The sequence below is a fragment of the Nyctibius grandis genome, chromosome 5 (assembly GCF_013368605.1).
Source record: "Nyctibius grandis isolate bNycGra1 chromosome 5, bNycGra1.pri, whole genome shotgun sequence".
NCBI lineage: Eukaryota > Metazoa > Chordata > Aves > Nyctibiiformes > Nyctibiidae > Nyctibius > Nyctibius grandis.
Genome location: NC_090662.1, coordinates 67,967,704 through 68,428,555, shown reverse-complemented (window position 1 = coordinate 68,428,555; position 460,852 = coordinate 67,967,704). Strand labels below are relative to the sequence as shown.

At 43.8% G+C, this 460,852-nt stretch overlaps 5 protein-coding genes across 10 annotated transcripts; 1 reads left to right on the top strand and 4 right to left on the bottom strand.

Annotated features, from left to right (window-relative positions):
* Positions 1–6,914: 6,914 nt before the first annotated feature.
* On the bottom strand, positions 6,915–94,524 carry CREB3L2 (cAMP responsive element binding protein 3 like 2). 3 transcript variants are annotated; one of them, XR_011048224.1, is made up of 13 exons: positions 94,362–94,524; positions 47,741–47,957; positions 33,430–33,596; positions 31,763–31,850; positions 29,428–29,609; positions 28,616–28,762; positions 25,699–25,757; positions 24,270–24,338; positions 16,628–16,727; positions 15,550–15,676; positions 14,643–14,868; positions 13,389–13,590; positions 6,915–11,528 (listed from the first exon to the last, which is right to left on the bottom strand). XR_011048224.1 is itself a non-coding variant. In XM_068401364.1 (12 exons), the coding sequence occupies exons 1-12, from the start codon at positions 94,467–94,469 to the stop codon at positions 13,515–13,517; spliced, it is 1,566 nt and encodes a 521-aa protein (XP_068257465.1). In that variant the 5' UTR covers positions 94,470–94,524; the 3' UTR covers positions 6,915–13,514. The 3 variants fall into 3 exon arrangements, 2 of the variants coding, with proteins under 2 accessions (XP_068257465.1, XP_068257466.1); XM_068401364.1 differs by having other exon boundaries at positions 6,915–13,590; XM_068401365.1 differs by having other exon boundaries at positions 6,915–13,590; positions 29,428–29,606.
* A 7,837-nt stretch (positions 94,525–102,361) lies between these two features.
* On the bottom strand, positions 102,362–122,183 carry LOC137663637 (single-stranded DNA-binding protein, mitochondrial). 3 transcript variants are annotated; one of them, XM_068401073.1, is made up of 16 exons: positions 121,851–122,183; positions 118,502–118,701; positions 117,580–117,628; positions 114,951–115,123; positions 114,161–114,282; positions 112,742–112,888; positions 111,838–111,939; positions 111,417–111,502; positions 110,336–110,506; positions 110,105–110,247; positions 107,391–107,427; positions 105,955–106,015; positions 104,865–105,005; positions 104,113–104,200; positions 103,803–103,891; positions 102,362–102,531 (listed from the first exon to the last, which is right to left on the bottom strand). In XM_068401073.1, exons 1-16 carry the CDS (start codon positions 122,181–122,183, stop codon positions 102,488–102,490), a joined length of 1,986 nt encoding a protein of 661 aa, XP_068257174.1. In that variant the 3' UTR covers positions 102,362–102,487. The 3 variants fall into 3 exon arrangements, with proteins under 3 accessions (XP_068257174.1, XP_068257175.1, XP_068257176.1); XM_068401074.1 differs by lacking the exons at positions 110,105–110,247; positions 110,336–110,506; positions 111,417–111,502; ... (5 more) ...; positions 118,502–118,701; positions 121,851–122,183 and adding an exon at positions 107,585–107,628; XM_068401075.1 differs by lacking the exons at positions 110,105–110,247; positions 110,336–110,506; positions 111,417–111,502; ... (5 more) ...; positions 118,502–118,701; positions 121,851–122,183 and adding an exon at positions 107,513–107,535.
* A 4,939-nt stretch (positions 122,184–127,122) lies between these two features.
* Positions 127,123–145,953, top strand: DENND11 (DENN domain containing 11). The gene is made up of 9 exons (XM_068400726.1): positions 127,123–127,357; positions 133,402–133,501; positions 134,587–134,745; positions 135,435–135,588; positions 135,848–135,986; positions 136,456–136,587; positions 136,774–136,924; positions 137,404–137,472; positions 138,587–145,953. Exons 1-9 carry the CDS (start codon positions 127,123–127,125, stop codon positions 138,780–138,782), a joined length of 1,335 nt encoding a protein of 444 aa, XP_068256827.1. The 3' UTR covers positions 138,783–145,953.
* Positions 145,182–184,231, bottom strand: AGK (acylglycerol kinase). 2 transcript variants are annotated; one of them, XM_068400727.1, is made up of 15 exons: positions 184,047–184,231; positions 174,240–174,279; positions 170,199–170,278; positions 168,855–168,930; positions 167,447–167,539; positions 166,472–166,504; positions 163,977–164,071; positions 161,795–161,864; positions 160,944–161,023; positions 158,788–158,845; positions 156,307–156,454; positions 155,133–155,230; positions 152,834–152,904; positions 147,378–147,462; positions 145,182–145,641 (listed from the first exon to the last, which is right to left on the bottom strand). In XM_068400727.1, the coding sequence occupies exons 1-15, from the start codon at positions 184,154–184,156 to the stop codon at positions 145,504–145,506; spliced, it is 1,275 nt and encodes a 424-aa protein (XP_068256828.1). In that variant the 5' UTR covers positions 184,157–184,231; the 3' UTR covers positions 145,182–145,503. The 2 variants fall into 2 exon arrangements, with proteins under 2 accessions (XP_068256828.1, XP_068256829.1); XM_068400728.1 differs by lacking the exon at positions 167,447–167,539.
* A 32,485-nt stretch (positions 184,232–216,716) lies between these two features.
* On the bottom strand, positions 216,717–449,932 carry TMEM178B (transmembrane protein 178B). The gene is made up of 4 exons (XM_068402206.1): positions 449,551–449,932; positions 384,299–384,412; positions 236,187–236,324; positions 216,717–216,967 (listed from the first exon to the last, which is right to left on the bottom strand). Exons 1-4 carry the CDS (start codon positions 449,930–449,932, stop codon positions 216,717–216,719), a joined length of 885 nt encoding a protein of 294 aa, XP_068258307.1.
* Positions 449,933–460,852: the final 10,920 nt, after the last annotated feature.

Here is a 460,852-nt window from a genome sequence, read left to right as displayed (position 1 = left end):
TCGTACGCTCAGAGTCAAAGCACCCAACTACCCAGAGCTATCTTTTGACACAAGCATCACGGTGCCTCTCAGGAATATAAGTTGTCCTCCCTCCTTCTCCCTTTTGTTCATTGGGGGAGACTAAGGAAAACTTTCCAGGGATGCAGCAGCGGGAGACTATTTAAGCACATGAGCTAGCAGCGACAATAAGATTAAAAAGTACAGAAAAGGTCAAGGTCTGGGACTATGCAGAAATTATATCAGGAATTATGCTCAGCCAGTGCTTTATTTTCTGCATCCAAAGCTTCTCCAAGGCAATGCTAATCCAAAATAGAAAGACATAAGATAAAAAAGAGGAGAAGCATGAACAACGGCACTCTACAGAGAAGGCAAACCCTACAGGAACAGATTGCAGAATGACTTCTCTGCAGATGACTTCTCTGAGTGGCTTCACCCCTTCTTTATGATCCTTGTGCCGCAGCACAGCCAGTAGCATAATAGAAAGTCAAACAGGTGCCCAGCGTGCAAACATTGCAAAATCTTGGGTGTGAATCAGACTTAATGACAGTCAATAGGTTCTTTACACCTGATTCTTGCTCCTTCTCCAACCCGATTTAAAGACTCAGCTTCTCCATATGTAGCACATACCATGTATGCATCCTCTGACTTCAGTAATGACAGGCTTTCCGAGTCAGCCAATTAACATTTTCCTGTCCCTTGTTGGCAGCAGAGAAGGGTGATGAAAAGTGAATCTTTTTACTACAGTTCAAGGATTTAAAAGTTTAACCAACTTTCAAAATTATATTCTATCCCTAGGCAGAAATGATGCATATATTATCTACATGCACATATGCTTCCCCCAATGTGTATAGAAATTTTCTCCCCCAGACTGCAGAGTACTTTTAGTTACTAACGAAGCACATAGAATAAAGCTTAATTAAGCAACATAATATATGGCTTATTAGAAGTAAAATTAAAGCTCTTGTGCAGAACTGTTAAAAGAAGGTCTGGATCCTGCTCTGAGCTACTTGCTGGGAGATCTGCAAACCAGCACAGAGCTCTGCTGAAACCGTTGATGCCTTTTCCATGCAGAGCTGGGACTTCAGTTGGAAAGTCTCCAGATGAACTTCCAGGGAAATTAGCAGCCAATATTGCTAGTGAAAGCATCCAATTTAAGAGCATGTAGCAACTATTTTTTGCAGAAAGAAACTAAACCATTTTGAGGTGGAACTGTCAAAGACCAGTTCAGACCTAGCCCAACAGCCAGCTTCAAGGATGAGGAGCAGTGGCATAAGCCCCCCTCTAGTCATCAGAGGTACCTTCGAGGTTCTGTCATTGGTAAAAACCGTATGTTCTGTAGTTATGAGAAGATGCCAATGGCATGTGCAAAAAATCCTTTAATTGCAAATTAATTTTGCACTTGGAGAGCAGAACAGTATGCATCATCTCACAGCTTTATTCTTTTAGCCTTTGGTCCCTCTGAGAACAGCTCTGTGGCCTGTGCCCCAGCAAATCACTCCACCTCCCCCAGAGCGTCTGGAGCACAGCCTAACAGCAAATCAGAATTTCCTAACCCCCCCCTCCAGCGAACATCCACGCCACTGAGCCACGTCCTCTTCCTCCGGCATAAACCGCATTGTAGCTCCTGCTTGTCAATAACCATTTTGCTCACATGGCCGCATGTACACTGCGCTCCGGGATTACCTGTTTTTCCTACGACTGCTGCAATTTGCGTGACTCATTTGCAACACGAAGTGCTAAATAGACTTCCTGTGCCTTTTTCTGAATATGAGCAATTATGAGAGAATCTGAGGCTCGTGAAGGAAAGCCCTGCTTACACAATGACACCTGTGGCATAGCTGTCAATTCCTGTGGCTTGAGAAAGGCAGCAACAGCAGAAACTTCGCAGAGCATTATGTTTGCTCCAAGACACGGCTGCAGACATACAGCTGGATCAGGAGGGGAAGTATGAGCTCAAAAATAGATTTTTAGTAGGTTTTGCCAGTATCTGGGATCATCATCCCAGCAAAAGCCTGAATTCCCACAGCCGGGATCTCATTTCTTAGGCTGGCAACTCGATCAAGGGCTGGGTTGTCAGGTTAAGAGGAGCACCTCGCATCACTCCGCAGTGAGTCCCCTGCTCATCTGGGAGAGCTGACAAGCTTCAGCAGGTGAAAAGCTCTTTTTCCTGGGTGGAAAGTTCTCACCATACTGCATACCTTGAATAGCAAGGTGAATGGTGGAAATGAAAGAGGAAATGTGGAGAAAGGAGGGAATTCCAGCCTTTTGGAGTAAAGCCAAGGGAAGGAGGTTTATTCCATTACTCACATGCCTGTTAAATCCTATTCTGAACACTCCAGTGTGCACAGGCTGCATGGAATGCAGTAAGTTTTATTCAGAGTGGGAGGGACTGAAAAATCCTATTCCTAATGGTAAAGAGGTGGATATATAAAAAAAAAAGGGGAGTGGGGAAGAAAGGGGTTAGGTAACCTTACTTGTTCAGTGTGCCAGGCTAGCCAGTGAGGAGTCAGTCTACTTTAAATGGTCCGTATTCCTTGGGGGGTCATACAAAATTCATCCTCAGCATAACCCTCAAAATTCACCCTCCAGGAAAACATACAAAAATACATATATTTATGCACACACAGATGTATGTATGTATTTGCATCCCCCTAATTTTATTTTTTTTTTAAACATTACTAACCCAGCAGCCAGCTTCCCTTCCCAGATTCAATGCCGATAGATATGCCCACAAACACATTCACTTTTGGTCAGCATTTGAAGTTCAAGGAGAGCATTGCTTATCCATCGGGTAACTGAGGGATGCGGAGGCTTAAGATGGAGTGACCTGCCCTCACCTCAGCAGATCAGCCTGTTGGGCAGAGCAGCTTCACCCTGCAGCTCTGCCAGCACTGGCTCCAACTAGCTCTCTGGCAAGTTACTGCTTTGCTAGATTCTATATTTTTACCATTTTTCATTTCATAGCTCTGCTCCCCTTTCTGTGCGTAGGCTGCCATAGTTAGAAATATGCCCTGATTCCTGTTGCTAAGGTGTTCAGTGGAGGTGACAACAAGGGCCTGATCCTGGCTTGGAAGTGCCTGCGTGCTGTTCCTTCACAAATGCCACAATCAGACCCAGGTGTTTACCAAACAGGTTTATAAAAAAAGGGCTGACTAGAACATAAGCATTTCTTTAGACAGTGGAAGTGAGACAACCCAACAGACATGGACTTACTCTACAGGGGTTATATTTCCTCGTTTGTACCACTGTAAAGATAAGGGACAGAATTTGTAATTTCCTCATTACTGGAGATCCACAAAAAAGTAATTTTATAGCAACATATAGAACTCATGTAAATACAATTCAAGATTAATTCAATTATAAAAAGTTAAACAAGTCATTCCTGGCTTCTGTGGGGACCATTTGAAGCCCATAGGAGACAGCACCAAGAAAATGAGAAATCAAATCAATTGGTTTTTGAAGCACAAACTGGAGGGAGACAAGACACGCAAGTGAAGGATGCTTTTGTTTCTAATTACTACCTCCTCTGAATCACCTTGCTTTGGCTAATCTCAGCATGCTTCACAGAGGAGAGGAAGCCACCACTGGCCCCATTTCTCAGACCAGGAACCTGAAGCATGGAGAAGAGTCAGCCAAATTCACCAGCACGCCATGAGCAGGACTAGACCCAGAAGCTCAGTTCCTTGGTCCCTATCCAGTGCTCTCTCTCTACAGGACATGGCTCCTGCAGAATTATTTTACTTATGACAAAGGTGCAAGCTTCTGCTCACTGCTTCTAAACTCCAAGCAAATAAGGTCCATATTTCTGAAAAACCCAAAGCAAACAAACTAGCAAAGGGAGCACCAGACATGAATCTGCCATGAAATACCTGCAGGGGTGGCGAAGTCTGTGCTGTCATAAAACACATACAAGCAATAGCTAACAGCAGAGGGTGAAGACTTACTCCCCAGACCACGCCATGAGAGAAGTTGCAAGCCGCATTTGGACACCCTTCCTCCTGCCCTGCAATGGGAAACAGCCTGAGAAACAAATATCAAAATCCAAGCAGTAACATGCTTTTCAAAGAACAGCATGTACCGGAGGGTGATAGGTAGCAAGGCTGACAGCTCATCACCCAGCATTTCTCCATTGTATGTGGGTTTCTTTTTAATCACAGATTCCCTGCAGCATCGCCTGCTGTACGATGTTTTAAGGGTAATACTGAGACACGAAGAGATTCTTAACCAATCGTTAATCACCAGTCGGTGTTTGGTATGCTCGGAGGAACTGAGCTCAGCTAAAACTAAGACAAGGGTAACTTCCCCAATCAGTCACAGTCTAACGATTTTCCTCTAAAAATGTTACGTATGGCTGATGCTGCTAACAAGTGCCCTGGATCAATAGTTCTGGCAAGTGAATTTGCCTGTTCAGAAAGCAAGGGGCACCCAGCAGCAGCAGGAGAAAGACAGCGGCCGCAATAATCTCTGGAACCATGAGAGCAAAGGAGCGGGATTCAGAACTTCAAGGACAAAGTAAGGCCCTTCTCCCCGCACCTTCCAAGAGGAAACACCACAGATCTTCATTCAGGTACAGAAACTGAATTTTGTGAGAAAGAGCTGCTTCATCTTCTGCTGTGACTGAGGCGGGGTTAGATAGTCTGTTCTGGTGCTCTAACTGGGCTGTGCCTGGGAGAGTGTTCTGTTACAGCACTGCACGGAGCCTGCCTGTATGATGGGACAGACCAAAAAGACTGGATAGGGAAAAAATAAACCTCTCATTCCAATTTCCTTTTCTTGTGATAATAAATGGTGGTGGCCAGCAAAGACAACTCTTGGGTTAACAGCACCAGGGTAGAGCTTAGGAGAGAAGAGCTTTTTTTTTTTTTTTTCACTGCCAATTTCTTTTGCTACTTTAACCTCTTTAGCCCCAAACCAAGCCATTTCTGAGAATCCACGTGAGCCACAAAATTTAGCGCAGGCCAGGGTATTCCGATTTTCATGGTACAGTGCCTCCCACAACCTCTAAAGCAGCCTTAAGAAGCCTTGAAAAGGAGGCACACCAAAGCCATCTGTCATGCTCCCATTTTCAGTTCAGTAAAGCTGGAACTATTAGTTCCATCGCTAGTATTTCCTACAGAGGATAAGCTCCTAGTTGCTATTATATGAATGCACAGTACTCATGTATGAGATCCCTTTTCCAGTAGAAAACTGGCACAATTCAAATGACAGTATCATTTGTGAAGCCAGCTCTGCACAGGGTAATTTTCACATCTGCACTAGGTCATCCATTGCCAAGTTCCCTGGATGGCCAGCAAAGCTACAGAGACCCCAAACTGGGAGAAATGAGTTATTTTTTTTTCCACATCTACTCAAAGTAGCAAAAGGTCAGCTCTGTCCCCTGGCTGTCTGCTGCTTCTGGGCTGCGTGGCATGATCTTGACTGTCCTCACAGGCAAAACAGCAGCTTCTGAATTGCTGGAGGCAGCTCCTGAGCTATCTCAGGGGTGAGTCAGGGTAACGGAAGGAGCTGAGGCCAGCAAAGGACCCAATCCCTAAAAGCCAAAACAGAAGGAGATGTTTTAAGAGCTCAGTTTAAGCAATTAGTTGCCCAGTGTAAAGTCCGTGCAGGGAAAGTCCTTACCTTCCAGAAGGCTCTCTGGCCCACACCCATCAAGCTCCAGCAAGCTCTAGCAGACTGGTATCACTAGGCTGAAGCTAGTGTCCCCTTCAGCATCAGCCTTCCTGGATCCCACTTTTATAGAGAGAGAATTTAATATTAATGTGGCTCTATCACCAGTGGCTATGGCACTCAAGTGCTGTTATCATTACTAAATGCCACCCGCCTTCACCTAATTCCCACCCACATTATATATATTATATTCTATAATTATAATTCTCGCTAGTCTCAAAAAAAGGAAGGGGCAGCCAGCTTCAGTGAAAACCCACACCGTTGCTTTTAACCTCCTCTGTCTAGCAACGTGCTAAATTACCGGAGTTCTGCCGTGTTGAAGACGGACACATCGCACGCAGTGCCGCACTTGGGAAACCCAAGGGACCAGATCTTTTCCAACCATTAGGAAAGCAAACAAGTTATACTTGCTTTTTCTACAGAAAATATTTATTTGCAAGAAATGAAAAGCATAACATACTTAGCTACATACATGTTTAGGCTACAAAAGCAGGTAGTCTGTTCTCTCATAGAATCAAGCAGACGATTTAAAAAGGAAAAACAGCAATTTCTTTCCACCCAATGGACATGTTTGCAGTGTGAACCATCAGCTGGGAACGTATCCAGATGACAGAGTTTGTACAAAAATAGAGAGGCCATTGAACACACATACAGAGTTAAACAGAGTTATGGCAAAAGAACAGAGATATCTGCAGTCAAAAGACGCTCCAATGCAGTTTACCAAGGAGTTTGGGGGGAGGGGGAGGTGCTTTTGCACGAGTGTCACTGTCCTTTTCATCTTAGATCAGAATCACAGAATCACAGAATGTTAGGGATTGGAAGGGACCTCGAAAGATCATCTAGTCCAATCCCCCTGCCGGGGCAGGATTGCCTAGACCATATCACACAGGAACGCGTCCAGGCGGGTTTTGAATGTCTCCAGAGAAGGAGACTCCACAACCTCTCTGGGCAGCCTGTTCCAGTGTTCGGTCACCCTCACCGTAAAGAAGTTTTTCCTCAAATTTAAGTGGAACCTCCTGTGTTCCAGCTTGCACCCATTGCCCCTTGTCCTGTCAAGGGATGTCACTGAGAAGAGCCTGGCTCCATCCTCATGACACTTGCCCTTTACATATTTATAAACATTAATGAGGTCACCCCTCAGTCTCCTCTTCTCTAAGCTAAAGAGACCCAGCTCCCTCAGCCTCTCCTCATAAGGGAGATGTTCCACTCCCTTAATCATCTTCATGGCTCTGCGCTGGACTCTCTCTAGCAGTTCCCTGTCCTTCTTGAACTGAGGGGCCCAGAACTGGACACAATACTCCAGATGCGGCCTCACCAGGGCAGAGTAGAGGGGGAGGAGAACCTCTCTCGACCTGCTGACCACACCCCTTCTAATACACCCCAGGATGCCATTGGCCTTCTTGGCCACAAGGGCACACTGCTGGCTCATGGTCATCCTGTTAGTATAGATGTAGATAGTTCTACATGTTTGCACAAACCCATACTGTATCCACATGAACAGAGGGACAGGGAAAGATCAGCTGAAATGCCTTAGGGGTGTCACACGCGGAGTGACTCAGAGTCACAAGGTATTGTTTTGCACGGCCCAAGGCAATGGCTTTGGCCCTGGATATGTATTTTTCTTCAAGAGGGTAACACCAGGTAATTTACCCTTGGAAGGCCCAGGGAAGTGATGTACTCACATCACAGTGTGTTCCTCTGCAAGCAAATGGCTTCCCCTTGCTGGCATCCTACTGCGCCCCTGGGGTGGTTAGGGCAGTAGCCCTCCCAGGGAAGGGGGGATCTTTAGGTCCTCTCCCAGAAGACCAGCTCAACCAATTGTGTTCCTTGAGCTGTCAGCTCCCAGGGGCCACTTAAGGCTAACTTACACCAAAAAAAAAAAAAGGCATTCAAAGCCATAATTCTGCAGAACAAAAATGACACCAGAAGATACAATAAAGCCTAAAGTAATTATTTTTTTTTGTACCAAGCCAGAGCTGTCCTACAGAAAGGCCAGTCTATGCATACACACAAAATGACACAGTGCAACAACTTTCAGTTGACAATTGCTAATAGGACAGACTTCAGACAGCAATTCATATAACAGTTTTACGAGTGCTCAGTGATGTGGAATGTGAACAGGTTTCAGAGAGAAACGCCTGGACTTTCTGTTGCACCAAGTGGAATGTGCCCTGTGTGTTCAGGTAGATGCTTTTATTTAGCAATGCTTACTACATTAAAAAAACAACTCTGTGTTTTTGGATTTTTTTTTAATTGCTTACCACGCACACGTGCACAGATATACACACGCTCACACTCATTCTTCCTAACTGTACAAATGAAGAACGCAAGACACTGTTACATCAGCACCATTGAATTAAAATCTGATATGGCAAAGTCAGATACGAGCAGAGTACTGTTAAAAGAAATTGATTACCTGCCTTTGCTTCCCCCTCTCTCCCTTTCTCTCCCTTAATTACGGGCTGCTAAAGTTCAAAAAAGATTTTTACCCACTGGTTGGAAGGGAAAATGGCATATACCGTAAAGGTCAGGTATGCATAAACAGGACTGCATAGCATTAAAGAGCAAGGGGAAGAGTAAAGCTAAAACAAGGGGGGAACTAATGAAAAATACTATCATCACTGATTTATGGAATCAAGAACTAGAAGGTTTCCCTGTGATGTCAGGAGTTCCTTCACCTGCCATTTCTTTCATCTTTTCTGTAAGATGGGTCTGCAAATCCAGCTTTCCCGTGTTTTGCTCTCATCTATTCAGTCCCAACTCTTGGAGGAAGAGTATGGAGATGGGCTTTAGGGCAGAGAAGAGACTCCTGAAATAAAGACTATCCGAACTCCATTTCAGCATCACAAATGAGAGTTTCCTGAGAGACGCGCTCTTTTCTACGTAGGAACTCAAGTCATGTACCTACCTTGGTAAAGCAGAAAACGGCCCAACATGAAAACCACACAAAACAAACGGCAATTTCCCTCTCAATCCCGGAGTCTCCAATGGGTGCTGACCACCTAAGCAGCGTGGTACTAACTGGGATCACACCCTCAACATATTCCTGAACGCCCACTGTCATTTTATTGGCCATGAGAAAGCCACAATATCCTGGCCAATTGATTGAATCCTTACATCTTATTTGTAAAGACCTTAACACGTAAGCCAGTTCATTCATCTTTGCAACCCCCAAAGTTGTTTACCCTTAACACTATAGTGCAAAGCAGCAACACATCATAGCACTACACTACTTATATCAGCCAGTATAACTTCTGCAGTTACAAAGTACTGACCTACCATTTCACCTTCAGAATACAAAATGTTCCCTTTCTAATTAGTGACTTGAGAAAGAAATATTTTAGTCACCAAGAATATAAAAATACTCCATATGCTTCTGTTCTTAGCTGCGTAGGTTTTGTACAATGGCCTCTTGGCATTAGCTAGAATCTAGAGCCCAAATACTCAGTGGAAATCCCTCCCAACGTAGCAATTAGTATCATTCATTTACTTGACCTACATTCTAAATGCGTCTAGACAGAATTCACCACTGATAGTTTGGGGGGATGGGAGTGGAGAGGTGGAATGGTTTCTTTAGCAGGAAAAAGAAAAACAAAGAAGAAAAGTTTTTAGATTAATTTTGAGCTTTATGTTAGAAAAATCAAGAATACACTGAGATACATTGTTACACAGAGAAATATGGAAGAGGTCCCCTGCCAGTATAAATCAGACCTGCAGCCTCCAAAAGCCTAAGTGAGAAGCGTGCTGCGTTCTATCAGCTGGGATCTGGCCTAAGAATCTCAGCCTAATCCATTATTAGTCTGTGGTGCTGAAAAATATTGAATGGTATGGATGAAATAAGAAATGCAGCAAAGAACTATAAATAGCCTGGGGAAAAAAAAAACAACATTATCTACACACTGGTAACAAGGTTAGAACTGTCACATGCCCTGTGCTTGATACTTTTAAGATATATATATGTATAAAAAAAATAATGCCCTACATTCCTTCATAGCTTATCTCCCTAGAAGCAAAGACCTGACAGATCTAGACATGCTTTAAAGCTATGGGCCAAAAGGTAAGTTTACTAGTGTGTATAAAATTGTGCTGACAAGCAGCATAATGTTACAGCTAAAGACTCTAAGGATCACGTAAGTCCTCTAGTGGAAATGGAAATTAAGTAGCACATAAGGCCTTTGCCTACCCTGTCCATACACACAGATTATTTTACAGCACCAAGTCACTCATCACTGGAAAAAGTACACGGGCAGAAGGCTAAGACCTCAAGTAATATAGCTGAGATAATTAAAAGCACTTATACTGGCATCCTCCCTGAATACCCCTTACTAGTCCTTCCCTGTGTCCTTAACACAGAGCACATAACAGCTGCCTCTCCACGTAGTCTGCAGCGCATCAACATTCACACAGGGTCAGCCCTGGACTGCTGAGGCTGGCAGTGCAATTGCACGTGTCCTCCCTCCTCTGTCCCCCTGCTAGGTACATAACACGGGCATCAACTGCCTCTGGAGAGAGTGAGGTCCTTGTTGCATAACAGCCTGTGGGTAGGTGGTGACAGGAGATTCTTTGGCCCCTAGTATCTAGCAGAGAAACCTGTTCTATTAAGGCCTTTGAAGAAAAATGATCACAAACATAACGAAGTAAAGCAAAGGTTTTCCTTATTATAAAGAAGTAAAATTTACTATAATAAATCCCCAAGCAATGTATGTGCTAGGTCAAAAGATTCCCCAAAAGAGTACCTAAAAATAACTTAAAGGATTACACAAATTAAGATTATAGAAATAGATTATCAAACAGTTACAAGAAAATTAGTATGACCACACTGGCTTGGATGAATTAGTTCAGAGGCCAGTTTAAAATGCTCCAGATGAAAACATGACATCTCCCATTCAGATTTGAACTGACATGCCCAAATTAAGCAAACAGAAGGACAAAACTTTAATGGTGACTAGTGCAGTAGGTTTTGGAGAGAGGGGGTTGTTTGGGTTTTGCGAAATCATCTGTTCTTTAAGTATTGAGAAATAATTCAATTTTGGTTTTAATACAGTGAAGTCAGCTGTATCTGCAATGGGAGGTGATCCATTTAACTGGTAACGGGCACGAGCTCAGGCAGAGCGGCCTCATACTTACGCACAGTGCAAACTGCAAGACTAGTAAGAGCAGTGTTGTGCTCAACAGCTTGGGGCCTCTTCTGCAGAAGGCTTAACCATTCAGTTGCCCTCAGAGGTGGCAAACCATGAGTGCTCTGAAAAAGAAGGCCATTTAAAGAATTTTCTAAGCTATGACCTTGCCCACTTACACTGACCAGCCATAGGGTAATGGAAGGGTCAGTCCCAGCTTTTTCCTGTCACTGTGCTCACCTCACGTGGCTAAGCAAGGCAGCCATCCCTTGTGGCACCCACCAGTGTTCAGTATTTATGTGAAGCCTTAAATCGTTCAAAAAAAAAAACATCATGCAAAAGTTGGTGGTGGATACAGGAATGATTCAGAGGACCCAGGAGGATCACTGCAAAGGGAAAGAGACTTTAGGGAGGAGACTGACCCATTCCAAGAAGAAGGGAACACTTGCAAAATAGACTACAACAGTATTTCTCCTCTCATTACCACCAAAGGTAAAATAATAAAAAGGCACTTGCATAGAAGAATGGGGCATTACCTAGAAAGCATGCCTATACACCAAAACTCATTACTAGCTCATGGAGTCAAGCAGATGTTTCACTGTCACTAATGTGAAACACCTTCTTCACATGGCACAGTGAGGACTGATCCACAGCCCCCTGTGATTAACCAAATTCTTCCCGTTCTTTTCACTGAGTTTTGAGTCAGGCTGGAGGGCAGCAAATAGGATACCGAAGGAAGAAGGTCTAAGGAGAATGAAAAACAAGAAAGGAGCTGGTGTGGCAGCTGCTGTAATAAAATACAAATCCAATATTTTACAAAATAGAATACTTGCAGGAAATATCTACTGTACATGGTAAAAAATTACTTGTAAGGCTAGGTTAGTTTTTCCCTTATTTATCATTAGAAAAAAAAATAAAAGAATAAAGAGCTTCAAAATTCTTGATTCTTTTTTTAAATTGACTTCTTCTGGTGAACTGTAAAGTAGCTATGCTAGACTGCTGAATTAGGATTTTCACACAAAATCCATCCTTAATGGAGTCTGAGTGCCATTATGTAGAACTAGATAAAAACCTGCTCAAATCCCGGGATAGGTTCGACTGTGCCACTGCAAGGACAAATTGCAAGAAGCACAGCTCGGGCAAAGGCATGACCAGGGTACTGAGAGAGGGAGAACCCTTAAAGGCAACAGCTAGATGGGACAAGGAGGAAAGAAAGCAGGGAGAAGAGTACTGGACCAGGATCAGACCTGAATACTGCTCTTGGCTTTTCCACTGAACTTGGGCCAGTCACTTCACCTCCCTACGTGCCCATCTCATCCTTCTTTTGCCTTGTGTCCTGCCTACACACTCAACCCCCCAGGTCAGAGGCTGTCTTGTCATACAGTTAATATAGTATCTACCATCTCCAGGCCTGAACTGTGCCTAGCTGGGGCTACCTATACCCCTACCTTTTCAGCTAAGCAGTCGGTCTAAGATCACATCTCTGGAAAAGGAGGTAAGAGGAATATAAGACACATGGCTTTATTTTAGGGCAATTCAAGTCTGGGGGGAGGGAATGGGTGTTCAGTGACATTTGTGTGTCTGATTTCAGAGTTTGCCCAGACCACTTGCAGGGCTAAGGAAGCTCAGTTCTCTTCATTGCGACTGTCTACACAAAATTTTGCAAAGCTAATAAATACTATTTACAATAGTAACAGGAAGATGGCAAGGAAAGGAAAACACAGGACCATCTGAGACTGGGTCTACATAGAAATTCCATCAACGCATCTAAAAGCCAATAAATTAAATCCATATGGTCCTCTCAGGAGGCACTTCTGGTTTAAGCCTTACATTGATTTAGTTTGTTGGGAAGGAACTGATTTAAGCTAAACAGATTAGCCTTAAGCAACTAAAGGACATCCATCCAAAACATTTAACAAAACCCGCTTTCTAAACAGGTTTAGTTAAACTAGTGTAAGTCTCCCACACAAAGTGTGACAAGACAGCGACTGATCTTTGCTTGAATTCCACAAGGGTGGAAGCAGTAGGGAAGCCTACCAGGACTGCTTTCAACCCAGAGAGAAACTTACCCCACTAACTGATAAAGAAGCTGGAGGGAAGAAGAGAAAGAGCTAGAGGAGAACAATGCAGCAGCATCATTGCCCACCCCTCTCCTGCCTGTGCTGTTAACTCAGCAGTATCAGGGCCCTTTCTTGTCCCTTCCGAAGCAGTCTACACACAAGCTTCTCAATCCCCACAAAAAGCTCAAGTGCTGTAGACCAGTAGGCAAGGAGCTGTGGCTAGATTTTGAGCAGCATCATGCTGCATCTCCTCTTTCTCTCAATTACCTTTTCCCAAGAAACCTATCACCCACATGCTCCCATCGGTTTTGCATATTTCACTCTTCTACAGAACGTCTTTGTGCTCAGATTAGAATGTGTGCACGCACACACACACCCACACCCACCAGTCACCGGCACACTGTTGGCATCATCTGCCACCATAGCTCAATCCTGCCCTTGCGGTATTAGACAGGAAAGGAATAAAAGCAAAGACAGGGACTGTGTGTGAAGTGAGGAAGGGAGTTACAAAGACAAGAGATCCCATCTGCAGTCACAGCCTCACCAGTCAATGCAGAAGTTGAACTCCCTCTCTTTTGTGCTTTGGTTCACTGAGGATGACAAGTCAGGGGGACTTTGGCTGAAAATATGTGGGAAAGAGGGAAGTCAAGAAAAAAGGCCTTTTTTATTTTTAAGAGGTGGCATTGACTCTTCTATCTATTTCAATTATCTTCAGTGTTTCATTTCCTTCTAGTTCGGAGTTGACTCTGTAGGGAACAAAAAAAACCAAAACAACAAAGGTTAACGCTAATAGTTAGTCATTTTTAAAAGCGCATATCCTGCTTTAATTGGCTAATGCTGAAAGGGGACTCAGTATTTACCAGGTACTTGTCAGTTGGAGTACGGTAACACACTGAATTAGTCATCTATTTGGCTCTAGGTATAACTTTGATACAAGGGCTCAGAAGGCATGCTTGAGGTGATACGGCTCATCCTAGCCCTCAGAATAGCATGCTTCCAAACAAAATCCCTCTCTCCGCTGTTCGGTGTGCTTGCTACTGCTTGTTAGCAGAGACCAAGATCTGGGCCAATAGGACAGTGGCAGGACAAGAAAAGGTAGATTGGAAAGAAAACTGCATACACATATTTAAACCAGTGAATCTCTCTCTTTGCAGAGGCCCCAAAACCTTATATTTATGCTAAAAAAAAAAAAAATATGAAGGAGCTCTGTGTTAAGTAGTTCAGATAACTTTACAGGATTGTCAGAGAATCACAGAATCAACCAGGTTGGAAGAGACTTCTGGGATCATCGAGTCCAACCTTTGACCTAACACCACTGTGTCAACTATACTACGGCACTAAGTGCCACATCTAGTCTCTTAAGACTCCTGCAAACCTTCCACAGTAATGCTTTAGTAAGATCACTGCTGCGAGAAACTCCAGCTCTTCACACCCTAACCTCATAGAAAGCATAGTGAGTCACAGCCTCACACTTCCACCCAACCGGCAAAAGCTTATTCCTTGAGGAGACACGGAAGTAAGTGCTTAAAGAAGTGGGCAGACACAACTAACAGGCTTACAGGGGTTAGGTTTCTGGCAGAAGCACTGAGTTAGGTAGCTGTATTATTACTACAATATTATTGCAACCACTTCTCCAGAGTAACAATAACTTTGCCTATAAGCTCTCCAGACACAGACCAAACTCTTACTTCATGTTTCACAGTGCCCAGCATAGCTGAGCCCCTAGTCTTACTGCTGGCCTCCAGGCACAAATGTGATACTGAACACCCATATGACAAGGAGCCCACCCTGCACTCACCTGTGCTGCTGCAGGCCCAGCAGCACCGATTTCTCTAGCCTTGTCTCGTTGGCTATTGTGAACTGCATGATATCATCCTGCTGTGTCCCTGGCATGGCTTCCAGCGACAGCGCTGTGTACTTGGAGGTGTCTGCTTGCCTGTCATTGCGATCTGCAAAGGAGATCGGGCTTGATGACTCCTCCAGTTGGTGAGGATCTTCATAAATTAGCAGACTCCTTGACCTCACTGCATAAAAAGACAGAAGGCGAAAAGATATGAGAAACAGGCATCTCAGAGAGAACAGCCCTGGTCATTTCAGGAAATGGAAACCATCAGAGAAGACCTAAACTGCAAAGGTCTTGTCTTTTCATAATGATTAACTGGTAATTTGATCGTTGAGGAAAGATACCACAGCAATGGTCCAGGTAGGGATCAAAAATATCTGAACTGTTCACAAAAGAAGAGCAAAATGAAACAATCACTTTGATAATGTATGTTTAAAGCAACTAGTTCATTACAGGTATGTAATACTAACAGTTTCCCACTCAGTCCCTTGGACCCTTTATTGACACTGGCAAAGGAAAGACCAGCTGACATCAGTTGTGCATTTAACAGTATGAACATTTGCTACCAAATAGAAATCCTGCTACCTTTTACAGACCACTAGCTTTAGTTCCACAAACAGAAACAAAAAGGGTTTAAACAGAAGTACCAATCAGGCTAGTGAGGAAAGGTTTTGCCCATGAAGTCTTCTGCCATCAGAACAGCTTGCCAAGCTATCCTTTGAAAGAGACAGTTATATCAAGGAATGATCCGCTAGGGAGCAGGAAAGTAAGAGGTGCTTGAGGAGGGGGTTAGGGATGGGGTGGAAAACAAGTGCCGAAGCACAATCAAGCAGGGCGCAAGACTGGGATAGCTGTCACTTACCAACGGAGTCTGTGTAGGACTCTGGTGAGGAATGCTGCCTGGGCAACACCATCTTTGTAGCAGAAGGATACGGCCCATAGCTCTGAGAAAAGCTGCCAAAAACTACTGCAAAGCACAGCACCACCATCTGGCAAAGGGAGGATGCAGAAGAGGTAAGTGCACTTAGCTGTTGGCCCACACACCAAAACTAAGAATCAACAGAAACCAGATCTGATACTTTTTCAAAACAACTTATTTGAGGCTATTTTCATCACTACATAGAGGGTGTCTTAGCAAAGGCACGTATACAATAACAACTCAGTGTTTTAAAGGGCAGATTTCTACTGGAGTTTGATTTCAATGTCTGCCACCATTTTGGCCTGTAGCCTTATTTACTCCCAACGTTGAAAAGCAGACACAACCACCATGTGTGTTTTACAGATGCTGTTGGGAATTTCCAAGGTTATTTCTGCTGCTGACCCCAGTCTTGCTTCGAAGTGGCAGAGAGGCTAGCAGACTAGGAAAACAGCTTAGGCCTTGAAAGTAATTACCATCAATTTATAGCACTAGTATAAAAGGAACTTGCTGGCTAAGTGTAAGGAGGGAAAAAGGAAACATTTCATTCCAATCCTTTTCTTTTCCTGACTACTATTACTGAAATAGGCTAGAGGCAGATTTACAGCCTTAGTCATATTTTTATTTGGATGAGCAAGTTTATTTTTACTGGTATCAAAAGAACCAGGCATCAAAGCTCACCCTTGTTTTCATTTTACAACTCTAGACACCATTTCTCACATACAATATTGTAGGTAATAATAAAACAAGTCACTCAGAGGAGCAGCGCTCCTTCTTTCATCACTGCAGCAACCCAACCAAAAGTACAGGCTCAGTCTCCTCCAGAATTTAATGCCTTCCCAAAAATGTTGCTCTTCATCAGCCAGGAGTCTCACCTACTTCAAAATTAATTGTCAAATTTTGAAGAGAACTTTCCCAAGCTGAGAATTTGCCAGTGAGGGGCTTTGCAGAACAAGGGATGTGCCTTTAAACAGTGGAAACAGATTCTCATTCCCCTACAATTCCCAGCTTTAGGGACACTCACCATAAGACAGGTCCCTGTCTGCGTGCTAGCTGCCTTACACGAACGGGACACTTTTCCAGCAACCATGGCTTGAAGTCTCTGCAGCTGCTGCAGAAGTGTTCTGGAAAGCAAAGACAACAGAGAGGCATCAAATGCATTGATCTACCTGCTGGTTAAGCAGCGTTTTGCTTCCAGTTCCACACCTGGCAGTAACACAGCATTTATGACAAGGTACAGATCATTAAAGTCTTCCCCTTGAAGTTAGTAGCAACGAATGTTTTTTGATTTTACAAGATTTTTACATGTATAAGCACTGGACCTTTCAAAAAGATCTTCTGCCTTTCCCTTAACTGATGTCCCTGAACAATTACTTCTTCAGCAATTTCAGAAGGCTCTTATAAATAAAATCTGTATTTTTGGTGTTTCTACAAGAAACAACTGAAACTGCTCTATATGCAAGTGACTATGCATAGACGACCTGGTTTTATGTCATGAATTCAGCAGGAGTTCCGTCAATATTTGAAAAGGTGCAGTAGCAAGTTTATAACTACTCTAATGGGTGATAGATGTATACGGCTCCCTCCTTTTTCTGAAACCTCCTGTACAGTGGTTTGGACCACATGCTGGACCACTTTCAAAGAGATGGTCTTAAAGCCAGGCGTAGGCACACACTCCATTTCTCAAATTAATTTATTAAAGCACTTTATTGCTACTTGCTAAATCCGCCAGGAGTCGACAAAAAACACAGATGCCTGAAATGGCTACTCTGAGGTCCAACCACAACGGTAGTTCTTTTGTGGTTGGCTGGAGTCAACAGTCCCAGATCGGGAAGATATTCTTCTGTCTTTCTGGTCATTTTTTCTTCTGCTGTATCATCGATTACTACAGTCAGGATACTAGTCATTTAAATGGGAAATGATCACAAAGAATGATTGATACAGGGTTTTCACAGCAGTTTTCATTTTGTTGTCATTAAAGCTTTTTAACAGACAAGGAGTAACCCAAATGTTTGTCCTCGACACAAACATAGTAGAATTTTGCATCAAGATTTTAACCTTGCTGTTTGTTTCCAGTTTTATTTTTTACTTCTACTGTAAGTCTCGCAACCTATTGCAGAGGGTAGCTCCCACAGAACTCCAGACAACAGCTTTGGAAGCTGTGACGTCAGATAGTAAAGCAAGAGGCAAGGTCAAGATGTCAGAGAAAACAGAAGGATTATTTTAAGATCAAACTAGCTAAAAGCTAATTGTAGGACAGACCCAGAGGTGCCTTCTCAGCTCAATATACACTTGTCTGCCTATTATTATAGATTTTTTTAATCATTGATGCTCATTGCTAATTAGGGTTTAATGAATTCAAGGACTTCAGCAATGCATTCTGAAACGAGCACAAGGCATGCTCACAGCACAGATTTATCTGGGCCAGCAGATCTTTCTCAACTTATTAAGGAAGGATGTTTTGCATGCTCTTGAGAGCATGGTCTAGTCTGCAACTCAATATTTAAAAGAAGAAAGTGATTTGTCTAATTCAGTCCTTTATTCACTATTAGAGAGACTATTAGAGAGACCACAGGCAAATTAAGGGATAAAACACGTAAATGAGACCATCCTAATTCCCTGCTCCCTTCTGCATCTCTCCCCAGTTCCTCCTCACATCCACTACATGGCATAGGGTTCACAAAGACTTGCGCACGTGGTATATATCATTTTCCAGCACAGAACGTGCTGCATAGAGTATTCCCACCATATGCCACCAGTTAGGTTATACAACAATGCCTTTTTAAGCCTGCAATTTCTGTGCTATTATAGAAGACTAAATCTTTCCCCCGTTTCAGGCCTGAGTCACTGGGCTCAACACAGAACAGCTCTGCAGAGCGAGGAGGAAGGAGCTCTCCTCCTCCCCAGCTCGGGGGCTGGCAGCAGCAGCAGCCTTGAAATGCTGATCATTTTTGCCACTTTTTGTGGAGGAGTCAGGGAGAAAACAGCTAATGGCTGGTGAGGAAATCAACAGAGAAGAGACAATTCTCCTCATTTTGCTCGTCTCTGCCTTTTTCTGTCCAATTTAAAAAGAACTGCTGGGCAGAGTGGGCCCAGAGACCTGATTTCAAAACACTCTCTTTTTGGAAAGCATGATTAGGCAGGTATTCTGAGGTCTCCTATACACAGAGAAAGACTAATCCTCCACCTTATTTACCAACTACTTTCACATAAACTGTCTTTCTCCCCCAAGTCATTTATCTGTTTAAGCAGAGCTACTGTCTTCTCAGCAGACAACGACTGAGTGCTGGGAGCTGACAGGCTACAGGTGCATTTTCAAACTAAGAGCAAGAGCTGAGGCAAGAGCAAGAAACAAGTTTCTTTGTTCTGAGATGATACCAGTTTACCCTGCTATAGCCGAAATGGGGCACTCTTTGGTGCTTTTATTCTCTATTTGCTTCTGGAATGGTGGAAGATTGGATTCTGAGGTCAAAAGATCTCACAGAATCACAGAATGTTAGGGATTGGAAGGGACCTCGAAAGATCATCTAGTCCAATCCCCCTGCCGGAGCAGGATTACCTACATCATATCACACAAGAACGTGTCCAGGCGGGTTTTGAATGTCTCCAGAGAAGGAGACTCCACAACCTCTCTGGGCAGCCTGGTGCAGTGTTCAGTTACCCTCACCGTAAAGAAGTTTTTCCTCATATTTATGTGGAACCTTCTGTGTTCCAGCTTGCACCCATTGCCCCTTGTCCTGTCAAGGGATGTCACTGAGAAGAGCCTGGCTCCATTCTCATGACACTTGCCCTTTACATATTTATAAACATTAATGAGGTCACCCCTCAGTCTCCTCTTCTCCAAGCTAAAGAGACCCAGCTCCCTCAGCCTCTCCTCATAAGGGAGATGTTCCACCCCCTTTCCATGCAAAAGCTCCTTTCCATGCAAAAGCTCCTTTCCATGCAAAAGCTCCTTTCCATGCAAAAGCTGCCTTCGTTGTTACTGGACAGCTGCAGGAATGATCTGGACTAAGAGAAGGAAAAGGAGCAGCTCTCTGCTCTGCAGAACAGGGACTTATGTTAAACTAAGATGCTCCCTCTGAATATCAGCAGGAAGGCCATGAATGCTTTTAGTGAAACACACTGCCTATGGCTAAGTCCTAACCGGAGAAAATGCAATCCCAAGGCAGCATGCATAAAGGGGTTTGCACCTACAGGGATTATTTTCACTGCGTCTGACACATTTCCCAGTGATATTCAATTAGAGGGTCACCTCCGTAGGAGGTGTGAACGTGCTTTCACGCTTTTCCCTGCCAATGGAAGCACCTCATAGGAAAGCTGTAAAGTAACTGAAGACTCCTGCTCTCCCTTCCACACACTGCCAGCAAATTCACTCTGCCTGTGATGTCTTGTTTTCGTGTGCACATTCACGTATTAATCTTCAGAAGAGCCCCTTTCACTGTTGAAGTACGGAATAAGTCAAGGCTTCCTCCCCTCTGCTTCCAGTGCACTTTGATTAAGGAGAAGAAACTTGTCATCCCAGGACCTAGCCACCCGATAGGCTTCCTCAATTCAGTATTTATGTTTAAAATCCAACACCGATTTAAACAAAAAAGACAGCTTCTAGGGGACACCAAACACTGTTTATTTTGATCAAGATTTTACAGAGAATTTTCAGAGAATCTACTTTGTGAGGAACAAAACCTAATTTTGATAAGGAGAAAGAAAAAATATTCTGTCTTCCAACTTTACACACAGATTCCTTCTCTGCCTGTCCTATTTGTAAGAAAGAGAGCAAATCCCAAAGTAAGGTTTTCACTGAAAGACCAGAATACCTCAAAGCAGAAAAAAATGCACAATTTTTCATCAAAGATTTTTCAGCATAAAAAAACCTGTGCTGTTGCTTTGAAAACAAGGAGTCGCTCCAGGGCTGCCAAGCTTTGTCACTTATTATAAGGGTGGTCTGAAATGAAGTGCAAGATATCTCATTGCAACTTAAATCCAAATCCTTCACACCTTGAAAATGACTTCGTAAAATTACTTTACCAGCCTCAAATTAAGGAACAGCCATGGAAATCAGTGAAGTCTGGCAGCTTTGGTGCCAATAAACCCTTAGTGGGTCAGACTGATATGCAACTCGATCTTTAGGTGACTGGGGATTGTAACAATAGCTTGAGCGGGAGCACGAGAAATGAAAGAACATCCCAATTGTATTTGTAAAGCCATTGCCTTTAAGGTGCCTGTCAGAGTGGAGACCTATATAACTTGCTAGTCATTACTCCACAGGAGCAACTCTAGCACCTACTTGCATGCATTGTCCATGTGTGAAACTCTCAACCATATGCTAACTGGATACTATGTCTATGATTTCTCCAGGAAAAGCGATCATCAATATATTTATAAACACAGACTCAAAAGAAGTGAAAAGCTAAAGTACCTCTCATATATCATACACAGTACCAGATGTTTCAACACTATCTTTAAGCCCAAACAGCCATGGCTCCCAGCTAGACGACGCTGGTGTCAGAGACCATATTCAACCCCCTAGATCACTGGCAGTTTCTGCCTTCGGTCCCAGTGCCAGAAGGTGACTGGATCAAGCCTTCTTGGTGACTGGGACAAGTCAGTTCAACTCTCGGTGCCAGCTTCTCACACCCTTTGCTTTCTAAGACAGCAGTGCCTCACATGTTCAGACGCTACTCAACCAATGAGAGCCTGGCTCAGTTGTGGCTACAAGACATAAGAGATATGCATGTAATAATGTGCTTCCTTAGTTTTGAGAAAACTGCCTAGAAAGGAACTTGGATGGGTTTCTTTTAAGAGACTGAGTCACATAAATTAGGAGAGGAAACATATGCTAGTGGTTCTAATACTAAGATGCCAAAAATGCTGCAGTCACCCACTCAGAGTAATGAGAATTAAAAACTCCCCTGCATCTTGAACCCCAGCCTCCTGCCTTGCCTTTTAAGATGCATAAACATCAAGGGAGATGCTTCTGGATGCAAAGGTTTTAACCACACTTGCACCTTTTACATTACATCTTTTCAGATCCAGAATTTCAGGCTAAGGCAGGCTCTCAGGGAAGATTCTTCTAAACTTTTTCATGTTACTGAGAATAATGTATGAAGATGTTTACCAAAAGGAATTCCAGTGTTTCCATGGTTTGGAGCCAGATTTTTAAATGTAAGCAGGGTTCTCCTGAAGTCTCAGGTATGTATCTGTGAAAAATGTGTTCTATATATAGAATAACATGCTCTAAAAAACTGATTGTACATACTGAAAGGGAACTCTGCTGTTCAATAGTTGTATGTTTTGGAAATCGCACTTCAGTTCCTCTCAACTACAGCCAGACTACAAAAACATGATACTGACTGATAGCACATACATGTGCATGAACTTTTTGGTAAGCAGCTATAGCCCAATTTTCCAACAAGGTAAAAAAACAACTTTGTCTTCATCCACACTGAATGCATGGATATTTATACACGTAATCACAGCTCTTATTTTCCTGTTATGTTTCTTCCACTCTTACAAATTTTCACAACAAAAGAACAGCTCTAATGTTTGTAGATCTACTTTTAGATAAGACCTTCAATGACATTTTCATTCTTGATTGCACTGAACACTCAAAGTTGCAACTAAAGTCAACTGGGGCTCTGCTTTGGGCATATTAAATAAGATACATGTATGTATGACTGTGTGTTAGGTACTTGGAGAAATGAAGTCCTAAACATCTAAATTTGGGCATTCAAGATTAAACTGACTGCATAATTTTGACCATCACTGCTTTGAACTTTGATTCCTGACTGTACGTAAGAGATGGAAGTATAGGATGCTGCGAAGACAAGTTCTGAAACATCTGAACAGTTTCTGGATGCCACATCAAGGCTCTGTGCAAATACCAATGGGGAAACCAGAAATTTTGAATTCACCATAGGAAGTGGATAATATACATTAAACAAGGGCCTGGAACCATTCTCTGAATGAGACAGTTGCACAATTATACACTAAATAAGAAAAGTGGCTCTTTAGGGTTAAGGTGAAAAAAACCATACGTGGTATGTTACATAATTCAGGCTTGATGAAAGCAGGCACTTTCTCAGTACCTCAATTTGAAGCCTTAACAGATTTTAGGTAGAGTTTGTAACTAAATAGCCAAAACAGCATCACCGTGAACTACAAGAATTTCTGTGCAGAGGGACAGAAACATCTGCTTCTCTGCAGGAGATTACAAATCAATATCGATGCTATTGCAGAGGGAAGAAAACAATGCAACTCATCTCACATGCCCAGAGTATGAAGGATTCGGAGATAATATCACTTAGCTAAATATTTTTAGAGTGTTTAGCATGACAGAATTAAGATCATCAAATAATAGAGAAGATGCTAAAGGTCCTGTCTAAAAGGATGAACAATACCAACAAAGCTGTTCTCATGACTGCATCCACAACAGCTCTGAGATGAAAACAGCTGGCCAAATTTAGCTGAACTGGGGAGAAAACTCTCTAAGCTTGACAGCATGTTGTCCCTGAGTGGTTCATCCACAGCTGCACCTTTCCTTAGAGCAGCTGGCTTCAGCACCTCCTGGGACAGATCCTGGGAGAGAAAACCCTACTCTACATCTACAGAACAATTCCTGGTTCTTTTATGTAAAACCCTGGAGGAAGATACAGGAGGCATAGAAATGGCTTGGCTCTCTTCAAACAAGCAGCAGATGTCTTTATGCATGAACAGTGTGTGGGAGAGTCTCCAGCAGTGCTACAGGGTCTGGCTCCATGAAATTAGAGATTGGATCCAGAGATTAGAAACAACACATGCCTCTCAATTAGCAATACATTGGCTGCCAGACAAGCTCTAGGGCTGTTTTCCATGATCATGGGTCTTATCTTCAAATCCCAGCCTCCTCCTACACTTCAGTGTTACCATCATGTTCAATGGTAATATTCAACCATCACTACAAATGCCTCTAACTAGAAGGTGTTAACAGTGGGCTTACCTAGTACCTACTCATTGGAATTTGCCATCATTAGAGAACACACCAAGCATAAGCCATGACTAACACTCCACTCTCAGCTAACACCCGATTAAAAGCTCAGCTACTGAACATTTTCTGCCATGTGTCCTTTGAGAAAGCCACCATTGAGTCACCCATTTCTTCAGAAACGAAGAAACAAGAAGTTGATTTTCCCCCTCCAAATGAAATTCTGGGGTGTGAGATGGTTAGAAGGGTGCACAATAATTGCACTGACATCTAGTAGTCCAGAAGGAACTGGTAATGACTCTTGAGCTTCAGCACTGTAATTTCTGGCAGCGTCATGCTCCTGGTCAAGGTCTCCTCCCAAAAGAGTCTTTCACTAAATAAAGACAATCCAGAGAGTTGGTCTGTAGTTTTTTGTTTGTTATGTACCACTAATCAGGTTTCCTTGGGCAGTGGAAGAACTCAAAGAGTGCCAAAAGGTTTCTCAAGCACACCACAGGCTAGGGAAACAGTTTAAGACCTGACATCAAAGTCTCTATGCTTTACATCACACTGCAGTCATGATAATTGGCCTTCCTCATCTGTCTTTGACATTAACCAGATCAGATACAGCTATTCTTCACATTTTAATTGATCTCTCAACTTCCAGATTTTCACTTTTCACTGTAATATCATGCTACAGTTTTGTTTTATTCCTTTTGTACCTTACCTGTTAGTATTCTCCAGGACTTCTACCTTCTTACGCAGCTCACTATTTTCATTTGAACAAGTCTCAACTCTGGAGACAGCACAAGGAAAGAAAGAGGAATGTAAAAAATCAGTCATTTATTAAACTTGCTTTCACAGAGCACTCTATGATCTTGCCTATATTTAATGAAAAGTTACACCAGCAAATTTTAGTCATAATCTTTAATCATACTTCATGGTGTAAAAGACATTGCAAAAGATACTACTAGCTGTGGAGCACCTGCTTACAGTGCTCAACTACATCCCAGCAGGTTCCGCTCATTCAGGATGGGCTGTAACTACTTTTTGCCCCTTGAAATAGCAACAGCAAAGACCTTGCTCAGACTTTCTCTGTGAATCAGGCCATGGGACAGATACTTTAAATGTCACAGAACATGCAACATTGTTGCTGTTAGCGAGTATTTTGTGCAAAGGTGTTCAACGTGTGCATTTCATTGCTAGGATGAGGCACCAAGCAATTCAGCGAATGCCAGGCTTCTGAAACCAAACCCTCAAATTTGAAGTTTAGGTAGGTTAATAAGCTAGAAGGATTCATTTCCAAGAGACTGCTCACTTCCACACTGCCCCTGGAAACCCCCTAAGCTAAAGTTGGTTATCATATGACATGCCACATAAGAGGTCCACGTAAAAATATGGGACTCATAAAAGACAAACATGACCAGCCAGAATAGCTTCAAGAAGGAAAAAGGTGAAGGGCAACAGCTTTGGTATCTGTAGGTATATGGTGGAATTTCATAAGAGTAACTCTGAGAAAACAAGACTCATCCACAAAGAGATAAGAAGAAAAAAAAAATTACATCAAGGATATCACCAAAGATGGTACAAGGGGCTTAACAGATCCATCTGGTGAAATGCATAAGAGAAATACTAGAATACTTGTCTGTTGGAAGAAAGATTAACTTGGGATATAAACCACTAACTGGGAGTTTGGCTCCTTCTTGCTAAAGGAAGTCGATGGGTCACATGCTGTTTTCCCAAGTCTTGCTTATTTTCCCAGGCGGTCTTATTTCACCCACTTCCTACTTCCTTCTCCATCTGCACTAGAAGACAGAATGTATTCACTCTGAATCCACCTTTCCCTGGACACTGCCTACCCACTAGGCCAACAGAGTTGCATGAGGGGGAGGCTGATAGCAGATGGCTCTTGCCTTATTTAAGGTTTAAAGTCTTTATCGGCATGTTAGCAACATGCTGGAGGTAGACACAGTTACGAATTCAGCACCCCAGCACACGTACAAGCAGAAGCCAGAAGGGCCTTTTCTCAGTCACAACCACGAGATGGCAGCTGGAACTTGGAGCATGAAACAGTCCCAGCATCAACAGCTGGATCCCTTCCCAGTCCAGCAACTAATGCTATTGGCCTGCTCGAAACAGGAAGGAGGCTGGCTTACTTTTTTTCCAGACTGTCCATGTATTCTTTCTTTTTTCTTCTGCTTTCCTGGGCAGAGATCTAAGGAAAAAGGAAGAAAAACACCAAATATTTGCACAGAAAAAAAAGCATCAGATATGAATTAATAAACTGGTAAAAAGCCCTGACATTATTAGATTCAAGCCTCCATACTGTTCTTATTTTTATTGCTGGCAAGCAAAGCACTGACTTGGTCTGTTTCCACATCCTGAAGCAAGACTGCTCCTCTCAATAGAAGGAAAAAGATCTTTCCCTGCTCTTACAGAACTAACCTTAAAAAGTAAATCGGATTCATCTGTAGAGAATATCCTAGGACAAATACTAAAAGATGATCCCAGGACAATGCCCTACATCTGAGAGAGGAAAAGCCCATGCATGTGCTAGAAAGCAGCTTTGTAGAAAAAGACTTGGGGGTCCTGATGAACAAGTCAAACATAAGTCAGCGATGTGCCCCTGTAGCAAAAGCGGCCAACCATATCCAGTCTACATTAACAAGATTGTAGCTAGTAGGTCAAGAGAAGTGGTTCTTCCCCTCTATTCAGCGCCTGCAAGACCACAGTTGAGTACAGGGTCTAGTTTGTGGCTCTGAAATAAATACTGTGGATGTACAGAAGCAAGTTCAGCACTCCTATAATAAGCGTGCTGGAGCACATGACATATGAGGTGTATTGGGTTTGTGAGGCCAAGTTTTGGTAGCGGGGGCGCTACAGGGGTGGCTTCTGTGAGAAGCTGCTAGAAGCTTCCCCCATGTCCAACAGAGACAATGCCAGCCAGCTCCAAGATGGACCCGTCACTGGCCAAGGCTGAGCCTGTCAGCTACGGTGGTAACGTCTCTGTGATAACAGATTTAACAAGGGGAAAAAAACCACCTGTGCAATTGCAGACGGAGAGAGGAGAATATGTGACAGAAACAACTCTGCAGACACCCAGGTCAGTGAAGAAGGAGGGGGAGGAGGTGCTCCAGGTGCCAGAGCAGAGATTCCCTTGCAGCCTGTGGTGAAGACCATGGTGAGGCAGGCTGTCCCCCTGCAGCCCATGGAGGTTAATGGCGGAGCAGATATCCACCTGCACCCTGCCAGAGCAGGTGGATGCCTGAAGGAGTCTGTGACCCCATGGAGAGCCCGTGCTGGAGCAGGCTCCATGGCCCCATGAAGAGAGGAGCCCACACTGGAGCAGGTCTGCTGGCAGGACTTGTGACCCATGCTGAAGCAGCCTGTTCCTGACCCCGTGGAAGGGACCCACACTGGAGCAGTTCGTGAAGAACTGTAGCCTGTGGGAAGGACTCATGTTGGAGAAGTTCGTGGAGGACTGTCTCCCGTGGGAGGGACCCCACGCTGGAGCAGGGGAAGAGTGTGAGCAGTCCTTCCCGAGGAAGAAGGAGTAGCGGAGACAACACGTGATGAACTGACCGCAACCCCCATTCCCCATCCCCCTGTGCTGCTCGGGGGGGGAGGAGGTAGAGAAATCAGGAGTGAAGTTGAGCCCAGGAAGAAGGGAGTGGGCGGGGAAGATGTTTTTAAGATTTGTTTCTAATTCTCGTTATCCTACTCTGATTTGATTGGTAATAAATGAACCTAATTTCCCCAAGTTGAGTGTGTTTTGCCCATGACAATAATTGGTGGGTGATCTCTCCCTGTCCTTATCTCGACCCACAAGCCTTTTGTTATATTTTCTCTCCCCTGTCCAGCTGAGGAGGGGGAGTGATAGAGTGGCTTTGGTGGGCACCTGGCACCCAGCCAGAGTCAACCCACCACATCAGGAAAGGCAAAGAAAGCTGGGTTTGTTCAAATTTAAGAAGAGAAGGCTAAGGAGGGAATCCTATTGCTGTCTTGTGTAGCGAAGATGATGTCAGAGTCTTTTCAGAGGCATACAGCAAAATGGCAAGAGGCATCAGATACAAGTTGCAACAAGGGAAATTCCAATTAGATGTTAAGAATTCTATTTATTTGGTTTTACCATGAGAGTGACCTAGTATGGGAACAGGTTGCCCAGAGATGCTGGGGACTCTTCAGCCTTTGAGACAGTAAAATGTGACTGGACAAGTCCCTGAGCAACTTGATCTAAGCTGACCCTGCTTTCAAAGCAAGGAGTTGGACCAAAGGACCTCCAGAGATCCCTTCCAATATAAATGACTCTGATTATATGAAAGTAGTATATAAAATCATAGAATCATTTTGGTTGGAAAGGACCTTTAAGATCATCAAGTCTAACCATTAACCTAAATGCACACGGTAATTTTCAAAAATTTTGAAAAAATATATTACAAGACCAAATTCCAATTCAGTGTAGGCAAATCTACACCTCTATCTGCAAAACCAGTAACAGAATGCATTAACCTTCAAAGACGTGCTAATATCCCCTAAAACAAGTGAGCTAGCCAGGTTTGAAGAAAAATGCTTTCCTCCCTATCACTAGCTCTTCCCCATGTTGAAAGAAAGAAAAGACTTGTAGGGCATTTCACAGCCTTGGTATCAACCATTCATTTAAAGGTCACGGAATTCAGTGATCAAAAGACTAGGGCACTGAAATACACAGTCAGATTTCAAAACATGAAACAGTGGAAAAGAACACCTTCATCACCATGGAAAGAACACAGAGGTCTTTGCCTACCATAAGGGTAGGATTGTACTCTTTTTAAAATGGAGCCAAGCAACAGCAACTTGATACCCTGCTTGCTAAATACTCTATTGTTCACGTGTTCAGGTAAAAACCTAGACAGAGGGACACTGTCACAGTGACAGACAATTTGATGGATGTGTTTAGGAACAAAGAAAAACACTTTGTTATAAGACACCTTATAGCATTCAACAGTACCACAGACCATCACTGCAGAATTGTTGCAGCATTTTTTTAAATGAAAGATGAGTATGAATTACCCAGCAAAGCTAATTAACATTTACCTTATTCTTTATTTTCCTGCGGATTTTTTTCAGCACTTTCTCCTCTGCTTTTGTCAGGGGCAGTTTGGTAGGGATTGGGTATCCCTCTGCTATCAGAGTCCTCTTCTCCTCCTCTGTCAGGATGAGTGGGCCAGTCCCCTGTAATTTCTGCAAGCATTATAGAAGTGAAATAATGTAACAGTAAGTGCACACAGCCCCAGAGAAAAGGGTGTTAGGGAAGAGAGGCAGCAGCTCTCCCACTTCAGAGAGGACTCTGCCCAGTAACACAGCAGCCTCTTGCAATTGGGAATGCGTGGAAGGGGAGGACTTTTTAGATAGCTTCCATTCAGAGACTGAACCTTTGGGACAGGATTCCCTTAAAACAGTTGTTCCCGGCCCAGCCCTGCACACACTGAGGCCAATAGTAAAAATTCCCTTGGCTCAAACAGGGAAAGAGACAAATAAGAAGCACTACTGAAATTCCCTCCCTAAAGATCACCACTTGCTTTCAACAAGACAAGAGGACAGATGCAGATCTGCCTGGGACAGGTTAACCCAGCAGGGCTGGGCCCTAATGCAAAACACAATCCATGGTGGGAGAAACCTAATAACACTGTTGAACCCTGTCTCAACTTAGAGAAGCACATGCTGTTCTCTGTGGGAACAGAACACACCAGCGAGCAAGAATTACTGGATCTGCAGATTTGACCAGAGATGGGTTCATCTAAAAACAACAGCAAGTTAGCAAATCCATGGCAAAAACAGTCATTTAAAAAAAAAAAAAAAAAAAGACGACAGATAGATAGATGCTGGAAAAAGCCAGTGCAACTTACATGTGGTGCAGTCAGGAGAGGGGAATTGGAGAGCGCTGAAGCTGCCCGCGATGTCACTTTAGCCGTGGCTTGTAGTTGGATTGGGCTTGAAGGAGGGAGCGATCTAGCTGGGCTCTGCCCTCCTTCAGAGTCACTGCCATGGCTGCTGGGAGGGGTTGGAGGCAAATGCAGGGGATCCACTGCTAAATAGCAAGAGAGACATATAACATAAGGCTTTGAGGTGCTGATTTAAATTTCCACTAGAGCCACCACCACCACCACCCAGTTTCCAAGACTAAGACTCTCTGCTAAAAAATGGATCAAGCAAAAGTGGCAACTCAGAAAATTTTCAGAGCATGCAGGTCTCCAAAGGAGGAATGAAACGCAACAGCTATCTTTAGGTTCAACAGACAAAACAGGGCTCTGCACATATGCTTCAGTCATTTCTACCTACACTTCAGCTTCTCCAAATGCTCTGAGGTTTAAGTATAGCCCTCCAGTACAAGTCCCCTGTCCCTGGGAAACCACATTAACAGAGGGCTCTGAGCCATCATGCTTTCTCCCCGAAAACAATAATCTTTCCTAACTTTGCTGTGGATTAAACAAATCATCAGTATTTTTCATGAGAAGGTATCACATCCAAGGTGTCATATGAATAGGGAGGGGAGAGATTCTGTGATTCTGTGATTCCGTGACATCCATTGACAGGACAAGGGGCAATGGGTGCAAGCTGGAACACAGGAGGTTCCACATAAATATGAGGAAAAACTTCTTTACGGTGAGGGTGACCGAACACTGGAACAGGCTGCCCAGAGAGGTTGTGGAGTCTCCTTCTCTGGAGACATTCAAAACCCGCCTGGACGCGTTCCTGTGTGATATGGTCTAGGCAATCCTGCTCCGGCAGGGGGATTGGACTAGATGATCTTTCGAGGTCCCTTCCAATCCCTAACATTCTGTGATTCTGTGTGTGATTCTGTGATTCTGTGTGTGTGTGAAATAGTCTACATCCTAAGAACGTGGTTTTGCACAACTGGGAGGAAGTGATAACCTAGTGACAGCAAAGACTTTAATGTGCTGATGGAGCAGGAGTAGCTTAGGCAACCACCACAGGAACCTCACATTGTGCTATCCAGGGCCATAAGCTAATTTCTACTGCACTTGCAGCCAAAAGAACCTGTGCTAGAATTGGCAAGCAAAGTGCTGCTTATGACCAAATAGGTCTGGACCAAGAGAAACAGGGCTATGTCTCATCTACTCATATTACACAGACAATTTAGCAGATGTCCAAAACGGCCATAACTAGGTAATTTTTTTCTCTGAGATAAATTTACAGCAATGAAAATTGGGAGTAGGAAGATACAGGGCTGAATTTGCCACCTTCCACTTCTGTTATACTTTGCAAATTTGAGTTGGAAAGATCAAATGGGCAGTGGGGGAGGAAGGAAGAAAAACAGTAACAAAAAAACCCCTATTATATATGAGCTCTTTTGTCTAGCATCTTAACTCTAGTAGTTGCCAGAAGAAAATACACAGTTGAAAAACAGCAAGGCCCTTAATCCCACAAATTGAGCAATCAAATCTATACTCTGGTTTAAGATATAGCCTCCCTTTTCCCACCTGCTACATCATTTGCTTCTCTCCCCAGAGCAGTTCTACTTACCTACACAAATGAATTCCTTAACAGAGTATCAAGTGTTCCTAACTGAGATGCAGTTATCTGCTCAAATTTCAGCCCAAATATTTGGCTCTTTCAAACTTTCCTTGGGTTGACAGATTATGTGTCACAAAACCTTGTTTAACTTCCAGGGCAGGGATCATTGCTGCTCCTTCCTCATGTATAGATTAGAGCCAAGGGGTCCTGGGGGTTCTTAAAAACCTCTGTTAAAACTAACAAGCTACAAACAGATGCACCTAACTTTTAATTTCAGACAAACTCACATCTTCGCTTTTGTATCAGAGGTTAAAATGGTAAAGTTTCCACTTATGCTCTCTGTGTTTTCTATGCTTTAGTTAAGTCCCCTCAAACTGATTTCTCTTCCAGCCTAAATAATCCCGGACTTTAAAGATTCAGGCTCCCTCCAGCATCTGTACAATTGTTAATATGCTACAGACAAAAAGGGATCATTTGCTTTGTGATGAGCAAGGCAAAAAAAAAAAAAAAAAAAAAAAAAACCACATAAATGGGTCAGAGAGAGGCTGGCTCTTCAGCAGCCTGAGTTGAATCCCTAGAAGGCAACAGCTTCAGCCTAAAGATTAACATGGTGAACAACGAAGCCAAATGTTTAATTGGGGTAAAGTACATTCGTTGTGCATTCTGGTCATCTCCCCCTGCATTTTGGGTTGGTAATTAACAGACCTTCCTTAGAAGAGAGGTTCAGGAACTGATCCACTTCATGGGGCTCCAATTTAATCTCTGGAAGAACTTTCTGGCTCAGTGGTTTCATCTAGGAAAGAGAAATTAACAACATGAAAATCCAAAGCGCACAAAAATCTTAATAGAAGGATACAAGGATGACTTCTCCATAAATGGAGAGGTTTCCCTTTCCTCCTGCTCTGCTACAGGCAAAGCTTTAACTGCTTCACACAGTTTGCTAAACCAGGCTACAGAGAATACTGCCCTGACTACTCCCACTGTAGCTTTTCTTACTACTATATTTAGCTAAATAAAAGATTACGCCTCAAAGATGACATTTCAGACTGAAAGCTAGCATGCAACCCACTCAAATTACTTCTCTTAGCCACAGAGCTGCCGCTAGGATTTGCCGGACCGCACAGTCTGTTTGAGCGAGATAGAAACACTCCTGGCAGTGGGGGAGAGCCTGTTCAAGACCATTGTCGTCTGGGAGCAAGAGCAAGGTGCCAGTCACTGACCACCAGATTATTGGACCCAAGTTCATTTCATGGTGCGGAGGAGCAGGAAGAGACAGTCATGACTGACTGAAGTTTGGAAGACATCTGGCTTGCCCTGTTGACATGGCTGGGGCACCACGCTGCCAAGCTGTTGCCTAGAGTCTGCCTGAATGCTATAGTCCCAGGTTTGAGGAAGTCAGTCTGGCACATCAGCATGCCCACTGCAGCCAAAATCTCTCTCAATAGCCTGTGTAACTAATCTGTGTAATGGTAATGAGCCACCAGCTAGTCCCAATATACTCTTTGCAAATCATGGCATCCTAAGCTACAGCAGGACTATATAAGAGGATTATGGGAAACCTGTGTTCAATTTTTTCAGTTTCTCATAAAATAATTTCTGTTGTACATATTTCTGATCCACATCCAAATGGAAACATTTATTTTCAGCATATACGAACTCCACCCGGCCTGGACTGACATCACACCCTGGGAACTGAGAACAGTCATGCTTCTTCCTTCACTGACAGGGGACTCTGGTGAGCCATCAGCTGCTGCAGTTCATTCTCCTTAACTCAACCACAGCCAAACTAAGCCCTTGAGAATGCCCACTGACTGCTCCAGCTGTGGTCAGAAAGGCATCACAAATGCTCCTTACGATGCAGGCTGGTATGGAAGCAGCAGCAGCTCGGAATGTCAAAGCTTCACAGATCTGGCAAAAGTGACTTAGCAGGCAAACAGGGAAACTCGTCGTTTCAGACAAGGAGTCTTGTTCTGATTAGGGGAAGGCACATCAGCACTAAAGCAAGTTATTATGGAAGACACTTAGCTTGTCACAGGCTTGACAGGGCAAATAGGTTAGTCAGTTCAGGTGGGACTGGTTTATTAGAAACTGCTTAAATGTTTTCAAAAAACATGAGCCCCATGCTTTGGGGCTAGCATAGAAGAGAAAGTTGTGCATCCAGCCATTAAGACCTGAAGATGCAGGTAAGTGTTTTGAAACACAAGCTCTTACAGCAGCAGTGGGACACCAGCAAACGTTAAAAAACATTAAAGCAGACTGCAGTGTGCACCCTGAATGGACAAACTTTGGCACCAAGGAGGCTACACTAGTATGCAGAGTCTTAGGAGGATCTGTAGCTAATTGTGCAGAGAGAACAGAAAGACTGCATGTACCAGGGCATCCGTCTGTAGCTCAGGTTGTTCCCCCTCCAGCGATGTTGCCGTGATGGTGAGACTGACTGAGGGAGCAAGGCCTGACGTCTCACACAACACTGGCTCAGTCTTTATTGCTGCTGGAGTCAGCTCTGTACCCAGACACCATTCCTCATTTTCCAGGTCACCTGCCAGGGAAGGAAATTGGACAGCACGTGTTTAGGTCAGAGACAGAAAGACTACAAATGAAAATAATGTCATCCCTCCTCCACAGAAGGGAAACAAACACGGAAGGCATTTCAGTCTATCAACAAAACTCTGCCTTTACTATTCAGCTCTCAGTCAATGCAGACAAGCGTGCCATTTCAGGGCTGTAACCTAATCCTAGCCCCAGGATACAGAAAAGCGGTGAGGAAAGACACAGAGCACTAATCACTGTACATTGCCCAAAGCTGCTAACACGGAGCAGAACAAGACTAAACAAGCCATTGGGTAAAGCAGCCAGAGAGCCATGTCCTACAATGCTAATGCGTGCTGACTCAATTTTATTCCTCCATGTAGAGACAGCATTTAGCCAGACTTCTGCTCCTTCTAGTGCTTGCAATCATCAAATAGCCAGAGCGGTGATATTATACTTTTAAGAACAAAGGATTTTTCACGCTCTCAACTTCAAAAATTTCCCCCTAAGGATTCATTTAGTAAGTATAAAAGAGGATAAAGGCTTTGATGATTTCACAGTAGCACCAGTGCTGTGGTGATCATGCTAATCTCCTCCCCAAAGCCTCTGGAAGTCACAGCACAGGATGCATATTTTGAATGGCAGCAATGAAACGTGCATCACATGTTGGCAGAATTGTCCCCTAGCCCCACTTACTGCAAGCTCACTAATCAGGAGAAAGCCACACAACTTTTCACTGGATGAAGCTGAAAGGTTTGCCTTGCACTGTCACAAACTGGAAGAAGGTTGGCATGGTAAGCTGGTGGCTCCCCATTTCCATTCATGAGGCAGCCACTGTTTGGCTTGCTGAAAAAGGACTTATTCTCCTAGGTCTAAAGCATGATAGAGGATCAAGAACTTGGAAGGACTCAACCTTTAAAACAATTCCACGAGGCTACTAACAACCCCACTTAAAAAAAAAAAATCAAATGCATTTTTGGCTGTTGCAATTCTGCCTTAAAAAAATCCCATCCCTATTGCTAGAGTTCAGTCATATAAGTTCTTTTCTCTTGCAGGAGAGTACCCTATACCAGCTGTACTGCATCCCAACAGCGTACAGCACAGTCCTCTGCCACAACTCGTCAGCAGTTGCGAGAAGCACGTCCATAAATCAAGCAGCTGGAATCTGAGGCCAAATGTACATAAGAGAAAAGAGTGTTGATGTTTCTTTCAAAGCTTTCTCCTGCCTTTATACAGAGTATCTACTGCATATACAGAATTAAAGCAGAGAGCAAGCACGTACACAGCATGGCTAGTAAACAGCAACCAAGCTTCGAATTAACTGCATGCTGCATCAGCACCGTGGGAGGCAGCCACAGTCCTGTGGCTGTGCCACCAGCAGTCTGCAAGGCTGACACAAGACCCCTACACATCTGAACGTACCAAGCTGGTGAGATGTCAACAGAGTTTAGCTGCAAACAGGTAACAAAAATAAGAGTGGGCTCATGGCCTCTGTGCTGCTGTCTGCCCTTGCTATTAAGACCACACACGCATACGGCACACAGGCACTGGGCACAAGCTGGGTGACTGGAAGAAGGGAGAAGTATGTACATCTCCAGTGCTAGTAATTACTTTGCGGTGGGACCTAACCTCCACCGCTGGCAAGGAAGGAGGTAATTTGAGTAAAGACACACCAAGGAATTAAAAATGGAAAATGCATATCCTGTAATCAGAAGCTCAAGAACAGTGAAAACAGCTCTGCCAAGAGAAGTAACTGTACAGCAAGGGCTAAACACCGTATTTAAGGTCCTGGAGGGCTTACTCCCAGAGCTTTCTGGGAAATGCAGAAATATAAAAATAGAAGTATTTATGAAAAAAAAGAGGTAGCATTGTCTAAATATTAACTCCGGAAAGAGGACGTTGCTCTCTTTCAACCCTCCCTGAGCCTCTCTACTCACAAACAGGAGAGCGCAGCTCCCTCCCTGCTGACTGCAATGAAATATTCAGTGGATCCATGGACTCCCTCTAGCTTGCTGTGTGTGGATCATTCAGATAAGAGCTTTAAAGTGGTATCTTTGCCTGGAAATCCAGAACCCCTTGGCAAATACAACTTTCAAATTCTTGTTTGGATAACTTCTGCCAAAACCTCCCCCACATCGTGTTGTGCAGAGCCTCCACTTGATGCCTCTCGCACCTCTGGGTCGAGCTACACAGTGGCAGCGCTATGCTCTGTAATCTACTTTACAATCCCTGTGGGAGGGAAGGCTACGTACAAATGAGAGCTGTCAGTGAACCAAGTAATTAGCCCTGAACTTTCTGAGATTTGTATCATCATGCAAGTAGAAGAGAAATCTAGCCATGGGTGACCAGCAAAACAGGGCATGTCCTCTAAGGCTGCACTTCGTGATGTTTATCACCTCTAATCCCCAGACTCATCACGAGGATTCAGCTGCTGTAAGACAGGAAGATACGCTGCCGGTCATTTTACTCCTCTAGAACCTGACTTTGCTGATTAACCTGACATCCCTGCCATCACCACTTAGATCCGCACAAACTGCTCGGAGTTATTCTAGGCTTTAAAGCCAGTCTAACCAGTTTGTAGAGTTACGGATGGTTTTCAGCAGCAGCAACACGCTTCATTTAACACTGAGGTAACTTTGAAGAACTGCATCTAACACTTTTTTGACACTACCTCTTACGATGCATGGTGACAGCTGTCATTCCAGATGAACAACCCTGTGAAAGGAAGGGACGGTGCAACACACTGGTAGAATCCCACCTTGATACTCCCCTCTCCCCACTTTTTCCAAGCCGCTGTTACACATTCACTATCATGATCAATGATGTTGTGCAACGAGTTACTTTCTTTTGACACATTCCAGCTTCTGAAGTCACCAGCAACCTCTCCTCTGCTCCAAGAGAGCTGCAAGGACATTTCCCACTATCCTTTCTCCTCTTCCTGACCACAGCACATTGACATCATCTGAAAAACATTCTTAGTTTATTCTTATAATAGCCCCTAAGCACCTCAGTTTACTCTGCCAAGTACTGTACTAGCCAAACAAAGTGGCAGCCCTTGCCCCAGTGAGAATGCTGGACAAAACCAGACAAATTTAGGCAAAGAGGTGGAAAATTGAGCAGGCTACAGAATACTGGTCATACTGAGAGGCATGGCACACCCTCCAAGACAACAGTATTTCTTATGGAGGGGTACAAAGAACCACGAGAGATCTTATGGAATAATGAAAACAAGCAAGAAAGTGCACGTGAAATATTGAAATTAAAGGGCAATGGAGGCTGGCTTAAGGGACCCACCGGAGCAGAAGGGAGGTGTCTTCTCCAAACCGTGCAAGACATGCTGTGGAAAGAGTAGATGACTGGTTTCAAGAAACTGAAGGTGAGTGTTTCTATTTATATTTATATTTGACATGATCAAGGAGGTACACATGAACTATTGAGACAGAGTCCAAAACTAAAGGCTGAGAAAATGATCTTGGTGACAATATTCTAGATGGGTATGAATAGGGCAAAACTGCATTGCTAAGGTGAGATAAAATAGAACTGCAAACCATTCAGATATAAAGAGAAGAAAGCCTGAACAAGAGATTTAGCTATTCAAATGGCTAGAAAAAGCCATATGCTAAAAATGGTCACTTTGGTTGTTAGAAAACTCTTCTCAGGCTTCAAAATCCTGACTGTTGAACAAATTATACCAGCTGCTTTACCCCCACTAAAACTTCCTATGAACTTCAGAGCTCTATCGCACACAATGACTAGATGAGGAGCACTCCACCTACCCTTTCATAAGTCCATGAATGCTAGGCATTTTGGCACATGAAATATGCCATTTAAGGAGTCTACACAGCACTTAGCAACATCCCAGCTAACACTTCTATGTGCGACACACTAGCACTGTTAAATTCCACATACGGAATATGTTAACTTGACATTAATGTCACAAAGCACCCGGGTATTAAGCAATACCTATGAAGGTTTAATTCACTGTATTTTTGCACTTTACATACACCTAAAAATAGGATTTTTTTGATAAGTGATCAAACAATTTCTCTGCAGAACCTGTGTGTTAGCTAAGATGCAGAATGCATAGTGCTCCCTTAACTGAGAAGCTATACCATGTTTTGTTATTCTCATTGTCTCATGCACAGCCTCATCTCTCCTTCACCAAATCAATTCAAACTCTATTCCCACACAGCTGTTTAATTCCCTCCTAGGGCACAATCAAAAAGCTTCACCAACTTCAAATAATTTCCACAGTGGTCCTGAAAATTCAAGTAAGCCATAGAGAGATTAAGGCCAAAAAATATCAGGTAATTTAAAGTAGCTGACTGGAGACAACTGGAATTGGATTTTTCAGATGATTTACCACTGTTACTATACTTTATCAAAACACAGTATGCATTGAGTTTTCAGGTGTGGCTACTTCTGCTAGTTGAATGTCAGTTTCAAATCAAACATCCAAAAAGCCCATTCATCACAGCAACCCAGGGTTTGTGACACATGCATCTAAGATCTTCTCTTCTGTGTCCAAGACTAAAATTACATTTCTTCGGAAAGTTTTTGTGTGCTGCTCCTGTCATCAAGCTTGTCCCACTTCTCCTGCAGAATCTTGTTTAGCATGCATCTTCCACGTTCTTTAAAAAAAAAAAAAAAAAAAAAAAGGCAAGAGCCTCACAAAGTGCCAAAGTAAGCTCAATCAGTGTACTGAGCAAAGTTCTCACTGATAGAAAAAAATAAACATGTCCTCTTCTTTACCAGCTGCGCTTATCACGAGTCCAGCTTGGTCCCAGATATGACATGTTGTAAGATGCTGTGTAGATGATAATGCAGGAGAGGAAGCTCAAAATGGGACATAATTCCCTTAGTACTGTAAGTGTAAGAACTGCACATCGCGTATATCTACAGCAAGGTGTCCAAGTAGCAAACAAACTATTTCTGTCCTCTGTCTTTATTTCAGAGGCCCTAATCCTGCCCCAGGTTCCACCATCTGCAGTTAAGATAGGCAGTGCTAGTAGGATCTACTCAACAAACCACAAGCTGACTTTCCCTTTTCACTTTCCTTTCTCCCGATCACTACACCCAAAAGGGAAAAGGCTGTGCAACATTTTGCACAATGAAAGCTTAAGATCTTTAAAGTCCATTATGAAGACAGAGTTATGCACAAGTGCTTGGCTTTGGGTGCACAACACACCCAAGTCAACTTCTCTCTATGGTGCACACCACATACATTATGATGATAGTTTTCCACAGAAATGGATTTCAGTGCTCCTTGAAGCATCACAGCTGTAGCAATAATCAGTATGTGTGATTTAGGCATACATGAAAAACACACAACCAAGAAGGGCTGTGTTTGTACATGGCAGAATTAATATATACTACTTGTGTATTTGTTAAAAAACATTTTTAACTTATATGTATTTATATATAGATACAAAAAAACTAAACATAGCCTCTTAACAACACCATGTGCAGCTTTCTAGGATACTCATATTCCTCTGAAGAACTGCAACATTTTGCTTCTTTCCTTGTTCCATATAATATTATTGGACGGCAGGGTAGGAAAAGTGGAAAATAAGCTCAAAAATGCTTACTTCAACTGTACAGTTTTTTTAATATCAGAGTTCCCAGTGAGTTTTGCTTTCCTTTTTTTAATTATTTCTGTCCAGTGTTATTCTACCCAACTAATTCTTCAATCTTGTCCAACATATCACCTCCTTTCCTGAGAAAAAGTAAATCTTCTCCAGCATTCACTAAATCTCACCCTCTGTGACAGATGTACAGAGAAACAGAGCTTACAAAATAACTAAAAAGATCTCCCTTGCTCCCCACATTCATTTCAGCACCATTCATTAACGAGTTTATCAGAGACACTTTTTGCATGGATAACCAAGATGCATCAGTGAGCTGCTGTGTATTTTTAAATAAATGAAATTAGAGATGCACTCTGTATCTCTCCCTCACCCCTTCCAAATAAAGAGAACACAAGTTTTCAAAGAAACAACATGATTTTCACAGTAAAAAGGAAGGCAGCGCTACTAGGTAAACAAACCCACGTGAGGGGTGTACCACTGAACCTAATCTTGAAGGGAAAAAAAACCCAAAACACATACCACCATTACCACCATGACAGATCGTAATCGCACAGCAAACAGATGAATGCACTGCATGTCATCTGAAACAAGCCTGCAAATGTAGAAGCATCAAGGGATATCCTTATCTGTATAAGCAGAATGAAGAGGCAGCTCTTGCCTCCTTGAGAGTTCACTGTCCAAGCAACAGATAAAACAGCTAGAGAAAGACAAAACCATAAACTTAAGGAGACCACAACAGACTAACAGTCAATGTGCTTTGCACAGGTATCAGAAGAGACATCTCTGGATGGGGTAATGCGAGAAGATCGCTTATGAGTCAACCTGTTCTCCAGCCAAGTGTATTTAAATAATCCCCCTCTTCAGCTCTGTCATGGATTTGAGCAAAAGGGATTCAACTAATTCCTTCTGGTCTGTGACAGACCTTGTACTGCCATCATGAACCACAGGGTTTGGATGCACAGCCCGCAAGGCTTCTGCACAGCCGTGCCATGTACAACAGTATGCAGTCTCAGACTCGGCTCATCACATGTTAATAAGACACTTTTTGACTCGGATGGCGCTTAAACTTGCACTAAGGGTCCACACTTAAAAAGCTGTACTTTGGACAAGTCTTTGGTCCTTGCCTGGATCCTGCCTCTGAGGTCGCCGCCCCTATACAGCTAGCAGCAGGACTTATGAGTGCTCACTAGCTCTACACTACAGAAATACAGCTGCAAACTGGGAGCTGGCTAACTGCAAGGGGAAAACACCTCCTGGAAGAGGCTCATGACTTGTTTGTGGGGGAAACGGCCACTCGCTCTCTGTCAGCAGAAACACCCCACCACGAACCTGAAAGGGCCTCTGCTGATGCACTGATTCCAGGCATGCTGCTGGACATGCCACTCACAGGGAAGTTCAGCATCCCCAGCTCTGCACTCTGAGACTTTCCAGCCTCCCAAAGGCAAGTTGGACTTTTCTGGAGGAATAACTGCTTCCTTGTCTTCCCCCTGGGCTTGCACTGTCCCCAGTGCCCAGTCCTGGGTTCACATAACACCCCCTGGCAGACACAAGCCCCGTTTATCATGCCTGAAATGCTGAACTCCAGCACCACTCCTGCCACCCCCCGCCTCCTCCATGAGGTGAGAGCCCACATTCATCGACAAACAGTTTCTCTTACAGATTTTCCAGATGGCACTTCCCCCTCCCAGTGTGCACACACACTCCCACCACAAATAATGAAACCAAAGCCCTCGAAACAGTCTTGACAAAGGAGATACTGTTTGACTACCAAACATTGGGGTCCTTTTCAAAGTGCCAGGAAGGGAAAATTAAATAAATAGGCAAAGATGAGCAGCAGCGATACATAGTGATCACAACGCACAGCAGAAGCAGCCTTTCTCCTAACAAAGGATCATTAGTTGTATCTGCATCCCCCCTTTGAGCGGCACGGAGTTCATCTAAAACCCACAGATTATTTGTATCATTATCGAAGTTATTAAGATAGAAACAAGGACACATAGTTCCTCACATACCTAAACAACCAGGGTCAATACTGTCTCTCCTGCGGAGAATTTGATAGTTTTCAATCAGAATCATCTTGTCATGTAAAACCAGCCAGGAGACTGTCTCAGGGTTACAGGTTCTGCTTTAACCCCTCTTCAGCCTAAGACTTTACACAAGCATAGCTGTCAGCTGGGACACAGTCCGTGATGTTTTTAATTATTTTGCTTAGTGGTAGAAAAATGTTATTTTTATAGCATCACCCTTTATATACACAGGAGTGAGGGACAGACTGAGGTGGTAGCCTGGATTTACAGCCTTAATGCTTGATACTATTAGATGTCGTATAAAAGATCATGTAAGGTTTTTTGTTTTGTTTCAAGATATGTGAAAATTATCCACAGCAACACTGTGTTCAAATAAAACAGTTCTCTCTCACCCTTCTGAATTTTTCTCCCCACGTGGATATTGTGAAGGGATATCCATATTACAGCAGCAATCAGGCTTTGACGCACATTAAAAGGACTCAATGCTCACAGCAAATAACTGAGCATTAACTCCCAGTGCAACACTACAGCTAAAAGAGAATGAGATCACTGGTTTCAGAAACAGCAGGACTGGAAGTGGGTGGAGTATTCCCCTAATATTCATCATTAGGGAAACTATTCCTGGGAAATGAACTCCTGTGGTCACTTTACACAGTTTTGAAAAGGAATTGCAAATGTTCCTTTGTTTAGAAAGAAACTGCAAGAATAGCCTCTCAATGTCCAGAAGATATCCCATATAGGGAAACACCAAAGAAGTGTGGTTCATTTAAGCTGTATCCAAGCAGAAATCAAGAGGGAACTGAATCACAGCCTACAAACACCTGGTGAAAGAGGTTTCTGTGAGCAGATGGTTCTTTACTCCAGCAGGGGTAAAGGTCATAAAAAGATCTCATGTGTGGAACTGGAAGCTAAAGGAGGTCTGACTGCAAATAAAGTTGTCAATTATTAACAGTAAGCATAAGTAACCACCAAAATGCCCATCTTTAAATCAAAACTGACATTTTTCAGACACACTGCTGCCCATGTAAAAGTTACAGGCTTGATTCAGAGTGACCTGCTGAGATTTTGAACCTTGGACATATAAAAGCTCAAAAGTCTTCTCATCCTTTAAAACTGCAGAAGCTGACAAGACTGACTCCTGCCTTTCCACATAAAAATTACTCAAATACAGCCTATTACCACCAAATGGCTTCCTCCCCATTTCTTAAATAAACACATGAAAATAAAAAACCCACACAGGAAAAGAGTTGCATTGGAATGTACTCGCAAAAATTATCAGTATGGCTTTGACAGCATCTTTTCAAAACACAAGTGAATTTCTTTGTCTAGTTCCATTTTCTTTAAAGTCAGGGCAGAGGAGGTTCTGTTTTCATTGTTCACATTTCACTGATTCAGTATTTGGAGAAAAACAGGCAGAAGCAGGACAATGCATCTCTCTCTATATATAATCTATATAAAAAAAATAGGATATCTAATATAACCTACTTTACATAATAAATATATTATGACATATATAGACCATATATATGCATATATATTATGTGTGTGTATATATGTATACGTATAAAATGTATAAAGACCGCCCTGATCCTCAAGTCCACAGATGCCTCTACACGACGAGACAGCACACGACACTGATGAGGGCTGGATTTATCATTGAAGGGCCATTTGCTCTGGAGAAGTGGAAGCCATATACAATGATTTTTGGGGTTTCGTTTGTTTTGGGTTTCTTGTTTGTTTGGTTTTTTTTCTTTTTCAAACCATGTACGGAGGTCAAGTTGAAGTTTAAAAAGAAAATTTAAGTTTTAAAAGCACATTACAGGAAAACATAACCTCAGCAGTAAAAGACCCAACAACAATACAGGTTACATTCTGGGGCCAGCCCCAGTTTTGTCACAGCTAAGCGTAAAATAGAAGCATACCACTTCTGCAATCACTCTGTCAAACCTTTAGCTAAGGCAAGCCGCTTCAAATCCAAGAGTAACTTCAAAGCATTCCTGAGCAGGAAAGCACGAACAGGAGGGGCAGGTGGGGACCAAGACTAGTCTCAAAAGCAGAGCCCTCGGGGGATGGGGAAAGGAACACACCCAGCCACCTGGCCACAATTTGAGGAGAGAAACCATACAAATGACTAGTCGGTTGTCCACTGTCTCTGCCCTGCCAGGCTTGCAAAGTAAAAAAAACATGAAAACCAAACACACACACACTGCGAACCATTCCCATCATTTGAGCTGATTCCAGAGGATGAAGAGCCTCACGCAGATGCTGCAGCCTCTGCCTCCACGTTCCTGCTGCACACCAGCCCCTCAGTAATACTTGTACTTGGTTCTTGCCTATGGATGTCACAGGTCCAAAACAAAGGGCAGAAACTATCCTAAAGTTTGTGCCTACAGCTGACAAGATGAAGCATGGGAGGGCAGGGAAGAACCCTAGACTCACAACTCAAGTCACATAGGAGGCTAACCATAGTCCCTGCTGAAACTCGGGTCTTGCCTTGCCCCTGGCTGTGTGACCCACAGCCCTCCCTTTCCAAAAGGCTGCAGAGAGTGGAAAACTGAAGACAGACACGCACTGACTGTGATAGAAAATAAAAGCTTTTTTCCCTAACCGTTTACAACTGTCAGAAGCAAATCTGTGCCCCAAAAGGCCCTGATGAACAGCACGAGGTCTCCCTTATCCAGCAGCCCTATTCTCAACCTCCCCTCTCAGCTTCTTCATTCTCTTACAAAAAGCATTTTCCACTTCACAACTACCCACTGTGCTTCTCCACAGCTACCCTGCAGTTGTCTCAAAAACCCCAGGGCTCACAACTAGAAAGCGGAAACCTGCTGTGAGAGAGGCAGCAGCACAACCAGTGTGGATCATCAGTACACGGGACACAGCCTCCTTTTTCATGTTACAGCCTGGAGCCCTCCCCAGGCCAGATGCCTTATTCACCAGTTCAGGCAAACAAAAGTCCATGGTCAGCCAGCTGCAATCAAGCAGGTCAGGCCTATAAATCTCTCTCTCTCTAGTATCTTTAGTCTTAAAAGTTTATGCAAAATTGAATATAAGAATAGATTCTCGGGGGGGGGAACAACTAAACAACTAAATGCCAGATGTCCTGCACACATATCCTTTAAAATAGTTACTCTTGCCAATGCTTTCATAAGCTGGAGATTTAGCAACTGATACCTTCAGAGACCCCACACGAGCAACAACCTGTGAGTATTCAGAAAAGTTCTTCTGCACAAAACTGGGGAAATAACCTCAATACAGTGAAGTCAGAAGAGCGAATAACTGGGGAAAACCAGTGTTGGGACCATGATCTTATGGACGCTTAAACACGTTCTGACCTTGAGGTCAACAGGACTTCTCGGAAGAGTTAAACCCAGGCTTATGAGCTTGCCAGGTTTTACGCTTCTAGCACTTTTTAAAAAAACTTTATACAAGATTTACAATTACATGAATTTATCGATTGCAGAAATTGTGGTAACAGCCGGGTAGTAGCCAACAAGAACGGCTCGCAGCAGAAGTTAATTGTTCCCCTGCAACAGTGGGCAAGAAGGTGCTTATGGAATCAGAGCAATCATTCACTCCACCGAAAAGGCTGAAAGGAAACATTAAATAACATTTTCAGTAAGGTTGTCGGAGACTTGGCAGGGGAAAAAACAAAAGCAAAAATAGACAATGAACGGTTTAAATCTGTCTTGAAGATCATGTGCCTAACAAGACAGGCCTTTTCCTCAGCCTCCCCATACTCTGGGGCTCTGAAACTGCATCCAGACCCCACTTAACTGCTCTGTGCCATCCTCCTCCTCCTCACACTGCTGCTGACCGCAGGCACATAGGTCCACAGCACGCATGTCCATAGCATGCGTGCACACACGCATGCAAGTGTCATGCATAAGCCTCTTCACTAGCCTGCTTCTACTCCCAGACCTGCAGGACAGGGTCCTGCAGAATCATGAAGCCTCACCATGGAAAAACCATGAAAACATGACAGCTGTAAGAGTTTACCATTCTGCCCAGTGGGGTGGTTGTTTGGAGAATGTACATTTTTTGCATGTTCCAAGTCCCTCCGCCAACCTCGTTTCTCAGCCCCTGACACTCCACAGAACAACTCCCAGTTCCCCGGCAGTGAGAGAACATGCTGGAGCACATGGACCTCCCCTTCCACACCCTGTACCTCCTGCTCCCAAAAGGACGCTGGTGCTCCCAGTATCTGTCCCTTTAACTCCATGAAGGGTACTGGCGCCCACCAGAGCTGTCAGAAGGACTGTGTACCTCCACCGTCTAACAATGGAGATGCTTTCGATCTTCAGTGTCAACAAACCCTGCACTATTGCCACCCACAAAACCCCCCTCTCCTGCTCTCACAGTCTCAAGGACTGAAAAATCATCAGGGTGATGCCTTTGAATATCTATCAGACAGCCATGTTAACTGTGATTCTGCAATGTCCTCAAGTATTTCTCTGAGCTTCACTGTTTTGAAGTCGATAGGTATTGAAAGGTCATGAGCATGATTCCAGGGTTAGGATTAAATAAAATCCCAAACACCAAGAACAACTCCTCCTCCTCTCTTATGAAACACTCTGCAGAGGGAACAGATGAAATGTTTGCCATTCATTTTCTATTTTTAAACCCCCTTGTTAATGTTTCTTGGCTTTTTAAAACATCGTTTGACTAGAGCTCTGTTAATTAGCCAGTGGTCTCAGCAGTATGAATTTTTTCAGGATTTTTCCCCAAAGGAAACTCCTCTCACTTTTAGCCTAGTTTGAAGCTTCTCCCTATTAACTTCCAGAAAAGCTTGGTTTCTGAAGTTTCCTGTGCTTGTTTCTCTTGCCACAACTAATATCTCCCATATGTATTAATTTAAAGATATTCACATAAAACAGTTAGGAAATATAAAATGGGAAGTCTTTATGTAGATGATGTTTCCAGATAATCTCCAAAACCCCTGTCTCACATTGAAAAGACTTCTCACAGGTTCATTAGTTGTCCTCTTGTGAAATCTCTAACATACAGCATCTTGTTTTAACGAAGCACTTCGGACTACAAAACTGTCAGCCTTTGAAAACTCATGTCCTGGTGGATCTTCATAAATAGCTTAGCTTGTTAATGCTTAAACATAATCTCTCTCCCTTTTATTGTGATGCAGCTTAGTACTCTGCTGCTTTTCACTGTAAAGCTAGTGTTGAAGACATAAACCAATTATTAGGAGTGAAAGTCTGCCATGGTGATTATTCCTAATAGTTACTGGATATTCATGGCCTTGCCCCTCTGCCAACCACTAACTTTTACCTTGAACTCCCCTTCCTGCCAGCAGGCGTTTTCACGCCAGAACAAGCAGGTTGTATCTCTTCCTCCCACCATTCCTGCATTTCCTTTTTTTCCCCTCCAGATGTTCATAACTGCTGAATTAAAGAGAACTGCTAAAAAACACTGTTGGTTTTCATCATTTTCTATGCATCGCCATTTCCCACAACCACAGAATCTATAAAAATTGCAGTTACATCTTTACAAGATCACCAGTGACTTCTTGATGGGCATTATTTTTTTCTTTGCTTTTTTTTTTTTATTTTCTAAAAAGGAAAAAAAACCTTAGGACTTCAGCAAGACAGGTTTTAAGACTGGGGAAGCACCTGAAGTTACATTCCTACACATGTATTTAGAAACATAAATAAGATGACCTGATTTTCATTTTGGGATACCAGAAAGCTCCAGATACTCGCTACTGAAAAATAAGTGTAGCTTAAAAGGTTGGTTTGTTCATTTTCAATAAACCTGCAATTATGTAGCTTTGAAGGGACCTCTGGAGACCATCTCGCCCAACTCCTCATTCAGAGTATGGCAAATTTGGATCAGGTTGCTCAGAGCCTTGCCTAGCTCAGCTTTGAATATCTCCACAGATGAAGACTTCACAGTCTCTCTGAACACCTGTTCAAATGTCTGACCCACTGTCACGGTGAAAATTATTTTCCTAACACCCACCTGGAATTTCCTTTCCTGCGACTTGCAACCATTACCTCTCGTGCTATCACTGTGTATCTCAGAGGAGTCCAGCTTTGTTGTCTCTGCACCCTTTCACCAGGTAGCCTTAGACAGCAATCAGATCTCCCCTTTGCCTTTTCTCCAGAAGACCAAATAAAACCCACCTCACCCTTTCCTTACAAGTCATGTTCTACAGTACACAGACTTCATGGTAGCCCTCATTTGACTCATTTGGTTTATCAGTCTCCATATTTCTTCAACAATCACAGATTCAGATACACGGAAACAAGTGTATTTCTGGCTCTTCTCCCATTTCTTTTTGATGGGCACTTTACTTCTAATTCAAAAAGTTTACAGTGCAAAGTTAGTAACTTCTGCTGGGCACAATTTCCCTGTCTATGGACAAGTTTCTTTATTCACAATGCCTGCAGTCTTAAGTGATTTAATTGTAGGTATATCAATTAGTAAAGAACATTCACATGCACCCTTAGTGCATCATCACCCCACCAGGAACATTTCATTACTGCATCATCATGACTAACAACCAAGGGCTCAGTGCGTACTACCTTCATTAAAGTTGTCATCGGCCGAGATGTGGGTCAAGGGAGACTGGGGACGAGAGTCCCCGCAGAGAGAGTAGCTGTGTTCTGCCTGGATTAGAGGCGCTGGGGATGCCGGAGACAGTTCCACTTCCATTATTTCATTCTTCTCAGACAAGAAGGGATCATTCAAGAGCTGGCCTAGGACATCGGGTGAAAACTCATCCAGAAACTCTGTGAAGTGCTGTGGAGATAAAAATGGGGGGAATAGTTTATCTCCTTGCCTGTCTGTCATGCCAACAACAGGAGAACATTGATCAGAACAATTCCAGTATCTGCACCAGGCATCCGTGCCAGTCAGCAGCAGGATCTGCCAGCCCTGCCTAAGGACCTTCTCCTCCAATCACTACTTCAAGCTGAAGAGCTACAGCTAGAACAAAAGTCCTCTCAGAAGCATACATTACAACAGAAGAGCCTGTGATTAATTTGCAATGAAAACAGAAAATAGAAGCATGGTAGTCATGTCCTGAAGCAGACTCCTCCTCCCTGCCCTGCCAAAAGGTACTCACTACAGCACGCCACCAAAAACAGGAAAGCACATTTCACCCAGATAGCATGAAAAGTCCTGCAGGATTTATCACCAGAACACTTTGTGTGCGGAACGGAACATATTGGGTTAATGTTCACTGAAGCAGAGAAGAAAAAGGAAACACTCAGACACAGACTCCGACACCACGTATGGCTATTTTAGCTGCGCAGAACATACAGCACACTCTAGGAAAACAGGTCAATGCACATCCCCAGCCAAGGAATTAACACTTGCTATAAAACAGGTTTTCTGGCTGACTTATCTATTTTAGAAGTCACATTTCCTCTAGGACTAAAGCCTATATCCAGCTTCTAGACCCCAGAGCTACAGCTCCTGACAGCCAGTACTAATTACCACTTCATCTATTACACTGAATTCATTACACTGACAGTGTATGTTATGGCTGTATGTTGTAGGATAACTTTGTGTTTTTTTTCTTATTCAAAATGAGCACAAACCAAATCTTGCAATCTACTTCCTTGAGACTCCAATGCAGTTCCTATCAATAGCCAAAAACTCTGCATCTCTTCTTGGTTTTGTTTCCAATGTCAGAAAACTACATTTTTGACAGATCAAGAAACTGAACCGCAAAAAACCATTCCTGCTCATCTCATTCACACAAAGAATTCTCTTTTTGTACAAAAATGTTTGTACAATGAATTGTAACAAGCTTTTCTGAACAATCAGGCATTATCTACCATCTTATATAGGAGTCTTTGTTGATTAGGGCATGATCCTACAAAAGTCTAAGTCTGTTTGATTTGCTGTGTTTTTGCAAGCAGTATTGATCTTGGCTCTTCGTCGCTCTCTCCTGCAGAAACAAACACTGAAATTCAAGATTTGGTTTCCTGTGGGCTGAATTAAGAATTAAACAAGTCAATATTGTATAAACCCATGAAGGAAGCGGTGTGCTCGCACCCCCATGCATGCACATTTCACAGTTCCAGCAGCACCTGTGGCCTTGAAGCCTGATGCTGGAAAACACCGAGCACAGCCGGCTCTCACAGAGTCCCTTGGAAGTTCAAGCGTCTTTTCCAAGATGCTCACAGATGCTAACTGTGCCTTCTTTCAAAATTAATAAGGCTTCAGTCAATTCTGACTGACACTGAGGAAAAGAAAATATTTACTAAACATAAGGCAGTAACCAGAGGACCACAGCTGCTACGCTGGAATAGCAAGCTAGCTAAAGTAAAGCGTTTACCAATGACAGAACAGATTTGTAGCCTCATATTTACTTAGCATAAATGATAACACTACTAAACAAACTCTAAGATGACTCAGCAAGAGGGTCATGACCACCTTAGAAAGCCTTGTTTATTTTAATTTTGATACCCAAGGACTCACTAGCACTTCACATCCAGGGCTGCCTCCCAACATCTGCAAGGATAAATGTATAAACTACAATTCCACAAAGAAGAAAGAAAAAGGATGCTCAAGACTAGTTGGACACCCTGGTGCATTAATAAAGAAACTGAGTAAAACAGGGTAGGCAGCCACTAAAGCATAAACAAGGGACAGAAATGCTTCCCAACCATGACAGAAGTCAAGGATGAACCTATAAAAAAGCAGTGCCTTTCTCAGGGACAATTTTTTCCCCACAGCCTACATCTTCTTTTCATTCAGGCTAATGGTGAGAATCACAGAATGTTAGGGATTGGAAGGGACCTCGAAAGATCATCTAGTCCAATCCCCCTGCCAGAGCAGGATTACCTAGATCATATCACTCAGGAACGCGTCCAGGCAGGTTTTGAATGTATCCAGAGAAGGAGACTCCACAACCTCTCTAGGCAGCCTGTTCCAGTGTTCGGTTACCCTCGCTGTAAAGAAGTTTTTCCTCATATTTATGTGGAACCTCCTGTGTTCCAGCTTGCACCCATTGCCCCTTGTCCTGTCAAGGGATGTCACTGAGAAGAGCCTGGCTCCATCCTCATGACACTTGCCCTTTACATATTTATGAACATTACAGAATCACAGAATCAATCAGGTTGGAAGAGACCTCTGGGATCATCGAGTCCAACCACTGCCCTGACACCACCATGTCAACTAGACCATGGCACTAAGTGCCATGTCCAGTCTTTTCTTAAACACATCCAGAGATGGTGACTTCATCACCTCCCTGGGCAGCCCATTCCAAAAAGGTCACCCCTTAGTCTCCTCTTCTCTAAGCTAAAGAGACCCAGCTCCCTCAGCCTCTCCTCATAAGGGAGATATTCCACTCCCTTAATCATCTTCGTGGCTCTGCGCTGGACTCTCTCTAGCAGTTCCCTGTCCTTCTTGAACTGAGGGGCCCAGAACTGGACACAATATTCCAGATGCGGGCTCACCAGGGCAGAGTAGAGGGGGAGGAGAACCTCTCTCGACCTGCTGACCACACCCCTTCTAATACACCCCAGGATGCCATTGGCCTTCTTGGCCACAAGGGCACATTGCTGGCTCATGGTCATCCTGCTGTCCACTAGGACCCCCAGGTCCCTTTCCCCTACGCTGGTCTCCAACAGGTCTGTCCCCAACTTGTACTCATACATGGGGTTGTTCTTGCCCAGATGCAGGACTCTACACCTGCCCTTGTTATATTTCATTAAATTTCTCCCCGCCCAACTCTCCAGCCTGTCCAGGTCTCTCTGAATGGCAGCACAGCCTTCTGCTGTGTCAGCCACTCCTCCCAGTTTTGTGTCATCAGCGAACTTGCTGACAGTGCACTCTATTCCCTCATCCAAGTCATTAATGAATATATTGAATAGAACTGGTCCCAGTACCGACCCTTGAGGGACTCCGCTAGACACAGGCCTCCAACTGGACTCTGTCCCATTGACCACCACTCTCTGGCTTCTTTCCTTCAGCCAGTTCACAATCCACCTCACTACCCGATCATTCAGACCACACTTCCTCAGTTTAGCTGCGAGGATGCTGTGGGAGACAGTGTCAAACGCTTTAATGAAATCAAGATAGACCACATCCACAGCTTTACCATCATCTATCCACCAGGTTACGTCCTCATAAAAGGCTATCAGGTTGGTTAAGCATGACTTCCCCTTGGTGAAGCCATGTTGAGTGCCCCTAATGATCCCCCTATCCTTGATGTGCCTAGAGACAGCACCAAGGACAAGTTGTTCCATTACCTTTCCAGGGATGGAGGTGAGGCTGACCGGTCTATAGTTACCCGGGTCCTCCTTCTTGCCCTTTTTGAAGACTGGAGTGACATTCGCTTTTCTCCAGTCCTCAGGCACCTCTCCCGTTGCCCACTACTTAGCAAAGATGATGGAGAGTGGCCTAGCAATGACTTCCGCCAGCTCCCTCAGCACCCGCAGGTGCATCCCATCAGGGCCCATGGATTTATGGATGTCCAGATTGCTTAATTGGTCCCTGACCCAGCCCTCATCAACCAAGACAGATTCCTCCTCTATCCTGACTTCTTCTGGGGCCTCAGGGGTCCGGGGCTCCTCAGGACAGCCTCCAGCAGTATAGACAGAGGCAAAGAAGGCATTCAGTAACTCTGCCTTCTTTTTATCCTCTGTCTCCAGGGCCCCCACCTCATTCATCAGTGGGCCTACATTCATCATGGGCCTCTAGTGTTGGTTTTACCTGCAATGTATTTGAAGAAGCCCTTTCTGTTGTCCTTGACCTCTCTTGCAAGGTTTAATTGCAAGGAGGCCTTAGCTTTCCTTGTTGCCTCCCTACGTCCTCTGACAACAGACATATTCCTCCCAAGTGGCCAGCCCCTCCTTCCATGCTCTGTACACTCTCTTCTATCTTGGGCCCCCTTACCTTCTAGTACCCTGTCCCATGGGATTTCCCCTAGCAATTGCTTGAAAAGGCCAAAATTTGCCCTACTGAAGTCCAGGGTTGTGATTCTGCTAGATATTCTGTTCCTGCCACATGAAATCCTGAACTCCACCATCTCATGGTCACTACAACGAAGGCTGCCCTCAACCTTTACTGTTTCAACCAGACCCTCCTTGTTAGGCTGAGTAGGCCTTCCAGCAAATATCAGGGTAGTTGAAGTCCCCCATGACAACCAGGGCCTGTAATTGTGAGACAATTATATTTGTTTGCATATTTTCCTAAAGCTGGCTAGAATATCTTCCTCCTTCTAATTCTTGCATGCATTATTCTGACTGATGACTAGCAGATGCTGAAATAGGGCTGCCACAATATTTGTACCCTGGTTTCTACACACAGCTACTTTATCATCAGCATCATCCAATCTGAGGATGTCATCCTTGAAAATATCATACCTAAATGTTGACTTAGTCTGACACTATTTAGATGTTCTAATTTAACAGACTCAACTGAAAGACAAAACGACCACAGGCTACTCAGCTATTTTTGGCAAATTCGCAAAGATTTCTGTTAGCCTTCTATCTATTACTGCTTTGAAATGGAAGAAATCCATATCAAATGTTATTTTACTTCTCTGTTTGATTAAAGTTAGGTACATTAGATATTTTTTTTTCCTTTATGAACGGGGAATTTTCCTAAAACCGCTTCAGGAGAAGCAAAGAAGGAAACAAATATTCAACTTCCCAAAACCAGAGAGAAAGAGGACCTTGGGGTAGGGAAGGAGGTTCAACACATTCATCAACATTTGTGCTTTCTCCTTTTCACATGCAGCTGCAAAGCAACAAGCTGTAAGGAAGAAAAGAATTTGCGTTTACAACAGAATTGTCTGATAGCAAATAAATGGTCAATCAGTTTTTAAAATTATTCCCTAGTTTCATTATAATTTTTAATCTTATTTTCAATGGTCTGTGATGTAACTTTGAATACTGGTCAATGGAGAAGCCTTAAACAATTGTCACAGGTCCGACTGTACAGCTACTGAACTTAGGGAACAGACAATTTTAAGGATCTGATTTCTCCTCACTGATTACAAAAAACACCAGCACTTGATTTACAGGAATCTTTCATATGTTACACGCATCTCTACTACAGCGAACGCTTAAAGCTAGCTCACTTTGATTTTTTTTTTTCCCCTTAAGAAAACAATTGTCTCATTGAAAGTGGCTCCATTTGCCTAAAGAATTAAAAAAGAAAAGGCATCTGAGCAGCAGCTACAGCAGAAACCATGTGGGAGCAGTTAGGCCTCCAGCTCCTCAAAACTTCCACCTACACCTAGGCTGCTCCCTCTTAGCAAAAAAATGTCTTTTCAAAGCACATTCTCCCATTGCCAACCTTCCTCCTCCTCTTCCACATGCACCTTCGCAGTCATCAGCCACTTCCAGAGATGGAAAGCCACAGAATAACCCTCAATTCTGATATGGCAGCAACCACCCCTGCACTCAGGAACAGGAAAGGGCAATTTAGGGAGGAAATGGAGAGTTTTACCCTTACAACCTGTATATATATTTGCTTGCAATAGAAAGAAATTCTTTGTTTGTGGCTTTCAGCTTGGAATCTTTCACCCAGAGAGTTCACTTTGGGGAAAAAAAAAAAAAAAAAAAAAAAAAAGAAAAGAGCACTTGCATTGAAAATGTGTATTTTTTTTCTTCTTCTTTTTTTTTTTGTTTTTAATACCTCTGTAGACAGCTCCGTTGCCAGCTTCCAGCTATCCTCCCTCACCACTGGCAGCCACAGCACTAACTGCAGACATGTGTTGGTACAAGGAGTCTGCTTGAATTATTAAACTATTCTCTCTACATAGCAAAGCAGTGTGTTCAGCTGGGATTTCAACCTCCGTAAAAAGTCATGGATTTAGGACAAATGTAACCTTATCTTCTGCTTCACCTTCCTTGAAAAGACAAACAAAACAGCAGCACTCCTGTTTACAGAGAGAAAATAAGTTGCAGCCCCACAGAGTTTCACCACCAATCTGGCTGGACATTTGCTCCCGTCTATAACGCGGGTGGTTTTGGGGAACACAAGACACCTACAGCCATCACCCTGCGGTAAGCAAACAGAGAAGAGCTCTCATACCTGGGCACACAGTGGATTTTGGATCGCTCTTTGAAAGTAGTATTTGGCTGCAGACCAGATGGGCCGCGGGCTGCAGCGCTCCGCAGCGTCTGCCTGTTCCTGCCAGACAAAGGCACTTTTCTCCAGCTCTGCCTAAGGGACAAGGTTAGTTTTTTTTTTCCTTTCTTATCTGATCAAATGAACATCTCTGAAGTATAACCAAGGCTCAGGTTTTGCTAGGTGCATGGCAGTGCTGCCTTCTCCACCAGATGACCTGAAGCCAGACGAGAGCAGCACTAGCCCAAGTTGTCTAAAGATTGACATTATCATGACTAAAAATGAAACAGTCGTGTTCAGAAAACTAACTTTCTAAGAACTCACTAAAAAAGGAATGAAGAGAACTCAAGAGCCCCAAATGACACTTCATAACTATATTTGAATTATTAAACAAGTGACAGGCTTTGCTGAGCCTGGAAAATGCGCTGCGTTGGCTGCAAGTCCCGACTGTAGATGCACAATCCACCCTTTCCAGCAGAGCCACCCCCGAGGGGAGCTGCGGCGGCCGCACCCTGGCACACTGCGAAACAAGCCCTGCTCTCCAGCCAGCCCAGGGCAAGCCAGCCTACATTCAATGTGCCGGGGTAAGAACCACCCACAAATTCAAGATATTCCCCTCCTGGGAGTTAATGGCTCCCTCCTGGAGGGACCAGTCCCCGCTCCACAAGAGGAACTGCCTGGGTGGGAGCATCCCTTCTACCCACCAGGCATTCATGGGATAAAAATGAAGCCCACCATCTACCCGTAGGTACAAAACTGCCTGATATTTCTCTCTTGTAAGGCTTGAGCAGCAATAATGGGGGTGGGGGGCAAGGACTGCACCCTTACTTCTGTATCAAAGGAATCAGAGTGCATGTAATGCACAAGGCAGTGCTCCTGGAGAAAATGAGGAGAGAGGGAAGAAAGGGGAGACCACAAATCAGCCCCCCATCTGTGGGGAAATAAACGTGCACCACAGGCATGAATTTGCCCCCTCCTCCACCCCCATCTCCCAATTTCCTCTCACATTAAGATAACAGGGAGAAAAGGGAATAATTTCTTCAGCAGCTCTTTCGTGGTTTGCATAAACAAAAGGTGCATAGGAGATAAAACGCAACATATCACAAAAGATAGCACCATTTCTAGTCAATAGCATCAAACAGATCAAGAAGCATGGCTACATGGAGATACCATCTCCTCTCCAAGGAACAAAGCACACACTTAACATACCTGGCAGATGTTTATACGGTAGCTGAGGAGGTTTGAGTAGGAGTCACAGCTGCTAACAAAAGGCTTCAAGCTCTGGGGCATCCAGGCAAGGTGCCAGTTACTAAAGATGGCACATACGTGCCGGTCAGCCTTCATGGGTTGAACTCTAGACTTGACTGCACAGCAAGAGCTGTAAAAGGCATCACGCACCTCGCTATCAGCTCTGCCTAGGTTTGCAAGTGCAGCATCTATCCACAATGGCTTGAAGCAGAGACCTGCTCTTTGTAGCTAATGAAGAACCGTGCCTAAAGATGCTGCTTGTGGAGGACTACGCACATAAGCCTACCAATGATGACAACGCAGTAGAGAAGTCTGTGACTTTCTGCATGCCCAACCCCAAGGTTAACCCTCAAGGCACAGGTTAAAAAGCTTCCTCAGGGTAGGTGTTTTCTTCACAGACATGTTGTTGGTAGTGCTGTTGACTTTCCTGTTGCAAGTTCATCAGCAATGGACTGGAGGTGTCAGTGTGCACCAGCTCCCAACAACCAAGACAACTGTTCTCAGTACTCACTGGCACTTGGGCATCAGTTAATTTTCAGATTCAAACGCAAATTCTGCAGATTTTCAGGTACATCACTTCTCTCAACTTCTTCCCTTTCTAGAAATCATTTATGTTTGCAGCAGGGAAGCTGGCCAGCACTAGCTCTTCTCCAAACTCAGACACGGCTTGTATCATGTGGTACCCATCTTTGTCAGCTTTGAGAAGAGCTACCAATGGAGCCCCTGTAGCCTCACCTCTGCAATTCACTCACATATGCCCTGCAGGGAACAGAAGAGCTCCTCTACTGGCATGAGGTGCGCTGATGCATCACTGTTATGAGGCACAGATCCAAGCTCCTGCTGCGTTGCTCTTACAGGGATGAGAAACGAAGGACAGCCTGGCAGCAATACAGTACTTTTCCATAAGATTGATTCCTAAGATGGGGGCTGAGACGAGACCAACGCCACAAAGTCATTCACCAACATTCTAACAGGGAGCAAGAGTGGAAGAATAGAAGGTACCCTATACAGCTTGATATACCAGGGTGCTTACCTTTGGTATGCGTTCATTCGGGTGAGGGGGAGTCAACTATATTTAGCAGTGAATATTTGAAAAATTAATGTAACTACACCTGAAATGGCTGAAATCTGATTTGCTGAGAGACCCCCTGGACAGACCACAGTAATGAGCATGCAACTGCAGGCACATCTAACTGCTCACTTTTTAACAGGACACAGAGATCCTCCCTCTCAGCCTGACAAAGGACCAAAACAGCTGGAAGAGCTTTCTGATGGCAGGAAAAAAGTCTTAGATACAGCCATAGCAGAGAACAGAGAGACTGAGGACTGTAAACAGTCCCCCAAGTCACGCCTAAAACGTGCTGATAACACAGTAGAGAGATTTACACCACCCTGGCTTATTCACCTGCCAAGGGCAAACAGAGGGAACCTCAGATTTCTAGGTGTTTATCTTCTACAGTGTAAAAATCAAACCCAAGACACAGAGAAATAGTTGCTCAATTATTTTACTCTACTATAAAATTCTTTATTGTCTGGTCATTAACTACACTGAAATTACCTCATTTGCAGGAGGATATGAAGAGTAACATGAAATTGGTATTTGAAAACATTGAAGAGATCCACCATAACAGCAGATATGATCGTTTGGAGTCTCACACCAGCAATTACTCATTTAAAGCATTAAAAAAAAAAATTTGGACAGGTTAAAAAAAATCCATTAAGTGAATAACATTCAGGTTGTGTCACCAGCAAAACAAATGCCAGGAAATTCAGAGCTAATAGATTTACACAGTAATAAAATCCGCAGATCTTCCCAACTTGCTCAGGTTACACAGTTGGAAATGCTGAAGTTCATGCTGAGCAAATCTTATAATCCACCCCATTATGCACACATGCATGCACACACTTCCATTGCAAACACTCAAGTATTTCCAACCCACAACCAGCAAAGAGATGTATTTATTTTTAACTAATTGGGGGGGAGTTTTCAAGAACCATGTTTCCTCCTTTGCCTTTCCTTGTTACAAAATATTCTTTCACTTTTCTTAACACCCCTCAAAACTTATTTTGGATATAAAAAGAGAATTAAAAACAAAATTAAACTCTATAATAAGTAGGACTAAATATGGGTTGAAAGAAAAAAGAAAAAAAAAAACAAGCCCTTGTGCAGTTGAGGCAAAGGTGAGAAACAGCCATGAAGTTCAGTGTCTCTTAAGCCCACTGTCTGCAAGCAGAGAAAAGGATGCTACTGCTCATCCCTAGCCCAAGCCTCTTGGGAGTCATATAAACTAGGAAAATCCTTCTCACATTCCCCTGCCCTTCCCCCAGTGCATAGTTCTTGGATTTAGTCTAACTTTTCAATAGGCTGGGCGCATGTTTTGCTATTTCCCACCCTCTCCCCAAAAGTGCCAAAGTCAGAGAGGAGTGAGTCACGGGGGCCAGAGCTCCAGAGCGGTGAGTCAGTGAGCTGGAAGCCCTTCAACAAGGCTCCCCCCATCTGGGTCCCTGGCTGAGACTTCAAACTACATTATTAATTCCGTGTTGCAAGCAAGCGTCTGGATTATGCTCTCAGGTCAGATGCATTCATTCTTTTGTCTCGGCTACTTTTTTTTTTTCCTTATTTTTTTTGCCTCTTACACCAGGCTCACTGGTATGCACTCCATTTGTCTCGTAAGTCAGCTCTTGGGCTGCCAGCTTGAGCGGCAGAACCACAGAAAACAAACTCTCCATCGCTTCTCCTCATGCCCTTCTCTTCACCCAGTGAGCAGCAGGGTCACAATTCCTCACCATCAGTGATTATAGAGGCTGCAAGACAAGCCTGACTGACAGGTCTGCCTTTCACGAGCCTCCAAACCACCAAGAGTAGGGGCAAGCCTCCCCCTGCCACCTCCAGCCACTGTGACTCACCGGAGACAGAGAGGGTAGCTCAGCTTCCAAAACTTAGTCATCGGTGTCTCTGATGATTTTTGGCACCCAGGCAAAACAGTTAAAGAGACCAGTTATGCTTTTTAAAACTATCTAGTGAAGAAAGGAACAGATGCAGTTGGGATTTTTTTGGTGTTTCCCCCCCCGCTCCCAGCTATGCTCCAGGCACACAATGCCAGTCATAAATATTTGTTGTGAGATAATACTAATTTGCCAGGTTACGCCCCAGGTACACCTACAGGCTCTTTGGAAGGAACTTGCATTTACCGCAGGTTTTACATCTAACTAGTGCCTTCTGGGTAACTACCCAGTGTTTAGCCAAAAAATAAGCAGTGAAAGAAAGTTTTCAGACCAGTTGAAACCTTTGTGTACAAATTTTACAATTCAGAAGTGGGCATTTGTGGTCTTGTTTGCTGCTCAAGAACTTGGCAGCAAGGATAACACATTTTGTTGTTGCACAGCTGGTTTAACTTATGGCCACTCCTGAAAGAAAACAGTTACTCCAGTTTCTTCTTCAATGCATGCAGGTAGATCTTAACATTACAGCAGCGTTTTACAACATTTGGGCGCACTGCACTTGGTTTCATTTACCACCTTCCCTCACCATGGAAATGGGAGAGGAGGAAAGCAAGGAAAATTCAACTCAGTTCCCATGTAACAGCATTCCTTGTCGAAGGGCACAGATAAGCCCTTTGCAAAGGGCACAGCCAGCACGATTCCTGTGTTTTAATAAGAGTCTACCAGTCTTGTATCCATTTTAGAGATCATAGAATATGTCAAGTTGGAAGGGACACATAAGGATCATCAAGTCCAACTCCCAGATGACTTTATGAATATAACAGGGAGGCGGCAAGGATAATCACGGACAGATGTCAGAAGTCACAAGGATTGTCCAGCTGGCCTACAAGGAGACAGAACCCTCTCCTCAAGGATGACTAGCACCACGCAATTCAGGGATTGTTACTTAAAACAGAGATGCTGTAACCTGCCCTGCTCATCTGCTCACCCTGCAAGGTCTCATCACAGTTCCCACATGTTAAGTAACCCTTGAAGCTGCCAGCCTCTGCCCATGGGCACAACCTCCCAGAAACAACCATTCCAGCAGGCACACTGTATCGCTATACCATTAGCAGAGCCCAGCAAAATCGTAATTTCTCGTCCAGGTTCCCATTAGTGCAGGGGGCCTCCGGCAGAACGCAGATGCTCCGCAGCTCAGCTGTTTCGTGTTTAAAGTGTTCACAAAAGCCTCCTCCCTGAGGACAAAACCAGTATCTTTCAAAGGAGGATGTTAATTTAGTTTGAGCAGTGTAGGTAGGAAACAACAACTTCTGCTCCATCAGCAGCGCTCGCTGCACGCTCTGGCTTGCCACTCCTGACTGACAGGACACTCGACATTTAAAATAAAAATCACTATTTCTTCTTCAACAACGCTACTTCTGCAAAGTTTAAACAGCAGAGTTCCAGCTTGCAGGAGCAAGTTCCTTCTTTTTCCTAACGCTGGCTGCAAACCTACACACACTTATCAAAATTCAGCTGTTTAATTAAGTTGCCTGGTTATTATAAAATAAGTAAGGCTTTACTATCAGTATTGGCAGCTTAAGGAGAGGTTGGGCATTTTATTTCACTAAAGAGTTAGTAGGTTTTGTTTTACAGATTTATTTTTAGTACTGGTGTGGTTCTGCTGGGTTGTTTGTTTATTTTTAAGAGTAGAAGCATGGAAGGTGAGGCTTGAAAAGAAAGGACACAAATTTAAGCTCCTACATATTTATTTAAGCACTCTTAATACTTGAAGAGTCAGACTATCTCTTCAAGTGCCTAAATGCAGACTCCCTGGGTTGATTATGGAAAATATGAATTAGCTTTTATAAATGCTGCCTAATATTAATAGACATAACAGTTAAAATTGCAGATGCACGTAAAGTTTTAAAAAGAAAAAACACATCACACACATATAACCCCTTCTTGAACTGAAGAGACAGGTGCTAGAGCACAAGGAAAGAAGAAAAAAAATAGAGTGGTTTTGCAAAACAAATGTGAAGAAATCCATAGGTCATATCACCTTACCTGGGAGATGAACTCCCCTGCCTGATTCAGAGCTCAAGGATTAGTAGCCTTTGGCTAGCAATGACCACAGCTGCCACGGGTTTTAGACTCTGCCTGGCAGAAACTGCTGCCTCCTCTATCAGACAAATATCTACTATCAGGGCAGAAAGAAACAACACTGGCAGGACTTTGTGTTCAGTGCTTCTGTCACTGAGCGTTACACATTAAGTACCATGCACTAAAAAAGTCAGTTCGATGTCAAATCCTGTTGCAGCATGTGATCTCACCAGATAGTGGAACAAATGACTACATTAAAGAACCCCTTTCCAGTAAATAAGTCCTACACCTTGCTTTCAGTAGAAACATCCTGGGGTTTGATCTGACATACCTCTCATCCTTCTCATAATCTTGCACTAAGCCCAAACACTGGGGATGCATACAGAGCTAATCCTTTGCCAAGAGCAGCTATAATCAAAGCCTTCCCGTCCCAACCTGCCAAAACGTTTCCAGCTTGCAACTTTGCAGCATGCTTCATGTCAAACCAGCTCCTGCTCCAGGAAGCTAAGGAAGAGCGGAGCAATAGCATTTGTTGATGACAACACCAAGGAATAATGTCTCTACCTTGTACCTGAATTCATGACACTGGAGCTGCTTTGGATGAACCAGCCCTGTCCAAACCCACCTCACAGCAAAAAGCTTTGCACTTTGAAGCCACTTCCAGTGGTCCTCTGTACCACAAGATGGATACTTCCAAGACACCCGCATTGCACTTGTACAGCCTTAATTCTGCAGAAAACCCCACAGAAATCATTCTGGCACCTCATTTTGTATGGACCAGTACCTTCATCAGCACTGGTACTTCAGCACCCTCCCCCCAAGGAAAGACGCATTTCATTTTACGTCACCATGAGAGCCATGTGGGTCACTTGTTTTTTACGCGTGTCAAAGGCAGACCAGTTTAGTTTTGAAGCTCTACTGAAAGCTGCAGAAAGGAAACAAGGAGAGAGGATGCGAAAAAGATCAAATAAATACATACTCAAAAGTATGCGTAGCAGTCGTCTAGACAAATTATTTTAAGGCTCCCCTTACTTGAGAGCTGGTATTCCAATCTCCCATGACCAGTCTTCTGTCACAGCGCCAGAAAACATTACTTCAGTCAACTTTATATATAAAAAAAAAATAGGAGCAGTACTGGATTAAGGTTCAGGACCCAAAACAGCAGTAGATGGAAACATCCATATCCTAACACAAGGTCTTAAACAAAAACAAAAAACAAAGCTGTGTGTTTAGTTCTCCTCTACGCTTCTTTCCAGAGATGCAGGGACTACTGGAACAGCTTATTTACTAATACACGTGCTGGCTCTCTCCCCTCACGAGTGCTCGTAATACAGGGGAGACTTTCAAACCTGCTTTGCCTTCACTTGGCTGTGAACAGGCATTTCAGCTTCTCTAGCTAGCCCTCCTCCATTCAGACCATCCCCCTCCTCCACCTGTACCTCCCTCTGTACCTTCCATTTCCAGACCCTTGCTCCCAAGCAGGTGAAAGAGAGCCTAAGCTACTCATCACCTTGCAGGACCTAAAGATCCAGGGAATCGGGAAGGAAGCCGCAAGCTGTAGGTGAAGACCCTGGAGGAGCAGAGCTGGAAGAATAAGGGTGCAGCGGGAAAGGAACGGGAGGGGGAAGGAAAGTCACAGTGCTTGAAGAGGGATTAAATAAACCTACAAAAGATAAGCAGCACACTAAGGTTGTGCAAGAACTTCCTCTCCAGCCCCAGTTGTGTTTTTTTGCCAAGCGACACTGACTTCCGTGCCTTGCCACTTAAAACTGCCCATCCTAAAGTGGTCATTCTTGCCACTGCTATGGACTTACCCTCATCTATTCTTCCCCACCCTAAAGGCAGGTCCAAGAAGGAAAGGCAACTCAGTGGGGGCCAGCACTAGATTCCTGTGTCCCAGAGTCAGTGAGACAGAGGCATGCTGCTGCAGGAGAAGTGCCAGCGTGACATTGGGCAGTGCAGCCCTACCCTTCACCTGCAACAAACTTTTCCTCCAGCCCATGCTTTGCAGTCCTAAAGAGATGGTCAAGCTCTTCAAGCTGCCCCCACAAAAGAGGATCAAGAGAACCCGAGAGAAGGTCTTTAGTCAGGAAAGCATCAATGCTGACTGTAAATCACTTATGAACGTTTCAGCACATGCCTAAAAACCAAAAACAAAACCCCTGCCATCTCACCACAGCAGGTGAAGAGAAAGCCACAATGGGCAAACCACCCTGCTTACTGTGGAAACTTTTAAGTATTACATATTTGGGCTACTGGAAGAAAGGAAAAATTAAAGAGAATTAACATAAATCAGAAACTAGAAAACAAGAAAGAGTTAATAGAAAATACAATTCAGAGGGAAAAAAGGTTGCTTCTGAGTTTGTCAGGACCTGGAAGAATGTTAATTATAGATCAGGCCATCGTTTAGCTGCAGTTGTTGAGGGGGGAGGGAGGAAGATCAGAATGTTTAATTGAATATTCCTGGGTGGTTCTGAATTACTGCTCTTTATATGAGAACAGATGATACAGCCATCCCACAGGATGGTAATGAAATGATTTTCATCCCAACAATAACAGAAGAGAATATAAAACCAACAGCTACTCAAAGCTGTCCATTTTAATTAGCAGACCTAGAAAAACGCCATCTGAAAAGTCTAAACAGAACTTCTAAGGAGGTCTTGAAACTATTTTCAGCATGAGACAATCGTGATGGACTGGAAAAAATAATACTAAAATATTTAAGTGTAAACAAGACAACCAAAATAAGAGCAAGTTAACCTGCCTACTGTTCATTCCTGACTAAGGGAAGAGATGGAGAAGAGAGTTGTTAGAGTCCCAGAATAAAAGGCAGAGAAATCTTATTTATGCTTATAATTCCACAATAACCGATAATCTAGCTTCCCAAATTTTATCTCTTTTTGTAATAGCATTACAAGCTTAATACACCTTGTCTCTCGTAAGGCAACTGACAGTGCTATACAAAATGAAGCCAGAGTGATTTGAAGTCAACAGGCCACATTCAGTGTGATAAAGAAATAAGAAATCTCCAGACTGAAAGCACAAATCAGCTGATTGCACCACACGTTTTCAGTGAGTTCCCACAGGGATCAGTTCTTGGCCCCAGACTCTAATATTTTATCAGTGACGTGACAGGAAAAGTCACCACCACTGAAGTTTAAAGGTAATGCAGCATCAGCAGGAGCAGCCAGTAATAAGAAGGTCAGGTCACAGGAGGTAATGGTACTGCCAAAATCTTGCCTCTTTTCTTTATTTAGGTTTTTTTTTGTTGTTGTTTTTTTTTCTTAAATGAGGCTTCATCTTTTAAACAAGTTGCCCAGTAAGGCTCAATCCCCAGCTACAGTTTTGCACCACAGCCTCACACCAATCGCACAACCCACTGCACAAGTCTCTGTCCCCTGGCCAACCCAGAGTACACAGGGTCAATGACTTCAGAAGACAGAGGGGTGTGAAGCATTCTCTCATGCTCATGGCGGACGCAGCTGCTACTGGTCACAGCCGGGCTCCAGTCCTATACCACCAAATTCAAAAAAAAGGATGTTGAACAACTGGAGAAAGTTCAGAGAATCACTGCGGAGCTGGAAATCCTGCCTCAAAATAAAAGCAAATAATAGAAGAAGAAACCAATGTATGCAGCTTGTCAAAGAGGAAACGAATGCAGAACATGAGCTTTCTTTAAGTAGTGAAACAGGGAATAAGACTTAGAGAATGGTTCTACCAGCTTGCAGTTAAGACTACACGCTGAAGCCAGATCCATTCATCATGGTTATAAAGGGACACAACATTAAAAAAAGGGAGAACAATCAATCACGAAGGAACAGTGTGAATTCTTCGACCCAAGCCATCCTTAATTGAAGACTGGAGGTTTCATAGAACCATTTTGGTTTGAAAAGGCCTTTAAGATCATCAAGTCCAATGATTAACCCAGCACTGCCAAGTCCCTAAACCACCAGCCAAGTCCCTAAACCACCACTAAACCATGTCCCTAAGCACCACATCTGCATGGCTTTTAAATACCTCTGGGGATGGTGACTCAACCACTTCCCTGGGCAGCCTGTTCCAATGCTTGACAACCCTTTCAGTGAAGAAATATTTCCTAATATCCAATATAAACCTCCCCTGGCACAACTTGAGGCCGTGTCCTATCGCTTGTTACCTGGGAGAAGAGACCAACATCCACCTCGCTACAACCTCCTTTCAGGTAGTTGTAGAGAGCGATAAGGTCTCCCCTCAGCCTCCTTTTCTCCAGGCTAAACAAACCCAGGTCCCTCAGCCACTCCTCACAAGACTTGTGCTCTAGACACTTCACCACCTTCATTGCCCTTCTTTAGACTCGCTCCAGCACCTCAACGTCTTTCTTGTAGTGAGGGGCCCAAAACTGAACACAGTATTCAAGGTGCGGCCTCACCAGTGCCGAGTACAGAGGGATGATCACTTCCCTTGACCTGCTGGCCCCACTATTTCTGATACAAGCCAGGATGCTGATGGCCTTCTTGGCCACCTGGGCACACTGCTGGCTCATATTCAGCCGGCCATCAATCAACACCCCCAGGTTCTTTTCCACCAGACAGCTTTCCAGCCACCCTTCCCCAAGCCTGTAGTGTTGCATGGGGTTGTTCTGACCCAAGTGCAGGACCCGACACTTGGCCTTGTTGAACCTCATACCATTGGCCTCAGCCCAGCGATCCAGCCTGTCCAGATCCCTCTGCAGAGCCTTCCTACCCTCAAGCAGATCAACACTTCTGCCCAACTTGGTATCATCTGCAAACTTACTGAAGGTGCACTCGATTCCCTTGTCCAGATCGTTGATAAAGATATTAAAGAGAACTGTCCCCAACACTGAGCCCTGGGGAACACCACTTGAGACCAGCCACCAATTGGATTTACCTCCGTTCACCACAACACTTTGGGCCTGGCCATCCAGCCAGTGTTTTACCCAGCGAAGCATTCGCCTGTCCAAGCCATGAGCAGTCAGTTTCTCCAGGAGCATGCTGTGGGAAACGGTGTCAAAGGCCTTACTAAAGTCTAAAGTTTTCCTACAAAGATATGCAGAAATTCAAACAGGAAACAATCTGAGGAAGTTTTATAGCCCATGATTTACATAAAGCTAAACTAATTAATCATAATTGTTTTCTTTGGCCTTCTTGTAGCAAAACAAGGCTGTTTACTAGAGTGGCAGCATGTTCTAGAGAACCCGATACAAACCCAGAGTTGGGAAACCTGCTGATGCTGCTTTGCATTCCTATATTCCAGATAACACGATATCCTTATCAGGAAAGCAGCCAGGGAACACAGTTCAAGAACCTAGGTTTAAGACCAAAGGTTGTTCACGTTAGACACAACCCACTCGCTCACAAGCAAGCTCCAAACACAGCACTTGATAAACTCCAAGTGGCTGGTACATCCCACAGCACTAGCCCATGGAAAGCCTTTTCCCTTCGTTTATTTTTAAGGCTGGGTTCTCGAGCCCTACTGCACGAGGGAATCAGCTTTCCTTCCTACACCTGAGCTGGGCTGGTGAGGGCTGCAGACACCCCCACACCAGCTAGGACAGGGAGTCCCTACCTCTTGCCATCACCCTGAGAGCTACACCTCAATGAAGAGCTGGGAGAGGTTCACAGAGGAAAAATTTGGCAAGCTTGCATTGGACTTCAGGGTTTCTCAGTCAATGAGATTGAAAACACAAACACCCAGCAACACCCACACATGCAAACTATTCCGTATCCTTTTGATACAGATCTATTCCTCAGGAACAGAGGGGCAGCTGCAGTCATGCCAAAGCACAAGCAAACACCTACGACAAACTATGAGGACTCACAAACACACAGCGTTGTGATTGTTTTCAGACTCCACATTTAATTTCCAAACAAACCACATTCGATAGATGGCTGATTTCAATGGTGGTGGGAGATTCCCCATAAGCCCAGGTGAGGGGAACGCCGAGGTGTGTGGGGGGAGTTAAAAGGGAGCTTCCACGTGGAAGGACTGACTTCTAAAGAAGTCATTTAGCAGTTGCTTATTTCCAAGTCTCTTTTACAACATCTTCCAGTCAGCAACACTGAACGTGTCTCGGCATCTCCTCCATGGCCTATCATCCTGTCCAGATGCCAAGTTTGCAGCAGCAGAAGGCTGCCCATAGCAGAGATATCAGAGACAAGTTACTTTATTCTTCCTTTAAACCTGAGAAAGAGCACAAACACAAGCATGTACTATGCAACACCATTCAAACACACAGAGAGAACAAGGTAACTTAGGCTCTTATGTTAGAAAAAAGCCTCATTTTTTTTAGTTTGATAAAGAAAAATGTTATAAGCAAACAGCTAACAGAAAGGAAGGAGAGGGAGCGTTTAAAGGAAAGGAGGAGTTTCATCCTGTTTTAAAGATTAATTACAAGATAATCCCACCAGGCAATCTGAGTTTCTGGCACTACAAGCAGAAAGGCACTCTAGCCAACGCCTCCAGCCAACACATACACACGCACCCCTGCGCAGCATCTTCCCAGTCCGCTTCCCTCAAACGCTAATGCGCAAAGCCGCTTTCACTTGCAGCACTCTTGATTTAATTAATTGGATATATGGAGCGAGTACGCTGCACGGTGCAGAAGACGACTCTCCCAAGACTGCCAAAAAAGTCTGCCAGCATCCCGGGGACAGAGACAGGATGAGGGAGGTTTCAGACATTGCATAAGCAAAGGCACACGTAATCACTCCTGCATGCTATCCCAGCCAACGCTAACTCAGACCCCTGTGAGCCGCAGCCAAGATCTACTCGAGCTATTCAGAGGCAACAGGGTGCCTGGTGAGCAGGCGGAGAAGGGAGGGAGAGGCCCAGCCCGGGTGTGCGTGTGAGGACGGGCACGGGGTCTGCTCATGGACGCCTGTCCTAGCACCTAGCTAGCACTCGCCCCAAGCCTCCAGAGGCCCCTCCTTCTGTAACTGCTACACAGAGCTTAAAAGAAGGGAGAAAAAAAAAAAAAGTGTTTTTTCCAGGCTCTGTCAACATTGCCGTAAGGAAAGAAACATGGCCTTGTGCTTAGGGGCCCAGTCGGAAGCCAGATGTGCCGTGTGCTGTCCCACACTGCGTGAGCAGGTCCAGGCCTCTTGTCCCCTGGCACAAAGGCGTCCTTCACCTCTCGGTTCCACATGCCTAAGGGCTATAACGAAGCAATACATTCCTATCACGAGGAATTTCAAGCATAACGGCATGGAAGATTGCATCATATTCAATGCAGAGATTAACAGGATTGTAAAAATGCTGAAGGGAGCTGGGACGTAGAGGGAGGCCCTTTTCACAGGGCACGGTGCTGGATGCTGCACTGAGGCCTGGAGCGAGGGAGGGACCCACACAGCCACTTCAGCCTTTGGGGGCTACCGAGAGGTAAAGAACAAGCTCAGGAGCTCAGAAAGCACAATTTGCATTCAAATTTCAGGTGTCATGATTTCTTCCGTGCAGTCTGCAAGCCATCTGTGGTGCGTGCCCACGCAAAACCCTGGCAGCCGAGCACCAAGCCAGCACAGCCCCCCGCATTATGCAGCTCAAGCAGAGGGCACCCAAGGAGGGGGAAAACACCTTCCTGGAGCTAAATGAGTCTGTCTGGCTCTAGGGAAACACAGGTACGTAGCCAGAAAAATAATCGGGGGAACCTTGTACTGCTTATCAGCAACACAACTCCAGAGCCAGTTAAGGCTGTATATACACAGAGTTATATACGTGCGTGTGTGCGTGCGTATTAAATATAGTTCAGTTTTTTAATACTGTGTCGTTGGCTGCGGAACAGTTCAGATGAGCATCTGCTACAGACCATCTGGACTAGGAGGGAGGGAGAGCTAAGCACTATGGGACTCTTGAGGAATTTGAAACTTGCAATGGATTTTACACAGAAAACGGTTGCATAAGGTACACCAACAAGTGTCTGCTATCAGGAAGGTTCTTTAACTAAAAGAAAAAACAGCAAAAGAACTGATCCTGAAACGGCTGCTTCCTGCGGGGGTTGGAGTTGGCTGCAGGCGTCGGTACTGACCTCATGCCACTGAAATTCAGCACCATCAAAAAAAACAAACCCAAGTTTTCATGCCATGCATCAGTATGGGAGAAGATCTAGCCTTGGACTGATGTTGCCCCAATGAACTGAAAGTGGTACCTGACGTTTAGTGGGTTACCATGGAGTAGCTTAAGCTTCCATCAAAAAATAAAAGCTCATAAAAACCACAGCTACTTTTTATTCATTAAATTAACATACAAGAACAAATAGTTCATGTGTAAAGCACTCTGACATCCTTCTGACTAAGATGTCTTCACACTCATAATGTATATGCACACATGGAGATATTATCGGTGTTCTTCTCCAAAGACTACATCATCTTCTATAAACTAGAAGATTTTATAAATCAAGGCTCACAATGACCATGTCTTATGCAGAACCAATACAAAGACTCAGACATGCCAAAACGAAAATTGTCAGGTTTTCAGAATTGCTGAGCACCCTCTCCTCTATTTTTGTTTATTTTTCTGGTTGCAAGATCTGTAAAGGGTAACAAAGGAAATTAAAGAACATGAAGTAAGCTCAAGTTTGCAGAGTCCGCAAACTTCCCCAGAAAATTGTTAGGTGTGCAAAAACAACAAGGGACTGAAAACCACTGCTCTGATTCTACCAACAAGTTGCAGTTCCAGATGGCTTGGGAAGATCTGGTCTTCAGCAAGAGTCGAAATGAGCATGGTTGGCACTAATGCCAAATGGGAACTCCACATTTCTGGGATATCCATAAGCAGAATTGTACCTGTCCTGTAACGGTAGCAAGTTGCTAGCATGCACACACTGGGAACTCAAGCACAGGACAATACAGAGAAATATCAGCTCTTCTTTTGGAAAGAGCAGCTGTCCATCTTTTCCCCACTACTAGTCATCTTTATTTTTCCCATATTGCAATAAAAAGTATCTAATAACACTTCAAAAGGTCCAGCAGGGTAGCATTTTGTAAAATGAGCCCACAAGACCATTTTACAGAAGGACCCAATAGCTCTGTTCCACAAAGTGATACAATTACATAAGCCTCCAGTTTTGAGTTTTATGGGGACAGCCAACCACACTCAGAAAAGCCAGCAAACAGCTGGAGATAATAGAAATTTAAATGGACCATCCAGCTTTCAGTACAACCACCGTATGTGGTATTTCATCATTTGCCAGGAGAGGGGGAAAGGAGTAGAAGAGATCAATCTCTGCACCCTGTCTACATTGGTCCAATCTCTGGCTCATGTAGCAGCAGTTAAAACTATTCTTCTTTTGACAGAATTTATTAAGCCAGTCAGGAAAGGTCAGGACAGAACATGGAAATAGATTTAGACCAGATGCCCACGCTAATGGTAATTCAAACTGCATATTCCCCACCTAAAATGAAAATATTAAATAAAATCCGATATGCTTTTAAAGGTTTAGTGCTCTACACATTTTTATTTAAACAGATGATCTGTTTGATCCTGATGCAAACCCATTTTTAAAAGTTCAAGGAGGGAACAGAGATACACGTTAAGAAGCAGCCTTTTCTGATGTGTAGAAATTTGTATTCATGGCTTTTTTGTTGGTAAGATAGAGGCCATACACACAGAGCTGTAACTGCAGAAAAAAAAGCATGATAGGACTTTTCATACCACATCATTGCAAATAAAATTTCCCACTATTAGACAACACCACTACCATACACTTCCAAAAGGGGCAACCAGAGCAATAATAAGCAAATTGGCTATAGACGCAGCCAAATGGTGTGAAATCTCTCATTGGTAAGGGATGTCCATGCACAAATTCAGACGCTCTCCTAGTACACTTCAAAGTTGGTGTTTTGTTCAGGGAAGAAATCAAGCAACTAAGGAGGACTAGAGAGCAGCTCCCTGCCAGGACTTAGGAGAACCACAGCATTGACCTGCTAAAGCCTACAAGTGATGAGACAGGCAGAAAAGAGGTGCAAAGACACAACTGGAGACCAGGAGAGGAATGCACACAGCTCCTTATCTTGCTTTTCAACACTTAAATTCCCACGGCAATGACTCTTCTCTTATCCCAAAAACAAGAGGACACTTGTGTAACCGGTGCAGGAACAGCCACAGGCAAGCCTCCTCTGCTGATATATCCAAGCTGTGTCCTTGGCAAGACAACCTGTAGCAGCAAAAAGGTCGTGCGGTCAATCACCTCGTTCAGCCTCTGCCGATGGTGGCACAAGAGCACGCTGCCTGTGATGGGTAGAGCCCTGAGGATGTTGGGGAAAGGGACAACATTTCACTAAGAGTCACCCAGAGGCACCCCAGGTGCTTTTTGCACAAGATATCCACCTAGCCCTGGCATACCTGCACCCTTCAGTCACTGCCCAAAAACTCAGACATACAAGTTCTGGAAAAAATCCAGAAAAACAGCCCTGGTTTAAGACGACATTGCCCTCCGGCTCCCTGCAGGACTACCGCTCTCTCACAACGGAAGGAGCAGGCCTTCAACCCAGCCATTTCTGTTCACAGGAGGGGACAAAGTGCCCAACTCGCCTTCCTCAGCGCTATAAACTAAAACACCAGCGCCTAAGGCCCAGGCACCTCTTCCTGTGGCAGCCCCCAGCAGAGAAGCAAGACAGACAACTGGAGGTGGCAGCATGGGAAAGCAATGTTGTGCCACAGCTTCCCTGTCACAGCTGTCACTGGACATGCTTTAAATTAAAAAATTCTCAATGCCCAAATGATACAGCTGTTCACCTTTCCTCAGCCATTAGAGCAACACCACGTGCTGCTAAGCCACTTATTTTAATAAATTAAGTAAATACAGCTTCTCTCACATCCAACAACACCACTCTTGCAAGAGCCTGTTTTTTGGAAACCAGCAAAGACCAAGTATGTGCACAGAGCGGCTTCAGGCCCAAGGCACAGACACAGAGCTGTTGTCCTCTGAAAGAGGCAAGAGCGTCCCCACAATTCACCTCACCAAAGTCCCAGTCCCTCCTCAGCAGTGCTCCAACCCCACTCTCACGCTTTGATGTTTAACTGCTGGTAACTGACATGTTAAACCCTGCCCTGGATTTACACCACCCCTTTGGCAGAATAAAACCATACGGATTCAGCAGGGTTTGGTTAAAAGTTACGCACGCATGCAAAGCTCAACAGTCCCAGGGTCTCAAAAGCCTGACTGTTGGCGCTGACCCCTGCTCCTTCCCCACCAACCCAAAACGAAACACAGAGGCATTTGTTGCAAAATTGCTCCACCGCAGGCGCACAGAGCAGGGACTGTGCAGACAGGGTGTAAAGCAGAGGTGGGCTCCCTGATGGAGGGGAGCTGCACTCAGTTTCCCTTTCAGATGGATTTCTGAGGCTCTTTCTTCCTTCAGCGCAGCCTGTCCAACGTACAAAAACCGAGAAAGTGAGACATTTCTGAGCAGAGGCAGGTCCTTGGAAACCCCATTTCATCGTCCTGCAGAGAAAGAGCAATAACCGCAGCCTCCCAGCCTCTGCCTGCAGCTCCCCAGCAGAGCCCCTGCCTGGGGCGGGGGCTGGCGGGGGTCCAGCCCGCCTGGATACCGCACCAGGAGCCTGCAGCTGCAGGAATGTCTGGGACCAGGCACATGCAGCTTTTTTTAATTGCACGCTTCTGCTTCCACCATCTCAGTCTGTCCTGGCTGGGTATTTTGGGGGGTTGGTTTCTTTTTCTGTCTTTTTTTTTCTTCTCTCCTGCATTCTGCTTTTAAGTGGACAGGGGAGAGAAGGGGCAAGGGGAGCAATTACAAGGCAGGCTATTGCCATGGCATGCTCCCCTGCCTATTCTTTGGCTTCAAAGGGACACCCTCCAGGCTGGATGGCCACGGTCTTATCTTATTCTCATTTTTCTGTAACAGTTGGGTTTTTTCAAACTCTGAGAAGTCAGTTTTCTCTGTCAATAATAGTGGAGAAAGTAGGGCTCTCAGACAACACCAACCAGCACAAAGAAAACCGAAGGAATACATTTCAGAAAACCCCGACACGCCTGAAAAGCCAGCATGCGGGGAAGAGTGTTATAACAATATCAAGCTATGAAACATACTTTGGCAACCTGTCTTTTACAGCTCAAGAGGCTAAATGCTGCCCATATGCAATGGATGAGAGCACATCTTGAGAACTGAGCAAGTCCTGGCAAAGTCACATGCAAACTTGCTGTGTCACCAGGAATTTTCAGATTAAAATGTTTAACATGCATAACAACCTGCAGAGACGTGTGACTTTCTGCCAGAAACTGTGTTGGATTATTATTCACGTTCAACAGAAGTCACCATCCTTCCCAGAGGTCACCATTCCCTCAGAGAGGATGGCTTAACTCCACATCTGCTGCTCAAACCAAGATGGATTTGAGGTCCACCATTCAAGCTAACACAGACCACCTTGGCAGAGCAGTACAAGGGAGCTACTCCAGGTTCAGTTATGCCAGCAGATCTAAAGGGGCCAGCCAGGCATCTAGCGCTCCCAGCAGAGCACACCTAACCAGAGCCAAAGTCACTTGTTAATTTCTTGCTTTCTCTCCCAAGGGTGATTCCTGTCTTATTTCTGACCTGCCTGGCCTATCAGGACAAACCTCATTTAAGAGGTCAACTAGGTTCCACAAGTTTGTAACAGTTGCTCAGCAGCAGCCCAAGCATGAAGCCCTGCACAATTCAAGCTCTCCCAGGAAAGACGGGATTTTTTTTCTACCCACCTCTCAAAACTGCATTGCCTACAGCAGCAGCCTGCCTCACAGAGAATGTCTTCTTGGACTGTGTTGCACCCAAGGTCTGCCTCTTAGCTGTAGCACTCCCCCAAAGTCTGATCCCTCCAGCAATCCTTCATTACAAAGTCACCAGATTCAGAAGACACCAAAGAAGGTGCAGTTCTGCTTCATGGGAAATGGTGCAAACACTGACAATGGGGTAAAATCTAGTCAAATCCTGCACGGCTTGTTCTCCTCGAGAGCAGATGTTCAGCCACATCTGGTTACAAACCCACCACCTGCATGAGCAATGCCTCTGCACCAATGTTGCTACCAGATAAGACCATCTTCCATGCATAGGTCTGCCTCTCTCTGCTCAGGCTTTGGCTCCCACCAAGGCAAACCAATTAATTAGCAGACCCTCTTAACAGCAGCATCATTTGATCAAAAGGAGTTTTCCTCCAAGAGCAAAACTCAGATCAGTGGATGGGAAGAATTTCACAGGAGATGCCCTCATAGCTGCTGTCCCCTGCAAATAGCACTACCTGGCACAGAGCACTGCTCCCTTTACAGGTATTATGAATGATATGTTTTGTGATTTAATTGCAACAATTAGCCAATTCTGACTGAGGTCAGGTCCTTCCATTAAGAAAACTAAAAATAAGACCCATATTCTTGCAGCAGATCTTTTTCAACAACATGGGCAACTCTTCATTTTCTGTAATTATTCCGTAAAACACACCACTGAGGCATGTTAGTATTTATTTTCCAGATAAGGCAACGCAAGAAGTGACCTCCTCAAACCAGAGCAGCATTTGGCATTGGCAATGCAACAAGAACTTAAGTATTCCTGTACTGGGATATATAAATCTACCTAACTATGTATAAGGCTGGAACACAGATGCTCCATTTTCAGCCCCAGGAAGAACCAAAACTAGCAGAGAGAGCAGACGTCTTTAAACGTTCCCCACAATGAATAAATTCTTACATTCACAGGATGAGCAATTTGAGCTCTGTCAAAGACTTCACAAAATTTCTTTGTGTGAAGATGCACTTTAAAGACCTATTTCACTGAATCGTCATCCCATGATCATACAAGGAAAAAATGCAGATTGACTTGGACATCTTATCTGAGTTTGCATTGCGTACTTGTAACATCTCCAGGGTGCACTGCTCTTCCTTAGAGAAGACTGTGTGGTTCCCTACCCTTATGAGCTCATGGATCAGCCTGAAATGTCTCAGGCTACGTGCATCCTGATCAGGATATACTGTCTCCTATAACATTGCAACAACAAAATTTAACTGCCTAGTAGGATTTTGCAGACTACTTATCACAACCCTGAGATCCCTGATGGGGTGGAGCTGTCAGAACTACCATAAATCAGCAGACTCAATCCTGCAGGCTGTATTTACAGGGCAGCCACTGTGAGCCCTGGCAGGGCACTAGCAATGCTGCTTCCTACAAAGCGTGTGCGTGCATGTGTGTTGGGGGACACAGGAACGACTATTCAAGCCTTTCTACTGAAGGGAACATCTGCTTCTGGCGTATGAAGTCCTTAAATGCCATCAAAAAAGACTACACTATGATTGTTTATGATTGCCACAGGCAGCCTGAAACTGAAGTATCCATTGATCTGTGGACTATTTGCCATCCGTCAGACACAAAGTACCCAACTTGTTTCTTACTAGAGAAACAATCCAGACACGCTGAAGCAATTGGAAAAGCAAATTCAGCTCAGGTTCTTTTGGCAAGCACCCTGACCACTGCAGTGTTTTTTTCCTGGTCTTCCATATATAGTTGTGATAACTGCAGTAAAATATTGGCTTGTCCGCCCTCCCTTTGCCAGCCGAGTCCCTAACCACCCACCCACACCGCAGATGTACTCAGAAGTTACAAATCCCTCCCTCACTATTTACATAGCCTGACAAGCTTGGATGTCACCGCTGCAGCAGCATTAGTGCTCCTGCCCTCCCACAAGATACCAAATCTCCTGAGCAAGGGAGTACCTATACAATGCCTAATGAATAGGATGAGCTACTTGGATGGCATCTTACGTTCAACAGCAGTGTACTTCCCGTGTTGTTCAAGCCCACTGTAGGATCAGAGCTGGCTGGCAACAACCAAAAACTCATAACAAGAATGATTTTATCTTAATAAATAGTTATTAAGTCACATTTTAAGCACTGCATGTACAGCAGTAGACTGTAAAACATTTCACACTTCCATGTTTTCTTCTTCACATATGCTTCCCTCTAGCAAAATCCCACAATATTAATGAGCAAGATCTTCACCTTCCCTTATTAGGCATTGGAATGGGCTACACAGGGAGGTGGTGGAGACACCATCCCTGGAGGTGTTTAATAAAGGACTAGATGTGGCACTTAGTGCCATGGTCTAGTTGACACAGTGGTGTTAGGTCAAAGGTTGGACTCGATGATCCCAGAGGTCTCTTCCAACCTAGTTGATTCTGTGATTCTATTGCTACGCATAATCATAATTAAGCAAAAGATGTACCTTCTACTTAGAGCTTCCAAAATTTCTTGAAGTTATCTAAACTACAGTATTTAAACATTATTTTGCTAACATGAAGTGCCATGTTCTGTTATATTCTGCTTTGGACAGTACACTCACACCCTTTCCCCAAATTACAGAAATTGTCTCCAAAATACTGTACACCTCCAACAAAACCAACACACCAGTGGACAGATGAAGGTTTCTTGCCAAGGCTGAGTGCACTCCTTCCCCTGATGAAGAGGGAATCAAATTTGGATCTTCTGTGGTTTGCATCACTTTCTGGTAAAGGTACATTTAATCTCCTTTATTTCTTCCTTTAATACTCCTTACCCCTATAAGCCCAGCCAGAATCTCAACCCAAGTAAGTGGCTGAGCCAGCTTGCACTACACTTTATCAGTCAGCCTTTGACCAAAGCAAGCAAGGAAGACCTCCTAGAGGTACCTCCAACCAGCAATCCCAGCTTTCCAAAGTGGCATCAATACACACAACTGCATGATGTGTGCCAGGGAAAGATAAAAGAAAGCACAATCTGTAGATAAAGATTCTGCTACTAATTTGCAGGTTCATAACGCATATACTAGAAATATGGAATAAAAGGAACACATCCTCATTTACCAGTAGCTCCTATTTTAAGTGAGATTACAGCCAGTTTCTACTTTCTTAAACCTCCTCCTGGTCCATCCAATTAGTCTTTAATATGAGTCCTCCTTGCTATTTTTTCCCCCAAATACAAACTGATTGTTGTCCAGTCCTTGCCCTTTCCCTCAGTCTGAACCCCCTGAAGAGCCCTCCAGACCTTAATTCATAAAGGGAGGAAGTTCTCATATTTAAATTTACCCAGCATCAGCTGGCAGGCCTGATACATGAAAATTTAACAACATAAGCTCCACAAGACAACCAGCATCTACCAGCAAGGCAGAGAGCAGAAGGGACACCCCTCTGCAGTACAGCATTGAACATCCTCCTGCACTGCAAGGTTTCTAGGGCAGGAGTTGGACAAAACAGCACACGTTTCTCAGTTGCTCTCCTACTTCTGTCTGCCGTTCCCTGGTCCCCCTCAACAAATCCCACGGCTATATCCTTTCCAAATAAGATACTGGAAGCCCCTTCTACTCCCCAGAGCTGTTACACTTGTGCCCTTTCATATGAGCCTCTTCACAGGTTTGAGACATTGTGCATTAGACACTAGTGGAGAAAAGACCTAAAAGGTGCAGAACTGCTCCTCACATAAAAATATAAAGAACATCATTTTATAACCTTGTTTTCCCTCACTGTCACAGAGGGATGGAAAAACTCTCTCTTTCCTCCTTCCTCCTCCCTTTTTAACTTTTTGTTTGCCTTTTTAAATGAACATCACCACCAGGACAGAAAGATTATTTGCTAAAATGACAACTCTGAGAAGTTAACACTGATCTTGAGTGTCAGTACACTGCCTCAAAGGTCCTAGTACAGAGGCCCCACCATTCACTCCCAAAGTGGGGAACATCCCTGTTTGGCTTGGCTCAGGCTCCTGAAGCGCTGCGTCACTAACTGGAAACAGGCAGGTTCGCACAGAGCTTCCAAGAAGAGGCTGGGAAGAGCAATGCAACACGGGCACCCCCCCTCAAACCAAGTTCGGGAGAAACAAGGGACGCTCAAGGAATCGGGTCTTTGCTGGGTCCCAGGCTAAACTGATTTACAGCATGTTCTGGGAAAAGTGGTATAGTTTTGTCTGTATGTTTACTGATGGCTGGGGCTTAGGTGTCTCTCTGAATCGCAAATGGGACTGCTGAGAGCCACAGCCAGGAGCCTGAAAGCGCTGGTTACATTAATCATGCCCTTGTACTTTACAGAAATCCTTGACAATCTGTTTAGAGACAGGAAGAAAACAGTGATGGCTACCTCCTCCCTGCTGCTATAAGACACTGCACCAAGCTATATATAACCTCAGGGCTATTTCTACACCAGGCCCTTCTCCCCTCCAAAGTCCCGAGGAAGAAATCAGCACCTGTATGGGTACAACTTGTCATAGGGAAAATCCTCTCCAGTCTGAGACGTTTCAAATATCTCTGCTTAATGCAAGAGCTCTGAAACAAAGCATTACACGGACACATTTTAAATAGCCACAGCACTACCTTAAAGCTCACAGACATTGCAGCATCTGCTCGTGACTAAGCTTTTGAAAGAGCCACTTCCCAGCACCAGTCCTGCACAGCCATTTCTCTTTGGTATGTACTGCAGACCACTGAAGTCACAGCCTGGTCTGCACACAATCGTTACGCTTCCTCGCCCCATTTGCCTCCAGGTTTCTTCACACCCCCTACTTGGTCCAGATTTTCTCTGGCATCTGCTCACTCGCTTCGGATCACCTCCCTGGCTAGGCCTTTGACTTACATTTCTTCACTGCTGCTAGACTAAACTGACAGAGCGCAGCCTGCCTGGCTCAAACACCAGACCTCTTGCTGGAGATCTATGCAGAGCGTGGATCGAGATTTTCGGGACACCTGCCTGGAAGTGCCTTAAAAGGGCTCAATTAAGAGAGGAGACATAATTGAAGAAAGTCCTCTCCAAGGCAATCCAGCAGTACTCTGAAAAGTCAGGGTCTTTTAAAAATCAGTCCCTGTCCTTAGGGCCAGGGAGCAGGGGAAAGAGAAGGGGAGGTGGGGGGGAAAGAGCTTTACATCTCACTTCTACTTTTATTTCCACATTTTCTATTCTGTGTCTTGGCTATAACCCAAGTGACCAGCTCCCCAGAGGCTGTTTCAGGGGTGAGGGCAGCAGCCTGGAACAGAACTGCCCCTCCACATGGCTTCTGTATGGGCACACCTGGTCCAAGCAGAGATCTGCTCCTAATCTGCCAACCACATGCTGCAGTGCCTACTGTCACGAGGAGCTCAGCTCTACTACATATGCCAAGCAGAAATGAGATAAGGCAGCTTTGCAAAGATAAACCTGCTGTGCGTCAATTGCAGGAGAGGGCTAAGCTCACATCCAGGCCCCAGGCACCTAGAGTGGTTTAAGGCATTGCACGTCTTGCACTATTGCTCCACTGCCACAGGTTATCTTTCCGCAGTAGTATGGCAAAGGTAGTCCCGGGAGTACCCCTCTGTTCCACAAATTAACTAGTGCTGAAGGACCAGCGTTGCTCATCTATTGTGTCCTCAGACAGGTGTGAGTGGTGATTCCCAGCAGCCCACATAGCTTCAGCCTCTCCTGCTAGACCCAGCAGAGCCTGACCAGCCTGACAGGATCATCAAGCTGAGGAGCTTCATTCCCAGGCAGACTTGTTGTCAGCGCTTCTCCAGGAGGCACCCATGCTGAGCAGCAGGTCAGGAAGGGGCCACTTCATGACCGCAGCAGCTCTCCACTACACCAACACACCACAGGCACGCTGGGAGCTTTATGCCAAAAGGAGAAGCAACACTGCTTTAGAGAAGCTGGGCACTCTCCTGGCGATCACTGCATTTCCAATACAGCTTTTAGATATTTTCAAGCCACATCTGCTGTCCACGCTATACTTGAATAAAATATTTTTCCTGCTAGCGCATTCCAAAGAAAAACCAAAACAGCACTACCACTAGCGAAGGTTATGCCATACTATGGAAGCAGTTTAAGGCAGTGTCTTTTGTCTGCCAGATACCTAAATACAGAGCATGTCAAGGAAGAAAAATTTCTCACCCTTCCCAACCATCCTGGGCACTCTTCCCCTCCTGTCTGAACATGTGTGCCAAAAGTAAACATGAGACCCCTATAAACCAGGAGGAGACTGACCCTGCATCAAAAACAAACTCTCAGGCTCATTAAAATGCTGCAGAAGTTCTGCATAGACATTAATAATGTAAGGCCTGCACAGGCAATAGAGCTTAAGCTTCCTCCAGCTGGTGGTGTAGAAAACCACAGGCTTGTGGTACCATAGCAAAAGAGGCAGAGGGACAACAACAATCTTCCACTGTTAAAAACTGGGGTAAAAGTTGGTACCATTTGTACAGCTGGGATCACATTAGCCTCCACCTTCTGCTAGCTCTATCTTTAAAATGAAAGCTAGAAACTTTCCTTTTTCATCTGGGTATTCATCCCACCTCCTCCTACATTCAGTTTATCGTTTTTTCCTCATACCTCATCCTAACTGCTTTGCTTTCTTCCTTTCCTCTGCCTTCTTTCACCTGCCAGGGCTGAAGGCCCTGGACAAACTGGCACCAACCAGGTGTGTTTTAGCCAGTCTGTTCCAGACAGAAGCACAGGGAATACAAGGCCATCTTTGGTACTTGACTCCAAGAGGGAACATAAATGAAGGTAGCCTTGTATTCTGGGACAAATGCCTTTTTCTACCAGAAATCTTACCCTTTCCCATATGCCTTGTGCACTGTCCCTTTTTATATGCGCCGATAGGCGTCATGATAAACACAAGCAGTTCAAAATTGCTTGAAGAGATTAAAGCATTCATTTAAACTTCACTGAAAACCATGCAGTTTAGGAGAATGACCAAATGCTGTGATGCATTTGGACAGATTAATGGAGTCACATAGGGTGCTGCTGGATGTTCTGCCTTGCAGTATTCAGAGAGTCAACAGGCCCAGCAATAAAGTTTTACAGCATTTAAAGCTAGAGAGGACTATGAAACCTTCCTAATCTGACCCTTCCACATGTCCCAGTCCACTGTGTTTCCCTGAGGTACCCTTTTATAGGGTCTGAGAATTTGTCCTTTGTCAAAATATAACTTCCAGGAAAGAACATGGGTGTGCTGCAAAGATTGAGAAACGAGCATTTTTCCCCAACTCCAGCATATTTTTAGCCCCCCTCCTTTTTTTTTTGTTATGCTTTCCAGTTCTTCCATAGCCTTTTTTAAGAGTTGAACTTCAGGAACTGGATACTATATAGTAGCACTGGTTTCACCAACACTGCATACTGAGGTTAAATAGAAGAATTATTTTGAAAAACATGGATTTTTTTTTTTTAAATCTTTTTCTTTCAGAATCACCCTAGCAGAGCACATGGAGCTGCTTGTCTACTCCAAACTCTAGACCATTTTCCAAGTCCTGATTTCCAATATGCATTCACCTGTCCCATAGGTACAGACACATTTTTTTGTTCCTAGACACATAACTTGCTTCTGGATCACAGATGCAAATCTTGAGAAGCCTCTTATCTGATAGCTTTTTCAAAGAAAAAAGAAATCTACCCTCTGACACCAATTGTCCATTAGCAACTATTTTGAGTCAACCCTTTAATTTCACACATTTCGTGGTAAAATTTTTTAATCAATACAATGAAATAAATATGCAATTACTTGCAAAATGTTTCTATTTACTTTATTTTTTTTCATCTCAACGAATGAAATCAAGTTTGTCTAACTATATCTGCTTTTCATAAAATCCTACCTACCAGGGTTAAATTATATCTGTGCACTTCCACTCTCTAACTATGGAATCCTACAAGAGCTTTTCTGTATTTTTAAATATGTTTGGTATCAGGATCTCCAGTGCAAAGTCTTTATTTCCTTCCCTTTGCTCTTTCTTCATCAATTTAATGTTTTCAAACGTTTCCTCATGATTTCAAGACACAACGAAAATCAGTGTCAACAATCCAAACTTCTCCTCTGGGACCTTTCAGCCTATCTCAATTTCCAGTTATCCAGGTTTGTTGGTTCCAAGAAGTTTTGTAACCTGATTACTGACAATGGTTCATTTTCAAACTACACCATAAAAAAAAATCCCCTTTGTACTTTGTACGCTCACCAACATTGTCTTTTCCCCTTGGATATTCTTAGCTGACCATCATCAGCTCCTCTCTGCTTCACACTGATTCTTTTTTACTCTTCTCTAACCTGTAAGTGTTATTTGGGGCAAAAAGAGAAAAGGTATTTTCAGAGGACATTAGCCGTTTAAAAAAGGAATAGCATAATGATAGCTTAAGATTCATAATCCCCTTCATGATAATGATAATTTTATTCCAAGCACAAAGCTCTGAAGGGATCTTGCTGTGTGTACAATGATATTCATTATCTGTGTGTTAAGAGAACCACAGCTGAAACCAAAGTTTTCAGAGACTCTATTCTGGTACTGATACTGAAAATTATATTATACATCATATGAAACTGAGAAAGCAGCCTCAATAATATTAGTGTGAGCTTAACATAAACTGTTCTGATCATATCACTTCCACATCCTCTTCCAAACACCTGTCAGAGCAACAAGCATTTAATGTTTTCAGTCTTTCCTCATAAACCAGCTACTTCAACCACTTACTTCTGCTGCTGTTCTTTGAATTCTCCCAAATTAGCCTCCCTTTCAGATATCCAGGTGTCAAGATTTGAAAAGCCCATGGCCAAACTAGCATACTGACACCTACAAGCCCCAGGTTTCCATGCATCTCCCCAAACCATACTTTTCAACACCTTAATCACTGCTATGGCAGTGGCACAGTTAATTGGCCATCCACAGTCACAACCCTGGCTCCTTTGATACACAGACTTTACAACTTTCTGCACTGAATAACTGCTTCAATTGTCTCTTCCCTTGGCCTTCAGCAACACAAGTTTCTGCAGACTCTCATTTCTTGTCTATATTTCCAAACTCCTTTTTTCCCCTTAAATACCTGCAAATTTGAAACAAAGTCAAACATGTCCAGAGGTTCCTTGTAGCTCCATCCCAGCTGCCATATCACATGATGTCCCTCTTAAATGCTGAAGCCACATCTTAAAACCGAGTTAGGTTTTTTCATCCCCAACTAATCTTGCCAGAAAGCTGTTCCAAGCAAGGTGCTGAGGAGAGGGTTGTCTGTATCCTCTCTTCCAGATCTTTTTCATTAAAGCTAAAAAAGATGTTCTGGACATGAAATGCCTTTTATTTTTTTAGAAAAGAAATCAAGACATTTACTGCACAGTTTTCAAGGTCAATGCCACTTTTTGTTGGCTTCCATCTTGCAGATGTGTTTGTAGTTGAGAAAAACCAGCAACATAAATTAAGTCCATCTTTCCGCTGTGGTTTTGCAATGTATTTCTAACAACCCAACAAACAAGCAATAGGGAAACATTCCCAAGTCCCAGAGCAGACTCCCTGCTGCGCTTTTTCAGCAGAGAAAGATAATAGTTGATAGGAATTCAGCTGAAATTCTGCTCTGAATTAGTACAGCCAAACGCGAAGCCACAAGTCACCCTGGGCAAGTATACAAAAGTAAGACATTTCTTTCTCTTTTAGTCCTTGTAAGAAACAGCATCCACTGAAAGCCATAAGGAGCAAACCAGCCGAATAGAAACAGACCTGCAAAAGCACCAAGGCACAAGGAGGAGACGAGTTTCGCATTCAGAAAGCTCGTGCCTTAAAAATAGTGCCAAAGCTCATTTCTGCCAGGGCTGTTACTGTAGGGAGTCACGCCTGAGCGGCGCCTTCCAGCTGCCAGTGGGGCGAGCTGGCTGGTCACCCCAACGCTGGGCTGCAGCACAGCACCCTTGCGCATCTGGAGCCCTCCTGCAGCCGCCAGCTGCCGCCCTCCCCAGCTCTCTGGAGAGCTGTTGTCATTGACTTGATAACCACGGGCAGGAGCCTCCCAGGGAGTCTCAGCTTCAGCTCCTTCAGGGGTGCTGGGATGGAAGGGGTCAGGCAGACATGCAGACATCGGTCTGCAGAGGCAAGAGGGGAAATGCTTTGGGACAAGAGGAAGGGCAGATGGCATGCAGCCAACCAAAATGGACATCCCTAGCAGAGTCCTCAGCACCCATAGCACTTCACCAGGGAGCCGCATGTAGGCGGGGTCAATTTGGTTTTCTTTTCTTCTTTTTTTAAAAAACCCTCACGCTTTGTGCCCGTTCTCTGAAAGATACGGCTTACCAGCCTGCCTCAAACACCGCACCAGTCCCAACCCTGAATTACGTGCACAGCTGCGCGGGGGGGAGGGAGGCAGAGAGAAGGCGGGGAAGGGACCCGTGGTGCAGAAGCTCGAGCAAGACATACCGTCAGTGCTGACGACTAGGCCAGTTACATCCGCGATGACAAAGATAGATGTTTTACAGAAAGTCAGCCGCTGCCTCATATTATGAGGTATGAAAGTGGACAGTTCAGATGTCCTATTTTCCTCAGTCTTCATCCTTTGCTAGCCAGGACAGATACAAGAAAGCCAGGTATCTGTTTGCTAGAAATAATGACCTCCTCAGTCTTGGTTCCTCCTAAAGATCTTGTCCTGTCCGCACCATCACAAGCGTTCCCCAAAGGCAATAGTCTCTCTTGCTGCTAGGAGAGCTGAAGGAGCAAATAGCTCTTTACTGCTCCTAAGTTTTGGTTCTACACATACACAAATCTCTTCTGTGGGTACCAGAAGCTCCAGAAATGAGAACACACATTTTCAGATAAGCCACGCAAAATCAGATCAGAGGCAAGTGGATTACTGAAGCCAAGAGAAGAACCTGTAGGAGACTGGGGAAAAAAGCAGCCTTGGGATAAGATCCCCTTGTGCACCATATTTGCTGTGAGACTGCAGGAGTGAAGGAACAGCGACCTGCTTGGTATTCAGGGTTTGAGTTTGGTTTTTTTTTCTTGGCTGTTTTTCAGGTGTTAGGTCCACAACACCTCCTCCAAGCTATTCACACAAGCTACTACGCAGGGTGGTCTCTTCCCATACCTACAGTTTCAGGGTTAGCCACAAAAAGGAAATAACACAGGCCAATCCTTATAGATAAGAGGTTGCACAAATGCAAATAGCCCTGAAGCAAATGGTGTAGGCTCTTATACGGCCATATCGTATGACAGAAGAACAAGTAGGTAAGGCTCCCAGAATTTTACCAGGAAAGTCCTGAAAAAAAGTATGGGTGCATAAACAAACCACAAGTCCAACAGGCAACTCTGCACATTATGTGTGCTGCACAGAAGGAAAACGTATGCACAGAACAAGCATTTGTTCAGGACGGTTGGAAACTAGTCCAATTTTCCTTCTCCCATTTCAGTAAATCCAAACTAAAACTGAAAAAAAAAAACAAAACAAAACAAAAGCATTGCTTATGTAAAACCATGGTCATCAGAAACAACAGTATCCTAACAAAAAAAAAAAAATAAAAAATCAGCAAAACCCAGTGGACTCAATCATTTAGTAATTAATGGGGACATGAAAAACCCGTGGATTAGACTACTGCCTAGCAATACAGTATCTAGACCTGAGCAAGGCAGTGCCTTGGGTCCAGGACTGCCATGGAACCACAGCACAGCTCTTGCTGGAAGGGGCTTAGGTGGCCTCTAGCCCAGCCTCCTGCCCAAGCAGGATCAGTGCTAAGCTCAGACTAGGTTACTCAGGGCTTTATCCAGTCAGGTCTTAAAAGCTTCCAGGGATGTAGATGGTGCAGTCTCTCTGGGCAGCCTGTTCCAGTGCTCAGCTATCCTCACAGCAAAGATGTTTTTCCTTACTAGTCTGAACCTCTCTCACTTCAGTTCACATCCATTTTCGTCATCCTCCTGTCATACAGTAGTGCAAAGATCCTGGCTCTTTTTCCACTCTTTTCTCCAGATCTTCACATCACAGCATCCAAACTTTGGAGAAGGAAAACTAAACAGGATACTCCAAATCTCAGCAGTTTAAAGACACCCTCCTTGCTTCACAAGCCACCACATGCTTAAAAGCATTTTGTCACAGCTGAAGACCCTGATTATATCCAAAATCAGGGGCAGCAGTCAATAGCTTCAATGCAGAACAAGGGCATGTGACTTTCCCCCTCTCTACTCGGGATTAGCCCATCTCACACAGGGGAGCACACACCTCACCTCTGCAGCCAACCTCCACTCCAGCAAGAGCTGGGAGATCAGTGCTCCAGGATGTCACCAAACAGCCAGGGCTTGTCCTGCAGGGGAGGAGCTCACCCAGCACGTACAGGTCCAGGTGAGCCACTGAAGTGTATCAGCAATATTGCTCTTTGCCCCTACACTACATGGGGCGAAACCTCCGCCAACACCAACTCACTTCCCTCCTGCATCTCTGCTCCAGACACATCATGCTTCGCGAGGAAGGACGGCTGAAGCTCCCCATGCCATGCACCTGCCCAAGGTTCCCCAAGAGGTTACCAGAGCAGCCTCGTCTCTATTTCTCATTCCATATGACTAACAGATTGCATGAAAGGACAAAGCCAGCCCCAGCGTGGCTGCAGGGGAATGTTTTTCCTTGGCAGAGAGGAAAGAGATGAAGTGGGTGTCACATTTTTCCATTAGATTTTTGCGTGTCACCACAGCACAGCCAGATCACATACAGAAGATTGAAAGCTGTTTAGCGGCAGATGGCAAAAAAATAAAAAATAGTTGTGAGTAGTTTCGAAGACACAGCACGGGCACAGAAAGGTCACTGGTACTATTAAGCTACATATTTGGACAGACGGCAGCTATGGGGACAGCTCTAGTAATTCAGGTCTATCCCATTGAACCAACCTTTCCTTATTGTCTCACAGTGCCTTCTCTGCTTGCCAACTTGCCCTCACGAGAGGGAGCACTCCTATTTGACAGAGTCTTTTTATCCTTCCTGCATGTATTTAGCACTGATATAACTCAATTCAGCAACTCGCTTTTCTGCAGTCTCAAGCTACGTTTGACAGCTCACACACAGAGAGAATGACAGTCCCTGCTACGAGCAGCTCAGTATCTCAGACTGGAGACAGCGGACGCAATGCCCACCTCTGCTATGCCTTATTAAACGTCACCATTTTTGACCTGTCACCTTTACTGCCTATTACTTGCTTAAGTGAGGTGAAAGGGTAACATATTTGCCAGTAAAAATGTGGCCCTAAGCCAAGCTTATGTTTTGCACACTGTTTCTGTCACTTTCATACAAGACAAACAATTTAGCATCCAATACAGCCTCCACTTTTCACCAACACTCAGCATCATGGATGGGTGGCGGTACCATCAACTGGATCCAACATCAGTGCCTCTTTGAGCCTCAGGTCTGTCCATTTCTCTGCTACATATCCATACTCTTCTCAAATAACCCTTTTCCCTAATGATCTGATCCTTGAACAACTGCCTCCTCCAGGTAATCCCCTTTCTTTCCAGTGACATCCAAATAATAGTCCACTGGTATCAAATAAATACACACACGCACACATCAGGATTTCATCTAAGCACAGCCCATAAATCTACCCAGATTATTCCCATTGCACAATCCTTTTAGCCCAAAATGCAATTCCACCACCCTTTCCCCAGCCAGATATTCCTGCCTGCCCTCTCACGTCAGCGTAAGTACCTGGGCTGCTACAGGGTAAGCTGTGTCAGGGAACTGATACCCCCTGAAAGCCAATTTCTTGCAAGAAAGTAATTTTGCAATTGGATGAGCTCCCAGGCAGCTGCCGCAACAGCCTGCAGTTACGTCCAGGTGCAGAACCACACTGTCAGGTCTTGTCACCCAGAAAAAACACAGCCAAAGGGCATCCAGAAAGCATGATTTCTCATCTCCGTGATTCAGAGAAAGATAAATAGGGAGCAACAGCAGAAATGAATGTGCCTTCCCTGAAAAACCAGATGCAGAGCTCTATCGCGAGACAGCCCCTCGAGGACCCACACAGAACCCAGCTCCCTTGAAAAAAGGAGAGCTGCACTAGGGAATTGTAGGAATTAAAGGGAGGACCTCGTAAGCTCAGGGTAGGCAGCCAATGCAGCCTGTGAAAAGTGCCATCGAGCTAGGTTAGTCACCCTATCTGACTGGCTATCAATAATTGCAAAGTCTCACCCACAAAACAATCCCTTCTCCAAAAGTGAGAGAAGCAGCCCAAGACTGAGGAAACAGATTATGGATGTTCAAAACAAGTATTACAAAGTGACTGGAATACAGCTTTTGGAAATGCAGGGAGGAAGGAGTACAGACAGCACTGAAGGACAGCAGGGCCTGATAACCGATATTTGGATACTGCACAAAAAAAATAGCATTTACCTGCAAGTGCAAAGCCAGCAAGATTACTTGCCCAGTCAGAGACAAAGGGCTTTCAAAGGACCATCTCTTCAGTTTCAAAGCAACAGCCAAGTATCTCAGAGGCACCTTGGTAGCTGAGGCACTGAGAGAAAAGGAGCCCACAGTGACACAGACCACACAGCTCTTTGGAAGGACGAGTAGCTAGCAAGATGCAGCACGAGCAAGGTGCCTCAGTCCTTACTCAGAGCCCTGCATAGGTCTTCAGCCTATTAAGGGAAGCTTACAAGCCCCCCAGTCCAGCGGCATCCCCTTGTGTCACCACTGCACAGGACTGCCGTGCACAGCGGCTCCTAAGGCACTGAAGCAATTTTATTCTGCAGTAGTTATTACCCTCCCACATCTGTCAGATAGGTCGGACACAAAGTGGCTTTGCCAGGTGGTGGCATAGGTGACAGCCACACAGCAAGAAGCAGAGACAAGCTAAGGGACAAACAGAGCTGGTGGTACATTGGTCAAAGGCTATTTGCTCTATTTTTATACTTATTTTATATTTATCTTTATTTTATTTGTCACAGTGGGCATAAAGATGATCTGATCTCGCAGCATACAAGCAAAAGTACGAAGGCAGACTTGTGAGGTAGGAGAAATACAGCATATATTCACGGCTGCAGATGAAGTCAGTGCACCAGAAAGCAAGAGGGATGCAAAAAGATCAAATCAAACTGCACATCCCCAGCTGGGATCTGCAGCTAGTCAGATCAGCTTCCTCCACAGACGATCCTAAAAAGTGAGACTGCTTTAATAAAAACCTGGTCATCCCTCCCCCAGGACAGCGAAAACTTATTTAACCCCCAGCTATGAAAGACGGCAAAGGAGGGACTCTTGACGGTGTGAACAAAGACCTGCAATGAGCACAAGTTTCCCCCACCCCTGCAGATAAGTTCAACAACTCCAGACACAGGAAAAACCCCGTCTGGTAACACCGTGAATGAAATTCATTTACCCCAGCTATGGCGCACGACCTGCTCCATGCGTAACAACGACCGGCCTTCCAAAGTAAGGAAACATTTACGCAGGACAGTGCAGATCAGTCACGTTCACCAGGAAAAAAAAATAGTATTTTTGTACATTAAACACTGGCTCATTCTTATCTACCATGCTCCAAAGTCAGTCCCAGGACAGGCTAACATTTTTTCCAGCTCCTCCTCACTACAGATCAAGCACTTCACTATACAGTTACAGCCAGTCCAAATGAAACCAGCCAGCAACTCAATACTCTTATTTTTCTAATTTTAACTGTCAGAAAATGAGAGTAAATTTTCTATGTATCACACTTGTGTTTATCTCAGCTTTTAGAAGAACTGTAGATCACTTAGACCCCTTACGAGCACCTGACATGTCCCTTGGCAAACAGGAGTGGTTTTCTTATTTAAACTTGGGAAGAAAACAGGGAGGAAATGGCTTTCAGTGCAAAGCACTGAATACAACTAGTTCTGCTATTCAGCAGTAGCGACAGTGATTTTTTTAATATGGAAAGGCATTCTCAAAACTTAACACTACTGCTTTGTATGAAGTCTGTATACAACTATTTAAAAATCTCACTTTCACATTTCCACTCTTTACTGGAGGATTTTGGCAAAATCCTTGAAAGTACTGACTTTACAAATATTTCATCTAAAGTTAGCCGTCTGGTCCTCCATATGCAGGTGTATAGAGAAGAAAGAAGGAGATTTCAGCTTCCTTGTTAACGGGCAACAGGCCAAACCCCACTTTCAAATACATGAAGTACCTTCCCCTCCATCAAAATTAAAAAAAAAAAAAAAAAAAAAAAAAAGGTCAAACTATATTGACACCAGATTTGACAGAGATGTACATGCAGCCATCACAAAATAAGACACAGCCAGCTCCACATTCACACATGCTGTGGTAACCACAACTTTTAATTTAATACACACAGATTAAATTAACTGCCATCCATTTAAACTAACTATTGCTACTGCTGTACTCTAAAAACTAGAGAAAATCCCTGGCAGCTTGTTCAGAGACAACATTTCTGCAAAAGTCATCAGAAGATGAAGTAACAGCGACCATCGTTTTTGTGGCAGAGGAAATGAGTCACAGCAAGCTCCTGGAGAGGTTCAGAGGCTGGTAATGGGCAATTTTTATCTGAGGGAAGAAGGCCGGCTCAAAGTTTCCCCAGCGTCTTAGATGACAATCACAGCCTAATCACCAGCATCACTGAACGCTAACGTTCAGGGGTAGATTGCTTTGGTTTTGTGCTCTCACCGGGAGATGGCAATTTGGTAGCCAAGGCCTGGGACGCGCCTGCCGCTCATGCTGACCTACGCTGCCCCCATATTCCAGGTTTGAGCAGCCCACAGCATCACCAGCAAAGTTGCAACAGGCTTGCCAAACTCAAACAACGCTCAGAAAATTACACCAGTGATGTGATATTTGAGGCATTTCAAGTTTTTCATACGAGCTTCAAGTTTAATAGTCAGGCTCTTTAAAGAATAAGCAATTTGGGCTACTTAGCATTTGAAGTACCTTCCAGTTAACCGCTCATCGCCAAGACACTCAGGACATGTCATCTAGGTACTTAGACCTAAATATTTAAGCCAGCCACTGCCCCCACGTACCTGTAGGGCAGGTGCAGCTCTACATCTGCCGTGCCAAGATCACAGTCATACTTACATTCAGCTGCATTTTGCTACCATCTGTAAGCAGCAGCCAGCAGCTAATGTGTTAAAATAACCATGAAAATAGGGGGAAAAAAGACTGCCTCCTCAGTATTAAGTAAGGAGCTTTTAAATGTCTAAGGCTTATAAGAACCATCTGCCTTTCAGCTGCCATCCAGCAGTGGGACAGGTAGTTGGCATTTCACAGCATATTTGTCAACAGACTTATCCATCTGCATCAGATCTAGCATTTGTCACCAAAGGTGACATCCCAGATGGGCTGCATACAGCCGTGGATCAACCCCAATGAAGACCCACGACCGCAAGCAGAGCTCTCCCACTTCAAGCCCACCTGCGTGTTATGGGAAGTAAGAGCAGCAGCACAAAGGTGAAGAGTTTGCAACCCAGCCACGCTTCCACTCCCTTTGGGTAGTGGCAGGCTTTGCACTTCCTTTCTGCTCAACTGCCAGGAAAAAGAAAAAGCAAATAATAATACTACTACTGCTACCTTGCACAATACCAGGTCACGGTATTACTGACATACAATCATAACAAGCTACAGGGCATATGAAGATTATACACAGACACGTCACATATGCCGTGAACACCCCTCTGGGAAACCTTTCAGCCTTTTCTTAGACGGGAAACTAAGCCACTCTGGAAAAATAACCGCTATAAAGCTATCGGGCATCCCGGTGATTACTGTAAATTGCAAATACTTTAATAAGCCACCTCAAGGTCTGATGCCTGCCAACCCCAGGGCTGAGCTCCTCGAGGTCCCACTTTCTCCCAGCACAGCAAATGACATCACCGACAGCACAAGCAGAGCGAGGGAACTGCTTATCACGCTGCTTCAGGCACTGGTGAAATCATCAGCTGTTAAAGAGAAAAGTAAATCCCCGGGAGGCTGGGTTTCAGCCCTGGTAACTAAGGCAGGCTGGAACAGTTTAAAATAGAGGTCGAGTTTTTATGTGTATGCATACTTTCACACTTGTCTACTAGCTTCAAGTCAACCAGACCCAAGAATAGCTTTTGTGGTCATGAAAAGCTTAGAATTTAACTTAAAAATACACAAAAGGCAGCTGGCACAGAATTCTCACCCTCTCCTGCCTGCACACGTGGGTCCGACCGCCAAAGGACACAGATCCTTCTTCCTGCTTGTGAGCTCTCCCCTCAGCCATCGTCGTCATCTCCCTCCTCCCCCTCGTCAGTCCAGCTCATGCTCCTAAGGCTGCGTGACTGTCCCAGGCACCTTTCTTCAGCTCACTCAGAAGCCTTCTTGAATGCAGACTTGCACATCAAGCTACGGGACACCTTGGGAGCATGCAAAGACCAGAAGAAGCCATAGGGCACATGTTCCTCAGCCTTGAGGATGACAGCACAGGTGGTGGACACTCATGCAGATAACGAGTGTAGGAGCATCTCCTCATCACTCCAGTCTTTTCAAAAACACCCTGCAATAAGTTTACAAACACAGCAGGAACCAGCTGGGTCAAACCAGTCCCCCCAGATGGAAAGTATAAGCCTGGAGAAGAACAGTTGTTTCATCCAGAGGCTTTTTTTGGTTTGTTTGTTTGTTTTGCTTTTAAAATGATTCTATGAAGCTTTGGCCAGAGGTAAATGGAGAACTTGTGTTTCATGATATCAAGCACCATATTTTCCTCCACACAGCAGGATGCACTTCGCAAAAGAAAAAGTTCAACAGGCAGAAACACGTGCTTTTTTCCCCCCCAGAGAATGGTAATTTCAGAAAACCTCTTTTTTTTCCTTTAAAGGTCCTAATACCCCACCACACCTACTTTATCCATAGCATTTAGTTACTTTTATTTTTTACTGATAGCTTCTTTCAGAAGAATTCCAAAAAACCCAAAAAAGATAAACTGATTGCACACTTCTTATTTGAAGTTGTCTAAAGAAGTCCTGAACTCCCCCCAAAAAAGCCAAACAAACAAACAAACAAAAAAACACTCAAACAAATCAATGGTAGAATGTTACTCCCAAAGGCGGGTCACAGCCCAAGGTTTTGCAGATCTAGCTATGCACTGCCTCTTGCAACACGCACATCATAGTCGCATTTGAAGCTTAAAATCCCCAATAAAACCTGAAAACAGCAGAGGTAAAAGCACCATGTTTCCATCTACCAGACAGCCAGGATGTTTTGTTTGTCAAGCTACACTTAAAACCAAGTCCCAGGGTCCTTGAAATAGGTCAGAAAACACACATATCCGTGACATTACAGCCACAAGTTCTAGCCCAAGCACAAGATCTCCTTCAGGGCACTAATTAAAGAAATATTAGAACACTAAAGAAGAAAACAGAAGTTAAGAGCGGCACCTCCGTTCTCATCACAAGGATCCAAACAAAGCAGGAGGAAGTATCCCGGCACAACTGTAAAATCAGAGTGGGAGCACTCCCTGAAGAGCCTCTCATTTCATTCACAACATTCCTCTTGTCAAAGAAAAAGACTGTGTCTTCTCAAAGAAGAAAACACAAAAAAACAGTTGTTCAAAGGAAGAGCTTTCCATTGTTAAGTGTTCCTGCTGGCTCTTCAAAAAAAAACAACCGACCATAACATATGATTGCTTTTCCCCGGATCTACCAGAAGATACACATTGCGCAAGAAGGCCCAAGAATTTTCAAAGACAAAGAAGTCAAACAATGTTTAAAGACAGTGACGTGCAGTGCAGGCTTGCTTCCTGCCGGATCGAGATTTGGAGCTTGTGACGGACACGATCCCGGATCAGTAAGGCCACCGCACACAACAAGTAAGATTTTCCTTGTTTGCCTTTCAAGACAGACACCAAGGTCTCCACACAGCGCCAGCATGCTGCCTCGCCGCACATCGCACTGTGGGACCACCACGGCTCCCACAAGAAGAGGTTGGTCCCTCTCTGTGGAGTGACTGTATTCGTACATCACGCACCAAAGTGCAAGAAAGAAACAGAGAGTCCCCTGGCACCTGCTAAGCCACTCTGTCACTGCTAGTTACTACCACCATGTTAAACGTGCTCTCCATTTGAGCACATGCTCAACAACTACACCGTGCTTTGCACAAACCATGGACTAGAGGAGTCCTCCGTGCACGCTGTCCCAAAGCGGTCCAGCTCACTTCCACTTAGGATTTGCACCTACACAGCTTTATAAAGTTATATCTCTGTGCTTGCAAAAAGCCTCCAGGTTAATAGAGAAACAACAGAGATAAGATGCATTTCCTTGGGATTGTCCTAACTATGCATTTTGCACAAGCAAAAATATGGGGATTCCAGACAAGAAAAAAAAAAAAAAACAAACCAAAAACTTCACTTGCCAGCCCTCAAACCCACTCAAGCAAGGATCTCATCAACGTCTTTAAAAGACCCCTCATGTCATGCCTACGGGGCAGATAACTTTTCCAGCACCGGCACAATGGCCAACGACCAGGCTCTGCGCACGGGGGGCAGAGACCCCTAGTTTACGATGTCCGTCCGTCCGTCCTGGGCTGCCGGGTCCTCCTGCCGCTGCCCTCCTGTGCTGGGGGAGGCCGGGGAGCGGGACGGTGTCCGGAAGGTCTCGCTTTGGAGGAGGAGACGCAGCCGGCGTCTCTTGACGGGACCCCCGCGAGAAGCAGGCAGCGCTGAGGGGGAAGAACGAGCGCCGGCCGGGAGGAGGGCTGCCCGCCCTGGGGAAGCGCCGCGGCCCGCGCTGGGGCTCCTGGCCTGCGCAGGGGGACGAGGGGGGCGGCGGGCGGAGCGAGGGGCGCGGGACCCCGGCTGCCAGGAGCCGCCCGCGGCTGCGCAGAGGAGGAAGTTGTGACACCCCGGCCCGAACGCCTGCCCGGGGCACCTCGCTACCCCGGGGGCGCAAGGCCCGGCGAGAGGCGGCGGGCGGGCGCCTGTTGGCCGAAGGCCCACGGCCGCTACGCCTCTACGCGCCTGGCACCGACCCCCGCACCCGCTGGGGCACCCCCGCCCCAAGGGGAGGCCGAGGCCGCCCGGCACGACCCTTGCCACGGCCCCCCACGGGGGGGCGCCTCAGCTGCACACACACACACCCCCCCCCCCCGCCCTCTCGGCGGCTCCAGGCGGGCGGGCGCCCCCAGGAGCCCCCCAACGGCTGCGCCCCCACCCCTCCTCACCGTGTGGCACAGCAGGGTGTCAGGGTCGGCGGGCTCGCACAGCTCGCTCAGCTTGCGGTCCCAGTGCAGCAGCGGCGGCTGCTCCCCGCCGCTCTCGCACACCTCCATGGCAGCCGCAAGCAACGGGGCGCCCCCGCCGGCCGATCCACCGCCCCCTCGCTTGCCCCCTGCCCACCCGCGGCGGCCGGCTCACGCCGCGCCACCCGCTCCCATGGGCCGCGGAGCCGCTCGCTCGCCCTCCGCTCCCCACCCCGCTGCCGGGCCCACCGCCGCGCTGAGGCCGCGTCCCCGCCGCCAGCGAAGGGTGCGGGCGCCGGGGCGGGCTGGTCACCCCCGCCAGCTGCGCGCCGCGCCCCCACAGCCCTGCGGCCGCGCCCCGCCCCCGCCCCTCCTGGCCACGCCCCCGCCGCCCAGACCGCCAATCGGGGGTGAAGAGCGCGGCCTGCCGGCAGGCCGCACCCCAATCGGCGCTCGGCGCTCGGCCTCCGCGGGGCTCCAGCTGTGGAATGTGGGCGGGGCTCTCCCTGCACATCATGGCGAAGGAGGAGACCCCCATGCCCGGCGCGGCCAATGGGGAGGCGGGGGCGGCGGGAGCGACGGGCGCGCCAGCCAACGCAGCAGCGACAAGACTGCAGCCGCCGCGCGCCGCCCCACCCCCTCCGCGTCGGGTGTGTGAGGGCGGGCGGCCACGGGCCCGGGAGGGCGGTCGGGGCTGGGCCGGGCCGGGTGCGCAGCGGCGCCTGCCGGCCCGGACAGCGTGCCCGCCGCGGGGCCCGGCCCCCCGCTACGGACACCGCACCGGGCTGAGGCAGATGAAAGCGTGCCCGTGGGAGCGCCGGTGGAGGCGGACGAGGCCGGCCTTGCCTCAGTCACACGGGGAGGGTTCAGGGGCAGCCGGCTGAGGCAGCCCCTCACCCTCAGCGCTGCCGCGGCCGGGCTCTATCTAACACGCTCCAGCGGGGTTGCGGGGCTCGCGGTCTGAAGTCACCGGCCGCTTGGTCTTCGGCTTTAGTGAAAAAGGAAGCATGAAAATTGGAAAACGCTCATGATTTGATAGGCCCGAGCACAGCTTACCTGTTTGTTAGAAAAAGGACATGTCAGAAGGTACCTTGTAAAAAACAGCTGCTTTAGTGTGAACTGCCCTATAAAACTCTGTGCAGCCACGACATCCGCAGCAACGAGTATGCTGCTGACTGACACCCTTCCCAGAGTGCCATCAACCAGCAGCAAAAATAATCCCAGTCAATGGGAAATTCTGATTATTTTAAGACTTGCTTTCACGCCAAGCTTGGACAACACTGACATTCCCTTGTCCTTCAAAAATGAGAGATGCCAAATCTTTATAATACCAGAAACCGGGCATTCTTCTGTGCTTCATTTCAGCTCCTGGAACGCAATCAAGGCATTTCGCTGTGGGTCAGTTCAACACTAATTAGCATTTCCATGCTGCGTTGTGCATGAATCGTAACTGGATTTCCCGATAAGTTCTCTCTCTTCTAGACCTCCCACTTAGACTTCATCTCTGGTGACACACCACTTTCATTCACTTACAGAGCAAACGCTTGTGCATCGTTAAATGATACAGTCCTCGCTAAGGCAAGCCTAGACTAACCCTCTGAGGACAACAAAGTCATAAGGACTTCCCATCACCTATCAGGCACAACGGCAGTGAGAAGAGGAAAAATAACGGTGACTTTTTTGGGGCTGACCCTTTAAGATTTATTAATCTTTTTGACTTGATTAAAAAAAATAATTTGAAAAAGCGTAACAAAAGCTACATTGTTTGGTGAGGAATAGGAAGGGAAAATCCCTAACTGCCCCAAGCAAAGTTCTCCTGCAAAGATGAGTTATTTTAAGTCATTGTGAAACAAGTCAGTCCAGTATATGCTCTCAGCAGCACAGAAAACATCTAAAGCCAAATTACTAGTGTCTGAATTGCGACCTGCTGCTTTGGCAAGCCTGACCGGAGGTACAAACTTGTGTCCTGGCACTGCCAGGCACTGTTGTCAAAGCAATTACATTGTGCCAGTCCTGAGGTGCAGATTGTGAAACTTGTAAAGGTCAGTTCCTTATCCAGAAACCTCCGTGTTTTCATTGGATGTGTTCTTACTTTCAAAGCTTTTGTGGCTTTGTGATAATCCATTTAACAAAATGTTGGCTGACATTAGATCCCTCTAAAATTACTGCTATGACTAGAGAATTTCTTTGGGCTGGGGCACTACACTCATGTTTTGCCCGTGTGAGAAGCCTAAAGGGAGAGCCATGTTTGCCTTGTAAGCCAAGAAAATAAAAGCCACCTCAAAAGAAGAAAGAAGGTGCTGACTGGGTGACCGTAACTTCATTGGTTGAACATGCTGAGGACGAGGGTCTCCTAAGAACTGGTATTTGACCAAGAGTACCGGGCTAACACATTTCTCAGGAAGAAATACTTATTTAGGAAACAAGTTTCACAGCACGTACGTCTCTTGTTCCCCCTTGGGTAAAGCGCTGACAGGAAATTAGGTGCCTTAATTAGGCGCGCTGCTTTTCCCAATGGTTTCCACTCTTCCCACATCATGTAAAATTGCGTCCCTCTCCCCTCTGCACTTCCCCAGGGCTCTCTTGTAACGGTGGTACTGAGGCACGACTGCTGCTGTGGTACACAGTGCTGCTGAGTATTCATAAGCATCTTGGAAGATTTATTTGGCCACTGAAATATTTTGTACACAGAGACTACCCATTTCTGGGGCTATTCACCAATATAAAACATGATATGGGTAACTAGTGACTAGAGATTGGTAAATGGGCATCCTGCCCAGTTCCTGACATATTATTAAAATTAGTGTTCAAGGCTACATCTCATTTTTGAGCTTCAATGTTCCTAAAACAATTCCCTGAGACTTTGTAAGGATATACAACCAAATCGCCCTGTATGGTGGCAACTAACAGCATATAGACCACACTGAAGTTTTTGTGCTGCAGCACCAGTTCTTCTTGTGAAAACAAATCTGCATTAGCAAGTTTCTGGTAAAAAATGGCAGCACATACAGGGCATCAGGAAGGAAGAGACAAGGAAATTAATCCTTTCCAGAGAATATTAATTATTCAGTGTCCTGATACAACACATGGGGCAGAAGTCTAATGTGTCATGCGTCACTGCTCACAAACTGACACTACACCAGAAATCAGGCACCGTGGAAAGCACCACAAAATCAGCAATAACATTATACAGACACAACTGTCCTCCTACCTTCTTCCCATATTGCTTGGAGGATTATAAACTGTAGATTTCAATAGTTACTAGCACACTGAAAATCAAGGCTGTTTTTCTATGTTTCGTGACTTTCCTCTTAGAGCAGCTTTAGTAGTATTTTTAAGTTCCAACTCCCCTAATTCTGAGAGCATTTTGATTTCTCCTTTTGTGCAAGACTATTTCCTCACCACAGACTTCTGAACAGGGTTGAACTCACTCTCCAGCACAGGGGGACAGTGCAAAAATTGGCTGACAATCTACAAGATAAAAAGGTGGGGGTTTATTGTCTGCAGAGAGAGGGCTAAGGGGAGAGGAGAGCAGAGTTCTGCTTTATTTTACTGAGCATTCTGTCGCCTTTCTGCAAGTAGCAAAAGCCCGCACAGAAGAAACATATAAAAAACCCACACAGAAAACCAAACTACTTAAGAAAGAGGAGGCTGTTAAGGCAGAGCTCCAAACAACCACCACTTACTTTAAATATCAAAGAAAAAAGCTAGCAATAATACAAGCCTAATAAGTCACAGAAAGCCTGGCAAAGGAAAGGTGCTCTCCTTTCCTTGCAGATCCGGGTTACAGAAGCCGCGACTCCTGCAACCGCATCATTACTCAGTTCTTGATCAGGTCAGTTGCACAAAGGCTCATTAAATATTTACAGCTGACATTTTTCTGACTTGTGACAACCAGGATCAAGATAACCATCCATTTTCTACAGCCATTCTTTTCAAATAAGTTTGAAAAGTCAACCAGCAAGAAAAGAACAAATAGCAACAGAGCCTATAGGATAACAATTGCTAGGTTTTTGACCAGCTACAAACGAAAAGTATTACCCCTTGAAAGCCACAGAAAATGGTCATAGTTAGAGAAGGTTTCTTCAACAAACTTAGCACCTCTTAAAGAGTCCAGGGCACAAACTTCAGGACTAAGAACACAAAAAATTACACTGGAGATTGTTCTGAAATGGCAAAGTGTGGTAATGAGCTGATTTTTTTATCTGGGACATAAAGCAACAAGCAGAAGAAAGAAATCTCACACACACTAATGCACATTTCCCACAAGAGGATGTCTCTGTAGAAACCCTGTGAAAGTTAATTTCTTTGTGTGTCACATGCAAACACATTACTTGTACTACCCAGTACCTGGTACTGCACTAACAAAGCAAATTTCTTGTGTAAATGAGATATAAATCACACTGCTGTGTCAAGAAGCTCACCATTGCCAAGATAAAACAGCCACCAAGTCTTAGTTTGTACGTACAGACACACTTAACTGCTTGGCAAAAAGGCTTCCACCACAGAAATTTCAGAGTTAAAAATAGAAGTTGTGCTTGAGAATGGTGAAGTTTTCTTCCCACAATCCCAGCATTATATTCCTTTACTGACATGAATACTCACAAAAGAAGTGGGATTGCCAGTACTGGAGACAGCCTACTACTAAAACCACGTAATTGGTACACTGACAGAAACACAAGATACCAGAATATTCCTACCTCTTGTACCCAGGGACTTCTCAAAGCACTAATTCAGCTTTCTTGATTTTGCAATTCATGGCCTCTCTGCATGGGCTTTTACCAGGCTCCCAGAGGCACTGCTGGTCTTCACAGAAGAGCTGGGACAGGGCTCAAACACCTACCCCCTTCCTGCAAGGCACCGTGCAGTCAACAGGATGCAATTCTTTTGGCTAGGTTAGAACCCAAGCCAGGGACCTGCTGGTAAAAAGCTCTAGTAATTCTGTACCAGTCCAAGCCCTCAGTCATTCGTAATTCATCCTGTTACTCTGTCCGCAGAAACTATGAGTTATGAAACAGAAGCAAAAGATGATGTTTCAGCCAAAGAAATCAAGTCCCACTTCACTGAAATAGCCCTCTCGTTACCCTCCATGTTACATGGCGTTGGGGGAATTGTGTTTGTGTTCCCAAATACAGATCATACTTCAATTAAAGCTGAAAATGTTCTTCGCTGTGTGACACAGGCGCAATGCCCGTGATGTCTTCCTCAAACCAGAACACTACAGCCACAGAAACAAGCACAGGAGAAGAGGGTTTCCTACACCTCACACCAGACTGACAGAAATAACTGAGTGGCATTGAGCTGTGTTGCAGCCCAGAATAGCTCTGTCTCAGGGCTGTTACGAAATGCTCCAAATACTTGGTTAAAATGCTCTGTCATTTTCAAAAGAAATCATCTCTGTTTTTTATCTCTTCTAATCCATCTTCATAAATACATAAAAAAAATTCCTTGTTAAGGTCAAACACTTCTAAATGTCCTGGTTGATGCAAGCAAATAGGATTTGCCTAATCCCATTTACACAAGAGGTTAACACGGACGAGCAAAAGCTGAATGCCATTTATCAAGGGACAGCGTGGAAAAATACTCATTGCCTTGGTATAAACAAAGTATCACTGTACTTAACTCAGTAGATACCACTTCCATTCTTTAACATTTTCTCACAGAACAAGTACCTAGCCATAAAAAAAAAAACCAGCCCAGATGCTACAGGAATGCTGATTTCACAGCTGAAGGGAGGTTGTAGTGACATGGGAGTCAGCCTCTTCTCCCAGGCAACTAGCGATAGGACAAGAGGACATAGCCTCAAGTTTTGCCAGGGGAGGTTTCGGTTGGACATTAGGAAGCATTTCTTCTCAGAAAGGGTCATTAGACATTGGAATGGGCTGCCCAGGGAGGTGGTGGAGTCACCATCTCTGGATGTGTTTAAGAAAAGACTGGACATGGCACTTAGTGCCATGGTCTAGTTGACAGGGTGGTGTCAGGGCAATGGCTGGAACTCGATGCTCCCAGAGGTCTCTTCCAACCTGGTTGATTCTGTGATTCTGTTTTTCTCATAACCAAAATTACTTAAGAGATTGTTTGCTCCATAGCAGCAAAGCAGACATAAGAGGTGAACACACAACATACCTTTGCCAGTGGTTATTGTTGCTGTAACTATGTCTATTGCTAACGCAGAATCACTTGTGAAAATCTACCCTAATGAAAAATTGTGATGAACACTCAAGATACTGCACCGCTTTTCAAACAGTGTGTTCTCAAAGTAGGTATGTGTTGTCTTTGTAGCAGGTCAATCGTTAAAGTGTACTAGCAACTTTAAATAGAACAACCGGAAAAGCAAGAAAAGTTGAAGTCCTTGAGCAAATATTTTCTTTGTTGGCACCGTGTCCTCATCCTGAGCCAGGGGGAGAGATTAGCATGAGCCATTCAGCAGCTGCTGAGAGGAGTTCTGGCAGTTCTGGCCACTCCCTGCGCAGCGCTGGAGGGAATCATTGCTGCCACCTCTACCCTGAGTTCGGAGCAGAAAGCCACTTCCCAAGCTCCAATGCAGAGACTGTCGTAAGCTTTGTTGAGCTCTACCACCACAGCACAGTGCAGAAAAGGAGGCAACCACTAAAGGAACAGAGATTTAGCGCATTCACTTGAGGCCTCCTAGATATGAAGAAAGCTTAAGACAAATCCCAGCTTTCAGCTAACAGGAAAAATTTGCGTGGACCGAACACAAACTGTATTGGATCACTGCGACAGAAGTCCACCATCACAACTCCTCCCAGCAGTACAACAGACTCAGACTGAACAAGAAGTAGTTAAGGGAATTAAAGTCAGAACTTCCTATACAACAATCTCCTGGGGATACCAACCTGTATAAGTAGCTAAGCATTTCCAGTACATCTAACACCTCAGTATGCCAGTGACAGGGGCTAAGGTACTGGTTAAAGCATTACCTTCAACCAGAAACAAATGCTGAACTGAAAGAATTTAAGTTTTTGGTAGTACTGACAATGGTTATAGAGAGAAACATAAACATTATCATCATTCTGTAGGGGAAAGATCTGCAAAAACTATAAATAAGCATGCTCTGTACTGGGCTCAGAGAGAGATGAGATATGAAATCCCACCAGCTCTGAAGGCAGGAAATTGTCACCTCTAATGTTTTTCTTTCCTTGTTCACATCACGCTGCATCACAGTGGGAATTTCACCGCTTCTCCATGTAACAGAAGAAAACACCTTTTAGTTGTGCATTTTTTTACTAACAATACTAATAATTCTCAGACTTTCTGACAGTAAAACAAAGTTAAAGCAAAATAAACACCACTGCAACATTAATGGAGAATCCTGGACCACGAATGTTTTTCACACACTATTGCAGGCCTCTCTGAAGGAAGAGCCAAGGCAGCCATTCCTCCAGCTCCTCCTGATGGCAAACCGTAGGCATAGCACTCTAACAAGGTACTGGGATGAGCAATGTTGATGTCATCATAGTCATTGTATGTCAAATGCCGTAATAATGAAGACCTGAGCACACGACCCAAACAGGGTTTGGTGAAAGACACCACCCAATTTGATCAAATGCTACGATCAGTGGAGGGGCAGACGCAAATGCACAGAACGCCTTCTCCAGGTCTGTGACAGAAAAACTTCAAGCTGAGCACCAGTTGAGGCCAGTGGCTCTGCTTTAAACTTACTGACTCTTTGATTTAGGTAAGGATGACACCTATAGAACGGAGGGATGTTAGCAGTGAGAGGTGATGAGGCTGTCAGACCCCACAAGACAGAAGAGAGGTTGTTAAGGCAGCCAAGGATATAAGGTTTGAAAATGGCTGAAGATGCAATGGCTGACTTCCATTTATGTATTCATCAGCTCAAGAAGTAATATAGCTGCCTGGGTTACCTTTTCTCTTAAGAACGAACAAGAAAGAAAGAAATCCAAACAACGATGAACAGAGAGAAAGCACACAGGAAAACAAAACAAAACACACAGAGATACCCTAGAGGTATCAAACATTTTATTTATTTTTTAAAGAAGCTACAGCAATATACGTGATTACAGAATTATGAAGCACTGGAAAACAAAAGGAATGAAATGGCCTGGGTCTGAGCACTAATGACTTCACACCTTGTCTCTCACACCATCACTCAGAAAAATTACATTATCTGAAAAGAAATAAAGAAAATTTAGCCTTCAGGATTGTTTTGCCCTGTTGCAAGCCTGCACACCCACAAAGACAACCTATTTGTGTTAAATAAGCTGCAAAGACATGTACTTTGGAACAGAATGGTTCATAAAATAAAACAGTGTCCAATACAGGGTTCTTGCTCTATCTCCCCAGAAAGCTGACAATTCAATGCAACCACAGATACTATGAAACAAGTGTGCTAAACCTGATGATCAGGGTCAAAGACACCAGAAACATTTTAAGATAATGGTTTAATTCTCTGACTATGATCTCTACCAGTTAAAGCTTATTTCCTTTTTATTTTGTCATTTGCAGTATGCACTACCATGTCATCAGTCTATGGGACTATAGGAAGCTCATATTTCATCAAGCCTCAGTAATTTCTAAAGCATCTCGAGACTGGGGATATTGAACACTAAGAAGAAACCATTAGGTTAAATACTAATTAAAAAAAGATTTGCTTCTCCCCTCCAGCTATTTATAAACAGCAACCTACAGCACTGCTAGCTGAACTGCTCATGTGAAAGTTTGATTACTATTGTTTTAAAGAGGCTGCACAGCAGAAACATCCAGAATTACGTCTGGTTTTTCTTCCTTCTCTTCTGGCCCAGATTTTCTTAGATATACTTACATAACAGAAATGTTTGCTCTACTACCCGATTATTTTAGCCCTCCCTCAAAAGCCACAAGATAGTGGCTCTACCCACAGTAAAGATGTAGGATGCTCATGCTATTTAAAGGCTGAAGGAAAACGTTGAGTTTCCCAGTTCTCTTCTTCATTGTGTCTACCCAAGAGACAAGTCTACTCCCTATCCATTATGTGCTCTTCTTACCACTACTGGCTACCAGACTGAGGGCTTTCTAAATTCTCCATCAGGTTATCCCCACCTAAAAAATCTTTCACAAACAGAGGTCCTTAAAGTTAGTGAAGCCTCCAGTCTTAAACGGGATTAGAAAAGGAATCTGCCTGACCTGCAGTACCACATACCAGTGTTCTTAAAACACACAGCATCTACCTGCTGCACCAGCTCGTTTGTGTGAGCAAACGATGCAACAGTTTGCAACTAAATGCTCTCATTTTCTGTCTTCACAAGCAGTGCCAGAGGACATCCAGTGGTACAGCCTGTTCATTCTCTCAAAATCCCCCAGTGAGGATTCTGAGAATAAAGACAAACCAAGATCTATTTCTATTTCCACCCCTTCTCCATTTTAAAAGTGCAAGGTAGGCCTTGGTACGTTGTTCCTTACCTGCTATAATTGTTGTGGCCTGCCGCCTCACATTGTTTTTATCTGTGTATTCACCATAGTCTAGCTTTCCTTCAACATAGATTCGAGCACTGGAAAAAATCAAGAATTTGGTTCTGTCAGAGAACTGTATGGCTGGTTTTTTCTCTATATCTGATTCTGAATACACAGGCTTTTGGCTCACTCGTTTGTAGCAGGTCTGCTAACTTATTTTAAGGCACTTCTATCTTAGTATAGCTCCTGGTCACCATAATTATTACATCCATCAATTATTAAGGCATTAAATCCTCAACCACATTTGTTATTTACTTACCCCTTCTTCACGTACTGATATGTAACATCCCTGAGGCCCGGTCTGAAGACAGAGATCCTGTGCCATGTTGTCTTCTGACTGATATCACCTAAGTTACATAAAAATAACAAAGTTGGATGCCAAATTCTCTTTTTGACACAAGCCTCAGAAACTAGTTTCAACATGTTGGTGTTCTTAAATTATGAAAAGTGATGTGAAAATGGAAGTATACTAGCACTCCATCTCCCACTCCATGCTAGAACTCAATGTTCCGCTCATCTGCGTCCAAATGAAAGTATCGTGCAGAAGCACAGTTCAAACCAGTTCAAATCAAGAGACGAGTTTTCCTGGAAGCCAGTGCTCATACTAGAAGATTTTTTTTTCCCCTCACACACTCTGCATTAACTAAAGTTAGAGGAAAAGAGTCATCTGTAGCTGCAGACAGATAGAAGAATCAAATAGAAAATATATCATTGTGGGGGTTTTTTCTTCTCTTGGAATACAAATAAGAGTGTGGAACCCGCTACACCTCTGGGAACCCCAACAGTGAAAAACTGTCAACTCAACACTCTTTCCACTTCTCCAGAGGAGGGTCCACATGCAGACCTTTATTCAGTACATGCTGCTGGGGATCAGTAAGAGACACACAAACGCACCAGCATCTCTACTGACCTCAAAGCGACTTCCCTACACCCGAGATTTACATGGTGCTACTGAATGTGCAAACACAACCTCGGAACACAGCAGAAGCACGTTGCTCATTGCAGACTCACCTCCCTGGGTTGCATCGCTGTCCCCTGTCCGCCACATCTCATTGGTTGCAAGAGAAAATATGGTAACAGGATTTTTTCCCTCCACTTGCCTCATGATAGGGTCCTGTCCAACCCGACCAAGTAACTGAACACGATTCATGGCTGAAACATGAGAGTAAACACATACACAGGTGAATTATGATGCTTCTAATCACAGCAAGTCACAAGTTAGCGGCTTTTGTCAATGGCCAGAACAATGACTTTCTGCACCTCCTAACCATTTTTCAAGCTCTTGTGACTTTTGGCTTATTCAGGCCCTGCAGATGGTTGACTGTGCCTCTACTATCATTATCACTGCTGAATACACTAATTTAGAGAGCTAAAGATTCTTTATCTTTCTGTTCCTTTGTCATCTTTTTCACAGACACATCCATATGTCACTTGAAACTATTTTACATTTACTTCTCTTGGCTTTTATTTTTTTAGTTATGATAAAACCATAGCATTGCATTGTTTTGTCACTAAAACAATACCTTTTAAACAACAAAGTTGCATTACTACACCCCATCCTCTGAATTAGAGGGTCACTAGTTTTTACACAGGTACCAGGACTAGGTGGACACAATTCATTCCTTCTTGTTGAAGGACAACTGGAGAAGGTCAGGAGAGCATCACTCTTACACACTGAGCACATGAACTGAATGGTAAAGTCTGAAGCATACACCTGAAGGAAATCATGTTGGGGCAGCAGCAGCAGTGCCCAAACAAGTCCCCCAGGCACATGGGAGCCTGAGAAACAAGCACGAGACACCTAAATGCAGGTATTAGAAAACATGACAAGAGCTTACCTGATTCACTGCCATTAATAAAGCACTGACTACCTGCCTTTTACAGGCTGTACTCCATGTCAGGTTTTTTTCTTTTCTCTCTTAAGGGCTGCTTGACTTGACAAAGACCAGATAGGAAGCTACTTAAGAGTCTGTTTGTTTGAAACAACACATTCTTAGTTACCATTCCTAACTGTTCCTGTCCTGGCATATTTCAGCCATTCTAAAACTGAGATAAAAACCACAAAGAGTAACAGCTAAATTTCATCTCGGCAGCTACTTACATCTTTCGAGTACCAATGAGCTGACTGTATCAGACTCATGTCTTACAAACTGGCGAAGCACCTGAAGGAACAGACAGATGTTAGTTTCCAAGGCACAAAGTATGAACAGTGCTCGCACACCTTTACACCTTGTCTTTTTGAACACTTACAGAGGTTTTGAAAATACATTTTTTTCTGGTGACTTATCGGGGGACTGAGGGAAGAAATCCATTCAGCTAAATGAAGCCAATAGGATTATTCAAAGGATATCTGCTTAAACTGGGGTTAAAAAGCTGCCTAGCAAAAAGCGTGGCCCAAAGGTACACCTCCAGCAATTATTTTTGGGACATGCAGCAACTACTGTTTTTCTGTAATACGTACAGGAGAGGGAGAAGTTTGAAGTGGAGGGGTTGTTTAGTTGGTTGGGCTTTGATTTTTGGAAATAAACACAGTTTTGATAGTTTCATCAACCTTCTGCTTCACTCCAGAGATTAACAAGATATGCCCAAAATGTACATCCATCCACCGCCACAAGCGGTATGATGCACTGATACCCCCTCATTCCCAAGGAAACAGCAAATCAAGGCCACAAAAAACCTGATTGCTGCAGCTAAACGCAAGAAAAAGAAAAGGAATTGCCTCAATACTGCCAAATATCATGTCCTAGAAGAAAGGAGGAGAAAAGGAAAACCCAGGAACACCTCTACAAGAGGCCCACGAGCAGGAACTGGAAGAAAAGCTCATCTCTTATAACAAGGGGTTGCAAAGTTAAAGGCAGGAGAGACCGACAGCCCTGTGTTGAACAGAGGAGCTGAACCAGAGGAAACGCAACTTGCAGAACAGAAGCTCTTTGGCGTGTCTGTATGGTTCACTGATGTATATGCAAATCATCTAAGACTCATTCCATGCATAAGCCGGATCTTTTCATACATCATTTTTTCAGTGCCGCGGTAAAGGCACCAGCACCTACAGGCGGTTCATGTAGGAAAAGCCGCTCGCAGGGAGCGCAGCTCAGCCGGGGCCCTGCGAAGGCCCGGGGCGGCGGCAGAGCGCTCCGCCGGCCCTCGCTGCGCCGGCGACCGCCTTCACTGCCGGGAGGCGCCGGTTTAGGGTCCTCGGCTATCCCCGCACCGCGCACCTCATAACGCTGCGATGGGGGACGGCGGTGGAAACCAGCTTCCGTGACGAGACGGTTACGCGAAGCTCCGCGGCGGGCTGCGACGGGCGGGAAAGCTGCTCCCCCCCGCGGCGGGAGGGCTCTGAGCAGCACCCCCCCCCGCCACTCCCCCCCCCCGAGCCGGTGCGGGCACCCCGGGGGAGTAAAGTCAGGGCCAAGCTCCCGCTGGGGCCGCGGCCTGGCCCCCGGGAGTGCCCCGAACCACGTCGGCCAGAGCGCCGCCCCCTCAGGGAACCCTTAAACCCTCACCACGGTCCCGGCCCCCACCCCACGGCCCTACCTGCCACGCCGGTCGCCGCCACATGCTGCCGCCGCGCCTGAGGAGGGAAAAGCAGGGCTGAAGCAGCGCCCGAAGCGGCCCCGTCCCGCCGCCAACAGCCCCGACCCCCCCGCCCTCTGCACCTCTCCCGCCCTCTGCACCTCTCCCGCCCTCTGCACCTCTCCCGCCCTCTGCACCTCTCCCGCCCTCTGCACCTCTCCCGCCGCAACCCCGCAGCCTGCCGGAAGCGGAAGGGAACCGATAGGTCCAGCGCAAAGAGGGTCCGGCCGGAAACGCGACCCTCCCCCCCCCCGGCGGCGGGTCTGCGGAGGCGCGCGGGGGAGAGAGCGGGAGGGCAGCGCCCCGCGGGCGGCTCGGGAGGGAGAGCCCCGCCGCCGGCCGCCCGCGGTCACGGCGGTGCTTTCTCCCAGGGGTAAGCGAGATCTCCCGGGGTGGCAGGGAAGGAGGCCCAAAGGGAGAAAGAAAAAGCCACTCCCGTCGTAGGTAAAAGGATTAAAATCTTTATTTGCGCGTTTCGCTTCTTAAAGGGTAGGATCGAACAGTTTAAAAGCCGTTTGAAAACAAAACTTCAGTAAAACCTGAAAATAACCCGAGTTACAAACCGCGCGCTCTCCCCGGTAACAGCAGCCCTTCGTGCCCAGCGACCGCGGCCACACGGGCAGCCGGCGAGCACTCGCAGCCAGCAGAGCGGGGGCGAGATTTAACGAATATTAAGTACATACACACTTTACGTGGGCAACTCCAAAAAACTGACACGGCCTGAAAAACCCTTTCTCGTTGCCCTCACCGTTGCCACAAGGCTACAGGCAGTTGCACCACGTGCGAGATGCTGGAAGGGAAGCGGGTATGCAGCCGCACCGACCCGTGCCCCACGGTTATTTCCCCCGCTCTAAGCCAGAAGCCCTTGCCGATGGACATAAAACAAGTCAGGCATCAGGGACTAGTCTGCAAAAGCTTAACCAGTTACATGGTTTTGTGCTTCTTGCTGAAAGTTAAGGGAGGGAAAGTTTGCCTTCAACTTCCACAATTAAGGCCCCCCCTTAACTCAAAGTGTTCCCTTTTACTCTTTGTCCCCCTCAGTGAAATGCCACTCCAACTGCACCCCAAGTTCACCAGGACTATGTAACCAGTCTGTCTCCCGATGCATAGTTCAAACTGCCTACCATAGTCTCTACCTCCTCACTTCCAGGAGGACCCAGCTGTAGATGCTGTCTCCATGTACAGCCACTATCTCCCCTCTAAAGATACACAGGTGGCCAGGGCATTACAACCACAAAAACATCATCAATAATAAGGCCCAACTAAACTAAGAGTGAAGTGAGTCAAGGAAATGCCATCCTTTCCCTTGCATGGCAACACTATTCTTAGTATAGAACAAGACCAGTTACACAAGAAATTAAACAGGTAAAAGACTGAGGACAATAATCTTAAATCCCAAGATCTGACACTTATAAGCTAATCTTTCTTCCCTCAGCCAACATCTCATCATAACTAATGAGGGAACCAAAAACAACGACAGGGAGAGCTAATATGGGGCATTGGTCTATGCGCACCCTCTGCTTTCACAGGGCCGTTCAGCAGCCAGAACTTTTTGGACAACACAGAAGTTCAGTAACCCAAAGTAAAGCTAAATGAGCGACAGCTCTTCCCCCCCACCAGGCGCTTGCTGTTTTGCTTAGAAGAGGTTTCAGACTCTTGCAACTTGGCACTTCCTAAGGGCTGGTCCTTCATGAGGGTCTGGGCAAGGCGAGCTGCTTTAAGTTCCCTGCAGGGGGAAGATGGAAGGAAGAGGAGAGGAAGAAGAGAGGAAGAAAACCATGTCATGCACAAAACCCCATCAGCTACAGAAGAAAGCTATGAACAATCTTGCACAGGAGGGTTACTGCAGTACTCCAGCATTGCTGGAGAGTGGTGACTTTTGACCCAGGTGGTGACACAAATATTACTGTAGGTATCTCTAGAGTTTCTACTTCAGAACAAATAGATCAGCTTTGAAGGTTTACCAAAAGAAAACTATGCATCAGGTCAGCAACACACACCTAGACTGGCACCAGTATGAAAAGTCCCTAGCTCACTTTTTCTCCCATTGTTTCAGATATTTGTGAATGGCGTAACTTAGGTCAGCACCATATCATGCAGCTCAAATACCTAATAAAGGCACATGCTTCTTTTCCATTGCCTTTTTTCCCTGATGCTTGCTGCTCTCCCAGAGCATATGCTCTCCTGTCTACATGGAAAACCTACTCCCCAGCTGACTATTGCACTAAGAGGGGTGGTGGGGCAGTTCCTAGATCCCAGCACCTCAAAACGTTGCTGCCAACAGCAGTGAGAGGGAGTAAGGGGAAAGAGGATGTCTGCGACCACCTGGTGTTTCTCTTCCTTCTGTGCTAGACCACTATCTCAGTGAGGTATCCATTCCTCATCTGCCCACTGGCTGCTTATTGTATCAGTATTTTCCATCACCAGTGGCTGGACTAAGCATGCAAGTTCACTACTCTAATTTAGCCAACTCCTCAAAGCCAGAGGTGAACCACAGCTGCTTGGGCACTACAAGTCCCTGCTACAGCCCCATTGCCCTCCCAGCTCCAGACACAGCAGCTGGCTGGGTATTTCTGCACATTGGGTCTCCCAACATTACCACCCTACATTCGAGCCTGGTGACCAGCACTTCTTGTGCCCATGTCTCCTCCCTTTAATGCCCAAGCCAACCCTACCTTTCCAGCATGGCAGTCTTGCACTTCTCCACATTTAGCTGCTTCTGGAGCTGCACAGCTTTTCCCAGTGAAGGACGAAGAACTGGATGTTTAGTAAGAGCTGTGGCAGAAGGTCTTTCCGCTGGGTCAGGATGGATCATGAGCTAAAAGGCAAAGGAGTTCAGAATTTAACACTCCTTCTGTCACATGCCAACTGGAAAAGCCTCCATCCTGTCAAGACTACTTCCTCACCTTGAGGAGTTCAAGAAAGCAATGAGGAAGCTTCTGGGGGATCGGTGGGATATTGCCTTCACGGATGTGGTGCCACATGGCCCCATTGTGAGGCAGTGGTGCTGTGCCGGCTGCTAGAGCTACTGTGAGTGCCAGGGCAAAGATGTCTGCCTTTGGCAAATAGCAGTATTGCTGCAGAGAGAAGATAAACAGTTATAGAAAGGGAATGTCCTGCTATACTGAACAAAGGTGGGTTGGGATACCAGCTCAAAAAGAAACAGCTGAACAAGTATACATATAACACTTTCTTCACCATCCCAGTTAGCTGTTTTCACCTCTTTAGGATAAAAAGATTGATAGCAAGTAGTATTGGCAACTAATAGCACATTGGCCATCACCCAGTCATGAGGAGCTTGCAGCCCACATTAGGATTACCACAGCAAATCCAGAGGACAGCCTAACAAATGTGTGCCTCCAGCCTTTACTGCAAGGCAATAAGCTAGTCATGCCCAACTAAAAAGACTGCATGCGATATATTGACCTAATAGTTCCTAAATCCACTTTTAGCACAAAAAGATACTATTGCTTAAATACCTGAGTTGATGAACACATCCAGGCTGGTTGTTACATACTGACTCCTTTTTTGTTCACTGGCCAGAGTGGCAAAACAGCAGTCAGTTTGAGAGGTGTTTTGTGCCTCTCACCTCTCCACACTACCTGATCAGTGTCTGTTGTATAAGGCATTTCTCTGGGTGCATGTATTCCTCAGTAATCACATCCAGCAGTTTAATCTCAGCTAGGTGTATAACATGAAAGGTCTCCAAACTGGTAAAGGTTTTGTCCCATTCATCCCTAGCAGGTAGAATAGTTGCAGTGATCTAATGATAAAGTTACTTATCAAGTATGTTAAATATTTACATGACAAGACCCATGCCTACACTATTCTTAATAAAGTGTTAATTTTGCTGATTTAACAGCCAGACCAGACACAAGAAAGAAGAAATTAGGCAAGGAATATGCCAGACTAATGATTTCACTACAGTGGATCTCTCCCCACTTGCTCACCACCCTGTTCTCCCCACCACCCCACTAGCAGCTGTACCTCTTGCAAAACCTCATTGGCCAAAAACCGTCTGTCTCCTTCCTCCACCTGGGGGTTTGTTATTGATGTCACATGGCCAAGGTCACCTGAGACGAAGAACAAGCAACTAATGGAGCAAACTGATGTAAATCTCCTCCATCAATAAAAGCCTCTGTTTTATAGGCACCAGCAGAGCAATCAGGAAATACTGAGTAAGAGAGCAAGCCTGCTCCTACTCAGGCATCTGGGCTTGGAAACAAGCACATGAGTTTTCTAGGACTTGTCTCCTTAGAGGAATTAATTCTGGTAAGTAGCAGAGGCATTCAAGACTATGCTGTCAGTTTTGTATGCAAAAGCCTCTTCAGCCAGCAGGACAGAGCACTATCAAGCAGCAATGAGCAGCCCTAATCCTAAGCCAGTTGTAAAGCGGGCTAAAACCTACCAATCTTATACACCACACCAGAAGAGAACTCGTCTTCGCTGTCACTCTCTTCCTGCCCAGCAGGGCCCGCAACTGCCAGCTTGTAACAGATGAAGATATTACCTGCAAAACAGTGAAGTTTAGCAATAATGTGATATCAGTAGCCAGAATGCAGCAGCCTGACAGCTTTGTAAAAATCCCATCTGTCAAGCTAGTTGAGCTTCACAGCCAGAGAAACTATACACACACACTTGCCACCCATTAGCCTGCTTTCTGCCCAGCTCACATGTTCAGCAATACAGCTGGCAGGAGACAGTTGTATATTGTGCATAAAATATCCTAGTGTAATCAACTTTTCTGCCCCTCCCTCTGCCCCCCAAACTAGAAGCATGATTTCATCAGGAAAAAGGAGCTGCACTGTAAGGATGTAACTATGTGACTGTGGGGGCAAGCATTGCCCTGGGGGTGCCCATCCTCAGCTACAGAGAGGAAGGCTTGTTACTATTTTTCATAGGAACTTAATCCCTCAGGGTAGGTACAATAAAAATTCACTTCTCAGGCCAGCTCTCACATACAAAGGTCAAGTGTTGTGCAACAAGACAGCAGCAAATTTAAGTCCCTGTCTTCATTAGCAGCCCTACTTGCTCCACCAGTGTGAAAGGGATTCCCATGAGCCAGGATTATGAAGATCATAAGCATCAGAAGTAAAATGCTGCCAACTATCAGAGAAAGCTCAGTTTTAGAGCAGCAGTAGTGGAAAGATTAAAAAAAAAAAAACAAAACACAAACCACCACACTCCACAGGGCAAGGTCCTCTTTCCTTTGAAGCACTGTAATTGGTCCAGTCAGAAGGACCCATTACAGGCCCTACCCCTGGAGGGTCACTTGGAGGACCCTCCACAAAGGAGAAGAGCACTATACTTACTAGGTTTGATATCCAGGTGCACAAGGCCAGAGTTGTGGATGTATTTTAGCCCCATGGAGACTTGTAACAATATTTCTTTCAGCTCTGCTTCTAGGAAATACTGGCCGAGCTTTGCATTTTCCAGCAGTACATCTTGGAGACTCCCACCTAGGTAAAAACAGTCAAAGACCCGACAAAAATTTGATAGAGCAGCATGTTTGAAATAGCTTAGTAGAAATTATTGCCCAGAGCATTTTCAGGCTTGCTAGTGACAAACCCCAACCAGACCAGCTATACATGCTCTAGTGATCAAACTTGGACATCACCATTTGGCTTCAGCCTTTTCACTGCCTCAGAGCACCCTGCCTTCTGCTTGCCAGGGACTGAGCAACTGCAGTTCTACCTACAGCACCAGAAGGGCTGACCTGGTAGTGATGCTGCTGCAAGCGAACAGCAGAAAAGTTAATCACTTTTGCCATGCTTACAGGCAGAAAGCAGGTATATGAATGGTGGAGCAAGGAAATTAAGCTCCCACTAGCAGACTTTTGATTGAAGAATGTAACATTTGACACAGAAACAGAGTTTTGTGGGTCTCTGTTAAGGCACTCTGGCTATTTCAGGACTAGCAAATAACATGGCCTCTCCCCCCATCAACCTGCTTTTCACCACTTCTCCTTTAGTCTCAGATATTCATCCACTAGAACGCAAGAAATGCATCAGTGCTGCAGCAATGATCACCACATTTCATGGTTACATCCACCAGATTTGAAGTCATTACTCCAAACAGCTATCATTGAGCCTCAAGACTGCAGGAGCAGTTGAAAAATGAGAGCTATATATTTGCCTTCAGCTCCTCTGGTAGCCAGAGTTATCTTTTCCAATGTCTCCCAAACAGTGGTATGGCCAAGGGCAAACCCACATAAGAGTGTACCACCCCACCTGCAGCACCCCATTTACAGTTTACTTCATTATTTAGTTCTGTTCCTCTGCAGCTGTTAAGCCCTTTCTTCTAACCAAGATGCAAGGTGTCTTCATCTCAACCAGGCAGCCACTCTTCAAATCATTAGTCCCCTTCATTAAGAAGTGTTTGTTTCCAAGATACATGGCACTCCAGTTAGCTGCTCTTGAGTCACTCATACCAGGTTTTACCTGGGCTGTCCCAGACACAGCTCTAAGCATCGGCATGAGGAATACTGTGCCAGGTCAGACACAGAGGAAGAGTTTTAAAATCCCACAAATTAGAGGGTATTCACTACTTGTTAGACACTGGCACCATTCAGAGTTTTGTCTAAATATTATGAGCCCTTACTGGATTCTCCATGGAACTGTAGCCCCAGTGCAGTTTGCTTTGTTGCAAGCCAAAACATCCCGTATTTAAGTACGGAAGAAGGTAACTGCACCCGTCCTGATCTCAGCCTTTAACAATGTCACAGCTCTTACCATCGCAGTGTTCATTTTGGATAATCATGTGATCGTCCTCTGCCCACGCCGAGTAGTAGCGTACAACATGGGGGTGGTGTCCAAGGACAGCGTGAGCATAAACCTCCCGCAGTGCCAGCTGCCTAGAGAAGCATGCACAGAAAAAGCAGTGGTGAGAGGGTGCCAGGGTCCTGCTTGGGACCACAAGATGAGCCCTGGTTTGCAGCCTGGCTTGAGAAAGGGAAAGCAGAGGTGTTTAGGACTTTCTCTTGGGTTTTTGCAGACAGACTGTCTCTCACAGCTGCTGAAACAAAACCTGCCCTTGCTCAAATGTGCTGAGCAGCTGTCAAAAATAAAGAAAAAAAAATCACTGAGCAAGTCTTTTGTTAAGGAGGCAAAGGCAGCTTCAAAGACTTTGCTTTAGCATGCAGGACAGTACTAGCTGGTCAATACAGATGTGAGGAGCACTGGCCATACAGCAGGGCAGGGACATACCACAGGCAAACTATTTGACATATAGTTAGTTGTTATTTTAAAGAGACTGGCTGCCTGGACCCAAGGGGTTCAGGTAAGCTGTCATCTCACTTCGCAATGCATGTGGCTTCTTCCATTTCTCAGACATTTATATCCAATAGTCCTAAAGTGGTAACTTCCCCCACTCTCCCAACTGTTACTTGGGAGCGCATCAGCAGCCAGTTTTTGCTCATTCCACCCCTAAGATACCTCTAGATCCACATGCCCTCCTTCCCCATCACACCTCCCAAGAACCTGCCCATCATTTCTACTGGCAGTTTCCAGCTAGCACACTCACTCATCCGAGGATCCTGCCAGAGGCCTTTTGGAGCGTTTGATGGCATAAACACATCCATCAAGGCGTTTGATGCACTTGTAGACAGAGCCAAATTCCCCCACACCAATTTTTTCTAGTTCCAGGAACTCCTTCTTGTAGCGGGAAACCATATTGCTCTCTTTCAGAGGGTATCTCTACAAGGTCACAAAAACAGCAAAGACAAGTATGAGTTGAAAGACTTAGATAATAACATCTGTCATGTTTTTAGAGCTCTGTAGCACTTGGTCTCACAAAGCACCCATGTTGCTCCCTTTCCCATTCTGGATGTTCATCCAGGCATGTGTGTAGGTACGCTGCCAGTTCTTCTTGAAACACTACCTTTCACTTAGGCATGTTGTGTTTTTTTCTGACCACCTAACAAAGGCCATCTTGGCCTGGTTCGGCCAAGGTTTTCAGGTTTTTTTGGGTGGGTTTTTTTCGGTTTGTTTTTTTTTTGTTTGTTTGTTTGGTTTTTGTTTGTTTGTTTTTTTTTTTTAAAAAATCTAGACCCATGGCTGATGGAGTTAGTCAGGGATGAACAGCAGGCAACAACAAAATACTTGTCTTTTGCCCAGCTACTGCAGACTCAAGAAGACCTGTTACCAGCCTTGGTAGGTGTAAGTCCAGTACCTCTGAATTAGCCAGACTATTGTACTGAACTTGTGTTTAAATAAGAACTATTGCCTATTTTGAGCTCAAGAGAGAAGCTTGGTATACTGGCTTAATGCGGCCCCAGCTATGTAAGAGCTGCTTTACTCTGGCAGCTAAGGCTGTCTGCAGCAAGGACATTCTGCATTAGTTCAGGCTCTCACCAGGTTTGAAGCACCAGCTGTTGACTAATGGCAGGTTTGCAGGTCTCAGTGTATCTGTTTGTATTCCCAGAGATTTCTCACCAGGAACCACTTTTCCACAAAGGGCTGAAAGCCTGCAGAACAGCTGGAACATCATTATTGCTACAGTAGTAGTCACTAGGGAAATAGGAGCTGCTGGTACTGCTTGTAGAGTGATGTCTACTGGCAGGGGAGAAGTAAAAGAGATAAGCACTGGAGCATGAAATAAACAACAAGAGAGTGGACTAAGTGATTTTTCTTTATCCTCCTGCATGCCTTACAGGGACAGTAGCTCATGTTGCACAGTGGTTTCCACAGAAACTACTGCTGTGATTGCTGTAGTATATGGTATATGACCTTAGTTGATCCTCACAGCCAGTAAGATGTGGCCCATACGAAACAGCAGCCCGTCATGACAGGTTGTATTTTATAGGGCAGCTGTATTTTACAGTATCTTAAAAAGCTCAGGGAATAAAGATACCTCCTAGTACACAATTTTGTATCTATATTACATACTCAATCTAATCAGCACTCGAGCAGAATAATATTTCAGTAAGGCACAAGTTATTTGAGGCTTTCTTCTAAGGAAAACAATAATTGTGGTAGCCCCGGATGCTACTTGGTAGCGGATTTACTCTGCGGCTGTAGTTTTTCCATGGAGACCAGTTTTTCTGCAATACCAGTCTCCTCGGCTAGAGGGTACCATTATCATTCCAATGAGCCTAATTATGTCACAATTACAACGAACAATTCTACCTACTTGCACAAGACAAGATACTTCCTTCAAGGGGCTGCCCAGGAAAATTGAGATTTTTAGCTCATCTGAACACAGATATTTGATTAAGGCTTGGCTTGCTTTCCAGAAGCCAGCTGGATGACTAGTTTCCCGCCAGATAAAACCGGGAAGAAGGAAGATGGCTGTAGGACACTGGTTCCCAAGCTAGCTGCCCAGTTCTGCTGGTGCAGCTCGGGGCACAGGAGACTTCGCACCCTGCCCCGTGCAGCCAGGCCAACACACCCCGCTGCTGAGGTTTCCCAGCAAAGACAAGACATCAACAACAGCAAGAGAACAGCAAGGTTTTGTGTTGTAAGACAGTGTTTACTGTCCTGTAGCTACATAAGCTGCGGTGGGCAGTTCCCTTGGACCCCAACGCACACAGACAACCCCCAGCTGGATGTTTTCCTACTGAAGGAGGGTACAGAATTTGCGGCTTTACTTCAAAAGTTTGCCATTGTGACTACTGCAACTGAAACTCTGCCTCAGTACTTCACCACATCAGAGCCATTCAGCTCAGTCTGTATTTTTGCAATGCAGGTCCATATGTTATTTGTAATTTAGAAGCCATGTTCCATTCACCTCCAAAGATGCTCACTACACTGATTCATAGGAACAACAATACACCTGCTTTTTCAAACCACCAAGGTACAGTCACTATTTACACTAATACAATAATATAGCAATACAGTTCCCTCTGAGGAACCCAAACTACACTGTATTCCCTAGAAAGACCTGGCCAAAATCAATGAGTTTTAGGATTACTTGTCAATGTTTCAGATTTGCTTTAGTACAAGTTTCCTTTAGAGATAGGAGTCATTTCCGAGTTTGTTGTCTCAAACATATGTTAACACAAAACATTCAGCTTGGAATTATTCTGTCATAGGTATTCATCTTCTGTCATGATGCCATGATTTATAGTCCAATAGCAGAATAAATTTCATCAAGCACCAAATCTTTACAAGACTCTTATCCTCTCTGTGGGAGGAAATACATAGACACTTACCTTTGTAGGTAGCTCCTGTTTTATCTGGCTTCTTGGATCAGGATCCCTCCTATAACAGAAGTTTAGGAAAGTCTGGATATCATTTCAGTGCAGCAATCCAACTGAGATTTGAAATGAAAATATTTTTTCAAAAGAATCTCCAAAACTTGCTTCACGGTTTAAAGACCTATTTTGTAGCGTGTTAATACACAATGAGTTTCTAGTTGAGGCCTTAAAGACTGTAGTCCCAGGCTAAGAAGTCTTTGTTTCCATTTAGAAACCTCCACATACCAACTTCAGTACTGCCTACAGCACAGAATAGCATCATTCAGGAGCATCATTCTCCTGGCCACCTTATTACCGATGAAGCTGCATGGGAGATGACCTTGCACAACAAGCTCCTAGTGAAGGAGAGAACTGGCCCATTGTGCTTTCAAAGGGGATACCCAGCTGAGCATCTGCTACAGTTGGGGCTATGAAAGAAGCTGAACATCATTGTTGTGCATGGGTATTTAACTAAGTTTGTGTCTTGGTTAACCCAGACCAGAACTTTTGCAGGTCAGCAGTAGCCTACACACATCTTAAAAGCTGTATTACATGCAAACATGCACATCATTTCTCCAGAGCTGTGGGTATGTGCATAACTGAATCAAGCTCCACTCTACCCACAGTTGAGAAAGAAAGAGGTACATTTTTCTCCTACAGCCATAGCATTAAGGTCAGCTGTTGATCCTTCACTTACACTTCTGAACAAAGGAAATGATTGATTTTATTCATATTTCTATTATCTTCATATGTCTGCTAATGTTTGCTCTGCACCAATGAATACTACGGAAGTGAATGATTCATTGCTAGCAAGTAAGTCCAGGTACTAAACATCTCCATCATTACTCATCTCCTACAAACAGTCTCCTTCCTGCCTGTTACTTGAGAGTTCACTTACAGTTCTCCTCTGGTCTTCCGCTTGCCATTAGGAAGAAAGAGCATTTGTCGATATGACTCTGGTGTAAAGGGATTAATGTTGACAAGAGAAGCTTGGATAGAGTCATCCGAGTCAGCACCAGGAGTAAATCTCAGATGTCGGAAGCCTTTGGGTGGGACCTTTGTCCCAGATGAAGGAAAAGCTGTCTTCGATAACAGGCTCTGCATTGAGAGAAAAAAAAAAAAAGAAGTGGCAGATAAGCCAGCAAAATGTTTTTGTTGCTGCTATGTCAGAATAAAATCTCTGCTGTCCTGCAAATCAGGGAGAACTCAGCTCCCTTCCTCAGGATAGCTGCATCCCTAATTTAGTCCTGACAGTTTTCTTCTCCTTCCACAAAGTATTACATTCTTCCCTTAGCCCCTTCAGACTCTATTCCCTGCTCACTTGGGTGAGGCCTGCAGAGCCATTTTGGCAAGCACAGTCCTCAAGAGGAGCCAGCTGCTCATCTTTCCCACCTACAGAGACACAGAAATTGTGTCATGTGTTGCATTAACATGGAAGATCCAGTTCTGTCAAGCATGAACTGTTGCATGTTTGGTCAGGACAGGTTTGTCAGGAGACGAGACAGAACATCACCCAGGTTTCCTTTCAGTTCCCCAGCAATAAGCAGCATTGGTATATGGGAAGTTGGTAGAAACATTTTTGTATGGCTACTGGCAAAGTGACCAGAAAACAGTTCTCCTCAAGAAGAAAAAAAACCACAGTTTCAGAAATTTCAGTTCAGAAGGAACCTCTGGATCTTCTATAGTTCAGCTTCCCACAGAAGACAGGCCATTGGGTTTCACCTACTAGTCCAAAACCTTGGACTGAGTAAAGCATAACTTCAGAGAAGCACCCAGTCTTGATCTGAAGACAGAAAAAATCCTTACTTTCTATGATTTGACCCCTTCAGTAACCACCAGCTTTTTGAAATATAAGTTTGTTCTTGACTTGTTTCAGCTTCAAGAGAGTGGTGTAAGGTCTAAAGGTTTTTTTAACATATCTCTTCTAGTTAAAAGCCCTCCAAGAACCCAGAACTTGCCCTGTTATGAAGATCAAGATACTTCTATATCTTTTTGATCCAATAGTGGTCTCACTCTTGCGAGTGGAGATGTGGCTCCAGGATCATATCTAGAGTTCCTCTCTTCTCTCACTGAAAGTTTTTGACGATTAAAAACCCTAGAGCTGCATGCAGTATCCTGCATCCACCTAATTGATTCTGCGCTCACGGATATAGCTACTTCTGGGATATCCCTCTATTTCTATACCATATTTGGAAGTTCAGATACTGGTTTACTATGACACTGAAAGTGCTTCTCGATCACTTTCTCAAGCTCTGTCCTGCATCCCTTTGCTCTCAGATGGCAAAGTTCTGCATATGGATGTATTAAAAGCAGTATATGTCCAAGACCAATTTACCCAGCAGCCTAGAAGCTCTGTAGAATTGTGGCTGTGTTTTAGTCTAGCCACAAGTCAAGAAAGGGATCCAAAATATCATTGCAGCCTGCTGGTTTATGCATGCAATTCCCATCTGCTCTACTAGGGCTCTATTTCATAGTCAAGCAGACTTTCTCCTCTAACATCATCTGAGAGTAGCTGCTGCCATACAGTGTAAGGCAGCTACCATAACTAGCTCTAGCAATCTGTTCCAGGATTGGGTAAGTCTACAAAATACAATCATCTGCCTCCTCTGCCATGCACCCTAGCTGGGGCTTCAGTGCTCATCTGTCTGCAGTTAGATGTGGCTCTGCTCTCTTACCCTTTCTCTCACATTCAAGTGTTCCAAGATCAATGCTCCCAGCCTCATTTATAAGCAGATTTAAGACCTTCAGAGCCCACCCTTTGCAGCATGCTTGGAAACTAAGACATTTCTCCCCAAAGACAGCAAAGGAAAATAAGTTGTTTATTTAGTGCAATTGTTGCTCATTGGCTACAAGGTGACCAACCACAGACAGCATGTCTTGAAGCATCCAGCCAACAGGCTATCTACACAAGAGCACACACTGAAAGCACTCTGCACTACCAGTAGCCCATCTGGTCTGGAAGAGATTCTAGACCTCTCACCTATTTTCAGATAAGATTCAGAGAGATTTCTTATAAAGGATCAGTGCAGGAAATTCTTGGAGTGATGCCATTTAGAGCTGCTTTCCCCTAGAGAGCAGCAGGCTATTCCTCAGTAAATATTGCCACACAATTGGTCATATGTGACCATAGGATCGTCCTTCTCTCCACATAATCATGTTTCTGGAGGGGGACAGAAGTAAAATCCTAGCTCAGAAGTACCAAAAGGACCGATCTTCTGTGTATCACTTAAGCAAAGGAGCAACCAGTCTATCAGCAGAGCGGGAATATTGAGACAGGACTGAAGGAGCTACATTTCATTGCAAGTCTTGAATGCTAGAAGCCAGTATACACAACAGAAGTTATCTAGGAACAGAGAAGCTGGTGCCAAGTCTCCACTTGCACTTACAGAAGACAAAAAGCAGTTGTATTATATTCTATACAGGAAATTTCACAGAAAATAGGGGCTGGGATCATTCTCCTAAGAAACTAGTTCAGCTTATAAGTTACATTTTAGGACAGTGACATAGAGGAAAACAGGCTAACCTTCCTCCACAAGCCCACATTGATTTGCTACCCCTTACACGGAGGATTTGCTACCTTGAGAACAAAGTCGTGCTTTCCCCAAATTCACTGAGCAGCTCAGTTTCACACAAAAAAAAAGAGAATCAGCACCACTGGACAACAATCTGGTTGGAGGCGATCCAGACTTGCCAGACAAAGTATACCCCAGCCACAACACCATTTCCAGCTTTCTCTTTCAAGAAAAAAACCTACTTGCATCCAAAAACGTGCTGAACAGGGCAGTCAGGACAGCTGCCTGTCTCCAAGCTCCCCCTGGAATGCCAAGCTCCTTGAAGAGAGATGTATTTACCCTCTGGGAGCACAGTGCATACCTCCTACAGAGATGCTACAGAAGTCCACTCCCCTAAGCAGAGTGTGAGGGGCATGTGGGCAGCAAAGGCACATGGTTACTTGCTTTTAAGTCAGACTGGCCCAACACCAACTAATTGGTTTTAACAACAGTTTGGAAAGAGTCAAAATACTTGCTCCCACACACAGGTTTCTATTCACACTCACAGAATAACCTTTCTATAGCTAAGGAGCTCATGGTCCTGGTTTGTAAGAGAAGACTAGACTCTAACAACAGTAACATTTAAAAATGCTTTCCACAGAGCTAACAACAGATCCCCTCACCACCCACACAGTGATACCTCAGCAGTGCTGCAGACGCTGCCTGCTCAGACATAGAGGGGACACATGCCATTACCTTGGGAGTGTATGGGGTGTCACACAGCTGCAGCTTTTTCCACGTGATGTGCAGTGGTGTCTCAGCATTACCCCGGCTCTTGCTCACAGCTGGGGAAGGCTTCAAGGTGGGACTCACCCAGGCTTTTGTCCTGCTCAGGAAAATCTCACTAAGCTTTCTCTGAGGGGTTGCTGGCAGAGGACTGCCCCCTTGCTGCTTCTGGAACCCACAGCTCTTGGGGGAGCTGAAGCTCAGGGCATCCTCCTCATGTATGCTTCTGTCTTCACTATCTTCACCACAACTGGAAAAATCCAGTCGCTGAATGAATTCATCGCTGTTGTCCCAGTCATCCATTTCACCATATGAAACAGAACAGATAGAGCTGATACTGGCCTGCTTTGTTAGAGGGAGAGGAAGACAGTGTTATTTACACAGGCAGATTAACCACCCTCTCCCTTGCCTTGTCAAAGGCATTAGTTCTGCTCATCACATACATCTCCCCTCCCCAATCCCACATACACAGAAGCCTTGATCACTCATAGCTGTCATTTGATGGCATTAGTTAAGAGTACCCCAGAATCACAGAGTACAAATCCATTCAGCTACTGTTCATATAACAACAGATTTTGCTTTCATCTTGTTGGTGCAAGTCAGATACAACTCAGAAGTCACTGCCTTTCCCAGTAAGCCTCCAAGTCAACTCCTCTGCCCACCCATGCTTCATTCACTATTCTCATCACACATAGAAACAGAGCTATCATATCCTAAAAAAACAACCCACACTAGCCCTCTGCTCATCCTTTTCTACCTTAAATTTCTCAGACCAAGAAAAAGAACCCATGCTACATACAGCTGTGAAAGCAGAGGGCACCCCAAGCTGTTACCAGATACCCTACAGACAACCCTCCTGCCCTGGCACATTTATAACCACCCCACCCACCTGGACCATTGCTAACAGGAAACATGTGGAGCTCAGCAGCACCTGTGCACAGTTGCCTGTGCCTAGGAAAGTTGGTGGCTGAGGGGTTTTGCTGTGGATGTGGATTTGCTGTGCCTGTAGCCAGCTCTGTAGGGAGCCAGGGCTTCCTCTGAGTCATCTCCTTGCTTCTTCACGCTCTTCCCTCCTCCAGCTTCCCGGGGCCTATGGGGAGGTGAAGTCTGCTGACAGCTGGTCTGCTCCATGATGATGCCACCAGAGATGCAGTTTCTGTGGGCTTTACTTACATAAGTGATAAGTCTCGTGGTGATGGGGCCCTGTGCTTCCTTCTTTTAAGTCTGAATTTCACTTTCTACATTTAGATGTGTGTTAGTTCAGACAAGTGTTGCAGCCTGCATGGAGAGGTTAGCAGCCTAGTTTATAATGTGCTGGACTTCAGGAGAGAGTTAGGGACCATATACAGGTCTTTGTATGGGTTCCCGTCTTGAGGTTTCAAGAGAGAGGAAGGATAAGCTGGCTGAGTCGGTGAAGGCAGCCCTGCAGGTAGGGTGGCTCTGCTGCTCACCGAGAGTGGGTCAGTGTCTCCTTTCACTGCGCCTCTCTGTAAAAAATGGGGATCTTTCTGTGCCCTTGTGAGCCTGCGTTTTGAAGAGGGACCAGAGTGAGCTTTAACTAACTGGGAATGAGGTTATGGCAGCCTTTTTTTTTAGCATCGGGGAGAGCTACTAGAAGGATATGCAGAAATCAGAAGTGGCCACATCCAGCCACAGAGAAGAGAAGGCTACGGGGAGACCTAGCAGCCTTCCAGTACCTGAAGGGGGCCTACAGGAAAGTTGGAGAGGGACTTTTTACAAGGGTGTGTAGTGATAGAATGAGGGGTAACGGTTTTAAACTGAAAGAGGGTAGATTTAGATTAGATATTAGGAAGAAATTCTTTACTGTGAGAGTGGCAAGACACTGGAACAGGTTGCCCAGAGAAGTTGTGGATGCCCCCTCCCTGGCAGTGTTCAAGGCCAGGTTGGATGGGGCTTTGAGCAACCTGGTCTAGTGGAACCATGGCAGGGGGGTTGGAACTAGATGATCTTTAAGGTCCCTTCCAACCCAAACCATTCTGTGATTCTGTGATACCAGAGGAGATGGGGGTTTGTCAGAACCGACATGTGCTTTCCCGTGCACACATCAAGGGGAATTCCCACCAGAAAATAAGGGGACATGTCGATCTGAGGTCACTCAGCCCTCCTAACCTGGTCTTTGAATGAAGAGTATGGCCATACGGGTCTCTGAAGTTGCCTGTTAAGACTGTGACTACCAATTCATTCGATACAGGCTACCAAAGCTGTATTAGGAGGATGTGCCAGGAACTCAGTATGGGTTTTACTGCTGCATCTGGCCCAGAGGTTGTAGCGTTTCCTCCAGGCACAGAGCCTGTTGCTGCCGTGCAGACTCCCTTCTGCTGCAACACAGCTGCTGCGTCTCCCTGCGCCTTACCTTGAGCGAGGTCCAAAAGCCTGGGAGTGCCAGCGCTGGCTGCTTTTTGCCATGAAATCTGTCTCTGCAGCATCTGGCCAACTGAGATCCTGTGACAGGACTGCTTTAGTACTGCTGTGATCTGACTGTATTAACCAGATGTTCGGTGCTTGGAGCCTTGGATAGGAATATTTTATTTTAAATCTGAATGAATAATGCTTTTAGTCCCCATAACTACATTTTGATTAATAACCCAGCAATGAAAATCCTTCAGACCACAGTTTCAATCTCATCTGAAACATTTTTTGATTTTTTTTCTTTTTTTTTTTCCCCCCCTCAGTGAGGAGAAGGAACACGCCTCCACACAATCCAATGTGAATCAAAGTGAAGATGCTTTATTAAGCATAAGCTGTCCCTTTTATACATTTTGTACTTTCCCTGGCTGTAAGCATGTGCATTGCTACTGGTTAATATTACTAAACACACTCTTCTTTGATGTGTTGATTGGTCACTGCTCTGCCACTGGTCTTTTCTTAATTGGCTCCATCAGTTCTTGTTTCTTCTCCTCCGTGTTCGGCTCCCACCGGCTACTCCCTCAATTCTTGTTTGCTCAGCTACTGTTTTTCCTCATCTCTCCAAGGTCAGCTTGTTGACACTAGCTACATGAATCTTCTCACGCAGCTAGGCCTTCACTCCATACTCTCATACTTCTGGCTCATTACATGACCATTCTGCTCCAAAACCCCCTCTACACCTCAGGGTTTATAGGCAGTGTCCATTTTTCTAAGGAGAAATGTGATATGTAAAGGAGAAAAGTTGGACTTGCTGCATAAAGAAGGCCCAACTTGTTCATTTTGCATCTTATAACTAAGAGCCACCAAATTTTCATTTCATATTTTTTCTGGAGGACTACTCAAAGATCTGATGACAATTCTCTTAGCCCTCAGTTGGAGGGAAAATGCGTTCATTTTCTTTTGAAGGAGTTTTTTCTCCTAAAAGGGTCATATTCTCTCCTGGCCTAAGTATTTTTGATTTTGGTGAAATAATAAATTAGAAAATGTGGCCTTTGGTTTTTGCACATATCCAACAAACGATGTGCCCTCAACAGGCTCAGATTGCTGGCCAAAGCAGTGTAAATAGCCCTGGTGACACCAGATCTCTTGTCCCACGAGGGCTTTTTCACCAAAAGCCGAGAGCTCAGAGTGTGACGACATTTCACATATCTCAGAGCCAGCACTGGCAGCTTCTGCGCCCCATCACTGGCTGCTCTCCCTGCTGCGTCCTCTCCCTCATGCTGGGGTGATGCTGTTGTGACTACACAGCAAAGGGGACCAGGCATGGCTCTGCGCTGCAAATAGCCCATGTTGGTTGCAGAGGAATTTTTATTCAGGATTTGTTTCCCCTGCCTTGATTGCTGGGGGACAGACTGACATTCATGCCAGCACCACTGTGGGGATGAAGGAGAGGAGAGAAACAAGCTGTCACTTTAGCATCACCGACGCGCAAAAAAATATTCATCAAAATGAAGCTTGGCACTGTCTATATGGTTAAAGCAAAGCATGTGGCCAAGTATTTGCAGAATCTGGCTTTTCTTTAACAGTAACAAAATATTGTGCAGGGTTTGGTTTATTTTTTCTTCACCAGTCACCTTCCATGAAAAACTCCATCTGCTGAACACCACCTACTGTGGTTTATAGCTCTGCAAAGGAAACTTGTGCATGGGCTTTGTGAAACAGAATGCCCACTCAGTGTTGGAGTTGTCTGAAACGAAGCTCACAGCAAATGGACGCTTAATGTTACAAAAAAAAACGAGAAAAAAAACAAAACTCACCCTTGAGGGAACTGGATGATGAGGTTCTTAATGGAGTACTGAACACCCAGAGCTGCTCAACAGGAAAAAAGTTAGACAATTAAGGCTTTTATGACAATATCTTTGCTTTAATTGTGGCCTGCTTAATTGGGTAATCCAATTAATCAGAAAGTCCTAGGGAACCAAGTTAAACCTAATGACACTTAATGACATAGGTGGTATAATTACACAAAAGTTGGCTGCCTGTGGACGCCTCAGTCACGCTTGTGTCTTCATCTTTCAATCTCAAGCTGATTCTGTCTATTCCTCTGAAAACTGTTTCACATCCTTCTATAGCACATATATGTATGTATATATATACAAACACAACAGTGTATACTGGACCAGTATCACTGACTCTTTCAGATTTGTGGCTTGCAGCTTCCACCGCAGCAATCTGGGGGTGCAGGAGGCTGCCCCGTTCCTGGCCCTGAGGCTGCTCAGCTCAACTCCCTTGGCTCACCCAGTAGGACGAGCTCCACAGGGCTCCCCCTTAGCGTTCCTGCTCAAAAAGGCAGCTGGTCTATATTGGGGTGGCAGGCTGGGGGGGGCAGCAGGCAGGCAGCCAGCTCTGCCCCCCGGGAGGAGGTGAAGCACGGGGAGCCGGGGTGCGCCTTGTCTTAGGGAGCCCGCGGTCCCCCCGTGCTCCTCCAGGAGCTGGCACTGGAGATAGCACAGAAGCCGGGAGCCCCCCACCAGGCCACCCCTCGGGCAGCTCCAGCCGCTTTCCCCCCAGCCCGGCGCGGGCAGTGCCGGCACCTCCCCACCGCCACCCCGCCAACACGCGCCCCGAGCCGCGCCGCGCCACGCCCCCGGCGCCACGTCCCGCCCCCCGCGGCACGCCCCGCCTCCCGGCGGCACGCCCCTCCCCTCCCCGTCCGCCCCGTCCCCTCCGCGGCGGGGGCGTGGCCCTCCGCGTCCCCGCCCCCGCGGCGCCCCCGCCCCGGAGCCGCCCCCCGCCGGCGGCCGGTGCGGCGCGGGGGGTGCGGCGCGGCTCGGCTGGGCTTGGAGCGGCGCCGGGCGGGCGGGGGACCGCGGCCATGGTGGAGCGGGCAGACGAGGCGCCGCTGCTCTTCTGGGCCGAGGGCCCCGCCGTGTCGGCGCCGCCGCCCGCGGCCGATGCGGGTAGCGGCGACGGGCGGCGGCTCGGCGGCGGTTGGAGCGCGGCTCCGTGGGGCGGCGCGGAGCCGGCGGAGGCGGCGGGACCGCCGCGGGCGGAGGCGGAGGAGGACCAGATCGTGGCCGTCTTCGTGGTCACCTTCGACCCCCGTACGGGTGAGAGGCGCCGGGGGCGGGCGGGCCGGGGCGCGAGGGGCCGGGCCGGGGCCTGCAGTGGCCGGGGCTGGGGCTCCCGGTGCCGCTGGCGTAAGATGGATGCGGGCCGGGGCCGGGCTGCGGGTCCGGCGCGGCGCGCGCGGCTGGCATCCCTCCTCCGGCGGGGACCGGTACCCCGCCGCGTTTGAGGGCAGTGTCGCCGGACCCCGGTGGCGAGCGGCCTGCGGGAGCCGGGCTGCCCTCTGCCCCCACGGGAGACCGCAGCCTTGCGGCACGGCTGCCCGCCCCTAGTGCCCCGGCCGGCCTCCCGGGGAGCACCCTGAGCCCGGGGACCGGCGGCCACGGGGGTCTGCCGAAAACGGAGTATAAGAGGGGTTGCATTTGATCTCCATCACGCCGAGGGGAACTTCTGCCGGGAGGAAGGCTCCGCTCCTGGTGCTGCTCCGAGGAGAGCCAGTGGCCCGGGCAGGGACTGGCGAGCTCTACCCCACAGCGGCACACGGGACATGGATTCTGGGGACGGCACTGAGGCAGCCCCTGCGCCCCGCACAGCGCCCAGGCCTCGGCTCGAGCCTCTGCCCAATGGTGCCTGGGGAGCCCCAACCTGTTAGCAGCACCTCAGAGCATCCTTCTGTCTCCGTGGCGTGGCACAGACCTGCCCGCAGCTATCGGCGATGGATGGAGGTTATGGCAGGCGTAAATCTGGCAGGCACGCAGGGCATGATCCGCAGCAGCAGCAGCTCGGCTATGTGTTTCTTGGTGACCTGTGTGTTTAGAGGCTGGCCTTTGGTGGGATCTCTGGGACTTTGAAGTGGAGTGCTGCGATCCAGGAGGGCAGAGGAGAGGGGCAAGGGAATGTATTTTCCACCTTTCACTGCCATATCCATCTCCCTTGGCACTGTCGGTGTTGTATCACTTCTTTTACCGACAGAGGTTATTCATTTCAAGTCTGCGAATCAGCATTTCAGAAAACACCTCAACTTTATTTTCTTAGTCTTGCTCTAGCGGTATCCACGAAACAGGATGTTATGACACAGATCAAAAGTTAGCACCCACCCCGTATCTGTTAACACAGGTACTGTGTCTGGTGTGTCCTGAGACAGATCATTGGGTCTTCCAGCTGCCTGGCACCAACCTGAGGTGCAAAGGCAAGAGCGGGGCACAACTGACAGTCTTGGTATGATCAGAATGTTTAGGAAGTAGCTTGGGAGATGCAGGAGCCCATTTGCATCCAGATCTAGGAGCGAGCTCCTTTATCCTCTGTAGACAGACACTTTCTTAGCCAATCCATAGCAAAAGTACTAGAGACAGGAAAGAGCTCTGTAAAGTGTGGTGGGGTTCTTCAGTGGAAGGGGGAGGTAACTGATGCTGACAGGAGGACCCTGATAGTGAAGACTGAATCCTGGTCTTGAACTGAAAATCCCAAGGAAGTATTGAAGACAACGGAGCCCCAGGTGTGATGTGCTGTCAGAAATGCATGCTGCCAAACAGCATGGCCGCTATGTCCTGAAACACCAAAGGGCTTTCAAGAAGTTACCTGTTTCATACTGCACCGGAGGGATGTCTACAGGTCAGAGGCTTTTGACTCATCAAAATTCAAAATGAGATTGGATGTCATCTTTCCAACAGGAGATGGAAAGGGGAGGTGTTTCTCGTAAGTGTCCAAAACATGGAAGAGTCCAGATGACTGCAGCAACTGCAGGTTGTTTTTCAATCTGAAGAGCATATGCCTTCTACGAAATGGTGAGATTTTCTTGGTTGGCAGAAAGCTGAGCTTTCTCAGGAGTTTGTCTGAACCAGCTGTTGCTTTGAATGAAGTCCAGGGAAAGTTGGGAAACAGCTCTTCTCACATCTGATGTGCAGTTAATTCTGGGTGTCATCAGCCAGTCTGTCAAGTCCAGGAAGATTCATCCTCCTGCTGCTACTCAACATGGATGCTGAATGTAAGGAGTGTCATAGGACTGTGAGGAACGCATCAAGAAATGTCAGCTTCACAGGTGGAGGACGAAGTGCCCTCCTGTGGCGGGTGTGGACTTGGAAAAAAGATCTTGAAGCCGCAGTGGTGTGAACTTGCTAGGGTCAGAAAGAGGATGTGGGAATTCCTGGGTCAACCACATCAGATGGCATGAAGGACTTCTGCAATGTTCATAAGGATATCTGGTCCTTGTGTGTGACTTAAAGGAGATCATCCATCAGTGTCTGAGCTGGAAACCTGCTTGATCCTGCCCAGGAAAAGCACAGCAGACCTCCTTTGATAGCTTGCTGAGGCATGTGAAAGGCAGAATTTCTGGTGGTGGCTGGGAGGGTAGTTATGCCAGGTAACGTCTACTCAAATACAGGCAAGCAATTGGGTGAGAGATGTTGTACTGTAGAAGGATGAAGTGTTTACTGCACTAATAAAGAACATAACAGCTTTCCTCCTAAATTTAGAAGCGCTTGAAGCAGAAAAGCTCAGTGTATTTAGCAGTTGCATGTGATGAGTTCACGAAAGTAGGTTATGGAGTTGCCAGGCCACTGTTACGGTTCTGGTGTCCCTGGGACTCTGTTAATGCTTGTGTGAGTGGCTGAACATAAGAGCCAGAGACAGTCTCTAAATCAGTGATGCTGTCCTCACCTCCAGCATGGTGAACCTTGTGGCACTTGAGAAGGAGCTCTTTTCACCGCTATTACAAAGATGCTCTTGCACTAATGCAGAAAGTGAACTGTAAATTAAGTGCGGAATGGTGGCAGCTCGGGAGCCAACCATGCCATCTTCTTGTTGCTCCCCTCCCTCTGGCAGTCCCCTCCTTCAGGGAGTGATGAGTTGGGAATGCTCTGACACTTCAAAATGCGTGAGCATCAGGTCTGCGCAAACGCTGCCCCTTAAAGAGCATGGTCACCAGGGGCTTTAACAAGGCTGCTGAATTTCCTAGTGCAGGTGTTCCCTTGGGCGGGCAGTAACAGAAGACCCAACACTATCTTGGGCAGCAACAGGGATACATCTGGTAGGTGTGACTTACTTGGCATTAGGTTCAAGCACATGTGCTTTCCGAGACTCATACTTGTCTTGGGTAAAGCAAGTGAAAAAAATAGAACAATAAATTTTGCTTTGGGAGGGAGATAAAGAAAGATGAAGCAAAGTCCATGGCTGCATCAACTCCGTCAGATTAGAATGGTTGAAAAGCGGCTGAACCATCCCAGCCCTTTTTCTGTGATGGAGAGGATGATAGTCAACCTTGTGGGGGTCCCACACAGTCTGTTGGCTTAAGGGGTGATGTGAGTAATGGGGAGAGATAAGGAGCGAAGAGAGGGAAGCAATCCATTTTGCACCAGTGAACATGTAAATATTCTGTTTTTCTGTCCCGCATTTCTTCCATGCAGGAAGCGGAGCCAGTGTGATGGCTAAATCACACTGTGCTTCTCACATCCTGGCACAACATGGTAGCACTGCGCAGCTGGGGACCCTAAAGATCTTGGGAAACATCTAATGGTGAGGAGAGCCAGGTGATAACGGCCAAATGCTAGTGCCATCATCATTTCTGTAAGGATGTGAAAATCGAGGGCAGAGAAAATACAAGAGAGAGAGGAAGAATATCCTTAACTTTGCACACCAGAAACTGAGTGTGCTGGTTCTGACCTGGCCTGGAGCTGGGAGATAGCTCGTGAGAGATCTCCAGATCTGCAGATTTGACTCTCAGCAAAACCACTAGCCTGCTCTCTAACGCTGGGTGACTCTCACTTGGAAAGTTTCCTGTGCGCACGAGAGCCGCTTTCTGTGCGGGGAAGGGCAGTGCTTCCTGTTTTTCTAGAACGTTTCTCCCTCCTCTGGTTTCTCGGGCTGGTTGGCAGTCGCTATCGCGTCTGGGTGAAGTCTCTCCTTTGTTTGCTCTACTATTTCACCAGACGGACTTTCTTATTTTTTTTTTTATCTCCGCGTTTGACTGCCACGTCGCCTGTGCGTTCATAGGGCAAGGTGGTGTGAGAGCTGTCAGAAGCACAGGTGTGGGTTCCTTGTGACAGATCCCAGAAGAAAAAATAGCTGTGTGATATGCGAGTTGGTTTTGTGGTTACACGTAGGGTAAGGATCTGTTTCAAGGCGTCTTTTTCCTTACTTACCGCTGCAGAACAGACATTGTTTGGGCCATGTCCGCTTCAACACCTCTGTAGTGGATATTATACCTGACAGTAGTGTTTGTGACTAAACTGAACACAGTTTCCTTTACTCGATTGTGCTCTTGCATATTGATCTATTAATCTATAGGTAATGAACAATAAGTGATTCTCTGCGATGCAAGACTTAAAAGCGGATCTGGCCTTAACCACAGTTTTGTGGTTAAGAGGCAACAGTCTTTAAGAGTTGACTTCCTCGCTCTTTCAGGGAAGGGTCTTGTGCCTTTAAAAAGCAAACCAAACACACACACAAAAAAAAACAAACAACAAAAGCCAACATCTATATATAATATGCAAAACCTACGGGGGACCGTGCAGGCTGACATGATGTCACTGGCTTTCTCTGCCAGCCTTTCACATGCCTCAGAGGTGAAGATGCTTTACAGCAGAGCTCTGTGGTTTTGCGTGTGATGGCACAGAGCTGTGCTCGGGGTCACGAGGCTGCTGCTGCTCCCCGGCCAGCCGGGCTCTGCGGGAGAGGTCTAGTTGGATGCAAAGCGTCTCCTGTTGCCACGGTTAACGCTGTTGGTTTTTTTTTGAAATCCTTGCCAGGGAGGGTTGGGGGAGGTCTGCTGAATACTGTATCTATGTGAGAAGAAAAATAGCCTATTTAAATGTCAGTAGCTAAGCCCAGTTCCTATGTGAGAGTGCACACATATACTTGTGCAGTGTGAATAATGACACAACAGACAGGCTTGAGAAATGAGGCCTCATATTTAAATATCTCTAAAGTCTTAGCCGAGTGTGAGACCCTTCCAAATGTACACTGTCATGCAAGCACAGCGGGGACGCTTATGCCAAAGGGCGGTGGAAGGACTATACCGGTAGAAAGCGTCGTCATGGTGCATCTGCCATTGCATTACACTGAAGTGTGTTTGTTTGCTTTGCTGTTAAAACAAAGTCGCATCACTTCAAATGCTGTTGCTATGGGCAGGCTGACAGAGAACAGGAACTCAATGGGTAAACCTGGAGCACATCTTGGTGCAGTGGGAGTGTCCAGATGGGCGGGTTAGGCTCTAAAGTGCTGCCATGGGAAAGCCTCCTTTTTTGTCCTCCTTTTTTGTCCATGGTAAACTTGCCCACAGCAGGGTAGGACTTAATCAGCTTTAGGAACTTTTTGTGACTTCTCTGATACCATCTGATCCAGGATCAGGCTCCTCAGGTGGCCTTTTCCACTGAACAACTGCATGCTTTCTGGCTGGGTTGGCAGGTGACAGATGTCTACTAATCTTGACCTAGCTTGTAATTTATGTGCTTTTTTTGTTTGGTTATTCTAGCGTGTACAAACATGCTACAGTACTTGGATCACCTCAGCCTCCACATAAAGCTTCAGCTAACTCCTCCTATCCTAAATTAAACATGAGAGATTCCAGGGAGAAGTAGTGATGACTGGGATGCTGGCTTAGAGGTTCCTGTTTGAACAGCCCTGCCAAGCATAGCCAAAGGAGGGTGTTGATGGTGGTATGAGCTATCACAGAAACTCATCCTAAAAAGCAGCAGTCTGTACTTTGGGTTCTTTCTATATCATACTCATATCAACAGCCTGAATGGAACAACATTAATACCGTAGCTCATCCACTGTCAGCTAAAATTGTAGCTGCTCTGTGATTAACCATATAAAGGATAAACCCACAAAATAGCACTAGCTTCTGAAATGGCTCCAGAAGTTCTGCAATAGCTGGGTGTTGTGCTGCAACAAGTAACGTTTGCAAGAGATGTGTGGAGTGTAGTATGTCAGCTACTGTCTGTGACAGTTTAGGAGTTCAGGAGTTGCGTTAGCGCACTGTTACTGGCATCCCTGTGATGTAAAACCAACAACTTGCTGTTGCTGGTGTTTGCCCTTTAGAAGCGAGTACTGTGTCCAAGTTTACCTAAATAAATTTGCTTCTCTGCAGGCAACATGGTGGAGTGGTGTTTACCCCAAGATATTGATTTGGAAGGTGTGGAATTCAAATCCATGGCAAGTGGGTCCCACAAAATCCAGTCAGATTTCATGTGAGTATGTCTGAGCTATATTGCTGCTGCTTTCTTTTAGCTATACATCTATACCACCATCCTTTAATTCAGAACATGCAAGAAAAATACCATCTATGAAGTTAAGTTCCTGCATAAACGTGCTGCTAAACTGTATCTAGCTGAGCCAAAGATACTCTTCACATACTCTCAACATTGTATCAAGTACCAGCTGTCTGTGTGGGATCTGCTGTATGACAGCTTTGGCTGTGGAGGCCAGCTGGTGAATGGGGCAGGCCAGCTTCTCAGTGGTGTGCAAATTTTAATGCATATTGGGCAAATCACGCTGCATTGCCACTATTGGGACTGTCCACAGAGGCCTAGGGTGAAGGGGGAAGAATGGCAGGACTGAAATGGGAACGATTTTGCAGAAAGAAGAAAAAAAGATTCTTAATTCTGCCAGTGCTTTTGGATCCTTTAAATGTTGTGATAAACAGTCCTTGCTCACTTTCTTCTTTGCTAGCTCCTTTCTTCAGTGGAAAGACATGAGCTAGGAATTTTCCGCATTCCCATCCTTTTACTGACCCAGTGTTGCAATGCAGCAGTGTTTTGCAGTGAATTGCAGTGTCACAATTCCTTTTGGTCAGGAATAACAGTTACTTTTTCAAAGGCATGTGAACTGAACCCTTGCACCCAGCTAGAGTATGCTTCACTGTGCGGGCACCCAAAATACGACTAGGTAGCTAGACTACACTCACAACTTCATGCACTGCAGGCTCTTCTTCCTTGGAAGAAAGGCACTGTATTGGCTGGGTCCTGCATCCTCTGTTAGTCTTCCTTCCCAGTTCTTTCCTACCTATGTTCCTTACCAGCCTGTGACATGGCTGGTAGGGGCTTTAGTGGTGGAGGCACTGGGAACTCTTCCCTTAAATGTCCTGTCGTGTTCCTGAGAAGGCTAGGACACCCGAGACCTGCCCTCAGCCCTTCAGATAGCAGGGTGGGATTTCAGGAGGTTTCCTGAAGAAGGAACTGTGTTCCCAGATCAGTATTTTTAGCCGTCAGTTACCTTTATTTCTTCCCCTTCCCTTTTTTTAACATTAACCTTTCTGTCAAACGTTGGTCCCCAGTTATTTCCGGAAAGGGCTCTGTTTTGGCCTGGCCTGCTTTGCCAACATGCCTGTGGAGAGTGAGTTGGAGCGTGGTGCCCGCATGAAGTCCGTGGGGATTCTCTCCCCTTCCTACACCCTGCTGTATAGGTACATGCACTTCCTGGAGAACCAGGTCAGGTAAGTTCCCTTGAGAATAGGACTGGCCACTCCCCGCTGAGAGAGGTAACATTGCCTCGATGGAGAGCGGTTTTAGGCATAAGAATTTGGCTACAGTGTTGAGCTATGATTTCCTTGAATGACTGCTTCTCCAGAAAGAGTTACAGGTTCACAACAGGAAGGAAACAAGGAACTGATTAGCAGCAGTCTGTTCATTGCTAACACGCTAGTCAGATGCTATCCAAACCTTACTTATTTTGTGGGGACATTAAGTGTCAAGGGGAGAGTTGAGAGGACAAGAAGTTCCCCTTTCCTCCTTCTGAAAATCATTTTACTAAGGGCTCACAAAAGGCTTCTAAACCTATGGATGGTGATCCTGGCTAGGTGTGTGCCTCAGCTGTGTTGAGTGGGCCTGGCAGGGAAAATGGTGATGGTAGAAGGGAAAGCTGTTCCTACCTGAGCATATTTTAAAACAGGATCGGTCCTATGCATACATCAGCTCGCTGTCTGCTTCAGTCCTGCCCATGTTCTCTAGCTGCACTGAAAGCTGGTGTTTCTTCTGATGTTTTGGCTGCCCTCCTGGATAAGTCTGTGCCACTGAGGCACCCAGGGCTCCTTTGCTAGCTATGAAAGCAGATGGTGACTGGGGATAAGGCATTAAATAAGTCTGGAGACACTACAGATCTCCCCTTTTCTCCTTTCTTTTCCAGACACCAGCTTGAGATGCCAGGGCACTACTCCCATCTAGAGGCGTTCTATGATGACAAGAAAGGAGTTCTCCCTGACAGCAAGGGCACCCCCACCTCTCAGCAACCTGTCCACTGGCTGCCATCCATCCACAGATACATGTACCCAGAGATGAAGGTGAGGCAGGTGCTCTGAGGCTTGAAGGAATGTGCAGTGTGCTGCTGCTCCTTGCTGGTGTCTCATACTTCTTTATATAAGCAGTCACTCCAGTGCTTTGTAGGCTGCTTTAGCCAAGATTTTGTTACTTGGACTGTTACAAGCTGCAGTCCTCTGTCATTGCTGTGTGCTGGTCTTGCTCCCACATTTAGACTTAGCATCTGTGCATATGTCCCTGTTTCACCTCTGAGCTGTTTCTTCCCTTTCCCTCCACCTGCAGATCACACACCCTGCTGGCTGTATGTCTCAGTTCATCAAATTCTTTGGTGAGCAGATCCTTGTCCTCTGGAAGTTTGCCCTGCTGCGCAAGCGCATATTGATATTTTCACCGCCCCCAGTTGGAGTGGTCTGCTATAGAGGTATGTTTCCAGGGACACCGCAGAGCTCTGATCTAGTAGGCTGAAGCACTGCAGAAATGGCTGTGGGTACTGAGGGGATAGACACGATGCAGGTCCTCAAAATCCATTTCAACCATTCCTTGTGAAGACGCCGTTCAGCCTGCATTTACCCATTTCCTACAAAGTGCTTTTCTTCAGTCCTTTCAGGTAAGGACATACCTGGCACTGTCAAGTACAGTTCCTCTCAACACAGGGCAATAAGAGTGCTGAATGAATTTGTGGCATCTAGAACATGGGATTCCTATGGGAGAACTGATTATTTCCTATCCAAACCAGGATGTGCCCACTGGAGAAGTTCTGGTGTTCAGGGGCACTCCAAAGCACTTCAGAGTTTTTCATAGAAGCGTTCAGGAGAACTGGGTAAGCGGGGTTCAGAATGCCCTTGAGGGAACACTGAAAGCATCTCAGGATGTACTTCTCTTGTCCGCAGTGTATTGCTGCTGTTGCCTTGCCAATGTTTCTCTGCCTGGTCTTGGAGGAACTGTCCCAGAGTCCAAACCATTCTTCTATGTGAATGTGGCAGACATAGAAATGCTGGAGACAGAAGTATCATATGTGGCCTGTAAGTATGATGGATTAGGCGTGACATTTTTAACTTCAGGCTGCAAAATGTCTTGAGACACCAGACTATGGAATAAAACTGATGAGAAATAGGATGTGCGTGGAATGACTGACTACGAAAGCAGGAGAGAACAGCTGGTCTGCTGGGAAAGCAACATGCTGCTCTGAAAATCTCTGATTTTGGCAGGTACAACAGAAAAGATCTTTGAGGAGAAACGGGATCTCTATGATGTCTATGTGGACAACCAAAATGTGAAGACACATCACGAGCATCTGCAACCACTCCTGAAAATTAACAATGCTGACAAGGAGAAGTACCGACGGCTCAATGACCAGAGGTAATATAATAGACATCTGGGTGGTCCCAGTCCTGATAGGAGAGCAGTGCAACATGGGATAAAGAGGACACTGCACCTTTGTACTTTCCTTCTTGTCTTAGTATTTTCAAAGTTTCCCACTGCTTCAGCTCATCTCTTTGAGATTCTGGTTCCACTGTAGCTGACTAGTATGAGAGCCCCTGGGCACTCTGCAGACATACGATTACTCTGCCAGTGAGCTGATGGAGCAGATAGAAGGCAGGAAGAGAAGCAGAGGTTGTGACTCACCACTGATCAGTAGCAGAACTGAAAACATAGCCTGATTTCTAGTCCAGTGCCTTATAAAGACTACCCTGTTGCCTCAGATACGGGTACAACGGTGTTAATCTGATTGGTCTCCAAGAAATGGATGTGAAGTTTTCAGTTGTAATCCTTGTCATCTTGTAATTCTTTGAGGTTCACTGTAGGGATGTGCATTTAATCTGTTTCCCTTCTCTTAGGCAGATGTTAATGTATTCTCAAGAAGTGGGTGAGGATTGTAGCTCCTGTGAAGAGGACCTTTTCATCTTGTGAGTGGCTACCTCTAATGCTTAGTTGGTCACTGTTAGGTTTAGGGAGCCTCTTTCACTGATTTCGTGTTGCACTGGTTTGGCATATTATGAAACAACATGGTTAACGTAACTCCATAGTCAGCGCTCTTCTTCTAGGGATCCAAGAACCAAACTTGCTCTTCCTCTTCAGATCATCTCCCTTCCAATTTGAGAAGCCACATGCAGCCATATTAATCTCCACTGGGGTCTCTTAAGTGCTGGGAGGGGAAAGGGAATTTTAAAAATGCAATTAGAAATGCAAGAATCCCCTCCCATTTTTGAAAACATAAGCACGATAGGACTTTTCATGCCAGAACATTTGGCTCAGGAAAAGACAACGTCTGTGGGAAGCAGGCACTGTACCATGCTGGGGGAGGTACAGTGTGAGATAAGACCTGCATGTGAAGGATTGGCCCAATGATGTGGCTGACTTTGTATTTGGCAAACAGAGGAACCAGAACTGGGTGTAGAGTACGAGGTATGAAATCAGATGAAAACCACACCTCTACTACCTTCACTGCCTGTTGCTATTGTTCACAGTCTGCAGCAGGTGAGAAGTAATGGGATATAACTGTGTGAAGGGCTGTCAGGGCAGAGCTCTGATCGTTGAGCTGCACAGATGTAGTCAGAGCTCTTTCTGAACAGCCTTGCACATTCCTAGGAGAGCACTAGGTAAGAAGTAGCTCTCACTGCTGTGTGCTGCACCAGTAATGGAGAATTTACACAGTGGCTTACTAGATGGATGACAACACTGTTTCCTCCTTTGCATTATGGGAGCTGTAGGTCTGATGTACCCACTTGGTTACCACAAAGTACACATTAGCTGATAACATGGCTTGCTTCTGAAGAGTGAACTGCCAACCATAAATCAGCCAGACAGAAGCACCGCTGTAAATTAAAACATACTGCTTTATCTTTGTTTATGCTGGGTCATCCATAGAGTGGATGGAAAATTACTACAGCATCACCTAAGAAGGTGGGATCTATGATTAAAGGGGGTTAAATGCAGTTCTGGGGCTCGGCTGCCTGTTTGGTAAATATGCTCTCTTTTTGGGGGTCCAATGCTATCATCTTAGCTGACTTTATCCTATAGGTTTTTCATGGAGCAGAACAACCGCATATTTCAGACGCTGATGGAGGTGTCGGCCAGCCAGGACAAGACACTGACAGCTGACCATGCACGAGGCATGGGCCTGGATCCCCAAGGGGATCGAAGTTTCCTTATGGACCTGCTGGAAGTGTATGGTATTGATGTTATGCTAGTCATTGACAACCCCTGCTGCACTTAAACCAAGGGCAAGAGAGATGGGGAGCAAAGATCACTTTTTAAAGACTACTGGACATTGCTTAGGAAGATCACTGGAACTCACCACAGCCACTGGACAGATCTCGTTTTATTTAATAACTTTATATGGAGAATATTTATAATTTTAAAACAAAATGTGATTTTATTTTCTCCCCCTCAACTTCCCAGTGAGTACCTGCTCCAGGACTTTTTTGTTTGTTTTTGTCTCCCTTTCTCTTTCATTTTTGTTGTTTGTTGTGTTTAGATAGGAACAGTGGCACCTTTGCACCAATCCTCACTGTTGTCAGTGATAGCTAGGTTTTGGCCTAGCCTGGATACCTGAGGGCTGAAGACTTCAGAAAAGCACTTTGTCTGATGGGGACCAATGAAAAATGCTGTAGCTGAGCTCTCAAGACTTGACTGGAAAACCCTCCTATCATCTCCTCTTCCACTTGGAGACAGAAGAGAGCTTCAGCGCAGGCTGTTGGTGGCCCAGTCTCATAAAATATCTCTTGTCCTACCATGTCTATTGGTGGGGACAGTTAAACCAATGATAAAAAACAGGACTTCTTTAAACACCCCTCACCCAACTTTCAGCAGAGTTGGAATAAAGCCACCCTTCCTTGTCAATGCAGAAGCAAGTTTGGGATAAGAGGGTGCTACAGGTTCTTATGACCTTGCTTACCGGAGCAGCACAGTTTCACTTCCAGCATTTGAGGTGGTATAAACTGGCAAAGACTATACCTACCTATCTCATAGCTGGAGAAGAGCACCATCTCTACTTAATCCCTCCTATCACTTCCTCTGGTTTTCAGTTGCATCATACCTGCTGCTTTGGTTTAAAATCTTCAAACCAGCAAGATGGTCTCTCATTTAACAGGGACCAACATCACTGAGCCATCTTGCAGCCATTATGTTCTCCAGCCTCAGCTCAGATGGTGCTGGGCTGGATTGGGTTGAGCAAGTATGCTTTAAATAATGTCACTAGCCCTTCCTTTGTAGCAAATGGTACTTGTTATTCCTTTGCTTTAACATTGTCTGCTGATCCTCCTTTTGTCAAGCAGCCTTCAGCACTGCCTGCCACTGTCCTTGGCTTTCAGTGTGAGACAGAGAGCAGGATGTGACCTAGCAGCTGGAATGGCTTCGCAGTTTGCAGGAGGTTCCCTTGGAGTTTGGTGTTCTTAACTGGCGCAGCTGCTAGAAGCAATGTCTTAACAGTAAGCTTTTTTTTTTCCTGGGCAGAGAAGCTGTAGAACCAGATGAGCAGTTTGTTATTCTTGTGCTGTGGCAAACATAGGATTCAGTTCATGCAGGGCCAGGGGTGACCTCCAGGAAGGCTATCCTGGTAAAGAGTGATCCAAGAATGGTACTGTGGGTTCTAGGCGTGACATACTGCTTTGCCCAAAATACTTCAGCCAGTAGTAACATCACCTTTAACTGTTCTTCCTGAACTGTGGCTATAGTTAATTAGCTGCTGCTTCTACCATAACAGACTTCAGCACCCTTGGAGCCTTTCAGTGGTTTGTACAAATGCAAACTGTAGCTCATGTATCCCAGCATTTTATTGGATGAGACAGAGCCTGAACCACCAAAGTCTCACCTGCTAGTTCTTTTTAAAACAGGTGAAGCAAATGTTCTCCAAATAGACTCTCTGTGAGATTGTCTCCCTCTGGAAGGAAGGAGGCTGGCATGTCCTGTTTTTCCTTGAAGGCTATCTGCAGCAAAGGGGTAGTTTTGCCTGCTGTGGATTCAGAGGTTTTAGTGAGGTGTGGGATCAGGGGCCTCACAAGGCTTATTGCACAGTTCATTGGTAGGAGCTTCAGCATATTATGTTCCTGTGATCTGCCTGTCTCTGAGCAGTCACTCCCCTGCCTGCTTTTTCAGGGCTTTGGATGTCTTTGTACAGGAGAAAGCATGCTCCTGCTTGTATTGCCAGCTGCTCACAACTGTAACATAATTATCCTTAGAAGACTGGGGAAAAAAATGGAGAAAGAGTCAAAAAAACAGAGCTGAATATCATTTAATGGAAAGACCAGTCTCTTTCCCTTAAGAAAATGCTTTGTTTTTAAATTGACACCTCCAGTATAAAAGTGACCCACAATCTCCATGCTTTTTTCTAACTTCCACTTTAGTTTTAACATGCTGTCTGCAGTGAAGATCCCTGAGGAAGTATAGCTGGCACTATATTGCTGTCACTTACTTAACTTCCTTCAGATACAAAAAAAGGAACTGAAACTAGTCTCTAGCAATTCTTCCTCTCACTTTCTTGAAGGTTTGCTATGTAGTTCAGCTGTGGTCAGCTGTTAATGACTTTCTGTTCTCTTTGATGTCAGTAGTTCTTCTGCTGAACTAAACAGAAACAAACCTTTAGTTTGTTGTTGAAATTTTACAGCCTCTGCAGTCAGAGGCTTTCTAACACCCTGCATTAGAGCAAGTGTGTTAGAAGATCAGGTCTACTAGACAGCACTGCTAGAGCCCACCGAGCAGTACCTCCTGAAATTACTATTTGACATTTATTAAACCTCTGCTTTCCAGAAACTAAGTCTTCAGTTGTTAGCAGTAGTGTGGGTTGCAGAAGCATCAAAGCAAGCAGATTACTGTAAAAGTAGCATCCATGCTACATTGCAGCTGGATGGCTACAGCCTATTTTGATCTTCCTTGTAATTTTGCTTCTCTACAGCCTTTCTTGGCAGGTGACTGCTACAAAAGACAGAAAATAGAACAAAAAGACTTCTCTATCCTAACCCTTCCTTGTTTGATTTGCTGCAAAAGAACTTTTCACCTGCACTCCCCTGTTCTAATAGACATTGCTTTTATTGTTGTCACATGTGGAAAATCCTTGATAAATGGGTACATAATATAAACAAATGGCTACAGATTGGGCCATGAGGGCTTGTTCAGTAGGCTGTTTTTGTTTGGAACCAGCTTCACTGAATCTTAACTTTCTGGGAGATAACATAATTTCAGGGTAAAACAGTTTAGTGCAGACATTTAAAATATTCTCCTTGGCACTTAATAGTTGCTTTTTTGAATACTAGCAGCTGGAAGGGAGACAGTTACTTAGTGTATTTTGAATTAAAAGAGGGAGGAAAGTGTGGCATAAGGTAGGATAATGCTGATTCCTGCAAAAATCCTCTTCTCCATTTGACGTACTTTGCCTTTACAGTGGTGCCTTTAATTTCCTTGGTGTGATGTCTCTGGTCAGTTGCTTGTGATCAGAGCCCAGGCTGAATGGTGGTTACAGTAACCCTGTATATATCCTGTGCCCTGGTAGACGCAGTCTGGTATGTTCCTCTCTAACACTGAAGTCACAGCACAGCCACTGCAGGTTCTCAGTTGGTACTTGCTTGAGTTTAAACAGGAGAGCAAGAGCTTCATAGCTGCATCTTAACTAAAGCTGCACTAGAAATGTATAATCAAGTAATGAATTGTTACTACTTGTACTGTCTGGATTGGAGGGTAAATCTTGGGAAAGAAATAAAAGCTAGGTTTTCAATCTGAACAAGGCATACCATGCCAGACATTTAAATCACGCATAAGTCTTCTCACTGTGAGAAGCTGCATAGAGCCAAGTACAAGTAAGAACTACAATGGATACTAGGAGAAAGGCATTTTACTGAATTAGAGTTCATATTTGTCTTAGAGACATGCTAATACCTTATTTTTCTAGCATATATGAAGTAGTTACTCCAATGTATGTTAGAGCTAATGGTTGTGTCTGTCACAGGAGATGAGCTCGCCTATCCAGCATCCTTAAGGGCAGAAGAAAGTTCCATCACCTTTTCAAGGGCAAGTACCTTACTGTACAGCTTATTCTGTAAAGCAGTGCTGCTGTAATACTTCCATTTTAAGAACTGCCAAAGTTAATGGGCAAAAAGCTAGGAGGAGCTGTGGCCCTCTGGGTGACAGACTATGCAAGGGACAGGCACGCTTTGCTCTGCGAGGGGGAAGGGCAAGAGCACTGAGTCCTAATGCAAGTCTAGGTACAAAGCATGCATACTAACCCAAATTCTCTCATCACAGCTATTACTTCTAAGTTAGTTGCTGTCTCCTTTCTGTCTCCCCACCCCCAAAGCTAGTGGTCTAGTTATTATGGGAGAAGACAACACAAATGTGTTTTGTGAGGGACTGGAATGTAGTGACTTAACAGAATATGTCTGTCTAAAAGAGAGGGTACCAAATGCCTGTGAACCAGGATTTCAGGTCCTGGTTAATGCAACATGCCATTTGAATGGGAATGTTTAATCGTGGTTAAAATAAACAGGTGCCTTGGGCTGGTCCATCATTAGGTTGTTATCCTTCCTTTTTATTTTTGTTACAGTAGTTTAAGCCCTTCTAGAATGGACTGTAAGTTGAAGCCAGGGTGTTTTCATGAGTAGGACCTAGGATTCTACTCCTCCTTCCTGTCTTGGAGTTCATACAAAGAAAGTTGTTTGTCTTGCTGTCAGACAGGAACATGAGAACTGAGTTCTTTCAACACTGTAGATAGCGGTTTCAGCCCCTGCTTATTTTATGTAATGTTCTCCTCACTATGGAATGTTGCAATTCAGAGGTCTAGAACCACTCCATACTGGAAGACCTCTAAATTGCAGAGGAGGGAAAAATGACTTGAATGGTATTTATACAAGCTACTCAACTTATGCTGATATGAATATTTAAATATCAGCCTGTGTCTCAGACGATCTGTCATACTTTTAACATCAGAGCAGCATTAACAGTACCAATTCTAAAGGGAACTCTTCGTTACCCTCAAGCAAGGAATCACATTGCAATGGGAGCTGTGTGTCTGATACTATGGAAGAGAATTAGTGGTTTTCCCTGTAAAATGGTACAGATGAACCAGAAGCTAGTTCTTGTCATCTCTCCCCTTGCAGCAGGCTGGCTGTAGTTCTAACAGCTCTGATGTTGTTTGCATCTTGCAGATGTGTGGTTGCTCCCATAGGCCTGTGGCTGTGTAGAGAAACTGCTTACTAAAACATGGGTATTTTTTTAATACAATTAAAGGTTACCTTTTTGAAATGGCTGCTGCCTTGTCTTTCCTGCCACTTGAGCAAAAGCATTGCTAATTTTATTACAGAAGCATCAGCTTCATGAAAAACTCAGTTGCTGAGAACTGCCCCTGACTCTGAATGAGTCAGTGGCTGCAGAGCAACGTTCCGGGCATCTCTGTGGCAAGCAAAAAGAGCAGAGCACAGCCAACATGTTCCTTGGAGAGTGACCCACGGGTACACTGCTGCAGATCAGAACAAAGATGGCACAACACAGGCCCTATCAATCACCAGCATAACTATTAAAAAGAGCTAGCAGACTTCTACTCCCCTAGATCCTAGTCAAGAAAGGGATGAGTGCTTGCCCCAATAGCTTAGGTAAGTCGTTTCTCCACACTGTAGTCAAGGGAAGGACAGCATGCAGTTTGGTTCCGGCATCACCCAGAAAACCAACCCTACTTCCCCTTTCACAGCCTTTTTCCTTTAGCAAGTCTCCAGCAGAGGATGCTGTCGCAGCAGCGTGCAGCCAGGACGCAGTCTTTAACAAAGCTGCGGGAAGTCAATTCACTAATGTCCTTATTTTGATTACAGCAAAGAATCAACAGATGAACCGAGACTAGATCACAGCATAATAGGGGGACTATGTACAAACAACAATCACATCAGAAAAATAAGGATCAAATTTTTTTCTTCCAGTAAGCAAGTTAGAATCATGTGAACTTGTAAGTTATAATAAGAAGGGCAACAGATAACCTTGCCTAAGTCAGTAATATTTCCTTTCAGCAATTAAAGTGAAGCTATAAACAAAAGCTCAGAAAAGCAACAAAACTAATTACAGTACTGGGGCTCCAGGGAATGTAGGTTGCATAAGGAGTGATAAGCACTGTTTACATTAAAGAGAAGAGCAACCAGACACAATGAATAAAGTTGTTTGGATGCCCTTATTTGTGTTACACTATTACAGGAATAAAAGGAATACTTACAAAAAAAGACTCATTCGACTTGTTAAAGAGTCTTTTCACATGTACTTCATACAGCTTTGGGTCAATCATGACATTTTCCAATTTGCTTCTGTATAACATACCTAAACTCGATCAAAGGAATATATTTCTACTATATTATTAACTGGAACTCTGTGCTGTTGAATCTGGCAAGATGAAAAAAAATAACATAAATATCTTACCCAGATACATACGGGGAATTTTTAAACTGCCTCTGAAGCTTTGTATCACTGATCTCCAAGTTATTTTGTGACAGAGGAGATAACTAACCACCTGTTTTAATGTGGCAATTCCAACATTTCACAGACCTCCTTTGCATTACTCCCCCAAAATAAATTTTTCCAAGATTCCAGGTTTTGCGAGATTTATACATAGGTAAAGTAGACCTAAGCTCTTAAAACACAAGGACAAGTGTGCTTTCATTTTACTTTAATATACAATTGCATTAAAGCAGTAACATCTGGCACACAGCACTTAGCCTGCAGTGCTGTAAATGGAACACCGATGACTTATTTGGGGGAAAAAAAGATGCCATCAAGTTAACATGCATTTCTTAGAATTTTCATTTGCATTTTTAACCCCTTTGAGACTAGCCAAATCAGGTACTTCCAGTGGAAGTACCTTGTGCATAAAAATAACCAAATGGCTTATTAGTCTGGTGGGGCTAATCAAGTCAGTGAGGTCTTGAAGAGACCCTGATAAGACTGGTAAACACTGGCCCCTTTGACATGAATGCTCATTGTACTGCTGCATGGAGCACCTGCTCTCTCATTCTGGGATCACAGAAGAACCGGAGTTTCCGGGGTAACAGCTTCACCTCCACAGGCACAGCTTCATACTCCTCATTATCAATGCCAAAGGATCCCTCAGTGCCCTGTGTACAGATAAGAGTGCTGATCAGGGTTAAACATCAAACAGATTATTTCAGCAAGGCTGTAATACTGATACCTGATTTTACTAATAGACTACATACTTAGCTGAGCCTTAACCAAAATGACCCCTCCCTATGCCTTCCAGCCTGTTTGGTCTTAACAACACAGTAAGAGCTATCCTTCACTGCACATAATATATTAAGAGTCTGTTGCATAAGATGTTACCTCACTTAGTTTCTAATTGGTGATAATGAAATGCTAGGGAGCTTTAATGACCCACATTGTTTATACTGAAGGATCTTTGCTATTGGAACTACAATTATATGCACTTAGATCTTGGTCTGCCAGTGGTGACACAAGCTAATCTGCAGAAGTGCCTGTTAAATAACTCCTATTAAATCCATGTTACAAACACCTTTTGGTATTGTTTTACTATATTGATCTGAAATATGAGATGCAAAGCAATTCACGGGTCAGGAATTACTCAGCAGTAGAATTTTCTTGAGCGTTTTCTTTAATGCAGATAAAGTCACCAGTGATTAAAACCACTCATCAAAATGGCAGGTTGACTTTACCTAAAAAAATTTGGTGACTGCTTTGCATGCACGTGACTAGGGGTAGGGCTATGTTACGTGGGTACTCAAACTAGCTCCAGGTGAACTGGTACACCAGAACAGCACAGATCAGAGAAAGCAGCACAGGTCCTGGAAGGTCAGAGGTATAGCAGGCCACCCAGATCAACATATCCCACTTCTCTGCAAAGCTGGTGAGACTCATCTGAGCTGCCTCCAGTTCCTTCATGAGAGCTAGGTCAAGGAATGGAACAGCACAATGTTCTGCTTTGTGCCGTGCACACATACTCTGAATGTCTTCACAGGAGCTGCAGTATGACGAGCTCATTTTATACCACAACCCTTACTTACGGCTCAGCTGTACTTAGCCCAGCACTCCAGAGTATTCTTTCAGAATCACAAAACTGCCATGATACGAGCTTGATGCAAGTATCAAGATGCTGGCTAATCATGACATAATTCATGATTTGCACTTCGTAGCCACAGATTTTTTCACCTTTTGGCATGTTCTATTCTCTCTTAATATGAAATTCTTTTGCTGAATGATAGATTTGAAGACAGAAATTATCTATGAGGTTGACTTCATGTCCTTGCAAAAACAAGAAGCAGTCCTCCCCAAGGCTGCAATAACAGCCTCTTCTTTCTAAGAGGTGACAAAAGACTAATCTAAGCTATACAGGTGGACACAGTTTTGGCTTCTTTTTCAGCCTCATCTATTCAAAGTTTCAAGACACTTCCCTATAGTGATCTGAGCCCCACTGCCTTGTATCACCCTCCTTGGTCTCCATAAAGCTTCTAATATTTATCTTCTCTACAGCACAATCCCTTCTAGGGTAAAATGTAGACAAGGAATTCAGTCTTTAATACTAAGGAGAAGGCGGCGTGCATATGCAGTGCACCTGAGTAAGAGAACCTTTAAAACCACCAGTGCTGTCTACATAAAAGGTCTGTCACTGTTTACTGGCAGAATGAAGTTTCCCCTCTGGTTTACAGACCACTTTCCAGTATGTGTCTCCTAGTCAGGGACTGAGCTGCCGCACTGAGAAACTGTCTCACTGGCAGCATGATCAACCTCCCAGGTCTGGAGTAGGGATTTCTTAATGTGCAGCATCAGCTGGCACAAGGAAATAAAGTGACAGAGTTTTCCAGCTTCCTCAGCTTCTCACCTCTGGAAGTTGCAAGATGCATCTGCTGGCTTGGATGCACTGACTCCCTTCAGGGCACGTATGTGGATCATGCATCTTTTGACTTCTGTGCAAACCAAAAGAGAGGTAAGGTAGGAGATGATTCTCTAGGAAATAAATATCTTTAGGGATGACACGTCATGGTGGGTTGGTAAGTCACAATGCATTTGGTAAACTTCGAAGTTATGTGTATATACAAATATTTGTGGGTTTAACTGTGAGAAAGTAAAACAGACATTTCCTCTTCTGCTGCAGTCAATACATTTAACAGAATGCACTGACAACCTCCAACCAGCTTCAGCTCTCAGGCTTACTGAATATATTTGAACATACAGCACAGTTTTGCGCTCCTCATGCTGAACTGTACAACTCCTGCAATCAACGACTACCATCTCTTCATGTTCCATGCACTCAGATAACTTACCAGCAACCTAAGCAACCCTAAGCCAAAAAACCTGACAGAATTACAGTTATACTGAACCACTAAACTACCATCTAAAAACTAAACAAAAAATCCCTCTTCTCACAACACCAGCACGAAGTTTCTTACTAGCTGCTTTTATATCATTCTTGTGAAGAAACCCCCAGGACATTATCATTTCACCCATTCCAAATAATATACCCATTTTTGTCAGTTAACTCTCTTCTCTTCTGCTGCCTGTGAGATTCTTATTTACATACCGTATTTAGAGAAGTGCTACTTTCCTACTTCTGTGGATGTCAAATGGGAGCACATAAGAAGGCAGTTGCTTGTCTTAGAAAACTGGTTGTGCAAGTGCCATGTGGTCTTTTTCAAGACTTAGGTTGCTGTCCTGTCACTGGATCATCTGTTAAAGAATAGCGCATTGCGATTCCTTTTCCCAGCGTGTGCTGCTGCAGAGTAAGCACAGGCTCCTGGGTTCGCTGACCTGCCTCTGGCCTCCTGACTGAAAACACACATAAACTTTTGGCTGACCTTTGACAAAGGGTACACCGCACCCCAGGCAGTAACCCCTCAGTTTGGGACCCTCTCCAGACAGACAGCAACACACAAATAGCAAAGGGGACAGCAGAGAGTTACAGAGTTAATATATCAAAGCTCTCAAGCACGGCAGAATTATCACAGATATTCCTCCAACAGGCAATACCAGCTGTCCCCAACTTTTCTGTCCATTATGTAGACTGATATGAAAGAAGAGTGTATTTAAATATTGCCCAGGAAAAGAAGTCACAAAAACACGTCAGAAACTCCCTATACACCAAGCTGCCTATGCCCTAAGGAATGCAAGTGCCTCTTAAAATCCCAGAAAATCCCAGAGAAAAAACATGGGAGAGAAGGTGGAAACAGGAGATGATAACCAAAGGCAAAGGAAGAAAAACTAAGACACCAAAGGAAAGGGCAGGGAAGGACAAAAGCAAGATTAACGGTGCAAAGTTTGTTTTTAATCAAATATGTATATACTAAAAGATTAATGAGTGAATGTGAGGGAATTAAACATCCTCCCGGCAATATAAATTATAAATCATTGATGGCATGCAATACTGTCAGTTTATACAGGGCTGTACAAACAAGCAGCAAGATTCCCTGCTTAAGGTTTAACCTGCTCAAAGTTTGACATACAAGATCCTAGATATTGCATTCAGGTAAGCAAGGAGATTTTTTGGTCCATGAAGGTAAATGAGGCTCTACATAGATGCAATTAGGGAGTCATGGGAAGCTCAAAAGAGAGAAGACATGGAACTAAAGATGAGTCAAAGGAGAACGCTGGTAGAAGCAAATGGACACAACTCCATTTGCAGTGACTGCCTATCTAGTGACCCAGTATAAAAGGATCAGAAATCATTTCCATTTGATTCTGCTCCTTACTCAAGACAAAACAGCAAAGTGAAACAGGAGCAAGACCAAAGCCTAACAGCAACAGTTCCAGTTGATTTTTTATCCCACTCCATATGCTGAATTACAAAAATACAGGCAGAGAGAGAACCACACCACCTACTGCAGATAACACACAATGTTAACCCAGTTCTCATCTCCAGAAGCGGCCACTGTGAAATGATTCAGGGTAAGACTCTCTAACCAAAAACACAGTCTTCTAGCTGGTAACTGTATTCATGCCCTGGAGTGACAGCTCTCCATACTTTCATATACACAACCTAAGCTGGCTATCAAGATGTGGATTACTGATGCTACGCTTTCCATCCCCGCTCTCCTTCCCTCCCGCACTTCTTAGTAAGCACTACAGTGTGACCACTTGTTCTTCCCCCACCTTCACAGAATCACAGAATCACAGAATGTTAGGGATTGGAAGGGACCTCGAAAGATCATCTAGTCCAATCCCCCTGCCGGAGCAGGATTGCCTAGACCATATCACACAGGAACGCGTCCAGGCGGGTTTTGAATGTCTCCAGAGAAGGAGACTCCACAACCTCTCTGGGCAGCCTGGTGCAGTGTTCGGTTACCCTCGCTGTAAAGAAGTTTTTCCTCATATTTATGTGGAACCTCTTGTGTTCCAGCTTGCACCCGTTGCCCCTTGTCCTGTCAAGGGATGTCACTGAGAAGAGCCTGGCTCCATTCTCATGACACTTGCCCTTTACATATTTATAAACATTAATGAGGTCACCCCTCAGTCTCCTCTTCTCCAAGCTCAAGAGACCCAGCTCCCTCAGCCTCTCCTTATAAGGGAGATGTTCCACTCCCTTAATCATCTTCGTGGCTCTGAGCTGGACTCTCTCTAGCAGTTCTCTGTCCTTCTTGAACTGAGGGGCCCAGAACTGGACACAATATTCCAGATGCGGCCTCACCAGGGCAGAGTAGAGGGGGAGGAGAACCTCTCTCGACCTGCTGACCACACCCCTTCTAATACACCCCAGGATGCCATTGGCCTTCTTGGCCACAAGGGCACACTGCTGGCTCATGGTCATCCTGCTGTCCACTAGGACCCCCAGGTCCCTTTCCCCTATGTTGCTCTCCAACAGCTCTGCCCCCAACTTGTACTCATACATGGGGTTGTTCTTGCCCAGATGCAGGACTCTACACTTGCCCTTGTTACATTTCATTAAATTTCTCCCCGCCCAACTCTCCAGCCTGTCCAGGTCTCTCTGAATGGCTGCGCAGCCTTCCGTTGTGTCAGCCACTCCTCCCAGTTTTGTGTCATCAGTGAACTTGCTGACAGTGCACTCTATTCCCTCATCCAAGTCATTAATGAATATATTGAATAGTACTGGTCCCAGTACCGACCCTTGAGAGACTCCGCTAGACACAGGCCTCCAACTGGACTCTGTCCCATTGACAGAGTCAATTGACTTTACCTTAAACATCAGCTCTACCCCTGCTGCAGATGCTCTTGTTCACACAAATCTGATCCACAGCTGGCAGACACTTTTATACACCCAGGATGACCTACTCCTTTCTTTGAAATCCAACAGCAGTTGCCCTCCAGCACTCTGATGCACCCCCACACACACCCCCTCCACACACACCCCCCACACACACTGCCTGAGCCTGTATGGTGGTTTCCTGCTGGATGTGTGGTTTCCCCTGTGTGATCCACCAGTTCAGATCAGCTTGTGTCATTGCCCTCTTCAATATAAAAAAAAACTTGTTATCTGCACTGATAAGGTATTTTCCCTAAAAATCTTGTCAACCTCCCAAATTCTGGCAGAGTTTGAAACTATGCATTAAGAAAGAAGAAAAAAGAAAGAGCTGCTTCACACATTTCCAAAGACAAACCCTGTTGGTGCTAGGCAATGGGGAGCCTCTAATAATGGGCTTGATTCAAACCTTGCTGCCAAAGGTATTGTGCAGTGAAGAGCTTCTCTGAACACCCTGATTTTGCCTTGCAAAAACAGGGCACACGTTTTCTGTTCTGACTCCTCTCTGTAGGACTAACCACTCCCTCCCACTGCTCCCCTACGCCATACACCCCTCTTTCTCTTTCTTTGTTACCTACAGACTTTTGTGCACTATTGAATCAAAAGAGCTTGTTTCTTTGAACTTTGCTTGAACAGCAGCTCAAAGCTTTTGGTACTGCCTCCAATTAGCTCGAGCCAGCAGGGCATGTTAACTCTCATCAGAGGCCTTTTCTGCATGACAGTGTAATTGCAGTCAGAAAATGCAACATGCTACTGTGTGAAGCATGTCCAGTCCACATGGGAGACATTCTTTACAGTGGGTGTACACGCAAATACCCCTCCCTTAAATCACAAAAATTCATCCACATTTCTTCTGCTAGCAAAGTGTCCAAGAACCCAGCATAGCATCTCCTTTGTCTCCCTCCATTAAGAGGCCAGACTCCTCTTCCTGCTAATGGGACAATCTCCTTCTTTCCTTCTGTAGCCTTCAAAGCAAAGATTTCAGTCCCAAGCAACCTATGGTCCACATGGCTCACACAATTTCAAAGCAGTTGCAGGTGGTAACCTGACCTACCATGTATGCATACGTCAGAAGATCCTATACCCACTGAGGCTCGTGGGATGCTCAAATAAGGGTCCTGCTGCTGCTATTAGTATCATAAACAAGATATACATGCAGGAATTACTAAGGTGATGACAAGCAAGTAAAAGTGTGTTGACATCTTTCCATTGATTCCACTAGAGGGAGCTCTAAGACTAGAAAACAGCAAATAGGTAACATGCAGAAGAGCACTCTTGGATTTAGTAGGATAATGTGTTGCTGGTAAAAACTGCATTGAAGATGCAATGTATTTGCTAGTGGGACTAGCAAAAAGGAGGAGGAGCTAGAAAAAGCAGCTCGGCTTTGTGTCTGCTGAGAGCAGGAGGAACAAACACACTACAAGACAACATTTCAAGCACAAAGGAAGCAAAACACATTCACTCTTTCTCTACATGCTGCTGCTTCATACCTGCAGCCTTCTTACTCCATGTGCAAGCAGCACCAATACATTTGCTTAAAGTCCCCGTTTAAATTCTCATCTTCCAAAAGTTCTTCCAGCTCAGACCTAATTTCTCACAAGAGTTATTGAGTCAAGGGAGCCCTTCACTTAGAAGCAGGGCTTGTCTAATCAGAGTTCAAAAATTCCAGGTACCACTAGTACAAACATAGCTGCTCTGTGACCTGACTCTCAGTCCACTGAGCAGCTAGGCCTAAAAGATTCTGGGGATAAGTCTGTATGGCTGCCTACAAAACTCAGTTGTGACAGTATTATCCAAGTAGCACCGATCAACAGCAATGGGGAAAAGATGAAAGGTATAGCAAACTCAGAAGCTAGGAAGAACTCCAGGTAGACTGCTCTGCTTTGTTTCCAGAAAGGAAAAATTAGTAGGAATTTTAAAGAACAAAATCAGTAATCCTCATGAAGCATTACTGACTGGTGTCCTTAGCAGTCCTCTGCTTCTGAATTTTGCAGCACAAGATCAGAGAAAACCAGCATACTTCTCAGAATTAGTGTCCCGACTCACACAGAGATTCTGTCATCTTTTTGCAGCCTTCCCATACTCACCCTCTGTTTACAAACTGTCCTTTGCTGACAATATCTGCTTCAATGCAAATATCCATGAAGTCTTCAGTGCGCTACGCAAAAAAGATTCAGAAATGAAGCAGTTAACACTTCAAAATGCCACACCCATGATACTGCAACATGTTCACAAAATGCCCAGTCCTTTGTCCCACCAAAGGAGGCAGAAGATGCATTTCTGCATTTCATACTTTTTTCCACTCTCCACTTGAGGTTCGGAATGTAAATTATAGATAGTAGATACTCACTGATGACTATTCAACAATAAATACCACAAGAAGTGAAATAACGATTCACACGTTTGGCTTCTTGTTACATTTCACACACTTATTAAAGACAATAATAGCAGATCATTTGGGGTTTACTTCTGTTCACAAAGATTTCTAATCAATGGGTCTTTCATTATTTTAAGCAATAGTACAGGGATGCAACATTTGGCCACCAAACACTACAGTAAGAGAATTTTAAACAATACAAATTGGAAGTCAAAGTGTTCTTGATATCATGCCTTTAATCTCCTTACTTAGCTTCTTTTCTATTTACAGCCTGCCCTTAAACCAAGTATACAGTAAAGCTTTTGCTGGGAAAGCAACTGTGATTAAGATGCATTCAGGTTTTATTTATTTTATTTATTTATTTTAACATTTCTGTCCCAGAAAAGGTCCTAGTGCAGATGCAATCAAAATGACAAAAGTAAAAATAAATGCATCTATTAGTATAACTTGTTTTATTCCTTTGCTGTATCTGCAGAGGTAGGTTTGGCACTGTCTGAGCTGCACCTGTATGGCTTTATCAGCTTCTCTTCAACAGGCCAGCCTAGGCATGAATCTGAGGTGAGACAGAAAGACAGGAGTGGCTGACAATACAGATATGCCCTGGTATTGATTTCAGAGAGCTGTTGTTCAGCTTTGATGGCTACAACAGCTTCAAGAGCAGGAGTTAAAAGCAGTTGTAAGGGGTCTGTTTCTGTAGGAAAAAAAATGCAGTACCAAGCTACTTCCAGCTCTAGAAACAGAAAAGTACAACTGCCCTAACACAAAACTTGTCCATTTCTCCAGGCTATGCAAGAGACCTAAGAACCCTACATCACTTCTTTGTTCAATACCAGTATTAAAGTGCATCATGAAGGCATAAAGTCTGTGGCAACGAGATAGTTTTTCAGTCCTTGGTAGGTCTGTTTTTATTTTACATCACTGACTCTAATCCAGTTCAGCAACCATAACTGTTTTGTTCAAGGGCCATCAAGAAACCCCTAAAAAAACCCACATACTCTGGTAGCCTCTGTCTAGCATCTACTATGACTATGACACTGGTGGTCCAAATCATAAGCCACTGATGAAGAAGAAACTAAAATTTATGTGGTACATTCTAAGGAGAAAACAGCAGGAAATTTTAAGACTAGATTTGCCTGGGTGTTTTTTTTTTGACTGATTCTACAAAGATAATATACCAATATAACACAAATTTTCAGGTTCTTAAAGACCCTGAATTCTGAGCAAGAAACATGTTGCAGTAAGCTCAACACCTCCTGTTCTTCTGGGTGTAGTGGCAGTGGTTTCCTGCAGCCATGAGGAAGACATGAAGGGCAGCTCACCAGTACAGGATCACTGTGTTAGCATTTTCCAGTAAAATTAAAGACTTTCATCTATCCAAATAGCTTTCACAGCAATAAAATTGCACCAAAACACAGACATAAGCCAAAGACAGGTTTTAAAACAGTGAATGAACAGCATGAGCATGTTGAGAAGGTTATGACAGGAACAGTTCCTTTGCTCCCTTAGTTCTATTCTTCCACAACCATGTGCATTTCCTGTCCTTTAACTCATTGTAGCCCCTGTCCTTTCTCTTGTCCCAGTTCTTTTTAACATTTTGCTCTGCAAGCCAAAAGACAGAGAAAAACCCCAATTCCAGGCAGACATTCAGGCTCACAGCTTCCTTCCAGCGCCAGCTGATAAAACAGGATCACTCTCCCACGGGCCAAGAAGGAAAGCAGTGCCTATTTTGATGCCTTGTTTTCTCCTGGGCAACCCTAAAGCTTCCGTTTGGCTAGTGAAACCTGCTCGTTACACAAATCCTTCCTGATCCCACTGCATCCCAGTTTCACATGGGTCTCCAGTGCTTTTACACTGGCTCTGAAACTTGCCCATTCCTGGATTCAGTCATGGGCCCCTCCTTGCCTAAAGTACTACGTTTAATTTATACAGACACAAGAGAGGGAGTTTAGCAAGAAAGAAAAACTGTGTGAGCAGGCAGCATTTGGAATCCAGTTATACTATGGTCTTACTGTCAGATCAAGCTGCCTGTTCCGAGTTGCAATGGAAAGCTCAATGGTCGATAACTTCAGTTCTTCCCAGTCGTCTGGGGTTACCTCCTGGGAGATTTCTGCAAATCCAGAAGAGAAGATACCATTAAGTGGAATTTAATTACACAGATCATCATTTCACTGCTACGAAGCACGAAACACGAAACATCAATCTGCAAAAATCACTCTGACCCATTGTGACCACTAGCTTTGTTTCTTTCAAACATCAAAATCTTAAAAAAGGAAAAGGGAGCTTGGGAGTACTGAAGAAAGAAAAAAATACCACCAGTATTCACACAGTTAACAGGAAAGACTATCAAGCACATTACATGGCTGGTCTTCGAGTCCTTATGCCCAGGGATTAATAGATCTCCTGGGCTAGTATTACAGGAACATTTAGAAAACACATGAAGCACTGCTACCAAAAAAACAGGAATCCAATGTTCAGGATGCAGTGGTAACATGTGTTTTCTCTAGGAGGAAACCTCAGGGTTCAGTTCTCATATACAGGTCATTTAGTCCACGCTTCTGTCTACATCACCTCTGCTAGCCAAGAAGGAATGAGAAGGACTTTGCATCACTCCAGACTGCGCAAAATACACGCTCCCCTTCCTGCAGTCTGCCACGTGAACTGCCTAGCTAACAAGAGAGGCTCGCAGAGCACACAGAAGAAAATTTACGGTACAGAAATAAATTTAATGTACTAAGAGAAACTTAAGGCTTCTGCATGGCCCAAGTTTTATTGTTCTATTTTAAGTAATGTTTGTTGCTCTGTGTCAGCCACTCCCCCCACCCAAAAAAACAAGGGCTGCTCGCCTCTCACCAGCCCCCTAAGAAGCCACTCTCCAGGAGGACGATCACAAGAAGTGTGCCCAGGAGAGCCAAGTATCATCTATGGAGGCTTCCATAGCAATGGCAAGCAACTGTGAGCCCAGGGAAATGCATTTTTGTTTATGAGACTACAAGCACTGACAGGACTATTCTGTTCCATTTCTGGCAGACATCACTGTAATGAACATGTCAAAAGTCACAGTTTTAATAAATAATACTAATAATAATATAAAAATGAGAGAGCACAAACACACCCCCCAACCCCCTGATCTATTAGAGGAGTAAAGCCTGCCTCTCAGTTTATGCCAAAATACACACACCTCACCTTTTGGAGGAGATGACCAGTATAACCGAAGTCGTCTGTAAAGCCTCACATACAAAGGAGGTCTGGACGGTTTCACCTCTGGCTCTTCTGGAGGTCTCTCAGTTGGACCCAGATACATGAGAGCAGCTTGATGTTTCTGAGGCCATTCCTTGGATTTACATGGAAAGGAAAGACAGAATATAAAGGGCCTTTTGCTGAGCACCTACCTGTTTATTCTGTTTAGTCCTTCAGCCTATTTATTCTGTGCTCCCAAGTACTCCTTCAGAGCTACCCAGATCCCACCACTGCCTCAGCCTACCTTATTGCTCTCCAGCCTCCAGACACATATGTGAGATGACATTTTTGCAGCTTGGAAAAGATTACCCACAGTTCCCAAGTCTACTAATCTACTCCTTCCCCACAGAGAAGCGAGGTATTTTCCCCTCTATAAGCAGAGGGTAAAGGGATGTTTTCTTTGCTGCTGATGTGTGGCAGGGTGACACAGCTGCTTCTAGCTGGAAGGAACAACCAAAACTGGCAAGGTCAACATTAATGTTTGAAAGCACAATTGGTTTCTGCATGGCACAAAGGCAACCTCAAAGAGCAACTGCACAGTGGAGTCTAGTGCAAACAGTCAAAGACTACTGTGCTGTGTGCAGCCAAGGGGCACTAAAACCTGGCAAGCCTTTGTTCTCCAACAACTCAGACAATCAAGATCTGACCTTATCATCAGGTGCTTATAGACAGCAATACAACAGGTCTTAAGGCAAGTCAGGTGAGCTTTATAAAGCATCTGAGGGGGGAAAAAAGAAAAAAAAAAAAAAGTAACATATTATTCTCAGTAATATTTCAGCTTCCAGTGCCAGAAACTGATGGGCTACAGAAGAACCTTAGCTCCTGAAATACTTCCAGATGCTGACAAATTTTATTTCCTCTCATTTTGTTTTAAAAATAATTTCTGAAATGCTTAAAACATAGGACTTAGGGAGGGAATAATATGATTGGTTTTTAAATGTATGTGCTAGAACAACCCAGCCAAGGGCCCACATGTACATAACACAATTGTTTTTCTATGCACAAAACTTTATAAGTAGTTTTGGATCATATAACACAGGTTGTTAAGTTAATTCACCTCACACCTCTGAGAGCAAGGAGAGACTCCACTATCATACTTACATAATAAACAGGACAAACAGAGTTTGAATTATTAGGGCAATACATTAAGTATTAATGATAAATGGAAAAGCAGCAATGCTGTGATAATTTAAGCCTGTATATTTTAAAAGATATGATAACACTCCTAACAATGCCCCTATCAATATCAGAGGTGAGCTCTTTCCCCTTACACTGTTTTCAGCTACAGGTCATCCTGTTTCAAAGGACAGGTACAGCAAAACCAGAAAAGATGAAGTGCACAGCAGCAAAGACAAGCAAGGAAGAGATTAAGCTCAACAGGCTGGAGCCCTTTCTTACAGAAATTAACAAAATGATACCCTAAGGGGCACATAAAGCAATGAATACCACAATTAGGGGAGATCAGGTAGAAACTTTTCTATTTTAATAGCAGAAAAAGTGGGCACTTCTCTTTAACCTTCAGCAGGTTAAACAGATCTCTAATGTGCAATGAATAGCTCACCAGTGAAATCCACTATCATTGCCACTGACTGAGGCTAAGGACTCAATAAAAGTGAGAAAGGGGCTGAAGTGAAGAATAGGTTTCTACCGAGAATGCCAGCACACAGAATCATCATCTCAAATTTCCTGGGGATGGGAGGAAAAAAAAATCTTTCATGGATGCATTACAATTTAACTCTCCTTTACAGGAGCCTCCTGTAAAGGAGCATTGGCACTATCACAGACAGCATGGCCAGGCTGCACAATCTGATCTACTGTACCAGCTCCTGGGTATTTCCACAGCCTTTCACAAGGCTTCTTATATGTTCATAGCACAGGAAAAGCATGTGAATGAAAATGCCTCACCTTTCATGCAGGTCAAATTTTAATCTTTCCAGGATCAATTTTAAGCAACAGAAAAGTTTAAGGTGAGATATAAGCTATTAATCTTCATGTTCATTTTACTGCACATGGAAGCCTGATTATCAACCTGCATGAGCAGTCGAATTATAGACACTTCTGCCAGATGAATAAATCAGAATGAAATGTCATCATAAGAAAGACTGTTGAAAAAACGTGACAGAGCACTTTAATGGTTATCTTCAGCACCACTACTGCTCTTCAGTTTCAAAGGTGGTTACTGGCTCTCCCTGGTGATCTTGCAGCAACAGATCCACAGCAAAGAATTTTTTAAGTATTCCTCCTCCCCTTCATCTCTTCAGAAGTTAAGTCTATCAATTGGTAGGTTTTTTTAACAAGTCGAGTTCCACTTCCATTTTATATTGTTACCAGAACCCTTCACAAAAACTTGCAGATAAATTATACAAAGCATAGTCAGCCTTTTCATTTCCCAACTACAAAAACACCTTCCTCACAATTACTCTTTACCTTAAACGTACTGAAAAAGTGAGCTGCTTTGGTTTTCAGAGGTCCAAGGTACCAGTACCTGAAAACAGAACACAGAACTTCTAAGATAGCCAGGGGTTGATACCAGGAAAGGGAGAAATCTTGCATGAAGTCAGGGCACACAGACTTGTCTGCCACTGAAGTTAGTGCTCCCTACAACCTTTAGCTTTGTGATACTGTAAGATAGTTTCTACATATCACCAGCAGCTTAGCAGTGATATCCCTTTTCCTGAGTTACAGATCATCAAAATGCAGTATACGATCTTCACTACAGGCAGTGTGAAATATCAGTAGCAGAATTTTACCTAGTTATGTGACACAACTGGGAATGATTTAAAGGTCTGTGGTCCAACAGCTGGTGGGATGCATCTCCACAACATGCAATAAAGAATGAGGTCAGAGGAAACAAACAAAATCAACAGCTTCCGTGACAAAAGAACAGCGTCAGCAAACATCAATTTGCCCCAAACGATTCGCAGATCAAAATCAATGTTTTACAAAATAAAAATCCTGCCAACCATAAAGTATTGTATAGAATCTAAAGATGTGACTATATTTAGGCAGGCTTGGCACATATTTTGATCGCTGTCTTCCACTAAAAAAGGTCAACAAAGCACATTAAACACCATCAGCTCAAGAGTACCACAGATTTAAGTGTATCATTAACTACTAAAGTGTGCAACTGTCACATCACTCCCATCAAGTCCTGAAATTGTCTGTAAAATAATAAAACCTCAAAAATATAAAACAGCATCATGTTTCCACCAGGACAACACTTAGAGGAGTAGCCAGACAAATTTCTGGAACTGTGGCTTATGGCTTGACTCCCTTCATATTAGGTGCCTTCTTTTAAGTATAAGATCAGTTGTACTGGAATACACCAAACATTCATTCAGCCCAATAACCCATCTCTGACAGGGATCAAAAGTGGATGCTTAGGGAGAAGTACAAAACCAGGACAAGCATGCATGGTCCTTGTTCCAAGCACATTCTAAGTACCCATTCATCTGGGGCTGAAGTGCCTTCCAAGCTGGGCACATTTTCTGTGCATTTGAAAACATTCATAGAAGAGAATGAGGTTTGAAAATGTTCATGCTGCCCCAAGTACAAAAGGTGCTGTCGTGCCTCCAGCACTGAGTCCAAAAGACTGTTACGAAAGGGAACTGCTGCAGGAAAGGATGTGAAGGCTGATACTAGGCTGACACTAGGGTGTGTGCAGGAAGCCTCGTGAGAGTGCAGAGGGGAGAGAAATGCAATTCCTTAATCTCGGGGCTGCAATCAGCAGGACAGCCTGCAGCATAGCCAAGTCAGCACCTACACAAGCAACCAAGCATGTCCCTTGCTTCCCAGGGACAAACACCCTGGCCATTTACTGCATGTCCCCCATTCCATACCACCTCTCAACCCTACTCAAATATCTGCCAGTCAGACTCCAGAGCTCTGCTACCTCTTGTTTCCTGACAAAGACAGCTCATTCCCAAAACATGGCATTTCCTTATAGCGGTGCAGCAGAGGCATGTGCTGCAATTCCTCCATAAGAGTCTGAGAAGTGAACTGCTTTGGCCCTGCTGCTCCTTCACCAGATAATGCTAGTCATTTGATACATAGACAGTGGCATATTAAATGTCCATTTGGAGAAAGCCCAACAATTATTAGTTTAGCATTTCAGAGAACAGTCATCAGACAGTACGGTCCATGCCATTTCTGGCAGGAACTGAAGAGCATTTCTCCTGCATCTGATGTCCCTTGTTGGAATTGAGTTACAGAGTCTGTGTGCGTCTTTTCATTGGCAACTGATGAAAAACAATGGCCAATTACTTTACTTAGACTTTACTCAAGGGAGAGCTTTTCCCACTGATACAATCTGAATAAAGTTCCAGAAGTGGGCACCACAAGGTAAGCAGAAAATAAATACTTAAAAGAACAGGTCAGCACCAAATAAGTGTTTATTTCAAATGACAAAAAATCCTGAAATGTCTTACACTCCAATGTGTGTAATGCAAGACCTAACAAGAGTGGGTGCCTCTGCCTGTCAAATGCCTACACTCAAAAAAGACTTCTTTACAAGAGGAGGGTACGTCTTTTTAGGGAACAGAGGCTAAAAAAGGTACAGTTTCAAAAAAACAGTATTTTCTTACTTGCTAACTTTAACTCCTGCATCTCTGTAAGATCCCCATCTTAAACTAGTCACTGCAAACACAGGCTGTTCCTTTTCTCCCTGTAAAGAAAAATAAACATTGGGAAATTGCTTTCTCTTATCTTGTTTCCAACTTTATTTTTTGCAGCTAGAAAAATATCATTTCTACATAAAAACTGATTTCTGATTAATCCCAAAAGTGAAATTTCACAGAAGAGGTATGATAAATAGCTAACAGCAATAAAGCTAAGCAGAATTAAAGTATTATACGTTCCATCTGCTCCCAGAAAAGAAGGTAAGAGGCGAAGTTTTGAAGAGGCTGATTGAGTTTGACTGCACACCCAGCAATAGCCATTTCATTTTGTGGATGCACACTGAGCTCTGCACAGTGTCACTAAGTTCTCCCTGCAGAAATGTCCATTCTACAACATAACAGAAAAATAATATTCAAAAACCATATGGGCATAGTCAAAGGTTTTCCCATTTAACATTTTTTAGTTTGTAAAAGAAAGCTATTAACTCCACAATACATATTGAATGCATTAAATCAGCTCAGACAGCTATTGTTATCTCTCACCATTTTACAGAAATATTGGTGTTATTAAGTTTTGTATTCATCAATACTCTCTGAGCCTCAAAAAAAGATGTTCAGGCATTCTAGTGTTTTCTCCAGTTTAGACTATCTCTTGTCATAGCATATAGTGGAGAAATGACTGCCACCAGAACTGCTGATATCATAAACCAAAATTCATGACAGCATTACACAAAGGAAAAGCAGGCCATGTAAACAGAACAACATGAGAATAGGAAAGTTTTAGGAACGTTGGGTGCCAAATAAGCAGATGCTTTTACCTTGATCTGCAAGACATCAAGCGGAACTGTCTCTCCCTTCAAAATGGCCAATGTAGCATTAGTAATATGTCTGCAAAATAAACAGGAAAGAAGAAAAGCAAAACAAACAGGAGGCAAGGAAAAGAGTAAGCTTTAAAATTACACTTTTTTTCAGCAAACCCCCCTACGAGTCCCGGTGGGGCCTTTTTGCAGCAAACACAACGACCCCAGGGAAAGAACTCTGACAAAGTGCTGCACTTCCTTGAAATCAGAAAGCAAACTGGGTGGCTACAACACATGACAAAGCCTGTGTCCTAACAAACAGCAAAATACCTGAAAAGCAAAAGGAAGTTCTCAGCCTAAGCTTTTCAGAGATTCCTCCTTCAGCTAATCTGGCAGATCATACACCAACTCTGTTACTTGCTGTTTCGGATACTTAACACACTAAGGATCCAAATCATGGTTTTGTTTTATTGGTGGCAAGTATAACAACCTGGGAGAGAAGGGGATGGTCATGAGACTAGTCTCAATTCATGTGTCTGGGACTGAATTACCTTAGTATGTTAATTTGTTCTGAAACTTTTAATCAACATAAATCTATCTATCATCAGAAGTGCTCATGTGGTTTTGGTCTCCATTAAGTTGTGGACAGTAGCTAAGGTGCTTTCTCATTCCAAGTCATAAAGCACGGCACTAAAGATTTTGTAACCAAAGTGTTCAAATTCATAAAGAAGTCTCTGTATTCAGACCTTGAAGCATATATTTCATTAAAACCCCTTCCTGGTTTTCAAAGTTGGGTAAAATTTAAATTCTACATTGCGCGCATTTCCAGTGTCTCAGCTGGACAGGGACAAAAAAAAAAAAAAACCAACCAAATGCAGTTTTCAGATCCAGCCCAATATTCCTGTGAATCAAAAGGAGAAATTGCCCTTGGCTTCATCAGGCTTAGAATACTGAGACAGAGAAGGAAGCTGTTCTTCCCTCAGCCTTTCTTTTCTCCTAACTCTTATCTTTCTGTAAGATCTCTACAGCTCCTACACTCCAAAGGTAAGATCTAATAGTACTGAAGGAACCAATGCCCAAATATTTCTTTTTAAAAAATCAGTTCTGCACTTCTTAAGTCAGGTTCTGTTACTGGTGTGGGTTGTTAAGCAGCCTATTGACCAAATTCCTCTCAACTTCACCAATATGCTGCAGTCTCACCTGCACAGTTCATTACCTTGGGACAAGAAGATCATTCATTTCAAATAGCTTCTTTAGAACCCAAACATAAATTATTATTTTAATCTTAGCTGCTGATTACAGCCTTGTCGATCTTGCCGAGCTTCAAAGCACCCTGGTAGTTTTAATGAAGGATGTTATGCCAGTTGGCTCATGGGTTTTACGTATGATGGATACCAGCAAGGGTTCCGCAAAGAATAATGTTAATGAGTTACTGCGAGAACCTGAGTGAACTGATTTCATCAGCAAGGAGAAATATATTCATTAGTATGGGACGAGAAGAAGGAAAACATTGAAAAGAAATGAAGTGTGGGGAAAAGAAAGCTTAGGTGACTAGCCTTTTTACTTTAGAAGGGGACAAAACAAAACAAACTGAAATGCAGGTAACAAATACTGCCAGACTGGATTATATCCAGGATGCTGGTAGACAAGATTCAGGTTGTTGGAGAGTTGCCAGCATCAGTCCCATCAGAGGGATGGGTGAGAAACCCTGCAGAAGTCAGTAATGGGATCCAGCCTTTCCCATAAAGATATTTTTGTATGCCTTACTTTGCAGGTGCTAACTAGGTTATATGTGGACTGGTTTCTAGAATTCTTAAACTGGATAAGGGACAGAGAGAGGACTTTTTTTCATTTTATTTTGTCATATCCTTGCTATATCCTTGTCATATCCTTTCTGACTATTCCTAAGACGCTTGATCCTTTTTTTTTGAAAACTCTTGAGCATCACACGATCACAGAGAAATTAGCCACAGCAAATTATATACGTGTTCTAATAATACATACATTTCCTTCTTTTAATCTTAAGTCAGTTTTTGGAAGTCATTAACTCAGGCAAGTCCAGAGAATCATCAGGCTCTGCCCAGAAATTGCCAAATTCTATGTAACATAGAAGAAAAAGAGAAGTATCAAGCTACCAAGAAGCACTGCTCCTTGAAAACAAATGGAAAAAAGTCCCCTTTCAGAAACATGTAATACTTACTGGACTTGGTTCGTGCTCTCAGGGTAGAGTGTGTGGCTTAGAGTGCAGGTCTTCCCAAGAGGTATGAATCCTATAGGAATCTTACTGAAGACAGCCTGGACACATGAGGAGAGTAAATTAACATTTGCATCAGCTGAACAAAGCTTCCCATGTGGAGATCACAGCTGTGTCTGCTATCACCCCTTTGGCACTAAGCAGCCAGGCACTTCCTTAAATGAGGCAGTAACACATAATGACTCAGAACATGGCATCCGAATATGTGAACCCACCACTGCCAACTGCGTACAAAGGAGCCCTCTGTAATCATTAAGAACATTGTTACATGCAGGTTGGCAGCCACGTCCTAACTAATGCATGGAGTCTGTCAGCAATCTGCCATCTTTCTTAATACTGACAGTGGCATCACAAGCTCTGAATCTCATTTACCATTGCAGAAATCTCCCTCTGGTAGAGGAACCTTGCATGGCAAAGAGATTTTCTCAGTTAAGGAAAGGAAATTAATTGATTCCTCTGGCATCCAAATCATGAAGCAGCACAAGGTTTAATTTTTGGAAGTCATTGACCATATTATTTTTCTGTACCACAGTTCAGCAAAAGGGCTTCTTGAAGGAGCAAGTTATTACACTGTACCTCATAATAAACTGTGCTTCTTGAAGCATGTCAGCAAATCAATATAAACTACCATATATCACAATGTGCCATCTCCCTCCTGGGCACTGCTACTAGCAGCACCATGATACTGCAAATCCGCACCGACCAAGCTGGTGAAGGGTCTGGAGGGTCTGACCTATGAGGAACGACTGAGGGAGCTGGGGTTGTTTAGCCTGGAGAAGAGGAGGCTCCGAGGTGACCTTATTGCAGTCTACAACTACCTGAAGGGAGGTTGTAGTGAAGTGGGAGTTGGCCTCTTCTCCCCTGCAACTAGCGATAGGACAAGAGGACACAGCCTCAAGCTTCGTCAGGGGAGGTTCAGGTTGGACATTAGGAAGCATTTCTTCTCAGAAAGGGTCATTAGACATTGGAATGGGCTGCCCAGGGAGGTGGTGGAGTCACCATCTCTGGATGTGTTTAAGACTGGACATGGCACTTAGTGCCATGGTCTAGTTGACAGGGTGGTGTCAGGGCAACGGTTGGACTCGATGATCCCTGAGGTCTATTCCAACCTGGCTGATTCTGTGATTCTGTGAAATAATACCCCTCTCACTTCATGCCCACCCTCTCTCCCTTGCTATCTCTGTGTCACCTGAAAGTCTTAACATATCTCAAACACCCTTCTCTCATTTTCTTCAGAATTGTTTCACAGTGTGCAGACAACAGGCTGTTTGCAGCTTATGCAGTCATGCTCTGCTCCCCTGGCTGCTAGGAACAGCGTTTCTGGAATACCTTGCATAGGCTCTTCTTATCCAGGCAACAGTGGTATGATATACCCAAGTAAAAAGGGAAGCAGAGCACAGAGTGAGAGAGCTGAACTGCAGATCTCTACTCCTAGGACATAGTGATATGAAGGACAAGAATTCCCTGGTCAAAGACATAAAGTGGCACAGTGGCAATACTACAATGCAGTATTCCACCCAAAATAGTGTCAAATGCAGAATTTTCTATGCTACTGCAAATCAACCCAAGCTACATCAAGACAATAAGAAAAACTAACCAGTAAAGCCTCCAAAACTTTTCTTCCAATATCTTTAGATTACAGAGGTCTCAGGGGCCAACTATAGTAATATTAAATTTAAAAAACTGATGTCTCAGAACTGATACAGCCAGTGCCCCTTTAAAAACACTGGCTTGGTTGCAGAGTTTCTCTTGTCACATTCAGACAAAGCAACTGCCTAAACAGATACAATTCTAGCTGCCAAGGATATCATCATAATCTTGTCTGGATCATTTAATTGAGTTTTTGCCAGCTCCTGCCAGAAGGTTTTGGGAACAATGATTCCCTCCTTTCTTCAATAACACTGTCCTCCCTCTTTAAGAAGAAAAATCTCTCTCATTTCCATTCGGAACGATCCACCTTGAGAGGTTAAAACTTGCTTTATGCAGACATCTGCATAGGTAGGTATTCATTGCCTGAAAAAATGGCAAAGCAATCATAAAGCAATAGGAGCATGACCGTAACTGAATTCAGTTTCAAGCCTGTACAAATACAAGAAAAACATGTACTTTCGCCCGATACTTCTGCCAAACAAAGCACCATACACAGCTGGTCCATGGGTCTTTGAAAGTTGTGCATTTGGCTTTTCCACAATCCCTGCTCTGATGGCTGGAAACTTCCCAAAACCGTGGCTTGAGAGCCACTGCACTCCCTGAGAAAGGGAATGAAGAACAACTGGCAGAATTGCAGGACACTAGCATGGCTGACTTATTATGCAGCAACCTGGCTCCAGATCAGTAAGCAATGTATCTGTACGAGACAGCTGAGGCCAAGAGACCACAGTGGATGCACAAGACGTTTCCTCTAAGAAATCAACAAAATTTTAAAAATGACACTTCCTCACCTCATCTACTCTGCGGAGAAGTCCAGTTATGACCTGAAAAACATGAGAAATGCTCAGCTCCGAGAATTTTATTTTTCAGTTACAGCAGAAAGCTATGAAATTCATATCCACATTTACTCTTCAGAAAGGATTTAAGGAGCAACTGCTCTTTTATGGAGGTACTACAGTTGCTTACATGGGAAAGGAGGCATGTTCAGTGTGCAAACATTGTGGAAATAGCAGGGTTATGAGTGTGCATGAGTATATGCTGGCACCACAACCAATGCCAGTGTAAATGTTTTAACATTGAATAATGCTCTGCATAATGCAAAAATAGCACTGGTCAGTGTGCAATTAACAACAAGCAATTCTAAGGCCAGGAGAAACTTGCAGATGTATTCTGACCACTTTCTCTTAAGGTCATTGCATTTCATTTAGCCATTGCCTTATGAAGCCAGTAATTAGCATTCCAGGAAACGCTATAATAAAATACTGCCTTCCTTGAAAAACAGAGTATTCCCCAGTTCTGCTGGTAGTTTGCTCCTGTCGTTAATCATCTTGACAATAGGCATTTATTAAATATATACCATGCTTTATCACCACTCCCACGTAATTTTTAAATTATTTGATTCTGACTTAGCAAAACATGCATTCCTCTTGGGGAGTACAGATAGGAATGAACTTTGAAAATTAAACCATTATAGCTACATTACACAGAAGGAAAAAGTTAGAATCACGTCTCCCCAGATAATTTTCTCATTCTAGGATAAAATTCTGGAAGATAGTTATGTCACACATGCTTTCTGCCCCTACTCTCATCATCACTTTTAGACTAATAAGTAGCAGAGTTTTCTTATCCCTGGAAGATTATAACATTGACTCAAAACAGATGCTAAAATGGAAGAATCTCTAGTAATAGCTGTTACGATGTTGCTACATTACACAGACTCAATCTTCTCACCCTCAGCCTGACTACTGACAAAGCTCCTGCAGTACCTCTTGTACTGTGCCATCTCCTCCTGCAATAATGATCAGATCTGTGTTTTCCATCAATTCCAGCAGCTTTTTTGCTTGTCCCTCATAATCAGTCTGAAGAAACAGAAATCCAAATATGAGAAGTCAAGTGACTATTCCTAGGATTTCTCTTCTATAGAAAAAAAAGAATCATCTATCCATTTGCTTAATAGTTATTTTCATACATTCATTGAAATTTCTTCAACTTATAAAACAAGTCTGCTGCCTAATACAATCTGTGCAAGCGAACAGAAACACACAAAGGCTAAATGAAACATCAGAGTAAATCTTATTCAACAGATGTAGAATATCGCAGCAATAATCATATTTCCAGGTAGTTTTACATAGAAACAAAACCACAAGCAAAACATGCTCTTGCAGAAAAAGTCCCAACAACTTTAGCAGCCACAATGCTCAAGTGCGTCTCCTGAAACACAGAAGCAGCTACATAAAAGGCTACTGCCCGACAGCAAGCTGTTGACAACAGGTTTAGCAGTAGAGAGTACACTGACTTTGTAAACCATCACAACTGTTTTCTGCAAAATTAATGTCTTCTAAAGGAACATCTCAGCCTCAGTTACTGGCCCAGTGCCATTTTGCTAACTTGTCAGGTCTGAAGCTACAAAGCATCAGTTTTAAGTCTTGAAAAATATTTTTTTTCTCTTAGGGTGGGACTATGTATTTTCAATAATCAGAGAGAGGCATTAATAAAACCAGCATTTTAACACCAAACCTTGTGAAAAAGATTCCAAGACAGAAAGATACATATTAGAGTACTTTACTTCTAGAGCACAGTGACTATTAAACAATCCACATATCACAGCCTCAAAAAACCTGCAAAAATCAGAATCCCTTCATGTTTACTTTTTCTCCTCTTTCCAAAGAAAACCTCTCTGCTAATTCACACCATTTAGAGCTCAGTGTTCTGCTTTCATGATGGGAACGTTGAATTATTTGGGGATACACTGAGATATTTTCAGTGTAAAAATAAAAGGTTATTTTTAATTAATCTGAGCAGTTCCACTGCACGTCAAAGTTCCTCACTTCGGAATTCTGCAAGTTCAGGCAGAATTGACAATTTCAACAGCGATGGGCATGCACCGAGAGTTTTTCTCTCCAACATGAATTATAGAACGGCTGCTTTAGACAGACAGACAAGCACATGTACTGCTTTAGCTGAAAATTAAAAACTCAGTACACAGTTTGTAAATTAACTGTGAATTAAAAAGAAAAAGACGAAGTTCCAGCTTAGTATCTCAGTATTTATTTCTTCTCACGAGATGTCTACTGGACAAGTGAGAATTTCAAATGCATCCAGAATTGAATTTCAATTCTTCAAGAGGACAAAGCAGAGCAGACAATATATCTATGTTAACAGAACAGTTCTTACCTTAACCACAGTTACATCCAAGCCAGATAAGTGCAAAATTGGAGCAGCATTCTTTTCAAAAAGGTTCCTGGCTTTGCTAGAAAAAACAGAGTAAAAATTATTTCATCAGTCTGGTGGCTAAAAAAATTAAAAAGGAAAGAAACAAATGAATAATAAGAAGAAATCTACTTAAAAGCAGAGCACACAATCTACACAATCAGTCACTCAACCTGCCAGTCAGGAAAGATGAGATTTCATTTGGTTCAATTGTATTTTATTTCTAGACTCATAGCTCAGATGTCAGCTTTTTGTTGCAGTTTTAGTAAATGCAGAAGGGGTTATCTAGCTTTCTCCAAAAATAATTAAAAAAAAAACCAAAACAAAACAAGATCTTCAGAAAGAAATTTATTAGAAAATTAATGACTTACAGAGCACCAGGCTTTAAGACCACAAAGAAGGCCCATTTAGGTTTTCAGAAACATTGTTCAAAAAAATATTTACTGTTACATATTATTAAATAAGTTTAGAAGCAAAATTTTATCTTTCTTTTGTTATAGGACTCATGCATTTTCTGCCTGTAATTGCATAATAAAATAATTATGCCATTAATTATAAATTGCTTACAACAAGTAGAAACATGAGACTAGCAGTAGACTTAATTTATTAACACTTTGCATTTTCCAGTCATGGGTGTTTTGAAAAAAAGCACATAGGTCCAAGCACTTCCATGTCTGATATATAATTTCTTTCATACAGCTACTGACAACTCCCTGCCCCTCCCCAAGATGCCACTGATACAAAGCTTAGCTGATCAGCAGAAACACACACACATCATATCCAAGATAACTGGTTTTCTGCTAATGAGTATGCAAAAACAGCAGCCGACCTCTTCCAGCAGTCTTGCTCTGAGCGCATATTTAGCCTCTCAGTTTGCGGGCACATCCCTTTCAAGGACAAGTTCCCACAGAAGGAAGATCACTGCTGGCTAACTTCAAGTCTTGAAGCAATCAAGGTCATCTCTTATTTCTATAGTTTTTGAGGATGGAAATGGATCACATACAAGTGTGGAAGGAATATGAAGAAATTCCACATCCGAAGGAATGACAAAGGCCAAAACACAGGATAGAAGAAAAATTTAAAATATACGTATGTTTACAAATCATTCTTTCAACTCAAGCATCTAGTTCTATTTCTCATCCCAATATTTTTGGTGAAATAAAGTTTGGCATAGTTACATAGCACCAGCTTGGCATCAGAGGGAGGCAAAAATGAGCTCAAAAATCTGGCTGGCTTTTACAGTGGATGTCAGAGCAAAAATACAGAAAGAGTGCCTCACGTATGAGTGTAGGGAAGGGGCAATTTTACCCTTTGAAAGCTGCTGGGTTGAGGAACACTGTTGCTTTCTTCAATGGCATACTGGAAGGGATCAGCTGGTCGCCAAAAGCCTAAGCGAGATAAAAAGAGCAGAGTTCAGTTTATCTTTTAAGCACATTGGTAAAACAGTCCAAAATAATGCATCTCTACAAATGTCAATGGGCTTTCAAGCGTCATGACATTCAAATGACTTCCATCTTCAGCCATTGTACAGGTCTCCTATTCAAAGACCTGCACTCTTAGCAGCATCTCACACCACTCACTGTCACAAGTACTTTTCAGCTCATTTTTACAATTCCACAACCATTTAATTTTTGTCAGCCTCCGGTTTTCTGCCATGGGCAGAGATCCAGGGAGCTATCGACTCCAAGGTTACTTGATTTTCCTTCCTTATGTAATTCTCGTACACCTGCCTGCCACCCTCTTTCTGCATCTTTTTCCACTTCTGTACTTCATTTCTTCTCTCTCTCCTGCTCACTTTTGTATTTCCTGTGCTTAAGTTTTTGAAGATATGAAAGATAATCACCAGAGAATCTGCCCTGACCTATAAGCAAGCTCACTGTTTCTCAGATGCTTTTTCTTCCTAATGTCTCCGTATAAAAAATCACTGAATTCCTCTTCTCATTCTGATTAGGCATCTCAATTTTAAATTCTTTGAGAGTTACTCCATACAGCCTCTTGTAACTTTTAGCCATTTGTACCTATTTCCATAGCTTTTCAGCACGGGAGAGGCAAGAAAAGGCAAAGCTTCCATGCATGTTACTTCCCACTCTGTAAACCTCTTTTAGGTCACCTAAAAGCATCCTCACTACCACACCAAATCAAACTCATTTTGAGTAGAAGGATGACAGCGTATTCAGCAGTACCATCCAGAAGCCGCAGAAGTACAGCAGGAACAGAAGACTACTGCACTGAACACAAGACACAGTCAAATGTCCCTCTTTTTTTTTTTTCCCCCTTTATCTTTAAAGTTAATCCCCCTAGCAGGAATTTTTATATTGAAGAAGGTGGACACTGTACACAAAGCACAGTAGATTTTAGTGATCGTTAGCTGTTTAAATTTATCATTAATTCCACTTGCCAACTTTGCTCAGGGAACCTCAACTAAAAGAAGCGTGCAGCTGGCTATGTTGCTTAAAGCATTAAAATTTCTTCTTCAAGAAAGGAAAAGGATATGAGAAGCTGCTGAGAGTAAAGGAACCTTCAAAGAAAGGGAAACAAATCAATAGCTCTTAAGCTTTACTCAAAAAACAGCTGGAAAACAGACCAACTTATTTTATTGGAATTGTTGGGCGGGAAATGGGAAATATAGAGGACCTCTAGCGCGTTACAGCTGTTAGAAACAATTAATTATTTGCTTGGTATTTGCTTGCTTTAAACAACCTAACAAGGCTCATAAAGAATTTATGAGTAACGACATAATCACTTCTTTATGTAATACACTTAGACATTTGTGTTACATACAGGGGCATTTCTAAAGCAAATGCTGATTTTTAAGACAGGAAATAAAAAAATAATAATGTAACACTCTAGAAGTCTTTTTTTCAGAGCACAACCTAAGGAAACACAGACATTAAAAATGGTTATTAAATATATATATGAAGGTATAAATTAGGAAAGTCAATGCCTTTTTCACTTCCTTGTCAAATGCACACTTCCAGGTATTCCATTTCTGGACTTCTAAGACTACAATCACTATTTTACAACTATGGAAAACCCTTTATAAAAAGGCTTTATAATGCTTTATGAATACTAACAGAAAAACTACATTCCTTTACCGAAAACTACCCCTGCTTCACAGAGTGAATTGTTTGTCAGCTAAACAGGACCTCTTTAACACATGCCCAGAGTTCAGTAACACCAAGGTCAATCAGTGAGACCACATGTGCAAAGGAAGTCCCCAGTCAGCTGACACTGCCTTATTCCAGAGAAGGTGGTGTAAAAGGTTTAAAATATGATAAATGGGTACTTTATTATAGAATCTTTCTATGATCATTTGCCAAGGCTGTCATCCTAAACTGATATTTAAATTCAGACTTGCATGGTGGAGTCTTTGCATGAAACACTGCTGTAGCAGATACTTCGGCAGGAAGGTGGGCGCCTCATCAATTTGGTATTGTAATAGGCTTAAAAACTTAAAAATCTGATGAAAAAAATAATAGGGAAAACCCGTCACTTCATTCAGACAAAACTTCTTCTTGGGTGAGTCTGCCCTATTTTTTCCCCAGTGTTTATACAGCACTAAAGACCAGTAGCACTGTTCAAACAATTACAGATTGTTGTTATTCTGAAGAACATATCAGACATTTAATGCCTTACTGCTGTACTGCTGTGTGTTTTCAAGCAGTATTTGGCATTGACACATCAGTAAGAATGGAAATTACAGGAAGAATTGATTACTAGGCTTTCTGGTTCATTCCTTTCCAGTGCAGGAGTCTTCTGCAGGATATTTTCCCAGGCTTTAACCACTGAAACTGTAGGATGCTCTATTGACAGTGCTTTTGCACTTTCATTTAGAAGAATAAGCCATAATGGAATAGATCCCATCACTTAATGACTGGAATTAAGAAACAGGAAAGCCAGAATTTCCACAAGAGAACTATTTTCTTGTACCAGTCTTTCCTTAGCAGTTACACCTTTTTGACAGCATACACACTTAAGTTTTCTAACTTCTCCTTGTACATCATTTCATCAGTGCCTTTTTTAAAAATTTTTTAATTTGGTCAGGATGCTTCAAATACTAAGGTATTAACTGCTGGTTTTGGTGATATAAAAAACTTCTATCATTTTGATATTATGCAGTAAAAATGAATACTGAAAACATAAAAATCAAGAACTACTGATACTGTGAATAGGCAATGTATTTGATGCTGAAGCTGTAAGTATGATTTATGAAAGCAGTATTTTCAGGGAAAGATTTTTCTTCCTCTTTCATGAGACCTGAGCTCCCTTATATCTATTCTGGCATGAAGTTCCATTGCCCAAATCAAGTTGCTGTGAATATCTTTCCCTAAACAGCAGGCAGGCTAAAATGTGGATTATTCAGGTGCACCATAGAAGTGGGGTATCTCAAGGAAAGTTCTTTAATGAGAAAAATAATTTTCACCATTCTTCTCAGGCCCCAGTATGTAGAAGTGATGGGAGCAGTGTTACAGCCTGCAAAATCTCTAAGATCTGGCATGGAGAAGCAGGTTTAGAATGAACTTTATTTGTGGGAGGTAGAAAGACTCTTAAAATCCTACACCACACCACCAAGGTAATGAGAGCCAGTAAGGAGTACCTGTGCAGTGATGTCATCCATGGGCAGCAGCACTTGTGCCCCTCAAAGACTGCTTATTAAGGACAAGATTTCTTTATGGGAATACTACAGTATGGGAATTTGTTCATTGCTGGTTGCTCATGCAGGCCACAAACTACAAAACGCAATACTCAGCATACTCAGAGAATAACTCTTCTCTCTCTGAATACCAGCTTTCTTGTCAGTGATCAACAAACGGGTTGTCTCCATTAAGTTCCCAGTAAATGGGTCTCAAAAGCGCTAGGTCAGACATCACACTAAGTATCCTTGATAAAGTCACTCAGGATCGAATAGACACGGGCAAGGTCTCTCCAGCTGAGCACTAACATGAAGCAGTTTGCACTGCTTCTGTCCAGACTACATCCATTGTGGTGGATCTGAGATTTCAGTCTCCTGCCTTATCAACAAATCATCTTCCTACCGGGCTTTTACAGGCACAGAGTAGTTACACCTGCAGAAATGGGAGGTCTGGTTAGCTACAGCAGTAATTAAGATTACCCCAATGATAACACCGCACCATCCATCGCAACAGCAGCCAGGGCACAAAAGGTACAGTACCCCGGCTGCAGGCTGGAGGCCTTGTACACCCTTTGGCACTTCAGCGAAAGAACACAGATGGCATCATTATAAGGCTTGTCACGTAGAGAGAGGCTGCTGGGAAAATCTCAGGAGCACTGCACAACCAAGATAAGAGGGAGATTTTAATCTAATTTTATCACTTTAAACAGTATTACCTGGGCTTCTTGGCATGCAGCTCTTCGTAGCAGGTTATCGCTATTAGGTACAACAGAAAAGAAAATGGACATTAGGTTGTGCAAGTTTAAAACAATTTGCTCATTTTAAAAATGTAGGTACATACTCTTTTTACACACACTTTGACAGCACTAAAATAAAAAAATACAAGTTCCTTAAGACCTATTTAACACATTTTAAGGATGAAACACACCCACTTAAGCACACGTGCATAATTTTTTTCTGCATGTGCACACAAACACCCTTTCTATAGTAAAGAAAAGCAGAAAACAAAGACCAGGATGCCAAGTGTGCTGAGATTACAAAAGCTACGAGACACTATACTGTGATTTATTTTTAAATTGCTACATAACTGTACCCCAGATCCAAGGTGTGGATTTTTTCAGTGTTAATACTGCCTGCTATTTACCCTGAAGGTACTTACCATTCTGACAGTATAGAAGGGATTTAGAGTCGACTTAAGCGTAACTTCCATGGACTTAAATCTTTGTGCATTATAATTGTGAACTCCCCTCTCCATCAGTTTGTAAGCTGAACACATGTTAATGCAGCACCTACCACCCACCTAGGTCTGAGCATGGCCCAAAGCAGTAACTCAGGGAGGTGACAATCACTCAACTCACCTAAGTGAAGTTTAAAAATAAAGAAGCAAATACCAGTATTAGATATGCCACTGATGGTCATTTCAGAAATAAATTCCAGACTAATCCTTGTGCTTGTCATTGGTGACAGACAGCATTAGCAAGGTGGCAAGCAGGGTATAGTTGGCAGGCAAACTGGAGACAGAGCTACTGAGTGAGGAACAAAATTCCCCAGACGAAAAAATGCCCTATTGGCACTTGCAGACAAGAAAGAGAATCCTGTTCTGCAGTGCCAAAGCCTCACCTGTCCTCTAGATATCAGACACTCCCCCTCCTTGCTAAAACCAAAAAACTCCTTCAGCTTTCCCTTGGCAATACCTGGCAAGACAGTACATTATTGTCTCAAAAATATCAAGTACAAAAAACCCCAATCATAGTCAGCATACCAAAATAAATACACTACACCAATTAAAATTATTCAAGGCCAGCCATGAAAAACAAGTGACTAGGAAAGAAGCACACTCCTGCCACAAGCTGTGGCTCATCAGGCCAAGTCCTGCAATGGAAACAGCAGAAGAGAAGGCGAGGCCTTGGTCAGACCTCTGGACCCAAACACGAGTCCGATCTATTCAATTCCATGAGCTTATGCTATTGATCTGTCACTGGAGCTATACAAGCTGCTTTTTTTGACATTGCCAAAATATGCTGCAAGGTGCTAAAAGCAGAAGTAGGGTGACTTCAGGTGAGATATATAGTCAGGTTCTGAGAAAATAACTCTACAGCAGAAAAGCCACAGATTTATTCTTAGTTATATTAAAAAGACAAAGGAAGAATTATTCACATATATATGAATACCTCACCAGGATAACAAGTAACTGGAGCATCTAAAAAAAATTTCCTCAGAGGCATAAGCATGCTTTTAACTGCCATGTTTGCTCCTTAAAACCAAAGGAATAAGTCATTTATATTAAGCACCTGAAATATTACTTAGAGGAGCAACAGACTTGGTTTTGATTGCAGTACTATAATGAAAGTGCACTAGTTAAAGTAACTATCTCTGAAAAGGTTTGTGTTCCAAGCTAAACAACATGTCACAGCTAATTCCAGTTTAATCAAGACAGCATGACAGGTGAAGTCCACACTGCGCTGCTGAAGGCACGAGCCCTCATATAGGAACTTCTTCCCCACCTCTGTGACTATCTGTGGTCAGAGCAAACACAAAGCAATTGCAATTTCAATATTTAAAGTTGAAATATTATGGGATATCAAGAAAACCCCACTATGAAATGATGGCTGCACAGTTGATGTATTTGAGAATTGCTATCCTAACCTTTTTTAACAAACTCTAGTCAAATCCATGTTACCTGTTTACTTCACACTGATGCTCTTTTGTTCAGAAGTCAAGCTGGGTCACATTGTCAGCCAGTATGTTCTTCTGGTTCCTACAACCTTATGCTGCAGTGTTAATCGCCTTTAAAATGGAGTCCAGCACAACTTTTCAAATGCAAGCAAAAAATACTGTGCTGTCTGTTCCACCCTGCAAAGACCCTCAGAACAACTGTCAAGGATGCAAGCTTGATTCAGCTCAAGAGAGTCTTAACCATAAAAATTAGGCTTGACAGTTCAGATGTCAACATTTAAGCTTATTTTCTCCCGCACTGAAGAACTTAAAGAAACAGAAAAAGTCTACTCTGACACATATGATTTTAGTGTCAAAGCAAAGGTTTAGGTTCTGAGACCAGAAGAACCATTTACTGTCCAGTAATTTACAGGTGATTTATCTCACCTCTCCAGTAGCACAGCACTCAGAATCACATGTCATCCTAGCCACACTCATAGGATTCCTACTGATTCATCTAAGACATATATTTTAAAGTAATCTGAGTTTGGCTTAAGATGTTCCAAGTTTGGCTTAAAGATGCCAGGTACCAGGAAAATTTCTATTTTCTTAAAATGTTATGTCAACACTTAGCTATCTTCACACTTAAGAAAAAAAAGCACAAGTGCACTCACAGGGGTGTATCTGTGAGAACAGCAGTCCTCCTCCTGTATCACAGCTCTTACCTTTACCAACTCACATGGCTTACCTGAAGTACCACAAGTGGGTATGGAAGGCCTCTGCGGGTCATACCAACTAATAAATATAGCTAGAAAAACATTGAAAATAGCAAAAAGGTAACTTCTTAAAGTCCTCTGTCTCAGTACGTATTAGATTATCAAAATATGGCTGTGTACCAGCTTCCAAAGAAAAATAGACTTCAATGATAAACATAAGATTTGGTTGATGTTTTGTATTTTATTGACTAATATTAGGTAGTAACAAAGCCTTTTCAACAACACTCCAACATGAGCAAGTGGAGGCAGAGGGAAATAGCTGCACTGCCTTAAAGAATACCCAGAGATTTCTTCTGACTTGCACCATATCCACAGTAAACTAAAAATCAATTTTTACTTTATGTTTCCCCTAAGGGCTTATAGACACAATTCCAGCCCTAAAGCAAAACAGACGTGCAGTACTGCATCTGCTGGCCACCGACGGCTGCCTTCCCGCTGTGAGAATTGAGCATCACACAGCTTACAACTGGGCCAACTTGCTTAAGCAGTAAAAAGTCGGCAGATAGTGAAGAAAGAGCAGTGACAGTGGGGTATGGAAGCAAGAGGATGTCCTAAGATGAACCCACGGACAGAACTTTGGTTTGACAAAGATATCTGTCAACCCCGCAAGGCCGGCAGTCACTGCAGCACAGACTCTTTGGAGAACAGAGCAGGCTTACACTAAAGCAAGGAACCAATGCAGAAAGAAAGCAAGAGCAGCTGTCCAGAGCTCACCGCGCACCCGCCGTGTCAGGCTGCCAGAACACACCGGGCTGTGAGAGCACAACATCTGTACCAGCGGTTTGAACAAGAGCTGTTCTGGTTTGCCTGCAACATCCCTGGTGCAGGACTGGTGGCCACTGCTCCCCGTCCTAAGCGTTTTCAGCTAGAATAGGGAATTAACATGCTTACTTCTAAGCACACAGATCCACACAATTTAGTCTCCAGCTGAGACTGCATGCTCTGCCCCAGTGCCAGCAGAAGCCAGGGCTGAAAGGACGGTTCCCACAATGAAAGGTCAGCCAGGGCTGCAATGAGCTCAACAAGGAGAAGACAGCAAACTTGAACCGAAGCAGCTGTTTGAGGCCCACAGCTGCAGCAAGGGTAAGCCTTTGTCTTAAAGCCAACGAAAGCAAATCCCTTAAAAGTGACTATAAAGAAGCACAGGTGTGAGATTACATTTCAAAAAGGGTTATCAGCATTAAATCTAAGACTGTTAAGTACATTCAAGCAAGAAGAAGCCTAAAAACTCTTCAGTTCAGTGTCTGCATCAAAAGACAGAGTTTTGTGAGGAGAAACTTGACCAAAGCTGTGCATATAAGATAACTCCTCCAGAGCTATAACAGAACTCCTGAAAGAGATTTTATCTTAGCAGAGAGCTTTTTGGCTGCTTCCAATACAGCAGGAGCACAGCATCCTCTTTGCTGGATATTAGCATTTACTTCCAGCTTGGCTTTGGAAGAGCATGAAAGACAAATCTTAGTTTTCATCAGCTTTACCCAAGACTCAGAATTTATACTCCATTTTTTTGACAAAGTTTTGATGAAATAAAAAGTCAGCCACTCAGGAAGTATATGCAGAAAGGTGACAATGTGAGTTATCAGTTGGCAAACATGATGACAAACATTCAAATTATAGATAACAATAACACTCAGATTACTGGCAAGCAGTCAAAGGCCCAGATGCCTTGCCAGCATTTTCTGCAGAGAAAGTCAATACTTAAACATACACAGAGTAAAACTGAGCATCTGAGTCCACGGCCTCAGTACAATATTGAGGGTCCTCATCCTGACAAAGTGATGATCACTTACCCAGTGACACTACTGTAACAGTCTGGCCAAATCTGACAATCAGTTAAGGTGATGTCCATCATGGCAGAGATTAATTTTCTGCTGATGTGACATAGCTGGTGACTCACTGCACCACCTGGACATATAAAGAACAGCAGCAGCTCAATTCAGGAAAGGTGACTCAGGACATAAAGGTGATAGGGGCTTCCAAACTTGGGAGAAGTTTTAAAACAATCATATGGTATCTTTATCTGTAATCAACCTCACTTGCATATGTTAAACAGAAGTACGTTACTGTGTATGAGCACGTATCTGACAATCTGCATACCCTCTAAGCTTTGATCTAGTACATTAAATTCAGAGTCCCTCGTACCTGTAGTGTGATATGCTATAGATTAAAATGATGGTAATACATAAATTCATGCAATCCAGATAAATTAAAGGGAGACAGGCTCACGTGTGACAACACTGAGTTATCTTCTTACCTCTCCAATACTACAAGAGTATTTGCTATTCTAAATGCAAGACAATGGATTTTTAAAACATATTCTTTTATAAGAAAGAAAAGAATTTTAAGACTCGCTAAGGTTTTATAAGAATAGCAATAGGGTTTTAGTTAACAGCAGTTCAACCAGACATAATGCCTGCCATTTTACACATGAAAACCCTTTGCCCCCTCCTGATCGATGTCTCTTTTGAAGAGGCACCTTCTGTTATATTACATACTTAGAAGGGTGGAATCAGCACAAGGTTTCCTCTTTACTCTTCCTGTTCATCCAAAAACCCCTTACTTTTAAATCAGTCAGTATTTGAACAAACACCTCCAAAGATGAAAGGCTAACACACTGATCCGGAAACTAAATGCTGCATGAAGAAAGTATCATACAAGACTGGGCTAAGAAGCTCCCCGACCTTTACAGTTATCGTCACCCACAGCCTTTAGACTAACTCGGCAATGAACCGTTACACTCCAGTGCCCTTCTTTCCTCTACATCAGACCCCACAGCACCGTCTGCAGGGTGCAGGAGGGGGACACTGGGGTCCATTTCCAGGCAGGGAAGAGGCATGGGGAACAACTCCAGAAAAGGTAACATCCTTCTTGTCCATATTTGTCCACGTAACATCCTCCAAAGTCTTAAGGAAATACTCCAGAGCTCTTCTGTCCCTATGGGCATGTAAAGACTGACTGTAGAAGAATTGCCATTTATTTGCAGGACAGATTGTTACTTACAATGGCTCCACTTAATGCAGGCATCACAGACTCTGCATCCAAAAGAAGAATGAACCTTGAGAAGTCAACAAAGCAAATGAGCTTCTCCTTACAAGAGAAATATCTTAGAAAATCCATGAGGATGGAAAAGCCAAGAAGGGGGATGCAGGACAGGGAAAAAAAAAACTTTCTTCAGCTGCAAATAAATGAGCAACATCTCATACAGCTAATTCCCAGACGTCAGAGCTAATCTGAACGGATGCTGTGCTAAAGCAAGCCCCTTCATCAGAAACTCCAGTGATGCCAGAAACCGAAGCACGAGACTTCACTAAACCTTTAATCTGCTCTAAAAGGGCAAATATAAGTCTAGTCAAGTATGCCTCATGCATAGTAATTTAGCCTCTGATGTCGATAAGAGCAAGCCTCACGGCCTACATAGCCCATACAAGGTTCCCTCATTAACCTCTTCAAGGGCTGCCTGCAGCAGATTATGCATGGGGCAAAAGGCACCCCTCATGCTCCCCAGCATAACTGTACATAAACAAAGAAACTGAGAAGAGAGAATGTACCAAAAAAAAAAAAAAAAACCCACCAAAAGCTATTACCACATTTGGAGGCAAAACAGAAGCTGTAGAAAGGGATCCTGGCCTATTCCCTGCTGTCCAGCAGCCACAAGGTAAGGCCTTCACTGTGCAGAGTAGCACGAAAGGGCTGCTGAGACCACCTTTGAATTTTCACACACTTGCCATCAGGTTCTTCTGTCACTCCTCATTTTTCTACTCCCTGGCTAAAACAATCCTCCACGGAGAAATGGCTAAGCAGTTGTCACTTTTTCCAAACAGTATTTACATCTCTGAAAGCAGCACTTTACAGCCGTGCTTCAGTCTACATCAAAGTCACACAGAGCTGTTTGTCATTGTGGGATTTCCCACCTTGCATTTCCAATGTCTGGTAAGGAAATGCTGTATTTTCCCTTACAGCTAAAAGGGGAGATTGAAGAATGGGATGCGTAAACATTTTTTCCCCCACTACCTCATCTGGGTTAAAGCACCATACCTACACTTGGTGCAAATAACCTCCAAGCACTGAAATTTAGATACCAAAAATTCCCGTTTTGTTTGTTTGCCTTTCATATTTTCCTCCTTATTCACCGCCGTATCACCTACGGTATGCTTCACGTTCTCTGTGATCATACCACATTTTCACAGTTACTGCACAGGAAATTAATACAGCCAAAACCAACAGTACACAGGCACATGAACTCCAAGAAACAAGGGACATAAAGGGGAGACTGGTTGTACCTCAGGCTGCTCCTAGGCCTCCTCAAGTGCCCACTCTCCATATGCACAAGGAGAAGATACAGTCTTCTTAATGCTCTATTTCAGTAGCTCTCTATAGTACTCAGGCCTGACATTCACTCTGCTGTCATTAGTATCTGTGGCAACAGAAGACCAGTAAAGAGGCCACTTACATAAGCAGGGTACCTGGGAAGGTCACAGGCTGCTCTGCCCCGCCAGCCAGCCCCTCATAGGAATGCCACCGAGCAATTTCTTCCTCCTCACTTTGTACATTAAGTTTATTCTTTTGGCTAAGAGGTATCTAGAATGATAGAACTTCAAATAATTACTCATTTATATTTCGCTATTTTATCTGAATTCAAAGTTCAAGTTGTCAGAGGGAATAGTAGAATGCAAGCTCAAGGATCCTCTGACATTACACGAAGGCATCAAAAAAATCCCAACCTGTTTAGCACAAATACTTCTGCTGACAACACGGCAGTTTACTATGTACTTCTTTTCTGTCTGTTGGTCCATATAGGCATACATGTGAAACCATGACCTTATTACCACCACTGTCACGCGGTTATTCTCCATCTTACCACAGCCTGCCCTACAATCAGCAATTACAAGGAAAAAAAGTACGGAGGGAGAGTTTTTTTGCAGCTTGCCCAGCAGCAAAGTCAACCGAGCCTTAGTGCTTCAGGTAAGAAGTAAGCAACTAAAGCAGATGTACCATTCAAAACAAAGCCTGATTTAATGCAAAAGTCTCTAGGCAAAAGGAAATAAAGAAGCAAAGTATAACAAACAACATAAGCACATTTATTTTCCTAAGTTTTCCACCAAGGCTTCGGCAGCATTTTAATGTAAGCAGGAAAGAACACTGCTAAAATCATGACTTAACAATTAAAAAGACATTAAGACAGTGACAGAATAAACAGTAGCAACAAAAGTAACATTTTTTTTAAATAATTGGGCTATATTTGCATTTTAGTCGAAGGTACTAACCATAATCTTAAAGGACAGGGATTAAAATACAAGCCTAGCTATTTAAAAATTGTGAAGGAGGATTTTGCTCACTATAAAGAATTTTTGCTCCACAGATAAACAGTGGAAAGGACACACTGCTAGGTATGACTTATGCAAGCAGTACTGCTGCTGCAGCAGCTGAGGGGCTCCTTCCAGCCAGGTAGGTGACCACAGCAAAGCAGGCGCACCAGGGAGGCACAGTGCACAGCTGCTGCCAGTGCTGCGCCTCAAGGAAGGAACAAGCAGAAATCTGGCATCTTTCACGAGGTGTATGGCACCGTTAAAAGGAAAAAAGGAGGTGGGAAAGCCCATGGGCACATGACTACCATGCTGTGATGGCCGCCTTCTGCGCATGGAGGTGGCTGCCCGTCAGCCCGGTACCAGTGGCACCATTTGCAGGTGTAGGGCCCTTGGTTTCATTCATAGAATGGTTTGGGTTGGAAGGGACCTTAAAGATCATCTAGTTCCAACCCCCCTGCCACAGGCAGAGACACCTTCCACTAGACCAGGTTGCTCAAAGCCCCATCCAGCCTCGCCTTGAACACTGCCAGGGAGGGGACATCCACAACTTCTCTGGGCAACCTGTGAAGTGTTGCGATGTGTCTCGCCACCCTCACAGTAAATAATTTCTTCCTAATATCTAATCTAAATCTACCCTCTTTCAGTTTAAAACCATTCCCCCTCGTCCTGTCACTGCTTGCCCTTGTAAAAAGCCCCTCTCCCGCTTTCCTGTAGGCCCCCTTCAAGTACTGTAAGGCTGCTAGAAGGTCTCCCTGGAGCCTTCTCTTCTCCAGGCTGAAAAGCCCCAACTCTCTCAGCCTGTCTTTATAGGAGAGGTGCTCCAGCCCTCTGATCGTCTTTGTGGCCCTCCTCTGGACTTGTTCCAACAGCTCCATGTCCTTCTTATGTTGGGGGCCCCAGAGCTGGATGCAATACTGCAGGTGGGATCTCATGAGAGCAGAGTAAAGGGGCAGAATCACCTCCTGGCACCTGCTGGCCACGCTGCTTTTGATGCAGCCCAGGATACGACTGGGCTTCTGGGCTGCAAGCACTCACTGCCGGCTCATGTTGAGCTTCTCGTCAACCATCACCCGCAAGTCCTTCTCCTCAGGGCTGCTCTCAATCCATTCTCCGCCCAGCCTGTATTTGTGCTTGGGATTGCCCCAACCCACATGCAGGACCTTGCACTTGGCCTTGTTGAACTTCATGCGGTTTGCACAGGCCCAGCTCTCAAGCCTGTCAAGGTCCCTCTGGATGGCATCCCTTCCCTCCAGCGTGTCGACCGCACCACACAGCTTGGTGTCGTCGGCAAACTTGCTGAGGGCGCACTCAATCCCAATACGTCTTTATCATATTGGTTAAAAGCACGCAAGCCGATGGCACACACTTGGCTGACGGCATTTTTTTTAAGTTAGAAGAGAGAAATCTTTCTCCTCTCCAACAGGCCCCAAAACGATTCAAGCCACCCTGACAACACTCCTGTTTAAAACTACCGCCTGAACTAGCCCCGAACTTACAACAAGGCCAAGGTGGGAAGTCACAAAAAGGCCCTGAGCCTTCCTAAGCTCACGGCTGGCGGAGGGTGAGGGACACCCACCCCCCAGGGCGCCGGAGCCCCTTCGAGGGGACACCCCCGATTTAACAGCCGCGAGGGGAGCTCGCCTTAGGGAGCGGGCGGGAGGCCCGGGCACCCGGGGCGAACACGGCGGCGATGCCCTCACCGCCCGGGGCCGGCCGCTTGCGGAGGCTCACGGGCACAGTGCCGCGGCGGCGGCCCCGCTCTCCCGCCCCCCCAGCCGGCAGTTACCAGTGCCTCCCGTAGAGCCAGCTGCCGCCCCAGCTCAGCAGGCAGACCCCGAACGTGGTTTTCTTCCAGTGATTCCTCAGGGCCGTCAGCACTTTCACCGCCCCGGCCATGCCGCCCAGCACACACCGGCCACCCCTCACGATGGGCCGGCGGGAACCGACACGCCACCGCCCCCGCCGCCCAGCCCAGCCCGGCTCGGCTCGGCTCGGCTGGAAACCGGTCCCCCGGCACCGGCGTTCCGCGCAGCGGCGCCCTCCCGGGCCCGCGGGGAGGGGAGGCCGGGCGGCCCCGCTGTGCTCGTTTTGGTCAACCTTCTCCCCCTGTGCATCGAGCCTGGGGCTGAGATCTCATGCCCCATCCGTGTTATTGTTACCAGAAAATGGTAACCAAGAAAAGTCTCTAACCCAAATGATAGCTTAGAAAGCCGACATTGGTTTATTGCAGCACTGGGTGCATGGGGGATCTCTCCTCCTAGCATGCACACCGAGGGACAAAAGCACACTCATTATATACATTATAGAAAAATGCATATTCATACAACTCCGAGTAAAGCCCACCTATTCCAAGAAACTTATGCATATGCTAATATATTATGTAATTGTCTGTGCGTGCGTACTAAATTGGGGAAGGGGTATTGGGTGGGCTGTAGGGGTCTCTAGTGGTCATACCCCCTCCCCATACTGATGCCATCCACTGTATGACCCCACTTCTGCGCAAGCGTGGTCAGGGCCTTTCTCTTGACACATGCAGGTGGCTCCAAGGAGAAGATCCTGTTCTGGTTCTTACAGGATTTATCTCTACTCCTGGTGCCAGAGCTATGAATCAAGTCATTTAAGACACTACAAAGGTGTTGTTCACAGTCTTGCTTATCTCTGGCCCTTCTTTGTAATTAGTGAGGAATTTAACAGAGACCTTGGATTCTCTAAGACTAAGCGCAAGCAAGAATCAGTGATGACCATAACTCTGTTATCAGTCCCAGAAGCAGACACTGTCTTCAAAACATGCCGTTAGCTTCAGAACGTACAGTTATTTTAGCTGAAAGGAAAATTGCTGCAAGGAAGGTTGATTCTGTCTAAAGGTTACAGAACAGGCCTTTTAGGGCCTACTTTGAGGCTTACTTTTACTAAACCGTCTGGTATCATTACTGTGCCCCCGCCTTGGGCCTCGTGTGCCCCCCGATGTGGTCCAGGCACCCTACCTCAATTTAAAAAATAAAAAAATATCCCAAGGAAAAAGGTTTTCACACCCACCCATGTCCCGGCCCTCACAGCCTCACTGTGTGGTCATCCTTCAGCCCATAGGGTGTCCCACAGACATGGACTCTGGGGAGCAAGCCCCAGACACCACCAGGAGGAAGGGGAGCAGGAGACTTTCTGTGTAGCAAAGGACAAAAATGAATAGGTGTTTTTTTCACACTGATAGAAATATCCAAGCTGCCCCCCCCAAAAAACAACCAGAAAATATTTCTGGAGGTTCATCTGGAAGAAAAGTTGGCTAGGAAGTACCTGGGGTTTGCTCTTTAAGCCCCACCAACAGGATGACCACGTTCACCAAGAGAAATGTCTCCAGCCATGTATGGAGAGCAGACCACCCTCGCAAGGATGCCATACAGCCGTGAACAGCACCAATGTCCTGCCAGGGAAAGGCGGACACACAATCAAGTGGCAAGACCTGACCTCATGATGGGAAAAGCTTTGGGACGATCCAGTGGTGGTGGCCCCTTCTAGCGTTAACTCAGGCCATGGCTTCCCTTGACTCCTGAAAGATGATGAACAGCCTCAGAGATTTCAAAGAAGTGCTGAGTGGAGGCATGCGTGGCTAATATTCAAAGAGACCCTGTCCTATGAGAAAGGAAGAGAGATGTCGAGCCATTCACAATGAACCATTGGCTAAATAAGTGGTGTGAAGAAGCAATGCTGCTTATGTGGACCACTGCCTGCCTCTTGAAAGGGACCTGGGCTTGCAGACTCAGGACAACAGGGATGCAGTCTGGCAGGGACCAGCAGGTCAGGATAATGAACATAACGCTGGACAGAAATTTTTTTTCCCCTCTTGCAAAACACCATTTTCAGCAAAATCTGAACATTTACAAGAATGTCAAAGTCAATAAAATGGCTTTTTGTGAAAAAAGCTTCCCCAGATCCCTCTGCTTAATGATGTCTGGATGGGATGTGAGTAGTAACATAAGGGGGCTGCTCAAAGCCAAATTTGGGATTCTCGGTGTGTAAAAGTCTGTTCTGCAAGAATCAAACTGATGCAGAAGACCGTCCAGAAGACACTCTGCTGTTAGTGGTAAGAAAGCAGATTAAACCCTATGGATTAGTTTCCCTACTGTGTTTTGGGTTTTCTTCTCCCTTCACTTTGTAGAGCAGAAGACTTGGGATTTGTTTTTCTAAGAAAAACATTAAATGATCAGCTCCTGATGAATATTTCAGGCACACCCTCATCCAGTAGCCATCGCTTCCCACTTAAATATTCCAGGTTCGTCTGTCCAGCGCATCTCAGTGTGCTGAGTACATGTGCTTGATGCGCTGCTGAGTGTTCCAGGTGGTGTGGAGTGATTAAATGTCCTACTTTTTTTTTTTTGGTGTTGTCCTACTTTTTGTGAGGATTCAAGTGGTGTGGCCAACTGCTAACAGCAATGATAGCAAATACCAGTACTCTTATCCTGCTTTCCTTAGCTTATGAAAAGATTGCATGCTGATAAATACTTTTGAAATTAATAATTCTCATGAGGTGCCACAAATAATTTACAAGCATCTGTAACTTCCTATTTCACAACCAAGTCTACTGAGTACAGTTGTGTTTATTAATGATGCTTCCAAAACAAGCTTGAATTTTTAAAATAAAGCCTCTTTAGTATGCCAATACGTGTTTGCAGCAGTCAGAAAAATGCTTAAATGTATGAAAGACCTGAATATCTCTAAGATGGCTGAATGGAAATTTTCCTGAGTACATATGCATGAAACACCAGAGTTAGTATAAATGAGAAATTTTAGCTCAAATACTAGTTGTCTTTCAACATCCCTAGCACAGGGACTTGACCCTGCTCTGAGCAAGGTGGCTGGACTGGACGAGCTTCAGAGGTCCTGTCCCACCTCAGCCATTCTGGAATCGTGTGACATTATCTAAGAATTCTGGCTGATGATCTTGAGATGGGGCTTTTCGAAGAGAACTGCCCTTAGAAGAAGGAAACACTGCAGGCAACAACAACAGATTGTGCACTTGTCTTATTACCTGGCTTTACTTAGGATGCAGTGTCCATTCCGAAATCCCTCCTGGCAAACACGTATGTCCTAGTTTTTGGCTGTGGCCGTCTGATCACCCTCAAGGTAGATCACACCTGCTGTGCTGCTGCATGTACCAGGTACTTCCCTTTTAGCTCTCCTAGTTTTCTGCATGTCAAATTAATAGAAGTAGATATTAGAGTATGTGTGCAATGGAAAATTAGAGGATGAAGGATTGATCTCTAACAAACTCTAGATTATATACTGTAGTCATTTTTTAGGCCAAGTAAAATGACTGCTACCTCTTTAAAAAAAAAATGTTCAGAGGAGACTGGAATATGTGTTTTGTTTTCTTATGGTCACTAGATGGTTTGTGTAAGAAAGAGTTGCTCTGCTACTCTAATACTTGACTGGGGATGTGTCACCTAAAATTATCACACAAGTTGTTTGTGAAGATGAGTGCCTCATCCCGGTTACTCATGTCTGACCCATTTTTGAAGAGCAATTTTTCTATCATCCTGTCTCTACCATCAGTGCCAAGCCTGTTAGCAGCAGAAGCCTCAGATACATGACCATGCTTCAGGGTCATATTTGTTTGTAACTTTAGGAAAGTCACATGCTTGACCATCTCAGTTCTCTTCTTAGCCCGAGAATACGAGTGAAACAGTAGAGAGATTTTTCTCTACTACTTGGCAATGCCCTAAAATTGACAAGGACAGAGAATGATTTAGTCATCTTTTCTGTCCTGCACAATCTGTCCTCAAGTCCTCACCTCAGCTAACTCATCTGGGTTGCTCTTTTTCACTCATGATCATTTGGGAAAGGGATTGAACATATGTAATCATTTTACTGAAGTCATTGGTTTCATCACTTGGTATGTAGTTTTGAGTGGGACCGTGGAAATCAGGAACAGAAGTCTGTTCACAGCCACCACTTAGTACCAGTGGGGCTTTACTCAAATTTGTGGTCTGAAAGCTAATTCTAGCCATGTGGTCTATAGGTAATCCTCATATGGCTGAACAGGATGACCCCATCCTACATCTCCAGTATGTTCCACATCAGCACTGTACAAGGGCAGAAGAGAGTTTTTGCATGATGGTAACATGAGGGATATGTGCCTATGTGTGCATAAAAGAAAGGGACATCCCCAGTTCCCAGTGTAGTCATTCTGTCATTCCTGACTCAGCTAAGGATGGGCTGAGGGTATCAAATAGCAGTGCTGTCAACCACGTCTCCTGCCATCATGGTGATTGTATATCTTCATATGCTTCCTTACAAGTAAAATGCAACTAGCTGCTTGTATTACAAAGAGACCAAATTTATTGCTCTGTAGGAGCTGCGTGTTTGCCACAGCAATGTAAGTCCGTTTTCCTGCCAGACCAAGGTAGCGTTGTTTCTGATTGTAGTCTGCCCCCTCCCCACTTTTTGCATTAATATCACTGATTAATATCACTGTGGCCAGAGTGACAGGGGAGAGCATCTGCGCACAACCTTCAAGCTTTTGTGCAGCTGATGAGAAAAACACCAGACTCCAAATGTCTCCATGCCTCTGGCCCAGCAAGGGAGGTTATAATTTGCTTTGCTTTAATTTCACAACACCTGAACACCGAGCATGATTTAAGGTGGGGAAGAGCCCTTTTCCTTGGTGGATGAGAGCAGGACCGACTGATTGTCTCTTCAGATCGGGTGGTGGGATGGGAGCTCCAGCCTTGCAGGCACATCTACCTCCAGCTTTTCTCTCCCCATAAGCTGTGGGCACAGGGTGGGCTGCAGAAAGAGAGAGCTCCTTCTCTCACTGTCTGGGGGTGTTCCTGTGCTAGCTGAAATTTCTGGTGGGCTTCCCAGTCAGTGTGTCTCTGCTTCTGTACTCCAGGTTTTCTGTCCAGGGCACGAAGCTGTTCTTCCACCCCATGTCCCAGATCGTCCTCGTTTCCACCCCAGGCCATCGTCCTGTGTAAGAGAGAGGAGTGCTTCAGCCACTGAAACTAATCAGAGAAAGTTCCTGCCTGGGAGAGCAGAGAAAGTTCATGATGGATTCTCTTGCTCTCATTTCCAGCTCTGCCTGGAGGTATGAGTCCCCAGGGTAGTCATGTCTGCAGTCAGTGCTGGCTCCACTGGCTTGGAGAAAGATCTGAATCACACTGGCAGGGTTTTTGGTTGGGTAACTCACAGAAACTCTGCATGAGAATGATCTCTCCCCTTCCTTCTCTTCCACATTCTTCCTTGTCTCATCTGTAAGCAGAACACGACATGAGCTTCATCGTCCCTAGAAGGAAATTCAGGAACGTGCCTAGCATATTTCTACAGCAAAAACCACCACTTTTACACCCTGCCCCCTCTTCCCAAAACCGAACTATTACACAGAAATATTCCCTGATTCTCAGAGTTTATTAACCTTTTTTCCAAGGGAATGAATAGAGATATTCACAGCTTTTGAACAGCAGCAGAAACCCATTAAATTGCTCCGTGGCAATCTTGTCGGGAACTTGTTGCTTTAGCAGAGACATATTTCAGAAGGCTCTGCACTCACTCCCAACCTATTTGGATTCAGTAAATGCAGGTGCCACTAAGGCATTTGAGTGAGCAGCCCTGGACACTAAGCTTTAAATGTAGCAGGACACTAGGAAAAATTTCTCTAAGCTTGTGGTCTCAGAGCTGGCCAGAGGTATTACGTCGTTCCCAGCACCAGTTAGATCTCCTCTGGGTCTGCTCCAAATGAAGGAACAAGGACAGTCCTCCGGGACTGGGATTTATCCATTCACCCTGCAGCATAACCCCCCACAGAAAAATCTGTAGCAGCTCCTGTGCTAATACCAGCTGCTCTACACTGTGCTTTTCAGTGAAGGTCTCAGCGAGAGCTACACTGAGGACATCAGTTTTGTTACTGGTTTGGGTTCCTACCCTTAAGAAAGTTCTGGCGACCCAGCCTAAGGTCAGTAATCTCTGAGCTGATCCTGTTACCATGGTGCTGCTACATATTAAGGGACTATGCACAGAAAATAGTGCGATACAGGAAGGGATGTGCATACCTCTCTAAGCAGCATCCTTTTGGAAGGGATGTAGCCATCATCCAGCAACGTCTAACCTCTCCTGGACTTAAGTCTGCAAGCAGGTATTTTCAGTTCTGCAGACAAACTCAGAGTGGGTGATTTAAACTGTGAGAATCTCTACTCAGGAATTTTGCTTCTGGCAGAGATTAATGCTCATTGTTTAATTTAAAAAAAAAAAAGTCAATTCATATTCTCTCCATTCATCCCTGTTATACAGCTGAATAAGAGAGAAGGTAAGAAATTAAGGCTTTTATACTGTTTCTTGATTCCAGTGCATCCAGAAAGGTGATGTTACATACTACTTGCCTATGTTTACATTAAGATATCACCTACCTTAAAATCCAGCTGCTGCTACATACCATCCAGGTTACATCCTAGAGACAGATGATCTTATATTCAGAAGAGCTCCTGAAAACTACTAATACATCTGTAGCAATGATTCATTTTTCACTGAGGCAGTGACATCCTAATCTATGGACCAGATGGAGTGGGGCCTTGGGCAATTGTAATCAAAGAGCAACAGCCACAGTGTGAAGGAAAAAGAGATTCCCAGTTGGTTTCCTATTAAATGCTTCTATTTTCACTTTGGTTTGACTCAATTGTGTGCATCACCACAGCCCACTGAACACATCTGGCTGACATCTTAGATTGCATACCCAGCACATTACTGTGTTTGCTCAAAGTTTCACTTCTTCCAAAGTCAGTGGCAGTGCTCTGTGACGGCAAGTTGTTTTATCCTTGTCTGTAGGTGGAGTCGGGGGAACAACAGAATCAGTCGCAGGCAAAGGCGGGCTGAGAAAATCCATCACTGTAATGACGAACCACTCCCATTCCTCTTCACCAGCAAAATATCTCTGCCTTTGTAGAAGCTAGAAGATGAATTTGTCTTGGATTCTGGAGCACAAAATATGGCCACTTAGGGAAAGTATAATGCCACTGAGTTACTATAAATTGGTCTGGTTCAGTCCCCACTGAAGGATATATCCCACATCTAATACTGAGAACGACCTTTGTTTATGAATTGTTACTGGCCATTTCATTGGTCTGTGAAATAAAGTTCCTGATGTTTTCAGGTGTTAGTGAATCCATAACTATACTTTGATTTTTAATTAGTTAAATTAGAATAAAATCTGATATTCTGCTTTTTCATAGTCTCCCAGCTTTCAACTATTTCAAAGGTCATCTCTTTACTCTTCCCTTGAGAAAAAAGTTGTTGCACTTACAGATCCTGTCATATATTCCATTTCCTTAGGTTTTGGAAGATATTTGAGAGTTCTTCCAAACACGTTTTCTGTATAAACTCTGTAGCAAATGTATTTCAACAAGTTCTGTGGCTACTTTGGTTTTTGTACAGTTTTACATTGCATTTATCTTCCAGAGAGTTACTCAGTGATGTGGTTTTAAAAATTGTTGTTGTTATGCTCTTGTTATTAATTGACATGCTAATTATAACATGGACATTACTTTTGAATTCCATGTAGTTTCTTTCATTGCATACAGTGTATTTGCTTTCAATTCTTATCACATTGTGATCTGGTGTCAGTTCAAAGACTGGCTTTGCTTTTTGTGCCGTTTAGACATTCTTTTCACTTAATGTGCGGCTTTAAGGATCTATTTTAAGAAGATGCTGAGAGCAATGTAAGACTCTGGGACTTGACTAGGCTAGATTAGAACAGCCTTGTATTTTATGTTAAATGAAAGCGGTTTGAGCCACAGTTACTAGCCACTACTTTTTAGCCGTACTCTTCAAATGCACTGGCGTTATTGACTCCATTTACATGACATCTTTGCTTGCTTTGTTTTCTTGCTTTCCCTTTTTAAGAACAGATGGGAAAAGTAATTTAAGTACTGAATTCCGTAAGGTATCTGGAGTAAAGTAAATTGAGGAAATACCATGAGTGAAAAAATGAAGCAGTTAGTTACACTGCTAACAGGAGATTTACAATTGAGAATTAACAGCCAAGATAAACTTTGCCAAGAGACAGAAATCACTTGGTCCAGAGTGAGTCTTGCAGAGGATGGCCAGGGCTCTGATGTTACAGAGAAGTGGAGAATCCCAAGTCATAGAAAAGAGGAGAATGTCAAACATGTAAAACAGTTTATGGATTTATGCACACTGTAGCAGATAATGTAAGTTGGGATCATGCCCATTATGTGACGAAAGATGCAAGGAATACAAGCTATTACATCGCCTTACAAAAACGTGTGAATACCAACAGAAGGAATATACAGACTGGGTAAAGAAAACAACGACAGCACCACTTGCTTAGATGAAAATTATACAGAAAAAATGGACAATGCAGCAGCCAAAGATGAAATGGCCTGACTGGAAGTAAATAGGACATTTCTTTTTTAACTGCTGTATGAAAGCACATGTGTTGCCAGAAATACTTTTAGAAGAAACTTGTAAGAGAGTCATGCATAGCAGAAAGTAAATATGGAAACCAGAATGGACAGTGATAAGCTTATTAAGCACAAAGAATTTTGTGAACAAAACTGGAAAATAAATGGGAAATATATGGGAAAAGTCATAATTTGTGATAGTGACCCAGAAAAGATTTCAACTGAATACAGAGCAGACCTGGAAGAGTCTCCTTTCCTTAGCCTCATGCTACCACCTCCTCCCTGCAATTCTTGTTTTTAGGAAAGATACCCTTAAATCAGAGGCAAAGAGGGGATGTTAATAGGGTCATCGGACAGAGGATGATAGAATAGTATCATCACATTCCTTTGTGTGGGGACAAAGCACAGTATCTTCTAGTGCCAGAACTGCCAGGACAAAGCTAAGCAAAGCGGAAAATTCTAGATAATGCAAATAATGTATGAATAATTGACATCAACATAAAAAGTCAAACAAGTAGATCATGGGTGAGATGACAGAGAAAGATTTGTCCACATAGGTGAGGCAAATGCGTAAAGATTCATTGGGAAGGTCGGTAACATAGAGACGTTTGCCCCTAATCTAGCTGCTTGCAGCAAACACCTGGAGCACTGCTTCATGGTGATGTTTAATGGATGGGCAGTGTCAATATTAATACAGAGCCTGAGAAAGTGAAAGGGTTCATTAGGGGACTCTGTTCCAACGGTTCACAGCACAAGAGTTAAGTTATGCACTTATTTCTCCAAGGACACTATTAGTGGTGCTGCAAAGCTGTACTCAAAGCTGCAAAACAATGACTTTGCACCACAGACATCAACAAAACATGATATCAGTGTGTACTAGTAAATAAAGAGATTTTGGCTTTAATTCACAGAAAACAGCGTTTGCTGAAATTGGCCATGTCACTCTCAAACCATTCCTCCTGGGAATTGCTGTTTGCAGTTAAATGCACAGCTGGCAGGCGCTTTGGGGGCCAACACCCACTCCCAGCTACCTGTGTGCAAATGCAGTAGGTGCAGCTTAGAATTAGGTTTTGTGTTTAATGATCTTAGAAAAACAACTGACCAACTATGTCTGCCTACTTTGGACAAAAGATGGACTGTGATTGCCAGAGATACAGCTGAGGGTGAGACCATGGAGAAAATAAATAACTTTATTAGCAGAATTACTATTAAAAATCATGTAGAAACTCCCATTAGTTAGGATCAAAATGGATGTGTGAAGGTCCTTCAGGGACTGAAAAATCTAAGCAAAGAGCCAGGAAAATATTCCACAGACCATCAGAGACACTGTGGAAGCTGGTAAAACTCACCATGTATACTAAATATGCAGGGAGTTTAGATGGTTCATTTGGATGATGGAGGGCAAGCTGCAGAGCTGTGTATCTGCTTGTGTGTATGCATACTAGTTGCCATCGCTTTAAGAAAATGGTGAGACACAAGCAGCTGTGTATTCACTGGAGATTGTCACCTTCAGCCCATGGTTAGTTATGTGATCATCTCCAAATCCAAGAAAGGTGGGAGGAAGAGGGCAATGGGTCTAGTTTGTCCAGGAGAGATGGGCAGCTGCAGGATCTGCAGGTTTATGGCTAGACTACTGCTTTGTCCCAAGCCGGCATTGCAGATCCAAGCAGCAGCAGATTCCTTGCACTAATGCTGATCCTGAAATGGTGCTAAGCATCAATTTAGAAAGGGAGACATGGTCTTAAGACTACAGCTTTGATAGCAAAGCATCCCTGTCACCACTGTGCTGTCAGGCTTTTGTTGCTGTTACATAAGGGGGACAGGAGCTGGACAAGACATAAGACAGAGCTCTGGAAAGCTGGGCATAGTTTGATTGTTTGGACTTGTCTGCCAGGGCAGCGTGAATCCCGTAAATACATTGGGTCATCTCAGGTGTGGGTGCTGGGTCCCACCTCCACCTGGGCTGTGGGGAACCACAGCTGCTTGCTCACTCACACTCTGGGCAAGGCTTTGTTCCACAGCCTCACAAGTGGATAGGGGAGCCTGGACTCAGCGTCAGTCACCAGGTATTTCACCATAATGAAATGTGCATACTGGTAATTTGGGAATAATTGTGTCTTAGGTTAATAGCCATTGATATCTTCCCTTGCCAAGTTTATTTACTCCATGACATAGTTACTGTGTCTTAAACAGAAATCACCCTCAAGGTATCATCTAATTATCTTCTCATCATTCTGCAAATCTGTTTCATATTACCAATAATCTTATTACTACAATTGCAACATTCATTAAGCAAACAGAGGACAATAAAAATACATATAATCACAGCAATCAAATTAAGTTTGAATCTCACAATTAGTGATGGATAATTCTGGAGCAGATTGTTCTCATACATTTTTTCCCATAATTTTCTGAGAAAGGTTTAAATAGCTCAAGAAAATGCCATTTTGATTACAGCATTCTTTTCTAGAGTCTGGCCATTTAATGTGACCTGGTATCTTAATTTAGCCCACACCCAGGGCTAAACAATAAACAGTTTTTCTAAACAGTTTTTCTATCACCCAATGTCCCTTCTCTGACCAAGGAAGGGAATTGGGAAAAGGAAGGAGACTCATGGGTTACAAGTTAAACAGATTTAATAAAATAAAGAAACCAATAACAAAACAAAACACACAAAATTATACTTATCTATAGAGCACTTCCAAGTTTCTCCAGGAATAACAATCACCAAAAACAAGGAAGAATGAAGCTAGAACAAAGTAGAGCAAAAACAACCCCACCTCTCCCCAGCAAGCCCTCCCTTTTATAGTGAACTTCATGTTATTGCTATAGCATACACCTGTGGGCCAGCCTGGGTCAGCTGCCCTGCATTTAACTGCTGAGGTCCTTGATCACCATGGCTGGTCACAAACTGAAACAAAATCCCAATGAAACCAGGACACCTGGTTACCACAAAATGGCACAGTCAGGACCAGAAATGGTTGCAGATCCCTCCCCTTGTGAGTGGGGAGACCTCTCAGCAGAGGCAACATTGCTGGATTCCCATGGTAAACACCAGTCCCTGCACAGGCCAGCCCCGGGGGGCTGCCATAGACACGGTGAAGCTGAACTCTGTGACAGTGATCCAGCATCTCTTGGGTACATCAGATGCTTCCAGGTGACATACTGGATGGTCTTGCATGGGACTAGGAAGCCATCACTTTCTTCTTGACATGTAGCAGCTCCTGATGTTGCACTGAGCGAAGAAAAACCACAGAGGAGTTCTGAGACATCCATATTTAGGAGATTTGGGGCCTGATCCTCAGGTCATGTAAGTAAATGGAAATGTGTTCACGAAGAGCAGACAGCTACATTTTCAAGCTGTTGCTGCCTATCAGCTGTGCCAGGTTATATTTAGCTCTGTTACACCTGCACAGAGCCACTTGAACATGTATCAAAACAATTCCCATCCCTAGCTTTGATCCGTACTGTCTAGTCCAACAACAGATCATCATTTGTCTCACTGGTAAAATAATTGCTGACAAATATAAGTGGGGTTTTTTTTCAGCTGCAAATGCATGAACATATATTTAGAACATTTTATGGGTACATTGCACACCTGATGGGAACATTTATGACTGCTTCCTCTCTGGGTATATCAAAAATATCCTCATCCAACTTCACTATTTTTATCAACTCCACTCTTATACTTAATGTTCATTCTGGCCTGGGAATTTTTTTTTCCTGAGTATCACAGATGGGTTTGTGACCTCTTTGGTATGCTCAGCCAAATGGCTAAAAAAGAAATCCACTCCCCGAAGTAAAGAAGGCCCCATTAAATGAATGAGGGGATGGTATGGTATGTATGTGTGTGTGTGTATATGAAAATTACTGTGTGAGAGAGAGCCAAGGCAGAGAGAGGTGCCTAGATTTGGTTTGGACTTGGGAGAGGTTACTTGTCACTGCCTTTTTGTGCTGGCCCTACTCCTTTCTACTTTGTATTCTTCCAAATAATTGAAATCCCTTTTTGTTTTAATATGCAAGTTTGCCTTTATCTCAATAATTCAGTATTACTACTGCAAATATAATAGATGTATAGAGGTACCCAGTTACATTTTTCAGTGGAGTGGGCAAAGGGATAACAAATAAGGGTTTTTAAAAACACAGAACTCTCTTGGATCCATCAAGAAAGAGTAAAATGGGAAGTCGGAGGATAATATCCCACCCCTGCTGGTATAACTGCCTGTAAATCTCTCGTCCTTTTCCCATTCACGTTGTGTGACCCTCCTGTCAGGGCTACGCTTGGCTATGACTATGTTCCTATGGAGAAACACATCACAGATGATGTTTGCAGCCAGTTTCAGCAGAAACAAGGGGGGTCCTAGGCCACAGGGGCTCCCACGATGTTGTTAGAAGTGATGCAAGTCTTCCAGTATATGAGAAGGAACAAGAGGTCGAAGCTTTACCTCTGCCCAGCTCCCCCATAACTCATGTCCTGCGTTGCACATTGCCAGCATTTGCTGTGTTGCGATGCTGTCTGGGCTCAGTCAGGAGATGCAAAAATGCAAACAACTTAAAAAAAAAAACAAATGAGTGCCCTTGGGTTGGCGTTTGCTATGTGGTCAGGAGTGACCTGTCAGCTCAGTGCTCTGCCTGGCTGCAGGTCCCACTCAGGACCCCGTTTCATCCTCCTCCTGCCTGGTGACAGGGTACCCTTGCTCTCTCTGGAGCTGCTGAGGAGGAGAAATGTTTCATTTTCTGAGAGGAGTTTCTGATCTCCAGCACCCTCACACTGCTTAACGGGGGCTCCCCAGGAAGCAGAATTTATAGGAGATCCCTTTCTCACCAGCTGTCCTCGGGGCTGCGGGAAAAGCAGAGACAGAGCCATACCTTGCCAGCTCTCAGTCTGGTTCGCAAGGTTGGAAACGAACTGTGAGAAACTGGAAATCAGTAACGTGGTTCCTCCTGGCCATTCTCTTGGTGAGATGGAAGCTAAACAGCAGGCCTCGGAAGCAGGGTTTGTCCTCAACCTCCTCTGATCTCTGCAAGCAAAAGGTGAGTGTTTTCCCAGCTGGAAGGAGTGAATGTGACAGCAAAGGAGAAATGAGAGAGGAAGGAGAATGAAGGGCTCTGCACAGAGGTGACACCCTTGAGGGCAGAGCTGGCTAGCTGAGACCTTGGCCTGTTTGCAGCAGCGTGCGCCGTTTGTGACGGGATGCAGGCATCAGTGGGGCAGTGAAAGGCTTTTTATTTAAGGTGCTGACACTTCAGGAGAAAATGAGAAAAAGAGAGATGCTAAAAGAAAAATACATTGCTTTTTCATTCTTCTGTCCTCTCGCTTCTTCCTTAAAATTTATGGGATGAACTCGTCCAATTTAAGTACTTGTCAGCAAAGGTCTGACAGGACAACCAAGAGCCATCCACAGTGTCGGCTGAGAAAACTGCCTGGAGGCCAAGTGCTGGCAGCCACCTCGGCACTGCCTGGGGGTAGAGCACTGCTCCCCTCCACCTTCTCCCCTCTCCCCACGAATGCCGGGCAGTGAACCGGGTGCACGACCCCCTGCACCCCCGTTACCGAGCCCTGCAAGCCCCCGGGCCTCAGGATCATGCTCTGTGTTCAAGAATAGATGAGTGTGTTACTAATAAATGTGCGACTCAGATCTAGCTCTGCAGAGAAGACGCAAGGATGGTGAAAATTAATTTGTTGTTGCTAGCAAAATGGCAAAAAGGCAGCTCTGGGACTGTTTTGTACAGACTGGGATTATGACACCTGGCAACACTTGTAGCAGCACTACTTTAGTAGCCTTCACAATAAGCTCTAGTAGATGTTAGCCTCCATCCCTGCTTACTGGTGGGCAAAGCAAGGCAGGCAGGTGGGTTGCAAGGTTTCCTGCAAGGCCGTTCAGGACAGCGCTGTTACAGCTAAAGGAGGGAGGAAAGCCTGTCTGACTGCCCATCCTGAGACATAACTTCCCTCAGGGCACCTTCCCCTCTCTGCATATATGTTTCAACTTGCCAGGCTCAGCTTGGGAGCATTCAGATCCTGCCTCAGACAATGTGGATAACCTCTCCGACCATGAATGTTTCCATATCATCCTCCCTGGCAGGCTCCTCTTCAGGGCTCAGACCCAGAGCAAAGATTTCAATGACCGCGGAGGCTCCCAGCTGAAAGGAAGAGCCAACACAACACACCTTTGGCAGGAAGAGCAATGACAGCTGCAATGGGCAAAGGTGTTGCCCAGGACACAGAGGTGCTGCTGCCACCTGCGTCCGCTGACTGGCTGGGCCTCCCGGGAACCCGTGCATCTTCATGGAAAAAGCTGAACTCTGAACATATTTTTAGCCTGGTTTCCTAAGGAAATGAAGATTCTGTCACTTCACGTCTGCCCATCTCTCCCCATCAACTATTGAATCTGCTGACTACTTGCAAATGAGTTTGATGGAGCATTAGAAGCCTCAAAAATATTTAGATTTCTAATTGTGAATTGCAGTAGCTGGGAAGAGATGAGAAGTGCAAGGTAAGGCATGAATCCCCATCTGACAGAAGGGAAGGAAGGGAGGACTCAGAAGTCACCTGTTCTGTTTGAAAGCTCCTTATAAACCTCAGCACACGGTGTTTCTTGCCGCAAACATGGTGGGTACAGAGTTCCCAAAGGGAATGAGCTAGGTTAAATGAAGCAGAAACTGCAGCCTGTCAGAGACACCCCAAAATGTGCAACTGAAAAGTCGAGGCTTTGTTCAATTCACAGAGCAACTTGTTTCACTCTCAGCCTCCTTTTCTCTGCCAGATTTGCAGGAAGCTTGTAAGAAAACACAACAGAAAAGGAGGAAATCTGCCTTGCTGCAAAGAAGGATACTCAGTTTTGTTTTGTATTTTACCTTCCAGTTGAGGGTGCATGTGTACACTCACTTTAATTTAAATAAGTTTATTTAGCCATCTGAAGGCATTGAAGTACTAAGTGGCTTCCTGTGTGCAGTGGTTTCAAACGTACATGCCCAACTCCAAGTGTCAACTGTTGCTATGAAGGCTTCGCCTGTGTGTTTTATTCCCTTCTCTCACCCTTTGGCTGCCTCTGTTTTTCCAAATCATGTGCTCCTTATGGCAGGGTTTATTCCTCCCTTTATGTTCCTGGCATGCATTTTGAGCATCGCTGTGAACAGTTAGTGAAAGCCAAAGCAAGATCCCCAGTGCCTCCAGTTCTTCTGTTTAATACCTCCCCTAATACCCACCACCACCTTTGACTGAAGGGGTTGTCTCCAGGGAGACGAGTAAGGGGGAGATGATGGCCCAAAGCTTACAGTCTGTGATCTCTCTCCGGCTGTATCTGCTGGCAGTACAGCTCTGATGCCGCTGGGCAAGCCCTTGGGCCAGCAGCTCATTTCCTGGTAAAGAGCTGAGCTCTGTCAGAGGGCTTTGCTATCACGGCCAACACAGGCTTCACTCTGAGCAGCCAGCTCCATGTGAGGTCCTCACTGCCAGTGATGGCCACTTTGAATTTCAGAACTGAGAAGACCAAGGGGTTATCTGAGAATGGGAAGAAATAGCAGGGAACTGAGCAATCAAGGGGAAAGTGCAGTTTTTTACAAAGAAGTGGTCAGTGATCAACCTTTGCAAGTCAACAGCAGATGCAGGGTAGCAGAGAGGGTGGCTGAGGTGTGCTGGGGACCTCAGAGCAGCATGGGTCCTGCGTGGTGAGCCATGTGGTGGCAGCAGTCTCTGCTGCTCCTGGCTGGGGACGGGCTGACTGCTTTGTTTGGCGTGGGTGAGCAGGCTGATAAATTCATAACTGAGCTGGCGTAGTTCTGCCACTTCTGTCTGATGCAAATGAACAAGACCACACTCCCCCTGAGCAAGGAGGGAGCGAAAATCTTAGTAAATGTAGCTTGTTAGGTGGTCTGGTTTTGGTCTCTGCAGGAAAAGAGCTCAGCTGTGACTCTTTAGAGGGCCCCTGGGGAAGTGCCCGATAATGTCACGGAATAATGAGTGTCGAGCTATGAAAGCATTTCATTACCAGCATCCTCACCCCATGCAGCCCCAGTCTGCTGCAGTTATCATGCGCTTCTGACAAGAAAGGTCACACTGAGATTATCCTGTCTGTGAAACAGAGCGGTTGCATTTCAGTGAGAAGGTCCTTGCTCCTGTGTGGGCACAAAACATTAGCAGATACCCCAAAGCAAAGGGAAAGCTGCGCTTTGGGGTGCTGCTCAGGGGCGGAGCAAGGGACTTCACTGATCTGAAGAACTGGAGATATTGCTCCCATCCCTCCGTTTGACCTGCCAAGACCCCACTGTGTTGCAGAGGAAGCCGATGGGTAGATTTCTCTCTTCTAAACCTAATTCTCAGAATATTCACTACTTCCCTTCCTAAGTCAGTAGTTACTTCCCTTCACAACCAGGTGATGTCTTGAATAGACGAAGGTGTCTTTGAAGGTGATGGTGCTAACTCGAAGCAGCAGTTGGACCACGAGAGGTGACCACTCCTGCTACACTGCCCAAACTGCCAGATGCCGAATGTGGGCACCTGGTGCGGTGGGGAGACAGAGTCTGAGTGAGGCAGCTTCATCCCTTGCCTTCCCGACTGAGGCAGCCTAAGATGGGCACAGCAAGCCCCTGCTCCACCATGGGCAGCTTGTGTGATGCTGAGTTATTCAAATCCCTCTGTTCTCTGTTTCTTCTGTGACGAACTACACTTAATGAATCTTCCCTCCTCTTGCTGGCTGTCAGCTTTGTCTAGCTGGATCGCAGGCTCCTGTGCGGTGCTACTTGCGGTGCTACAACACTGCCTGGCATCTTCCCTCGTGCCACAGAGCAGGACCCCAAGAAGTGAGCAGCAGCCTCTGAAGCACCACGGAGCCTGCAGCAGCAGGGCTGGGTGGCCTGGACACTGCAGGGAGCAACAGTGCACCGCGGGGTTAAAATTCAGCCCTCACATGGCTAATGCAAACCTGGCATTTCATGCACAAATCTTTCCCGAAGTCAGGTCACTTTCTTTCTGCAGTGCAGGCACTTCTGCGGTGGCATCTCTAGCTCAGCCTTCAAGGAGCAGCTGGCTGCTTTGGTTCACATTCTTCTACCCCCTTCCCCGTACAAGCACTAAGCAGCTGAGCCCTCTGCCCCTGCAGCCACGCTACCGGGCTTCCCCTGCTGCCACTGCCATGAGAGAGGGCACCTGCTTTCTCCCCTGCCACAAAAATGAGCTCTGCAGACTTCCATTTTTAGCACCGATGAATCACGTTGCCTCTGCTGATGGCAGAGAGCAAAGACCCGAGCAGCCCATACCACCAGCATTTGTTGCTAACCAGAGAAGTTGCAGTGAGCAGATGCAGATAGCTGGGTGGGCGGCTGTGCCTGGGGGCATGGGCAGGAGTAGGCAAGAAGAGGAGACTTCTAATCAAAAGGGTTTTAATCCTGCACGGTACCAAACAGGCCACTGTATAGCCTTCACTCCCTTCGCTTGCCTTGAGGGGGTTGCCAGCTTCTGCACCCCCCAGCCAGCTCTTTCCCCCTCCTGCCCTCTGCTTTGCCCTGCAGGCTTTATTCACAGGAGCAGGCAGGTCATAAGCCCTGGTAATGCAAGTGATTTCACTCGAAATGTGGCAAAAATAGGCACATCCTCTGAGTTCTGAGTTTAGTATATCACCGAGGTTTCTCACTTCCTCAGCATTTAGTGACAGGGAAGAGGCTGAGGAATTTATCCTTGTACCGATGAGGGTTTTGACGGATAATTCCCTTTTATGCTCCTCCATTTAGACCCTTCATTTGGTTCTTTACTGCAGTTGATATTTTGGACAGCACCTCTTTGGAGGCAGGAAAGACTCCATCCTGAGAACTGCAGGAGATTGGTTTTTGTCGCTACAACCCAAAGTCTTTTCCTAAAAAAACATTCAGCTCAGGAAGAACTAGAAAAATGTGCCACCTGGCAGGACATTTTAGGTGCCTCTTTATATTTGACTGTCAGGTCTTGATGGATAACTGCTAAATCAGGTAAAAATAGCCCATGCAGACAACTTCCGTATTTAATACCATACTTGACAAAATAATCACATGTTAAAAACATCTTGCCTGCATTTTTGGTAATAATTTAGTTCTATGTTAATTAATTGAAAACTTATTGATCAAAAAATTAAAAAATTATATTTTTCTGTTTGATCTGCTCTTTTGCTTTTCCTCTGCTAGGACAGTTGAGAGCACTTTTGTCCATTCCTCCAAAAGTCTTGGTATACATTCGTGGTAGTTATTATACCTTTACTTTTGTTATGAGTACCCTGCTCTTTGTGTGTTCAACCTGGGACACCTGCAATCTGACTCTAGTTGCACACTCAAAGCTGTATAGAAAATGTATGTCTGATTCATTATTGTTGGCCTGAGGACACAAGTGCAACGAGGAAACACTAATATCAGTGCAGCGTTGTGCCTGCCAGCTTTCCCGACACCTTTCCAGCTGAGCACTGAAAACCCCAAAAGACTGTATTTCATATTCCGTTTTGTTTGTTTATTTACTGGGGAAAGGTGGGGGCCAAACTACTGCGATGTCTCTATACATTTCAGTCCATTCATAGACTTCTACATGTTAAGTGGCTCCAAAAGGGATTAATGGTGTTAGACTACATGCAGTTCCCAAAGCTCCAGCAGGAATCCATCCCTTCTATAACAGGCAGAAAATCCTCCTCATAAATAGTCAGTTGAGATACTGGTTGTGTTTGTAATGTGTTATACAGCGTTTCTGATCAGAAGCCATGTCATCATTATTATTAGTGGTTTTAAAAGAGCATTCCCAATACCCCATAGCTCAGAGGCCACCTTACAGTTCTGCTCTTTGTCCTTCATCCTTCAGCTGGGGATGGAGGTGGTGAGAGGTGTCCAGCCCCACTCCTGACACAAGCAGACACAGCCACTTAAAACACACAACATGATTTTTTTTATTTGTTTAATCAGTTTACATTCCACAATTGACATTTTACTTATTTATTTTTTAATTTTCCATGAACAAGTTCTTTAGTTAGTTACCAGACAAGATTTTAATCGATGGAAATACAGTATTCTGTGCCAATCTGGATAAAACCAAAACCAAACAAAACCAAAGCAAAAGGAAAATTGTAAGATGTAGCCAGTTTTTCGGCAAAGTCCTGTGATGCTTTCTGTGACTTTTGTCTTTCAAAGTTACAGGGGTTTGTTCATTCCCCCTGTTAGATACCTGATCTCGACCTGCCACTAAAATGATCCTTCAGAACCATGGTCCTGCAAACACAGATGCACGTACACAAACACCCGTGTGTCTGCAGATTAGCACCTTGGAGTAACGGAACATGAAGTTTGGGTTTGTTTCATATTTAAACAACGTCTGTTCACCTCTTCTGCAACAGATTACAAGAGGAAATGGAAAGTACAACACACTTGATAAGATGTCACATTACTTGTGAAATTAGCCACGACCTTCACACCTTAACCAGAGCGACCTAGCGCAATAGTCGTTTGTTGTTGATGTATTGTTAGCACCAATGGCCACAGGAACCACTTTGCCTCTTGCAGCACACAGAAGTACAAACCTCACAGGACGTGCCACCCTCGATTACTTCTAACAGCTGGATGTTACTACCCAAAACTCATTAAACTCTGCGTGGATTGGCTAAAAAGTGCTCCACTTGGTTGCGTGGCTGCATACATAGTTCAAATATCCTTCACATAATCAGAAATGGACACATTTTTGGATTTTCAAAATATGCTAAACTTTAATATATTTTAATGTAGTTCCCAATCTAACAAAGCAATTAGGCATGTGCCTAGCTTTAAACATGGCAGTAGCTTCATTAATGGGACATGCACGCTTGAAATTAGGCAAGTGCTTATGTGCTTTGTGGGATCAAAGCTTTGTAGCAGTGCTCTGATGAAGTCAGGATCCTGAGTGTCCTAATCCTGGCTTTCACATTGACATCCACTGCGGATTTGGATAAACCAGCTACAGTCTGGATTTTCAAAAGTGCTGAAAACAGAAGGCTCCACTTGCAGCTAGTGGAAGTTGCAAGGGGGCATCAAACCACTAAACATAAGGTCTTTTCCCAGGCTTTTGGCTTCCTGTCTCTAAAATGGCTGTAATATCTACCTGCCTCAGACAGGTCTGGTGTGACTCGTAAAATTTTCTGAAGCGAAAATATGCCAGATAAATGCAACGTATTGAAGCATTTCTCTGAATATGCCTGAGTATTGTGGCATTCTATGTCTTTTCTAATCCAGCTTTGATACGGGTGTACTGCACTTAGAGGAAACATAAACATCTGGCCAAGATGCATCCACATGACAAATGTCTTGTACCAGTCATATTATTTTACTTGGGAATGTCCTAGAAAAGTGCTGACATACTTCAATTCACAAGCATTTAAGTGAATTATTATCCTAAGCCTCCCAAACTGTCAGTTAGAGACAGCGGTGATTGCAACTTTTGTCATCACCAAAGGATGGTTATGGGAGTTGTTTCATTTCTTCTGAGCAAAAAGATGCTTTTTCTGAAGGAAAAAAGGACTTAATGAGGGAGTGAAGGAAGGGGAACCCTCCAAAAACTTTTGGCCAGTGTGATAGCTCATGGCTAGGGCAAATATTACTTGTGGCGGAAGAAATCCTAAAGATCAAATATCTGCATGAGATGCATCTACTGTGGATGGAGGAGAGTCCAGTGAGTCTGATTTCTCACTGACCCTTGTGCAAAACGCTAGTGCCTTCACACAGGCATGTTTCGCCATGCCTGCATGTATTTGCTATAGGAGCGTGTGATGGCACAAGTGCGAGACAGCGAGGAGTCAGACCCACCGCTCTGAACTGGTCGAGCGGTTCATGAGCAGCACGGTGGGAGCTCGCAAGGCAAGGTGACACTTCAGCACTCTGGTGTGAGACGGCCATGTGAGCTGCACCCGTCCTTCTGCCTACCCCCTAGGATCGCCCCGGTGCCAGGCATCGCTGCTGTCCCATGGGAGGCTGTGCATTCGCTCCCTGCTTCAGGGCCACATGAGTGGTTATGGCTTTCATTAGGAGGTGAGACAGTTTTTTTAAGAGTAAGTGGAAAATTATCCAAGAAGATAATCCAAGCGCGGCATGGGGAAGAGGGGCTGGGCAGGCCCCTCTTGGCAAACTACACCCTTGGCAAAGTCAGCCCAGCAGGGAGGAGAGTGTGCATCGCTGGACACGCAGGGCTGATGTAAAGAACGGGAAAGAAAGATAAACTGGGACAGAGTCACTCATCAGAGCCTCCTCCCACGTGGTGTTGCACACTGACTTTATCCCTTTTAAAAGGAGGCTTCCTTTGACAGTAAAACTCGGAAAAGTCTGCAAAACCCTTGTGCGACACAGTGGGCTGACAGCTAAAAGAGCAACGTTTGAGACTCTCACATCCCAGGACTGTCCCTATTCCTCTCATAGAGAGGGAGAGAGGGCTATGATGATAATTTAGGAACATTCTGAGAAGTCTTGCAGAAAATGGTGCTGCATCCTTCAATTTGATTTATTTTCAAGCTCCTCCTTGTTTCAAGAGTTCACTCTTAAAGCCTTCCTTTCTTTTTCACAGACATCTCAAATAACAAAACAGTCACATACGTAAGAGAATGGAATGGGATTTAGAGAAAAACGTCTTTACAGGAAGCATCTCTATATCCTCACACAGAAGGAGGAAAAGGGGAGAAAGAGAGAGAGATACATATCTGGGTCCTCAAAAAAGGGAAAGGGAGAACAGGAGAGGAATGTCAGGATGAAACAGTACAGCTTAGTCAAGGAGGTATCATGCTGAAAAATAACTTTTGATCCCTGCAACTCAGTTGTATCTTCCACTTTCTAGCTAAAGTCTTTCCCGAAGTACTGGTACATGGTATTGAATCTTTACTTTACAGGTCCCTACAAGCCAGCTGAAGTCCCTCTTGCCATAACTTTAACAGTTTTTTTAAAAATAAAGTTGTTCGGAGAGGTGGGTGAAGATTGTCAAGTCACTGACTTAAATTTAGCTGTAGAAATAAATAGTAGTGACCATATGTTGGCACAACATCCAAAGTTCACTTAGGACTGGAATTTTCAGAAACCAGTTTAATTCTCCCACTTCTCTTACTGTGTTTGTTTTATTCAGGTAAAATATGGGAATATACAAGAGCTCCAAAGTTCTTATACTGGATTAAATTGCTGGTCCTTCCAGACAGACTTGCTATCAATATACGATTCCAAATTTTGGCTCTGAGAGACTCTCATCATGAGATGGAGCCTTGTCAGAGCAGCTTTCTGAATAATACAGTCAGAGCTTATTCTCTTGTTGAGTCCTCAGTTTAGTTTTTCTGAGGACAACTATAATCCCAACAATAAGGGATGAAATTACAATCTCTTTAATCTCCATGTAAGCTGTTTGTAAAGCAGTTATTAACATCAGAGAAAAAAATGAAACTACCCAAACTGTACCTTGGAGGAGAATTTTTTTATTATCACTACCAGCTAGATGACTTTTTTCAGGCCAGTTTGGGGATGGAGCAAGAAAGTAACTTTTGAACATTTTAGCTATTCAAAATTTTAGGATGTAAATCCACTCTTTGAACTGCTTCAGCAATTCTCAGGACTGGCAGAGAAAGGTGAAGAGTTCAGAGCAAAGATCTCTGACCTCCAGCACCGGGACCACCCAGTAGTCTGTGGCTGGAAACCACCACGAGGAGCTCACTTCAAATGCAATTTCCAGGGGTTGGGGAAGGACCTATCCTTTGCAGTCATTTTGCAGTTTGGGAGGGGAAGGCTGCCATGAAAATTTCCTTTTGCTCCAGCAGTCTTCCACAATTAACATCTGCGTTTTGCATGGTGAGCCAGGCCATGCACCTGAAGCACAGGGCCATGGCTGATCTCCATACGGATGATCTTCTGCACTAGGTCCCTGATTCATCTCACCAGGATTTAAGATCTTTTAAGAACTTGGAACTACCCAAGATAGGTGAGTGGTAACTCTATGGAGTGAGAGGGAGCTCCTACAGGTAACTTAGATGTCAGTTTTACTGGTTCACTGCCTGTCTCTTCGTTAACCATACGAGAAACCAGAGGAGACAAGCCCATTAACATGAAGAGCTCGGTTAAGTGCCTAAGGTTAATGGGGATGAATTCAGGTCAGAAAATCCAGGCCTTTGTGTAGCTTGACTTCATCCACAGAGGTGCCCCTCAAACATACACCTAGTACAGAAGCACAGCATCTGTATGAAGAGCCTCTTGATAAAGGATAAGTGAGTCTATTGAGAGTGCTAATGTGGAACAGAAATTCTGCCATGGCTTTTTCAGTCCATTCCTTTCCTTAGAAAAGCCCTTGAGACCCAGTCCTACGACTGGATATACGTGTGTGGAGATGCGTGCCGCTGACTTTAGTGTGGTACTCCTGCTCGACTGGCGTGTTGGCAGAATGAGGATTTTCCTGGGAAACAATTTTTAATCTGTTTTGATTTAAATCTGAGATACATGAGGATTGTGAAAAAGAAACAGTCCTTTGCCTGAAATTCTGTACATCAACCTCAGGTTATTTCAGGCAATCATGGAGCTATGGACATTTTTCATAAATTTACAAATATATATATACATATATACATATATACATGTACGTGTGTGTCAGCCTGTGGGCTAGATTTACCACTGCATTAATCCAGCCACACACGAGTATAATGGTTGTTTTTTTATAAAAAAGGATTGGTATAAAGTTGGGGTGACTTAGCGGTGACTGTTCCTGTGTCTATGCAAAAGATCCTTAAGTGGGCTGACATGTAAGTACAGCCCCCTTACCTAAGTCCCCTCATCACATATACACATAAATAGGACCAGTCTCAAAGTTGTTAATGAAGCAAATTTCCCATTGATTCCAATGACCTGTAATCAAAGGGAATTTTACTTCAGAAAGAACTGAAAGTTCAAGCCCATTTTGGGTAGAGTTTACAGCTTTGAAAGTTGTAACGTCTGTCATACTAAGCCTCAAAATGCTTTAAAATAATTTAAGTTACTGCAGAAAAATATCTTCAAAAGTCCCCAAGTATGCTTTTCTGCGTAAGTAGGGGAAATTTTGCCCTGCAAAAGATCAAACAACAAATGCATTAATATAAACGCTTTAAGTGATGGAAATTGCTGAGTAAAAATAGTAACAGTTTAAATTTGATGTCTGTGATTGTTGTTGGTGCCCAGGAGTTATAAATAATTCAGTACACACTAACTGAATAGTCTAAGGCTGCACTTTTATTTTATTGTTCTGATTACTTAAGCCTTTTTCTTATGATGATCTATATTGTTCATGAATAACCCTTCATAAAAAAATACAGCCTTATGCTCTACAGTTGGATGAAAACTATTCTTGAGAGAAAATGTCACAAGAGCTTAAGTAAATTAGGAGCCTATATGTTTTTTTAAAAAATATGTAGGCACCAAAGGCATTTAGTGTTACACTCCTATTCACCACCTAAGGAGGAATTTGATGCTGAGGCTCTTTTGTGTAGCTGGCCTCAGGAGACTGAGACATATCTGGTTCATGCTCCTTGGTGTCTACATCACTTTGAAACTGGGGCAAAACCCGCAGGTCATGCAGCTTTTTGAAAACTTGACTGTTTATCTCATCTACAGCAGAATTGCTGTTGCGGTTTGGGTATTTCTGACCCGCTGGCAAAATAACAAGGCCACTTGAAGGAACTGCCTCTGCAGAGATATCCCTGTGCCCTGCTGCCACAGGTAGGGCTCAGAGCCACGGGGATATGAAGCTCCCCACTGTGCTGAGCAGCATTAACCGCGGTCTTCGTGCTGCTGACAGCCCACACAAGCCCTCTGCAGAGGACAGAAATAAGACTCAGGCAGTGTCCTGCCATGGAGCTGCCTCTCGGCACAGTGGGATTTTTACACTAGGGGATCATAAACTTTTCTGATTTGGAGGTGATACAGTTGAATTTTTTTTCTTGTGGCTGAGGCCATCTGTGTTAGAGAAGCACCTTGCAACAGCGGGTTGCAAGAACCAATCTTGTGAATACCAAGGCTGCCCTTCTGATGGGACTTCAGGTTTTTTCCCTTAGCCTCACGCACTCAGAAAGCGACTCCCATGTGTATCGCACGTGAGTTTTTAGTGCCAGGGCCTGTGGCACTAGAAGGTAGTAAGAACTTGAGGACACAACTGCGTTTTCGGAGGTAGGACGGCTAGCTCAGGACTGACTGGATCAGAAGTAGCTCTGTAGAAACCCTGTATTCAGGAGCAGTGCTGGTCAGCTCTGGAGAGTCTTGCTGTGGTGTTCAGGTTATTACTGCCCTGAGCTGTTCACTGCCTCACTTTTTGCAGGATGTATCTGCCCAAAGGCAAAATAGGCAGAAAGAAACACATATTTGTGTCTCAGCTGCTTCCTTTCCCTGCACCTCTGGGATCAGAACGACATTGGCAACTCTTTCTTAAATATCTAAATACATTTTGGTGGTGAATACCCAATTCATCCCAGTTGTATTGTGCTTCCCCACATCTCTTCAGCAGATAGTTTCCATGCGATCTGCACACATAATCCAACACGGATGCAGATGGCATCTGAATTGCATTGCAACTCCTGAGTTAGGTATAAAAGAATAGAAAACAATAATGCTGCATTTTGCCATGTATTTTCTCTCTGTATCGTACACATATTTACAGGTTACTAGCACCCACATCATGTGGGGTACGCATGTGTTTGTGCCTAAGGAAGGAGGGGAGGGAGGGTGCCCATGTGTATACACCCTACGCAAGAAAACTTTTGAAGTCGCTTTCTGCCACTCTGCAGGAGTGTTAATCAGTGAAGGAAAAATATAAAAATGCAGTTCTAGAAGGGACAATTCCTGCTGCTGATGCTGCGGGCAACATTGGATTGTCCTCACGTATGTACCAATGCCCGACAATGCTGACCAATAGCAGCTGCTGTTTGGTTTCCTTTTTTTCACTCCCACACCTTCCCCTGGAGATAACCTATCTGAGCCTCTGTTATTCTCATTGCAAGTCTTCCCTGAGCAAGGAAGGACAATTGATCCGTGATTCTGGAGTGCTTGACTAGAGGTGACCAGCATTTCATTTCCCTCTTGTGGCCTATATTGAGGCAGTCGTCTAGGCTCTTTCTCCAAGTTAAATCCTAAACATGCGCAAGGCATACTGCAATCAAATTGACAGCATTGTATCAGGCTCCAGTTCTCCCAATGATGTCAACAGGGAGCTTGTCAGAGCCCTTTGGCACCAGCAGTAGGTCATTTGTTTTAAAAAAGTGTTGCAATCTCTAACTATGACTCTGAAGAAGGCTGTAGGATTGGGGTATTAGTGGGCAGACAGAATGGAAACCCTAAATCGGGGAAAAAAAGGTAACATCTGATGACTGTTTCTTTCTAAAGCCAAGTATAAGATATTGTGAGTGTGTAAGCATGCATTTCATTTTCAGTGTTAACTAAGACAGCACTAAAATATTTTCTAAGGCACCTGATCCAAAACTCACTGGAGCCAAGGGGAAGCTTTCTATGGACTTCAACACACTATGGAACCAGATGCATTATATTTCTGGCTATAGCTGGAAACAGTGGGGCTATAAACTTTGAGCTAAGCCCTGTTTTTATGAGATTTTCAGCTTAGACTGGCAGAATCAAGATCTTATGGATCTGGCCTGGAGTTTGCAATCAAACTTTAGGCTTGTTTGAAACTCAGTTCCTCACCTTGGAAATTCATCCATCACTAATCTTTACATGCCGTTTGTGCTTCATGCACACTTTTTACTCTTTGTCTCTCAGTTATGCCTGGCAATCGTTCAGAGCTGTCTCGGTTTTTCACCTTGCGTCTTCCTTTGCTGGCTGGATGAGCACAGCAGTGCGGGCAATGAAAGAGTGCAAAACCTGAGGGCAAGGAAATGCAGGGTTGGTTTGTGTGAATGTGCCTGAGCACTCCTATAGCCCTTCTAGGCCTATGTAGAGACATACAGAAGAAAGAGCCCAATAATGTATGTCTTTATTTAAGCTATACTTGGTAACATATTATTTCCTCTCCATTTCACTGCTGGCAGTTAGCTTGGCACTCAAGAATTAAGGACAGATTACAGTGATTTTCTTCTGAGCTCTGCTTGTCAGTGGGGCTCCAGGGATGAGCCTGATTCAGAGGCACTACATGGTGGGTAAATGGACAGCCATGGAGACACAGTCCTCCAGGAATGCTTGGGAATCTAAGATAGCCCCTGCATATCAATCCTCTCCCTCACCAATGTTGTTTTATTCATCATCCAATGAACCGCACAGCTAACATGTCGTAGCTAAAGGTGGTCCCAAATGTCTTGCACCTACAGGAAAGCAGAATACCTGCACTCTCACAATTCTGTCCTGGGAAGATGAGGATCCTCTGTTTAGAGGACTCTGAGGGTTTGGGTTTTTTCCTTTCATTTGTTACTGCAGCTGGAATAACATTTTTAAAAGTAATTGCAATTTTTCAAAAGCAATATTTCAAAGAAATTGCTCTGGTCACTGGTGGTTTGTGATCCACTTGTGACTGCCTCTGGGGTAGAATGAAAGAAAAAAAAAGGCCAACTAGAAATAGAACTGGAGGGACCATACTATTTAGATCAGGGAAGATCAGCTGTGTGTTTGCAGAGAAGGAGAAGGGAGAGATGATATATACAGGCGGCCAATATGAGTCATGTTTAACATGAAAACAGCTTTATCTTGAAGAAGAAGGTGTCCTATACAGTACATAAGATACAGAGCACATGGACTCCTGCCATGTAGCCCTCTCACATATACAGTCCCCCCGGCAGGGATGGACAGCAGAACCCCCTGTAGCTAACTTGCTGCGGTCACAGGACAACTTCACTGTACAATAACTGAGAGTCAGTATACACAAAACCTCAGCCTGCCGATCGCAGTGGGTTGAGTCAATTCATCCCGCGACCCTAGGACTGGCATTTCATGACATCTGCCTTCACTGCAGTCAAGTTCCTCTGTGGTCTCTGGAGTACAGAAACATGTTGCCTCAGCAGTGCAACATGAAAGGCCACGTGCGGGAGCAAGCCTGCCAGCTATGGACCCCATGTTACCACCTGACAGAAAGGGAGACTGAACACCCGCTGATACATCAGACTAGGACAAAAGTGTCACTTTATCTACAAGGGTGGCATAGGAAAAGAAGAGCAGGGGCTGGACTCTGCAGGAAGCTGAACAGCATCCAGGAAAGCACATTCTTAACTTTAAGCATATGAATAGTCTACCAAAGTTAAGGAGATTAGTCACATGCTCCAAGTAAAGCTCATGTTTAGGCACTTCGCCAGAGCAGATCTGAGGGACAGGGTCAAGCCCCTTAATGCTGGGATCACAGCTAACAGATTTCTAATTAACTACTCCTCAAACGAGAAAACAAGACACTAGTCAAAAAGCTTGAATCTCTGTTCACAAAGATATTTGAAAGCCTCCCCAAAATGAAGCTCAGGCTAGATGGGAGTGTGCTTTGACTCAGGATAGATGGAGGCACTAACCATTGCAAATTTGGATCTGGATGTTTTTTGAATCAACCCTGCTCTAAAGATAAGTCTGAGCCAACAGAAAGCGTGGTGGGGCTGTGAGCCCCCTGCAATGGTATTGAAGCACACGGGGCTCCTCCTGGTTCTGCAGGTAGCACAGAGGGAAATTCACAATATCCCAAGGGGGGTTTGCCCTTATTTGAGGCAAAGATGAGAGAACTGGTGTTTGGACAAATGGTCCCTTTGGGGATCCAGTCTGAGATTAAGGTTGTAAGATCATCTGCTGCTTCAGACAAGTACTCCCATTGTTTTTAAGATGCTTCATAGCCACACAGGCTTTAGAAGCCCTATGCTATAGTGAGTGGAAAATCACAGAACTGGCCTAAAGATCCAGGGTTAACAGCTCTGTTGTAAATAAAAATAATTGTAACGCTCTTCCACCATCACCAGAAACAAACACACAGGCTCACATACGGCTTGTAAACCAACGCTGTCAGAGAATACTTCATCAAGGCAGAACTATTTTCCTGCCAGCTGTAGAAAGAAAGCTTTGAGAATCCATGAAATGGCAAAATTATTTCAATTTCTTTAAATCTTACTGCTCTTTCAAAACTGTATCTATAAAAGAATGCACACCATGAACAGTCACAGACCACTCAAGACTGTACATTGTCACAGGAGCTGTTGTACTGCCTTCCATGCCACAGGGCCTGATGGTGGACTCCAGCTAGATACCTCTGTGCCCTTTACTTTACCTGGGTCACTCCAGGTATCTGTATTCATGTGAAACACATTCTCTATCGCACTCAGCACTGCAGAGGAGGAAAAAAGTTTGTGTTCAGAGACGTTTTAATGAAACAATTACCATTTTTCTAAAGCATTAATATCTTAATAAGAAGTTTTTTCTCAATTTCTCATATTTTGAAAAATTTCACAAAATTTCTTAAAGGTGTCTTTTGGTTTTCAGTTGTAGGTTTCTGTTTTCATTTAGCTTTTCAAGAGCTGTTTTTATTTTTAATTTCCTTCTGTCCAATGGCAATTCATCAGCCTCCTTACCTAGTAGGCACTTGCACAGTCAAACGGTTTCAAAGCTTTTCAAAACCACTCTATTTAAAAACCTTGCCAGAAAAAATAAATAAACCAGTCTACTTAAAAAGGAAGTTTCTTCAAAAGGCTTGCATTTTCAACGTGAATAAATACATACTTTCTCTGGTCACATCAAAAGGAGAATGAAATGACAAAACTTCAGCTGCCAGGGATGGCATTTCAGTGGCAACACCCTGGCTTGGCAGCTGGCATTGGCACATTTGGGGGGGAATTTGTAGACCAGAGAAAGTAAAAGCTAGGTAGTTGAGCAAGAATGAAAGAAACCCAAATCTACCCTACTCCAAAATGCCCTCCAGAAACTTCATTTCTTTGGGCACTGTTAATAAAGCAACATCATCACACAAGGTGTAACAAGGAGGAGAAGCAGGGCTGGAAGGGGAACGGCTGGCTATGCAATTGTATTGCATAAGAATTATTTGTTTCTTGGATTGTTTTAACTGAGCAAAATACTGTTCCTTGCCAGCTGTGTAAATGGCATGACCTGGAAATTAATGCCTTCATTTCTGTGCAGCAGGCACAGTCTCAACAGGTTGCTTCCTTCTCCTGGTGAGTTTTTGTAGATGCAGAGGATGGTTTTTATTGACAAACGAGGACTGATGTCATGCAGCTATCATGTAAGAAAGGATTGCTGGTACTATCCCTGAATTAAGAGCTTGTTGGGTTGTGTGGGTTTTGGGGAGGCCTTTTTTCTTTGCCCTGTCTCCCTTGGCCTGTACGTTTGTCAGTGGTACCCTCACTCCTGCATATGCCCATTCAGTCATCGCCTCTTCAGACTCCCTTTAGTTACACCCTTGGCCCTTCCTCCCCACTGGTCCTCTGCAAGGACCCACTGCCCTCACAGACAAAATGCTTTGCTTCCTCTAATGGCATTCACCCACCTCTCCAAACTTAGCTATTCATTTAGCTCTTCTGGGATCTATGACCTGAACGATGGGAAGAGCAGAGTGAAGGAAAAAGGAGACAACAGGAAAAGGAGTAGCAGGAAAAAGAGAAAGACCAAAAAAGAGAGAGAGTCCCATTTGCAGATTCACAATTATACCATACAACACTTGAGCTCATGGGAAATGGATCTCCGTTTTCTGCATCTGACCCTTTCTCTTCCACCTGTACACAGCTGTTCCAGATGGAGAGTGGAGATGTCCAGTGAACTGGGGCAGTTTCCAAAGACAAGATGTGGGAATGTCTTGTTTGGCATACATGAGCACAACAAGAGGCATCTTTTACTTCTTCCTTACAAAAAATAGCTTCCCTTTTCTCCTTGGCAATGGCTTTTGCCCAGTTATCTTATACATCCAAAATGGAAACTCGATGAAATCCCACTCCAGTAAGTACCTGGGAAGAACAACTGCCAGGGCTCCCCCCATCTCCCTTCTCCCTGGTCAGTCTTCTCTTGGATCCACCAATCGTGAACTCTCAGATGCTGCGTGAAAACAGAAAAACATCCTGAAATCCACTAGAGGAGACAGGCTGTCTCAGGCCTGAGGGCTTTCCTCACGCTTCTGCAGTTGCAGTGCCTCAGTCTTGGGCCACAAACACAGCATGGATGGTTTAGTGGACAATCACATTGCAATGTTTTAAATTTTTCTTTTTCTTAAAAAAAATAAATAAAAGAAGAGGGAAGAAAAAGTTATACACACATGTATCACAGCATTTTCAAAAGGCCTTCTGCTGCATTTACGTTAGCAGTTCAGCCTCAGTTGTAAGCCTGGATGTAAGGCAGTTGGAAGATTAAAACTGCGTTGTTGGAAAGTCCGCTGAGATGTCCTCATGGAGTTTTTTTTGTTGTTTTCTGGTTTTATTTTGTTAGATCTGTTTATTAGTATTACGATTTTTCACTTGTTTGCTTCTTTCTAAAGTTTGGCAGGCAAAGAGAAAATGCTTTTCTGCTTTTCCCCATACGTTCTGTCCATGTTGTTTTCAGTGTTTTAAGCAAAAAAACCCACAAAACTCAAAACCAATGGCAGGGCAGGCTTCTGTCATTTTGTTTTAAGAAAGAAAAAGAAAGTGGGTGCATTTCTGATAATGGCCTTGAGGAGATACATTGTAGAGGTGGCTCAAATGCTTGATTTGTTTCTTTGCTTGCTGTTTGCATTTTCCCTTCTGGCTGCATGGACAGGCTTTTTGTACCCCCCCACCCCACCCTCCATGTCCTGTACAGATTCTGGTTGCAGATCCCCCACATGGATCCCCTGTTCCCCTTCCCAAAAATGGCGGTAGGTAGGTGCAACTGTATGTTCATTCAGCCTCTAAGGTATGATGCTGAAGTTAAGAGCTGGATGGAAGAGCCATGTGAGAGAAAAGCTTTCCCATCGCTGTGAGAAAGAACGAAGCAACACAGAGTCTGGTGGAGATGTGAGTGCCATGTTGGACTCAGCTCTACCTTGGCACTGGCATTAATTTGAGATTATATATATATATATAATTATATATACATATATATGCATGTATAGGTATACATAGACATATATATGTGTGTGTGTCTGTGTGTGTATTTGTTTGCTATTTGTTTTAGCACACTGTCCCATTCTCAGGTCTAGATTTGGGGCAGTTGGTCCTGGGGACAGGTTGGACAGAAGGGGCCAGAGTGCAGAAGAAGCCAGAGATCAGAGTGAGGCCCAGGCCCCCCCACGCACAGAACATGGACCAGCCATAGCCATGGCTGATGTCGTCGGGAAGTCCGTACAGGTAGCGGGGGTAGCGGGAGAGCTCAAAGTTGATTCCAGCCACGCATGTGCACAGTGAAATGATGCAGAAGGTTCCTGGAGGAGAGCGGGAAGGGGAGAAGGAGGGAGGAAAAAAACAAAGAGAAGTTAGAAGAGTGATAGACATACCCCTTTCTGAGCCGCCTGAGAAGAGCTCGTGCAAGCAGTAAGGAAACACCTAAGGGAAGATGTTCATATAGAGAGTGGCTTAGTCTAGTGTCTCCACGGGGAATGAACTGATGCCACCAGAGCCTTGAATATTGAACTGATGCTGAACAGAGCTGTGTGGAGAAATTCAACAGAAACAGTTTTTTCATTATGAGCACTCCCTTGGGAACCAGAAGCTTCATGAAATCATTTCTTTTTCTGGAATTTTGCTTTAGACAAATAGAGTGAATCATCATGTTTCAATGTTTTGAGGGGAAAAAACCTTGATTTTTTTGTTTAATTTCAATTTTTCAGTGATGGATTTTATATAAGAAAATATTACAAAATACTTGACATATTCTGGCTCTGTCGAAATGTACATTGGAAATTACTTGGGGAGATTTTTTTTTTCTTGGGGAGACTTTTCTTATATCAAAATCTAAAATCTTCCATTTTACACCCTCCTTTTAAATATCACTGTCAAAACCATAAAATCCCTCACAAAATTCAGATTCTACCCTCTGAATGACTCCAGTCCCAATCTAGATGCCCTCTGCAGTGTTGGGGAAATCTTCAAATTATCCTGTCCTTGATTTCCTTCTCTGCAGAAATATTTCATTTCTTCCTGAGAACACTGTGAGGAGCTTCATAACTCTGTCACGTGGTAAGTGTTACAGAAAGTCAAACATTTCAGATGAGGCTGAATCTGAGCCCACCCAGATGAGTCTAATTTTGATCTTTGGCCTCCAGCTTCATTAAAGTTAAACTCTGAGCTCCTGAAATGTCACAGCTGCCACCCACACATCAAATAATGGATAGCTACACACCCTATGCATCTGTCTCAGGAGATAACAACTAAAGTCAACAATAAAGTCAGTAGTTTATTTTTTCTCTCTAATTCCTCCCTGTGTGGGCCTCTCTGAATTGCCTGGAGAGCCCTGGGCACAGATAGCATATTGAAGGGCACATGCTATAGTAACATGTGTGGCCAGTCCCATGTGTCATCCTGCTGTTCATCCACAGATCAGTAGCATGCTACATGTGCTACCTGTGCAGCACGTCCTGCATCTTTTTACTAGCAGCTGCTGGTGAGGAATCTCCTACTCTTCTTGGTCCCATCCCTAAAATAGCACAATCACCCAAAGCAGTCACAGCCAGCTTGGTTTTAGTGTCAAGCTCTTTTCTTCTGGTGCCCTTGCCTCCTTCTACTCCTTCCTGCCCCTGCCCCTGCTTCTTTACTGCAACATTTTTCCTGTTGTTTCTCTGCTGCTTTGCTATTTTTAGTTGCAGTTGCATTGAAGAAATGGATTTTACACTCCTCACTCTGAAGACACAGGTAAGATTATGTGGCAAAAGTCACCTGGAATTAGGCTCAGAAACTGATGGCATTTGTAGGAACATATATACCACCAAAAATGTGTGGACTTCCCACCATACTCACCTCCCTTGCTTGGTAGGCACATCATACAGGTCTAGAATCTGCAGGCAAGTCTCTGTCACAGACCTGCTGTGAGACCGCTATCACATCCCTCTCTCTGTTCCCTCTTCTGATCACTGCCTTGTCTATTCGGTCTGTCTTTTCTCCAATGTGTTTTGGAGTGCCACTTGTAGATATTCTCTATTGTAAAGGTTAGGGAATATGGGAACTCTAGGTGCCTTCCCTAATGCTATATATAGCTGCCAGATGGCCCAGGTGATTCATAAGTACTCATATTACGATAGTGCCACAGGGTACCAGTAAGGACCAGCGAGCTGCTCCAGGAGGTACTACAGCTATTCAAATAAAGACTGCTTTCCTACCTCACAGCAGCACCCAATTAGTCTACAGTCAGTGCTCTGGACTTTTGCAAAAGCCTTGTGAGATCCCAGGCTCTGGAGCTGTCTTCGGAGGTGTCCTACACACTTCAAAGCACAGAGCAGGATAAATGGGGAGGTCTCCCTCCCAGAATCCCTTACTCAAAAATCAGATTGTTTGATTAGAAACCACACACCCCTTTCCATGTTTTACCATGTCGCTTAGGTTATCCAGTAACATGAAGGTGTCTGGCAAGAACGCGGTTGTTCCCTGTGTGATATGTCAACACGACTACTACATTGTGGGATTGGGGAAAAAAGGATCCATAGGAGCCACTGTGCTCTGAACCAAGCTGCGTGGCTCATTTCAAATGGCTGTGGTTAGAAAATTACATGAAAGGCCTTTCTTTGCTAGTAAGAACGTGATAATTTCAGCTCTCTTGAAATATAAGATTGTTAAGAGAGGTGGGTGGGAAAATCTGTGCGGTCAGACTGAAGCTGCATTTGCTAAGTACAAAAGGGAAGGAAACAACTTGGGATTTAAAATACTCCCTGTGCTTTCATGCTTTGTCTTGGCTATTTTGATTACAAGCTCTTCAATGCGAGGAATGCTCCATAACAACAAACAATAAAGAAGAATGAGTAACAACAATAGAGAACAAAGCAAATCATGAGCATGAGACTTCTTTAAAAAAAGGCTGCCCCCATCCTGCCCCTTCGCTAGAGAATGCACTAATCCCATGACAACGAATAATGACTGCTGTGCACAACGTTAGAGGATGCACAGCACGGTCCTCAGCCAGTCACCCCCCTGTGCTTCTGCAGGATGGCTTGTACAGCACAGGTTTATCAGCCTCCCTAGTGCTATTCATTACAGACACAAAAAATGCCATTTTATACCACCTAGAGGAATCTTTATGGCCATTATTCGAGTCCTATGTGCTGTTTGTATTCAGCCAAGCAAGGAAGTTCCCACTTGTAGTTAATCTGGCCTCTCACCAGGAGGGTTACTGATGAAAACTGAGTATGGTTGCTACCTTAGGACTGTTCTGTAGCTTTTCCTCATGAATTGGCAATCATAACACAAAGGATCATCCTTGCGAATTGCACAATTGTTGGTCATCATAGTGAAAGAGTCATGGGTAGAAGGGATGCAGACACTGAGCTTACCCTTGGCAATGCAGCCTCTGCTAGTCCAGGTAAGGCACGGAGCTGGGATGGCAGGAGGAGGGAGGCTGTCGCTCCTGCCCATGACACTGCCTGCACTATGGACACAGCGCTTCAGAGGCAGCAGGATTGCAGCAAGTCATGAGCATCCCCAAACCAGAGATTCTTTCTCTCCCCAGAAAAATACACTGAACCCTTATTCACTTTCCTGGCAGGTTCTTGCCATCAGCGAGGTGCCCCCCTACATATGCAGTAATGCCCCAGATCCCCAGGCAGCTTCAGCAATACAAACTTTTATTTCTTTGTGAAAAACACTCCCCATAACTCTGACCCAAGCAGACGACCAGACCTGAAGGCTCAGTGCTTCTGCCGTGGCACTGGCACACAGAATGTGAATGACAGGTGGTAATAAGAGCTCACCAGGTATATGCTGGTACGCAACCTGGACAGGGGAGATAAAGGCCATCTCCTTCAGCAGCTGGGGAGAGCAGAACGCGCTAAGTTCTTTGTGCTGGGATTTACATGTTATCATCCTAAGCAAAACACTAATGAATGAGACAAGGCAACAGCAGTGTTTTTAACAAAGGAAATTCATGTGTCATTGCAAACTGCTTCAGGCAGGTGAGAGACGAAATTTCATGTAAAGCCATGTCTGTGCCACAGAAACTGCTGTTTGACATGTAGTCAAACCTCCACCCTGACTCATCAGACAGCCACCCTTCCTCTCAGATTAGTTTTGACAGTGCCTGTCCTGCTAACGGACTGATGATCAACAGTGGTTTGAGCACCTGAGCTATTAAATAGCTCATGGCTATCTTGTGCTTTTCCTTGTTATGTATTATGGAAGAAGAATATTAAACATTGTACTGAATGTTTCCTCCTTTTAGACTGGAAGTTTGTTTAGGACAAAGATGAACTTATTTGCTATAAAGGTGTATAAGATTGGGGTCTTGCCATCTTTGCCGCAGGGGCAGACGTGGTCAGGAGAGGGATGACTGGGAAAGGTAATATCATTGCTGGTCAAAGCCTAATTCAGAGTGGATTATGAGTCAGAGCCCTTTGCTGTAGCTGTTTTTAAGCATGATTATGTCAAGCGGAGCCATGGGCCTCTGCTGCTAGGAATTTTTTTTCAGTAAACATCCCTTTTCTTTTTAATCAGCCCAGCTGTGCAAGGGGCTGCAATGCCTCTGTTTGCAGTTTTCAAACCTCACCTCCAGTGGAGAGCAGAACTGCTTGTGAGAGAACCTATTTAAACACAAGCAGGCTCAAACCATCCATACCAAATATGTTTGAATTGTGCCTCATGCCAGTGTCCCCCCTGAACCACGTCAGAAGTCACATCCTTTGCCCACAGACCTGGCTCAGCTTCCAGAGCGATAGAGCTTGAGGGATTTCACAGGGTGTTTTGTGAGACAAGAACTGCTGCCTTTCTTAGATATACTGCAAACAAAGGTGAGCCTTCATGGTAGTGATGCGCAAACAGACCCCGCTACCACAGTTTCACCTAAACATCTCCATCCCTAGTATTAGGGATGAGGTGTCTGACCGTAGTCTGAAGGAAACATCACCAATATCAAGTCAAGGGAAATCCAAAAAGCCTGTAATTAAAGTGATCTGGGCACCAAGTCCACCTCTGAGACCCTCCTCTCTACAAATAATTTTTCTCATTATTTGGACAACATTTGTTCCACGTCTGACAGATCGACACTCGTTCTCTCCCTTCCCTTCTCCCCATAACAGGCAGAAATGACTCATGAACTGTGCTGTCAGATGTGCAAAGTAAACAAACCACAAAAAACCTGATTTTTCTCCCCTTCTCTTTTTTTTTTTTTTTCCAGAGATAGAAATGTCAAGTTTTACTTATAAACACTGGTAGATAAAAAGAGAAACACAAAAGGTACGGATTTTAAGATGTCCTCTGAAATGAGGCAGTTCTCCAATAAATGCGACTCTCCACCTTTTAAAGTATTTCTAGTAGCTGCAATCAATGGCAATTTGTGGCCACTAATGTCTTTGGAAGGAGTGCTGTTTATCTAATTATTATCACTTTTTTTATTACAGGTTTATGGGGAAAAAAGTCTCACCAGTGAAACAACATTATCTTTACTTTCTCTCTGCCCTACTAGCTTTTACTATTTTCAAGGTACATCAAACAAACAAATAAAATGAGGTCTGATCCTAAAGTGGAGTGTGTACCAGTAGCTATTTAAATTATATCACAATCAAGTGAAATTATTAAAGAATAAACTGAATTCCCTCCCAACACAGTGATGACAAAAGCCTTTTGGAGGGAGCAGCTTTGCAGTAAACTCCTTCTGTGCGTGGATTAAACGCCTCAGCAGTGTGCAGCTCTTGAGAACACTTTATTGCTCTGTGCATACACGCACAGAATATAAATTATTGCTTAATTATGTACTGTTCCAGTAGAAGCAGCTTGCAGCATCACCGATAGGTTGCAGAATAGCAAGGGGTTTACTGGAAAATTGCCCTTATAAAAAAAGCTGAGATGGAAAGAGAAGTCTGACTGGGTGATGGGGATTCAGTGCGGTGTCCTTGTGAGACCATAAACCCGTCCGGGCTGGAACTCAATACATTTTTATTTTATACTAAGAACCAGCGTAAACTGCGGGGTCTATAGGGATGCTGTAATATTGCATTATAGCCACTGCCAGAATGTGGTTTGCATTTGGCCTTTGGCCTCCTACCTCAAAATGTACCAGCGGCATCCGTACCCCGCTAGAGCTGTACGCCTGCTTCGTGTTTCCTCGGCAGCGGTGCCTGTCTATTGAATTGCTGCTGCACAAGCCGTAATATGTTATGGCATCAGAGGACTGTGTATCCTCTGTCACAACTGCAAGTACTTAATGGGTACCATCCTTAGGCTCATACAAATCACTATAGTATATGGAACAATATTACAGCAGTTGAGGGCTGATCTCCAGTTTGCTTTGCTGGTACAACTGACAGTCAGTCTATATTGCACATTACAGCACCCTGCAGATTTGCACATGGTGACATTTCTGCTACCATATCCCACAGTGCATGGGACTTCACCAGGAGTGGATACCCGTGCTGTGCACTGCGGCAGTCAGTGAGCACCATTTATGAGCAAGCACCCTCTGAAGTCATGAGTTGTCACGTAAGGCAAAAGCAATACGCCTTAGCTAAAGGCACATTGTTTTGATAAAACGGACTAGGGAGAAATAGGGGAGCTGATCAAAGCCTGAGTTGAATAACCCTCTGATTGCTTTAGCAGTGGAGATTCCTATGACCCACCCAAAATAACCTAGCAATAATAAAGTGACTTGACTACAGCCATTAAGCAAACATAATGGCTCATGAACTTGCAGCCACAACAGAGGAGGCAGCAAAAATTGTGCCAGTTGTAGTACTGGGATGTGATTCAGTATTGTCCTGGTTTGGACTAAAAAGGAACCGATTTTCCTTTCAGAGATTTTTACTTTCAGCTAAGCTGCTTCAAAGTAACAGCACTTTCTGAAACTAACTGCATAATAAGGGGTGCAGTTACTTATAAGCAGCTTAGCTGAAAGTAAAAATTTCTGAAAGGAAAATCGGTTCTGTTTTAGTCCAAACCAGGACAAGTATTTTACTGGGAGCAGAAGGGAGAGAAAGGAAGAGGATCTCTTAACGTCAAAATGAAGAAACATCCTAATCAAAGGTTGGTGAAATTATCCCATCGCTGTGCTGGCAAGCATCATGCCTGGCAACACGCAAAGGCTGCCAGCAGGTTTCTTTTATCCCCTGCAGTATGGACATCCCAGGATGGCCCAGGCAGAGGCTAAAAGATTAAATGGAAAGGGGCACTGGAGGTCTGAGCAAACTTGAGTGACTCCATCACATCTCAGATTTGCCAGAAGACAAGACACATAAGTTTAGTACCAAACTGTACCTCAGGCAGGTTCTTTCCAGCCTAGCATTTGCCAGACCTGAAGAGAAACTTATGGGGTCAGGCTGGGTTTGCCGTGTCACACAACATCTCCCATAGCATGGGGAATCTGTGCACCACATTGCTTTTGGTCTTTTAGCAACCAGGTCATTCTGCCTCTCTCCACGAGAGGTCTTTTTCTTCCAGTCAAAAAACTGAACCTCTCTCAGAAGGAACCTCAGAAGGCACCTCAGAGGGTTTGTGGAATCTTTATTTTGTAGGAAACCTTAAATTGATGAAAAGTCTTCAGAAATGTTCCTCAAGACAAGTGAGACTGGAGAACAGACACAGCACAAGCAACTTCAGTGAAGCCTTCTTCCATGTTGCCTAGTGTGAGCCACTAAAAATACTCTTAGAGGGAATACTTTCAGGGCTGAGAGACTCCCGTGCCTTTTTAACCATTTTCTTTGCTGAAGGCACTACTAAAGAAGCCATTGGGAGCTCTGGGTTATGGTGGTCGCTACCTGCTTTGGGTATTTTCCCCTTCAGGTGCTGGAGAGAAGCTTATTCATTAATTTTTTCAAGTGACCAAAGAACTCTTTGGTCCTTTGTACAAGGTTGTACAACTTTCAGTTGTTCGTACTGAATGTGACCTGAGGATCTTTGCTGCAAAAGGCTCTGGGCTCTGTTATTGTTTCCCTGAGCTGACCTGCCAGGAACAGAAAAATCCTTTCTGTATGCGCTAAGTGATACAGTTATTGAGATATAATAGCCAGAAATCAAAATAAGATATAATTGTAGTGACAACAAGGACCACTGGACACAGGCTACCCCTATGAAGTTTACATCATTCACGTGAATGCTTGCAAGCAACAAACTATCCTGACCCCTTTGTTACTGCCTTAAAGGGTCACATACTGAAATCTTCTTTCCTGTTGCAGAGGAAATACCTCTGCAGCCTGCACAAGTACTCATCTCTGTAACCTCTGGAAGAGCCAGGCTGCGCAGAAACAAGGAAGGCCTCACTCATCAAGTTTCTGCCAGGTCAAGCTTCTTTTTCTGTGGAATTTCCAATGGCCAGATGGACTCTGTCCAGGTAGATTAGACCAAGCAAGAGTAACAGTGATTTCTCCAAGGCGAATGTTGTTTTTCTAACTTGACAATCTGAGGAGTCAAGAAGGTGAATCTAAACCTTTCTTTAGCCTCTCCATTTAACAGCAAGATCTGCCGCACACAGAAATTTGCTCCTCTTTCTCCCTGTAAAGAATTCTTCCTGTCCAGCAAATCATGCCAGTATTACTCTTCCTTCTGTTCCATGTGCAGTCTTCTTTCCTCATTGATGCCAGGCATGCGAACAACTCAGCAAACTTTTTTTTATAAAAACCAACTCAATAATAAGTGCCAGTTTTTTTTTCATTGTCTTCCTTTGGCCTTGATACGTCTTGCCATTGGAATTCAGAAGCCAGCAACAGATCAAAGACCTGGTGACATTATTAAGGGATAAGGAACAACCACAGAATTTTAAAATACACATAACTTGTTTTCCAGGGCTGTGGGTGGGAAAGTCTTCTGTATTTATATCGGATCTGTCTCCCCTACTTTGCTTCTACTTTAATTCGCCTTCTGTCAGCCCCTCAAAGACCTACTGACATCCCTGAGAAGCAAACTATATTGCATGCCCTTCATAGACTACGCTAGGTTTTCTCTTCTCCTAACTCTAGAAGGTACTGATGCTTCTGTCAGTACCTCTCATCCTGGTGAGGGAGAAACTACAAGTCAGTATAGCTGACTTAAAATGAACACACGCAGGAATATGAATAGTTCTTTTTGCTGAGAAGCCAGAGTGAGCTGACTCCTTAATTTACTGTACACTAGGTTCAGGAAGACCGATTTGAGCTAAGTCTGAAAAACAATGAGTTTATAGGTGCACACACGCTACTTGTCCTGACTTTTGCTCCAGACTATAAGATCTCTGCACCTCATTACAAAAAGCCTTTCCTCTCCTCCTAAATGCCAGTGCTCTTCTATGATCAGGTACAAGGTTGCCAGAGTTGCTTGTGTTGGTATTTCTCCCCCAGTGTGCAGGTGCACATCTAGGAGCATCAGAAATGAGCCACAGGAAAAAAAAAAATCCAACACATTTGAAGGTTGACTTTGAAGTCAGCTGATAATGTTTCCATGGAGATCAAATACTATGGAGTTGACAATGAATTCTCTTGTTGTGCCTTTCCTTCCAGGAAAAAAAAAACAAACCTCTAAATGACTACACCCTGCAGTACAGCTTTATTATTGATTTGAAAAAAACATTTCTCTATCCAACCGCCGTTCTCTTATGGAGGTGTTGACTCTTAGGTCCCGGCTTTTCAGGGCTAGGTCTGTCAGTACTGACCTAAAGAATCAGCTAAATTCCTGAGGTATTGCAAAAAAATAGCATGTAATGAAAATAATATTCTATGAGAAGGAGGACATAACTCTGCTTTCGAACTTCTGCTGTAGGGGTTGCAAAGATGGATGTTATGATTCCCCTTGAGGAGTATTACAACATGAAATTATAAAAGAGCATTTCAGTGGCAGGTACGGAGTGACGCACAGAAGCCCATACAGTGAAAGTAGGTGATCTTTCATATTTCCAGAGAGGCTCCCATTTTGTTTTCAAAATGGGTGCCAGCATTAATAAATAAATGCAAAATGCATTCGCAGTGCACCAGTAAGCACAGAGAAGTACTAGAAGCAAAGACTTAACACACTACTCCAGCTCTGCCTTTTAAGCATAATGTGTTGTGAGCCTTGACGTGCAGTCAGCTGAGCAACTGCTTCCTAGCTTGGAAACACTAAACAAGCCACCTTGACATCATATTAAAACCCCAAAAGATGGTGAGGGGGATGTATGTCGATGTGGGTTATTTCCTAAATGTTTATTTTTTGAGTGAAAATAGGAAATTAGACAACATTCAAAAAGAAAGTGAGACTGATTTCTAAAGAGTGATTACTAATGGTTAGTCGGTCAGGACGAAGAAGCACCTCCACGTATGTGGACTGGACATGTATATGTCCGGTAGACCTATATCCATATATATATGTCTGGACATGTATCCATCAGTGTCCAGGTTTTGAAATACATAAGAAAAGAAGGTCCACTCTTTATGCTCCAAACACATAGCCAATATCAGCACTAAAGAACGTGACCTGCAACCCTGTCTGTGAGGGATACCACAAGCTGTGTGGGAGAGAGCTGTTTGAAAAGAGGGACTGACAAATCCTGAAAGTCAGGAAAAAGCGTATTTTTAAAATCAGGCTAACTCTTATTATCTTAATATGCAGCGCTTGACCTTGTTACTTTACTACATGATGGGTACTGAGGCACAAAGCCTGAATGGCTGCTCTGGGGTCTGGGTCTCATCACAGATCCATAAAGACTTTCATCAGCTCCTTTTCTGTCTTCCTCGACATCCTTGTAATGTGTTTGAGGGTTTTAAACAATCAAGAGCCTTAGAGAGGTTTAAACATTTAAAACCTATTAACGCTGTACATTAACTCAAGTTCATTCCAATTTGAGGCCTTAAATCACTTTAGAGCATAATGCAAAATTTAACTAAAAGCACAGGTAGGAACAAGAGCATACGTGTGTGGTGCGGGAGGCATGGAAGAGGAGGGACTGACCTTGTCACACTGAAGTTTGTTTCAAAGACTTTCATAACCAATTTATGGCATCTCTTGATGCAAACCAGCCTTTGTCTCCATCTGGAGGTCAAGCCACATAAATAAGTCCTTATAGTGGTCTGCAAGGAATTTTGCTGAATTCTAAAGTTCTTCTAGAGTTATCACTAATTTAGTATCTCCCGCAGGATTAAAACATGATTGGCATATAATTTTTCCCAGTGATCCAACTTTTTTTGAATTATAAATGTTTTTCAAACTGGCAAAAGGTATTATGCCTTTGCAAAAGCTATATTTATGCCAAGCTTCACAGCTCAGATTACAGCCACTTATTCTAGACCTCTGTTTTTGTAAAGATCACATGATGTTGCTTTAGCTCTGTACAAGTGTGCATATGCCTTTCCATATGGAAAAAAAAAAGATTTTATGTAAACTTTCTAAACCTATTCCTTTTGGGAAAGAAGCACATGAAACTGGATTTTCAAAGAATAATGTTATGGAAACAAAAAAAAATAAATATGCCACAGAAAATATCTTAAATCTTCAGTGTCATGACTGATCATGTCACCACAAGTGAACATCATGAAGAATGGATAGAGACCTTGATCATTAGTGAGAAACAGAAATCCTAGGTGCCCTGTTAGACCCACTATATTTCCAGATGAGCTCCAAGGAATGTCTTTTACTTTCTCTTTTTGTTTATCTTTCTCTTTGCCTCCTCTTGGCAGCTGCTATGAAGATACTTCATAACCAGCTAGGAGGCGTCAGTCACAGAGCTTTGCCTTACACTTGCTGTACTAAATTGCTCCATTTTTGTTTCTTAAATTATTCAGCAGCGGAATGATTATTTTGAGATGGCAGGACCACAGTTTAGTAGAATAAACACTCTTATTTTCTACCACTATGTGCTATTTTCAAAGTACAGTGAGTTAAATTTGGGACGCAAATGACTCAACAGCTGGTAACGATCCACGTCTGCAAAATACACAGATGCCTCAGTTGTTCTCTACTAACACATGCACAGCGCAGACAAAGGAAGCACAGCACACAGGCTTGGGCATTTTGAAGACAAGACTCTCTGTGGAGGCGTACAGAAGTGTGAAGCGCATCTGTACCAACAACTGTGCTGCACAGGCTCCCAAGCCCTGTTTTGAAGTCCCCCTTTCTGATGGGGTCTGTGTCCCTCAGTATCAGCCTGGTTGTCAGCTCCCGGACACAGCGAGTAGCGCTGTGGCAGCTGCCAGGGTCTAGCACACGTATTGGCACAAACCCCTGAGTGTGTCCTTGTCCCCCCGGTGCCTTGCGACAGACCTGCGTGGAGTGTGGCATGGCTGGGACAAGAGAAGGTGACCCGGTGTAAATGGTCAGTCCATCCTCTGGCTGTGGAGCTAATAAAGCAGTTTGTTGATTTACCCCTGGATTGAGGGAAGGAATATTTTGGAAGTATTTCTGAGAAGGGAAGATGATGGAAATGATTTATAAAAGGTCGTTTCTCCCCTGGATTAGAATACAAAAGCAGAATGCACTCATACATTCATAAGCGGGTTGTTCTTTATTTCTTTAATAAACATCCTTTCTTGCATATCTGAAATAAAGCGTTAAATTGTGCCAGCACACCTGCATAACTTTATTTTTTCTTCCCTCTCACACATCTTTTCTGCCTGCTTATCTCTGCCTCAGCAGCCAGCAATGGAAAGAATAGATGTTCACCTCTGCTGTGGGAAAAGGGTTGAAGCTTTTGTAACCCTGACCTAAGTCCTGTGAGTATGGATGGGCTGCAAAGAGCAATGTCTCTGCAGCACTCTTAGGTGGGTCAGGAGAAACCCAAATCAGCCGCAGAAGTGGAGCTGGCAAATGGTACTCGAATCCCCCAGTCTGGCAGATCATTACTGGAGCGGAAGGAGGAGGAGAGGATGTAAGAAATTACCGATGTTTCTGAAAGCAGGTGCTAGGACAGGAAATCAGAGAGGAAAAACTCCATAATGCTGCTGTAAGTGTACAAGATGACTTTCAGGCCTTTCAGTGTCAATAAAAAAGGGAATTTCAGACTCTCAAGCAAAGCCCCAAGCCCAGTATTTCATGCAAAAATGTTACTCGCTAAGGACAACAAACGAGCTGCTATGTGAGACTATGGATCATTTTATTACGGATCTGCATGGTGAAGCTAAATCACATGAATAAGGGTATTTAGCAGCTGGAATAATTTCCAAATAGACTAATTAGAGACTGAATTATTAATGGTAGAATTTATAATTGGCTCAAAGCAAGGTTACAACAGCAAGAAACACACTTGACTTTGCAAAGAATAATGAATATTTGCAAGGCTAGTAAAATTATATGCTTCTCTAAGGAAACTGTTAGCAAACGGGGAAAATACCCTACAGTGATCCTAAAATGCATGTCACAAGGCAAAACTGGGAGAGATCAGGTAAGAGTGAAGAGAATAGGTAAAACAGTAAACAAGTGCAGAGATGATTTATTGCATTTATTTGCAGTAAATTTGGAACAAAATAAGACAGCGCAGAAGTCTCTCCCTGAAGGGCTGCCTTGTTAGGCATGCAGTAAAACCGCTAACTATTTCACCGAAATGTGTTCTCAATACAAATTACAGACTTACAAAAGGAAAATACATGAATGTGCAGCTGAAGGACAGAGCTCTGATAAGGATGATAAAACATCATTCTTTGTGGGTCTTTTAATACATTTACAAAAGCAAGTGATGCAGCTTTGGCCAGGGATGTAATTTGGCCAGGGATAATTTTGTGCTAAAGCAAGTACCAGAACAAGATATTGGAAGTGCCATTTTATATTTCCAGCTGTGACAGGGACAGCAGTGCAGCAGGGAGGTGCACCAGGTAGGGAAGGGAAGGATGCAACCACTGCCGAAACACTCGAGTGTGCCACCATGGGGCAGCCCTGCCACCCCACTTTCCCTGGGACAGGCACTGAGGAGGAGGAAAAGGGTTTTGGAACATTTAGGTACAAAGTCAGCCCTGCCCTCAGAACTAGAAATAAAGTGAGCCATGTGATGTTTCAAAACAGCTGACTGAAATGAAATCAGAACTGAACTGGGAAAACAACAAGCTATCAATCAGAGGTTGTCTTTAAAAGCTGATTTTATAAAGCAAGTACAATAGCAGAGGTGTGGTGAGGTCGGGTTCTCATGGTTGTGGAAGGACAATCAACCTACCAGAATCTGAGATGCTGAAACAAGAAAATCCTATGAATGAATGCACTGGAGAGCAGGTGGAAAAACCAACAGTTAGATGGATATAAGCTTGTCTGCTTATCATGATACAGGAAATATTCTTAAACAACTTGATGAAGAACTGAAAGGAGAGATTGCTGAAGATACAGGAATTTGCCTTAGCAGAGTTGCCAGTGTGCCAATTCATAGCAGCCCAACTCTTTAGAGCTGGAAGTAAAACTGGTATTTGACCTTGATCTGGCAATAATATTAGCTACTGTTAAGGGAGTAAAGACACCAACCAAATGAATTGATAGGTTTGCTGTGATAATAAAACCAAACAAGTCAAGGATTTGGATACATTCAAAAGAACTCCTCAAAGCCAGAAAATGTGACTGCTGCTTCCTGGGAACTGATGAGGAGGTCACATCTAGACTTCAAAAAACAAAGGCATGGTTTTGGTGCACGTAAATATACTTTGGTCAAAACATAACGTATAAAATGCGCCACATGCGTTTCCTCAGGTAGATGGTTAACTGAATTCGTTTTAGACTACTACTAGGTACTTGATGAGCATGAAAGCATCAAGTTTGCCACAGGACTCTGAAGTCTGGAAGCAGTGTTACAGATGCTTCTAGGGTTCCAGAAATTATTATAAAATTACAAAATTACTGGATGACATGCCCAGTATGGAGCTTTTATTGGTGCACAGATTTTCAGTAATTTGCATGTAGAAAAAACGCAAGAAGCTGCAAGAGGATGTGCTTGGAGTCATGTATAAATTGAGTATGACCCACTTCTGTAATAGAATTAAACAGTCTCAAATAAGATGCATAAAATGAACTAGTCTTAGTGAAACTTTAGAGCACAATTCCAAATGGAGAAACTCTCAAAAAGAGAAACTCTCCCACCTTGCAGGATAAAATCATAGTGACAATACTGAAATGGAACTACAACAGACAGTGCAACTCTGGGTACAAGAGGCTATGCAATAGTACCATCATGCAAAATGAGGTCAAAAATACTAAACATAATTTGCAGTATCCATCTGTCTCTGTACAAGATGACAGACTGAAAAAAAATCCTACTGTGGTCAGGCAAATGCTGTCATTCAAGATCACAGAATTACAGACTCACAGAATGGTTAGGGAGATCATCTAGTCCACCCCCCTGCCAAAGCAGGTTCACCTAGACCTTGTTGCACAGGGTCATGTCCAGGTGGGTTTTGAATATCTCCAGAGAAGGAGACTCCACAACCTCCCTGCGCAGCCTGTTCCAGTGCTCTGTCACCCTCAAAGTAAAGAAGTTTTTCCTCATATTTAGATGGAACTTCCCATGTTTCAGTTTGTGCCCGTTGCCCTTTGTCCTGTCACTGGGCACCATTGGAAAGAGTCTGGCCCCATCCTCTCGACACCCGCCCCTAAGGTATTTGTAAGTGTTGATAAGATCCCCTCTCAGTCTTCTCTTCTCCAGGCTAAACAGACCCAGCTCCCTCAGCCCCTCCTCATAACAGAGATGCTCTCCTCTGATCATCTTCATAGCCCTCCACTGGACTCTCTCCAGCAGATCCTTGTGTTTAAGATACGTAATCCAAGTACAAATTCTACAATAAATACAGAAAATTATGCAAAAGAACTTCAGAAGCCATAAGAGACCTGTGATTGCTGTTGATACAGAAACATTTGGACTAAACAGAAAAGATGAATTATTAATAATTTTTAACTTATTACAAAACATGCTGAATAACATTGTAAAACTCTCTAAATCACCGTTTAGATATCCTGGATTCCAGATGAGCTAACACCAGATAACAGCCTGCATTTCACAAATGACTTATTTCAGCAATTTGCTTGAGAAATTAAGCGAGCACACTATAGCAAGTCCTTATTAGGCACTGCTACATGGGCTAGCTAGAAGACTGTTCAGGAAACATGATAAAGAACCAGAGGTCCAAGCAAACTATGTCTGGTCTTGTTAGATTATCACGGCACACTTCTCAGTGCTCCATTGAGATTTCCCATTCAAAGAATTATGGGCAATAAGGGATAAAACCCATAGATATGGTAAGCTAGGAATGTTTATTTGTTACAGAAGAGCTATTTGTCTAGAAATTAAAACAGAGCAAATGTTACAAACATAGCCAAGGCAAGCAGCATTGCAAAGGGAAGGGAAAGTTAGATTCCAGGATGATTACATAGCTACCAGTTTAACCTGGTCTCCTCTCATCTGCAATGAGGTCAGATGTCATAAGCCTCCCAAAGCATTTTTCCCATTATTGGACTAGACAAAAAGCTAAAGTAAGACAGGACAAGGGGCAATGGGTGCAAGCTGGAACACAGGACGTTCCACATAAATATGAGGAAAAACTTCTTTATGGTGAGGGTGACCGAACACTGGAACAGGCTGCCCAGAGAGGTTGTGGAGTCTCCTTCTCTGGAGACATTCAAAACCCGCCTGGACGTGTTCCTGTGTGATATGGTCTAGGTAATCCTACTCCGGCAGGGGGATTGGACTAGATGATCTTTCGAGGTCCCTTCCAATCCCTAATATTCTGTGATACTGTGATACTGTGAAGAGGCACTCTGGCTCCATGCATTTTGAGGACCATTAGGGTGATATCTTGACAGCATATATGCCATGACAGAAGTAACAACTTTGCATTCAAACACCATCCAGAAATAAAAGGTTCAAATTGAAAGATTCATTGGCTGCAGAAGGAATGACTACGTAACATATGACACAGTCTGAAAACATTGATAGCTACTGACTTTTAGATTAGATGGCTCTCATTGCATATTTTATTAACTGACCGCTTCAGTTTGTAGATGTTACTTTATGCACATTTGCCGTTAAACGAAATCAGGAAAGGTGTAGCAGTTGCCACTGACTTGTGCAAAACAAGAAAGAGAGTAACCTTTTGTAACCCCCGATCCATGTGTCTATGCTGGAGCAGAAAGTAAGTTTGATCTCCTCCCAACACATCTTTATTAAAAATATCACACTTCTTGACAGAATTTGATAGATGAAATAGTCTGGTGCTCATCATTTCAATTAGTTTCAGACTCCAACTGCTGGATCTTGTCATTATTTTGTCTACGCAGTCAAAGAGCATGCTACTATCAGATGGTTTCTCCTTGCATAGGTACTTCCACACTGTGTTCAAGTCAATTATAAACCTTCTGTTAAACAGTTTCAAGCAATTGGCTTTTTGTGGCATGCTGTGTTTTTCTTATTTTTAGACCTTGAATCATTCTTGTAGCTCTTCTGCAAACCTTTCCCAATCTTTCCACGTCCTTCTTTAGTACGGACACGAGATTAGGATGTTCAGAAATAGCTTTGCTTTGCCCAGAGATAACCCCATCTCAAGCTCTTATTGCATATTCCCCTCAAAACTGGCACATTTAGCAGCCGCATTGCACTGAGAGCTCCTGTGCGGCTAGATGATCCCAGCAACCATGATCCCAGAGACCTTTTCAGAGCTGCTGCTTTCCGAGAGGCAGCCTCTCATTCTGCGAGGATGACTGGCACTTTTTGTTCCCAGTTGCATGACCTTGGATCTGTCTCCACTGAAATGCGTATTGTTTGAGCATACCAAAAGATGGCTTTATAAGCTATGAGTGACCCATCCCATTATGCATGGTTACACTGAGGCTTGTTTCACCTGAAAACTTTTATCAGCCATCTTTCAAATCACTGACACACAAATAACATTAAGCCAATAAGTAATCTCTTCAGCTACACTAGAAACTCTCCCATATATAGTGATAATTTCCGATTAGTAATCAAGACTTAGCTAATTTCTAATAAATCTAAGTTTTCTGTATTTATTTAGTATAGTCCTAATGTTTTAATCTGAATGTCATGCTGTAGTTAAGTTAAATACCACACAGATATCTGAGCATATTAGAGCAAAATAGCCCCCCATGCAAACTAAGCTTTTAATTACATAAGAAATACCAAGATAATTTGGCAGACCCATTGCCCATAAAGTATTGACACCCACAGCAAACCATTTACAGACATCTACACATAGACCAGTGTGTGCTTGTACAAGGTACCAGCAGACTTCAAATGTGTTTGTGGGCACCAAGAGAGCTAATGTCTGTGCCACCAGCACCAACAGCACTGGAACATAAATACTTGTTACTCGAGCACTTAACTCCTCTTCTGGGACTACAGAAGCTTTCCTGTATTTCACACTCTTAGCTGTGTTACACCACAGTACAGATGAACAGGCAACCAAATGCACTGAAGTGATGATCTGCTTGGGGGGAAAAAACCCAGCCAAACAAAAACCACCAGCAGAGAAAAGAAGAGAGAACAGAAGTAGTGCTGTTCCCTTTGAGGCATTCACCCAGCGCTGTGTTTGGGACTTGACTCTCACACTCTTCATTTAAAGTAACTGTGTGCCATGAAACCTGCTGATGACAGAAAGTTGGACGGCATCTGTAGTAAGAAAGGCTGGAACATTACATGGGAAATAATAGATGACACTAAGGGCTGGTGTAGTAGAAACGGGAAGAAGCTCAAAAGCACAGTGCCAGGGCATGTACCTGGGGAGTAATAAACAGAACCTCTGCTGTAAATGCGCAGATTGTCAGTAGGAAATTACAAAGGAGGAGAAAGGCCTGGATGTATTATCCAACTGAAGGATGCCTGTGTGTCTCCAGTGTGACACAGCATGAAAAAGGTGAATACAACCACCAAATACTTCAGGCGAGGGATTTCCAGCAGAGAAAGGGAACCGTCATGTCACTCATACAAGGCACTGATCAGACCTTGTTTGAGAACGGTCCTTCTCATCCGTATTTGAGAAAGGCAAGTACAAGAAAGAACAGGTGGCAAAAAGGGCTGCTGGATTGATAACTGGTCTTACAGGAAAAAGTCTACAAGAAATATAATGTGTAGAGTGGGAAAAAGAAAACAGAGGGTGCCATTGCTGTTCATAGGTACACCAGAGAAAGAAGAGAGACACATGAACTAAAGGTTACATTTGAATCAAGAACAACTGATGAGGAATAAATATAGGTTAAAACTTTGAGAACAGTTTCTAGTTATCAAAGTGTTCCTCTATGAAATAGGATAGTGGTGGGAATAACACCTTCATAACCTTCGTATTTTTATTACTAAGTTCAATATGCTTATTAAGTTTAAGGGTGACAGTGTTACTTGCAACGATAGAGCACTAGACTAAACTACTCATCAGGCCATTTCCAGTCCTGTGACTTACGGACACTGTTCTGTGATAGAAGTAACATGTAACTACGGTTGGGTTATCCTTGATGTACACCAGAAGGAGCTCTGAATGAAACCAAGTCCAGATCACCTAAAACAACTCTGAAAAAGTTCTCAGTGACTTAGAAGAGGAGGGACACGTGGAAAGAGGGAACATGAAAACAACAAGGAAAATACATTTCTTCAAACACCAACATCCTTACCTCCCATGAGGAAGAGAAGCCCCGCCACATACTGCATAAGGCCTCGATCCCAACAGCACCCCAGCACCCCGATAATCCATCCAAAGAGGATGATGGCCACAGCCATGCCCATGAAGCCAGCTGTCATCCTGCGCAGATCTGCAGTGGGGAAGACAGAAAAACAACATGCATGTGAACAGTGATAAATTAGCATCATCAGAGGTTCATAACACTCTTAATCCAAAATGCAACTGATCTGCAAGGTCTTCAGTGTGTGTTGGCATGGGATGATTTGAGTAAGGATGGCTCAGAAGGAGGACAATCCATAAATTAAGATACTAACTTGGGCTGGGGGGAGAGAGCAGGTGACCATTTCACCACACGATGAAACTCAGTGCAGATGCACCGAAGTGACTTGTGACAATTTGCTCAGGAATTAGAAGTTGTAAAATGTCCTCAGTGCAACACTGTGCCTAACGGCTCTAGTCTCTGGGTACTAGCACAACATCTGTTTAAATCCTGCCTGCTCATCTCCATCCATTACTCCACTGCATCCAATGGATGTACCTGCTCAAACTGATATGCAAAATGGTCTCTATGCTTTGCTCCAGCGCAGATGTGACGGGGGATTCACCTCGGTTCTGACCCCCTGTGTGATCTTGGGCAAGTCACTGAGCCCCTCTGGGCTGCGGCTTCCCATGTGTAAGTTGGGCCATAGTGCCATGCTGTCCAGCGGTGGTGTGTATGAAACTCGGTACATCCAGGATGGCGAGGCATGCAGATATTCTGGTGTCAGAGGTGATAAATGCACTGCAGATACACAGCTGGGGCATAGGACACTTTATTGCCCTCTCTTGTATCTAGATGGTGACCTTGTCAGATGATTTTTGGTGAGGATGTTTTTGAGTGCTCCAGGGAGCACTGAGAGTAGGAGGAGGGCAGGGGGCTGAAGTGAAGCATTTTGTGCTCTGCAAGTGCAGACTGAGAACTACGTCTGATATGGGTGCATAGGGTTGACCTGTATTTATTTCATAAATAAAGGAAAAAGATCCCCAAGACCTAATGTAAGGGACTCTGAAATTAAGACCTGCCTATATCGCATATTTGCCTTCTGCAAAAAGGATGGGACTACTGGGATCCCTCCTCCTGCATGTGCTGGGAAAAAAAAGTCTTCACAGCTATTTTTGATGTGACATCTGGGCAGGGAGACCACCTGGCAACCGAAATAGCAAGGACTATGAGAGCTAAAGAGCATCTTTACACCCTCAAATAATGGAACAGATGGGGGCATCTTCACTAACATTTGACTGTTCCCTGTCCCCTCTTATACATGCATAGAAAGTTTAAGCACTGATATGTCAAGAGTATATGTGCAGGGAAAATTCCAGCCAAGTCAACTCTCCAAACATTTGTTTCCTTCTTGAAAGTTTGTTTGGTTTTTTTTTTTGCACAGCAATGATTTAACTTTCTTTCAAGAAACAGAATGCTTATGACAGGGAGAGGAAGACTTGAAAACTGAATCATCCACCAGTCTCTGTGGCAGCTTTTCTCCTTGGCTGGCCTATGACTGTTTCTCAATTTCTGTTATTTTTTACCCTTTTCCCACAGTGGATCAAAAGGACCACCAATACCAGCAGTGCAGATTCAGTGAAATTTGTGAACGGTGATAAATTAGCATCATCAGAGATTTATAAAACTCCTTATCCAAAATGCTAAGTGTCCACAAGGTCTGTAGGTGTGTTGGGACAGAATGATTCGATTCAGTGGAAGGCAGTTTGCTCAGGGCTGTGTTCATTATAGCAATTCTTATGCAAGATAGAGTTGCAGAACGCAACCCCTCCCTTGAAACTATAACTGGTTCCTGTAGATTGTCACTATTTTTTGCAAGGAGTCCCTCTGACAACATAAAGATTACCAGGCCTTCAGCTCACCAGTGACCAGGGCCCTTTTAAAAAGATACACATCTTAAAATTCATATTTTTTTCTTAGGTTTTGTGACTGTCCTGCCAAAAAAACCCAAACAAAAACTCCCCACAAAGCATATAAACATGTTCAAGGAGGTCTGGTGCAGAAAAAAAAAATGCATTTCCTGCAGAAACTCATACTTCCCACAGGCAACACTAATCTCTGTTCCTTGAGAATTTCTCAGAGTGCTTTCTAAAACAAGCAGTAAACGTTACTAAGCATCTTTGATGGCAGAGTGATTCCTACTTTTCAGTCCGTGAAGGCCTGGGCTCAATTTGAAAGATACGTAAAAACATAAAATGTTTGCTGTTTCCTATGTCATCTTCAACAACAGCACGATACGTCTCTCAGAAGTGCTGCACAGCTGTTGGTGTCAGCTCTACAAAGCCCTTCCGTTTTAATTTGTGGCTGCTCACTCTGGGTAACAGCACTTGCTCGTCCTAATGGAAATACACATGCTTTTAACGATCTGAATTTAAATAGCTTTACTCAGCTCCAAGGTGTCAGTAACTCCTCAGACCTACCCCGATGACTAGCTGATGGAACCAGTTTTCATAGGTCCCAGAGAGGATCACAAGCATACCCACATCCTATATACCAAACTAAGGAATGGTTTTCACCCCGCTAAAATCAGTGTGAGTTTGGCCATTGAACAGAAGAGTTAAAGTAGCAGGATCAAGATTTCTAGGTCAAATTTTGAGGTTTGTTACACTTGACTTCTCTTCCTGATGGAACCTGAAATTCCCTTTCTAACAACACAGGAAAATCCATCAGCATCTTAACTCTGGGCTTACATTATCTCTGGAAAAAAACAGAAAGCTAACCTCTGACAGACACTTAATACCACATGTAAAAAAAATTCAAAATTGAAACTCTTCACAAAGTCTTAGTTCTCGCAGGTTCAGTGGGCTTAGTTTAAGGTTGCCACTGCTTAGGCCAGTTGCAAATCTGCTCCTCACAAGCCCATCCATTAGGGCTGATCTGAAATAAATAAAAAATAAACTTTCTTTTCTATTCAAAACCATCTTGGCTTTTGTCCCGCCGTAACCTTCCTTGAGGGCAGCCCTTGCAAACGGCAGTGCTGGGAAAGGGGGTTGCAAAGTTGGTTTTATAAACAGCCTGTACTGGTCCAACAGCATCTTCCCTCACCTGTCAGAGCCCTCATGAAGCTGAGGTCAGTGCTGGGAACAAGTCTATCAAAGTGATCCTTTTGTGGGAAAGTACTTAATGTATGTAACCAAATCATTACCCTCAGGCTATTTAGTGAGGAGAAGGACAGGGAACAGGAGCCTATATTGTCTGGACACAAACCTCTATTAGTGGTACTTTCAATGATTACTGTTCTGTTGGTGTGGTGCTCGGCATGGAAAGGACAGCAGAAAAGCAAAGATTTGCATTGTGTACTCGAGGCAATATATAAATTCCTTCTGTTAATGTAAGAGCAAGGGATGCCATATAAATAAACGATAGCTCATCAGTACAAATTGATGGGGTTTCATCCAAGTTTGATTGGCACTGATGAGACCTTTCCTGAATACATCCTGCCAAGGTAAAAAGGGTCATGCTATGTCCTGTAACACCACTGTATGACATTTGAGTATATCCTGGGTTTGTTTTTTTATTTTTCTGAAATTGTTTTTTTTATTTTTAGACTATGAAATGAATGATTCTCTACACTCTTTCTTTCTTTGAAAACCTCTCTGAGTAACTATAGCATCTCAGGATCATGGCACAACAATCACAACCAACTGAAGGAGTGACTATATCAGCAAAATGCATTGTTGAATCTTGCGCAGACAAATGGGAGCTGCAACAGCAAACATACCTTATCTTGGCTCACTTGTGCACTGCTTAGCTGGTTCTAGAGCTGATCCTTCCCTGGATACCCGCTCCAAGTCCTCACAGTGTAGCAAAGTGCACAGATTGCAGGGGTACTATGAATCTCCTTTCTCCACCATCTAGTAACCCAAACCTTTAGAAATGTAGCTACAGCATGCAAGTAAGGAGGGTATTACATGCTTGTTCTGTAAGACCTATAATACAGAAGCTGATTTTCAATGCCTTGCCTGTATGACCAGTAGTTTCAATGATTTACTACATGGACTTAGATACCACCATCACTTGTGGGTGAAAGTGCAATATTATCTTTCCACTCATGTTATAGAGACACCATCTTCATCCCATTTTCTTTTTTACATTAACAGACTAAAAGCTACGTGTGAATATCTTCCCCTTGGGAGTACTTTCCATGCCTAGCACTGCTACAGGTGCTGCTGCATGTAATAGGCAGGGAACTCAGTCCTGACTCAAAACCAATGTGGGTCATTAGTCAAGGAATACAGGCATCATGTTCATGTAGGCTGGAAACAACAAATTTCTTGACCGATAACATTGGAGAAGGGACAGGGGATGAAGTAATCCAATTCCAACGACTGAAACTGAAATGGTAAATTTGAAAGCCACAAGCTTTGTGAATCGTGATGAAAAGACAAACATTAGCATTTTAGACAACCTCCTTAAAAGAGAGAAAGATCCTCATAAAACAACATGCATTTCCTAAAAACATTTTAGTTTTCTGCTGAAGAATATTGACTCTAAAGGTTTTCTGAAGATAAAGAAAGGCAGAAGAGCTGATTAAGATCCAATTATTTCCAAGAAGCATGTGGTGGAGGGTGTTCTCTGTCAGTTTGCAAATGCACCTGCCCTTCATTTCACCCTGATATCTGTCCATCTGTATTTGTTATGAGCAATAAAGTAATTCATGCTGGTTGTCACATCGTGGAAGAAGTTTCACACCCCAGCAGCTGCAAGCATAACATGTTCTGAATCAGCATTGCCTCTTGAAAATTTCAATATGCCTTTTTGACTTCTGATTTTCTGTCCTCTTCCTTGAAGTTGCAAGTCATCTTTCTAAAGCAAGGGCTCGGTCTTCCTGTTGATACCTTTCTATCTTCCTTTCCACAGAGGAGTTTAATAATATTTCCAAAATATTAGAGATTTCTTTCCTCACAAAACATACAGGAAGGAAAATATGAGCCTCTTGTGAAAGGTGGGGAAACCAAGACAAGATAAGAATAGGCAACCTGCCCATGGCTACATGAAAAGTTTGTAGAGGAGTGTATAATTGGATCTACGTTATCGGGGTTTCTGGCCAGCCCTTTAACCACACAGCACTGCTTTTGCTTTCAGCACTGCTTGTTCTCAAGTGTTTGTTACCAGATCAAACCACAGTGCTTGTTATCAGACCATCAGAAATTGCAATACTGCTGCAAATAGTGTTTCGGATAGTCCATCCTACATCTCCTCCTTTCTTGTCCCAAGAGAGAAAGATCCATAGGGACTAAGGACCCTGAAGTCTGTATCCAGAATATCTAGGACAGCTCACAAGACATTCTGGGTATAGCGCCATTCTTTCTTGAAATGTCCCAACAACAGCAAAACTGAAAAGGAAATCACAAATATATTTCTGCGCCCCTCTAGGACCAAATGGTAGAATATAGTATTGCCACAAGCAGAAATAGACTGGGATAGCATAATTCTTTAGCATAATCCTTCATAGCAGGTCACTTCAATCTATACCCTCCTGTACTAGATTAATTCTCATTTGTCTTTACCAGTATGGGATGAAAAACGTTTGTACTTGAAAAGAGTCAAAATCACTCCTTTTTCATCTTTTTCCAAACAAATATATGTATTGGAAATTGCTCAAGAACTGCACACAGCCCAAGAGCACAATTTACAAGATTTCACTAAGCTTTGTTTAAATGACTTCTCTTACAAAGAATCAGCAGCAGAGAGGTACCTTCCTCTGACATCATCCCTTCTCTTGCCTCACCCCAAAACTACAAGGGAGGCAAGATGTAAAATCGGACAGATGTGCCTTCTACTGAATGCCAGCCCTAGCAGCTCCCAGCTACAATAAACAAGTGAGTATTAATGCAGGTGATTTTGAGTGGCATATTCTGGCTCTCATGATTCTCTCCAAAGAGCTTAAGACTGTATTTTGGATGAGGTTGGCAAGTAGAGGGTGAGGTTTTAATCTTTTCTTTCTGCTTCAGGTATGGAGAGATAAGAAAAGAAATATGTATTAGTCTACCTGCGACTCAGTTAAAATCACAGAGTGCCTTTTACTGAATCATGTGGCAACCCGGTCTTCAGTTTAAAGATTATTCTAATGCAATCATAATGAGCACAACGCACTTCAACAAAAGTAATAGTGGATTATATTTACATGTAAGTACTCTGCACCAGAGAGACTCGGAAATACGTATGTCACAAACACATACACTAAAACAGAACCCTCTCAAAGCTGAGAGAAGGAGCAGCAGAAGGCCCTCACAAAAAAGAGAAACTGTCACTCTGAAGGATTTACGTGAGCCTGCGTATTACGAGAGGTGCAATGGTGTTTATAAGATACATGCATAACTTCTAAACCAGAAAATCCCATCACCTTCTCTTGACTACAGTTGGTTGGTTGTGTGACGAAGTGTTAAGTGTTAGGTTGCCAGCACGTATGAACTTGCCTATATGGAAGCGCTGATAGGAAGCTTCACAAACTGGCTGTGTTCTGTGCTAGTCAACATGTCCCTCAGGACGGGGTGTAGAATGGACAACCTGACACATGATTTATTCTTGTCAGGACAGACCATCTATCTGGATTTCCTCCATCAGAGTTCTTAAGTGTTCTTACAGTTATTTAAAACAGAAACAATCACAAAAGGAAGGTGCCAGCTCTGCACTGCTGGCACTTCAGCCTGCCTGCCTTCATAAGAAATCCCACAACTCCAGAATCAGGCAAGAAGTTCATCAGAGGAGGAATGAAGTCCTGTCTTCTACAAAGGCTGACACCTTCAGAGGTTCATGCTGACAAACAGCAAACTCCACATGACACAATTTCTTACCTCTGATGAACCTTCTCATAAAGCACCATAGAGGGAGGGGGCATCAAAGACCAGGTCACACACTGGTGTGTTACTGTCTGAACGCAATTTGTCCAGTATTTGGGAAAATTACAGGGGCCCAAGAAATTCTGCAGTGGCTGAAAGCACCATCTGGAGCTTGAATATCAAGTCCTGATTTTATTCTTGCCTTTTGCTTGTGTAGAGCAAAGAAGAGACAAAAGAGAACCCCTAGATAATAAGGGAGAGATTTAAGGAGGCAGTAGAGAAGGAAGGAAACAAAGCTTGTTTAAGTGCAGAGGGAAAAAGGTGAGAAAGTGTCTTGTGAGGCTGAAAAGATGGATTTGTCTTCCAGAGACTTTATGATATAGATATTAGAGAGGTCAATGCATAAATGAGGCACTTTCACAGCAGAAATTTAACACATCACATGCAGTTCTACTGTAGAAGGCAGAAAACTTGTGTTAGGTCTTGGGAGAAAGATGGCTATGAATACCATCCCATAGAAGGGTTCCGCCTTTTTCTCCAATCCTACTTCCCCTTCTGCTGAAAAAGAAACTTTGGTCAGAGAAGAAAAAGGATTTTTTATAATCTGCTGTGTTGCTACTCAGCTCTGAGTGACAGCAGGCTAGAAAGGAAACAAAAGCTTTGCCCTTATAACCCCTGATGTAGTGGGCCAGAATAGCTGAGCCTATGCCAAAGCATTATTCTACCCTACCCAACCTTACCCTACCCAACCCTACCCTACCCTACCCTACCCTACTCCAAGCCATTCCCTCCCCTTCTCTGATTCTGGAAAGAACATTTTTCTCAGAAAGTACCTGAAGTTGATAATTTCTACTTGTTCAGTGATGTTCAAGAGCTGATCTTGAAGAGTCTTTCTCTCTCTGAATTTCCTATCCGGGCTTTTAGCACTGCAATGTATGATCATCTAGGAACACTTCCAAGCTTTGGTCCCAGCAGAGTACACTTGTAATTTGCCCAGCCAACCCTTTCATCCCTCCTCTCCCTCTCTCATTCCCTAGAAACAGGGAAGAAAGTCTGAGCCACCTGCATTTTTGGCCATCCTTCTTCATATTCATAACTTTAATCCTTCCTGCTCCTGCTAGGTAAGGCCACACAAAGCAAACATTTCCCGGTTGTAGCCATGCCAAGAGGCTTTTTGTTACACAGCTTTTGTGGATTATGCAGGTGTTGAAGAATTTGAGGCACATGTAATAAAATGGCTTCTGCTCAATTTCAATGTGAACTTGGGGACTTTATCAGATCAGAGCTCTGCTTTTTCCATTTTTCTTCCTTCCTGTTCCCCTGAAGAACTCAGGGAGTACACACTTCTTCGTGCTGGTCAACTCTTATTTTAAGTGACCTCTCCTTTGAGCCACCACACCACAAGTACGATCTTGCTGGGGAGGAAGAACAACACAGTCCCTCAGCACCACATTAGCCTGGCCAGAAGGATCATTCCTGGAGGATGTGAGGCACCATCTCCCTGAGCCCAGCATCTCCAGCCCTGGCAGCAGTGGGAGAGGCTGGATGGAAAGCCCAGCTTTCTAAATGGAAGTTTTCCTGCATTCTCCAATGGTCTGGAAGAAAGCTGCAATGGGGTCTGGGTTTCAAGGCAAAAGCAACACCCAGCATTTCAATGCTGGTGAGAAGCGCTGCTCTGAACCACTGAAGACTGAACTACTCCATATATCCCCAACACTAGGTCCGGTGCACAGGAGGAAATGCAGAGCAAGGTGTCAGGGCAAGCTTCACCACGCAGCCCTGACAGGGTGTCACAGGCACCTAGAGACACCTTGGGGACAAGCAATCTCTCCAGCACCCCGACCTGCAAGGGACTGAGCATCTAGAGTGAAGACCCCAGTGAGCTCTGCTTACTCTGAAACCAGTGGGAGGGTCGGGTGCTCCAGAGCTTTCCTCTGAAAATCAGACTTTCTCCTGTCTCCCAGGGATGCCGTGGAAGCCAGTTCACCACTTTTTCTTCAGAGGCATTCAGATAATAATGATGTTCATACAACAGTAACAGTTGTATGAAAATAATCTGGATACAGAAAGCCCTATATCCTATTATATATAGTAATGGCTTTACTGTTTAGTTTTCAAAAGTCTCCTTCCACACTGAGCAGACTCTACCCTGTTACAGTCTGCTTTTCATATGCCAGCCACCATCACAGTATCTACATGTCCACTATATACATGGAAGTTTATTAAAATTCAATCTTCAGTTAGTATCTCTTGAACAACTTCTTGCAAAGGTGGCCAGGGCTCATCAGGGCCAGAAGGAAGCAGAAGGAAAAACAGAAACACTTTTTTTCCTCCTTTTTTCTTTCAGTGAGGAGAGAAGAGAGGACAAAACCAGATGGAGAACAAAAGAGAGTGATGAGGAAAATTAAAGAAAATTTTGTATGAAGGACGACAAATGGAGCGTGACAGGAAGCAGGAAACACAATTGTATGTAAAACCCCAGTATCAGGCAGTGTTAAGGGTCTTTTGTAAAACACATATTTACCATGAGCTCCTCCTGAAGATAAATGAAGTTGGAGGTATGCAGGGATGGACCACAGGAGGAGCAGGAGGGATAATACAAAAATAGAGAGACTTGGCAATGCCTCCCCTGTTTCACTTTCTTCTCTCTACATTTGACTTCCCTCCCCTGCTGCCCAGCCCAGCCCAGCCCAGCACCAAAGCCTTGCTCACGTTCAGGACCGACTAAAACACTATCCTAAAAGTTTTTCTTCTGTTTCAGCTCCTGCCCCAACCACTGGTGCAATATTACGCAGCCCAAGCCTGAGAATAATCCCATCATAAAGCATTCAGAGCAGCAGGTTTGATAAATGGCTGGGATGAAAAAGACTGGAGGTGGAGGGATGGTATCTCTGCTTTACCAGTGCCCCAGCACTCTGCTCAAACATAGTCATTCCACAGACCACAGCATTAAACATTTTAATTCAGGAACTCGAAAGGTGTATTCTTGTTTTTAAAAAAGACCTTTTAATGCAAGTGAGGCTGGGCTGGGAAGAGAGGAATGAGGATGGGGGAGAAGGAGGGAGGAAGTATAGAAAGACATTTAAAGCTGTGAGAAAACACTCTCCCTTATGGAGACATTTTGATTTTGAAGTTTACTCTTCTATTAACATTTAAATTGAAAGGCGTTTCTTCCAAGCTCCACAAAGGAAACCAGAAAATCTGCATTTAAATAGAAACCATTTAAAAGTGGCAAAAAATACATATCAGCATTGAATGCTTCTCCATTTGTCTCAAAAGAACTTCACTTATAGACGATTATTAATTTTTTTCTTTTTTCTTTGTGTGTGCTAAAAAGAGAAATTGGAAGTACATTAAAATTCTGCTTGGTGTGAGAAGGAAGCAGGGGGATGGCTACTTAATTGCCCAAAACCCAGGTTTTGAGTTCAGATGTTCTGTAGGAGGGCCTCTGGAGCCTGCAGGAGGCCGTCCAGCCTGCTGTCAGGGATGGGGCCAAGCGGGTCCTCTCCTGCCTGGTCCTGGTGCCATGACGCCAGTGCCCAAGGGGCTGCATGCTCCCACTGAAATGCCCACCTCGCTGGGGACATCACCAGGGTCCCCAGTCCCAGCTGGAGAATTAGACCTTCTGCAGTTTTGTTAGACACCTCTGTACCTTCAGGGCACCATCTAGAAAGCAGGGCCATGCACCTCCCTGAAAGGCACCCAAGCACAGCTGTTATGTGTGGTGTTAACTGGGGTGTCATAGGAGGAGAGCTCACAGCCAAGGAGTCAGTGGGATTTGAGAAGGCTGTGCTCAGAGGGTTTGGAGAGAAGTCTTGGGACAAGAAGTGTCCATATGTTGATGCACATTTCACATCACACTTCTCTTGTGTGTTGGCACCTGGGGCTCTGCACAGCCCATCACAAGCCCAGAAACCTTGTATGAGATTTGGATCTGGTGTTTTGCGCAGTGCTACCTCCTTTGCTGCAGTAAAAGTGAAAGGAACTGAGGGTTAGATGAGCAGACAGTGAGGTGGATTGAGAACTGGCTGAATGGCAGAGCTCAGAGGCTTGTGGTGAGCAGTGCTGAGTCTAGTTGGAGGCCTGTAGCTAGCGGTGTTCCCCAGGGGTCAGTACTGGGTCCAGTCCTGTTTAACTTATTCATCAATGATCTGGTCGAAGGGACTGAGTGTACACTAGGCAAGTTTGCTGATCACACAAAACTGTGAGGTGTGGCTGATGCACCAGAAGGCTGTGCTGCCATTCAGCAAGGCCTGGCCAGGCTAGAGAGCTGGGCAGAGAGGAACCTCATGAAGTTCAAAAAAGGCAAGTGTAGGGTCCTGCACCTAGGGAGGAACAACCCTATGTCGCAGTACAGACTGGGGGTTGACCTGCTGGAAAGCAGCTCGGTGGAGAAAGACCTGGGAGTTCTGGTGGACAAGAAGTTCACCATGAGCCAACAATGTGCCCTTGTGGCCAGGAAGGCCAATGGTATCCTGGGGTGCATAGGAAGAGTGTGGCCAGCAGGTCAAGAGAGGTTATCCTCCCCCTCTACACTGCCCTAGTGAGGCCACACCTGGAGTTCTGTGTCCAGTTCTGGGCCCCCCAGTTAAAGAAAGACAAGGAACTACTGGAGAGAGTCCAGTGGAGGGCTACAAAGATGATCAGAAGACTGGAGCATCTCTCTTACGAGAAGAGGCTGAGGGAGCTGGGTTTGTTTAGTCTGGAGAAGAGAAGACTGAGAGGGGATCTTATCAACACTTACAAATACCTTAGGGGCGGGTGTCAAGAGGATGGGACCAGACTCTTCTCAGTGGTACCCAGTGATGAGACAAGGGGCAATGGGCACAAACTGAAACACAGGAAGTTCCATCTCAATATGAGGAAAAACTTCTTTACTTTGAGGGTGACAGAGCACTGGAACAGGCTGCCCAGGGAGACTGTGGAGTCTCCTTCTCTGGAGATATTCAAAACCCTCCTGGATGGGACCCTGTGCAACATGCTGTAGGTGAACCTGCTCTAGCAGGGGGTTGGACTAGATGATCTCCAGAGGTCCCTTCCAACCCTAACCATGCTATGATTCTGTGAAAAGCAGCAAAAACAAGAGCGAGCAAGAGCAGCCTCCTGAGCAGTGGAGAGCTGAAATCCCCAGTGCACACACAGAGAGGTGGAAAGCTGGAAATTAATAAAAGCAATATCCCCACGTTGCATGCAAGTTCTTCCTACCTCCTGCCCTCACCTGCTTGTCCCTGCCTTCTCTCTGCCTGAAGAGACCATTCCAAGGCTCAGACTTGCCGCATGCCAGTGCCCTACATCCCATATGCTGGCCATTGGCTTGCACACAGAGGGACAGGCAGGAGCATGGTGGGGAGAGAGAAGTTCCTGCCTTGTGAGAGAGGGGCCTCTCATTGCCTGTGTCCGCTGCAGAATCCCCATTTCTTGGTTTTTGTCACGAGTGGTGAAATTTAATTTCACTACCAGCATCATTCAGGGAGCAACAAAGAGCCACCTGTGTGGGGTGCTCGCTCTAATTCCAGGGCACAATGGGCTTTGTCACCAGTGAAGAATCCCCGGGACAATCCAATTATTAATATTCATTCCTTTTTTCTCTGCCTCATTTTCAAGCTCATTCCTACAGAAAAGGTCAGACACATACTACCCCCCAGCAGTACATTATCGGCCACCTCCAGGGCCTTTTCTGCCACATCAGAAAGGGAATAATCGGGAGCGAAGGAACATTGGTGGCCCAGAGGGACAGCTACGCACTCTGATGGGTTTCACCTTCAGGTCACTGGTCTGAATCTAGGTCTGGCTGGTGCTGACTGTGAGCTACAGCCCAAAAGCTGGGCGGTGATTCCGTGAAATAGCAGCTGAATACAAACCCAAAGGACAAGCACCTACACTGTGCTTTGGCGCTTTTTAGGGAGTAACAGTGCAACACAGATTAAACTTTTTGGCAGGATCTGGGCCCTTCTCCGCCTCCTCCTGCCTCTCTAATGGAGCTGACTTTAAAAAAACAAGGTGGAAAAGCCAAAGGAAAAAATGAGGCATGAGAAGAATTGTTCAGTGATCCAGGTAGTAGCAGAGAGTCTATAAAGATGCAGATACTACTCTCTGCTGTCTCACAGACTTGCATGGCAAAAAAAGTCAGGCTTTCTGTGCCTCAGCTCTCATAAACTGGGATACTGTCATCTCACCGGGTCATTTTGAGGATTAATACATTAAAGACTGTGAGCTAAGTTCTCTGCAATGGTGGTACCAGAAGTCCTAAAAATGCCTTGAACAGATAAAAACTTTGCAGCAGGATATGGGAATTTTTTTCAGTGGTGACTTTGAATACAATCTGATTAAATCTGAAAAAGCACAGAGATGAAAATAAGCAAAACAGTAGCTCTCATCTGTATACAGGCACCTGTAAACCTGGGGAGAGCAACTGAATATCATGACTATTTCGTGGGCCAAGCAGAAATCATGGAACCAAGACCTCCAGTCTCCCACTGGGTCCCCATCAGACCCAACTTTCACAGCATGATCCTGTCTCTGGTCACTGGGTTGGTGAAGACAAACGTCTCCTGCTGCTCAAGACCAAAACAGATTTGGCCAACTTGCTCTCGTTGCCTCTCCATTTTCACCTCCCAGCTTGCTGGGATCTCACAAGGAACAGCCTTGTTCTTCCTGGGGTCTCTAGCTAATTTTTTTCCTCTGCAGATGGCAACCTCTTTCTGAAAATATATATGTGACAAGAAGAAATGTTTAGTAGAAGAAGCAGGTGTCTGGAAAATGGATTCCCATTTGTCCTTCCCTCCGCCTCTCCAAAACCCAATCATTTCCCTGTTAATAAGCTCGCTGACTATAATGTGGCACTAACCTTTCACAATTGATGCCAGTGACATTTTGACGGTTCCACATATGGGCCTGCCGAAAGCAGAAGGAAAATAAATTTGCAATTTGGTAAAAAGCTGGGTGAGCAGCCAAAACAGCTTGGGGGAAGGAGGAAAAAAACGTCAACCAGCCAAACAAAAGCCCACTGCACAGATGTTACACACAGCAAAAAGGAAAAGCACATCCACAGCTGGATGTACCCCAGCAAATATGTGCTTGGAAAAAAGGCCTTAGGCACCCATTAAGCCCAGTCTAGCCTGAGATGCTTCCCAACAGATCCTCTGCAAGTGACAAATTCAGGGAAAGTCTTTCCTAGCAGAAGGGAAATGGGACACAGCATTCAATCTGTGCAAACTATCTGGTTAACATCAGATGCCACAGGACTTGGCAGTTGCTCTAACAAGGAATCTTCAATATTTCCACTAATGTGATCAGCCATAGGGAAACAAATATTTTCTAACACTGTTTTGTGGAGTGTCTTTGAATTTACTTTTCAAGGTATCTCTGCACAAAACGTCACTGACGCTTCACAGATTGTCTCAGCTACTCAGAGCGCCTATCACACACCATACATCTTCCCCAAATTACATCTACGTTGAATCCCATAATATTTGGCTAAAAGCTAACTTCCAGAAAGTGGCCAATCGTCATGTAACAAGATGAAGACAAGAAAAATGTAGCACTTAGTGGTTTTTTCAGGTGGTTAATTAACCCCCACTGTTAGAAAGACAATCTTATTCTTTCATTTGGATATGTCTGGTTTCTGCTTCCAGGCACAGTTATTGCTATGTGGCGAGGCAAGTGGTGCTGTGATCACTGCCTTTCTTTCTGATCCCCATTTCAGCAACACCGAAATAACTTTTTTGCTGAAATCAGTGGTCTGTGGCTTTTACCATGGTTTAATGATGACTCGGTGGAAAATGTGGAGGTGAAGTCACTGTGTATGCATATGTAAAGTCATGTGTAGTAACAGTATAGCTGTTGTATGTAGCTAACCAGCGATGCAAAATTACTATTTAAATATAATGGCTTATTTGAATTTTCTTTATGATGATGTGGGTCCTCTGGGCAGACCAGGCAGGGAGGCAGCACAAGAGTCTAGATAAGAATACCCCGCCTTGTAGCTGAGGGGCAACGGGGCATGCTCTTCCCGTCTCCAGAAACACGGAGCCAAATGTGGAGCCCAAGAGAGCTCTAACAAACTCAAAAATGCTCCCTAAGCAAGGGCAGTTGCTGACGGAGGTGGGCTGACACTGAAAGCACAACCTCAAAAAGCTGGGTCTTTGCGCAGGCTGGAAACAGTAAGCCTGATGAAAAAGTCAGATTTACTATTTTTGAGACAATTTCCCTGGAGTGTTTTTTGTCCTGAAGAAATAATAGTAGGGTAGCTGCTGGATCACTGCATTAACCGCACTTGTGGAGAGTGTGAAGCCTAAGACCTTTCTGAAGTAATGGCACTTGATAGGCAGGGGACTGTGGCCAAGGCTGGACCATGCGTGCGTGTTTCATGCGATTGCAGGATATGGATGACTGCTACCAGCATGACATTTGGAAGGGGTTATGCTTGATGGGACTGGGAGGATGTTGGGGGTCAGAAGTGCAGGGTATCCAGCAGTCGTGACAGAGAGCACGCTGGATTTCACCATGGCATGCTTAATCTGAAGTCATTCACCTGTCAGACTTCAGGAAACAGCGTGAAGCTGCTTCCAAAGCCAGTGTACCATATTTAGCTCTGACTGTTTGTGGCAACACATTGCTCCATCTAAAATAACCAGTAGGATCCAACTTGGCATGTGAGACTACCTTGTCTCATCAGATGAAAAGAGTGGAACTTAGTCATTATTTGGCCACAGCTCTGCAAGCAGGTAGGGTTTCCACACAGGGGACAGAGCAAGCCCCTGCCTTGTTCTAGCAATGCTGGTGATACAGAATAGCCCACAGATGTTCATCCAGAGCTTTTTCCTCAAGTCAGCTCATTCCCAGTTTTGTTTTTTGCCTGGCCGCACACCCAGTTCCCAACCCCAGAGGACCTCATTTGCTCCTCTGGCTTCCCGAGCCACTAATGAACTGTGCTGCTGTTCACACTTTTTCAGGAAAGACCAGCCGCAGTGGAAGCACCAGTTAGCTGCAGATTTTTCTACGGCAAGCGTTAGCACTCCTGCTGCTGCTATCATTACAAAAGCCTACACCAAACCGGTGCAACTGTGGGAGATTTTCTGAGAAATGACAGCAAATTAGTGGAAGTCGGCCAGTTTAAACAGCCCCTGCATACTGACTAACAGGGTAGGAGGATGAAAAATCTTGCAGCTGTATGTGGTCTCACAGGACCTGTTACCTTTTCACAGGAAGCACCCCTTGATCTAAGGAAAACAGTGAGTGCTGCTAACGCAGCAGAGTCCTGCAGGCAGCACTCTGCCTAGAGCTCCAGGGTCTGACAGAGGGGTGTGAGGCCATGAGATGTGGCTTGAGGTCTCTGAAGGGACTGATGCTTGCATGGTAAACAGGATAGAAGGGCCCTGATTCCTGAGCATACCACTATACGTTCTACAAGATTATCTAAGATCACCTGAAACCAGTAAATAACTCCCTCAACACTACCAACAGAAGCCAGTGGCATTCCTTTGTACCAGTATTTTTCAACTGCCATCCCAGCTGTGGATTATTGTTGCTGCCATATATCCACCAACCCAGAAACCGAAGTCCCTGTGCACAGAGTCTCTGAAGTCTGCAGGCTGCACACCAACATGAGGACCAAGGGTGCTATCTGACTTTACCCTACCTATCCCATCAATCAGCCAGGAGCAGGGCTGGTTATGTGTTTGGAGACATGCAAAAAGAGAGACGGGGAAAGAGGTGACAATCATAAATGTTTTGCAAGCTGCATGAGACATTAGTATATGTATGCAGTGTGTTCACAACATTAAGTATTTGTGCACAACCCTTAGAGTGCACTGTCAGCAAGTTCACTGATGACACAAAACTGGGAGGAGTGGCTGACACACCGGAAGGCTGCGAAGCCATTCAGAGGGACCTAGACAGGCTGGAGAGTTGGGCGGGGAGAAATTTAATGAAATGTAACAAGGGCAAGTGTAGAGTCCTGCACCTGGGCAAGAACAACCCCATGTACCAGTACAAGTTGGGGACAGACCTGTTGGAGACCAGCGTAGGGGAAAGGGACCTGGGGGTCCTAGTGGACAGCAGGATGACCATGAGCCAGCAGTGTGCCCTTGTGGCCAAGAAGGCCAATGGCATCCTGGGGTGTATTAGAAGGGGTGTGGTCAGCAGGTCAAGAGAGGTTCTCCTCCCCCTCTACTCTGCCCTGGTGAGGCCGCATCTGGAATATTGTGTCCAGTTCTGGGCCCCTCAGTTCAAGAAGGACAGGGAACTGCTAGAGAGAGTCCAGCGCAGAGCCACGAAGATGATTAAGGGAGTGGAACATCTCCCTTATAAGGAGAGGCTGAGGGAGCTGGGTCTCTTTAGCTTAGAGAAGAGGAGGCTGAGGGGTGACCTCATTAATGTTTATAAATATGTAAAGGGCAAGTGTCATGAGGATGGAGCCAGGCTCTTCTCAGTGACATCCCTTGACAGGACAAGGGGCAATGGGTGCAAGCTGGAACACAGGACGTTCCACATAAATATGAGGAAAAACTTCTTTACGGTGAGGGTGACCGAACACTGGAACAGGCTGCCCAGAGAGGTTGTGGAGTCTCCTTCTCTGGAGACATTCAAAACCCGCCCGGACGCGTTCCTGTGTGATATGGTCTAGGTAATCCTGCTCCGGCAGGGGGATTGGACTAGATGATCTCTCGAGGTCCCTTCCAATCCCTAACATTCTGCAATTCTGTGATTCTGTGATTCTGTGAACCCTAATAAATACTGTGTTTGACAGCAGTTTCACAAAACCACTCAATGATCTAGAAGAACTTGCCATGAAACAGATTCTCTAGTTTTACTGAGAAAAAAAGAAATATCCTTGTACTTAGTCAGATCCTTGACTTAGTGGAAATCTAGAGCAAATCGAACGAGCTCCTATAAAGTTTAATTACTCACAAGCGTATTGAAATGACCAGATAGCTAAGTGATCAAAACCCGCTCCATAAAACACTTGCTTCATTTCTGTGCCCCAGAAGAGAGTTTTAGTAAGCATCCAAGTCTAGAAATACTGATATAGGATGCATGGCGTTGTAACATCTCCACCCAAGGGACTCTTCTTTGTGGAAGGCGCAGCATTCCTGTTTCTTTCACTGGGTGGTGGTCCGGTTGCTGTACTTGGAAGTCAGAAAGTTCACCATACTACATGGCTTGCTTTATGTATTCATCTTAAAGGCTGTGCCTGTGATACTGATGTAGATCAGAGACGTTTTGAACGCAAGTTGGAAGCTGACTGCCAAACTACCTTGACATTTTCCTCACACTGCCCAAGTGCTGTGATGCTGCATGTGGAGACATGCACATACATGCTGTAGGTGGTCCATTCCCCCTGGCATGGTGACAGAGCAGCCTTGAGGCTGCTCTCCTTGATGTAGGGGTCAGCCATGGACCCAGGATGGTAGCATGCAAGTCAGGACTGGCTGAGGCCAAATTCTCAATTTGGCCAGATGTACCATCTCCTGCCCCTCATGACAAAAACTTCTTTAAGAGCTAGAGGAAGACAATGTCCTACATTAAATCTACATGATCAGCTCAGAAACAGTACGGTTGGTGGTGGTAGGGAGCAGGGAGATGCCCACCAGGGCTGATCCCCTGCCCTTGGGAGCTGCTTTCAGCCAGGGTGACAGCCCTTGCCCCATGAGTGCTATGGCCTCACCACATCACAGCCAGGCCTAGGCCTGGCCAGGGACATCTCAAATCTCAGTCCAGACCCTGCCCCTGAGCGAACTTCCCAGGTGGTCATCAGACCTGCCTGGCTGCCATGGGCCTGCCTGGATGCTGTCCTCCCTGAGGGGCAGCCAGCCCCTGCAGCTCCCTGGTAATAGAGCACCCCAAAATCAGTGCAACTAAGCGTCTGTGTAGTTATCTGCTCAATTCTAGTTTTCTACTGGTTTTGAGATGTTACAAAAGAAGGAAATTTAAGTATCACTTTAAAAATGTTGATATTTTCCATATAAAAAAACAAAATGTCTCATATGGGCATTTTCTTACAATAAAACTTCTGAGTTTTCATTTCAAACAGCACTTTTTAAAATTGCACTTACATTAAAAAGGAGAAAGAATTCAAAAGGGTTAAGTAAGACAACCAAAGCATCTCAATTCAGCCAAAATTCTCTTGGCTGCTCCAAAATAAATTGTTGTTCGTTTTGCTGAAAAACTTCTAAAAGCCACCTGCAGCCCTTCCACCATGCTGTTTTATTCACTTTGCCTTTCCAGCCAGAATGCCCTTTATTTCAGCAGCTCTGTCCATCAGTGCGGCACCTGAGTGATGGCAGAGGGCTAATAATATCCCTGGCAAGAATGAGAAGGCTAAACTTGTAAGCCAAGTTTTGACAGGCGAGTAAAAATGGAATTAATTCTCAAATATTTTGTTTCTGAGATGACATATGGTTTCATTTTTTTGCCTACCCATGAGTGATTCAATTGATTTGGGATCTGAAATCCTTGTAGCACATTTTCTCACTTTTAAGAAGCTTTTCAGTTCGCCTGTATTGGCTGGTTTGCTCACTTCCTAATGGGTCTCTCCAGATCTGATGCAGCATTTGAAGCTGTGATGGGTACATATGTGAAGGAGGGGGAACAAATGGAGGGAAAGGCCCACTGTGCATTGCTAACAGCCGCACGTTTCCAAAAAGCTGTAGTTAGGAGATTCCTGATTCAGTCAACCTCTTTGATCTCATCATGCAGTATGAAATATCAAAAGGTAATGAAAAGATAGCAGGCAGGTCTGCTACGTTTGCATATGAAAACACATGCCTCAGCCTGGTACAGAGCAGGAGACAGATACAGTAAATACACTTGTGATAGATGGAAAACGCATCTTTTGATTGGGAAAGAACAGCTTTCTTCTGGTCGTGTAGTGCTCATGTATGTGCAATAAGAAAAAAATCCAGAAAGCTCTCACTGTATCAGAAAGTGATGCACACTGGGGCCAGGATTCACTTCAGCTGCGCTCTGCTAGGCTACGGGCATGATTTATCTCCCTTTTTTAGCTTGGTTATTAGCAGTAGAGCAGAAGGCAAAGAGCTATGCCTCAGACAACAATGATATGCCCCTTAAAAAGGCTTGTCCTGCCAAATGCTCCATCACCAAAAGATGGGACACATTTTATCAGTATCCGAGATCCCATTCTCCTTTTCTTTAACTGAGGCCTGTTCACCTAGAGAGCCAAGACACGTGTCCAATGCATGCAAATATCTGTATTTTAAGAAAACTTACCACCCTTCTCCTTACAGCCACCAACCCACCCCCTCCAGCTATCTCCCCACCTTTCCTCCTATCTGTCCCTCTATCCCCATCTCTGGTGTAAATCCCCTCCTTTTCTCTACCTGCTCTTCTCTGCCTCATAGCGCTCTGGTTTTTCATCGTCTTTTGCTCCTCCTTTCTTAATGCACACCTCTCTTCCCTTTCTAACGTTCCCCTATAATTTCCTCCCATCTCCTTTCCTTCTCTCTCTAGGTTGACACATCTTAACACCCTCCCAGTGACTTTTAAGACATTTGAAAAGCTGTAGTCAGGTATCAGATTCCTTATCAGGTCAAAAGAAAATATTAGGGAAATCAGTGGCCAGATGCAATGATTATGGTTCAGTGTGGACAAGAGTGACACCAAACTTTATGGTCCCGAATAAGTTTTAAATTGTTGGTAAAATGCAACATCACTGATTTTCCACTTTCTCCCTTTGTGGTATCTCTCCAGGGCTGAGGTAAGAGAACTTGTGTGCCTTATCTCTGCACTTCTTACCTTAATGTAGTTGCTTTCTCTTATGCATAAACTCAGATATGAATATCCTGGATTTCTGCTGTTTGATATTGTCCTCTACTATTTTTACCCCTAAGCTACTGATACTCTTAACTGTAACACCACTTGATGTTTTGCTTAGCAATTTTCTTACTGTGCTTGTTTTAATTATTTTTTTTTTAAATCACAAATAACAAGCTATCTAGGAAAGCGAAAGAGACTCCTACCTTCTGATACTTCTAATGGTTTGATGACCTGAAGTACCAGCTTTACATTGCTCCTCCTAATTTAACCTTTTTTAGGACATGTTCCCTGTGTTGCTGTGGTGTCACACACTCAAAGCACGCTACTGACTTTGGCTTTTCACCTTTGATCAATGTTTTCATCTATGGGCTCTGTAAATGAGCCTACCACTACAGAGAGGGGTGCAGAGGATGATCAGCCGAGTCTCAGTGTCTCTGTGCTCCAGGCTCCATAATCACAGCGGCCATGCCCCAGCCACGGGGGTGCCATCCCCATCCATGGTGGGTTTCTGGGTCCTGGCATACCCCTGCCAACTGAGACCTCTTCCTTCAGGGGAGGGACATCCCCAGTGCCAGAAGGTCCCTCCAGCCCACCGTCCCACTGTGTTCAGTAAGCCACAGAGGAAATGTGGTGACTGCTTGGGCTCCTTTGTCTGCACCACCAAGTGACCTGAGTCTGGCACAGACCCTGATAACCACAGCATCTAGACACAGCGGTCGTTAACAACTTACCTTAATTACATCCTAATTTCTTCACGAGCAAGATTTCAATTAACTTTAACTATATATAAGTCTGATGCATCTCTATCATTCCATTAAGATGATTTGGGACAAGACAAAGATAAACATAGATGTTAACATTCCATAAAGTATGAGATTTTTAATTAATTTGAATGAAAACATTAATTATCAAGTTATTTATAAAGGCTCATAAAATTAATTTTCTAGTCACAGAATGTACTTTCTGTACATTTGGGATAGGTTTGCTCTGTCTCTCAAACAAAATAGAGATCCTGAACCCCTTTCGATCTAATCTGGTCTTAGCACAGAGTCATAATCAGCAATTCTTATTAGAAAGAGTTTTGGAATTCTCAAATCAAAGACCCATTTAAGTGCAAAGTCCTATTAGGATTTTCAGTGAACATTTTTACTACCATGTGAAGAGCTAAATAAGGTTTAGCTCAGGCTGTAGCCTGTTTGACTGAACCAAACCTCTTCTTGCTGGGAGGAACAGCTGGAAATACGCCAGACCCTTAAAATGAAGCCCCTTTAAAGTCAAGCTCTGCTATGGCCCATGACAAAGGCACTACATACCTGAGACAGGGTTTGAAGCTCTGCTGGCCCATAATTAAGTAGGCATTTTCAAGCGAAAAATTCCATATGATAAATCTGAAAACAAATCCATCTGTGGAAGAGCATGTGTCCTGAGTCGAGATTTTGGATTCACTTCTTAAGCGGGCAGCTCGGCTTCAGGAAATGCCAGGTCAGGGTTTGCTAGCCATTAAAGCTGCCCTGTTTGCTGGCTATTTCTTAATTTTAAGCATGACTGCACAAGCAGGCAACAGCCTCCCATGTGCTGTAGGACTATCTGCTGCTGTTCAACCAGCAGCCAGGCTTCCTGGCCGCAAAACTGTCACTTGGAGGGATGCTCAGAGCTTGGGGGTGGCATCACGTGAGCCCCACACAGGGACAGCCATTGCCCACACATAGGGCAGAGTCTGACTGCACCCGCCTGCAATTACATTTACGCGGACGTCTCTCAAACCGTGGGCATGTTTGTTAGTCGCTGCCATCTCCCCACAGATGTTTTGAAAATGCCTAGAGGATTTGCTCCAGAGGATGCCTCTATGCTTCTCTCTCTGGCTCATGGCAAACACATCCATACCACGGGGGTTGGGGTGCTGGGAAGCCCCATCCCTGAATCTCCTTTGCCCCCCGAGACAGACATCGTGATAGAGGGGAATGGCTGGCCTCTCAGGTCAGAGGCTGGGTGCTGCCTCATGACAGCCACGCTAGCTGCCATCCCTGTAATTACTGCCATTGGCGGGTTGCTATGGAAGTTTCCTCTCCCTGGAGAAGATGTCAGGGCTCAGAGGAGATAAGCAAATTAAGGAGGAAGAAGGAAATGCAGATGACTGAAAGAAAAACAACATTGCCCATCAAAACTCCCCCCAAAGCGTTATCTCTTTAGCCAGAGCAGACCACACACTTTAAAGTCAGGACTCAGTGACTGTGTATTTTGTCTCCAGAGAAATGTTCGCCTTGGCATGACTAATGCAACACGCAAACCCAGCACAGCAGAAATGTCACTGAAGTCCCTCCCACACAGGACCTGTGATTACCATAACTGAGCACTCTTAACCTGCTTTGTCGTTAATTGATAGCTAAAGAAAGCTGAGAAGGAGGAGAAAATTCTGTGCTGAATTTTGATATCTTCTTGAGTCTCAGGAAAAATACGGCTTCTGAGAAGAAAAAAACACCAGGCAAGTCAAATTCCCTTCGTACTACTGATTCCCAGCTTTCAAGTGTTGGAGAGAAACAGAGCAAATCCCTCGCATGGCCATACCTCCCAATTTGGACGAGAGTGCAAACAAGACTGAGGGAGAGATTTAGTTCCCAGCCCACACCAACTGCTGCCCCAGTGGGGAGAAGCAGCTGGGGGGAGAAGCTGGGAACAAAAGTCTTTAAATGGTTTTTGTTCCTCCAGAGTCGCAGGGGGTGAGAATCCATAGTCTGGGTAAATCTGGATGTAAAACGAGCAGGGACCCAGCTGGAATCAGTTTATTGATATAAAGACACATAGTCTTAATTAAGGGAATTGTGATTTGCCAATGAAATCCCAGCAGGGCGTCTGTCTGCCTGATCAAAGACTCGACTTTCTGATGGAATCTTAAGCGCATGAGCCATGAAATTACTTTTTGAAAAGGGAACATGAGGCACAAAGAGGCAGAGCGAGAGGGGAGGAGGTGGAGGGGAGGAGGGAGGGAGGGATAGGGAGCAGCGCAGGGCTCCAAGTGATGCTACTGGGAGCTTCCATTCCCTCCCTCCAAACAAAGCTAGAGTGGGGCAGGCTGAAGAAAAAATGATGCCAAACTGTCAGCAGAGTCAGCATCTAAAATCATTACCCAGCCCGCTGAATAAAGACACATTTCTAATTTGCTCTTCAAAATTATTTTTAAAACTGCTTAGCAGAATTTGGGGGAAAATGGTTACTTTTCTTTCTACTTAAATTCCTTTTTTCGCCCATGTTGCTTCTTATTTGCCAAAGACTAGACAAAGGCACCCACTATTTCTGCTCTTAGCCTGATTTTCTAACAACTCCAGAGGTCCAAAAAGCAAGGCTTTCTCCAAACATTTCCTCCTTTTTTCTTTTCTTTTTTTTTTTTTTAACAACAGATTTCCCTCCATTTTGTTGCAAAGGAATCAATCAATAAGAAATGCTTCAAACTGTCTGCTTGAAAAGATATCAAGCTTTTCAGGAAGAGTTTTGGATTAAATCCCAAAGTAAGCAAATTCTGCAAAGTAGGCAAAATCTGGAATTACAATGCTGTGGGGCCCTAAAATGCTGAAAGCTCTGTAAATCAAGACACAAAGTTGACAGAAGAGAGAAAATCTACCAGCTTCGTTATCATGTCTGTACCCCACGAGCATTCCCACAGCACTCAATAAACTTCCCAAATCCCACCTCCTCACATAGCAGACTCAGCACAAAGCCATGCAGGATTAACCCAGGACAGCCTCAGCTCTGTTTCTGAAGGTCTGGCGAGGCATCCAGAGGACGTCACATTTCCAAATGTCTTACACAGGTCTTCTCTCCTCTGACATTTAAATGTGTGTTTTTGAAAAAACTCTATCATTGCCAGACTAAAACCCAGTGTAGTGATTACAGAAACTATTATATCAGAAAAAGCCAACTGTCACCTTGCCATGCCATCTTCCTCAAAAGCGACTAGAGCAAGTGCTTCAAAGGAAGAAATAAAACACCCATGTGCACCTGCTGTGCAGGGCAAGGCTCCATTTAATGGAGGAATAGTCCCAAGCAAACACACTGTTCTGTTATACTGGTCAGGCAACAGCATGGACCTAATAAATCACAAATGGTGTACTGACACCATGCCAGGATCTAAAGTAAAAGAGGAAAATAAGCAATCAAGCCCTATGAATTTCTAGCTGTGTTCAAAATATCTGGAGGAAAGCAAGGGATGTGGTAAAATACAAATAAAATAAAAAGAAGGATGAAACCAGTGTGAAAAAACACTCCGTTTTCAAGCATCTCCAACAGTTTGTGTAGCAAAAAGCCGAAGGGTTTCTGACAAGTGGCTGCACAGCACAGAGCGCAGCTCTGATCCCAGCCAGTGGTGTAAGCAACACAGTGCCTCCACTGCGCCCCAGTTCCCTTGGTTCTTACTAATGTTGCTAGATCTAAAAGGAAAACAAATCTCAGCATCGTTCACTGAGTCAGCTTTAAAGCTCTGCTTTTGGACTGTGTAGGTCTTGAGAAAAGCTGCAGATTGAACAAATAAATAAGTGGGTCAGAGAACTCAAACATTTACCTTCATTACCCTATTTCGACATGTGGGTGTCTCCCTTCATGCCCCACTCAATAAGTGTCATTCACCCGATTTATTTAGTAAGGTATGGTTAGCTGTGCAGTGGCTGCACACTGCCTGGTTCTTGAGCCCAGTGAAGGCTTCCCCAAATCAGAGGTGGGCCTCCTGGAAGAACTTGTGAAGCTTTCATTGGTGAAAGAAGTATTTTCCTCACTGCTTTTTCCCCCACAACATCAGCTATCACCAGGCCCCTCTCTGCACAACTTCAGTGCCGTGGGATGAAGGAGCCTCCTTCACCACAGCTGCGGCCACCAGCTCCCATTCACTCAACCACCTTTCCAATTCTCAATCTTTTCATATCTCAGGGAAATGGCTTTTCTCTCTTGCCTCTTTTTCCCTTGCCACTGTTACTGCACGCTGGCTGTTCCTGTACTCTAAAATTTTGAAGAGCAAGTTTACATAAAAAAATACAGCTCAAAGTATAAAGGAAAGTGTTTTTCAGGAGACTGTAACAAAAAAAATGTGGAGTTTTAAAGGAGGATTCACAGCCATTTCACATAGGCGGCTTCTTCAAAACACCTCACTTCTCACCATCAGAACAGGCTTCACAGCAAAGCAGCTATTCACAAGCTCAAGTTTTCCAAGCATGTTCTGTGCTGTGCTTGGGGGGCTAATTAGAAACACCAAAATATACTATTAATTTGTGTATCTTGAGTCATAAACTGCTGTCTCTGCTATTCACCCCCAAGCATGCTTGAGATCTAGAGGAAAATATCCCAAAGTAACAACTCCACCAAGTTCTCATCTCAGTTGCTCATGCTTTATTTACCAAGCCAAACAACAGCGGGTGGCTGCTCAGTGTCAGGAGGAACTCTGAGTTTCAGGCTGCTTTGACAGCTAGAATTCCCTGTGCCTGAGACTTCATGTTTTCTCAAGGTTTCTGATTCGGGAGCACCCAGCACCAGCTGTAGAGCCATCACACAAGCCAGGATGCTGCACATGCCTTGTTACTAACACCATGAGTGATTAGACCCTGAGTGAAGGCAGATCAGCACAGCTCCACTGACTTGGCAGAGCTAGGGTGCTTTACAGCAGTCAAGCATCAGACTCATGACACACAGCCAGATCTGTGTGCATGCATATATCTATATGGCAACTGTGCACATATAACTATTAATGCTGAAATATGAGACTGCAGACTACGCAAGTCTTTCAGAAGTTACTTTGAAAGGTTTCCTTTGGGATACTCTTCCATATTTCTCTGAAAAACCTAAGTGGTCAGAGTCTTGTAATGCCATGCCAAGTGCCCTCCATCACTATAGGACCAGATGCGCAAGAGGATGGTTTTCTTGTTAAGACAAGGAATGAATACTTGGGAGGGGTGAGCCCTGCTCCTGGACTTCATCCCTCCACCCAGAAAAGTGCACTTCCTTCCTTCCCTCCATCCATCCCTTCTTCTCTTCTTCCCTGCATCTCACGGTATGAGGCTTGTCTCCTTTTCAGATGCTACAGTTACACCAGACCAAAAAAAAACAGGAATGAGGTGCTCCTGCCCTTCACAGACTATATTCTTCCACTCTCCTAGAGATGCATCTCTGAGTGTTTTTGCTTTCCCAGAAGAACTCTATCAGTTCAGACAGCAATTTTTCCTCTAAAGAAAAGGGGCTGCTTGTAGAAAAGATGTCATCAGCAGTCACTCCCTACTCACAGCTTCTAGCTCTGCTGGAGTTCATACCTGTTTTGCTCATCTGCAGGGACCTCCTCTACAGCAGATTCCCCCTCTCCTTCCTTATATAATGAAAAAGTCCTAATCCAACCCTCCCCACAAACACTCTGCTTAAAATCAGTGCTCATTGTAGTTAGTCCTCAGTTCTCAGGGGGCATTAATTGCTTTGGGCTTCACCTCAGAGCTGTTGAATACTGATAATAACTGGTTTGCCTGGGCTTACTGCCTAAATAGCTGATAATTACAGCCCAAGAACAGCAAGGAGCATGTTGTCTTTCTACCACAGCGGTCTGTCTATCTGGTTTGCTAGGCAGCTGTCCACCTGTCTCTAGGCAATTGTTCCTATTTCTACTTGACTTTCTTCTCCTTCTCCATGTCTCTGTTTTGTACATATTTTGCTTTTCAATCTTTCTTTTTTGTCTTTTCCAGAGGTCTGACATTTTTGATCTCTTGTCAACAGGGAACACACCGTACTGGCTACACATTCAGAGATCCAAACATTTTATCACCCCTCAGAAGCAGCTCAGGATGTTACAGGTAAAATATCAGAAACAATTACAGGAAGAGGGAGGCTTTCAAACCCCACGGGGGAACCATCCGGTTTGCATTCTGCGCTTCGCCTCCCAACTCTGAGGGAATCGGAGAGCTGAGCTGCCACAGCACCCATCCAGAGACAAGTGGAAAGAGATACAAACACGCAGGCAAGAAGTTGAAGGTTTGAGGGACTGAAGGGGGAGGTTCCTGCAAGGGAAAACAGTTGGATCCTTATCTAGCTTCCTCTTCAGCTGTGACAAGATGCAGTCATCTCTGTGCATCTGAAACAAATGTGTCCCCGTCAGAGGCAGTTTTCACATAACCTCTTTGTGCTATTGTGACCATCTGCTCCTCTACCCTTGCCAGGCTCCCATGGACTATGAGGATCACCGTACACTGACCAGGGAGTCAGGCACTGAAATAGAAGCACAATGTTAGAAGCCAGAAGGGCGATGCGGTAATTTGGTCTCTGCTGTAGCCCACTGCACTGGAAACACAGAAGGATAAAAAGAGCACAGAAGCCTATTGGGAAAGTGGGCCAAAAAACAGGGTTGCCATATTGGTTTGCAGACCATGATACGAGGCTCACAGAAGAGCAGGGGTGTGTGTAGCGGCACATATCTACAGTGCCTGAGGCCCCTATAGCTCACAAGAATGCAGGTGAAGAAACCATGAGAATAAAGGCACACACAGGAATTGGTGGAGCCTCTGATGTCTCCAGAGTCTGCTGGGTACAGTTGACAGAAGAAAGGGTTGCCTTGATACAGCTCTGTCAAAGCATTTGAAGAGTCACAGGCCACCTGGGACTGCTGGGACACGTTTGTACAACCCAGGGCTCCCCTAATAAGACTTCTGCATGCTGAGGGCTTTTCTAGCAGAGGAGCTTATGGACCTTTCCATCCCCTCCTTGTTGCTCAAACAGTGCAGCTGAGCAGCGGAAGGAGCCCTGGACACTGCTGCTGCCAGAGAAGAACTGCAATGTGTTTATGTATTGTGACACACTTAGGTATTTTGGATGAGGAGCTGGATGGGTTTTGAGGAGCTCTGGGTAGAGATCTCTCTCTCTTCCATTATTAACTCCCTCTTTGCAGGCCAAGAGGCCAGAGCCTGTCCCTGAGGGACCTTGCTGCTCTGCACTGCCTCCTGCACTGCCCTCCTGGACACAGAGACCTCAGGCACATGGCAGTACTGCTTTTTGCTGAGGCAATAGAAGGAAGACCCACCACCAGCTCTTCCTAATGGCTGGTGTCGAACAGCTGCCTCAGCTCTGGCAGGATGGGCAGAGACCCATCCAGGTCACTCTGCACCAAGTAGGACTGAACTATGCCCCAAAGGGTGGCACAGAGAAGGGTGCAAGATTAGCACTGACCACACAGCAGAGGCATAGTTGTACTGGTGTTTCATAATGGGGTACTGTGGGATACCGCATACCTCTGGAAGCGTGATGCCGCTGCGATGTCACCCTGTCAGTCTTCACTGGTGCAAACAGAAAGGCTCCAGGCTGGGAACCCACAGGCATATCAGCGGAAGTGATATACCCACAAGGAGTCAGCCACCCACACATGTTCCATGTGTATTAGCCACCAAAGACCAGGAAACACAAGTGTTCATTAAATGGGCAAATAAAGAAAGGAAAAACTAGCCCAAATCTTCCCAAAACTCTAAAAATGTCATTTAAATTCTCCACGGAAGTTCAGCTCCTAACTCCCCTCCTGCCTTCACTTCTCCCTCTCATGCACAGCTTCTAAGCAGACAGCCGCTGGGTCATGGAAGGAGCAGCTCACTCAGCTCCTGTTCCTGCCAATTGTACAAAATGATTTTCCTGCACCCTTTTCTTCCCTCTTTTTTTCCTCCATAAAACTGATCCGGCAAATAATCCTTTTGCTTCATGACAAATAGCACCATTTGCCTCCCGTGTGTGTGCACCCTGCCAGATGGCAGGGTGAAACAACTATCTGCACAAGGAAGCGTTCTGGCTCTCTATGCACAGGAAACAAGCCAAAAGGAAAAGGAAAAACACTTTCAGATGATGTGCCTACTGACACAGACTGATGAAAATCCAGGAGACCAATAGTTTAGCCTCTTCGCAATTGTGCCTCATTTATTTTTTTCCTGTGCTTTGACCTGTGGGAGCAGAGGACTGCCAATCAAAAGAGGCTGGAGCAGAAGCAAAGGTAAAGGTCCAAGCTCTTCTGGCTGCGGAACTGGTGCTAGAGCTCTGTGTCTTTGCTGCTGTTTTCCAGGCCACGGCTGTTTTAAAAAATGGATGGGGGAAAAGAGAGCCCTTCCCACTCCAGCTTGGCAGGCCTTCTCTGTAAGTCATGCACCAATGTTTAGAGGCAGGTTGGAGGCTGCATTTGCCTGAATATTTATTGCATTATCATGGACAGTAATTCCTTGTTCCCTAACATCACTTGGAATAGCTGGGACATGAGATAGGTTTAATCACATTCCCATCACAATACTGTGGTCCTTTGCTGCAGCTGTGATGACGTGGATTTTCTGGTGTCTTCTAGGTCTTCTGGTGAAAACAGCCCCAGGAGAACCTGTATCTTCGTCCAACCTGACCTTAAAGACTTTACCCCAGATTCAGACCTGGATCCACAGCTTGTGGGAACAGGGATTTAAGCTGATGCTGCTCAGTGCATATACAGTAACACCATCGGTGTGACCTAAGGGTAGGCATCTCAATGATACCCTCCAGTGTCCTGATTTAACCAGCTCTCAGTCAGCCTGCAGAAAATATTTCATATTTGAGACCCACCCTTAAAAATAAAGTTATAGTCTGTGTGTGTGTGTTCAAATATGACTTTTCCCTGTTGTTACTAAAAGAAATTCAGTTTGAAAGCCTCCTTCAGTCCACATTGTACCTAGGAGGACAAGGGTGGTTTGCTTGGGGAGTGCAGATCTCTATATTGCTAGGCCGTCTGGAGAAGAAAACAGCCTGGCATCTTAAAATTTTGTATGATTCAACCTTTAACAGCAGTGAATGCAAAACAAAATGAGCCTGACGCCATTTTCTCCAGTAATGTGCCATGGCTTATTAGGAAGGGGTTATAAGCTGCTTTCCAGTGAACTTGTTCTCGGAGAGATAAGCTGACTAGTGGGAAATCAATCACTGTGAATTTTGATAGCAGTGCCTGCTGAAGTAATTACCTCAAACATCAATAATTCTGCTCACCTGCCTGTGCAGTTTTCAGTCATGCTGCAGGTTAGATTAACGCCACAGAGCTCCTGGGGACTTGTTTTTGTTTTGTTTTTGTTTTCCCTATCCTTTTCCATCTACTTCCTTAAATATTTTTTTAAACACTGATGTAATTGGAATGTCATGTTGTCTGTTCCTCTCTTTCACTATCTTCTCACCCAAGTCATCAACATGAGTTTGCTCATATCAGTGAAATTGTCTCCGCAATTCCCTGCGTACAGGAGCTGCTGCTGATCCTTCCTGTCAGACTTACCAAGCACTGAACACTCACGTCACATCTCTCCTCAGCTGTTTATGTCTCTGTTTAAGTTAATAAATATTTAGAGAGAAAGTCAAAACAACTTCAGTGCCAAACGCTCTTGAATTGAAGACCCTCACAGTGGCCACTGTACAGTGTGATTTTAGTTCCCACGCAGTTGAGCACGTCGGTTCAGGTTTTGCCACACAGTACACAGACTGGGTGCACAGACAATTCATAATTTAAAGCACATCTCACAAAATTTTTAAGGTGATACAACATCACCTAAAATGTTCCTGACTCAAAATTATTTCCCCTTGAAAGGAAAAAGAGAACGGTTGCTACAACATGTGTGCATATGCTTCATGTTCAGCAAATGGTAAATTAAAGAGGGTATTACTTCACAGAGAGGCCAAATATTTCATCCAGTTACTAAACACCATGATAAAATTATAACATTATCCAAAACATGTATCATTTTAATTTTAAATATGATGTACAAACTCAGTTTTAGACTACTGTGCTTCACAGACTGCAACCTCCTCCATTTGCCACATCTCCTAAGCTCCTGGATATCTCCTGCTGCCTTATGCCAAATATCATTCAGGTCTCCCACTGCTGCCCCCTTTATACCCAAATTTCATGCAGCCCCAGTAATTCTGCTCTCTCTGCTGGAGCAGCAACATATTTATTACTATATTATTACTGTATTTCAGCTCCCAGCTATAGTAAATTCCATCCTGCTGTAACCCCTACCTCCATCTACCACTAGACAGCCTGGGATTCCCACAGACTTGGCAAATTTAATAGATTTGTTTATCAGCTCATCAGAACTGATGCATACATGGACTTACTTCCTGACTGCAATTGAAAGCTGGCAGAGAAATGCCAGGGGGTCACTTTTCTCACTTTCCTTTCCTTATCTTTCTCCATCCTGTGTGGGGAGCAAACAACGGTGATACTCCACAGACTGTTTATTTGCATGCAGACTTCATTCCTGTAAACAGCCAGCTCCTCTCAAATTAAACATTTTAAAAGTTCCTTTTAATGACAGTTAAACTGAGCTGTGAGGCCTAGCTTATATAGATGTCCTTTGTTTATAACAGTGATTGACGGAATACATGTCACGGCTTTCTGCAGAGAACGCCCTCCGCAGACCCAATTTCAGATCCAAAAAGTGTCCTGCTGACAGTTGCCCACATAAATCCAAGCAAGGAAAGAATGAAGATTAAAAGCAAGTGTGTTCCTGTCTGAATGACAATTCACACTCCCACCAAAGGATGACATCCATCACTCTAGCACCACCACTTAGCCGACTGCTGCAGCCACAGTGGGAAGGGGAGGGAGGGAAGAGCGCTTGACATCACGGGTAATCAGGACTTTTTCATGCAGGCTCCTTACTCATCACTTAGCTGAAGGCAGCCATGGGTGAAAATAAAAACTGCACTTTTAGCTAAATTCCACTCCCATTATCTTAATACAGCTTTGCTGGAGTCAGGTAACGGAGAGCTGAATTTGGTCCATATTGTCCATAATGACAAATCGTTATTTGATGACCTCCTGTGAAAATGGCTATTCAGTGTATTAACAGGAAAGTGCTCTTGCTTGATCCGACACTGTTTATCTCATTGTTATCAAAACTCCTCTAAGGACATCTCTCCAAAGAGAAAACGAAGTGGAAAGAAGCTTTTAGTAGCAGAGGAGAAGGGGATTTCAGCACTACCCAGGCAGTGAACAACAGGTTAGCAGAATGGTTCCTAACTCCAGATTTTAAAACAGAGTTTACACTGCTCCAAAATACATTTTGGAATCTCAGAAATTTTCTTTTCTGTCTTTGAAGTAGCAGGAACATTGCACGGCAAAAGATCTGGGATTTGTGATATTTGTTTAGTACTTTACATAAACACGGTCAGTAGGGATCTGTGAAAAGGAGTGAAAAGGGAGGTGATTAAACCTCCAAACGATGCCATTTATTTTGTTTAATCAAGAGTGAAGAAGATGATAAAGACTTTCAGCTGAACCTGGTGAAGATATGTGCATGAGCACAAAGATGAGAAATGAAACTCAGTGCTGAAAAATGAGAGGTACCAAAAGGAATCATTTGAACTCGTTGCACACATTACTGGCTTCTAAATTATCTATGAACTCCATGGACAGTTCAGTGTTCAACAAAGGCAATCTTCAGGACAAATTAAATGTCAAGATGTATGAAGAAAAGAGCAAAGAAGAACACTTGAAATATTATCATTATAGTAATCCATGACATCCATGCACAGGGAAGAATTTAGTAAAAAAAAAATTTGCAGAGTATGACTGGAACAAAAAAAATCAGGGGGGTCAGTTCCAGAAAGAGCAATTGTTAGAAGACTGGAAACACTGAGGGGGAAAAAAAAAGATTTTAAAGACTGAGCGAATCTATGTACAAAAGAACAAACCCTATCCCAGAGGGAAGAATAGCATGAAAACAAGAAATGGTGAAGAAAGTTAAATTAAAATATTATATTTCTCTCTCTTCTTTCCATGAGAAGAAGATAAATTGATCACTGGATTGAAAAATGACAGTTGCCTGGAAACCCACTATCATGACCAGACTACAATCAATAAGGGCAACAAAAGGTCAGCACCTAGTAGTAATAAGTATACATACCCACATGCATACCAAGTGCACTGATACCTACAAATACTCTTAAGGCTTCAAGAGAAGGTATTTGAAGAAAATACGAGTGGGATGAGAACTGAGAGGGACCAAAAATTAGACAGGTAACATGACTGAATAGTGGAAGCACTTTATACAAGAAGAGTTAATTAACTAGTCAAAATGCTAGTTTCACAGTCAGGGAAGATTACCACCTTGGATAAGAAAACAATGCTTGGTTTGACGGCAAATAAAGCAGTAATTAGAAATAAAAGCAACATATGGCAAAATGTAAGGCAGCAGTTACAGGTAGCAATCAACATAAATGAAAGTTACGGGGCATAAGTAACTGATAAGGGAAGCTGAAGACATTAAGGGAAAATGCCTGTCTGACAGAGTTAAGAATGACAAAATGTAGGTGTCTGAAAATACTCTGAGAACAAAAGAAATCCTGCTCCGGCAGGGGGATTGGACTTGATGATCTTTTGAGGTCCCTTCCAATCCCTAACATTCTGTGAAATCTGAAGAAAAGTGAAAGTGTGATACTAGTTAGAAGTGGTAAAATTGTTAATGCTGAGGTAGCAAAATGTCTTAAAACCTTTGCTGTAGCTATTTAATATACCTATTCTGAGTCGGCAATAATTAATTCCATCAATAAATAATTAACATATTGGGGATCAGGGACAAGTTCTGCAGACCAGACAGCCTATACCCACTTTTCTTAAAAAGCTGGCTTACAGACATCCCCGGCCTCCTGATGTTAATTTTTAATACATTGTAAAATATCGAGGAACTTGATATGACCAGGAGACTCCTAATCTTGAGTCAATAGTCAAAAAGGGCAGGGGAAGAAGGAAGCATTCTCAGCCTGACAATACTCCCAGGAAAGGTCACAGAAATTCTGAGTCGATATTAAATACTTAAAGAAATAATTGGTATCGATAAAATTCATGCCAAGAAATGCACGATTATGGAGACAAAGTCTTTTTAAAGCAATATGGTTTCATACTCTAATTAAATTAGAAACTCAATTGACAAAGATAAATGAATACCTACAAAAATTCTGGCTTTTGTAGAGCTTGTGACTTATACCACATATCACTGTGATTTAAATTGCATTATACATTAACAACAGAGTACCTATTCAACAGATTGAGGACTGTCTGAGGAATCTCAAAAAGGAACAATGAACAGGGAATCATCATTCAGTAGGAGGATTTGGTGTGAGGTTCTGCATAGATCTTTAGTAAACAGAACATGATTTTACATCTCATCACTGATGTGGAAATAAATGCAAAATACTTGAGTTGAAGTTTGCAGAGATTGGTAGAGGAGCAGACATATAAAATAAAGTGAATCACTTCTAAATTATACCTGTTCAAACTGAATATATTTTAATCCAGCCAAATTAAATTCAGCCTGACAGAGTAATATGTCAAGGACCAAGGAATGCAGACCACATCTACAAAGCAAGAGACTGCAACGGGGAAAGCAGGGACCTTGAAGAAGATTAAGGTTTACTGTGGATAAGCACAGCTATGGAAAAATGGATGAATGCAAGCCTGGAAAGTGAAGCAAGACACCTTCAAACTAGAAATGAGGCACAAATTACACTGCAAGTGTTTAGTTACTGGAACAAACTACCAAGAGTAGTAGTAACTTCTCCATCTCTCAGTCTCCTCACATGAAGAGTTGATGCATTTTTTGGAAGATATGCTTTCACCAAACACAAATTATCAGCCTCCATACAAGTGGAAGTCAATGAAATGAAATAGCCTGTGTTCTACAGAAAGTCCCTCCATACAATGTCTTGACAATTCTGGCCTTGAGCTCTTTGACTTTGCAGAAGGAGGCTTTTGAATGAACCAAAAGAGTAGCAAACTAAAAAATGCAAATAGGAGAGATTTTCAAACTCAGAATGTGGAAACTTTTTTCCACACACTGTTGGCTGACTATGCTATAAGCTGCTGGGTTCTTGGTCTCAGCAAGGATGCTACCTGCAGAGTCAGTGCTCCCCACAGTTCTGGTCCCTTTGCGGGCTTCCAAAACTGCTGGCTCTGTGCAGACCCTGACCCTCTGTAACCTGCCATGACTCAGGTTGTAGGGCTGAGGTAAACTGAGCCTTCTTGCCATATCGTAACAGAACTTGGGTTTGGTTGCTTTTTGTTTTACGCAAGAAAGGAGCATAGGGGGAAGGCACAGGAGAAGCACTGCTACTCTCATGACTGAGTCTGTACCCTCACAACAGTGTGGCCTTTGGAAAGGTGCTAAGAGCATGGGCCACATGAGGCAGGTAAGTGGGAAACAGGAGCCATGGGGCAGCTGGGAGAACACATCTGCCCCACAGCGGAGAGCTCAACAGGATGTCAGTGTGTAATCCCATAACCAGAGGACCCAGGCCAGCAGTGGACGTACACCTCAGGGAAACTTTCCCAAACAGATTTTCTGGTGTTCAAGAAGGTGTGGCCCCTGCAGCATCCTTCTCCAGAGGAGGTTCTCTAACTAATTTGGCCAAAGAGGTACAAACTTAATTAAGAGGAAGAAGAGGCACTAACTCTCTCTCTCTCTCAGTGTTTGTATGTAAACTCTGTTTCATTAGAAAACCACAGTAGAAAAGATTCAGTATTTATAGTCTTGCTTCACATCTATACTAAGCCCACAACAAAATAAAGTGGCCAAGGAGTGAGCACAGATGTCATTTATTCTTATTGTAAATACCTAGAAACAACCTGTGTCTACATAGAGTAAATACAATCACCTCAAATACAAAGTAAGCCATCTACAATGCAGTGTTGACAATATAATTCAAGGTATAAAGCATCAAGACACACAGGTGCTAAAAGGATGTCTTCTTTGCAGTACAGAGAAGAGTTATCTCTGCTGTCAGGTGTGAGGGCAAAGAAGAGGTTAGTATGAAGAGGAGTGGGCAAGAGGGAGCAATGGGGCTGCAACGAGTGTCTCAAGCTGGTATGGTTGCATGGGACAGATGGATTTCAGGAGTCCTATCTCATGATGTTTGCACTGAAGTAAACCAAGCCATTCCCATGACTCCATCCTGCCAAGTCATGGGGAGTTTCTGAGCATGAGTATTGTGAGAAGGCACTGGCAAAATGTAATCACATCTTTGAGTCTGAACCCTCACATCAGAGCAGGCAGCTCGTCAGCTACAGTAAGAACAGCACCCAGGCTTCATTTTATGCCCAAGGACAGATTAACTAGTTCTAGTTTGTAATAATTTTTTAAAAATATATATAAATATATATTACATTATTATGATACACATATTTATATACATTATATCTATCTGTGTGTACATATAAATAAATATGTGTATATGTAGAACAGTGGCACCTTGGCTATAGAGAACACCAGAGCAAGAACCTCTAATAACCGGACAATGAAGACAAGTCCAGGAAAAGAGCACAAATGGATAAGAAAGAGAAGTGTGAGAGAAAGATCAAAAGGGAGTAAGGGAGAAAGGGAGACAGTGGTTATGTGCAGAGAGCCTGTGAAAAGGCAGGAAGGATATACAAGGGAAAAGGGTTTGGGAAAGGGTTTGGAAAAGGGCTTTTGGCTGTAGCAGAACATGGGGAAACAGACACAAATGGAAAGTACAGAAGGAGCTGAACATAAAGCAATGCCAGGGAAGCCAGAGAACAACAACAAACATCAGAAGGGAATTCATTGATGAAAAGATAGGAAGGGAAAAGGACATCTTTCCCTCCCTGCTCACTGGTTATACTTCTCCATCACGTCTCATGTCTGTTATTCTCTCTCATACACTTCCTTCTATTCTTACCAGTCCCTTACAGATGTTTCTCTTTAGAAGCATTAATCTGCACAGATTGCCTCACTGTGCCCCTGCCCCTCCGCTTCCCTCCCACCCCAGAACACAAGCGTGATAAGAGGAAAGACCTCTCACCTCTACCTCTCCCCAGCGTGAGCTTTTGTCAGCTTATGAATCACCACCAAGTACACAACACAAACACAGAACAATTTACCTTCAAAGAGAAAGCCTCGTTCTGACAAACCCAAAGTTTGCTTCCACCAGAAGATGTCCCCCAGGGGACGGAATTTAGCAAATCATACACAGTGTAATATTAATTTTTGTGTGTTATTTCAAGCTGACATACTGTCTGTTAGATGACTGCTTTTTCCTAACACGACTATTCCACTGGGAAAAAAAATTAACTCTTAATAAGAATTTCTCCTGTACTCTGTCAGGTTCTCATTTTCTCTTTTCTTCAGTTTCCCTCATATACTCCCTCCATCTGCCTTCCTCATCCTCTTCCCTATCTCTGTATCCCAGTTCCATCTTTCTTATTTCTACCTTCATTCTTTTTCTTCACTTCTCTTTTTCTCTTCCTCCATCCTCCTTCTTTCCCTATTCTGTATTTTCCTTCTTTTACTTTTTCCTTATTCTTCTATTTTGCCATTTTTGCATGCTACCTCTCCTGTCCCAATCAATCCATTCCCCACAACCAGAGAAGTGCATGAGAATAACATTCAAGGTATTTCTATAGCCACAGAGCCATAAGGGGAGCCAGCCAGCGTATTTAGAAACCCAGCCAGCCAGACCTAGAGTCTCCAGTGTGGCATGTCACTCTGCCGGCCAGTAATTTCAGCTCCCACAGCCATAAGGGAACCGGAATAAAAACCAGCACCCTCTGGCAACAGGTGTTCAGCACCATTGGGGACCAAATGCAAGAATATGGCTAGGGCTACACAGTGCTCCAGGCTTTGAAATGGATGTACAGAGAAGAGATTGGGCAGGATTCCTTCCCTCTAACTTCAGGTGACTTTAGGGTAGGTATTTTGTCTAACCCTGCTCTATGTTTGTGCTATAGTCAATGGGAAGAGAGAGGCGGGACACTTCCAAAGGATGAATTTTTCCATAATAAATAGTTGTCTCAGATGGCGTGGCTATCAAGATGGCTTCAACAAACAGCTTAAATTAATTGCCTAAATTTCAGACAGGAAAAGCTAGGTGACATGAAACACCCCAACTCCGACCAAGATAGAGGAGAAAATAGAAGGGGAAGTCTGCATGAGGGCAGAAAAATGGCAGAAACTGAAGGAAAAGCAAGAAAGATGTGAAAGTTATCTTGTTTACTAGTGGACAGACCAAAAAAAGTCTTTGCTAAATCAGCAGTACATTGAGAGCCAGAGCTGCAGATAAGCTGAAGCCTCACAGCTCCCATTGATTTCTCCTGCATTTCGATTGCTCAGCATTTCTAGAAGCCAGAACCCCAACACCTTTTCTGAACTGGGGACTAATCTAAGAGGCTTGCCTTTCACAACTAATGCTCTGGATATCTCACCCCCTAAATGCTGACTTCATTCCATTTTGCACCTAACTGCTACTGAGGAAAACACTGGAGTGAAAGAACAGGGAATTAACACTACCGGGTCTAGCAGAAAACCGGTCAATATCTGAGAAATCTGTCTCAGGCTATTTCCCTCACACCATTTTCCACTAATATAATTTAATCTCCTGACAGCACAGACTCTCAAGTCCCGGAAGGGAATGTGTGTGCACACACATACTTGTGCACCTGGCTGCTGAAGCATCAGCGATTTAGCTCTACAGAGGTGTATACAGCAAATCGCCTCTTGCCGAAACTGGGAAGCACAGAGTCCTTTTCTGGGGGTGGATCAGTACTGCCTTCTGCAGCTGGAGGGATTTGGCATCTCCATGTCTTTATCCACCATGTATGAAGACACAGGATTTAAATCATCAAACATGGAGCAAAGCAGAGTGAAGTGTTGCTTAGCCAGTGGTACAATCTGCTCAGGTTCATATTCAAGGCTTTTCTGCCAGGCAGGGTACACAAGAAGCATGTAGGAGACAGGGTCACAGGCAGGAGATGGAAATTTCAATGAAATTAAGGAAGGAGGAGGCAAACATAAACCTACTGTATACACTACCAACATTTCTGCGAATAATCAAGGCTTTCTGTTTGCAGCCCATCCCAAAGCATTGCAAAATTGGTGGGTTTTATAAATGGCTTAGACCGAAACTTGTGCATAGGAATGATTTTCACTTGTTTTTTGGAGGTGAGGGACCAAAGGCAGTGAGAGTAACATAGTGTTAAAAACGTTGACTCTGACTTAGAAACAGCATGCCTACATGCTGACTGTATCAAGCCTTTTGGATATGCACAAAATGTTTGGGGCCTACAGCCTCCAAAACTCCAGATCCTGGCTTGAGGATGGCTGGGAGGAGAGCTCAACAGAGATACCCTCTTTAGCTCTTTTGGTCTACAGTGTTTGCCGCACAGTACCTGGGTGTTAAGAATCAAACCTCTTGTGAAGTACAAAATGTATCTACAGAAAGAAAAGACAAGCAATTTCCAGGTTGAATGTTTTCATGAAGAAAAGGAGATGTAAAACACAAAAGAGAATCAGTATAGTGTGGTTTTTGGCTTTTTTTTTTTTACTTCACTTACGTAAAGCAGCTTCAAAATAGCCTGTGGGCTAGTAAATCAATACAGCCCTTTGCCCAACAGTGCTTTTGGTTTAGTTCCTGAGTCTAGCTTCCAAGCTACGCTGCCTTTTCACTGGTCTCTGACAAGTGAGAACAACAGGTCTTTTGAGCTGATTTCTTTACGACATAATTAGGGATGCTGGGAGAGGGCATCCCAACAGCAGACCCTCAGCCCTGGAGCTCATCTTTTTCCTTGGCTCTTCCCAACGTGAATTTGATCAGCATTCATTTACATGATTTATAAGGAATTCTGGAAATCTGATTTTAGCATAATGAGAAGGTAATTTCCATTTTCTAATACTAGCTGGTGCGTATAACTTTGTGCTATTCCTACCGTAGCCTTAAACGTGACTTTTCTGTAATTATATGTTAATCTCTGCTTATGACTTTATTATGTTCTCATGTTTTTTCTGGCATAAAAGACATTGCATTGGAGATACTTTAGAAAACAGAACAATACAATGAAACTATTTGGGAGTGATGGATGCCTCCAACTACTCTGTGGTCACATGTAACCTATTAAGTTAACACATAACTAATTTGGAAGATTAATATGACATTTCTTTCTTTTAATTCAGTGTTAACAAGTTTGTATAGGAAATGTTAGTCTTGGTTAAGAAGAACCAGAGTTCAAAGGAAATGAAGTGGCTGGAAAATATCTCAAAGGAAGGAATGAAGGTGAGACAGTAAACATTTGCCTTACAAGCAGTGGGCATATGCAGAAGAACATAGGCGCACAAGCCTAGAGACACATGGAATTACAGAATCATTTAGGTTGAAAAAGATCTTTAAGATCATCTAGTCTAACCATTATCTAGCTGTGCCAAGTCCACCACTAAACCATGCCCCTAAGCACCACATCTACACGTCTTTTAAATACCTCCAGGTTTGGTGACACAACCACTTCCCTGGGCAGCCTGTTCCACTGCTTGACAACCCTTTCAGTGAAGAAATCTTTCCTAAATTCCAATCTAAACCTCCCCTAGTGCAACTTGAGGCTGTTTCGTCCTATCACTTGTTACTTGGGAAAAGAGACCAACACTCACTTCGCTACAACCTCCTTTCAGGCAGTTGTAGAGAGCGATAAGGTCTCCCCTGAGACGCCTTTTCTCCAGACTAAACAAACCCAGTTCCCTCAGCTGCTCCTCATAAGACTTGTAAGATATCCATTCCAAGTTTAATTTGTATTTCAGAGGAAGTGGTGAATACAAAAAATAGTAATGATTTCTCTATTAAATGCACCTTTCTGAAAAAATTTGGCACCAAAAATGAGCAAGTGTGAGAGGTAAGAAGGAAAAAGAGACAGTGTTCAGGCTGGATCACCTTGCTGAGTGAAAGGAGCCAAACCGATGTATTTTTGTAGATAGTTTACTGTTTCTTGGCAATTTTTTCCTCATTTTGCCTTTTCTCTCTCCATTTTAAGGCGAGGAGCGATACACGCTCTAGCAGCTATGATGACAGCAAAAGGTGGTGTCAGCAGCCAGAGAAACAGGCAAGCACCCACACAGCCAGCGACTGCCTTTGTCCTGTGTCATCACCCCCGTGCTCACCAGCCAGTTCCAGCAGACGGGACAGCTTACTCCTACTATGTCAAGGGGCATGTTAATTAATTAAGAATTCATAATCTGTACTCATCTGCTGATTTAAATACACCTCCACCGCAACCTTTAAGAACAACATGACTCAACTCAGAACTTGCCAAGTCTTGTCCTCCAACTCATCCCAGTCATCTCCAATGAAGAGCCGATAGAGATCTACTATTCCAAGCAGCATGATCTTTTTCCAGATGTATAGCTTCAGAGAGCTGTTTCAGCAGCAGAAGAGACCATTAACACAATTTTTCTTTCTTCCTCACCCATGTTATATATGCATGTCTTACTATAAATATAGGTAATGATGTAAGATTATGTCCCCTCAAATTTCCCCACATTGTACCCAGTTGTATTTTTCCTGGAGCAAATGGAAAATGAAATTGTTACAGAACAAAGAACCCAGAAGGGCAGCTACTTTTTGAAGCCTGACAGAAAGTAAAAAGGTGGTGGTGGTGGTGAAAGTAGGGGTAGAGTAGGAGCAGAAGGACAACAGAAAGGGCTTCTTCAAATACATTGCAGGTAAAGCCAACACTAGAGGCAATGTAGGCCCACTGATGAATGAGGTGGGGGCCCTGGAGACAGAGGATAAAAAGAAGGCGGAGTTACTGAATGCCTTCTTTGCCTCTGTCTATACTGCTGGAGGCTGTCCTGAGGAGCCCCGGACCCCTGAGGCCCCAGAAGAAGTCAGGATAGAGAAGGAATCTGTCTTGGTAGATGAGGGCTGGGTCAGGGACCAATTAAGCAATCTGGACGTCCATAAATCCATGGGCCCTGATGGGATGCACCCGCAGGTGCTGAGGGAGCTGGCAGAAGTCATTGCTAGGCCACTCTCCATCATCTTTGCTAAGTCGTGGGCAACGGGAGAGGTGCCTGAGGACTGGAGGAAAGCGAATGTCACTCCAGTCTTCAAAAAGGGCAAGAAGGAGGACCCGGGTAACTATAGACCGGTCAGCCTCACCTCCATCCCCGGAAAGGTGATGGAACAACTTGTTCTTGGTGCTGTCTCTAGGCACATCAAGGATAGGGGGATCATTAGGGGCACTCAGCATGGCTTCACCAAGGGGAAGTCATGCTTAACCAACTTGATAGCCTTTTATGAGGATGTAACCCGGTGGATAGATGATGGTAAAGCTGTGGATGTGGTCTATCTCGATTTCAGTAAAGCATTTGACACCATCTCCCACAGCATCCTCGCAGCTAAACTGAGGAAGTGTGGTCTGGATGATCGGGTAGTGAGGTGGATTGTGAACTGGCTGAAGGAAAGAAGCCAGAGAGTGGTGGTCAATGGGACAGAGTCCAGTTGGAGGCCTGTGTCTAGCGGAGTCCCTCAAGGGTCAGTACTGGGACCAGTACTATTCAATATATTCATTAATGACTTGGATGAGGGAATAGAGTGCAGTGTCAGCAAGTTCGCTGATGACACAAAACTGGGAGGAGTGGCTGACACACCGGAAGGCTGCGAAGCCATTCAGAGGGACCTAGACAGGCTGGAGAGTTGGGCGGGGAGAAATTTAATGAAATATAACAAGGGCAAGTGTAGAGTCCTGCATCTGGGCAAGAACAACCCCATGTACCAGTACAAGTTGGGGGCAGAGCTGTTGGAGACCAGCGTAGGGGAAAGGGACCTGGGGGTCCTAGTGGACAGCAGGATGACCATGAGCCAGCAGTGTGCCCTTGTGGCCAAGAAGGCCAATGGCATCCTGGGGTGTATTAGAAGGGGTGTGGTTAGCAGGTCAAGAGAGGTTCTCCTCCCCCTCTACTCTGCCCTGGTGAGGCTGCATCTGGAATATTGTGTCCAGTTCTGGGCCCCTCAGTTCAAGAAGGACAGGGAACTGCTAGAGAGAGTCCAGCGCAGAGCCACGAAGATGATTAAGGGAGTGGAACATCTCCCTTATGAGGAGAGGCTGAGAGAGCTGGGTCTCTTTAGCTTAGAGAAGAGGAGACTGAGGGGTGACCTCATTAATGTTTATAAATATGTAAAGGGCAAGTGTCATGAGAATGGAGCCAGGCTCTTCTCAGTGACATCCCTTGACAGGACAAGGGGCAATGGGTGCAAGCTGGAACACAGGACGTTCCACATAAATATGAGGAAAAACTTCTTTACGGTGAGGGTGACCGAACACTGGAACAGGCTGCCCAGAGAGGTTGTGGAGTCTCCTTCTCTGGAGACATTCAAAACCCGCCTGGACGCGTTCCTGTGTGATATGGTCTAGGCAATCCTGCCCCGGCAGGGGGATTGGACTAGATGATCTTTCGAGGTCCCTTCCAATCCCTAACATTCTGTGAGATAGGAGATAAGGAAGCTGAGCAGGTGACCCCAAGGGAAAGGCAAATATTTAGGAACAATGGGAAGAAAATGAGCATAATAAAAACCAGAGTGATTCCCATGGAAGCTGTTCTGACCCTGAAGCCTGCCTGTGACCCTGAAGCCTGCCTCTGACCCAGGCAGAAGCTCCCTTGCTTCCATATGGACATTTAAACTAGAGTGAAGACTATATTTGAGGAAACAATCAAGAAACATGTATTACCTAGGGAAAGGACATGCAGTGATCACTGGCCCTTAGAGAGGAGCCTCCTAGATCTTGCTAGTTCAGCTCTGATTGGTACTGTCTCCCTCTCCTCCTCCTTTCACACCGAGACTCATGAACGATGTTGAGGTTATTAATTGGCATCAAGTCCCCAGAGCACCTCCTGCTCTAGAATGCCACTGGTGAGCAGATGGGATTTTCGGCAAGAAGTGACCTGGCATGAAAATGTACAGAGGAGGAGAGCACTAGAGGGGACGGGAGGGGAGGGGGAACCGCCTGAGGCTCTCCATTTAAAAGAACAGAGGAAAAGAGATGTTTCTTATCTGCTGATACCATATTCCAATCTATAGCCATATAAGGAATTGTCAGAAGCCACCTGTGCACATCAACACGAGCCAATTTCCTTCCTTAAGAACCTGGTATATCTACATCTGTGTAGACATATCTAACTTGGGTAATGCTAACACCTACCTACAGTAGCTCAATATTGGTTAACTAGAAAAATGTTTACTCATCCTCTTGGGTAGGCTTTGCAGCTCACACTGATGTTCAGGCAGATGTCATGCTAGGAAGACCCTGTCTGGCTATTTTAAACTAGTTTGGCCACATCTGTATGAACTGCAGCAGTGGCAGCCTAGAAAAAATGCCTGACCCAAAGTCTTTTGAAGCATATTGCTCATTGCCCTTCCACATATCCTTTTGCTCAGAAGATAACTGTCCTGGTTTGGCCTAAACCAGGCCGATTTTCCTTTCAGTGATTTTTACTTTCAGCTAAGTCTCCTCTAACTAACTGCATGTTTTTGCAGACAGTGTCTGCTTCCAGGACTGATAACGCTCGAAGTTTGTAGTTATCACTGAGGCACCGGTAGGGATGTTGTGCAGAAAGGCTCTTGCTGTACTTATTCTTGAGAGAAACCAAGGTCACTGCTGAATTCCTCATTGCTTACGAGTGAAGAGCCGAAGGGGGGTCGCAGCTGCAGTGGGGAGCAGACAGGGCAGGTGACCCAAAATTGACCAACGAGGGTATTCCATCCCATACACGTCATTCTCGGTATAAAGTGGGGGGATCACGAGGGTCTCGCTCTCTTTCTGCTATGGCCGGTGTCCAGGGAGGACTCCGTCTGTTTTCCTGCTGCCCCCGATCCCGATCTGTGCGTTCCTGAATCCAGCTCTCGACCGTCGCTAGGCCCAGGCTGGGCCTTCCCGGAGCCTGCCCTGCAGTGCCGGTGGTGACGTGGCTGACTTCAGGGGAGCTCAATCTTGGTTTTGTATATATATTTGTATATATTTGATTATTTCTATTATTATTATTATACTTTTTTTTTCATTATTATAGTTTATTAAAACTGTTTTAATTTTCCAACCCAGAAGTCTCTCTCCCTTTTCCCTTTCCCTTTCCCTCTGGGGGGAGGGGGGGGGGATAACAGAGGGCATCTGCCGCAGGTTTAATCGCCAGCCCAGCTTTAAACCGTGACAATAACAGACAGGCTTCCCCCCAACACTCCCAAAATTCATGTACAGGAGGTATGGGCTCACAAATCTTTCAGTCATGAAATGGGCAAAACACCTCACGAAGGTTTCCCACATTAGAAATTACAGGAATTAGTATCAATGTGAGTGCAAAGAAGATTCAGTTCTTACAGGTCAACGGACACTCAGTTTTAACTTCATAAATCTCACTGGTGGTAGTGGAAGCTGGGGAGACACATCCTAGGTTACAATCTGCACTTTTAGAGTGCTACAATACTGAAAATCACTGTTACACATCTTGGATTCAAATGTGAATATAATACTTGAAAAAGCAACAAAGACTATTTATCTTAGTTATATTCTTTCTTTTTTTGGAGTAATCTTACATCTTGTTGTAGTTACTAAATTAAAAACACAATGGCAGAACACAGAGTTAGTCTGGCAACAAAGCAGTCTGTGTGCAGGCAGCTAGGAGATGAGCACCTGCTCAGGGCTTATTAGTGAATGGAGATGGAAATACTTCACTGCCCCACGCTCTCACTTCACACACACTTTGAAGAGACATGTGGTGCATCGTTTGGTGATGCACATGGCACAGTAACTCTTGTTTCTATAGCTCGTGACATACAAGGCTTGCAAAACAGTTTACAAACACTAAGAAATGAAGCCCTGTCTCTACAGCATCAGTGTTATCATCTCTCTTGATTTTATCATAAGTCTTGCCACTTTACTTGTTCTACTCTGTTTTATGTGAAGCCCTGATTCTCGGAAGTCAACTGGTATGCAAGATCTGTAGCTACATAATCGAGCAGAGAATGGTGAAAATCAAGTCTTATGTTTCATAAATCTGAAGGTAACTGAAAAACAGTTTCCACTTAAGAAAAAAAAAAAGTCTTGCTTCTTAAGTTAATTCTCTTATTGCATGGGTGGCTTCTGATTTCTAATTCTTGGGCTGGTAAATTGGAACATTTCTCCATGAATGGGCAAGTACTTTTATCCCTAGCTGGCAGATCAGAAAATTACAGGGCAGCACTAAACCTGGCCACAGTATAAGTGAGTTTTCAACACAGCTAAATTCCTGTTATATACTGCAGCTTGAACTGTGCCTATAAAAAGGGCAAATGATGCATTTAAGAACAAATCACGGCCAAAGTCTGAAGTAAAATCCAGCTGTCTTACTCTCAGTCCAGTGTCTCAACCAACAAACATGCTATTGTCTAAACACAGAATTCAGTAAAAATCCTCCTATTTTTAAACAAAAATCTGCAAGCCCACCTGCAGAGCTATTTGAGGAAAAAAAAGCTAGTAAAAAACATTGGAGCTTCTCATATCTAATTAGGCAGCTGAAGAAGAAAATGAGTACATTTTTAGAGCACTTTGAAGATATTGCCTCCTATTTAGATTGCAATAAACTAGGAACAGTTTCCTAGCCTGAGCAAGAACAATAGCAACAGGTAGAGACATTTATGCTGCGAGCCAGTTCAAAAGACAGGAGCAGACAACAGCAGGAGCAGGAAGCTGCCCAGGAGCTAAGGAGTTAAGCAGATTTCATTCCCATTCATTGCACATCCTTAAAAAGTCATTATAGATATATCTCTGGCATAGCTGGGACTTGGAGGCTTTTTGTTTAGCTTGCAGCATACGACACGAGATGGAGCCCACACCGTGTTGTTCAGTGCCCACTGAACAGGATGATATGAGCTGTTTCATGCAGTGAGAAGGTTGCACATCATTCCCGGTGAGTAGATGGCTACTAACTTTTCACAAACTGTACCTTGCTGTACAAACAAAACAAGAATCATACACTCTCCCCTGCCTCGTCCTGCTGTCCACCTCCATCCCACTTCCTCCTGCATGGGACTGAAAGCTGGAAACCTGGAGGAAGAGAGCAATTGGTTTACACCATCTGAACATGAAGGAAAATAAACAGCAAAACAAAAATTAACCAAATGCAAAGAATAAACAAGCTCTCCCTAAAAAAGCCTCAAAAATAAAGAAGCCTTTGCAGGCAATTTAATTTCAACACCCATCTTAAGGGAATAAGAGGACTGGAAGGCGTTAAGGTCCATAAAGCAGATTATAAACAGTTACACAAGAGCAACACCATATATTGTAACATGTAATTTTATAGAGGCCTTCAAATGAAAATAGAATACTGGGTAGTTGGGGCTCTCTTACGTGCCTGCAAAAATTCAGGAAAGAAGAGATTGTATCAGGAATTTATAAACCACAGAGGAGAAAGAAGGCACAAGAAAGAAAGAGCTAGTAAACATTTTATTTTAAAATTTCACTTTATTTGTTTCAGAAATAATTTGGTGGGTTACTTCAATTTATTTCCCAGTTAAACAAATGAGTAAGGCTTCTGTGAGCTCTCTTCAAGGCGTAGCTTTTAAGTAACGGAAAACACTCCCTTGAGTAATATGTAATCAAGCCAGAAAATAGGGACGGATTTCAAAAACAAAATACCCCACACAAATTAGTTACTAGCCATCTCTCAGATGTTGTCTTTTTCTCTATTTGACCCTGGAGAACAGAAGGGGTGAAAGAGAAAGAAAATAGGAACAAAATTAGAGAGGACTATGCTTTGCCCTTCCTTGCATCTGTCAGGACGAGAGAGGAAGTTTTTCTTGGAAGGTGAAGGTCAGGGGAGACAGCTACAACATACAGGCATGCAAGTTCAGGAAACCAGAAGTCCTCAGACTTCCCATGATGGAGGAGCTTGACCTCACGTACCCTGCATTGATCCACTGGCTTTTCCACACAAAAAATAATCATATTGAAACTAGGCAAGCTCACCCAGGGGATTCTCTCTCTAAGCTGCTTCTGTTTGCTCCCAGATCAGCAGACAAGGTAAGCAAACTTGTCAGAGCAACACAACGGACACTGTGGTCAGGTTTGCTGCATGTGACTCTTGTGCTTGCTGCTGTAGTGCCTTTTGAACTAGGATGTTCACAGATCCCACCTCCCCACAAACCAGAGCTGAACACGAGAACAAGCACTGAGTGCACGCCAGATAAGGAGGATCTTTACGAACTGTAAAAAACTCTGTATAAGCACAGAGTACCCTTCCCAAACAACCTATAGCTTCCTGGGGTGTCACTGTCATCACCAACACCACACAAAACTACTCAAAGTCACTGAGGACAGATCCTGGGCCCTTCTGATTCCAGAAGCGTAGCCCCTCACAAACTGAGCCAAAGCAGTTTTCCCTGAGCGAGACCTACAAAACCACAGATAAGCAGTTTAGCCTCTCTACAGTAGTTAGTGGCACCCACGGGCACTTCATTACAAATGCATTACTGGCTGTAAAATGGTGAGAGGCTGAGACAAGCACACCGCTTTATTACCCTGGGCTGCGTGACCTCCCCATCGCCAGAAGCATCGGCGAGAATTGCAATGGGAGAGCCAAAGGCTGCTGAGGACACAACAGGATGGAGAGGACTCCTACAACAAACAGGGCTGTCCTGCATTCCTTCTCGGGCTCCTTCTCCTCCCCTAGTTAGATCAGCTGTGCCCACAGCAATGTGACACCAGGAGGTGCCCCATCCCCACTGCACTGCTTCACCTGGTGGTTTTGTCTCCTCCAGGCAATCCCCAAGTGGCCACTGCCATGGGGCTCAGTCTGCACACCCCTCAGAACAGGGGCCTTTTCTGGTACCTCTATAAAGAGTCATGTATGGCTATGGTACCGTACCAGCATGATGGTAGCACTGACACTGGACGACTGAGGAAAGACCAGAACATCCACATACTTTAACCTGACTCCCGTTTGTCGTGGTGCTTTCTCTCTGATGCAGTTTCATTACCTGCAAATCCCAGTACTGCTGAGCTCTCCCCTGGCATGCGAGCACTCTGCAAAACTTGTCTTTCAGAATCTTTTGAGAGACAAGGAGCAGATGTAGGAAAAGAACATTATTTTCTAGAGGAAATGTTAACCCTCAGATGCCTCTGAATGTAATGAAGGAGCCAAAATACAGGGTGCTGACTGTGGCCATCTGGAACATGTGGACCGGGTTAATGAGAGCACAGAAACCATCCATGCACGTAAAGAATAAAATCTGTCCTGAAACCGAACAGTTTGACAGACTGAATCCCTTTTTAAGAAAGTAAGTTTATCGTTCCCCCTTTCCACAATGGGAAACAATAGTCTTTCTTCTTTTCTCTCTTCCTTTCAGCTTCTCTTTTTCTCTCCATTGGTGGATATTTTGTGCCTGTGTGGACCACGTTCCCAACTAGTGTAAAGTCCTCTGACTGCAAAACAGAAGGCTGAAACAGAAATACAACTGGCACCGAGTTCCGATTCCTTCATTTCCTCCTCTGTTTCTTTCTCTCCATGAGTCAAGCTCTCACTCCCTGTTTCTGCACATGCACACACCACGGCACAGCGTGATTTTGCATAAAAGCAATATTTAAATTAATATTTAAAGCAGACCGAATTCTAAGTGAATTCCTACTCCAGCTTTTACGCTAATGCTACTCTCTTGTCCTAAAATGTGTAGCTTTCATGTAGCTTTTCTCTAGGTAGTTCCTGAATAACAACACTTCCTAACTGTACCATATGGCTGACAAGGGACAGCCAGCCATAGGTCACCCTCAGACAAATTCCAGCAAAGGCATAGTCTCTGAAAAGAAACATATGAGAACCTTTTATTAGCACTGCTGTTTGCATTAAGCTATGGGGTCACAACCTCAAATAACGGAATCATTTGCCAAGGAGGCAAAAGACAAGACCGGCAGCCTAGTTAAGGTCTAAATCCCCACTGTTTTACTCTGGGTTATGGCTTCGAAGCCTTCATGCCCCTTTTGTAACTAACTAGCTTTATACACCTAGTAGTCCTACTCTAAAGACTAATTTCCTGTCTTTAATTCTAACCACCCAGCTCAGTATTCCCAAATATACTTACATAGGAAGAGGTAACTATGCAATGACAAATCTGTCCTTTTGTTGTTCATGTCGTTTCATCTTTCACAGATGGCAGTCCTCAATATCATATGGAAGATAAATCATCATCTCCCAGGAGTCCCTAAGAACAGAGCCAAGAAGCTTGTTCACTTGAGACCTTGTTTATCTCCAGTTCTGATGATTAACACGGTGAGCAATGCATAGCAAGGAGGGACTGATGCAATCTGGGTTAAACCCAATATTCATTAGGTGACAGTAATGACCCTCACTCCTTCAACAGAAGCATACAGATGCTGTGGGTCAGAGTGTTGCTTTACTTGTGTCTTTTATTTCAAATGAGATAATAGAAAAGTGCTATGCTGACAGCCTTAGATGTAGAAGTCCACCATCTGCATCTCACAGGTAACACAGGAAAGCAACAGCAGTGATGAAACATCTGGAAAACATGACCAAGGGGGTCAGAGTGTGAAGGGAATTCAGGGTGTTTAGTCTTCAGGAAGCTGAAAGGAGATACAGCAGTCTTCAAGAATGTGAATGGTGACTGCAGGGAGGCAGGCAATAAGCAGTTCTCCTTGTTCACAGGGAACAGGACAAGAAACAAGTCTGAATTGTTTGTGGTCAGCAAGATGTGGGTTAGACCTTAGGAAACTGTCTCCAGTGGAGACTCACCATGGGAACAGGCTGTCTAGGCTGACTGCAGGGCTTCCAGTGCAGAACAAGTCATGCAAACATCTGGCAGAATCGGTGTAAGTGTGGCTGGTCCTACCTCCATGCTGGGCGATGACCTGCCTGGCCAGCGGAGATGTGATCCAGGCCTTTTTCCTGTGACTCTCAGGTGCCATCATTATAACCTTTGCCTTGCCAATGTGCTTGTACAGAATCACAGAATGGTTAAGTGTTGGAAGGGACCTCAGGAGATCATCTAGTCCAACCTCCTGCCAAAGCAGGTTCCCTTAGAGCATGTTGCACAGGGTCCCATCCAGGCGGGTTTTGAATTTCTCCAGAGAAGGAGACTCCACAACCTCCCTGGGCAGCCTGTTCCAGTGGTCTGCCACCCTCAAAGTAAAGAAGTTCCTCCTTATATTCAGATGGAACTTCACATGTTTCAGCTTGTGCCCATTGCCCCTTGTCCTGTCACTGGGCACCACTGAGAAGAGTCTGGCCCCCTCCTCTTGACACCCACCCCTAAGGTATTTATAAGTGTTGATAAGATCCCCTCTCAGTCTTCTCTTCTCCAAGCTGAACAAACCCAGCTCTCTCAGACTTCCCTCATAAGAAAGAAGCTCCAGTCCTCTGATCATCTTTGTAGCCCTTCGCTGGAGACTCTCCAGTAATTCCTTATCTTTCTTGAACTGGGGGGCCCAGAACTGCACACAGTACTCCAGATGTGGCCTCACCAGGGCTGTGTAGAGGGGAAGGATAACCTCCCTTGACCTGCTGGCCACACTCTTCCTATGCACCCCAGGATACCATTGGCCTTCCTGGCCACAAGGGCACATTGCTGGCTCATGGTGAACTTCTTGTCCACCAGAACACCCAGGTCCTTCTCTGCAGAGCTGTTCTCCAGTAGATCAGCCCCCAACCTCTACTGGTGCATGGGGTTATTCCTCTCAAGGTGCAGGACTCTACACTTGCCTTTGTTGAACTTCATGAGGTTCCTCTCTGCCCAGCTCTCCAGCCTGTCCAGGTCTTGCTGAATGGCAGCAGAGCCTTCTGGTGTATCGGCCACCCCTCCCAGTTTTGTGTCATCAGCAAATTTGCTGAGTGTACACTCTGTTCGTTCATCCAGGTCATTGATGAATAAGTTGAACAGAACTGGACCCAGTACTGACACCTGGGGAACACCACTAGCCACAGGCCTCCAACTAGACTGAATACCACTGATCACAACCCTCTGTGCTCTGTTGTTCAGCCAGTTCTTGACCCACCTCACTGTGCACTCATCTAAGCCACACTTCTTGAGCTTTCCTATGAGGATATTATGGGAGACAGTGTCAAAAGCCTTGCTGAAGTCAAGGTAGATAACATCCACTGCTCTCCCCTCATCAACCCAGCCAGTCATGTCATCATAGAAGGCTATCAGATTGGTCAAGCACGATTTTCCCTTGGTGAATCCATGTTGACTACTTCTGATGACCTTCTCCACATGCTTAGAGATGGCATCCAGAATGAGCTGCTCCATCACCTTTCCAGGGATGGAGGTGAGGCTGACCAGCCAGTAGTTGCCTGGGTCCTCCTTCTTACTCTTTTTAAAGACTGGAGTGACATTGGCTTTCCTCCAGTCCTCAGGAACCTCTCCTGTTCTCCATGACCTTTCAAAGATGATAGAGAATGGCTGAGCAATAACATCTGCCAGTTCCCTCAACACTCATGGGTGCATCCCATCAAGGCCCATAGACTTGTGGGTGTCCAGTTTTTTTAAATGATCTCTAACTTGATCCTCCTCCACCAAGGGAAAGTCTTCCTTTCTCCAGACTTTCTCTTGTAACTCCAGAAGGCAAAGAAGGCATTCAGTAACTCCGCCTTCTCTGCATCCTCCGTCACCAGGGCACCCTCCTCATTCAGCAGCGGGCCCACATTTTTCCCTAGTCTTCCTTTTGCTGCTGGTGTACTTGAAGAAGCCCTTCTTGTTGTCTTTGTTGTACCCTCAACTGGAGATGCCAACACCGAAGTTTATGGGCTATCTCCCTGTCCATACCATTTAGTCCGTGGTCGTACTTCTCAAAGTGCCAGCAGAAATGCTAGCTAGTGCAATTTGCACTTTAGTGTTGTTGGCATTTGTTGATTTGCAAAAGAACAGAGATCAACTAATGCACAATATGGCAAGTTTTTTTTACAAAAAGCCTGAAACAAACCAGAAGGGAAAGGAATCACTTCCAAAAAAATGGCTCATGATGCAACCAGGGAGTGTTAAGGAACACCTGGAATCCAGGGGCATTCAATCCACAGTTTGGCCCAACAAAATTGCAGTGCACAGCTGAGAGAGAGACTTGCCAAGAACTTCTCTGAATCTGTCTATAGCCTTATCATAATCCTGGCAACTCCAGATAGCTCTGAACTGCACTTGGTGGCTATAGACCATAGTCCTTCCCTTTCCGTTATTTCCCTTGTGCCTGAAATATGAGGTGAAAGCACCTACAAGCCAGCAACTCAACTTTATCCCAGCTGCTTGGTTGAAAGACTTGCTGGCCCCTTTCCTCTACAGAAGTACTTGGAGAGACTTTACTGATCACTTACAGTTGGAGGAACAGTGGTCGGCGGTGGAAAAACTGGGTACACCTACCCACGCATTGTGGAATGTGTAATGGAAAAAACCTGATAAGAACAGAAAAAAAAGCAATTTGTTAGAGCTCCCATTTGATTCCAGAAATGTTACCATCAGCTCCAACAAAGTAAAAAATGCCTTTATTTTCACCAGTGGCACCATCATCCCTGTTGTGATTGCCACTGGGACTCAGTGCTTCTGGAAGCAGTGGTAGGAATAGTCTCTGTGATCTCTGGCCCGAATTCCTCTGGCTCCCAGACACCATATTCTGCCTCTGACCACATTGTGTTGGGAGAAGCAGGAGGAAAACAGAAAAATGTTGGTGTCAGTGACAATGGTCTCTTTGCTGAGAATGATGAAAAATAAAGAAGATGGCATTGACACATCATGACTACGGTGATGATTATATTGCCTGGAGTTAAACAGAGGAGGGAATAAATCAGTCTTCTGTCTGGCAGGCATGACAAGAGGAGTCTGTAAAGTACATGTAAGTAGCACTCAATTTTCCATTTTGACTATTTTTCTTCTTCCAAGTTCCCCCACTTCTGAAGTTGTCTGTGAGTGCAAAGAGAAGTGGTGCTCTCCACTCAAGGATAAGCTGACAAAGTTAATTTGCTTTATTTGCTCCCAAATCCCCGATTCATCCACTGCATCTTAAAAGGCAGTTACTAAGCCACTGGTCTAACTAAGACATTATTGTTGTTATTAAAGTAGAGTCTTTGGCATTGTGGTGCAAATTAGCATAACTGCATCACACCCTGTGGGGGTATTAAAACAACTGCTTTTATCGTTCCAGTTTAGGTCTTTGGAGATGGAAGCCTCTGATTGTGAAACTGCTCTCAAAAGTCTCATTGAAGTTATCCTGCTGCGTCCTATTAGGATGAACCAAACTCCAAAGACCAAATTTGTGATTTTCTTTAGATAATACAGAAAAGATCCAGCATGTCTTAGCTCTCTTAAAACGTTAACTCATTTACAACTACCTTGGTTTTCCAGTTCTGTAAATATATTCTATCACAAAATGATAGTCTGGCTAGTTACGGTGCCTTGCAGCAGGCAAAAAGCCAGTATAGAAATGGTTGATCCTGAACTTTGTAAACTGCCTAAAATGCAAACTGAAATTATTCTTGTACACAACTGCAAGAGAGTAAGTTCCAAATCAGCAATTTTTCAGTTGATAAATAGCTATATATTATGCACACACACGCCATCATTGATTTTTTTGCAAAGAATAGGAATTCCCTCCTCTGAGTGCATGAATGTGAGGATCCCTGCTACACAGTGAGACTGACAGTTCCCTGCTTACAGGAGGGACCAACCCCATGGAAGTGCCCTAACTAGACCATACAACTGGGGAAGGAGTTCCTGCTCCAGTTCTTTCCAATGACAAGGTCATTAGAGAGGCATGGTCCACTTTAATTACCTGCAAGTAGACTCCTTGGTTTGCGAACATACTGGCCGACAGTGCAGAGACATGAGTTGGCTCTGTCTAGCTCTATATAGATCCAACCAGCTTACCAGCAGGGGTAACCATCATGCAAACACATTTTCCTGCTCCCAGACCAAGGCTGAATCTGTGTGCGTGCTCAGCACCCAAGTTATGAGCCGCTTGTTACATACATAGCTCAAAACAAGGTTTTCTCTGCCCTGTCAGTTATGTAGAGGATCCTTCCTTTCTGTGCAAAACACATCTCTGCTGGTGGAGCAGCCAAGAAACCTTCAAGCACAGAAGTTCAATCTGCAGGACAAGGCCAGTCCTAAATGACTTCCCAAGACTCGCTATGCTCTTTTTAGGCAGCTCTTCCAGCCTAGCTGCTCTGGGAATTCCTGCCCACTGATGGGATATCCACCAACAGGCTTCCTGGTTTGCTGGGTCTGTGCATCTCTAAGCACTGGCTCATCCCTGGGTAGCAGGTCCTGAGCAGGACAGACCAACAAGCTTGGTCAAAGACACGCAAGCTGGATCTGGAGGTGGTTCACTTTTGAGAGTGGAAACTGTAATACGGTCTGTGGTCTTCCATGCCTGGAATTCACGTTAAACGAGATATTGGGGAGTTTTCAGTATATAGTTAGCATTGATACATTGGTGCAATTACTAAAGTCAGCTTTCAGTACTGTTCCCCTGACTATTTTAGCTGTATCCACTTCAAAACTGTTATTCTTTTTCAGGCCAGACCAATTCAAAAGAGAATCAGGCCCTTCGATGTAGGGATTTCTCTTGAAGCCTGGCCCTTGGATCTTGCTGAGTTTAAGTGGTTAAGAATAGCAGTCGTAGCATTTCTAACTCTGGCCTGGGGACTCCCTTTCCACCACAGTGCTCCACTTCTCAGTGCTAGAGTGAATATTGCTTCTATTCCTGGCTTTTGAGTGAGTCTCGCAAAAATACTGAATTCCAGCTGTTACACTACTGTACTGGGTGGCAAACTCCAGCACACAGGTTCCCCAGAGGTGTGCCACAAACCATGTATGTCTTGCTGAGCATAGCTCTTTGTTTGCAGAGCTGCCTGTTCACAAAACGCACATAACCCCCACCTAAAAATACATTGCATGTTCTCTTAAAATTACCTTTTTCATCAGTAGGCAGTTGCTGCTGCTGTCACAAGGAAATAATGCCCTCTTCAGCAATTGGGGGAGCTTGTGCAAGATGGCAAATTGGAAGGAGTTCACAAGCCACTCTCTTTACATTAAAATGTGGTTTACAGTTGTGAAGGAGACTTGAGAAGACCTGTAGTGCAAGTAGTGAGAAGTGGTCGATGTTATGAATTACACCTAGTCCAAAATGAATAACAAGTCCTGCTGTAGTTCGGCTCAAGTGGACCACAACAGAACAGATACCACATGAGGCTAAATGCCATTTCCACTCTGCTTGGATGAGAACACCATACTGTGTGCTTTCTAAGCTGCTAGGTAGGTGATACAAAGTCACTTTTATGCTGCTTGCCCCTGCTCTCCTCCTGCCTTGCGTTTATGTAGCTGAAATACACTTCCTGTTCCGACTTTGCCAAAACAACCACAAGCAGCTCCAGTTTGCACGTGCACCTTGCAGCCCTAACAATTAGCCCCAAAAAGAGCTGAGGAGGCAGAGGCAGTATGTCCTGTCCCTTTCTTCAGCTGTCCTGAAGACAGCCTGAGCACACCTGAGAATCTTCCTTAAGAAACCACATCTCACGGGCTAGCAGCAGACCAACTGCTCAATACTGGTAACGTACCTCTGTAACCTAAAATCCATGATCAAAACAACCAATACTGGCCTGTGGTGTCAGCTCTCCAGCTACTGTAATGACAGCTCAGAATGAGCTGGCACCACACACAGCCTTGATATGAAGGTAGAATAAAATATGAGGCGGGAAGTGAGAATATCAAAAGGAAACATGAGAGGAGGCTATGCAAGGCAAGGCTCTTTGAAAATATGCTGAAGGACTGCATGTGAAATAAGAAAGGTTTTCAACTTCCCACTGTGAAACCTCTCTCTCTTGCCCTGCGATGGGGTCTCTGTAGGGACTGATCCAAGCCAGGTAATTTCCATCCTATTGCCTGTACAGCTCTCTCCTAGAGTCTGACAAATGATCTTTATGATAGCCTTGCAAAAATAATGACAAATGAAAAACAACTGCAATCCAGACGAAGCAGCAAAATGTTAAATTCCTGCAAAGTGTGGTAGGTAGCACTAGCAGGGAGAAGGGCTTTGCAGAAGCAAGCCGAACAAAGAAGACCACAGGCAGTGAGCTGAATGGGGCAGGTGAGTTGGGTGGAAGGCACGTAGTGTCTGAAAATGAAGAAAAAAAGAGCTGGGTAGGAGGGAGGAGAGCAAGGGCAGGGCTGATACAGCCACACAGCCTGATTAATTTAAATGGCAGCTACAGTGGCATAAACCTGAGCAGTAATGGAGTGGTGAGTCAGTCCCTTGTAATTAGCCCTAATCAGCAATATAGATAAAGATGGAGGGGGGTAAAATAGCAGAGCAAATTCTGTCCTATTTACACTGATGCAAATCCATAATGCTTAGTTTTAAAGCAATTCATCTTATCAGTGTTTTGTTCAGAAAGACTAAATAAGCCCTATACTGTATAGGCAAAGGGCTTTTCAAACCACATGGAGATTCCTCCAAGCTTGCCATTTTCCTTTTACACTACAGGCACTTTCAGATCTTCAGGATTAATATCATGGGAGTTTCCATATTTTTAGTATTATTGCAGGCAGTGTCACAACTAGAAAGGAAGTTATTTCTCATGGCACAACACAACCACTAAAAAACAGCATCAAACTATTTTCCATTCAATACAACCTGTTTACTTGGCAAGTTAAATGTTTCAATACAAGTTGAGAACTATATTTCTTTGAAGACAGATAGATTTTAGTGGGGAATTTTCATCAACAGCTATTTTACAGAAAAGAGATGGCCCTGTGAGTCAGGACACTGGCCTCTGGGAACCTGAATTCACACTTTAACTGGGCACAATAAGTTTGATAATTTAATTCTCAGCCCAATACATCTCCCAAACACACTCAATATGAATGACAACTTCTCCCCAAGACCTGGGAGTGGAGCTCAGAAGCAGTTACTGCAAGTGAAATTGCCTGGCAGATTTACTATATTTGCAATGGATTCTTTCATCCAGGAAACCATCTTTCAGCCAGGAAACACCTTCCTACATATTCACCCTGCATCTTGCAACAACAGAGGCAAGCCTAGACTCTCTCAGCCACAGAACTCACAAGGGGAAATGGAAGCCTTCCCAGACTGCTCCATCCATGCTGACAGACCCCAAAACAACACCCACCATCATGCAAAGCGGAGCCCAAAATTCTCTCAAAAGTGGAAGAGAGAAGCAGAAATGACACTGAGGTAAAGGTGGAATTTTTCTCTTGGAAAGTGGAAACATCAGCACAGCGTGTTCCTTGCTGTCAAGCTCATCAGTGCTGGGAAGGTATCTGTTCCAGAGATGCTACCCAAAGCATACTGGCTTATGAGTAGCAGCCAGTAGCCTATCTTCAGATGACAGTTTTTTACAAAAAAATACACCCCATCCTAGCAGAAGGTCAGAACAGAGACATGAGGAGAAGGAAAGGAACGGGAGCAACAGAGCAAGGGAGGCAAGTGAAGGCACAAGGACAGGGCACAGGGACTCGCTGTTTCACTCCCTTGCTTCCCATTTGGAAGGACAAAAAAGTTGGGAGGAATTTTGTTTTGTTTTTTTTTGTAAATTATTCTTCCTGACTTAAAGCCTTCGAAAATCAAATGGGCTTAATGGTGCAGGCCACCTGCTGAGCCAGAGAATGTCATGCCAAACTGACCTCCAAATGCACAGGTTATTTACAAACTAATGGAGGCAGCAAGCAATTCCGCTGCTGCAAGGGCTCTTTGCAGCAACAGGCAGACCAGAAGACACCACGGGCTGATTTAATAGATCATCAAAGGCCAGCGACTGAATTATCATATCAGACATCAATCTCACTCCTTGGTCAGTCTTTATTACAGAGAAACAGTTATAGAAGGACCTCTGTGAAGAAGCCAGAGAAAGACCTGCATTTCAAAGCAGTAGGTGAGTCAAGGTGGAGAAATTATAGCTGTGATTCACCAGAAAAAAAAACCTTCTCATCTCACTCATGAGGAATTACTGACCAACCTAGGCAGAAGGGGAGGCAGGAGAGTGGCAAGGGTAGCAGTACTTAACTGCTCTGTGGATTTTTATCAGTGTGTAAATTATTTCCTTCCTCTTTACTACAGACTCTGCAGCGTCTTTGGAAGGACTTGTAATGGCACGTCCTGCTGGAGACAAGGGAAACTTAATTCCATCTGAAACCCTTCCTCCCTCTTTCTAATTCTCCTCATTAAAACAAGAACAGATGTCAATAACAAATGCATCTCTGTCTCTTAAAAATACTTATTTCCTGCTTGGGCCCCAAGCCTGAGAGGTAACAAATGTTCTCAACTGCTACCGGACAGTGAAGCTCAGAGGAAGGCCTTGCGGAGGATTAGACACCAAATGTCACCAGTCCTGATTATCTCCCCACCACTGACTGCCGCAGAGAGACTGCAGAGAGAAGGCTGGGACTCGGATTCCTGGGGGTGAAGAGGAAAATGCAGACTAGGGAATTCAAAAACAAAGATCTCAGATTAAGGAAATCTTTCTTCAACCCAACTATGGTATTTTGATAGGTCTGGAGCTAGTCCTGTCAAAAATGGTGAGAGAGGAAAATTAGAGCCATATGGGGGCCTGGGAAAACAGGGGAAAACTTTGAAGACTTCTGTTTCTGACCTTCTATATTTCACTTGCCTGTACAACAATTTTCTTGTCATCTTGGTCAGGGCCTACAGGGTGATTAAAACAAAGTGTATTAATGCATACTCCATACGCTACCAATCCACTACCTGAAATACTCAGGGATGTGTACATGTGGAGATCAAGACTAGAGAAGCAGGGTTTGGAGGAATGCATTTGGCTGAAGTCGTGGTTGGGAAGTCTAGGTATGACGCTCAGCAGAGTGCAGCTTCAGGAAGGCTGAAGGCTGAGACTGAAAGTACTTTTCTACAGGATGGTGAATGCTAATGAAATGCTGATGAAGTGTAGTATTTTGGGGGACCCTGGTCACAAGTCAGTAACTGAGTCTCACCACCCAGCCCTGGCATTCAAGCACCAAGGACCAGCCTGGGATATTCTGTGGCAAAAGAGTAAATATAAAAAGGTCTAACAGTATAAAAGCCTAAGTGGAAAAAGAAAGCATCATTTTTACAGAACACCAAAAGGTCAATTTGCCCTTTCGCCTGTTGTTTTTGCAGCTCCTAGTCCCTCCTAACCCTGACAGCACAAGACAGAAGACGCATACATATAAAATCCATGTGGTTTAAAAAAAAAAACAACAAACCAAACATCAAGAACTTCTCTAGAATAATTGGAAATCTCAGATAAAGTTGAAGAAGAGATAAAGGATAAACACACCCTGTTCCTCCTCCCTCCCTCCTCTTCCCCTCAAACACACCTGACAGGAACAAGCAGGTAACAGACTTTGTCAGCTCCTGATCCACACGCTCATTTTTGATGGCAGAGAGAGAAATTAAACATTCAGCTCTCACCCACCTCCACACACCCACTGGAGCTGAAAGTGATAGTTCAGATTCGAATGATGATACTTCCTTTTAGTCTCCAGGGGGGTGGAGAGTTTTGGGGGTGGGAAGAGCAATTTCACACTGTCTTTTTTGCTTTTTTTTTTTCCTTTTTTTTTTTTGGACCAAGTGTGAGACAAAAAAAAAGCTGTATTTGTTTTGTTGGGATGTGAAAGTTGTGGAAATAACCATTCCATGGGATAAGTAAAGAGCTGCCTCCCCCTTTCCATCAAAGCTACTACACCTACAGCCCGTGAAGAGCAGAAACCAGTGGGAATTGGGTTATGGGTGTGCGAAGGGCTGGACTACCCTGTTTTTAATTCAGAAGTCGTCATCTCTGGCAGTCTTTTGCCTTTCTTGTCTCTGCTAGTCTCCATGGCAACAGCAGCCCAGCAGAAGCATCCTTCTCTCACCGTCTCCAACACAGACAAATTCAACCAAGGGTCAAAAGCAAACCTTGCTTTCAGGAAAGCAAGAAGACATGCCATCTTCCTTCCTCTTCCTTCCTCTTCCTTCCCACTGCCATCCTCTTTTCCATTTTTTTTTTTCTTTATAGTGCATTGGGGTGGGGGCTAACCTATTGCACTTGTTTTTCTTCAGAGAACAGCAGAGAGAAATCTGTTTTATTTTCAGCCATCTCTCCAGACAGCCCGATCGGCCATATTGCCTGCAAGTAGGGATGTTGGTGAGAGACATGCCAAGAGAAAACCAGGCTGGGACAGCCACCTCCAGCCTGGCTGCCAGGACACGCGTGCCTTACAACACACTGTGGAGGGGATGCCCAAGCAGCACCCACATTTTTTATGAATAAATTTATGAATTTATGAATAAAAGCAGGGAGTGCACCACTGAGCCATTACTAAGTGCTGCATTGTTATTTGCTGATTTGTGTTTTAAATATCTTGTTTGAAAACCCAGGAAGCTCAATTGACATTGTCCAAATCCACAACAGATATTTGTTATTCTCTATTCTCCCTTTGCATATCTTCTACCGAAAATGTTTCAGACATCTCATTAAAGAGCAAAAGCACTACTGGAAAACCTATTCCAGTGACGAGTCAGTCGTGCAGCAGAGAGCAGCAACCTTCATTGAGCGAAAAGTCCCACACTACTTGGACAATATTCAGAAAGAATGCGTTAGCCATAATCAGAATCAGTTTGCAGAGAGAAATGAACCATATTCACTGAATATTTTATCTGGAGCTAAAAATTCTCCCAGTTCTTTTTCTGATTTCTTTGAGTTTGACAGTAAGCTTTGCTTAAGACTGCAGAGACATAAAGATACATGGCTAAACAGCTCAGTTTTCTGAACACCTCTGGCACCACAGGGCACTCATGAATATAAATATAAAGGAACAACATTAGTCCTACAATCCAAAACACATCACCCTGTGCTGCTCAACATCTTGCTTTATCAGAAAGACTCCTGGGAGAGACAATGGTGGCTAAATTGCACCCTTGCTCCTCTGCCCCTTCCCTCTCATTTCCACTTTGCCTTTTATAAACTCACCAGCTGCCTTAATCCCTACCAAAGCCTCTTATCAATTTTGACTTGGTGCTACAGAGAAGGCTGGAGTCAGAAGGTATGTCTACGTTTGCCCTGGCTCCAAGGTCAAGATGTTTTCTGTCCCAGACTCGATCCTTGCTTCCCTTGCAGGCGTGGGCAGGAGGAGCTGGAGCTGCTGCTGGGAGTCAGGAGAGCCTCAGGCCAACTAACTGTCACCCGTCCACATGACGAGGAACCACCCCCGGGCAGCGAGAGACTAAAAACTGTGAAACAAACATTTTTAACGCTGTCACCACACATGATGCTGCGAGGTGAGGCTGCCAAGAAGTGTGGTACCTGACGGCATCCCAGTGTCTGGTTCCTTGCTGGAGAGCAAAGTATTTAAATAGTTCTGAAACGTCTGCTTCTCTCACCCCTTTCCAGGCTGGGAGATGCTGCCAGCTGCCTCTCTCCATCCTCTCATCACCTCCAGGTGTGCTCCAGAGAGGACACTGCTCCCCCACACCAAAAAGAGAGGAAAGTGTCAAAAATACGAACACGGTCTTTAAGCAGCTGTGGGCCCTACCCACTCTTGCTCTGTTCCCACTTGTTCTACCTGCTCCAAAACTTGTTTTCACATGTCAAAACCACTCCTACTCCACTTCCACAGGTCCCACGTAGTCTTCCTTAGCTTCCACCTGCCGCCCCCTTGCTTCCTCTCCATCTCTACTTGCCCAACCCACTCCTGTTCCACTTCCATGCGTCATCCCACTTCTGGCGTGGGGAAGGGTTGACAACCTTAATGCTGAGCTATTGCAGACTCTCCTTGCTCCCCTCCTCCCTTTCCAACCTTGCACGTATCTATTTATATTGATGATATACTTTAATCTCCCCTTAAGTACTGTCTTGATGGCCTCTTTCTCTAACAAGCATGCATAACTACTGATTTTGATTACGCGTCTGGTCTCTGCTTCACAAGCAATCGTCACAGCATAGACTGTGAGAACATTTTGGAAAAGCTTTAAAAAAAGCCAGTATTTCCTTAGCTCAGAGGTCACACTGCATGAAGCCTCGGGGTACCTGTACAGCATTAAAGACAAGATGATCCCAGAGCTAGCATAGGTTTTCAGGTTTTGGGTAAGGGCAGCTACCTCTAGAGAAAGTAAAACGTATCTTTGTTTCCCTGAGATAACAGATATCAAACAAAACCAAGAAGTGATGAAAGGGGCCACGAAGGACAAGAAGAATTGTGACAAGATGACATGATCTTATTCCCTCACTACACGTGTGCATGCTGCCCTGAGGTACGCCTTTTCATGGGTGTGGATTTTGACTGACATCTAGCATACCAGTTAATAACCTCAAGAATAGGAAAGCCTTGGACGTTTGGTCAGTAAAGCTTTCACTTGTAGGCATCCTCAAGCTGCAATGGAAACAGATGTCGATTTATCTCTGAAGGTTTTATTGTAAGAGACGCTTGAGATGTCCTGAGAGGGTATACTGAAAGACAGGAACACACACAAACACACACAGTGTCACCTTTCACTTTTAAATAATCACAAAGGTATGGTGGAGGTCTTAAATCATCTTGCTGTTGAAGGGAGAGGTGAGCTGACTGGAATGAGGTTGACCCAGGAGATGAATTTAGAATTAGAAGCCAAGATTAATATGTCTGTTCTTCTGATTTCCAAAGTAGAAAACAAGGTGGAGAATGAAGAAAGAGGGAGGCTGGAAGAGAAGTGGAGTATATAATTGCCTAATTAACAGGATTTTCTCCACTGATTATAATCACTTTCAAATTAAAGAGGGTTTAACTGCATCATAACCAAAATTTTTCTTACGCTTTTTTGCATTAGAGAAGTGCCAGCAGTGTCAATAAGACGGCTGCAAGGTTGGAGCTCTAGTGACGGAGCTCTCATTAGTGACCTGGGGCCAAATTTTCACAGCTGGCCTAACCCGGCACAACTCCAATGAAGTCAGCAGATTAAATACGACCTCGAGACTCACTTGCCTACTGTGCTGTGGAAGAGGGAGAGTGGAAATGCAAATCTTATCTGGGTTGTTTGTCAGTGTCCAAGAATGTTCAATCAAACTGCAGAAAATATTTCAACAATTATTTTGGAAAAAGATACTCAGTAAACCATTCGTTATAATGCTGTGAGGTGGGAGAAAGGGATGTGTTTTTCAAGGCAACAGCTCAAACTTCATGAGATGAAAATTTCCTGTTATGCTCCAAACTGCAGCATTTTCACGCATGTTCCTTTGCTGCTGCAAACTGGTATTTGGGCATCCAAACTTTGGAAAAATTGCATATTGAGCCACCATTTATTTATGTATGTGAAAACATGCTCCAAGTTTGCATGCATTACCTTTCAAGCCTAGTCTGATGTTGGTTTTTTTTTTTTTTCCAAACGCAAGCAGGTAATACTGGCAAAAACGTATGTCTTTGTGAAACTTCACCTTAGTTTTAGAAAAATTAAAAAATGTTCTGAAAACAGTGGGATATTTTTTTGCACCAAATCTCTGAACATTTCAAAGTGCAGAAGAGCCACCTTGGATACACATGATATCCACGAAAGGGGCAGCATAGAAGTTCTCTGCTTGCTCTGGTTGATTTTTTTCTTATGATAGCCACAGAAAGATCTAATGATAGCTTTTTTCCATCTGAGGAGACACACTGGGCACTTTAAATTAAAATCTTTATGGGTGAAATGGACTTTCATCATTTAGATTTGAAATGACCTTACGTTGCAGAATGAAGAGCCATCTTTAAATAACAAACTGATGGCTCCCTGCGGAGAACATAATGCCATACACTGTACTACACTGGATCTTCCTCTTCCTTTGAGAAACTATCACAAACATTATTAACTTCCCAGCAAAAAGGAAAATAAAAACCACCTTAGGAAAATATATATCTCTATATTTTACAATAAAAATCCACCTGTATACATAACAGTATTTTTTACAACTCCACAATATATGGTAGGTTACCCCACCTAAGCACTTATCTTTGAAAAATACAACACATGACGACACACATGTATGCAATGCATAGTGTAAATATGTATATCTTATATGTAAAATTTTTCCTTATAACTCAGACACCTACAAGCACAAACTTGGACATACCTACATATGCATGACTAACATACATCCCCATTTCTGCAACACACATCTTACCCTAACAACCAGTAAATACGATGGTAAATGTTCCATGTGCTTATACAATAATACATCTCCACTCCTGCCTAACCCCCCCCCCCACCCCCGCCCCAGATCCATAGTACACCGTGTTGTGATCCCATAGCTGCAAGGTGAGTTACCATCATTATGCTGTGTGCACCACGGCCACATGCAGACATATGTAGCATTAAATTCCTACAATGTTATGCAAGGATTCTGTGCCCTTTGCTAAAACATGCACATGCAAACAATCCCCAGGGAGTAAAAGAAAGGCATTAAAAATAAGAAATCTCTTCAGGCTACCTAACCCATTCTCTGCTAGCATAGCATGATGACTTCTAGATTACTTCCTACTTACACTGTAGATGACCAACAGGCTCATCTGACCATACACAGAGATGTGAAGCACCTCTGAGGAGCAATGGGAGCCCACAAACATCAAAAAGCCAAGTGCACCTATCAGCCCTGACAGCAGGCAATATACAGAAGTACACTACCTATGTCTCACATACAGCATTTCCCTCTGGAATAAAGAGATATGATGAACGTCTGACCCCGGTCTCCCTGGGGAGCTGAAATGACGTCTCTTGCTGCCCGTTTATTGCCTCCAGTCCTTGACAGCATTGTCAAGGCCATCCATATTGTTGACATTTTTCTCCACCCCCTCCTCACTGCCACCCTTTCTTGCTATGGCCGGATAGTCATGCTAATGTTACCATTTACAAGAACAGCTGAGACAGTAGTGCTGATCAAGCATTTCTACAACGCCATTATTGATTCGACAGGCGTACGAAAAACTGAGGGGTGCTCACAAATTTTCTGCGCACTTACAAAAAGGAGGGAGAGTCGCAGCGTGCAGAGCAGCCTCCCCCTGCACTGATACACCCGGCTCGCTGTGTCTCCCGAGCACACACCATACCCAGGCTCGCCCTGGATGCTGAACACGTCTGCCAAGCCCATCAGCAGCTTGGCCCTTTGCCATAAATCAATAAGTTCTCTTTAGAATTCCACCTTCTAAAAATATTTACTGTACATAATTTAATATAATACTCTCCTGGATAAAGAGCTGACATGTTTAATTACCTGGCTCAAGTGCTTTCCTTCTACAGAATACTGTACACCCAGCCAGGAATGCGGACAAACACACAGCAGATTTTTAATCTGTTGGGACCTTGGGGTGGGAGAAATTTCAGTCTAGAGACTCTCCTCTGACACTGTCATCCCACTCCTAGGGTGAGTTTGGGTTTGACCTAGGAGCAGCCTCCTGCCCAGACAGCTTGAACAGGCTCTGTCTTTGCCTTACCCACACCTGAAGGGTTTTAGGGAAAGGAAGGGGTGCTGAAAAGAAAGCTCATATCTTAATCAGCTCAGCAGATCACTGTTGCCATTGATTTGATGGTAGGACCACTTATCCCAGAGAGATTTTTTGACCAATCAGCACTGGCAGATCTCTATCACCCACTACTGCTTTGTAGATATGAGTGTCCAGGACCTCTGTTCATGGGGCAGCCTTATTACACAGGAGCAATCCACCAGTTTTTTCCTCACAACTTTTAGACTGTAGTTGTGTTTGAAAAAATTTTTTGGTATCTAAACCCTCATTTGTCCTTTGTTTCTATCTTCCATCTCAGTATGTACCTACTGCCGTTTGTCAAATGTGGCATCCTTACCAAATGCAATGCATCCACTCTTGTGCTTAGGATGCCATCCCAGAGACCGCCACCACCAACTGGGGCTTTGGTTTAGTCTTTCTGCAGTCTCCTTATGAATACACAGCCCAGCCGGGGAGTTTTCATTTCAAGGTCAAGTTCTTTGATCGCTTATTCTCATGCTGCCTCCTCCAAGTTGTATAATCTCAGTGAAAGGTGTGCTAGGAACCAGGTATGGACCACTGAATACAGGTACATGAAGTGAAGGTGGCATGTGAAAGCGAGGACGCCCCTAGGAGTCTCAGCAAGTACAGTTCACACAGCTTTGTGAAGACTTTGACTTCTGAATATCTAAAAGTTCTATAACTTAGGAAAACTTACCAGGGCACACAAATACAAATTAACTCACATTCAGATTTCTGGGAATGAAAATATCCCATATTGCATGCACTGCTGAGAAGTTCTGGGTGAGTTCTGCATCTGTTTCCCTTTGATGACCAGACGAAATGGCAGCTCTGCAGCAAAAGCCAGAACCAAAGTCAACTGAAGCTTAGTCTAGGTACATTGAAAGAAGTTGTCCTTTCTTCCCTGCCAGACACATATCAGCAAAGTTTTCTTGAGAAATATGTATATCCCAGTTCTAATGGGTTTGTCTCACATTTTCAATAGGAGGTTCCAGTGATCAAGGAACATCACTGCCCTAGTTTTCATTTACATCAGCTAAAATATTTGTGGCTTTTTTAATAACAAAATATTTCTCCAAGGCTTATTGCTATACTGAGCAAAATTTTCTCTACAGTTGCCAGGAACAAGCAATCCAGGGGTACAAGCATTTGAAGTGAAAAGTTGAGTGTAGATATTATCAAAGATGTTCTTTTGTATGTTAATGATGCTTGTTCAGCAATTCAGAATAGCAAAATATCCTGGATTGTTTTGTTTTTTTTGAAAATACAGTCAGCTTATCTCTGCAGCTAACCTGATGTACATCCCCGATTTGAAACAGAACCCAAATTTCATCTAGTTCTCATAAGAACCCTTCTTTTACCTAACCCTCAGTGACTTCTGATCTCACTCAGTTAAAGCCTGATGATCACTTCCAAATGCAAATCAAAACCTATTTCTAAAGAGGCGGATGTGTACTTTGAGCAGAAAGGTATAAATTTAGACCCCAAATGTTCTCACAGTAGGGGTTTTGTCAGGTTTTCAGACCTGACGAATTTAGTCCCTCTCTCAGTAATTCGGGTAGGTTCTGAGCAAAGTTTGATTTTTTTTTTTATTAGGTTGCTTTAGGGTTTTTTGCAGCAAGGCAGGTCTTGGTTAATCAGATTGGTCCCTAGCTTGAATAAAGTCTAAATCAAAACATTAGTAAAATCCTCCCTGCCTCCCTTGTCTCTGAGGAAAGCAGAGTGTCTCGCACAGTACTGTGGTGGATCTGACACCTCGTGTGCAGCACTGCTGTGATGCTGCATTGGGTGCAATGTTGTCACATGTGACATCCCATGGTGATGGCAACATGCATGCCCACGGCTCACAGAGCTGTGAACAGGAGTCACTATGTAGCTCTTGAAATGCAAGAAATGTAGAATAATTTGGAACCCCTTCTGCTAAAAGCAGAAGTCTGAAACCTTCAGAACTGCATATCTCTGAAATGGATACAGAAGCTTATGTTACATGCTATATCCAGTCATGCACCATGCAGTTTTTCTACACGTAATAATAGATCACTGTCAATGTACCTCAGTCTTCATCTGCAGTGTTTTCTGCTATTCTTGTCCCCAGACTGTCTTACGCAGAAGCTGCCTATAATGCCAAATTTTCTGCTAGTGACAAACATCTCATATATAAAAATAGCCCTGAACCAAATATCCTCTTTCTGGCCAGTTCCACAGGGCTGAGAGAACACAGATTGAGAACAAGCATTTGGATTTTGCAGCTGAAGTTAAAAATTCCTCCTGTCTGAGCACTGTAAAAATCTAGCAGTCTTGTAGTCTAGATTCAGATCTGTTGTCTCCAGATCGTCTCTGATGATCAGGTCTACAGAGAAACCACAGATTTGTTTTGCTTGTGACCTAACAACAGTCAGTGAAAGCAAAGAATGGTTTTCTGCTGTCTTCAGAAGTCTGAATCAGGAACTATATCAGATTATAAAACGTCTAAGATGTAGCCAGTGTATTCACCACTCTGTATTCACGTATCCTTGTCTCTGGTCGCTCTCTAAAAGCAGAGAGCTCTGCCCCTCCATGACAGGCTTCGTACCAGCTCGGTGCTTTTCTCACAGCCTGACTCCTACTCTCCCCAGGAATAGCTTATCAGAGACTCCGGCATTGTTTAGCTGGCTATAAACCAGCAAGCAACTTCTGTCTCCATGGTGAATGATTCTTTGTCATCTTTTCCTCAAAGCTTTCTAATTCGACATCCTGCAATTTGCAGCTTTTTTGTAACATATTTGCAGTGGTGTGTGTGTACGTGTGCGCGTGTGGAGAATAAAAATTAAAATGTGACAGTGAATCAGCAGTCTGCAAATAATTGCAATAAATAAAAAAACAATTTTTTTTTTAATGAGACATGGACTGGATCTTTCTTTCAGGCAAGCAGCTGGTCATTTAATTGCTTCATCCTTGAATCCCCAAAGCCAATCTGCTGTAACAAAGAACAACATCACTTTCCACCTATTCTCAATATTATGGGATGACATGTCTGATTTTGGTGATCCCTCCCACAGTCTGTGGGTGAAGCAAATAATGGATGCAAGGAAAGTGAGAGCACAGTAAAATAACATGCCATTTAGCAAAACATTCACCTCCAGTTTAGCATTTCTTCTCCAGTCAAGAGCTGATCCAAATCTCTTAGCATTTACTAGACATCTAGCATCCTTTGTGAAATGAGCTGCTGATTTCATCTGGTTCCTGCTGGACAGGTATTTACCTCACAAAAGCAATCTTTACAGCAGGTATTACTTATCAGGCCATGAAGACATGCCAAAATAAAAAAGGAGCTAAAAAAAAACACTGAAGGGGTGGGGGGGTAGTGGGACAAAGAAGAAAAGTGAAAAAATAGAACTACTGATTCAAATGACTGCTTTTCCCACTAAAGATCCAAATAGCTAAACTGCTTATAGCTGTGTTCCTGTCCCTCCTCACGATTACTTGGCCACCCAAAACAGGGAGACCTGAGCACTGGTGCAGTTTCTTCTGATAGAGCTCCTGGGCCGCACCAAGGGAGTGAAGAGTGCACTGCCTGGCATACCTGGAGTCTCCAAGCATGAAGCTACTTCAAAGTCTAGACCTCCCCCATGGCATACTCACTCCTGACAGAGGAATACTTTCTACTACCCATGTGAATGATTGAGGGGTATTCATCCCTTATTCAAAGCAATGAATAAGCTCTCTAATACTGCCTCCTGACCTCCTCAACAAAATATCCACATAAAAAATAATGCCTTTTTTATACATTACATAGGCTCATACATACATCATATATGCTCTCTCAAACTTATTTGAAATCACTAGCAATACTGCAAAGAAAAACTGAAATTTCATCAGTGTCTCACTCGTTCCCTGGTGAAGTTGTAAACCCCTGCTTTTAATAATGCAATTAACTCCACAGAAATATACTGCATTGTCACAAAGAGGGGCTTACGATTTCAATTTGGGAATAATTAGATGGAACAGATGTGAATGTCAAGACTATCTGTGTCTGCAAATTCCTCCAATAATGCATCTGATGACCACAAAGTGCTTTGTGACGTTCAATCCTCATCCACAGCTAATGGCTCCCAGTTAATAGAACCAGTCAAAGGGCAAAGAAAGGAGAAGGGGGTGTTCATGAATATTTATGAAGCAAAACAAGCAGCAGAGATGTTCCCTTTTAACAGGCTTCCTTACTTCTTCTTGCACTCTCCTGATGAAGTAACTGCATTAAAATCCAGGCATTTGAGTGTTTCTCAGCTGCCACTCACAATCAGACTCATAAAATCATTTGAACATGTATATATTTATATCTACAAATGGAAACAGGAAGAATCAGACACACACTATTCTTTTTAAACAATTTTGTTTCTTGAGGACAGGACCAGATTGACAGACAGCCCTCTTCTGTGCCTAATTCTGAAAGCTGCTGAGTGCCTTCTGAAAACACCTGAGACTTCTCAGAGCCATGAGTGGAATATGAGTGCTGAGCCTCTCTGAAGAGATGTTCAGCAGTTTGCAAGATTGCTCCCTTCGTCCTCAGAACAGAGGTAGTCTGGGGAGGCTTTACCAACATGGCTTGTGTCCATGTCCTCGGTCAGCATACTTAACTTCTAATAGAAGGGCAATTTCTTGTCAGCCTTGGTTGCTCCTTAACGGTTCTGGTGAGAGAACTGATGAAAATGGACCTAAATGTCTATAGGCATGTAAAAACTTATCAAGATCAAGGCCTATCAACACTTATTGCATCTTCCTATCAACAGCAATGACTGACAGCTCTCAGCAGGTTGGAGTCACCTGGAACCATATCAATCTACTTGGTCTGAGATGTACGCTAACACCAGCAAGCAACTCTATGGTTGGATTTTCTAAACTTGGTATGGTCCCTGAATGTCACAGATTACAGGAGGGCTCCTTTTACCTAGGTATTGTTCCAGGCAGCCATCAGCATGCTGGAAGGCAGAAAGCGATGGGTATAGGAGTGGACAGGCCCTTTGTGTGATCAGGTTTCTGCACAGCACTGTCATAGTTCACCACAGACTGCTGGCAGAAACTGGAAACACATCAAATCAGGCATGAAGCTCTGCGTTCCTTCCCAGGTCTGCAAGACTCACACTGCATCTCTTGTAGGCATGCCACAGACTGTCAGACAAGTGTACATGCAGAAAACATACTCCAACATAGAAATGTACCTAAATTTCAACCGTAGTACGCAGAGATTTGTCATGATTGTAACTGCAATGTGGTCCTTGTCCTCCTTACTGGTCTCGACTGCACACTTAACAGCGAATGGCTCAGCAAAAAAAAAATTTCACAAAAAAACTCAAGGGATAATATTCATAACCAGTAATCAAAACAATCTAATTGATACAGAAAACATTCCCTTGGATGAAGTTCAACCCCAAGACCTTGGGAAATGAAGCCTGGTCTTCCAACCAGCCCTTTTCTGCCTCCCAAGCAGTCCTTTCAGTCTTGATCCTGAAAACCTGTGGGAGGAAGAGGGTAACGTATACCCATCCACATCCTTAGAGACCCTAAGGACCAAACACAGGACATTCAACTGTCAATACCAACAGCCTCTGTATCTTGAGCTTTGAAAATAAGTCTGTTAGTTGGGTCTGATTCCAGACTTTTAACCTTGTGGATGAGCTGAGACAGGAGGACCTCAAACTAAGTCTCTTGGTAGTGACGTGGTTGTAGAGACCGTATAATGCCCACATCTTGACCTGGCACTGTTTGTTAGTCCTACCAACTCTGTTCTATAAAGAAAACTAATAAGGAAGACAGAAAAGGAGACAAAGACCATAGCATCTTGTCTCTTGATTATTTCAGTGTCTTGGCTACCATGCCGAAATCCAGGTGGGAATCAACACATTTATGCTCATTTCCCCAGAGAGCGCTGCCTAGACTAGAGTGTCAGCGATGCAAAAGGTTTGCAAAGGCATCCTGAGAAGATGCTGAATTTTTCATAGCTCAGCAGCATATGCACACACAGTCTACTGGCACAGCCTGGCAGTTGCCCCATACACTAAGCCTTCAAAAGCTCCCAAAACCCTGGTGTCCCACAGATGCATTGCTCAGATCAAGGCAAAGCTCCTCACTGAGTTCTTTAGCCTCCAAGCTCTACAACATTGCAGGAGGCTGAAACATGTTTTCCTTGTTTTTTTCCTATGGACATTTTCAATTACAAAAAAAAAATATATCCTTCTCATCAGAAACTTCTACTGGTAATGCAAATTTCAATGAGAAAATAAAACTTTAAAAATTTTACTTTTTGATTAAAAGCTTCTCTACGTGTTCTTCGTTTTGGCTAATGATTTGTAAACATAGATATATTCTTGTAAGGAAATGTATATTTTCTGGAAACAAAAACATAGTTTAAGCCAAAATCAAATATGACATCAAAGCAAGCCCCTGACAGAGGTTTTTTTACCCAGCCCTACCCAAAATTTTGTGCAACAGATAAGCATTGTTGGCCTCTCTTCCACATGGGGATAAATTGGTACATCTTTCTAGCACTTTCCCAGGGCAGCTTCTCAAGCAGATTTCAGCATCCATGGCCATGTACCTGACTGTTCACACCTTCTGCTTGTAAATCTTTCAGTCTTGATTGCTCCCAAATTATCAATGCCTATATTTTTTCACAAATGTACCCAGTCCTTTAACAGCTTCTTGACGTCTAGTCTTTACCTGCACATGTAAAACATTAATTCTGGAGATTTCTAGCAAAGAGTAGACAAGTTAGTGCATATTTTAAAATTGAGCACGGATCAGCAAGGCTGTGTCCCTTGCCGTTAAATCTGCAATGCCTCAGCAGGGTGTATACCCTCAGAAATCTCACAGGATCATGTATGGTAAAACCAAAATTGTCCTCTTTGCAGTAGGGAAATGGTCCTTCTTTCTTTAAAACTCCCTTTAATACATCATATTTGCTAAATGTAAATTTTATCTTCATCTTGCATTAACATAATAAGCGCGAGACTCTCATGATTTCCATACAGCTATTTTTAATTTATTCCAGTAGAAGAGAAAAGGCAAATAGGTTTTCATCCTGCACTTATTTCCATACACAAGAGATATTTTTTCACATATTCATCACTCCTGAAAGCCAGTTCAATCCTGATCATCAGATTGTATCACTTACTTGTCTAACATGCAACTTTTTGCCAAGATGAGAGGAATAAGCAACAATCTGTGCTTCAGTATAAATTGGGATAGATTTGGTGTTAGTAGTACACATCTGTTACACTACACTCAATACTGCAATATTGCAAAATGTAGGTAAGTCACTAATGAATTCTGAAATATATACACGTGGCCTAAACTAGATTTCATCCATAAAGTTTTGTTCCCAATGGATAGAAATATTCGGGGTCAAGTAAAGGTGAAGGTTATTAGTCACTTCTAAGCTCTCAAACTGGACAGTTAATTCCAGTCTGCTCCCAGTGATGCCTAGCTGCAAGCAACGGTGCCTTCTCAAGTGTTTGTGCAATTGTCTGTATTGATGTCAAAACTAGCCAGAACCTTTTCAGTGCATTTAATAAAAGTAAAATATTTTGTTAAGTAAATTCAAATGGATGCTTTGTAAATTTTCAATGTACAAAGAAAACCTTAAGATTTCCTTTTGACTTGCAGTGGCACAACTGTTGGGTTTTATCTACTGACTATTGGAGCTTATTAGGAAACAAACAATTTGCCAAATTAATAGAATACTGGAAGTCACACTTTTGCAATTTCATTTCTGAAGGACTTTTACAATGCTCAAGCCCAACAGAATTGTTTCCATGGGGTTACATGTTAATTAAAAAAAAAAATATAACAGTAGAGGCATTTTAAATATAAACTAACAATCTGCTCTGGCGATTGCATCTCTGTGATGCTGCATAAAATCTAAAATTGAAACTGAGCAGAAAATTACTATATAGGCAAAAATGAAAATCACTAGCACCTCATTAACAGAGGAAACTACATCGTGGTCAAAAAATATGAATACTGACAAGTGAAAGCTATAATTTTAATCTTCAGTTTTAATCATCTTCTAAGGTTATTTTAAGTAACAAAGTAAATACATTTGTTTTATTATTATTTTTAAATACAGAAACAAATTATTTGCTGGAACAGCTCTGTGGTGTACTAGCAGCCCCATGATTTTTACCCGACCAGACCCTTTTAACTCCCCTGTTTGTGGGGAAATTTTGCCCTCATTTTGACAGCACCCAGCCCTTCTTTAGCCTAAAATTGTATGGGGTTTTGTGGGATTCAGTCTAGGACATAGTTCAAAAAATAAACTATTTGGAGATCCAGAAACTGACTGTGAGAAATCTAAGGTCAAAAGTTTCTATCAGAGCTTACTAGGTGATGTATCAAAGGCACTCACCAAACAGATGTCTGAATTTCCTTTGAGAACTTCTTTACTTTATCAGAAACTGTTCCTATTAGCTCCTTTAGAAGTCTGTGACATCTAGACAAAAATGCAGGAGAAGCATTTCCCTAGTTAGCTTTTTATTCATAAACTCTTTTATAAACCTGGGCTGCCACCTTTCAGCTCCAGAAGCTGGAAAGTGCCATTGCAAGTAGTTGTCATACTTCATGAAGAGGGTAGCGACACCCAGAAGGGCTTCATGGATTAGTGCAGAGGAGAGTGGGTAACCACGGTCACCATCTGTGACTTTCCTCCTAGCTGGATGGGAATAGAGAACGTATTAGGAGTCTCTCCCAACAGAGATGATGGATACCTGGTTTAGCAACAAAAGAATCTTGTATTATCCATTAGGCAGCTGAGTACTACAGAAACCACACTCCACACTAGCAACCTTGCAAGCCACCAGCCTCCCTTGTCAAAGCAAGTCAGCTGAGAACCTGGCACAAACCCAAACTCGTGTCAGGGTGCTGGATGCTGTTTGGTGACCTTTGGACCAATGCACAGTCCAAGGAGAGGACCTGATGCACCGTGGGATGAAGGGCAAGCAAAGGGCACCTCTGTTCTGTGTTACATTGTCCTGTGAGAGGCTGCAGGAGTGTATGGGGCGCCACCCTTAAGGCAAGGTTTATAGAGAGATAATATCTTTTATTAGACCAACTGATATAGCTGGACGAAACACAGAGACAAGTTTTCAACCTGAAAAACCTGTTTGTTTTTTTCCAGCTGTATCAGTTCATCTAATAAAGGATATTTTCTCCCTATAAAACTTGCCTTACTTATGTATTTTAGACAATCATGACTACAGAAATCCTACCACTGCTTATTTTAACCACTCTGAAATGGCCCAGGGTCCTTCCTCTCAGATGAAAGACAGATAGTCACTACAGTTAATTTTTTCTTCCACCTCCACAGCCTCTTGGGGTCCATTCCTCCTACCCAGGCTGCTGGTATTAGTGATAAAACCATACAGCATGAAATGCAGATAACTCCAAGGTGTATTATCTTCCTTATAACTAAAATAAATACCATTGTTCCCAGCTTTTTCAACATAGGCTTGCAGAAGGAAGGAAACACATCAAAGACCTTTATTCCTCTAACACTGCAAGTCTTCTACCAACATGTTAAACTCACATGATCTCACAATCCACCTCCACAACAGGCACAGCCTTGCCTTCCTGTCCCCCAGCCATTCATCCCCTTCACTGCCCTCTTCCTGCTGGCAGGGGACAAGATTAAGAACCAATCTGGATTTTAAAATATGCATTTCATGTATCTTAGGGTCACTGAATACCAAAATAATGAAGTCAGGAAAAATGTAACCTATATACTTTTGCTGCTATAAGGATTACATCCCATCTTGTCAGATGTATCTGGCTATCATGGTTCAGGTATCCATGATGTCAATATTTGACTGTGACAACTAGTTGTGCTTAGTTATCCAGCCACATAAACAGAATCACAGAATCACAGAATGTTAGGGATTGGAAGGGACCTCGAAAGATCATCTAGTCCAATCCCCCTGCCGGAGCAGGATTACCTAGACCATATCACACAGGAACGCGTCCAGGCGGGTTTTGAATGTCTCCAGAGAAGGAGACTCCACAACCTCTCTGGGCAGCCTGTTCCAGTGTTCGGTCACCCTCACCATAAAGAAGTTTTTCCTCATATTTATGTGGAACGTCCTGTGTTCCAGCTTGCACCCATTGCCCCTTGTCCTGTCAAGGGATGTCACTGAGAAGAGCCTGGCTCCATCCTCATGACACTTGCCCTTTACATATTTATAAACATTAATGAGGTCACCCCTCAGTCTCCTCTTCTCTAAGCTAAAGAGACCCAGCTCCCTCAGCCTCTCCTCATAAGGGAGATGTTCCACTCCCTTAATCATCTTCGTGGCTCTGCGCTGGACTCTCTCTAGCAGTTCCCTGTCCTTCTTGAACTGAGGGGCCCAGAACTGGACACAATATTCCAGATGCGGCCTCACCAGGGCAGAGTAGAGGGGGAGGAGAACCTCTCTCGACCTGCTGACCACACCCCTTCTAATACACCCCAGGATGCCATTGGCCTTCTTGGCCACAAGGGCACACTGCTGGCTCATGGTCATCCTGCTGTCTACTAGGACCCCCAGGTCCCTTTCCCCTACGCTGGTCTCCAACAGGTCTGCCCCCAACTTGTACTGGTACATGGGGTTGTTCTTGCCCAGGTGCAGGACTCTACACTTGCCCTTGTTATATTTCATTAAATTTCTCCCCGCCCAACTCTCCAGCCTGTCTAGGTCCCTCTGAATGGCTTCGCAGCCTTCTGGTGTGTCAGCCACTCCTCCCAGTTTTGTGTCATCAGCGAACTTGCTGACACTGCACTCTATTCCCTCATCCAAGTCATTAATGAATATATTGAATAGAACTGGTCCCAGTACCGACCCTTGAGGGACTCCGCTAGACACAGGCCTCCAACTGGACTCAGTCCCATTGATCACCACTCTCTGGCTTCTTTCCTTCAGCCAGTTCACAATCCACCTCACTACCCGATCATCCAGACCACACTTCCTCAGTTTAGCTGCGAGGATGCTGTGGGAGACAGTGTCAAGCGCTTTACTGAAATCGAGATAGACCACATCCACAGCTTTACCATCATCTATCCACCGGGTTACATCCTCATAAAAGGCTATCAAGTTGGTTAAGCATGACTTCCCCTTGGTGAAGCCATGCTGAGTGCCCCTAATGATCCCCCTATCCTTGATGTGCCTAGAGACAGCACCAAGGACAAGTTGTTCCATCACCTTTCCGGGGATGGAGGTGAGGCTGACCGGTCTATAGTTACCCGGGTTCTCCTTCTTGCCCTTTTTGAAGACTGGAGTGACATTCACTTTTCTCCAGTCCTCAGGCACCTCTCCCGTTGCCCACGACTTAGCAAAGATGATGGAGAGTGGCCTAGCAATGACTTCCGCCAGCTCCCTCAGCACCCGCGGGTGCATCCCATCAGGGCCCATGGATTTATGGACGTCCAGATTGCTTAATTGGTCCCTGACCCAGCCCTCATCTACCAAGACAGATTCCTCCTCTATCCTGACTTCTTCTGGGGCCTCAGGGGTCCAGGGCTCCTCAGGACAGCCTCCAGCAGTATAGACAGAGGCAAAGAAGAAGCTTCAGTGCATGTAAAATGAACCTGCATACTTATTATTAGCTATATCAGGTCACTGTACACATCAAAGACTCCTCATTAAGTTTGAGGTGATTTCAATTTTTCTGTCCTCTGCTCAAGTTTTTTTTTTTCACGGTACTGACAGTAGCTACTCAAGGGACCTCACTGTAACCTCCAAGATAACTGCACTGCACCTAAGCAATTACCCCACTGACTAGCAGGGGGAGGCTCACAGGATAAAACTTTTACACACTATAGCCATCACTCATATATTCGTTAAAAGTGCATGTCTACCCACATTCAGCACTGAACACAACACACATCTCTGTAACTGCCTTTCTCTCTGCAGAATTGAAAGTTGTGTCTTTACTTGCGGCAATATACTCAGATACATATGCATGTACATGCAGAGTCTGTGAAATGGGAAAAAAGATTATTAATATCGTTTCACTTTTAACACCTTAGCAGAAGTTCGCACAATTTATTTATGAGGTCACATAAGCATTCATGTGATAGCTTAATCAATCAACAGATCAGTAGCTCAACTGACCATCTGCCACCTTTACTTCTTTCAGGATTATATCTCTTAAAACAAAAGAAAGACACATCTTTCAAATACCTTACAAAAAATGCAGAGGTATCAGCTGTTTCTCTGAACTAAATGAGTATTAACAATCACAGGATCCTTATAAGCCTCTACTTGTCTTCTGCACCTTCGTCATTTCTAGCAGCACATTCAGTTATTGCATGGAAATAGATGCATTCACATTGTTCACTACAAACACCAAGGATTTGAATGAAGCCATACTTAAGGTCTGTGAAAGATGCTCAACTCATGTCTCATCGGTTTTTATTGTAGTTCATGTGGTAAACTGTGTTCTTTAGCTGGGTTACTTGACCAGAAAGCAATCATCAAACATTGATGCTTCCTAAACCACCTCACATCTCTCCAACCATGAGTCAGTCTGGCAATTACAGGAACAGAGTCTGGATTCTCAGGTCCTCCTCTTCTTTCTGCAATTGATTGCCATACGTCTTTGGAAAAAACCATCCAGCCTTACTCTGTCCCAGTTATTCAGTCTGCAGAATGGATGTGTTAAAGCACACTATGCACAGCAGAAATTGCTAATCAGCGTCAATGAAATACAGGATGCAGGGACCTGCATATGAAAATGTCATGTCTGACTTATAGCAGGAACTGAACAAGGGTCGTGCAAGCACTGAAGGCATTAATCCTTCTGATTTCAGGAAGACAAGAGGTTTCCTATACTGCCATCTCACCCAAAGTAGGTACAAAGAGAGGATGCACCTCATACATGCTGCCCATGGATCACCCTGGCACAGAAAAGCCAAAGCTCCTATGGTCTTCTGTGGCTATAAAGGGTCGTGGCCCTGGAGAATAGCAACATAGTGATGCAGAAGCAGAGGAACAATTTGAAGACACATTTCCAAAGGCAAGTCATGCTCTGCAGAAGCTCACAGAGTCAGGAAACAGGAGGATCTGCAAAGGGCAGGGGTGCAGAGCAGCAGGAGCTGTACCACAACCGGTGATATGAGATTCTTAATTGACAGTCAGAGAAGAGCACTTGGGATAGACGCTGGCACTTCTCCAATGCTAGAAGAAAACTAAAACATGGAGAAGTGATGGCAAGTCCGTCCGTCATCTTTGGATTTCTCACCACCACGTTCAGTGTGGAGGGCCCATGGTGAAAGAGGCTTACCTTGTTTCAAGTGGAAACATTCAATGACAACGTTCCTTACAACAGAAACTGCTGCTTCTTTCCAGCTGGGATCACATCTTCACATGAACATCAGTGAGGTGAGGCACCATAGGAAAGAGTTAAAGTAGTGTGGTTCATTTCTAGGAAAGTTGTGTAATGAACAGAGACAGCAGTAAGGATAGTAAGGGAATCCTCTCCAGTAAAACTTTCCCACTCCTGCCAAAACAGCTACAGGTTCTGTTTTTCAGGAATTCATTTAGTTTGAATAAACTTAATGCAGAATTGGGCAGATGCTCATGTCAGCACAAATCAGTGCAGCTCTCTCAACTTCCGGGTAGCCAAAGCTCAGCACAGAGTACACCCAAAGTGCCAGACATTCATCATTACTAACATAACACGTCACTGCTTACTGAAGTAAAGGTTTTAGTGCTGCTTCAAGACCTGCCCAACTACAGTACATTTATCTTTCCTGCTGTTCACTTGTTCTCTGCCTCCTTGAAATTAATGTGCAACTTTGTTAAACTATTGTTGTAGTAACGTACCTTACTTTTACTTACTTCTGGAAAAAGTTAAACTTTTTTCATTTATCTCACAATGCACACAGACACTCAGAGTGTAGACAGTTTGCAAAATGTCATGTGACCTAGCTGGCTGAAATGTGCTCTATGAGTATCATAAATCATTCTTTATCTGCCTTGACTCTTTTTATAAATAGCACATCTTGGCTTTGTATGTCTTAAATGCTTTGGACCATTTCTTTTGTTTAGGGGAAAAAACAGCAATAAGGATTTGTTTATTAACAGGAAGAGAAAGACAAGTATTAATATTTTTGTGCTGTTGCTGAAAGCACATTCCCAACAGGGGCTGAATTTCCAATCTTTTGTATAAAATCCATCTACAACCTTTTTCACTAGGCTACCCAGGACGTGTTAAAGCTCAACACACACAAGAAATTTCATGTAAATTAGCCACCTGAGGGTACCAACATGGACCCATGATTGTAGTAGAAACATATTGACATTGGCATAAAAAAAGGCTAATTAACTGCTTCCTTTCTGCCAATTGCACACTAGATGCACGTCGCTGCTCAGCATCTCCTGGGCTGCTGCAGATACGCTGGCAAGTACTCTCATTCCATGGAGCTCAGCGCAACGGCTGCTTAAAGAGTCTGCACAGAAGTGTAGGGGAACAGCAATATGAGGGGGCGAGTGCTCTGCAAGCAAAGGGATAGAGAGTTCAAAGTATATCCTCTTCCTTCATACAGAGCAAAGCTCTCTTCATGCATGCACCATTTCTGGAAAATTAGACTTGACTTCATATGTTTTTCTTCCTCAGTACAAAGAGCCATTGAAATGCTGTAGTCCTATGCAGCATGTTTTGGGCTGATAAGAATAACAGCGTGTGGGGAATTCAGTCCTTCATTTCACACAGAGGAAAACAGACTTTGTGGCATATTCTGACTGAAAGACAACCCCAAAGAAGGATGTGACCTCAGCTTCTAGAGGTTGAAGTCAGACAGTTCATCCGGGGAGTTGCACACTGATTAGAGGATCTTAAGGTGTACCTTACACCTTAAAACCTGTACACTCCCATGAATGCAACAGAAATAAACTGAGAATTTCAAGCGGTACAGGGCTTGATTGCCTTGTATAGTGATTTGCACCTACATGTTGTATCAAGCAGGTGTAAGATACCTGCAGTTGAGGAAAAGGCATCGCTGATTTAAAAGCATTCTATACACACATTGCCCTGAACTTAATAGGTATGAATGTGTCCTGCAAGGCAGTGGAAAGAATGTAGTCCTCAGAACTCAAAATACGTGTCCTTTGTGGCTATTAAGCCCTTTATATTCGCAGATGTCCTGATATTAATGTTTATTCTTACAATGCACTAGAGATAAGTCCATACCAAAACCCTGTTCTAAGTAAGTCCCACAAGGATCTGGAATACCTGAAACCCATTCCCAGGCTTTCCTGTTCACCCTCATTTTTTCATTTTATAAGCTTTTCATTCTTTTGACTTGCTTTTTTTCCTCTGTTGTACGCAGCAGAAGATGAGCTCACCCTCAGCATTTTCCCTGTAACTGTTCTGCATCCACAGCGTCACTCCACACAAAGAAAACCTTTATGTAGCCATGAAGATGACTAAGAATGAGTGACTGCACAGGTCAGGTGAGTGGTAATGGGACAGTAAGCCTTTCATCTGAGGTCACCGGAAAGAATACAAATCGTCTCAACACAAAATGAAAACAAAATGAAAGTTGTTCCACTTTAATGACTTTTTGTTCAACTGTGAGAAAGGAGTTAGCAGTTTCAAAACAGACTGAGCTCCATATCATAAAAAATAAATAAGTAAAATACATAAACAGACAACAGTGCGGTCACCTGATGCCAATGCTACCACCCAATAATGAAATCAGGTCTGAAAACCAAACTAGCTTCTCACCTTTTATCTTCTAGTTAAGGATGGATGTGCTCTGGTGGGAGGCAGAACTGTGCATTTCTGTTGCTGTGCTGTCCTTATTCTGAAGAAAAGCACAGGACTCAGTGTCTGGGGATGTAAAGCCCATACTAAACCCACCACAAAACAGGGGAAGAGATGAAGGGAATGTAGGGTACCAGAAAGAGAGATTCTCTGTTCACTCTTCAAACAGTTGTAGCCCAAGGAGGAGCAGAGGATGCTTCCCTGTAACATCAGCTCCTGCCTACTTAGTATTTTCTCACTACTAGATGGACGTGTACACTTCTAGGGTAAATCTTTTTATGTGTCAGAGAGCACCAGAAGCAAAAAGAGTAATTTATAAGCAGCCAGCACCCCTAAAAAGCTAGCTCACTTCACATTTTTACTTTTTCCAAACTCAACTTACAGATAAGACTTTCCCTTCTGGCTAGAAATTTAGACATCTTTTTTCTCTCCCTTTTATCTCACTGGCTTAGGAAAAAAGTATTGGGAGGAATATGGATACTGTAGCAAATGCACACTGACAACATTAAGAGTTAACAAAAACACTGGCTAGGAACAGAAGATAAGGTTGAGGGCAATGACCTTTTTTTTGCTCCTGAAGATGTAGAACAGAAGTTAGCTGTTCTACTAACCCTTCTCACTGTTATTTTTTGACTCCTCATGGCCCAAAGAAGGCCTTGAAGCAAAAATATTGCCTCAAATCTTATGGTCTGTTTGAGGTGTGTGTTCTTTGAGAATCTCTTCCTTTCATCAGATACAAGGCAGCCGATGAATGCAGCCAGCTCTCCCCGAAGAAAGGAAAGATGCAAAGCACACACACTGGGCTTGGGGTGCTTGGAGCACTCTGGCAGCCATCAGCAACACTTAGGCAATTTATTTCTCCTGTTACATCCCTTCACATTAACCACTGAGTGCCCATTTGAACTGCTCCAAAGAAAAGGGCCATTGCTTAATTCCATTAGCCATCATCGACCCAAATTCCAACAAAACAGGACAGGGGAATAATGCTGGAAGGCATACTGATATGTCACTATCCTAAAAAAAAGCCCTGTAGCTGAGTGTAAAATAGAAAAGGAAGCAAATCTCTCACATACCACCTCGCCTAGGTCTCCAGACTCATTCAGACTGGTGTGGCCTCTCTGAATTGTTTTCCTATTTTATTAACAGCAGCAGTGATGATCTGCTTCCTCTTTCTCAGAGCTTTGCTTGATATTGGAGACTGGCTTTCAAATTGCAAACAGTTTTTGTGAGAGAGGCTTGCTTGCCTCTTTTCTTCTTAGACCTCTGTCTTTAAATTAAATTGTAAGGCTGGCAGGACTGGACTGAAAAAGATCCATTAAACCTTGATAATTTTCTGCTAGAAGACACACTTTAAGCCAAAACGACAGTCAGATCAGGAAAAAACATCCATTTTGATAAGCTGGTAATTAAACAGCAAGCAAGCTGGTGAGGCATTGTGATCAGTCAACCATGCTGGCCAAGAAGTTACTTTCAAGTGGGACAGCAAGTTTTAACAGCAAATTTTGCTCATCACCTACTTAAAAGAAAGACAGAAGATGCTGCAGATACTCCACTGCAGAGGAGAGGTCACGTACAGAGAAACAGGAAGGATCCTGGTCTTACAAGAGAACTCAAAACACAAGGAACATGCCAAAGGAATAAGAAAACTGAAGCAGAGAAATGTTTTTAGTATTTTATTGATTTTGGCACATCTTGTGATGTGTGAGGTGAAGGGCAACTGACTTGGAATCCCTCAGACAGCGTATTAAGTATTTCAAATGTCCCAGGGCAATAAGCCATCAGCTGAAGCAAACGTAAAGCTGAAGATTTGGGAAAAGATGGGTTTACATGGTATATTTTGTGAGGACCAGAACTAGCCCTGGAGGCCTAGGAGACTTGGAAAAGACATGTGCCAGAGAAGTCAAAGAAAGGGACAGTACAGAAATCTATGCAGAGGAAAGGGTTTAAAAGCACATCAGCTCAGCCTGTGGAAACTAAGCAAAAGCAGCTGGGAGAGTCCGTAAGATTCAGGCCTGTAAAAACAACCAGCTTGCATTAATAGAGCTGTTAAGATTTGCAGAGCTCTCCCACCCCACTATGTTTGCTAATGTTGCTGAAGCTGTTGCTACCAGTCCCTCCATCTCCTTCCTCGGCACCAGTCCCTGACATGAACAGAGACATGAGAGACATCTGGGGACCCTTTAGTTCAGGACTGAAACCCCTGCTCGGGAAGTGTTGGTCTGCTGGCCACCTCACAGTCCCACGTCTGCCAGGGAGGAGTACGGGATTGAGAGATGCCATACATTGGTGGTGTTTTGGTATACCACATGTTCAACCATGAAAGAGGCCACCACAAAGCCCTACTGGTACAATTGAGGAAGAATGCTAAAATCCAACCTTTCTCCATTTTTCTTCTTTCTATGCATGTCCAGCCCTTCCCTGCCCAACACAGACTTGGCATGTGAGTCACCCATCAGCATGCATGCCAAAGATCCCCCATTCCTGGCAGGTTTGAGTGAAAATCAGATGTGTGGCAATTGCAACCCCCACGTCATGGTTTAAAGCTGGGCTGGCTATTAAACCAATGGCAGATGCTCTCTATTAACCCTTTCCTCCCCAAAAAGTGGAAGGAAAAGAGAAAAGGGAGAGAGACCTATGGGTTGGAAAGTTAAAACAGTTTTAACAAACAATAACAATGAAAGAGAGTATAAAAATAATAATGGAAATAATTAAATATATACAAATATATACAAAACCAAGATTGAGCTCCCCCAATCACGATCACGTCACCACTGGCACTGCAGGGCAGTCTCTGGGAAGGCCCAGACTGGACTCAGCAGCAGATGGGAACTGGATTCGGGAAGGCATGGATTGGGATCAAAGGCAGGAGAAAAACTGACAGAGTCCTCTTCGGACACCGACCATAGAAGAAGACAGAGAGAGACCCTCGTGATCCCTCAGCTTTAAGTTGAGAATGACATGTATGGGGTGGAATACTTCATTGGTCAATGTTGGGTCACCTGTTCTATCCGCTTCTCCCTGGAGGTGCAACACTTCTACAGCTCTACACTTGTGGATAATGAGGAATTTAGCAGTGACCTTGGTTTCTTTAGGAATAAGTATAAGCAAGAGCCTTTCTGCATAACATCCCTACCGCTACCTTAGTAATAACTATAAACTTTGAGCATTATCAATCCTAGAAGCGGACACTGTCTGCAAAACATGCAGATAGTTTCAGAAAGTGCAGTTACTTAGAAGAGACTTAACTGAAAGGAAAAAACACTGAAAGGAAAATTAGTTCTGTTCTAGTCCAAACCAGGATACCATGACATTACAAGTTCCGTATGTAGCTCCCAGATATCTCAGTTATCATCTATCAGACAGATGGAGAGGTCAGCACGTTTAGCAAAAAAAAGACATTTTTTTATGGCATAAGCTGAAAATATAAAATTCTATTCCTTGTAACAACATTAGGGCTTACGAAGTCTATGTATGCAAAAAAGACCACCACAACTGATCCATTCTTTATTTAATACATGGCACAGAGGGTCCAGAATAGGTTTTTCAGAAAGCTCAAACAATGGAAAAATACAAAAAAAAAACCACTGAAATGACTAACAACATTAAGCAATGACCTCTGACATCACTGGAAATTTGTATTACCTCCAAAGGATGCTGGATTAGACTCTTGTAGAGTTATGTGAATTACTGAAAGTAAATAATTTATTTAGAGGTTGGTACTCTGGGATTTTTTTTATTTTGTTATGAACAGACTAACTCCTAAAAATATGTTTGCTAGTCAATACTGATGAGTAAAGGTTTCATGCCAACAAATCTGACCTATGAGGTGCTTATTAAATGCCTTTTCTGGATAATTGTTACACTTACATGATTGATCACTTTATTCCCACGGAGCTGCCTCAGTTCTCTGAACAAGATGAACGTAAATACTAAGAAGACACAAGAGTGTTTTAAAGACAGAGACTGAAGAGAGCGGGAAGTCTGTCATCCCAGAAGTCTGTCTACTGACAGACTGCATTGTCTTTCAACATAAAACAGATTTTGTCAACAGATACCAAAACCATACTTACAAGGAAAAAAACCTGTGTAAAGCATGGAAGAGGAATAAATATGAAACAAAATAAATTTTGCCAAATTGTTTCTGAATACTTTTTATTACCACTCAACTACCTCTGCTCATGAATTAGTAGCAGTACAATTCCCAGATCAATTCAAAAAAAAAGAACAAAATATTTTGAAGAGTATCCTTAAAAGGTACCGGAGTCATATGCAGTACACATTTAGGGAAAGAGCATCTTAGAGTCTTTGAATATTAACAAGGCATGTTTTGATTCCTGTCATTTTAGGTTATAACAAATTTCCATAATTTTCAGCCAGAGCAGCCATTGGAAGAGCAGGGCATTAAACAGCATTTTCCCAGGTGTAGTGGTCTCTCATCCAGGGTTCAAGACTATCAAGAGAACGACAGACCAAAAACAGTGTCTGAAAAGAAAATTACTGACAGAAGTAGGGTCAATCAGGAAAATGAAGATCCATGATAAATAAAACCAAGCTGTCACTGTTCTCCTATTAGCACAGGAATGAACAACATTCAGTTCCTCCTCCTTTATGATTTGCCATCTCTGGTCAGGTCACTGACTGACACTCAGAAGAAGGTAACAGTGTATGTGGCCAACCAAATAATAAGCTGTGGTGTTGAATGGGGGTAAAGGACGTCCATACAGGCTTCCACACATGATCAAAGTTCACATGTTGAATGAATTTGTCTTGGAGCATTCTAAGATGCTTAGGTCAAATTCACATATTGAAAAAGACCTCAGTGGAGAATGAGGATGGACCCATGCACCTTCTGTTCCCACCGTCAGTATCAGTGCTCCTTTAATTCACACACACATCCCATCACTAGAATATTTTGCTATAATACTTCATCATATTTCAGGGCTATAACAACAGTGATTCTGACAAAGCATTGGAGCTAGCCAATACTCTATTACCTTCATAACTTCTGTTTTCCCACAGTGAGGAAACAGTCTTACGAGATCTCTCAATGTACTGTTAAAAAGTCAAGTGTTCCTCCAGAGCTCTTCCCAAACCTATCATAGTCCAGATTGTTATTCTGACTCACATCAAATATAGTGCAAATCATGTGGCAGAGCCTGCTGGAGAACCATAGGAGAGAAAAGGAACTACAGATGTATCACAGAGCTGGGGGGAAAGGGAAAAAATACAGGAAAAAAACTTTGCAAATGTGTAAGGAAGCTTCAAAGCTACCAGGTTCAGTCCAAGTTTCAGACTCTTCCAAATGCACAGGCATTTGAATCTGTAAAATGTAGCTTCAAATTCATAATCTGAACTTCTTCTCCAAAACTTCCAAAGACTTTGAGATTTAAGGTTTGAATTCAGGCATATAGACTTCAAAACTGGTAGAAGTTTGCTTGTTGCTCTGAATACACTGAAACATTAACAACCAATAACATTTTCATTATCACTACTACAGTTTTGTCCCAGAGCAGGCAGTAATTTCTCACTCCCTGCTCTTTGATAAGCCACAGAGCTTCTTGAGTGTTGGCTGCTAAACACTTGATGATTATCCTGTGGGATTCTCCCCACCTTTTATGTACGTTCACTGTGTATCTGCACAGAAGACAGGATACATATTTTGCAGCGTAGTGTTTTAGTACATGGCTCAACACGCAGAACGCACACTCTCCAGTCTGACTGTCAGTGTTCCCAGCATCAGGACATAGCTAAATAGCTCTCAGGATAGGATTTACTAGGCTCCACCAAATAGCCAAGAGGAGCAATAGATTTAATAAGTGAAAACATTTACCAGTTGGATTTGAGCAAGAACACATATTTCTCTTAAAATGCTTCCTAGTAGATTTAAAAAAAAAAGGTAGAAAACCACATATGCATTCATTCTCTCTGGCTTCATCTTCACTGCAGTGCACCTCGAGGTCCTGGGGTCCATCTAAGTGGGGAAACCACTGTAGCCCTGTCCTTCTCACCTGCCTGAGTTTACTCCTAAAGGAAACAGAAATAAGTTGGGAAATTACGTGCTCAGGCCCTACCATGACAGTTTTAACACTGCCAAAGCACCCACTGCAAACAGCTATGAAGGGTTCCTGATCCCATTTTTTAGATATATGGGTCCAAATCTTGTTCCTTTTATACTGAGCTTTTCATCTGCACTCCAGAGGCCTGAAAGTGGCCATTCCAAACCACCAACTGCACATCTTGACTCCTGAGATGCACAACTAAACACTTGAACCCACTGAGTACCCTGGAAAGCATAGATGGAAAATAGATCAGGCATTAGGATACACTGTGACTGTACAACTCAGAGCTGCTTCCTGATGTAAAACTATTGCAATGTCTTGATTCATAAAGAGGAGTTTTCTGGTACTTATGCTAAATTTGAGAATCTTTCATGCTTCACTGAGTAAATTTGCATGATACAGAACTAACTTATTAAAGGCAGAACGGTCCTACAGAATATGGGTTTTTTTGGTTACCATTTAAACCTTCTGAGGACTGCTTTAGCACAGGAGCACATCCGTTTTTAGACCATGAGGCTGTTGAACTGAATTTCCATTTATTGCCAGTGTGACCACTCGGACAAACATCAATAGCAGGAAGAAAGCTGTAGGGATCTTCTCAGGGCATCTAGTGGATCTAGATTGAGAGAGATCTGCAATAAACAGTTCCCAGGACAGGCTGTGTTTGCAGGGTAGGCAAGAAGCTAGGAAGTTCATGCTGGAAGCGCCTGCACCAGCGGGACCTGCAGCTGCAGGGACATGGGGGCTAGAGGAACTTGCCTTCAGAAAGAGCTCTACCAGAACAGAGACAGAGCAGAGAGCCAGCTCCTGACAGCAAGGGATAATCACAGCTTGGAGACAGTCTGAAGGAACCACTGAGAGTGTCAGGTCAAGAAATGAAATCTGTGAGGAGGCTGTGAAGTGACAAAAACTGCCATGCCAGAGGCCATGTCATCAGTGCTTTCTACTGCACCCCTGCAGAGACGGCACCCTACATCCCCGGGGAGAGGGACAGAGGGAGAAGGAGCCATCATTGCCTGGCCCTCCTCGCTGCCATAGTCAAGGGGGTGGCATCGGGCTGTAACCAGCTCTCTGACACCAGAGCTCAGCGCAGCACTGCATTCCCAGAGGAGCCTTTGCCCAGCTGCTGCCAGTGCAGGGACAAGCTCGCAACGCGTTTACTGAGACAGGGAATGACATTTTTTACACTGACATTGTCCCTTCTTTGGACTTTTTGTCTCTTTACTGCTGATGCCTGCCCTTGATGAGACTAGGAAAAGTCCCATGTTCCTATGACAGTGGTTTCATTTCAGGATTTATTAAGCATGTTTAAATATTAAATAGTCAATACATGCCAAATGAAGACAAATATTCATTTAAAGTGCAAAAAAAGAGGTTTCATCATCAAAAGCCAATGATACATGAGCTCCCACTCAGGGGAGTGCACTGCCTGATAGCACCAGAACAGGTGCCCCATCCCAGATGCATTGTTTCAGCTTCTCTTGGCACTTTAGGATTTCTTTATGGTTTTTGTTTTGATTACAGCCCCAAGTTTATCCTTCCTTTAGGGAAAAAAAACACCAACAGAATCACACACATACGATATGCATTTCACCCCCCCAGGTCCTGAGGGGATTTAGGAATAGCATAAAATCACCCCAAGCCAAAATCTTTGAATGACTATTATTTCGTAGGCGCATGGGATGCGGCAGGGCAGCACTGAAAAGGACAGGTTTTGCCCTGTCACCACCAGCTCCGGATGTGACTGTAGCATGGCAGGAGAGTTCAGGCTCCACAGCTTGCCTGTAGGCTGTGCTCAGTCTCTGTCACCTCGAAATGGATGCGGTCGATACCAGGCATCACTGAAAATCCCACAGCTGACGTGTAAAGGTTGCTGAACACAACATTCACTGCTGAGAGAAAAATCAACACTTTCCAAATTGCTCTGCCTGTAGTGTTCAAGGTACCATGGTGCCTGTTCTTCACTGTTTCACTCATTGATATGGCAAAGCTAAAAGACCCTTTAAATTGCAACCAGGATTATTCATGCCATACCTAGCACTTGGCTGTAGTAATGTTTCCTTGAGAATGTATGGGAGGCCTAAAAATGAAAGATGCTGTGTAGAAAAGTGCCATGCCAGAGAAAAGCCCTTCTATGAAGGCAGTCTTCTCAGTAGAGAAATATGGTTAGCACATAGCCTGAACAAATCGCTGGAGATCCGTGGTGAGACTCTAGTCGCAGCTGCAGTTAGAACCCAACACCGGGGTGAGGAGAGGAAAAACCACATGCAGGGTCTGATTGAGACGCCAGAGAATTGGCTTTAGAGGACTTTGGCTCAGGCCCTTACATTACAAATCCTACCAGGCTTGATTTCCACACTAGTCAGGTCTGCGTGATTCTACACCATTATGCAGCATAATGTATACACAAAAGCTTCCTAGAGGTTTTCTCTCAGGTGTCTATAAAGCACCACATATTTAAACAGCATTTCCTAAATCATAAACAAATAAATACGTAAGACTTCCTGATTTACATCCAACATGTTTTTTTAATGTGAAGGTCACCTTGAAATTGCAGTGTAAAGAGCTAATTCATTTTATCTGTAGCATCACAGTCCTGTCTCCGCCTATGGTAGCAAAAGACCCTTACCATGTACAAAACGCATTTTTAACTCTTGTGCAAAATTGACCCGTCACAGATTTTGAATATGCAGCCATGATCAAAGAGCACCTGCCTGGCCACATTGAAGATCTGTCTGGGTAAAAATGTGCAAGGTCCCTTGGCACTTTGCATACTTCTGAAATAACTTTGGAGAGGCAATATGGTTTTGGAGATATGGTGGTGGCTCCGGCATTCAGGAGACCTGGATTCTATTTCTGGCTTTACCACTGACCCGCCGAATGACTCAAGACAAATGACTTCAACACATCTGCCAAGTTTCACAGAGAAAGTGCGAGACACTCTTCCATTCCCCTCAAGCTGTCCCTTCACAGCACCTGCATCCCACACATTTGCAGCATAGTCACGGCCTCTCTTCTGCCTCTTGATCCCTTATACAAGCTGCAGCTTACCAGCCCTCTCCTGACGTGCCAGCCTTCTGCGTCTGGGGTACCGGGTCTCAAAGCAGGAGGGACGGTTCAGTGCTACAAGACACTTTTGCCAAAAGCACCTACCTCAGCTCTCTCTCCATGTCTGAAGGCCTGGTGTCTCCAGGAAGGCTTCCTTCGTGGGATATAACTCATGGACTAAGTTAACTATGCACGCTCAGTGTTCATCTGCACATATCTCACAGCAACATGGGAAGTCAAGAAGTCCACGTCTATTTGTGGGCCTCTATTTTTCCTTCTACCACTTCCACTGATGTGAAAAATTGCTCGGCACAAGGATAACATTTCTGACAGTCTGCACAGCACAAAGAGGCTCCAGCTTTCCCAAGGACCCCAAGTCCTTCTGTACCTTCATGACCACAGATTCATTTTACTGCCCAGCAGACCCTTCCTCCACAAAACCATCTCTGTAACCACTGACGTACATTACTAGTGATCCCATTTCCCAGGGGTGGCACTAATTATTTACTGGACAACTTCTGAAAAGTATTTTACTGTCCTGGGCTTATGTGCCTTCAAAATGCAAATACATCAGTAAGAAGGGAGCGCTGTAATCTTTGACTGAAAAAAACTACATGTGAACCAGCTATTGTTAAATATTATGATTATTTCATTAGTTACTCCAGCAGAGGAAAATATGTACTATGAATAGGAGTCACCAGGGGATTCTCTGCCCAGCCTGATATCAGCCTCTTCTCTGTAAACACCGACTGCCTGCAGGATGTTGATTTTTATTTATCTTTCACAATGGAGAGGTAGAACTCTAATGCATCTGTTTCTTGATTTTTCCACACAAAGGTGTTACAAGGAAACACAACTGCATGTACTATTTAAATTAGGCTTCTGTGCATAAATTCATTAATGTTTGCTCTTCATTTGGTATCGCTTGAAATCAGCAGAATCAGAGAGAGGGATGGAGATTCTCTCTCATTTTGAGGGGAGAAAGAGACAACAGTAAGCAGCAGGATGGCTTTCTGAAAGCAATTTTAGCCAGTGCTTGCATGATATAGTAACAAGAGTGATATATCTGCTTTGTTTAAGTTCCTTAATGACAAGTGTCTCCCCACAGTCCCTGGATAGCAACAAAAGAGAGGAAAAGCTGTTGCACCAGGTCATCAGCACTGTAAATGGCAAATATGCAGGGGCAGAGAAGGGATAACAGAACATCCCTTAGGGGGAGAATATCTCAAAGGGAACCTCAACAATCACTGGAGAAACCCTTGCAGGCTTCTCCCAGCAGTACTTCTGTTCTATGTGTAATAACTGAAACACCAGCGAAGGAAAGGACCTCGCTGAATGGGCACCGTACTTACACACAGAGAGCGATGAGAGTGAGCCTGGAAAGTTTGAAAACCAGGTGATGAAGAGACAGAAAAGGAAGGAAGGAGGCCATGTGACAGAAGAAAAATTGCAGCCAAGAAATAAGAAGTTCAACATCACAAAGGAAGCCTGTTTCAGAGGTAGGAGTTTGAGACCCCGGACAGTGCCCTGACCCCATAGGAAGCACAGCTTGTCTCCAAGTGTCTCTCAGCAGGGAGGAAGGGGAGCTGGGACAAACTGAGGAAGAAAGTTCACTTGCCTCTGTCCAAGAATGCATCCAGGAGACAAAGAAAGTGTGAATTCCCTTTACTTTTAATGAAGGTCATAACTTCAAGCAAAAGCTCAAAGGCAAATACCTTGACAGAAAGAGCCAAAGCCCTATAATTGAGAGGTGGGATCAACCACTCACACAGGCTTCTCTTAAATCCTTGTTGTTTTATTCTTATCTCTGAGAGCAGCTTTTACCATAGTTTTTACCAACCTAAATAATCTTTGGCATTTGAAAACTGTGAAACATGTAGTTCCTCCACCTTGGCTTTAAAACAGGGTCCACAAGAGTATTGAATAGAGACCATTCCTCCCACTGATCTTCATTCACAGGGAAGCCAATAGCAAGAAAACACTCACTTCAGCCCAAGCCTTTTTCCCCAAGCTTACACGGACCCATCACCCTTTGGGAGGACTGCCCAGTCCATGTTCATGCTGGCCCAAGGAGCCCAGAGCTCCTCAAGCTTGGAGCTTGAGGTCCCCCTCAAGCTTACTCTGCACAGGAGGAGTTTGTGCCTCTGTCTGTGAAGTGTATGTCAGCAAGGATCCAGCAGCTCTCCTCAGTAAGCTCCCACCACTTACCAACATAGTAGATCAACAGGAAAATCCCATTACCTGCTTCACCCCAGTCCAACCACTCACAATGGAGAGCCGGCACAGCTGTTCTCTCCCCAGCATTCATTTAGGCATACATACTAAATGTTTAACTACTTCCTATTTCATTATCTTCTATTTCTGTAATGCTGCCAATCCACACTCACTGCAGACTGTCCTCAGTGGACTTGGAGATTTATCTGGGGAAGCTTCTGGCTACTCAGTACACGAATCTTAAACTCTGACCTTGGGAAGGCAAAGAAGTGCGCTGTTAACTCTGTCAATATTTCAGGTCACTAACATAACAGAGGTTGCGATCTTCCTCTGGGGAACACAGCCACAGAGCAGTAAGCAAACGCTCCTGTGGCTGGGTTATTTTGGAGGGTCAGGATACGGTTATTTAACTGCTTAGTTAGTCGTGATGCCTGTGAGAAGAGGGGAGAGCAGGCTCCAGGATGCCCTGAGAAGTGAGAGCGCTGTGGGTCTTCCCTGTGCAAGTCAGTGTTCCCCTCCAACAGGCTCTAGGCTTCAGATTCCTTACTCGAAGGCGAGTGAGTAAAACGCACGCACTGAAGAGATGGGCATGACAGAAAGGAGAATGGAGGATTATCTGGCTCTAGCAAAGCCACAGGGAACTCACCCGCTTGAAATGTGAAATGAACAACTCACCAAAAAAATGTGCTATGGATATAAGGCCTTGTTGTCAGCCCCTTCACTCCTAGCTATTGATTTTACAGTATTTGTAAGATTTATTCCCTTTTATTTTCACCAGGGGAAATTAGGCTGTCAGGATCTATTAACCTGAAACAAGCCATTATCCCTCTCATGATTATCGCCTTCCAGGGCTGGCTGCAAAGTGCCCCCAGGCTCTGTCTGCCAGGGAAGGAGGCTGCTGGCTTTTACGTGCCTCTCGCAGCCACCCTGCCTGTCCCGCTCAGGGTGTGGGTGGATGCAGCTGACTAACCTGCAGAGTACGAAGCCAGCAATGCATGCTTGAAGCGATGCATCCCCCTTCCCTGCTGCTCGCCCAAGGCCCAGCGACCGACGGCATGCCAAACAGCTCATGCAATCCCATGGAAAAGCATCCCCCTCTCATGTCCTTGCAACAAACCGTGATGCTCCTGGGTGGTGTGTGCCCACTGCCAAGTGGCAACACTGGGACCCAAGGTACGAGTGTGTATGTGACTCAAGATGACTTATGCATTCAAACTCAAATGCAATACATGTTTCTCCATTTACTTTCTTACAGTGTTTATATCTGCTCACTTTATGAGAAAGAAGCAGAATATCAAAAGAGATAATCTTAAATCTGCAGGGATATAAAGCTCCAAAAAATACAGAAACTAATTTGCTAAACACCAGAATAGTGTGATGTCTCACCAAATTTCATTTGAAAAGTGTGTGCAGGCTCATTAGTGGCACTTCTGAGGAGATCAGGGACTTCAGCCTCCGCCTGACCTCAGTCAAGGCACTTTTGTGGAGCACAACCATCCTCAGGGGCTGTGTTACTGTGCCTACTAAAAACCTCTGCTCCACACATTCAGCGTGGGATTTTCAAAACCCCTTAAACTGGTCAAATAAAAATCAGTCGCCATTGGATCAGAGCCATATGCTGTTCACCAGTGGCGACTATTCCCATAACGAACCGCAGCTCTCAAATTCCAGCCAGCTCGGCACCAGCCAGACGCACTAAATAGAAGTTGTGAAGCACAGAAAATTATGAGGCACAGACCTGGAAACAGGATTCACGCCCTCTCCACTTCTAGAGCTGAGTGCACTTCCCCAGGCAACAGAGGTGTTTTGACTGGTGGAGCGGCAGGCACTATGGGACACAATTTTCTTACCTTAAGTTTTTCAAGCCACGTGAAAAGCAGTCCGTGCTTTTAAAGCCCTTTTGAGGCCTACCCAGTTGCCTGCAGAGTGAAGTTATTCACTCACGAACAGTGCCTTGTTCCCAAGATGCACACTTAAGCCCCGCAAAAACACTCTACAGTGCAGGCTGAGTAAGTGATTTTCAGTGCTAATAGTGTGGTCAAATCAAACCCAATTTTCTCTGGAAAAAGGTCACACATCACTTCAGTGAGGAGCATTTCCACCCTAAATCACAACTTTCAAATATCTGCCATTACTGCTGAAAAACAGCTTAAGAAAACCACCACCACCTAAAAGACATTTCCCCCCCTTTTTATTTTTCTCAGGAATAACTAAATTAACTTTGTTCTTATTTGAAAAAATGGGACAGAAAATAAAGAAAAAAAAAGATAAGAAAAAGCTTGATTTCAGACCAGAAACCAAGTATGACAGATCTTTGCCAAATGCAGAATGCCTCCAAGGTTCAGTGTGAAAACAGGACTTTAAAGCACCTTGATAATCTTAAGCGCAATTCTAACTGCACCAGCCTCTGCTAAAAATGTTAATTCTCTAGCATTTCTGTCACTTGAAATTCCTGGTGGTTATGGGAAGAGAGAATGTGGCAAGGCCATCAAGGCATATGCATGTTGGCTACTGCTTTCCTAAGCAAATAAGAACAGCCAGCTTCCTCCTAACAGCTGGTTACCAGACTTGGTGCTGCAGGCAAGAGCAGATCCAGCTGGGGACTCAACCACTGCAGCCAGGCCATAACTCCTTGGGAACGGCTGAGCTGCACCATCTGGGGTCAGCTCACATCTTGCCATGGGGCCACCTGAATTTCTCTGATGTTCAGCCTTGCTCTACAGACACACACATAAGAAGCAAAAATAGAGACTGTACATTCTGTGGATGTGGTTCGGGTTTTCCCTCCAGACAGCAAACAAGGATCAGCCCTGTAAGTTCTGTCCGGGGGCAAGTATATTGCCAAGCAAGTCACCTAGATAGTGTGTTTCCATGCATGTGACAGTGAGCAGCGAGGGAACTGGATTAACAATAAAACTTGTAGAGCAAGCTCTCATCGTGCATTTGAGGGTCTACAAGCTGTGAGCATTATAGCCATGCTCATGATCAGAATTTGACTGCTTCTGCAAAGAAAACGGTGTCCTGGAGTCACTTGTAATGAAGCACTCCCAGTGCAGCCCTGATGGCATGCAGAGTGTGTAAAAGCCCAGCTGGGAACTTCAACAGTTGCCACCACCCCAAAGCCACTTTGTCTTGGGGATGTTTGAGCTAGGCCTAATGTGTTGTGGAGCTTGTACCACTGAAGTGCTCCAGGGAGTTTGGAAAGGAACAGTCTCTGACACACCATTCCTCATATAATTCCTTCTGGAGCAGGATGGTGCCAGAGCTGGCCAGAGTAATTAAGCACACCATCTGGGCCTCAGTGTCTCATGGACGCACACGACTAAGGCCGCATCTTGTTAACACTTCTGTATCCATAGTCATTCACTGAGATAATTTACACACTAGGATGAACAAAAACTTGGAGTAAGTGTAAGGGGTGCAGCTGCAGAGCCTTACGCAGGTGCACCCAGCGCTGCTGGGCTGAATTAGACACTCTCCACTTCAACCATGAAAAGGAGCAAATGATCCAAGGGTGGACAGGGTACAATCTCAAAATGGTCAGCCACAATCCTAAAAGCAATTGTTGTGATCTTTCAGACTTGACAGCAGAGGCAGTCAAGCCTTTTCATAGAGTGAAATTAAACCAAAAAACAACAGAAGGGACTGCATCAGCAAGAGCAGGAGACTGGCCAGATCACAGCTGTCTCTACTGGAGGGTTTCCCAGGTTCAAATGTTGCAAATCAGGGGATGAGCCAGTGTCCAGATGGTGTACTGAAGATAGAAAGCAGCAGAAGTCCTCACAAGAGAAACCCTGAGTGAAGGCAGCGGATGGGCCTCCTTGGGCACAGAGCTCATCAGAAGGAAAAACTTTGGGGACTACTGATAAAGAAGCTTCGAAAACTCCCACTGTAATTTGTTTCACTCTAGTCAGAGAAACATAATTTGGTTTAATTATCTTAAATAGAAATTAGGTTATTGCAAGACTCCTCTTAATTTATTCTACTGACTTCCCATCCTACTAGGAAGAGAGTCCTAAAGGGCCAAATTTCAGCTGGCCACAGAAGTAGCAGAATACCATCACCCAGGTAATGCAGGTGGTCTTCAGAAAAACCTCAGCTAGAGGGAAAGATTTGTTTATTAAAACACATGCATTTGATCATACAGAAATGTTTGTTAGATTTTCAGAATGACTGGCTGGATTCAAGAAAGTGGAGAAAGCAATCAGAGAGATGTAGTGTTTACCAAGAGAGATTCAGGACTGAGGATATGACATAAGTCATGTTAAGAGACTATGGAAACACTAAACATAGATAGGTAACATTTAGGGTTGAGGAAAGGAAGATTAAGTTCTGGCAGAAAACCCTACAGAGTTCAATTTGTGATGTGAATTGTCCTTAAATGTGCAAATACCACAATTCATTCCAGCAGTAACAGGGCAACCCAGGACAGTCTCATGTTAAGAAAAATACCTCTTAAGCCCCTGCCTGAGTCAGAAGAGTGAAGGCTTAAGGAACAGTCCTTTGCTTCCTTGCCTTCCCTCCTCAAAAATGCTTCACTGAAAAGTGTGTAGAAGCATCTTGGCACTGCCCAAAAAAACAAGTATCCCTGGGGAAAACGAGACAATGCATGATAAGCGCACAGAGCTCTTAACCAGCTGAGAAACACCACTGTCCTTTCTGACCACCTTCAGACATGCAGCAATGGACAGGCACAGAAAAGACAACCAACCAGTTTATGAGTGCACCCACGACATCTCCAGGCCATATCATACAACTTTCTGGCTAATCAAATATTCCTTAGTGATTCTGGAAGAGGAATTATAATAAAATACTGGGTTTATTTCCTGTTACCACACACTGCATCTGAGCATCTTAGGAAGTCAGGCAGCAGCTTCCTCCAAGGGTCTCCAGGAACACAGCCTACACGTGCAAAGGAGGGAGAGCACTATCTTGCTTTCTTCTTCTACTGCCAGGGCACTCATCAAATGCACTCCTTTATTTTAATAAGACAAGAAACTGCATCTTATTCCCTTATAGTCTTGTTCCTTAATATGTGCTCTGCAGTCTTTGACATGCTTGGGTGCCTTGACGAAAGGGAAGAGTAAAGGAGGGAAAGATGGAGGTTTGAGCAAGGGGACCAATAAATGATGTGCAGTGGCAGACACTGCTGAGGTTGCAAGGAAAAAGTACAGCCTAGTGGATAAAGCAAGCAAGGTCAGAAGTGTGCATTCTTCCCAGCTTTGCTACTGGCTTAAGATGTGGTTACAGAGCATCCCACCTTCTTCACCTATTAAAGGAGAACAATAATGCTAACTTGCCACAGGGCAGCATAAAGATGAGCGATTAGTCTTTGGAGAGTGCTTTGAGATCTTGAAATGGAAGTTATTATGAAACACAACTTCATTGTTTTCCACAGAGGATCATACAGATTAATTTTAATGGGAACAGGTACGTATATTGCCTTTGTGTAGTACATCTATAGCATGCCAGGATCTGTTTAGATCTATATTTTATTCCAGTAAGATGAGAAGGGAGATTTAACAGTGGTAGCACAATAGGAACAAATGAAATTCCAGAACCTTTTTTCATCGCCAGGTCTTCCTCTGAAATTCCTATTTATTGCATTTTCCCTGCAGCAACAAAACCATAGCAGCAGTGGCTACTACTGTTCCCATATACAAACCATATTAGACAGCATTTACAATATTAGCTGTCAAATAATATCCTTCCCTCTACCACCCGCTCCTAAATATACACCCACTGATGTGAGAAAATGAAGACTGGGGTTTTGGGAAGGGGGGAATCTCTCCAGGCAGATGTGGCTGCAGACTACAGTATCATAGGGATACTATCTGCAGGGCAGGTGGGGAAGAAACTCAGAATTGAAAAGGAAAGATAGAAGGGCAAAACCTGAAGTATTTTCTGTGGAGATGACTGCGCCTGAATTTTCTAAGATATTTTTCTGTCATGCTGCTACCAACTGCCTCTTTCAAATGATGTGAACAGCTGTGATCTTTATTTGTATTCCTCCAAGAAACTGATTGCTCAAACAACGCACAATTAAAAACATTTTTTTTGGTTTTGCAACAAGCCATAGTAATACATTTTATATTTACATAATATCTTTCAGCCTGAGATCTCAAAATCATTTGCAAATAGTAAGAAGAATTTGTCCTCTTAGTATCAGCACGATACAGCAAAAAGTTGCAGTCCCTTTTTATCAACAGGACAACTGAGGCACAAAGATGTTGTGCTACCAGCTTATGGTCACAGAGGATGGTGGCAGGATTAGGAGTGGAATACAAGTCCCCTAACTCCCAGAGCTGTGAGCAAAACAGGACCACGTACCTCATCTTCCATATGTTTAGCCTCGATCAGTTGTACTCCTCAGCCCTGTCTGCTGCCACAAATATGCCAACTCCAGTGCAAGCACAGCTTGCCTTGGACACTCTTGCACGTCAAAACACGCCCGCGGTTCCCCATATGCTCTCACACATCATTTAAGCACACATCTGCCTTGCCTTGTGCACAACTTCTTGCTGAGAACTTGCCTATGACAAGTGAATGCATGAAACAGCTACAATATCATCTACAACAAAGAGAGGGGGAAAGGACCACCTCTGGCCTCTCAGACCACACAACAAAGTAGTCCTGTACCACTGCAAGGACTAATTGACAACAGGGAGACTGAGCTGAACTGATGGCCCCAGCCTGCAGTGGCTCTTACTGACTATTGAAAGGGGGAAAAAAGAGCGATCTGCATTACTCAGCAGCTCTGTAGGCTGCAGAGCAATGCTTACCACTAGAGCTGTGTCCAAACTCTGTTTTTCATGTCTGATTTCTCATGGAGTCTTGTGGAGCTCTTTTTTGTATAACAAAATGCTAAAGCAGTTTTTTTAAAAAGAAAACCAGACTGTCTCCTGGCACCGTGCGGAGCCGTTCTCATGGGCATGCAGTGACTGCAGCATGCCACCAGATCAAAATGGTGGCACTTTGAAGTCCCTTTTGCAATGATGCAGATGACCACACATGGCAGTAAGGGATCAGGGTCTATTCCCCAGACGTTTTCCCTGAAGAAGATAAATCTGCTGTCAGCCACTGAGAAACCTCTCACATCTAGAACTACCAAAAAAAGGGAGTCTGGCTAGCGACTTGCAGGCACTCCTGCAGCCCTGTACGTGCCCATCCTTTCACATACACCAGACCATATGGACATGCATGGTCAGGAAAAAGCTGATACCTTCAAACGACAAAGTTTCTGCGTATGAACACACACGCTGAAAGACACCTCTAGTTGTGCTGACAGCTTTTACGCTCTCCCAAATTGCTTCTGCAAATGCAATTATTCATCTTCTGTCAAAACACAAGGAAATAAGTTTGCTCTTTGGTGGCAGTTTCTTAATGGGGAAGAGGGATTAGCATCAGCCTTTAATATAAAATGAGGGTCCACTTAATCATCACAGTCAATTCCACCCACGACCATGGGACCTAAGCAGCCTCCTGCTCTCAGTCCATTGATCCGCTTCCTACATCTTAATGAAAAACTGGACCGAGGAGGCAGCGGAAGAAGGGAAAGCAAAGGCATAAGGTCAGAAACTATGTCAAGTAGACACTATTTCAGGGCAGTCTTCCACTGTACTGGGATTTTTTTTTCTTTTTCACTGATGGTATTTCTACAGCATGCTGGGCTGTTGTTCTACGGTAGGAATAAAATAGGATGATGTGAACTAAAAAGGACAATCTAACATTTAGGATCTCAACCACCCATCCAGATAACGTCAGTATCGTCATTATCTTCATCTCAGGAATATTAAACTGGAAGGAACTTCAAGCACTAGATTCAGCTTCATGAAGGGTAAACATGTGACACCCCTTGTGTTACAAAGTTGCAAATGTACACATAAATCAATATTCTTGTTAAAACTAGATGAAATTAACATTTTAATTTTATAGGTAACTGTAACATCAACATTTGAAATCATTCTAAAAATAGATGTAAAAATTTTTAAAATGAACTTTTCATTTCAAAATAAAGTTTTCTTCAAAATTTCTTGGGAAAAATAAACCTTTCAATTTATAAATCAATGCTTGCAGGAATTTCCATCCATATATGAAGCTATTAAACTTATTGATTTTGCTTGCCTGGCCATCTTTTGATAGAATTTTTTTTTCCCCTAAAAAAGCTAACAGTCAAATGCCCAGAAAAGACTGCAGGTTGCTTTAGCTGTGGCATAGGCAGAAGCAGCAGCTTTGGTGACTGGAAAGCCAGAGCCTGTCCATAAAGCCTTTGCACGAGCCAGGCAGCAGAAGGGAGTACCTTGCTATGCGTTCAAAAGCTGAAGCTGTGCCTTGGGCTGCTGACCCTGTGCTCCAGTCCTGGCATGGGCTACAGACCTTCCACTCACTAGTGGTGCGACTACTGTGCTTATCAAAAACTGTGCTTGAACGCGCTTCTTAAAAAAAGATGTTTTCAATTTCCCGTAGCTAAATGTCACTGACAAGAACAAGTTAAAAAAAATGCTTCATGAAGCTCTCTAACAATGGCAGGAGTTTTTTTTTCACCTAGGTTGAAGCACAGCTCTGCACCATGTCCCAGCACTGGGACTTCATCTCAGTAAAGGGGCCACCCAGGGAGATGATGACCAGTGTAACTGCTGCCCACCTATTCCACAGCAAATCCTCCCCTGATTCTGTGATTACAGGAGAAGACACACTTCTGCTTATAAAAAACAGAAAATACTAAAGCCTCCAAACTTGCAAAGAAACCACTGAAACCATACCCCAACTTGAGGTGAGTGATAGCCACCCGTGCCTGCAGACAGCCCGATGGGCACCATCTGGGAGGTGTGTGACTACCACTGCCCTCAGCCCTGGGGATCCCATGGACAGCATCCAGACAGTGTACAGGAGGAGGAACGTGATGCAGCCTGGGCCAACCAGGCAGTTACTCCCTCCTGCTCACCCAAGCAATAAAATAAACTCTTTTTCTCCGTGTTACAGATGATACCAGTACTTCCTTCACTTGAAGGAGGAGTGTTGCAGCAGGGAAGAGGATTCAGAGTTGCTATGCTCACCTCTGCAAAAAGGGTGGGGATACCCGCCAGGGACATCTGCAGTGGGGGCGGAGGGAACTAAGACATGAGGGCAAAGCTATGAGTCACAGCACAGATATTGCCCCAGCTCTGGCACGGTTACAGTCCTAGGTTGCTCATTTAACTAGCTATATTTTACATCTTCCTCCAAATAATTTTTTGGATTACCTGTGTACATTCTCCAACGCAGTTATGCAGCGCTTTACATTATAACATGCCCAGCATAACAAGTCATACCAGCTCCCCCAAGACAGCTTCCTTGCTGTTTTTAATCCATATACGGTCCCTGAATATCACAGTGATAAGCACTTTATAAAGGGCAATAAATAGAATCTATGGATTCTGACAGTAGTTAGTGTAACAGGCGCTTGTCAAGGATAAGGAACAGCAAAATGTTCAGCAAATTGCCAGTATCTGAAAACCTAACATAATTCTCTAAAACAGAACCTGATGGAAGAAAGACAAGGCATATATTTTTGAGAGCCATTATCACCAGCAAATCCTTTCTTTTGACCAAGAGAAAGATACTGGGCTAATGGATCTTTTATAAAATACTCTTTCACTAACAGATTTTTTTTCTTGTGACAATTTCAAAGCCATTACAGGTGCATCAAAGTCACTTCCAGAAATTACTAGTTTAGACTGAAAGACTCAATTCTGAAACTGAATTACTATGTAATAATTTTTTAAAGCACCACTGTCTCTTTATTTACGTACCAACAAAAAAGAAATTAAATGCTTTATAAAATATTTAAAATCTTGGAAAATCATACAACAAAGACATTTTGACATAAGCAACAGTTAACATTGCTAAGTGACAATTAAGTATTTATTCATCGACAAAACATGGATATCAAGGGCTGAACTTGGAACAAGCAAGCAGTGATATTTTCTAAAGCATCACTCACAAAGTACAATACTAAGCTAACTTGGAACCGAGTACTAATGTACTTGAGACAACAAAGTAAAACATCAGCCACAAATCCTGCAGCTGTTAAAACTGCTTTCATGCATATTCTGCTAGGTATCTTTTGGGAGAGTTTTGGAGACAGGACCAAAATTAAGGAATATTTAAAACTGGCCTGTGTGTAGGAAAATTCCTCCCTGGGGTGCCAGAAGATAGATACGTCAGTTGAAATAGGCAACTTCCACTCCTTATTGCAGAGGAAAAGAAAAAAAAAAAGAGTGCCTGTTTGTAACATGTTCATCTCTTTACCGTACCACACACTGATCAGCAGTGCAGCAATTTGTGATGTTACCACTGAAATTATAGTAACCAGGCACCAGACTTGCATGCTACCAAGACAGCTCCTGACATGTCTACAAGCTATGGTTTCAGGCTGGCTGCAGACTCAGGTGGACACTGATGACTCATGTTCATCATTTTCTTCACAGATAGGAAGATCAGTGACCTCCTTTAAAAAAACAAGGGTGTGAAACTGAAGAACAAATACAACCCAGCTCAATTCAAGCCCCAGGAAATAAATAGTTAAGGAGCTCATAAATTGCATTCTGCCCATGCAATAAACACTTTATTGTTATCAAGTGGGAAGAAATACCTTTCATCACAGCTCAGCAACCCTGAAGGTGACCTGTAAAGGGACAACCAGCTTGGTTTCGAGCTCTTTTTTTATTGCTTTATGAATTGTGGGAAGATTTTTTTTTAATGCATTTGCATTTTACAAGGTATTTTCCTGCTGGTATCTTATATGTGAAGTCTGGATATTTTCTGGAAAACGTTCCAATGACTTGAAAAACTGTGAAATGTTATTCATCACCAGTCTAAAGCCAGGAAAATGGGAAGAGTGATTAGTGGAAGGGATTTTAATCAGGCTATCTAAAAGTCTGGGGATTTGGGGGTTTGGGGTTATGATATTTGGGTTCAGATGTGCAAAGGAGGTTGCTTGCTTATTAACATACCTTCTAATATCAGAGTTATACAGCATTTGAAGGAAAGCAATCCATTTTTAAAGATTCTGCATCCTTCTCCATTCAGTTATGTAAAGCAGTTAATATGCTGCTGGCCCACTGGATCATGTACTTGGTCCTGACACAGGCTAAACTCTGCACATGCACCAGTGTCCTTAGAGAAGATCAGAACTTACATTTCTCATATTTTCACAACTGCTCCAGACTATCACAGGTGAGCTTGAACACTGTTCTAATTTATATGAATTGCCAGTGGTCCCAAAAGGTTAGTACGATAGTCAAAAAGCAGCACTGCACAGGAAAGAGACAGTAACATCCATTGAACCTTTACCTCAACATCATTGGCATCAGGAGAGCTCAGAGAGAAGCCAAAAGGCTAGTATCACCCAAAACAACAGATATAACATTTTCTGCTGTAAAACTTGATGAGGTGGCAACAAGAAGCATCTATGCTAAAGCATGGGATTTAGGTCATTACTACTTTTCAAATTCTTAATATTTGTTTCCTTCTGAATGCCTGCATTTTGTTTGCAATGCAGAAAACACTTTATCGGACCTTAACCAAATGAAGGAAACTTTTTGGTTTCGATCTGTTTTGCATATCCAGCATTACAACCTTACGCACTTGCAAGGCAGAGTTTAAATAAACGTTATATTTTCTAAACAGCAGTTTGCTAATGAGCTTGCTTTCCTCACCAGAGACCTTATATATAGCTCAGAAGTTAGAAGAGGAAGCAAGTCCATGAGTACAACTTTCTAAAAACCACAGTTCTGTGACATGAACCACAGACACACAACACAGAACAGAAAGAACGATGTTTGGATATACATCCAGCCGGAGCTTGTTCAAAGGCTCTTGGCTTTGTAGGTAAAATTTAAATTTGAGCAGCCACAGAGCAGGTTCTGGGTTGGGCAGTGAGAAGCAGTGGATGTCAGAGGGGTGAAGAGGGCTAGGAGTGAGCTGAAGGTCTCAGGAGATGGTGGATCTAGGCAGGGGCCAAGAGAGAAGAAAGGAGCTTTAGGGAACCTCTCTATTCGTATGCAGTCTGATCTTCCTCCTTGGCTCTCTCCTCCTATCCCCATCCTCTGGGATACAGTACTTCCCTTAGTCTAACCTGAGACCCCTAAGCTGTCACTTCCAACCCACTTCTGCAAGAGAGTCTCCTCCTCCAACTTTTTTCTCCACACAAACCTCTTTTTACTCTCCCCTGCTTCCCCAGCTGCTAGAAAAGGCTTAAAAGGAGGAAAGGGCAGGGCTGGCCATCAACTCCAGTCTTGCATGATACAGGGCAGAGAAAGAGCAGGATCAGGAGGGGCAGGGTCCTCACAGAGCAGGGATTTCTGCTCCCCTTGTGCCAGGAGTGAGGCAGGAGCAGAGGTGGGGTCTGTGATTTTTTTGCAGTTAGGAGATGTGACATCTCATAGCAGTTGTCATCCCCTCCCAACTCCCCCTGTCCCTTCTCTTGCAGCCCGAACAGCCTGGACCCTGCTTGGGGGGTGGCTTCTCGGAGCAAAGGGGCTGCTTTGCTTTAGGGCTGGTGAAGCAGACTGTCAGGAGGGGGACCAGCCTGGTGACAGGGAGGCCTAGAAGCTGTTGCTGGAATAAAGTATGGTAAGGAAGGGGCTGGAAATGCAGGGCCAGGAGTTCCTAAAAGGCATTGCAAAGCAGAGGCAGGACGCAGGATGGAATAGCTCCTCACCATTTCTCCAGGAAATCAGGCCAGCTGCCATCTCAGCCAGCTGCCTACTTGTCCTCTGCCCTGGGTCAGCTCTGGACAGGCTGACTCTGGACAGTCTGGTTCAATATGGATTTCATAACACTCCAGCTTTGAGGGAAGTGCTGCTTCTGCAAAGTATCCCGTGGTGCCAGGTGGGACTGATGCCAAGCACAGATCATCATGTACACTCCAACCATTGGGCTCAAGAAGCAACAAATCATGAAAGAGTGCCAAACAGGAGACATCTCTGCAATGGGGACTACACAGTGCAGGAGATAAATGGGCAACATATTAAAGCAGAATAAATCCAACAAACTGCAGCTGGACTACAAGGAACCTATTAGAAAACAGCTATTAACTGCTCTGATCGAGCCTGGCCAAATAGTGTTGTGAAGCAATCCCTCCTTGAGAAACAGATATGTAGGCAGAGTTTGCTGTGAGAAATGAAAAAAACAAGAAAGGGTAGAGAGAAGATAGCCAACTTTTCCAGAAGCTCCTCCAAGATTTTTGTGTGGTGAGAGAGAAAATATCAAGTGCCATGTTTCAGAGTGGGGAGCTGGGAATCAACTATCATCTTGTCATGATTACAGAGGAGCTGGCATCAGCCCTGCAGCCACATTAGCTTTTAACTGCTTCTTTTTCCAGCTCTACAATTGATCTGTTTTATGAAGTTGTGCAAAATGTCTAAACTATACTTGACTCAGTTTCTCTAGCTCCAAAACAGTTTTTGCTTCTCTTCTTCATTGAGACTTTTTAATTAATGTTTGCAAACTGCCTTGGAAACTTTAGTGCTAACTATCAGTACTCTCTGCAAACGTACTCAAGAGAAAAACTTTGCCACTGATGGTGAAATTACATCTAAGGAATCAGGCAAAGAGAACCATGTAGTATGTTCATCACAAATATTCCTTCACTGTTTGGCAGGCCATTCTCTCCGTAGCTAAAACCACTAATCTTAAGAAGGTTGCACTTTCTTTTTTGTCCAGCACAGTGAACTGTTAAAAGGACTTTTTTGCCACACATTCTTTTGCTGAGGGATGCAGAGGCCAACTTGAGGGTACAAAGGCACAGTGGTTGAAAAACCCAAGAGGAAGGCTACAAGGTCAGTTACACTGTGCACTACTCTGCAAAATCCACAGTCCCTGGATGTTTGAAAAAAAAAAAAAAGCCTGGGAAACAAAAAATATCCAGTTTCATTCTAGGAGTTCATATAAACTGGGAGAGGCTCCTACCTTCCCCTGCCTTTATTAAAACAGAGAAGAAGTTGGAAGGTAAGTGCAATGGGTTTGGAAGGCTCTCAGCAGGTCTAGAAGGTGCATGCTTGGGAGGGTCCACAACCCATTTCTCTAAGCCAGCAAAACCCCTTCCTAATCCCTTCCCACTTGGTTCATCTGCCTGTTTCCTGAAGTTGACTTCACTGAGAAGAAGAAAGGCCTCCTAGGGCCTTTAAAGCTCAGGTCACAAAGTACGACTGAAACACTCTGTCGGTCCCCAAAGGGAAGCAGAATGCAGCAAAAGATCAGTGGTGAAAAATTATATCTGTACCTGCCCTTTCACTGCAGCCTGCTCCCCCTGGCTTTCCTGTAGTGCATACATGTGGCAGCTTGAGCCCTGTCTGCTACCCCTCACTGAAGGTTCAGACTTCTGTCCATGCTGCTATTCCCAAAATAGGAAAAGGGGGTGGAAAAATGAGACAAAGCAGCTTCTTGAGAAGTGAGCCAGTCTGGGAGATGCTCCCACTGCTCATGGCAGGGGTGAGCATCTCCAGGAGGGGAAAAAAAAAAAAATAGTGGAAGAGGAGAAGGAAACCAAAGAAGAGGGAAGAAGACTTAAGACAGGTATGGAAAGACAAGAACCATAAAAAGATGGAGAGATGGAACACAGGAGAGGAAGAGGAAAAAGGGAAAAAAGAGACAATAGAGAAGGGGACCTATCTACTGAATTGCAAGCATGAATGTGGCAGTCCTGATCCCTGTGTCAGTGCATTTACCAGTCAACATCTGTGGAGTGTGTGCAGGTCATTTTTAATATGGGTGGTGTACTCTTTAAAGGGATACATCACCTCTTAAAGGACTGAGCACAAGACCAAAAAGGATTCACAGTTTCACTACTAAGTCTCTGGATCCCCCTGAACAAATCATGTAACTTTTGTACCTCAACCTTGCATCATTTGCAGGAAATAGAGAAAATCCCTTTAACTTCACAAGGGGGTAGTGAGCCAAAATTCAACTTTTTGTTCCCCGGTAACCTGGAGGTCAGTTCTTAGCTTTAAACTTGTTTCAGAACAGCAAAAATGAGTTGACCTGTGCTAAAAATCAAGGGACATACATTTCCCAGAACTACTACAGACGTACAATTAGATGGCCTGAAAATTTCACAGATTAGCCCTGCGTAATGCTAACAGATGTCATGGCAGGGCACACACATGGCAGAGCAGGCAGGCACCACTTGGTCATCTCCCTGCTCTGCTGTTACACTTGCGGTGCTCCAAAGTTGTATTCAGCAATAGGCATTGTCCCCAGTTCGCTCCACTGGCAAAGTCAGTTTTGCCTCAGAATAGGACAAAGACTGAAGCCCTCTGCTATCAAGCAAAAGAACACAGCTCAAAAGCCACGCTGGGACTCCTTGTTATGGTTCCTGCTAAGGGGACTGTAAAGTGAAATCAATTAATACCAGAAGCAGCAAAGAAACTGGAAGAGACAAGGAACAATTAAAGATGCCAGTTGAAAAGGGGCAGGAAAGGAGGTAACAACCCAAGTCAGTGTTAAAGGGTCACAAGAACACAAAGCCCCTTCAAAATGGGAAGGTAGGCAATTTTCCAAGACAAAACATCTGTTGAGAAGACACTGCCTATATGTTGCTAGGGCAGCCTTGGAAAAAACAGAGTGCCAGGGGAACGGGGCACCTTCTCTCTAGCCAGCACAGCGTGGTAGCCTGGCTAATGAACAAATACTCAAAGCAACCTCTGCCACTTCTCAATTTCCCTCTGCAAACCCTCCCCTCCTCTCCATCTGTACCCCAGCAGAACAACCTAGTACAACAAGCCCTTCTAGGAGGCAGATTCATTACCAGCTTCCAGAGGAAGCAAGAAGATGGTCTTTCACTTGGCTCTGAGGCAGTAATACTGCGGGCATGGGGTGGGAAAGTCTATCAACCCCACCACACTGTGAGTGAAGTGCAGTGATTTTCCCTTCAGAAGAGTTTTTTTGGTCGTTGCCTGCAGCAGAGCTAGTGCAGTGCCATCTCGTGGTACTTTTGCATGGCTCATGCTAGGTAAAAAGCCAGTCTGGAGCTTAATAAACAGATGTCAAAATGGAGCTCATCACACCGCATTTGTGCTGAGGCCTGAGCAGTAACCCCAAGGACCATGAGCAAAATGCCAGCATGGGTGAACAGTAAGACAAACCTTGCCACTGACAATAGCAGTGATACTAGGCTGTAGGGATGGCTGGTTTTAAAAAGATTTCATCCCCTCTGTTCAAACAGCTCACCAGGCATACACCCAAGCAAATGTAGCCTTTCATTTCACACAGAGATCCCACATGGACCAGGACCAACGTCATGAATTTGGGCAGAAATATCTGACAGGATAAGGCAGGCTGTATTTATCCCAGATAGTAAGCGATGCTCTGCTCACTGCCCATCTACCATAAAACTCACTTTGTATTGCAGTGTGGCACTGCATTAAAGCTGTCTCTAATCATCTCTGATTACATCCCAGGAGTATGTGCAAGATCCAAAGCCCTAGAACTGCGCCCACACTGTGGAGAAATTGGGGGGGGGGGGGGGGGGTTGTTGGTTGATTTTGGGGCTTTTTTTTTTTGGTTGGTTGTTTTTTTTTAAGACCAGCACCTTCCTTAACTGAGATTCTGAATATTCAGAGAGTTAATATAAACCAGCAGCAAACACGGAACAAAGACCTTGCATATAGATTTCTCATCAGTACACAGAAAGACAGATATGCAAAAGCATAAGGAAGCAGCCTTGAACACCTTATTAAATTTCATTCAACAAAAAGTATTTTTAGGATATGGTGGTGATCCCAAAGATTTTCTAGAACTACTTTTCCTCCTCAAGATCAACACTGGATGAATGGGTGCACAGGAACTACGCTTGCACATATGCTTTGGTTATGCTCTGTTGTTTTAAGCTACTGGAACGGTACTAAATCCCAAATTAACACAGCCCTAGAGACTTCATTTCACCTTCATACAGAAACCTGAATTCTGGATCTCACAACTAGCAAATGGAGCTCATTGCTGCACCTAAGGTGAGAGCCTCAGAGACCTTTACTGCCTCCACAATGTCCAGTTCTGCTTCTGCAAAAATACACCTGCCTGCTCAACACTAACTCTTCTAGTCTCATCCTTTTTGTGGGTGAGCAGATCTCCCTACGAAGGAACATGTTATGAAGGTAACATTAACTGAAGTCCAGTGATCAGTGAAGGTAGATGGCAAAGCCTGAAAAGCAGAAAAACTTTTCTTCAGTTATCTGGGACTAGGCTATTAATTCTCCAGAAAATGACAAAGAACATGAACTATGTCCCCACATTTCCTCCTCTTCTCGCATATGCCTGCACAATCTTTCCTAGGTAGATTCTACTTTTTTTTGTCTGTGCTCAGCACAAACATGACTCCAAGCCAGCTTTAGGGATGGGAAGAGTGAGCCCACTTGACTCTACAAAAGGCTGTGTAGACACACTGCTTGTCTCTTCATCCCCTCACGCATGTTCCTCACTCCCAACTCTCTCATTAATATATTCCTATACCTATTATTGCAATGTGTCATAAAAATCCACGTGCTGGCAACGCAGTGATCAGTCAAGATCTAAGTAACTAACTCAGTTTCAAAAAAGCTTGAAAAAACAATAAATATGAAGTATGAAATAATGGTGGCGCTGGCAAACGGTTGAAAACGAAAACCCTAAACTAGCTAGGTCCTATTTTAAAGGACCTTCTAAAGAAAGTTTCAAACTGTTCATGAGCTGCAATTTTTTTGTCCCTTTTATAAAAGGGACAGAGACAAGAGGGAGCAACAGTCTCAAATCTGGTGGAGGAACAGGCTTGACAGAACAGCCACACTGCATATAGGAACACACCCACACTCCCGTACATGCTGTGTGAGAGGTCTCTACATGATCTTGAGCTTACCAGACAGAAAACCCTACACCAGATCTCACATACAATAGGCTTGAAGTGCAAGGATTTCCTGGATTTTGTGCTGGGAAGAGATGCAAAACCTCATTTACCCTCAAAGGTGAAAGCAATCAGCAACGTGTTAGAAAATAAATCCATACAGCTTCCGAGCCTCATCAAGTTTGCAGCCAGAGGAGGGAGAAGAGAAAGGTGTAATGGCTTTCATTACAGTTATTCTCTTCCTTATTGAAAGTTATTAAAAAAAAAAAAAAAAAATCACCAAAGGGAGGATGAGGATGGTGGCAAAGACTGCCAAAATTTACAACAGTTTTAGAAGGTGCCTAAATTAGGCTCAGGGCTCTTTCCACTCTCAGCAATAGCCTAAAATCTATCAAGTGCAACAGTAAATAAAACCCACTTCTGGATGTACAGCACAGAATCTGATCTTTTATTACACATTGTCCCTTAATCTGTATTAGCATATATGTATGCTATATTAACAAATACATATATGTACATGAATGCATATATACACACATATATCTGTACTTATTAAATTATTTCAGAGCTTTACGGTGAGAAAAACACCATGAAGTTAGGTCAGGTGAAGCTTATTTCAGTGTCTCTCACCAGAGAAAAACAGTTCAGATGATACCCTGCAGAAATCAGACAGTATGGAATATCTACAGGTTTTGTCAGAAGTTGTCCTAGGCACAGGCTCAAGCTTACAGACCAAGTCTCCTGGTGACTCACAAGACACAGATTAGCCACCAACAACCTGGACACGTGTGAGACCTACAGGATGGTGTCTCTCCTCTGCAATCTTAACCAGCCTCTTGCTCACATCACAGAGGAAGGACATGATGCTGGAGTGAGGACAGTGCCTTGCCCTAGCAGGCCTTCTGGCTTTGCCCCTTGTGAAGGTTGGAGGATATGGACTGGAAAACACCTCAAGTAAATATGTCCCTTCATATTTAATAGGCACAAAGGAAAAGTGTGGAACAGACTAGCCTCAAGGAGAAGACTAAATAAATTTATTGTCTGCCTGGCAGAGGGTACACAGAATGCTAAACTGAATTTTTGTGTCCTACTGGCTGATAGGGATGAAAGTAAATGTGTTGCTTTACTAGGAATAATTGGCTGCAATCCTTTACTGAAAGTGGTTCCATTATGTGGGCTCAAAATCTAATTTAAATTAAAACTGTCATATTCTGGTATGGGTCTTTGTATGTTCTCCCTTGTCTACTTGATCATACATCCCAGTGTATAACAGTGTGCAGATATGGCAGAGTAATACCGATGCATGAGCAGCCCCGCGCCGATGCTGCACAGCTGCTTCCCCCCTGCTCTCACACCACTGCCCTATTGCACATCACATGGGCTGTGGGCTTCTGTGATAATATGGGCTGGGAAAGTGATTCAGAAGAAAAATAAGCATTTCCCCCCCCTCTCTGGGTCCTTATGAATGGGGATCAGCTCCCTGATCTAGTTCACTGTACAGACACCCAAGATTTTGCACAGGCACCACTGAGGAGATGGTATAGAAGTAGGAACAAGTGGACAGGAAAGAGCGCACTACTGATAGAAATATGCACATCACAGGACTTCCTAAGTGACAAAACCTTGAACTGCACAGTGTCTCTATTCCATATCAAGTAGACTTCATAGCCTACTTCCAAAACTTTATACTATCCTATATTCTCTATGTACTACATGTTAAAAAACATCTTTTGGGAACAATACAAAGAGCTTTTTAAAGTGCTGCTAGGACAGTGTTACTCATTTTTTCAGCTTAAGCACCAGGTGCCTTAGTTACAACAACCCCAACCACAGAGGGCTCAGAGGGAGCCATTAAAACTGTGGGGGGGAGGACTTAAAAATAGCTTTCCTATGTCTAAAAGTAACTTAACTCTTATCTCAGACCTTCTGAAAGCTGTAGGAGCGAGTCTGTCCCACTGGGAAAAGAGGGTGACTTCCCTTCCCAGTGGCACAAAACTCTTGTCTCAAGCTCTGCATAGCTGCAAGTTATTTGACTTGCACCATGTCATATCCTTATGTCCAAAGGATCAAAGACAAAACGATGACCATTTTAGACCATGTTAGTAACCCTGAAGGCAAAAAAATGTAAGCTCATGGTAGGAGAGGAAACACTACTCTGCCAGGCTGATTATTTTTTATTTAGTGTCAGATTTATTTTTTTTTTAAAGATGCTGGAATACATTCAGAAAAATAAATTACTGAACAGAAGCCAGTTGACATACATGTTTAATTTGTATCACATGACTTCTCAGTTTAATATCACCTCTACATCTGTGAGGGGACGGCCATGTGTATCTAACCCACAACTGCTGCCAAGAAATGTTGAAAGAGTAATTTTCTCTGTTTATGTAGGTCCTACCTTGTGTTATCTTTTCCAGCTTCAAATCAAGCAGAGGGAGCATCTGTTAACTGAAAAAAAATAATTCCCAGGGCAGAGAAGACATTATCCAACATTGTGCAGGTGTTTCAATAATGCACTAAAGCAAGGTTAATTTTACACCTATTGGAAACAAAGGGCTATGGAAAAGACTTTAAATGACACTTGTATAATGTGTCTCTATCCCACATACACCTCGTGGCATAATGGCAAAGGTTGGAAACATTATTTATAAACCTTGAGAAAGTTCACAAACATAAGAAAACATAAAAACCCCAAAATAAAAAGCAAAGCGAAATCTTAATTTTCATGCCAAAAATCTGACTCCACTTCATATTAGCTCTTTCACAGTTATTACACAGGTGTTTCAAAGCTCCCTTTACATTCAAGAGCCAGAATTTCACTAGTGCCCATAAAGACGCTATTTAGAGTTTTTCTTTCCAGCTGTCCAGCCATAATCCGAAATTCAGTCTGAAGTGCTGCATTTTTACCATCACTGTGTATTATATTAATGTAGGTAAGAAATCAGACTGAAGAATATGCTGAAAATTTACCACTGGGATTAAACTGACTCTTTCATTTTTGTTCTTTCAAGATTGTGTTGCTTGCAGGAAAAAAAAGCAATGCTCCTGCCTCTGTTGTTTTTTTTTCCCCTTTGAACAGTTGACAAACACAGCTCTATTTCCCTGTTCTTCCAAAGCCTTAGATGCCAACGTAATTCCAGTTTGGTTTCTGCTATGTCCATACATAAGTATTACTGATCTAACTAGCTGTTCTTTGGACCTTCTGAAGTGCCTGTGACAGTAAAAGAGCAATGAAAACTTCAATGGAAAAGGCAGTTCTTTTTGTTAGAGCAACTGATAGAAACACCAAGATGCATTCAGGCACGCAACCCCTTCTCCAAGGGGGAGACAATACATCTTCCTAAATACATTACCTCTTCCTACAAGACTTGATGCAATTATATCCTGAAATCATCATACTTAAACCAACACTAACAAGAGTATTTGGGTGCTGTTCATAGATTATACTCAGATGACATTCACATAGGATTGCCTATAGTTAAGCACTTGCTTCTACCTTTATACTTGCAGCTGGATTTTTCCAGTTACCTTTAGGGAAGTTTTCAATGAAATGACAAGTCCTGCAACAAAACATGAAAGCAGCAAAACTTGGATTTCTTCTTGGTGTACCACTGGAAGCTTTCACAGAGGATGCTCCCCACTGTCACACTTCATGTACTGCATCTACATGATAGACTATGTTTCTCTCTCGCAGGTTTATAACCATTGAGGTTATGTTTATCTCTCGCAGGTTTATAACCTCTCACAGGTTTATAATACGTTGAACAACTGCAGCTTTTTTGCCAAGTCCTGGCAGGCTTTGAGATCATACAGCATGACAAGGCTCATCACACCACCCGTCCACTTCATAAACAGTTGTAGCTTCAACCTGAAGTTAGTACAGTCCTGGAAACTATGGAGTATTTTAAGTTCTTCAGTCTTTGAGCTCACTCAGCAGAAATGAGTGCATTATCACCAAATACTGTTTCCATGCAACTAAAAAAAAAAAGACTTCTTAAATGTTATTTTTAAAAGTCTGCCACTATGAAAAATATACTAAGTAGCAAATTTAGCTCTGCAGCTCCAGTTCTCGCCAACATCCCAGAGAGCTGTTCTTATGTATCTGACAGCAGAATTCAGACCCTGAAATTTAGAAGCAGGCCTAGATCAAAATACAGGGTTTGAACCTAAGGCATGCTCTTAGAGACGTGTTCCTTAAATAACTCAAACATCAGAAAATTAAACTGAAACAACTAGATAAATACTTAAAATGATTTAGTGCTAGAGATTTATGTCTAACCGACTAGCTCTACTCAGAAAATAAGTAGAGTTTATGGACTCCCCGTATATATTCACTCAGCAGACTAGAATGCTGCTTCAGGTTGAACTTGTTTTCATTCTACTTATCTTCCCCCAGTTACGCTCATCCACACTTCTGTATTATTTACAGGACCTTCATTTACATAGTATTTAAGTACCTTATAATCTATAACATCCATCAGGGAAGCAATATTTATCTCAATTTTACAGATAACAGCTGAGTTACATGGCTTGCCTGCAGCCACATTGGCAGGCATCAGTGATGAAATCTGGAACTCAAGACTAAAATCAAGCCTGCACACTGACTCTCCTTTCAGCTTGTTTCTGTGAAGGTAATTCTTTTTTATGTTGCTGGTTCCCTAGTTTCTATCCTGATTGTCAGCAAGGTATGTTATCAGCATGGTTTAAAATACAGTGGATCTGATAGTAAAAATATCTGTCCAGATTATCAAGTGGTAGCGGTTGACACACATTACCTCTGGGCTAGACATAAGCTAAAGACTTAGAGATGAAAGTTCTTCATTCTTGAAAATTAAATAAAAAGATGGAATCAGGAGCTGACCCTATATTTCTACTACACCACTATCTCCATTCATCAATGGTCAAAACCTATCCCACTGAAAAATGAGGAACAGGGACCCTCTTCCAGAATGCCCAGATTGCTGCAGTGTTTGCTGGAGCCACGGAAGAGAAACAAAGGAGCTGCAGGCTGACTCCCCAGTGCCAGACACCAATGGGTTGGCAAAGGAACCAACCTTTTCTAGTCCCACCATAAGGAATGTGCCAGGGACACAAGGAGCTTCAGTGGAAGTGGATTCTGGGGTGAAAGAGATTTAATAGCCCCAGAGCAGCTTCTAGGGCTACCCTAAATCCTGTCAGGCTACAAAGTCACCTTCTGTGCCTTTTCCTGTTGATGCTGCACCCTTCCAATTCACAAGTGGCTTTGGTAGGAGTGGAGCTGGTCCCTGGCATTGCATTGCCTCCTTACAGCAGCAGCAAACACAAGGACCACAGATGACTGCAGTACCTACACAGCAGGGACATGGAAGTACATGTTACCTCTTGCAGAGAGTGTTAATGAGCGTGACAGAGAGTGGGACTGCAGCAGAGCATCAGAGTAAAATGAGATTTTGTCCAGAGAAATCCCCTAAGCCTCCACAGGTGTCAGTGTTGAAGGAAGTAGCTTAGAGGCATGAACCCATCCCCTTATGCCTCCCAGATGTTGTGTAAACAGACATGTGATGGGCACCATGTAGGGTTTTTTGGTGTTTGTTAAAAAATAAAACCAATTAATCAAGCAACTCCCTCCTGGGTACTTCCTAGGAGTGTTTCCAATGTTTGCTACGTTGCCCCTTTTGGCATGGATGAGACCCCCTCTAGGCATTGTGTAATACTAGCATCTAGATGATGGGCACACTAGCAGCTCATCTTGGAGAGTGGAGAACGAGCAGAGAAGCAGGAACTGCTGCAGCACACAAGCAATGGCAGAGCAGAGGGCCGTCTTTGATCAGAAATCAGATTAATTTCCTTACCACTTTTTAAGCAGAGGCTTCCATGGAACAGGGTAATTGCTGGCTCTCCATCAGACAAGTTTTACACCACTTTCAATACTGTCAGATAAAAGAGATAATAAACACTTTTTCTTCCTCTCCTCTTTATTCCCTGACTCACTCTCCCTTGCCTTCTCCTGCTCTTTGACATTCCTTCCTTTGAAATTAATTTTCACTCCCCTCACTGATTATTTTTAGCTTGTGATACTGAATCTGCCTTTTCTTCTCTCTTTTTTGCACTCTCCTTTCCCCTCTATCTCACTCCACATACTCATTCTCTGCTTCTGTGCCCTTTGCCATCCTTCCCTCCTCTTATCGCTGCTCACCCCTCTTCTGACACAGAGAGACAAGTCTTTTCCTCTCTCATGCTTCCACTGGCTCTTCTAGGAGAGACTGTTAAAAGTGAAGGATGTAAGTAATTATCTGAGCAAAACCTTGACATGCTAAATTAAGAAAACAACCTGGGAAGGTTTTGGCAGGTGCATCTCATGGGCAGGAGTCATCTTCTCTCATTCACTAATGTGCTGAACAGTGCAGAGTGACCCAGATGTGGGACACACTTCAAGGCGTGCCACTCTCCCACTATTTCATGTACTTCTGTAATGCCATAAGACATCAGCTGATCCACCTGACTAGAAAGCAGGGTCTTTATAGTGTTGTGGTAAATCTCTCCTTTGAAGCAAAAAGGAAGAATTTTCTTTCTGTTTCAGAACGTTTCTTGCTTTGCATTATTAATAACGTTTGGCATGCTGTAGCCCTTAGGTAACTAATCCTTACAACCACTTCTCGCCTCCAGCCTGCCAGGTAGGGAACTGTTATCATTTCAATTTTAACATTACAGACAGTCAGAGATGGCAACCGAGCTGGTAAGAGCCACTGGAAGAGCAGTGTCAGCAATGGGGGAGAAGCCAGAGTCCCTGCTTCCCAAAACCATTATCCAACTCTCTGGGGAAGAAGGTGGCACTAATAGCATCTTATTAGCATATGTGTAGGAAAGTTCAGTGGGAAGTATGGCTTGCTATACTCCCCTGGGGAAAGGCAAGGAGGTGACCTAGAAGAGGGATCTAAGGACTCTAACAGGCCTGATATACCACAGTCTAGAAGCAGCCTAACTGGAAGGGAAGACTTAAGGGTAAATCCATCCCAGGGATGGAGACACCCAAGCTGAATCGCCACATTAAACCCAGAAACAGAAACGCTGAGAAGCATCACGCAGGGATATCGAAGGCAGCAGGACACAGGCTAGCTCAGGTCTGGGTATTAACGGGCTCCTTAGTGCAGGCACGGTGCCATGGAGAAGCAGTTCTGCTGTCTCCAGGTGCAAGGTGATGCATCCACTGTGATTTTCACTGTGCTGTACCACATGGAATAAATAGCATTGGTGTTGCTTGGGGATCCTGCACCTTACGCCAGCATACAGTGTACACATAATCTTGGATTCAGGCTGGTTCTGTATTATCTTGACCACCTTAAAACCAAATCCCAGGAAAAGGTGAAAAAATCATCCTAAACAAAATCCATGCAGCCCCTGTTAGCTCTTCAGGGCATTTGGTTGTTTATACATGCCGTTACAGCTTGCTGGAAAGTACTGTCAAAAAAAATTATTATGTTTTAAATTGGGAGTCTCTTAACTCAACATTACTCATCAGAGATTGTCAAAAATTTTCTTTTGAAATATCTTTTTAAATAGATAATTAGATTTTTGACAAAAAGCTATGTGGAAAGCATTCACTTCCTTTGAAAAAAAAAAAAGATTTTTGTTGGAGAAATAAATGCTAAAGACTTTTCAGCATTTGTCTGAAGTTTGGGAGGTTTTAGGAGTTTGTAGTTATAAAAGATCAAGAACCAAAAAGTTTTTCCCTAAACACTATAAAAGAATTGCTGGGAAACACCAACATTCTGCTCTAAAAACAAGCATTAATTTTTTTTGTCAGGACTTTTAATGAAAAAACATTCTCCAATCACTCTTATTAGTCATACTTGGAGCAGTCATAACTTGATTCATTTAAACAAGCGGCTCCAGTTCATGTTTCCTCTTGTATGTGATGTTACACTACCCACTTGTTTTATCTATGCAAACAAGTTTTGTTCTACTACGCTAACACAAAAATGAATAAACTGAACTGTATTCTGCTTGCACATCAAAGCAACTGCTAGGTAACCTCCTTCATGTCTTTCTGCAAAAAGGCAAAAAAACACCCACCTTGTATTTCAGAACAAAGGTTTGTTTTAAAGATTTTGCAATTGGATTATATCTTAAATAAATTCAATAGGAAAACCAGAGCAGGTAGGGAACAGTGATGCTCTTTCCATCTTTGCTGTCTACAGAGTCCCCATTTACAGCTCCTTCATCCCCTATCTTATTGCCAACAACCTATGTGGAACTGACGAACAAAAACTGTGGTATCAGATTTTTATGAATAATAAGGATTTGTTTAAAAAAGGTAGTCTTAGAGGTGCATTTCACACAAAATCAATTTAAATATGGAATTTTGAAAGCTGTGGAAGGACAATTTTTCTATTCAAGTGTATTTATTAATAATTGTTTTCTTCTCCTTGTTAACATAGTGCTACCAAAAGCTGCCAGATTGAAAGCTCTAGAGGCATAAGTCCTATTTATTCACAAAATAGGTCAAAAATAGTCATTGAAGCAAACACTTTCCCACACACACACATCTCAGCCAAGAAGGCACTGTAGTTTGTGCAGATTCAGTGGTGCCAGTTTTCTGTGCTCAGCTGCTAGCAAAGGTATTTGCTCTGTTTAGCTGTACTATGGACATCTCACTCCTGTGAACCATACTCACACGTCAAATCTTCAAAGAGGCATCACACTGTAAAAGCTTTTCATTAATTTATGACCTGATGATGTACCTTGAGGCTCAAACCCCCCTGGGAAGATGGGAGATGTACCAGTCTTCCACCCCTCAAATTTATTTCCAAACTTATCTGCAGTTTCTGAGTTGTTGGGGATTTTTTTGTACAAAACAGTTGTACATGCAAACCAAGAAGACATCCTACTGCTCTTTCTGGTATACACACCTTAAAAAAGCAAAAGAAATAGTATGGTCATCTAGGACCCAGGTTCCTCCATAAGAATTTCCAAGCACTAGTAGCAACCCTCTGTTGTCTGTAGTTGACAACAGAGACAAGCCTTCATAAGGCATTCACTTCCATTGGTCCTCAAAACACATCTGGTTCAACACAAAAATACCACCCTGCTCCTCTAGCATTTCCACACTCACTCGTTCTTTCTCTGTGTATCTTTTATAAGTATGTACTGACATTCAACAACTGTAAATTAGGCTTGGCTGTGAAATCATAGCAGGAAGTATTAAAGTCACAGGGGGAAAGAATTCAGCTCTGTGTTTAAAAAAGCCTATCTGACAAAAAAAGAAAATAAAATCTACTGGCAATAAAGAAATTAAAAGAGAAATGATGGCATATCAGAAACTGGTACCCTGCATCAAGGAGTATGTGTGTCAAAAATGGAGGCACTTTCTCTACAAAGATCATGTCAGTAACAAACATCCTCATCTGTACAATGACAAAAATGCAAGGCAACATTCTGCCTCCCGTGAGACAACCTGAGCCTCAGCAAGCTTGCAGGGAGTGAGGTAGGGATTACAGAGCAGCATGAGCCTGCGCTGTGCTGCCCTCTTCCTGCCCCCATTTGGTGAGATCTGGCAGTTTTCAGAGACTGGTGAAAAGCCAGAAACATCTCTCATGTTATTATAAAGGCCCAGAAACAGTTTACAATGAATAGGCTTGAACGAGGCACATAATTATTTTTTAATGTAATTCCTTGTGCATGTCTTTAACAGCATTAACCAGAACCCTGTCAAAGACTTTCAGACAGAGAAGATGTGTTCTAGTTGCAAACAAGTGAAAAGATGGATGATGCCTTCATGCCATGACACTTTTATCTCTTCAGTAGTTCCTTCAATACTGTTGACTCCTCATAATTTAAAAACCTCAAAGCTGCAGCCATTCCAGGTTCCTGCATACAAGCACTCATGAGCCAAATCCAATATGCATAGCATACACATACCCAAGCTTATTTTCACTACATATTTTAAGAGGATTAGAAAACAAGGTATGTGAAAAAAAACCCTGATTTTCACAAGACATCTTTCATATACTGATGTATGAGGGGTGCACCTCATATATGCCACTCAGGTGGCACAGTTTTATTACCAGTTCTATTTCCCAACTTGCTCAAAAACAGTGTGTCAAGAAAAGTCATTCTTCCATCTGCAATCTGCTGGGGGAGAGTGGGGAGAAACCTCAAAATTAAATCCAAGTTCAAAATTAAATCCTGCTCTCTGCATTTCAGGAGAAGGCTCAGGAACCCTCTTCAGAACCCAGTTTCTGTGGCTTATCCCAAGCCCAGTCTCTCTCCCTCCTTATATTAGAAATCTCTTCCTTCCACGAGCCAGCAGAATGAAGAGAACGTCTCCTAACAGCATAAATATCTGCAAAAAGTACAGGATGATTCCAAAGAACACCGTTGAGTAACTGCTGTTTGTGAAGTTTAGCATTTGTGAAAAGTTTAGCGTTTGTTTTGCTGTTTGTGAAAATTTGCTATATTGAAGACCCCAGTTTATTCACACAGCAGAAACAGCTCAGGGAGTGTCAGCTTGCAAGCACAGTTTAAGAGAACAAGAACTCATCTCGGCTATGACCAGGAGAGAGCTTACCTGCCAGACTGAGACCAGCACAGTCTCTTGATTGATTCAGCTCTTGGCCTCTCTTCTGAGACTGCTACAAGGTGCCAACTGCATAGGTAGTTGTGTGAAATGGTTGGGGAGCTCATGGAAAGAGAAGGGAGAGCACTTGTCTCTCCACACTGAGGCCCTTGACCTTTCTGTTTGAGCACAGGGTAACTCAGGGATGCTGTATTCTCACTGGCAGCATTTGTATATCAATGTTAAGACACTCGTTTAAGGGCACTAAACCTCGAGAAGGCATAGAGAAAACGTGCAATATATCAACATACATGTGACAGAGTTACAGATACCATCAAGCTCTCAGACTATCCAGTTGCATTGACTTCCACAGTTTTTCAGTGCAGACAACAGTATAGTTAGCATTAGTAACTGCATAACAACTGAATGTTTACTTATACTCACATCTTGCACACATGGGACATCTAGGCAACTCAAGTTTGCCCTCAGTCCCATATATATGCAGATATAGTGTGTGCTACAGAAATATGGGAGACAGTATGCAAGTATAACTGGAAAGAGACAAATTCTAGCAGGAATGAAAACTGAAGATTACAGTGCTCTTAGAAGCGCTGATTTATTAGCTACACTTCCTCTCAGATGATCACATGACATGAAGGAAAAGTTGGAGCATTTTAAGCTCGTGCTTGAAACAGCAAAATATCAGCACTGCAATTCTGTGATGAGCAGAGCACTGGGGACCAAACACCAGCAATCCTGTTGGTATGACAGTCATCCCTCAAACTAGAGGATATTTAGGACTCAAGAGGACATGATACAGCAGAAATGCAGGAGGAAAGGCAGCCTCATTCTGCATGGACTGGTTTAGGTAAGTTCAGTGGGAAAGACAAACCCCTTCTCTGGAGATTAAATGGGATGTGAACTGTGAGGAGAAAAACCCAAGTGAATATCCTTAGATGTCAGCATGGTTCTGCTCTCACTGCCCTGTGAGAAATCATATTCAAATAGTTGTATGATGAAAAGGGAGTACTGAAGAACAAATGAGGGGGAAGTACTCCTGTAAAATATTTACTGCATAGGGAAAGCTAGACAATTGCAATGTAAGAAGATCACTGGAAACTGAAGAAGAGTTTATTCAGACACTATAAGGTTCCTGTCACTGGGACAGGGGCAGCATCACCCTGTGCCCAGAACCACTGAGACTGTAGCTAAAAATTTCTGCCTGAACAGACTTGAAATGCCTCAGCCAGACTGCTTTTAAGAACACTCAACCCACACACACACTTCTGAACTTGAACTGATGTCTGTGGATAGGGAGCTATACTTCTAAATTTAACTCTAGCCACTTAACGAATTCCAAATAAAACACCTCTGATATTTTGCGCAAGCAGTCTGTTTAAATCAAGTGTCCTGAAGAAACCCCTGACTTCAGATTAAGCCAGGGAGTGTCCGAGGCATAAGAGAGTTGTTTTTTCTTACGCTTATGCATTCTTCATGGATTTTTAATGTAAAACACGAACTGTCTTCATTTACCAAAGGGTTAACAAAAATTCCAATAATTAAATTAACAGCAATCAGCTAAGGAGCTCCCTAGTGCAAAGTGTAGTAAACATCAATTGCTTTTCTCCTCCAGAATAATGGACCAGCCAAGAAAACTTCCAACTGTCCTCTGCAGGGCTGTAGCTAACAGGAACAAATGTGTATATGTACTTGCCCCATCTCTCTCCTTCCATCCACAGCACGACTCCAGCTCTCTGTGGCAGATGTGACATTACATAAAATGGGCCAACTTGCTTCTGTTATTCCTGCTTTCTCCAAGGCTGAATCTGGCCTAATATGACACAACTACAGCGAGTGATTAGAAAGTGAGACCTACAACTTGTTTTAAAAGAAGCAAAATAGATGATGGTCCCAGAAAATTAGAACTTACACGTGAGCTCAGCAAAGAACTAAGAATGGCTCTCAAAACCCTCCCAACTTCCTAATATGCACTTTCCTTTCACCATTCCCTACAAGTGAAATCTCTGGGACAGATAGTCTTTCTCCAAGTGTCTATGTTCTCCCTAACCAAGCAGCTAGCATCCCTCCCCTCTCCAGATGTAAAACAGCCAGGTAAGATAGAAGAGTGGGAAATAACCACCACAAAGTTAGATCAACCACAGAAACTTCTCTCTTGCACCCTTTGAATGAGGTTTGATGTGTCTTGCTCTGATTCCCCTCGAAGTAGAGCCCATAAGCTGAGAAACAGAGCTATCAAGAGAGTCTCACCCATGCTGGGGAGGCTTCCGTGCAAAGAGCCCAGTGCAGTATTTATTGAACAATGCCACTAAGAAGTTCTTGATCAACAGTTCAGGGAATTGTGCTGCATCCTGAGCAGCCGCACTGCCAGAAACGTATCAAGACTATTTAGGACAGAGTAGGATGCAGTCCCAGAGGAGGAAGGCAGCTGCTTCTTTCCCTGGAGAGGGAAACACACGGCTTTTTCCAACCAGAGATCCATCAGCTCGCTGCTGCCGAGGACTTCCCAAAGACATACTGCATCAGCACGTCCACTCATCAGTTTGGTTCTGCTACTGCCCGAAATAGTCTTGTTTATTTGTGAGAGGCCACAGCTGGAACCAGGAGTATTTGTGTGGCTTGTCTTAATCCTGGCAGTGAACAAAGTCCACAGTGATTATGAAAATAATTTGCTCTTATGATGTAAATTTAAAAAGCGCAGTGCATGCCATTTGTTTTGCATTAGGGAGTATATGTTTGCTGCTGAAGGTACAAAGGTGAAAAATTATTTGTTGATTTCAGCATTTACAAGCTAATTTAAATTTTACATCAAATGTCTACTATAGCGATTTTGAAATTTGTAAGAATCAACAGCAATAATCAATACTAGCCGAGAACATCCAGCTTGCCACGCACTTAAAGGATATTAAGAAAGTGAAGCCTTAAATTTGTCCCTAAGGGAGTGTGAGGTGACACACAACACAGTAACAGCAAACTAACTCGATCTTTGTCATCAATATTTTTAACGTAAACTGAAAAATACAAGCTTTTTTCAATATTAACTACATCAAAACAGAAGTGAAAGCACATAAAGAATAAATTATCTGTGCATTACTGTTAATAAATAAATTCTGTGCACCATTAATAATAAATATGCTAATAACATTCAGTTCATAATGCTGATATTCCTCAGATACTGGAACTGTGTGACAGCTGTGTCTGAATTTTATTCTGTAAGTGATTCAACTAGAATAATAACTACCCAGTTATTTTCTTCTCTTTTGTAAGCAGAATGTAACAAAGGTATCCCTATGATAAAACTAGCACAACGTTAAGGAAATGACATCAAAAGATTACAAAAAGTAATTCCATCATGCAGATAAACCTCCTCGTTGTTAGACTTTGCAGCAAGCATGTGTCAAAAGCTCTCTCTACAGTTAATGCACCTCTAAAACTAATGTTCACGAACTCAGGCAAGTTTTCCTACCCAAGCAATAATTTGCAAGGAATTCAAATTCAAATCATGGCTTGCTCTACCACCCGCTCCATAGGATGCTGTGACACTGCGGTACTGGACTTTCTGCAACTCTAAAGATAGAGCCATGCAGTCAGAGTCTGAGAGCTGCCAAAGCAGCATGTGAAGGACCTGAGAAGCCCCAGGCAGGAGTGTGTGCAGAGTAACTGCTGCCCGCAGGATCCTGAGGCTGACAGCATGAGGACAGGGGCAGGATGCTGACATTATATTGTGTGCAACATTAGATCTTGCTCAAAAACTTATCTTGTAATCAAACTTGAAGAACAAACCTATCATAGGTGTGCTCTTGAGCTTTACTGGTAAGAAGGCAGAGGCCTTCTTACCATGTTTGGTAAAAACACTAGAGGCAATGTAGGCCCACTGATGAATGAGGTGGGGGCCCTGGAGACAGAGGATAAAAAGAAGGCGGAGTTACTGAATGCCTTCTTTGCCTCTGTCTATACTGCTGGAGGCTGTCCTGAGGAGCCCCGGACCCCTGAGGCCCCAGAAGAAGTCAGGATAGAGGAGGAATCTGTCTTGGTAGATGAGGGCTGGGTCAGGGACCAATTAAGCAATCTGGACGTCCATAAATCCATGGGCCCTGATGGGATGCACCCGCGGGTGCTGAGGGAGCTGGCGGAAGTCATTGCTAGGCCACTCTCCATCATCTTTACTAAGTCGTGGGCAACGGGAGAGGTGCCTGAGGACTGGAGAAAAGCGAATGTCACTCCAGTCTTCAAAAAGGGCAAGAAGGAGGACCCGGGTAACTATAGACCGGTCAGCCTCACCTCCATCCCCGGAAAGGTGATGGAACAACTTGTCCTTGGTGCTGTCTCTAGGCACATCAAGGATAGGGGGATCATTAGGGGCACTCAGCATGGCTTCACCAAGGGGAAGTCATGCTTAACCAACTTGATAGCCTTTTATGAGGATGTAACCCGGTGGATAGATGATGGTAAAGCTGTGGATGTGGTCTATCTCGATTTCAGTAAAGCGTTTGACACGGTCTCCCACAGCATCCTCGCAGCTAAACTGAGGAAGTGTGGTCTGGATGATCGGGTAGTGAGGTGGATTGTGAACTGGCTGAAGGAAAGAAGCCAGAGAGTGGTGGTCAATGGGACAGAGTCCAGTTGGAGGCCTGTGTCTAGCGGAGTCCCTCAAGGGTCGGTACTGGGACCAGTACTATTCAATATATTCATTAATGACTTGGATGAGGGAATAGAGTGCAGTGTCAGCAAGTTCGCTGATGACACAAAACTGGGAGGAGCAGCTGACACACCAGAAGGCTGCGAAGCCATTCAGAGAGACCTAGACAGGCTGGAGAGTTGGGCGGGGAGAAATTTAATGAAATATAACAAGGGCAAGTGTAGAGTCCTGCACCTGGGCAAGAACAACCCCATGTACCAGTACAAGTTGGGGGCAGACCTGTTGGAGACCAGCGTAGGGGAAAGGGACCTGGGGGTCCTAGTAGACAGCAGGATGACCATGAGCCAGCAGTGTGCCCTTGTGGCCAAGAAGGCCAATGGCATCCTGGGGTGTATTAGAAGGGGTGTGGTTAGCAGGTCAAGAGAGGTTCTCCTCCCCCTCTACTCTGCCCTGGTGAGGCCGCATCTGGAATATTGTGTCCAGTTCTGGGCCTCTCAGTTCAAGAAGGACAGGGAACTGCTAGAGAGAGTCCAGCGCAGAGCCACGAAGATGATTAAGGGAGTGGAACATCTCCCTTATGAGGAGAGGCTGAGGGAGCTGGGTCTCTTTAGCTTAGAGAAGAGGAGACTGAGGGGTGACCTCATTAATGTTTATAAATATGTAAAGGGCAAGTGTCATGAGGATGGAGCCAGGCTCTTCTCAGTGACATCCCTTGACAGGACAAGGGGCAATGGGTGCAAGCTGGAACACAGGACGTTCCACATAAATATGAGGAAAAACTTCTTTACGGTGAGGGTGACCGAACACTGGAACAGGCTGCCCAGAGAGGTGGTGGAGTCTCCTTCTCTGGAGACATTCAAAACCCGCCTGGACGCATTCCTGTGTGATATGGTCTAGGCAATCCTGCTCCGGCAGGGGGATTGGACTAGATGATCTTTCGAGGTCCCTTCCAATCCCTAACATTCTGTGATTCTGTGATTCTGTGAAAAAAATACCGATATCTGATGAATAAATATCTGATACCCAAATGCCAGAGAGATTATGAAGCCAATGAAAGCACAGGAACAGTGCTGACAGGAAGCAACATGAGAATTTAATAACCATATTGACTATTATAGGAAGGATTCACAATGACTTTTTAAAGGAAGGATTTTAGAGTCTGGCTGTCGCAACTTTTGCATGGTAACTTCTAAATCCTATTAGGGAGTTATAGACGAATTTGTTTGTTTCTTTAATTGCTATGGATTAGAGGCCAATAATGGAAAAAAAACAAACTCTGAGTACTAATCCATGCTACAGTTTGGAGAAAGGACAACAGATGAGTATGGTTTCTTTTTAAATGTATAAATTTGAAAATTCAACTCACTGCAAGTATATGCTATTTTGTGTAATTACAGTCCTCAATCTTCTCCTGAAAGACAAGCTCTTTTTCCTACGTTTGGTCTACAGGGAGTTCTGAAAATAAGCAGTCATCTTTTTCTAAAAATTCTGGATTATCCCAGATTTCTCTAATGTGCTCTCATAAAAATGAAACTCAAGAACTACATTTTTATACAATAATGGTGTGACTTGATGATGACACTGTCAAACATCTTGCTAGGGCACATAAAACATCCACGTGAACTCAACAAGACAGTAAAGCCTATGTTGCCTGAATAAACGAGACTTTGCCTGCAGTATAGTGTTCCATTTGGAGCTAAACCAGAGTAGTGCATTACTAACCCACTCCAAAATCCGAAACAGGCCTGTGTCAGTATTCAAGGTGCTCTAAAAGAGTCTGTTTCAGGATTGAAAATGGGGAAAGGGGAAAAAGTATATTGCACAGCCCAATAGGAAATATTAAGGTCTGTTAGTCCTTCTACACTTGTTAAGAGCTGATACCAGGCAGGCTTCTACCTGGAGTAGCAGACACACACTCCAGTGGCAACTGCTGCCACCAAATCTTGCTCTCAAGCCCTCTGCCAGCCCCGCTAAGGGCCACCACTATACTCCAGGTTGTCCCTTGTATTCATGTGAGATATGTCAGCAAGAAAATGAAGAAGGGATGATGTGCTTTTAGTTGAACATTCTCTGCTCAGCTCCAGCTGGTAGTTTAAATGGTTCATACCAAGAATCACCTAGAGCTCTTCACCCATTTACCCTGCTGAGAAGTCAGTTTGCCACTACTCACCTCTCTCAGATCAAAGGAAACTCAACCTCTTCTCTACCCTTTGACTGTTACCACAGGCAGAGGCAGGGAAATTAACGCAAGTATCTGAGATATCATTGTTCAAATCACTACAAATTCTCTTACCAAGAGATATCTGGCACCAGCCTCATTGCTACAAAAAAAGACATCAGGCAAAGAGAGAAATCAGCTGGGAAATCATCCCATAGTTACATACAGAAACAACAGGGATATGCATATGGATACTAGATGATTTAAAGTGAAAAGGAATACAGATTTGATGCATTTGGGAAGAAAGGAAAAAAGCAGGAAAGGTAAAGAAACATAATTCAAAATGTTTATTGGAAGGTGGGAAGGAAAGGGCATTCTACCTAATAAATGACCCACTCCCCCAGACCAATACTCCAAGCTTATGCTGCTAGATCATTATTTCAAATAGCATTCCTGAAGGAATCCCAAGTTTTGCATTGCAAGCTCTAGTTATGACTATTCATCTCAAGACAGAAACTTCATATTCAGGAGGTCCTTTGACTTCAGCTGCCATTTGCCATGTGTGTTCCAAAGCCAATTCACACCAGGATCACCAAGACAGTTTGCATCCATCGTTTTTTTGTGCTCATTCATCTACTCCAGGAAAAAAAAATTCAGGCTTTTCAAGATTTGCCTGTGACTTTCAGGGTCATTTGGGATCCCAAGTAGTCCAAGTGCTTTTAGAAATAAACACAGTATGGTAATTTATCCCAGAATTACAGTTCTGCTTTTGAAACACCAACATCCACTGTATGTGTGGAGGAAACTTTTCATGCATAGCAAAAGATATCCAGTACTATGGTGCAATTTTGCACACAGCCTTTTCTCTCTATGAGTTGGTTCCTAGACAAAGTTCTCTCCTCCAACAAGAAAGCAGCATCTTTACTGGAAATCTCAGGTTTAACTAACACAGAAGTAACAAATACAGCCAAATCTGCCAAAGGGACACCTTTGTTGGGCAACTGCCTATACTAGGAGGTACTGCTACACGTAACCATAGCCAGATACTGGCAACCTTCAGCCTGCTGAGGAACACTGAGCCCTTTCCCATTGATCATCAGGCCCTTTCAAGTATACTTCATGTCATACATCTCAAAATCAGGTACCCCAATTCATTTACATCTGAAAAAGCACATGCTTTTATAAGTAAATATCTGTCAAAACCATGCTCCAGATACAGGACTGCTTTCTATAAAAGCTATTCATGTGATTTCTGATGGCTGCCTGAAGGTCACATTTTTCTCTACAGCCACTAATTTTGCATGTGTGACAGAGAGTCTAAAATATGCTTATAAGGTATTTATCTCTCCTTAGAAAATATAGCCTGGAATTCCAGTATACGTACCTACTGTTGACACTGAAGTGTTCAAGGACATGGAAAAAAGACCATCCTGCCTTCCCATTTCAGGGCCTGACGCTCACCAAAACATCATGACTTAGAAAAGGATGGAAAGCAATGCCAGCACCAGAAACAAAAGAATTTGCAAAAGAATTAATAAATGACTATCACTTCTCTTGCCTCAGGACTTTTCTGAGTAAATTATTACTCTTTAAAGCAGTACACTTGGAGTAAGCTGCCTGACTCCCGTTAGCATTAGTAGCAGTGGCATAGCATAAGCTTTACGTGCCAGTTCTGAGGATTAATCAGAGAGTCGTACCTGTAGGGCACTCACTTTGAACTCAGCAAATCTGCAACAGAACAACTCTTCTTTGTCAGATTCTTCTTTGAAGAAAAACCACAAGGAAGTGGGTGGGCTGCCAGCTAAGCCTCTTCTTAACCCACCAGCACTTCCCCCGTAACTCTAACAGAACAGTAAAGCAACAAGTGAAAACACTAAATAGCTCTCTCTTGCTGCATCTCCAGTAATATTAGCCAAGGCAGGGGAGCAAGAAGGGACAATTCTTTTGGAGCAGGAAGAAAGAATAAAAGAAATGACACAAAAATAATGCAATAAATGTGCTATCAATATCAGATTGATGGTGGGTTTTTTTTTTAAATACAGGATGAAAGCTGGAACACTTGAGAATAATTTCCATGTATGGATTTAGAAATCTAAAAATAACACCTCATTTAATACAAAAAAATAATGACAACTGACCCTAGAATAGATGGTGATGAATCCATTCAACATGAAATTTTCTCTATTCTCTCTTCCTTTCAGTGCTTACTGGCACCTTTCCCCCAGCCCACCCCTTGTCATTTCCCTAAGGAGTGAGGAGAGGTAATCATTTCTGAGCAGCCTCGGAGCAGCTTTGGCAGAACAAGACAGCCACGACAGCTAAGGCTTCGCAGGAGGGCGGCTCTGTCAACTCGGGGCTTGTTATTGTTTGCCTGAGGTGCTGGGATTTTGTCTTACTTGATGCTACAGTGAAAAATTTCCACCTCCTGTGGTTTCCACGTGCTGTTGCTCCATAAGCTTTTAGACCTCCCTTTTCACAGCTCTTTTGTTCTCCTCCACTCAGCAGCAGTACATCTCCCTGGCACAGGCTTTCAGTTTGTTAAAACTCCACAGAAGGACACACAAGGGGCACCACTGGGGAAGAGGGGAGTGCAGAGATGCAGCTGGTTCCTGAGCTCCAGCCTTCCCCCTCCCAGGGGCTGGAGACAGGCCCATCGCCCCTCTTCACCACTCCGGCTGTGCCACACCAGCTCCTTCAGCCTGCTCCTCAGGCAGCTTGTGCACCTACAGCTTACAGAACGCCAAAATCACTATTTCTTCCGCTTCATAACTGAATAAGAGCTGACTGGTCCCTCCAGAGGGCTCTTACTCTCCAATGATATCTACTGGTGCAACAAGTTCTCAGGGCCCTGTCTGTCAGGCCCTGTTACAACACGCTTGCATCAGGGGCCAAAGTGCTTCCTAGATAGCTACATGATGAGAAGCAAATAAATGCATCACACAAACACTCAAAACTAGCGGCTGGATAAAGCCAAGGACCTAAAGGCTGGGGCCATGATTTGAACTCATACCCTACAAATGGGTGCTAGTCTACAGGATCTAACCTCCTCCAGGAGAGCATGACACTGAAGCAACACACGTTCTAACACAACTGGCAGCCCCGGGAGTACAGCTGCATGGCTGGCAGCTGCAATAGTGCTACATTTTGGGAAAAGCAGGGCAATACCGCAGGGGAAGGCTCCAGACACAGCAGCAAAGCTGTCTGAAGACAAAAGTGTGCACCACACCAAGGAATCAACTCTTGCTCGAACAACAGTTTGTACATGGTGATTAAGCACTCTAGTGTGGCCGTAACTGGGAAAAGTGCCTAGTACTTGCCTGCAGTACCTGCCTGGCTTTAGCCGGTGCTGTCAAGTCTCTTGCTTTCTCAAGCAATACACTATTTCAGCCTTCCCCCCGCCGCCCCACCCCCAATAAAGAGAAAACTCATCTTATTGCAGGAGCCAATGTTCTGTTCCTACTGTCTGTTCATTCACACCAGAGGCCCACCAGAAATGTCACATCCAGCCGTGTCTCATTTACTTTTATTGATGATGCCAGCATTGTAGCAAGAGAAACAGAACAACACATTGAATTCAGGACAACTGAACAATCAGTTTTCCACTCCTTCATGAAAGGAAAAGAGTCAAGCATCAGCTATTGATATTTTCTAGTAGTAATATTCCACTTACACTCCTTACTTTCCTGTGCCACCCGTTCTATATCCATCACAAACATTCATGTACAGGTGGGTATAAGATGGGTATATACAGCAGTGCCTACAAAAATGTTTTTATAAGTTGGTGCTCTAAGTAGTCAGTGATCCTACCAGGACAACTATTTTCTTGACAATACTGTGTACTAACACACCTTTTTAGAACTACTTCACCAAGACCCACGTTTTGGTACCTGAATGCCACAGCAAGCAAGCCTTTCAGTACACAGCATTCGGTCAGGAAACAGAGTCCAGTGAATCTCACATGCTGTTTGGTCATGATGCCTTCAAGCTATACCTGTAAGGTTTGTTGGGGTTCAGTGCACTGGCATGGCTATGTCCCACATGGTTGACTGAATGATCTAATGACACCTAAATATCATCATCCCACTCCTAGATTTTTATGTAAGTCTGTGCACCAGATGTGTTGTATTACCGGACAGCTGCATGTGATCTGGTACCAACTGACATTACAGATGCTGACTAACACCAAAGTATAGTCCCACCCTTGTGTCACCTGCAGCTCTGCCCTGGCTATGGTCCTCTGCCCTTGTTGCTATAGTCTAGGATATACATATGCCCAAAGCTGTATGTCATTGCAGTTAGTATCGTGGACCACCAGTAAATAACAAACCTAGCCCTAGTCAAATAGTTAGGCCAGGATCCTCCCCACACATGCCTCAAGGCACATCTACCTGTTGTGTGATCCTCATGTCTGTGCTAACATCATACCTCTGATGGGCTCAGTATAAATAAGATGCAGGCAAGAGCCCTCCTATGTGTCTCTTGGTACTTTGGTTTTGGGAGCTGCCCGCTAGCTATCAGCATCAAACATACTTTTAATTGCAGTTTTTGTTTTGTCATTCAGTCAAAATGAAGAGATTGATCTCTATCGATCTGTGGAAAGGCTTGCTTTGTTTGCTCAACCTTTCTCTTGCTTATCAGGGTTTTGTCAAGAGCTTGACACATACAGACTGAGAAGTAAATTTTAAAAAAGTAATGAGTGAGTGATGGCAAACTCAAGCCAGTCTCATTCACTATCAGACTTTACTGCAAAAGGAAAGTGACAGAGGCAACAGCTTCTGGTTATTGCCTCAGCGGTGCCAGCAATGTTAGGAATTTGTTTGATTTTCACATGAATCTAATGCATCCACATTGATGTATAATAAACAGAGATGTTCTCTCTATACGCAGAAGAGCATCTAGGCATGATGATCTAGACGTAGGGATTGAGTGCACCCTCAGCAAATTTGCAGATGACACCAAACTGGGTGGGAGTGTCAATCTGCTGGAGGGTAGGAAGGCCCTACAGAGGGATCTGGACAGGTTAGATAGATGGGCTGAGACCAACGGCGTGAGGTTCAACAAGAACAAGGGCTGGGTCTTACACTTCGGCCACAACAACCCCATGCAACGCTACAGGCTTGGGGAAGAGTGGTTAGAAAGCGACCCAGCGGAAAGAGACCTGGGGGTGCTGATCGACAGCTGGCTAAACATGAGCCAGCAGTGTGCCCAGGTGGCCAAGAAGGCAAATGGCATCCTGGCCTCTATTAGGAATAGTGTAGCCAGCCGGTCTAGGGAAGTGATTGTCCCTCTGTACTCGGCACTGGTGAGGCCGCACCTTGAATACTGTGTCCAGTTCTGGGCCCCGCCCTTCAAGAAAGATGTTGAGGTGTTGGAGTGAGTCCAGAGGAGGGCGACCAAGCTGGTGAAGGGTCTGGAGGGTCTGTCCTACAAGGAACGGCTGAGGGAGCTGGGGTTGTTTAGCCTGGAGAAGAGGAGGCTCAGAGGTGACCTTATTGCAGTCTACAACTACCTGAAGGGAGGTTGTAGTGAAGTGGGAGTCGGTCTCTTTTCCCAGGCAACTAGTGATAGGACAAGAGGGCACAGCCTCAAGCTTCGCCAGGGGAGGTTGAGGTTGGACATTAGGAAGAATTTCTTTTCAGAAGGGTTATTAGACATTAGAATGGGCTGCCTAGGGAGGTGGTGGAGTCACCATCTCTGGATGTGTTTAAGAAAAGACTGGACATGGCACTTAGTGCCATGGTCTAGTTGACAGGGTGGTGTCAGGGCAACGGTTGGACTCGATGATCCCTGAGGTCTCTTCCAACGTGGTTGATTCTGTGATTCTGTATGACATTTCTATTTCCCCCAGCAGCTTTTCCATTTTTCTCTTTTCTCTCTTTTAGCTTCTCCCCCAATGTTTACACATATCACTTTGGCTTCTTTATTCATATAGTTAAAGGCACCACTGAAAGCTAATCCAACTGAATCCTCAGAAGAAAACAAAGAAAGTGTCCCAGTCATACAAAGAGTTCCTCTCTTCACCATTCTCCAAGGCTGTAAGAGTCCTGCTCCTGTACCTGGGAGTGTTTTCTCTGCTCACGCCTACAATACAGGAATAAAAGACTTAGAAAACAGCAATGTCCTCCAACTGCCAACCATGCCACCAAACAGCCACCCACCAGATGTCTTTCCCTTTCTACCAACATGAAAATGAAGGCAGCTGTCAAAGCAGGTGGCTTTCTGCCCCAAACTGTTTACCTCCCCAACCCCACCAAGATGAGATTGCTTCATTGGTCAGAGCCCTCTGCAGATAACTTGGGGCCACATCACCTATATCGTCTTTGGCTGAAGCTCCTTCTGCCAGCTTCATAGCCAAGTTTGCAATTCTTATAGCTATCACTGCCTGGGAACTAGCTCTCCCTGGTCCCCCGCTCAGGTGGAACCCTTTCAGCTAATGCATCTCTTCTAGGGACTATACCACCAGGTTTAGGGGCCTCCCAGACCTTACTACAGTGTCTTAGCTCCTACAACAGTATCTACTATGCCTTCTCTAAGCATTGCTTTTGTACAGCAACAGATTAGCTCTTCTGCTGCTCTGTGAGAAAAAGACAGCAAAACACTCGTCATGAATCCAATAAGCTGCTGACAAACGGCCTCTCTTTTCTGGCTAGTAAAATACTGAGTCTCCCCCAATAGTGATTAAAAAAAAAAAAGAATATCCTTAAATTGCACTTGGTGTCATCTGACTACCATAAAATGGGGATTCATTTACCTCTGGAACTCTGCTCTCTTACTTCGCGTGGAAAGCCAAGGCCAGAACTGTTAATCAGAGAATTGTACAAACTAGCAGCCAGAGAGATACATCAAGTGGTCTAATCTATCTATGCATCCCACGGATATTCAAAGTGCTCCTACCTGTGCTACCCTTGGTCCCTCAAAAAGCTTCACCTAGCAGAGCTGTCAATTCAGCTCTTCAAAGAACCACTGATTCCTCCTGGAAAACTTCGGGAGGACTACTCTGAAAAGCTAATCCTATTGCCATATCAAGTAGTTTTTGCATTTCTCATCCCTGTTCCTTGTTACAAAAAACTTTTGCATGAATTGCCTGCTTCTTAAAAAAAATTCTCAGCTCCTTCCACATGAAAAATCTGTTCCTCCCTGGCAATGATGTCACCACAGACTTCTCCACTTCGTCAGCTGAAGTCAGTTCAGAGAGCTAGTGCTCCAGTGAACGGTTAAGTGTCAGACTCAAGGCTCATTTACTGAATAAAAATCCTGCTTTCATGCAAAGACCTAAACAGCAATAAAATACATCAGAAATAGTCAACAAGTACTTCCTGATGTGCTGAGTGCCATGAGGGATGAAGATACTCCCGAAACAAGCCAAAGACCAGTTCAACCTAGGTTTATGTTAGAATAAATCACAGGTAGCTTTAATATACCCTGGCATGGTTCAGGACTATACCTGTCAATTAATCAGTTCCTTACCCATGCCATTTTGGGATGAGGTGCAGAGCTGGCTGGCCACTCTGCTGGCTAAGAAGGATTCACCATACAGGACAGGTTCTCCTCAGGCAATATCAGGAAGGCCATCTTGAAATTATTTGCCTACAGTTTGCCATTCAGTGTGCATTTCTTCTTCCAGATTACTTTATGGGTCTGTAATAGGACTGATAATTATTATTTCTCAAAATGTACTCATTTGATTACTTGTCAAATAAAATGACAGTTAAGATTACTTGCAGGTAAAACTGAGTACCAGTATGTTATTCTTGCTGTGCGTATCAGTTGTCATGACAATCAGTGAGGACACTGGCTTAGAGTCCAATTCATATGTGGCAGAAAATCCACAGTACCTACATATATTCTAGTAGAGATAATTTTTGAAATTATTATTGATTCTAGTTGGTCACCCTCAGATATCTTCAAGGACCTAGTTTTCAGCAGGTGCTGAGGAATTCCCACTTTGTATACCTTAATTCACTACCAGACTTTGAAGGTTCTTTTGCGTTTATTTCTAAGAGAAAATCACCACTAATGTATGTAATGGATTCCGGTTTTGACCAGTAAGTTTTCACTTGAAAATTATTCTAATTTTTTAATATCTTTAGAAAAACCATTATCCTTGATATAGGGTTTTGCAATGGTCTTTTCTAGGAGATATGCTGCATAATCTCTGGCACTACAAGAGGCAGCATTGTCTAGCACTTACAGCAGTGGGAGTCCAAAGACCTGAGTTCTGTTTCTGGCTCTCCCACTCACTCTCTGCACGACATTTAGCGGGTCAATTAACTTCTCTGCAACTTTTTCTGCACGTGAAATGGGTATACTTGTGTTGTATTCCTCTTTCCACACCCTGTTTCAATCCGAAGGATACTGAGTGAAAACCATTGCCCAAGTGTTTGAAGATGCTAGGGTGGAAGGTACACTACATACTGTCAGTAGCAGCATTAACAGAAAAGTGTAATTGTGGAATCTGTTTATTTTCACTGAAATATCAAAAAGCCTAAAATCACAAGAAGCACTTTTACTTTTCTGAAATCTATTGAGTATTTTGCACACAGATGCCGATTTCACATTATTTTTATCTCAGAATATCTATTCTTGTTTCAGTAAAATTATTATTCTGGTATAAATATAAGCAGAACCAAACTCTTAGTCCCCAGTCTATTGCTCCCTTCTGATTAGGATCTTTGTGTATATGGATTCATGCCACTACTGACTCCCTCTTGATACTGGAAAAAAAGATTAAGCCTTGCCTTGTTTGTTTAACACTTTTCTTCCCATGGCAACACAATCAGGCATGAGAGCGAGTTATAAGGAACAGCATTACATCATGCTCAAATATGTGATTATAACGTGCCACAGAATGGATTCTACAAGGAAGACTGACTTAGTACGTGCCTATGATGATGAGTGAAGAGCAGCTAGTACTGAGCTAATGCATTGCTAAGGACTGGCTCAAATAAAACCAGTAATTCAGCCACCTCCATGTCCCCTCCCATAAAAATTTAATAAACCCAATCTTATGGGAGGAAAGAAAAGACAGGGACCCTACTGAATTATTTACAGCCTTAGTTGTGTATGGCAAAGAAACCCCTCTTAGGTCAGTAAGTGATATTCTTCCATTGATTTCCTTCTCAGAATACCTAGGTGAGAATCAAGTTTGGGGAAAAAACAAAACAAAACAAAACCACCAAAAAACCCCAAAAGAAACAGGGATGCAAAGGGCAAGGCAGAAAAGACAAAGCTGATGGAAGCAGAGATGAGAGAGAGTTTGTATTTATGAAAGAGATATTGATCAATTGCATGCACCAGCAGCAGATAGACTCAAATTAGCTGTCATAATTCCAGTGATGCAGAGGGACATGCAGGCTCAAGCTCCATTAAATATAACCTACATCCAGAGCAGCCAGATGAGATTTGCGAGACTGAACTCTGAAGTCCCACAGGAGATACCTGCAGTTGATTTATATTCCTGATTTCCTATTCCCTCACCAACTGTGCAGTCAGTTCCCGGAGGTGGGCAGGGAATAATTGAACAGCTAAACTGTGATTCACCCAGCCAATTAAGGAGTCTTGGGATAGGCCCTAAGACAAATCCTTCAGCTTCATCCAGTCTTCCTGGGGCAGAACTACATTCAACTCCAATAATGTGACTGAAACCATCATGGCCCAGTTAACAATATAAGAATCTGAGGATGTAAAGCTGCATTATAGTTTTCACACATTAATATTCACACATTTTAGACCTTTTCAAGGTAGCAAGTAGGAGGATGTCCTGGTTGTACGTGAGGATCAGGTTTATTCTGCAATTCAATGTACAAAAAGCATCACTGCAAAACAGTAATTAAAATTGCAACCTCTACCTAGTAGCGATCAACATACAAAAATCACGTACGTGTTTCAGCCTGCACCTTCTGTCATGGTCAAAGCCAGGCTGTGATTCAAAGTTTGTTGGTGTCTATCTCATGCTGGCTGCTGTGATGTTCCCTTATGGATGGTGCATGGCTTTGTGAACAAATCACAATAATCTCATTTCCAAAATGTTCCACTTAAGTCTTTCTTCTTGCAATGAAGCAAGGAAACACTTACTTCTCATTACTAACCCTGTGTATGGCACTTGGCATGTAATCACCTTGAAATATTTAAATGGCTGGCTTTCATCTCGCTAACAGTGTGGGGTGGGGCATCAGACTGGGGTATAAATAAACGGGGATATAAATCATCATAAACCAGGCATTAAATTGGTATATAAATCAAAAATTATAGAAGTCAGGGATGGAAGAGACCCGTTAGATCATCCTGTTTGTTCTTTACTGTGTTCTCACCCTAAGAATGCACAAGGCATCATTCTTGATTAGCCAAGAGACATAGAAAAACGCCCATCTCTCCCCCTCTGTTTCTCTCAAGAGGAAGAGAAGGGAAACAGAGAGCTCTGTATGCATATTAATAAAGCTATATTTTGACTCACTGAGTGACTGGAAATGATTAGCAATGGTATGTTTTACCTGTCAACATCTCCACACTGCAACAGGCAAAATGTCTAATACTCTTTTGAAAAAAATCACCAGTAAGGCTGGAAGGGGTTTGCTCTCAATTTTCCTGCACTCAGAACAGCTCTGTAAATACCCTAAGACTCTTCAATGATGAAGATAAAAGCATGTCTTTTTTCCAACATAACAGTAGGAGATAACGTAAAACATTGCCTAAGCCAAGGTGAATCCAAGTGCCTGCACTTACAAATATAACAAAAAACAAAAGCAAACAAAAAGTATAAAAACATTATGAACACTGCCGAGTCAAGCATGCCAAAGTTAGGAAATACAAGAATGTGACCCTCTGAAAGGGTTGGTGTGAAAGGTGAGAACACACGCAACCCTGTAGCTAAGAGCAGCGTGAGCTGAGATCAGCCAGCTGACATACAGCTCCTCCTCCCTCTCACACAAACACTTTCCTCTACACTTACCCCAAAAGCCCTTGGTGATAAGTCAATTAGTCTAAGAAATCTCTTTAGAGGTGATCCCTAGCCATATTTTCCTCATTTAGTCTGACCCAGTGTGAGCTGGGTGACCATTTGAAGTCTGATTTACAGGGTATGGAGCACTTATAGTTGCCCCGAAAGTCGATGGGAGCTGTGCTCTGAACATACAAAAGGCTATTTAATGCTAAGTACTGTAAAACTCAAGTCATCATCATCTCCAGCTGAACACTCAGAAAAAAACCCAAACGAGGTAACTTTGATTTCCAGGCCTAAAATGGAAATTATAGCCCACCTCAAAAGGTTATTAGATATTAATATATTTATCTTTACATGCCATGCTTCAGTACAATAATTAGAAATGTGACAAAGCTCATGAAGTGGTTAAGTTTGTCTTTGGATCAGGGGTTGTGTATTCTGCAATAAAAAGGCCAGCAACCATACATTAAGCAATGAAAAAGAAAGCAAACATTGAAGGCATCATTGAATGGAAACAGAATATCCCAAATGTATGGAACAAGTCAGAGATCTTGTGGAAAACACAGTATGTGATTACAGTAATTAAAGACTTGATAATGAGTGTGCTCAGAGGAGATAAATTAAGGCCAACTATGCAGCCCGAACTGTGTCATCTGCTAACGTTACATGTTTGTGTTTGCAGCCTTAAAAACGCTCATCTGATTTTATTTTAAGTTCTTAACTTTAAAATAAACAACAAACTCCAAAAGCAGGAATTCTAGTGTGGAGTTTCTTAATGATTCAGAAGAGTGGCGAGTGGTTCATCAGCAGAATAAGACTCTTCTGATTCACCTCTGAACGTGCTGTTCATGAGCTGGTGGAAGAACCTGCTGCCTGAGGGAGCAGGATAAGACCTCCCCTCTGCCAGATGTGTTAGCAGTATATGTACAGTAAGACTTCTGACTTGTGCACTTTGAATAGGGCTTTTGAGGGATCCTTCCCTGTACATTCCCCATCCCCCTCCAACACACAATAACAACAAAAAGCTTGGAAAAATTTAGAAACAAAGGTGCAAAAATGGCCACCACTCCAGCCCTTATCCCAGTCTCATTGTTCATTAATCCCTTGTCTCACCTCTCCCAACGCACCAGCACAACGTTTCATCCCTTTCCCTGTCCTCATTTCCTCCCTTCCCAAATCTTTGCCATGTTTCCTACTCAGACCCCACTGGCAACTCAGGACTAGGAGGTCTCCAGACCTCCTCCTTCTCTCCTGCCCTGCTCTTCTGTCTCTAAGAAGCAAAGGTAGTATGGGAAATAAAAAGTAGCATGCAGCTGGGAAAGCTATTCACTAGCATAGGTATTAAGGTCACAGCCATATTAGCAGATCCTAAGAAGAAGCCCAGCAGAAGGCAATAAAATCCCTTACAGATTTCAAAATAGGTCTTAGATTTTGATGCCAAAAACACATTTTTATATCTTAGCTTGAAATAGCACGATATGAAGAAAACCCTAAAGCAGAGAGAGAGAGAGAGAGAGAGAGAGAGAGAGAGGGGAATGATAAGGTCTGTCACTACCACCTGGTCATTAGCTATGGGAATGATGGATATGATGAAGATCCAACAACAGTAGACCTCCAGGCATGTGAGCACCTGCTGCCTGACTAACCTCCAGGGTGGCTGCCCCGGCTGCTTTAATAACCAATGCATTAAGGAATGACATCATATTGTCAGCCAAATGGCACTGACCAGCAGGACAGTGTCATACTTCAGGGTGTACCTCCATCTGGGGGGTTAAGGTAGCTAATTAAAAATGAAACAGCATTTCCTTGTAGAGGAACATAGGAATGGAAGGAGACCCAAGGGAGTACAGGGGAGAGAGTGGAAGAAAGAAGCAAGAAAAGTGGGATGCTGCCTATTTATTTCAAACACTGCTTTCAGGAGTACCCAGGAAAAAAACAAAAGCAAAAATTCTCTCGGGTCAGCACTTAATACAGATATAACAATGAAATATTTATTATTGCTTATAAAAGCAGACAAGGTCAAGCCCATGAGCCTACTGGTGTTACTAATGCATTGTCAAGCTATCAGTTGAGCTTCTGTGCAAGTCTCAACATCTTGTTCCATGGAGTGAGAAGGCTTGGAAGCCTGTAGAAATCTGAAGTATAGACATTACAGTCTTTTCCAGTGTGCTAATTGTTGCCACTGCCATCAGTACCACAACTGATCTCTACAAAAGGAGGTTTTCCCAGCTCCCCCCCAGTAGTTTTACTGGTTACGAGGAGGTATTTGAGTGCTTTGTAGGCCTAAATGAAGAAGCCTTAATCTCCTGCAAACTTCAGACCATTAAGGCTGATAAAATCCATTCAGCTTTCAGCATAGATGCTATATGAATTAAAATATTACCACTCTCCACATCCTGTAGAAATCCTTCGTTTCCTCCAATACTTGCTCCTCTCAGAAAGTGCCAGGCTATTACTTTTGACTTTACAATTCATATTTTATGCAAATGGCTTTCAGACCATTACAAATGCAGGATTATTGCAGTTTTCAACAGCACAGACAAACGTTATCATTCCAATTAACACAAGGCATTATGGTTCCTCTTCTCCTGACAATGCGGCTCCCCATGCCAATGCTCTAGATTCAGAGCCCATATCTTGTGATCCCGCAGTAGAAGCGGAGCAGGTAGCAGACAGGCAAAGGAGATCACACACTGCCAGACAAAGAGCATTTCCAAAAAATCCAGGAAATTCTAATCATTTCTCAGGAAGTATCAGCTACCTGTATGTGAACTGGTTCTCTCTAAAGCAGTCTGGTGACACAATTTTTAAGCTGTGCTGGAAGAGATCAGTTTCCGTAGCAATTCCAGCCACTTTCTGCCCAGATGCAACACTCATGTTCCTGGGCACAAAACACTGCAGCTGTGGAAGACAGGCCTAGGTGGCAACAGCAAGCTGGAGAAGAACAGATAAACAGAAATTCTCTCTTTTGTGACCGCGTTCAATGCAAAGTACAAATTCAGGTTTGTGATATATAGGGAAGGAGGAAAAATAACAGACTTAAAGACTCAGCTATCTACCTCGCATGACAGGCTCTGTGAGTCAGTAAAATAAAAGCTTTTGGATAGAAGGAAGAATTTTTCATCTCTCTTCTGATCTGGAGACTTTCATGCAATATAGCACAAGCCATTGGGAGCTCTGACATACAAAGGCTCTGAGTGCTGTGTGGCATTTATCCCATTTCAGCTACCAAGGCAGCAGAAAGGGAAGAGGCAATGGTTTGATTTGTTCTCTGAGAGGAAAAAAAAAAAAACAAAAAACAACTCAGTCTTCAAGAACACACATCAGCAACTTGATTGTTTGCAAAGCTTCAAATCACAATACTTTCTCCACCTGCCTTGGACAGAAGGTGGCCCTGGAAAAGCCCCCTTTTACCCTTTCCTTGCCAAGACCACAGTGAGCAATACTGCAGAGTGACCCACAAGCATCAGCCCTGTGAGGCTCCAGGCAGCACTGAGCCCATAACAGGCTAACCTACAGTCCCGTAGTACCTACACAGTTGTTTTGTTGAAATTGTTCAAGCAATGGATGCACAAAGAAGTCTCATGGCAAATACAAGTATGTTCAAAGGTGAAAATGAGCAAAGCAGCATAAGGTCTAAACAAAAGAAGCTAGAGGCAAAAATAAAACATTATCATGCTAGACTGGCTCTGAGAAAGTATGACAACCATCCCTCTCCTCTTATCTGTACCTTCCTCCCTTTTCTGCACTATTCAGCTTCCTCAAAATAAATTTATAATCCTAATTCTCCCAGCAAGACAATGAAATGTAGATAGCTGGCTTAAACATACTTAGAAATTCCTCTTTGCATCTATCTTCTACGCTGTGGTTACCCTTTTTCACAAAACAGTTGTTTCTTAAAGACTGCACCAGAAGATCAATTTAGAGCCTGGGTTGTCTATAGCTTATTGGGGGGGAAGTTGAATGATCTTCTTACAGTCCTTCTAATAGTATAAAACATCATCAACCCAATAGGTGTCTGTTTGCTCCAAAGAATAAACCAGTAGACTAAATACTCCCTGAGCTTTGAGTGTATTACCCCTCACAGTGGTTTTAGGGAACAGCATTGTTGGTTCCTGGAAGATGCCAAACAATATAGTACATCCCCTCATTGCACTGGTGGTACTACCATTTTCAAAGCAAAAATGGCCTTTCACCTTCTTTGCCATAATATACCAGATAATGGTTTCCTGAAGTTTTGGGACAAGAGAAAAAAAATTAGCATCAACATAGCCTCCTTTTTATGGTCAACTTTCTTGAAGTACAAGCATCCAGTTAAAGTGCTTATTCCAACACCTGAAAATGCCTCTCACCCTTCCCAATGCCTGTATCATATTCTAGAGCTCAAACCCCTTCCATGATCATTTTCCCCATGTTTTGTGAACACAAATCTGTAGCATACTGAAAGTAAACCTACAAGAACAGCATAAAACACATGGAACTGAATATGCAAATAAATATAGAACTGTTCAGATTTTCTTGGATTTTTGTTCTAATAATATATACCTCCATTTCTAAAAGCATCAGTGATGCTGCTGGAGCTTTTTTCAGAAGCCAGAACTAAGGACCAAGTTACTGTGCACAAGACTGGGGCCAAAATGTGACAGGATAAATGCCTAATAGTGACTCAATCATATCATTACACTGGTATTTTCCATAAAGAGACAGTTACTCATGCTCAGAGTTGTTGGACATCTTTCTTTCCCTTCTCCCTTCTCCTCCCAGCTCATATAGACACTTGTTTTGTCTAATTAGACGAACATTTATCTCCTGACAGGTGAGAGCTGGCAATACTACAGTCATCCTTCCCTCCATCCCTGTTTAACCAGAGATGGTTGAGAGGAACTGATTGCAGGGAAGTGAAGCCCTATTTCCCCAGCTCATGCTGCCATAGACAATGAATTTGGAGCAAAGGTTCCATCTTGAAAACATCAAACAGAATGGAAAAAGATAAAATAAAAATGATAAAGTCAGCTCCAACCATTCCTCTAGGTCCAGCTGCTCCCAGGGTTCTTCTGGCATAGCTGACAGCACAGCTAGAGGAATATCTGCTTTCTATGATGACTGGTGCCATGAGGTCCTCGGCCTCAAATTAATTGCCACTCATCCACTCCTGCAATTCAAGAGAAACTGGTGGAGAATCAGTCCTGCCAACCAGTTCGAAAAAAGCAGTCTGCTGGGCATGGCTGGAGACCACTCTCCTCTGATCCCCCACCCAGTAAACAGGCAAAGCAACGGATTTCCTTCCCAGGTGCAATTCTTTGCTGCCTATGCATGATGGAAAGAAAACAACCACTACTGAAATACAAATATGGCAAAGGACAGCAGTGGCTTCAGCCTGGAAGAGGCATTTTTCTTTAGTAGGGTGACTAGACACTCTGGTTTCATCTTTCCAGTTCCTCTGAAATTCTCCAGGATGCCTTTTTGCCCCAGTGTTTCATCAGGAGATACTTTTTTCCATCTTATGCTACAGATCTGAGAAATTATCCATGGCAAGAAGAGGAAGAACAACAGGTCTGGGCCCTGCTCCTTTTGCTGTTTGTCACAACACTCAGTGAAAGGGAAATTCTGAATAGGAAATTGTTCAGAGGAAAATAATGGCCAGGTTGACTTGGAAACACTGTTCTATCTCAGGATGATCAGTGGTGAGCTGAAGTAGCCATGCCCTGGATGAAGCTAGTCCAGAGGTACAGAACCGGGTCAGCTGCTAAGGCAGGAACTAAAATTACAGGGACTTTCTGAAGGGACTTAGAGTCTTACCTCATTTTATGTCTGCTCCACTGCAAAGGGAGAACATCCCCCTCAACCAAAATACAATTTGAAAAGATTGGTATTGCCCTTGTCTTTTAAAAAAGATGTTTCAGAGAAAAACAGCAAGGTCACTGTAACTATACAGGAAAGAGTTATATAGGTTCAGCTCATTTTTAAATGCAGTGAACTCCAGATCCTCCAGTGGCTAACTCCATATATCAAGCACTCATCATTGCACCTAACTGGTCTGGAGAAGAGAGCACTTCAGCAAAGGATTTCTTTCCTTCCCTGTCTTTAGGTAGGGAGATTCAAACTTCAGTTACATCTACCTACACTTATCTGACTCATGAACTAGCAAGAAATGTGGGTCAGAAATATAAATGCACACCCACACACTCTGTGTACCCTCCCCAGGAAGGGAACAAGCAGCCTCACCCTGAAAGTGCCTCAGACTAAATCAGATATGTAAATATGCAGCACAGTGTGTCTAGACTGCCACTTTGGAGACTGCCAGGTGCCCTACTGAAGGCTCCCATCAGCTGCCAACACACCAGAATCAGGAACTTGCTGATCTCACCAAGGGATGCACATGGCCAGCTGTATTAGTAATGATATTTAAGCTGGGGGCGGGGGGGAATACAAACACAGCTTCAGAATAACCCTTTACTTGAGCCATTGCTGAGATAAAGATGAACTTCTTTAAGACAATAATTCCTACATTAAAGTGAGATTCCCCGTGGACAGTTGCAGAAAAGTCATTGTTGCTCACAGCAGTGGCAAAAGCACACATGTACAAACAAAAGCCTAAACAAAAGACCCTTCCTATCTGCCCTATGAACCCTAACAAAAGACGTCTTGGGTGGGGTATGCATTTCTTTTTTACCCCACACATGAGCTATGTTAACATAAAATTGACACCAGCAGAGATGACAGGTGGCAGCAGAAAACGTGATAGGAACTGAACCGCCTGACCTTCTGATTTCTGGGACAAATGAGCACAGCACAGTATTTTGCAAGACCAGCCTCTTACAGCCTTCTGAGAGGCATGAGTTCAATATTCCTTTTCTTCATAATTTCACAATAAAAATATGTATTTATCCACACATAGACACATTTCCAAAAATATTAGGAGTTTAGCAAGACCCTCTAGAACTTTCTTAATGCTTTACCAGATTTGACCAGGTGGGTCTACAAGCACCAATGAGTCTCAAACCAGGCCTGACCTTACCAATGCAGGAAATCAATCATAGCATTATACCTTCTCCTTGCCAGGACTTAAAAGGACCCTCCCAAAGCAACAGCCACATAAGGCAGCAGTGAAACACGGACTGAAAGCCCTGGGAACACCAGAGGTCTTACATATTTCTCAAACTGACAGAGTCTGAACAGTAGCTGCTCACTACCACCTTTCAAGGTTTTCAGTCATAATCAGCATCCTTCAAGCCCTGCCATCTTCAAGGACCTATTAACTGCTTCCACTGAGACAGAGGAGCTCAGGACATTCATCAGTCTCCATGACTATGTAGCAACAAATGCAAGTTGCAGTGGCATCCTTCCTTGTGAAATCCTACCTCTTGCATTTTATTAGTGAAAACCCTTTTCCATCTTGAAGAAGAGAAGGAGAAAACCTTTAAGGCCAGCCAATACATCTCAAAGCAATTCCATCCCTGTCAGTTCTTGATGCTTCAGCAAATGTTACAAGTTGGTGACCATTGGCTACAATTATCACTAAGGGCTAAGCTCCTTCCCTGTGCCTTAAAGGGCGCAGCATTTCTCTTTCTAGATCTTCAAAGTAGAGAGATGCCCCACTCTCCCAGGAGCTGCAGGCAGCAGGATATATTCTACAATAAAAGCCAGCAATGAATTCTGCTGGAAGCAGGAAACTCGGCAACAGCATGAACTGCATGAGAATATGCTCACGTACAGAGCATTCTACTGAACTAAAAAATAGGGCATTGATTTTGTTATTCATTTTTGTATTTAACTCAGTATTAGTCTGTGCATATGAATGCTTCTTCCCCACCACCACTTTTCCATGCCTCAGCAGAATTTCTAGTCAGCAGCAGAAACAGAGATGTAGGTCTGAAGAACAAATCGATCAGTCTGCTACGAAGACAAACTGTACGTGAGAAGAGGGCTCTGAGCAGGTTGTCAATCAAAGCCTCTGTTCTCATTTATCAGTGAGTACCTCCCTTAGTCCACACACGAAGAGAACAGAGAAGAAAGCCAGCAACACTTACGCAAGGCATGCCACTCATCCTGGCGGATTGTCTTGGTGATGTTGTAGGTGAGGTTCTTGGGAATGGTCGCTGAGGAGTAGTGGTACTTGATGTATGTGCACCGCTCAATTGCTCCTGGGAAGGGCAAAATGCAGAAAAGAAAGGGCTGTTAAATGAATGGAACATGTCCTCCCGTCTGTAGACTAGATAGCCATGACAACCAAAAGTAAAGGCTAGGAGCAAAGCAATCCCTACCATCAGTCCACTGTGACAACCAATGTTATCTTTGGCCCATGACACGCACAAGCTACCTGTAGGGTAAGCTCGCATCCAAACTTATGATACCCCAAAGGCCCTGCAGTAGCTGCCAGTGTCTGCTTTCACCATCAGATATGTATGTGGCAAATCACCCCTTCTTTCATTTCTTTTCTCCGAACCACGAGCTAGCAGCAGGCATACAGTCATTTACTGTAGAGAAACCGTAAATTCACATATTGGCTTATCCTGCAGTAATGTGTCTCAATGCCCATATTCCAGGAGATACACAAAGCAAACATCTTTGATCTTTGCTTCAGTAATAAAAAACAGCACAGCAAAAATAATATATAGATAGTGAACAATTTTCTTGACCCTCTTCCACCTCAGAGCCAAGAAAACAGACAAGCAGAAACATGTGCGACAGGCTATGATATGTCTCTTGAAGGTGCCCAGACACTTTAATAGCAGGCTCAGAAACAGAATTTATTGGCACCCCTGAATAACGAGCCTCAGGTGGCAACATGAATGGCTGAAATGGGCAATGTTTTTCCCCTGTAGTCAGGATTTCATCTGTGTTCTATGGAAAAAAGCACCACATGCTGCTTCTGTTTGTCTTCTAGTCATACTATTACATTATCCTTTTACAGTCACTTTCCTTCCTCTACAATAATCACACCTCCAGACCCCGATTTCCTGGCATCTCTCTGCGTAGTTAGTGTCCTTAGAGGAACGGGTCTGGCATAGCCTGATGCTTTCCATGAATTATAACCTAGCCAAATTTCACATCTGATCAGAAACCTGTGATAGTGCGACCATTCTTGCATTGATGAAAAACAGTAAGGTTTCCTACATGCATTTTGTCAGTATCCTCAGCTAACACTGGCTTTATTAGACCTTTCTCACTAAGCAGTCAGATTCAAAGCTCATGAAAGTCATTTTTCCATTAATATTATGGTATTTTGGATCAGGCCTTTAATAACTAAATAGGCATCCTTGATGTGGTTGGCCACACTGTTTGCTACTAGCTGCCACTGGCCAGAGAAGCAGCTATGCTGGAAAAGTTTTTATGTATTAAAAATACATTAAGACAGGCAGGCACTCAATAGAATAAATTAAATGAAGCAATATGTTATATAAATAAGAAAGAGTTCTATACACCAAGAGGCAGGTACAGAACACTTACTGTCAGCCTGAACTGAAAAGGCAGAGCCCTTAGCCTTATATCAACAGCTCCAAGGGGTTAAATATGCTTTTATGCCACTAGAAATACAGGTTTCTACCTCAGGTTGTACAATATCCCTTGGCATGAACTTAGATCATACACCATGAATTCACAGCATGAAGAAGAAAACCCATGAAACAAAATTATTAGTTACATCACAGTCTACTAGTATCTTCCAAAGTTAGTGCAATAGGTCAATAGGTCCTCACTGTTTGCCCCTCTCAAGCGTTCTTCACATTCTGCCTTTGACAGCAATTAGATTAGACAAAGCCAAATATTATAGGAGAAAAAGGCAAAATATTTACATATGTATCCGCCTGCCCTGACAGCGTGATGGGCTTCTGTGTGAGCCTGCACCATCTGGGCACCAAATGTACGCCCAGAATTAAAGTTTCAAACCAAGAATAGCATTTTAAAAAAGAGAGCTAGTGTGCAAAGAGCCTTAAAAAAAGCCTCAAATCACAACCTTGCCTTCTTAAAGGTTTTCCTATCCCCTTTTTTCAGCTGCTTTCATGGATCAGAAGCATGGTCAAGAAAATAGAAAATGCTTATTTGTCAGAAAATAATCTTTAAGTTATCAGATACCTGCCCAGAGGAAAGATTTATATAGAATAGCAGACAATGACACAGAGCCAAGATTCAAAATAAAAGCATACAGAAGGAAGAAAAAAATCCTGTTCCATTTGCTATAATTCCTTAAAGTAATCAGCAGAAAGCACCTCCTCCTACACTGAAGAGGCTAATTTCTAGCAAGGTCCATCAAACTTTCTATCCTTACTGCAAATACTGTTAGTAGTAATGCAGTGAGCTGTTCACTATCTTATATCACCAAAGCTTAAAGCAGAAAGAGATTATGGTCTGAATTCAGGTCATCATTATATATATAATTTTGGACTTATGCTTACATCCCTATTGCTTTAATGAGACTTAAGTACTTGTTTAAAGACTGTCTAGAACCAAGAGTATAACTGCATTGGTGACGGTTCAATGGTAGATGAAGTACAAGCAGATTTGAATGGTAAATTCCACGATTATCTCCTTTCCAGCCTCACAATGTATTCAACACTGTTCCCACCTCTAAATAACATGCTATTAGCCAATAAACATCATGACTCCAACCAAGAGTTTGTAGGGACCAGAAGGTAAAGTGCTCTTCAATGTACATGGTGAGATAGGTTCTCTTCTTTTCCCTACTTGTCTCTGAAAAATCAGGGCTGGCCACTGCATGCACTCAACAGGGCTGAGCAGAGTACAGAGAATTCACTTGTACCTCAGAATTGTCACCACTACTTGTCTTACAAGAGGAAACACACCCCCAGGTCAGACAGACAAGGATGCTGCTCCTGGATTTTCACCCTTCTCTGAAGCATTCAGCATAGGTTCACTGCTAGAATGGGTAAGTTTAATTTTGTGTTACAGGGCTCAACACACTTCAGTCTAATTCAAGTTACGGGGCTCAGTAAAGGGATAAACAGGTGAAACATAGTGGTCTATGATATACTGGAGATCAGCCTCCATGGGCTAATGAGTCCTTTTGGCTTTAGGCTATTAAACTCTCCTGTGAACGCTGAGTTTAATATACTCAGGAAAATGTTGTCCAGAGTGTTTCAGATCTGTCTTCTAGTAGCTTCTAGCACTTCAATTACTTCAGACTCTAGTACAGCAGCAACCGCTGGAGAGAGCATGCGGCCGTCCTGATCCGCATGGCCACTGCTGATAGGAGAGGCAGGCAGGATCTTACTAGGAACCTCAAGCTTTTCATGGCCCAAACTGACAAGGTCTGTGATTGCTTGGCATTTAAACATGAGCCATTTGTCTAAACCTGCTCTCACAGGTGCCGAAGAGTGACTCTGCTGAGTTAACACAACTGCATCGGCTTATATCTAGCTAGAGGTGAGAATTAGGTTTTGAAACTTAGAAAAAGGCTTTCATTTGCTTGAACCTGCCAATATAAATTAGGAAAAGGATGAGTTTATAGCAGTGACAATTTCATACTTCGTGATATTTCCCTACTTGTCCCACACAGAAGAGAACTATGTTCAAGACCCCCAAACATCCAGTTCCTGGAGGCCCCTTGGAGAGCAGAGGCAGTGACCACAGCAAGGATCAGAACTACTGTTCCCCTAGAAAGTCCTCTCAGAAAAGCCCTAAGAAATCCTTACCTTCAGATGAATTAATATCTATGCTCACTCCAGTCTTTGGGGTGGGAGGGGAAGCAAGAGTAATTGAAAATTACAGCGGCGGCAGCAGCGACAGCAACTTGAGGTTAGTGCTGGGGCGAGGGCAGCATCGGGCTGTAACTGGGCGGTTTTCGTACTCTTGACCCCCCTGGAGCAGCAGCCCCGAGCTGCTTCCCCCCCACCCCGGAGGTTCCTGGCAACGAATCAAGAGAGGAGGGGGCATAGCCAGAGGCACAGAGGGCAATTTAAATGCACCACCCCCTGTTGATTGGGGGTGGTGATTGATTGGGTGGTAAAAAGCCTCCTGGAGGGGAGGGACTAGTACCTGCCCAGGGGGTAGAGGGAGAGTCAGCAGTGACTGTGTGAGTCAGCAGTGACTGTGTGTGTCCCAGGGCAGGAGAGGCTGCAGCCGTTTGCAGCTCGTTGGGGAGGGCACTGACTCCCTCCCAGTGCACAGGGCGAGGAAGGTGCCAAGGAGCTGTGAACCAGGGGTGTCACCAACAGGTATTTCCCAGCTCAGTGAAAGAACAATGGTATCTACCCAGTAGAAGAAGACCAAAATGGATGTGGGAACCCAGACAGAGCTCCCACGGAAGGAGGCGATGGTGCAGGTTGCCGGCTGCAGGGAATGCTACAGCGTCTCTGTGGTGGCAGGGGGCTGTGTGCGCTGTGAGCAGGTAGATGATCTGCTCAGCCGAGCGGCACAGCTGCAAAGCCAGGTTGAAAGGTTTCAAGCTGAAGTAGAAAGGCTTAGGAGCATTAGAGAGGCTGAAATGGAGACAGACTGGTGGAGCCAGGCTTTGCCCTCCCTGCAACAAAAATGGGAGCCCCTGCCGGAGAGCTCCCAGGATCGAGGGGCCCCTGTACTCTGCCCCTCTCAGGTGGAAAACAATAACTTAGAGGAGAGGAGGCAAGTGTGGAGGCAAGTCTATGGCTGTGGCAAAAGGCAAGTGCCCTCCTTGCCTACTTTGCCTCCACAGGTGCCTCTGAGCAATAGATATGAAGTCCTAGTGGAATACAGCTGGTCCAACGGGGATGTGGTGGAGAGGCAACCTATATCAGAGGTCCCACCACAGTCAGAAAAACCTGACAGGCGTATAGCTACCTCCTCCACAAGGAAGAAGAGAAGAGTTTTAGTGGTTGGAGACTCCTTCCTAAAGGGAACTGAGGGCCCAATATGCAGAGCTGACCCCCATCACAGGGAGGTCTGCAGCCTGCCTGGAGCCCAAATCAGGGATATCACCAGGAAACTCCCCAACCTGGTGAAGGCCACAGACTACTACCCCCTGCTGATCTTCCAGACAGGTGGGGAAGAAGCTGCATCCCGTAGTCTGAGGGGGATGAAGAAAGACTACAAGGCCCTAGGACGGTTGGTGAAAGAGTCTGGGGCACAAGTTGTTTTCTCCTCCCTCCTTCCATTTTCAGGTGATGACGTGGGACGGAATAGTAGGATTCTCTCTCTAAATGCCTGGCTACGAGACTGGTGCTACAGGCAGGGCTTTGGGTTCTTTGATAATGGCTGGTTTTATAAGACACCAGGCGTGACGGTAATACATGGGAAAGGTTTATGTCGTAAAGGCAAAAGGGTTCTGGGACAGGAATTAACAGGGCTCATTCGGAGAGCTTTAAACTAGATTCGAAGGGGGATGGGGTAGTAGCTGGGCTTGCACCACTGGGGCAACGCTCTAGTGTTGAGGTAGACCAGGACCTCCCATCCCCCTGGGGTGAAATTGGTGTGCTCAGCTCTCTCTCCCTGAAATGCCTGTACACCAATGCGCGCAGCATGGGGAATAAACAGGAGGAGTTGGAAATCCGTGTTCGGTCGGGGGGCTATGATCTAGTGGCAATTACAGAGACTTGGTGGGACGCCTCGCATGACTGGAATGTGGTCATGGATGGCTATGTCCTGTTCAGGAAAGACAGGCCGCTAAGGAGAGGCGGTGGAGTTGCTCTTTATGTGAGTGAGCAGCTAGAACGCATTGAGTTCTGTCCAGGGGCAGATCAGGAGCGAGTTGAGAGTTTGTGGGTGTGAATTAAGGGGCAGGCTGGCAGGGGCGATACTGTTGTGGGTGTCTATTACAGGCCACCGGATCAGGATGAGGAGGGGGATGAGGCCTTCTACAGGCAGCTGAGAGCAGTCTCGCAATTACAGGGTCTGGTTGTCATGGGGGATTTCAACTACCCTGATATTTGCTGGGAGGCCTACTCAGCCAGCCATCCTCAGTCCAGGAGGTTCCTCCAGTGCATTGATGATAACTTTCTGATGCAAATGGTGGATGAGCCAGCTAGGAGAGGAGCACTGCTGGATCTTATCCTTACTAACAAGGAGGGTCTGGTTGAAGAGGTGAAGGTTGAGGGCAGCCTTGGTTGTAGTGACCATGAGATGGTAGAGTTCAGGATCTCATGTGGCAGGAACAGAATAGCTAGCAGAATCACAACCCTGGACTTCAGGAGGGCCAACTTTGGCCTTTTCAAGCAATTGCTAGGGGAAATCCCATGGGACAGGGTACTAGAAGGTAAGGGGGCCCAAGAGAGTTGGTTAGCATTCAAGGACTGCTTCTTCCGAGCTCAAGATCAGAGCATCCCAACAAGTAGGAAGTCAAGGAAGGGTACCAGGAGACCTGCATGGTTAAACAGGGAACTGCTGGGCAAACTCAAGTGGAAGAAGAGGGTGTACAGATCATGGAAGGAGGGGCTGGCCACTTGGGAGGAATATAAGTCTGTTGTCAGAGGATGTAGGGAGGCAACTAGGAAAGCTAAGGCCTCCTTGGAATTAAACCTTGCAAGAGAGGTCAAGGACAAGAGAAAGGGCTTCTTCAAATACATTGCAGGTAAAGCCAACACTAGAGGCAATGTAGGCCCACTGATGAATGAGGCAGGGGCCCTGGAGACAGAGGATAAAAAGAAGGCGGAGTTACTGAATGCCTTCTTTGCCTCTGTCTATACTGCTGGAGGCTGTCCTGAGGAGCCCCGGACCCCTGAGGCCCCAGAAGAAGTCAGGATAGAGGAGGAATCTGTCTTGGTAGATGAGGGCTGGGTCAGGGACCAATTAAGCAATCTGGACATCCATAAATCCATGGGCCCTGATGGGATGCACCCGCGGGTGCCGAGGGAGCTGGCGGAAGTCATTGATTGGCCACTCTCCATCATCTTTGCTAAGTCGTGGGCAACAGGAGAGGTGCCTGAGGACTGGAGGAAAGCGAATGTCACTCCAGTCTTCAAAAAGGGCAGGAAGGAGGACCCGGGTAACTATAGACCGGTCAGCCTCACCTCCATCCCCGGAAAGGTGATGGAACAACTTGTTCTTGGTGCTGTCTCTAGGCACATCAAGGATAGGGGGATCATTAGGGGCACTCAGCATGGCTTCACCAAGGGGAAGTCATGCTTAACCAACTTGATAGCCTTTTATGAGGATGTAACCCGGTGGATAGATGATGGTAAAGCTGTGGATGTGGTCTATCTCGATTTCAGTAAAGCGCTTGACACTGTCTCCCACAGCATCCTCGCAGCTAAACTGAGGAAGTGTGGTCTGGATGATCGGGTAGTGAGGTGGATTGTGAACTGGCTGAAGGAAAGAAGCCAGAGAGTGGTGGTCAATGGGACTGAGTCCAGTTGGAGGCCTGTGTCTAGCGGAGTCCCTCAAGGGTCAGTACTGGGACCAGTACTATTCAATATATTCATTAATGACTTGGATGAGGGAATAGAGTGCACTGTCAGCAAGTTCGCTGATGACACAAAACTGGGAGGAGTGGCTGACACACCAGAAGGCTGCGCAGCCATTCAGAGAGACCTGGACAGGCTGGAGAGTTGGGCGGGGAGTAATTTAATGAAATGTAACAAGGGCAAGTGTAGAGTCCTGCATCTGGGCAAGAACAACCCCATGTACCAGTACAAGTTGGGGGCAGAGCTGTTGGAGACCAGCGTAGGGGAAAGGGACCTGGGGGTCCTAGTGGACAGCAGGATGACCATGAGCCAGCAGTGTGCCCTTGTGGCCAAGAAGGCCAATGGCATCCTGGGGTGTATTAGAAGGGGTGTGGTTAGCAGGTCAAGAGAGGTTCTCCTCCCCCTCTACTCTGCCCTGGTGAGGCCACATCTGGAATATTGTGTCCAGTTCTGGGCCCCTCAGTTCAAGAAGGACAGGGAACTGCTAGAGTGAGTCCAGCGCAGAGCCCCGAAGATGATTAAGGGAGTGGAACATCTCCCTTATGAGGAGAGGCTGAGGGAGCTGGGTCTCTTTAGCTTAGAGGAGACTGAGGGGTGACCTCATTAATGTTTATAAATATGTAAAGGGCAAGTGTCATGAGGATGGAGCCAGGCTCTTCTCAGTGACATCCCTTGACAGGACAAGGGGCAATGGGTGCAAGCTGGAACACAGGACGTTCCACATAAATATGAGGAAAAACTTCTTTACGGTGAGGGTGACCGAACACTGGAACAGGCTGCCCAGAGAGGTTGTGGAGTCTCCTTCTCTGGAGACATTCAAAACCCGCCTGGACGCGTTCCTGTGTGATATGGTCTAGGCAATCCTGCTCCGGCAGGGGGATTGGACTAGATGATCTTTCGAGGTCCCTTCCAATCCCTAACATTCTGTGATTCCGTGAAAATAAAACACCACTTTCCTTTCCATACCCTCAATAGGGTAACTGCAATTTATTGATCATCTCCAGCCTTCAGCTCTAGTTTAGAAAGACCAAATGTAACTGCAGCTGAGCTCTGCACTTTGCTCAAGTAACTGGGAACAATATTTATAGAGCAAACTAGCGAGTGGGGTTTTTTGACCTATGCAGTCGCCATAGGAAGTGTTATAGCTGGCCACAAGAAACACAAAACCACCATAAAGCTGCTCCACTGACAGATGCAGTATATTCCATGTTCCTCTGATCAAAGGAAAATGTTTGCTGAAAATCCTAAAGAAAAGTGGCTGACATCTTCAAAGAGAGTGCTAGGAAAGGGATCAGCAGGAAGATGCAACTAGAACGATGCAGATCAAAACTGCCATGCCATCCTCACATAAGCACAGATGCTCAGAGGGCATTCGGGAGCTGTAACTCTGTGGTTGGCAACCCCCTGTACCAGCAAAGTTCAGATGCCAAGTAAAAGTGAGATAAGGAAACTAGAGGTAGCTTCATCCGGAGCAGTTAAGTATTCATGGCATCAAACATGCCACTCTTCTTACTGATCCACTTACCTTCTTAGTTCCCCTCCCATATCCCTTGAGCATTGCTCCATACTATCACCTTATTATTATATTTCCTCTTCTCTCCATCACAAGGAAAATCCTTAAACTGTGCTATAGAAGGAATATCACCTGAAAACATTGTGTGATTCTTTTCTATTCAATTTTCAAAGCTATCCCAATATCATGATGGTAGTTCAGATGCTAGTTAAACTCAGCTCCCACACTTCATTACTAGGGCTGTAAACACTACCCTGGTAGAGGCCCCAAACTGTTTGGTAATATAGGGGGTGACTGAACCATTCTCTCACTCTGCCTGAACAAGGTTGAGATCAATTAAAAGGAAGGTCATACTGCTGGTATACATACTGTATTTGTCTGGTGGGTAAACAGACAACATTTTCAGAACTTTTGGGCCAGTGTCTTTCTTCATCACTGAGGTGCCACCCCGCCTTTAAATGTAATAATATTTCAACATTTTCAAACTGCTCCAAGAAACAGTCTTTACCCATTGTTAATTTAAGAACTAGAATGAAAATTCAAAATGCCACCAGGGTATTGGTCACATCATTCCTAAAATTTGAATCTCGGAAGTGCCCAGAGACATTTGCCCTGTGAGGTCAGCTTGACTTTTGCAAAGGTGGTTGTCAAGTTTCAGGAATTTATACTGTCACTGTGATCGTATAATTTAGTCTTCTGCATAATACAAACCAACTCATCTGACAGCTGGCAACAGAAAGCAGTCCTTCAGATCACCTTCCATGAAACTGATAACCTGTGAGAGCAGTTAAGTAAGTATCAGTAACATCAGATCCGGCCCAAGATGGCACACAGAAGAGTGAGTTACATGGGTTATCTGACTATACTCCCCTCCTGCCAATGAGAGCTACAAGAGTTCACATTTTCTTCCCCTCAACTTTCAGGGCTGCAGATTGTGGAACTATCTGTAATGTTCAGGTACAGATCAGCCCAATGCCTGTGAACAAGTTACCTCTGGTAGCTGGAAGGCTCACAGCTACACATAAGAATTTCTCCCACTCTAAGATTCTTTGCAGCAATCCTTGGGTAAGAGCAATCAGGAATCTCAGACAAATGTAGTGAGCCAGCAGCTCACTTGCTCTGAATGAACTATGGTGTGGCCATTCTAGACTTCACAACAAGCCAGCACTCACATAACAGTCATCTTGCTTTCTGTAACATGCAGAGATCTGAAACCAGGTGGTACCCATTCTTCTCTTGCAGTATGTATGTTGATTTCTAAGAAGGATCCCTCTGCACAGTTAGTATTTGTTTTATTACATTTCCTGCCAAGGCTTTTGATATGATGAGCTTCCCCAAAAAGACTGATGTGGATGTTCTGAGCGTTTGCTACCTCCAGGCAGCTTTTCCTCCTTCTGTGTTGTAGATACCTCTGGATGAACTGTTCGTAGCAACCAATTTATTCCACAAAATTCACCCTTTGTGCTAGCTCTAATTTTTAGAAATCTGTTTAAGAATTACTACACAAACATTTCCTAGTAAAAGAAATCTTAGCCTCTGGCTTGCAAACTGCACTCACTACATATATTTACTGTTCATTATGAGAAACTGCCTTCTGTGTGAGAGATTGCCTTAATTCCATGGTTTGGTTGCTGTTCCCTCATTGGGTGATTATAACCATACCAAGCTGACAGAAGATGTAGATTGGTCATTTAGCCTGTAATTGTTTCACATTATCTTCAGAAAATCTGTAGAGCAGAGAAAGTTTATAGTTTTTTCTTAGCATAAGATTTCACTAAGGTTTCCAGGGGCTATAATCATACTTAGGCTAGGATCAGTTACACAAAGCATTGCATATGGCACATATATCTGTTAATGTTCAGTCTTGAAAGTCTTGTCTCCCTTGGAAAAGTTCATTGTTAAGTTGTGCTAGCATTTTATGCAGCCTCCAAACCAGCCCTGGCCATTTAGGCTGGTGCAACTTAAGAATTACTGCACTCAGCTGTACATGCTGCCCTCAGTCTCTTAAATCATTTAATATGAATCATCAGAACTCATCTGGAGGTACCTTAGTATAGGCAAGGTTGTTGTTGCAGCTTCAGCATGTATTAACTGGTCAAACTAAACCCTGGAGGAATATATAAGGAGAAATTAGGCTTTACCTTGACCAGCTGCTACGACAAAATTGCTATCAGATATGCTGACTAGTTAATGAACTCATAATGAGTAAGTATCTTCTTAATGAAGGCAGAGACTTCATTAGAAAGTATTGCAACACACTTAACAGGGTTATTTCTTTACCTCTGGAGTAATACTAACCGTGAAAGTACTGGTTACAAATCTGTGCCCATCTATAGAATGATTAATGCCAAAAATGTAGGAACATTATTCTTCTGCATTAATTGTAGAACCATTTATGTTAGAATGGTCCTCTAGATGTCAACCAGCCCAATCCCCTGCTCAAAGGAGGAACAGCAAAGTTAAAAATCAAATTCAAAAGATAGTTCACATTGCTCAGGGCTTTGTCCAGTCAAGTTTTAAATACCTCCAAGAATGGATGTGCACAACATCTTTGAACACCTGTTCCAACATCTGACCACCTTCATTATGAATTTTTTCCCCTAATATCTAATCAGAATTTCCCTTGGTGCCACATTAATGTCTTGAATACTAGAATACCTAAGGGTAAAGGTCTAAAAATCTAGGAAGAATATGCAAATAACATCACCTTCATCAACATGTCTGATGAATATTCATTAACTTATATGCATAAATAGAAGCCAATGTTCTAATTAATGGAGCTCAAGATAGATTTTCAGCTGCAGCATGGACCACATCTTTAGAACAGAAGATCATATTTTGTTCCTGGCTGGCTCTGGCATCATCCTAAACTGAGGTTCAGCTTGGTCTGCCAGCAGAACTTGTTGCTACTTGTCCTAGATAAAGTGGAACAACTCCTGGTACTGGTTGTTGCTTGCTGTGGGCTGTAAGGAAATTGGGCTGATGCTTCTCTTCAGTTGACAGGTTGCGGTTTCTGTCTTTTGGATTTAAGACTGAGTTGCTAGCCCCTAGCTGCTACCTCTACAAGTGGGTAGAGGTACACTAGCAGCTTCTACTCACCATTTACAAGTTCATATAAAAGTCAAGAGAGAGGGATGTGATACAATCCCCTTCCCAATTCACAGACAGACCCAAAGGTCACATATTGGGAGAGACAATGAATGTGTCTATAGTAGCACTTAGCATGTACCAGGACTGCATTTTTGAAAGTGACCTCCTGATCATCTCTAGTTACCACGCTTTGGTTCATAACACAATGTGCTGTAAGACAAATGTAGATCTAACCTATGCTGTGTGTATCTCTGCAGTTAGAATCATCTTAGTAAGGACTGTCAAAGGAAGTTCAGCCCTGAGTGACCATAGCTCTAGAAAAGCCACCTTATCTACCTAGATGGTTGATCTCCAAGATGGAAGAAGCATATGGAGCAGCCACCATGGCATGAACAGTACCACAGCAGGAAGCACAGGTCTGCAGTCAAGTTCTGTAGAACTGCAATTCCTTCCCTCCTAACGCAGTGGAAGAAGTGCTGTAGTCATCACCGATATGCTCACATCAGCCGTGCTCACAAACACAGTACAAATAGTCTGTGTTTTGGGTTCAAAGACCAACTTGAAAAACTGTGGGGATGACACCAAAACAATCAGGAAAAAAAAAAAGAAAAAACAAACCAGAATTTCAGATCAACTGAAAAGTTTTGTACATCCACTAAACTGAACTCATCTGTAACTTATTTTTGACACCTTTAAAGAATAATTTAAAAAATGTGTTTCAATTGAAAGTCTTAAAAGTGTATTTTGAAAATTCTAAAACATTGACATTTTTCCTAATATTTTGTAGTGTTTTTTCCAGCTGAAATCATCAGCCATATTATATCAAGTTTCACAAGTGGTTCTGCTCTCTTACAAGCTCATTGCTTCAGAGCAAGTTTTCTGCATAAAAATAAATAACAATTTGCTAACTGTACTTACTACAAATGTACTTAAAAGCACATTAGGCACCTATATCTTCCCTACTGGGTTAAATGCAGAAAGCCTGCCAAGCTGCCAGTGGCAAAAGGATATTTCAATGGCCAGAACTTTACAGTATCACCTAAACTTGCTTTTCACATGTAGATGTCTCTACTGACCACCAGAAAAAGTAACAAAGACAGAACTTCAGCGAAATGTACTCAGAAGATAACAGAATCCTCTGTTTTACCTGAAGGAAAAGCTTGCTTGTATTCACCAAGTTGGCAGCCACTGAAATGATGAGACGTTCACAAGATAAATAATACTTTGTCCCTGAAATGGCACATACCCAGCAAATACATTAAAGAATGTACAGCTTAAAGATTTTCATTGGGAAAGTGAGCAAATGCCTTTTTAGAGTGACAAGCAGAACCTTCTTGCTCTTTTTTCCTCCCATTTTTCTTTTACAGTTCATCTCACTTGATTTCCAAATAAAGATTCTCTCAGAGCTTCTAGCTTCGTAAAACTTGTTAGACAATGCTGAGCTGGTAAAGAAGTCTTGTAAAAACTTAGCAGGGGGGATGGTTGAAAAGATCTAACATACTGTACTATACTGTACTATCCATAAAGAAATGGGATACCAGATGACTGTATGCCATTCCCATTCTTCCCAGGTCATCTGGGATGAAAACCTACCAGCTCACTTTCAGTACGAATCCATTAGACATCTAGAGACATGGAAAAAGTCAGATAAAAAGTGCGCGTGAAATAGAAGCAATCCATGAAGCTTATTGATCTCCAGATGCACACAACAGCTTTGTCAGGCATGGGCTGTATGGTGACCAGATTCCACACAGGGACTTCCAAATATTTGAGACTGAAACACCTACATCTCAGTTTCAACCTCTGCTCCCACACCAAAATATCTAAATTTCCTTTTCAACCACTGTGTGAGTAAAGATAGAGGTGCAGATGTGTGTGCATGCACTGAGCAGACAGCAACATTTTCAGAGTAGAGGAAAAAGAAAGTGTCTGAACAGCTTCTGCTAGGCCTGCTCCCCACATGCTTTATGGCTATCCCAGCAAATAGCAGCTTGCTTAAAGCAACCATCTGGCAGAAGATAAATATTCTACCCATGACAAGAAAAGAATCCAAGTATGAGACCAAAAGCTGAATTTGCATTGGAAAGCGATGAGCTCACACTTTCTCTCCAGGGACGAAGGAAAGGGGGCTGGCAAGGAAGCTGGAGCAAGAGGATAGTTATGAAACAGTTTTTTACTTCAGCTATTAATAACAGTCTCCAAGCCACAGGGCACTTGAGAGGAGGAAGGCATCTCCTTGCTTCTATTAATCTTTTTGTCTACCTATTTGCATTGGGCTGGCCACAGGGGAGAGGGAAACAGAGCACGAATGAAAAGTTAAGGAGGTTAAAAGGGCTGAAAAATATTTGCTCCTGCTTGTTTGGGGGTAGAAATTAAATGATCAATAAAAAGTCACTGAGGCAGCAATTACCAGTAAAAACTCACTGATGACCCAATAGCTCATGGAACAAAGCATTATCTCAGCACTGCTGTCAAGCCAAAGAAAAAGCATAGCGAAGGCTATGCCGTGGACAGGTTTCTTTTATATGAATGTGGAGCTTCTGATTCTCATAGTAAGATACTCCCATGAAGCTTGATATTTATTGAAATAGGTTTCAAAACTGGTTCAAAGAGATGTCTGGGAAGCAGGGTCCCAGATTGCCAAGAAGAAAATAAGGATGTGTCCAGTGATATCACTGATTCTACTGAGAATCTGTGATCACATGCAGTGAAGTCTAAGGATGCCTATCTCTGTACCTTGGAAAGCTATTGTATGTGCTGCTTTAGAACATAAATGTGCCTTTCTATATGCTTCCACTCCTCTTTACTTCTTAAAGTGAGATGAACATAAGCCCTTCGCTGTGTCTCCTTATTGTTAGTTTACAGCTAGCTCCACAAATTGCTTATCGGGAGAAAGCACTTAGCTTTTTTGTAGCACTTCAAGTTCTTGCAGCACTTCAACCCCATATTTAAACAGCAGAAATCACAACATGACAGAGAATCATTCCGGTGCTTTGCTTCCCACATTAGGGAACTTAAGCTGAGACCTAACGCAGACTGATCTCCCAGAAGGTCCCACTTACAGGCTCAGCCTCATTCAGCACCTATAGCAGTCTCTTAAGAGCATCACTTAAATGAAACGACTTATATGGGCTATGCAACATATCTCTATGACACTATTTTCATGTAGGTTTTGTCCCTCAACTGAGCCTGGAGGTGGGGAGGGAGGTGTTTCACAACTTTCACTTGAACATAAATTGTGGTGAGGAAAAAAGAGGAGAAGGATAAAGTTCTTGGCAGGGGTCGTACCTTAGAGATTCACAGGAATCAAAATACGATGACCAATTTTTACAAGAATAACTATATTTTTTCCCCTATCTTAAGGGCTGGCACATAGCCAAAAAGCATTTTTCTTCTATGCTGAAGTTAAGACGAGGTTTCCTAACTCACATGGTTACATGTAAGAGATTAATTGGCTTGCCTTAAATTTTGGGAAGTACACTGCCATTAGCACGGATCCTGTTTTGCACATTTTAATCAAAAGGTAACTATGAGAAACCACAGGATTCAAAAGGATTGCCATTCCAAAAAAAACTACCAGCAGGCAACTAGCCTATCAAAGAAAGAAGTGAGGAAGGAATATAGCACCAGCTTTTCAGCAAGACTGGGTTTTTTCCCCATGAGAAGACCACAGCATAGATAGACCAGAAAGGGTGCACCCTGCTATGCCCATAAACTGTTCGCTCAGCTTGTAACCTCCTTTGCTGATAAAACAGAGTATCTCCATCCATCAAGGACTCTATTGAGACTTTAAAACTATGCAAACGGAAGACTTCGGATATATTCTCTCTTTGGTGAAAAGATGCTTTTCTTAACAAGTACATCCTTATCTTCTGAGTTCCCTAAGATTCACTAGCCTTTTTTTATGCTGTCCTCATTCTAGTTATTTCAAATAACTGTTAGGGTAATGCGGCTGGAAGAAACGCATTTTCAAGACATCACTTCATCACTTCCTAGGCAAAGGTGCCCTGCAGTTATTAAATATATGTGCAGTGTAAAGCTAACAGAAAAGTTCATCCCTAAGTGAGCAGAGTTTCCCCTGCAAGTTCATAATGTCTCTTGTCCCATAAACTCTACCAGCTGAATATCTATGCAGGTCACGCAGCCTGATGGACAGAAGTTACTAAAACTACTTCGAAATAAACTTTGGGACTGTTTACTGGCAAGTAGAGACCACTAATATAAAGATAGTATGTATAATGGCTCTCCAAAGTAAGGACTAGTTTCACGTTCGACCATGCTCTTTCCCTGTAAAGTCATTCCCTGAATTGTCCTTGTTCAAATTATTCATTAACTGGTGAGTCGCCATCACTAAATTACAAGGATGCTCCATCTTCCTTTGTAAAGGAGTATGCATTCAGAGGGACAAAAGATTTCCCAGCTGACTGCCCTTTCCTCGCAAGGCCGTTTGCTGTACTATTGTAACTGGACTTACTAGTTGTACATTAGGGCTTGAATCAAATAAAAGCCTTAAGAAATTAAATATTGTGTAGATATTTAAAAAGTAGTCCTTGAATAGTCAAACAAACTGAAGGACACAACTAGAGGGAAAGGGAGAAGAAAAAGATGCTGGTAAAGATATCAGACAACTGTACTGTGAAATCCAAGATGAGCAAAAGCACAATTTGATCATTCTAAAACCTATGAACCACAGATATTGTTAATCTCTCTGCAGCTGTCTGAAACCATAAGTGGTTTCTCCCTTACAGAAGGAAATGATTCTTGAAGAAGTATTTGAAATAGGAAAGGTTGGTGGATGTGATCAAAAAATATTTTTCCAATTGACTGGACTGTGCCCTTATCCAGTGATGAGTTTTGCAGTATCATCATATGCCCTTGTGTCCAGAAGGCTTAGACATTAAGTGCCTCTTCACAAATGCTACAATAATTCATTTTTGGTGCTAGCTTCAGGTTCTGGCTGCACTCAGATGTACTTAAGTCAACAATTTAGGGCTAGAATCTCAACATCACTGCAGACATTCTGCACCAAATGAGCAACATGTTTCAGAGTGGATGAAAATATTGAAAGGATAAATGCCATTGTATGGCAGTAGAGGGGGCCAGAAACTGAGAAGGGACCAACTTACCTCCAGCCCCAGCCTTCCCTTTGCTTATTCCCAATACAAAACTGGGAGGACCAGGTTATGCCAATAGCTGCCAGCTACAGAAAAGTTATTAGTGGAGAAGACCTACTCCCAGCATGGTCTTCAGCTGGGAATTAAGTTGCTCTAGCCAAATCCCAAAGGCATCTAGTCTCCAAGCATGTTACCTAAGATTCATGGCATTTCTTTTCTTCTAAGACATGTGTAATATGTGCCGTTTAATGCAGAAATAAAAAATGGCAGAAGCCAGCCCAGTTTATGTAACAGGGCAGCAAAACAGAGTAAACAAAACCCAAGTAGCTCTAATAGAATCTATTACCTTTTTTAACATGCCAAAGAAAGTTATAGGTTTCTGTAAAACCACGTGACCCTGGCTTGGACTCAGAGCTGGTGTATATTTAAATGTAGAAAGACTATTATGGGATGAGAATTTCTCATCCAGTAGACACATGTCTACTGCTGGGGCAGTGCAGATTGGGGAGCAGATTGGGCTTTCACTGCTGCTGTTGGGTTTGGGTTTGTTTGGTTTTTTTTTTTTCAGGGAGAAGTAGATGTTGCTTTGCTCTGGGAGGGTGTTGTGGCATGATGTTCCCTTGCCTGTAACATCCTCTTATCATTTGGTAAAAGTAATCTACCACTTCTTGCACCTTCCTGTCTGAAATGTCAAATCAAATTAGAGGGTCACAGTATGAAAATCTCCCATTCACTGCAATATAAGATGTTCTGTCCAGGGCAAGCAGGACTAAATATTTTTGTTGCCCATCAGGAAGGATTCACAGCTTGCAAGAGATGTTTCAAAATGCACATAGAGACATTAGTTAATATAAGTCTATTGACAGCAGCAATAAGCATTATCGAGAAGGTAAGCATCACACCTCTGAAGACATTTGTCCCTATCCATCTTATCGCACCACCTCTGTGCCTGAAAGGCCAGCAGAATCCCACTGGGGCTTATAGCCCCTTACAGTTCAAGAACCTGCTTTATGATCCTCATTCTGACAGGGAAGGAGTCAGCCATATCCCAAAAGACCCATCACCATAAATGGGACCAGAGAAGAAAGCACTTCCTAGCACCACTTGCAAGGTACAGAATAGGTACAGAATAGCCCTTTAACTCCACACTGGAATTTCACCAGTTTTGATCATTGCTTCACATTTGGAGGGAAGGGGCTATGGAAACAGGCATTTACTCAGACACTGTCAGCTCAGGATTTATTTTCCTTTAATCTTTACTCCCCATTTGAGTTGTGTAATAAATGCCTGTGTCTCAGTAGCATCTGATAACACTCAATGGGACAGAGGTGCTCTTGAGGCAGAATACAGTACTAATACAGAACAGAATCTGTGTCCTAGAAGACTTTTCCCCTTCCTCTGTTTTGTACCTTCCCTCCCCATCTAGTTGCTCATTTTGTTTAATATGTAAAGATAAGTCTTGAACTGTGATGTTTGATTTTAGAAATTATTAACTCTACAATTCAGCATCCTATCTGCTTCTGGACTCCTATTTTTATCTGTACAATTAATTCTAAATCCAAGTGTTATTATAGACCGTTGCATTCTATTAATGCTATACTTTCTATTCTAATTAACACTCTTACAATACCTTGCACAGTATATTTCTTAATAACATCTTAAAGCATTTAATAAAGACAGCATTGCTGCCGAGCGTTAAGATACATACTATCCCTCCAAAACCAGTCAGGCCTTCTGTTTCCTACCTTTGCATGCTAAATTTGGACATAAATTTGTGGACATTACAATCAATCTCCTTTGAAATAGGTCTAAATGCAGACCTTAATCCATCATTCTATTAACTATAAATTATTTAAGAGACAGCAGAACTCTATTCCCCTCCTCCAAAAATTGCAATTAAAAATTAAGTCAATAAAAACATGGATAGAAAGTAATCACTGCTTGTCCCAAGTCAGGGGCCAACATCCTACTCTAAATTACAACACAGCTTAAGAGAAGGACTGGGCAGATGCTAACCTACCCCCTAATTTTCTTTCCTCTTATTTTGTCAGGGGCTGTGTTCAGCCTCTCAGACTCCAAAAGCATGAGGCTTCAGTTCACTGACTGCAGGATCAGGTGAAGAAGATCCAGGATGATTCTTAACATGCCTCCTCTGGGCCATCAGCCACTCTGGTGAAGGGTACAAAGAGAACATGTCAGCTTAATGGAAAACACATTCTTTGGAAAACATCCAAACCTTTAAGAAAATATGCCATTAGCTTTATTCTTATCCCCTAGGGTTCTGCACTATCAGGTTTAATTACAACAATTGTGATAGAAATCATAGTAGAGATATATCTGCAAGCTGATCTTACCCAGAGATTCCACCCACCAGGGTAAGAGCCCAATGCAGCACTAGGAAGAGACTGCAGTACAAGCTCAGTGAGCAAACTACATTCGAATCACTTTCAGCAAAAATATTTCTAAGGACAGCCTAACTCAAAGAGAACAAGAGATTAAAGTGGCAGTGAAGCACTCCCAGGACAAGGAGACTTAGGAAGGAGAAGCAAAAAGCTAGTCCCATATTGCAGTAGAAATGCACTGAGTGTAGATAAGTGCCAGACTCACTGGCAGAACAGTCAATGCTCCAAATTGTCATACAATAGACTGTTTCTTTATCTGATTCCAGCAATGAAAAATAAAACACTAACATGGCCTCCTCCCACAACTGGTTAGTATGATCATGCCTAGAGAAAAGAGCACCCAGACTTACAGGGTTAACAGGATGGGGTAGAGCACTTATGCTTTTAGCTACACAGCTGTGCAACAGGCAAGAAAAAGGGGCCAGAAGCACAGAGCTCTGAAACAAAAGGGGAGAGGAATAAAAGACAAACTAGCCCAATTTCTGAAATTGATAACATCATCCTACATCTCTGTATAACTTATTTGCAAATGTGGTGGTTATTACACCTTAAGGATTAAACAGCTTTTCTAGAGATATCCACAGAAGCTGCAGGATACAGGGATAACTGTTCTCAGTAGAGGGACATAGTTTTGGTAAAATACTCCAATCCTGGGATACCAGAAAGTGAACAGCTTGAACTTGCATGAACGTGACTTCATCCACACAAAAGAGAAGCCTTTGCCAGGAGCATGCACAGGGGTGAGACTGGATGTCAGCACTTCGTAACAGATTACCTTAAAGAAAAGATACCTCTTCAATATAGAATCCCAGAGATTTAATCACTATCGTTCCAAAATGAGTGAGCAAGTGGCCCAGAAGTGGAAAATCCCTCAGAAAGCAGAAAACAGAAATTTCCAGGCAGTATTTCCCACCTTCCAGCAGACATCTTTCCTACAGGAAAATAGCCAAGTTACCTTAAAGAGTGAGAAATAACAGTATTCATCCATTCCTCCACAGCCTTTCAGCTATGGAAAAAAGATTTGGCTATGAAATTGCACAACAATAAGTTACTTTAAAGAAAAATATGCAGCACTCCACATCATATAGACTATAATATTTAAGAACACTTAGGTTGTCATCAAAGGAGGGAGCAAAAGAAAATACCTTTGTTCCCTATTTAGATTTCCTACAGACTTGGTGACACTTCCTGTATTTCAGCAGTGCTGTGGCAATGCCTAGGAGCCTCAGTCTTGGACCAGGTCCCCATGAGGCCAGGCACTGTGCAATCATGAAGTTAAAACTGTCCCAGACCCAATTCCTTTACCATTTTGTAAAAATTCCAAGTGCTCCTGAATGTTTCCAATACCACACCTAATAAACTCATTTTGTACTCAGGTGGGGAGATGTACTTAAAAAAATCAGTGAAAGAAAATAGCTGTGTATATTACTTATATTCAAGGTCCAAGTAAAGACATAACCAGGTGGAATGGTCTCATTGTGCTCAACCATACAATCTCCCCTACTCACACAGCCTCATTATGCTGAACTATACGTCTCACCTACCCACAAGAGTTCTTCCTTGAGGACAAGCCTGTAATTTTATTATTTATATTATACCAGGGCAGAAAACAGAGTTTGAAATAGTCCTGGTTGTTTAGAAGACTCAACATCCTGTATTCTAAGAGGAAGTAAGAATACGTAGACTCCTGAGGTCCCATGGGGAAGTAGTATGTGATCATGTAAGCTGCAGATTGCCTCCGCAGCCGCCTTTGAGTCCCAACATGCTCCTCTGGTTTAATCTTAAATCTGACATCAGATGCCTTTTGTCTGATTAGGATAAATTAAGTCTGAGGCTTTGATCATTCCGTAGCCCTGATTCCATGCCACAAAGTACAAAATCAGTTAAGGAGCGTTACTGCAAATGATTGCACATGACCCATGGCAGTAGCATAACACTTGAAAGCATTTCAGCACTAGACAGCTCTGCAACTTCTCACCACTGACACTGCAGACCAGAGACCCAAATATGTTGCCCTGGGCATCAAGCTGAGAATGATTTCCTCTCAGCTATTACTGCTAATACCATAAACTAAATTGCAGTAATGCAATGTGGCCTTTGTGCATGATAGCTGAAGGATGCCAGTCTCACTTCTAACAGGAGAAGAGCAGACTCCTGTCACTACAGATACTCTTAATTGGAGATTTTTAGGAGGATATTGGGGATTTTTTTGAAGTTATACTAGATATAGTCTGTTACTTATCTCTATCTGGAGAATGTTGGTGCCTGCTGGATCCTCAGTTAGAAAGGACAGGGATAATTACTAGAGTGCCTTGTCAAGAATGGCTACCCTCATACTTGCAGGAATGGTGAGATTCCTGCAAGACAGCTGTGCTGAATCAGGGATGCAGTCAGATAGTCCTAAGCAGGGAGACGAGATATTCACATGAGCTGTACTGCTCTGCCACATAACATAAAATACACGATAGCAGGTTTTGAGAGTATCTTTCATTAGGGCTATGCTGCTTTCATCACTCAGAAGGAAAGCAACAGGAAAGTCTGAGTACCATCCTGCCAGAGACTCCATAGTGTGTCTTGGCAGGCAGACCCAGACTCCTGTATCATGAATTACCTGATCAGAGGAAGTGCAGTTTGTTGCAAGGTTGCAAGATTAAAAACAAACATCCCTTTCATTGGTTTAACCTTTGGTTCCTTAGCCCTGTAGTTCATCTCTGAACTACAAACAATCACAAGCTATGAGTATTTAGGAGAGGGCAATAGGTTCTCCTTATTCCAGAAAAGGAAGTTTAGTGTGAACTGCACTATTTCACATGAACCCACACCAGATGATTATGAAATGAATTAGCAATAAAAATTTATTTCATGTATAAAAGCCTTTTAAAAGAGAAATAAGCCAGGCTCCAAATTAACATTAAAATTAACTTCCATTGATGCACTGCCAGTGCTGCTGAACTAATGTTCTTTGCAGAAGCCAAGTGGATTGTTTGATGATGGAGTGATATCAATCAGCAAGAACTATTGTGCTAGTTGCTTCATCTGGAGCTCAAAGGGGTTTGCTTTAAGGAGAATAGACAAATGCTGCACTGCTAAGGGTTCCCCCTTCTGCATCTGTCTCCATTTCCAATACATAGTCTCTGGCATGAGACTTCTTTCTCAAGCAGAACTCTCTGTATTTAAGTAACCATCAACCGTAAAGGCAAAATAAAAACCCCATCCTCTGAGAATTAAAGGTCTGAATACAACAGATCACAGGCAACTGAAGTGTTATATTACAAAGCTATCACACAACTAACCATGGCTGACTGATGTTCAGGTGAGTGGATGCAGCTTGTCCTGGTTTCTTTCCCTGTGGTGCCCTGGCAAGAAGTCAAATCTCTTTTCAAGGTGGCTGCCTGTTTCTTTCATACATTTGCAAGCAGCACTATTGGGTCTTTTTCAGCCCTCTTCCTTGGCAAATATCAATTTGAGATAGCATGATGCTTATATTTTCCTCAGCTTATAAACTACCCAATTTTTTGATCCATGCCAGTGAGCTGCAGCTGGAGGCAGTTAAGCAGTGAGCTAGTTGTGACAACGGTGAAGGAGCATCAAGAAGGGGAAAATTACATATGAGAGAATTCTGACTGCACCAGAAACTCTCACACAAATTCTCTCAGGTCACTCAAAACACTCCCATCAGTAGTCTAAACTGAAGGAAGTGTCTGGGTAAACTGTTCAGGAACTATTCTAGCTTTTGTGTTTGTGCTCAGACATTGTCTGAGTATTTTGCCTTTGACTCACACAGGTTAGGACAGGTACATAGGCTCCATCTCAAGGCTGGGCATCCCTGGAGTTTCTCTGTACTAACTGCAAGTCCTACTGCAGTAACCAATTCAAATAAGTGCTTTACCTTGATTTTAAAGTAGTCAAAGTCACCACAATGCAATCCAAATGTGGGACGTTAGCAAACACATCTACTACAGCCAGAGGAAACAGGTTCATGAAATTCGTTAATATTAGCATCTTAATTAGCACAAGAGTTATGCCAGAAAGGACTGGACCAGTTAATTCCTAAAATGCACACATTGCTTCTCTTTGCTTTTTAAGGGCAAAAAAGGATCTACTCCCGCAGCTGTAGCAAAACATGACTTCACTTGGCTATAGCATGCTCTCCATGCTAACTCCCAAAATATCCTGTAGAGGCTAATAAGTAACGGCAGGTACGGAAAGGAGTTAAGGGACAGACAAAGGGCACATTCTCTGCTGCGTTTTGAGATGAGGTGGAAAGTCGATAAGGCAGAAAATGCTCATTCTGATGGCAAGAGCTGCAAAGGAGAAGACTCACATCAATGGGGCAAGACTACCAACTATGAAAAGACAGAACGTTAAGAATGCGGCCAAACCTAAAAAAAAACATAGGTGCCGTCCTACATTTTGGTGAGGCCAAGAAGAAATGTCAAAAATTCTACTTTTTCACATGTAGCTTAAGGCATCTATGGCTGGGATTATACAGAGCAGTTGCTTGCAATAGCAGAGGACTACACTGATTCAGCAACTCTCTCTAGTCCTACACAGAGATGTCAGGAGAAGACAGTAGGAATGATCTGATTTCTTGGAGGTGAAGAGGGGAAAAAACACGAGTAACTAAACATTTTAATTCTCCTCTGTATATTCTGCTACTCTGACCACACTACATTGTTTGAAGAACTCTCTACTTACTTAACATTTTTAAGGATCAACCACCTCAAGCCTCCATTCCACTATACCCACCCTTCCCCACCCATAAGACTAGCTCCGTACAGCCATTCAAAGGCTTCTATACAGCACCAGAGCTATGCTGCCCTGTATGAAAGAGCAGCAGGGAACACTTTAATTAGTATTTTTTCCTGAAGGGTAAAAAATGATTCTGAAATTACTTTGGCTGGTAATGAACTGCATCTTCTTTCACTCTACTGTAGATCTGGAACAGTGATTCCTGCTTGATGTATTTGCCTCAGTCTAATTTTTTTTGTTGTCGATTTGTTTGTTTTGTTTTACAGATTTTTTTCTATCATGATAAAAGCTAGACAGAATACTATAAAAGCAGGGGAGAGGGAATGCCAATATTAAGGGAAATTGAGTTTTATCTTGCTAAAATAAGTTAGTTAAGATGGATGGGAACAACCTCAGTTGAAACAGAAAGCCTGCAAACTATTTTATTTTGGGGGGAACTGAATTCATTGGTATGATTAGAAAGTACCAGGGTAATAAAATCAATATATTTCACTAGCTGAATATTCCCTGCCCCCTTATATTTAACATAGGTACTTCTAGTAAGGTAACACTGGAGCGAGGACTGACTTTTGGAGTGTGACAGTTGTGTTTAAAATTACTTTCTTATGTTTGATAGGTGGATAGCGGAGGTGAAATCTGGGCCACACTGAGCATCTGACTCAAACTATGTCCTCTCCATGTCCAACTCACCCCATGTAACAGTCAAGATCTGAGTTCTGTGCTGGTCTGCTTTGTTTCCCTGACAAGCAACAAATATTTAGCAGGATGGGACCTGCTCAGGTTGATACTCTTAATCTCTGAACGACTCCATAACATCTTAGGTGGCAGGATTCACACACCTTGATCATTAAAGCCAACCTCTTCTCTTTCTTTTTTTTTTCCCCCATACTCACTTCTCCCATGTGGACCTTCCTCAATATTTCCATTGCCTTGTTCATTGGCTCTGAATTCAGAGTGAAGCATTGGCCACTTGTGCCTTTCAAAGCGGGTATGGCTCACACACACATGCCAACACCAGAACTTTTTACATGGGTCAGGTTCTCAAGACATTCCCCCGCCAGGCTGGTTAGCCATTCACCAGCCATCTCAGTTAAACCGAAGAGCAGTTAAAAAAATATAGATGCTCTGTGTGAGGTACACATGCCACTCATATTCCTGAAAAGATGCCCATCAATTACAGAAGCAAATACATCTTTTCCTGCCATGCAGTGAAGTGCATTTCAATAACACTTCTGTGTACTTATCAAGTGTTTTCCACCAAAGATCTCCAGAATGATAAACCATCATTAATCACCATGAAGTACCTGTAAGGTACCAAACTACTTGAAAACTACATCAAACAGGTGATCAGAGACAGACCTAGAGGTCATTTTACATTAGAACAACTTCATGCTGCTCTGCTGACACACAGCCAACTTGCTCTGAGCCATTCTAGCCCCAGAAGAATTACTTTTCTTGTAAGAAAACATACTTTGGCCAACAGCACCCCTGCATTTGTCAATCATCCCAAAAGCTTTACCCAAGAGAAGAGAGGGGAGATCCAGGCATCCATGAACTGATAATCTTCAACTAACCCAGCAGTTGAGCCAGACCACAGGCTGTCAGCACAAGTGACCTTCAGCCACCTCTAATGAGTTCTCATGGGCCAGGACAGAGAAAAGCAGGGTGGAGGGGAAGGAAGGACACAGCTGGACCCCACATTTTCCCCACAGGTCAAGGGATCACAGAATTACAGCTTAGCTAGCAGAGTCACCCACATCTCAGGTAAAGAGGAGAGAGACCCTTGCGGTTGTAGCAGGTGTCTCCCACTATCCACACCTGACACAAAAGCTTCCCAGTGAACAGCTCATAACATAAGACTTCCCTGGAGTTAACAAAATCCCCTAGAACAGAGACTCCAGGTGTAGTCTGTATTTAAATAAGGTTTTAACACTATTATTGCAATAAAGGCTAGATTTCTCCTGAAAATTTATACTAGTGGAAACTCCAGTACACTCTGTTAGAGGCAAACAGCCAAATACTAATATAGCTTATTTTTGTTCCAGAACTGGAACAAGCTATTCTATAGGAAAAGTTGGAGGTTAACTAAGAAAACTCAGACACCAACATTTTTGGCTTATTTCTCAGAACAACTGCTAACACATCACCAGGCTGTTTGAAATGCTGTACCAATGTAGAAAAAAGACTTTAAGCAAAGTTTTCAGAGAATTTGCACTGCAGAGTACAACTGTATCTGATGCTCAATCAGGAGAACATAGTGGTACAGTCATTTGTATACATGAGTATGTGTGCATATATATGTTTTAATTAAGCCTTATTAATGTGCTTTATTGTCTCACTATAATTACAAAGCTATACAGAAAAACATTCAAAGTCTAGATGACTCAGGAGTTTGACAAGAAGATATGAACTGCCAAATTTAGTCAATAGTATAAACACAGCTACCCAGCTTAAGTCAGTAATCTGGAGCAGACTGAATAATTCAAATAAAACTTTGACAAGTTTTGTCCCTTTTGCTTTAATTGTCTGCTAACAGGCTGCAAAAAAAGTCTTAGATTTTTTCATTATTCAAAGTGATTCATAAATGTCTTCACTGACTAACTTTTGGCCTACAAATATCTTAAGCTATGACTGTCAACACTAAGTAAACAATTTGCAATTCATGGTGTAACTTATGTAATGCATTTCTTCGCCTTACGTAACTAGCTTGAACAGTTTAAAGAGCTGACAAACACAGCATACATTTTTAATTGCACGCTCACAGTTAACAGTTGGGTGGTTACAGGGATCACCCTCCCAGGAAACAAACAAGGCCATGTGACTTAGGGTTGCAAATGCCAAATCTTTCATTTAAAGACGTGCTTTGAAACTCACTCTCTTTGCCCACACCCAAAGAAATATACAAGCCTTCAAGCTGTAAATGAGTTTTTCCACATACCCTTATGCTCTAGCAGTAATATTAAAAAACTTCCAATTTAAGCATAATTTTCTGAAATTCAGAAAATGACAATTTATTCCATATTCTCTACAGTACTCCAAGATTTGGAAAATGCACATTTACTGGGAAGCTGTTGCCTTTTTCCTAGCACCACAAAGCGTGCACAACAAACTCTGCATCAAGTGTTGGGGTTACACTAACATGGGCCACGTGCTTCTCTGCTCCCTTCCCTGACACTGCACTCCACTTCAGGAGTTTAAGATAAATACGTGAAACTACATTACAGAAGATAGCTTTAAGAAGTTTCTCAAACAAATTAAGAGCTTCAGGCAACCAGGGTTTACCATTTATCTCAGAATCCAATTCCACAGTTTATCACCAGAGTCAATTCTGTCTTGTATTGAACTAAAATTTTACATTTCAGTTCGTTATTAATCACTTCCTCTACATATTTCTCTAAACTTTACTTTTACTAGAGCCATGGAGAGTTTGATTGTCTCCTGTCTTTCCCTCCATTTTTTTTGTGCCAAGGTACAAGCCAGACTTTGACACCATTAATCTGGCTCTCAGAAGTAACCCTTTTAATTGTGCGTATAAGTCAGGAGAAGGAAGGTGACTTTAATGGGGCTACTACTAAACGTAAATAGAAGCTCTGAAATCTGGCACTGCTGATTTAGCTTAAAAAAAAAATTTAACTCCTAAGCCAATCATCCCAGTGTCCCAGTTTTTACTGTTCTTTGATTTCTCCCCAGTATTATTCTGATAGCAGAGTGAAACATTTCTGTTCAGCCAGACAATAGCTATCAACCGTTCTGGGGTACTCTGATCCTTTGCCCTCTTCGACACTTATAATGCACTTTAAAATCCTGCCAGTTTAATGTCTGTTCTCACACAGGTTACAACTGTTCATATTTTTTCACTAAAAGGAACTATTCCTAGACAGGACTCTGCCCACCAGCAACAAGAGCTTTACAGAGCCCAGGCTTGAAACAGCAAGGGCCCCCATGAGGACACTGTCATTCCACCTGTGACGCACCTCTTGCCAAGAAGCATAGGGCAGTGGTGAATTGGATCCCAGGATCATTGCCTTCAAGAAAAAAAAAAACCTTTCATCACAAAATTATGTAAATTTTTCTTTATTTCTGCTACTTCCCATGACTATATACTTTTATGGAAACATTACTGAAAATTTCAATTTAACAATTAGAAAATTAGGATTTCATTATAACAACTTTAAAGATTATATGAAGATACCACTGAAATTTAATGAAGGAAAGAAAAAAGAAAATGAGCCTTTCTTGAACTACGTAGAAAAACCTACCTAAAAAGACTGGGACTGTCTTTCCACAACTGTCTTCTCATTTTTCAGACAGCTCTCACCCCGGGACTCCATCTGTTCTCAAGACTTTCCTTTACCAGTGGTAACATGTTCCTGATTATTTGCCCTGAATGTATAAGCAGCCAGGTGTACTATCCCTCACAACACACACACACTTGTCTTTTGTTCCTTCCTGCCCATGTTCCACTTTGCTGTTTTAGTCTCTCTGTTCTTCTGTCTAGACAAATTTTACAACTATGCATATTACTGCATTTTCCTAATAAAAATACCCCTGTGCAATCTGCCATCACAGGGCCTATATGCCATTTAAGATAAATTTAAACACCCAAAATAAAGCTGAAAAGGTGCATGGGCCTCATATCTTTTGCATGTGCAAGATTCACACTAATATGAAATCTAAAAACAGGTTATTCCAATTCTTCTTCCAATTATTAGATTATTTTCTGAAGAAAGCTCCCACAGTATAGGTGATGGTCCCACCAACCCCAACATTAACAGTATATCCCAGGTAAAACAATCTTTTTTGACAAGACTATAGTACTTACAAAGAGTAGCATCGAATTCTGTATCATGCTCCAACTGCAAAGCAGTAGCCAACCTTTCAGATTTTACCACTACTTCACACAATATTTTGACTTTTAAATGCTGAGCTCCAGGAATCTAGCAGTTATACTCGTGGATTGCAGCTGAAAACATACCCTGAATATCTGGTTATTGATCAATAGCCAGAAGAAAATAAAAATTAAGCCAATATTTGTCAGCCTTATATTGGTTTTAAATCTCATTTTGCTTTAGAGATTGATTTACCTTTTTTGCACATTTGAAGTGGATGTTGTCAAGTAATGCACAGAATAAAATTCAAATATGTCTAAGGTCTAGTTTTAATACTTTTGTTCATAAACCCTGCATAAAAGAGACGGCCTTTCTAATACTTGTCCCATTTATAAAATTCCTCTTAGCAACATTTGGCACAAAGCAGCAGTTATCCCCCAAAATCTCACACAATGTGATACATATTATAATAGGGTTCATTTAATATCTTCACTTATAATAATACATAAAATGTCAATTCAATTAGGCAGCTACAATTATAGCTTCCTGGTGATAGTTTGCTCTACAGATGTGTGACCTTGTGCTCTTGCTATTTGTTACTCTGGGAAAAAAAGTGTTGCTATTGCATTACGTAAGGGACCATCAGAAGGTAAGAAAGCTGTTAAAGCCGTGGTTTTCAACCTATTTAAACTTATGGACCTATAAAGCATCTCAAATAGAGGTATGGATCCCTGGATAATGAATTTAAGCCTAATGACAATAGCCTTGCTTTTCTCATTACCTTTCACAAACCCTTAGAAATAGTCCCTGGACCATTGGTCAAAGACCATTACTTTAGGGCAGTGAAGAACTACATGCTGACACATACAGTACTGCTGACCAAGTCATAAGTTGAATAATTACACATATTGCAGCAAAGCAGAAACTCCTGTGACTGGCCAGTCCTAGGCTGTATGCTGGCATACAGGTACCTGTGCGAGCAACTGCCCCAGTAAGCAGTGTCAGTGCAGTAAAGGAAACTACACAAAGGTATTAAATTGCATGCAAGAGTATTTGCTAGGTAAAGACCTAAACAAGGCTGCAGAGCAAGAACTCTTAACTCCTACCCTGCCTTGGCAAGTCGACAACCCTGCATTCAAAACACCCAAAATGGAAAAATTACACATACCTAAGGAACACAATTAGTCTCATTAATTCAATTGAAGCCATTTTTCCTGATCCACTTGGTCTCTGAACTAAGACCGCTCTTGGGAAAGTGTTGGTAAAGTCCTTGCTTGTTTAAATCTGTTTCCACTTATTCATAACTAAATGTAGATCAGACGAACATGAAGCACTTTCCCCTCACTGCAGCTCCGCTGGCCCAGTCACGCTGGGCCATAGTCCCCTCAGGTCCACAAGCTCAGGGCCATCATGGCCTGCCAGCACTGGGTCACCTTCAGTGGAGGCTCTCGGGCAGATGGAGACCCCACACTACAGCCTCCCCAGACTGAGAGTAAAAAAGTTTAAGAGCCATGTTGCATGAGGACGGTCTTCTGCTGCCCCAGCCCAGCCTCAGGTACCCAACAGGCAGGAGGTCAGTGCAGTGCCTCCCTCACGGGCAGCCAGTTTCACTGTCAGGATCACACACAGGTGCTTTACAAGCCAAGCCTTGTGCTAGTACATCACCCAACACGAGCACCAGCACTCCTCAGGTTGGCACCATGTTAAATAGCTCACATGAGAAACCCCCACAGCTCCTCCAAGAGGTGATACCACAAACCAATGGCAAAGTCTCCCAAGGCCAAGGGAAGAGCCAGGAGAGAAAAAAAAAACCAGTGTCAACAGCAAGCTAATGGGAGTTTTTGTCTTCTCAGGCTGCACGACTGAGAGCTACACAAACGATGCGGATACAGGGAAGGTCCCTACAGCACTGGCAGGTCCCATGCCACCTCCTGTACCAGAGGAGCTCCCTGCCTGAGGGACATGCCACATCTGCACCCACAGAGCTACTCTTCAGGGCACATTGGCGGCACACCATGCTTCTGCCTTGCTCACCCCTCACTGCCTTGGGGTCTCACGGTCAGCTACTACTTGCCTTCACACAACTTGACTGCAAGAAGAGCTATGCCCATTCCAGGACACCACCAAAGCCTGCACTGCCGGCTTGGCCTGCAGAGGCCTCATCACCCTGGTCCTCAGCCTACACAGACACCCCAGCACCAGTCCCCACCAGCCACAGGGGACTCTGCACAAAAACAGGTCCTACCTGCACCACAGGGCCCAGCCAAGGACATACCTTGTTCAAATGGTGGGCAAAGCCTCACGATGGGTGCAGCCACACAAAACTGAATGTGGGGGGCTGGTAACAGCCAGTCTATCAGCACAGCAAGGAGTGAGCCAGGACAAGGGAATACCCCAGACATGGGGCTGGAGGCCACCACTCCACAGCAGAGCTCAGGAAAGGGCTAGCAGCCCCAGGGCTGAGCTGAAATGGCCCCTGGGTGCAGGTGGGGAGGCCCCAGGTGGGGCCAGTTAGGGCCTTTAAGGCCTGTTAGTGCCCTAGGCCAGCACCACCTCTGCTGAGAGGAACCTGCACCTGCCACCAGTCCCAGGTGGTGTGTGTGGGGTGTTTTGCCCATGGAGGAGCCGTACCCAGAGCGGTGCTTCCCTGCTGCTGCCTCAGCAGCTGCCCACAGCAGGGGTCACAGGGCTGAGGGATTGCAGCCACTGTAAATGGTACCGTCGGTGTCCGGTCAGGATCCGCCCCTGCGATGGCAGGGCTTGTGTGAAATGTGCGGTTTCCTTTTCCCTCAAGACAACTTCAAACTGATAAAAGGCAAACAAATCCCCCCATAAATTTTCTCTGATTATTTACAACGTTCACTTGGCAGAAACAATTAACATCTAGGGGCCTTATGTATCTCCCCCTCCAGCAGTAAGCAGCCACTGAAATAAATGAATTGCCAAGCAAAGAGCAAGAGGAAAGCACCCAAAATTTCTGCCCCTGCACCAGCACTTGGAGGACATGTGCTTCTGTCTCTCGCTTGCTTTGCACCTCCAGAAACCGCATCCTCCTGCTCGGCTCCTTGTCCTCACCCTGCCCGCAGCCCTGCAGCAGCACTCAGGCATGTTTCACGCCTGCTGCAACACCTTCCAGAAATCTTTATCAAGCAAGGACCAAAGTTCTGATCCAGAGCCACTGTCTTCAGATCTAAACAGTTTACTGTGCTGCAGATGAACAAAATGAGAGCAATCTGAAGTTTATTTGGGGAAGAAACCAAAATTAAAAGGAATGCAGATCTCACCCCCGAGCGTGTGGAGGCTCCTGCTAGAGGCTACGCTGCAGGTAGGGAGGAGCTGGGCCTCAGGCAATGAAGAGGTTTGTTAAGTGGCATTATGGAAGTGTTTCACCTTTAAGGAAGAAGAAAATCTTTGTTCTTAACTGTGTGGCAAGGCACATGATGGGTTAACTCACTGTATTTTAATGTGTTTAGATTAGATATTTAGATAAAACACTTGCAAGATTGGGCTACATTAACAAGATTCCTGAAATGTGTACACTCACTGGGAACATAATATGGAAGTCATAACTGTGTAGCAATAAAATAATATGCAAATTAGATGTGTTGGGTTATAAGAGGACAGGCTGAATGAATGGTGCATTCCCAAAGATTATATTTTTAATTTTTCTTGATCGTCTTGTTCTATCAGGCCAGGAGTTCACAACTATGTAAGGGATAACAAGCCTCTATAAGGTTTGTGTCCTTAGAGGTCTTCTTTGGTGGTACTAATAAAGCAGATTATTGTTACCTCTACAACTTTCCATGAAATTCATTCTCGTAAAAGTAACTAGTATCGGTCAGTCTCTATAATCTCATACCTGACAGTCAACACTTTACTTTGGCCTCTTTTAGTTTGGCAGAATATATGGAAAATAAACTGATAGTGCAGAAGAAACATACTGTGTGGTAGATAGACGTTATCTCAGGCAGGTGAACAGGTAACCTCCAGTTCACCTCCCTTCTGGTGCAGGCTGACTCCGTGCAGCATAGCTGCTGAAGTTTTGCCTCCAGGGCCTGTTACCTACCTCTGTAGATGCTTTACTGACAAGAAAACCCAAAGAGAAAGTTAGTACTACTACATATTTCAACAGCAGAAAGTTCTTTGTAGTTTTCAGACTAATTTGTCACTTCATTGTGTGTCGTTTCTCATTATATACCCCTTTGAATCACACAAAGTAATTCTTCTCCTCTTAGCATTAACACTCTCCATATATTTGTAGTCTGTTAGCACATCCCCACCTTCATCATCTCTTAGCCACATTTAGTGCTTCTAATCTTTCCATCTAAATCAGTCCTGAAGCCATTCTGATAATTTTTGTTGCTCTTTGAATTCCTTTCAGTTTGTTAAGATGCTGCTAGTAAAGTTTTGTGCAAAGCTGGCTGTGATGATTTTAGGCGTGAATGCATCAGAACTGTACAGAGTAAATCTATTATCACCTTGAGCTGCGGTGCAGTGCTTCCATATCTGCAGCTCAAAACCATGTTGTCACTTTTCTGCAAACATGCTGCTTTACAAATTAACGTGTAATGTTCTATCCTGAGTCTCAGAGCTGATCTCCAGGCCTTTGCTTCTTTCTGAGTGGCGTGAGTTCCAGATTATTTTCATATCTTGCTTTTTCCATCAGTAGACAGATACAGAGCTCTCAGGCTCAGAAAATCTCAATAGGAGGAACATCAGAATAAACTATAATTATCAGAAAAGCAGGCTTCAACATATTTTCCAAAGTCTCCGTGGCATTTTGCCCCCAAAGATAAAATTGGTTTGGCTAAATCCTTGTTTAGTTTCTGTATGCACAGAGATTACTTCTGGGACAGCAAAGGATCACCAAATCCCACAATGACACAGTCCTGAGACCACTGTGAGGCAGCATCCATTACTACATACAACCTGTATAGCCTTAGATTATGTATAGCTGCATTCCCATGGTGAAGGAAAATGCTGAGCCTCCAGTCACAGGATCACGGGGACATGTGGTACGAAGTCTTCCTGACAGATAGACAGGAGATTCAGAAGACAGTGAGGAAACAGTACTGGAGCGGAGGGCTCAAAAGTCACCCAACTCACACACAGGACAAATGAAAGAATACACAGAGGAGGACCCCCCCAGTCCTCTTTAAAAGCCTCCCAACCTTGCCAGGTTGGTAAGGTGTAAGTATCATCTTTTACCCTGGACTGACTTCTGCCCACTGACTGTCCTGAGACTCCCTGAGAAACCAGTTACCTGTGTGTTACTGCTGTGGGAGGCCAGGGCTGCTGCGTGCTGGCCATCTCCAGCCCTTCAAAGATCAGAAACCTTATGAGTTACACTGTACAATTTGCATGGGAAGCCACAGGGTCAATGCAAAATGGGCAGGGGATGAAAGCTGGGTTAAGTAACAGGCTAACTTAAAAGGACAAGAATAATAATAACAAAATGGGACTAGGGAAAAGGACAGAAAGGAAAGGAGCAGAGAAGAGCAGGATCAAAGGAGCAGGAAGAATAGCAGTTGGAGGCAGAGAAGAAAGGCTGCTCAGCCCCAGACTGTCATGCCGCAGGGCAGCAGGCTGCGTCAGGCCATTAGGAGCATGATCTCGTGTCACTCACGCACGCGATCCAAAGGAAGCCCTGGCAGCTTCCAAAGGGACACCCTCTGCATTTCAAACACTACTGATGCAACACGGAGGAGCCCCAGACTGAGCCACTAGTGGGTGAGTAGGTGTTTGAAGGCAATAGCAAACAGCCATTTCTACTGAGATAAAACCCAGCCACACGTCTGTTCGAGAAGCCAACAAAATCTCATCTTTCTCCAGACAGAAAATGAGTAACTCTAATAGTGTTGTGACACGAATACTCCTTCCTTTAATACTGCACACTTTACTAGCAGGTTTCAAAGCGCCCTGCAAAGGAGGTATATCTCCATCGCCAATACCACGTGAGCAGGCTGAGGCTCAGGGGGGTGAAGTTGCTTCCTAAGGCAGTCTAGCAGCAGATCAGGGAACAGAGACCGGCCACCGCTCTCCTGCTCTAGTGCACTAGTTGCAAAGCAATGCTTCCTATAAGCATGATCTGCTCCCCTCTCAACTTAATGGGGATCACTTCTCCTTCAAGCTGAACGATACACTTCTTCCAGTTTCTTACAGTCACCCTGGTAACAGGATAAAAGCCAGGTGACATCCACTCTTTCCTTTAACATTCATCACCAGAAGTGAGGAAGGTAGGTGTGGTTAGGGGGAAGGAATAGAGCCCTCCCAAACAGAGAGATATCCCACTTACCCTGTGTCAGCCTGGCTCCCTCCTCCTCGCCTGACTGCTCAGAGTGCTAAGTATGTGACAAGTGGATTAAAATAACATTTAAGACAAGACTTAACACTCATTAAAAAGAGGTGAGATCTCAAAGCAAGCTCAGACTGTGTCCTTACCTCACCCTGAAGAGATGGAAGATGGCAGCTTGCCGCACAGATCGCTGGCGGCTTCTGTCACAGCCCGCATCACGCTGCCACACACGTACATTAAATACACAAATGCACATGCCAAGGAGCTCAGGAGCCTGTTCAGTGTCGTGTGCTGAACCCCATGCAGTACCCATGCTCAACAAGGAGAGCTCTGGGGCTGGAAACCCAGAGCTCTCCCAGAGCGCATCTTCCATTGGCCAGCTGAACACATTGCAGAGCAAAGCCCCATATATACCCCCTCTCTTGCCCCCTTCACTTTTGATCTCACAAACCCATTTTGCTTTGGAAGCTAGCAGATGGGCACAAAGGTGGGGGGAAGGAAGGCAAAAGGGATTTCTCCCAGGCTTGGTATCACAGGGGCCCACCAGCAGGTTTGTCTGGGAAATATTTTGCTAAAACGAAATGAATTTGTGGTGGGGGAAAGCACTACATAAAAACAACATCTTAGGAGATCTGCTCTTCAGATCATCCTGTTCTGGCTTGCTTTACAGATAGCACACATTTAAACAATTAATGATGAAGAGTCAGCCTAGCTATGGATGAATGGCTTGGATTAATCTTTTTTGTCTTGTGTATGATAAACACCGACTTGCCAGCTAAACCCTGTCTGTAGAAACTTTATTAAGGATGATTATGCATGAGTCAGAAAGGTCATAGCTTGACTTTCAGATCCCAATTTGAGTTTAAGGGCTGTCTGGTTAGAAACATCACCTTGAAAACCAAGTAAATTTGATCTGGATGATACTGAAGAAAATAAATAAGGAGCCTGGTGATGTCATTTTTTTCCAAAGTCACTTTTCTGTCTGCAGTAGGATTTTACCTTTATTTGAATGAAGGCCTTCCTTTTCACTTTTCTTGTCTTTGTAGTTTATGAACTACATAGAGAAGAAAAAGAAAGCAAAAGGGAAAAAAAATGCAAAGATAATTGTCAGTTTTGTGCAATGACATTCTTAGCTGTGACACTACATATAGCTGCAGAGGACATAAGCCAATAATAGTTATTTATAGGGTTTTTAAGTTGAGTAGATAGACGTCAAGATCTTTACCTGGCCCATTGCTACAGTCAACGGGCTGGAGGATGTTTTAGAGGAACCGAAGTAGGATGAAATATTTATGGACCCATAAAAAAGTTACACATTATGAAAATTTAATGCATTTAATTTCCAAATTATTTTTGCCTTTTTTCACATTCAAAAATGTAAACTAGAAACTGTCAACCAAAAAGATATTTAATGTCAAATTAAGTGTGCAAGATCAAGCTAGCAAAAATAAAGATGATATTTTAGTAAAGAATGATCCATCAGATAGAGTTGGCTAAATGGAAAAATCAGGAAAAATTAAACTTGAATCAAGTTGAATAAAATTTTTGAAGCTTTTCGGTGAAATGTTGACACAAAAAATTTCATTTTAGGTCAACCCAGAATGTTTCGGTCAAACCATAATGAAATGATCTGATTTTTAGTATTTTTAACTGAATCAATTTTTCCTTGAGAGATATTCCCTAAAAAATGAAAGTTTATTTTAAGAATACTAAAAATTGTCATCATTTCCACAATGATATTTTTAGTGCTGAAAAAAAATTACTTTTTCACCTCTTTGTTTCTCTCAACCCTTCCTTACCTTCTAACACTATACTGACTATTTTGTCACTATCCTTGACAAAAATTCACAAGAGTCTTTGATTCTCCTCCAAACTTATAAGCTTACCTTTTATGAAAAAAATACTTGACCAGCTCTGCAATGCCAGTAATTCAACGACGTCATAGAGACGTCATCCTCCTTTTCTCCGTATGTCTGATTACATTGACCTGAGGCTATATTCAGAGTTATATACTGGAGACAAAAGTCTACATTTATCTTCATTCCCTGGGTGGACCATTACTTGAGCTATTTAGGAAGGAAGTATGTTTTTATAGCTAAGGCATAAGACTTGGAGTCAAGATACTTGGACACATTTCCAGCTGTAGCTCAGATCTTTGTGCAATTGCAGACAAGGCATCCTGAGTTTCTTGGCATAATAAGGAAAACACAATATCTCAATAATTCTTTTGCTGTTTAGATTTTATGCTTTGAGGCAGTCTTTTTCCTTACCACATTAGTCAACCCAAAATTAGATACACAGTTCTTAACTGGGGACTAGGCCTTCTGCTGGGCCCCTTGGTAGAAATCTCATGCTGAAGCTCAATTTTAATGTTTCTGAGGTAGATTTGTTTTATTTTCACTTCTGCTTTTTGGAAGGTGGAAGCTGCATATTTTTTCACATCAGCAGAGCTTACCATAAGCTGGCAGCACCGTCCCCAGCAACCCGTACTCCTCCAGTTTGGTGATGCCCTTCTCATTTAACAAAAGCACTGTTTGCTTCAGGTCTCCCAAGACCCGGCTGCCTGGGTGAGAGCACCTCAAGGGTTCCCACCTGGCACCATGTGCCAGCACCATGTGGGCCACGTCCTACATCAGCAGATGCTAACAGAGGGCTGTGGCCCCTGCAGGCTCCCCTGGTATATCTATGTCATGCTGCAGATCCACTGAGGTCCGTCAAGATTGTCCTGCCCACGTTTTCTGCTCCTTTTGGAGAATCCCTTTCAGTAAGCCTCACTGCCACCATATCACCTCCCTTCCTGCGCTACCATAACACTGATGGTCAGGGGACACAAACACCTCTGTGCAACCCATGTTCAGCTATGACAAAGATGGCCTTGCTCTGAAAACCCAGTTAGCAAGAGCAGCAGAGCCCCATTGGCCTCTGCTCGGCATTCCTGCACGAGGCATTTTGCACCCCAAATCACCCCAATGAAGACCATGCAGGGTGCTGGGCAGGGACGTTTCTACAAGGGTGACCAGACAGTAGGATCCAATTCGTACCTACGGCTGCATGACTACACACAGACGCAGAAGCAGCCAGGGTGCAGGCAAGGAGCAAAGCTTTCCCCCACTGTAAAGAGAGCTATAAAGATGTGATTAAGTGATGTCAAAGTGTCAGCCTCCAAGTGTGCACTTTCCACTGCTGTTTTCCTATAGCTGTGCACGGAGACATTTCAAGCACAGTACAACTGTCAGGGCTTGGGGACAGGAGGGTGGTAGAAGAGGGGAGGCTCTGAGGATTTAGCAGCAGGCAGTAGACAACACATGCTTACCAAGATAAATGAATAAATAAAGCAAAATCAAAATGAACTATCTCAATTAATAAAACAGGTGCTTTCAGCTGATTCAGACTGAATGTTTACTTCTGGTGTTTTGGTCCTGAGGAAAATGCACTATTTTGACTTTCTAGATCAGTTCTTGCAAGCCTTCCCCAGCTTGGAAATCTGCTGCCTGTAGCTTCAAGCAAAACAGCCCAACTGCTCTCCCTCCTCCTGGGCCTTGGCTCTGGCTCTGCATCTCACCCCATCTGTACCCCAATGAAGCCAAGTACTTCTGGGTAGTTCTATCACATCTGATGGTGCTCTATGGCTCAGAAAGAGCTGGCAGTGTCCCTGTTTGTCCACAGTGTGATACCCTGCATAGACCAAGGCTGAGCACGTTGTCATAGCAGCACACTAGGTAAAAAAAGATGTGCCGGGCACAGCCTGGGCTGCTGGTCTCCGCGCTGCCTCAGCAGAGACAGGGGCAGAGGCTGTCATAAAGGCTTCATGCCACCTTTGTATCTCCTGAAGATGGAGGCTGTCTGGGGAGCAGGACTGTCCTGTGAGTAAGTCAGAGCAGCCCCAGAGACTGCTCAAATTTATGCAGGCCTGAAATAGCTTTTACAGCTATTTTACAGCTCGTGTTATTTTCATTCTCTTGAAAGCGAATAAGCACAAAACTTAAAGCCTGTTCTCCTTGCACTTTTGCTGAGGTTTCAGTCCAGCCATACTGACCCTGGCTCTGCTTAAGACTTCCCAAAAAAGCACCATTTGTGGTGGTGGTTTGGTAATGCAGACAACTGTCTGCTAATAATTGACTGAAACCAATACATTTCACGTAAGCCACTTATGGTAATAACTTTTGGTCACTAGTGATGTGAGCAAGGTCAAATTAAAACCCATGGGTGAGAGACTGCATAGTCCGTTCTGAGTCCCTTAGGACATCCGTTCTCCAGTGGTGATAACTGAAGTAGCAGAGTGACTTGCTGAGAAAACTTAATTTGCAAGCAAGGAAATATCTTGGAGCTTGTGCAGGGCTGTCAGCAATGTGACTCTGCTGGACTGGAAACATTCTGAGCAAATATGATAAGGTGAAATTGGCCAGCACCAAGGCCTCAGTGCCACGTCACTCCTGGAGCTCTATTTTAAGGGTTTAAGAGAGATTTAAGTGATGTAGAAAAGTGAATTTCTCCCCAGAAAAAGAAACTGCCTATCCCAAAAGCAAAACAAACACTAAGTAATTTTAACTTCTTTTTCCCTTTTACCTGCCTCCCTTCCTTTTAACTGTTTACATATCTTGCTCACTCTTTCCAAATGTAATGAGGTCTGAACCGCATGTCCCATAATGTCAGTATACAAAGAAACAAAAACTGACCATCCATGACCTGAATAATAACTGAATGTCCCCAATCATAAAGCAAAGAGTTCAGCTCATCTGTGTCTCAAAGTGAGGGGATTCTACCCTCCCTTTCACTTCTTGCAAAGCACAACCATGACACTGTTTTCTCCAGAGGCCACCGGCTCCTCCTGCAATAGACCAGAACCTGCTTCTGCAAAGGAGGTGCCCAGGGCAGGAGATGTAGGAGCTCAGGAACTAAATACGCAGCCCAAAAGGGCTTGTTCTGGAAATGCAGTTATATGGATTACTTGAGAGGGGCTGGGCAGTGAACACTTCTGAAGTTTTGGCAAGTAAGTGCCGATTCCCTGAAAATTGCATCCTATGACTATCTGCAGGCAAGGGAAAAACATAAATGAAGTTCTTGCTTTTTTACTTGAAATACATCATCGATCTCTCTTTTTTCAATAGTCTGCTTTCCCACATGGTATAACATCTATGTAGGAATCTTTAAGTGACATGATGCAGCATGTCTGTGTTTAAAATAATAATAATGACAAGCTTATCTCAAGCCCGCAGGATGCTGAGGGGTTCAGTGTTGGGTGAAATGTCACCCTTGCAGAGGATAGGCTGAGGAATTTGTGTGCAGCGGGAGCTTGTGATCTGAGCACAGGGGTTTAGAAGAGGGCTGCATTTCATGACCTACAAAAGAGGAAAAAAAAAATGAGATTTACATTCCAAATGTGCTGAGCAGCCCTTTTCCTTTAGTTATTAGAGGCACTCGGCCTATAATTCATAATCGCCTAATGGCAGGGTGGTGGGGGGAGGTGCGCCATTGCCATTCAATGTCAAAATCCCTCCAGGAACTGCAGTAACAGGGTTCTGCTCTTATTTATATCGTGACACTAAATGGCTGGCAGGAAGATACCAGCAAATATCAGAATAAATAATTCAGTAAGTGTAACGGAAGGTCACGAAGACTAACAAACATGTTTCTGGTTCTTCTCCTTTTCTCTTTCTCCACCCTTTATTTACGTGCTCTTTCTCTTCTAGTCTCCCCCTCCTGAATCTCCCTTTTTTGTGCAATACTTCCCCTTTTTTTCTTATGTACACAAAAATATGTTTTAAAATGCAGCTTTCTCATTTTTCTGCTTTCTAGCCTCCATCATGCTCCTGACGGTTTTCCTCCATCTGTCCTTCCTCACTATCTTTCCCATATATTCTTTCCCTCTTTTATTGTCTGTGCCTGTCATCACCAGCCACATCCCTTCTTGTGGGACAACTGACAGTGCTGACAGTGAAATGCTGCTGAAGTTGATAAAATCCTCTCGGCTTGATTTTGGAGCAGCAGCAGAATATGGCCCTGCATTAAGAGCGCTCCGAGGTTATTACACTGCTACGCCACCAGCTCCACCCAGTTACCCAAAGTGTGGCCAAGGATGTGTGCTTTGAAGTGGATGCGTTTATGGTTTTGCGTACTTACACACCTAAAATACTCCAGGTTTTGATCTACATTCAGGAAAGCCAGAAAACCCCTTGGCTGACACATAAAACCTGAACTCTTGGTGTCAGGCACTCGTTTTCCAGTGCCACAACTTCTGTGTAATGTTAAATCACAACTTATGAGCACAGAAAGCAGCTCTGTGACTATTCACTCAGATACCCAGCAGAGTACAGGCCACAGGACTGTCCTGAATTCATTTCTGTTCGGAAGATACAATCTAAGTTTTCAAAGTGTTTTCAATGGAGAATTTGCCACCTCTGAGACCGAGCTGTTCTCCAGGTTAATGCCTTTCCCGCTAAAATGGTTGGCCTTATATCTCATTTGAATTCAGCTGGTTTAACCCCAGCCTTCCACTTGTGATAACCCAGTATCTGCCTGCTAGATACAGTCTTCTCTGAGCAGGTTGCCTTTCCATACACAGGTTTTATAGCCTATGACAAAGCCTCCCCTCAGTCTTCTCTTTGTTAAGCTTGGCTGGCTGAGATCCTTAAGCCTGGCATTACAGAGCATGCCCTCCTCGATGGCACTGTCGCTTCTGCCCTGAACCCTCTCTGCTGCCTCAGCCCTTGCTGAGTGTGTGAGTGCCAAAAATGGAAAAGCCACAAAACTGACATCATTGCAAAACAAATATTATCAATCAATCAGCCGTACGAAGGCTTTGTAGCCCAATGGAGTGCTATGCAGGGATGATGTCTGGGCCAACTGTACCCCAAGACATGTCATCTGAGGCACAGCTGAGGTACATAATTTGCTTCCAGTACAGACACTAGGATAGATCAATATCTATATGCCATGTCACTGTCCCAAACACATGTACCTAAAGTACACATTGTTTCTGTCCACTTTACAAGGAGATCCAAACCATTTCCACAGAGTTACCTGGTTTTCATTATTATTTATCACTCCTCAAACTATTATTAGTATACTTTATGAATCAGTTTGTCATGGTTTTTTCCTAGTTCTTTAACAAAAACGGTAACTATCCTAATGCAAAAAGCTGTTACCTGTAACATCCTGTGAAATCTGGTTTATGTCTATACAAAATTTCGTTTTAAACTCTATAATTTAGCCAGCTTTTTAATCCATTTCATGTGCATCATGTTGGTTTCTGTAGTTTATTAATCAAAATGTCATCTGGTATCGAGTCTAGTGCCTAAAAGAAGAGACGGAATATCCAGTCAACACTAGCACCTTTATCAACAAAAAGTAGTTTAATGAGATCTATTGTTATAAATTCATGTTAATTAGCATTAGTTAGCATATCTGTATTTAATTCTTTATTAATTTATTAATTAACTATATAGCTGCTACATTACTTTTCCTAGTATTGCTATATTTACACTTTTCAAGAGTTTGAATAATACTAGCTTTCTCCTACATCTTTGATATTTCACCAGTATCCTGACAAATTCTGAAAATCACCATTTATATGAATTAAGTCTGGAAATTTCCTTAGCCAGATCTTTTAAAGTGCTTGGTGTCAAATTATTCAGAACTATTAAATTAAAATGACTGACTTTATTAACTGTGCTCTGCCAGTCTAAAATACTGCTGAAGAAGAAAGAATTTTGTCATCATATGGCAAGAATAACTCATCTAGCTTTTTTTCCAAAAGAAGAATAAAAATAATTATCAAACATATCCTTGATTTCCACTTTTTCTTCAATCATTTCCATTTGGCAAAAGACAAATACTACTGTTAGCATTTCTGTCATTAATATGCTTTGCTATTACAGAGTATACAACAACAATTTACTTGAAGTGTCTGGTTTTTAATAGCTTTTGGAGCTTTGTTTCCTGTATTAACTCAGCTGCACATAAGTTTCCCTTCTTGTACTTCTTTTCCTATCTAGCTTTTACCATTCCTAGTTTCTAATTTCCAGATATTTCAGTATGTTGCCTTTCTTCTTCCTGTATGTGTAACCAGACACATTCACAATTTTTATTTCCTGCTACTTTTACTTCCCCTCATAGCAAAGTTATTGTTTTTAACAATATGGTTTTCTTTCTCGTATATAGCACCATGGGGTTTTGCAGACACAGTAAAATGTCAATAAATTCTCAATTACCTGCTAAGATTGTTTAGATTTTATCTCAAAATTAATTTGGTCCTTCATCATTTTCAGCTTTGTGAAATGTTACACAGTTCTTTCTCCTTTTGCCTTCAACTTTCAGGGCTTTATTTTCTTCCATATGCTTGCGCATTTCCACGGGCTCCATTTCTCAACAGGCAAATATCTGGAACTATTTGATATTTGCCTGCCTCTGTATATGCAGTTGCAGACGTGCAGGGCCGGGAGACGCTCATGCAGAAGGGATAGGAACAGTCCAGTTCTACTCTTCCAATGCCAGACCAGCAAGAAAAATCTTCACAGGCCTGAACGTGCCGTCATGTCGCCGTACCGTCTGACACACCCCCCCACCATGCTGTTAGCACCGCATTGACCCCGACAGTCAGCAGCCTGGCTTTAACTTAAATCCCCTGTACACAGCTATAGAGTCATCAAAGTGTACTTAGAGGGATGAATCTGTGCTGAAAGGAGCAATTTAAGTGAGTTAAGCAGAATGATTTAAGTCACCTCTAGCTATGCAGTGCTCTGCCATCCATGGGTAAAGCAGACAAGTTTTGTAAGCAAATCCTTTCCCAGCACACAGGCTTAGTCATCAGTGAAAGCTGCTGGCTTGCTCCCATCCCAACTGTGGTTCAGTGACCACTCAGAGGTCAGCTCTGCAGGCACTTGATAAAGCTTCAATTAAGTTCTCTTCTTGCAGCACTCACTGATTTACACATCTTCTGCCCGCATCGGCCATTTTGCTGAATAAGCCCGCATAACGGCAAGGACCGCATGCACAGAAGTGTCGAACTTTCCCTGCCTACGGCAGGAATTAAGTTCCTCAAGCCTAGGAGTCACCAGGCAGCTTAAAATAATAACAATATTCAAATTAAGTGGTTAAAATGGTGGGGGGAATAGACCTGCAGCAGGCATAGTACAAATATTACTATAGATACTTCAACTGGGTAATTAATAATACATGACATACTTATTCCAGGCAGTCTCTGAGCTGTATTTCCTCGTGGAAATGTGCACGTCTGCATTTAGATACTACCGTAACGGGATGGTATAAAAATTTCAGTGGCATGAACATCATGGTACACTTCTCCAGCCTGCATAACAACCTGGCAGATCAGCCCCCCGAAGAGATAATGATCGAAAGGCCTGACCTTACCTGCTTATTAACGGGGGTCGCACTTAACTGCAGTGAGCAGTTCTCGTACGGAAGCCTTGTACTCATGTTCAATTGCTTAGGCTACAAGTCAAAATGGAAAGTGACTTGTAATGACTGCAAATCCCTCTGGGAAAAATGAAAAAGTAACAAGCATAAGACGATGGAAATTATTTGGTTGACACAACATGCATCAAGGAAGATCTGCGTTATTTATTTGTGAGTGACACTGTTTGAAAGGGAACATTTACGTTTGCAGCTTTCACAGAAGAAATGATTTCTGCAGAGACAGTGGTGTTAGAGGCATATTGAACTATTCGAGGAAAGACGCAACATTTTGATTTGTGAAGGTAGTTACATGAATTGATGTAAAGTCTCATATAAATGTCCAATGTTCCTTGGACATTTTGGGCAGTGGTTCAGAATAACAACCTTAAAAAATTCCCTTGAAAATTTATCAGCCCAGACACAAAATCTTCTTCCCTGCCAGGAGTGTAGTAAAGAAACAAATGAACATCATTTTACTCCCTCCTCAGGAAAAAATACATATCCCAGCCAAACAGGCAAGTGGAATTTGGCAAGACTGAATTGTTGACATGCTTTTATTATACCAACAAATAAAACGTTAACTGCAAGTGTTACATGGCACTTGCCTCATATGTAGGTCATTTTCTCTAGGCAAACCTCCTGCTCAACTCAAGGAAATATTTCAGGGGACTCACAAGGCAGTGAACCTCTGCAAGAAGGAGTGATTAGTAAGCTCCTGGGAGGTTTGGTCTAGAAGGCTTTTCTCCATTTTTTCCTCAAGTCTTTTCGCAAGCAAAAAATTAATGCTGGGCAAAATCTGTGTCCCACTGAAGTCAAAGGCATGCTTGCTTCCAACTTCAGCAAGACTAACTTTCTCCTCTGGACTTGAAAGCAGTTTTGCTTGAGCAAGAACAGAGTAAAAGCTATGTGTGATCTTCAGCAAATTGCCCTGGGCTAACTCCAGGGAACACGATCCTCTCAAAGCCCAGCTGCAGACATGAGAGCTTATTTAAGACTACTTTAAAATGCAGATTACACTGGCATGCTCATCATATGCCAATGGATCCACTAACATGGAAATATGCGCAGTCCAGAAGTATCTGTGATCCCAGGAGACTCAGCAGAGCCAGGATTCTGAGAGTTAAGAGTGAAAATCCCAGATAAGGGTCCATCCTGGTCTTACGCAACAAAGAAGAGACTATAAGCATGGATTTACTCTGATTTTTCATGCTTGTTTTAAGTCAGAACCCCTAACCTTTTTTTAACATGGGTTTTCTACAGGCTCACCAACACAACAACCGACAGGCAGCTGTGAATTGCAAGGATATTGCAGTTTTGGGCCCCGCACTTCAAGAAAGATGTTGAGGTGTTGGAGCGAGTCCAGAGGAGGGCGACCAAGCTGGTGAAGGGTCTGGAGGGTATGACCTACGAGGAACTGCTGAGGGAGCTGGGGCTGTTTAGCCTGGAGAAGAGGAGGCTCAGAGGTGCCCTTATTGCAGTCTACAACTACCTGAAGGGAGGTTGTAGTGGAGCGGGAGTCGGCCTCTTCTCCCAGGCAACTAGTGATAGGACAAGAGGACATAGCCTCAAGCTTTGCCAGGGGAGGTTCAGGTTGGACATTAGGAAGAATTTCTTTTCAGAAAGGGTCATTAGACAGTGCAACAGGCTGCCCAGGGAGGTGGTGGAGTCACCGTCTCTGGATGTGTTTAAGAAAAGACCGGACGTGGCACTTAGTGCCATGGTCTAGTTGACATGGTGGTATCAGGGCAACGGTTGGACTTGATGATCCCAGAGGTCTCTTCCAACATGATTGATTCTGTGATTCTGTGATATAAATACGTCCGAAGGCTGTGGTCACCAGAGCTGATACAGTAAATGATTACTCTAACAGATTACTTCTCGCCACTGCATTTTGAAGAAGCAATCTGATCGCTGATTACTGCAGGTAGCAAGGGGGAAAAAAAGGCACCATGATTGTTCTCACTTAATGATTTTGGCAACCTGAGCCTGTCCTATCGTGTTGGTGCCACCCACAGCGCCAAACACATGGTGACATCCCAGGGCTTACAGGCAGGGCAGAGTTACACAGGTCCTATGGAAACAGCCATCAGCAAAGCTGGAGCAGTTCTCCTGTGGGCAGCAAGAGCCCGCACAGGCATGGCATTGCAGGGGGTTGCAGTCTGCACAAGGAGAGGGCGTGCAGCTGCTTCCCCAGCACGTGCCACGGAGTAGAGGAGACACCAGGCAGTGCAAAGAGGAGCCATCAAGCCAGTCTTCCTCCAGTAAATTGTCCCACGGCAATGGCTGTAGAAGACCTGCATTGCCAAACACGAGGTCTCCAAGGGCAAGGGCGACAATGAGACTTTGGCAGGCGTTGATGCTGCCTGGAGGCTATGACCTGTCCTCATTGCTGAGAGTGCAGGTAACCCTGGCCCTGCCTCCTCTCCCCCTTCCCTTGCTTCTTGGTGCAAGGCAAAGCCATGGGGATCACAAGCTCCTTGAAGTCTTGCCCCCAGCCTGAGCTCATTTGAAGGGGTTAATTGCAACAGGCTCTTGCATCCCCTCACATACTCCTCTGTACACAGACCCTGTGCTAGTCACAACCTCCTAGCAAAGCTGTACGCTTTGATATAGGCTGTACTCTGTCCATGACGGCAGAAGTGACCTGTTCAGTTATCTGTCCTCGCCCCTGACAGAAACAAGCTGATCCCTGCTGTATTTTCACGAGAGCTGTGTCCCATCTAATTTTAAATGTCACTTGCAATAGCTGTTTTTTCTTCCCCAAATAACTTCTGCAGCCCTGCAGTTGAAGTCATCTGAAACAACAAGATTGGAGTTTGAATGGCCCTTGATATTATCAGTGAGCCGAGCCATTGCTCTGTGCCTCAGCCACTGTTTTCCCTTTCCATTGTTCACCGAGATGTACGCGCAAATCCAAAGGAACCAGTCAGTCAGATGCGGTGAAGCCATCAAACATACTGCTCCTCTTCCTCAGCGGAAGAAGCCTCACTAAAACCAGGGGGATATCCAGGTAAGTGCAGCCAGTAGGTGGATTTACAGCCTTCACAAAGCATGACAAAGCTGTCATTAAAGCAATAGAGCAGTACTGGGATCCTGGAAAATGCAGACAGTAGCATAACCAATAAGGAGGTCTTGTTGTATTATCAATTATTCCCAGCATACCACAGTACGCTCTTGAGCCTCCTGAACTCACTGTCATCTGCAACGCTCGTATCCCCTTGGAGGAACAGCTGTGTTATCCAAAAGCTCAATTACGCACTTATTCAGGGTCCCTTATGGTGTTTGGGCTATAAGGCTCATGCTGTATATTGATTTGTCTTCTCCTCCTCCTCGCCCACCTCAAGGCCTCCTCTCCCATTTCATGTACATTGGCTTCCTGGATTGCAGAGGGAATTGTCTCAAGGTCATACCGAGATGCTTCAGTATGGCTCAGCTATGAAAAATGTATGTAGCCCAAAATATTGTTTAAAAGCAACAGACTGAAAATAATGCCTGTGGCCTGAAGGAGCCCTGATTTTTTTAAGATACAGGGGTATATATGCACACTTTTAAAAACTGCCTGTACATCAGCAGTTAAAACAATGAGAACAAATGAGGCTGTGATCTGTCAAGTGATCCTTCGTCACTCCCAGCACAGGCCCATAATCCTTCGATTGTGATTATGCAAAGGAATATTACATTGATCCTGTAAAATATCTCTGATTGGATCAACGTTATTTTCTCTTGCATTGACAAGGTCTTACCACAGAATGACTGTAATTCCACTGCTAACACTGTCTTAGTGAAATCCCCCAATAAATCCTCCAAGCAGCACTGTTAGTAATACCTTTATTAGACTAACTAAACAAGATATTTATATGCAGGGCTTTCCAAAGGACTCTGGCTCCTGCTTCAGTTTCTGGAGGAAAACTTGATCAAAAGTGCTCTGCTGGAAGACTTGCCCGCAAGGAGACTCCACACGGACGTAAGTAGCAGGTGAAATTACCCTTTCAAGATTCACAAGGTTGGTCACAGATTTGCCCTTGTCCTGCCCATACACCAGTGCAGACCCAAATGCATCCTTGGCAGGAAAATCTCACAGCAAGTCTGGTTCACAGGCAGGACTGGAGTTCAGGGTCTCCCCACACCTTCCACAAACATGCTGTCAGTACAAGTTTCCTAACACTCAAAGGGGAAACATGGTCTTTATGTACCTGCTGTCATTTCAATATTTGTTCAAGGCCAAATCCTGGCCTTCATACTCCACAAAAGACCGGCTCCCCTTCAAGCCACTGCTGTCTCTGCTCACCAGTCCTTCCGTTCTCCTCCTCTCTTCTCCTTCACTCTTTGTGTAAGTCTCCTCTAATTGTGTCTTCATTTTCTTTTCTCCACAGCTCCAAGTTTTCATTCCCAGTGGATTCATTCCCACACTGACCTCCCCTTCATCACTGAAGCTGAATTGTCGCCTTTGGGCTTGAAAGGCGATGTTCCAGTGAGATGAATGGCAGACTCCAGTGACCACCTTGCCGAGTCATTTTCTCCAGGCTGCCTGAGCGCTCAGGTACTCAGCTCAGGTACCCACTGCATCTCTGCTTTCCCTTGGTTCATTTCAATAAAGTTATCTCTAAAGCCGTGAGAGCTACAAACGTACCTCTGTCTTACCTTCCTAAACCTTTAAATAGGACCATAAAAATCATGAATAAGCAAAGTACTGTGTCTAACATAAAACTTGAGCACACCTGAGAGACCAGTGTATACAGCCATACATCAATTAGCAGATGAAAAAGCTACAAAGACAATATATCAATAGAAGAATATCAAACAAACAGCAAAGCAGACGATATGCCTTCTTAAATCCCTTGAAACCAGGTTGGCGTCTGTGACGGGTAAACTCTGGCTCTTATATGTTTCATGTGAAAACTTTCTCCATACTCTTTACAGCAATATACTGAAATGTCAGAGGAGTCTCTTCTCAGCTCCCAGGCCCTTAGTAACACAGGAAAAATAATTGATATTAGCCTTTGAAAAGGAACAGCCTAACGGTAAAAGAAACTGCGTAACGGTAAAAGAAACTGTTAATGACTATAGAGAGGACTACTGACCTATTTCCTCCATCCACAACCAGTTTTTTACATGTGCCCTCTACCTTCTGGTTCAAATATCTGTGCACCAGATGCCTAAACTGTGGTGTCAGCTTTGAAGGTCATTGTTATAGCTGTGATGGATGGCAAAACTTTCCCAAACGAAAGCTTAAACCCAGAAGCACTGACCTGCCTTAAGGGGTAGATTCTGTGATAAATGCTACGGCTGTGAAATTGCACCATATAGGCAGCACAGTCTGCAGACCCTGATGGCCTTGGTTAATACACTGTCACACTGACAAGGTCCAAGATGCATGAGACAAGCTCAAGGACTCCCACCTGTTCACCAACTAGGCTCCACCAAACCTACCAGAAAGTTTCTGTGGCCTCTTCCAATGCCATGCAGAATGATATGCTCCTGCTCTGAAGGAAGGGTGCAGGTCAAACTGGCATTTTAGCACAGACCGAAACCCTGGAAAGAAAGTGTTGAAATGAATGGAGAAGTGTTCATCTCTGATCCTTAAATGTTAGGACAAGGTCCTACCCTGGTGTAAATTGTCACCAGGATGGACAGAAATGGGGCAATTTGTGCCCTCTGAGAGCTAGACAGCTGGATCTCGTTTCAAAACACAGACACTAAAGACAAGCACTGAAACATTATCACAAGCAGCCTGAAAAGTCTTAGTCCCAGGGGAGGTACTTGAGTGCCTAACTCACGTGCCCAAGATGAACATTCAAACAACTTAATTTTCTAGGTGACAGAAATAATTGTATCACCCTCCCACAGCGATCCAGTGCAGGTCACCTCAAAATGCACCTCCAAGAACTCCCAAAATGCCATGAACTACATTCAAAGCGAGGAGAATCTTTAAAGAAGACATGTCCTTCCAGTCATCCTAATGCCGCCAGCCAAAAACTACATCCTGGCTGAAGTATGGCAATGCTACCAAATGGATGTCATGACTCCTTGGTCTGAAGCAAGGCTGGCAGCAGGCAAAGCAGAGCTTGGGCCTGAAGACCTGCCCATGCCTCAGCACTGTGGCAACTTTCTGCTAAGTGAAATCCTGCTTCTTTCATCTTCCTCTCTCTTTGTACTTGTATTCTTAGAGACAAGCACAGGAAAAGAAGGCTTTGGTGCTGAAGAGTTCATCTGCTCCTGCTGCTGCTTCCTCATTTGAAGCCATTGACAATGCAATTAGTTGCTGTGTCACAGGTGGGTTGCTAACAGTAACTGATGAACAAGAGAGGGAAAGATGTGCCACCAGTTCTGGTGTGGCACAGAGTGCAGGGGACACTGGTAAGGACAGGACAGGGTGCCTAACTGCAGAGACAAGAGGGAACGGCTGGGGGAAAGGCAGAAATCATCCCTGTAGTTCCATCGCTGTCGGTATGAGGCCAGACCTTACACTGACATACACCTCTCCTCCCTCCAATCATTCAAGTAGTCTCTCCCTTCTTCCCTCGAAGGCACTTAAACAAGTTGTCCCACTTTTTCCTATGAAAGCTCCTGTTTAAAAAACTCTTTCCCAGATTTGAAACAAGTCCCCATGCTTTCCCTAAACAGAAGTTTCCAAGTCCTGAGGCCAAGATGCTGTGCAAGCCCGTTCTGCAGCCACTTCATCACTGGGAAACAGGGGACCTTATGGAGTGGTCAGCGTGAGACAATGTTGTCATGCTCGTGTCCCCACAAAGCTGATGCCACCTCTGGGAGTCTGTGGCTATCTCTCCCAGCTTCCCACTAGGATCAATGAATCACAAGGAATAGCATTTGAAAACTGGAGGCTCCTCAGGACACCAGGTAGAAAGGATTCCTCTTTCCTCTTCAATATGAAAGATTATTTAATAGAAAAAGGGCAGATGGCTTAAGTCTACATAAATGAGTACAGAAAACCATGTATCTCTGCCCTTCTTCCAAACCCTCAGCAGTGTATAGTGGCTCAGCATAGCGTCCCTCTGCGACAGATACAGGGCTCCTAAAAAGCAGCTGTCTGGCATTCACACAGCTCAGCACACAGGCAGAGGACCTCACATCCAGCTGCTCCCACGTATGTGACATGCCCACAGAGGCAACACCAACAACCTCCAGTCTCCCTCCCTCGGTCTCTGCCACCATCCTTTCCCATTCTCCCAGAGCAGAACAGGGGCTGCTCTTCATAAGGCTGTAGTTATTCTTCAACAAAAGTGGAAAAAAAAATGCCTTCTCTGATCCACCTTAGATACAACCCTCCTTCTCCAGGTGCTCAGGTGCAGAGCTGGGTAACAGTTACTTCCAGTAATGCAGAAGGCAGCTTGCTACTTGGAGTCTCAGGCAAGGTTCCTCGAACATCCAGACAGGCAGAGCATCCCAGCTTGTCTTGCTCCATACTGACTGATGGAGCCCTACTTCTACCTTTTCTGGAAGCCAAATTACAGCCTAAAAGGCTATCCCAGATGATGCTTTCCTACCTTTCCTGCTGTGGAGCCTTTTTGTTCCCTGTAAGACCTTTTCCCAAAACTCTTGAGAGAATTGTGGTCTGCTGCTGCACACACAAGTGAACAAAACCCAGGAGTGGGTGCCTTTAGCCCTCATAAGCTGGGGGATTCTGTGTCAAAATTCTTCCTGCTGTGAGGAATCTCACCCAGCATCACCAACCAAATGGCTGAACATTTTGTGAACTGAAATACACATCTCATGGTAATTTAAATATGTGCAAATAAGAGTTTAATTCCATTGCTGCCAACCATCCCAAATGTTTAAACATAATATGGAAATTCTCTTTTATTTTATATAAACTATTTTAATGAACAAGTTGAAGGCTCTGCATTCTCCTGGCTTATGAATACAAATGGTTGAGAATTTAACAGGCCTTTGCTGTTGTTACGCTAAGGCAATACAAAATGAAAGCAGATGAGGGAACCAAGAAACAAAGACCCTATTAACTGCATTATCTAAAGGAAAAAAATGTAAAATGTTCATTAAGTGCACACAGTCCTCATCCCCGATCTTTTCTGGATGTGTGGGGTGTTGCAAGAAGGAAATAAAGTGCAGCTCAGATCTAGGTGAAAGAGACAAAGCAGCTGGTATCAGACAACTTGGTGACAAACACTCCTTCCATCAGGTCCTGCTTGATACAGAGCTGAATATGCTCTTCCTTGGGGAAAAAAAGAGGAATTAATAGTAATAATAAATTAATCCTTCACAGTCCTATGGCATGTTTCACAAGGACACAGCACTAGAAAGGACCATGTTCATTTTTCTTGCATAGCAAGCAAGTATATCATATAATCCCTCTTCCTAAATATATCCATCTTCTTACTTAATACCTGTTAGAAGTGCTGTGCCCTCACCACTCCTTCCACAGTTGCACTTCAGCACACCTTCCAGCCTACATATATTTGTGACCCTCACACACACTGTTTTCCCTGTTAATGTTGTCCTTAGCTTAAACACATCTTCCTCCTCTCCTGTGTTTAACTCCATTTCCTCTGGATAACAATTACATTTGTAAAACAGATTTTCCATTTCTCTCCTGACACTAGTAACACCACTTTGGACCTGCTTCAGTTTGAGTTCATCTTTCTCAGAGGTGGTTGACAAGAATAGCAAAGGTTATAAGAGAGAAGGCCTGGTTAACATCTTGCCCATGACTTTAACATTTCCCTAGTTGAAATATCTGGCCAGCTCTGTTCTTCAATCACATCCGACTTTCTCCTGGTCGTGGCTCTGCCACTCTCTGTCTGCACTTGAAGATAGGCACACCCTTATGAATCCCTTTGTCCTTGTCCTCACTGAGGTGTGCTCTGCGGTCACATCCCAACTGCATGTTGGGTGAAATTCAAGTATGCACCTTTCCCACCTTGAAAAGAAACTCACTGCAGTACCTGGACATGGAGGAAGCCATCCAAGCCCCAACCTCTCAATAGCTTGGATGTCTAGGGGACCAGAACTCCAGTGTGCAACACAGAGAGTATTTGCCTAACAAAGTAAACATGTCCTCCGGGACTAAAAGTTCACACTGAAAAGAAATTTCCCATCTTTCCTATTGCCCACTCCTCAACATTACCCAGTTCTTCATATATAATATTCCAGGCCTTCTTTCTCTTGGCGATGTCTCGTTCTTGTGGCAGTACCAAATGTCTTAAGTTCACTCCTTTGTGCCCAGATCAATGAGAGCTATCATGTCCCCTTACAGACCCTGCTCCAATATCATTAGTGACATTATTAAATAAGGTTGGTCCCCTACTTCAGGAACTCTACTGTTGACCTTCATCTTGATACTCCTTCTCTCCGCACTCCTTGCCTTCCTTTGGCCAGTTCCTTAAACACACTATAAATTGCGTATTAATTACATTAACATTGTAACAAACCATTTCCTTAGGGGAAGAATTTAAAATTTTTTACCAAAATCCCAATAACTTAGGTCTAAGGCATTTCCTTGTCTCAAAACCCAGTTATTTTCCTCGCAAAATATATCAGGGAAGTTTGGCACACTTCAAATAGAAAAACATACGTTGCATGTTTATTTCATTTCCCCCTGTGCATTTAATTAATCTTCCCTTTAGAACTTACTTTAAACTCTGTTTGCTATTATTATGATCAGACTAAAAGGTCCGCTGTGGCCCAGTCAACTTTTTCTCCTTTCTTTAAATATAGATTTGCTACTTTTCATTCCTAATGTACCATCCTAATTAGACAGATTTATTGAAAATCCTTTTTACTGGACTTGCGGTGTCACACACCACATCTTTCAGAAGTCTGAGATGGAAATTATCCGAGCTCCCAATTTGAGCCCATCAAGCTATTTGAATTTTTCCATTTCCCCTGTTCCTGGCTCCTTAGCTGTCTCCTTTGTCTCTCTGAACAGTGTAACATTCCTCCTTATCTCTTTAACCGTTACGGAATATCATATGAGCAGACCTGGATAATCTTGAGACTGGTGAATAGTGAAGGGATGAAATTTAACACAAAACACCAGCTCATGCAGTTAGGGACTAACAATGAGAAATTTCTTTCCAACACGAACTTTTGTCCTGCAGGATGTTTGCATTGTTGGGCAACTGTCCTCTGTGTAAAACAGGGATAATTCCACTCTTCGGAAGGCCTTTATGGTTAAAGGTCTAGTACAGTATTCAGATACTGTCTCAATGGGAACCACCTAAGTACCTAAGCCAGAGCAATGCAATTGGATCATCAGCTACAATAAATCAGCATCACCTCTTCAAAGTCAGGTTAGTGATCTTAATTTACATCCTTAACATCTGATTGAAAAATTTTTTGTTTCTTTTTTTGTTGTTTTTTTCTGTTATAATATTTCTGTCACTAAATGACCACAGGGCAGAAGGCAAAACTATCTGCATTATAAAGGTTCTTTTCCATATTCAAAGATGCATACTGATTAATGGAGACACAGAGACAAGCATCGTACACTCGTATTTAAGCAGAAAGATCTTTTCAAATAGCTTCTGTTACCCAAGAAAATTATCATAACTCTTTCGTCCTGTTAGAAAGACTATAAATACATTTAGGAAGCTTTTTCTGAAATGTCTGCTGTTAAAACGCAAAACCAACAAAAGGTCTCAGAATTAAATAAGGGCTGCAACAAGAGATTCTCAGTGACTTTCACTCCCTCTGGTGGGATACCTTAATGGGACCCACTTTGCCATATAAGTGGGACATCCTGGAACCTCTGTTCCTTTACAGTGGTTCAGCTTGAGTGCTTATGGTAAGAAACAAAAGAATCACAGGGCACTTTTGAACAGGTAGGTCAGACACTTACACTGAACAGAGGTGGCACAGGGGGATGGGAGGGGTTTCAGAGCCTGAGCCAGGCTGCCCTGGGGTCCGAGCAGTCACTTCTGACCCAGGACTCCCTAGCTGGCCTGACATTTATTTGACAGAGTGCAGCGCTTCAAGTGCAGAAGCACTGGGATGGGGGCACACAAGGCTGAAAAGACCTTTTCCATAAAAGCCCCTTAGCTCTGGAAATACCTCCCTCCACCCCCTCTGCTTTGTGGAAAATATCCTGAATTTGTAGTTAGTATCTGTTTATCTGCTTGGGAGGTTCAATTTGAGATCGGAGCACAGTTGTTCCAAGCATTGGACAACTCGCTGACTTCTGCTGGGGTGAACCATGCTGACATCTCTGTAAGGTTACACAGGATAAACTCTGAGCATGAAGGCAGCGCAAATTGTAGAAGCGAGTCTGTGGCAGTGTCCTGGGTTTCGAGCGTTATCAGTCCTGGAAGCAGACACTGTCCGCAAAAACATGCAGTTAGTTTCAGAAAGTGCAGTTACTTAGAGGAGACTTAGCTGAAAGTAAAAATCACTGAAAGGAAAATCGGCCTGGTTAGGCCAAACCAGGACAGGCAGTGACCTCTCTGCCCCTTAAGCTTTATTTTTGAGTATCTCATCCATTCAGTCTACAACCCTATTTGACCCTGTCATTCACCAAAAAGACAGGGCTTCATACTGGCCCTGCGCTCTTCCCCCATCCTCCTGCTCCACTGCTCGGACCGTCCCCTGGACTCTTTCTGCAACAACCATCGGCCACCTCCTTCACACTAAGCTTGCTTGGCCTTTCTGTCACTTCAGATCATCAGCATTAAGGACTTCTTGCCTGCTGTCAGTCCTTTATCACTCTCTTTATCATTTCTTTCCTTTCTCCACATGTTGATGTTATCCATGCTGCACTCTTTCATTCAGGGACCTTTTCCCCTGCGTTCCCCTACCTGCTCCTGCCCTGCCATCCCAAATCCCAACTGACCCATACCAGTTGCTCTCTGCTATGTCTCACACAGAAGAGCAACTCTAATGGGAACCCTGCTGCTTGTCTAACTTACTCCACTATAACTGCATTGCTCCCCCATTCAGTTCTGCTCGTTTCCTAGACTTACTACTCCAGCTCAGCTCAGTTAAATCTCAGATTCACAGTCATAGTCACCTCTTTGCCACATTTGGCTCATTCTTCAGACCCTCCCACCTCCCCTAGCCCCCACTTCAGCTATTACACAGGATTTCACCCAGTTCTTCCATAAGAAAAATTACAAACTATGATCTTCCTCTTCCAGTAGCTTTGCCTTCTGTTTCCTCTTCCCCTCCTACAACTCCTTCCTCATTCTTCTCTCCCAAAGGTGAAAAATCTCCTATGCAACTCTCTTCCTTAATTTCTTTCCTCTTAAAATATTCTTATCTTAGAACAGTCTTTCATCTTAAAACATTTATTTTCCTCTCTAAATACTGTGCCTTTTTCTGTTCTCCCTTTCATCACCAACCTCTCTGAATATGGCAGGTACAAAGGCTGTCTGGAGTGCCCCCCACCAGATCAGTGCAGCTTCCTCTCCCTTGCAACTGCAGCTGAAAATTTCTTTATTTAACGCACTAGTCAAATTTCAGCATAGTCTGACTACTCTGTTCTTATCTGCTGCAGCATATCAGCTACCTTCAGTAGTCTCCTATGCTGTTTTAACCTGAAATGCTGTCTTTCTTCAGCTACCATGACATTACTCACTCCTCTTGCACCACCTTTCAATCTGCTCCTTTTGCATGTCCTCCAGAAGACACTTTTCTTCTCCCAGCTCTGCCAGAAATTATGGGGCTTTTCTCTTTCTGTATTTTACTCCTCGGTAATCTCCATCACAAACATAGATCCCACTACCATCTCCATGCAGCAATCTGCAGATTCACTTCTCTAACAAACACAAACTTGTCTCTTTAGGTCCATATGCACAGTCTCTCTAACAATCCTTCACAGACATACGAACATCAAACTGAGCTTATAATAACTAAAACAGCATTCCTAATGTTCTTCTCCCTTCTTTACTATACACTCTCTTCAGTAATTCCTCTCTTGATCATCACAGCCAATGCTATTACTTTCTATGTTGTTCTGGTCAACAACTGGAGCCACATCTTCATCTCATGTTTCTCACTACGTCCATAGATCCAGGGGATGTCTAAGGTTTGCATATTCTTTCTCCATCCAGGCTCTCATTATCTCATGCCTTTATTACTGCAATATTTCTTTTTCTGACCTTTACAAATGTGATCTTGCCCTCCATACATCCATTCAGGGTGCTGCTAGAAATCCTAACACATCATTCTGACCACGTCATTTCTCTTAGCAGCTGTAGACTGCTGTCCCAATATCTATCTCATTAGTGTAACCTACTTGTCTTCATTAAGGAAATGTCAACTTCTTCCTGCAGTCAACCAAAGAGGTCAATCCCCATCACCTACTTATTAATTTTTCAAGCAGACATGACCCATGATTTTTCTGGTGCCATCCCTCAATCTTTGGAAGACTGTCTTGTAAACATTGGCACCTCTTATTCATTATTCTTCTTTACAACTCTTCTAGGAATCCCGCATTTCATGGTGCTTACAGAAATGTGGTTAGCCTCATGGTATTTTAAAAACACTACCGGTCACGCTGAACATAATTACCTTGTCATCTCCTTGTACTCTCTCATAAGGCTGCATTACTCTCCAATATTTAGAGTGCAGCAACATGTCAAAAGGATGGGGACATTTTTCTGATCCATGATTTCTGATCCATGATTAAGGCTCATAAATCCTACGGCAGAACTCTAACTGGTATTAATAATAATGAACAAAATCCCTATTATACTGCTACTGAGTTGAGGTATGAGAGATTAAGTCACTTGCCTCAGGTCATGAAGAAAGACTATGGCAGGGCTTGGACTGAATTCTGGCTTTGTAAGCCCTGCCCTAACTGCAGTACTACCTTTCTTCCATGTATTTTGGTAATTATCTACAAAGGATTATGATTCCAGCAGGCTCAGCTGGGAAGTTCTGAATATTTATTTGTGAAAGAATTAGGCTTTATGAGAAAGAAAATGGGGAAATTTCCATTTTATAGTCTGATTTCTCTCCTGCGGAGAAAATATGTTAGTTTATATTCTTTTCTTTTAAATGGATTCTATTCTGAATGGTCTGTTAAGGGCACTTGGATTCCAGAATCCACATTCTTTACTTATTTATACCTTAAAAACTAAGAAACACCATCTTGGTTCTTTCTTTTGCTCTTAAAGAAGTGAATATGTACTCAAGGGTTCCAGCAACACTTTGTTAGCAATGAGCCATTAAGTAACTTACATTATAAATGATTGTCATTATTTTTGCAGAACTTACAAATCATAAATTCTTCATCCTCATTTACTGGCTCTGCAATAGTTAATGAACTCATTCCACTCTTGAAGTCATTCTGAGTGCACTGAAAAACTTTTTCAATGAGAAAAGCAATATTAATATGGATTTTTATTGCTGGAGATGACAAAATAGTTCACATCGTTTCATCTCTATTTAAGTGAAATAATCTTTTGTATTTTTATTTTTACAGTATACAGAACACATCTGCACTCATATGAAATCCTTCCTCCACACTTTAAAAAAGTTTTTAAGCAATAGGCAGAAAGGATAAATATGCTGAGATTTCGCAAAAGGATTTGGATGCTCGATTAAATGAGCAGGAATTAAGCACGCAGTCCTGCAGGCAGCACTGCAAATATCAGTTTCTCTTGAGAAGGGCACAATCCCGTCATTTTTACTCAGGCAAAATTTCCATTTGTTTTCACCAGCAATTTTGCTTGAAAGCCAACAGCTTGATTGAAATTTGCCCTTTAAAACAGCATAATTAAAGACAGTTGCAGCTCTGTTAAATTACATATATGTTCTTAGTATTTTTAGCAGATATGTATTATCAAACTAATTATCTCAGATGTGTCAGGGGAACTTGTCAGGTTCTCATTACTTGTGGTAAAGATACTTTTTAATGAATTACTATTTAAGTTTCATGCAATTAAAATATTAAAATTGCTTATTTAAAATACGAGGGGCCAAATCCTCCTGGAACTCACATGCATGAAACACCAGTGATTTCATCCATTAAATGATTTTAGAAAATCTCTGAACAAGAGGTTGTCTTTGCTGTATCCTAAAAACATGCATTTATTTGACTTCCGATCTACATTGATAGGCTAAGAATAATCATGGCATTGAAAATGGTGAAGGCTAAATACCTGGTTAGCCTAAGATTCAATTCAAAGCCTGTCTACTGCTCAAATGTCACTGGATCCCTCCAGCAGAACTCTGCTGTGACAGAAGGGAGCACAGACCTTGCATTGGCCTTTTTATCCAGGGACAATTTTAACCTCAAAGGAAACACTAAAGGCCTGAACTTGCTGCATCGCCACATTCAATAAAACATTACTATTTACTTCACTAGGATCGGAATCAAGACTTCAATAAAGTCCTTTTTATAATGAGTGTATTTGGAGAACAGATGAGATTTCAAACACACATTTTAAACAAAGCATTTGGATTCTTTAATGTATGAAGGACATGTGAAAAAATGGCTGTCCTAATTTGCCTGGCAAAATCCTTGCATTTTAAAAGTCAAATCTACAGCACTGCAAGGTATTGGAAGTAGTTTTATGGAAATAAATCTTTCTACTCCTAGAAATAGCTGCAAGTAGCCTCTCTTCAGGCTTTTCCAATTGTGTATAAATAATCCCTAGTGACGGCCAGAGTAGTCCTGTTAAGCCTTTCTTCCTCAGTTGTGCCGTGCATCTGACAAACCAAAACAGAATGCTTTCATCCCAGAAATCTTGCATATTATTTGGGGTGAAAGCAGGCTGCACAGAAATTACTTGGTTTTTTTTCAATGGGCTAAATATACTCACAATAAAATGTTTTAAAAATAGGACTTACTATGACTTTGACGGATCTTGGGGGAAGAGGGAAGGTAAAAGGGGGATTGAAATACTAAGGTCATTGTGAATTTTTTTTTAAAAAGAATTGGATTCCAATGGCAGGCAGCAGAGCCTCATCCAGACAGGTTTAACTGGCAGCCTTCCAAAAGTGAGTTGAAAGGTCCTCTGAGCAGTGATTGTCTAAACGGAACAGTCTGTGGTTATTGTGCAACTTCTTCATCTACTTTACAGTACCTTTATAATTAAATGATGTAATTCCTTTTTTTCCTTTCTTGTTTTCCTCATGACTAGTGCAGGAAAGCATCTGAGCAACGTTGCCGTACGATGCAGACAGTTTCTGTGGCTTCCAGTTTTTTTCCAGATCACTACAAGTAGTATACAAGGAGTTGTGAGCTGGTGGCTGCCGAAGCAGGACACAAACTCTGCCTTCTCCCGGCCACGAATGGACACTTACCTGCATTTCAAACCTCTGTTTGCATAGTGGTGGCAGTGGTCAGTTCACTGGGACGTTTTGGTAGGGTAAGGGAATGCAGCTTTTGCTAGAAACTCAGTGGTAAACGGGCAAACAGTGGATCTACTAGGATACAGGGAACACTATATTTAAAAGGGTGTCAAGCAGCAGGACTATTTAATTCACCAAGGAGACTGGAGAGACACTTGAGAATCAGAAGCAGCTTAGAATATTGTGCTGAACAAACCCACAGCCAGCATTTCCTGACTGTGCAAGGCTTTAGGGATCAGGAGTAAAACTCTGGTCCCGAGATGCTAAATGACTTGATCAGATGTGAAAGCAGAATCAGAGGACCAGCTCTGTAAGCTCTTTCTTTTTGGCTGGTCCTTCTTTACAAGACTGCTTTCCCTCGATCCAAGTAGTCCATTCACAAGAATAAAGATTATTCAGGTGAGTAAAAGTTAGCAAGATTAGGCCCCGGGTTTGCATGTTCAACTCCAATAATTTCTTTATTGACTGTAATTTCTGTTGTTCATGGTTTGTTTTTTTCATGATGACAAAGAGAACAAATTATATTGCCTGATTTTGATGCAGTTTTAGAATATTCTTCAGGCCTTTGGTCTCTTTTGTCTGCCTGCCTCTCCCTGAGTATGCTTACTTGTGGCAATCGGTTTAATTCATGGCCTATTTATCTAATTGTATTATTTTCAAATATGCACCTGGATTTTGTGGGAGTATATAAAAAGGGATAAGAGAAATATAAATAGGTCCAACTATTTTATATATGTATTACTGTCTATTATGTCTATCCATAAGAAATCTGAAGTAACAGATGTCCAGTTTTTCTAGCAAAATCCAACATACAGATTTTGATTTGTTTGCCAGAAAGTAAAACAAATACAGAATAGAATCACAGAAGTGACCCAGCCTCTTCAGAAACAGAACTGGTTTTTAAAACCACTGGCATCAGAACACTCCCAAGTACCACAGGGCCTGATCCTGCCACAAGCCATTGCCTACAGCTTGTATTAATTTCAGTAGACTTCATAAGCAGAATAACTGCAGTGTATTTGCAAAGCTAGTTAGGCTCTTAATGACGATTTTTTGCTGTCCTTTGATAGAAAAACCTACCATTCTCAATACTGGAAGTTTTGCCTAGGGGAAAATGTAGGATCTGTCTCAAAATAAATGGATCACTTAGATCCTGTCCAGCTGAAAAAAAAAAGAAAAAAAAAAACAACCACCAACCCTTAACAGCATTTATATTCAATTACACATAGCATTGCACACAATATTTGGGGCCAGAACCTGCATTAGTTTATCCAGCTCCGGAAGAGGTGTGCTAGATTAAATTAACAGCTGGCAGAGGAAGGAGAGTAAAAGGCCTATGTACCAATAACATCCTCCTTTATACAGTATTTGCCCTGGAGCTCTCATTTTATACAGAGGGAGATTTTGTCTGTGCAGGAATATGCACCCCAATCAGGGTATTTGATTACTACAAGTAGAGAACATCTGCAGCTCTTCCCATCTGCACAGAGCATGCTTTGCCCAGGCACCCACCCCTGCAACCTCTAACTCCAGATGGGCATCTGCCATGGAAGAAAAACTAGAAAAGCAAGGTGGTACTGTCGGGATGAACTTAGAATACCTGCCTCATTTTGAACTCATAGCTGTTCTCAACATCGGACAGCGACGGCAAATGTACTTATTCCAGTTTCATCATATAGCTGAGGATTGTAAAGAAACAGTCTAGTACCTGGCCTTAGGTGAAAACAGGGACACTGGTTGACTACCCATGTAAAGCTGTCTCCTTACAATTCAGTGATACCAGTATACAAGGATTTTTAACAGATTATTATTTTACATTGTTTTTTGGTAAGGGGAGAGTAAAATCCATTAGTTCTTTTTGATCTAACAAAACATAAAGCGGATAAGCACTCCCAAAATATCTCCAGTTTTATTTTTGAGCAAGTTAAACACTTTATTTTATCAAATTGCCATTATACTGGCTTCTCTATGTTTTAAAGTGGAGGTGCCAAAGGAATACACCTCTATAGCATTAATGCTAACTTGTGTGACTCTTCATCATGGCTGAGAGTAACAGTATAGGCAGATCCTTACTCCAGACAGACCATCAAATGAACTATAATGTTGGTATTCAGTATTACAACTCTCCCTCCTTTAATATTTCTCTCAACGTCTAATGAAGTTTGTTAAATGTGTACCAAAAACCTTTAAAGAAGGCAAGGAGTCACTCACACTGATATTTGCACATACCTCCCTTACCTGCACAATTTGCACTTCTGACCTTGGGGCAGCAACTCCGCGAAGTGGCTATCCAGCCATCTGCAGACACATATGTCCAGGAATATGTGTGCAGGAACACACGCTGTACCCGAGCCTGGAAATCGATTGCTACCAGCTGAAGGTTGTATATTTAGAGTTAGTTCACCACACAAACACACTCGTTCACACACTCGTACATACACACGGACACGCACAAATTACAGCCAGATCTTTCGAAGACTATCTTCTCCTGCATTTAACCACCTCAGCTTGAGTTAACACCTCATAAAGCTGCCCTCACCCATAACCCAGAAAGTGCCAGGCAATTTCAGCAGTTTCTGGCAGGAGAAACGGACATTCCTGAACACAGGACAAGGCAGCAGTGAAAGAGGAACGAGTCTCACTTATTTCAAGATAAAAAACCTCTCTAATAACTGAAACTCCATTTGCCAAAGGTGAGCTCTGGTGACATGTTTGCCCGCTGCCAAGGTTGAATTTCTTTGTTTATGCCCCAAGCACAGCAAGCACATGTGGCAGACGGATCCAGCCCTCTGTGGCCAGCCCAGCACATCTGTGCCCTCACCTAGATGGAGAAGAGGAATCCCTCCCTCAGCACTGAAACCAGCAGCAGGGTGCCAGGATGCTGACAGGCTTTGGACATGTTCACTTGTCCATTACAAATGGAACTGAGCCACCAATTAATTTCATTTTGGTCGTTAAACAGCAACTAGACATTCAGGGTCGCTAGCAACACAGACAGGATCCCAGCTAGTGATCTAGGTTCCCTGCTACACCACCTGTTTGTACTGTCTCAGTGCAAGTCTGTACTGTGCTACTCACCTCTACTGCTCACTGTTAAAACATACGGAACAAAATGTATACATTGGCAAACACATGTGAGAGTATATCCTTCATGAATAATTAGCTTTAAGCAATAATTCTGCTCACAGAGAACACACTTCGAAAAACAAGTATTTTTAACGATTGCATGGTGTGAGAAGCAATGATTTCACTGTGATGGAAATAAACCGTGGGGGAATCATCTGAATGCAACAGAAGAACCATGGGAGGGAAACGTTATTTTGTAGTATGGAGTAACCATGCTGTGGGTAGAAAAGATGTTGTCATCATTTACTGAAACCCTCATCATCCTGCAAAAAAATACACCTTTTGTAGACAGGATGTTTAGGCTGGGTTTTATGCATATCTCCCCTTCCTATATTTCAGTTCAAAGAAACATTTGAGGCAAACCGATCATCACCTTGAATGGGTACCTTGTGGGGAAAAAAGAAGCAGGAGGACCAAAAGACAAGAAAAAACATAGCACAAAAATGCTACAGGCAAATAGATGCATCTCCACCCCAAGAGAAAATTATTCCTTAATAATACTCCTAATAAACTCATGTAATGCTTTGTAGACTTTGAAAATATTCCAAAACATAGCTCAGTGTAAACAGCAAGCTGGGTTCCTCCTGCTCTTTAGCATTTCTCTTTGTTTACTCTCCATTTGAGGACAGAAAAAGCCTACATGTGAACACTGCAAATGGTGTAATTCAGGGCTCATGGGGCATTCAGTAAGGGAATGATGAAATACAGACATATGTAGCCTCCAATAAAATAATATGTACTTTGCCTGAGTCACCAGGTTCAAACATAATTTAAAAAAAAAAAACCAATGTCTGCTTTATTAATACTTTTTATTTGTATGTGGAAAATAATCTGATACCATGGTGATGAGCAGACTATATTAAGCTTAGAAAGAGACATGAGAGAGACATTCTGGGGTGTGTCTGCTCTCACCTCCACTGCCTTCTTGCTCCCAAACCCCATGCCTCAGCAGTAGCGACCCTGTGGGAAACTGCCCTGACAATGGTTCAGGAAGCGATGCCCAGCCAGGCCAATTCACCCATCGGAACAAGAGGTACTTGGCTAGAGACGCCAGCTCCCATCTGTGAGCCCAAATGGCTCTGCTCAGCCTCTGCTCAGCTCAGGAGGGCCTGGAATGTTCATTTGATAAAAAACAGCCCTTACCTTTGGCAATCAGCTCCTCCAGCTCTTGGTCGAATCCTTGTCGGTGGCATTTCCTCCAGAGCCCCATGTTGGTCGAGTTGTACTGTCTGTTGCACTCGTCGACTGCGCTCATAGCAAAGATCTGCCTCCTGTTTCTTGCCAAGAGGAGTTTCCCTTCCCAGCGGTCCAACCTAGACCTGCTGGCCCTGAGAGGCAGGTTGTTGTTGGAGTTATAAATGAAGCCAGGATCATTTCTCTTAGTGGTGATGCTCTTGCACCTCTCTCTGTGCTTCCTGGCATCAGTTTCATACCAATGGTCAGAGCAGATTGCCACAGCCAGCATGCCCAGGGCACACAGAGCTAAAGAGAGGCCAGCATACAGCAGCAACCTTCCAGCAGCCATACCTCAGCTTCACAGAAACACCATGGACATCTTCACAACAGGCAAAGCCCTTGAGCGTGAGACCACGCAAAACCTCCGGAGCAGCTGCTAGGTGTCACTTGGCAGAGACTGCCTCAAACATTCCCAATTCCCATGGCTCACATCCAGGCTGCGGAGGGATGCTGAGAGCGCTACAAAGTTCTGCCCTGGAGGCAGTTCTGGAGTCTCATCTGCCTCTTTTCCTCTGTGGAGGAGACCTAGAGAGGAGAAACACAGCTTTCCACCTCCAATGGGAGCCAGACAGTGACTCACCTATACAAAGGTGTCCTGGTCCCCTCACCACGAGCACCCGAGCGACGGGGGCTGAAGGGATATATCCCCTGCTGAAGAGACCTGAAAGCTACGGCTGTTTGATCAGTCCATTAATCTGTTTCAATCTGGCCAGCTCAGAAATCCAGAAGAGATGGCTTTCAGCTCAGCAGGCTCACCACAGCATCATTACAGGACAGAAAAGTTCAACAGCTAGAGATCTCCCCTTCGCAAGCAGCCGGTTATCCCGATTTCAGGAATGGGTGACTTGCCTTTTCTTTCTCAGTGGCTCAGCGAGAGCATCATCATCTGGACGGTCGGACGCTTGCTTGGGTTTAAAGCGGGGTCGAAGGGGAGGGAGCAAGAGGGGGAAGCAATCTGTTGTTGTTGCTGCTGCTGCTGTTTTAAATCGTGGCTAAAACACAGCCTCCCCGGCTGGAACTGGAATCGCAGGCACGCACAGGTCTCTCCTTTAGCAGACTTCGCTGACAGTCACTGACATCTTGGCTTCAGAAACACCTCAGCTTCTCCCTGCCAGCCTTGCCATTCACTTGCGTGCTTTTGTCAGCTGCGCTGTCATCGTAACGCCACGATCCCCTCCCTGGAGCTCCCCAGCAGCCGCGGGCAGCCGCCCCGCTCCCGGCCCGGCGAGAGGCGGCGGGAGCAGCCGCAGCCCCGGCAGGACCCGCCGCCGGCTGCGCACCTCCCGCTAGGCAGCCCCGGGAGCAGTGCTGGGCCCCGGCATCGCTCTTACACACACCCGCACCCCCACACACACCCCCCTACCCCCCTTCTGCTGGTATCTGAAAAGCTTCCTTCGTCCCCGGCGCCGGGATGTGTCGTGCACAGCTTTCCTAACACGGCGGCACGTTAGCCATCTGCAAGATGAAGGCAGGCAGGCAGGGCTACGGCTGGCGGAGAGGATGCTAAGGCACGGGGACGGAGGGAGGTCGGGGGAAATCACACCAAAACAAAACGCGGGGCTGGGGGGGGGACGTGGGGGGATGCTACACACCTTACACGGGGAGAGGAAAGCAGCCCCTAACTGTTGTCAACAGCTTTCTGTCCGCACCATTTCTCTGCCATATGGCCTGATCTCCACGTCGGCGCTGAGATTTTTAGCTCAGCGGCTTCATATGGGTGGTATCCCCAGCATCAGCAGTTATATATTCAGACATTTTTTTTTCCTCCTTAGATTTCCACTCCCTTTCTCTCTAATGGGAATAACTCACCCATCTTGTAGAGATCAAGTGCAACAGAAGGCGAGCTGAAGTCCCCAAGCTTTAGAAATCTCATTTCACCGTTTTTAACCCAAATAAGAGCAAATCCAATCTTCCGTACACCTGGGAATCCTTCCTTGTTCAAACACCAAGCCCTGCAGCCTTGGCTAAAGCCTACAGACAGAGAATACAGAGCGCTGAGCCAAAAGCCAGTGATGTCACCCATGCAACGTGAGACTCATTTCTTATTTCTCTAGCCTCCTTAAAGATAAACTGCACCACTTCCCAGGCAGGAAATGTCAAAGCCTTACTTTCTTAAGAGGGGAAAATGTAAAACCTGGATTTAACTGGATCCTGCTCTTTCTTGGTCACAAGCCCATACCTTGTGTCAACCAAGACAATAGGAGCTGTTTCTTACTGCACCAAAAAATCCCAATCTACTATGCAACACAGAGCGCAAGCTTGAAAAAAAACCTGGATTCAAGACCTTCTGTGTGATCCAGAAAACTGAAGCCTCCAGACTCTGAACCGTACTGTTTAAAAAGGAAATAAGCACTGCAATGTCCCTTACATCAAAAAGCTCCGGATCCTGGCACATCCTGATCTGTGAGTACCACATCATCCTGGAGCTGGCGGAGGAACCTAGTTAGCCCCATCCAATATTTGGCTCCCACACACCAGCAACTCCACAGCATGAACAGCAAAAAACGCGGTCGCTCCTACTGCACCAAAAAGTCCACAGCCCGACGCCTCTCCACGGAGGAGTGCTGCAAAAAATCTACATCCACGCTGGATCCTACCAGCTTTTGGCCTTGAAAGCCCAAGCTGTGTCATCTGAATAGAAAATAAGCACAGCCTTTATTGGAGCCCCTGGACTGGTGATAGCCCTTGGCCCCAAGAGGGGAGTACTGGGATTTTGCTAGCTTTTAACTCTAGCCACACAAATTGTACTTGCTCCAGTGGGGAGAGCAGAGGGGGGACACAATATCTCTTCGTGTGTCAGAAATACATACCTGGATTTTCTTGTGGAATACAGCTGCATCAGGAAAAAAACAACACAGCTGTATCCCTACCAGTTTTTGGCCCCAAACTAAATTGTGTCATCAAAAAAGGCAAGACATCTCCTTCCATTTTACCTAGCAAAGACAGGCCCCAAGTCAGCTGGGATTTTCAGCTATGGAAGGTCATCTCTCCCATTAAACCATTTTTGGTTTGAAATGTACTGTATTGTCTAACCCCCTTGCATGATTACGAAACTCACAAAGGAAAGTCGATCATCCAAACCATAGACATTGTGATCATCCGCATTCTCTGAAACAGCTCTGTTGCAAAATTTCGATGTTATGTTATGAATATTAATTGTATCTGGAAAACTCTAGATAAAGTTAATTGTTTTATTGAAACAAGGCACTGGTTTAAAATTTTTTAGCAGTAATTTCCCTTTGTTGTCATAATAAAGGCAAATATTTAAGGATCTAAGACTTTTTAAAAACAGTTAAGCACAGGTGGATCCACTTCTATAACTGGATTTTTCAAACAACTACATGTCAGTACATAAAACGAATTAAATTTTATAGTAGGCTTGGAGCCCACTTGTTGTCTGTTTGGAGATGAAATTCAGAGGTTTATGGTCATAAAGCTGCTGGCTCCTATAGAAGATGGCGAACAGATTTCTTGAATTGCACCCACACAGATACGAGCGTGCACCTGGATTTCTTTGTCAATTTTTAGCATCAAGTCCCAAGCTGAAGGATGAGAACAGGGAACAAGCTAATTTTACCAAATGTGTTTTTTGGCTGATAGGATTGTTGGATTTTTGATTTAAGCACAAGAGCCTGCTACATTTATTCTCTATTTAGACTGAACGGGAAGACAGAACTGTTTTCTGTCTAAACTGGAAGACTGAGGGTAAGAGCAAAATGGAGGATCCAGCTACTAGAGCTGTTTTTCTCACTATATTGGCCAAAGATATGTTAGGGGACAGGAAAATCATATAATGTAGTCATGCCTACATTTCTTTTCTAGTTAAACATTAGGATTATAGTCCAAAGAGCCAAGATTTGGTTGGATCCAGGTAGGTCCAGGTGCCAGGTTTTTCCATCACACTCCAAGGCAGTAAGAGAGTTTGGGGCGGGGGACTTTTATACCTGGAGAAGCCAGACTTGTTCCATCTTCTCATTCTTAAAAATGGGTATGAAAGCAAAAAAACTGGCATGCAGCTCCAGGTTTTATCTTTTTCTCTGAAAAGCCATTTCAGTGGCAGTTTCTATGAATTTTTATGTTTTTGCTTGCATTTGCAGCTTTATCAGATGGAAATCTATATCCTCCTGCAAGTCACCTTAAAAATATAAATGTAGGAGAAAGTGTTGGATTTCAGATGAGCTCCACTTTAATTTTTAGAATTAATCATTTCTCTCCCTCATCATCATTATCCCCTTCTTTTCAGGAAGGGCAGGTGTTGCTGCAGGCTTTAGGAACCTTTCCTCTGTCTCTTCCCAGGATTATTATAGACAGTTCCTTCTCAGCGCAAACAGATCATTATTAAATTCTCTTCCTCCTACCCCACCCCCGCCTCACCACAGGGGGGAAAAAAACAATCCTTGGCGATCTTCAGACGAATGTAAGCTGGGAGAAAGGCATTTTAAAAAAAAACTCCACACACACTTGGGCAGGCTATGTGGAAACCACTCCCTACCGTGAATTAAGGGCATCTTGGCAAAGAGAGGTAATTCATGGGTCTGAGTGAAAATTTAGTTTTAGTAAAGGATTGAAAGCTGAGGCTTTTCTTTTTGCAGGTTACGATTTCAGTGATTCAGAGGGAAAGCTAAAGCACATGGGTGCACAGGAAAACTGTCTGAAGGCATGGGACAGCGAAGCGGAGCCCGGAAAGTCTGTTCAGAGCAAATTCCTTATGACAAGCTGTGTGCTGCCTGCTAGACCTCACCACGGATGTTATCTTACAGATAGGGCCAGTCTCCTCTCCATTCCCTCCCAAGATTCTTTCCGCTTTCCTTGACATCCCCCAGCTACCATCGCCCACCACCTTCCAAGACAGCTTCAGACACCAAAGCAAAGAGAGTGCCTGTACCAGGGTACACACAGGGGGGAAGGGCAGAGTTAATAGACAACCAATTGCAATTTGCTTTTCTTCGGGATTTTTTTTTTACCTCAAAATGACCTCCACCATATTTTTCTTCTTCCTCCTCTTTTTTTTTTTCTTTTAAACAAAAAGAGTTCAGTGCCATCTAGTGGGGGAGGGGACTGAGCAAGTCAATGTGCTTCCCATTTCTAGGGATATGTGCCGCTAGCTTGGTTTATTCAACAGGGAGAGATGATCCTCACTATCTCCCTTCTCTCTTTGTGATCTTCATTTCCCAATAGGTGATGTTGAATTTACATGGGCTCCAGCCTTCATTCCTTGTAATGAACCACCTACTGAAGCCAAAGGAGCTCGTACTAGTGATGTATTACTTGGAGTAGCACTGGCCCTGGAGGCAGTTTGCTGCTCTCATTACAGGATTTCAAATACAAGACAGTAATCAAACCAAACACAGATATAACAAATTATATCTACTAATATTTTTTATCATTCCAATGCACCTTGGATACCAGTGTGGGTGAATCCTCAGCATGCCAGCCCTTTGACTAACACAGACGTAAAACATGCTGCCTATCCCACAGAAGCATCTTACAATAACTCCTACAAACACTTGACCCATCATTCAAACAGATTTTGGGGTGTTCAGGTGACTCAGAACCAAGCAGAGGCTCTATAAAGGAAGACCTGGACCACAAAATGCCACATAAAAGTTTGTCATCTAAAACCCAGGCATCTAAACCAGTTTTGATGTTCCGTCTATTATATTTTTTTTAAATAGAAAAGGGCATTTTCAGAGGGAAACACCAGCCAGTTGCATAAACACGAGCTAGCCATACACACCCTCACACACACAGAGATTAAGCAGACAGTTATGTACACACTGGTGTCTAGCTGTGCACACACTAGTATCTAGCTGCACACACCGGCACCTAGCTGGATGTCTTCTGTCCTCCCTGCCAACTTCCAAAAGGGATTTTTTTTCTCTCTCTAAACAAAAACATTTGGATTGCATAAAGTTAAGCAAGTTAGCGAATGACAGATTTAAGATCACCCATGCAACATTAATTCACCCCTCATGCAAAACCATTATGATACAATCTTTAATTACAAAATTTTTGTTTCCATGGGTCTCCTGCCTTTTTCAGTGCAAAGGATGGATGTTGCTCACTTAATGAATGCTATTCAAATTTTCTCCTATCCTTATCATCCAGTGTGTGGTGCATGTACTATTTACTGCAGAGCATCCAGATCTTTCATCGAATACAGAATGATTAATTTCCTCATGGGCTTTTCTATAGTGGTGTTCTCATTGTAGTGTTTGAGGTTTGTTTTTCTTTTTAACCAACATCAATGAATTTATCTTCACAGCTCCCTGCTGAGGAACAGAGACAAAAGCCAATATTTTCAAACCTGTCAGTGTATTTTGGGTGCTCAATTAAAGAAGCTTAGAACTAAAATTTTCAGACTGCTTAGCACCTTCCTTCCTCAGAGAACAGCTCCCAGTCACCTTGGCTCTAGACACAGTGGGCAGTATTTCTACAAAGTAGTGCATGGTGACTGAAACTGAATACCCAGAAAATGGGGACCACATGGACAGTAGCTGGGAACAATATGTCACTTATTTGAGTCACCCAGCTTCATAATAGCAACTCTCACAAAGGATGAAATAAAATCCAATTTTCAATTTCAATTCAATTGCCTTAACTCTGTGACCATGATTTTTCCTACCTGTATTCATCTGCTAGGCTCACTACACAGCCTCCAAACTCTTCATCAAACAGCCGCCATCTCAGGACTGCAGAGTCCTAGTTCATCTGTCATCTACCATAAATGGAAACAGAGTTTGTGTAGAAAGTAGGATCTGATCATGCATCTTACTCAATGAACACAAGACACAAGTAAATGGCAATTCATGGACAATTGTTACTCTGGTATTTTCTTAGAGTCTTGATTTAGTGACCTAAAGTTGTGATGAACAGGAGAAGCACGCATTAGCTGAGACAGAATTAATCAGGGGGTCAGGAGCTGAATGGAATGTAGCATGGAAAGAACAAATTTGTTTGGAGAGGATGCAAAATGAATTGCTGGGCAGAAAGCAGGAAGACATGTAGGTGAGCAGTCCTATATCGTCTTTTTCAATAAAGCTGAGGGAATGGCCAACACTAAATTGCCTCACACAGAGACAGGTAAAAGACAGTACCCAACTAAAAAGAACCACAGTATAATGTTGTTTTTCCAAAGACAAAACAAAACAAAAAAATCACTGTGGCCTTTCCACTAAAATTGCTTCATCCTGTGAAAACTTACTCTTTATTATTTAACCGTCAACTCTCAAAACGACATCACTGTCAACAACCTAAGGCTACACTGTGGACACAGCTAACTACATATGATAACCACTGCTTCTCATCAGAACATCTCCAAGAATATTTTTAAGCTCAGGCAAAACAAGGATGAACTTTTTTAAAGTAAGTTATAATTGAACTTTCCCCCAAACTGCCCAACATGGACATAATGCTTGGAAAATGTCAGCCCAAACAGCTAAAGTTTAGCAAAGCTATACTCTACTGAAAGCAAGGCCTGGTAGGCAAACTCAGTCAGCTGAAGACATTATCCCTACACCACCTCCACACAGACTGAATGCTTAGGGGCATTGTGATAAACTACAGAATAAGTTGGAACCTATCGCTCCACCTTTAAAAGTGTTGCCATGGGCTTTAGCTTTTTCAACCAGGTGGTAGTCCCTAAACGTGTACCATGCTCACTGGCGAGCACTAAAGTGACTCAGGAAAACTAGCTTTGTCCCTGTCTCTGTTGAGTCCTGAGCAAACACTCAAGCTCTTCCAATGTCAGAGGAACATCAAGAAAAGATTTATGAAAAAGAAAAGGCCTAAGTTGCACATGTTTAAGTCTCTGTCGAAAGAGGGAGTTCTGCTGGGCTAGGAGACAACTCAGCCAAAGCACACAGGCAATCTTTAGCCCTTGGGGCTCTTTCAAAGTCATCTCCCTACAACAGAAAACACAGGCTTTGTTTTCACAAGCTGAGATTCAGCTTCATTCTGATGCACTCTGTGATCACAGCAGCCACTCTGTTATGCCTCTTGCTTATTGTCTTGCCAGCTTGGTAGTCAACATCTTCATATTCTATAGCTGCTTCTCCTATGAGTTGGACATGAACTCTCTCCTGCAGACCTGTTTCCCCAAATGCCTTGCTAAGAGGACTACTGTTTCATACTAGCCCCCCTGAGCTTCCCCCAGTTTACCTTATGGATACATCAAGCCCAGCCTCCTACCCTAAATCTTGCTGCAGGAAACACCCATTGCCTGCTGCAGTGATGAAGGTGACATTGCTCTGAATGCAGGAGTTATATAGCAAGGTTACTTGCTGCCTAAAGCCAGCTACAAAAGGAAGATGGCTCTCTGACATCACCATCACTGGGCTCAGCTGAAAACAGGAGATATTACTTCTCATTAAAATTCATAGATCTTGTGACTTTTATAGAAATAGCAAGAAGAATCCAGGATGGCAGAGAGGAGATATTAGGGCCAAAGAGTTACTGACTCAGAGCAAAAACTCAGACTTCTTAGCAGTCAATAAAATAAACATATTTTGCAAGAAGTGACTTTTATTCTTAAAGCTACATCTAACACATTGATCTTCAATATATTAAAGCCTGGATAATTCTGATTTTGCTGTAGTGCATCAATCTTTATTTCATATAGGCAGTCTTATATGAAGGTACAGCTGTAGTACTGTTAGTTTGCTTGACATGGTAAGTCACACAGCAAAATCTTCTCTAAGCTTCCGACAGATTTCAGAATCCTTTGTTCATCCCCAGACAGATTTTTGGACATGGGTTCTATATCAGCAGTGTTTTGTGAACTAATCCACTGAAGACAGAGCCACAGTCTTTGTAGACTCCTAACACAGTCTTTGGTAATGAAAGTATCACATCTGTGATTGGCTCCCAGCTGACAATTCAATTTGTTGCTTCTTTTAGCCACAAAATAAGAACAAGGATTAGTTAAAAATGAGAATTCATAGATCATAATAAATCATTACAGAAGGAACTGGAAAGAAAACAAGTAAGCAAAACCAAACATAGCACCTGCTTAGAAAACCTATATTCTCTACAAGTACTCCTTCATTTTGGAACACGACTCAGAAGTAAGAACTCAGTCTTCATGTATTTCATTTGGCTGTGAAGTCCTAGCAGAGTAGATTCATTTAAAATCAAAAAAGAAAAAAATGTATATACATATATATATATACACATTGTTTGTCTCTGTAAAAGCAGGTGACATCTAGGATGATAAACTTTCTATTTAGACATAAGTATGCTCCTGTCTTCAACAGTTTTGCATTTACCGTTCTTCATTTATTATCACCAACAACGTTTGCATGAAAATAAAGTATTTGGTTCTTCAGAGTTCATTCATTTGTGCAGCTCATTTCCCCACCTGAAACTTTAGCACTGTGATATCGCAATTGGTTGTTGAGGAATTGATTAGATCACAAAAAGAGGATCGGAGCTCCAAGTGGGAAACACGCAGAAAGAAGAGATGAATGCCTAAGTAAGAAGACCTAGTTTCCATGCAATTGCTTGGTTTGTTAGCCTTAACAAACAATAAAGGAAAGAGAAGGAAAGAAAATCTATACATTTCAGCAGAACTGCTACCAGTGCTCATTTTCTAAGAGATGGCAGCTGCTCCTTAAGGACTATTCTTTTTCTGTCAACACTGAGTTGAAATCACAGCAGCAGTTAGCTTCACATGCCATTGTTATTTTTCACTGGAAATTGCAATCCAATATATTATACCACTAAATTTGATACACCAAATGAAGCACTTACAGAAACCTACAGCTTGATGCCTCTCTTCTAGAGCACCTTTCAGAAGCTGGGCATCTCAAAGTGCTTTACAGCAACAACGTAGATGCTTACAGTGCAGTGAATGGATGCAAACTCTGTAGGTCCAACATGTTTGAGGGAAATGCCTGTTTGGAATCTCCAGCCAGGACAGCGAGTTTCCTCCCCACATATCTGACTTAGGGCCAGAGTGATCTCCGCAGTCCTGTATTCAAGGGGATTTATGGTTGGAGACCCCGGTGCAGCAGCTGACCATTTGCCGGTGACTTGCATGCTGGCAGCAGCAGCTACAATTGTGAAGACCTCATGGAAAGCTCAGTTCTGCAAGCACAGTTCCTTGCTGCCATTTTCAAAATCCTCTTCAGAGCTGAACTGACCTGTTACTAGGGCAGACTGGAGCCACTGCAGACAGGCTGGACACAGTTGGATTTCGAAGATCAGTAGTGGTTAGCTGCCTGTCTGCTTAACTGATGGAAGAAGAGCACTCCAAGGCATCTCCAGCACTTCCAGGAAGCTCAGTGTAACAATGGCTCAGCAGGAGGACATCTCTAAGACCATGACAGCAAACTTAGCCCTGCTTTGACTACTGTGTTGGCACTGAATACAATATGGCCATTCACAGAGCAGGATTAAGCCTCAACCACTTAGGGCAAGCAACAGACAACAAAAGGTCTTGCCTCCTGTGAGTAGTTTGTGCAGACTACCCACCACAGCAGGGTAAAATTAGGAATTTGATATGCTTTGGGGTGTTCAGTCATCTACAACATAGTCATTATGGCTCATACTCTGAAGCTGTTCCAGTGAGAACTGCTCTGCCATGAAAGACATGCATTTATTCACCTTTGCTGTAAAGGCCTCAAGTAAGTACCCACCAAACAAGAAACAATGGGGAGTACTAAGCCTTAATGACCATACTCTGATTGATTGCCCAACAGGTATGTTAAAGAGTCTGGCCTGCAAGAAGCTAATTCTCTTGATTGTTGTCAGAGATACAGACTAAGGAACAAAATTTGCCAAGAAGAGAAATGGAAAAAAAGGAAATTTGGGACTCACAGCCATAAAATAGGAAGAAGGAATTTTTCACAGGAAAAAGGGAATAGATGCCCAGAGCGCACGTGTAGGAGCAAGGCTCGTTCAGCCTGGGTACTGGCAAGGCCAGAGAGAAAAAAACGTTTGCAGCTCAAAAGACAAGCACAAGCTGCAAGAAGGATCCTGAACGCTCCCCAAAACCTGTCTGCCAGACAGAAAAACACTCCCGCAGGTGGAAGAAACTGAGGCTGGGAAGTGCATGCAAGATTGATTATGTTTCTCTAGACAGGCAAATTCTGAAGCAAAGAGCAATGCTGTTACCAGCACTGTGCAAGGTCACTGCGTGCATCCTGGGGCTACCCTGACATAATAAATGGCAGCTTCATGTCACCCACCAGGGCTGGAGCAAAGAACT

Coding starts and splice junctions, on each gene's coding strand:
- CREB3L2 (XM_068401364.1), bottom strand. CDS start 94,469: ATGGAGGTGTGCGAGAGCGGCGGGGAGCAGCCGCCGCTGCTGCACTGG. Junction 29,610..31,762: donor GAACCTCTCTTCTAAGGAAG/GTCTGTTAATTA, acceptor CTTGCTATTTAG/CAGTGGATCCCCTGCATTTG. Junction 28,763..29,427: donor CTCTCCTGACTGCACCACAT/GTAAGTTGCACT, acceptor TAATGCTTGCAG/AAATTACAGGGGACTGGCCC.
- LOC137663637 (XM_068401073.1), bottom strand. CDS start 122,183: ATGGATGACTGGGACAACAGCGATGAATTCATTCAGCGACTGGATTTT. Junction 111,503..111,837: donor TGGTGTGGTGTATAAGATTG/GTAGGTTTTAGC, acceptor TCTTCGTCTCAG/GTGACCTTGGCCATGTGACA. Junction 110,507..111,416: donor CCAATGAGGTTTTGCAAGAG/GTACAGCTGCTA, acceptor TTCTCTCTGCAG/CAATACTGCTATTTGCCAAA.
- DENND11 (XM_068400726.1), top strand. CDS start 127,123: ATGGTGGAGCGGGCAGACGAGGCGCCGCTGCTCTTCTGGGCCGAGGGC. Junction 134,746..135,434: donor TTCCTGGAGAACCAGGTCAG/GTAAGTTCCCTT, acceptor TTTCTTTTCCAG/ACACCAGCTTGAGATGCCAG. Junction 136,925..137,403: donor CGACGGCTCAATGACCAGAG/GTAATATAATAG, acceptor CCCTTCTCTTAG/GCAGATGTTAATGTATTCTC.
- AGK (XM_068400727.1), bottom strand. CDS start 184,156: ATGGCCGGGGCGGTGAAAGTGCTGACGGCCCTGAGGAATCACTGGAAG. Junction 170,279..174,239: donor CTGCATGCCAAGAAGCCCAG/GTAATACTGTTT, acceptor TATCTCGCTTAG/GCTTTTGGCGACCAGCTGAT. Junction 164,072..166,471: donor TTCTCCGCAGAGTAGATGAG/GTGAGGAAGTGT, acceptor TCATGTGTCCAG/GCTGTCTTCAGTAAGATTCC.
- TMEM178B (XM_068402206.1), bottom strand. CDS start 449,932: ATGGCTGCTGGAAGGTTGCTGCTGTATGCTGGCCTCTCTTTAGCTCTG. Junction 384,413..449,550: donor GGAGGAGCTGATTGCCAAAG/GTAAGGGCTGTT, acceptor TGCCCTTCCCAG/GAGCAATTGAGCGGTGCACA. Junction 236,325..384,298: donor GGATGAGTGGCATGCCTTGC/GTAAGTGTTGCT, acceptor TCCCCACTGCAG/ATCTGCGCAGGATGACAGCT.